Here is a 576,716-nt window from a genome sequence, read left to right on the forward strand (position 1 = left end):
TTGAAAGGATTGTCTTACCGAAATTATATTACGACGCACGAAAGCAAGATAGCATTATAGATTATCTCTGGATTTGCGTCGTGCCGTAGCAAAGACCTTGTAAAAATTAACTAGACTCACTGATGGCGCTGCAGTCGCGGGATAATTTCAGGCCCCCACAACCGCACGAGTGGTCGACTGTGAAGAGCGGACAAATTGAATAGCTGGGCGGCGGCCATTAGAGTGGTAAACTGACGCGCGGAGTTCGAATGTTTATACATCGCTTTTGGTTATAAAATGCCTCCCCTTGAGTTAGGTCGCAAGCATAATGCCTCATTTAAATGCTTTACTACAATATACTTTTTAATTTATGAACAAACAGCAACTAGTCACTGTTAATGAATTTATCTTACGTACTACATGGAATCAGCCGTAGCTAAAACTTATGTACTGGATCCCTAGCATTTTTCGTATTTCATTTACGATAGATGTACGCAAAATGCATCAAAATACTCAAAGATTTGCCCACTATATTAATAGATATTTTCTGATGCTACCTTGCTTTAGATTTTAGGACGAGAAGTGCGTTACATATGGCATAGTGCTTTGGCAACACACGACCAAATCATCAAGTTTCAACCTAACCTAGACCATGAAAACACCACCGATCAGCCAACTTTCTTCAAAATGATCAGAATATATAAAATGGTATTCTGTCGGTCGGAAATCTTGCCTCCTGACAGCGTGTAACCATTTTTGTAACAGCTGTGGTTTTGAGAAAGGAAACCTGCAAATAGATGCACAGACATTATGCTAATACCGTGTTACAAAAACATTTATTAAGCAAGTGCACTGACATACGAAACAACTTAAAATATTCACACACCTGTGGAATGTATTATTCGTTCCTTTCTCGAATTTATTTGCACAATTAATCGCTGCGTAACTCTTCACCATTGTACTTCTTTTGATTTGAATGTACAGACAGTAGAATTACGAGTAACAAATACTGTATGTACGCCCCAACAAATATACAACGTTGAATCAGGATCTTCATAAACAACAATACTACACAACACATCAGACTACAACCACTATAATGGCGTCCAGCCGAAGGTTCAAATTGTCCCGTGACTGCAGCGCCATCAGTGAGTCTAGTTATTTTTTACAAGGTCTTTGAATAATTTGAACCATCGGCTGGACGCCATTATAGTGGTTGTAGTCTGTTGTGTTGTGTAGTATTGTTGTTTATGAAGACCCTGATTCAACATTGTATATTTGTTGGGGCGTACATACAGTATTTGTTACTCGTAATTCTACTGTCTGTACGTTCCAATCAAAAGAAGTACAATGGTGAAGAGTTGTGCAGTGATTAATTGTACAAATAAATTCGAGAAAGGAACGAATATTGCATTTCACAGGTATGTGGATATTTTAAGTTGTTTTGTATGTCAGTGCACTTGCACGTGTTTTTGTAACATGGTATTAGCATAATGTCTGTGCATCTATTTGCAGGTTTCCTTGCTCAAAACCACAGCTGTTACAAAATTGGTTACACGCTGTCAGGAGGCAAGATTTCCGACCGACAGAATACCATTTTAGATGTTCTGTACATTTTGAAGAAAGTTGGCTGATCGGTAGTGTTTTCATGGTCTAGGTTAGGTTGAAACTTGATAATTTGGTCGTGAGTTGCCAAAGCACTATGCCATATATAACGCACTTCTCGTCATAAAATCTAAAGCAAGGTAGAGTCAGAAAATATCTATTAATATAGTGGGCAAATCTTCGAGTATTTTGATGCATTTTGCTTACATCTATCGTAAATGAACTACGAAAAATGCTAGGGGTCCAGTACATAACTTTTAGCTAGGGCAGATTCCATGTAGTACGTTAGATAAATTCATAAACAGTGACTAGTTGCTGTTTGTTCATAAATTAAAAAGTACATCGTAGTAACGTATTTAAATGAGGCATTATGTTTGTGACCTAACTCAAAGGAAGGCATTTTATAACCAAAAGCGATGTATAAACATTCGAGCTCCGCGCGTCAGTTTACCACTCTAATGGCCGTCGCCCAGGTATTCAATTTGTCCGCTCTTCACAGTCGACCACTCGTGCGGTTGTGGGGGCCTGTGCCGTAGTGAACAATTCTGCGTAGCAACGTAACAACTACTACTGATACTGAACCGCATATGAATTTTTCGTCGCTTCAGTGGTGTGGAACGACTTCGGTGATGAATGATTCACTCAATACTGCAATAGCTAACTAACTGGGCATAGCAAATCATCACAAAACCGTAACAGACAATTAAAATCAGCAGTTCGCATCGCTGAGAAGACTGTGCGGACTCGCAAACAGACTTTCATACATTACGCGAGGAACAATTTTCTTTAGAGATTTTCAGGTGCTGTTTCACGTTATCCGACGGGGACAACCATCACTGCGCGTCGCGTCTCCATTCCACCGACCGAGCTGTAGCAGTAGCGGCTCAACACCCACAGCGACAACAAAAAGGGGAGAGGGGACGTCACAACTGCTACGTATTTTATTTAGTGTTGCATTTTTTTACTTATGTGTGTCTGCTACTTGAAAAGAATTTGAAGCATAATGCCTAAAAATTTAGTTTGCAGAGATGGCGTAATTCCGATGGAGTTTGTCACACTGGTGTTGCATGCGTCAAATTTTATGCAGAAATTAAAGAATGTGGTTTTTTGCGTTTATTAGTAACTTATCCTCCTCAAACCATCCATTTAGCTTGGCTGTAGATTTTTTACACAGCTACTCATAACTGATTTTGAATGCTTGCTGTAAAAAGGATTCTTGCACCGTCTACAAAAAAGGTAGTTGTTTGTGACTCAGTGCTCAGGTCTAAGACATTTACGTATAGTGGGAAGAGAATTTACATCCATTAGGAACTCCTCTTTTTTTTAATTTCTGCGTCTGGGAAATATGTCCTAGTGTTTTCCTTTATTCCATGTGTTATTCGTATTTTATGTTTCCTGTTTGTCAAACGAATCTGTGACAAATGCATAAATATCGACGAAAACTCTTAAATTGTTGTATTGTTCAGTTGACAGTGTGACTTTTCTTGTTGAACACTAGGTCACATGTGTTCCTTGAACTTGACGACTGCGTGTAGCCCGCAACTTGAGCGGCCCGCGGCTTTCTGAGCGAGCACGTGGGTAACGCCTGGCGGGTCCTCTGCCACCACAACATCGCCACCCATTACACATTACCAGGGCTCTGCAGCTCAGCGCTCCCACTTCTTCCACGGGCGAATGCTAATTTCTCACTTCACTTAAAAGCCATGAATTTACTACCAGACGTACTACACCAGTACTGAAGCACTGAATATATCATCTCCTTCACAACTGGGAGTAAAGAAGGTATGTTCTTCTGGTCTTCAGTTCGATGGCTGGTTTGTTGCAGCTGTAAACGCTAGGCCTCTCTCCATCTCCGCATAAGAACCACAATCTACATACGAATCTGCTTACTGTAGTCAAACCTTGCGCTCTCCCTCTACAGTTTTCTCCTCCATCACCAAACTGGCGATTCATTGATGCCTCATGATGTGTCCTGTCAACCGATCCCTTCTTTTAGTCAAATTATGCCTAAAATTTCTTTTCTCCCAAATTCAGTTCAGCACCTCCTTAATAAGAAACTTCCTGGCAGATTAAAACTGTGTGCCCGACCGAGACTCGAACTCGGGACCTTTGCCTTTCGCGGGCAAGTGCTCTACCAACTGAGCTACCGAAGCACGACTCAAGCCCGGTACTCACAGCTTTACTTCTGCCAGTATCTCGTCTCCCACCTTCCAAACTTTACAGAAGCTCTCCTGCGAACCTTACTAGTTTCCCGATCTAGCCATCTCATCTTCAGTATTATCCTGTTGCACCACATTTCAAAAGTTTCTGTTCTCTCCTTGACGGAACCGTTTATCATCCACGTTTCATCTCCGTCCAAGGCCACAAACAGACAAACATCATCAGAGGAACTTTCATAACAATTAAAATTGTGATGTCGTCAGTCATAAGACCACACCGCCGCCTGAGAGATCGATCCGCCGGATGCGATTGTATCGATAAACGGAACAGAAGAACGGCTGTGCTAGCCAAAGAGTACACAGCCAGTCGCAGTACTTATGCTCGCCGCGAGGCGCCGCTAGGACACTTCATGTGCGGCAGCAGAGTAGTGCAGTTGTGCCAGTCTACAGTCCGTAGCCGCGCTTAGTGGTCAGCCAGCGCCGAAGTTAGTCATCGTCTGCAGCTCAGTCATTGCTGCCATCAAGTCTTTGTAGCCCAGTTCCAACTTAGTCTTCAAATTCACCGGATTCGACATTCAAGATTGCGAGAGATAGATTCGTCACTGCACGATTTGTGACTTGTAAATTATGTCATTCTACAGACGCTTAGTCTAGTCGCGTCTTCTATAATTGTCAACCAACAGCCCATGCACTACAACAGAGTTAAGTAATAAATACTTTCTTATTTTGAACTCCTGCTAATTAATTGTGTTTTCCTGTTGTAGCTACCAAGCAGTCTTGGCATAGTAGAACCCACGTTTCCATCTCTTTGGCTACCTCATATTTGCTTCCTCAAGTTGATGGACTCGGTTATGGTGGAAGATCGAGAGCCATCAAAAATTATATTCGACGTTAACCAGCTGCTCTTTTTGAAATGCTTTATTTGCTACGGCCAGTCTGCATTTCATTTCCTCAGAACTTCGACCAATGTCAGATACTTTGCTGCCCGAATAGTAAAACTTATCTACTACTTTGAGCGTCTCATTTCCTAATACGCCCTAAGACAAAACAAAACGACGCACCACGAAGGAATTGCCTGAATGGGACAAAAATCGGTAGATAAAAATGTAAATGTCGTGTGACTAGGGCCCCCCTTCGGGTAGACCGTTCGCCGGGTGCAAGTCTAGCCGATTTGACGCCACTTCGGCGACTTGCGCGTCGTTGGGCATGAAATGATGATGATTAGGATAACACAACACCCAGTCCCCGAGAAGAGAAAATCTCCGACCCAGCCGGGAACCCAGTCCCTTAGGAGTTACATTCTGTCGCACTGACCACGCAGCTACCGGGGGCGGACAATCGGTAGATGTGATGCACTTGTACAGACAAACAAATGGTAACAACTTCAGAAAAAAAAATTTGGATGAGTTATTCAAGAGCTTCACAAATTGAGCAAGTCAATAACTCGTTGGTCCACCTCTAATCCTTTTTCAAGAAGTTATTCGGCTTGGCATTTAATGGACAGAGTTGTTGGATGTCCTCCTGAGGGATATCGTGCCAAATTCTAATTTTGGGCGTTGGACTGTCAAAATTCCAAAGATGATGGGAAGGCCCTGCCCATAACGCTCAGAACGTTCTCAATTGGGGATAGATCTGGAAACCTTGTTGTCCGAGGCAGGGTTTGACAAGCACGAAGACAAGCTAAAGAAACTCTCGCCGTGTGCGGAAGAGCATTTACCTTGCTGAAAGGTAAGTCCAAGACCATGTGACGTGAAGGGCAACAAAACGGGGCGTAGAATGTCATCATGAACCGCTGTACTGTAAAGGTGCCACGGATGACAACCAAAGGTATCCTGCTATGAAAAGAAATGGCACCCGAGAAAATCACTCGTGGGTGTCAGGCGAAGGACAGTTTTGTTTCCCACCGCTGCCTAGGACGTATCCAGACATATTTTCGGAGGTCGTCTGGGCCTGTAATCTCACTGACTGGAGTAGAATCGTCTTCAGAGATGAGTCCCGCTTCGAACTGAGGTCTGACGACCAGAAAAGACATGTCTGGAGACGCCCCGGACAGCGGTGGAACACTAGCCTGTCGTCGGCCGTTCGGCCTGACAACCAGAAAAGATTATCTGGAGTGCCATTTGATCCCAGAGCAAGACCCCTTTCGTTGTCTTCCGCAGCAACCTTAGACACAGCGGTACGTGACGATACTCTACGCCCCATTTCGTTGCTCTTCATGGCAAGTCGTCCTGGACTTACATTCCAGCACGATAATGCTTTGAAGGAAAACAAAACGAGGAGAAGAGTATCTCTCCCCAACTGAGAATGTTTGGAGCATTATTGCCAGAATCCTTCAACACGCTCGGAATCTTCATGATCCAAGGCGTCAGTCGGACAGAATTTGGCACGATATCCCGCAGGAGGACATCAAACAGCTATAAATCAACGCCAAGCCGAATAACTACTTGCATAAGGGCCAAATGTGGATCAACGTTATTGGCTTGCTGAATCTGTAAAGCTCTTTCTCTTGAATAAATCATCCAGTTTTTTCTGAAATTGTATTTGTCTGTACATGCACATCATATCTACCGATTTCCGTTCCATTCGGGTAATTCTTTCGTGGTACGTGTTTCTTTTAGAGTGTATAAGGGGCAGTCGAATGAAATGAGACAGAAGGAAAAAGCTAAGTCGCCCCTACATTACAGGGTGATTCAAAAAGAATACCACAACTTTAAAAATGTGTATTTAATGAAAGAAACATAATATAACCTTCTGTTATACATCATTACAAAGAGTATTTAAAAAGGTTTTTTTTTACTCAAAAACAAGTTCAGAGATGTTCAATATGGCCCCCTCCAGACACTCGAGCAATATCAACCCGATACTCCAACTCGTTCCACACTCTCTGTAGCATATCAGGCGTAACAGTTTGGATAGCTGCTGTTATTTCTCGTTTCAAATCATCAGTGGTGGTTGGGAGAGGTGGCCGAAAGACCATATCCTTAACATACCCCCATAAGAAAAAATCGCAGGGGGTAAGATCAGGGCTTCTTGGAGGCCAGTGATGAAGTGCTCTGTCACGGGCTGCCTGGCGGCCGATCCATCGCCTCGGGTAGTTGACGTTCAGGTAGTTACGGACAGATAAGTGCCAATGTGGTGGCGCTCCATCTTCCTGAAATATGAATTGTTGTGCTTCTTGTTCGAGCTGAGGTAACAGCCAATTCTCTAACATCTCCAGATACTGTAGTCCAGTTACAGTAGCACCTTCGAAGAAAAAGGGACCAAAAACTTTATTGGCTGAAATGGCGAACAAATGTACAACTAAATGAAACTTTACAGCTCCCTTAATTCGCCGACAGATAGTGCTTAGCTCTGCCTTTTGTCGTTGCAGAGTTTGAAATTCCTAAAGTTGTGGTATTCTTTTTGAATCACCCTGTATTTCAAAAGCAATCTTCATAAATGTTAATGCGTTTATCCTACTGTGAGCCAAGACTGTCAGCAGCCTCATGGCAGAATGTCTGCGGTTGTCTACGGAACTATGATTGCAGGCAGGCGTGCACTTCTCCGTTCGAAGCAAATCGACGTCCACGAATGTCTTCCATCAGGGTTCCAAACATATCGGACTGTGGGTGTGTAAGTGCTTCCCAGCGGAACTTCTTCAGCCTAGTGAAAGCAACCTCGGCAACACGTGGCCCCGCCAGTCAGGCAAAAATCGGAAGTTCTAAAAGCATGCTCCGGCACCCGCTCGCCAATCTTGGAGGTTCCACAATGCCGTAACGCAGTAGCAGCAAGAACCACATTGTTTACACCGAGCGAGGTGGCGCAGTGGTTAGCACACTGGACTCGCCTTCGGGAGGACGACGGTTCAATCCCGTCTCCAGCCATCCTGATTTAGGTTTTCCGTGATTTCCCTAAATCGTTTCAGGCAAATGCCGGGATGGTTCCTTTGAAAGGGCACGGCCGATTTCCTTCCCAATCCTTCCCTAACCCGAGCTTGCGCTCCGTCTCTAATGACCTCGTTGTCGACGGGACGTTAAACACTAACCACCACCACCACCCCCTCATTGTTTACTATGAGCGAGCTGTGTAGGCACCAACTGTCTGTTCGGTAAAAGTCGTTCCTTCATTATGCTACTTGAACGAAATGATACTGCGACCACAGCGTTTTTGTTTACAGTTGCTGACCGGGGGAGGGAGGGGGTGGGGGGGAAGAATCTTTTTCGTAGGCTAAAGACAGGAACATGGGTAGGAGAACTCACATTCCGCTCCCGGTTAATTCTTAAACTGTCTTCGTTTTCTTTTCGGCAAGTTTAGACACCCTCTTTGTGTCTGCGCCCTGAGCGAGGGCCAATCTCGCGCTGTACGGCCCTGGATGCATTTCACGCCAGCTTGACGTTTGTCGCATGTCGTCTTTATGGTGTAGCATTTTTAGTGACTAGAACTGCAATAAACAAGACAAAAAATTGGTTAAGATGACTGCTCGCGAAAACCGTACGGGTTCGAATCCCAATCAGGCGCAAATGATGATTTGTCGCGATGTATTCATTACATTATAGGTTCAACAAGTATGAACAGGTTTCACTGCCGTTATGTCGTATCTCCCAGTAAACAGAATATACAGAAAACACGTTGCCTCATATTCAGAAAGCTTTCTTTGGCGCAGTGAATAAACCTCTTGATGCCGAACATTCACTTAAAGCGGGAAAGAGGTCCCTACGTATTATCAGCGTAGCGCATATCAAGAGGTACTATTTGCGTCCACAAGAGGGGGGGGGGGTGGAGGAGGGGGGCACATGCCCTCTCCTAGTTTCTAGGTACAAGATTTTCTATTCATTACGGAATTCCCGCACATTTCTAGCAATGATTATCAGTGACTCTACCGTACTACAGGTGTAACACAGCTGAGCACGACGCATACAGGGTGTTACAAAAAGGTACGACCGACCTTTCAGGAAACATTCCTCACACACAAATAAAGAAAAGATATTATGTGGACGTGTGTCCGAAAATGCTTAATTTCCATGTTAGAGCTCATTTTAGTTTCGTCAGTATGTACTGTACTTCCTCGATTCACCGCCAGTTGGCCCAATTGAAGGAAGGTAATCAATGTTTACAAATGCGGAGTTGGCAAACGCCCATTTGATGTATGGATTAGCACGGGGCAACAGCCGTGGCGCGGTACGTTTGTATCGAGACAGATTTCCAGAACGAAGGTGTCCCGACAGGAAGACGTTTGAAGCAATTGATCGGCGTCTTAGGGAGCACGGAACATTCCAGCTTATGACTTGCGACTGGGGAAGACCTAGAACGACGAGGACACCTGCAATGGACGAGGCAATTCTTCGTGCAGTTGACGATAACCCTAATGTCAGCGTCAGAGAAGTTGCTGCTGTACAAGGTAACGTTGACCACGTCACTGTATGGAGAGTGCTACGGGAGAACCAGTTGTTTCCGTACCATGTACAGCGTGCGCAGGCACTATCAAAAGCTGATTGGCCTCCACGGGTACACTTCTGCGAATGGTTCATCCAACAATGTGTCAATCCTCATTTCAGTGCAAATGTTCTCTTTACGGATGAGGCTTCATTCCAACGTGATCAAATTGTAAATTTTCACAATCAACATGTGTGGGCTGACGAGAATTCGCACGCAATTGTGCAATCACGTCATCAACACAGATTTTCTGTGAACGTTTGGGCAAGCATTGTTGGTGATGTCTCGATTGGGCCCTTGATTTCATACGGGATACTCTACATGTGCTGCTAGAACATGTGCCTTTACAAGTACGACACAACATGCGGTTCATGCACGATCGAGCTCCTGCACATTTCAGTCGAAGTGTTCGTACGCTTCTCAACAACATATTCGGTGACCGATGGATTGGTAGAGGCGGACCAATTGCATGGCCTCCACGCTCTCCTGACCTCAACACTCCTGACTTTCATTTATGGGGGCATTTGAAAGCTCTTGTCTACGCAATCCCGGTACCAAATGTAGGGACTCTTCGTGCTCGTATTGTGGACGGCTGTGATACAATACGCCATTCTCCAGGGCTGCATCAGCGCGTCAGGGATTCCATGCGACGGAGGGTGGATGCATGTATTCTCGCTAACGGAGGACATTTTGAACATTTCCTGTAACAAAGTGTTTGAAGTCACGCTGATACGTTCTGTTGCTGTGTGTTTCCATTCCATGATTAATGTGATTTGAAGAGAAGTAATAAAATGAGCTCTAACATGGAAAGTAAGCGTTTCGGACACATGTCCACATAACATACTTTCTTTCTCTGTGTGTGAGGAATGTTTCTTGAAAGTTTGGCCGTACCTTTTTGTAACACCCTGTATACTGTGACACTAGCACAAACTATACACTGATTAATGATATAAGAGCACAAATGTCTATTGGTGACTGAGGGCAGTACACTGAACAACATTACATCAGTATTTACGTCATTTGCAGAGCAATAATGTTTACAAGTCATATGGCTTTAGGTTGGTTAGTATGTCCAGGAGGCCATCGTTAGCAGGAGAAAGAAAACTGGCATTCTACGGATCGGAGCGTGGAATGTCAGCTCCCTTAATCGAGTAGGTAGGTTAGAAAATTTAAAAAGGGAAATGGATAGGTTTAAGATAGCTATAGTGGGAATTAGCGAAGTTCGGTGGCAGGAGGACCAAGACTCTTGGTCAGGTGAATACAGGGTTATAAATACAAAATCAAATAGGGGTAATGCAGGAACAGCTTTAATAACGAATAAAAAATAGGAGTGCGAGTAAGCTACTACGAACAGCATAGTGAACGCATTACTGTGGGCAAGATAGACACGAAACCCACGCCTACCACAGTAGTACAAGTTTATTTGCCAACTAGCCCCGCAGATTACGAAGATATTGAAGGAATGTATAATGTGATAAAAGAAATTATTCAGATAGTGAAGGGAGACGAAAATTGAATAGTCATTGGGGACTGGAATTCGATAGTAGGAAAAGGAAGAGAAGGGAACGTAGTAGGTGAATATGGATTGGGGGTAAGAAATGAAAGAGGAAGCCGTCTGGTAGAATTTTGCACACAGCTAACACTTGGTTCAAGAATCATGAAAGAAGGTTGTATACATGGAAGAACCCTGGAGATACTAAAAGGTTTCAGATAGATTATATAATTCTAAGACAGAGATTTAGGAACCAGATTTTAAACTGTACGACATTTCCAGGGGCAGATGTGGACTCTGACCACAATCTATTGGTTATGAACTGTAGATTAAAACTGTAGAAACTGCAAAAAGGTGGGAATCTAAGGAGATGGGACCTGGACAAACTGACTAAACCAGAGGTTGTACAGAGTTTCAGGGAGAGCATAAGGGAACAATTGACAGGAATGTGGGAAAGAAATACCGTAGAAGAAGAATGGGTAGCTTTGAGGGATGAAGTAGTGAAGGCAGCAGACGATCAAGTAGGTAAAAAGACGAGGGCTAGTAGAAATCCTTGGGCAACAGAATAAATATTGAATTAAACTGATGAAAGGAGAAAATTTAAAAATTCAGTAAATGAAGCAGGCAAAAAGGAATACCAACATCTAAAAAATGAGATCGACAGGAAGTGCAAAATGGCTAAGCAGGGATGGCTAGAGGACAAATGTAAGGATGTAGAGGCGTATCTCACTAGGGGAAAGATTGATGCTGCCTACAGGAAAATTAAAGAGACCTTTGGAGAAAAGAGAACCACTTGTATGAATATTAAGAACTCAGATGGGAAACCAGTTCTCAGCAAAAAAGGAATAGCAGTAAGGTGAAAGGAGTATATAGAGGGTCTACACAAGGGCGATCTACTTGTGGGCAATATTATGCAAATGGAAGAGGACATAGATGAAGATGAAATGGGAGATTTGATATTATGTGAGGAATTTGACAGAGCACTGGAAGACCTAAGTCGAAACAAGGCCTCGGGAGTAGACAACAATCCATTAGAACTACTGATAGCCTTGGGTGAGCCAGCCCAGACAAAACTCTACAATCTGGCAAGCAAGATGTATGAGGCAGGCGAAATACCTTCAGACCTCAAGAAGAATGTTATAACTCGAATCTCAAAGAAAGCAGTTGTTGACAGGTGCGAGAATTACTGCACTATTAGTTTAATAAGTCACAGCTGCAAAATACTGACACGAATTCTTTACAGACGAATGGAAAAATTGGAGAAGCCACCTTGGAGAAGATCAGTTTGGATTCCGTAGAAATATTGGAACATGTGAGGCAATACTGACCCTACGACTTATCTTAGAAAGTAGATTAAGGAAAGGCAAACCTACGTTTCTAGCATTTGTAGACTTGCAGAAAGCTTTTGACAAAGTTGCCTGGAATACTCTCTTTCAGTTTCTGAAGGTGGCAGGTGTCAAACACAGGGAGCGAAAGGCTATTTACAATTTGCACAGAAACCAGAAGGCAGTTATAAGAGTCGAGAGGCATGAAAGGGAAGCAGTGGTTGGGATGGGAGTGAGACAGGGTTGTTGCCTATCTCCGATGTTATTCAATTTGTATATTGAGCAAGCAGTAAAGGAAACAAAAGAAAAATTTGGAGTAGGAAATACTGTTCTGTAATTAAGCTTTTTAAAATTCATGGAGCAGAAATAAAAACTTTGAGGTTCAGCGATGACATTGTAATTCTATCAGAGACAGCAAAGGACCTGGAAGAGCAGCTGAACGGAATGGATAGTGTCTTGAAAGGAGGATATAAGATGAACACCAAAAAAAGCAAAACGAGGATAATGGAATGTAGTAGAATTAAATCAGGTGATGCCGAAGAGCTAGATTAGGAAATAAGTTTTGCTATTTGGGGAGCTAAGTAACTGATGACGGTCGAAGTAGAGAGGACATAAAATGTAGACTGGCTATGGCAAGGAAAGCGTTTTTGAAGATGAGAAATTTGTTGACATCAAGTACAGATTGAAGTGTCAGTAAGTCTTTTCTGAAAGTATTTGTACGGAGTGTAGCCATGTATGGAAGTGAAGCATGGACGATAAATAATTTAGACAAGAAGAGAATAGAAGCTTTTGAAATGTGGTGCTGCAGAAGAATGCTGTAGATTAGATGGGAAGATCACGTAACTAATGAGGACGTACTGAACAGGATTGGAGAGAAGAGGAATTTGTGGCACAACTTGATTAGAAGAAGGGATCGGTTGGTGGGACATGTTCTGAGGCATCGGGGGATCACCAGTTCTGTATTGGAGGAAAGCGTGGAGGGTTAAAAGTCGTAGACGGAGACCAGTCTGTGGCGTAAATGTAGTTTTAACTGATGTAGTTGTGAACACGTGGCAAGGGTTCTGTGGTCATCGCAAGGGTTCCGAGATAACCACATTTTCACCACAAAAACTTGGACGCGCTGTGTCAGCACTTGAAGCCAACACGTCCTGTCTTCACTAGGACATTATTCGATGGTGTCACCTGGCGGCGTAAGCACCTTACAAAAAATTGTTTTGTCATGCGAAATTCTATGTACTAACAACTCAAAAACTGAATTGATGGGTATAGTGGGGATGTGGCCTAAAATGCTGTGCCGTTTTATGTAAACTGGGGTAAAATAAACAAGCATTGGCTGCGAGACGATTTTGTGTTAACCTTATATTATGCGTACTTATTTGTTGTTTATATGTGTCCAAATACGTAAGGGTGCAAAATTATATAAATAAACTGTCAAAACTTTACCGACCTAGAGAATTTATACAATTTATAAAAACAGCACACCCTGTTGTAACAGAATGGCTACTTCAGTCAGAGCATAAAAATGTGAGTATGATCATCTTTAAAAAAACTCTGACAGAAAAGTGGGGAATCAGCTTCCTTAATCCTCATTGTGCCTTCCTAACCCAATATTTTGGCATGCGAACATATTCGCCCTTTTTTGTGCTGAAAGAAATTAGCAGAGGAGACAATGACGGTGGGAGAGAGAGGAGACAGTGCCAACGGGAGAGAAAAAGAAAGGAGACAGTGGTGGTGGGAGTCAGAAGTGTCAGTGAAAGAGAGATGGATGATAGCAATGGGAACAAAAGAGAGAGGAGACAGTGGAAATGAAAAAGAGAGATGAGTGGAGAACATGCATTGTGCTGGGGGGTGGGGGGTGGGGGGTGGGGGGTTATGCACCCTCTCCCCCCCCCCTCCCCCAAAGCGGCAAACTTTAACATGGAAACATTTACCCACTTTCCCCCATCTCATGTGTTAAAGTTTCCTGGTCTCGGAGTCGAAACCCCGAGAAAACCATCCGCCAAGGACGTGTGTGGAGAGGAGATAATGGTGGTTTGAAGGGAAAGACAGCAGACTGTAGGCGAGAGAGAAAGAGACAGTATCAATGGGAGACAGAAAGAGTGGGACAAAGAAAATGGCAGTGGGACAAGGATACAATTAGAGTGGCAGAAAGGAGACAGTCGTAAGGAAGAGTGAGAGAAAGGGCTGAAGACAATGAGGTGAAGACAGTGACAGTGGGAGGGACAGTCAGGAAAAGTGGCAATGGCAGGAAAAGGAGACACTGGAAGAGAGACTATATATGACAGTGCCAGTGGGAGTGAGATACTGAGTGCAAGGGCTTAACTAAAAAGAGACTAGATGAGAGTATATACGGTGTTTTCAGTTAGAAAAGTGCAAATATGTTCGCATGACAAAATATTTGGTGAAGAAATGGGAATAAGGATTGAGGCAGCTAATTCATCACTTTTCTGTCAAATGGTTCAAATGGCTCTGAGCACTATGGGACTTAACATCTGTGGTCATAAGTCCCCTAGAACTTAAAACTACTTAAACCTAACTAACCTAAGGACATCACACACATCCATGCCCGAGGCAGGATTCGAACCTGCTACCGTAGCAGTAGAGCGACTTTTCTGTCAGAGTCTTTTACATATTCGCCTTTTCGTGCTCTGACAGGAGCATGTTTCAGCTACTCAGAGTAACATTCCTTAAAAGTTCTAATCGGAGAATTATCAGTGGTATAAGATGAATTAGTTTTGTCTTCTTCCTGTGCCTAGCGCCCGACACCTTCTGAAAGTCACTAAATCAGTTATTTCAAAAACGTCATTTTTACAATTTTGTCCCTCTCTCGGATAAATTTCATCGCACGCCCCTGTGCGGAAAACGCGTATACCGGTGGCAGTATATTAGCAAGGCAGAGTGACAGTAAAAACGAAAAGAATTCGGTCGCGGGTTTCGCAAGAAGCGAGACAAACGTTTACTAATATGAAGCCATTAGCAAACGACGTGTGCCGCGGGGTTGCACGCAGCCGGATGGGCTCCCTTCCGGCTATGTCGTAGATCGGCGAGAGCTTCACGCATTTGTTACGTCGTGCTGCATATTTAAACCGCTGCCGCTGCCGCTACCAACCACAGGCAATCGACCGGTTGCCTTTAAAGGCGCGAGTGGCCGGTTTTTGCTGCTCTGCTGGACAGTTTAGCGAGCCACAATTTATAACGTGCCATCCATTCACTACTGAAGATAACGAATGATTATGGCGCTCCCCGTTCATTCGTACAAACCGTTCTCGTATTACATATGTCCGCCCGTAGGGCTTTGCAACTACAATTAGTGATTCCTGCTATGTTTTGGCATATAGCTTCATTCGAGTCTCCAGTATTTTACGATGTAATCAGTTCAAGTCTTTTCATAAATCAAAAAGACCATTCAACAAGGAATGCACTCGCCGGGACTAGCCGCGCGTGTTAGCACACAGCTTCCGGCATTCGGATGTGCGCGCCGTCCCCGGATCGACTCTGGCCGGTGGATTAACTTCGAGGACACGTTTGCTAGTCAGCCTGGATGTAGTTTTTAGGCAGTTTCCCACATCCGGCTAGGTGAATATCGGGCTGGTATCCACGTTCCGCCCCAGTTACACGATTAGCGCACATTTAGAAAAACTTCGCGCATTTTCACATGCATAAGAGTAGACGTGGAAAGTTGGTGTACATGAAATTCAGTTGCAGGGGTTAGTGAGCTGGCGTCAGGGAGGACATCCGACCAACCTCTATCATTAACAATGCCAATTCCAATAATTAACATACCGACCCCGTGCAGATAAGAAATAAAGGCCGAAAGAAGAAGAAGGCTAGATTCAATAAATAATGCAAGATTGTTTAAAACTCTCTACTGCTGATATCTCTCAGGTGAGACGCTTTTGCAGTCCTCACTGGTAGCGGCCGCTACAATTTTTCTTGACTCTTATGGCTTTTCGCTCAACATTATCCTCCCTACACTGAAATAATACAAAAGACGCAATCAAATCAAACACGTGCGGTACTTTCACCAGTTAAGGTGATACATACACACAGCGAAAGTAAAATTTTATGTCCCTTTACGTAAAGCATATAAATTCAAAATTAAACATAAGTAAAAGTAACTTATTATGGTACAGCGTATCTAGAGGATCATTTAGACACATTTCCTCACTGTATGCCTCAATAAGCACGCTTATACTTTATCGGTTTCATTCCATTTCTACAATAAGAAGTTGTCACTGGATATACAGCTTTTCTCAACCGAATTTCCAAAAAAGAGGATTTTCATTTCTTTAATTACTGTATTTACAAAAAGATTGCTCATTCAAACATGCGCAGAATACCCATGCAATAGCCAAAAGAGGCTTGAAGATCTCGCGTATTTCTCATCTACTGACCACAAGTAAAAACAGTAACAAGAAGAAAGCCTGTTTGAAACGCGTTCTGTTGATGTGCGCATGCACCTCTTCTACCGCGCATGCGCGGATCCACGGCAGAATAGAATGGTTCCTATTTCTCCCCAGCGGATAAACCGTCGGCTAAAATCACTAGTTCACCCGTTCTGCCGTTTAGGTGGCAGGCCGTCTTCACCTGCACGTTTGGTGTATCGTGTAATACTGGCTTAAGACAAAGAGACTGCAAGTCGGCCGGCCGGAGTGGCCGCGCGGTTCTAGGCGCTACAGTCTGGAACCGCGTGACCGCTACGGTCGCAGGTTCGAATCCTGCCTCGGGCATGGATGTGTGTGTTGTCCTTAGGTTAGTTAGGTTTAAGTAGTTCTAAGTTCTAGGGGACTTATGACCTCAGCAGTTGAGTCCCATAGTGCTCAGAGCCATTTTTTGACTGCAAGTCACTACGTGCGTTGTTGTGTTCGTCAATCCGAAGACTGGCCTAAATGCAGCTATCCACAAGAGTCTATCCTGTACAAGTCTCAACATCTCTGTTTAACTACTGCAACATATATCCATTTGAACCTGTGTAGTGTAGTCAAACCTTGGCCTCGCTCTACGATTCGTACACTCTATCCCCCATTATCGAACTGATGAGTCCTTGATGCCTTAGGATGTGTACTGTCAATTGATTCCTTCTTTTCGTCGAGTTGTGCCACAAATTTCTTTTTCCCACAATTCGATTTAGTGCCTCCTCGTTAGTAACCAGATCTACCCATCTAATCATCAACTTTGTTCTGCAACATCACTTTTAGAGAGCTACATTGTCTTCGTGTTTCATCTGCTTATCGTCCACTTTTCACTTCAATATAAGGCTTCGCTTCAGACCAGAAAACATTTCCTAACACTTAAATTTAAATTAAATGTTAACAAATTTCTGTTTCATAGAAACGCTTTTCTTGCCATTGTATATCCTCTCCGTCATCAGACACATTTCCTAGAGTAATTCCCTCAGATTCGACTACATTCGATTACCCTTGTTTTACAATTTTTGTATATTCATCTTATAGCTTTCAAGACATTATAATATCAATTGTTCTTCCAAGTCCTTACAGAAATCGCTTCACGCGAGTACCAGGATGGCCACGACAGAGTAATCAAAAAAATGGCTCTGAGCACTATGGGACTTAACTTCTGAGGTCATCAGTCCCCTAGAACTTAGAACTACTTAAACTTAACTAACCTAAGGACATCACAAACATCCATGCCCGAGGCAGGATTCGAACCTGCGACCGTTGTGGTCGCGCGGCTCCAGACTGTAGCGCCTAGAACCGCATGGCCACTCCGGCCGACACAGATTAATTCCCCACAGCCTTACCAACCGGAGAGTTCGTGTTTTGTTTATTGGACTTTAGCTTGCGCGGTACAGCTAAGATCTGCTTATATGTAATACTATACAGAAATTGCCGGCCGGAGTGGCCGAGCGGTTAAAGACGCTACAGTCTGGAACCGCACGACCGCTACGGTCGCAGGTTCGAATCCTGCCTCGGGCATGGATGTGTGTGATGTCCTTAGGTTAGTTAGGTTTAAGTAGTTCTAAGTTCTAGGGGACTTATGACCACAGCAGTTTAGTCCCATAGTGCTCAGAGCCATTTATACAGAAATTAGGAGACCCTTTGATATTATAAGATTCGCTGTAGAATAGTGACTAAATCAGCTGCATTGCTTCACAGCAGTAAACTATCTATGAGATAAAATCGTCGGAATGTAGTAAGTTTAAATCTAACATCGTCTGTCATCAATCGTCACACCAAAAGTGAAGGCTGTACCGTTTCGAATCATGGGCTCGTATTAATTCAAATGGAAGAGGGTTTGAATCTTCGTTCCGTTATACTGTTTAAGATTTTCTGTAGTTGTGTCACACAACGCAAATGCCGTGATGGTACCTCAAATGATACTATCGTCAGCCTCTTAACCCACGAATGACTAACTTCAGACATTAGAGATGCGAGGGCGTGGTGAAAAGTAATGCCTCCGAAATTTCTCTTTTTTTAGAAAATTCTTAAAACTTTTTCAATAAAGCAAACGTTATTAACATTCTAAACCTTTATTTGTCATGTCCACATATTTGTAGCCATCTTCTGCAGGAGGGCTCCGAATTGTAGCGTGTAACGTGGCGCTGTGTAACAACTTTGTCGGTGCATGACAAACAGCGTGCTGTAATGGAGTTTCGAATTAAAAGAGTTCGTCCACACACGGAGCACCCTCTTGTTCAGCATGACGAGCGCTGCGAAGTCTGTAACAATCCGACGCCTTGGGTTCTCTGCCATCCATCATCCTCCATACAGTCCAGACTTCGACCAATCCGATTTTCATCTACTTCCAAAACTTGAAGAACCCCTTCGAGGACTTCACTTTGATAGTGATGAATTGGTGCAAACGGAGGTGAGTTTATGGCTCCGTCGACAACGTAAAACATTCTACAGTGATGGCATCAACAAACTGGTCTCATTGGGAGAAATGTGTTCGTCACCATGGCGTCTATGTTGAGAAATAAATGTGTGGACTTGAAGAATAAAGACGCAGTGTGTTTAAAATGTTGGTTTCGTTCAAAAAGCTTTAAGAGGTTTCACCCAAAAAATTCAGTGACGTTACTTATCAGCACGCCCTCGTTATACACTCCTGGAAATGGAAAAAAGAACACATTGACACCGGTGTGTCAGACCCACCATACTTGCTCCGGACACTGCGAGAGGGCTGTACAAGCAATGATCACACGCACGGCACAGCGGACACACCAGGAACCGCGGTGTCGGCCGTCGAATGGCGTAAGCTGCGCAGCATTTGTGCACCGCCGCCGTCAGTGTCAGCCAGTTTGCCGTGACATACGGAGCTCCATCGCAGTCTTTAACATTGGTAGCATGCCGCGACAGCGTGGACGTGAACCGTATGTGCAGTTGACGGACTTTGAGCGAGGGCGTATAGTGGGCATGCGGGAGGCCGGGTAGACGTACCGCCGAATTGCTCAACACGTGGGGCGTGAGGTCTCCACAGTACATCGATGTTGTCGCCAGTGGTCGGCGGAAGGTGCACGTGCCCGTCGACCTGGGACCGGACCGCAGCGACGCACGGATGCACGCCAAGACCGCAGGATCCTACGCAGTGCCGTAGGGGACCGCACCGCCACTTCCCAGCAAATTAGGGACACTGTTTGTTGCTACTGGGGTATCGGCGAGGACCATTCGCAACCGTCTCCATGAAGCTGGGCTACGGTCCCGCACACCGTTAGGCCGTCTTCCGCTCACGCCCCAACATCGTGCAGCCCGCCTCCAGTGGTGTCGCAACAGGCGTGAATGGAGGGACGAATGGAGACGTGTCGTCTTCAGCGATGAGAGTCGCTTCTGCCTTGGTGCCAATGATGGTCGTATGCGTGTTTGGCGCCGTGCAGGTGAGCGCCACAATCAGGACTGCATACGACCGAGGCACACAGGGCCAACACCCGGCATCATGGTGTGGGGAGCGATCTCCTACACTGGCCGTACACCACTGGTGATCGTCGAGGGGACACTGAATAGTGCACGGTACATCCAAACCGTCATCGAACCCATCGTTCTACCATTCCTAGACCGGCAAGGGAACTTGCTGTTCCAACAGGACGATGCACGTCCGCATGTATCCCGTGCCACCCAACGTGCTCTAGAAGGTGTAAGTCAACTACCCTGGCCAGCAAGATCTCCGGATCTGTCCCCCATTGAGCATGTTTGGGACTGGATGAAGCGTCGTCTCACGCGGTCTGCACGTCCAGCACGAACGCTGGTCCAACTGAGGCGCCAGGTGGAAATGGCATGGCAAGCCGTTCCACAGGGCTACATCCAGCATCTCTACGATCGTCTCCATGGGAGAATAGCAGCCTGCATTGCTGCGAAAGGTGGATATACACTGTACTAGTGCCGACATTTTGCATGCTCTGTTGCCTGTGTCTATGTGCCTGTGGTTCTGTCAGTGTGATCATGTGATGTATCTGACCCCAGGAATGTGTCAATAAAGTTTCCCCTTCCTGGGACAATGAATTCACGGTGTTCTTATTTCAATTTCCAGGAGTGTAGAAGAGGGACGTTTTCACAAAAAGGAAATATGCTGCATCGAATACTAATCCAAGAGGATAAACGCTCGCCAAAAAATATGCGTTATCATTACCAGGGCGATAAGAAAGCAGAAAAATCATATCTCGGTCTGTTTCAAGGCTGTTAAAGAACGGAAGTTTAGAGTTTAGCGCCGTATCTACGAGGATACCGTTAGAGAGAGAGCACAAACTGAGGTTGGACACAGAAGTGGAAGCACATCAGCTGTGCTTTGTCAAAGAAACCTAAAATCCCCCCCAATAAGCGACTTCGCTCGGCCAAAGCACGTCAAAAGTAAGTGTGTAGAGCATCGTAGTAAGAAAACATGTGCGTTCCTTCGAAACAGTTACGTTCTGTATGTTTTAGGCGTATTGTTATTTGTTTCAGACAAGCCAGGCCGTTTCTTTTCTGTCTAGTATACAAAACTCAGTTGCTGGATTGAGCCTTTAGTATCTCCTCATTAGAAGAAATGGCGAGGATCGAACGGATTCGTCAAGGCAGAGGCCACATTCAACGATGGATAAGTATTACAAAATTATAACGGAAATGGTTGTTGGTAGAAATCGATATTACGTGTTTCTAAAAAATTTTGAGCCTAACTTCCATGTTTAGAGGCCTGGGGACGTCAATTGAATTTTTTTGCAGCCTTAAACAATTCATTACTTGAACAGCATTACTTTAAAAAACCGGCCAGATGTGAGTAAATAGGCCGTTCATTCATTCCGGCAGTCAAGTATCTCTATGAACTTTATCAGCTATCGATATTGATAATGCCAAGATGTCGGTCTCAGGGATTTAAAGACTTTCGAGCATATTTTAATTTCAAAATTGACGTCAGATAACAAATGATAAAAATGGGTCACCAGTCCCCTAGAACTACTTAAACCTAACCAACGTAAGGACATCACACACATCCATGCCAGAGGCAGGAATCGAATCTGCGACCGTAGCGGTCGCGCGATTCCAGACTGTAGCGCCTAGCACCGCAAGTGATAAAAGTAATCATTTTTGTGTGACTTAATTATAACTTAACAATTCTCTAATTTTTCCTTCGTTGTGAAACCTTGTTTCTTTCTTGATTCTAGACAACGGGAAGCACACTATAGGTTTGATGAGTGGTTTTTCCAGTATCAAAATATGTGACATAAATGGCCGTACGTTTTGGTTCCTTTGACTTACAAGCTTACATTTATTACTACGACAAAGGACTACAGATCTTAGTATGTGACATAAATTTCAACTTGATTCATCAACCCGTTCCCGAGAAAAAGCGGTGTTAACAGACGGACGGACTGACAAACTGTTTGATATGCCAAAAAAATTTTCTTTCGTGTGACAATTTCAGATTAACGATTTTCGGATTTTTTTCCTTTGTTTGTACAGTGAAACTTTGCTTCTTCCAAGTACCCTATAAGTCTTGATGAGTGAGTTTGCGAATATCAAAATATGTGACATAAATGGAAGTGTGTTTTCATTGCTTAGCCGGAGAAGCTTCAATTTCTTACACCGTCAAGGTACTGCAGACCTTAATACATGACATAAATTTCAACATGATACGTCAACCTGTCCCTGACAAAAAGGGGTTTTGACAGTCGGACGGACGGACAGAAAAGTGATCCTATAAACCATTTCGTTTTTATCGATTGAGATACAGAACCATAAAAAGCATGGAGAAGAAAGTAACTTACCTGAACGACTACACTTCAGGGTAAATAACCAAAGCAATTACAAAAGAACTCCCAAATATTATGTATAAATAAGGTTGAAACTGGTTCAAAAGGCTCTGAGCACTATGGGACTTAACTTCTGAGGTCATCAGTCCCCTAGAACTAAGAACTACTTAAACCTAACTAAACTAAGGACATCACACACGTCTATGCTCGAGGCAGGATTCGAACCTACGACCGTAGCGGTCGCGCGGTTCCAGACTGTAGCGCCTAGAACCGCTAGACCACAGCGGCCGGCAAGGTTGAAACTTTTCGAGAATTTAAATAGTTCGTTTTTTCCTCTCAGTTTAGGTCATCTGCTTTCCACAGCTTTGAAGTCGATATCAGTTTTTTTTCTTTTTTAGCTTGTGATAATCTTCCTTCATCACGTATCTACTAAACGTATTCGATAGTAATCTATTGTACGTACTCTGATCTTTGTATGCTCCTATAATTTCCTGCCCTTTCCAGTGTAGAGTGTCCTTGACGTCTCAGCGCGTGTCCCACGTAGCTGCCTAGCTGCTGGTATATGTACTAGATCTAGGCGTTGGTTATGAATACCCAAATGGCTGTGTTTTGAATGAGTGTCTCTCCAATAACAGAAAAGCAACTTTCATCTGAACAGAAGCCTCGAAGAACGATAATGTGGTTGTCCTTATCTAGACAGTAGCTGTCAAAAGAGTAAGAAAGGCATTCTCCTTAAAGAAACAACAATTATTACAGGTGCACTTATCACTAACATAACGATAGCTTCTCTACTCCTTCTGCAAAATACTAACACGAATTCTTTACAGACGAATGGAAGAACTAGTAGAAGCCGACCTCGGGCAAGATCAGTCTGGATTCCGTAGAAATACTGGAACGCGTGAGGCAATACTGACCTTACGACTTATCTTAGAAGAAAGAATAAGGAAAGGCAAACCTACGTTTATAGCATTTGTAGACTTAGAGAAAGCTTTTGACAATGTTGACTGGAATACTCTCTTTAAAATTCTAAAGGTGGCAGGGGTAAAATACAGGGAGCGAAAGGCTATTTACAATTTGTACAGAAGCCAGATGGCAGTTATAAGAGTCGAGGGGCATGAAAGGGAAGCAGTGGTTGGGAAGGGAGTAAGCCAGGGTTGTAGCCTCTCCCCGATGTTATTCAATCTGTATGTTGAGCAAGCTGTAAAGGAAACAAAAGAAAAATTCGGAGTAGGTATTAAAATCCATGGAGAAGAAATAAAAACTTTGAGGTTCGCCGATGACATTGTAATTCTGTCAGAGACAGCAAAGGACTTGGAAGAGCAGTTGAACGGAATCGACAGTGTCTTGAAAGGAGGATATAAGATGAACATCAACAAAAGCAAAACGAGGATAATGGAATGTAGTCAAATTAAATCGGGTGATGCTGAGGGAATTAGATTAGGAAATGAGACACTTAAAGTAGTAAAGGAGTTTTGCTATTTGGGGAGCAAAATAACTGATGATGGTCGAAGTAGAGAGGATATAAAATGTAGACTGGCAATGGCAAGGAAAACGTTTCTGAAGAAGAGAAATTTGTTAACAGCGAGTATAGATTTAAGTGTCAGGAAGTCATTTCTGAAAGTATTTGTATGGAGTGTAGCCATGTATGGAAGTGAAACATGGACGATAAATAGTTTGGACAAGAAGAGAATAGAAACTTTCGAAATGTGGTGCTACAGAAGAATGCTGAAGATTAGATGGGTAGATCACATACCTAATGAGGAAGTATTGAATAGGACTGGGGAGAAGAGAAGTTTGTGGCACAACTTGACCAGAAGAAGGGATCGGTTGGGAGGACATGTTCTGAGGCATCAAGGGATCACCAATTTAGTATTGGAGGGCAGCGTGGAGGGTAAAAATCGTAGAGGGAGACTAAGAGATGAATACACTAAGCAGATTCAGAAGGATGTAGGTTGCAGTAGGTACTGGGAGATGAAGAAGCTTGTACAGGATTGAGTAGCATGGAGAGCTGCATCAAACCAGTCTCAGGACTGAAGACCACAACAACAACAACTCTACTCCTTTGTGCACCCGGATGAACCTATTGTTGTTTTCTCTGATTTCAGATCAGCGTTCAGATCACTGAGATACCACGACAGTGGTCGAAACAATCATTCAGTGGCATACGGCGTTGTGAATTTGCGACGTCATGAACCTGATATTTGCCGGCCGGCGTGGCCGAGCGGTTAAAGGCGCTACAGTCTGGAACCGCACGACCGCTACCGTCGCAGGTTTCGAATCCTGCCTCGGGCATGGCTGTGTGTGATGTCCTTAGGTTAGTTAGGTTTAAGTAGTTCTAAGTTCTAGGGGACTTATGACCACAGCAGTTGAGTCCCATAGTGCTCAGAGCCATTTGAACCATTTTTGAGAACCTGATATTTAAACACAAAACTAGAAATTAGGCTGCGACTGTGGCATTCCTTGCAATGAAGTCACAGGCAAGCTGGCGCGAAAAAAACCGCTTACGACGGATGAGGGGAATCTTACCTACAACAATCTGCAAGGCTTTCAAATTTCCTCAGATTAGTAATCGGAACACAGAAATGCAAGAGCCATCCTAACGCAACGGAAAAGATTATGCTTGCATCAACTATGTATTGGTAAAAACGTAAATTCTGGCATGAGAAAACGCATCTTCAGTAAAGAAGATGATGCCAACCAAGTACTATATTTATTTGGCTGTCCGAACAAACACGTCATTACAGGTCAAATCTTGTAAACATCTGTCCGCTGCCGACTTCTATGTGATTGCTGCTATGCTAGAACGCTTGAGAACATATCTTCTATTACGTGCATTCTGATTAAAGTGCAGATCATCTTTTCATGTTAAGCAATATTTTAAATCTACATTTTTAAACACTGTATAAAGCGTAAAGCGCGAGTTTGTTTCCCTGTGTGTGTGTGTGTGTGTGTGTACATACGAGCATTTACATTATGTACATTGGTTAAAAAACAATACTTTGATTCCTACTTACATAGCATAAATAAATAAATATACTTCTCCATACACACGACATTATTCCAAGTTACTTGATGCTACCTGATTCTGAAGATCACCAATGATTGTCAAAATCACTCAAAAAATGGCTCTGAGCACTATGGGACTTAACATCTATGGTCATCAGTCCCCTATAACTTATAACTACTTAAACCTAACTAACCTAAGGACATCACACAAAATCACTCAGTTCTGAAGTTAAAATGACTATGCCTGGCAATAAAACTTTTTTTACGAGTTCTTTCTCCGCCTATTTTTTAGCGACTCTGCAGTCTTCACTTTATCTGTTCACTGACATTTTAGCATCCTTGAAAGGCATAACTTTCAAATCCTTTCAGTTTCTTCTTGCACATCAAATGACTCTGAGCACTATGGGACTTAACATCTGAGGTCATCAGTCCCCTAGGACTTAGAACTACTTAAACCTAACTAACCTAAGGACACCACTCACATCCATGCCCGAGGCAGGATTCGAACCTGCGACCGTAGCAGTCACGCGGTTCCAGACTGAAGCGCCTAGAACCGCTCGTCCACAGGGGCCCGTTCTTGCACTTCGTCTTCTGCAATTCCAAATTCTAGCCTCTTGTCATTCTCTTACCTTCTTCGTTTTTTTTCTTTTGGTTACCCTTACTCAAAATTCTGTGTTAAACAGGCAGTCAATTCATTCAACAGATATTCCTTATTTTTTATCAGAAGGCATACGCGTGCAAGGAAAGTAGATCAGCGTTTAACATCCCGCCTATAACGAGGTCGTTAGTAACGGACCACAAGATCGGATTGTTTTGCCATGGAACGAGAAAGAATGGACTGTGTCATTTCGAAGGAACCATTCCGGCATTTGCCTGGAGTGATTTACGTAAACCACGGAAAATCTAAATCTGGATGACCGGAGGCAGAATTGAACCGCCGTCCTTCGGAATGTGAGCCCAGTATGCTAGCCACTGCGCCACCTCGCTCGGCACTAGACCGGTTTCCAAATCCCATTATTTTATGCAATACAAACGAGTACTCCTAAACTGATTATTTTCTTCGAGATTTGCAATAACACAGCATACAACGTCACCACACTTGCGTCCGTTTCTCTTTAGCACCTATGCGACACAGCATTACGACCATCGACAGAACTTAGGAAAACATAGTTTCGTAATTGAACTGGAAACTAGAAAGGAAAACAGCGAAGAAGACGGGAAAGTACGAGAAATGATTAAACCCGAACAAGTTTCGAACCGCGGGCTTCATTATCACTTGTGATTGTCTTAAGTCAAGGCCGAATACGGCACGATGTTTAACTCAGCTTAGGAATGAAATCCCTTTACTTGTGTTCCCTTAGATTCACACAGTCTAAGTTCCAAGTCCCTAGTATAATCAGAAGTAAGCTAAACTTGTAATTACACATCTTGACGCGCAGAAGTGCTGAAGCAGTTCTTAAAAAGCGTTTCCATAATTTCATATTAATAGAAAGAAGAAACAAAAACTATGATGGGCCTATATATTAAAGTCTTGTGAGCTCCGCTGCGCGAAATCGGCTTAGCTAGAAACAACAAGATTCATCACGTGACGGAGCGATAACGATAGTAGTGTGAGGTTGCAGGCTGCAAGGGGGCACCCGTCTATGAACAGCTAAGTGCAACCGCAACTCCGAGATAAACATAAAACGACTGCCTACGATAGCGATTGTGCCCGAAGACGCGTCCTAAGAATTCACAAGAGATTGAGGAAATACATGTACTGCTTTGCCTCACCGTATAGCACTCGAGAACATTATCGAGGGAGAGACAAAAACTTTCTGGGAGCATTTTAGTCAGGCATCTTCCTCTGATGAAATCCACAATGCACGTACGGCAAAGGCAGAAAACAATAAAAAGCAAGGACTACGGAGAATCTAGGAGAGTGTCGAATGTTCATTCGGAAGAGCACAAGCCTTGTATTTTTTAAAATTTATATTTCATTATACTACACATCAAATAAGTGGTAATTATGATATTTATTAATAGAAGTGATTAATGGAAAAAAGTGCAACCCTTTCAGTAAGTAGTCTATTTTAAAACATGTACTTATCAAGTTCATTAAAACTTGAGAAATTGTAAATTCACTGACGTGGATGAAGCTAATTCTCTAGTCAACATTAACCTATAGTTTCCCTGATATATTACTGAGTGAAGACTGATTCGCCCAATACCTGATACAGAAAAATGAAAAAAGGCGGTACAGCTTAACTTCGAAAAGAAAGCTATGTGTAGATTGTAAGTAGAAGTGAATTGCTGACAACACAAGCCATATATTCTAGACGCCTTACTATGACCAAAATTGTTTTGTAAGTGTGCAGCAACCCAAAGTAATATAACAGTGCAAATGTGTTAATGTTTCTAGCTACGGTCCAACGTGCTGAATATTTCCAGTTCCGGGACTATGGACTGTTGCGTAGTTAGCTCTCAAAGGCATACGTGTACCGTATGCTCCACTCGCATCATTTGATAAACATTGGTAAAATCGTAGGCAGCCAGTCTGCGAACGAGTCATGACAAGTAGCTGCGTTAAAACTAAGTAATGCATATCTGCTTACCTGGTGTGGGTCTCTGAGGTCCACTGCTTCCGTAACAACTTTCTTCTGCAGTCTGCTTTATGTATGAATACGTAGTACGACAAATTGAAATAACAAGTTTCAAACTGCGTTACCAAATGTCGGTTATGCAAGTCTGGAAACATCACTCACTAATGTTTATCGTCTACCAGTCAAGAATATGTTGTGTTGAAAATTGTGCCGCCTACTTTGATATCTCCAATAAAAATAGAAAATTGTGTCCTAGCTGAAAGCAAATTGTTCTATCCATAAACGTAAAGGCATAAAAGATATAATTCATTATTGTTAAACATCCTTCAACCCACTCTCAGTTCAAGAGAGAATATTGCTATAGCACTTCAAAAAGAAATTTAAGTTTTCTACTGGCACATTCCTTGTGTACAGTTCTGCATCACATATTCACAAACATGGATTTATAATATTTACGTTCCTCTCACATTTTTTACGCTACTTATTTTTCTCGTAATAAATTTACAGCTCTTTCACTTATTGTGTTAGCACATTCTGACAACAGAACATCTCTTCAGTTTCGACAGGTGAGGAGAGAGTCTAGGCTAGAAAAGGTCACATGAAAAAAAAGAATGCATTGTTTCTTCTATTTATCATATATTTTTTATCAAAATATACTTTTGTGCACATGACAAGAAGTTTTCACACTGTCATACACTATACATTCACTGCTGGTTAACATTCACCACATTTATGGAAACAAAAATAAATACTAGTTTTAACGTATAAATATGTGTTCATACCAGTTTCACACAAACACACATGACCTTCGTTTCTTTTGATTATACCAGCTATAATTGTCTATATTGCTGCCGTTATCAGAACTTCGAATGACAGTGCAGTCTTTGGTGTGATGAAGCCTACTGAACCTAACAGCCTGCAGTTATGACGTCTCTTTTTCAATTTTTTTATCTAGATCAAATTCAGATGAGATTGCATAATTTTTGCATGCGTGCTTCAGTTGTCTAATGCAATGACAGAACAATATTTAATAAACAAAACAGCACAAGTCATGCTTGCCACACATTGTAGGTTTCCAATTCTCTAGAAGCTTCTTTATAAAATTAAAAACAATCAGTATCTAATTCAGATACCATGAAAATATCTTGCAATTTCTTAACTTTATCTATCACACAACTTAAATAAAATCTAATAAAACTGCTCAACAAGTAACTTTCAATTATATATTTTATTTCATAATTCAACGTATTTATTATTAAAATTTACATTCAACAAAAACAAATGTTGCACTAAAATTTAAATACTATGAGATTTAATTCTTTTCTACACAGTTGAGGCGATCACAATTTAGAGACCAACACAATGATTGAAGTCTTGTCTTCCTCATGTACATAGTAAATTACACTTCATATACATGTGCATCATTGTTATTGCAGCTGGAAACACACAATTTGCAGATTGTCTTTACATATAGTAATTACATGCATTTATTGTACATGTTCATTAGAAATATACATCTGTCACAACTCTTGGAACGGAACAGTTAGTATAGAAAATGTCACTCATTACGAGAATATAGTCCAGAAATATAGAATCGTTATCTCAATAAAAATCATAGAAAATTACTGATATATTTCATTAGTCTAATTTTTGTTAAAAGATACGAACATATATGTTCTCGTATAAATTATACGAATAAAAAGACTAAATTGTTACACAACTGCAATTGAAAGCACCAGTATACTTCCACTGTAGAAGTTCTACAGTATGCGCAGAGTACTGCATCCAAGAATAGAAATTCTGACGACTGTACAAAAATTTCGCACTACACCAAATTAGGAACCATTCATTTACTCGTATTTACATCGTAGGCTACAGTACAACACTTTGCAAGGCACTAAACGGAATTCGACAGTAGATGAAGGGTATCAAAAATACACAAAACAGATTAGACCAACGTTGGGACACTGATGATAATTTATAAGACAGTTTTTTTTAACTCGTGAAATGAGATTTTTTATTGCATCGAAGGGGCTCGATGTAACAGGTAATTTAGCGCAATCTTTGACGTGCACACCTGCTCCAGGCCAAAGAGCAATCATTTCAGTTTATATTACAGGGTACTAATGAAATGTGACAGATGACATGAAAAGGCAATTTTAGTGCGGGAAGTAAAAGGAATGGAAACGTTCTGCAAATAAAGCACAGGAGATCTACAGGTCCTACGCCAGACCGTCTTTTAACTATTTCTCTGAGAATATTTTTTACTGAAGAGGAGCGGCGACATTCGCCCTCGACTGACATCAGGGAGCCAAGCCGAAACTCTGCCTGTGCAGGTCGTGACACTCGCGCTCGGTGAACGTCTTATCTGTACATGCACTGCACACTCGACTGTCCGAGCAAGAATTGCGGCGAAACAAATTTAGTAGGTCCGTCAGCAGAGCTAATACTACCTGGCGCGCCCTCAGGTACAGGTACGGCGTGCTGGTGGTGTCGGGTCGGGCCGGAGTCCGGGCCCGAACGCCCCCATCACAGGCCCTGGTGCTGCTGCTGGAAGGCATCCAGGTGCTTGTTGATCTCGCGGTGTAGCTGCTCCGGGACGACGCCCACGTTGGCAAACAGCGACCGCAGCACGTTCAGCTCTTCCGTCAGCAGCTCGATGCGCTTCTGCAGGCGTTCGTTCTCCTTGACGAGCAGCTTCACCTTCTCCTCCGTCTCCCGCGACCGAATCTTCGCCTTCTCGCGCGACTTGCGCACCGCGATGTTGTTGCGCTCTCGCCTCCGGCGGTACTCGTCGCTGGCCTTGTCGATCGCCTTCGAGCTCTTGCGGCCGCCGCCGCCCGCCGAGCCGTGATGGTGCATCTGCGGCGGCTTGGGGGCGGAGGGAGGCGGCGCGGGCGCACCCCCGGCCTTGGCGGCGCCCAGACTCGCCGCGGCCAGCAGCTGATGGGGGTGGTGGTGCGGGTGCGGGTGGTGGCCGTGCACGGCCGCCGCCGCCGCAGCGGCCGCCGCCGCCGCGGCGCCGGGCGTCACCAGCGTCGTGAACGTCGAGCCGCCCCCGTTGCTGACGAAGTTACCGGACGGGGGCGAGTAGGCCGCGCCGGAGTACGGCACGGGCACGGCTGCATTGGCGCCGCCGCTGCCGCCTCCCTGCTGCTGGCATGCGGCGCCGCGGAAATCCGCAGGATCCAGTGGTTCCTCTTTGATGCTCGGCACGGAGCCCGTCGACGCCGACGAGCTGTTCTCGGAGACGGTGCTGCCGTTCGAGTTAGCGCCGTTCGCGGCGGTGACTGCCGCCGCAGAGTTGTAAGTCGCGCCCGAGTGGACGGGCTGGGGCATATACGCCAAAGTAGTGCGGGGGTACGCGGAGCCGAGCAGCGAAGCCGTGTTGGCCGAGCGCGCGGAAGGGTGGTGCGAAGGCAGATGCTGCGCCGCGGGGTGAGGGTGGTGTCCGGCGTGCGGGTGGTGGCTGTGATGGTGGTGGTGGCTGTGGTGCGCGTTCTTCACTACACCGTGCGGCTGCCCGTTCAAAATTTCCGTAAAAAGTCCTTCGTTAAACTGACTGTCCTCTATTAGATTCTGCAGATCTAACGATATCTCCGGGGTATTCAGGTCTGCCAGATCTCCCTGGTGCTCTTGCAGGTGGTACTGTTGATGCTTCAGAAGAATCGCACCTGTAGCCTTGCCTGTGTTGTTGATCGACGAGATGGGGCTGCTATTCTGACCGTTCACTAGCACTTTTTTAGCCGCAATGTCCACTGACGTTACTGAAGGATGAGCGTTGTCATACATTTGCGGCGAATCCATTGTACCGCAGCCAACATACCATGCTTGGTTCCAGCTGTCTTCAAAATTCACACTTCGATCACTGATAACACTACACAGGTCCTCCTCCGACAAATCACAAATTGCTGCCGTGTTGTTCACTGTTCAGATGACGACAGTCCTACCGACGGCAACGAGGTCTAGTGCACGAGTGAAGTTACGCCCACTTGTGAAACTGAGAACTCAAACACACACTTTTACTTCCTCGAGAACTGCCGCCGACGAGACGGCGGAGCTTTCGCGAACACGTCCTCTCCGCTCGAGATCACTTCGCCGAGTGCGGAGCTGATGCAAGTTACAACTAGGAAAAACCGCTGGCTTGCGGCGCCTGCGCAGTAGCCTCGCCAGTCAGGAGGCGACTGGAGGGCCCGCAGTGGTGGGGGAACCGAGGCTAGCACGAGTGCGCAGCGCACGTATATGAAATAAACAAATGGAAACATTCCACACTGTATATGTTACGTATTCTACAATCAATGATTTCTGGCACATAATAAAGATCGCCAAAGCTTGTGTAGTTACTTATAAGTTATAGAAATTACTTTATTGTAGAGAGAATGAAAGGATTGAAATTTCCGTCTCCTCACGTACACTCAACGTCACGGTGACGTCAATTGTGACGTAGACCGCAAGTTCTGAATCATCTGGTGGGGCAGGAACATTCCGACAAGACTTGAAGAACGTGTCTGCTGCGCCATCTATCCGCACAACTGCGAAGTTTTTTGAGATGTAGGTCAAGGAAACCGACTTGCCAATACATTCTCCCGTTCGCTCGGACAACTAAAGAAGTAGAAACGACGTTCTGATTTAAACATCTTCCCTTAAGATCAAATCATCAGCAAAGTGCAACAAATAAGAAAATAATGTGAGAAAAATACAACAGTCCGAAGGAGCTCGTTTCGATGTGATGACTTCAGCATATTTGCTGTTGCGTATTATTGCACGAAATTACGGTCAGTCCAGTCAAAAACTGAAATACAGTATTTTGTATGTCACTTTCCCCTTTCTGGAACTTTACGCTTACATTGTGTGCAACTAATTAATACTACGTTTTACAGTAGTCCGAATGCCAGATTGAAGCACTAAAAATAAATAATAACCATAATATTAAAGGGTTGCTGATACATTTCATGAATACTTTGCGGTTGTATTTCAAATACAAATTTTGTCACTTGCTCGCACTCTAATTTTTCTAATTACGATTTTCGTCGTGGACTACGCGTCACACACGTTGATTACTGTACTGAATAAACAATATGCAGATAAAATCAGTCTGTATTTATAAGCAGCATTATCTAGAAGCAATTATGCAGAAGCGGCTGAAAGCAGGTGATTGTCTACAGGGCGTTATACATCTTCACTGTAATGATATATAAGTCGTCTAGCACTTCTAAGTTTTGTAATACACTATAAAGAAACAGAATTACGCAGCAGTCTTTGCAAATACGTTTCCGGAACAGCGACCACATAAAAATGATACCGACTATCGCATTAGGCACCACTGTACTAAGCCGTGTAGTTGCCTTAAACAGAAAGTTTAAACACAATGAAATTTGTTCTAGCTTTTCAAATGATCTAATAACTAAGATTTGGGAACTTGCCCGGACATAGACCACTCTAAAATTGTCCAACTCCCTTAGCGCTCAGCCACAAGCATTTTATAAAAGTAAAGAATAAATTTTAACAAGTGTAAGCACGGTAAGTGCCAACTCCCAAGGACTCTCAAAAGCTGTCTAGCTAGTACCATTTGGTTTCGAATAGTTCTCATACACCCGATTGATAGCAAAGACAGATCGTCCACAGCTTTCTTTCAATTTCTCCTTCATATTACTTACAGGGTGCTGCGCCCAGATGGCAGCACAGAACAGCGTGAAGTATCGCAGGATAGTGCTTTGCTTCTTGCATATAAATTTAACGATTGTGTTGTTCGTAGTTCCTGCGAAAAAAAGCATTAAGAAATGAAAATTGTGGCAATATTTTGCTTGTCGTCTTTGAAGGTATCACTTGAAAATATTTTTCTACTGTGCCAGTTTCAGATGTGATGTTGCAGCAGTTCTTGTTTTGACAAGAAAGATGGTACGCGTTGGTGTTACATGAACGTATAATGCCGCCCAAGTTTAAGAAAACTGTGCCTCAAGAAGATTTAGTGGCCGCCAAAGATGAGGAAAGAGTGCGTTTTTTGTATCAGTTAGTAGTTTGAAAACTGATGTGTGAATTTATTCGGCGTCATTACTCCTGTTTCTCTCGTTTTAGGCTTCACTGTTGGAACAACAAAGTGGAAGTGAGGAAGATGAAGGTTTCTTTCTTAAGTAAGTTATTTATAACGAAAGTAAACATTATTGAACTGTTCAGCAAGTGACAAATAATGGGAGAATTCACTAATCTGTTTCCTAGTGAAGGCTTTAGTAATGCCTGTAAGTGATCAGTTATGTCAATAAGTGAATAATTATCGTCTTATTATGTTTTTGTGTCACTGTCAAATACTATAAAAGTGCCCGAAGTAATAAATTTACACAAACGAGTAATGAGGTTAACTTGTGACTTGGGTACTGTGTGTTTGCCCACTGTTAGTGGTAGTTGCTTTTTATTCAGGATTAATTTTGTTGTTTGAATTTTGTGGATTTACAAGGTAATTTGCATGTTTTTCAGTTCTCCATCAACAAAACGTGAAAAGAAAACCTTAGAAAACGAACGTATTAAACAGTAAGTAATTAATTGATTTCTTGTCGAAGTACCATTGATTTGGTGTATGACAACTGATTTTTGGTGTTTATTATAATAGAGTCCATGGTCAGATCACCGAAGTAATTGAAACATTAAGAGATAATGTGAAAATCCTAGACAGAGGCAAACGTCTTGAAGAACTACAGGACACATCAGACAGATTGACAGCTGCGAGTATAGATTTCAGGGAAGCTTCTAACCGAATGAAAAGACGTGCCTGGGCTCAGCAGATGAGAACGCGAGCCATATTAATTGCAGTTTGCATCATACTATTGGTGGGTTTGATAGGTAAGTCTTAAAAAGTATCTTGCGATAGATTCATTAAAGAGGCTGTAAGGATTTTTATATTAAATCGCCTGTTATTTTTATGCTTCGGTTATTGAATACGCTAATATTTCTTGAATTTACTGCTACATCGTGTTGTTAGAGCTATTTAGTTAAAGAAAAAAGTATTCAAGGCCCTCACAACTGCTATTTACATGCTAGCAAAATATCAAGTGTACTGGCAGTAAACATTTAGGCACAAGACTTTGTACATTTCTGTCAGCATAATGTCTATAGTCTCAGTTTTTCATGACTATATGTGTAGATTTGATGAATGATGTAACATTATGAAATTGTTGAGATGTGAAGAGTCACAATGGAGTTTGTTATTCTTAAACAGACATGGATACTGTAAACTTTGCCACATGAAGTCTGCTGCTTCAGTCTGTTACTGTGTGTACGAGATATTTTGTAGGCCTGTATAAAATTTGTAAGGTTTTGTGTAGTGGAATACCAAGAATAGAGCACAATAGCAGAGAAAGTCAATGAGATCCAACTTCTTGTTGTGTGGCTGGGCAATAACTTAAAGTGCAATATTCACAGAGAAAATATACTAAAGAAACAGTGGTTTGTGCTATGCTTTTCATATTTGTGTCAGTCCTGTGATACCTCCACCCTAAAAACAGTTTATTGTACTTTAGTACTCTGTTCTCTCGCGACAGTTTACTTTGCTTAAGTACTCTAATCTCTTGCATGGTATTCCATTTTGGGGGCCAGTGTTTCAAAAATTTTTGGGATGCGAAAACGCCTCTAATCCTGTTTTCAGGGAACTGAAAATACTGCCTGTTCCCTGCATTTACGTATTAGAAACTGTGACTTTTGTTAGTAAGAATTCACATTTGCTTCAGAGTAATAAATCTATTCTTGATCGTAGTACTTGTACTAGTGCAGACATTCACCTATATAGTCAGAACACTGGCCAAAAGGTTGCATGGTGTTAGAAATATGGGTGGTTTGCTTTGAAATAAACTGTCATCATCAGTCAGAAAAAATAGAAATGTATTTAGGATTAGAGAAAAAAATATCTTACTGAAGCATCCTTTTTATTCTGTTGATGAATATCTACCTTAATTTATCCTAAAATTTCTTGTACTCTTGGTCTACTGTGTGGCACTACTAAGGTATGTATGAGTTTATTGTAAAAATATATAATAGGTCTGAAATGTGCTGTTATGTTTTAATGTTTTTTTTTTTTTTTTTAACTTGTAGCATTGTTTGTATGCAGTGACTAAGTTTCTTAACTGTGATCTAGGCTTATGAGCTGTGCTATGCTGAGTTATTAGTGTATTATTACACATATGCTAATCTGTTCAGCAGTTTCTATAATTTGCGGCTTAAAATTTCTATCACATATTGTAAAGTGAAGTTTTGTTCTAAAAATTTTAAGTGTGTCCAGTATCCTTGTATGTCTCGTACATGTAGGATTTGATAGACTAAATAAAATAGTTGATACATCAGACGTGTCTGTGAGGCAGTGAATAAGGCAGAAGAGATAAGTGTGCATGGAACTTAATAATTTTTTGTGAAACCAGAAAATATGTACGAGCAAACAGTCCTTATGTGGAGTAGAATTATTTGGTAACTAATAATGGTTTGTTCCTAGCAGCAATGTTTTTTCTGGGGAGGGGCTGATTATTATTATTGTTGTTGTTGTTGTTATGTGATTTACAGTACTGTGTTGAATATAATTGTTAAATTGTAGACTACAGAGAACATCTTTAATTACATACTTATAAATGTTGTTGTTATTATTATGACAACCACTGAGGATGAAGGTAGTATGATGCTTCGTCTGCTTATGTTTAATTTCCTAATAGAGGATTTTAGTTTATAAATTGCACATTATTTGTAATGCACACTGGTGTACAGTGAATGAGCTGTACCCTTAGATTTCTCTGAGTGAGATAATATTTCATTGTGATCTGTAACTAGTAATCCCCAACAAATACTGTCCAAGTTTATGTACAAAGATGACCCAGTATGGAACATTATTTACAAGTTCATCGTAATTTCACAGTTTAACCAACACACATGTGCAGTAAACATGTGGTAATTGGCTCATTTCATTTAAAATCACCCAAACCTCATTGCCAGTACCATCATGTCACAGATATTTTTGAAAATTTGATGTAAGAAAGTGCATAAATAGAAAGTGATAAAAGAATTTTTTTCATATTTTTTAGATCCAAACTGTAGCCAAGGGGGGCATTTTGAAATGTCTAGCATTTTCTCCATCTGGCGTCAGTACGAAAGGTAGGTTGAAAGTTTTTAACTACTATAACTCCCTTATTTATAAATCAATTTTATTCAATTTGGTGTCATTAGAAAGATAAAAGGACCAACAATATCACTAAACTATAAAAATGCTGTTTTAAAGTACACCACAAAAGGATGAAGGGTGACTTGAATGGAGCATCCTGAAGCAAACAGGTATAGTTCTCTGCAAAACCCACTATGATGATGCATGTAGTAACAGGAAGGGTTTCTTTGCTTGATTTGAAGTAGTGACTCTGAGATTTTGATACATAATGATGTTGTGTTAAGTTTTGAAGTTTTTTGCATGAGATACTCAACAAATTCATCAGTCGTCTTCATTAATGTCTCCAGTGTTGGTCGATCAGCTTGCATCCATTGTTTGAATACAACATTTTCACAATCTTGTAAGGACTCCAGCTCCACAAAAAAATTATGCAGTTCACATTCGTTAAGACACAGAGAACAGCGATGCAGCATGCACTCCTTGTTTTCCAGATTGCACATAAGTTTCTGTAGAAGTTCAGTGTACGGTTCTTTCACATGTGCAGCATGCGTTAACAGTTTTAAGTTTTGGTGACACATGCATACACATACGTTATACATTCCACAACTATTTACAATAACACATTCTTTTGGCCTCAGTTCACAAAATTTAGTAAAACCAATTTTATCTTCAGGGTATTTATCTCTGAAAGCTAAGTATACATCTTTCAGATTATGTAAATTTAGTCTTTTTGCCTTATACACTCTTTTGCCATTTTCTGAAGGCACAGGCACAGTCTTTTTACTAGCAGAAATGCGACTTATATCATCTTCACAGTAAAAATTCTGGACACGTTTTTCCACAACCTTACCTATTCTGTTTCCGACATTATATCTCCCTTTTGACAAAATACCATCTTCTTTTAGCAATATCTTGATTTATTTACCATGTATGCTGTAGTGTTAAAAAAAATTTAGGGTTTTTCTTTACTCCATGAAGCTGGAGCTAAGGTAAGTATTTGTAGCTTTTCTTTAACAGAACTTGTGCTGAATTTCTCTTTAAGTTCTTGCATTAAAATATTACAGTCTGTACATTCAGCACTACCAGTTTCTTCAGACACATTTTTCACTGAAACATGTAGCACTTTTGATGCTGTTTGTTGAAATTTTAAAGCTAAGCGACGAGACTTGGATCGAATGTATTCTGGATGCCTGTGTTGTGCTCTCTTGGTAACCTTAAATGGTGAAATTTCAAGTAATTCACAACTTTCATTAAGTTTTTGAATAGCTGTAGATGGATCTGGTGTATATTCTTGAGCTTCAACTTTACATTCGTCCATCCCTGGAAGGTTATCCCCCATAGGAGATAAAATGTCCTTATGGCATGTTATGCACAGCTTGGTACCTGGGATAAGTCCGAGGGTTTTATATTTCATTGCCTTGGTTAAAGAAATGGGTTTCAAAAATTTCTTAGCAATCTTTTTACCATGCTTCTTAAAAGGGCCACAGCAAATTCATTGTCTGTCTTCAAATGTTCCCAAATAGACCCTTGTGTGAGAACAGCAAACATTCTCAATATTTTCACAGGTGCTTCTTAGCTTCAGTAATTCAATATCAGCTTGATTCAGGATTGACATATGTATTAAATAAATCTCTTCTGACACAAAACCTAAAAAAACATTTGTTTTCCATTTTGATTTTTAATCAACTGTGTATGTTGCAGAAAAGAACTGGATGGTTTGAAACTTTTTCTTGTTCTCTAATTAGTCAAGAATGTGTAAGGGGGAAATGAGAAAGAGTTAATGACCACTCTATATTACACGCGGACCCCTCAATATGGAACCCCTCGATATGTAAAACCCCTCAATACGATATTCTAAAACCCCGAACTTGATAGTGTGACATATTTTATGACAGTCAAAAAATTGGATGAATTCTTTCTCCTTTCAATGTCAATCTTTCCTCTTGACTATCTCATATTGAGGTGCTCTATTTCCTGAACGTTATTATATTGAGGGTTTTGTCTGTTCTTTCAAATAACTTACAAGACAGAATGGCTGCTTATGTAAGAAGCATAAAATCGAGACCATAAAGCGCACAAACACACAAAAACATAACACACACAGCCTGTGTTGCATGTGAGTGTAGCTGCTAGACTGAATTTTTCATTGTTGTTTCATGTATTGTTTATCAGCTATTTGAAGCAATTAATTATTACAGCATTGTTGAAAAAGTATAAGATCTAACAATAGAGGACAAACACTCTTCCGGTTTGTTTTTTATTTTGAATAGTATGGCAGTAGGAATTATTTGAAACAAAAATTCAGATGCAGAAACTTGTGATTCTGCTGAAAAAAAATTTCTGAAATTTTCAAAAAGAATTTGGTGAGAAATTACATTAATTACAAATTTTCAAACATTTGTTGCTTAGACACAGCACTTTAATAATTTTTATATTATAGCTCTATTCTTTTACTTTCCAATGGCACCAAATTGAATAAAATTGATTCATAAATAAAAAAAGTTATAGTGGTTACAAACTTAACAAGGCACTCCATTTCTCAACGCCAGTTGGTAGAAGGGGCCCAATTTCAAAATATCTCCTAATTACAGTTTTGGTCAAAAAGTTCCAGAAAAAATATTTTAGCCCTAACTCATCATCATTATATACATTCTTACACCAAATTTCCAGAAAAATCTGTGACATAAGGGAAACGACCACTGGGTGATTTCACATGAAATTATCCAATTGACTGTTGTTGATTCATTTTGATGATGATTGTGAAATATCATCATGAAGCTACAAATGATGTAAAAATAATGGATATGATTTTTCATTTTTGTAGTTCCCCATTTGTAGTAGAAGCGCAGAATTCATGTTTGTCACATTGGCTCTCCTTTATTGTATTCCTAATTATTTCAACAAACTTTCATTCCTTTGCATTTTGTCAAGCAACATTTTTTTAGATTTTATTCTGCTAGTCAAATACAAACACCATCTCTGTCTGAACATTGTTAGATGCAAGGTCAGTTTGCAGTATTAGAAGTATTTACATCTCTTGAATTTAGAATAAAAAAGCTTCAGATTTTTACTTATGGTGGCTTATTGTTACAAGCTCTACACCCTCGTTAGGCTTTTGCATTTGGAAATAAATTTGTTTAGTTTTAAAGTAACTATTGGTTGTGGTTTTCCTTGGCGCACACACACATTGATTTTTAGTCAGTTGCCACCACATCACATATTTTATTTGCCTGTTTAAATTGCAGTCATTGAAACAGCTATTTTGTTGTATTTCAGTTCCAGTCATCGTCCATTATTCCCGAGCCTGAAGACATCTCTGTGTTCGAATATTTGAAGATAATGTCCTTGAACTTGAATAGGATGTGTGTGTCCTGAAGTGTTCTGCGTTCTGAATAGTTGGAGAGTAGTTTTAACCGTTCCAGTGTATATTACAGCTTAACTTACCAGAACTTACATGTTTTCAGTTACCTCTGTTTAACTGTGTTTATTGGGTCATTGGCACAGTCACATTATGTCACACTTAATCATTAAGCCTGCTAGTGCTTACTCAATAAATTGAATTGCTTATGTATGATTTAATTATCTTGCCAAATAATACAGGCTGTGCACATTATGGCAATGTTAAAACAGTAAGGTCATACAGACTGTACAGTGAGTTGTCAAACCAAGCTTCAGGTTGGAAACATTGAATAAATCATGTAAGCTAGTCACAAAAATTTTTTCAGTTATGTGACAGAATTCTGTGATTCCAACAACATACATGTGCATATAGCTATTCATAAATAAATTAATATGTGCACAATTCAGAATTCCCTGTCTGTCATTGTTTGGCACCCCTTTCAACTTCTCTCTTTGTACTGCGCATACACGCGTGAGAAACAAAAATGGATTTGCCGACACCAAATTCGTTTCTTACTTTCTTTCAATATTTTATACATACCTTGTCTAAAATCACAACTTAATTCCCCTCTTGCAATTGTACACTCTGCCTACTGACTGATTGACTTCTTACTATGTGCTGCAGTGCTGTGAAATGGCACACATGGGCTACATGGTGAAGCACTAGCCCATTAAACCATTAGAGTTATCCAAGCATCTAATAATGGAAAATCCAGGATGGAATAATGACAGTATTTTGTAAAGGATAGATTGCTACTCACCATAAAGAGAAGATATAGAGCTGCAGACAGGCACAACAAAAAGATTGGTAAATGTGAGCTTCCAGCCAAAGGGCCTTCTGTAAAAATGGTCCATGTCTAGATGTTGCAACAGTAGTATTAGGATCTACACAGTAACAATCTGAAACGCGTTTTTTCCGCAACTTCTTCAACAAAATTGCCTGCAGTATATTTGTAAGTCTTTTTTTATCCTAATTTGTTAAGATACCTATTTTATGTTAGAATTTCCTAATAAACGTTAGACAGTGCATGCCCAAAGAAGAGAGAGTCAAAAAGTAGCAGTTACGTAAATATCAGTAATAATTGCTTTATGTATTGCAACTCTGATGTCATTAACAAAATCACATTGAGAATATCTGCACATCAAACATGAATGCTGTTTGTAAGTCATCCATAATATTTTTAAAAGCTTTTTCAAAAAATATGGAGCCAGGCAGTCGTCAAGATGCATTTTTCTAGGGGCACCCTATATTATTTGCAGAGTGGTATCTATTTGGTGGCAAATATCATTTGACATTATATGTCCATCCTAAAGCAAAAAATTTAATAACATAGGCGGGGAAGTAGCTCTGAGAAAATGATGATAAAAGAGATTAAATGGCCAGAGAGCCTTGTGGTCATGAAATAGTATACGTATGTCGGGACAGTGCCTAGGTCAAGTTCAGGTGCTAGACATTATCTGTTTACATGTGTGTGGCTCCTGTTATTGTGTTTGGACAACAAACTAGTTAGTGTGAGTTAAATAAGCAAATTATAAGTGCTACTGGTTAATCAGAAATGCAGCTGAAGTAATTGTAATATTTTTGAAACAATTGCTGAGACAAGGAAAGGAAGTTCAGCCGCACAAACATATTGGCAGACATGTAAAGATGCGAAACAATAAGGTAAATATGGTAACTCTGCAGTCAAACCAAAGCATTTCAAAAAACTGTTTCTCAGCAAATTATCCATAAGTTAAATTACACAGGATTTGAGAAAATGCTGAATTTAAATGTTAATATGTTTAATGGACAGAATGTGGCAACCCAGTTATTTTAAACCTTACTCACAGGTCCATTAAGAAAGTAATGAACCCATCTCTTGCAAAATACAGAACTTTACACAGCAAATAGACACACAGGTGATGTGTGTGAGAGTTGTGCTTACGTGTATGTTTTCTACTTCAGAAGAAGGCCGTATGGCCAAAAGCTTCGCTGTATAGCAGTCTTTTTGTTGTGCCTGTCTGCTACTCACCATCTCCTTATATGGTGAGTAGCAATCTATCCTTTTCACAATATTGTCGTTACCCCATCCTGGACTTTCCATTGTTTAACTCAACATTCTTACAACTACCAGTGGTAGTTTGGCACGGAATTGTTGAGAAAACTGGAAAAATGCACCAGCAATGGAAGAAAATTAAGAGCCATGTAATAGTTCCTGTCTGTAGAGAATTTCTTGGTTTTGTAGTGATGTAGTAATGTAAGTTTCGAGGCACTTATGACCTCCCCTCCTCAACACAACTCTTGTCTTGACAGATTTTGCAAAGAGGCTGCAAAAAGTGAACCTGTGTTAGATGGAAAGCATAAGAAAGCGTGTCCAAAGGTACAAAAAGTTTACAGTGCTGCGAGTGCAGTTGTGAAATGCCCTGACAGATTAAACTGTCTGCTAGACCAGTACAACAGCCCATGCCCTTACCTTTTGTAGAAATGCTTTTACAGACTGACCAATCCTGGCACAACTCATGATCCATCTCCACTGTTGTTAGACGTCTTATAACCTATCAGGAAATTTTGGACCAATAAATCTGTAAAAACCTGAACTTGTACATTGAATTCTGTGTAATGAGTGTCCATTATAAAGTTTCACTGTTATGTTCCTGAGAAAATAGAAATATGTATGGCACCGTGAAATTTCAGATGAATGTAGATTTTGAATGTACAGCTCAGAGCTTATCAAATAATTACACTGATATTACAGCAGCTGACTTCCATTAGGATAGCCTACAGAAATAAAAATTCTTAGTTTAAGGTGACAAATTGTGTGAAAAATAAATTTACCTTCTCCTTTGTATCCCCTCCATGGGTTACACATCGAAAATCTTAATTGTTTAGTCAGCATCTGCTCACTCATATAAGATCAGTCAAAGGAAAGGTATAGCAAACTTGCAATCTGACGTGCCAAATGCAACAGTGTCTTTCATTGGTCTGTCAAATGACGCCTCGTAGTGAAGGCACCCTCTCGTTTTATCATATGACAGGTTGTGTGCTTAAAGCATTAAAAAAAATAGAGAGGAGGAGAGAAATAAATCTGATGTTGCTGTTCAATTTAACTGTTGGATTTTGAGAGATAAGCAAAGTGAAACTGGATAATTTCTTTCCAGAGTGTGTCGAAGTGATATTAATTTAATAACCTAAACTAGGCTGAAGGCATCTGCATCCCTCCACACTCTTCAGAACAGAAAAGATAATTCGTTCAATCAGAAAAGGAAACTTGTACTAGTAATTGTTTATTAAAATCGTGTCATCTTGTCATGTCTTTCTCAGAATGACGCACAGCATTTGGATCTTGTGCTGAACACACGTCTACAATATATCTATGACATTCATCATTTTGATCATATTTTACAATCTTTTGCACAGCTACATCCAGACAAGTGCTGAACTTTCAATGCGATATATGTGCTTTACTGTCTGATCAAGCTTTATAGAGGACGTGAGGTGTAGTAGTTACATACCAATGAAAAGATTAACACATGGTAGGAAAAGATGGGAACAGCTTAAAATCATTTGTGAGAGTAATGGTGGGAGCGGGTTTACTGTCCCCATACCTCACCTCGGCCTTAACACGCTGAACAATACAGTAGAAACATCATTCACAACCCTTCAAAATTAGTTTTGTCTCTCTCTATCACACAGATGAATCCAAACCCTTTTTGTAGCAGGAACCTAACTTTGAAACGAGCTACTTCATGGTATTAAAGAATCATACGAGGTGCAACAATAAAGTAATGAGACTGATGTGGGGGAAAAAAAAATGTTGCTTACCGTTTTAGTCAAGTTTAGTGTTGTCTCCTTCAAAGTAGTTCCCTTCTGATTGTACACACTTTTTCCAGCACTTCTGGTAACATTTCCGGAACTCACCTTCTGTATATCCTCAAAGACACTCGTCGCAGCTTTTTGGACATCTTGTGTTGTTTGAAAATGGTGTCGCTTGACCGCCGTTTTGACTCTCGGAAATAGAAAAAAGTCTCACAAAGTGATATCTGGTGAATAAGGTGGCTGTGGTAGTACTGTAATTTGTTTTGAGGTTAAAAATTGCTGTACTGACTGAGTGGCATGGCGCATTATCGTGATGCAGAATCCAATTATCAGCAATGTTGGCACAGACATGAAGGACTCTTTTTTTACGAAGTCTTTCTAAAATTTCTTTGTAGTAATATTGGTTAACTGTTTGTCCAGGAGGCACCCACTCTTTATGAACAATTCCCTTGGAATCAAAGAAGCACATAAGCATGCATTTCACTTTTGTCTTTGACATGCGAACTTTTTTTTGGTCTGGGTGATCCCTTTGAGCACCATTGCGAACTTTGGAGTTTTGTCTCTGGACCGTACTGAAAAAACCAACTTTCATCACCAGTGATAACATGGCTCAACAATTGTGGATTGATTTCTGTTTGCTCTAACAGATCGGCTGCCACATTTTTCCGTGTTTCTCGCTGTTGTAGTGTGAGATTGGGGACCATTTTTGCACAAATCTTTCTCATATCAAGATCTTCAGTTATTATTAGACGAACCGTTTCTCGATTGATGTTCAGTTCTTCTGCAATCATTTTCACGGATAATCTTCGATCAGTTCATACGAGTTCATGCACCCTGGCCAAGTTGACATCCCTCCACGAGGTTGATGATTGTCTACTGCAGTCTTCATCTTCAACATTCGTTCTGCTTTCACTGAACATTTTATGCCAACAGGAAACTTGAGCTCTTGACATGACCACCTCTCCAAAAGCCTTCTGAAGCTTATTGTAAGTTGTTTCATGTTTTCACCCAATTAAATGCAAAAAGAAATGGCATACCATTGTGCAATATTATGCTGTTCGTGACAAGAGACACAAACACGTGTTGACTTATTACAGCACAAGTCACGACTGAGCAGGTGCATTGATGTGCTGCTTGGACTATAAGCAGCTTATTGACCAAAGTCAAAGATATTGTGCATACACAAGCCTGCAGGGTTGCCACATCTTGCAAAGAAAATCAGTCTCATTACTTTATTGCCACACCTCATATCCCCAGCCCCAAAAGACAGCTAATACCTCTCTCCTGAAACTGCAATTATGTATGCTCTTGTTTGAATGTACTCTTTACAACTAGGTATTGTACTTTCCCAACAGGTCTTTCTCTTGTAAAACGTCGTCATATCTATATTAGGCATTGGCCCAAAGTGTGTCAGTTTTACTTAATGACATTAAGATTTGGGGACTACCTGACCTTTCGACAAGTGGTGTCTCGCATAAATGACAGAATATAAGTCATCTGTATGCATGGTCAATACAGTCTTCGAGAATTGTCCATCTTTCTTGTAGCCTTCATAGGCACGTACGTTTCTGTATGTTCTCCAAAACTGATGAAAATCCAAGCAAGCACATTTTCAGTCAGTTATTGGGTATTTTTGTTAATGCTACTGTCCCTGCATTCTCCAGGTCAGTGTGCATTGAGAATCCAACTTTACCGTGAACTTGGTTTGTGGGTGAAAGAAGCAGGCCATAATTTTTTTCAGCATCCAACTACTGCTGTTATCACACCAATGCAAAATGAGCCTCACATCTGCAAGTAATTGTAATAATAATGATGAACTTAATTCATAACAGTGTCCACCTCCGTAGCGTAGTGGTAGTGTTACCACCTACCACACGGGGCCTGGGTTCGATTCCGGGCAGGGGACTGGGTATTGTGTGTCCTTCATCATCATTTTCATCGTTATTGACTCGCAAGTCGCCAAAGTGGCATCATCTCAAAAGGACTTGCACTATGGTGGCCGAACTCCCCTGAATGGGGCCTCCCGGCCAACAATGCCATACGATCATTTCATTTTTTTTTCTTTTTTTTCTTTTTTTTTTTCATTCATTACAGTTTATCAACAGGTTGATGATTATCAAAGACTGATATGCAGTCTACACAACAACTGCAGTAAAAAGCAGAGGTTTTCTTATGATCTGATTACTGAATTTAATTCTGGCCCTCAACAACTTGATTAAGAATAAATAAAAACAAAGTTAAAATTTTATGTTCTACAGTGAGATTTGAACTTGCTTACGACATAACTGTCAATGGCTGTGCCATAGTGCATACACTGGTTCCTATCAGATCACCGAAGTTAGCACGGTCTGGCATGGTCAGCCCACAGGAGGGTGACCATCCGGGGTGCCATGTGCTGTTGACCTACTAGTGTGCACTCAGCCTTGTGATGCCATTTGAGGAGCTACTTTACTGTGCAGTAGCAGCTCCAGGTCATGGAGACTGACAACAGCTGGGAGAGTGATGTGCTGACCCCACACCTCCCAATATCCGCATCCGGTGATGCTATTCGACTGAGGATGACACTGTCATATGTCGGTTCTGTTGGGCCTTCGAAGACCTGTTCATACAGAGAGAGAGGAGAGTTACAGCATACTTCATCCTTTTTACAGTAGAGTGTTTTAATTTGCAAAAATAATAAAATACAGTATTTAAATGGTTTTCACTGAAATAATGGCAGTTTATTGATTTGCTCAATCGTTTTGCACATATTTTGTTTCTTATTTGTGTGTCATTGAGTATTCTTTGTTTTAATTTCTGTTTCCATTCTTATATTTAATATTTATATTACTTGATAGTAAGTATTTAGAAAATAGATAAAAATGCATTATTTTTGGATCATTAATTATTAGAAATCTAATTTCAAATTCATTGAAAACTTTTTTTTTTGCTATTCCCACAGGTCCATTAGGTACACTAACCCTTTTTGTCTTACATTTGTAATGGTATTCGAGCAGTCATACTGTTGCCAGTCTTTTCAACAGTGGGAATGGTCAAAATGCAGAGAGCGAGGGGAACAAGTGTGGTCACTTTTGTTGACATGAGCTATTATTTTTGGCTTTAGCTCTTACCTTATGTTTCTCAATGCACAGGAACCAGTGTTCATTGGTATTCAGTTTGGTACAAACAAATGTTCCAGTTTCTGAGATTAATTGTATATCACATTTTTCCATTTTGTTGGTGCAGCCCCTTAATTCATGTTTTTTCCATTCTTGTGCTCACTGATGACATCCTTTTGATTCCTTTTTTTCCAGCTGGCTTTCCTCATAGTGGATAGTAGATTTGTTACATAATTATTTCCCGTACATTTGCTGCAGTTTCCAGTGCATAACTTCTTGTGTTTGGAATCTTTTTGTGTTGTTGTTGTTGTGGTATTCATTCCTGAGACTGGTTTGATGCAGCCCTCCATGCTTCTCTATCCTGTGCAAGCTTCTTCATCTCCCAGTACTCACTGCAACCTACATCCTTCTGAATCTATTTTTTGTATACATCAAAATTTATAATGTATGTTGGATATATCATATTGCCAGTGACACAGTGTGCTCTAGCTTCTAGTTGATATTAGTAAGGTTCTTAGCTGAAAATCCTTTCTGCACAGCCGATTATGTTTTTCTTGGAAATAGGAATGCGGGAAGTCACCTGATATTTTTAAACCAGTTATGTGAATTGTTGCCTTGGTGATCTTCTCATTTCCTCGATCCCAACAGGTGTGACAGAACTCAGTCAGCATGCTCAAAAGGAAGGCAAATTAAAGGTAAGTGTCTCATTGACAGTAATGTCGTGTATGACAGAGTAAAAGCTATGATTAGGAAAAGGACACAAAAAGAAATCAGCCATAGCCTTTTTCAAGGGAACCATCCCAGCAATTGTGATAAGTGATTTAGGGAAAGAATATAAATCCAAATATTGACGGTCAGCTGAATATCTTAAGTGCTGCCCTTCTGAATGAAGGTCCATTGTCTTAACTCTGTAAAGAAATAATTATCCTGTTTTAGGCAGTTTCTTATCACTGTATCACCTTGTTCAACAACTAGTGAGATTTGTATATGGGCAAGATCAGTTCAGTAGTTGTGCAAGAGGAAAATCTGAAAGAGGTTATTGCTGCACGTTCTTAGGTATATGGTGTTCGAATGGATACATTTCACAAGACCGGTGCAGTAATTGTGAGAAGGGAAAGACTGAGGCTATTGATGTAAGTGTTAAGGGATTTGGTACTGTAGGGGTTACATCTGCCATAAACAAATCTATAGGCAGACTCTTTCTCTGATTCTCTAATGAATAAACCTCACACTTCTAGAGAACTTTTAAGTACACGCCTTTTCAACATAGTACTACCATGCCCCTGATTCCCAAATACTTACACTGTCAAGATTATTACTTTCTCAAGTCAAGCTGTGAAATGCAATTATTTCTCCCTGATAGCCTTCTCACACCTCCCACTGTCACCTCCTCCACGTACTTCTCAAATCATACAACATTATCAGACCTTTATTCTTATCCCAAAGTTTGTAAGCTTGCAGTTGATACCATCTGTAAAAATTCCCAGTGCACCCACTCACTACCTTTAAACTAACCCCACCACTGGTAAATCTTACAACATTAAAGACCGATCAACGTGTGAAATCAGACATTGCTTATCAACTAATATTTGTTCACTGCACGGCTTTTTATTTGGATAATAGTATCAGCGTCGGGAGAAATAGCTGAACTCACTAAAACTGAACAGGGCTTTAGGTCATGGTGAAATCTTTGTCAGATTGTATACAGATTTTGAAATGAGTTAGCTCCTCTCTTAACCATGACATGCACATTTTAAGTTGGTCCCTGAGCAAGGATCTTGATGGGCTCATAGCACATTGGCTGCTGAGACAAGACCTGCCTCCTCCTCCATAAGCAACTAAGTTACAGCTTATAAAAGAAAGAAACATGTAGAAGCGAGAGAGCAAGTTGCTAGAAGGACCAGTTACAGCTCCTTTGCTCGTTTTTTAAATAATAGCAACAATCACTATGCACAACACTGCAAGCAAATCAACACTAGATTCACAGTAGCTGCTTATTACTATGATGAGGCTCAAATGGGGTAGTAGACATGATACTGGACTGTGATAAGATAAAGTTACATAGCCTCTCCTACTCAATCCTGTCTCTCACCTTCAAGTTGGCGAACCCTGGGGACCTGAACAACCCTGTGGAAGATTGGGTACCCGACCACAGTGCGAAACAAGGTCAGGGCATACGAGAACAGAAAGAACGGTCCTCCGAAGATTGGGGGTTGAGGACAGGCCAACACCTCTCCCTCAGAAGAAATTATTTTTGCAAATAAGTTATAAAAAGACAAAGTAAGCTAATGAATAAGGACACAAATAGGACTCTTAAATTTGGAACATGGAATATACGTACCCTGCTGCAGCCAGTAGCAATGAATGTTGTAGCCGAAGAAATGTTGAAATAAGCATTGGAATTAGCTGCATTCCAAGAGACCTGATGGAAGGGTACAGGAGAGATACAGAAACAACATTTTACATTATATTACTCTGGGAGAGGTGATAGACAAGGATATTGTGCTCCTGGGTTCATTGTAGAAAAAAATATATGCAAATCTATCCTTGCCTTACAGCATATAATGATAGAAAATGCACGCTCAGAATGAAAAGGAAGATTCTGTAATACAACTTTTGTAAACATATACGCTTTAACAGAAGGGGATGCTGAGGATAGCTTTTACGATAAACTACACAATCTCAAAGAAAGGATACATGCACATTATTTAAGAACAGTCGTGGGAGATTATAACACAATCCTTGGAAAAGAAGAATCTTTCCATGTCCTTTTTGGTAAAAAAAAGATTACATGAGGAAAAAACTGCTAATGGGTTGAGAGATGCCCAGTTCACAGCTCCCAACAATCTCAAAGTAGTAAGCACATTTCCCAAGAAAAAGTATTCACAGAGCGCCTGTAAAATTTCAGGAACTATTGATACAAATAAAATTTGCCATTTATTGGTATCCAGAAGATGGGCAAGGGAAAAATGCATACACATTTTGGGGAGTAGACTTGGACCACTACCAAGTAGCTGCAAAAATGAGGCAAGGGAGTGCTGTGGTATATAAAGGAAAAACCATGAGAATGCTGGAAGATAGAGGTACAGCCTTTGAATATCACAATAAATTTAAAACGGAAGTTACGGGTAGTGGAGCACACTAATTACATAGATAAGGAATGGAAATGTATTGAGGACAATATCATAACTGTGGAAAAGGATGTAATAGGGAAACCCAGAAGATCTAGAAATGAGGAGTGGTATGATGATGAATGTAAACAGGTGGTGCAACAGAAGAAAGAAACAAGATTAAAATGTCTTAAGTGGAATACGGGAATTAACCAGGCTACGTACAACAAAAAGAGGGTAGAAGGTACCTGTATGTAAAAGAAAGAAAAGAGAAGCCATAAAAAGAAAGTTAAAAGATAAGAGAGAGCATTAAAAGGGAATGAGAGTAGAGAGTTTTATGAGAAGTTAAAAGAAGGAACACAAAGGTATAGACCTAAAATAACAGGCTGCAACAATAAAGATGGAAACCTGCAAACAGAAAACGGTAAAGTGATAGACAGGTGGAGAGAATATTTTAACGAAATGGTGGAGGGTGATCACACTGACAGGGAGCAAAGGATATACTATAGAGTAGATCCAAAATTAGAAAGATTACTGTTGCAGAAGTACAGATGGTGGTTTAAAAAAAACAAAAAAAGGAAGTCACCTATCATCAAAAAATGGTGGCGCAATTGCCAAGCTGCTAAAGAGGGGGAGGCATTATGTCACACAAATGTATATGTAAACTTATCTAGGAATTTCAGAAGAATGGACTATAGGTGTAATTCAGCCCATACATAAGGAAAGAATCAAGTACTAACTACAAAGGGGTGACTGTTGAATGTGGTGTACAAGGTTTTACGCAGAATCCTATACAATAGATTAGTCCCATATGTGGTAGATGGTGTGATTACCAGCATGGCTTTAGGCCTAATTAATCAACTGTGGACCAGATATTTGCACTGAGACAAATCCAGGAAAAAGCATACGAAAATGTAATATAGAATTAACAGTATCTACTTGGACTTTGAGCACACCTTTGATAGTCTAAATAGGGAAGAGATGTTGTGAAATTGCTTGGTGTATCGTTCCAATATACAAGAGTTGTTCAATAAAAAATTATCATAATTTTTTATGGCCATAATTTCTTGCACTAAAATTTAATCTTGTGATATTCTGTTAGCTTAATGTGCAACAAACACGGCATAGTAATTTCGTTGTTGGGACTCCTGGTTCCCACCTGTGAGAGGGAGGCAAGCTCAGACATGTTCAGTATCGCCTACTGCTGCAATGGAGGTAACAGGCGAGGAACAGTAGGTGGCTTTGAAATTCTATTTTTGTCTCAACAAATCTTCAGCTGAGGCCTATACAGTGTTACAGGAAGCCTATGGAGAGTCTATTCTTCCCTACAGCACAGGTTTAAAATGTTTAAAGAGTGGAGACAAACAGTTTCAAAAGAAGGTGGACCCGGTGCCCAGTTACTGCTCTTACACAAGTAAATGTCAACACTGCTGCTGTCATTGCAAGAGAGGATCGCAGAATTACCTTAAGATCACTTTCTGAAATACTGAACATTTCATTGGGTGGCACCCATACATTCGTAGTAGAAAAATTACACAAGACACGTGTTTGTGCCGCGATAGGTTCCAAGACTGTTGATTCCCAAACAAAAGGACATTCATGTGCAGGTCTGCATGCTGTTAAAGGAAGATCCGGAGTTTCTTTCAAATGTAATCATTGCTGATGAAACTTGGCTTAATCATTTTGATCCTGAGAGCAAACAGCAGTGTGGAAATCTCCTCCATCACCAACCCCCAGAAAAGGAAAAGTGGTTGGCTCTACTGGGAAAGTTATGGTCATCTCATTCTTTGATATTCATGGAATGGTTTATCAGCATGTTGTACCAGCACACACATCAGGAACTGGACAATACTACAGGGATGTCTTGAAAACATTGCAAGCCAATATCTGGTGCAAAAGACCACATTTCCGTGAAGCAGGCTGGATGCTGCACCATGATAATACACGGCCATATATTGCCAATGTTACTGAATATCTTGCAAAAATCAATGTGAAGTGCACCCCCCACTCTCTCTATAGTCCGGATTTAGCCCCATGTGACTTTTTTCTATTCCCTAACATGAAGAAATGCCTTCATGGGAGGCATTATCAATTGTCAGAAGCAGTGGTGAAGGCTTCGGAGGCGATTTTGAATGACCTCTCAAAAAATGGTTTTCAACATGTATTTGAAGACTGGCAGAAGCACTGGGATAAGTGCATTGCATTCATGGGAGACTAGTTTGAGGAGGGCCCTCAAAATTATGAGGATGAGTAAGGTGTTTTCTCAAAAAAAAAAAAAAAAAATAATAATAATAATTAAAATAAAATCATTCTTTATTGAACAGCCCTTGTATTTCAGTTATTAAGACAACCTTACAACCTTGACAGGTCCCCAGGCAAAGGTGAGAGGGAATGAGGAATAACCGAACAGGGGACAATAACCTGGACAACTGCTCAGCAGCAGGTTTTAATTTTGAGCAGGCAGGGAATTTTGCATTCCTAGTAGCTAATAGTAAGAAAATAAATTGCATGTCCAGCGAAATAAAAGCCCATATTTTAAGTGGTTATAGGTATTACAGTCATTTAAAAAGCTAATGACATCTAGGACAGTGAACCAACAACTCAAAATGACTATATATGATTATGCCAGTGGTTACATGTTATGTGTGAAGTATAGACACTAACCAGCACTGACTGAAAAGAAACTCAGAATATTTGAATGAAGGGTACTATGTGAAATTTATGGAGGGATCCAAAATAATGATGCCACTTGAAGAGCGAGGACCAATTATGGGTTGAATCATCTCATACAAGGAGCTGATATTTTATTTAAAAGTAAAAGAATAGCCTGGCTGGGGCATGTCCTAAGAATGGGGGATACAAGAACTACAAAGGTGGTCTTCCAATGGACACCTACAAAGAAGATTAACAAGAACAACAAGTAAATGATGGCTGGATGATGTGGAAGAAAACATAAGATCCCTAGAGACCAGAGGGTAGATGAGGAAAGTAAACAAGAGGGCAGTTTTTTGTGGTGGTGGTGGTGGTGGTCTGCAGTCCTGAGACTGGTTTGATGCAGCTCTCCATGTTACTCTATCCTGTGCAAGCTTCTTCATCTCCCAGTACGTACTACAGCCTACATCCTTCTGAATCTGCTTAGTGTATTCATCTCTTGGTCTCCCTCTATGATTTTTACCCTCCACACTGCCCTCCAATGCTAAATTTGTGATCCTTTGGTGCCTCAGAACATGTCCTACCAACTGGTCCCTTCTACTTGTCAAGTTGTGCCACAAACTCCTCTTCTCCCCAATTCTATTCAATACCTCCTCATTAGTTATGTGATCTACCCATCTAATCTTCAGCATTCTTCTGTAGCACCACATTTCGAAAGCATCTATTCTCTTCTTGTCCAAATTATTTATCGTCCATGTTTCACTTCCATACATGGCTACACTCCATACAAATACTTTCAGAACGACTTCCTGACACTTAAATCTATACTCTATCTCATATAGAATGCTTTCAAAAGCTATTTTGGGCGGAGATTAACAACAGATGTAGAAGTAATTTCAGGCATGCCCCAAGGAAGTGTATTGGGGCAGCTGATGCTGATGTTACCAGACAACATTAGTAGTACTATCACACTTTTGCAGATGGTGCAGTTATCTATAATGGAAAGGCAGCTGCACAAATATCCCGACAGGTAATGTACAGTTTCCAAGTGGGGCAAAGACTGGCAACTTACTTAAAAATGTACAGAAATGTAATATTGTGCACATATAAAATCATCAAATATAGTATCCTATGACTACAATATCAATTTGTCACAATTGGTATAAATGAATTTATACTGTTAGCTGGGTGTAAAAAAAGTGGGGATATGAAATGGAATTATCACTTGGGTTTCATTGTAGGTAAAGGCTGTGGCAGACTTTGGTTCATTGGTAGAGTTTTGGGAAAATGCAATCAGATTTCTTACAAAACACTTGTGCAACTCATTTTAGTTATTATTGAAGTACGTGTGGAACCCATACGAAATAGGACCAACACGGGATATTGAACAAATATATGGAAGGACAGCATGAATGGTCACAGATTTCTTTGCAGCATGAAAATCCTAAAACACCTGAACTGGCGGATACTTTGAAGCAAACTAAACCATGTGAGCCTACCTACAGTTTTAAAAGCCAACATTAAGTGAGGAATATAAAAATACACTACAGCTAGCTATGTATCGTTCTGGTAGAGCACAATGTTAGAATAATTATGGCACACAGATGCAACTGAGCGGTGATTCTTCTTGCACTGTACAAGCAAAGAGAAGGGGAAGAAATCCTAATCTGTGGTATTATGAGAAAAACCCACTGCCAAGTACCTCACATTGGTTTGCAGAATAGGGATACAGATTTAGAGAAATATACATCAAATTGTAGTCAAAGCAATACAAGGAGTTCCACAGTGCTCTGCTGGACCATTTCTTGTTTGTTGTTTGATAATTATTTGCCAAATTTTGTGCCACGTAAGTCAACGATGTTTGTTGACGATAGAACTTCGATTACATCACTTCATAGATAGTGAAGCGCTATAAACTTGGCTGTAAATAAACTCATTTGTAATACATTGTATATAATTTAATTGTAATTTTTTGTTTTTAATATAACTTATATACAGGGTGTACATAAAGCCTGGGAACACTGTCAATTATTTATTGCACAACAACAAAACATTGTATACATATCATACATATGTCATTTTGAAGATAAACCCTGAAAGATTTTTTTTTGGTGTATACCGCCACAACGTAGTTTGCTAATTTGCCGATAGTCAGTGTTAGTTGCAAACATGGCGAGTTCAGGTGCAGAGTGAGCTTCCTGTGTATTGGAGTATGACAAAAACACCAGATCTCACTCCGTGTGACTTTTCTCTGTGGGGACATGTTAAAGATCTGGTGTTTGTACTGCATCTACCACATGATGTTGCAGAGCTCCGGGAGAGAATACGGGAAGCAACTGCCACAGTCAGCGATGCCATGCTGGAACAGGTATTGCAGGAATTTGATTACCGTATTGACGTCTGCCGGGTTACTCATGGTTCGCATATTGAATGTTTGTAAAAAAAACTTTCAGAGTTTCTCGTCAAACTGCAATATGTATGACATCTGTACAATGTTTAGTTCTTCTGCAATAAATAATTGAAAATGTTCCCAGACTTATGTACACCCTGTATGTAAATTAACTCTTAATGTGTCTGTATATACACACACATTTATGTATTGACAGTGTCTTATACTGTACTACTACAAATAAATATATAAATAAATAAATAAAATTTGACAAGGGTGTCATTGTTTGTGTCTGTATGTATATTTAGTTATCCAGGAAATACCTTACAGTCACCAATGTATCTTTGCAGCAAATTCTCTGTGGTAACAGTATTTGTTTTGTCATATTTGAAAAGCTTGGAGAATTAGTTGTCTACAAGTGTTGAGATTACTTTTTCCACCAACAAGAGTGTTCCCACTCGTGGGGGTTCCTTAATCCTACAGACGGCAATCCTTAGTGCAGATCAAGGGGGGGTCAGCTCTTGACTGTTGCAAGGTAGCAGGAAAGTAAAATACCTCCTGTGGATCAGAAAGGTTAGAGAGAAAACCCTGGTAGCAAATCCAAATATGATTAGCCCTAGCAAACCAGTAGTGAATAAAATATGTTTTCAAACATAGAAAAAGCCTCAGGAAGAATGGATATAATGGAAGAAGATCCAGCTGATCTCTTGGTGCACTGTATTTGCAGACACTGGCAGGGAAGGTGGAGGGAGGGGTGGACGTGATGAATAGGAGAAGACTGGATATTCTAGTAATCCTCAGAAACTTTGTGGAGGGGTAAAGGAAACAGACAGTTAAGAAGTGGATACAGGCTGTACTGGTGTGAGAATGGAGTGGCAGTAGTTATGAGAAGAGGGTTGAAAGAGCTGGTGAGGGGAATAACTGACAGGATGATAAAGGTAAAAGTGAAAGAGAAGGATATGGTAACTCTGCAAGAATATGCATATGTTGTATGTTCTGCGAATGAGGAGGGTGACTCTGAAGTGAAGTGGAAGTGCAGAGATAACGAAGTCTACGGAATATCGTGATAACAGGAGATTTGAAAGCAGAAAGAGAAATGGAGTAGAACTAAAGTAGTTAGATTTTTGTGAAAAGAATGAACTCTCAGTTGGCAACATTTGTTTTGAAAAGAAAGACTCCCATAAAAACAACGGACTGACAGTCAGCAATACTGTACCTGATTTAAGCAGAAGGAAAGTCATAAGGTAATGTTATACACCTACGATTTGTCTAGTAAAACTGAGTATCTAATATGTGATCAGGATATAAAGAGAACAGCCACAGATGTCAAGTTAGATAGCGATCACCATCTTCTAGTAGTGACTGAGGGGTTAGAGAGGAAAAGCAGACAGGAAGGAAAGATAAGTGTATGGAAGCTGAAAGAAAAGAAATGCAAAGAATAATTTCAGAAAATAGTGAAAAGCAACATGCCAAGGGATGAAATGAAGTCGCTAGAGGAGGAAAAGAGAAGGTTCTAAAGAACAGTGGTGGAGCAGCAAAAAAGTGTACAGAAGAACCTCTGATAAGAAAAGATGGAAAGAAACACCCTAGTGGAATTATAGAGTAAACAGGAAATTTAAAGAAAAATGGAGCATTCCAGATAATGCTTTCAAGAGACAACAGAGGAAGCAAGAATGGAATACACCAAGAAAAAGAAGATGCTAGAGCAGGGGAAAAGAGGAAATGGATGGCAGAGTGGACAAAAATTATGAAACAGAATAAAGAGTGGGATTTCAAGGTCTATTGTGGAATTATTTAGGCTAAGAAGAGAGGTGTGTTGAAAAATGTCAAGATGACCAATAAGAAAGTAAAGGAAGTTGAGAATGTACAGGAACACAGGGAGATGTGGAAGGAATATTTTGAAGAGTTGCTGAACCCCTGGGGAAGAGGAAAATGAGGAGCCTGATGATGAGCCAGATGAGATTGTTATTTGTTGTGAAGCTATCATACAACTTTCTAATGAAGGGTACATAGAATGTTATGCACCATTTGTCGAATGTGTGATATATTTTACCATAACATATTTCAGGATTACATTATCCCATTATCAAGTATTTGAAGTTACTATGCCATTAGGCACCATCAAAAGAAAACATCTGATGCACTCATAAGCTCACTGGACAAAATATTAGTTAGCCACTTGAAAGAGCACACTGATCTCTTTGAAATGCTGTTTATGGTGTACAACTGTCACCAGGTGCTTAATGTGACCCCCTACTACTGATGTCAAGTCATGCCAGTGAAGTGGTCTGCATGTGTGTCAGGTATTTGCAACCAGCGCAGTAAGATAAATCAACATGGAGACATGTTAGAAAGAGGCTGTCGTGTTTGGATGTGCCCGAGGCCACTAAATAGAGCTGCCTGATTTGTTGGTGTACCGACACTCTCCTTCATGTATGTACAGGGTGTTTCAAAAATGACCGGTATATTTGAAACGGCAATAAAAACTAAACGAGCAGCGATAGAAATACACCGTTTGTTGCAATATGCTTGGGACAACTGTACATTTTCAGGCAGACAAACTTTCGAAATTACAGTAGTTACAATTTTCAACAACAGATGGCGCTGCGGTCTGGGAAACTCTATAGTACGATATTTTCCACATATCCACCATGCGTTGCAATAATATGGCGTAGTCTCTGAATGAAATTACCCGAAACCTTTGACAACGTGTCTGGCGGAATGGCTTCACATACAGATGAGATGTACTGCTTCAGCTGTTCAATTGTTTCTGGATTCTGGCGGTACACGTGGTCTTTCAAGTGTCCCCACAGAAAGAAGTCACAGGGGTTCATGTCTGGCGAATAGGGAGGCCAATCCACGCCGCCTCCTGTATGTTTCGGATAGCCCAAAGCAATCACACAATCATCGAAATATTCATTCAGGAAATTAAAGACGTCGGTCGTGCGATGTGGCCGGGCACCATCTTGCATAAAGCACGAGGTGTTCGCAGTGTCGTCTAAGGCAGTTTGTACCGCCACAAATTCACGAAGAATGTCCAGATAGCGTGATGCAGTAATCGTTTCGGATCTGAAAAATGGGCCAATGATTCCTTTGGAAGAAATGGCGGCCCAGACCAGTACTTTTTGAGGATGCAGGGACGATGGGACTGCAACATGGGGCTGTTCGGTTCCCCATATGCACCAGTTCTGTTTATTGACGAAGCCGTCCAGGTAAAAATAAGCTTCGTCAGTAAACCAAATGCTGCCCACATGCGTATCGCCGTCATCAATCCTGTGCACTATATCGTTAGCGAATGTCTCTCGTGCAGCAATGGTAGCGGCGCTGAGGGGTTGCCGCGTTTGAATTTTGTATGGATAGAGGTGTAAACTCTGGCGCATGAGACGGTACGTGGACGTTGGCGTCATTTGGACCGCAGCTGCAACACGGCGAACGGAAACCCGAGGCCGCTGTTGGATCACCTGCTGCACTAGCTGCGCATTGCCCTCTGTGGTTGCCGTACGCGGTCGCCCTACCTTTCCAGCACGTTCATCCGTCACGTTCCCAGTCCGTTGAAATTTTTCAAACAGATTCTTTATTGTATCGCTTTTCGGTCCTTTGGTTACATTAAACCTCCGTTGAAAACTTCGTCTTGTTGCAACAACACTGTGTTATAGGCGGTGGAATTCCAACACCAGAAAAATCCTCTGTTCTAAGGAATAAAACATGTTTTCTACAGCACACTTGCACGTTGTGAACAGCACACGCTTACAGCAGAAAGACGACGTACAGAATGGCGCACCCACAGACTGCGTTGTCTTCTATATCTTTCACATCACTTGCAGCGCCATCTGTTGTTGAAAATTGTAACTACTGTAATTTCGAAAGTTTGTCTGCCTGAAAATGTACTGTTGTCCCAACCATATTGCAACAAACGGTGTATTTCTTTCGCTGCTCGTTTAGTTTTTATTGCCGTTTCAAATATACCGGTCATTTTTGAAACACCCTGTAAGTATTGATGAATGACTTGCAGCCAGTAACACGGCATAACAGCAGTGGTCATATAAAGGTCCTAGCCAACAGGAACTGGAGACATATGTTGCATCTTGTCAATGACAATCGGTTTGGAATCCCTACAGGAACTGCTGCTATCACTGAATGCACATTCATCTCAATCAGTTTCTGAGTAAACATTGTGAAGGAAGCTGTATGTAGGAGTTGGATACCTCATGAAAGCCATTGTTCACTATTGGTAGAGCTGCATGTCACCACTGAGCCAAACAACACAGGATCTGGACAGTATCTGGCTGTAGGCATGGAATGTGATCCAACATGTTGCAGTTTTGCCTCCTTTCAAATGATGCTAGGTGACAAGAGCAGCTACAGCTCAATGAGGTGTTTGTGATGAGGGTGTAGTTCATACCAGAGGGGGTCCTGTGATGTTGGGGGGTATTTTTCACACCATATTTGGGCCTAATGAGTCATGTTACTGTGAATATGAATCAGGATGTTTATTTAGACATACTCAGCAACCAAGAGTGGCCCTTCCTTCTAAGTCTTTGGGATAAATATATTTGTGGGTACCCCTGCCTTCCAAGAAAGCAACAGCTGTGTTCCCACATTCCTGGTTTGATGGAAACTCTAGCACCATCATACCTCAACTGGTCCACCAGATCTCCTGATCTTAATCCCAGTGAAAATGTGTGCAACTATTTGGAACAGCGGGTGCAACATAGCAGTCAAAATTGCCAGTCTGGTAGCTTGATGGGATCTAATCAACAGTGAGTAGTTCAGCTTGGTATGGCACATCAAAGAAACTTGTGGAATCTGTTTCTTGCTGAATAGATGCCACTATCAAAGCTAGACATGGTGTTACACGATACTACTCTATGTCTCCTGGGGATGACTTAACTTTTTGGCCTGTGTTCTAATATATGCACAAGGCTTTTTATAATGTGGAATAGAATATTTTCTTTACTGTTAGGTATTGTAGTATCATTTACAAGAACGGGAGGGTAATGCGTTACGTTTTGCAGAGCAGACCGATGTAGACAGCACTGCCAGAATGACTAAAGAAGCTAAAATCGGAATATATGTAAGACAAGGTTGCTCATTGTTACCACAGCTAGCTGTAATATACACATAAACAAAATGAAAACTAATGTATTTCTTGCATAACAGGTGGACATGCTGGGCAGCTAAATCTTAAATACACACAGAGACTCATGAAATTGTGAATGAATGTTGCTATGTCAATAGTAGAATAGTTTAAGAGGATCAATGCAAGAAAGACATAATAGCAAGGATTCCACAAGGTAAAAGGGCTCTCTACAAAAAGAAACAGATCCAAGAAGATTATCGTTGAAACCAGGAGGAGATTTATGGAAAACTGTGTGTGGAACACAGCTCTACGCTGATGAGCCAAAATATTATGACCACCTACTTAATAGCCATCTTTGTAACACAATACAACATCAGTTCTGCCTATCATGTATTCTTCGATTAGTTGGTAGATTTGTGGAGCTATGTGGCACCAGGTGTCTGCACACAAGTCATTTAATTCCTGTGAATAATTGGCCACTGATTTGTGTGCACAACAATGGCACTCTATAGCAACACAGATGGGAACCCTCGGATTCACATCAGGCAAATTTGGTGGCCAAGACATTAGTGTGATTTCGTTAGACTGACTTTGAGACATGGACAGTTATACTGCTAAAAGGTGACATCATCATCAGGGAAGACATCAAGTATGAAGGGAAACAGGTGGTTCACAGCTGACCTGGCATCTTTGATTACTACCACAGGCCTCATGTGAATGTAGGAGAATGTCTATCATAGCATAATGCTGCTCCCACAGGCCTGCACCTGTGGCTTGGTAAATGTTTCAAGCAGCCATATGCCTGGATGATGGTGTTTGTGGAGATGACCATTGACCTCTAGTAGCAAAAACGTGACACATCCGACGAGCTGACAAATTTCCAGTGATACGTGGTCCAATCTCAATGATCCCAAGCCTGCTACAGTCATAACTGATGATGTCGTTGGGCCAATATGTGAACGTGCAAGGGTCATCTGCTGCAGAGCCCCTTGTTCTATAATAGGCACCGAATGGTGTGCTCCGAAACATGTGTGTGTCCACCAGCATTGTGCTCTTTCCCCAAAGGTGCCACAGATCACCATCTACCCTACTTTACTTAGCAGACAAGCCTCCAAACTCCACGTTCTGTGAAGAGTCGTGGATGTCCAACCACTTAGGGCCTAGTGGTAGTTTCACTGCCCTTCTACTTTCTGTGGATGCTCATGACAGTAGCGTGTGAACATTCAACAAGCTTCGCTCTTTTGGAGATAATAATAATGATAATGTGTCCTTTTGGAAAAGTCGATTAGCTCAGTGGATTTCTCCATTTACAGTGCATAACATTGCTAGGGTAATTCCCCATCCGTCTCTACTCATCTTACATACTCACATGCCTGAAATGCTACCAGGAGGCATTCCTTTGTATGAGACATGGACTAATACCTGCATCTGTATGGTTTGTGCAACCTCCCCCCCCCCCCCCCGCCCCCCTCCACACACACACACACGCACACACACACACACACACCATTACTGTACTGCATTAACCACTCTCCTCCCGACCATGATGTGGCCATGCTTCAGCGGCTATGCAATATGATTCAGTGTTGCTATGAAGTTGTTCACAATGCACTCCTTGGATAAAATACTCTCGGTTAATTTCCACATGAAACTCAGATAAAATTCCAACTTTCGATTACTTCCTCGATTGTCATCATCAGAAGTTTGGTGTTGTATCTGAGTCTGATGTGGCAAGTTAACTGAGATGTTTATTCATTGTTTGTTGTTTGTCTCGGTGATTGTGCGCTCTCGCTCTCTCTCTCTCTCTCTCTCTCTCTCTCTCTCTCTCTCTCTCTCTCTCTCTCTCAATTTTTTCTTCTTCAGTTTGATAAGCATCATTCTGTGATGCTGTGAGTTGGAAAGCATCTTTATAAAAAAAATATTTTATAAACTGGGACCTTTTATATTGAAAAAGATAAGTTGCAAAACTTTGCCAGTTGGCGACTATATTGTTGTTCCTGTTACCTTTCAGTAGATGCAGGTTATTTAATCCCATGCTTCCCACCCTGTAATAATGAACAGAAGTCTCAGAAAATATCAATATTTCTTTTGGACATCAGACTCTTTTTCTCTGATATAAAACTAATCTGAGTTTCATGCCTATATGACTTGTAGTAGGCCCCTCAGTTCATTCATTTATTCAGTCATTCCTTCACACATTATTTCCATATATGTCCTCATGAATGAGAGCCTTCAGGGCTGTAGGACAAAGCCAATATGTACATTAAAAGACAGAAGCAGTCACTACTGATTACTTCTTAAAGTGTACTAACAACATGCTGTGGCTAGTGGTAATCTACACACACAGATAATTATGGGAATAACATCCAGGTTACACAGTGAATTCTTGGTTATTTTACATATGTATATTATGGAAAAAACCTGATATGATACAAACAGCTTCTGAATGTAACAAAAAAAATTATGAAGATAGAAGATTAAGTAATGAAAACAGCATTAGGATCTTTAATCTTAGGTTAAAAATGTAAATTTGGACAAGGAAGTCAACAGTTCTGTAGGTGTAAAGTTCATCATGTTCTTGTCTTTAATTATAAATGTTGTTATGATTCTGTATTCCTCCTGAAGTGAGTTAAAACTGACAAAAAATTAGATGTATGCAAAATAAGCAGAATAAAAAACTCACTGGAAAGCCTCCAAATGGTAGATAAACATGTAAAATAGAACACTGCTTTGAAACCATGAGTGAAGTGCTATAGGAAAATGATCCACGCCTCAGAAAGGGAACAACAGAATGAAATGTGGGAAGTTATAATCAGGCATGTAGGCAAACATAATAAAGCAAGTAATAAATTAACCACAAAGCACAGAAATGAAAGTGATGATCCACTTCTAATAACTAATACATTCAATGATGATTATATCAATGTAACTCAAAAACTGATATCAAGTAAATATAACCCAAACACAGAGGTGGAATTCCTATACCCAGAACACCTGGAGAAGTACCAAGGGCTATCTGTATACTAAAGAGTAAAATGATCGTTGGATTTGATGGTATCCCAGACAACAATTATTAAATATAGTACTGATAATATTGTCTCTCAACTTATTGCCATGAACAATGACTCCTTTGCATCAGGGGTGTTTCCCACTTGACTTAGGTTATGAACAATACCACCAGTTTACAAAAGTAGTGACAAGTTTGTCATTAGAAACTTCAAACCACCATCAGTATTATCTGCATTTTCAAAAATATTTGAAAGAATGCTGTGTGATAGATTACATGACTTCCTAAGAAAAGAAAAGCTCTTGTTAATGCACAAAACAGTTTCAGAAAATATAATTGAATGGAAACAGCTCTCTTCAACTTCCTAAAACTTGTTTTCAAAGCTATAGAAGATACCAACGCAAACTGTGTTTTGTTTTTGAATCTTTACAAAGCTTATGTCCTTATAAAATAAATCATGATCTATTACTTTTTAAGTTATATAATTATGGTGTCCTTTGTATTTCCAATGAGTGGTTTAAGTCATATTTCTCTGACAGGAAGTAAACAGTGGAAATTTTTCAGGAATGTAAAATATACTAATCTGAATGTAAAGAAGTTAATTATGGGGTGTTCCAGGGTTCATTATTGGATTGATTATTATTCTTGGTTTTTATTAACATTCTACAACAACAATTTTCACCAGCAGATACTGCATTATTTGTAGATGATACAGCTTCTTTATGAAAGGAAAGAATGGGTACGAGTTGCAGCAGAACATTGACAAGACATAGAAATGGCAGAAACATTGTTTAAAGATAACTATGTAATTGATAATGATAAGAAAACTGTATTGCTAAACTTCAGCCCATCAAGAAATATAAATAAAACCAATATAAAAGTTGCATAAGGGAACAGCCAAATTCAGCAAAAGAATCATATAAGATTTTTTAGGACTAGGAGCAGATGAACACTTAACATGGGAAAAACTTTTAGAAATGCCTAACAAAAAGTTAAGCAAGTGTTGTTACACATTAAAAATGCTCAAAGATTGTTGCAATGCTGAAACTGTTAAGTGCTTATTACATCTATATGCATAGTCTACTAAATATGTAATACTATTCCTGGGAAATAATCACTTTTACTAAACAGTCATTTAAACTTTAGAAGAGAGCTGTAAGCTTAGTAAAAGACAAAGAATCAAGTAGAATATTTTTAAGGTATTAAAAATCATGACCCACCATCGACATTTATATCTAAGTATCTTTTTCATTAAAATTCATAAAGAGCTTTCAACTTTGAACAATGACATCCACAATTATGAAACAAGGAATAAGGATGACTTTCATAGGGAGAGTTACATAACCAAAACAATCTCTTCCATGTACTGTCAGATAAGATCAAAAGAATACCAGACTTTACATTTAAAATAGAAGTAATAGATCTACTAAAGTTCACAGCTTTGATAGAGCATTTGGAATATTGGTCAGATCTGTCAGAAATTTATTTCAGGATAAAACTAAACTTCTTTTACTAGTGTATTCCTGTTTTGTTTTATTTATTTTATTTCACACATCTAGTTCTGTAGAATCAAATTGAGGAGCAAATCTCCAAGGTCATGGAACATGTCAGTACATGAAATTACAGAACAAAAGTAACAACAGGTGAAATAAAATGTTTATGAACCCAAAAGAGACAAGCCATAAGTTTACGTAAATGCAGTCAACAATAAAACACAGGAATCAGGTTAATTTTTCAAGGACTTCCTCGACAGAATAGGAGCAATGGCCCATGAAGAAACTCTTCAGTTTCAGTTTGAAAGAAAGCTAAGATTTTTGAATTGTTGGGGTAGCTTATTGAAAATGGATGCAGCAATATATTGCACACCTTTCTGCAGAAGAGTCAAGGAAGTACGATCCAAATGCAGATGAGATTTCTGCCTAGTATTAACTGAATGAAAGCTGCTAATTCTTGGTAATAATCTGATATTGTTAACAAGAATAGTGTGTTTACATTTTTCGGCGTGCACTGCAGCTGTAGCGTTTATAAGCTAAGTACTGACAAACTTATTTGTGCTCTGTAATACAGTTATTAAATTTAATAGATTTCGGTGGTGTTGCGTGCCGTTTGTGGTGAAATAACGACTTAATAAACTTTTGTAATCGTTCGCTCACTGTGTTTTTTAGAGTTTTCAGTGTGTTGAAGTTGTTTAGTAACTTTCGTGCTTTAGTTTTCAACTGACGTTTATTATTCTTTCTAGTGAAATATTTAAGTAAAATTTTCATTTAGTGTTTTAACTTCACTTAGTGTTACAGTGGTCATTTTAATTTTTTGGTTTTAGCTAATAATTTTGTGAAGTTTTGCTGGTATTGGTATTGGTTGTGTTGTAGTAGTATTAATACAAGTAGTTGCTTTCTTAGTAGGCAGAGAATTTCGAGACCATTATTGTTAGTTCTTCAATAGTTCTACTGGTGTAACTGAACTTTGGTAATGTAGACGTATAGGTTTTTTTTCCCAGTAACTGTAAAATTTTACCATGAGTGAAAAGTGTGGGCTCCGTCGTAGGTTTGTGGGTAGTGGATTATGGTGTGGGATTTGTTCAAAGTATTTTCATTGGGGGGAATGCAGTGGCGAAGCCAGTGGTCATTTTAGGGAGATCCCCTCCTGGGAATGTAGAACAAGTTAATAGAGGAGCAGGAGCGTAAGGTCTGTGCCCTTCAGGTGCAGTTACAATGCGCAAAGGAGGAACTAGATAGGTTGAGGAGCGTGAAGTGTGGTGGGGAATGGGAACTGGCAGTTGGCAAAAAGGTAGCTAGGAAGAGGAGGTATTCAGACAGTTTTACTTTGCATACATGCAATAGATACGACCAACTGTCAGAGTTGAGTGGAGAGGAGTCTCGTGTAGCTGTAGATGTAGGAAACTTGCAGCAGTCCTCAGCAATTAGGAGGCCTAGGTAAGTTGCAAAGTCTAGCAGAAAGAAGGTTCTGCTGCTAGGTAGTTCCCATGGTAGAGGTGTGGACCAGCAGTTGCAGGAAGTGTTCGGGGAGTGAGTACCAGGTCACCAGCATTGTGAAGCCTAGTGCAGGGTTGGCTCAGGTGACTGAAAGCATAGGGGAGTTCTGTAAGAATTTTACGAAGGAGGATCAGGTAGTGATAGTGGGTGGAGCAGGGAACAGTCTTGATAGGGACGGGGAATATGATGTCAGTGGTGACTTGGTTAAGATAGCTACTCAAACTGGTGGCACTAATGTGCATTTCATGCAACTGTTTCAGCGTCATGACTGGCCTCACCTTAATGTGGCTGCTAGGCGCGTTAATGTGGGGCTGAGGAGGGCACTTATGGCGGAGGGCATGGATCACATCTCAGTGGTGGCAGTTGGGTCTATCAGTAGATGGGGTTTCACTAGGCATGGCCTGCACCTCAATAGGTATGGGAAGGGGAGGCTGGCTAAGCTTATAGGTGACAGTGTAGTGGGTGGTGGTGGTGGTGGTGGTGGTGGTGGTGGTGGCGGTAGTGGTAGTGGTGTCACTCATGGAAAAATTCCTGTAGTAGTTGGTGTTAGAGCTGCACCTTTTTTAGATTGAAGTCAGCTGATAGGTATACCTGCTTAAAGGAAGTCCCTCTAACTAAGGGCTCACCTTCAGAGGATGTAATGTTTCCAAGTAGAGAAGGAATTAGCATATTTCATCAAAATATAAGAGGAATTAGAGATAAAGTTAATGAACTGCTAATAGATGTTAACTCTGAAATTATTGGTATATCAGAGCACCACTTAAATAATTTGATAATTCAGAGGCTTGCTTTACCAGGCTACAGATTATTTGGCTGTTTCTCAAGGAATTCCTTGCGGGGTGGGGGAGTGGCTCTGTACGTAAAAAACAGTATTTCATTTGAATCCATAGACGTATCACAACACTGCACTGAACAGATATTTGAAAGTTGTGCAGCATTAGTTGATTGTTGTTGTTTATAGGTCCTCTAACTCAGACTTCAGAGCATTTTTGCTTAAGCTAGAGAGGGTTCTTGATTCACTTTGTAGGAAGTACCAGAAAGTAGTTATATGTGACTTCAATGTTAATTTTGTATATGATTGTGCAAGAAAAAGGATGTTGGTAGATCTCCTAAATTCATATGATCTGATGCAAACTGTGTTTTTTTCCAACTAGGGTGCAGGGGAACAGTAGCACAGTCATAGACAATATTTTTATTCATTCTTCATTGCTAGATGGGCATTCTGTTAGTAAAATAGTGAATGGCCTTTCAGACCATGATGCACAAATTTTAACACTAAAAGGCTTTTGTACTCAAACCAATGTCAATATTTAATTACAAACTATGTAGGAAAGTTAATCCAACAGCAATAGAGAGTTTTTAAAAACTTGTCAAGGAAAAAAGAGTGGGAAGATGTTTATAGTGCCAATAATATAGATCAGGGGTCTCCAAACTATGGCCCGCGGGCCGAAACCAGCCCGTGAGGGTCGGCAAACCGGCCGGCTTAGCTGGCCAGACATCCCCGGTATCCGGCCCGCCAAATATTTGAGGTGGTACCTATACTGCCAACAATTGAGTTTCGAGGCCTATCATGACCAATACACCACGACATTAGCTCTGCTACTCGCTACAAGACTACATAACTAAACTTATTGTTGCGCCGCTTGAAATAACAATGCATTGACATACTCTACCTATGTTACGTCTTGTAGTAATAGTGTTGCTAACAATGATTTTGAGATTTCGTTAACTTTGCAGGACGCTTTCGTGAAGAATGTGCAGTGACATACTTTTCTGTTGGTGAAATTCGCCAGAATAAAATAAGCCAGAATTTCGGTCAGGTATGTCCACCAATCAAAATTATGTAATTAAATAAAAATCATAGTTCGTTTCAGTGCTAGCTATTCCCACAACCTTAGATTTTTGCGATTTCATCTTTCCTTTAGCCTTACATTACGGTGATCATGGAGTGCTAGGGTGCTTTAATCCCACTAGGTAGATCTTGGCCCTTATGACTTAGTGGAGGAGTCAATGTGGCCCGCGGACTAAGAAGTTTGGAGACCCCTGATATAGATGATAAATACAACGCTTTCCATAACACATTTCTCATGCTCTTTGAGAGTTGCTTTCCATTAGAACATTCTAAACAGGGTACTAACAGTAATGGACAGTCCGGTTGGCTGACTAGTGGGATAAGGATATCTTGTAGAACAAAGCAGGAATTATATCAAAATGTTAGAAGTAGTCACAATCGAGCTACAGTAGCCCATTACAAACAGTATTGTAAGGTGCTTAAAAATGTTATTGGCAAGGCAAAGAGTATGTGGTATGCAAATAGAACAGCTAATTCACAGGATAAAATTAAAGCCATATGGTCAGTTGTGAAGGAAGTGTCTGGTCAGCATCACAAGGTCGATGATATAAAGTCAGTTCACAGTAATAATTTTTCTGTTACTGATAAATCAGATATATGTACAGTATTTAACAATCATTTTCTGAGCATTGCTGGTGAATTAAACAAAAATTTAGTTTCTACAGGAAATCACATAAATTTCTTAGCAAATACCTTTCCGAGATTGATGTCTGAAATACTCCTCTGTGATACAGACAAGAGGGAGATTGATCAATAATTAAATCACTGAAGACTAAGGACTCTCATGGTTATGGTGGAGTGTCTAGCAGAATATTTAAGGTACTGTGCTGCACATGTTAGCCCTGTATTTAGCCATTGTGAATAATGACCTTTTGCTGCCTGTTGCTAAAGTAAGAGGTGAACCAATTGTGAGCTACTCCCCTTTTCCATAATGGTCCAACTTCTGGAGCAATATTGTGAGATCAACACAGTCAAATGCCTTAGTTAAATCAAAGAATAATCCAAGCATTCGAAACTTTTTGTTTAGCCCATCCAGTACCTCACAGAGAAAAGAAAATATAGCATTTTCAGTTGTTAAATGACTTCTAAAGCTGAACTGTACATTTGACAGCAAATCGTGTGATATAAAATGATCAATTAACCTTATATACACAGCCTTTTCGATAACTTTTGCAAACACTGATGGCATAGAAATAGGTCTAAAATTATCTACATTATCCCTTTCTTCCATTTTATAAAGCGGTTTTACTACTGAGTACTTAAATCTTTCAGGAAATTGACCTGCCCTAAAGGAAAAACTACAAATATGGCTAAGAACAGGGCTAACATGTGCAGAACAGTACTTTAATATTCTGCTAGGCACTCCATCATATCATTGAGAGTGCTTAGTCTTCAGTGATTTAATTCTTGACTCAGTCTTCCCCTTGTCAGTATCATAGAGGAGTATTTCAGACATCAGTCTCGGAAAGCCATTTTCCAACAGAGCCCTGTTTTTATTTAATTTACCAGCAATGCTCAGAAAATAATTGTTAAATACTGCACATATATCTGACTTGCCAGAGTTTTCCAGTCCCGCTAGGTGAATAACGGGCTGGTCCCCACGTACCACCTCAGTTACATGACTCGCAGACATTTGAAACACGTTTCCACTATTTCATGAATTACACTAGTCACAAACAGCTGGGGTACACTGATTCTGTCCCGGGGGGTATGGGGTAGCAGCAGGAAGGGCATCCGGCCACCCCTTCCAATTAACCGTGCCAAATCTGTTGTAACCACACCAACCATGCAAAAACTGCATATCTTAAGTTTTTCTTATTCAAGACTGTTTTTGATCTTACTGCTTATATGCCCTGAAATGCCATCACTTATTTATCTAGACAATTTTAGGTTGTAACTTGATACTAACTGCTGAAAGTTAAAGATCCCATCTGAAGGTCATCCTCATTCTATTCAGAGTTAGATTATCTTCATGTTGTTGTTGTTGTTGTGGTCTTCAGTCCTGAGATTGGTTTGATGCAGCTCTCCATGCTACTCTATCCTGTGCAAGCTTCTTCATCTCCCAGTACCTACGTCAACCTACATCCTTCTGAATCTGCTTAGTGTATTCATCTCTTGGTCTCCCTCTACGATTTTTACCCTCCACGCTGCCCTCCAGTACCAAATTGGTGATCCCTCTATGCCTCAGAACATGTCCTACCAACCGATCCCTTCTTCTAGTCAAGTTGTGCCACAAACTCCTCTTCTCCCCAATTCTATTCCATACCTCCTACCCATCTAATCTTCAGCATTCTTCTGTAGCACCACATTTCGAAAGCTTCTATTCTCTTCTTGTGTAAACTATTTATCGTCCATATTTCACTTCCATACATGGCTACACTCCATACAAATAATTTCAGAAATGACTTCCTGACACTTAAATCAATACTCGATGTTAACAAATTTCTCTTCTTCAGAAACGCTTTCCTTGCCATTGCCAGTCTACATTTTATATCCTCTCTACTTCGACCATTATCAGTTATTTTGCTCCCCAAATAGCAAAACTCCTTTACTACTTTAAGTGTCTCATTTCCTAATCTAACTCCCTCAGCATCACCCGATTTAATTCGACTACATTCCATTCCCCTCGTTTTGCTTTTGTTGATGTTCATCTTATACCCTCCTTTCAAGATACTGTCCATTCCGTTCAGCTGCTCTTCCAAGTCCTTTGCTGTCTCTGACAGAACTACAATGTCATCGGCGAACCTCAAAGTTTTTATTTCTTCTCCTTTGATTTTAATACCTACTCCAAATTTTTCTTTTGTTTCCTTTACTGCTTGCTCAATATACAGATCGAAAAACATCGGGGACAGGCTACAACCCTGTCTCACTCCCTTCCCAACCACTGCTTCCCTTTCATGCCCCTCGACTTTTATAACTGCCATCTGGTTTCGGTACAAATTGTAAATAGCCTTTCGCTCCCTGTATTTTACCCCTGCCACCTTCAGAATTTGAAAGAGAGTATTCCAGTCAACAGTGTCAAAAGCTTTCTCTAAGTCTACAAATGCTAGAAATGTGGGTTTGCCTTTCCTTAATCTATTTTCTACGATAAGTCGTAGGGTCAGTATAGCCTCACATGTACCAAAATTTCTATGGGATCCAAACTGATCTTCCCAAGGCCAGCTTCTACCAGTTTTTCCATTTGTCTGTAAAGAATTCGCGTTAGTATTTTGCAGCTGTGACTTGTTGTTGTTGTTGTGGTCTTCAGTCCTGAGACTGGTTTGATGCAGCTCTCCATGCTACTCTATCCTGTGCAAGCTTCTTCATCTCCCAGTACCTACTGCAACCTACATCCTTCTGAATCTGCTTAGTGTATTCATCTCTTGGTCTCCCTCTACGATTTTTACCCTCCACGCTGCCCTCCAAAGCTAAATTTGTGATCCCTTGATGCCCCAAAACATGTCCTACCAACTAATCCCTTCTTCTAGTCAAGTTGTGCCACAAACTTCTCTTCTCCCCAATACTATTCAATATCTCCTCATTAGTTACGTGATCTACCCACCTTATCTTCAGCATTCTTCTGTAGCATCACATTTCGAAAGCTTCTATTCTCTTCTTGTCCAAACTAGTTATCGTCCATGTTTCACTTCCATGCATGGCTACACTCCATACAAATACTTTCAGAAACGACTTCCTGACACTTAAATCTGTACTCGACGTTAACAAATTTCTCTTCTTCAGAAACGATTTCCTTGCCATTGCCAGTCTACATTTTATATCCTCTCTACTTCGACCATCATCAGTTATTTTACTCCCTAAATAGCAAAACTCCTTTACTACTTTAACTGTCTCATTTCCTAATTTAATTCCCTCAGCATCACCCGATTTAATTTGACTACATTCCATTATCCTCGTTTTGCTTTTGTTGATGTTCATCTTGTATCCTCCTCTCAAGACACTTTCCATTCCGTTCAACTGCTCTTCCAAGTCCTTTGCTGTGAATTACAATGTCATCGGCAAACCCCAAAGTTTTTACTTCTTCTCCATGAATTTTAATACCTACTCCAAATTTTTCTTTTGTTTCCTTTACTGCTTGCTCAATATACAGATTGAATAACATTGGGGACAGGCTACAACCCTGTCTCACTCCCTTCCCAACCACTGCTTCCCTTTCATGCCCCTCGACTCTTATAACTGCCACCTGGTTTCTGTACAAATTGTAAATAGCCTTTCGCTCCCTGTATTTTACCCCTGCCACCTTCAGAATTTGAAAGAGGGTATTCCAGTTAACATTGTCAAAAGCTTTCTCTAAGTCTACAAATGCTAGAAACGTAGGTTTGCCTTTTCTTAATCTTTCTTCTAACATAAGTCGTAAGGTTAGTATTGCCTCACGTGTTCCAACATATCTACGGAATCCAAACTGATCTTCCCCGAGGTCCGCTTCTACCAGTTTTTCCATTCGTCTGTAAAGAATTCGCGTTAGTATTTTGCAGCCATGACTTATTAAACTGATAGTTTGGTAATTTTCACATCTGTCAACACCTGCTTTCTTTGGGATTGGAATTAATATATTCTTCTTGAAGTCTGAGGGTATTTTGCCTGTCTCATACATCTTGCTCGCCAGATGGTAGAGCTTTGTCATGACTGGCTCTCCCAAGGCCATCAGTAGTTCTAATGGAATGTTGTCTACTCCCGGGGCCTTGTTTCGACTCAGGTCTTTCAGTGCTCTGTCAAACTCTTCACGCAGTATCTTATCTCCCATTTCGTCTTCATCTATATCCTCTTCCATTTCCATAATATTGTCCTCAAGTACATCGCCCTTGTATAAACCCTCTATATACTCCTTCCACCTTTCTGCCTTCCCTTCTTTGCTTAGAACTGGGTTGCCATCTGAGCTCTTGATATTCATACAAGTGGTTCTCTTCTCTCCAAAGGTGTCTTTAATTTTCCTGTAGGCAGTATCTATCTTACCCCTAGTGAGACAAGCCTCTACATCCTTACATTTGTCCTCTAGCCATCCCTGCTTAGCCATTTTGCACTTCCTGTCAATCTCATTTTTGAGACGTTTGTATTCCTTTTTGCCTGCTTCATTTACTGCATTTTTATATTTTCTCCTTTCATCAATTAAATTCAATATTTCTTCTGTTACCCAAGGATTTCTATTAGCCCTCGTCTTTTTACCTACTTGATTGTCTGCTGCCTTCACTACTTCATCTCTCAGAGCTACCCATTCTTCTTCTACTGTATTTCTTTCCCCCATTCCTGTCAATTCTTCCCCTATGCTCTCCCTGAAACTCTCTACAACCTCTGGTTCTTTCAGTTTATCCAGGTCCCATCTCCTTAAATTCCCACCTTTTTGCAGTTTCTTCAGTTTCAATCTGCAGTTCATAACCAGTAGATTGTGGTCAGAGTCCACATCTGCCCCTGGAAATGTCTTACAATTTAAAACCTGGTTCCTAAATCTCTGTCTTACCATTATATAATCTATCTGATACCTTTTAGTATCTCCAGGATTCTTCCAGGTATACAACCTTCTTTTATGATTCTATGATTAAGTCATGCTCTGTGCAAAATTCTACAAGGCGGCTTCCTCTTTCATTTCTTCCCCCCAATCCATATTCACCTACTATGTTTCCTTCTCTCCCTTTTCCTACTGATGAATTCCAGTCACCCATGACTATTAAATTTTCGTCTCCATTCACTACCTGAATAATTTCTTTTATCTCGTCATACATTTCATCTATTTCTTCATCGTCTGCAGAGCTAGTTGGCATATAAACTTGTACTACTGTAGTAGGCATGGGCTTTGTGTCTATCTTGGCCACAATAATGCGTTCACTATGCTGTTTGTAGTAGCTAACCCGCACTCCTATTTTTTTATTCATTATTAAACCTACTCCTGCATTACCCCTATTTGATTTTGTATTTATAACCCTGTATTCACCTGACCAAAAGTCTTGTTCCTCCTGCCACCGAACTTCACTAATTCCCACTATATCTAACTTTAACCTATCCATTTCCCTTTTTAAATTTTCTAACTTACCTGCCCGATTAAGGGATCTGACATTCCACGCTCCGATCCGTAGAACGCCAGTTTTCTTTCTCCTGATAACGACGTCCTCTTGAGTAGTCCCCGCCCGGAGATCCGAAAGGGGGACTATTTTACCTCCGGAATATTTTACCCAAGAGGATGCCATCATCATTTAATCATACAGTAAAGCTCCATGTCCTCGGGAAAAATTACGGCTGTAGTTTACCCTTGCTTTCAGCTGTTCGCAGTACCAGCACAGCAAGGCCGTATTGGTTAATGTTACATGGCCAGATCAGTCAATCATCCAGACTGTTGCCCCTGCAACTACTGAAAAGGCTGCTGCCCCTCTTCAGGAACCACATGTTTGTCTGGCCTCTCAACAGATACCCCTCCGTTGTGGTTGCACCTACGGTACGGCCATCTGTATCGCTGAGGCACACAAGCCTCCCCACCAACGGCAAGGTCCATGGTTCATGGAGGGTGTGACTTATTATACTGTGTGTGACTTATTATACTGATATTTCGGTAATTTTCACATCTGTCAACACCTGCTTTCTTTGGGATTGGAATTACTACATTCTTCTTGAAGTCTGAGGGAATTTCGCCTGTCTCATACATCTTACTCACCAGACGGTAGAGTTTTGTTAGGCCTGGATCTCCCAAGGCTGTCAGTAGTGCTAATGGAATGTTGTCTACTCCCGGGGCCTTGTTTCAGCTTAGGTCTTTCAGTGCTCTGTCAAACTCTTCATGCAGTATCATATCTACCATTTCATCTACCTCCTCTTCCATTTCCATAATATTGTCCCCAAGAACATCGCCCCTATATAGACCCTCTATATACTCCTTCCACCTTTCTGCTTTCCCTTCTTTGCTTAGAACTGCATTTCCATCTGAGCTCTTGATATTCATGCAAGTGGTTCTCTTTTTTCCAAAGGTCTCTTTAATTTTCCTGTAGGCAGTATCTATCTTACCCCTCGTGCGATAAGCCTCTACATCCTTACATTTGTCCTCTAGCCATCTCTGCTTAGCCATTTTGCACTTCTTGTCGATCTCATTTTTGAGACGTTTGTATTCCTTTTTGCCTGCTTCACTTACTGCATTTTTGTATTTTCTCTTCTCATCAAGTAAATTCACTACCTCTTCTGTTGCCCAAGGATTTCTACTAGCCCTCGTCTTTTTACCTACTTGATCCTCTGCTGCCTTCACTATTTCATTCCTCAAAGCGACCCATTTTTCTTCTGCTGTATTTTTTTCCCCCATTCCTGTCAATTGTTCCCTTATGCTCTCCCTGAAACTTTCTACAACCTCTGGTTCTTTCAGTTTATCCAGGTCCCATCTCCTTAAATTCCCACCTTTTTGCAATTTCTTCAGCTGTAATCTACAGTTCATAACCAATATATTGTGGTCAAAGTCCACATCTGCCTCTGGAAATGTCTTACAATTTAAAACCTGGTTCCTAAATCTCTGTCTTACCATTATATAATCTATCTGAAACCTTTTAGAATCTCCAGGGTTCTTCCATATATACAACCTTCTTTCATCATTCTTGAACCAAGTGTTAGCTATGATTAAGTTATGCTCTGTACAAAATTCTACCAGGCGGCTTCCTCTTCCATTTCTTAGCCCCAATCGATATTCACCTTCTACGTTTCCTTCTCTTCCTTTTCCTACTGTCGAATTCCAGTCACCCATGACTATTAAATTTTCGTCTCCCTTCACTACCTAAATAATTTCTTTTATCTCATCATACATTTTCTCAATTTCTTCACTATCTGCAGAGCTAATTGGCATATAAACTTGTACTACTGTTGTAGGCGTGGGCTTCGTGTCTATCTTGGCCACAATAATTGGTTCACTATGCTGTTTGTAGTAGCTTACCCGCCCTCCTATTTTCCTATTCATTATTAAAGCTACTCCAGCATTATCCCTATTTGATTTTGTATTTAGAATCCTGTATTCACCTGACCAAAAGTCTTGTTCCTCCTGCCACCGAACTTCACTAATTCCCACTATATCTAACTTTAACCTATGCATTTCCCTTTTTAAATTTTCTAACCTACCTGCCCGATTAAGGGGTCTGACATTCCACGTTCCGATCCGTAGTAAGCCAATTTTCTTTATCCTGATAACGACGTCCTCCTGAGTAGTCCCCACCCGGAGATCCATATGGGGGACTATTTTACCTCCAGAATATTTTACCCAGGAGGACGCCATCGTCATTTAACCATACAGTAAAGCTGCATGCCCTCTGTAATAATTACGGCCGTAGTTTCCCCTTGCTTTCAGCCGTTCGCAGTTCCACAACAGCAAGGCCGTTTTGGTTAGTGTTACAGGGCCAGATCAGTCAATCATCCAGACTGTTGCCCCTACAACTACTGAAAATGGTGCTGCCCCTCTTCAGGAACCATACTTTTGTCTGGCCTCTCAACAGATACCCCTCCGCTGTGGTTGCACCTACGGCATGGCTATCTGTATCATTGAGGCACACAAGCCTCCCCACCAACTGCAAGGTCCATGGTTCATGGGGGGGGATTATCTTCATATAAAATTGCATTTAGTATAGCGTATGATCTAAAAATACTCCTTACTTCAGTAAAATCAAAGTATTGTCTTTTGCTTCTATATGTATGTACATAAAATTCTATTTATATGTAGGACTAAAAAGAACACACACACACACACACACACACACACACACACACACACACACACACACACACACACCTGTGCTCCTACATTGTGCCAGTTGGATGCAGAATGTCAGGGTTGCAGCTCAACATGGGGTGCTGTAGCCAATGATTTGCAGCACACGAGCCATAGATTGCGAGGGGCTAATAGGATAGAGGAAGGAAAAGGTGTGGGAACAGTGAGTTAGCAGAGGTTGAGGACAGGTGGATTATGAGAATGGAGGATGTGTCGCAAGAATGACTCTCACGTATGTAGTTCAGAAAAGCTTGTTTTAAGGGAAGGGCACAGGTTATGAAGTAGCTATTGAACTCAAGCATGTTGTGCTCAGCAATGTGAAATGCAAATGGGGGGGGGGGGGGGGGTCAACTCCGTTCTTGGCCACTATTTGGCACTGGCCATTCACTCTGGTGGGCAGCTGGTTTCCAGTCATGCCCACATAAAATGTTGTGCGGGGATTGTATTACAGCTGGTATATGACATGGCTGCATTCACAGGTAGTCCCATCTCTGATGGGATAGGAAAGCCTGTGACAGGACTAGAGTAGGATGTGCTAGGTGGGTAGATTGAGCAGGTCTTGGACATCTGTCTTACACAGGGATAGGACCTCTGTGGAAGTTGATCATTCAGCAGCACAACATTTTCGACTGTTGGCTGCTTCTCAACCTATGCTACCTGGGTCCTTCCTTGCAACATTGGTTTCCTGAACTTCACAGATGGGAGTTATTCTTAAAACACATCCATCACTTCCCATAATCTTACTGGCATCCAACGTCTGCTAACCCACTGTCCCCATACCCTCTATCCAATAGTTTTCCTTCCTTCTGCCTTGTCACTGCCTCCCAGGCCACACTCTACATCATCTACATCGTGTGTTGCACAATGTACATGTCACCTCTCCCTCCCGCATTCCCGCTACCTCCCTCCAAACAGCACGCAACCCGTCTGCAATCCCCCCCGGTTCTGCTTCCCACTCTTTCTCCTGCTACCCACTCCACCTTACATAACCCCTATCCCCAGTCACCTTTCTAAGAAAGCTGATGGTCTAGATCAAAATATTCCAATTTATATGCAACTATATTTTATGCATGAATGTAAGTATTTGAAACATTGTCTTGTTGTTTGCCAGGTCTTACAACCGAAAATATTCATTAGGGGTACATGTATTGTCACATTGGTGCAAGAATCCCTAAATCTTAGAAGAAACTTGAGCAAAAAGGGCAGATATCAATTTTACACAATATTCATATTGCACACTCCTGCAGAACAAATACTTTTTCACCTTAGCTATACTTCTCCAGAAGATTCTACCATAGGACAGTACTGAGTGAAAGTATGCTATAATCCTGTCTGTATGTCAATACAATGAGACAGAATTCTAAGAGCAAAGCAGTTAGTGCTGAGGTTTTTGGTTAATTTAACTATGTTCTGGGGCCATCTCAGTATATTATCCACATGAATGCTTAGGAACTGCGCAGATTCATCCAGTCTATGGCCATTTGTCTCTAGTTGTAGTACTTGTAAGTCATTTTATTTGGTTTGGAATTAGGTAACATTCGTTTTTGTAAGGTTAGGGGTTTTGTTGATAGTTAATCAGTCTGTTCTACAATCCATTAGCATCATTCATCTGTAAGACTGTGAATTTATGTACAATCAATATTTGAAAGTTAAGAAGTCTAAAGATTATAGAGGCACAAGTTGCTGAAGAAATGATACCATGGCACAGAAATTTACGACCAACTGATACATGAGTAATAATTGAGGTGTTATTAGGCAAAAAACTAAATATTTGATTAAACAGTATACTAATATACAGGGTGATTCAAGAAGAATACCACAACTTTAGGAATTTAAAACTCTGCAACGACAAAAGGCAGAGCTAAGCACTATCTGTCGGCGAATTAAGGGAGCTATAAAGTTTCATTTAGTTGTACATTGGCACTTATCTGTCCGTAACGACCTTAACGTCAACTACCCGAGGCGATGGATCGGCCGCCAGGCAGCCCGTGACAGAGCACTTCATCACTGGCCTCCAAGAAGCCCTGATCTTACCCCCTGCGATTTTTTCTTATGGGGGTATGTTAAGGATATGGTGTTTCGGCCACCTCTCCTAGCCACCATTGATGATTTGAAATGAGAAATATCAGCAGCTATCCAAACTGTTACGCCTGATATGCTATAGAGAGTGTGGAACGAGTTGGAGTATCGGGTTGATATTGCTCGTGTGTCTGGAGGGGGCCATATTGAACATCTCTGAACTTGTTTTTGAGTGAAAGAAAACCTTTTTAAATACTCTTTGTAATGATGTATAACAGAAGGTTATATTGTGTTTCTTTCATTAAATACACATTCTTAAAGTTGTGGTATTCTTTTTGAATCACCCTGTATATGAAGTCAGTTTCCGGAAATAGAAGCTGCTCATTGTTACAGATTTTTGCCCTCTCGATAGCAGAAATGTATGGTTTCAATGAAGTGATTAATACATAGTATAATGGAACTGTATGTGCCCTTGTCATGTGAACACACTTCATCAGTTTTGGAGTATCTGCACCATAGTAATCCAGCATAAAAACCCACATTAACAAATGGTACAACAGAAATATCAACTGTGCAGCCAGATCTTTGCCATGCATGTGTTAGCATAGCTTTGTATTTCAGTATAGGCAGTTGGCTGTGGATAATACTGTGATGGATCATTGTAACAAATTTCATGTGCAAATAAAGGTACTAAATCTTTTGGTAGTTACTCTCAATTGCTTAATAAATAGGTGCCAGCAAAATGTAAATCCCACATATAATTCTAATTATGTTGTTTTGCCTAAATGAGGAATTACCCCAGAATATTATCCTGTAGGTCGTAAATGAATAAAAACCATTAGTTTAACAAAGTGTTATGTCTTTGAAGTCGCAGATATTCTTATGATAAAAGTAATTGCACCTAAACGTTTCATCAGAGTGACAGATTTATTATTTGAGTCTCCCAGTATGGGAACGACAGAAAAATACTTTTTCAGTAATAACATTACAATCAGAAGCGCGGTGGTTAAATATATTATGAAGTGCTAATTAATGTCGGTAATCTCGATTCTGATAATTATTTTTATTCGTTTTAATTGCGCAGTGGAAAATTTCCAATCTGTATTAAAGCAATATTCACGGGCCATACCGCAGTATTGACTTGTATTACAGCAATGTTTATGGTACCACTATTGCTGCCACACATTGCTCGTAAGATATGGTCCGTGTCAAGGCATCTTACATTACAAGCCGCATACGTCAATTGTAACCCATATTTCCATAATTGCGAAGCGCTAATAGTGCTTCGTACATAAGTAACCGAAATTTCTTTGCTCTACTACCAAAGAATGGAGCGTTGTGAAATAAGATTGCTGGAGGATTTACTAATCTTTCTCGAGAAGTAAGCCTTGTCAAGACTTAATGCTGTTTGTGCCCGCGCGCAAAAAAGCTACTGAAGCTACCAACCGCTGAAGTTCAGCCTGCAAAACTACAGCGTTTTCAAGGTTTCGTACTTTTGCATTCCTTAAGTTGACAGGCACCATTTGATGGATTTCTTCCCTCCAACATTACACAGATTCGATTGGCATGAATAAAGACCTAGATTGAATAATGTACTTTTACGACAAAACGTTTATGGAGGCAATTGTGATTTATAACACTGACAACCCAGTGTGCCGGATGTAAAACGTAAGGCTTGTGATGTCATGACCCGTAATATCAAAACCAGAAATCTGCCGCGAGAGAATCATGCTAACCTTCCTAATCTTTTACTCTTAAAATAAAAGTGCAGTTTCTTCCATTTTTGTGAAGCATTGGAGTGTAACTTGTCGCGCGGATGTGGCTGTCATGCAGGCAGTAGGTGAGTGATTCGTTTCTCGGTACAGGTTTCTCACACACCCATCATCAACATAAAACAGACTCAGAATGACAGCAGGCAATGATTTCATTAATCATTACTTTATACCACGTGTTAAGTCGCAGGTCAAATAGCAGGTGATTTGTTTCCTCTTTGCCAATGTCTTCATGAACTGGCCGAGATTTTTCAATTGACCGGTTTTAAAAGAAATATCTGTTGTACAATATGAAGTTTGCTGATGAACGGAGGCATTTATTCTGGGATAATGCCCACCGAAGTTGATAACCATGTGGGAACTTGACATAACCTGTCTCGCAGTGTACTGCAAGATGACAAATGCCTGTTTGCGGTAATCGAACTGAATTCTGTACAGCACTGTATTACACGGCAGTTAGTGCAAGTTGTGCGATACGTGTTTTTCAGTTTGCTGAGAATTCGATAGCTTATAGCGTGCTTCATTTCACTTGCAAGTCTGACGTGTCAAAAGTGAAAGGAAAGGTGTCTATAAATAAATACATCTGCAAGACCACACGATGCTACGTTTTTTTCTGTTAACCTTAAAATACGTCCCATGTGAGGATTACAGTCGAAAATTGATGTAGTAATTTGTATATGTTGTTGACACTATAATATACGATAGGCACAACAGAAAGATAAACTGTGTTACCCATACTAAATTATAATCACCTAAACTCCTACGTGTATCATTGCTTTGTTTTCAAGTACCTATTTAAACTGTCTTTGAACGAAGTTAACAGCATCGCTTAATTACACGAACAGGGTATATGCCCCATAATTCTGTTTTGTAAAACTAATTACATGTGAATGACCCACATGTATAGTTAAATTATAGTTTATTGCACTTGTATTGCGCTTCTTGAAATCCTATATGCTCTCCAAATTTAAAAGAGCCGATGTGAAGAGAAAACTAGGACTATTGAAATCTCGGGACAGCACGTTTCAGGAGGAGTCAGACAACATACTACCTTCCCCCACATACATCTCGCATATTGACCACGAGGAAAAACTTCGAGAAATTAGAGCCAATACATAGGCTTACCACTATTCGCCAGTGGAACAGGGTTGGAGGAATTAGTGATACCGAAAGTACCCTCTGCCACACACCATTAGGTGGCTTTCGGAGTATGATGTAGATGTAGATGTAGAAATACACAAAATGAGCCTTAAATGCTGCAAGCATGGTTGTATTGAAGTTGGTTGAATCAGGATAACTTTCTTTTAATAGGTAATGAACAGAGTCCAGTGCTACAACAGAAATTCTTTTGTTGCACGTGTGTTTGTCGTACTCTTCCTCCAAGTAGTCCTCTGAACTTTTCAGCTACATGACTGCTTGATTGAAAGTGCTAATCAAATAGGACTGTCTTTGTTATTATCTCTTTTGTACCAGAGACATTAAATGATAATTTACTATATTCATCTACGGGCAAAACATACATAGGAAACTACATTTAACAGTCTTCTTTTAGTACAGTGAATTATTCTTATTTATTTTATTTGTATTGAAAACATTACACTCTTCAGGCTTCTGAAGCCACTACACACGAAACATGTTAAAAGCGAACTGTGCGAAAAGGATCATAAAATTTAAGAAAATTATTTGCCATGACCTTTTACAATAATGTTGTCTTCTTCACTTATAAGAAATCACAGAGTCAGAAGGACCAGTCAAAAACCATGAAAACGACCAAGATTATTCATATGGTACCTAGAAACTATTTACATTTTTCCTCTAATTCCATGATTTTACAACTTATGCTGTCCAGACAGTGAAGTATTTTTGTTAAGTCACATAATATACTTCTTGCTTAGCCTTGTAAGTGCTGGACATAAAACGATTAAGTGTGATATAAGCCTAAATTAGGGATTTGGAACAAATCATTAACTGCAGATATATGATCATGTACGTTTTCATGATTAGTTCCAGTTTTGGACCATCATCATAGTGAATACATATCATTGTATCAAACAGTTTTGAAGCTGTAAAATCTTAACAATCTAGCATTGTGCTTTCGGAAAATGAGGCAAATGGCTGAAAAAATGCTGTTGTAACATGAAGCAAATGGCTGTACAATGAGGGGTTTAACTGAAATTAACTCCTTTTCTGTTATACTATTCACTGTGTAGCCATTTTACTTTGTATTATGTGTGCGTATTTTTGGTCATTTGTCTCATCTTCCAGGTGCACAGTGCTGGATTGTTATAGCTTTAAAACTGGTTTGATGTATGACACTCATAGTGATGATGATGGTCTAAGAGCAAAAACAGTATTATTAATGATGTATAAAATCATATAGCTACAGTCATGGATTTCTTCACATATTTAACACCTGTTGGCAGTTGCCAGATTAAAAAGTTAAATTAGGAATTTCCAGTCATACATCATCAGCTATGTGCTTCTTAAATGATCTGAATAGACGAATAGTGAAATCACAACTCTGCATTTGCTGCATAGAAAATAGTTTTGTTTAATAGGAAGCCAGTTGTACACCACATATAACTATTTTTGGTTCAAGATTAATCTATAAATTCACATGATTGCTAAGTACAATAATAAAAACACTTAATTTCCAAAGCTTGTTTTCTGACTTAACAGTAATGCACCAGTATTGTCTTATCTTTCGAAAAGAAAGCATGATGTCATTGCTCATTTGGTGCACCTGTGACAAGTCACAAATCAAGTATAATGTCAGCATTATAGAGTTGATGTGAAAGTTTCATCTGTTAAATATAATTTTTTAATAAAAACTAAACATACTGTGAGAGACATGAGGGCAATTAAGTGGATTGTGACCTTTATTAAGAAGACTATTGCTTGAAAGTGACCACTGAGCTCATGGGTCAAGAAAAACTGTGTGAAGCAGAAACTGCTATCTGTAAATTTCATGTAAATGTTTCAGTACAAGAAATAGGCTTCATTGCTGTAAGGAGCTTGAAATCTGAGACTGCTTACCAAAGAAAACATGAAATGTAATCGTCTTCCAGCAGCAAAGTGTGATGATACGGGTATTCATATTGCGGATTTCAGTTGTTCATGTTACCATACTGAAAGAAATAGTAACTGCTAAGGTCTCCAAAACCATTTTTGGTGACCATGTTCATTCAGCGACGTAGCCTGCATGCTGCAGGGAATTACATCTTGCAGGCTGGTAATCATGCCCCTCTGGCTTGGCAGCAAATGTCCACAATTGATTTGAAGAGCATCAAGATCAAATAACATGTATTGCTGAGCAGTTGTGATGTGCGATGGGAATCATTTAAGGGCTCCTTTCCAAGTTCTGGCAAACACATGGATTTTTTAAAAATTTGGATTCTATATAAATTGATTCTCAGGAAAACTCAGGCTATTTCTGCATCAAAAACCAAACACAATGGATGTTTATACATTTTCATCCTCTGTATGTTATAGTATTTGAACAACAGCTGAATAACATACTTAAAAAGCAGCTGTTTCTGTGAGTTAATCATTTGCAACCTTTTGGGTATAGAATGGACTGTCTTAAATAGCTGTGACTAAAAAATTAATCCACATGCCTTTAGTGATAATTAGCAGTGATATACTACTTGAATACCGCCTACTCATCAGAATTACTTTCGTTTGGCTTTCATTTAATCTGCACTTCTGCTGAGTGTATGTAGCATGCACACCATATGGCAAAAAATGCGGATTTCTGAATAGCACACATTCGTTTCATAATTCTCATGCCATCAGCAGTTCAGCCACCTGCAGTTCTGTGCTAGTCACATGCACAGTCTGCACTTAGTAAGGTGTGCATGTAGTGAAGCTTTGTGGCTAATATGGAAGTGGCCAGTGGTGAAGGTACCACTTCCCAGCCCAGTGCCCGAAGTTCACATGTTGTTTTCTATTAAAATGATGTAAACAGTTGAGCAGTAATTGAGACTCGGTTCATAATTTCTCTTGAGTCTTGGTAATTATAACACATTTAGACTTTAGGAGCGTTTCAGAGTTGGCACTTAGATCCCTAGCATAGGATGACCTCCTGCAGCTACAGTGTGCCATAATGCTCAAGAAAATGTCATGAGTAAATACACTTAACAAGAGTGATGATTGTGTTTTGCATGCAGACAATCACCAATGAAAGATATAAGCTGGAAAAATAGGTCTGTTTGATCATTGTCCATAGTAGCTTTTATGTCATATCCTTCGCATGAGTTGCTATGGCATTTTGAAATTTCTTTAATCCAAGCAGATTTTTTTTAGAATTTTTTTTTTCTGTTGACAAGTTGAGTGTAATGAGGAAAAACTAGCCCCCACTATATGTCAAGAAGTGGGCAGGACATACTTCTGATATGTGAACCATGGTTAAGGTGCTATCATCAAGTTGATAAGCCTTTTTACCCGCAACTTCAGATAGGAAGTCTTCTGTATCTGAAGTCACACTCTGAAGAAACTTCATATTCAGATCACACTCCGAGTAGTGGACAGGTGGTTGTAAATTATCATTGTGTTCATTACAGCTTTTTCTGAAAAAAGCGATACTTATTTTCAAATAGGCCCCACAATTAACGATGAGTGGGCTGCACTTTCTCAAATTGAGTGTCGAAACATGAACTTCGGTACAATAGGAAGCTAAATTTCCAGTCGGAGCCTTTTCATCAGTAAGGAGGCCGTTACCTTCAGCTTGTTCTCCTTTTCTGAGAAATTGTGGATCTCATGTTACTTTACTTGTCTAACTTTCCTGATGTGGCTATCATTTTCTCAAGGAACGAAAACCCATTTTCAGACTGCATAAAAACAAAAACAAAAAAATATAACTATACCATTTTACTTAATTTCAAAAAAATGATTGTAAACACCTAATAATAATAATAATAATAATAATAATAATAATAATAATAACTTAACAACAACTTTACAGTACTCATATTATGGCAACATCAATAACTTCAGATTTCAAGCACATTCTTCAAATGTACTCAAAATATGAGGTTCTTAATTTAAAATGGCACAGTCAAATGCTTATCTCACAAATGAGAAAGTGACCTAATTCAAGGTGTGATACATAGACCATGAAAATTGTCAGAATGCAAACAGGAACACTGTCTTAACTCAAAATGTGACACTATTCTTGAGTTACGCAACACATTACACCTGTGAAGTTCCCAACACAACTGAGACATGCCGTTGTTCTTGTTCTGACAATTGACATTTTCTGTGGTGGCAAAGTGACACACTGCACTATCTAGTGGTATTCCTGGTAACTACACTAATGATACTTTTCCTGCAGAAAGATACGACTGAGTTAGGCCTATTAGTGGAATAAAGCACAGAACTATTTGTCACTTTTCTTATAGGAGAGCGATCTACCAGTTATTATTTGTTTTTTCTGCCTTAAGCATACTGCAGTTTAAAGAGTATTGTACACCAGACCCATTTTGTTTGTATTTATAAAGGATCATTTAAAAAAGAACAATAGACAGCCACAGATGATGCTTGTAATTAAATGCAAAACACTACACTTAAGAGAGAAAAGAAATTGTAGGCTTTGCTTTTAATTTTTTGTGTGGATTCTATGTAATAATGCATCTTTAATAAAAACGTACAATGTATTACTGTGTTAAATTATTTATGCACTACATTTTGTAAGAAATGAATGTGATTGCATTTCACGTGTCTTCCGTTTTTATCGCAGTTAACATTGTACAGTACCCATTTAACAGACAGTTCCACTCAATTAGTTATTAATGTAAGCTGCATAAGCTGTATACACTATATGATTAAAAGAATCGAAACACCTATTAGAGGACATTAATATGGGGTGCGTCCACTGTTCACCTTTATATTGACGTGGACTCTGCTGAGAATACTTTCAGCAGGATGTCAAAGTCTGAGGAGGTCAAAGTCTGAGGAGGAATGGCAGCCTGCTCTTCCTCAAGGGTAAAATTAGAGAAGGTAGTGATGTTGGGCACTGGGGCATGGAGCAGAGTTGACGTTCTATCTTGTCCCGAAGATGTTCTGTTGGGTTCAGGTCAGGACACTGGGCGGACCAGTCTATTTCTAGAATTTTATTGTCCACCAGCCCCTGGCTCACATATGTTGCTTTATGACACAGTGCATTGCCTGCATCACAACAGGTGTTTGTTTTTGCTTGAAGAGCAAATTACGGTTGTTAGAACATTCAGTTGAGTGGTAGCTTCCCCCACAGCAGTAGTGTATCAAAGCACACTGTTTGTTTTGTGAGTTAACACAGCTTTTCATAAGAAGCAACTTATTTTGAATTTCCTTTATGCATGTTTAGTTTAAAACTCTTACATTTCATGTGTGTTTGTGTATTTATCAACTTTTCAATAACTCTCTAGAGTACATTTCTGCTATCTTTAGTAACGACAGGGACTGTGAACGCTGGATTCAGGTGCAAGCTGAGTTGGTAACCCTTCGCTCACTGCTCTAGGTGGTGCTACAGCTTGAGGTTTTTGCCAGTGGGCATCACTGGGGGCAGGGGGAGAGGGATGGGCAGACATGGGTATCCAAGGGACGTCTAGCACGTCCGCCAATCCGTCCACTACACACACAGTTATAGGTGGTGCTGGCATTGGCCATGGTGTTGGGGTTGTTGCCAATGGGCATCACTATGGGGACCAGACATGGGAAACCAAGGGACATTTAGCATTTCCCACAGGTCCTCCAATTGGTTCAATATAGTGGCTACCCCAGATACTGGCCACACTGTGGTTGAGTGAAAGATCATTTCAGAGTGTGGCATGCAGCAAAAGACTTTCCAGTGGGCTGGTTGAAGGGCCTCCTAGGTTCATGTGACGAACAGGTTTCGGGCACTGTCTGTCCCTGATAAACATTCTGAGCCAGATGCAGTCACTTGCCCTGTTTCAGGGAAAGCCTCTTGGCCTGCAAAATCTGGGCAGACACAGAGAGGGATTACCGGTAGTTGGGAGCCTCAGTGGTAGGTACGTAATGGGGGCCCTTCGGGGTATGGCTGCCAAGGAGGGGAAGGAATCCTGTGTGCTCTCTGTGTGCACACCAGGAGGAGTCACTCCAGATGTGGAACAGATACTTTCAGATGCCATGAAGAGCACAGGGTGCAGCCAACCACAGGTGGTGGCTCATGTCAATACCAACAATGTGTCTCACTTTCGATTGGAAGAGACTTTGTCAGATTTCAGTCGGCTACAGGTAGTAAAGACTGTCAGTCTTGCTTGCAAGATGAAGGTGGAGCTCGCCATCTGTAGCATTGTCAACAGGACCATCTGCAAATCTTTGATACCGAGTGGAAGATCTGAATCAGAGGCTCAGATGGTTCTACAACAAAACCTGCTCCCCAGTGACACATCAAGAGAGAGGAATCACACCCCAATGTCACCCACTAGTCTGGACGTGCCACAGCCCACAGTGATCAGGTAACACAAGCACTGGCCATTTCTAAAACACTTATGCAAAACTATCTTAAAGCACATATAACAAAAGCATATACATGGGACAACTCAGACAGTTAATTAATAGTGCAAACACTTTAAAAATGTGAATGAGTTCCCCAGAGTTTAAATAGTACCTCTTTAATACATTCAGCACTATGCCCACAAAGCATACAGCTGCGCACGCATAGGCGGTATGTACAGTATCCATATGCCATATGGGCGCAGGTTTTCTATTTGTGGAAACGTGTTTGTCCACGTGCTACACAACTGCCAGCTGTAGCAAGCGTACGCCACACATGGCCTCCACATACATGCAGTCTCGTTGAACGTGCACCAAAAGACAATCAGGGCAGGACAGCTGGCACGCCCTCTAAAAATGCCACAGATGGAAAATACAGGGTGATTCAAAAAGAATACCACAACTTTAAAAAGGTGTATTTAATGAAAGAAACATAATATAACCTTCTGTTATACATCATTACAAAGAGTATTTAAAAAGGTTTTTTTCACTCAAAAACAAGTTCAGAGTGGTTCAATATGGCCCCCTCCAGACACTCGAGGAATATCAACCCGATACTCCAACTCGTTCCACACTCTCTGTAGCATATCAGGCGTAACAGTTTGGATAGCTGCTGTTATTTCTCATTTCAAATCGTCAGTGGTGGCTGGGAGAGGTGGCCGAAACACCATATCCTTAACATACCCCCATAAGAAAAATTCGCAGGGGGTAAGATCAGGGCTTCTTGGAGGCCAGTGATGAAGTGCTCTGTCACGGGCTGCCTGGCGGCCGATCCATCGCCTCGGGTAGTTGACGTTCAGCGCCTCAAGCGAACAAATGTACAACTAAATGAAACTTTATAGCTCCCTTAATTCGCCGACAGATAGTGCTTAGCTCTGCCTTTTGTCGTTGCAGAGTTTTAAATTCCTAGAGTTGTGGTATTCTTTTTGAATCACCCTGTACAATGCCATAATCGACAAGAACCTGCCTAGGTCAACATGAGTGAAGATGGGCAGCCCCATGATGCCACTGCACTGGAATCATCAGCATCATCAATACATGACAACTCAGTGGGAGGGAAGGCCGCCTATGGAACTCCAGGGGGCACTTGGGCACTGTTTGCCACGTATACCTAATTGTGCTACCTGCCAGTTGTCAGAAAGAATGTTCCTTGCCACCGCCATAAACTCATAATGCCGCAATGTGGTCGTTGGCTAAAGGAGGGTGAATAGGGTCAAAGCTCTAGTTTGGGCCCAAGATCAGGTGCTAACTGGACAAACGTGTCCCTAGTTAGCAAGTCTGCATGTGAGGTAACACATCTGGGACACTCAAAACAACATTTGTGTGAGAGACCCTGCAGATTGGCGAGCCAGACGGTATATGACTGCCAAGGGCATTTGTGGTGCTGGTTAAACTGCAACAGTGTCACTGGTTAAACTGCAACAGTGCCACCACCACAAAGACTTGTTGTCCAAAATACTGTGTAAGCAAACGAAAAAGTTCATGAAAGGTTAGTTTCTCAGGTTCAGTGGAGGGCTTCAAATTTTGCACAGTTTTGTACAACCCCACATTCCTGGATAATAACAAGGTAGCTTTATCGAGCTGCTCAACAGTACACCTGGTTGCACAATAACAACTGGTGTAGGTAATTTTCCCACCTTTCCATAAACTCATGGACACATCCAAATGGTGTCAGGAGCGGGAAAAACAACAGCATAGTAGACACCTGGCCTGCCAACTGTGTGGCACAAGTGCAAAGCAATTCCACTTTCTGGTTTAGCAGTACCTGCATCTGCTCATGCTACTGCTGATACTGCTTCTGTAGATGCAGCTGGTCCTGCTACCATTGCAGAAATGCTGGGTCGATGGTGACCCAAAATTAATTCTGTGAAAAGGGAAGAAAAAAAAATTAAAGTGTCACATGTGTTAGAACGTCCTTAGTAGCCACTTTAGAATCTGCACAGGCATGACAATGCCACAGAACACCATCAGTACAAGATATTGTACAAAGTCCAACAGTTTCTTGACAGCGAGTTGGGAACAGAACCCCCTAAGAAGAAATGAAAACTCATTATGTGAGTTGATCTACAGGGAATTACAAAGTCCACAACCTGATGAGATGAGCGTGGTGATAAACACAACACATGGCAAGCACAGGCAACTGACGACTGATTATACAGCAATGGCACATGGCATTAGGCACTAGGTGAGGTCCGGGTTGGTTGAACTCGGCGACAGAACTGCCCCGCTTGGGTTACTGCTGCCGGCAGATAAACATTTCTGTCAGTGAGTCTGCCCATGCCACGCGTCACATGCGCAACCCCCCCCCCTCCCTCCCCTCCCCTCCCATAGCAGTTGTCAGCACTATTCCGCTATGATAACCATATCACCACATCTGCCTCCATTTTGATGTCCGCTGGCGAGGACACTAAAAGCTATCTGTGGGAAATCTGCATTATCACAAAAAGGCTTTCCTCATTTGTTAGCAGAAACCGTGAAAAAATATGAGTGTGTGGTGTGGTGCCATTTATGAGTGTCAGTTTTTTCCAGTGCAACTACAGAAGTTAAAAACCACAACATTTTTAATTAATTTATTACTTTTCAATATAATCTCTATCCATTTCCAGAATTCTGGTCCATCTTTTAACAAGGGAATATATTCCATTGTGGTAAAACACACTGTCTGGCTTCCAAAGCCAATTGACAAATGGATGTTTTCGTGATCACCTCATCATCAAAATAAATCCCATGATGAGCTACTTTTAGTTGCCCAAATAGATGGAAGCCTGGTGGTGCCAAGTCAGGGCTGTATGGGGGCTGAGGCAAAACTTCCCATCCAGTTTTCATAACATCTTCATTGGTGTAATGACTGGTGTTTGGTCTTACTTTGTCACTTGAAACCTTTTGTTGGGCAAACTCGCTGAGGGTGCATTTTAAGCTGTATGAGGATTCTGACATTTTAGGCAGAATTTGTTGTGCACCCTGCTCCACAAACTAAACCACAATCACACCTCTGCTTCTCAGAGTATTTCAGCTATAACTTTCCCTGCCGACTGGACAATTTTGAACTTTTTCTTCTATGGTAAGTTTCTGTGATGCCATTCCATTGGCTGCCTCCTTGATTCTGGTTGAAAAATAGGAACCTATATTTCGTCGCCAGTCACAGTTTTTTCCAGAAAATCCTCTCCCTCCAAAACTGAAGCACTGCAAGACTTGGAAAGCAGTTGTTTTCCTTGTCTCTTTATTCTGGTCAGTTAACAGACCAGCCTGCCACTCCATGTCTGCCCTTTAGCTTTGTCACAGTGACAGACCCATTGTCTAACTGGGTTGATATCCACTGTTGCATTGCCACACACATTTTTCAGTCTTTCATGAATGCAAATGGGCATTTCACCTTCTGCACTCCAGAATTCTATTACAGAAAGCTGTCTAATACGAACATCAGTGTCGGCCATTTTGCAAACAGCTACAGTTATGGCTTCTGTTGATGCAGAAAATTACTTTTGCAGTAAACTGGAGTAGTAGTTTTGCAGAATAGCGCCAAATTCGAATTTTTTACTTAACAAACTTCATTTGAGCAGAAAAATGTAAGACTCATTACTTTTACACTGATCCTCACAGCACTTGTATCTGTAAAAATTTCATCTTTTCTTCCTTTTAACTTTGATTGCTGCCTCTTAAACATTATTGAAATAAATAACTAGAATAATTTATTGCTTCAATTAATTGCATCCCACTTAACATTTCATGTATCTCAGAACTAACTCAACCAAAATTCTTGAGAATTGAAGGACTCATTTCTAGTTGTGAGCACTCTGCATATATGACAAAAAATAGGTGTGCTCAATTTCACCCCAAAACATGTATGAAATGACAACAATATGGAAAGGAGGAAAGGATAGATTGCATTCGGGTCGTAACACCTGGAGACATTGCCCATGTGTGTGTGTGATTTGTTGCCATATGAATGCATGAAAGTTCTACTTCTGAAGAACAACTTTGCCTGAAACCTGAAAATATATCTAGTATTCTTTTTCACTGTGACTTTCGGCAACACAGCATCTCAACTATGTGGTGAGTAGCAGTCTCTCCTTTCCATATTGTTGCATTCAAAACACCCATTTTTCTGATACCTTTCACCTGTGATATCCCCATGCAAAATTTTTGCGTATTTAGTCTCTGGGAGAGAAGTTATTTAACAAAATTATCAGTCTCACCACCTGCAATGGCATCTTGTAGGATCAGTAATTTTTTGTATAAATGGCTATTACATTTTAATAACTGCAATCATCTATTTCTGTGACAACAAACTCTTGAATAACTAAAGCACCATGATTTTATTTGGTAAGTTGTGAGTGAATACAAGCTAAAGAAAAGTATTTAATAACAATGATGTGTGGCAGGTGCTGTTTCTTTTAAAAATGAAAACTAACTAACTGAAGTACAATCTATGATCCTCTTATCGTCTATGACATTACCTCTGCAGACCAACACTTAGCATCAAAACTACAAGGGAAGAATTTGTCATCAGACTGAGAACTTAGGATCATTTATAATATTCAAACGATATTTGAGAGAGGACTTTCTGGAATGAAACAAAACATTTGTGGTTATCTCGTAGGAGCGGTTGGAGATCAATCACACTAAGTATCGAATACGCATTTATTAATCACTGATACATAACAAACATGGCAGTACAAGTTACGCGCCAAAAGTGAAAAGTAGAACAAAGCAGTCCAAAACAGCAGAAGTTTCTGCGCCAGAGACGCCACAGAGACCCCCCCACCTCACTAGTGCAGAGCACGGCAGAGGGAAGCTTCATTACACGAATTTGTAATCTTGGTGCCAGTGCGGCGGTTGTAGGCGGCGCCAGTGCGGGGAGTGGGGGCGTCGGCGGTGCAGGAGTCCCATGGTTTCAACGGCTGCGCAGGCAGAGATGCGTCAGCAAAAGGCAGCATCAGGAGGCACATCAGTGAGTGATCATGCCAGTTTCAGGCGATTAACAGACACTGTCTGTAGCCGTCCATGCAAGTGGATGATGAACGTTTCCGTACCGCGTTGTAGCACATGGCGAGGGCCGGAATAAGTCGGCTGCTTGCACAGTGTCGTCCCGCAGTATCACAATGTTGCACGAAGCAAGGGTTTTGTGGATGAACACAGGCAGGGTGGAGTGGGTGCAGGGAAGGTGGGTCCGGAGGTGTGTAAAGTGTGCATGTTTGATCCCGCTGGACCAGGGCGGGAAGATCCTCGGTTTCGGCTGACTGTGAATCCTCAACAAAATTGGCAGGAAGAAAGGGGGATTCGCCATATAGAATCTTAGCGAGCAAGGCGTTCAAATCTTCTTTATGGGCTGAGCAAATACTCAGCAGGACCCACAGGAGGGCATCCGACCATAGGCTGCTGTGGCACATTAGTGGGCCTTGAGTGTGCAGTGCCACCACTTGACCAGGCCGTTCGCCTGTGGGTGGTAAGCCGTGGTCTGAAATTTGGCTATGAAGCAGAGTTCGCAGAGTTGTGCAGAGACGGGGGACATCCAAAGCAAGCAATCCACACCGAGATGAAAGAACGGGCAACGGTCTTGTCAGTTATGTCAATAATTGGGAGCGCCTCAACCCATCGGGTCGTGTGGTTGATGATCAATACGATGTATCTGCAACCCTCGGAAGGGGGTAGGGGACCAACGACGTCAATATGGATGTGAATGCCACTTTGGGATGTCAAACTTGCCCAATGGAGGTTGAGCGTGCCTGCTGACCTTGCTGCTCTGGCACGGGACACATGCATAGCTCCAAGTGCAACAGCCGTGCTTCACGCTACGCCAGACAAAAAGGTCAGTATATTATCAAAGTAAGCATAAGCAAATGGCAAAGGGGGCAAAATGGAATCAATGAACCGCTGCCACGTCTGCACACAGCATTTTTCAATCCATAAGGCATATAACAGTATTCAATTAGGCAGAAGAGTGTGATGATGGCCATCTCTGGAATATCCGTTGGATGCATACGGATCTGATGATATGCCTTGGGACACACCTTGGAGCAATCTAAAATGGAGAAAAAGTTAAAACCATGGAGTAATTGCATGAAATCCTGGATATGTGGGATGGGGTAGTTATTGATAAAGGTGCGAGCATTAAGGGACCTGTAGTCTCTGCACATGCGTGAGGTGCCATCCTTTTTGGGAACAAGGTGAATTGGTGAAACCAGTTGCTATTGGAGGGGCATCGGATGCCCAAAGCCAACAGATCCTGAATAATTTCCTTCGCGCGCAGAAGTTTGGAAGCGTTAAGTCACCTGGCTTTATAACGAACAGGTGGGCCGTCAGTGGTGTGAATCCTTTGATAAGTGTCGTAACTGATGGCTGATACTTGCGTAAGATGGTCAGAAATAGGGGTCAAGAAGCTATCCACAGGCAACGTCGGTTCACTGACTTTGGTGAACCGGGTCGGCGTAGGTGGGGCTGCGGCTGAAGTCGGCAATGGAAGACGCAATGCAGGAACAGAGCATGCAGATGCATCTCGTAGATTCGTCCGCAACGATGAGAAAACAACAACAGGTGGTGGAATGCTTGACACAGGAGCAGACTGGTGAGAAAACGCTGTAGAGGTGTGTGATTGACTGCCTCGTTGTGGGTCTGCAGGTAGGCAATGTATGGTACACTGTGCATGTGACAATTCCGTGGAGGTAGAGGTGATGCGGGTGCATAAGGCTTCGTTCTGGGTGTGGAGTTCGTCGATTTGTGAGCGCACATCCATTTGTTAGCACATGTCCAACAGGCAGAGAGCCATGTAGTAATACGATATGCAAAGCATAGCCAAGGAGGTGGAGAGCGAAGTTGTGCTGAACTCTTGTGAGCATGGAATTGTAGAGCCTGACAGGCAGCGGCCTGCAGGTCTGGTGAAAGTTTGGAATGGTGCAGGAAATCCAACCCGATTACAGGTTCATCCTCGTCGGCAATGTGGAAGGTCCAATGGTAGGTGTGAACCGGTGATAGGTGAAGCGGCATCTTAATGGAGCCATGGACCGCAATTGCAGAACGATTGGCGGCGATCAAGGCAAGGGTAGAAGGTGATAGGGTGTCAGCAGCATGTTTGGCCAAGATTACACTAACGTCAGCACCAGTGTCAATGAGAAAGCAGATGCCTGTTGACATGCCTGTGGCTTAGACGTGTCACATCAGTGAAGTGAGTGGTGCGGTGTTGGACGATAGGCGTCATGAAGGAACGTGGCGAGACGTGGTGCTTAAACGTGCCCACCGGTCTCCTTTGGGTAGGCGCAAGGTGCGCGGCAGTTGCGGGCAGCGTCCCTGTCAGTACTGTGGTACCAGCACACCGCTTAGGCTACTAGGTGGGTTGGTGGGGTGCGGGAGGGGGCTGCAGCTGACTGCGTCGGGGCTGGTAGCCAATCGGGTTGCTGCTCGGGCAAGTTCGGCGGCTGTCAGGAGCCTGCTGGCAGTACTTCCTGTAGGTTGCTAGGTGGCAGCTCCTGACTGGAAGCTGAGGTGAGCACACTGGCCTCTGCTGGCAGGGTGCAGAACCGGAGTTGCAGGCATGCCAACTCAGGGTGATGGAGATGTCGTTCGTGACAGGCGGTGTCGGTGACAAATGGTAGCGTAAGCCTGATCCGCCATGCATAAACAAAACCTCCAATGGGTCGGCGATGTGAGAGAGTAGATGAAGTTGCAGAGCCAAACGCATATTGACCACGCTTGTAAGTCGGCATGGTGTGTCCAATCTGCAAGCCCAACGAAGAACACGGCACAGGTGTAACGGCCGGTGCCGTTGCAACAGCTGATGGGAGGTGGTCGCGGTGCAGCAATAGGGTGCGGGGGGGGAGGGGGGGGGGGCTGACCTGGTAACCGGCATGGGTGGAAAGACTGGCACTGTTATGAAAGCGAGCAGGAGGCAGTCGAAGTCGAGGTGACCGGCGTCGCCAAGACAGTGTGCAGGGGGGAGGGGCGGGGGTGCTGCGACACAATACATATTAGAATGTGCTACCCCATGCATAGAAATGTTCAAGTCACAGTTCTGGAACTTTGTCGGCATGTCAAACCATCCCGAAGGTAATGACATAGATGAAGGATAAACCACAATGTCTTTAACTGGAAGGTCGTCTACGTTGTCGTTAGGCGGCGTGCACTGTCCATGTTGTGAAATCAGTCCAAAGAATCAAAAGTCACAAAGATAGGAAACTCTGCACCAGAGACGCCACACATTTGTGCTCTGTAAGAGAAGGGTGTATCGAAGAACCAGAAGTAATTGTGGTTTAAAATTGTTAGTTGCTTACTGGCTGGGTATTGGTATGTTGTTCCTGTAAGAAAGTATGAAAGCTTTTTTAAAAAATTAATAATGGTTTGGATATTGTTATCAAAACACTGACACACATGACCAAAAATCAGAAATGAATTCGCTGGTTTCCAAATTGCAAGATTTTATCAGAATACTACATCTAGTGATGTACATTATCTTTCAGTATTAAGAGTATTAAACAATTTTATTGTTTCACTTTGTAAAGTAGTAGATCTATAAAATGACATAACTAAGTAAAGCTTTCAAAATGAGGTTTAGTTTGAATACCACAGTACTTCACCAGCCGCATTCCATATTCGAGGTGGCATGTTGTGACCTTCCTCTGATCTTTGAAGTGACTTAGCCAACCTACAGCTTAACGCCAATTCCAAACCACAGAGCACTTTTCACATTAACAAACATTGCTGGAGGTGAAAGAAGTGATATGTTTCAGATAACAACTTTGCACTGAAGGTTTGTAAAATTTGGTGCCTGCTGTGGCATCAATTGTAATTGCACAACCAAGCCACACACCACACAGTTATATGTGTAGAATAAAGGTTCTAAAGCGAGTTCCATCAGATCCAGTTTCAGTGCTAATAAATGTCAACAGTAGTAGGAGAACAATTCAAAATAACAATACTCCTGTACGCATACTAGACAAAGAGATCAGCAGCCATACACTAGATGAGGCTCCATGTGTGAAGTCCTTAGTGATCTAGATCAATAATAAACTGAGCTGCCACCGTTGTGTGGACAGGTTAACCAAAAAGCTCTGCCTGCTGTGAAACTTTTTCCTGGGGTGACCAGCTGATGTGACTAATAGCTTACTATGCACTCTTTCACCCAGTACTGCCCTATGATGTCATCTTCTTAGGTAGTGCCACTATTTATTCTACAGGTGTGTGCAGTTAGAATATTATGTAATGTAGATAACTGAACATCTTGCAGAAGCCTCTTCAGGGATCTAGGTATTCTTACGATCACATGCCAATAAATATACTCCCTAATGATATTTTAAGTGAATAACAGCAATGAGTGTAAGATGAACTGTGTAATTCACAGTCACAAAATTGGAAGTAAAAATGCCATCTACAGACTACATCTGTACCTGGTGGTATGAATGGAGTTCGATATTCTGGTGCAAATGTCAATATCAGGCTGCCATCAGAGATTATGCAGAAACCTGAAAGCTCCAACATGTTAAAAACAAAGTAAACAGGTTTTTCATTAGTCATACATCCTACAATTCATCAGAATATTTAGACTCAGGTCTTGACTGCTAGTGTGAAGACATGCAATAGTGTTTTAAATAAGTTACATAAATGCTTTGTTTGAGGTATTAAATAAAAACATCTGCTAAGTACTTTAAAAAGAGGAGATATGGCTGTTTTGGAAGTAACTGTTTTCGTCCTAATATAGATGCACTTGGGTAAAGTGATCTAGAAAGTAATTCTCATAATTGACAATATCAGTAGATTAGCAGTATTATAATCAATACAGAATTCTTAACATGAGTAGTGTGCAGTGTTTGCCCCTGGTTAACTCAATCAACATTCCTGAAAGAAGGATATAACTGCTGTTGGTTTTTCATCCTTATATATTTTTCATAAAGTAATACTGAATTATTGATCTTCATGTATTGTGTTGTATGCCTGGCTATAGACTTCAAAATGCCCAAAAAGTTCTTGCTTCCTATAACACTTTTTCCACAAGTTTGGCAGCAGTATCTCCAGTATGGATATTTGGAGCACTTCATCTCATTACAAAAGAAGATGAAGTGATCTGTTACATCTGTCAAAATTATTAGTATAGATGCTGCTCATTATTTATGTATCTTCTTCAAGATATTTTTAATTCCCAAGACTCCCAGGCTCTTTAATTTTTTCTGTAGTTCTTTAAAGTCTTTATTTGCTAGGTCTCTTAATGATCTCATTGTTGTTGTTGATGTTGTTGTAGTTGTTGTTGTGGTCGTCAGTCCAAAGATAGCTTTCATGCAGTTCTCCATGCTACTCTGTCCTGTGCAAGTCTCCTCCTCCCTGAGTACCTACTGCAACCTACTCTCTTCTGAATCTGCTTCATGCATTCACCTATTGGTCTCCCTCTACAATTTTTACCCTCCATGCTTCCCTCCAGTACTAAATTGAAGATCCCTTGATGCCTCAAAATGTGTTCTACCAACCACCTTCTTCTAGTCAAGCTGTGCCACAAATTCCTCTTCTCTCCATTTCTATTCAGTACCTCATCATTAGTTATGTGATCTATCTATCTAATCTTCAGCATTCTTCTGTAGTACCACATTTCAAAAGCTTCTATTCTCTTCTTGTGTAAACTGTTTGTCACCCATATTTCACTTCCATACATGGCTACACTCCACACAAATACTTTCAAGAAAGACTTCCTGACAAATCTATACATGACGGTGACAAATTTCTCTTCTTCAGAAAGGCTTTTCTTGCCATTGCCACCGAGCGAGGTGGCGCAGTGGTTAGACACTGGACTCGCATTCGGGAGGACGACGGTTCGATCCCGCGTCCGGCCATCCTGATTTAGGTTTTCCGTGATTTCGCTAAATCACTCCAGGCAAATGCCGGGATGGATCCTTTCAAAGGGCACGGCCGACTTCCTTCCCCGGCCTTCCCTAATCCGATGAGACCGATGACTTCGCTGTCTGGTCTCCTTCCCCAAACCAACCAACCAACCAACCTTGCCATTGCCAGTCTACATTTTATATCTTCTCTCCTTCAACCATCATCAGTTATTTTGCAGGCCAAATAGCATTACTTACCTACTACTTTAAGTGTCTCAGTTCCTAATCTAATTCCCTCAGCATCACTTAATTTAATTTGACTACGTTCCATTATCCGTGTTTTGCTTTTGTTGATGTTCATCTTATATCCTCCTCTCAGGACACTGCCCATTCCATTCAACTGCTCTCCCAAGTCCTTTGCTGTCTCTGACAGAATTACAACGTCATCGGCAAACCTCAAAGCTTTTATTTCTTCTCCCTGGATTTTAATTCCTACTCCAAATTTTTCCTTTGTTTCCTTTACTGCTTGCTCAATATACAGATTCAATAACGCTGGGAATACCCTACAACCCTATCTCACTCCCTTCTCAACCACTGCTTCTCTTTGCTTCCCTTTCGTGCCCCTCGACACTTTATAACTGCAATATGGTTTCTGTACAAATTGTAAATTTGTATTTTACCCCTGCCACCTTCAGAATGTGAAGGAGAGTATTCCAGTGCACATTCTCAAAACCTTTCTCTAAGTCAAAAAATGCTATAAACTTAGGTTTGCCTTTCCTTAACCTATTTTCTAAGACATGCCTCACGTGTTCCTACATTTCTATGGAATCCAAACTTATCTTCCCTGAGGTCAGCTTCTACCAGTTTCTCCATTCATCTGTAAAGAATTCATGTTAGTATTTTCAACCTTGACTTATTAAAGTGATAGTTCAGTAATTTTCACACCGGTCACCATCTTCTTTCTTTGGAATTGGAATTATTATATTCTTCTTGAAGTGTGAGAGTATTTTGCCTGTCTCATACATCTTCCCCACGAGATGGAAAAGTTTTATCATGGCTGGCTCTCCCAAGACTATCAGTAGTTCTAACAGAGTGTTTCCTATTCCTGGGACCTTGTTTCGACTTAGATCTTTCAGTGCTCTGTCAAATTCTTCACATAATATCATGTGTCCCATCTCATCTTCATCTACGTCCTCTTCCATTTCCATAATATTTGCTCTCAAGTACATAGCACTTGTATAGACCGTATAAATACTCCTTCCACCTTCCTGCTTTCCCTTAATTTGCTTAGGACTTGTTTTCCGTTTGAGCTCTTGATATTCAGATGTGGTTCTCTCTTCTCCAAAGGTCTCTTTAATTTTGCTGCAGGCGGCATCTGTCTTACCCCTAATGATATATGCTTCTACATCCTTACATTTGTCCTCTAGCCATTCGTGCTTAGGCATTTTGCACTTCCTGTTAATCTCATTTTTGAGACGTTTGTATTCATTTTTGCCTGCTTCATTTACTTCATCTTTATATTTTCTCCTTTCATCAATTAAATTCAGTATCTCTTCTGTTAGCCAAGGATTTCCACCAGCCCTCATCTTCTTATGTACTTCACTATTTCATCTGTCAAAGCTAAGCAGTCTTCTTCTATTGTATTTCTTTCCCCTGTGCTTGTCAATTGTTACTTAATGCTCCCTCTGAAACACTCTACAACCTCTGGTTTAGTCAGTTTCTCCAGGTCCCATCTCCTTAAATTCCTACCACTTTGCAGTTTTAATCTACAGTTCATAACCAATAAATTGTGGTCAGAGTTCACATCTGCTCCCAGAAATGCATTAAATTTAAAACCTGGTTTCTAAATCTCTGTCCTACCATTATACAATCTATCTGAAACCTTCCGGTGTCTCCAAGCCTCTCCACATATGCAACCTGCATTTAAGTTATGCTCTGTTCAAAATTCTACAAGGGGGCTTTCTCTTCCATTTCGTACCCCCAGTCCACATCCACCTACTACTTTTCCTTTTATTCCTTTTCCTACTAACTAATTCCAGTCCCCCATCAATATTAAATTTTTGTCTCCTTTAACTGTCTGAGTAATTTCTTTTATGCATCATACATTTCTTCAATCTCTTCATTATCTGCGGAGCTAGTTTGCATATAAACTTGTACTACTGTGGTAGGTGTTGGCTTTGTGTCTATCTTGGCTACAGTAATGTGTTCACTTATCTGCATTCCTACTTTTTTTTTATTCATTATTAAACCTACTCCTACATTACCCCTATTTGATTTTGTATTTATAACCCTGTATTCACCTGACCAGAAGTCTTGTTCCTCCTGCCACCAAAGTTCATTAATTCTCACTATATCTAACTTTAACCTGTCCATTTTCCTGTTTAAATTTTCTAACCTACCTGCCTGATTAAGGGATCAGACATTCCACGCTCTGATCAGTAGAACGCCAGTTTTGTTTCTTCTGATAATGACAGCCTCATTGCTTAACTTTACAGTAAAGCTGCATGCTCTTGGGAAAAATTACGTCTGTAGTTTCTCCTTGCTTCCAGCCATTCACAGTACCAGCACAGCAAGGCCGTTTTGGTTAATGTTACAAGGCCAGATCAGTCAATCATCCAAACTGTTGCCCCTGCAACTATTGGAAAGGCTGCTGCCCCTCTTCAGGAACCCACCAGTGGCAAGATCCATGGTTAATGGTTAATGACCTTAACTTCCGAAAATTTCAGGGTGTGATGAGGACAAACACATGGAATTACTGACTCCAGATATAAATAATCTGAATGCCTGCTTTTGCGAACGATGCACCAGTTTTACTAGCGTAAGGAATGGTCCACACTAGTGGTAGTCAACCTGGTCCCAGTCACTCACTAGTAGGTGTTCCAGCTTTCATGGGGAGTGGTAGGCGGTAGAGATTTCAATTATGTTTTCACTGGGTTTTCATGAAATTTAAACATAAGGTATTTGGTATGTAATTAAGCGTTAACTTGCTGTAACTTTGCTTTATAGATCCTATAAAGATGGAACAATGGGAACTCCAGATTGGAATATCAACAGTTTTAGGAAAAGGAGAATTGCTACTCACCATAAAGATGACCTATCAAGTTGCGGACAGCTCAATGAAAAGACTGTTACATGTTGTAGCTTTCATCCAACACACACACACACACACACACACACACACACACACAACTCATACCTATCTGACTGCTACCACATACAAATATGGCTGCTATCATTGTGTGCTTTTTTGTGTGAATGTGTGTGGGTGTGTTTTCTTATCTGAAGAAGGCTGTGGTGAAAAGCTATACTATGTAACAGTCTTTTCATTGTGTCTGATGGCAACTCAGTGGGTCATCTTTATGGTGAGTAGCAATTTATCCTTTTCCTAATATTGTTTTTATAAGGATGAGTTACTTCTCTACTTTATAAGTCATGATTACTGTGGAAGCGGCGGGCGGTTTGAAAATTTTGCTTGTGCAGAAGTATAAAAGTGGTTGGTGGGTAAAAACGGTTGACTACCCCTGGTCTATGCAGAAAAATAGCTCAGTTACAAAAGCAGGTAGATAAGTATTTACAGAAAATAATTATCAGTGTACTTTCAATGGACTTAGCAAATGAGAATAAACTGTGGTTCATGAATAGCTTCTGAACTGTGTGCCAGTTGAGGTGTTTATATACAACCACTTCAACAATTTAAGTGAACATATGGAATACATTATGTTGATAGCATTAGCAACCAGCACATGTACAAAAGTAGGACTCAGCACAGCTCCCATGGTATAGAAATGGAGATAAACAAGTGACCTCTAATTATATCTCAATTCCCTCCTTTTATATCTACACGACTACTTGCAGTTCAGACTTAATTGTCAGGCAGAGGGTTCATTCCACTTTTGGACTATTCCTCTACTGATTCATTCTCAAATAGCATATGGGAAAAACAAATACTTAAATCTTTCTGTGCAAGCTCTGATTTCTTGTATTTCATTACAGTTGTCATTTTTTCGTATGCGGGTGAGAGTCAACAAAATATTTTCGCATATGAAGGAGAAAGTTGGAGATTGATATTTCATGAAAAGATCTTGCCACATCGAAAAACACATTTGTGTTAATAGTTGCCATTCCAACTTGTGTGATATCCATGATACCCTCTTCCCCCTATTTCACAATAAAGAAAATGAGCTGCCTTTCTTTGAACTTTTTTATGTCCTCCATCGATGGACCAGCGTAGTGTAGGTTGTCTCTTCAGTAGATTGCATGTTCTAAATGTTCTGCCAATAAAACATAGTTTTTAGTTTGCCTTCCCCATACCATTTTCTTCGATTTTCTTCATGATGGTTCTAGTTTAAGTTGGTCATAATTGTGATCCCTAGGTGTTTAGTTGAATCAACAGCCTTTAAATTTGTGTAATTGAAAGTTAATGGATTCTCTTTAGTGCTCATGTGGAGGACCTCCCACTTTTTGTTGATTAGAGCCAATTGACACTTTTTGCGCCATACAAATGTCTTGTCTAAACCATTTTTCGGTTAGTTTTCATCTTATGGTGACTTTATTTGATGGTAAATGGTACCGTCATCTGCAAACAGTCTGAGAGGGCTGTTCCTAAATTGTTCATATAGATTAGTAACGGCAGAGGACCTATAACACTTCCGTGGAAAGTGCCAGATATCAGTTCTGTTTCACTCAATGACTTTCCATCGGTTACTATGAACTGTGACCTTCCTAACAGGAAATCAAAAACCCAGTTGCACAGCTGTGACAGTACTCCATAGGTATGCAATTTGATTAGAAGCCAATTGGTAGGATTGTTGTCAGAAGCCTTCTGGAATCAACTTGAGATCTGCTTTCTGTAGCAGTGGTTCCCAACCTTTCTTAGACCGTTACCCCTGAGTGCCATTAGACATTAGCTAATACCCCGCCCCAGACACCCCTGTCCGTTGCCCTGCCCCCTCCACCACATCATCATCAACTTTAGCATGTAAATAAAGTGTAGAATGGAAGACTTTTCTTGGAACACCTTTATTTTTAAAATGACGAAAGAGAAATAATATTTAGTTTGTGTGAGAGTGTGTGTGTGTCTTAATGAGGAAAGAATTCATGTTGCGTTACAAGTGCTACCCACAACTCCTTCTCAGATAGGAAAGCTAACTATGCTCAGTGACAGTAGATACTTGTTACAAAACATACTTCCCCCGCATTACTCCTCTCCATTGTGACATTTGATTCACCTGCACACTGCAACACCATATAAAATTAACCAAGTTAAAATGTGTGCTCTATACTTACTATTCGTAAATCACTTGATTGCTGCACTCCTTACTTATGAAATGGCAGAAATTGGAAGACTTCAGGCTGTTAGTGCTTTGTGACTGACCACAGCCACCAATAGTAATAGTACCAGTAATAATAATAAGAACCGTAGTAATACCGTGTACAGCACTATAGTAGCCCTTATGTAGTTATTGCAGTGTTGTGCTGTTAATTCATTTATCTGTTTCGAAGCAAGTAATGAAGCAAATTGTTGGACTACTGCAGGTACTATCTACAACTTCGAGAAGATACTTTTGTGAAATATTTAGAATGTGTTACATATATGTGTCACTTTTATCATTCCCGATGTACAGAAAAAAGCATGTGTGTAGTGGGTGGACTATGTTAAGAACCTCTAACCTCGACTGCGTTAATGCTGCTAATTGAGAAAAAGTAATTATTGATAACTTATTTAAGTGATATTAGAGCCCTACAAAATTGTGATAATAGTAATTATCTTTTAAAAATAATTTGGTTTCGTGACTGAAACACAATGGAATCTCAGAAATTTTCATTTTACACCTCAGGGGGTAATTACCCCCAGTTGGGAACCACTGGTTCATTCATTACTTCATGTGAATAAAGAGCCAGTTTTGTTTCACAAGAACAGTATTTTCTGAACCTGTGCTGACTGTGTGTCAATAAATCATTTTCTTTGAGGTATTACGTAATGATTGAACACTGTTCATGTTACAAAATCCTACTGCTAATTGATTTCAGCAATATGGGTTTATGATTTAGTGGGTTACTTCTATTTCCTTTATTGTGTATTTGTGCGACCTGTGCAACTTTCCAGTCCTTATGTATGGATTGTTTGTTGAGTGAGTGGTTGTATATGATTGCTAAATGTGGAACTGGCACATCACCATACTGTGAAAGGAACCCAAATGGTGTACAGTCTCGACCAGAATACTTGCCTTTGTTAAGCGAACTAAGTTGCTTTGCTACAATGAGGGTATCTACTTTTAAGTTGCTCACGTTGGCAGCTGGTCTTGATATGAACTTACTTCATCTTCATTGGTGTAGGAATTCCGGAAAATTGTATTTAGTAACTTCCATGGCACTGTTATCAGTAGCATTAACAGTGCAGTGAATGTATTGACTGTGTCTTGCTTCTGGTGTACTATACATTCAATGAAAATTTCTTGGCCGGCCGCGATGGCTGAGCGGTTCTAGGCACTTCAGTCTGGAACTGCGCGACTGCTACGGTCGCAGGTTCAATTCCTGCCTCGGGCATGGATGTGTGTGATGTTCTTAGGTTAGTTAGGTTTAAGTAGTTCTAAGTTACAGGGGACTGATGACCTCTGATGTTAAGTTCCATAGTGCTCAGAGCCATTTGAACCATTTTGAAAATTTCTTGTGATTATCTGCTAGATTTCAAGACAGAGTTTCATTGTCAAAACTATAAAAGCATCTTGCTTTGAACTACTTGCAAGTTTCCAACTTCAGTAATATGCCACTAATATTGAAGATTTTGTTTTCTTTTACGACTAGCAAGCTCTTTTTATCCTTCTGCATCTGTGTCCTGTTTTGTGTACCATGGTGGATCTGTTCCTTCTCTTATTAATTTACTTGGTATAAATCTCTCTATTACCATCAGTATCAATGCCCTTTCTTTTAACTTAAATCAAATCTGGTCTACATTTACATAAGTAGATTGGAAGGATTGGAGACTATCTTAGGAAGGAATCAAGGGAATTTTTATCAGCTTTTGTAAGTATATATTTTTTCTGCTTATTTTTGATGGCTTTGGATGTTACGATATTCAGCAACATTACAACAACCTTCTGAACATCAAGCCCTGTATCCATTATGATGCTCCCTATTTGCTAAGGATTATTAATTCTAAGATGTCTTAATATGTTATCGCAACCATTTACACTTTGAGAGGGCTTCTAAACTAACTGCTCAAAATAATTTTGGGGGGAAGCATTTAGCACAATTTCAGATAATATTTTGTGCCTACCACCAACTTTAAACATGTATTTTCATCAGATTATCAAGGTTAGATTGAAGTCACCATGAACTATAATTCTGTGAATCGGGCACATATTTGAAATGAGCTTTGAAATTTTCAGCAACTGTATCATCTGAGTCAGGAAGGAGGGGGGAGGGGGGGGTTTAAAGAAACCAGTTATTGATTTATTCCAGTCGTCAAATATAACTTTTACCCTTACCGACTCACAACAACTATCTACTTCAGTTTCACTACAAAATAAACTGCTTTTTACAGCAGCATGCATGCCACTACCAGCTCAATTTAATCAAATCTTTTGGAACACTGTTATGTCCCTGGTAAAAACTTCAACTGAACTTCTCTCCAGATTTAGTCAGCTTTCAGTACCTATAATAATTTCAATTTCAGTGCTTTATGTCAGCACTTTGAGCTCTGATTCATTCTCAACACAGCTACAACAATTTACAACCATAATGATAGTGTTTCCTAGGTCTTCCTTCATCATGTGACCTACACCCTTTGGGACTGAACCCTTTTTGTGCTTTCCAACACTCTCTTATTTAAAAAAACGCACTGTCTACTCCAGACTTTCTGTGTGCAATGGACCTCTGATCTGTTAAGTAGATCCCAACACCTCTCTACCTTATGGCACAAGTCAATGAATCTGCAGCCTACACAGTCACATAACTGTCTCCATCCAAGATAACTTGCTGTGTCCTCCCTAACAAAAAATCCTTCAGTCATACTTCTGACAATAAGTGAAGGTGAGGTACTGAGTCAATTTGTAAATCAAGAAACACTGCAACTACCTGGTTGCCTTAATCAAAAGCTTTCATTTTGTCATGTGATTGGGTCTCCCATGATCAACGTTTTTGAAATCCATACTGGTTGGTATTGAGGTGGTCATTCTGTTCAAGATACCTGATTCAGTCCCACCACTCAGCTGCACTGAAGATCAGCAATTGGTCCTTTCAGATGCTACAGATGATGAGCTTCACCTTCATCTTGCAAATGACACTGGCTGTTATTACCAGTTCATCCAGCCACAGGAAACCAAACCCAACACTGCATGGTGCTGTGAGCAAAGTATCATCAGTTCAGCTTGCAATTGAACATACAGTCCCTAAATATTGTGAAAATCTACATGCATGAAATTTATGATTAAGCTGCAAAAGTACACAGACAAAACTAAACAAGAAACTTGGTTCTATGCATAAGCTAGTAATAAAAGGGCTGCCCAGAGAGTAATGACCACCTTTTTCTTCCCTCAAGTGACAACAATGGTACGAGTGCTAAACTTTAGGTGGGCATTATTTCAAGTTTCCAGAGAGAGCGCGCAAATTTTCCGTTTCATCTGACACGTAGCATTGCTGCACCATTACTTCAAAATGGCATCTGTAAATTATGTATGCGCAAGCTGTATGTCATCATTGAATTTCTCACTGCAGAACATTCACAAACATTTGTGTGCATTTTATGGAGCATCTGCAGTTGACAGAAGTACGTTAGTCATTAGGCAAAGAGGATGAGACGGTAGTTCAGCAGAGCTCCAAGATTTTCAGTGTTCAGGAAAGCTATCCATGGCTGTCACATCTGACAAGATGCAGCTTACTGATGTGCTCATTTGTGATGCCAAGAGGCAACACCATTACTTCTGAAGCACATGTGAACACATTAACCAAACTAAAGAAGCATTTCCAGTGACTTTGGTATCTTTAACAACCCAGGTGGTTGTTTGAGTCAACACCATACTGCTCAACCTCAAACAAGTGTGAGGACTTTGGAACCCATCATTAAACAGGGCTGGACAGTGTTATCCCATCCACCTAACTCCCTCAGACTTCCACTTGTTTGGGCCATTAAAGGATGCCATTCGTGGAAGACATTTTGAGGATGACAAAGTGATTCGCAAAAAAAAAGAAATGGCTTTGTGAGTATTGCCTCGCTGGAGGAAAGCCATAGAACGGGAAGGCAATTACAATGAAAAATTGGGATTATAGAAGAAACACTCATTCTTTCTTGTGTGTATGTTTCATAGCGTTCAATAAATAATTGTCAAAGAAAAAAAATGTGTTGCATTGTTCTCCGGGCCACCCTCATGTAATGAATAAACAAACAGTATCTCGGCTGTTCAGAACAAAATAAACAACAGCAGTGATACAGATGATTTAATCTGCACTACACAGTTACTCTAAAACAAGACAATGCCTTGTAAATACACAAACATACAAAATATTCAAGATTAAACTAAAAAAAAGCACACAGATGAAGCTAACAGTGATATCAAAAGTACCTTCCACCACACATCTTATGGTGACTTGTGGGGTATAGATGTAGATTCAGGGGCGATACTAATTACAACAAAGATTTACAATTTTCATAAACAGCAGTGTATGTAACTTTCAGCTTTATGCTTAAGACTGATTAGACAAAATCTCAACAGTAAATCTCACCCTGTGTCACAACTTTTGATGGCTATTAATACGTGCAGACAGCTGGTTAATAATGATTATGCCCACATAATAGCCGGCTAAAGACTTCTGACAGGAGGAGTCACCCTTGTTCTGCCAACAGGAATGTCAAGGAGGGCGGAGAAACAGGCAGCGGTTCACGGCACTCTGTTGCCTTTTGGGGTGGGAAACTGCCCATAAAAGGTGGAAGAACCTGCAAAGATCAATGGTATGCAGAAGGCAATGGAAACTGCTATGTTAAAGACACACAATGTGTATCCACAGGACATGTTTCCTGTAATTGAAAAAGTGTCATGATGACCTCTCCATTTGCAAAAGCCTCAAAATTAGTCCCAGATTTGGATCTCTGGGAAGGGGCTGCCAAGGGGGAGGTGACCTAGAGGTGATAACATTCTACAAGTTGGAATATGGAATGTCAGAAGTTTGAACGTGGTAGGAGAGCTAAAAAATCTGAAAAGAAAAATACAAAGGCTCGCTCTAGTGTCAGTGAAGTGAAATGGAAAGAAGATATGGATTCCTGGTGTGATGAATATAGGGTAACATCAAAAGTAGTAGAAAATAGCATAACGGAAGTAGGATTCATTAAGAATAAGAAAGTAGGGCAGAGAGTCAACTAATGTGAATGGTTCAGTGATAATAATGTTCTCGTAAGATTCAACAACAAACCAGTGCCAACAACAATATTTACATCAACATCTATACACAGTAAACGACCGCAAGGTGCATGGCGGAGGGTACGGCTCATTGAACCAGTTATTAGGGTTTCTTCTTGTTCCATTCACATATGGAGCGCTGGATGAATGATTGTTTGAATGCCTCTGTGCATTAATTAATTATTCTAATCTTACCCTCACGATCCCTATTTGAGCAATACATTGGGGGTTGTGGTATATTCCTTGAGTAATTATTTAGAGCTGTTTCTTGAAAGTTTATTAATAAACTTCCTTGGGATAGTTTACGTCTATCTTCAAGAGTCTTAAACGGTTCAGTGTCTCTGTGACTCTCTCCCACGGATTAAATAAACCTGTCAGCATTTGTACTGCCCTTCTCTGTATACATCTCTATCTGGTAGAGGTCCCACACACTTGAGCAGTATTCTAGAACCGATCACTCCAGTGATTTGTAAGCAATCTACTTTATAGAATGATTGTATTTCCCAAGTATTCTACCAATAAAATGAAGTCTACCATCTGCTTTACCCATGACTGAACCTATGTGATCATTCCATTTCGTATCCCTGCAAAGTGTTACACCCAGGTATTTGTACGAGTTGGCCAATTCCAGCAGTGCCTCATTGATACTATGTTGCTGTGGTCTTCAGTCCAGAGAATGTTGTGATGCAGCTCTCCATTCTACACTATCCTGTGCAAGCTTCTTCATCTCCCAGTACCTACTGCAACCTACATCCTCCTGAATCTATTTAGTGTATTCATCTCTTGGTCTCCCTCTACGACTTTTACCCTCCAAGATGCCCTCCAATACTAAATTGGTGATACCTTGATGCCTCAGAATATGTCCTACCAAGTGATCCCTACTCCTAGTCAAGTTGTGTGCCACAAACTCCTCTTCTGCACCATTCTGTTCAATACCTCCTCATTAGTTATGTGATATATCCATTTAATCTTCATCATTCATCTGTAGCACCACATTTCGAAAGCTTCTATTCTCTTCTAGTCTAAACTATTTATCATCCATGTTTCACTTCCATACATGGCTACACTCCATACAAATACTTTCAGAAACGACTTCCTGACATTTAAATCTATACTCGATGTTAACAAATTTCTCTTCTTCAGAAATGCAGTCCTTGCCATTGCCAGTCTACATTTTATATCCTCTCTACTTCGACCATCGTCAGTTATTTTGCTCCCCAAGTAGCAAAACTCATTTACTACTTTAAGCGACTCATTTCCTAATCTAATTCCTGCAGCATCACCCGGTTTAATTGACTACATTCCATTATCTGCGTTTTGCTTTTGTTGATGTTCATCGTATATCCTCCTTTCAAGACACTGTCCATTCCGTTCAACTGCTCTTCCAAGTCCTTTGCTGTCTCTTACAGAACTACAATCTCATCGGCAAACCTCAAAGCTTTTATTTCTTCTCCATGGATTTTAATTCCTACTCTGAATTTTTCCTTTGTTTCCTTTACTGCTTGTTCAATATACAGATTGAATAACATTGGGGATAGGCTACAACCCTGTCTCACTCCCTTCCCAACCACTGCTTCCCTTTCATGCCCCTCCACTCTTATAACTGCCATCTGCTTTCTGTACAAATTGTAAATAGCCTCTCGCTCCCTATATTTGCCCCTGCCACCTTTAGAATTAGAAAGAGGTTATTCCAGTCAACATTGTCAAAGGCTTACTCTAAGTCTACAAATGCTAGAAACGTAGGTTTCCCTTTCTTTAATCTATTTTCTAACATAAGTTGTAGGGGCAGTATTGCCTCACGTGTTCCAACATTTTTACGGAATCCAAGCTGATCTTCTCCGAGGTTGGCTTCTACCAGTTTTTCCATTCGTCTGCAAAGAATTCATGTTAGTATTTTGCAGTTATTAAACTGATAGTTCGGTAATTTTCACATCTGTCAACACCTGCTTTCTTTGTGATTGCAATTATTATGTTCTTCTTTAAGTCTGAAGGTGTTTCACCAGTCTCATACATCTTGCTCACCAGATGGTAGACTTTTCTCAGGGCTGGCTCTCCCAAGGCTATCAGTAATTCCAATGGAAAGTTGTCTACTCCTGGGGCCTTGTTTCGACTTAGGTCTTTCAGTGCTCTGTCAAACTTTTCACGCAGTATCATATCTCTCATTTCATCTTCATCTACATCCTCTCCCACTTCCATAATATTGTCCTCAAGTACCGTACATCGCCCTTGTATAGACCCTCTATATACTCCTTCCACCTTCCTGCTTACCCTTCTTTGCTTAGAACTGGGTTTCCATCTGAGCTCTTGATATTCATACAAGTGGTTCTCTTCTCTCCAAAGGTCTCTTTAATTTTCCTATAGGCAGTATCTATCTTACCCCTAGTGAGATAAGCCTCTACATCCTTACATTTGTCCTCTAGCCATCCCTGCTTAGGCATTTTGCACTTCCTGTCGATCTCATTTTTGAATTGTTTGTATTCCTTTTTGCCTGCTTCATTTACTGCATTTTTGTATTTTCTCCTTTCATCAATTAAATTCAGTATCTCTTCTGTTACCCAAGGATTTCTATTAGCCCTCGTCTTTTTACCTACTTGATCCTCTGCTGCCTTCCCTTCTTCTTCATCCCTCAAAGCTACCTATTCTTCTTCTACTGTATTTCTTTCCCCCATCCCTGTCAATTGTTCCCTTATGCTCTCCCTGAAACTATGTACAACCTCTGGTTTAGTCAGTTTCTCCAGGTCCTATCTCCTTAAATTCCCACCTTTTTGCAGTTTCTTCAGTTCATAACCAATAGATTGTGGTCAGAGTCTACATCTGCCCCTGGAAATGTCTTACAATTTAAAACCTGGTTCCTAAACCTCTGGATTACCATTATATAATCTATCTGATACCTTCTAGTATCTCCAGGCTTCTTCCATGTATACAATCTTCTTTCGTGATTCTTAAACCAAGTGTTAGCTATGATTAAGTTATGCTCTGTGCAAAATTCTACCAGGTGGCCTCCTCTTTCATTTCGTACCCCCCCCCCCCCCCCCCCCTCGATATTCACCTACTATGTTTCCTTCTCTTCCTTTTCCTACTATCGAATTCCAGTCACCCATGACTATTAAATTTGCATTCACCATTCTGTTTGTAGTAGCTTACCTGCCTTCCTATTTTTTTATTCATTATTAAACCTACTCCTGCATTACCCCTATTTGATTTTGTATTTATAACCCTGTATTCACCTGTCCAGAAGTCTTGTTCCTCCTGCCACCGAACTTCACTAATTCCCACTATATCTAACTATGCGTTTTCCTGTTTAAATTTTCTAACCTATCTGCCTGATTAAGGGATCTGACACTTCACACTCCGACCTGTAGAACGTCAGTTTTCTTTCTCCTGAGAACAACATCCTCCTGAGTAGTCCCCGCCCGGAGATCTGAATGGGGGACTATGTTACCTACGGAATATTTTACCCAAGAGGACGCCATCATCATTTAACCATACAGTAAAGCTGCATGCCCTCGGGAAAAATTACAGCTGTAGTTTCCCCTTGCTTTCAGCCGTTCGCAGTACAGTATACAGTACGGCTATCTGTATCGCTGAGGCACGCAAGCCTCCCCACCAACAACAAGGTCCATGGCTCATGGGGATGGGGGGGATAGGGCACTGATACTATAGTCATAGCATACTATGCCTTTTCATTTTGAATGTGCAAAATTTTACATTTCTGAAGATTTATAGCAAGTTGCCAATCTCTGCACCATGTTGAAGTCTTATCAAGTTCAGGCTGAATATTTATGCAGCTTCTTTCAGATAGTACCTCACTGCATCATCTTGCGACAAGCCTGATTTTACTATTAATATTGTCCGCAAGGTCATTAATATACGACATGAACAGCAAGGGTCCTAACACACTCCCCTGGAACACACCGAAGTTACTTATACATCTGATGATGAATCTCCATCCAAGATAAATTGCTGTGTCCTCCCTAACGAAAAGTCCTCAATCCAGTCTTACTTCAGACAATAAGTGTAGGTGAGGTACTGAGTCAATTCGCAAATCAAGGAACACTGCATCTACCTTGTTCCCTTAATCCAAAGCTTTCAGTTTGTCATGTGACAAAAGTGCAAGTTGGGTTTCACATGGTCAATGTTTTTGAAATCCATGCTGGTTGGTATTGAGGAGGTCATTCTGTTCGACATACCTCATTATATTTGAGCTCAGAATTTGTTCAAAAATTCCACAACAAATCCATGTCAGTGATATTGGATGGTAGTTTTGTGGATCACTTCTACTACCCTTCTTGAAGACGGGTGTGACCTGTGTCTTTTTCCCAGAACTGGGAATGGTTTTTGTTTAAGGGATCTACTTATACGATAGATTATAGTTAGAAGAGGGGCTAACTCAATCACAAATTCAGTATACAATCTGACAGGGATTCCATCGAGTCATGGAGCTTTGTTCAGTTTTAATGATCTCAGCTGTTTTCAACACCACTGACACTAATACTTACACTGAAGAGCCAAACTGATACACCTGTCTAATATTGTGTAGGGCCTCTGGGAGCACGCAGAAGTGCCACAACACAACATGGCATGGACTTGAGTAATGTCTGAAGTAGTGCTGGAGGGAACTGACACTATAAATCCTGCAGGGCTGCCCATAAATCTGTAAGAGTACGAGGGGGTGGAGATCTGAATAGCATGTTGCAAGGCATCTCAGAGGTGCCCAATAATGTTCATGTATGGGGAGTTTGGTGGCCAGCGGAAGTGTTTAAATTCAGAAGCAGGTTCCTGGAGCCACTCAGTAGCAATTCTGGACATGTGGGGGTGTCGCATTGTCCTGCTAGAATTGGCCAAGTCAGTCGGAATGCACAATGGACATCAATGGATGCAGGTGATCAGACAGGATGCTTATATATATGACACCTGTCAGAGTCATATCTAGACATATCAGGGTCCCATATTACTCTAACTACACACACCTCCATGATTACAGAGCCTCCACCACCTTGAACAGTCCTCAGCTGACATGCACGGACCACGGATTCATGAGGTTGTCTCCATACCCATACATGTCCATCTGCTCGATACAATTTGAAATGAGACTCAACCAGGCAACATGTTTCCAGTCATCAACAGTTCAATGTTGTTGTTGATGACCCAGGCGAGGTGTTAAGCTTTGTGTCATGCAGTCAGCAAGGATACATGATTGGGCCTTTGGCTCCGAGAACCTATATCAATGATGTTTCATTGAATGGTTCGCATGCTGGTACTTGTTGAAGGCCCAGCATTGAAATCTGCAGCAATTTGCGGAGAGGGTGCACTTCCGTCTCGTTGAGCGAATCTCTTCAGTAGTTGTTGGTCCTTTTCTTGCAGGAACTTTTTCCAGCTGCAACAATGTTGGAGATTTGATGTTTTATCAGATTCCGGATATTCACAATACATTCGTGAAATGGTCATATGGGAAAATCCCCACTTCATCGCTAACTTGGAAATGTTGTGTCCCATCATTCGTGCTCCGACTGTAATACCACGTTCGAACTCACTTAACTTTTGTTAACCTGCCATTGTAGCAGCAGTAACCGATCTAACAACTGTGCCAGACACTTGCTGTCTTATATAGGCATTGCTAACTGCAGTGCCATATTCTGCCTGTTTACATATCTCTGTATTTGAATACACGTGCCTATACCAGTTTTCTTTAGCGCTTCAGTGTATTTTATTAATCTTTTCAGTGGTACGAGGATTAAATTGGGGCAATTCTCTTGGGTTTTTCTTTGTAAAGGAACATTTGAAAATGGATTAAGCATTTCAGGTTTTGCTTTGCTACCCCCCATTTCAATTTCTGTCTCATTCACTCGGTTCTTGACACTAACTTCGGTGGCACTAACAGCCTTTACATAAGACCGGAATTTCTTTGGGCTTGTGAAAGATCACTTGACAATATTCTGCTAAGGTAGTCACTGAAGGCATCACCCATCGCTGTCGTGACAGCCAAATACATTACATTCAGCATCTCTCTATTTTTAGCCCTACACTTTGTTTTACACCTATTATGCAGTAATCTCTGCTTTTTTAGAAGTTTCTTTACAGTAACTGTATACCATGGAGGTTCCCTCCCATTGTGAACTGTTCTAGTACTTACATATCTATCCAGTGCATGGTCAGCTATTCTTTTAAACTTAAGCCAGAGTTCCTCCACATGCTCCTGCCCTGTGCTGAAAGCTTCAAGTTCCTCACTGAGACATGACACTACTGATTTTTTATCTACTCTACTGAACACATATATCTTTCTGCCTGTTTTAGTTGCCCTTTAGTTCAGGGGCACTTGCCAACATTGCAAGCAGAAGGAACAGAGAAAGTATATGAGGTTATTGAATGGGTAGTTCAGTATGTCAAGGAAAGTGAATATCTAATGATCATGGGTGATTGGAACAAAGTTGTAGGGGGAGGAATAGAAGGAAATGCTTTTTTATCCAGTCTCTGTGATCAGAGACTGGAATAAAAAAGCATTTTACAGTATTAGATCACTGTTTGTACACGCGATTATGTCACAGTTGGTGAGAATAGAAGGAAGACTTACAGAAGAATAAGATGTAGACAATAGGAATGAGTATCAAGTTGTGCAATAAAGTTCAGATGGTGGTAGCAAATACTCTGTTCAAGTATCACATGAGGAGAGAGTATAGTTGGAAAAGATCTGGAGAGACAGGAAGATTCCTGCTGGATTACATCATGGTCATAAAAAGACCCACAGACAGAGCAAGATTTCAGCAGGATTACATGATGGTCAGACAGAGATTCCAAAATCATGTATAATTTATTAATGATGAAGATTAGGGCGGAAGTTTAAGGGAATCGTAGAGAAGAATCTGTGTGAAAGGAAGTGGTATCCTAAAGTACTGAAGATGATGTGACACATTTGAAGTTCACAAGGGATATGGATAATGTGATAAGGAATATCACAGGACAGGAGTGGACATCTCTAAAATGGGCAGCAACATATGCTGGACTGTTAGACATAGGTACAAGGAAGGTAACTCGGAAGAAACCTTGGATAACAGAAGAAATACTTCAACTGACCGATGAAAGGAGAAAGTACAAAAATGTTGGGGAAAGGCTCGAAAACAGAAATACAAGTTACATAGGAATGAAATCAGCAGGAAGTTCAGGGCAAAATGAAATGGTCACAGGAAAAATGTGAAGAGATCGAAAAAGAAACAGTTGTTGAAAGGACTGACTCGGAAATAGAAAAGTCAAATCAGCATTTGGTGAAATATTAAGAGTGCAATGGGAATACCACTGTTAGATGCAGAGGAATGTGTGGGTAGGTGGAAAGAGTACATAGAAAGCTTTTATGAGGGGCAGGATATGTGTGGTGACTAGATAGAAGAAAAAAACTGGAGTCAGAAAGGAAGACATAGGGGATCCAGTAATAAAGACAGAATTTAAAAGAGCTCTGGAAGACTTGAGACCATATAAAGGAAATGGGAAAGAAAACAGTCCATCAGAATTTTTAAAATCATTGTGAGAAATGGCAACCAAACAACTATTCCAGTTGGTGTGTAGAATCTATGAGACTGGCGATCAAATTTTTGGGAAAATATTATCGATGCAGGTCTGAAGATAGCATGGGGGAGATAGATGCGAAAACTGTTGAACAATCAGCTTAACATCTCGTGGCTTCCAAGCTAGTGATAAGAATAATATATGTACATAAGAATGGAAAAGAAAATTGAGTGTGTGTTAGATGATGAGCAGTTTGGCTTTAGGAAAGGTAAAGGCATCAGAGAGGCAGTTATGACTTTCCACTTGATATTGGAAGCATGACTGAAGAAAACTCAAGATACGGAAGTAAAGGAAAGCTTCAAGAGTGGGATTAAAATTCAGGGTGAAAGGATATCAATGCTAAGATTGACTGATGACATTGTTATCTTGAATGAAAGTGAAGAAGAATTACAGAAGCTGTTGAATGGAATCAACAGTCTAATGAGTATAGAATATGGATTAAGAGTAAACCATAGAAACAGAAAAGTAATAATACCTAGCAGAAATGAGAACAGATAGAAGCTTATCGTCAAAATTGGTGGTCATGAAGCAGACAGAAGTTAAGGAATTCTGGTACCTCGGAAGCAAGTAACCCATGATGTACGAAGCAAGGGGGGCATAAGAAGCATACTAGCACAGGCAAAGAAGGCATTCCTGACCAAGAGAAGCCTGATGATATTAAACATAGGCCTTAATTTGGGGAAGAAATTTCTGAGAATGTTTGTTAGGAGCACAGCAGCATTGTATGGTAGTGAATCATTTGATTGTAGGAAACTGGAACTGGAGAGATTCAAAGCATTTGAGATGTGGTGCAACAGTACAGTCGCTGAAAATCAGGTGGATAGATAGGATAAGGAATGAGGAGGTTCTTCACAGAATTGACCGAGAAAAGAACACAAGGAAAACACTGAGAAGAAGAAGGGACAGGGGGTAGGACATGTGCTAAGTCATCAGGAAATAACCTCCGTGGTGCTAGAGAGTACTGTAGACGTTTCCTTTGCTTAGCTGTGTTGTTTCTCTGGTATCTCATGAGGTGTTTCCTCGAGCTGCATGTAAGTGTGTGCACAACTCACTCAAGGACTGTCTGCTGCGGGCTGAGTAACTCAGAAGGAGCCTTGCTGGAATTTGGCCTGGACTTGTTTGCTGTAGATGTCCGCTCGCCAGATTTGGATGGCAGATGTTTACTGTGGTGAGTGTGCAAATGCCTGCTGGAGAGTTGCCGCTTCTCTTTGCCTGTGTGGCACCAAGCCACACTCTGGAGTTTGATAGGCCCTGCTTCCTTGCTTGGTGAATGTGCATATAGATACCATCCTAAATTCTCCTGGGCCTGTCGCAGGAACAACAGTGAGCATCATACTGTGAAGTGTCCACCACAATTCTTGAAAACCCTGTGTTTTGATACTAGGTTTCATTTTGTATTCTTGCCATAAGCTATCCTGATTTATTCTGCTGGCCATTGTTTGGCCAATGCCATTTACGTGGATCAGTATCCCAGTAATAAGAATTTGTCCAGGTAAAACACTGACTCTATTATAAGATTTATTCATCAGGCATTTGTTCTATGTGCACTGTTGGTGTGTGTATTTTTCAGAGTTTTTTTTAAGTTACTGTTACTTTTATCTGCAAATTTCTACTCTACTTAAGTACTTGAAGGTCAAATGGACTTAGTTGTCTGCCCTCATTTCTTTGTCATGTTTGGGCCCATGTGTTATGTGCCGCTTATGTTGTGTAAATTTAATGTATTTTCTGAGTGTGTGTTTTAAAATCAGAACTGAATTGAGCAACTGTTCAGGATTTCAGCTGAGCTCATGCCCATTACTATGCATTGGTTACTCGTGTCCATTACTATGCATTGGTTAATACATATGTTTCAGGCTGATTGTTTGGCTTTGTCCTTGTTTAATTACGCTTGTTAATTTACTAATGCTCCACTTTTATTGTAAAGCCGGTACAGAAGTATGTATTACCTTGTATATTCTATTATATATAAAAAACAAAGATGAGGTGACTTACCGAACAAAAGCGCTGGCAGGTCGATAGATACACAAACATACACACAAAATTCAAGCTTTCGCAACAAACTGTTGCCTCATCAGGAAAGAGGGAAGGAGAGGGGAAGACGAAAGGAAGTGGGTTTTAAGGGAGAGGGTAAGGAGTCATTCCAATCCCGGGAGCGGAAAGACTTACCTTAGGGGGAAAAAAGGACAGGTATACACTCGCACACACGCACATATCCATCCACACATACAGACACAAGGACAGGTATACACTCGCACATATCCATCCACACATACAGACACAAGCTTGCAGGACAAGAAGAAACACATTGATGATCTGCTGAAATGTTTGAGTTCAGCTACTTATGCAATAAGGGTCATTGCAAATTTTGGTGATACACATCTTAGTAAATTAGCTTACAACGCCTATTTTCACTCATTGCTTGCATATGGCATCATATTTTGGGGTAATTCATCACTGAGGAATAAAGTATTTTGTATTGTATTGTATTTTTATTGATCCAGGCAATCATAGTATTGTACAGCTGTACATATGATATTGGATAGGTCAAGAGAGCTATTTACAGTAATTTTTACAAATTGATGTTTACATTATTTTGTAGCAAGGAAATTATCTTTCTTCAACAAAACAGTTAATACAAATCAAAGAGATGTAAGGTTTTACATACGATATACATATTGCACAAAAGCATGTAATCAGAATAATAACTGGAGTCCACCCAAGATCGCCCTGCAGACATTGATTTAAGGATCTAGGGATATTCACAGTAGCTTCTCAGTATATATACTCTCTTATGAAATTTGTTATTAACAACCAAACCCAACTCAAAAGTAATAGCAGTGTGCATAACTACAATACTAGGAGAAAGGATGATCTTCACTATTCAAAATTAAATCTAACTTTGGCACAGAAAGAGGTGAATTATACTGCCACTAAATTCTTTGGTCACTTATCAAATAGTATTAAAAGTCTGTCAGATAACCAACAAGTATTTAAGAAGAAATTAAAAGAATTTCTGAATGACAACTCCTCCTACTCCATAGAGGAATTTTTAGACATAAATTAAGAAAAAACAAACAAACAAAAAAATTGTAAAAAACAAAATTTAAAAAAGTTGTTATATTAACTTAATTATGTTGTTAAATTAACTTAATTATGTCATGTATTGGAAAATTTGACTCGTTCCACATCATTACGAAATATCGTATTCATGATCCATGGAACTAGTATTAATCTAATTCAATCTAATCTATTCTTCACCTACATAAATAATGTACCTAAGATATTGGAAGACTTTAAAAATGGTGATTGCTGATGATGCAAGTATACTGATAGAGTTTAAAACACATCAATACCAGATAAAGACAGTAGAATGATGGAACCAGTTCCAACTGCTTCATAGCAAACCACTTAACCCATAACCTTACAAAAACTCATGTTATGCAATTCCAAACAATAAAAATGACTTACACGTACAAGACAGAAAGATCAATAGGCATATTCTGGATAAGAATCCACGTTGAAGATATAGTGATCCAGGGGGGATATTAAATTGAGCTAGCATCACCATGTTGAAAGTGAACCTAAAATGTTAGTAATGCCTGTTTTGTGGTTATACATCACTATGGGTTGACTTGCAGGAGCATTGCTAGCATACTGTGCACACTTTTACTCAGGACTGTCCTATGACACTGTCTTCTGAGGCACTGCGGCTAAGGTCAAAATTATATTTATTTTACAGAAATGTTCCATAAGACTATTGTGTCTTGTTTATAACTGAAAAGAACCCTCTTTAGAGAACTAAGGATTCTTAACCTTACAAGCTAATACACTTACTTCCTAATGATAACTCTGGTTAATAAGAAGCACGAGTTTAGGGTGAACTATACAGTTCACAGCAAGGAATAATAATATAATTTTCAAAAATCCAATGTAACCTTAAAGAGGGTCCAGGATGGCATTTTATACTCTGGTGGAAAAATCTGTAACTGATTTCCAGTACACATTAGAGTGGAAATTGAAAATCCTTAGATATTCAAGGAGTATCATATTAGTCACTTTTTCAGTAATTCACCAGAATATTTGTAATCATGGATTTTAATTCATATTTAAATCAAGTGGATTACCAGAAGTAATTCATCCAGTTATTTATTTGATTGACTAGCACTAGTCCAGTGTGCAATTTGCAGGGGGGATCCCCCCCCCCCCCCTCTGCATCAGACCATCCCCTTCTCTCTCCTCTGGTTTTAGTTTATGCATCCCAACCTGGGATGTTTATTTCCCACGCACTGGAGTAAAACTTTACATATAATTTACATTCGTGGAGCCGAACACTGAAAGTTTTTAATAAGTCTTACTATTAATATGTTTCAGTTTTCTATCATCAGAATAAGTACAGCTTTTCACAAATGTGCCTCTACTTTCTGAATTTCCGTCTTATACCTGTATGTAGATGATTTTGTAAATAAGCTTTACCTATAACGTACTTTTAAAGATATAGCAAGGGATGGCTTTTCTGACAGTGCATAAGCGTGAATAGTGAGTTTCGGCATTAACATGTATTTATAAATAGCTGTTTAACCATGTGTAACGCTACGGTCCAAGCTAGTAACATATATAATTCTACTAACCCCCTAAGACATCCCCCCCACTGGTAAAAGCACCCTGCACTAGTCATAATTTGTTCTTATAGTTCACAGAAGTAGCCTGCAGCGGCTGCTTCTACATGGTAATCTATAGCTTCACTGATTCCACATTCCTGACAGCTGCCCTGTGTAATGGGATTTACAGAACACAATGATTTTTAATGATATGCAGCTGTGAGATTAGCTTTCAAAGAGGACACTATGGTGAAAACACAAGTGTGCAAATGGTTTTCTCCTTTCAAAAATGGTGACAAGTCAGTTAATGACAAAGATTGTTCTGGATGTCCATTAACTGCCCCTACAGACAAAAATGTGAAGAAAATTCATGAATTTGAGTTTGACAACCAATGACAGACTACTGAACATATGGCATAGATAACTGCCAAGTTCAGTAAATTTTAACAGGCCTTTAACCATTATTACCTGAGTTTCCCATTTCTGGAAAATATATAGTATTTTAAAGTTCTAATTACTTTGTTTGAATTTTATTATACAATTTGTAATGTGCTCTTGAATTATTAGATTCTATTTTCTTTCATTACCCTAGCAGTTCCAAAGTTCTTTTTATGATTAATGTCAAGTACCATGATATTAAATGTCAGCAGTAAAACATCATGATATAATTCCCAACATTAATCTCTCAGTTTTTGAGTGATTTTCTCAGTAAAAGTCGATATCTGACGTAAGTGAAATAGATCCCCTATTTACTCGAGTATAAGATGACCCTTTTTCAAGAATCTTCGTGTGAAATTTTAATTTTTACATATTCTGGCAAATCAAAATTACAAACTGTTTTATTGTCAAAGTACCCGCCAAAAAAGTTAACACTGTGCCTATTCTAAATGTATGCAGTTTCTTGGTTGTCTACATTTTGATGGAACGATAAAATAAATGAAAAGAAATGGTTTACATGAATTTGAACCCTTTTCTATATTTTTCGCCTACTAACCTTGTCACTATTTTTCATCGTCATCCTCTTAAACAGCGCAGCTGTGAAATTTATAGATTCATTGTCACAAATATTTGGGTGCTTCTTTCGAATTTGTTGCCATTTCTAACGTTGTGATTATGTGGAACCTGAGGATACTGCTGTTTTTATCCATATACCTATCGGATTTCACTTCTATACTGACATGAGAATGTTACAATGTCACTTGCTTCCAAGCATATTATGTACCCGCCGCTCTCTCATTAGCTGCTAGAACCAACAGCTTACACAGACACATTCATTCATCATACGTCACGGTGAGCGTCGACAACATTGTAGCATCAAACGTAAATACGCTACTGCCCCCTATGTACCATTTCCTGCAGAAATGAATACTATTGTTGAGTATTTGTGCAGTTTTAGTCAATTCAATTCCGGCTACGAATGGATTCAGGGAAACAGCAGTTTAAACATGGTAGATATTCCTAAAAAGCGAAAGTACGCCAGATATATTCCCATGTTTGGCAACGTGACGTAATTTGCTGTCCGCTCACTACAGCCAACCTGGCATCAGTGTTCCCGCTCCAAACCTTCAGTAGTGCTGTGCTTGAGCAACTGTGAAACGAAGACTGCAATTTGTTCTAGGGAGCAAATCATATGTAACAACGGAAACTAATACATTAATAAAAGATCACAAATACGATTCAGTCCGATTCTTCAGCTTTCGCTCTTCTTGTGATACGGCTGTTGGTACTATCTCCACGACGGGTCTTGCCGCCGAATGCATTCTCACAACAATTAGTCAGTTTAATATGAATGATTTCATTAATTTGGCGTTTCATTTAGGATTAATTTTACTTCTTGTTTCACCAGAATATCACCATCATGTTCTAAACCCGATTAAAAGCTGGTAGGCGACCGTGTTTACCAGGTGTTCTGATACGGGACCAGTGACCGAATTTCTCATTACGACCCACTTAGTAAATCAATACAGTCTCTCATAATCAAATAAAATATTGATCTGGGCTCAGAATTATGTAGCGTTTAAAAAAAAAGAAAGCGGACATTTCCACTTTTGAATGTTACCTTTGCTTAACAAGCAGCGTTAATGTTAGTATATGGTATCCACACATATATTAGAACTTTTATTGCAAACCTGTTCAAATACAAGAGTTTGTAAGATGATAGAATTGAATGCTATTTCCTCCTTTTTTCATAAAACCGTCATATTTTAAGCAAAGCAATTGATTGTTTTAATGGCTGGTTCATAGTTTCACGCGTAGCCCTTGCACTTGAGCCGCGCGGTCAAATGTCATATGATTGTTCGAGCAACATCGACACTACTGGTATAGAACGCTTCGGCGCATCAGGAAATCTTGAACCTGTTCCAACGCAATTATCGTTTGCTCAGACCCGCCCTTCCGAATTCTTCAAAATAACTCTGCACGTGCTTTCATATCCAAAGCTTCATCTGTAAAAGAAAGACGCCCCTTATACACTATTAAACAAAGTAAAAATGTTAACCTCAGCAACAATAGATTAACCTGCGAATATGAGATGACCTTGTATTTTCGAATAACGAATTTGGCAAGAAAAACTTGCCTTATAATTGGTTAAATACGGTAATACCCAATCTTTAAATTTTGCCACTCAGGAGTATTGGAAGTTTAGTTTTCAAAATGCTATCAGTTTATTAAATAAATCTAGCAATCTTTACTCTTTAATTATTTGCTTTGCTCTCCACCAAATGGTACTAGCCAGCCACTGGGCATGAGTAATAAATTTAATTCCATACAATTTTCCTGTATTTGAAAATCCACAATTGTATGCCTGGGTTCTAACATAATATTCAGGTAGGTAAAGAATATTTTCAAGTAGTGAAAGGAAAACCAGTGTACAACTTCTCAGGAGCTGCAAAGATAACACAATGGAAATAGATTTTGGTGAAACTGAACTTACAGCAAAGGTAACAAGAATCTGTTATCTGAAAAGCCCTAGGTATGCCAATTCCACTCACCACAACTTGCATGTCAGAAAGGAGATTTTTAGTTATACTGGAAATGAAATCAAAAGTGTGAGGGACTAAACTGAAATGTTGTGTGTCTGATAATATGCTGCAACTGACATTGAATATGAGAAAGATAGTAATAAGAACCCCCCATGAACCATGGACCTTGCCGTTGGTGGGAAGGCTTGCATGTCTCAGCGATACAGATAGCTGTACTGTAGGTATCTGTTGAGAGGCCAGACAAACGTGTGGTTCCTGAAGAGGGAGCAGCAGCCTTTTCAGTAGCTGCAGGGGAAACAGTCTGGATGATTGACTGATCTGGCCTTGTAACACTAACCAAAACGGCCTTGCTGTGCTCGTACTGCGAACGGCTGAAAGCAAGGGGAAACTACAGGCGTAATATTTCCCGAGAGCATGCAGCTTTACTGTATGGTTAAATGATGATGGTGTCCTCTTTGGTAAAATATTCCAGAGGTAAAATAATCCCCCATTCGGATTTCTGGGCGGGGACTACTCAAGAGGATGTCGTTATCAGGAGAAATAAAACTGGCATTCTACGGATCGGAGCCTGGAACGTCAGATCCCTTAACCAGGCAGGTAGGTTTGAAAATTTAAAAAGGTAAATGGATAGGTTAATGTTAGATATAGTGGGAATTAGTGAAGTTCGGTGGAAGGAGGAACAAGGCTTTGTGTCTGGTGAATACAGGGTTATAAATACAAAATCAAATAGGGGTAATGCAGGAGTAGGTTTAATAATGAATAAAGAAAAAATTAGGAGTACGAGTAAGCTACTACAAACAGCATAGTAAACACATTATTGTGGCCAAGATAGACACGAAGCCCACGCCTACTCCAGTAGTACAAGTTTCTATGCCAACTAGCTTTGCCGATGACGAATAAATTGAAGAAATGTATGATGAGATAAAATAAATTATAGTGAAGGTAGACGAAAATTTAATAGTCATGGGTGACTCGAATTCGGTAGTAGGAAAAGGAAGAGAAGGAAACATAGTAGGTGAATATGGATTGGGGGTAAGAAATGAAAGAGGAAGCCACCTGGTAGAATTTTGCACAGAGCATAACTTAATCACAGCTAACACTTGGTTTAAGAATCATGAAAGAAGATTGTATACATGGAAGAAGCCTGGAGATACTAGGAGGTATCAGATTGATTATATAATGGTAAGACAGAGATTTAGGAACCAGGTTTTAAATTGTAAGACATTCCCAGGGGCAGATGTGGACTCAGACCACAATCTATTGGCTATGAACTGTAGATTAAAACTGAAGAAACTGCAAAAAGGTGGGAATTTAAGGAGATAGGACCTGGATAAACTGACTAAACCAGAAGTTGTACAGAGTTTCAGGGAGACCAGAAGGGAACAACTGACAGGAATGGGGGAAAGAAATACAACAGAAGAAGAATGGGTAGCTTTGAGGGATGAAGTAGTGAAGGTAGCAGAGGATCAAGTAGGTAAAAAGACAAAGGCTAATAGAAATCCTTGGGTAACAGAAGAGATATTGAATTTAATTGATGAAAGGAGAAAATACAAAAATGCAGTAAATGAAGCAGGCAAAAAGGAATACAAACATCTCAAAAATGAGATCAACAGGAAGTGCAAAATGGCTAAGCAGGGATGGCTAGAGGACAAATGTAAGGATGTAGAGGCTTATCTCACTAGGGGTAAGATAGATACTTCCTGCAGAAAAATTAGAGAGACCTTTGGAGAAAAAAGAACCACGTGTATGAATATCAAGAGCTCAGATGGAAACCCAGTTCTAAGCAAAGAAGGGTAAGCAGGAAGGTGGAAGGAGTATGTATATAGAGGATCTATACAAGGGCGATGTACGGTACTTGAGGACAATATTATGGAAGTGAGAGAGGATGTAGATGAAGCTGAAATGGGAGATATGATACTGTGTGAAAAGTTTGACAGAGCACTGAAAGACCTGAGTCAAAACAAGGCCCCAGGAGTAGACAACATTCCATTAGAATTACTGATAGCCTTGAGAGAGCCAGCCCTGAGAAAACTCTTCCATCAGGTGAGCAAGATGTATGAGACTGGTGAAACACCCTCAGACTTCAAGAAGAATATAATAATTCCAATCCCAAAGAAAGCAGGTGTTAACAGATACGAAAATTACCGAACTATCAGTTTAATAACTGAAAAATACTAACACAAATTCTTTGCAGACAAATGGAAAAACTGGTAGAAGCCAACCTCGGAGAAGATCAGTTTGGATTCCGTAGAAATGTTGGAAAACGTGAGGCAATACTGCCCCTACGACTTATCTTAGAAAATAGATTAAGGAAAGGCAAACCCACATTTCTAGCATTTGTAGACTTAGAGAAAGCTTTTGACAATGTTGACTGGAATAATCTCTTTCTAATTCCGAAGGTGGCAGGGGTCAAATACAGGGAGCGAAAGGCCATTTACAATTTGTACAGAAACCAGATGGAAGTTATAAGAGTCGAGGGGCATGAAACGGAAGCAGTGGTTGAGAAGGGGGGGAGACAGGGTTGTAGCCTATCCCCAATGTTATTCAATCTTTATATTGAGCAAGCAGTAAAGGAAACAAAAGAAAAATTCGGAGTAGGTATTAAAATCCATGGAGAAGAAATAAAAACTTTGAGGTTCACAATGACATTGTAATTCTCTCAGAGACAGCAAAGGACTTGGAAGAGCAGTTGAACGGAATGGACATTGTCTTGAAAGGAGGATATAAGATGAACATCAACAAAAGCAAAACGAGGATAATGGAATGTAGTTGAATTAAGTCGGGTGATGCTGAGGGAATTAGATTAGGAAATGAGACACTTAAAGTAGTAAATGAGTTTTGCTATTTGGGGAGCAAAATAACTGATGATGGTTGAAGTAGAGAAGATATAAAATGTAGGCTGGCAATGGCAAGAAAAGCCTTTCTGAAGAAGAGAAATTTGTCACCGTCAAGTAAAGATTTGTCAGGAAGTCTTTCCTGAAAGTATTTGTGTGGAGTGTAGCCATGTATGGAAGTGAAATATGGGTGACAAACAGTTTAGACAAGAAGAGAATAGAAGCCTTCGAAATGTGATGCTAGAGAAGAATGCTGAAGATTAGATGGGTAGATCACATAACTAATGAGGAGGTATTGAATAGAATTGGGGAGAAGAGGAGATTGTGGCACAACTTGACTAGAAGAAGGGATCGGTTGGTAGGACATGTTCTGAGGCATCAAGGTATCACCAATTTAGTATTGGAGGGTAAAAATTGTAGAGGAATACCAAGAGATGAATACTCTAAGCAGATTCAGAAGGATGTAGGTTGCAGTAGGTACTGGGAGATGAAGAAGCTTGCACAGGATAGAGTAGCATGGAGAGCTGCATCAAAACAGTCTCAGGACTGAAGACCACAACAACAGTAACAAGAAGTAGAAACCACATTATAGGCTCCTTATTTTTTGGTGTAATAAAAATATATATAAAAAAAGCATTGTGTTTGAGTGTTAACTAACTGCTGTTTATCTACTGACACTTTATAAGTAGCAGTTTTTTCTGCTTTTTTTATTGAGAGCGTGAAGAGGATTTGGCCTACATTTCAGTTTATGCAGAGTAACTTTCTGAGAAAAGCAAGCTAGGAGGAAGGGCAGCATCGGTCGTAAATTTTTAATTTGCTTATTGAAGATGAATTTCAGCTATTATATAGCTATCTTCAAGTGGTACCATATGCGATTTTATTTATAATGAGTCATCATAACTTGGATTTAATTGCACTGAAGATAGCTACACAGTAGTTGAAATCAATCAGCAATAAACAGATTAAAATTTTACAGCCAGTGTAGCTCTTCGTCCTATCTTGGATGTCATTGATGCAGCTGTGGAGCATGCTGTTCTTCATAGAAACAAACCTGGCCCAGAAAAGTTGGGAACAAATGTTCTAGTTTCTATGCTCCATAAAATGTAAATTAAAACATCCACTTTGTATTATCTCTTTCCGCACAATAGCTACGAACTTTAATATAGCACAATGTTTAAAAAAAGCTCAAAATTAATAGAATGTGTTCCTGCATTCTGCTGTCAACCCTTTTTATTGTTGTTTCTTGTACCAGCTACATAGTCTAGCATGAGATCATAATAAGCTGAATATAGAACTTCTTTACATTCTTTCGGGATATCTGTGTCCCATAGAGTACCCCTTAACCTCTGTTAGAAGCTGTTTGTTTGTATTATTTTCCCAATTTCCTCTGCTACCTTGCCATCATTTGTGATCATTTTTCATGATTACTTGAAACTTCTGAACACTTCCAAAAATTTTCCATTCAGTTTTATCTTTCCCCTCCTACCATCTTTCCCCTTATCATCACTACAGTTTTTCACTTCTCTGCACTTACTCTCATCTCATATTTTTTTCTCTCCTGATTCTATACAGCTATGTGCTTTTTCACTTCCATTTCATCCTCGCTCCATTTCACTATTTTGTCTGCAAACAACATGTGTTTGTTGCATCTCTTCCTAATTTGTATAATATTCTTATGAATAGTTCATGACTATGATGAATTACATGGGGCACAGCTCACTTCCCTTTTGTAGACTTGTTTCAACTTTAAACCATTTTATACCTTATATACTGGTCTTTGCTCTACAAACACTATTTTTGTACAAAGATCTTATTGTTTGCACTTCCACTTTACTAACTTGTTTATCTCTTAGTATTTTCCACACTAACTGTCTAGGCACGAAGTCATTGTTGGATAAAGTACTTATTTGTCACTCCTTGTCTCTTGCAGATGTTGCACTTTTGGCTGAAAATGAAATTCTTTGGATGTGGTTGACAGTATGATTGGTAGGTGGTAATACAATTGCTTGAGTGATGAGAGATGCTATTAATTATTATGTATTTGATACTCTGTCCTCCTGAACTGATAAACTTGTACAGAATTACCTGAGTTTATCATCACTGCAACTGCACATATTCAAAAATCACTCATGATGTGGCATAAATCCAAAGCCCTATTCTCTGTGCCATGTACCAGCCAACTTGTTGGCATACAAAATCGAAGTGTAACCACAAGCTCATTATAACTGATACTTAATGTGTTACAGACCAAACCTGAGCCAAGAATGACTTTCTAGCGCACTAAATGTCAGTATTAGATTTTTGAAAACTTTTGTGCCACCTTCGGCAGTTTCTGGCTTGACAACGCGGCAGTAATCATTTTGTAGAACTTTTACTTTAAAGGTATTTAAAAACAGAATACAGGAAATTTATAAGGAGAGTTATCCCTTTGATCCATATCTGTACCATTGTATATTTTGTTCAATATGTGTTATTAGATGAATTGTTTCTGTGACTCAAAATGGAAACAGATTCCACTATCTTATTACTAGGTTCAACAGAGGACCACCGGCCTCCACTCCACTAAGCTTCACTGCTGTAACATCTATGTCTACAGATGACTGTCAGTGGAAATGGTCACTTGATGCTTTTAAAATGTAGCCCAGCTCAAGTCCTGGAATATCAAGACTTTATAGTCCACTTTCAAAGTTAATAATTTTTTGCAAAAAAAAAAAAAGAGAGAGAGAGAGAGAGAGAGAGAGATTAAAATGCACCAAATGTCCAGAACATTATAATGCAACATCAGAAACAGTCTGTTTTCTAGTCATATCTCTGGACAGGTTGCAGTACGTGGGGAAGTTAGAGAAGGAGCTCTGCATATCCTAGGGGGAGCTTGAGTGGTGGAATATCTGCTTCTGCTGAGATGCTGTAAACTGGACTTGGGTGGAATGCTCCAGCTCTGAGTCTCACTCCACTGTTGAGGAAAACCTGTAACAGAAATAACGCCAGTGGTGCTCCCTATCTGTATACTAAGCACCTTGGCCAAATCGGGATGAAATCATGGTCTTTTATAAGTGTAAGAAAAATAATTAGGTCACTTCCCAGGAAGCGTTCCAACAGCCACAGAGAGCACAAGTTTTTTCACATGATAGGTAAAGGAGTGAGTTAAAGGAAGTATGTAAAAGCACTGTAGGGTAGAATAAGTTGTTCTTCCCATGTACAACTCACAAAATGGCCATGATAGGAAAATTAGAGAAATTTTAACTCATATGGGGGTTTATAGTCAGTTGTTCTCTCCACAGACTCTTCACAATTGGAAAAGGTGATAAGATAAATAATACTTACACATACATTCACACACATGCACAAGAAATTTACAATTAAACCACAAAAGGACACATATGAAGCTAATAGTGATACTATATGTACCTTTGGCCGCATCTGAAGATGGCTTGTGGGCTATAGATGTAGATTCTGGGCGATACTTGTTTCACCGAGGATTTACAGTTTTCATTAACAGCTGTGTATATGACTTTCAGCTTCATACTTAAGATTGATTAGACGAAATCTTGCAGATTTCATATGACAGACAGCTGGTTACAGATTTCATATGACAGACAGCTGGTTAATGGTTACACCCACATAAGAAATTACAATAGTTGCAGTAGAAATAGTATAGGAGATGGCTATTGTTATATGTAGTGCTGTCTCCGGTGGGTGGAATATTCCTGATCCCAAACTGGAATAGGATATGTATGCATGGAAAATGTCTTGCCTATTTTGCCTCTATTGCATGGTGATTGGTTTCCTTGACTCATTCAGTTATCAGCCAAGATGTTTAGTATGAATTGTAAGAGATACCGATTTTCACCTGTTGTCAGTTAGGAGCCCTAGAAAGAGGAATTGTTTCACAACTTTAAGCAGTTTGTTACCAACGTAAGATCCAGGATGGGGATACATTACCTTTTGTCAGCAAAAGTGCACAACACAAGTTTAATTGTTTAATGCCCAGTTTTGTTGCTTTTGAATGTCACCCTGTAATGTGTGTTCTGTGGTAGCCATTGTCTTAGAGCTATAATGCAAATGAAAGTCTTCAGCATACAAAGATAATGAAACCACTGGCACCATAGCATCCATGTTTCCATTAATTGGTATTGGAAAGACAATTACACTCAATATTGACACCTGGACAACTTCTTCAGTTACTAAAGGTAGTTATTGAAGACAGATCATAGCAGTATATGAGAAGTGTATTCTTCTTGACAGTTTACACATATTAAGGATTGTTTGTACAGTGTACCGTCATGTATTGATGTTTTGCTATATGCACAGGTAGGGTCATTAACATTTCCTGATAACATATTTCCTTCAAACACTACTATAAAGGTACCATATCTACTCTACTTTATTTTGGACCTTTTGGATGTAGCGGGCATATTGGACATCTTGTTGCTCTAAATTAGCATGTTAATTCTTCTGCAGGCTTTAACTTTAGGTCATGCTCAATGAAAGATTACAACCTGCATCACATTTAGTGTTCTATGTTGGGTATGATGACAGGAATATTTTCACGTTCATCACAAGATATCAGTCCAGTGACTAAGTGGCACTCATTATCTTAATCAATAGGAAGTAACCGCTCATTTTCTGAATTGCTGCTCCTTCGCTGAACCTGTCTTCCCTGCATTTGGCAAAGAGAAGTGACGGTACTGTGAATGATTCCTCATTAGTTCTGGAACACACTAAATACTGGATGAATTAGTTTTTTCCGTTTCATATTGCCTGACTCTCACTGACGGTATGGAAGTGAACAGTAGGGAGTTGTAGTGCTTTGAATTAAAACTGATCTTCTTATCAGCTAATATGGTCAGCGTTTTGGGGTGTTCAATCCTTTTCATTGTGGGTCTACCTCTCTAGTGTAATTCACTCTGAATGACTGTCTGGCATGTGGTTTGGTAGCCATTACTCACAGGCTCCATGCCACAGACAGGCACGTACTCTTCAGCAAGTAAAGAGAGTTTCAGCTCTGATACCAGTAGTGCATTCTCTGCATTTTCAAGGGAGCTACAACCATGTGTACGTGAGACAGCCCCCACAATAGATGCTAAGATGCTGGATTGGGTTTTGGATGTATGCATAGGTCGACCCTTGTTAACCCTTTAACTGTTCTGGATGTGTTAACACACGCTCCTTTGTACCTGTCCATGTGTGCTCTGAATGTGTTTACGCTCAGAGCACACAGGGACAGGCACAAAGGCGCGCGCATTAACATGTCCAGAGCAGTTAAAGGGTTAAATTTTATGCAGTAATATTATGTTTCATTGAACATCATTTGATGGAAAGGATTGAAAGGGTGCAACTATATTAGTACAACCTAGAGCAGCTTATTATACTAAAAATACTATGGATAAAGGTGGGATAATAATGTATGTTAAAAATAATATAGTGTACAAGTCTGTAGACATAAAAATTATTGTGTTGATCAACATTTTGAGGTTTGTTGCATTGAAGTCCATGTTAATACTCTGCCTGTTTATGTGATTACTGTTTACAGAGCACCCTCAGGAAAGCTGAGTATATTCCTTAAGCAAACAGAATCATTCAAATAATAAAATAAAAACTATTTGAAATGTGGTCAAAAGGGAGACAGGGAAAATTGCAGAGGATACAGACAGTATCAAAGTGTTTCATAATGGAAGCATGGTAGACGAAGATCATATAGTTGCCAATATCTTCAACAACCATTTTTTGACAGTAGCAGATCTAATTGGTTGTAAAGGATCTAGAGGTGAAGCCATGAGTCTTCTAATAAAAATAAATAAATAAATAAAAATAAAAAAACAGTGCAGAACAAAATTAGTCAGAGGTATGTACCCTATATTACAACCACAGAGAATGAGAAGGTAATAAGGCAAATGAAAAATAAAGATTCCACTGATGTGGATAATATATATATCAAAGTACTGAAGCACTGCTGCAAATTAATTCTTGAAGTTGTCTCTCACAAATTTAATAAGTCCATAAATCAAGTACTGTCCCTAATAAACTCAAATATGCAATTGTCAAACCACTGTTCAAAAAAGGAGATAAAGCTGATGTTTCCAACTACTGGTCAGTTCCATTGTTAACAAGTCTCTCTAAAATCCTAGAGAAGCTAATGTTCAAGAGAATCATGGATCATCGTAATAAAAATAAAATCCTTAATAAAAATCAGTTTGGATTCCAAAAGGGTATTTCAACTGTGCTTGCCATTTTCTCATTTGTCAACCAACTCCTTGAATCCATAAACAATAAAATGTCATCAGTTGGAATCTTCTGTGATTGGTCTAAAGCATTTGACTGTAGATCACAAAATTCTACTTACAAAGGCTGAGCACTATGGATTAAATGGTAAAGTAAAGATGTGATTCTAGTCATATCTATATGACAGAAGTCAGAAGGTAGTTTTTAATAATTCTGCAGTGGTACCTGCCTGACTGGGGCACAGTAAAATGCGGAGTTCCACAGGACTTGGTGCTTGGTCTGTAACTTTTCCTCATCTTTATCAATGATCTGTCATGCTGTATGACACAAAAAGCACACTTCACCCTGTTTGCTGATGACACAACCATTATGATTGACAAAACACCCAACTGCAGTCTAGAGAACACTGCGACCACTGTATTCTAAGACGCTCTAGATTGGTTCACTTCAAATAGTCTGTCACGCATTGTTAACAAGACTCAATTCATTCAGTTTCAAAGAACAAATAAAAAATGGGAAAATATTGAAATAAAATGTGATGACAAAAGAATATCAAGAGTTGAGTCTTCCAAATTCCTGAGATTACTCATAAACAACAATCTAAACTGGTCAGATCACATCAACGCCCTATGTAAAAGGCTGAACTCAGCAGCATTTGCCATTTGCTCAATTTCTTCTGTTTGTGATTTGGAAACCATTAAAGCTGCATACATAGGATATTTCCATTCATTTATCACATACGGCATCTTATCTTGGGGTAACCAGTTATGAGCAAACAAATTCTTTATTGCACAGAAAAGAGTCATCAGAATTATGGATAGAGTGCAGCCCAGATGCTCTTGCAGAAACTTGTGCAAACAGCCCACGAACCTCGTCATCCATCTCAGTACATTTTTTCATTAATGTGCTTTGTGAACAATAATTATAGAGAATGACATTTTCACTCTGCAGCGGAGTGTGTGCTGATATGAAACTTCCTGGCAGATTAAAACTGTGTGCCGGACTGAGACTCAAACTCGGGACCTTTGCCTTTAAGTTTGGAAGGTAGGAGACAAGATACTGGCAGAAGTAAAGCTGTGAGGACGGGGCGTGAGTTGTGCTTGGGTAGCTCAGTTGGTAGAGCACTTGCCCGTGCAAGTCAAAGGTCCCGAGTTCGAGTCTCGGTCCAGCACACAGTTTTAATCTGTCAGGAAGTTTAAATAATAATACAGTGTACAAAACAAACTGTGAATATCGTGATCATGATACAAGAAGTAAACATGATCTTCACAAAGATATAAAAAAATCTCACCATGTTACAGAAAGAAGTACATTATCCAAGCATAAAAGTATACAATAAACTTCCATTTCATATTAAATCAGTCATCGGGGATATGACTAAATTCAAAACACAACTGAAATTTTATCTTTTGAATAGTTCTTTCTAGTCTTTACAGGAATTTTTTGACAGTGTAACAATTAGTACAATTTGTTTAATTTTAAGCATTCCTATAAGAACTAACTTTGATGACAGAATGCTTTTAATATGTATTTGAATGTAAGACTTATAATTTGTTTGTGTAATCATTATCACTACTATAATCTGTGTTGTTGTTAAACACTTGAACCTCATGTATCTGTTTATAAATGATTCAGTTTGTAAGCCTCATGATCATTTAGATATGTTATTACTGTAATAATATGATACATTCTACATCCTAGTGATACACACACATCAAGGACCTATGGAACACAAAAATATATAAATAAATAAATGTCAGTATGAAAGTTGGGCTAATATGTTGCTATTCCTTAGATCTTCGACCAAATATTGGTTTCATGCCATTCCCTATGTTAGTCTATCCTCTACACTTCTCTTCACCTCAGTTTACTCCACACACTTCCATCCATTTACAAATTAATTATGCCTTGATGCTAGAGGGCTTCTTCTTTTAATCAAGTTGTGCCATAAATATCTATTCTTGCCATGCAGCTCAGTACCTCTTCATTATTTATCTGATTTATCCATCTTATCTTCAGCAATCATTTGTAGCAGCTCAGTTTGTTATCCATTTGGAAGTCCAGGGAGTTCACACAAATAGTTTAATTGTTCTCTAGTTCCGGTATCCGCAACTCATTTTAATTTTCTAGAATTGCGTAGTATGTGTTTTTGTAAGATTCTGAGTTAAGCTGTTTGCTGGTGTGAACCAGTTGTGGACATACTCAACTATCCACCATCGATGTGTGTAGTAGGGTTGTGTATGAGCCTCTTCATCAGTGTACTTTTATCATGAAAAACATCACGGCCTTTAAAGAGTTCTCCACTGTCTATTGTAAATTGTATGCATTGGTGTCTGCTTCAAGAGCAGGTGGGCTTAATACCATACTTCATGGGAGGCTATTCTTAATGTGTCCTCCACTATCTACATCTACCTTACTACTCTACAGTTCACATTAAAGTGCCTGGCAGCGGGTTCATTGAACCATTTTCACACTATTTCTCTGCCGTTCCACTCTCTAACAGTGCACAGGATAAATGAGTACTTAAATTTTTCTGTGCAAGTTCTGCTTTGTCTTCTTTTATTAAAAATATCATTTATTCCTATGTAAATTGGTGTCAGTAAAATATTTTCGCATTTGGAGAGGAATATCGGTGATTGAAATATCTTGAATAGATTTCTCTGCAACGAAAAATGCCTTTATTTTAATGATTGCCACTCCAACTCAGGTATCATATCTATGACATTCTCTCCTCCGTTTTGTGATAATACAAAAAGAGCTGCCTTTCTTTGGCCTTTTTTTATATTCTCTGTCAATTCAATCTGGTATGAATTCCATACAGCAAAGCAGTACTCTGGCAGAGGACAGACAAGCATAGTGTAGGCAGTCTCTTTAATAGACTTGTTGTGTCTTCTAAGTATTCTGCTAATAAAACACAGTTGTTGGCTTGCCTTCCCCTAAACATTATCTATGTGATTGTTCCAATTTAAGTTGTTCATAATTGTAGTTCCTAGGTACTTAGTTGAATTGACAGCCTTTAGAATTGTGTGACTGATCGTGTAACCAAAATTTAATGGATTCCTTCTAGCACTCATGTAGGTGATCTCACACTTTTCACTATTTAGGGTCAATTGCCACTTTTTGCACCATACAGATATCTTGCCTAAATCATTTTGCAATGTTTTTGGTCTTCTGATGCCTGTTGTTGGAGTGTGCTATGCCTTTCTTAGCAAATCTAATAGAACTGCTTTCAGTGGTAGAATTTTTTTGTCTGTGTGCTTTCTGCTGCTGTTAGGAAGAATTTACTGAATGCAGGGCCTAATGACCAATGACTTGAATGTAATGTCGTCTGTCTCACAGCTGTTGCTGTCAGGGAGTTGAATATCATTTGCCTTTCAAAGTTTTTTTTCCCCATGCATAAGAATGCTCCCAATTGCCTTTGGTATGTTTTTGTATTTTTTAGGCATAGTGCAAGATTTTTGCTTTTCTGATAATACAGTGATGAATTTAGCTGTGTTGCTTGCACTGCAGCTTAAATTACATAGAGATGTACTCAACACGAACCATTGTGGGCTGGTACACTGTATTATAACATTGGTACTGGCACTGAGTGTTCAAAACACCGCAATGTGTAACAGCCTAAATAATGTTAACCTACAAAAAATGTATGTTGTAATATTATTGTATTGAACTCAAACTCTTCCACAGATTTATGCACTTAGTAATAAAATAAAATGTAATACTTCCTTCTTTCCATTTCCTATAGATATATCTCTATCACTTCTGACATGTTTCAACACTTTGTGCATTATTTTATGTTTCATTCTGAATCATAAGCATGTTCTTTATTGAATCAATCATTATATATTGTAACCACATGAACTATATGAGTTAGACAAATTTTTTATGCACTTCACACAAAACTTTTTGTTTTCGTGTCTTTACTTCTTTGGCATGTTGCAAATTTTCCCTTCTTGTTTGCTTCATCATCCACATTTCTGTTTGTAAGCTCTTGTCTTTTAGCTGAAGGCCCTTGTTCTCATAGGAACAGTCTTGTGATCATATTATTGGTCTCCTTATTTCTGGTAAACATTATTTGAGCATTTATTCCTGAGATATTCAGGATAAGGGAAAATATTGCATGAAGCCAGTGTAAAAAAAATGGTTCAAATGGCTCTGAGAACTATGGGACTTAACTTCTGAGGTCATCAGTCCCCTAGAACTTAGAACTACTTAAACCTAACTAACCTAAGGACATCACACACATCCATGCCCGAGGCAGGATTCGAACCTGCGACCATAGCGGTCGCGCGGTTCCAGACTGTAGCGCCTAGAACCGCTCGGCCACTCCGAAAGCCAGTGTCTTTTGTCTTCTTGATGTGGAGTAGGTGGCACACATTTCATTCCATGTATCGACTCTTGTTTTTGTGGAGATGTGCATTGTGATAATCTCAACCTTCTTTTTTTCTTCCTGTGCTCTTATCTATTTTACTATTGAAGTGCATAGATGAAAAAAGTATCACATTCTTGTTCCCCCCCCCCCCCCCCCTTCCCCCCACACACGAGATGGTTGTCATATTGTCATATCCTTTTTAAATCTAAACCAGCAACTGTTTACTTCAAGTTGCTTCACATTCACAAATTCAGTAGGAAATTCAGTTTTCTTTTTATGAACAGTTCCAAGCAAAGTAAGGTTCTTCTTCAGCAGCTCTTTAGACAAACTTCAACTAGGAAACCAATTGTCCGGCACTATGTTACAACCAGTACCCGAAATTGTCTTGCTCATGTGAATTGCCACATCTCACAGTGAGTTTTGAAATTTTGTGCGGCCCATCTTTCTGTTTTCTGATTTGTATCTCAATGGCAAAGGTGTACCAAATCCTGGCATCACAGACTCTCAGAATTTTCAGATCATATTTCAAAGGCTTGCATGGTATATACCAGTGGACTACACTTGCCTCTGAAAGTGACTAACTTTTCATCCACTGTAGTATATTCAGATGCTGTGTAGTTCTTGTTACAGTTTGCTTGGAACAATTCAGACATTTGCTTAATAGGTGAAAGTTTGGGTTTTTCTCTCTCTCTTGCATGATTTGAATGTCGCCAGACTATGAGCTGCTGAATGAGAACAAGAACAGGTACAAACTCATCAGAGTGTGAATTATCTCAATTCAAAAACCATTTGTCTCCCACAGGTCCTTTAAGTTCTTATGTTCAGAGCAGGAAAAACAGACCAAAATAAGTAACCCAACAAAAGCCTTAATTTCAACCACATCTGTTATCCACCTATTTGTTTGAACATTCCTTCATCAAAAAACAAAAGGAAGCACTCTAAGATCAGTTTCACAATTCTGGCTGCACCTCTAACTCTTTGTAGATGGATAATAGTATTTTGAGGTCACATCCTTACATTTATGGATGTAGGGTGTTTCATACATTTCATTGATTTGTCTTTTTCTAAGTAGAAATTATTATTTTGAAATTTTATTTCATTATCACCATCCGTGTCTGTACCAGTTTTGTGTTCCTTTTCTTTGCACTCATTAGGTGATTCTGAATCCAATTTATCAAATCTTTCTTTCACCTCAATTTCTTCAAATATTCATGTTTTGTTTTTGTCATACTTGCACATACTATATATCTAAAAACAAAGATGATGTAACTTACCGAACGAAAGCGTTGGTATGTTGATAGAGACACTAACAAACACAAACACACATACAAAATTCAAGCTTTCGCAACCCACGGTTGCCTCATCAGGGAAGAGTGAAGGGTTGGTCTGCTTGTGTCTGTATATGTGCAGATCGATATGTGTGTGTGTGAAACCCACATCCTTTCGTCTTTCCCTCTTTCCTGATGAAGCAACTGTGGGTTGCGAAAGCTTGAATTTTGTGTGTGTGTTTGTGTTTGTTAGTGTCTCTATCAACATACCAATGCTTTCGTTCGGTAAGTTACATCATCTTTGTTTTTAGATATATTTTTCCCATGTGGAATGTTTCCCTCTATTCTATTCATTACACATACTATAGATTGAATTGTTACCATACAGTGACAGAAAGAGTAAACTGACTCCTGGACTTTTATTTCATTTGGAAAGCAGTTAGAATAGTGGCACTACACAATAATGGGTTCACTTGAAGTGTGAAGTGTGACGATGAAATGGCTGTGAAATCAAAAAACTGACACTTGGTGTTATTTTGTTTTTTGTTACATTGGAGTGGAACAGAGTGTCCTGAGCAACCCAGAGTATGTTTTTAGCAATTGAACAATAGTGATAGTTGAAATTAGTGTATTTTAATTTATTCTTTACGTAACTGTTAAACAGAAAGCTGATGAAAATTTAAATCTATAATACATGCAATTTTTAATATGTGTTGTCCAAAGCACCCCACACCAGCATTAAAGGGTTAACTAAATTTCTCTCTTCCTGGCACAAGATGCTTTTATCCCAGATGTTAGCTACATCTTCTCTTCACCACCTCGCTAATTACCCCCAGCCCCATGTAAAGGAAAACTGAATTTTACTGTGTTCTAAGAATATATCCAGAAAAGAATTAAATTTCTCATTTACTGTGTGCCTCTTGATAAATCTTCCTGTTGTTTGTTCAGTAAATCCTCTGTGTTTAGTGTTAAAATGTCAGCATTTATGACACTTTGAAACTGTACTATTCCCATCTTTGCTAAACCTAATTGATGAGTATACTCTGTTGCTGCTGTTTGACTATCGTGATCTCACAAACAACCAATTATGGGACTAACATCTATTTTATCAAATCTGGATTTAGAAATGAATTAGTAATCACTGTTGCATCATATCCTTTTATTTTTTTGGGACTGCTACTGCATGGATCAGACCAAATTTGACTAGTGATGAAGCTAGTACTATTAAAAATTAAATTAGTATTGAAATCATCACATATTAAGATATCTCAGTCATTTATGATAAGGTTAATTAGTGCTGTCTCCACACTAATCTGTCCTGTGCATCTCTCTTCATATCTGCAACCTACATTCATGTGGACGTGCTTACAGTTGTCAAGTACTGCTTATTATGGTCGAGTTCGAGTTCTCTCTCTCTCTCTCTCTCTCTCTCTCTCTCTCTCTCTCTCTCTCTCTTTTGCACGCATGCTCTCTTTTCCTTCCATTGAGAATGGCACCACAGTACTGTCATGTGAGAGGTAATGTAAGAGGATGCAGGATGCCTGTGCTGTACCACTGTGCTGTTAGAATTCCCTCAGTCACTATCAGCTGGGCCCTGAAGTCATATCCAATAGCTCCCTACACCATGATGCCAGAAGTAATACCACTGTGCCTATCCAAAATATTGGAAGAATGGAACCTCTCTCTATGTCACCACCATAGTGCAGAACTGCGATTCATCAATGAACACAATGCAGCACCGTTCATCAGCAGTCCATGCTTCCCAGTCATGGCTTCACTCCAAACACAGCTGTTTGTATTATGTTAATGGTAGCCTGCATGGGATGGTAATTCCGCAGTCCACCTGCTTTCAGTCTCTGAGCAATGCTGTGGAATAACACAGAACGTTACAGGGTGTCCATCACTTTTCCTGAGATGGCAGGTGCATATGTGATGGTATGTCCTTGGTGCACATTATAAAGACCTCCCATGAGGTTGTCAGAAGTGATCAACTGGAACCTTGATGATGAGTATGTCTTACCTCCCATACCCATGCAGTTCCACAATGAACCATTGTGACATTCAGATGCCCTAAAAATCTGTATGTTGCACGATTCAGCTAGCCAGCCAAATAGAGATCCACAAAGAGGCACCTTCCAAACCTCGTCGCTGCTAATAATGCAGGCCTACCTGGTTCATGGCTTCTGCATGTCCTTCACAGTTATCAATCAACACTTGTCTCTATTCAAGTCCCTTATATACCCTATCAAGCCTGATGACTTCACTATATACAAACAACAGTTGTCAGGAAGTGTATTACACTTATGGTAATGCGATAATAACTTGTATCGCTCTAGGTGCATCTGTTAATTTCTTCAATTTTCAAAATGTGTACTGTTGTGCATAAGATGTATGTAGTGATAACTTTTTAGTTTCTCAAGTTCTCGTAATGATGTAACAAGTTCATCTTTCTTATTCGATTTTGCATGTTTTAATGAAGATGTCCAAATGTGTGATGATTTTCTCCTTTCTGATGTCCAAGATGCAGTTTTCTGTTTATCCATTAGTTGTTCTTGTTGTGCTAGGAGGAATTTGGCCATGTTTGAATTCGTGTCCCCAACCCAATTGTGTTATCCAACCAGGGAAAGGGGACCTACAGTTTAACATGGAACTGAACCATTTGTTGTTTCTAGCAACTCTTCCCATCACTGAGAGGTGGAGGCTAGGTTAAAATGAAGACTGAAAAATCCATTATCTAACCAAGTTTCAATCCCACAACCTCTTGGTTCCCCTTTCCAGACATGCCTTTTACTGCTAGATCATCTGGACCGAAGTGTATATAGACACCTCGTCTATAGGTTTTGATGAGTGAGTTTCCAAGTATTAAAATATGTGACAAATGTGGCTGTATATTCTGATTAAACTGAGTTAGAAGTTTAAATTATTTACATCACCAAGAGACCATAGACCTTGGTATTTGGCATAAATTTCAACTTGATACCTCTGCTACTCTTTTCTGAGAAATAGGGGTCTTAACATAGGAGGACAGATGGACAGACAAACAGACAGACAGAACAGACATCATCATCATCATCTTCAGTGTTCTGCCTAAAGGCAGGTTTTCACATAGTAGTTCTCCAGGCTGTCCGGTCTTCTGCCACCCTCTTCAGGTCTGCATAATTTCCTCTTCCCTTTATGTCATCTCTCACCTTTTATCTCCTTCTTCCTCTCAGTCTTCTCCCACAAACCAATCCTTCCAAAGCATCTACTAGCAAGCACTCCCTTCTCAATGAATGTCCCAACCAGTTTTTCCTTTCTCTTACAACCTTCAGCAGACATCTTCTCTCACCAACCCTTTCCAATACTCTTTCATTACTCATTCTTTCCATCCAGTTTAATCTCTCCATTCTCCTCCACATCCACATCTAAAATGCTTCTAACCTTTTTTCATCCTCTCATCTCAGTGTCCATGTTTCTGCCCCATATAGTGCCACACTCCAGACAAAACATTTGCCAAGCCTTTTCCTTAGTCATTTATCTAATTTACCACATAAGAGTCTCCTCTTTCTGTTGAATGCCTCCTTCACTATGGCAATTCGAGTTTTCACCTCCTGGTGACATCTCAAGTCTTCAGTTATTGTGCTTGCAAGATATTTAAATTCACTTACTTGGCTAATGGTAGATTGTCCTATTTTAATATTGGACAGTCTGTGTCTTGTACTGATGACCATACTCTTTGTTTTTGCTGTGTTTATTTGCATCCCATATTCCACACAAGCTTCATTCAGATCTTTGAGCATGTTATTCACTGTCCGCTCACTTTCTGCCACTAACACCATGTCATCAGCAAATCTTATACATTCTATTCTCTTTCCAGCAATACATATTCCTCTTTTCCCATCTAAACTTTTTGCAATAATCTCTTCAAGGTATACATTAAACAGCAGTGGGGAAAGGCTCCAATGCTGCTTCCTTCTGACATTTCATTTCCAATCCTTATCCTTACTTTCTGGTGTAAATATAGATTCTGTATCTGTCATCTCTCTTTCCAATCTACTCCTTTCCTCTTCAAGATATCCATCAGCTTGTTCCACTGAACTCTGTCAAAAGCCTTTTCTAAATCTATAAAAACAGCAAAGATTTCTCTACCCTTTTCCATATACCTTTCCCCTATAGTTCTTAGCAGGCCAATAGCATCTCTTGTTCCTTTTCCTCTTCTAAATCCGAACTGCTCCTCTGCAGTCCCACTATCCAGCTTGCCATATAACCTTCTATTCAACACTCCAGCAAGACTTTAGCTGCATGAGAAATTAGACTGATGGTCCGGTGCTCTTCACATTTTTTAGTATTTCTCTTTTTCTCTATTGGTATCATAAGTGTTGCAGTGAAGTCCTCAGGCCATTCCCCTTTGTCATATATCTTGTTACAGAGGTAGACTATTCCTTTTCTTGCCTTGTTTCCCAAACTCTTCAACAGTTCTGCTGGCAAATCATCTATTCCACATGCCTTCCTATTCTTCATCTCCTTCAGTGCCTTTTCTACTTCTGCTTCCAAGATGGTAAATCCCTTTCCATCTTCAGGCACATATTGCTCCTCTTCAGCCTTAATTTCGCTTTGCATTTCATCCCCCTTATACAGACATTCAATATATTCTTGCCATCTGTTCAAAACCTCCTGTGGTTCTTCTGCTAGAGTACCATCCACTCTTTCTATTTTCATGTTATTCCTCTTTCTTTTACATTCAAAAACTATCTCACTAGCCAGTCTATACATCATTTCATACTTTCCCTCTCTCTCCATTTTCTCTATTTTGTCGCATTTCTGTTTCATCCATTTTTCTCTTGCTTCTTCAGTTTCTCTTCTTAATTCATTATTCAGTTTCCTGTGCCTCTTTTTGCCTGCTTCAGTTTCTACACTTTTCCACTTTCTGCGCTCTTCCATCTTTTTCAACATGTTTTCTGTTATCCATTCTTTCCTGGTGCTTTGGGATACTCTAATTCCTAGTACTTCTTTGGCAGAGTCCATGAGTCCTTCCCTCATTTTTATCCACTTGTCATTAACACTTTCATCAACACTACCTCTTTGCCATTTTTCCATAAATCTGTTCTCCAAATCTGATGCCTTTCCTACGTCTTTGAGTCTTTCTATGTTTAGTCTTTCCTTTGCTTTACCTCTCCAGACTTTTTTCAACTTCATTTGTATTTCTCCAATCACTAGCTTGTGGTCTGAATTTATACCTGCTCCTGGATAAGCTTTAGCATTCTTCAAACAGTTCCTAAACCTTTTTTGTATCAGGGTGTAGTCCAGCTGATATCTTTCCCCATTCAAATTTGATATCCATGTGTAACATCTCCTTTTGTGGTGTTCACATAATGTGTTACCCACTGCTAATGAATTTTCTTTACAGAAACTAATTAGTCATTCACCTCTCTCATTTCTTATTCCTAATCCAAATTTTCCTACTGTATCTTGATCTCTTCCTTCGCCCACTACTGCATTCCAGTCCCCCATGATGATAATGCAGGCATTTCTATTTTCTTTCTCGATGAGTTCTTGTATTTTCTCATAATATTCTTCCACTTCCTCATCTCTGTGCTGGCTGGTTGGCATATATACCTGTATTAATACCAAATCTTTTGAACTACCCTTCAGTCGTATCATCATCAGTCTTCCATCAATACATTGTACCTTCATTACCTTATTTTTCAGCTTTTACCCATTATCAATATTCCTACTCCATTTTTACCACTCTTGATTTCCCCTGAGTAAAAGAGTTTATGATCTCCACTTTCTATCTCCCCATTCTCTCCCCATCTCATTTCACACAAACTGAGGGCATCTAATCTGTTCCTTTTCATCTCCTGTTTTGCATTCTCTAGCCTTCCTGCTTGCAGAAGTGTCCTCACATTCCATGTTCCAATCCGTATCTTTCCTCCCTTCACTGTCCCTTTCTTCCTTTCAAATATGTTTACTCTCAATGTGTTCCCCTTCCGGAGATCCGAATGAGGGGAAGTTTTAACTCCGGAATCTTTCACATAGAGATACATACCATGTACTGCTTGGGAATGTAATGTAGTAGTTTCCTGTTACTTTCCACATAGGCAGTAGGATCCCAGCCTAAAGTGAGCCGCTCACCATGAGTCAGACGCTGTCTGTAGCCGCCCCTCTGGGGTTCAGTTGCTAATTGTACTCTTTTTGTACCCAAAGAGAAAAAGGTGCCTCTTCTGCCAGCTCCGCCATACAGACAGACAGACAACAAATGAGAAAAAAGTGATATAGTTACAAATTAAAAGTTTTTGTATTTTTTTCTTTACTTTTTAAATTCTGATTTAAAAGTATTCCCCGCGATTAAAAAAATAAAAAGTAGATTTGTTATGTCAGATCCCAATTACATATGAGAAAACCACATGGATTCATTGTGATATTTACTAGAAGTGAATTATGTTTGCTCTTTATTTCAGGTCTCATTTTATTAACTAAATAAATATCTAGAAAATGGATGAAGAAGAAGTATTTGAAGATACTGTATCTGTGACATCAGAACCATCAAAGCGTGACAAAGAGTATATAAGTCTTTCACGCTTTACTGTCTACCATAGTGCAGAAGACATTCCATTGGAAGAACAAGAAGAAGCTGATGGTGATAAGGCAGTCACTGCAGAGAATTGTAGACTAATGGACAAACCTGCACAGTTCAGCACCAGTGACGCAGAAGACAAGGTTAGATATCACATATCATGCTTTCACTAATCATTTGCATACACTCCCTCTATATATTGTTCTTTAATAATTTTACTATTTTATAATTTTTATTAGTACCATTGTTTTTCCTTTAAGCTGACTTGCCAGTATTATTAAAAATAGTAATATTGTCTAGATGTTTCTACATATGACATTCCCTTTTGTAAATCTCTCAGTGATGATCTGCGTATGATGTTGCAGAGCTCTGACTAGTTATACGCTGCATGTAGAACAGTTACATTTTGGATCATTTAGCAAGCCCTGTGTTCATTTTGTAGTCCAGCAGTTCTAATCTAGATTTCCAATAGAATCTGTATCATTTCAGGTGACTCCTAGGATGGTTCCTTAAATAAATCAATGGCTGATCCCCTTCCCGTGCATTGTCAGTTAAGACTGTAAATGCTTTTCTTTGATGATGTCCCTATCACTGAGACTTGAAACACTAACAAAAAAAGAAGCAAGAAATAATTTATGCAGGTTTGTGGCCTAGCTTTCTGAGGGTGTCTTGTGAATATTATCTGTCATCTTTTGTGAATTGTAGTCTTGGCATAGTACTGATATCATAGCTTATTTGCTGTGTTAGAAGATAGTTTGATGTGTGCAGAAATTGAAAGCAGTTAGTAATAGTAATAAATAACAATTGTTATGATTTTTATATCCTAATTCAAGATTTTAATGGGTTTTGTTATGTAGCATACATTTTATTTTGAATAATGATCCTTGACTTCCAAACCTACAGGAAAATCCACACTGATAACATAAGGCATTTAAAACTTTTAAAGTCTGTTTCATTCACCATTGTATATTGTTCCACCAAGTTGTGCACTTTTTTCATTTTCTCATATTGATTAATTTTTCTACAACTCATAAGGTTATCTGATCTCTCCTATATATTGACACTGCATGGCATGTATGTTGTCTGAAAGTTTCTTCAATTTTTTCATATTTTTAATTTTGTATTTGGTTATGTAGACTTTGTCACTGAAGCACAGCTAGAATGGAGAGTGAACTTTAAAAGACAAGTAATGTGTAGAACATTACAGACCTGTGTTAACAAAGAAAAATCTTTTCAGACAAGCAAGTAACTAAACAAATAATGTCAATAGGGAAAAGATGACTGTAAATTCATTGCTGTAAAAACTGCACTCTTCCATCTATAATAGCCAAAACTGAGTACAATACTAATACTAAAGCACAGCAGTGTGCATAGACTTACCTTATACAATACACATGATATCCTGAAACGTGTGGATTAAGGGAAACAGATACATGCAGTATTTCTTCAGTTCCAAAAAATTGGTAGGATACTCAGAAAATACATTCAGTCTTCAAAGGAGATTGCTTACATATTCTCATGCAACCCTTCCTAAAATATTGCTGAAATGTGTGGGATCCACACCAAATAAGACTAACAGGAGCTCTGGCAGCGTGAGTGGTCACATGTTGTTCGATACATGCTGAAAACTGTAACAGACAAGAGCTCAAAGATGGACATTAACTATCCCACAGCACTGTAACCCTATTGCAGTCAACAACATTTATTGAACACAAACTTTGAAACAACAAATTAAAATTATCTGTTAGTCATGAAACCTGGCAGAAATTCCATATGAACCAGTTCTTGCCCAAGTCTGAATAAAGTTCAAGCACTGTTCAGCCACTAGGGGCACTATTGTTCAGTATGATGTAAAACGAAGTTCCTTTTAGCCTGCCAGTGTTGGGAACCAGCTATTCATGAGTCAAAAGTGCTATTCACACAGATATAAATTGGCACTGGTAAATTGCCACAGTGATCACAGCTCACTGCTAGAGGTGAGCAGGATAACAGAAAACAGCAAGGGACCACTGCCAGACAGCCTTATATTTGCCCACTATGGAAATTTACGTTAATTTTGACACTGGCCCCTCCACAAGCACCCTCACTGGATATTGAGGGTGTCCATGAAGGAGCTCTGCAGGGCTTCAATCAGTTACAGAAGTGGATCTGTAAGTAGTTATAAAGAAGTGTAACATTGAGTACAACCTACAGATGTTAAGGTTTTTAAAATTTGCACTTTGAAATTGTATGCAAATGATTCTGCTAGCCTGTTGGAAGCTAGGTGGAAAGGGGGTATGATAAGAGGTTTAATTCCACTGTGGGTACAAAACCTTTCAAAATTGGGGACCAGCGTCAGTCACCAGAGTGCATGATGCACCCTATATGGCGAAGAATTGGTCCAAGACTCCTACCATTTCTGATGCTGTTGTTTTCTGAAGGCAGACAACGGGAAGTGGGAGAAGGTGTCCTCAGTGGTTAACCACCCCAAGAAAAGGTTTGCCAAGCATGGTCCCACAGCTGTGTCTGTACTGGTCATGGGAAAACAAAGGGGATGGGGTAGGCTGGTGTCTCTAGCAAGTTATTAACCATGGCTTGCACCACTGTGTTGGCTTGTTGATTCAGAATGGCTGTCATTTCTCATTTTTACACAGTGTGGAAAGTGGTATATTATCATTAACACACAAAAAATTCCTGACAGTGGCTGTTCAGAAGGACCCAAGAGCTCCAAACTGATCATCTCAAATGGTTTATTGGCCTCTGGTAATCTCTGCAGTAATGACTCAGTTTTACTACTTCACTTTGCAATGGAGCTTGAACAACAGTAGAGGTCAGAACTGTGTTTGCTTACATAATATATCTTCAGGCACAATGAATTGCAGTTGCTTTGCAAATAGCTTGCAGTCTTGGTCATTTGCTTGTGCCTTCTACCATTCTACAGCAGTGGAACCTGTTCACTGTATTTCACAAACTAAGCCCATCAGCATTTCCATGTCTCTTGCCAGGTCAGTGAAATACTTCAAAATCAATTTTTTATGTTAAGCTGCTCAATGGATCTTTTAAATCTAACTGCCATTTCAAAGCTCCATTATCAATTATGACCTTTAAGTTTCCTCCCATATAAATAAAATCAAAATTATGTTATGCAACTGCGTCTCCATCTCTTTCTCTGTTGCAGAGTGGTTCTTTTCTGCTCTGTTTAGCTGGTGAGATGCACATATGATGGAATGTTCTGCCCAACCCACTTAATACTAAGCCAAGTGCAGAATTGCTCATGTCACCTGACAACTCAGATTCCCTTTCATAGAGTGGAGAAACCAATAACAGTTCAGTTGTTAACAATTCTTTCAACAGACTGAACACATCTTCACATTCCACTAACCAGTGAAACTTCATTCTTTTCTTCAATAAATGAGTGAGCAGCTGTGCAGTTTCCACAAAATTAATACAAACTGCAGATTATAACTGGCTAGACCTAAGAAAGTCTGCAACTCCTTTTCTGTATGCAGTGTCAGAAATGTCCTGTTTGTTTTTTATTATCCTGGACCCCAGTGCATTTTAGCACCTCTTACAGAAAGTTTTGTGGGGGGTTGAAACTTCGGCAATGTATGGTGTAGTTAGATGACATAATTGTCTTCGCAAAAAATATGACTAATTGCAAGCCCAAAACACCATACTTCCTATAGCAAGAAGTGATATTTTTCTGTACTGAATGTTAGGTGTGCCATGCACAACCAACTAAATACTCCCTTAGCTGTAGTACCCATCCAAGTTTCTTTGCAAAGACAATTATGTCATCTAACTACACCATACATTGCTGAGGTTTCAATCCCCACAAAACTTTGTGTAAGAGGTGCTAAAATGGACTGGTGTTTGTGTTTTTGTTTGTCTCCTCCTCCCCCTCCCCCCCCCCCCCCACCCTGTCCAAGTGGCATATACAGATACTCTTAAGTCATGACAGGACCATAAATGCTGTCTTCAAGTGAGCTTCTGGTGCAACTTCTAACTAATTGTTAGAGCTCCATAGTCCCATGTTTGAAAAAAAGTTTGCATTGACACAGATAGTTAATTCCCAGTTGGGATTCTACACTGTGTCACTGGAGTTGCAGACAGAGACCAACAAAGATTAAACAGATCCTCATACTCTAGCAATACCAGCCCATTGCTATCCTCTCTGGTCCTTCCAAGTGCTCTACCTTCTCCAGTAAACTGGCAGCTTGCTTAAGCTGAGGATTCATAGTTGCTCTCTCTAAACCATCTCCTGAAATATCTGCAAATTGGTGACTGTTAACCCCTTGGCCATATATGTATCCATGGTGCCAAAATTATCTATCAAGTTGGACACTACCTTCTCACTAATTTCAAGAGCTGTACTACACTCCTACATACGAGACACCATGCTTTATCTTACTCCTCATTTTCCTTTAGAGGCTCTTGTACACACAATGTATTTAGCAGCAAATTAGCTTCTACTCTACCCCCCCCCCCCCCCCCCAGTATTTTATCTCACATGTCAATGGTAAGTGACTGTGCATGCAGTATAGGTGACTTAGCCCTTGTTTGGGCCATGCCTTGCAGCAGTTCAGTATTCTCGGCCATAGTACCCAAACAGAATGGTGTATGGTGAAGCTGCAATAACTGCTGTTCTAAATGGACTCTCATGTGATGTTTAAACAAGAAATCTAAACCTAAAATTGCATAGTAACCCTCACCTGTATGAGGCAAAACTTCCATACGAAACCTGGAAATTTTTCCCCCAATCCAAAAACTAAACACTGGTGAACCCAGAGAAGGGCCGTCGTTTCCACCCACTCCACTTAACCTACATCATCATGGTGGGCTCCTCCTCCTTTTCTTCATGAGGTCCAAGCTTGCCGTGGATACCTGCAGTCCCGTGTCCAGTAAAAACTTATGCTTCCTTCCATTCCAGGCAAAATTCTACCACTGCACCCATTTCAGTCGCATTTGTTTTTACTGAAAGTACTGCATGGCACTCTATACCTCTCATTGTCATTTCACAGTCAATTACTATTCCCATGTCATGTCCATTTATCATGCTCCTTGTTAGTCTTTTGTTCTAATTTCCGACTTTATCTTCATTTCTTACAAAGCAGTTCACAACATTCATGCCATTTGTGGCCTGTTTGTCCACACCTTTAGCAATTAATATGTGGGGTGGAAATTTTTTTTCCATCCCAAACTCATGTCACTGTTTTTATCTTTTCCAACATCATCACAGCTGCTCTGGCTTCAGCTAAGTTCTTAGGAAACTCTGCCCCCCCCCTTTTTTTTCACTCACACATTTGGTGGAAACCCTTGCAAAAATGTATCCACTGCCCTGTGTTCTGCTTCCTGCAGAAGGACGCTGTTGGTATCATCATTTTCCTTCAACTCATATGTATTGACATTCAGCTCCCTAATCCTGCCCACAAAGTCTGCAATGGCCTCCCCTTGTTCATGTGTTCTCTAAAACACCTATACCTTTTTTTTTTTCTTCTGTATTGCTGTCCTAAGTTGACCCTCAGAATTTCAAATGTCAGGGCATTCCTCAAGTCCTTATAATACAACACGAGTCTTTTAGTGCCTCCCATGAAGAGTAATTTTGCCATATGCTAAAGTTGTTATTCCGATTAATGTCCCACCATAGCTGCTGTTATCAAGTTGTCTGTGAGCACTAATGTGCCCTCTCCTGTCTTATTGGAAAAAGGAGGAATTAGGATAGCAGGACTAGTGTCTAGGATGGGTACTGACATACTGGGTAAAGACTTGTCCTCTCAGTGGATCTAATGCTTGTGCAACTCCTTATTGTCTACCTGCATTTGTACCATCTGATTCAACAAGGTCTGAACTGCCTCTGCAGTGGTTAACTTCTCCACTCCTGATTTGTCCAATGTAAAGCCTGTGTCTACATTAAAGAGGGAAAGTTAGGACAGGAATGGAACTAACACCATTTATAAGGGGTCTAGTGCAGTTGACCACTTTACTGGTGCCAGAGGTGCAGGACTCAAGTACACTGCATGCAGCCCAGTGGCCGGCAGGGGCATGTAGATGCCTCTTGTTAAACCCAGGACTCTCAAAGACTGGATGGAGTATCAGGCAATGGCACCCAGTGGTTGGCCTTGCCTCAGCAGTACCAGTTCAAAGCCTGAAATCTCAGGGCTAGCTGAAGGCTCGTAGAGCAACAGCTTCACCTAGTTGATAATGCTCCTTGACGATGCTATATCTGCTTGGCAGCACACTTGACCAATGATTGCTGTGGAGACCGACACAGCTTTGGTGGAAGTCGAAAGAACTGCTAAAGGCAGAGAGGGAGCAGTTATATCATGTAGAAAGCTGTGGAATGGTAACGTTGTGCTAGGGCTTGTAGCAATCCAGGCCACTGATATGATAGGTGTCTGTGTTGCAAAATGCTATGGCAACATTAATTTAGTACCGAGCTGCAGAATTGTGTTGCTGGATGGCCTACGTAACAGCTTGGTTGGTTTCAATGCTGCTACATTTCCTCCTCTCTTCGAGAATCCAGTCCTCCAAATTTCAGGCCGCTGCTGAACCTTTGAACTATTCAAACAACATCGTACTAATGTGTCTACATTTTTCTCTTGCTCCTTCAGTGCATCCTTTCTCGCACCACAATTTACACTTGATACATTGTCTGTCCTTACACCATTACATAGTGTATGGTGACTGACAGTCACAATGTTCCATCCCTTCAGTCAAACCTCAAACCTTGTGGTCTGTCCACTGAGTTGGTAGGTAATGGACTGAGATGTGACTTCTGAATCCTGCTAAATGCTAAAGTTGTTATTCCGATTAATGTCCCACCATAGCTGCTGTTATCAAGTTGTCTGTGAGCACTAATGTGCCCTCTCCTGTCTTATTGGAAAAAGGAGGAATTAGGATAGCAGGACTAGTGTCTAGGATGGGTACTGACATACTGGGTAAAGACTTGTCCTCTCAGTGGATCTAATGCTTGTTATGTTGAATCCTGTTATTAAAATTATACAATCACAGCGGAATCGACAGTGTCATTCGATACTCAATGACTAGATGAACCTTTATTTCCACCACCGAGGGCAGCACGTACAACTCGGCTATGCTGCGCATGTCAACACCTGACGCATGCGCTGTAGGATGCCAGTACATTTCACATGCGTGAGATTCGGCATAAATACCGCGACTGCACCTGGGCTCTTCAGTAGTTGTGTACTCACCTGATGATGGCCGGACGTCTCTGGGCCGAAATATCGTGGCAGAATGTCGACGGGATCCGGCTGCATACCCGGAAATTATTAGAAGAAAAAAATGGACTGAGAGTTCTTGTGGGTGGAACTCCTCCAGTGATGGAGGCCGCAAAAGCAACAACCATGATTGAGAAACTTCCCGAGCATAAAATTCCTGTTACAATGACCTGTTGCTGGTACCCACTGAGGTACTGTAGAATATGCTGGAACATCTGTTCTGCATTAATGCACCCATTCTGTGCTTCTCAAGAGAACTACAGGGGGTGGAGTTAAGGATATTATCCAAATAGGTTTGGTTCATCAGGAGCAGTATTTTCAAAGTATTATTGGGTAGATGCAGCAGAGGATATGTTGGCTTCAGAACCATAGTCTCTGTTACCATTGTTGGAAGCCAAAAATTTGATATCAAGATGTCATATTGAGTCCTGTTTAGCTGTGTCATGCTGTTTCATAATTTCAATTGTTCTGTTCCCCTGGAGGGTCCTTGCACATAACAGGTGGTCCTTAGCAATGACTGAATCATATGCTTAGTATATCCAGTGAGCTCCTAGCTTCTGATAGTATGGGTGGGTTATAATACTGCCCCAAGGGAATTCTTCCACGTCTGTTTACCCGAGTAATAGCTCTATCTCAAATGTCCCTGTGACTGTATGGACTACCATGGGGAAGGGGAAGGGGGGGGCATAATGTTCAAATGGCTCTGAGCACTATGGGACTTAACATCTGAGGTCATCATTCCCCTAGAACTTAGAACTACTTAAACCTAACTAAACTAAGGACATCACAGACATCCATGCCCCAGTCAGGATTCGAACCTGCGACCGTAGCGGTCGCGCAGTTCCAGACTGAAGCGCCTAGAACCGCTTGGCAACAGCGGCCAGTGGGCATAATGTAACCCACATCCTCTGTCACAGGCATTCTTCTGCTACAAGGTGTCCAACTTTGCTTCCGCCATATGCCGATAGGTGGCGACAACAGTAAATAGCAGTCGAAAGAAACAGATCGCAGACATCAGGCTGTTAGCTTGGACCTCAGTCAACATAATCTCATTCAAACATCAGACGATTTGCATCTGCATCATAAAGTTGTTCTTGATTGAAAATGTCAGTTTACGAGCCTAATTCTCATCATTTGCGGGAGGTGTTACTGTTTTGTTTCAGTATGTAGAAAACAGCAGCTGAGTCTAATAGAATGCTCTCAAGTACATATGGTAAGGGCACTATTAGTGAAAGAACATGTCATGAGTGGTTTCAACACTTCAAGATCAGTTATTTTAATGTTGTAGACTGGCATACTGGTGGAAGAGAGAATGTTTTCAAAGATGCAGAATTGGAGACATTGCTGAGTGAAGACTAACATCAAACTCAAGAAGAATTGGTGTGATTAGTGGGAGTGACATAGCAAGCCATTTGAAAACGTCTCAAGGCTATGGGCATGATTCAGAAAGAAGGAACTTGGGTCCCATGTGAGCTGAAACCAAGAGGCGTTAAACAGCGTTTGTGTGTTTGTGAACAGTTGTTTCAGAGGCAAAAACAGAAGGGATTTCTGCATCACATTGTGACCGTGGACGAAAAATGGGTTCATTACGATAATCCTAAATGCAAAAAATCATGGGGATATCCCAGCCATGCCTCCACATCGACTGCCACACCAAATATTCACAGCTCCAATATCATGCTCTGCATTTGGTGAGACCAGCTCGGCGTCGTGTACTATGAGGTGTTAAAATCAAGTGAAACAATCACAGGTGCTCGTTGTCAAATGCAATTAATGCATTTTAGCAGAGGATTAAAAGACAAATGGCTACAATACAGCGAGAGGCACGATGAAGTGATTTTGCAGCTTGACAGTGCTCGACCCCATGTTGCAAAAAGAGGTCAAAACGTACTTGGAAACGTTAAAATGGGAAGTCCTACCCCACTCACCATATTCTCCAGACATTGCTCCCTCTGACTATCACCTGTTTAGATCAATGGTGCATGGCATGTCTGACCAACACTTCCGACCTCATGAAGAATTCACAAATTGGATCAATTCATGGATCGCTTCAGAAGATGAACAATATTTTTGACGCAGGATTCGTACATTGCCCGAAAGATGGGAGAAAGTAGTGGCCAGCGATGGAAAATACTTTTAATGATACATGTGTAACCGATTTGTTTCATGTTGGGGAAAAAACGGTGGAAGCAAAGTTGTATACCTTGTATTATCATTGCATGATTCTTCATATCTGGTGTAACTAGCAGAATCTCCTTTGTAAAACTTTCCCTAAGCCCCCATTTTAATGGATATGTATGTATCAAATAGCCAGGAACAACCTGCTCACTTTGCCATCCCACTTTTCCTTTCTTGCCAATTACATCTTCACAGTCCCAAAATGATCTGCCCTGAAAGGCACTACATGCTTACTGTATAATTCATGTATGTGTACAACACTCCCACGTATGATACACCACGCTTTAACTATCTCCTATATATCCTTTAGCGGTCCTACTACACACAATATATTTACCAGCAAATTAGTTCCTATGCTCACCTGCAGTAGTTTTCGTGTACCTTGTGGTATTTTATGTCCTGAGTTGATCCTAACAGGACTGCACATGCAGTGTAGATGGTTTATACAACGTTTGGGGCATGTCTTGTAACAGTTTGGTATTCTTGGCAGTACCTAAAGAGTATAGTGTTCATTTCAGCTGTACTGTGCAACATTCTAAATCGATTTTATATGATTTTTAATTAAGAAATATAATGCTAAATTTGCACAGTATCCCTCACCTGTATGAGGCAAAACTTCCACACAAAACTAGAAATTTTTTGCGCCAGTGCGACAACTTAGCACTGTTGAACCCAGTGAGTGCATATCGTTTCCACCTTCTCTAATTCACCTACACTGTGGTGGGGCCATCCTTTTCGGTGTGAGGTGCAAATATGCCACAGGCCCCTGTAATTCCATGTCCAACAAAAACTTATGCTTCCGTCCATGTACTAAACTATTTGAGCAGAATTCCCCACTGCACTCATTTTGTCTGTGTTTATATTCAGTGGGAGTGATGCATAGTGGCTCCAGAGTGCATTTGGCCGACTAATGGTGAGTTACTATCCCTACCCTATGTGCACCCATCACACCTCTTGTTAGATTTTGCCTGCAATCTACCTTGTATGCCCACGTTTATAACATGACAGTTCACATCGTTTCCACTGTATGAGCCCCATTCATCAATATCTGTAACATTTGGCATCCCCTGTGAAATTTCTTTTCTTACCCGAACTTCAGTTATTGCGTCTATTTCTTCCAATGGTGACGCAGTTGGTAGGGCTTCAGTTAAGTTCTTACGAAACTGTGCCAGTAAAAATGTAACCAAGTGCTCTTTATTCTGCCTCTTGCAGAAGGACCTTGTTGATGTCTTTGCTTTCCATCAACTCATGTGTATTGACATTTAGCTTCCTAATACTGTCCACAAAGATTTCCATTGGCTCCCCCAAATTTTTTGACACACTGCTCAACTGTTCCCTATAATACTGACAGCTGTCAGCTGTTTTTCTTTTTTTATTGCTGTACTAAGCCTGCCTGGGCAGTAGAGGCATTCAGACTTCCTGTGTCGTACCCAGGACTCTCTGAGACTGGCTGCAGTACTAGGCAATGGCACCCAGTGTGTGATGTCACCTCAAGGGCACCAGTTAGAATCCCAGAAACTTCACAGCTATCTAATGGCTTGTAGAGCAGCAGCTTTGCCTAGTTGGTGACGCTGCATGAAAGGCTGCATCCTCTTGACTGTTGACTGGCAAAGTGACTTTCACAGTGTCGGTGGAAGGTGGAAGTACCACTAGTGCATTGAAGCAGGGGTCGCACCGAGATGATGTCTCATTTTCCGTGGAATTTACAGGGAACTCATCTAGTGATTGCTCCAGGTGATAACAAACAATCTCCTGGCAGTCAGGGTGGGGACCTGCTGGAAGGCAAGAAACTGCATCCATGATATAATGACAAGCGGAAATGCGACAGTGACTGGATACTGAAAATTTGTCAGACAGTGCATCCAACAATGAAGGCAATGTGCCATACACTCTGGCAATTTTGGCTATAGTCTAAAAAGTGATCAGCAGTTTATAATCATTGATAAGATGAAATTTGCAACTATACAAAAAAATGTGATATTTATGAACAGCATGAATCATGGTCAGTGATTCTTTTTTAGTATGTGAATGGTGTTCTTGAGCTTCTTTGATATAAACATGATTGGCCTTTCCGTATCATCCTCTAACATATGAGGAGAATAGCCCTGGTGCTGTGTGGGGATACATCAAGAGGGGGTGCATTTGGAGAAGTTAATGTAAGGCCTTTCTGTGCTACAGCTGCAAAAACCAGACACAGATTGTGCCTGAGTTCTTCTGTCATGCCATCAGTTACCAAGTTATCATTGAGATAATTTACACAACATGGAATTGTGCGATACCTTGCCTGTAAAATCTCTGGAGTATGGCAGGGAGATTAGCCACACCAAAAGACAGTCATAATGGTGTCTTCAAGACTAGAATCTTCCTTGAGTCTTCACAAGCAGTAACTGAAAATATACCTCTGAGTTTTTGAAAAAGAAAAATCCTCCTGATAATTTAGAAAAAAAGGTCATCCACTTGAGGCAAGGAATAAGAAATAATGTCCAGTGAATATTAATGGTTTGCTTGTAGTCTCAACATGGCTGAAGAAGCTCTAAGGCTTCCCAACCACCACTGATGCCTAAACCCATTGATTGTAGGAAATGTGGGACAGAACTAGTTGTTATTATTCAGTCTAGTTCAAGCTTGATTGCATGCTTAATGGCCAAAGGAATTGGGAGAACTTTGCAAAATCTCTGACTTGCTGTTGATTTGAAGACATGTGGGCTGAAAATCAACTGCTTTCCCCAGACCAGCTTCAAACAGTGGCACAAACAACATACAAAGTATCAATGGCAGCAAAAAGTACTGATGAGCTGATGGAGGGCACTTTGTTGTTGTTGTGGTCTTCAGTCCTGAGACTGGTTTGATGCAGCTCTCCATGCTACTCTATCCTGTGCAAGCTCCTTCATCTCCCAGTACCTACTGCAACCTACATCCTTCTGAATCTGCTTAGTGTATTCATCTCTTGGTCTCCCTCTACGATTTTTACCCTCCACGGTGCCCTCTAATGCTAAATTTGTGATCCCTTGATGCCTCAAAACATGTCCTACCAACCGATCCCTTCTTCTAGTCAAGTTGTGCCACAAACTTCTCTTCTCCCCAATCCTATTCAATACCTCCTCATTAGTTACGTGATCTACCCACCTTATCTTCAGCATTCTTCTGTAGCACCACATTTCGAAAGCTTCTATTCTCTTTTTGTCCAAACTAGTTATCGTCCATGTTTCACTTCCATACATGGCTACACTCCATACAAATACTTTCAGAAACGACTTCCTGACGCTTAAATCTATACTCGATGTTAACAAATTTCTCTTCTTCAGAAACGCTTTCCTTCCCATTGCCAGTCTACATTTTATATCCTCTCTACTTCGACCATCATCAGTTATTTTGCTCCCTAAATAGCTAAACTCCTTTACTACTTTAAGTGTCTCATTTCCTAATCTAATTCCCTCAGCATCACCTGATTTAATTTGACTACATTCCATTATCCTCGTTTTGCTTTTGTTGATATTCATTTTATATCCTCCTTTCAAGACACTGTCCATTCCCTTCAACTGCTCTTCCAAGTCCTTTGCTGTCTCTGACAGAATTACAATGTCATCAGTGAACCTCAAAGTTTTTACTTCTTCTCCATGAATTTTAATACCTACTCCGAATTTTTCTTTTGTTTCCTTTACTGCTTGCTCAATATACAGATTGAATAACATCGGGGAGAAGCTACAACCCTGTCTCACTCCCTTCCCAACCACTGCTTCCCTTTGATGTCCCTCGACTGTTATAACTGCCATCTGGTTTCTGTACAAATTGTAAATAGCCTTTCGCTCCCTGTATTTTACCCCTGCCACCTTCAGAATTTGAAAGAGAGTATTCCAGTTAACATTGTCAAAAGCTTTCTCTACGTCTACAAATGCTAGAAATGTAAGTTTGCCTTTTCTTAATCTTTCTTCTAAGATAAGTCTTAAGGTTAGTATTGCCTCACGTGTTCCAACATTTCTACGGAATCCAAACTGATCTTCCCCGAGGTCCGCTTCTACCAGTTTTTCCATTCGTCTGTAAGGAATTCGCGTTAGTATTTTGCAGCTGTGACTTATTAAACTGATAGTTCGGTAATTTTCACATCTGTCAACACATGCTTTCTTTGCGATTGGAATAATTATATTCTTCTTGAAGTCTGAGGGTATTTCGCCTGCCTCATACATCTTGCTCACCAGATGGTCGAGTTTTGTCATGAATGGCTCTCCCAAGGCCATCAGTAGTTCTAATGGAATGTTGTCTACTCCCGGGGCCTTGTTTCGACTCAGGTCTTTCAGTGCTCTGTCAAACTCTTCACGCAGTATCTTATCTCCCATTTCGTCTTCATCTACATCCTCTTCCATTTCCATAATATTGTCCTCAAGTACATCGCCCTTGTATAAACCCTCTATATACTCCTTCTACCTTTCTGCCTTCCCTTCTTTGCTTAGAACTGGGTTGCCATCTGAGCTCTTGATATTCATACAAGTGGTTCTCCTTTCTCCAAAGGTCTCTTTAATTTTCCTGTAGGCAGTATCTATCTTACCCCTAGTGAGACAAGCCTCTACATCCTTACATTTGTCCTCTAGCCATCCCTGCTTAGCCATTTTGCACTTCCTGTCGATATCATTTTTGAGACGTTTGTATTCCTTTATAGCATAGCACTTTATAGCATAGTAAAAATCAAAAGATGGAATACATGTTGAGTTCAAAAATGTTCTTGACTGAAGGATCCATCACAACAAAATGGCAATGTTCAAGGCATCTGATTGTAAGTAAGTGTCAGCTGCACACAACTTAAGAGTGGCGTCAGTATCGAAAAGAAAAGTCACTGGAATGCCATGCACTGTTGCATCTCACAAAATTTTATGTGTTGCCAAGCATATTATCCCTGCCTGAAAGTATATTAATTTGAACTGGCTGGGATGATGCCTGTGCTTTTCATGCTATGACTCACTGGTCACACACTTTATCGTGGCCCCTCTGTGACTGGTGTAAGTCAGTTGACTTCATGCTGCTCCAGAATGTTTACAGTTGTTGCCAGCCTTAGGTATGTAACAGTGTTGCACACCATAACAATAAGTAGGCATTGTGAATATAGTGTTGATTTGTGTGCAATGTCGTGCATAGTGATTGTTAATACTATCTCCAAAAATGAGCTAAGTGGGTGTACTTCTTCCTTCTAGTGACTTGCCGTCAACTTTTGTGTCATTTCAGCAACACAGTCCATTACGTGTTCAATTTTTATGAGTTATGAGCTGACTGCTGTGGGAGAAGGAGGGTGGGAGGGGGGGGGGGAGGGGGGGGGGAGGCCTGTCTCAGCAGCCGGTATGCTACTAGCTGATTGCAAGCTTCCACACTCAGCATCCTCAGCTCAGGGGCCAAGTAAAAGTGTGCAGTCAGTACTTCTGCAGGTTGATCCCTACATAAACAGTTACAATACTTGTCCTCATAATGTCTGCATTCCTACCTGGAATGCAAGGAAAAACAGTCTGGGAAACTTGGAAACAAAGTGTATCACCGTGAACGATACTCGAGATCACTAAGAATGTGGATGGGTGGCTGCTGCTGAATGGAACTTGTTTATCTTTGAGGAGTGTGGTGACATCTCACTGCACTGCGTCACTAAGGCTCTTGGCCAGATACAAAATGTCAAAGTCTGTTGAAAAAGTTTATTGCACCGTTTGCAATATTTTACATGCATGCGCTATTCATAGCACTTCAGCCAGAGAGGAGGTTGGACTAATGTAAGGCTTGCATGTGGGCATCCTTGTCCAGGGTTAAGTGGATCACCACTCTATGTATTAAATTTTCCACACATGATTAAACTCACTTGTGAATTTACATTTTCAACTCGACTTCCGCAAATCTACAGTCCACAAGATGCATAACTTTCAGTGGATGACTTATAGTTAGAATTAATTAACAATTTAAACCTTGCCACCACCACATGCATTTTGATGAAAAAATGAGCAAATAACATAGAGAATACAGTGGAACTTTGTTAATGAGTGCCTCCCATAACATGCAATTCACATATCAAGCAAAACAAATTGTAAAAAAATGACTCACGTAACAAGCAATGTTTCACATAATGAGTAATAACAATTTAGTGTGATGTCACCAGCTGTTTGCACGTGGTGGGAGAAATGTTCAACAATATGTACATCTTTCATTGTCGGCAGCAGTATATGAACAATGTCTTTAGTATGTACTGCAGTCTGGGTCTAGCACTCTTTCTGCTACCATCTTAGTGCAGCTTATAGCCACACGTTTCTAAACTTGTGTTCACAAAGTGTTTTTTTGAGTGCAGATTTTAATAACCTTTGTAGAAATGTCCCCGAAGATAATGTAACAAGATGATGACCAGAAGAGAAAGAAAATTACCTCAGAAATGAAACATAAAATCATTGAAAAATGTGAATGTGGTGTGAGCATTGCTGATTTAGCATGCACATACAGTCAGTCTACATCAACTATTTGCACTATCCTCAAGAATAAAGACAAGATTAAGGAGGAAGATGGTTCAAAGGAAGTGACAAGAGTACCTAAACAACAGTTTTATATTCTGGATAATGTTGAAAGGTTGCTCCTTATATGGATAAATGAAAAGCAAATGCAAGGTGACACTGTTAATCAGAACATCATTTGTGAGAAGGCAAGAATGATTTTCGCTGACCTCACCAAGAAGACGCCAGGATTATCAGTGGACAAAGAAGCCATGGGTGGTTTGAGAAGTTTAAGAGAAAAACCAGCACCAATAGTGTTGTGGGGCATGGCAAAGCAGCCAGCTCTGACGCAAAGGCAGTAGAGAACTTTATCAACAATTTCAAGATGCTCATAGATTCTAAGGGTTATCTGCCACAACAGGTTTTTAATTGTGACGAGATGAGTCTATTCTGGGTAAAGATGCCGAAGCATACCTTTATAACAGCAGAGGAGAATGCATTGACTGGTCACAAGTTAGTGAAAGACCATCTCACACTGCTATTCTGTGCCAATGTAAGTGACAATTTGAATATTAAACTGCTACTTGTTTTTTGTTGTTGTTGTTGTGGTCTTCAGTCTAAAGACCGATTTGGTGTGGCTTTCCATGCTACTCTACTCTGTGCAGGCCTTCTCATCTCCAAGTAAATACTGAAACTTGCATCCTTTTGAATCTGCTTAGTGTATTTATCCCTTGGTCTCCCTCTATGACCGGGCGAGGTGGCGCAGTGGTTAGCACACTGGACTCGCATTCGGGAGGGCGACGGTTCAATCCCGTTTCCGGCCATCCTGATTTAGGTTTTCCACGATTTCCCTAAATCGCTTCAGGCAAATGCCGGGATGGTTTCTTTGAAAGGGCACGGCCGATTTCCTTCTCCATCCTTCCCTCACCCGAGCTTGCGCTCCCTCTCTAATGACCTCGTTGTCGATGGGACGTTAAACACTAATATCCTCCTCCTCCTCCTCCTCCTCCCTCTATGATTTTTACCCTCCACGCTTCCCTACAATACTAAATTGGTGATCTCTTGGTACCTGAGAACCTGTCCTATCAGCCGATTCCTTCTTCTAGTCAAGTTGTGCCACAAATTCCTCATCTCCCCGATTCTATTCAGTACTTCCTCATTAGTTACGTGATCTACCCATCTAATCTTCAGCATTCTTCTGTAGCACCACATTTCAAAAGTGTTTATTCTCTTCTTGTCCAAACTGTTTTCGTCCATATTTCACTTCCATACATGGCTACACTCCATACAAAAACTGTCAGAAAAGACTTCCTGACACTTAAATCTATACTCAATGTTAACAAACTTCTCTTCTTCAGAAATGCTTTCCTCACCGTCACCAGTCCACATTTTATATCGTCTCTACATTGACCATCATCAGTTATTTTGCTGCTTGTTTATTTAAATGTGATGTGGAGGTTCAGCAACAAGGCTTGGGTGACACATGATCTTTTTTGTGATTGGATGGATGAAGTGTTTGGTCCTTCAGTGAAAAATATTTGCTTGAGCTGGATCTGCCACTCCATGTCTTGTTTGTCATGGACAGCGCTCCTCCCCATTTTCCGGGCCTACAAGACCACCTCCTTGAAGAATTTTGATTCATCAGTATCCAATTTCTGCCTTCCAACATCACTCCATTATTCCAGCCTATGGACCAGCAGATGATTTCTAACTTTAAGAAGATCTACACTAAAGCACTCTTGAAGCTTTTTTGAGGTGACTGAAGCTACAAATCTCACTTACAGAGAGTTTTAGAAATATCACTTCAACATCGTTGCCTGATCTTGGGTTACCAAGAGAACTCTCACATCTGGTTAGAAGCAGCTCTGGCTGGAGTGCATTGTCAAATGTGACTCTGAGGCATTTGAGTCAGTATCTGTGGCACCTGTAGTCATTGAGATTGTGTCTTTGGCCAAGAGCATGGGGCAAGAAGTGGATAACAGTGATGGAAGATCAGAGCCAGCCAAGAAATGGCCACCGAAGAGCTTATGGAGTTGCAGTGTGTTTCACAGCAGGAAGTTGTGGAGAGGAGTTCTTCAGAGGAGGAGGAGGAGGCAGTAACAGCAAATCTACAACCTTCTGGTGCAGTAAGAGAAATGCTGAAAGCATGGGAATCGGTTGCATTGTGTATTGAAAGTCATCACCCAAATAAAGCAATGGCTATGCGCACTACAAATTTATTTGAAGATAGTGCTGCGTCATATTTTCACCAAGTGTTGAAGCTTTGGCAGAAACAAATGACTACAGATAGCTTCTTAGTAAAAAAAAATTAGTTATGTATCATGAATAATAAAGTACATAATACTATATGTATTATTTCCTTTGAATAAATGGTGCATGAATAACATAAAGCTTTTAATACTGCTGCATGGAATGCATTATCATATTGTACATTAATTTATACGTGAGAAATTTTTTCACATAACGATTGTTTTTGCACGTTGAGTAAGGTTCTGGAACGAATTATGCTCTCTGTGCAAGATTCCACTGTATTTCAAACAATAGCATCACAGAGGGGTTCAACAGTGCAGCTAATTTTTTAACCTGGTAATGTAACTGCTGATTTGACAACACCAAAAAGCCCCATTGGCAATCTGGACATTAAATATTGTATACATATCTGGAGTCTCATTAAATACTGAAATGCCAGAAAAGCTGGCTGTGTCTGTGATTGATGCAGCATTGAATTAGTTAAGTGGCTACTGGCACAGCTCGAGAAATTTAGCATCCACCACAGTGCTTGGTGAACCGCAACTGCGATGGTCTAGTCGTCAGTACCGTAAATCTCACTTTGTACCAACAACATTTGTTGAACACAATTAAATTTCCTTAAGAACTACTGAAAATTGTCTATTAATCTATGAAACCAAACAGCAATAATTCTTGGTGGAAATTCGTATGAACCAAAATACGATTTGATATGAAACAGTTCCTAATCAAGTCTGAATAACGTCCAAGCACAACTTAGTCACTATGGATACATTTAGCAAGTATGAGACTAAACAGAGTTTGATGGTGGTGGAAACTGCACATTCATTAGCTGAAGTGTTATGCTACGGGCTTAAACTGGTCTGGTGCACACAGATTTAAATTGGTTCTGGCAAACTGTCACAGTTGCCAGACCACACTTGTAGTAGTGAGTCACATAAAAGCAAACTGAGGAAGAAACCTTCTTGTGGTGGCCTTGTATTTGCTCACTATAGAAATGACCATGATCAGCCAGTAGTGTTGTCAGTACACCTGCCACAGTGCTCTGACAGGTATGGATGACATTATATGTATTGATAGATCTGTATCTTCCATTTGAAAGAACAGTGTGGTTACTAAACATAAAAACCTACTTACAGAGTTTCAAGAATCAGGATTAATTAAAAGAACAGAAATATGCTATGACCCCCCCCCCCCCCCCCCCACGTATTCCACCTGTAGGGACCACAAAAACAAGATTAGGCCAGTTATAGCAAGCACTCCATACACTAATGGATCAGGAGTAGTAAACCACAGTACGTAGTACAATATGAGGTACCCTCCGGTATTTTGCAATGGTTTGAACAGAATACGGTTGCATGTGTAGGTGTGGACACTTCCAGGTCTGTTTCATTAACATAAGAGGGGATATATGAATTAAATGCAACCGGGTTCAAGTCTCGGTCCAGCACACAGTTTTAATCTGCCAGGAAGTTTAAAAATCAGCGCACACTCTGCTGCAGAGTGAAATTTCATTCTACTTCTAGGTTTTAGTTCTCATTGATGACGATGGTGGCCACCGTTGTAGAATTCTGTCAGAGAACAAAAGGTAATCTATGCAGTATCTGATGTATTTGTTAAAGGCAAGAAAATTAATATTTTAATAAAATAGAATTAATTTTGCAATATCCATTGACAGATCAAATTATAGTGCTGGGGTCCATTACTGTACGTCATTCATCTAGGAAGGTGCAGCAAGTCAGTTTGTCATTGACTCAGTTGGTGGAGAGGAGATCTGTGGAATGAGTATTCACTCAAAGCCCACACTCAACACAAAAAAATGTGTTATCTTAAAATAAATGACCAGTTCTTATATTATTAATTTACTCACTGCAGAATAGTTCTGTACCCAAATAATATAACATTAATTATTGCATGCTATGCCAATCTGAATGATTTATGATGCAGCATCATGGTAATGATGGAAAAGTATACCATTTAGTTACTCCAGTTCCATTAAAAAGGAATGTTACAAACACTGTAGGCATTACATTTAATTTGTATATCCCCTCTTATGTTAATGAAATAGACAAATTCTTAGGCTTTCATGTTGTCCAAAGACTCATTATGTGAATTTATAAAGGAAATATATCCTTGAATATTGCTCATCAGTATGGCTTCCTTACCAGTTAGGATGGATAGAGGAAATAGAGAAGATCCAAAGAAGCACAGTGTGTTTCATTTCAGGTTCATTTACTAAGCATGAAAGCATCACATAGATGATCAACTAACTCCAGTGGCAGATGATGCAAGAGATGTGTTGTGCATCATGGTGTGCTTTACTGTTAAACTTCTGGGGGCGTATGTTCAAAGAAGAGTCGACGGATATATGACTTCCTCCTGTATATATATCTTGTGAAGAGGCCATGAAGATAAAATTAGAGTAATTGAAGCCCATGTGAAGGCTTATTGGCAATCATTCTTCCAGCGAACCATTTGAAACTGGAACAGGAAAGGGGAGAATTGACAGTGGTACACAAAATACCCTTCACCACACACTGCAAGGTGTAGGGGGAGATGTAGAAATGTGTGTGCCAAAGTGTCACATGTGATCTGTTTGCTTGAGGGTCTGTGACAGTGAAGCATTGCAAATTTTTGCACAGTTTTTTTTTCACTCTCATTTGACTTTTGGAGTACTTTTTTGCATTTGAAAACACTTAAGCAGTATTAAGTTTACACAGCTCTAACTAAACAACGTGAATTCTTAGTATGATGAAAATTTTAGGAATATATGACTGTCTCTTCCTGGACATTTTTATGTACAATTAATAACATTAGTTCTCACATTGACCTTCTTTTGGGAAGATCAGTAAATTACATATTCATGAGCCAGTCCATACCTGGAAATTATGCGCTATCTATCTTACTTAGATGCTTGAAATTTTAAGTACACATTAATAACATGTCTGTCTAAAAAGTAGGCTACAATCATGTCATTTCAGCTGCAAGTTTTTATTCTAGATATATTTACATCTGGTAAACAAAATTAAGGTCACTTTTTTATAATTAATCAGTCAGAAGCAGCTGAAGATAGTGGTCATGTGTGTGTGAGGTGTGGTTGCTTGTGTGAATGTGTGTGTGTTTCCTTTATCTTTATGGAGAGTAGCAAACTGCCCTTTTCATAATATTGTTGATATTCCAACCTAGACCTTCCATTGTTTAAAATAATGTAGTATGTTTTTATATAGTTACTTTACGGATAATTAATGTTTGTGAAAAGTGTACACATGTTAGATAAACTACAGTAATGAACCAAAAAACATTTTAATATTGTGTAACTTACTTGTGTTTCTTGTTCTATTTAATCACCACTATAATTGATAAGTAGCTTTTTCTTAAAGAATTAATCTGATAATTGTAGCATTGTGTACCTAATCTGTGTATATAATATAATTGGATGGATTAAAAAATCTACTCACCAAGCAGCAGTAGGGAAAGAAATGTGCATGCTTTCTTAGCCAGTGGCTCATTGTTCTGGCAGAAGGATTGAAGGAGAAGGAAAATGAGTGAAGAAAAAGGACTGGCGAGGTTTAGGAAATGGATAGAGTTAAAAAAAAGCCACCCAAAAGCACAGTTCAGTGGATGAGGTGGATAAGTCTTCCCTGATAGGGGTTATGGGCAACCTTTCTGAGCTCTCCCCATTTATTACACCTCACCAGCCCTTCCTTTCTCCTTCCTTCCCCTTCCCAGAAGAAGGAGCTACAGCCTTGGCGAGCTTGCACTTTTCTTTACCTTTATATGGGTTGTCTCCTGCCACTGCTTATTATGTAAATAACACTAAAATTAAGGAAGGGATTACTTGCACATAAAATTTATGAAAATATGTAGTGTGAACAAAGCATGATTTCTAACATTTACACTTGACCCTTCATTTTAGGAGAAAGATTGTAAAGACAGAGTAAAAGACTGACAGTTCAAATGTAGCAAAGTAAAACAATCAAGAGCAAGTGGGTAGAAACGAATGTACTTTTAATATACTTAACCAAAATGCAAAAAGTCTCTTAAACATGAAAAGCAAATGGAGTACCTGCACGTTTGCTGTGTTTCATAGAACCACTAGGAAATTACATAAACCCAAGTTAGGAAAGGAATTATTGCACTGAGTCACTGTTGACATTCCTTGTCACATTAATGAAAATAGAATTAGATATGCCAATAGTTGTACAACCCCCAAGAGAAAATATTCAAATTTTTATTAAAAAAAAGAAAAATGGGAAAATGTTTTTATATTATTTGATAACAGTGATTGTATATTGTACATATACTTTAAAGTTCATTTTTTGACAAATTGGGTTGACTGTGCACCTTGAGTAGGCCTAAATGTCCACAAGTCAGTATCATTCTCAGTGATAAAGATCGAAGTCCAAGTTTCTGCTATAAGCAATGTAATTCCTTCACAACTGTTTTGAGGATTAATTTAGTAAAGTAAATACCTCTCATTCATGTCACATGAATGGACATTCATTAATTACTGTAGTGTGTGTATCATGAATTTCTCTGTAATATGCCTCTGCCTCCTAACAAATTTATTGATTCATTGTACATTGGTGAAAGTTCTCTGTTATGCTACAGTCTACATGAAATGATATACATGGAAGTATATTGTCTTTCTAAATCCTGCTTGTTGCTTTGGTGACTGCCAGAGTATCAGTCTGTTTTTTGATATGTTGTTAACATTTTTTTCATGGTATATGCCTGAAAACCAGAGACATTTTGTTTTATTTTTATTTTTTTCCTGACACAGAAGCTGTTACGTATTTGTTGTCCTCTGTTCTCCTTAATATGTACTGCTGCTACTGCTTCTCATGTATAGAATTGCCACCTCCTCTGACTAAAATACTCCTATCATCAGTCAGAACCAGTAAATTTTCATACCGTGATAGGGTTTGAAACACTTTTTCCCTTCCCTTGTTTCGTGATCAACTTGTAACAAAGAACTGCACAATAGTTATTATTTTCTTTATTAAATAAGCAGAGAGCTATGACCAAGTGTTTGGATTACACTAAAAATCACTCACGCTCACTTTCTGTTCTCTGGATCTCTTCATGGAGGTGGACCATCAGTTAGTTTTTTGGTTAAGTTATACTTTCCATGGGTCACTTAATGATGCAAGGTTTATAACATGCCTCTGCCTTCTAACACATTTCTTAATTCTGCATCTGTGTAGGTACTTATCCCTGCTGTTATCTTCAGGTCAGTATGACACGAAAAGGAATTTGTTCTTCCATAACTTTTTAATATTTAAATGATATTGCTCCAAATTTGATGACTTTGTTTTTCTAAACATGTTAAATACCTTGAAGCTCAAATTAAAAAAAAAAATACTAACTTAATTTGTTACACTTGTGTTCCTCGGGACAGTATGATGCCGGGGGAGTGCTTCAAAATTCACAGAATGTATAAATATCATACATGCCCATTTTTTATGAGAGAGTAAATATCTGATTCTTTATTGTTGAAATGTGCAAAGGTTACACAGCAATGCAAGTCACTGATTGTGTTCAAAATATTCGGAGTATTATGGTGGAAACAACTAACATTGAGGGTCAAAGAATTTATGGGGATGGCTGGGAAGCATTAGATGAAATTACACTTGGAGCCTGTACTGTCCTGTTATCACTGACTGGTGTGTATAAATCATATGGTGAATCAACAAAGAGCCTGTGGGATCAAGACACAGGTAGAGTCATCTTTGCTGCTGTAATGTCACTAAAAACAGTTATGTTGCCTCCCACATGTGTTACATTTCTGTGACATGTTTGATCAAAGAGCCCAAAGAGTAAATGAAAAGTTGGCACCTACAATTCTGTGGGATAAGTGGGTGGAAATACTTCCAAAACTATATAATTCTGGCACAAATTTAATTATGGATGAACAACTGGTGGCTTTCCGAAGACAAAAATCTGTACAGAAAAATTACTGGACAAGCACAAGATATGAGGGTTGTCATGGATTTGACACATAAGCTAAAAGGACAAATTTCTTCACATCATATGCATTAGGTAAAGGACTTCTCAAAAGACATCTTACAATGGTGGAGACAATGAGGAAAAATAAGCCTAAAGTCCCTAATAATATATCAAGCAAAGAAGATGTTCACATTTCAAAGTTCTTTTTTACTAAGGATACCATGGTCATATCTTATGTTCCAAGGAAGACCAACCAGGTTGTCCTGATGAGCACAATGCACAACAGTGAGGAAATAAGCAACAGAGAAGACAAGAAATCAAAAATGATATTGGACTACAATGCAAGTTCAGGAGCAGTTAACACATTGGATCAGCTTATTGGAACCTACACATGCAAGAGGAAAACAAACTGATGGCCAATGATGGTTATCTACAATGTTATTTATACTTCTGCCTCCAGTGTTTTGTGCTGTGGAGAACAATACGACGTGTGTTCAAAAAGAAACCAAAGTTTTGAAATAGCATGCCAACCAGCAGAGAGAGCACGCTGCAGCTAATGAGCGCACCTAACAGCAGGTTTAGGTGACAAACTGCCATTTGCCTCATGTCAGTCAGACAATTAGCAAGCAAACCACAGCCGCTGAAGCAAGCACATGTACAGCCTGCTTGTCACAGGGCAGAATTTCGGTCTGTGACGACTGCAAATCTGGATGTCCTTCCGCATCAACAGATGATGGCCATGTGGATAGCGTTCGTGGTGTGATTCATGGATATCATCATTTAACTGTTTGGGAAGTTGCTGAGGAGGTGGGCATCAGCCATCAAATTTTGAGTGAAAAACTTGAGAAGCATTGTGTCAGTGCAAAATTCGTACCATGTTTGTTGACTGAAAATCAGAAACAGACCTGTGTTGAAATGTATGAGGATCTGCTTACAAGTGTTAATGACAATGAAAACTTTCTGAACAACATCATAACAGGCGATGAGACATGGGTGTACGGCTGTGATTTTGAAAGAAAGATGCAGTCATCACTGTGTGTGGGCAAAGGGTCAGCTCACCCAAAAAAGCACACATGAGTTGGTCAAAGATCAAGGTGGTGATGGTTGTGTTTTTTGTCTACAAAGGCATTATCCATCATGAATTTGTGCCACGTGATCAGATAGTAAATAAGGAAGTCTACCAGGGAATCCTTGTGTGCATGTGAGATGCTGTGCATAGGAAGAGGCCTGAATTGTGGGAAAACCAGAGTTGGATGTTGCATCGTGACAATGCACCAGCTCACGCATCATACCTTGTCCACAGCTACCTAACAAAACACAGCATTCCCATTGTACCCCATCCACCGTAGTAGTGATTCTCCAAAAGGAAGAGGTTCCTACTCAATGGTCTGAAGATGACCACAGTAGTGGTTGAAACCGGTCACCTTGATAAATAAATCGTGATCAAGACTGTTTTTAATAGTAAATATTTATAAGACATTGATCACTGCTGTTCCCATAATGCATTCAAAAGTTCTCCAGATTTAGTCCCAGCAGGCTTTTTCCTGTTTCTCAAACTGAAAACCACATTGAAAGGACATCGTTTCTAAACCATAGAGGATATAGAGGACAATGCGATGAGAAACCTGTGCACTATCCCACAAAATGTGTTCCAGGAGGCATTCCAAAACTGGAAGAAATGATGGGAACAGTGTGGTGCCATTAGAGGGGACTATTTTGAAGGCAGCGCTTAAAATGTACAATAAGCAATAAAGCTGATGCAGCAAAAGTCTGGTTTCTTTTCGAACACACCTTGTAAATCCATGGTGGAAAAATAAATCCGCAGTGGGAAAAAAAAATGTTCTTTACAAAAGAAGAAATTTTCTCAATGAATTAGGAAGACTTCTAGTTATTCCTTACAATGAAAAAAATGCTGTCATGAAATCAACAGTCAGTGGCCATTGTTAGAAGAATACAAACAGGAAGTCCATCAACACAAAGCTCCAGTGCTGACATTCAAAACTGCAAATGTGCCAGATGCAAATTCTGTCCATCAAGTTGTGACAACAAGACACTAATAAAGTGTTCAAATTGTAACAAATGTGTAACACTCACATTAGACACTATCACTGCCCAAAATGTGCAATTCTGAGTAAAACTCTATTCTAATTTTTCCTATGATTGACAGTTTATATGCTAAGTAAAACACTGTTGTGCAACAGCTTAGAACCAGAGCTTACATCATTGTTGAGATTGTTGGCATGTAATAATTTGTTTATATTGTAACAAATAAACCTACATTTAAAATTATAATAATAATAATAATAATAAGCTACAAATCTGCATCTGCATCTACAGCTACAGCTACATCTACATCATACTCCTCAAGCCACCTCATGATGTGTGGCAGAGGGTACTTTTGTATCACTGACTGCCTTTGTATCAGCTCTAATTTCTCAAATTTTCTCCTAATAGTCATCACGCGAGAGATATGTGGGGGGAAGTAATATATTGTTTGACTCTTCCCGAAAAGTGCTCTCTCAAAATTTCAATAGTAAATGTCTCCATGATGTGCAACGTCTTTAATATAATGCCTGCCAATGGAGTTTGTTGAACATCTGCAATGCTCTCGTGTCGCTAAACAATCCTGTGATGAAAGGTGTCCCTCATCGCTGGATCTTCTCTATCTGTCCTACCTGGTAGGGATCCCAGATAGAGGAACAGTACTCAAGAGTCGGGTGAACAAGTGCCTTATAAGCCACTTCTTTCATGGGTGAGTTATATTTCCTTAAGATTCTTCCTATGAATCTGAATCTGGCATCTGCTTTTCCCACTATTTGTTTTATGTGGTCATTCCACTTGAGGTTGCTGTGGATACTTACTCCTAGATATTTTAGGGAAGATACTGTTTCCAGTGGTTTTTCATAAATAGTGTAGCTGTACAGTAGTGGATTTCTTTTCATATGTATGCACAATATGTCACATTTATTTACATTCAGGGTCAGCTGCCAGAGCCTGCACCATTCATCAATTTTGTGGAGGTCATTCTGCAAATCGTTACTACCTTCAATTGTTGCTACTTTGCTACAGACAACTGCATCATATGTGAACAGCCTTAAAGAGCATCCGATACTTTCTCCTAGATAATTTATATATATCATAAACAGTAACAGTCCTGGCACACTTCCTTGGGGTACTCTGGTAATTACCTTTACATCTGTCAGTTTTGTTCCATTAAGAACAATGTGTTGAGTTCTGTCTGCAAGGAAGTCTTGAATTCAGTTGCAAATCTGCTCAAATACTCGATAAGCTCATATCTTTTCTACTAAACAGCAGTGCAGGATGGTGTCAGATGCCTTCCTGAAGTCAAGGAACACAGCATCAAACTAAGCACTGTTGTCTACAGTGCTATGGATCTCATGGAGGAACAAAATGAGCTGAGTTCCACAGGATCTCTGTATGCGGAATCCATGTTGATTTTTATAGGGGAGATTTTCATTCTCCAAAAAGTCATAATTCTTGAGCATAGAACATGTTCAATAATTCCACAGACTGACAAAACAATATAGGTCTATAACTGTGTGCATCTCTCCTACAGCTCTTCTTAAAAATGGGAATGACCTGCGCTTTCTTCCAGTCACTAGGTATCCATTGTTGCTCAAGCGATCTACGATAAATTACTGCTAGAAGGGAAGCAAGTTCTTTTGCATAATCCTTGTAGAATCTTATAGGCATCTCATCTGGTTCTGATGCCTTTCCACTACTAAGTGATTGTAGTTGGATTTTGACCCACTTACTGATTTTACTCAGATCGGTTGACTAAATTTTACTTTCAAAGTCATTGAAAGATTTGCTCATTGCTCTCCTTACACTCATTTTCACTTCATTCAGCTAGGTTCGTCAGCGAGGTTTTTACTTCTCTTGAATCTGAGCTGAAGTTCTCTTTGTTTACATAGCAGTTTCATAAAATGGCTATTAAATCATGGTGGGTCTTTCCCATCCCTTAAAACCTAACTTGGATACTTGTCTAGGGAATATTGCATGATGTCTCTGAATTTTTTTCATTTGTTTTCCACATCTTTCATCCTCATGACCAAATAGTTGATGCTGAATGCTCAGAAACTCTAAAATTTGTATCCTGTCACTCTTGCTAAAGAAAATTTATTCCTACCTTTCTTAACATTCTTTGTAAGACCCATTGTCATAGATGCTTATAACCACTAATACTTTCCCCTGTGTTAACTGATTTGGTAAGTTTAGGTCTGTTTGTTGCCAGGAAGTCCAAGATGATACCCTCATAAGTTGGTTCTCTAACTATCTGCTCAAAGTAATTTTTGGACGAGACATCCAGAACAATACCACACAAATCCCTGTCTTTGGTACAAGTTTTGGTAGCATGACATTCCAAATCTGTACCCAGCAAGTCGAAGTCACCCACTGTTACAACAACATGATCAGGAAAATTACAAACGATATTCTGCAAGTTCTGCCTGAAGTGCACAACCACTAGAGTTCCTGACCCAGGCGATCTATCAAAGCGTCTAATTACTATTTTTGACTGATCTTTGGTACTTAACTTCACCCAGATTAAATCACAATCTGAATCCATGATAACATCATTAGATTTTATCAAATTCTTTACTGCAATAAACAAGCTACCTATCCGTACGATAAATATTTCAATCTGAATTTAGGATTTCATTGTAACCGATGTCCGGTTTCAATCAACTTTCTGTCCCTAATACTATCTGTGCATTATAGCATTCAGTAAGTGATACTAACTCTGGGACCTTTCCTTGCATGCTAATGTAGTTTACTAATATCATGAACCTTTTTTATCTCTGACAGAAACCAGACGGCAGTTATATGAGTCGAGGGGCATGAAAGGGAAGCAGTGGTTGGGGAGGGAGTGAGAGAGGGTTGTAGCCTATCCCCGATGTTATTCAATCTGTATATTGAGCAAGCAGTAAAAGAAACAAAAGAAAAATTCGGAGTAGGAATTAAAATCCATGGAGAAGAAATAAAAACTTTAATGTTCGCCAATGACATTGTAATTCTGTCAGAGACAGCAAAGGCCCTGGAAGAATAGTTGAATGGAATGGACAGTGTCTTGAAAGGAGAATATAAGATTAACATCAACAAAGCAAAATGAAGATAATGGAATGTAGTCGAATTAAATCAGGTGATGCTGAGGGAATTAGATTGGGAAATGAGACACTTGAAGTAGAAAATACATTTTGCTATTTTGAGAGCAAAATAACTGATGATGGTCAAAGTAGAGAAGATATAAAATGAAGACTGGCAGTGGCAAGGAAAGCATTTCTGAAGAAGAGAAACTTGTTAAGAGTATAGATTTAAATGTCAGGAAGTCGTTTCTGAAAGTATTTGTGTGGAGTGTAGCCATGTATGGAAGTGAAATACGGACGATAAATAGTTTAGACAGAAGAGAATAGAAGCATTCAAATTGTGGTGCTACAGAAGAATGCTGAAGATTAGAAGGATAGATCACACAACTAATGAGGAGGTATTGAATAGAATTGGGGAGAAGAGAAATTTGTGGCACAACTTGACTAGGAGAAGGGATCGCTTGGTAGGACATATTCTGAGGCATCAAGGGATCACCAATTTAAATTGGAGGGCAGCGTGTCGAGGGTAAAAATCATAGAGGGAGACCAAGAAATGAATACACTAAGCAGATTCAGAAGGATAGGTTGCAGTTGGTACTGGGAGATGAAGAAGCTTGCACAGGGTAGAGTAACATAGAGAGCTGCATCAAACCAGTCTCTGGACTGAAGACCACAACAGCAACATCTCTGACCTGCGACAATGAACATTCTCTTAGGATATTGTGGCTACGTTATTAGGCAAATCATCTTTAATCCCAAGGGAGGGTTTCTCTAATCTAAAAAAGCCCCCTGTGCACACCACATGTACTCCGCTATCCTAGTAGCCACTTACTGTGTGTAGTGCACGCCTAACCTATTAAGGGGAACCCTAAAAGTCTGCATCCGATAGCAGAGGTTGAGAAATTCACATCGAAAATTGTCACAGAGTCGTCTTAGCCTCTGGTTTAGACCTTTCATTCTGCTCCAAACCCGAGGACCACGATCAGCCCTGGGTACGATGCTACAAATAGACAGCTTAGCCTGCACCCCATGTGCAAAGCTAGTTTACCATCACCATATCAGCCATCCACTGAAAGGAGCCAAGGATACCCTCAGAACTCAAGAGGCAGGCATCATTCATGCCAACAAATCCCACTATATGCAGCTGGTTGTGCTTAGTGCACTCCACAGCTGCCGGCAGGGTCTGCTCCACATCACAAATGAGACTTCCTGACAAACATACTGAGTGCACACTGGAATTCTTTCCAGCCTTTCCTGCTATTTCCCTGAGGGGCTGCATCACCCTCCTAATGTTGGAGCTCCCAGTGACATGCATATCTTCACAACTGGACAAGGAAATCCGTTGCTGGCCCAGCAGTAGAGGCATCTCCTGCTGGTTCAGAATTATCTTCAACATTGGGTAGCACCTCATACCTGTTGCTAAGGCATAGGGAGCTAGCTGCACGACCTGCTCCTTCTTTTGCCTTCTGCCCACCACTGTCTGCCACCCACACTTGAGTGAGGACAGACCAGTCAGATGTTGCGTATCAGAAGATGTAGCAACACCCTGGTCACAAGGGGATTCCATCGGGACCAAAGGTGTCGCAGTTCTCATCACCAGTGCCCTGCCATTGCCACAACTTTGGGCATATGCAAGAAGCACGTCAACAGTAGCCAATGCAGCTTCCACCTCTTTATGGAGAGCAGCCAATTCTCCTTGTGTTCACTCACAACAAGCACTATCCCTAGCCATATCGTAGTGCATAAAAAATAGATGTAAGACCTCAAATGACACTACTGAAACTTCCTGGCAGATTAAAACTGTGTGCCCGACCGAGACTCGAACTCGGGAGGTCCCGAGTTCGAGTCTCGGTCGGGCACACAGTTATAATCTGCCAGGAAGTTTCATATCAGCGCACACTCCGCTGCAGAGTGAAAATCTCATTCTGGAAACATCCCCCAGGCTGTGGCTAAGCCATGTCTCCGCTATATCCTTTCTTTCAGGAGTGCTAGTTCTGCAAGGTTCGCGGGAGAGCTTCTGTAAAGTTTGGAAGGTAGGAGACGAGATACTGGCAGAAGTAAAGCTGTGAGTACCGGGCGTGAGTCGTGCTTCGGTAGCTCAGATGGTAGAGCACTTGCCCGCGAAAGGCAAAGGTCCCGAGTTCGAGTCTCGGTCGGGCACACAGTTTTAATCTGCCAGGAAGTTTCATATCAGCGCACACTCCGCTGCAGAGTGAAAATCTCATTCTCGTGACACTACTGAGTTTGGAATGTACACAAAATATATCGAGGAGAATAAAGAAGCACAAAAATTACTCTGCAGATTTTTCAGTATACCCTGAGATAGCAAGTTGTTAAATAGAAATAAATTTCTTAACTAAAGTGGATGTATCTACAGTTACTTGTTACTAGAAACTCTGCTTTCCCAAAAGCTACCGCACAAAATAAGTGTGCAAACTAGAATGCACTGATCTAAACTATAGGCTGTGCACCAGCATGAGATTTAAATGTAGTGGCATGATGTGGAGTCTCTGGTGGCAGGAAAACTACACTTAGGAAGCCACCTTGCACAAGGACATGCACCAGGATTTACACAAAAACCAAAACTTAGTGTAATTTTCTAACCACTAGTATCTTAATAGAAATTCTTCTATGGATTAGAAGCGGTTTCTCTGAAGGAACTTTGTCAGTCTACTTTAAGATTTAGCTTTTCTCACTTTCACACCTTTAATATCATTAGCTAAGTAATCAAAAATTAGGGTACCAGCATTATGCAAACATTCCTTATCTAAGTCCGTTTTAATGAAGAGTAATGATGGGAATTTTTTTCTTCTAGTATTGTAAATATGGAGGTCACTGTTCCTTTTGAAGGCTTTTGGATTATTTACAAGAAATTGCATGTCCCATATATTTTGTCATTAAGAAGTGCCTTCAGAAGTGTCAAATGAGTCAAGCTATGCATTCTGCACAAGAAGAAGCCACTAGAAGATACTTCTGATAAGAATGTTAATTATGCTCATTGCTAATCTTTTCTTACTGTTAATTATCAAAATTACTTCTAGATCACTTTACATTTGTATTTCTATATTAGGGGAAAAAACAGCTACTTTCAAAACAGCCACTGTCCCTCCATGTAAACTACTTCAAACAAAGCATTTATGTAACTTATTTAGAACACTACCAAGTCAAGACTTGTTTAATATAAACTTTAGATTAAGCAATATTTACATCTCTAAGTCTAAATATTCTGATGAATTCTAGGAGGATTGACTAATAAAGCACCCCTTATTTTGTTTTTATATGGATTGGGATGTTCAGTTTGCTGCATAATGTTTAATGGCAGTATGTCATAAACTTTTGCAAAAGAATTTAAAGCACCATTCATAAACCTAGAAAGAGAAGCACAGTCTGTACTGATATTATTTTTACCTCTAGTTTGTGATCGTAGATTGTACTGTCCGTGCTAAATTATTAACTTAAAATATCATACATCTAAGAATTCTTATGTCCTTGAAGAGGATTCTGCAAGACATTTTAACTGCACAGTTCTGTGAAATAAATACTTTTTGATCTTAGCAGCAGTGCCTCAGAAGATTATACAATAGGGCAGTATGTGCACAGTATCTTAGTCATCCCATCTGCAGGTCACCACAATGAATGAGGTTTCTACATGTACACAGGCAGATCTGAACTTTTTTGTTAATTTATCCCACCTGCTGGGGGCAGTTCAATTTATTATTCATCAGGATCACTAGGAACTTCACATGTGGATCCTCATCTATTGTATGCATCTTATTTCTCTGCATAGCACCGGTAACCCATTTTTATTGTTTGGAATTGTGAGTTCAAAGGTTAACTGTGAATAAGTTCTAAGCCCGTTCTATTATTCTTTGACCTTTTTCTGGTATGGATGTGTTTGACACTATTAGTCCTACAAGCATAATCAGAAAACATCATTTTTGAAATGTCTTCCAATGTCCTGAGTAAATTATTTATCTAGGTCAAGAACAAGAGAGGTCCAAGCACCAGCCTTGTGAGACACCATATTTAACACTTCCCAATATCACAAGTTTCAAGTTTCGAACGTTGTGCAACAACCTAAGTTCTAACAAAGGTGTGGGGCAGGGAAATAGGAAAAGATCTTGAGCACCACAGCAAGGGATGTGAGGGGAAGGATGTTTATGTGGCAGCTCGAAAGGCTGCCAATTTCTAGCCATGCATGCTCCATGTGCCCAGTTGATCAGCAGCTATGGCACAAATTATGACATGTAAGGAACTAGATTTCATGAAAGCACATCATACAGATGCTCATGTTCAAGACTCATTGTTATTAATTTATCAATGACACACATAAAACAAGACATCGCCATGTTACTAGATCACAGGTTGCTGAGTTGGTCACCCATTGTCGTGTCCAGCAGTGCCGGCGCAGAGCAAAGTATAGTTACACTATGTGATAGAAAGTATCTGGACACTGAAAATGACTTACAAGTACGTGGTGCCCTCCATCGGTAATGCTGGAATTCAGTATGGTGTTGGCCCACCCTTAGCCGTGATAACAGCTTCCAACCTCGCAGGCATACATTCTATCAGGTGCTAGAAGGTATCTTGGGTTATGGCAGCCCATTCTTCATGAAGTGCTACACTGAGGAGAGATATCGATGTTGGTCGGTGAGGCCTGGCACGAAGTCAGCGTTCCAAAACATCCCAAATGTGTTCTATAGGATTCAGGTCAGGACTCTGTGCAGGGCAGTCCATTACAGGGATGTTATTGTCGTGTAACTACTCCGCCACAGGCCGTGCATTATGAACAGGTGCTCGATTGTGTTGAAAGATGCAGTCGCCATACCCGAATTGCTCTTCAACAGTGGAAAGCAAGAATATGCTTAAAACATCAATGTAGGCCTGTGCTGTGATAGTGCCATGCAAAGCAAGGTGTGCAAGCCCCCTCCATGGAAAACATGACCAGACCATAACACCACTGCCTCCAAATTTTACTGCTGCCACTACACACATTGGCAGATGATGTTCACTGGGCATTAGCCATACATACACCCTGCCATCAGATCATCACATTATGTACTGTGATTCGTCACTTCACATAAAGTTTTTCCACTGTTCAACCGTCCAATGTTTACGCTCCTTACACCAAGCAAGGCGACGTTTGGCATTTACCGGCGTGACATGTGGCTTATGAGCAGCTGTTCAACCATGAAATCCAAGTTTTCTCACCTCCCGCCTAACTGTCATAGTACTTGCAGTGGATCCTGGTGCAGTTTGGAATTCTTGTTTGATGGTCTGGATAGATGTCTGCCTATTACACAATATAACCCTCTTCAACTGTCGGTGGTCTCTGTCAGTCTACAGACAAGGTCGGCCTGTATGCTTCTGTGCTGTACGTTTCCCTTCATGTTTCCACTTCACTGTCACATTGGAAACAGTGGACCTAGGGATGTTGAGGTGTGCAGAAATCTTGTGCAAAGATTTATGGCAAGTGACACCCAATCACCTGAACATGTTTGAAGTCCGTGAGTGTCGCGGATCTCCCCATTCTGCTCTCTCACAATGTCTAATGACTACTGAGGTCGCTGATATGGAGTATCTGGCAATAGGTGGCAGACAATCCACGTAATATGAAAAACATATGTTTTTGGGGGTGTCGGGATACTTTTGATCACATAGTTGAAATTTAGTTCACGTGTACTAATATATTTTAAATCTCCGATGATGACTTGTTCCAATGAGTGAAAAAGAAAAATGCTCTGGGAGGAGCCAGAATGCCATTCCGGCCGGAATTAAGCACCATCATTACACCGGTTTAGTTTCCTAGTATGTGTTTATGGTCTGTGGAATCAAAGACCTTGGGAAGATCTTAGAAACAGGATATTTTTTTTTGTTTAGCTCTACAAGAACTAAATGTATGACATAATATATTCCTTTCTTAGTACAGAAACCATTATGGATGACAAACTGAGCTGTTGGTAAGAGGTTATTCTCAGGAAGGTGGTTCAGTATTTTGTTGTAAGTTATTATCTCTCATTTTTGAGAACACAGGGATGAAGGAGAGGGACTGTAATTCAAGGCCATTTGTTTATCTCCACTTTTATCAGATGGGAATTTTGCATAGCTCTGCTTGTGTACATGTGTGGTCTGTTAGTGTTATCAATAAAATGTATTCTATACATTTGCTTAAAGCATTAAAAGGTTTGTAGATAAACACAACTGGCAGATGATTCTGTAGCCGTTCATGAACAACTGTTATTTCTTATTGCTATAAAAGTACAGAGGTAATTACTTATTGAGAACAGTTATGTGCATACTTTCGCAGTTGAACTTATTCCACAATGTACACCATTTCCTAAAGCAGTAAAAAAAGTTTCACAGTTCCCAGATCCAGGCATTCAAATTATTTATCTCTGAAGTTAGTAATGGTGTGTGTCTGTCCATTGGTGACAGAACTTCATGTGAACCTGAAATTTTAGAAAGTGTGTCGACTCATAAGAGAACTAGTGAATAAAGCCAGCCAAGAATTACAGAAAAACTGAAGAGCAGGATGTCATGGGAATTAAAGATATCTTGAAGGAGATACATAAATAATGAGCAGCATTTATTCTGATATTTGATGCATTAACTTTGCCAGATTTAACAACTAAGTTCATCACATTGTATATGATGCCCTGTGTATGTAATCAGGCGACATGCTCCAAATGTCTGTATTGTCAGTGTAACGTGCCAGCTGTGGATGTGCATAAACCATTAGAGCTTTTACAAGGTCAGTGGTCAGGCATGCAATACAATAAATGATCACTAAATTAATATTACTTTCTGAAAAAGCTGAAAGGTGAAAAATTCACAGCAGCTATATTCTTACTCAGAATGGCACCTGTACATGTAGTTATATCCTTAGTGATAGACATGAAATAAGATCTTGTCATTTCCTGTTCATCGTGAATAAAACTGCATATAACAGCATACTGTTGTTAATCAGTTACAAAGCTTCCACCATCATCGATGGAGCAGCACACTACAGGAAAAATGCATGGGTCCTATGCTCTTAGCCATTTTAGCACTGATCCTGTTTGAATGAAAATCGGCGTCTTCCATAAGGAACCAATAAGGTCTTCAGGCTTCTCTTACTGACAGGAAGACAGACAATGGGCAAAGGAATATCTCAGGTTGTTCACTTACTACAAAGGATCATGCACTATTGGGGCACATTCCTTTTATCTCCTAAATGTGACTTCTACAGCTCATGTATTCAAGAATGTGCACTGACAAACTAAGTATATAAAGTGATCGCAAGCTCTCTATATTCATTATCGTTTTGGAAAACAAAATAAATTTTTTTTTAACTTTGCTATGAAAAGTCTAGCTTTTGTAAACACTGCTAAACAGAATTTTTGTGATAGATATGGATGGCTTTCCAAAAGTCACAATGCCTTGCAGATCAGCTGCTGTGATTACATGACTATATAATAATACTTTCAAATAGAAATGCAGTCATTAACAGAAAGCTTCTTAATATCACTAGCAATGAAAATTGCATGTAATATTCGCTGCAAGACTTCAGATATCAATATCTGACACTTAACATTTCAGAATGGCGATATTGTTCTCCACGTAACAAAAATTCTCCACTTGCTGCTATTTAATTTATGACTTATATTAGAAAACCAGTTGCTGATAAGACTGTGTGTGAAATGTTGTTAGTCTATAATTCTGGTAGCCTAGTTCCTACAGCAGTGACTACGACACACGGGGGAAATAATTCGTTGAAACAGTCATAATCTGTTCTATAGGAGGGTGGTAGTTCCCCGGACTGTTTCTTTTACCCTTTTTTGTGCGTGACTGTAATCAGACCTGCATTTTTTTCTGTTAACTAGGAGAAGTTATCTGTTCAATGGAACTGATATAACGTATCATAAAAGGTAGAAATAATTTGATTCAAAATTATAGTACCTGACGGAGAAACTGTTAACCAAGAATTATTTTATCTCCGAGTGCAGAAAATGAATCTGAACTAAACCAGAAACATTTTTGAACTTTTTTTGTCGCAGCTGTTTTGCGGCCTCGCGTACGAGATGAAATCGGAGCACATAAAAGTGTAGTCATCCACGCAGGTACAGGACATCGTTCAAAGCAAGATCGAAAGTTCGATCAGATAATTTTGTTCGTCTGCTTGGTCGTCATTCACTTGCTTCTATTATTGTTTAAAAATAAAATAAAATGAACCATTGCCCTCCGGAAGAAGTAAATCTTCAAAATAGCGAATACTTGTAGCTGTTCTGTCGTGATGAAAATGATTAACAACTGTGGCTGGGAGAGCGCAACGGTGTTACCATAGTCCAGTCTAACGTAAGACTGTAGTGCGACTGTGCATGGCCGAGGGAGGCTGTACCGCTGATTCGTATTAGGTATCCCGTGGTCCGAAGCTGCGGCGCCTCTAGCGGATGGAACTGTGAACTATAGCTGGTCTCGGAGAAGGCGTTAGTTGTCGCGCCGCTAGATGTGTGGAAGGCGTGCTGCTCCACCGGTGACGGGAAAGTTGACATGACTTTCATGTAAATCTGAACGTGAGAATCTACCGCTGTGTCGTGAATGCTGTCTTGCAAACAGATCTCACATAAAGTGCGTTGGATTTGATTAGGTATGTAAACATCTCGTTGTTGAAGAGAAACTGAGAGTGCGAAGGTAGCAGATTTTGTGTCCGGAGACACATGCGAGCAGCGCTCACAGTGCTACTAAATTGATTTGTATAGCTCCAGCAGTTTCTTCTTCATCTCGTCAGACTAGAGTGTACATCGCAAGAAACGCATCAAACAAATCGTTTTCTTAGTGTGTCCGCTATGATATAACCTTAAATTTACATAAACAAGAAGTCGTACTGTCTGACAGAAATGTCATGTTCTTTGAATGGGCTGTGACTTTTTGTTTGCTGGTATGATATCCTGCAGGAGGAAGATGTATGCTGCTTTATAAAACGCAAGTAGTAGTAAAGCAAGGATATTCAGCGTTCAGAGGAGATATATTCAGGTTGCATATTTATGATTCCCATTTGATGTACGGTACTTCAGCATGAGTAATTTTACTGACGCTTCTTCGCTGGCATGAGTACAATAAGTTATGGATACTTTTGGGTGAGGTGGAGCTGGCATAATATTTAGCTTCCTTTTTTATGTCGAGTTTTCGTTACCCATCTCCTTTCTGGCAGATTTGTACGAAAATTGTAGGTGAGAAGTTGTATGTTAAACGGAACAGCGTTACGTTTGTACAGTGTTTCGCCTCGCGCATTCCACCGTTTGATGTGTTGGCCTTGACTGGCAAATGCTAGCATGCCGGCTTACAACTTCCTTCTTCGAGGGTATCCAAAACTATTTTGGTTTGCAGACAGAGCAAAATAACTTCATTGTATCGCTTCCTGTGCAGTATATGAGCGTAAGAGGCCTCTTTGTTTCGTGCTTTTCTCGAGCGAATCAACGTCGGAATTCTCGGATGTGGTGAGACGAAAACGTTTCAAAACTTAACGTAAACGTAGCATGAGTGTTTAGAGGTACCTCTTGAGGCTAGTGCGGAGCAATGTTTGCTGTTTATTGACACATTCACCGTCCGGTGAGACCGCGATCTCTGCGTCACTGCCGCACTTAGTCATTTCCGACAAGGCCGTGCGTGTGAGGCCGGTTTGTTGCCATTAACGCCTGCTAAAAAGCTAAACACAGTATATAATGTTCTGCCTTGTCAGAGCTAGGATGCAGAGATAAGCATCTTGTTACTTAGATGCTTAAAGTCTGCCCTGCCATCTCATTAAAATTATCTAAGGTCAAGGCGAAAAGTAGGTGATTTTTCGATTATTGTGGCTTTCAAGTGGACTTGCACCTAGTGTTTGGGGAAATACGGAAGCGTCCGATCCCACCCGTCTGCTTTGACCATGACGTCACAAATATGGCGGAAACAAAAAAAAAACACACACACACACACACACACACACACACACACACACACACACACACACACTTTCCACAAGAAGCCTAATGACACTAACGGGACAAGCGCGGGAAATGGAGTGTTTTGGGTGGGGGCAAACTAAATATAAACTAATTTAGACGCCTTGCGTAGCTACAACGTGTAAATGAAGACAGCCATGCATGAATACCACCTCCCCAGGGGTCGTAACCCCTGCAACCCATAGAAGATAAAGATGCTTCAGTAGCTGATTAGTGTTTTTTGTCTTTTAAAAAAAAATCTCACGGGATAGAACGAACAAATCAGAAAGATAAATATAATAAACTAAAACAGAAATTCCAGGAAACAGATAATTAAAATAAGTAATAAGTGTTTTAAAATTTAAAAAAAAAAATCTCACGAGATAGAACGAACAGATCAGAAAAGTAAATAAAATAAGATAAAACAGAACTGGAGACAGCCACACTCAAACCAAACTCCGCGCCGTCATGACGTCACACACAACACCCTTACGTCACGGGTCAAAGGCGACGCGTGGGATCGGACGCTTCTGTCGACCCGTGTTTGGGGCGCTCTTCCAGTGCATTGAGAATGCCTTTACATAAATTAACTGACATTCAGATCCCAAAATATCAGATCAGCTGAATCTGACGATACCGGATGTCGGCTTCGTCCTGTGACGTAATGTTGTGGCGTTATGTCTGTTTGTGCTGGATGGTTGTAATTAAAGTGCAGCTACTCAGAGGTCCAGTGCAGGCTGTCATTACCGTATGGCAGCGAAACTTTGTAGATATTCTAATGTCGAACTGATTTATGCTGGAAAAAATTAGTTTTGGCCACCAAATGCAAACCTGGCGCCGGGAATGCAAGAAAGATTTATAGACATGTTTTCATATGTAATGCATTAGGAACAGGACATGGGCAGTAGAGGTCAAACAAGTGAGAAGGGCATAACGTTGCCACTTACGTAATTTGAACACACGACGTCGACAAGATGCTGTACTGCGCCAGATTTGCAACAGGTGGACAAAATTGGAACCAATTTTTTTCCGGCGTAAATCGGTTCAGCTTTAATACATTAGGATATCTACAAAGTTTCGCTGCCATACGATAATTACAGCCACCACGGGACCTTTGTGACTAGCTGCACCACCTAGTGCTTGCTACGAAACGTGTGGAGAAAATAAAAATGCACTCATTGTATTCACCTATATTGCATTATAACAAGCTGTCCGCTAACAGTCACTTAAGTTAATATTTCAGTAGTCTCAGATAGAGACAGATGTTACAGTAAACTTCAGGCTCCACGTGTGTCGCACGGAACTCGCATTCAAGAGTGGGATTCGGATCCCCATTCAGCGATGCTAATTATCTGTGATTTTTCTAAATCGATGCATTGAATATCAGGATGATTCGCCTATTGAGTTTGTCCATCTCTAATTAGTGTCATCGTCAGTTCGTCAAACCCTAATCATTTTTTCCTAAGCACTATATTAACCCTCTTGACAAACATGCGAAGTTAATGTCTCAGTTAAGGCTGTGAGCTGGATTGCTTTAACAACAAAGTACGTAGTTTAATTCATTGCATTACAAACTACAGTAACTTACATGGTACGTCATCTGCCTAAGTGAAACTGAAAATCGGGACTCATTTATGCAATCTTGTCAATAGTGCCCCTTGCTTATAATTCTGGTCTGCATCATTATTCAGTCTTAGCAATATTTCATTGTTGGACCATCTTTAAAATGACATTAAGATACCGCCGACAGACCAGCTGCAATTGGAGAGCTTTAAGAGATCAAATGTGTCACTTCACACACTGTGATTGGCATGCTGTATGTTAATAGGTGCAAACGCGATGTTTGGTACTCGTCAAATTTCAAGCTTTGAAACAAGTGACGATCTGTCAGTAAACACCAGTGAAGAAAAGGCTGCAGGCAGCCACATTTTTCGATTCGTTCAAAATGAGTGGCTGGGTGCAGCTTTATCTTCAGTGATGTTTGCGAAAACAACCGCAGCTTTTTTTTTTTAACTGTCATAGATAAAATAAACTCCATGCAGTTTTAACACTGCTATTTCATTGACCATTATCTACGCCATAATATCAGCGAGCGATGGAAAGATTTGCATAATCAACAGAGATCAAAACTGGAATCTTCGTTGTTAAGCATTATTCGGTTTGTCAAATCTTTCATGCCTTCTTGGGGTAAATGAGTGACCCAGAGGACAGAGTTGTAGGGTACAAAGAAACACAGTAGAAGAAAGGAAACCGTACTAAGACTATAGCATACGTTGAAAGTGACCACCATTCATATTTTGGCACTTTGGGGCCCTTGTCAGCAAGTTGCTAAAGGCAGATCGAAGCTGGATTGCTGCAATCTCATCCGAAATGTTCTGCTGCGGTTCTTGACGACTGTGAGGATTGTTGCGATACACCTTGGACTTAGGGCTCCCCACGCAAAGTAATCGCACACTGACAGATCAGGTGACATGGTAGCCAGCTAGTGCTGCGAGCAGACTGACTGACCTCTGCTAACAACTGTCTGGCATTAAGACACTGTATTTGTGCTCCAAGGATCGTCCGGCTGTATGGACAGCTGCTCCGTCCCCTTGGAAGCAACTGTAAGTTTTTTCCTCCTCCCTTAATACCGTTACAGATGGTTTCAAAATCGTCTTTACTCATCCGGGCCGCATTCATTTGGCCCTCCCTGTACTTGTCAGGTTACACGTATTGAAACAATACATTCCTTTGGGAGACGGATCAGTGGTGTGTCGTTTTCAGAAATTCACATTATTTCTTAACTACCTTCGCTTCGTAATTCGCGTGATTAGAAATAAGCTAGAGAAATAACTTTTTGAGCAAGCACTCCTAATTACAAAGTGACAATTATTGAACTACATGAAATAAAATCGTCATACCTTCTGAACGGTTTGCGTTCGAACATTCAAACTGCGCGGTTGACCGCGGGACATGGTGGGAATTAGTATGGTTTGGTTTAGCGACGAAGCCCACTTTCATGTGGATGGGTTCGTCAATAATCAAAATTGGCGCATTTGGGGGACTGAGAATCCACATTCCGCGATCGAGAAGTGTCTCCACCATCAACTGGTGACTGTATGGTGCGCAATGTCCAGGAATACTATTCCTTGAAGGCACAGCGACTACCGAACAGCACATAAAGGTTTTCGAAGATGATTTCATCCCCATTATCCAAAAGTGACCCTGATTTCGACAAGATGTAGTTCATGCAAGGTGGAGCTCGATCCCATCAAACAGGAGTGTGTCTGATATCCTGGATGAGCACTTTGGGGACCACCTTCTGGCTCTGGGGTACCCAGAGACCACTGGCATGGACCTCGATTGGCCGCCATATTCTCCGGAAATGAACACACAGGACTCCTTTTTGTGGGGGCTACGTTAAAGACAAGGAGTACAGGAATAACCCTAAAACCTTAGCTGAGCTGAAGAAAGCAATTCATAAGGTCATCGACGGCATCGATATTCGTCTCTGCCACACCATCGCCAGTGATGGTAGGCATATCTAACGTGTCATAACCTAAATCCGAATATCCGTAGTGACGTTTACATGTTGAATAAAGTATGTGCACGACGTAGTTTGTAACTACTTTAGTTTTTTTCCTGTTCAGTAACCGTCATTCTGTGCTGTCGAGGCACATAGGATACCATCATTTTATTTTATTTTTTTCCACGCACTTGCTGTTCGGTTTCGTAATTATCAATTTTTGACGAGAAACACAGAACTTTCGCTTCAAGGAAGGGATTAATAATTTATGGTAAGGAGAAGTATAGAAAGTAGGACTTCTGAGCAAAATACTTACCTTTGCTGTCAACATTGTTTTCAATATAGAACTCCTACACTTTTACGGATAAGGTTTCCACCCGTGGCAAGTGAAAAGTAAGGGCAAATTAAAGAATTATTATTATTATCATCAAAGGCACAGTTCTTACTACTAAAGTTAGTCAGTTCACATTCTCACATCAAAACTAAGAGTACCATACTTGAAACTTAAAACATTTAAATGAAAAGTGTTTACCTTACTCGTTAGTGAAGAACAATGGGGGAGGGTTGCAACTTACACTTACAAGTACTTATTCGGTGTAGCGTTCTTTAGAAGTTTCTTCTCATGTAGAACATGCTGATAGAACTCTGAACAACTCTTATCTTACTTTAACGAGAAGTTCAGTTTCCTCACGAAGTACGAAGCATGTTGCAACACAAGTGGGATTTACTATTAGAATAACAGGCGGTTAAACAATTTACTTTTAAACCCACTTTTTTATTGCCTTCTCGTGAATTTTACCCATATGGGCTTTGGCTTATGATGATAAGACGATAAACTTATGAAATGAAATTTAAAATTGTACTGTATGATGTAAAAAAGTAAAACTGTAAAAGAAAACAAGAATAGCGACTTGAGGCTGTTCCATCATACTCATAGAGAGGCACGGGACAACCAAAAACGCAGAAACGATCCCGACACAATCAGGACACGTGGCAACCCTATTACGGATGGCTATTCGAAAGGAACAATTAAGAGCAGTGTAGCATCACTAACCGTGTAAACCATGCACCATTTGGTTCCATGTACAATGATAGAAAGCAGTGTGTTTTGGCTACGGGTTTGCTAAGATAGCAGTTGTAGACACATCCCCGCTGTTGAAAAAGTATTCAGTTCGTTGTACTGCATGTAGAATACAGGTTTTCTGCCGAAAACAATTGAAGAAGCAGTTCTTGTTCTTTCATAGTCGTTAATATTGATCAATCTATACACTGAGCAAGCAGTAAAGGAAACCAACAATAAATTTGCAAAGGAAATTTAACGTTCAGAGAATTAAGTTTGTCACAGAGTTTTTAATTCTGTCTGAGATAGCAAAGATCTTATAAGATCAGTTGAACAGAATGGAGGTCTTGAAAAAAAAGCTCATGTTTGAATATCAACAAAAGTAAAGCAAGGGTAATTGAATGTAATCGAATCAATCGGGTGATGGCAGAGGGAATGGCATTCGGTAGTACATTTGTTGCACACTAACGTGTGAAATTGTGCTTGCGAATTTTGTGAGCCTACAGATGGATAGTAAACTCAAATGCTACAGAAGAATGCTGAAGATTGTGGGTAGCTCGGAAAAATAATGAAGAAATAATATAATTGTGAAGGGAAAAAGGCGTGGCACAACTTGAATTGAATGAAGAATCTGTTGAAAGACATCCTGGGACATCAAGGAGTAATTGATTTGGTAATGGAGGGAAGAGTGTATGTCTGTGTGTGGAGGCAGTTAAAAATAGTAGCGGGAGATCATGGCTTGACTATAGTAAGCCGGGTGAAATATGTGAAGGTTGCAGTAGTATGAAGAGATGAAGATGCTTGCACATTACTGATTAACGTCGAGAGCTGCATCTAACCGGTTTTCTAATTTGAGACCACAAGTGTCAAGTCAAGGATATTATTATTATTATTATTATTATAAATATACAGAATTACTTTTTTTTACTTTCAGTGGCGCTTCCGATGTACATTTTGGTGACGATCTGTATGTGCCCTTTCGTGCAGAGACAAACAGCAGGAAGTTTTTGTTGCTTTTTTTTAAGCACACTATATTTTTTATTCGTTAATCCACTTCCTCGTGGAAATCTGTTTAAAAAGTATCATACTGAATCATTCGCGTAAACATGTTATTGAAAGGATCACACAAAGCTGACTTTTAGACTCCTTTATTAGCATACATTGCACGTCTCGAAATAACCTGTCCTCTTGCTGGATGTGGCAGTAAACAAATGGAAACGCAAGGAAAATGCTCACCCGTCATTTACTCAGTTGTCTTCAGTTGGTTTGTGTGTGTTCATTGCACTCAAACGAAGAGAACGTAGAAATGCTACTCATCTATGGAGAATGTAAATTAGCGGAACAGTAATGACTGATGTGCATTTTCCTTGTTTCAGCTGTGTAAGTGGCGCTTGACACCCAGTTCAGATGATCCTGATTATACTATAAATCTACAGCGCCACTGTAATATTGTTAACAATAATCTTGGCTTTACGCGTAATGTAATGTACATGTGTAGAAGTAATTTCCACTACAGCAACAACGCTTTCTGCTTTCACACATCCTGGTCAACTACAGGGAATATTGGAGCAATTTTCGTAATCATAATTATGCGACAGCACAGCTAAAAGATTGTTTGTTGTATTTTTCAGTGCAATGTCTTGTGAGCGAGAAGGTGCAGCTAGAAATCTTGAGTTCGGTATTCTTCGCATTCGTTCACGAACTTCCCACACTCCGTCTGACGCCATAATTCCCAGAAGCCTTGCTGCTTCTCCATTGTCTCAGGAAAGAGAGAAGTCATGAAACTCGAAAGTACTCTGTAGACAGCAAGAGTGAAACACCCACCTTCCTCTCGCAAAGCAATTTCGTATTTTCCGCGGATCGCTTCTGTACATTAATTCTCATTCTAAATCTTACAGATTCTATTTGCCAATCTTACAGCAGAGTACTGTTATCCAAAGTGGAGGAAATAGTTAACACGGGTGTTTTGTGTATGCAATCTCAAATCACTTGATCGCAGTTTTAGAAGTGACAGTTTCGCATTTCCGTCATAGTGATTTCTGGTAAAATATAAATGACTACAAAATCAAGATTCGCATTTAGAATATTTATGCCCTGTTTGAATATTATACGCTTCTCCTTAAGTAGATATCACAATTTTGACTGAGGTTCAAAAGAAATTTAATACTACTTGCACAAATATTATCTTACGACGAACGTGGTGAAAACTTTTAAAATAACAAGAATGTGTGTGGATGAGTGGGAAACTGCTGGGAATGAATACCGATATGGCGAAAATATGCTAGAATGAAGAAAAATAACCGGAAGTAATGAAGCAGATGTACGCGGCTCTTGGCCACGGGAAAAGAAGCGAATCACCTGACTGAGCGAAACGCGGTAAAACGCCACGGTTACATTTGTCCTAGACTGTGACGAATGCTGAAAATGCATCGCGCTGCCTTATTTCTATTCAGTCTGAAGCGTTAGCTCATTTTGTCCCAATTCTTAGTAGAAGAGTCCAATCGAAGTTTGGGAGGGGGCCGAGTTCGTCTCGCCTTGGCCAATCTATCCACAAGTGTCTAGAGACTCCAGAGTAAACGATGTTTTCTCAATCTGTTATAAAACCAACCACTACAGCGAGAAAATTTTCGAATCTGCTAAGTCTGAAAGACATGTTGCAAAGAATATTTTGTAAATTGAAAAGAAACGTGTAGTTCTGTAGGGGCGGGGGGGGGGGGGGGGGGGGGGCGCTTCAGCTCCATCATAGACATACCCCCCCCCCCCCCCCCCCCCCTTGAAATCGCATCTGGTCGACGATGCGAAATTATTTTTACTCGTCCTCCCTCTAACACGTCCAATTTCCACGTGGATGACAAACTTTTCATCTAGTAAAATCTCTTGCAAGTCTAAAAGTTAAGGAAAACATAAGACGCAGTACAATCTGCCGGAAGACTGTCGAAATTACGCCATAATTGTTTTTCATGGTTGCATTGAGCATCATCCAGTAATAAGCATACGCAATTCACGACAATGTCCACAAAGATTTCGAGTAAACTGACAGTATCCCATAATCGTAAGCCAATCGTGGAATGTTGGCAGACCGTAGTTGTGCAATTGAACATCTCTCATTATCGTAGGCGGTTATAGCGTTGTTCGGCAATTTAGTGTTTTATTTTCCTGTAAAATAAAGCTTATAAATATACATCGTGGTGACAGTACAGTGTGTTAACGCACGGCGTTCCATTGGGTAAGCCCCTCTGAGAGAGGTGATTTGAGGTAGAAACGAAACTTTTAACGGGTCGACAGAAGCGTCGGCTTTGACCCGTGACGTAAGGGTGTTGTCGTGTGTGACGTCATGACGGCGCGGAGTTTGGTTTGAGTGTGGCTGTCTCCAGTTCTGTTTTATCTTATTTTATTTACTTTTCTGATCTGTTCGTTCTATCTCGTGAGATTTTTTTTAAATTTAAAAACACTTATTACTTATTTTAATTATCTGTTTCCTCGAATTTCTGTTTTAGTTTATTATATTTATCTTTCTGATCTGTTCGTTCTATCCCGTGAGATTTTTTTTTAAAGACAAAAAACACTATTCAGCTACTGAAGCATTTTTGTCTGCTATGGGTTGCAGGGGCTACGACCCCTGGGGAGGTGGGTGGGTATTCATGCATGGCTGTCTTCACTTACACGTTGTAGCTACGCAAGGCGTCTAAATTTGTTTATATCTAGTTTGCCCCCCACCCAAAACACCCCATTTCCCGCGCTTGTCCCGTTAGTGTCATTAGGCTTCTTGTGGAAAGTGTGTGTGTTTGTTTTTGTTTCCGCCGTATTTGTGACGTCATGGGTCAAAGCAGACGCGTGGGATCGGACGCTTCCGTATTTCCCTTTTAACAGAGGGGAGAGATCCGGAAGAATCCGAGAAGGCAGCTGTAGCAATGCCACGCCATTCAGCATTGAGAATCTCCACTAGTGCTTTATTCTACCGCGGACTCTTCGTCGAAGCATAATTTTTAACGTTTGTGACTCAGGAACCACACCAATTCCAAGGAATATAGGTTCAACAGAGAAAACAAGAACAAATTTCATTCCATGTTGGGAACAGAAACAAGCTTGAGTCTACATAGCAATTTAAAATTCTGTGTGGGTGTGAGACAGTTTTCATGCGTCTAAAGCACTTACGGGATCAGTTACTTCGCGCATAAACCTGTACCTGAATGACCGGATAGGAATTTGAATCGTCGTCCTTTCTGTGTGTGTGTCCGAAGTTTCCGACTGCTGCAGTAACTTTCTTCACCATGAATGACGAATCTTCCGTATCCATGTTTCATTTTGAAGTTCGCTGTCACAGGGATGGATTTCACCGCACCTATTACGTTTTCTCTTCCAGTCTTCTCCTCGTCTCACGCTGTTGACTTAATTTTCTGGATCCTGCCCTACATGTTTTACTTTTCGTGAGACGAAGAATTTTTCATTTTCGTACTTAGCGCCAGTGTACTGATCACTGCGCCACCTTACTCGTCTTCAGACCAAGCTGACAGTTTAGTTTTTCATCGAACAACATTTATTTTTAGCAACAGCGTCATCCGTGGAAAGTCATTGATTACAACTAATCATCGTCATCATCATCATCGTCATCATCATCATCATCATCATCATCATCATCATCATCATCATCATCATCTTGTACAGTTTCCAGCCACTGGCTGGGTCTGTCGGGAACACAAGCCTCTCCATCGTGTTCTGTCTTTCCACCATTCCCCCTCTTCCACCTTCGTCCAGTTCTCTCCTCTTCTCGTCACACATTCCTTCACTCCCTTCACCCATCTATCTCTTGGTCTTCCCCTGGGCCTCTTCCCCTCCAGTTGCAGATCAAACATCCTCTTTGGAATTCTTCCCTCATCCATTCTCTTCATGTGTCCATACCACTGCAGTCTTGATTTTTCTATCCTGTCCTGTACTGGTTCCTCCTTTAGTCTTTCCCTCACATACACATTTCGCAATCTGTCTCGTCTTGTTACACTCAACCTGCTCCTCTGGAACTTCATTTCACTAGCTTGTATTCTACTTTTGTCGCTTTTGTGCATTACCCATGTCCCACTTCCGTATGCCAATATGGGGACAAAGTAGGTTCGGTATATAATTCCCTTGGATTTCTGTGGCACCTCCTTGCTCCAAATAAGCCCCATAATGCATTTGAAGAACTGCCCTGCTTTTCTGCACCTTTCATTTATTTCCATAGCGTTTCCCCCCTTACTTTCAATCACGCTTTCCAGGTACTTGAAGTTCTCTACCACTTGTAGTTTTTCCCCTCCACAAGTTATATCCACATTTGGCCTATTCTTCTTCCTTGTTGTGACAATTATTTCACTTTTCTTTGCAGAGAAATGCATTCCATATTGTGCTGCCGTTGCCTCCCATACATCTAACTGCTCTTGCACCTCCTTCTCGCAATTTCCCCATAACATCAGGTCATCGGCAAAAAGGACTGCTTTCATTTTATGATCTCCAATTGCGTCTGATACTTGCTGTAGGATTCGATGATTACAACTAATACCTCCCCGAAAATAAAAAAAATACTACTTTCCTATATGAGTGGCTCCATGATCTTATACTCAGTAAGGCAGAGCTCTCTGGTCACTCGCTAGACTTTGCCTAATGCTATCTTGTTGGAACCAACCTAGTTTCGATAAGTTATCTATTGCGATAGCCATGTCTGGGCACAGTGGCTGCTACGTTAGCCTAGAACCAGGAGAGCAAATGATTTGCCGTTAACTCCGAATCTTACTGTCTGAAGGAGTATGGAAATTGTAATTGAAGACACGCCGTTTCTGATGCTTAACTAAATATCAGCCTCGCTATTAGGCCTTGTGTACTTAAGCGTTTGTTGTTGTTGTGGTCTTCAGTCCTGAGACTGGTTTGATGCAGCTCTCCATGCTACTCTATCCTGTGCAAGCTTTTTCATCTCCCAGTACCTACTGCAGCCTACATCCTTCTGAATCTGCTTAGTGTATTCATCTCTTGGTCTCCCTCTACGATTTTTACACTCCACGCTGCCCTCCAATACTAAATTGGTGATCCCGTGATATCTCAGAACATGTCCTACAAACCGGTCCCTTCTTCTGGTCAAGATGTGCCACAAACTTCTCTTCTCCCCAATCCTATTCAATACCTCCTCATTAGTTACATGATCTACCCACCTAATCTTCAACATTCTTCTGTAGCACCACATTTCGAAAGCTTCTATTCTCTTCTTGTCCAAACTATTTATTGTCCATGTTTCACTTCCATACATGGCTACACTCCATACAAACACTTTCAGAAACAACTTCCTGACATTTAAATCTATATTCGATGTTAACAAGTTTCTCTTCTTCAGAAACGCTTTCCTTGCCATTGCCAGCCTACATTTTATATCCTCTCTACTTCGACCATCATCAGTTATTTTGCTCCCCAAATAGCAAAACTCCTTTACTACTTTAAGTGCCTCATTTCCTAATCTAATACCCTCAGCATCACCCGACTTATTTCGACTACATTCGATTATCCTCGTTTTGCTTTTGTTGATGTTCATCTTATATCCTCCTTTCAAGACACTGTCGATTCCGTTCAACTGCTCTTCCAAGTCCTTTGCTGTCTCTGACAGAATTACAATGTCATCGGCGAACCTCAAAGTTTTTATTTCTTCTCCATGGACTTTAATACCTAATCCGAATTTTTCTTTTGTTTCCTTGACTGCTTGCTCAATATACAGATTGAACAACATCGGGGAGAGGCTACAACCCTGTCCTACTCCCCTCCCAACCACTGCTTCCCTTTCATGTCTCTCGACTCTTATAACTGCCATCTGGTTACTTAAGCGTTACCTATTCGAAACCACTGCCAATACCACTAGTACAGGCTTGTTGCACAGATCTGTTCTCATCGTTTTTAGAAGTGAGCAAGTGATCTGCTCTAAATGACTTTTCCTGCTGTCATTTCCGTTTTGGACATTTATTTCTGCTATGTACGAAGGCGTACATATTCTTTAATTGCTCGGAAAATATGATACGTAACTGACACTTCCAGATTTTCTCACTCAAGAGTGCTTAAGATTTATTAGAGGTTAATGCCGAAACATTGAGGTAGTACGGCCCTTATAAATGCAAAGCGGCAAACGTACTAGGCAGCAGTGTAAGGCACCTAGGTTATCGAACGAAACTAGTTTAAGAAGTGTGCTAAACAAGGAAGAAACGATATTGTTCTTCGACGGCTTCCTCATGTGATTAACATCGCCTCCCACAGAAACAAACTTTTGCACTATAAAATGCCATGAGCCATTGGGTGCTGAATTAGTCGGATAAGCCAGCGGTGTCACTAATAATTTAAGTGATTGGATTTTCGTCATTGTTACTACTGTTATGTACGCCTAATGTTCTAGTGAAAGAACGCTTTCTTGTGTGTCAGGGCAATTTTTAATATTTTAGACGACGAAACGCACCTCTTCAGCCATAGAACTTGCCTGCCCCCCAGCCATAAAATAACAAGTTTCGATTTTTGAGAACTTTTTATAAAACCTACCATGAGAGATCATCTTTTTGTGAGATACTGTTCTGAAATTAAGCTTTTTAAAATCCATGGATAAGAAATAAAAACTTTGAAGTTTGCCGACGACATTGTAATTGTCAGAGACAGCAAAGGACCTGGAAGAGCAGTTGAACGGTATGGACAGTGTCTTGAAAGGAGGATTTAAGATGAACATCAACAAAAGCAAAACGAGGGTAATAGAATGTAGTCGAATTAAGTCGGATGATGCTGAGGGAATTAGATTAGGAACTGAGACACTTAAAGTAGTAAAGGAGTTTCGCTGTTTGGGGAGCAAAATAACTGATGATGGTCGAAGTAGAGAGGATATAAAATGTAGACTGAAAATGGCAAGGAAAGCGTTTCTGAAGAAGAGAAATTTGTTAACATCAAGTATAGATTTAAGTGTCAGGAAGTCTTTTCTAAAAGTATTTGTATGGAGTGTAGCCATGTATGGAAGTGAAACATGGACAATAAATAGTTTAGACACAGAGAGAATAGGAGCTTTTGAAATGTAGTGCTACAGAAGAATGCTTGAGATTAGATGGGTAGATGAAGTAAGTAATGACGAGGTACTGAATAGAATTGGGGAGAAGAGGAATTTCTGGAGCAACTTGACTAAAAGAAGGGATTGGTTGGTAGGACACATTCTAAAGCATCAAGGGATCATCAGTTTAGTATTGGAGGGAAGCGCGGAGGGCAAAAATCGTAGAGGGAGACCAAGGCATGAATACACTAAACAGATTCAGACGGATGTAGGTTGCAGTAGTTACGAGATGAAGCTTGCACAGGATACAGCAACATGGAGAGCTGCATCAAACTAGTCTCTGGCCTGAAGACCAGAACAACATATCTATTTCTTATTTTGGTTGAATTTCATTTACTTATAAACCAGTCTTTCATTTAAATTTTCATCTCCATTGTTTTGTCCTTAGTGCAATATATACTTAGGTTATGTTTTAAATGTTTTTATGACGATTACCGTCCAAAAAGTTGCACATCTGGTAACAGAAATAAATTTTTCACACCATTGTGCAAATATAGATTATTTCGTGTTTTGTTTTGTAACTGATGGAACGGAGTTTTAAAACAATTGAATATTTTAACAGACAAATATATTTAAATTCATATTGACAAAAATTCCGATAGAAATAACAATCACATAAACAAAAACGAAACAAATGGAAATGTTCATACGGTGATGATTTGACAAAGGAACAGAAATAAAAAATTACAGTTAAACCAATTAACGGAATAAAAATAATGATCGAAGTAATTTCGATAACAATTTAAAAATAAAAACTAAAGTTGTGCACTGATAAGATTCGAACCCTCAACCTCGTGCATGCGAAGCTGTTATCCTATCCATTATACTACATTCAAATCAACTTTGTTAGCGCTATCAAACTAAATTTCGATTTTTTTCGTCAATTACTTGCAAATGAGGGTCCACAAGGGTAAATGGCTACAGTGTGTGGTACGCGGGATTTTAACCTACATGACCGTAAGATGGTTTCAAAAAGTCGATCGCACCGCTGGGGCGTTTTCTTGTTAGTAACGTACCGAAGATGTCCAGAGTTCACGGGGATATTTTAGAGAATGGTGTGATATAAGTTGCTATTGGTACTGGGACAGCATTGTGACGACCTGCTGTTTGCACCATGCGAGGAGGGCCACGTAACAGAGCAGATGCGATAGGAAATTCCACTTCCATTATTCGGAGAAACATTTAAGGTCGTGGAATGGACACCAAACCCTACGAGGACAGGCCTCTTAATTCACAAATTCAACGTATAATCATCTTGTTTTATGTGCGCGTGCGTGCATGTGTGTGTGTGTGTGTGTGTGTGTGTGTGTGTGTGTGTGTGTGTGTGTGAGGGGGGGGGGGGGGGAGAAAGAGAGAGAGAACGAAATTCTCTCCACTCTGCCCCCTCCCTTATCTGGCTTCTTGTAATCAAATTCGTTGGTTTACTCAACAGCGACTCTCAGGCGTTTACTTTTCCTGTATCTTGAAGCACATGTATACGAAATATTCCATAGAATTCGGTTAATGTGATGCATATCGATCTTCGTGAACTCGTAGCACCACCACCACAGCTACTACTACTACTCCATGCAAGCCGTTTGCAAATGTTCACGATGGGTTGCTGTTAGGAAGGGAAGTTGGGATTTTCCTTCGGTCATCCTAATTTAGTTCTTTCGTCATACCCCTATCGCGTCCCAAGCTATTGCTGACACGGTTCCTTGGAAATGCCCACGGCCGATTATCTTGCTCCAGGACTGCCGAGACAATTTTCGCGTATATGTAATGAACGCATCGACGCACAATTAAAATGTAATAAAAGTCACAATCCAGAAACGAGGACATATAATTTAAGAACCATTCAATTCTTTCTTCATATCACTTTTTAATCCCCCCCATTAACCAAGAAAATACAGTAAAAAAATCTGTTGAAACGATACATAAAATCAAAAGCATAAAACTTCTGTTCTTCACTACATGTACCCACACGACTATAGAACTTTGGTGACTGAGAATTGTGAGAAGCGCTTCATGCATTCGACAATCTGAAAATCAGTGAAATTGATGAGAAATGAAATAGATTAGAGATGTTTGTTGATGAAGGCTATCGCGGATACCACGTATCAGTGGTTTGTTTCGTATAAACATAGCAGCAATATAAGTACGGTAAAAATACCTTTGGCCATTTGCCTTTTTATTCGTCTCGATAGGTACTGTTCTGTCGCTGACTTCAAGTCGGCAAGCTTTCGGTGCATATGATGCCGCCCACTTGGGTTAATATAGTTACAAACAGCAAGCGCCTTTCATCATAATTACTCTGCGGATCGCAGGAAGTGAAGACTTGTTATGATTTCATAAAGTCGTTTCGTAAAGTATCGAATAAGTAATAAACTGTATAGCTCAGTGGTTCCCAAACTCAATCTAGCTTCGGCCGGCGCACCGTTAAAATGTGCTAATATTGTACACATGACAGCAAGGCATTTCAAGAAATTGTGTAAGGATGTGGGAGCCGATTACACGTCTTGTAAATTCAATTACAGTTAGAAATGTACCCTTTTCTTTCACAAGGGGAAGTCTATTATGTCAGACAGCCTGTGGAAACTGATTTTTTCGCTAAACTAGCATACTTAGGGCTATATCTTTCAAAAGTTTTATTCGTTGATTCTCTTCCTGCAGGGACACAATGTGTACATTTTAAAATAAAAAGAATATTTCAGCTTTCAGCAATAGATCACTACATTTTGCGGAAGATGGTACCGTTTATTTTCTTTCCTTCTTGTACCAATTTGTAATCTCGAGAATGAAACTTATTTGTCTTGTCTGTATAAAAAACTGTTTTTTTAACATCTGTGACAGATCATCAAATGGTTCGCAAAAAGTACTTTAAGGCACATGTAAACGACGATTCCGCATGGATTAAAGACACATTTAGCGCCAAAATTCCATCTGAATTAACTCTAAACCACCAAAGGAAAGGAAATGTTACATTGCTACTAAAGCATCGTGTATTGTGCTACTCAGATTTAATCAAAGTATTATTATTATTATTATTATTATTATTATTATTATTATTTTCGATTATTCCCATTTAAAGAGAGCGTTTGAACTTGAATTCCTTTATGATGATTGTTTTTCCTAAGCCTAAATTTTCTTCCTGTGTTGACTGTGTTGCTTCTTTAGCTCCGCTGTCCATTTGCATCCTGATCTCTTCTGTGTTGTGGTGTCAAATTTATGTTTTTTGATGATGTTCCTGAGTTCCGTTCTATTTTCTGCATCGTTTACTGTTATGTGTGCTTGTCTGAGGTCCTCTTCAACTTCTTTTATCCATTTTGTTTTTCCCCTGTCTGAGTTGATGACTTTAAGAATTATTGTTATTATTATTAATTTCGTGACTAGGGCGGTACAATAGTTACTTACAAATTTAAAATAAGAATTGCGTTCAAAGTGATAACTTATAGGTTATGCTTTAGTTAATTACTATTATTAGATCTACAATGGTATGTTACATAAGCAACTAAGTACAAAATGTCCTGCTGTACACCCTACTGCAGTTGTAAATTTACGAGGGTTTTGCAGTCTAGGGTTAACGTCTTTACAATAAGTATCTGTTAATGAATTGTCTTCCGATAGTGTATCGCAGACAAAATTCTTCAGCATGGAACTTATCGATTTATGGATATTACTGGTAAAGCACAATGAATGCTAAGTAGAGTTTGTTTCCGAGATTTTAGATTCATGAATTTAAAACATGCGTTTAATTTCTATTTTTGAACTAATCTACTGTCATCAGGTGCGCTCTTCAATAGCATTCGATCGACCAGAATTTTGAGCTGGGTAAATTCTGACATGTTAAGGGCTTCGGGAACCAAAAAAAGTGTGGGAATCACTGATGTAGCTTACAGAATTGATAGTAGCATTTTAGATGTAGCCCATACGTCCAGTGGGTTTCTTGTAAATATTTAACCCTATACTACTAAACCCTCGTAAAGTTACAATTGCAGCAAGGTATAAAGCAGGTCATTTTGTACTTAGTTTCGTATACTATGTGATCAAAAGTATCCGGACACCTTACTGAAAATAATTCAAAAGTTCGTGGCGCCCTCCATCGGTAATGCGGGAATTCAATATGGTGTTGGCCCATCCTTAGCCTTCATGAAAGCTTCCACTCTCGCAGGTATACGTTCTATCAGGTGCTGTAAGGTTTCTTGGGGTATGGCAGCCCATTCTTCACGGAGTGCTGCACTAAGGAGAGGTATCGATGTCGGTCGGTGAGGCCTGGCACGAAGTCGACGTTCGAAAACATCCCACAGGTGTTCTGTAGGACTCAGGTCAGGACTCGGTTCAGGTCAGTCCATTACAGGGATGTTATTGTCGAGTAACCACTGTGCCACAGGCCGTGCATTATGAAGAGGTGCGTGATCGTGTTGAAAGATGCCGTCGCCATCCCCGAATTGCTCTTCAACAGTGGGAAGCAAGAAGGTGCTTAAAACATCAATGTAGGCCTGTGCTGTGATAGTGCCACGCAAAACAACAAGGGGTGCAAGGCCCCCTCCATAAAATACACGTCCACATCATAACACCACCGCCTCCGAATTTTACTTTTGGTACTACTCACGCTGGCAGATGACATTCACCGGGCATTCGCCATACCCAAACCATGCCGTCGGATCTCCACATCGTGTACCGTGATTCGTCACTCCACTCAACGTTTTACCACTGTTCAATCGTTCTTACACCAAGTGAGGCCTTGTTTGGCATTTACCGGCGTGATGTGTGGCTTATGAGCAGCCGCTGGACCATGAAATCCAAGTTTTCTCACCTCGCGCCTAACTGTCGTAGTACTTGCAGTGAATCCTGATGCAGTTTGGAAGTCCTGTGTGATGGTCTGGATAGACTTCTGCATGTTACACATTATGACCCTCTTCAACTGTCTTCGGTCTCTGACAGTCAGCAGACGAAGTCGGCCTGTGCGCTTTTGTGCTGTACGTGTACCTTCACGTTTTCACTTCACTATCACATCGGAAACAGTGGACCCAGGAATGTTTGAGTGTGGAAATCTCGCATACAGACTTATGACACAAGTGACACCCAGTCACCTGACCACATTCGAAGTTCGTGAGTTCCGCGGAGCGCCGCATTCTGCCCTCTCACGGTGTCTTACGAATACTTACAAGGGAACCTCCCCATCGCACCCCCCTCAGATTTAGTTATAAGTTGGCACAGTGGATAGGCCTTGAAAAACTGAACACAGATCAATCGAGAAAACAGGAAGAAGTTGTATGGAACTATGAAAAAATAAGCAAAATATACAAACTGGGTAGTCAATGTGCAACATAGGTAACATCAAGAACAATGTGAGCTCTAGAGCGCCGTGGTCCCGTGGTTAGCGTGAGCGGCTGCGGAACGAGAGGTCCTTGGTTCAAGTCGTCCATCGACTGAAATTTTAATTTTTTATTTTCAGACAGTTATTATCCGTCCGTCCGTCCGTCCGATACGAGGTAACTGCGCCGTAGTATGGGGACGCCACACCTAAACAAACATCGAAACACACGTCAGTCGACTACAGCGCACGGAAGAGAGAGTATTCCTGCAAACGAGGCTCCCTGGCTGGCAGTTGACTGTTCACTACTTTGGACGAGAGTGCATTAAATACGTGAGATGTATTCCGTGGGCAATATGAATCCAGCAAATATAGCTCGCGATTTCAATAACAATCGCACGGTTTTGCGGTGCGGTCGCAAAACACAGCAGCTAAACTTATTACAGTGAACAGAGACGTCAGTGAACGAACGGACAAATCATAACTTTGCGAAAATAAAGAAAGTAAAATTTTAACTCGAACGAAGACTTGAACCAAGGACCTCTAGTTCTACAGCGACTCACGCTAACCACGGGACCACGGCGCTCCCACGCTCACGTTGTCTTTGATGTTGCCTGTCGTGCACATGGACTACTCAGTTTTTATATTTTGCTTACTTTTTTCATAGTTCCATACAACTTCTTCTTGTTTTCTCGATTGATCTGTGTTCAGTTTTTCAAGGCCTATCCACTGTGCCAACTTATATCTAAATCTGAGGGGGGTGCGATGGGGAGGTTCCCATGTTAGGACGCTGATATGGAGTACCTGGTAGTAGATGGCAGCACAATGCACCTAATATGAAAAACGCATGTTTTTCGGGGCGTCCGGATACTTTTGATCACTGTGTATGTAACATACCATTGGAGGTCTAATAATTGCAATGTTCATTAACATAGTATACGTGAACGTAGATTTTTCGGGTGTTGTGACGCACAATTCTGTGGATAGGAATTTTGTCCGCCTTGTGCTCAACATATTTTAGCTTTCCATAGCTTATGTTAATAATTAGAGTTAATTAGCGGACTAGATGTCGAGAGACAAGGGCTAATTCTACCCCATGCCGTTGTCAAATATGACCAGTGAAGTGACTGCTTTACAATAAGACAGAAGCCCTATTAACATAGATGTTCTACAGAGCCCAGTCACATTGTGACCACCGCCTACGTTGGACGCCAGTGTGCAATAACCAGACACACACGACAGGTGGAAGCACAACAGTGGAAGGTATATAAAACGAAAAACAGTATAGTCGCTGTCGTAACGCGGAAACGAAGCGATTTATATGACTTCCAAAACAAAAAGTTTCAGATCATTGGCTTTTGGATCAAGGGGGGGGGCGGGGGGGGGGGGAGCATTCCCGAAACGGCTTAGTTTGTAAACTGTTTGTGTGCTACCTTGGATAAAGTATATCGCGCATGGCAAAATGCGCTATCCAGAACCGACGCTGAGGAACTGTGGTGCACCACGGGCCATAGATGTCAGGGGTCAATAACGGTTGCGGAGATGTGTGCGGGAGAGTAGACATGCAAATGTTGACCAATTTTGACCGCCCAGATGAATCAAGGGGCTACCAACAGTGTCTCATCAACGACTGTTCGGCTATAAGTTGCTGCGTATTAACGTCCGCAACAGGTGCCTGCTTCATACACCCATGCTGAGTGCTGTTCATTGGCGACAAAGGCTGGAATTTTCCAGCCAGTAACGCAGCTGGACGTCTACTGATTGGAGACAAGTGGCGTATTCAAATGAATCGCGTTTTGTGCCTCACCAGACAGATGGCCGTTGGCGTGTACAGCGGGTAAAGTCTGAAAGAAAGCATCCTGGAAGACTCGTCGGAATATTGTGTTTTGGCGAATGTTTTCGTGGAATCTTAGTGAATGCTCTTGTCAATCTGGAAGCCACAATGGATGAATATAAGTATGGATCTGTCTTTGGGGACCATGTCCACCCCTACGTGCAGTTTGCTTTTCCTCGGAACAGTGGCATCTATCAGCAGGACAAAGCAACGTGCCACACAGTTTTCAGTGCACGTGCGTGGTTCGAAGAGCACCAGGATGAGTTTACCATACTCCCTGGCCACAAAACTCTCCCTATTTAAACCCAATCGACAATATGTGGGACGATCACTATTGGGCTGTTCACGCCATGGATCATCAACCGACGAACCTAGCGCAGCTGACCGTCTCACTAGTCAGCATTCATAATCATCTTGAGGTTGAAGCTCTTTTCTTCCGTGTGTGCTTTAACAATACGTATGTTTTTGGATAGGGTCCGCCTCTAGCAAAACACAGTTTTGTTTTTTAACCCAAACATGTTTCACTGCAGTTGCAGCATCTTCAGTGGGCTTTTATTTTTGTTCTGTTAAAGATAAAGAGTGTTCTTTGCTGTTTGTATACATGTAGCTATTAGTTTTTAAATCGTAATTACATATATTTGAAAAAACACACTAATTAGGAATTCATACCTTTTTACCACATGGTGTAGTTTTTCTGATGTGTTGTGTTCCTACAGTGGCCGTTTTGTTCCACAGTTTGTGGGACAAAACACATAAATTACGAATTCATACCTTTTTACCACATGGTGTGGTTTTTCTGATATGTTCCTACAGTGACCGTTTTATTCCACAGTTTGTCCCACAAACTATGGAACAAAACGCTCACTGTAGAAAAACAACACATCAGAAAAACCACACCATGTGGTAAAAAGGTATGAATTCGTAATTTATATGTGTTTTCAAATGTCTGTAATTACGATTTAAAAACTAATAGCTACATGTATACAAACAGCAAAGAAAACCCTTTATCTTTCACAGATGAAAAATAAAAGCCCACTGAAGATGCTGCAACTGCAGTGAAACATGTTTGGGCTAAAAAACAAAATTGTATTTTGCTAAAGGCGGACCCTATCCAAAAACATACGTAGTCAGTATTGTTCCACATCCCTGCGGTACCTTCCAGTAGCTCACTGACTCTTCCTGCACGTCCTCCAGCAGTCCACGATGCAGAAGGTGATTATTCAGGCATTTGACTGGTGGTCTCATTAAAGTGACTGGACATTGTATTATATCGAGTTTCGCTCGTGGTCACGTCTGATGTTTGGTAAACAGTTCAAGACAGTTTGTTTACGACAGTTTTCACAGCTACGAATTATTGTCTGAATATTTTACCACACAGGCTGTTTCTTGATGATGTAGAACTTCCTGTTATTTTGTATCCATCACTGTACTGTTTCGATTATGGAGTCACTTTCAAATGCTTCCGGGAGTCCAAGGTGCAGTAAGGTTCACCACAAGTAATCGTACGCATGGACGCAAGTATTGTAGTTTGTCCAGTACTTGAAACTAAATCAGGATGCTCGGAAGGTCAGTTAAATCTCGTCCCTCTTGAATGCGAGACCAGGACGCTCTGAAGGTCAATTAAATCTTATTCCTCCAGACTACGAGACCAGTGTTTTAAATACTGCGCTACCTACCACGGGCTCGTGAGAGAAAAGCTTCCCTTTGCAGATTCCACTGAATCGTGTCGACCTTGAAATCGGAGACAAGTCTAGATGACTGCAAAAACTGTCGCGCCAAATGCCTATACGGCAGGAAAGTGAACTTGCTGTCGAGCAGTATGGGCCATTGGCCAACATATCTTGCGAGTGAACATTTTAGAGAACTTTCTCTCCTATAGGCAACGCTATTTCTGCGCCGTAACGTACTTTCCTAACTACATCGGAGAACTATCAAAAAGAATACACTAATGGAAGGGCGTTTATTACAATTTAACAGTGAAACTGTTCGCGAGAGTTAGAAAATATGCTAATCGTGAAGACTAATGCCTCTGGAGTACGGCTGATCCGAAACTGTGCCCCTTTTTGGCGAAAAGTTCCGGTGCAAACGTCAGCAAGTTTAACTTTAACGTGCCATTTATCAGAGCTCTCGAATGCTTATCAGAAAGTACTTCGCTTCGTAAAAGAAGTTCCTATTATACTACAGTTATTGGTCATCCAAATTAATACTTTGCATGCGTGTTATTACTAGTCAGAAACATTGTTTGGACTTGAATCGTTTGCGAAATAATAAAAGTTTCTACGTTGAACGGGTCGCTCAATACGTAACTGGGCAAATTCAGATTCTTATGGGTAGAAAAGTGGTCATATGTTGGCAGACTGGCAGTCAGAGTGGTTGCACGTAAACTGCTGTGATGCATATTCAGCCAGCTTTTATTGCCAGTGATAGTTACGGCAGGATCTGTTTACGTCTTTGATTGATTTCAAGGCCGCGAGGCTTCACTGGATCTCACAAAGGCAAGCATCTGTCGCTGGTAGGAATTTCGCGACCAAGGATGCAGTGACTGTGTGTAAAAACTGAAACTGGTTTTCCTCTGGATTAATTTCGATTTAGGCGATTCTTGGGTGCCTTTTTTTCTTGCAGTGTGCTCATTTCTTAGCAGCTGACCATGAAAGGTGGAGCATTTTAAAGTTTTTGCGGAAACTTTCTTCAATGTTGGCGCTTCTGGGGGAATTTCCCAATATCATTACCGTATAAAAACTGTTAAGTAACTATTTCGATTAATCACGTTTAATCAATGTTTTTATGGTGTACGTGATGTGAATGCTAACTTTCTTTTGTTCAATCTAGAGCTGTAGACATCGGATAGAGTGGATGGGGCGAAATCGGCTTGAAAATAGCTTGTAATGGCTCCTCCAAAACAGTTCTTGGTAGATAGCGCAGAGTAATCACCAACAGGAGAAAGAGCAAAACAGTAAAGCTGACCTCCTCTCCATACGAAAATGATATGGAAATTGAAGAAAAAGCCAGGATTCTGAAATGAGAAACTCAAAACGAAAACTTTTTACAGGGGAGAGACAAAATGGTCAAGCTGTAACGAAGGCGAAGTAACAGAAAACGACAGCTGGAAAGATTAGACTATTCGAAATAAATAAAATTGAAACAACAAAATTCTTTAGACTTCATCAGGTGAAAATCCAGACGAAGCATGCGGATTTTGTGATGGGCTTTATTCAGATTCCTTATCAAAGGAGGGATGGATCCAGTGTGTATCTCATGAACAATGTTCCAGTGCTGAGGAAAAAGAGAACTGCTTCGTCTATGATATCTGTTGTTAATGAAGTGTGTATTCGATTTTTTATTAGGAGGAGTTGAAAACTTTACCTGTACTAGTGAGATATTTTGAATTATTGTTCCTTATTAAAAACGAGTTTTGATAGTGAAACAAAGTTTGTCGTATCCCTTGATAATATATTTAAGGATTTCTTTGTTTTCTTATATTTTTGTACTACAGAATAAACCATTTTGCTTTGGCTACCCAGTTTTAACCAATGGTCGGGATAAAAAGTTTTTTTGTACCGAACTAGGTTCATTATTTTTTATGCTGCACTGGTTTATTTTATGCTTTAACCAGACTTGTATCTTGTTGTTGAATACATAATAGATCTGAATAACTTTAATTTTGCAAACTTATTGATCCCTGAAAATAATTTATGTGGATTGAGTTACCCCACTTTCCCCAACTTAAACAATAACACGGCTGATGTCCTTCATCTTGATCATACGAGCTAGCGTTACGACTGATGACCCCGATCTCGATGAGATATCTAACGATAACCTACCTCTCTTGGATGACTGTGGTATTGTCGACGTGGAAGATGGCTTACATTTTGTTTTGATTTGGGTTGTTATCGATTTCTACTGAATTATGTTGAACAGTGCTTCAGGCATGATTGTTCTAATCGACCCCAACCTCACGTCCATTACAGCAGTCGAACCATAAATACTTAATCTTCAGAAATCATAAATAACTTACGTAAATGTTATCACTAGAGCTAGGAAATTTTGTTGCTCATTCTAAATATTTTTAATTTTAGTATAAATATAAATGACCTATCACGTAAAGTAGACTTCAAATGAACACTCGTTAATGCTTTTGGTTTCAGCTTTATTCATTATGGCGCTTACATCGTTTTTCTTCTTCCACACACTAACAAGGGAACCTCCCCATCGCACCCCCCTCAGATTTAGTTATAAGTTGGCACAGTGGATAGGCCTTGAAAAACTGAACACAGATCAATTGAGAAAACAGGAAGAAGTTGTGTGGAACTGTGAAAAAATAAGCAAAATATACAAACTGAGTAGTTCATGGCAAGATATGCAACATTAAGGACGCTGGGACCGCAGCAGCGCCGTGGTCTCGTGGTAACGTGAGCAGCTGCGGAAAGAGAGGTCCTTGGTTCAAATCTTCTATCGAGTGAAAACTTTAATTTTTTATTTTCAGTTTATGTGACAAACTCTTATGTTTTCATCACTTTTTTGGGAGTGATTATCACATCCACAAGAAAACCTAAATCGGGCAAGGTAGAAGAATCGTTTTACCCATTCGCCAAGTGTACAAGTTTGGTGGGTCGACAACATATTCCTGTCATATGACGCACATGCCGTCACCAGTGTCGTATAGAATATGTCAGATGTGTTTTCCTGTGGAGGAATCGGTTGACCTATGACCTTGCGATCAAATGTTTTCGGTTCCGATTGGAGAGGCACGTCCTTTCGTCTACTAATCGCACGGTTTTGCGATGCGGTCGCAAAACACAGACACTAAACTTATTACAGTGAACAGAGACGTCAATGAACGAACGGACAGATAATAACTATGCAAAAATAAAGAAAGTAAAATTTTCACTCGTGGGAAGATTTGAACCAAGGACCTCTCCTGCAGCTGCTCACTCTACCACGGGACCACGGCGCTCCTAAGCTCCCGTTCTCCTTTATGTTGCCTATGTGGCCAAGACTGATGACCAGTTTGTATATTTTGCTTATTTTTTCACAGTTCCACACAACTTCTTCCTGTTTTCTCAATTGATCTGTGTTCAGTTTATCAAGGCCTATCCACTGTGCCAAGTTATAACTAAATCTGAGGGGGGTGCGATGGGGAGGTTCCCTTGTAAGGAAGAAAACACTAGTTTCAGCTGCACGGCGAGTGTTGTTACCTGCTGCTAAATAGGTCGCGCCAATTATCTCCTCGTCGCACTATGAACAGAGGCAGTTTGAGGTTCAGTGCGTCACTGACAGTGTCGTGTGCAGCCTGTGGCGTTCTCCAATCTGTGTTAGTTTCCTTCAAGATGCCAAAGCAAAAAGTTAACTCAGGGAGAGTGTATGACATCATTGAACAGTATAGTAGTGACGAAAATCATTGCGGCGGATCGCTGTCAAAACGTAACGCATGCGATACCGCGACTCACGAAGGACAACGGCCTCGTAAGCAGCGCATGAAAAGCGGAAAACAGGCCGTGAATAAGAAACTGCAACGTGGCAAAAGAGAGGTGAGATTGATGACTCTTTGTAATCTTGAAGACGTAAAATCATTTTTTAACGTCACGTTCGAAGCTTAACAATCACATCGTCAAGTCGGATAGGAAAGATCCACCGGGAAGTTTGTTACCCGATGAGAGAACCAGAAGGAAATTTTACTTCCACCCTCTGTATCTAACCGTAGAACGTAGGAAGATTAGTAACAGTGCAGTAAACTGTGCCCAGAACTAACCTGCTGACTGACGGAAGAAATATTGTAGCAGTATTTTTGGATGAAAAAAAAAAGAACATGTCAGATGTTTTTCTCCCCCTCATATCGCCACAGATCAGTGTCTGGTCTAGAATATAAAGTTAATAGAACGTGCTCTTCATTCACAGGTTCTTCTAAAACATAAGGAACACAGAAAAGATTGTTGTTTCATAAAGATTAAAATATAATGGACCATGTGCTTCTATTCTTATGATCTCTGGTGTTTTCTTCATACATAAACTTAATTTTACGTTGTTCCTATGTATTCCTCATAATATTTTGGCCATTCTGTTTTAATTAACCAATGCATGTTTTAACCCTTTAACGCACGACCTACGTCTTTCGCACATTTACATACCCAGGACCCACTGGACCCATTATGTCTAATAGGAGATTTTAAATGAAAGCAAATATTTTGTGAATATTATCATACACGAATATTTGGAGGTTTCTCAGTATAATATGACATCTTGATATCATTTGTAATAGTTTAATTAAATTAAAAACAGTATATTTTCAATCCTGAATAATTTTCTTTGAATAAATTACATCATGGAAACTAAAACATAAGCCACCAATATTTTCACAAACTATTCCCAAATCGTTTATGGTGTTGGCTAAATGGTTCAAATGGCTCTGAGCACTATGGGACTTAACATCTGAGGTCATCAGTCCCCTTGAACTTAGAACTACTTAAACCTAGCTAACCTAAGGACATCACACACATCCAGGCCCGAGGCAGGATTCGAACCTGCGACCGTAGCGGTCGCGCGGTTCCAGACTGAAGCGCCTACAACCGCTCGGCCACAGCGGCCGGCATTTATGGTGTTGACAAAGAACAAATTACTTAGCAAAAAAGCATCACATTCATTTTTACTGTTGTTGCACACCACACTGCTATGGTCCTTCCACACGTTTTGTGTACTTACGGCACGCAGACTTTATTTTTCTGTTCTTTGAAGCAGGATGCAATGAAGACTCTCTCTTCTGATGATAACCCACTGTGCTGTTGCTATTCATACTGCTGTTTTGTGTTTGAGGGGTAGTAATAAACTTCTCCATACTAAGATATATGAATTTCTGTACAAAGGTATTTTAGAAGATCTTTCGATCATAAATGCTTGGATCAACTCCATTGAAAAGTGCCTTAATGAAAATTTTCTTTCTTGCAAAAGCTGTTTGTGATACGTGGGCTGTTGCGTTGCGTGAAGAATAAAGAATTTCAGAGTGCAAACATATATTATTTTTCCCCAGATAGCTGTGGACGAGCGTTTAGTTTGTCTTTTGCATGTATGAATGTGCACTAGATGATCCATCACATCTGCACCACTCGTCGTTTGGTTATAAAATTTCACAGTCTCAGGCTTCCGTTTTGGCTGTTGTTCACGTGTAGTTATCGTGGTGCATGGTACTTAGGATTCTTTGGCGAAAAGCTAACCCACAGTTTCGCTCGTAAAAGTAGACAGACTTGAGTTTGTTTGCTACTAGTTGGCTTCATCTCTTGTAGAGTTTCTCTTTTATACATCGTCATTGTTCTTAAAAAAGTTAGGTTTGTGCTCACGAGATGTCCTGTCAGCGGTACACTTGTAAAACAGTTATCTGCTGGAACACTTCTGGCTATACCAACAATATTGCCTGCAAGGTTCTTCGCTGTTGGTAGGCCCCAACTTTCCTGTTGCTCATTTGGTTCTCGTCCTGTATACAAATTACCACCAAAGGTATAACCAGTTTCAGCTTTACAGAACCAGAATATGTTCATTCCATACTTTCCAGGCTTATTTGATATATTTTGCACAAATCCACAACAGCTCCTAAACGGAACTAGTTGTTTGTCCACCATAACATTTTAGGTATCATTACTTTCCTGTACACTCCTGTACAAATTTGTCGTACATAGTACATAGCAGCAAGCTCATCAGTATGTAATCTAGCTTCTCTAGTCATCAAATGTAGTGAATCTTCTTATTGCGTCCGACTGACTCATGGGCATTGTAGCTCTGTATAATGGAATGGAATAATTTCTCATAAAAGCTAGCTTATTGGAGCATCCCAGCATTCATTTGCTCCAGTATGAAGCAAAATTTCACAGAAGGCGAACATTTTTTTCTCTAGTTTATGCCAGTTTATTTTTCTTGGTTCACAAACTATTCTTGCCTCTAGGTTTGTTCATCTCACAATTTCATCATCATCCTTCACCACCACCACCACTGTTAGCTTGTTCTTCATTCAGAGACTTACATGCCGCTGTCTGAAGAGCAACTTATGGTTTTCATCCGAAGCGGCACTTATCTCTGAAAGGAAACCGTGATCTAAAGCAACCCATTGAGTAACAACTGATTTCTAAATTTGCACTGTTTCCTGCTCCAATTGCTAGATGTAGGTTCCAACACACTATATGAAAAATAGTGAAATAGTAACTCAAGTACTCTCTTTTCTGTGTACTGTAGGGATATAACTGCTGATCTTTTTATTGTTACAAAATACGCTTAACTTACTTCCAAATGAGTATCGAATGTAAAACAGAACACTGCTGTACAGCAAAGAACAACAACAAGCATTTCTTTACTGCATCACACACTCGTAACCAGATGCTGTAATATTTCGCTCTATTACACAAAACAGGGGTACGCTGTCCAACAGTTGAACAGAGTTGCAACTTGTAACAAAGTATTTTCTGGAATCACAACAATGCGTGTGTGTGTGTGTGTGTGTGTGTGTGTGTGTGTGTGCCAGTAACGTATTCTCTGAATTCCAACAAAATGTAATTGAGTACAAACCAACCTAATTTAATGACACTACAACGTAAGCCAGAAGTTCCATTGGACCCAAGTTAAGTAAATGTGCGGTATAAAGAAGAAAGAAGTGACACTTAAAACTAATGGCACTTGTCAATGTGTTGTGGAATATCGCAGTAAAGCGTAGCTGATGAGTCGGGGTTCAATTTTATTTCTTTCATACAGCAACTAAAGGTTATAATTCTGGGTCCGCTGGACCCAGGGTATGCTTACTAGAGTTGAGGAAGGTCTGAAAATCGCTTGCTATTACACTACAATACTATTAAGAGATAATGTATATACTAGCAAAGCAGTCTTAGAGTTGACGTAGTTTTATATTTACGTCAGTTGAGGGCAATGACCTGATGGATAGCAAAACAAATGAGGTTAAAATGGCCTGAAGAAATTTAAATACTCCGAATTGAGTTTTTAAAAGTCTGATGGTACATATGAAAATAGAAGGTTGCAGTCAATGCGCACTGCCAGTTTTGAGTTATGGCAGTGAGAAATGGACGTGTAATGCAAAAACTTTTGATGGTGGCGGTTGTGGTTGTCGCAAATACTCCTGATATCAAACCACAAGACGCGTGATTACGCTGTTGATGCACATTCGTTCTTAACATTGTTACTCCAAGGAAAGTTCTGCTAGTTAACCTGTAGGCCTGCTTTCGCGGTCTGTAGCAATCTTGTGAGACTTCATGCAGTTCAGCTTAAGTTGTCTCTGTTATTTAAAGGGCTTTGGCGTCGCTCGACGTACTTGGAACAGCCACTACTTGTAATTTTTTTTAAACTGTTGTTTCTGTTCAGTCGTAAGACATGTGTGGACTCGCGCTATTTAGGGAAGCTGTACTCGAGAGTAAATTATAGGCTAAAATATTCTTCGTCTTTTGTTGGGTCAAATTTCAGTAAGCTTTCTATGACTTTTCACATCGTCAGAATCAAGTGATAGGCGAGTCTTCCAATGTGGTGATCGCTTGTAAGCAACAGTCGGTCTGTGATAGACCGACGTACGTTAGGTGACGTAATTCTTAAGATACTGCAACTATAGTGGTCAGAGCATTCGTGCAGTTCTAGTACATTACGCAGAACACCAGCGGCATAACTAATTACATTTAGACGGATCAGCAGGTATAAAACTTCTGTAAAAATCTTGCCCCATACTTCGACCTATTGGGATTCTGTCACATAGGCTGTTCTCGTAGCAGTGTGATAAGGTACACGGAAGCGGTCTCTCGACGCTGAAGAGGATTCAGAGAAATAAGCATAGTTGTTTCCTTTCCCCCATCGCATATCTCGATTTTTTTTTTTTTTTTTTTTTTTTTTTTTTTTTTTTTTTTTTAATTGGCGATTGGAGATCATGTGTAGACCATATTTTCACATTACGACACATTTTGGAGAAACATAGGGAAAAATCAAATATAGGATTAATTTTCATAGATGTAGAAAAAGCGTATGATAATGTTCCAAGAAAATTGCTTTGGAGAGCACTACATATGGCAAACATAAACCCTTCCTTGATTAAAATAATACAACAGATGTATAAAGACAACATTTGCCAAGTGAAAGTTGGTAATAAACTTTCACAGAAATTTAGAACAAGCAAAGGCCTTTTACAGGGCTGTCCCATGTCACCATCATTATTCAAAATCTATATAGATATTAGCCTTAGACATGGTCTCGTAAATGTAATAGTATGGGATTAGAAATAAGAGATGGAGTTTACCTACATCATTTATTGTTTGCTGATGATCAAGTAGTCGCAGCACAAGATGGGGAGGAGGCTAACTATATGTGCAATCAACTAGCAGTAGCATACAAAACTTGGGGTTTGAAGATTAATTACCAAAAAACAGAATACTTGACTAATGATTCACATGAGCTATACATTGAAGGAAAGAAAATCAAAAAGATGAACACTTTGTTATTTGGGATCCATTTTAGAAATCGAGGGAAAATCAGAGTCAGAAATCAATAAAAGATTTAGTAGCGGACGGAGGGTCATTGGGACGCTTAACTCAGTCTTATGGAGCAGGAATGTAATGAGCAGAACTAAAAAATTAATGTACAAATCCATATTACAGAGTGTGGTTCTATATGGAACGGAGACCTGGACAATTAACGTGAAGCACATTAAAAAATTACAAGCTCTAGAGATTGACTTCTGGAGAAGATCGGCAAGAATCTCCAGGAAAGAAAAAATAAGGAGCACCGAAGTAATAAGGAGAATGGAAATAAAAGAAAGAATATATGACGTAATGGATAGGAAGAAATTAGTGATACGGGCATGTACGACGAATGGAGGAAGCCAGAATACCAAAATTGATACTGGAGTGGGAACCGGAGGGGAGAAGAAGAGGACGACCTATGGCCACCTGGCTCCAAAATGTACAGCACACAATGAGAAGAATGGGGGCAGAGGAAGAGGATACACAAGATCGAATCACCTGGAGGAATATTTTGAAAATATAGTTTAAGAACGTTTATTGTTTGTATTGTAATTTCCAAGTAAAGTATTATGTTAGAGATAAGCCTCTGTAACGAGGAAAAGCTCAAAATAATAATAAATAATAAAGTAATTGGCGATTGGCGTATATACAATACAGCCAGCACCATGTTACGTAGATGGCGCATTATCTGATTAAAAAGATTGTGGAAGAACATATGGATCACACAACAGCGATAATAATCGCAAAATCACAAGGTAACTGACCTCAAATACGGCTATTTTAAATTATTGAGGAAAGATAGAGAGTACAGTGAAATAAATTGCTGCATAGCAAGAATCTACATAATCACTGGCGACATATTCAGATTCCATGACTTCTGAATGCCGCAGTGACGTACGTCGTCCAAGCATACGTCAATTATTAGTAATATAAGGTCAACATTTAAGTGTCAGGAAGTCATTTCTGAAAGTATTTGTATCGAGTGTAGCCATGTAAGGAAGTGAAACATGGACGATAAATAGTTTGGACAAAAAGAGAATAGAAGCATTCGAAATCTGGTGCTACAGAAGAATGCTGAAGATTAGATGGGTAGATCACATAACTAATGAGGAAGTATTGAAAAGGATTGGGGAGAAGAGAAGTTTGTGGCACAACTTGACCAGAAGAAGGGATCGGTTGGTAGGACATGTTCTGAGGCATCAAGGGATCACCAATTTAGTATTGGAGGGCAGCGTGGAGGGTAAAAATTGTAGAGGGAGACCAAGAGATGAATACACTAAGCAGATTCAGAAGGATGTAGGCTGCAGTAGGTACTGGGAGATGAAGAAGCTTGCACAGGATAGAGTAGCATGGAGTGCTGCATCAAACCAGTCTCAGGACTGAAGACAACAACAACAACAACAACAACAACGTCAACATTAGTAGTGCTGACAATCAGTTGCACGTGACAGAGGAAATAATCGAAAGCTGGAGCTCATTCTAAACTCTGACGCTCAAAGACGGCAAAGAATATTCTAAGGACATCGTCGCAAGAAACTTCATTTCCCTAGAGTGATGGTTTCTTCGAACGTAACCGTCTCTAATCTGTGGCAGATCAGTCTGTAATGCACAGTAAGGCAGTTTTCACAACTACGCACTAAAGTAAAGTTTCTTGAATTTTGCTTAGTAATTGCCAACATGAACAGGCTTTTAAGTTACGTCTTCATGGAAGGAAATTGTGGTATCACGTGATCCTAAATGTCGCAGTTCCTATCAACCGACGGATAATAATGTCGGAAACCAATGAATGCACTACCAGTGAGCCTTAAAAGGACATTTGTAAAATTTTTCTTGCGAATTTCATACACAAAGTGGAGTGTACAATCAATGCCTAGGACTTTCGCGCTTATAAATCCCTTTTCCAAGGGACAGTCTGCCGCAGCTGACCTCTCGTTCATTATCGACCAGTCTCTGGGCGACTGCAGCGACGTAGAACATGCGTATACTTCATCCGGAGAGTAGTTTGTGCCTAACACCGAAAGTAAGCAATCTGACTTGTTGAATTGTCAGGATGTTAACGCTTTTCCCGCAGTCTTAAATAAGGAATATATCAAAAGTACAATGACGAAGGCGAAGAATACTTCTTTTATCATTAGATTGACAATGACTGACCTGAAATTGAAGTGGAAAATGTCGAATCAAAACACCCTCAGACGCTTAAATTCCCAGTTATTTTGAGTAATAGTTCTATCTAAAGACAACATTGGTAACAGTGTGAAATACATAACAAAAGGGGCGGTGTAAGTACTGCATACAGTGGTAACACAGTATATAGTAACACGTAACAATACCAAACTGTACAGGGAGTAACATGAACGTTAAAGATAAACGAAGAAATAAAACGAGAGAACAGTTGCACTGTATTAATTTAAACTAGGAAACAAAATACATATGTCATACAATCGTAAAAACATACGTAAAGGAGGTCAATATAGCATGTTATGCATAGATAATCACGATGTATTGCTAATGTCAATCCCCCTAAAACATGGGGAGTAAAATAAATCATAAAACCACTCGCTGAAGGTCAAACTAACGTTAACTATCTGTATCACTATGTTCGATGTTCTAACAACAACCAATAAAACAAGAATATAAAGTAACATCAGTGCAGTCTGTCAATCAGACTCATAAAATGCCACCTATTTAATAGAAACAGTTTTAATGAATCAAATCATGTATCTAAAGTATTACACCGCAACGAAATCCCACCAAGCAGCAAGTACTGAAATTTACGGAAAACGTCGTAACCAGCATTATCATGAAAGTGGGAACTCTGTTGGCAGGTAAGCGTGTGGCTGGATGATACACCAAACTATCAACTATGCAATAAGTCTACATTTATTGACACTATGATATTAATGTTGTGAGTTCTCCCCTCATTACATTGTTTTGATGGAACACGGCTGTTCGTTTTCACGCGTCTACACCATTTTTATTTGACATGGGTATGTTCAGAGTGCACACCTGTACCTCTAATGCCCGACAATACCCGACACAGTGTTCTACTATATCCTTGAATCCATATTCTCACTTAACCACCTACTAATAAAGGTACCAACTGACATATTACTCATTGTATAGCATACCTTGACTAGGGTTGCCATCCGTCCCGAGATATGTGGACCGTCACCGTTACGGACCTACTTGTGTCGACAACACACAGTTTTGTCCCTATTTTGCAAAATACTGTGACGAGCTTGGCTCAAATACGAAGTAACGCCATCTGTTAGCATGTAAATGCAGCCTCAGTTTTATTTATCTTTACAAGTTAATGTTGACAAGGTCGTTTCACAGATGACGTTGCATTTTGCGTAGTCTGTGTCGGCGATGCAAGCATATTCTAGATCTAGCGTCATCATTCGAGAAAATACCAGACTTTTCCAGTAGTAAGAGGCTGGAACTATTTAAACACCGCCATGCGGAAGAATCGGGTAGTTCCCATTTGAATAGCGATTTGATAAGACGATTCATTCTATACATAGTACGAACAGCGAGTGCAAGTTAGTAATGTTTCATAGTGGTTACTGCGGATGTATACTTTGATGTTGATGTCCATCAACACTCTCTTCTATCTCACTCAAAAAGAAAGATAGCTGTCGTTAATGTCCATAGTTGGGAGAATTCTTCAGCTTTGGATTCCGTTAAAACAGCTTGACGCCAAAGACAGGCCACCTAAAATAATTTCAGAATTTTTTCAGTAGTCCAATTAGTGAAACTTACTTCATGTTTCTGCGGTCAAACTTGGCTCTGATTGGAAAAAAAAGAAGCATGAAGAAGAATAATGTCTTGATAGTTGAAATAAGAAATATATTAATCGACACTCAAAGAAATGTGAATGAGAGGAAGACTGCCAGTTTTATTAGCATGTAAAGAAAGATGAATTTCAACAAATTAAAAAAATGAAAAACCTAACAAAGAAATAATTAGATTTCTAAATTTAAGGAAGATACAATGGCTTTCTATACTATAGCATTTGATTACTACGAGAAGTGGGCTGTTTCTTTTAATAAATATCAAGTATTTGGTTGAATAACGCTATCTGGAACCACAGATTGTTTGACGGTTGAAAACACAATTATATATCTGTCTAAAAATGGTGTGAAGGTTTCAAGCGACAATTGTTTTCAGGAATATGAGTATCTAAAGGGCTTTCTAGAAACTAAGCATGACTTGGAAGAATGGATGTCTAAACACTGCATCGAAGAAAGGCGGACTTACTTTCTTAAGGAAACCGAAAATCCTGAACGCAAATCCCAAATGCTAAAATTATGCAAGTGTTTATTTTCTATTCCCGGACACAATGTCACTTTGGAAACAGTATTTTCGCTGATGTCGGCCAGTGGACGGATGAAAGAAATCACCTGCTACCAGCTACTGTGGAATCAGTCTTACAGTGCCAGTTTAACTACAAGCTGATCTGCATGGAATTTTATAATTACGGAAAAAGGATAAAAGAATTGCTGAAAAAGATGCAACCTCCCGAAAAATATGCTGCGCCAACTACTTCTGTCGCAGTAAGTCCCATGTAATTATGTTCCAAATAAAAAGTAATTATATTAAATAAATTTTACGTCAATTCTGCACCCCCATCTCAGTGTCCCAACGAGGTCCCAGATAGATGTGGCAACCGTAACACTCATACATCTTTTTTGGTTGTTCTGGTCTTAGGTCATACTTCCGTTTGCCTTATCCTGCTTAAGGGCTACATGCCCTTGGTTGTTCTGATGAAAATGTCTTCTTAATGTACTACGTATTTATTGCAGTACTCTTCTTTAGACTTACACCATATTTTATTGTTTGGTATATCGCCCAGCCACACGTTTGGCTACCACCAAACTTCTCACTTTCATGATAATGACGGTTATGATTTTTTCCTTACATTTCAATATTTACTGCTTAGTGGGAATTCGTTACGGTATATTACATTAGATTCACAGTTTGGTTCATTAAAATGTTTTTATTAAATAGGTGGCACCTAATGAGTCTATGAGTGACAGATTGCTTTGATGTTACTTTATATTCTTGTTTTATTAGTAGATCGAATATGGTGATACAGATAGTGAGTCTGACCCCAAGTGGTTTTACTATTGTATGACAACACAAATAAATACCGTATTATCCGTTTGCACTCATCAGTTTATGACTGCGATTGTTTTGCTCCAGATGTTTCACGGACATTGACATTAGCATTACACCGTGATTATCTATTCATAACATGCAATATTGACGGCGGTTGATATTGTTCTTTTTTACGATTACAAATTTGTATTATTGTTACAATGTACTATATTACCACTGCATATAATACTTACACCGCCCCATTTTGTTGTGTGTTTCAAACTGTTCCATTGCTGTCTTTACACAGCGGTCTGAAGATGACCAAATGTAGCGTTGAAACTGGTTGCACAAATAAAATAACTGGAAGTTTAGACGTTGGAAGGTGTTTTGATTCGACATTTTATGTTGAACAGCCGTGAAACTGCTATAGTTCCTAACACTAAGCATGGCTTTTGTGTTGGTCAAAGATGGATTGTGCGAAAATCGGATTAGAAGAAATTGGAAGAATTTGAAATGCGGTGCAATCGAAGGATTTACGTATACACTTACAAAGAGTGTAAAGACTATTAGAAAGAACTAGGGAGAAAAACGCACATGAGAAACTCCAACCAGAAGAGGAGTTAAGTTAGTGAATTATCAGCTTCGGCATTGACTTATTGATGGAAGAGAAAGTAGGAGGGGCCGGTGGGAACTGGAAGGCTAGCGGACAGGTAAGGATTAGTATACGAAAAAGATATTCTGGAGTATATAGAGCACAATAATAAAACAAATGGACATCCCCTGACAATGGGTCAACATGGGTGCCGGGTCAAACATCGGACCATCCTGCTTCTGAGAGCGCCTGAGCTGACACGAAGCATTGCGAGTAGAGCGACGCAATAAGCGACTAACATCAAAAGACGGCTGAGGACTTTTGGATATATCGTCTGATCTGATCTGTCCTGTCAATCAGGTACGAAAACTCATGTGTGGTGTACACAACTAAACCAAGAGATACGCCGTGAAACATGGATTTAGGACACTTCAGGCTGGCAATATCAGAACCTTAATCGTGCAAATCTTGACTAAATTCCGTCTACATCCAGTCCCTTAAGTTATCCATGTTCCGCCGGTGATTAATATTATTTTCCAGCTGTGGTATGAATATAGTTGTCTATTTAAATTGGCATGTCATATAATTGCCTAATGGCAGGTAAATAGCCTAAATTTGTTTTTCCTTTGTATCACTTTGTTAATTTCATGGTGTAAGGACCTTTACGGGTCTTCAGTTTCAAAGCCACGATGAATTTGAAGTGCAGGAGAATCCAGCAGGTTTGCTTAGCATTACTCACTTAACTCATTTTTCTGACGTGAACTTGATACTGGAAGTGAATTCTCTCTCCGTAGGTGGATACACATCGTGCTTCTGTGGCTTTGCATGTGTTTCAATTCCGATACATTATAGAAATCCAGGAATGTTTGCATCTGTCTTTTTTATTTTTTTGTAAAAATGTTGAATAAAGACCTTCGAGGCACGAAGAAAAGAAAAAGCGCTCGGAGATGGTGTTTCAGTGAAAACGGCCAAGCTGGAGAAAAAGTAATACAAAAAGAACATACAGCATTGTTTACAGAATGCCTGCAGAGGAAGAAAATTCACCAAAACGAATAACAAGGCCATAGACATCTAATGTGCTCCACAAGAAATGAAACAGCCATGGCACAAACTAAAGACCTTGACTGTAAAGATCTAGAGTTGTAGGAACTTAACGATGAGGTCATTAGGCCATACATTCGCATTAACGTAGTTAAAAACAAGTACCTTAAGAAGAGTGTGGGAGTGATTAAAATAATTTTAAGTTATGAAGTGTCAGCATGAGGAAGCACACAGCTCGGAGGTCCTTCTCGACAGGACTTTGATAAAACAGTGACATAAATGGCCATATTTAATTATGTTCACTAACTGCATTTAACCCTAGAACACCAAAGAGGTGAGAATGAGAATGTTACAGTACTATCAAACCGTCAACTCCATATTTTGTTAAAGGAGAGACGTAATTTATTATGATTATTAGATCTCCAGTGGTATGTTACATACAAAATTAAGTACAAAATTTCCAGTTTTATACCCTACTGCAATCATATATTTTACGAGGGGGTAGCGATCTAAACTATTCTTCCTTAACGTCAAACACTTCTTTTTGAAAATTAAGCTATGAGACATGGTACTTCTATGTACCGCGCTCAAAGCGATTGCTTCCTATCCCTTACAACGTTTAGTGATTTCAGCGAAACTGCTCCAAAAATACTGCTAAAAATGTGACGGGAGGATAAAAACAATCATGCCGCTTTTCTACTAACACACAACTCGCCGCAAACACTATCCTGCAATGAAATTTGGAAGCTACGTACCAACTGTCGTGAACGAGGGAGCAGAATACACGTACTGGTCAGGGTGAAATTTTAGCTTATACTTGTTTGCAGGTAAATCTGAAAGTTTCTCTTTTTATTAAGTTTTGATTACGGATTCTAGTGAACCTATATACATTGCTGATAAGGGCTGAACTGAAACAGCTCCTGTTGACGAATGTTTCTCGGGTCTACAGCCGGGTGGTAGAGTTGATATCTCGCGACGTTTCGGGAAGTGTCATGCTACCCATCCTCTGACTTCGCCAGAAGACGGGTAAGGTATGACACTTCCCGAAACGTCGCGAGATATCAACTCTACCCGGCTGCAGACCCGAGAGACCTTCATCAGAAGTTTACGCTGGGAAAGCTTACAGTCACATATATGAAACAGCTCCTCTCTCTCCACAGCTGTGTGTGCTCAGTAGTCGAACTTCATGACAGATATAACAATTTGCCAAATAGGGCCTCGAACCCCCGCCGTTACATTTCGTGGCCAATGATTTTACCTGCTGTGCTATCAAGGCACGATTCACGTCCTGCCTTCACAACTTCAGTTCACTGCTCTTGTCAGAGAGAGTCTGAAGTTTAGGTGCGAGTGTCGCTCCGTCACACAATTTTGATGTCAGAGAGATTCACTATAGTGCTCACTCCGATGCATCGTAAAAGATACGTTCTGGAAACAATCCCTAGCCTTGACTAAACCATTTCCACTCAATATCGTATCATCCGGGATTGCTTGTCCAGGAAGAAATGCAGAAGAGCGTGTGAGAAGCTTGGTTTTAGATGCGGCTCGTTATTTGGATGTAGATTGTGAAGTTTATGACAGCAAAAATTATATAACTATTACTCCATATTATCCCACAATACTAATTAACATTAAAAATGGACATAAAGTTGTACGATTTGTATCTGTTCTGGGCAGCGTGTGTAACAACGCTATAAAAAGTTTGCTGCAACTGTTGCAGTATCACGAGTCAACTGCTGAAGATGCGTAACAATTATTTAAAAAATTACAAGAAACATGTAACGAAAAGCATGCATTTTTTTTGTAACTGAAGTCTGGCCAAACAGTCTGAAAACGGAGAAAGTTGCTTTCCTCCATTTACTAATATTATCTGGCATGCGAAATTTTGATTTCTGAGATGACAGGTTATTAAATGAGTTTTACTTACCTTGTCTTTCATAAAATGTAGTAATATTAAAGTACTATCAGGTGTTTCTCAGTTTACGTGTGAGTTTGTTCCAGAAGTATTCCATTCACAAATTAATAATGGCTGAAAGATTGCATTGTTGAATAGGAATATGTTTGGATGGTGTGGTGACGGTTGCTGTGCAGTTTCGATAATCCATGCACGTCCACTGAAACCAGGCCACGAAATATCCAGTTTCTAAAAACAAATGGTTCAAATGGCTTTGAGCACTATGCGACTTTTCTGAGGTCATCAGTCGCCTAGAACTTAGAACTAATTAAACCTAACTAACCTAAGGACATCACACACATCCATGCCCGAGGCAGGATACGAACCTGCGACCGTAGCGGTCGCTGGGCTCCAGACTGTAGCGCCTAGAACCACACGGCCACTCCGGCCGGCTTCTAAAAACACTTCGGCCCCCTTCGCTATTATACAGCAAACATCCAGTTTCTATGTCCCCCTCTCCAAGCTGCGCCTTAATTAATAGTGAGTGAAAGCACTCAGCGTTGTTTTGTGTGTGTGTTGGCGGGGGAAGGGGGGGGGGGCGGGGGCGAGAAAGTGTTTATATGTTTATAAACACAGCGTGATTCAGCTGCCCCTGCTGATCTGCCTATAGGTTTTACGCAATCTGCAGCGCCTTCCAAAATCAAGTGCGAGATTTTCAGATTTTTTCGTTCGCTGAGCTCAAACTATTATTCTTTCAGAAAAAATGAACAGGACCTTTTTGTAGGAACTTTAATGTAGTTAAAGTTTGTAATGGGATACATTTTCGCTGGAGGCTACGGTTTTCGATTTATTCAGGTAGCTTTTGTACGTCGTTCTTGAATAATTCGAAAACTACGCTCTTTACCGAAAACGTATTCCTGTAAAAAATTGAACTATGTTAAATTTCCTAGAAAAGAGTCCTGTTCATCATTTCTGTTGAACTAACAGTTTACGGAGAGAGAGAGAGAGAGAGAGAGAGAGAGAGAGAGAGAGAGAGAGAGAGAGAGAGAGAGGGGGGGGATTCGTGCGTGGTATTTGAAGGGGTTACGGTATGCTAAAACCCATGGGGTAGCATTTCTACTGAACACTCTGTTCGTTGCATATCATCTCTCTCGCAGAGGGCTGTATTTCAATGACATCACTCGTAAAAGATCCGCTCTGTTAAGAAGCTACGTATCGGGCTCCATAAACAAGAGCTTGGCTAGATAGGCAGTCGCCTTCTGGCGACTTCCAAGGCTGAAACCTTTGTTCTCCATTTAATAAAGTCTCCTTGTGACTCAAAATAATTTGCAGAGCTCCTTTTTTTGCAATAAGCCGAAGCAGTGACGACCATGACGACGTGAAGAAGGAACCAAATCACCGACCGACCATCCTATTTTAGGTTTTCCTTTTAAGGCGAATGTCCGGATGGTTTCTCCGAAAAGGACGCTACCGGTTTCCCTCCTCATCATAATTTAATCCGGTCTTGTACACAGTTTGTAAAGATTGCATAGGTGACGAGGCATTATGTTTTTATCTTCTTCCGTCCGAAATATTCCCGGTACTTTTGGTCTTTCATATTAACTGGCAAATAATACTTTATTGCAGTGAAAGGTTTGTTTCTTGTCAGTTATAGCTAATGTGAAAGTGTCAGTATAATGCTTGGCTTACGATTAGTAATGTTTCACTCTGGATACGAATAATGTGCGTTCATTCAATGTAAGGGAAACGATAGAAAACGTACGTACTTGTTAGGCACATGCCTAATTTCGTAGCGCTTTCCGGCAGTGCAAGTGTTCAATAAAATTTTGGCATGACCAGAAGAAACTAACGAGCAATGCTGGGCTTCCTAATGTGTCTAGCTGTCATGGTGAGTGAAAGACTAAGGTTGATGTGTAGTTGTATTAACAAAGTTATTCGCCACTAAGAGGACAGAGGGCAGGTGACACGTACATCTAGTCAGCCTAAATTGGAGGATCCGCAATAACCTCTCAACCGTGTTCTAGTACAACAGCCTGTCTTTATGTGGATGAAAACGCCATGCTGCTTCGTTTTCACGACGTCCCTTCTAAACTGCCGACACAGCTCGAAAATTGGAAAAACACAATTTGACAATACCGTCAGGCCCACGTCAAAGTCTTTAGATATTGTTCACTGGACAACGATAGTGGAGAGATTCACTCGTGGTTTTATTTGAAAGAACCAGTCTGGCATTCCTGGGAAACATTGCATACTAGAAGACATTGTCTTTCGTGTAGAGACAGTAGCTGTTACTCGGCAGTTGCGTTGCATGTAAGTTCATCTCTTACTAGCGTCTCAGAGTGTTTCTACAAGTTCCCAAATTGCTCGTCACCAGTAATAACATCAAACCACTCGCTTTTGCGTACGAACAATGGAAAAGAGCATTTAGGAACTATCTGCTTATTTCTGGTGGATTACATTGGGAAACCTGCTTCGTGGATCGTAGAGAAATACGATGATTGCCCTCTAGACCGTGGTGAATCGCGACAAGGTTTTAAATGAAAAGTTATGAAATAACGATCTCTGTTCATGCCAAACCACGTATTTGCTAGTTTTCCTTCTATCTTTTTCTCCCCTCAGAATGTATGGAATTCTTCAATCTTTATCCACCTGGTCCTCTAGCTTCCTTTAAATGTGTATGAATGAATGTTAAGTTTCTTAAAAAGTCGAAGTTTCAAGTGATGTTTATCACGATGTGTACTCGCGTGAAAATTGTGGTTCTCTATTTCGGTTTGCCCAGTTAATTGTGTATGTCATACTCTTCCTGTCTCGAGACGTAAGATTCACCCCAATCATGTTCTTGTTAACCTCGTGACATGATCATAATATTAGATAAATGAACTTCAGTTACTGTGACATATCGGGCGTGGTCATAATGAACTGTCAAATCTTCATAGCATTCAGTATAATCGTATTTTACGTACAGTATTTGCAGTCCATTCGTGTTTTATTTACGTGAATCAAAAGTGTTTTCATCCATTATTGCGAACCGAATGAAGTGGACATAAGACTATGCTAGTAACTGGTAAATGACTCTACATCCAACAATCTTCTGCACCGGTTAGCACACTTCCTGCGCGTTATCAGTGTTCTTGTCGTAATGGAAAGTTTAAGCTACGACCTTCACAGTTCGCTTTGCATGTAAATATTTACTGCTGCACCAGATCCTGGTGTTCTGAAATGAGAACTTATTTCTAGCGCCATAAGGTATTCTGGGCAAGTGCCAGGTTTTTTTTTTCCCTGTGTCTGGGTGCTGAACACAGGCGTCACTTTGTGGTAGAGGGGCCGGGCTCCAAAACGTACTTCACTTGCCGCTGTTTCTATTTTCTTTCGCAAGCTTTTGCAGAACCGTTTCTTACTTGGTAAATGTCCTCTCTACATCGAAGCCATTTCAATTTACTACTGCAACATCAATGTAGTTCTTTAACGGTCTTAATTCGTGTGATGATTAAATACATACTATCATTTACTGAAGCTACCATAGGCAGTTTTCTAGGCCTAAGGATTCACTCAATATCTCTGATAATTCCAAAAACGCGATGCAAATTATTTGCCGAAAAGAAAAAAAAATAGGAGAAAATAATGGGGACAGGGTGTAAAGAAACTGGAAACTAAACTATTAGTTTCAAATATTTTGCAAGAAAATACAGGGTGATTCAAAAAGAATACCACAACTTTAGGAATTTAAAACTCTTCAACGACAAAAGGCAGATCTAAGCACTATCTGTCGGCGAATTAAGGGAGCTATAAAGTTTCATTTAGTTGTACATTTGTTCGCTTGAGGCGCTGTTGACTAGGCGTCAGCGTCAGTTGATGCTAAGATGGCGACCGCTCAACAGAAAGCTTTTGTGTTATTGAGTACGGCAGAAGTGAATCGACGACAGTTGTTCAGCGTGCATTTCGAACGAAGTATGGTGTTAAACCTCCTGATAGGTGGTGTATTAAACGTTGGTATAAACAGTTTACAGAGAATGGGTGTTTGTGCAAAGGGAAAAGTTCTGGACGGCCGAGAACGAGTGATGAAAATGTAGCACGCATCCAGCAAGCATTTGTTCGCAGCCCAGGAAAATCGACTCGCAGAGCTAGCAGAGCGCTGCAAATTCCACAATCAACTGTATGGAGAGTCCTACGAAAAAGGTTAGTTACGAAGCCTTATCGTCTGAAATTGGTTCAAGCACTGTCTGCAGCTGATAAGATTAAAAGAATCGATTTCTGTGATTTTATCCTTGCTCAAATGGAAACAGATGAATCTTTCGTTTCAAAGATTGTGTTTAGTGATGAAGCAACTTTCCACACTAACGGGAAAGTCAACCGTCACAATGTCTGTATATGGGGCACTGAGAATCCGCGGGAAACAACTCAGTATGAACGTGACTCGCCTAAGGTGAAAGTTTTCTGTGCCATTTCAGCCAATAAAGTTTTTGGTCCCTTTTTCTTCGAAGGTGCTACTGTAACTGGACTACAGTATCTGGAGATGTTAGAGAATTGGCTGTTCCCTCAGCTCGAACAAGAAGCACAACAATTCATATTTCAGCAGGATGGAGCGCCACCACATTGGCACTTATCTGTCCGTAACTACCTGAACGTCAACTACCCGAGGCGATGGATCGGCCGCCAGGCAGCCCGTGACAGAGCACTTCATCACTGGCCTCCAAGAACCCTGATCTTACCCCCTGCGATTTTTTCTTATGGGGGTATGTTAAGGATATGGTGTTTCGGCCACCTCTCCCAGCCACCATTGATGATTTGAAACGAGAAATAACAGCAGCTATCCAAACTGTTACGCCTGATATCCTACAGAGTGTGGAACGAGTTGGAGTATCGGGTTGATATTGCTCGTGTGTCTGGAGGGGGCCATATTGAACATCTCTGAACTTGTTTTTGAGTGAAAAAAAAACCTTTTTAAATACTCTTTGTAATGATGTACTACAGAAGGTTATATTATGTTTCTTTCATTAAATACACATTTTTAAAGTTGTGGTATTCTTTTTGAATCACCCTGTATAATTTCTAAAGCATCGTAAAATTAAGTTTAAGGCGAAACATCTTCATCCCAGCCGATATATCCTTTCTCACAGGAGAGTCACTATGCCCATCTTAGGTCGATTGATACAGCAGAGAATGTCATTGCAAAATTCAGTCAGTCTGGTATCGGTTCACACTAGAAGTCACCTTTACGCTGCATTACTAACGGCAGAATGATTTATTGATTGATTGATTCATTCATTCATGAATGTGAGATTCTAAGGCATTGCCTATATTGCGAAAAATCAGTATATAGTCATAGCATCGCGAAATTAGCAATCGCAATAAATGTTCAAGTCCACACTGCATTTCCTTAATATCTGTGGTTAAATATGCACACTGCAGGGGACTGAAACTAGAGGAAAATCACGATACAAACATTTCAGTACCTAAGGCCATCAGTTTTTATGTGCTGCAGAAAAATTTTCAAGTACAAACAATATTTTTAAGATATGTCACTCAACCGTTGTGTTCCTTCTTTTGTTTCTATATTTCGTATTTTGTTTTTAGTACCAATAAAACTGCACTTATTTGTCTGAATGGGCAGTAAGAAATTTACTTTGGCGCAATAAACACGAAAAAAATTAATGGTGTTTATATTCTTGTTTACGATCAAAGCAGACTTCTAATGTTCAGGATCGAAAGACAGCTTTTGAGTGGACGTGATGGCGACGTTCGTTTGATACGAGAACTCATTTTGTGGCCATGCGGTATTTAAATGCAGTCAGCGCTTAGATGGACCGATACAGATGTTTTCGTCACTAGGTAACAACTTTGTACTGCCTGTCATTGAAGTATTCGCACGTACAGTTTAAAAAAACAGTTTATTGCTATGTAGGCAGCCTTGGAACAAGTCTAGAACCATAAACAAAACAGGATATTACTCTAATAGTAATAAGATCAATGTATAGAATGGATCAAGCCTGGAATGACGCAAAAGGTGTGCACAGTTTGCCAATACTGTTGACTGTCCATGCGTAATCACTTTGTTGAACCAAAACAACCTGCAAGAAATAACGTTTCCAGGCATTCGCTAATTAAATCAGTTCCGAAATATTGTATTGGAAATGTGGCATCGTTCTTGCTGTAGGAACGTCTGGAGACTCACACACGCCAATATTTCTATTGACATACTGCAATTTCTTCGCGAATGGCAACTTTTAGCTTGTTCGTGTGACGCGTTCTGCAAGTGTAGACTTTGATTTTCAAACAGCTCCACATAAACAAATAAGAGAGCCGGATCTGGTGAGCGTGGAGACCAAGAAACGTTTACAAAAGATGCCAAAAGGAGTTCAGGAAACATTTTTCAGTGCGTTGTAAAGGTTACTGTCTTGAGAATGCTGAATTCGTTCAGTTGGAACTGCACTATTAAGTGCTCGACTGAGACATTGGAAGTTTTAAGAATCAAAATAACTGCATAACATTTGTCAAATAATGCTCCGTGTTCAGTGTTACAGCAGCGTCAATTACTGAAAAATCGCTTTTTAAACGATCCTTATATTTGAAACTGCGCAAAACTGAAAAATTAGAGCTACACATCATACTCAGGTAGCCACCTTACGGGCCATGGTAGAGGGTACTTTGTGTACTATCATTATTTCTGTTAGATGTCAGGAAGAGGGCCTTTCTGGGATTATTTCCTAAAAATTTGCAAAATGGGGACGCATACCGGGTTTCAAGAATTGTTCCTCCTTTGCTGTTGGTAACAAATGGCTCTGAGCACTATGCGACTTAACTTCTGAGGTCATCAGTCGCCTAGAACTTAGAACTAATTAAACCTAACTAACCTAAGGACATCACACACATCCATGCCCGAGGCAGGATTCGAACCTGCGACCGTAGCGGTCGCTCGGTTCCAGACTGTAGCGCGTAGAACCGCACGGCCACTCCGGCCGGCTGTCGGTAACAAGCGGATGCGATGCGACTGAATCGCAGCGAAACAATCGATTTGTACAGGACCAACTTCGAGGTATATCACACGTAGAGGGGCACGCTCAAAAACTCCGTAATATTTTATTTAAAAAAGCAACACACAATATTGAATTTTTTGATCAGCATTAACTATTAATATTATTGGACCAAAACATAATTTACAATTTATTTCACATTTTTCTTCTACGAAGTACTGTTCCAAATGTTCGGTTGTAAGATTGTGTCTTCAATGACTCAGAACATTTTTATAAGCAGAAAAGAACCGTTCTGCTTAAACTGTGGTAACTGGGCAGTATTTGAATTTGGGTGCTATGTTGACACTTACTGTTTGTGGTAAAAGTTCACCCGTCCCATTAATAGAACTATCAATTTGGCACAATGATTCAAAGCCTGGTTTATTCTTTACAGTGTTTTCAAACTTTTCTTTAATTTTTCTTGGGAATAAATCCGGCAATTAGGAGTACACAAGAATAATTTTATTCATTAATTAGATTCATTCAACGTCAAGCCTTGAGTTTCAAGCTTTTAAATACTTGCAGGTATATGGGAAAAATGAGTGCTAATCACAGCAACGTCTTTTTTAATACCGGAATCATTAAATGCTTCCTTGCACTGGCAAACTGCCAAAGCCTCTGCACTATCGAAGTCTTTTACTACCCCTCTAAAGGCATACAATTGTTCATTGTAAAACAACACAGGTCGACCCACGTACCCAAGAGTTACCACTGGTTCGGGACGTAAAGGCACATTTGGTAGTTTTTCTTTGTAGGTTTTGATGCGAGCAGGAGCCTTTAGAAACACTTTCTTTGTGGATTAAATCAGTTAATTTACATTCACAAGTGTGGAACGTACTTCTTCAGCAAGGCGATATACTCAGTGAGCAAAGCATGTCACATGAATCAAATTGGGATAAAATACTCGGAAGGCCTTTCCTGCTTTGATCATATAGGGAACAGTATCTGAAATAAACACCTTTGCATCTTCAGAAGATACTGGAAATATTTTTTTAATACTCTCAATCACAGGTATGGCGAGCGTAGAATGGTTTACTTTTCCAAGTTCTTTGCAGGCCGCTACGTGGGACGAAGGCTCTTCTTCTAAAGCACCAACAATTAAATATGCAATGTAACGGGCACAAGTGTCTGTAGTTTCGTCAACTGAAGTCCACATAATGCTGTCCTGTTCATTGCGTATGTCTTCCAGAACATTTACGTAAATTGTCGGTATGCAAATTTCATCTGGTATTATTTTGATTTAAGCAACTTTTGCGCAGGAAGCCTTTGAGGATAGGGTTTGTAAGTTTGCAAAGAGGAATATTGCTTGCAGTGATTACTTCGCGTAGATCCATGTTAAACCGACTTTTTTGGTTACCTTTGGACAAATCCCTGCTACTGCAACTAGATATTGTCAGAAGTTGTTATCGTGGTCCTTTCTTCTGGATTCCTGCGGTATGAAGACTTGTCTTGACATGCTGCTCCATTTGAAACTTTTTTCGCACGAAACGTTTTTTCTCGCAAACTCAACAATATAAAACAATTCCTTCATATATAAATGTTCCAGGATGGTCGGTTATCCACGAAACGACGTTTCTTTTTTCGGGCGGCATGGCGCACAGCGCTTTACACACTACACGTCGTAAACTGGTTCAGCTGTGGACAAGTAAATAGAAAGCAAAACTGAAACAATTTACGTGCGACTGAAAGCTTGAGTAGTTAGTTGTTGACGCGTACGTATGACAGCGGAGGGGATTAACCGAGGGGCGCGGGCGCAGGAGCATTGACTGACTGACTGACTGACTGTTCCTGTTACTTTTCTGTAACGATTTCGCAAGGCAGCGGCCTCTCGGTTAGCAACTGCACGCAGTTCTAGGTCGCGGTCAATCAGTGAGACATCAAAACTGGATCGAGCTAGAGACCGCCTGTCTAAATTTTAAAATTGTAAACATAGAGCGAAAATATGTATCGACACTAGTTTTTTTAAAATATGCAATAACCGGTGAGCCAAATATGCAAATCTGTATGCAACATGGAAATGCGTATAATCCGGTCTCTAGTGATGTCTATGCTCCTGGAAACGACCGGACGTTAACCAGGTCCCATGTAGGAAATAGATAAAGAGAGTGAAAAAGCTTAAAGCCAGAGATTAAAAAAAAGTGTCACAGTGTCTGCTGCGGGGAAAAAAGCCTCTGCTTGAGTGTGATCGAGTAGTTGGGCGAATGACAAAACGTAAGTTGTGCTACTCGTAACGTTTCACGATTAGTATTGGGATAAGTTAGTTGCTGGTTTATGATGAATTATTCTATTTGCTGGCACCTGCGTTGTCTCCTGTACCAATGCAGGGCTAATCGTTCCTGTAACAAACCAGAGTCGCTATTAGAGTAACCAGTTTGGTTGTAAAACCTGCCTCTCATTGTGTTTGTTGTGCAGTGGCTGTTTGCATGGCTGTTTTGTCGGTGTGCGTGCTATTCAGTTACCCAGTTTCACTCATAGGGCGGCAGTGCCAATGGTTGAGGTATATCATAAGGATTTGCCGATATATGTTGTCTGCGATGTCAGATATCGGCATCAGGTGCTTAGTTTCACCTGCGAAAGACTGACATTTTCCGACTGTGTTTCCACCTATACAGGGTTATTACAAATGATTGAAGCGATTTCACAGCTCTACAATAACTTCATTATTTGAGATATTTTCACAATGCTTTGCACACACATACAAAAACTCAAAAAGTTTTTTTAGGCAGTCACAAATGTTCGATATGTGCCCCTTTAGTGATTCGGCAGACATCAAGCCGATAATAAAGTTCCTCCCACACTCGGCGCAGCATGTCCCCATCAATGAGTTCGAAAGCATCGTTGATGCGAGCTCGCAGTAGAGGAGGTTTAAACACTGAATCTTTCACAGAACCCCACAGAAAGAAATCGCATGGGGTTAAGTCGGGAGAGCGTGGAGGCCATGACATGAATTGCTGATCATGATCTCCACCACGACCGATCCATCGGTTTTCCAATCTCCTGTTTAAGAAATGCCGAACATCATGATGGAAGTGCGGTGGAAAACCATCCTGTTGAAAGATGAAGTCGGCGCTGTCGGTCTCCAGTTGTGGCATGAGCCAATTTTCCAGCATGTCCAGATACACGTGTCCTGTAACGTTTTTTTTCGCAGAAGAAAAAGGGGCCGTGAGATTGCACAAAACACGTTAACTTTTGGTGAATTGCGAATTTTCTGCACGAATGCGTGAGGATTCTCTACCGCCCAGATTCGCACATTGTGTATCACTGAAAACAAGTTTCGCACTGAACGCATCCTCTTCCATGAGCTGTTGCAACCGCGCCGAAAATTCAAAGCGTTTTACTTTGCCATCGGGTGTCAGGGCTTGTAGCAATGGTAAACGGTAAGGCTTCTGCTTTAGCCTTTTCCGTAAGATTTTCCAAACCGTCGGCTGTGGTACGTTTAGCTCCCTGCTTGCTTTATTCGTCGACTTCCGCGAGATACGCGTGAAACTTGCCCGCACGCGTTCAACCGTTTCTTCGCTCACTGCAGGCCGACCCGTTGATTTCCCCTTACAGAGGCATCCAGAAGCTTTAAACTGCGCATACCACCGCCGAATGGAGTTAGCAGTTGGTGGATCTTTGTTGAACTTCGTCCTGAAGTGTCGTTGCACTGTTATGACTGACTGATGTGAGTGCATTTCAAGCGCGACATACGCTTTCTCGGCTCCTGTCGCCATTTTGTCTCACTGCGCTCTCGAGCGCTCTGGCGGCAGAAACCTGAAGTGCGGCTTCAGCCGAACAAAACTTTATGAGTTTTTCTACGTATCTGTAGTGTGTCGTGACCATATGTCAATGAATGGAGCTACAGTGAATTTATGAAATCGCTTCAATCATTTGTAATAGCCCCGTATTTGCGGTTATAGTTCCCCAGGTTCAGAATGAAGTTATTAGTGTGTGTGTGTGTGTGTGTGTGTGTGTGTGTGTGTGTGTGTGTGCGCCGTGCACAGTCACGTGGCGAATTTCGTAATTTCTCCGAGAGAGACTACTCGCGATAGTACTCGATGTGGAAGTCCTTGGGGCTAACGTTGCTTAGGAATTCGTAGCAGCTTGTTCTGTATCACCACCCGACTGCACAGGTGTGCTGGGTACGGTATCCCCAGGCTAGAGGTGTGTGCGATACAGCTGTGGCGTCCCTATTTATAGGGCAGCTGATTTGGTTTTCTCTTTGCACCTGTTACGTTGCTGGCGGACCGTATCAAAACACGTAGCGGGCGCCAGGTATCGAAATGCACTGTAAACAGGGGCGCAAAACCATTAATGTCTCGGGAAGGTGGTTGGAATCCAGGTAACGAGCACCTGTGCTGCCTCTAGTCCGGAAAACTAGGAAGAACAAGTCTCGGCCAATCATCTAACAAGGGGAGGCCGTCAATTGTGAAATTCAGATTCGATTCATACTGCGCATAATAAAAGCTCATGGCCAGAGGTGTAATGTGGCAAAGCACCAAGATGCACTTCTCAGCCGTTGTGGAGAAAATCGACAGTTAAAAGAAACCATTGCGGTGAAATACTCTCTACGATTGACAATTTTCTACAGCGTCGTGGCGCAGCGGTAAGCGCTCGGGTTCATAATCCGAAGGTCGCCGGATCTAATCTCGCGCCATGCAATATTTTTTTTTTATTATTAGTTTTTTTGCAATTCAAATATATATATATATATATATATATATATATATATATATATATATATATATATATATATAAACTATTAATGAATTGCTTATGCATGTTGGTGAAGGCGGATCGCTCTCCAATTGTACCGCCTCCATGTTTCCGTTTGTTTAACAGGGTGTACCAAAGCTGTCCCGTCCGCACTGATTTTCGAAGATGTTATAAGTTGCGCTAGGGGCCGCATCTACCTTCTTTCGAAGTTAGCAGGCAACTACGCTGTTATGGGGCGGCTCGTTTCGGCCCATTCAACTTCTGTCCTTCAAGTGTAACGAGCGAGTAACGAAGTTTATATTTCATACCTGCCACAGCAAATTTGTGTTCGTGGGATCTCTATTCTAATTCGAACGTTTGACTTACGCTATACGTATTCGTTTCGGAATATCGTTTCTACGTCTTCCGTTAACTATGCGTGGTTAACATTATGAAGACAATTAATAACATTTGTGAAATACAACTTTGTTTGCGGAAAACATAATGATGTTCGAAGTCGCCAGTTTTTCCACGACAAACGACTTTCAACAACTTATTATATGCATAATTGTTGCAACTGATTGCCGGGAATTATATATATATATATTTGAATTATAAAAAACAAATGCTAAAAAAAAGGTTACCTGGGGGCGAGATTCGATCCGGCGACCTTCGGATTACGAACCCGAGCGCTTACCGCTACGCCACGACGCTGTAGGAAACTATTAATCGTAGAGATTATTTCACGGCAACAGTTTCTTTTAACTGTCGATTTTCTCGACAACGGCTGAGAAGTGCATCTTCGTGCTTTCCCACATTACATCTCCGGCCATGAGCTTTTATTATGCGCAGTATGCATCGAATCTGAATTTCACAATTGGCGGCCTCCCCTTGTAAGTATTACACGCAAAGATGTACTCGTCTATCTGGAAACCATCCTCCCCCCCTTTACACTATAGTAAGTCACAGCGGTACGCACACAGCCAGCTACACACAGGGGTGACAAAAGTCTCGGAATACCTCCCAGTGTCATGTAGGACATAGTTTTGCATGGCGTAGAGCAGCAAATCGATGTGGTATGGACTCAACAAATCGTTGGAAGCCCTTGCAGAAACATTGAGCTATGCTGCCTCTATAGCCGTCGATAATTACGAAAGTGTTGCCTGCGCAGGAGTTTGTTCACCAACTGACCTCTCGATTATGTGCAATAAATGTTCGATGGGATGCATGGTGAGTGATCTGGGTAGCCAAATCACTTGCTCGAGTTGTCCAGAATGCTCTTCAAACCAGTCGCGAACAATTGTTGCCTGGCGACATGACATAGTTTTTGAGGGAACAAGTCGTTCATGAGTGGTTGCCAGTAGGCCCTAAGTAGCCGAACATAATCATTTCCTGTCAGTGATCCGTTCAATTGAACCAGAGGACCCAGTCCATTCCATGTAAACGAAGCGCACATCATTATGAAGCCGGACCAACTTGCTCAGTACCTTTTTGACAACTTGGGTCTATGGCTTCGCGGGGTCTGCGCCGCACACTAACCCTACCGTCAGCTCTTACCAACTAAAATCGGGAGTCACGTGACCAGGCCACGATATGATCGCGAGCCCAGTAGAGGCGCTGCAGGCGATGTCCTGCTGTTAGCAAAGGCACTCGCGTCCGGTCGTCTGCTGCCACAGCTCAATAACTCCAAATCACGCTGCCGTGTCCTAATGGGTACGTTCGTCATACGTCCCACATCGGTTTCTGTGGTTATTTCGCGCAGTATGGCTTGTCTGTTGACACTGACAACTCTACGCAAACGCCGCCGCGCGGGTTTAGCCGAGCGGTCTAAGGCGCTGCAGTCATGAACTGTGCGGCTGGTCCCGGCGGAGGTTCGAGTCCTCCCTCGGGCATGGACGTGTGTGTTTGTCCATAGGATAATTTAGGTTAAGTAGTGTGTACGCTTAAGGACTGATGACCTTAGCAGTTTAGTCCCATAGGATTTCACACTTTTTTTAATATACAGGGTGATTCAAAAAGAATACCACAACTTTAAAAATGTGTATTTAATGAAAGAAACATAATATAACCTTCTGTTATACATCATTACAAAGAGTATTTAAAAAGTTTTTTTTTCACTCAAAAACAAGTTCAGAGATGTTCAATATGGCCCCCTCCAGACACGAGCAATATCAACCCGATACTCCAACTCGTTCCACACTCTCTGTAGCATATCAGGCGTAATAGTTTGGATAGCTGCTGTTATTTCTCGTTTCAAATTATCAATGGTGGCTGGGAGAGGTGGCCGAAACACCATATCCTTAACATACCCCCATAAGAAAAAATCGTAGGGGGTAAGATCAGGGCTTCTTGGAGGCCAGTGATGAAGTGCTCTGTCACGGGCTGCCTGGCGGCCGATCCATCGCCTCGGGTAGTTGACGTCCAGGTAGTTACGGACAGATAAGTGCCAATGTGGTGGCGCTCCATCCTGCTGAAATATGAATTGTTGTGCTTCTTGTTCGAGCTGAGGGAACAGCCAATTCTCTAACATCTCCAGATACTGTAGTCCAGTTACAGTAGCACCTTCGAAGAAAAAGGGACCAAAAACTTTATTGGCTGAAATGGCACAGAAAACGTTCACCTTAGGCGAGTCACGTTCATACTGAGTTGTTTCCCGCGGATTCTCAGTGCCCCATATGCAGACATTGTGACGGTTGACTTTCCCGTTAGTGTGGAAAGTTGATTCATCACTAAACACTCGTTCTCGGCTGTCCAGAACTTTTCCCTTTGCACAAACACCCATTCTCTGTAAACTGTTAATACCAACGTTTAATACACCACCTATCAGGAGGTTTTAACACCATACTTCGTTCGAAATGCACGTTGAACAACTGTCGTCGATTCACTTCTGCCGTACTCAATAACACAAAAAGCTTTCTGTTGAGCGGTCGCCATCTTAGCATCAACTGACGCTGACGCCTAATCAACAGCGCCTCAAGCGAACAAATGTACAACTAAATGAAACTTTATAGCTCCCTTAATTCGCCGACAGATAGTGCTTAGCTCTGCCTTTTGTCGTTGAAGAGTTTTAAATTCCTTAAGTTGTGGTATTCTTTTTGAATCACCCTGTATATATGCAAACGCCGTTGCACCGGGTCGTTAAATGAAGGCCATAGATCACTGTGTTGCCCGTGGTGAGAGGTGGTTTCTAAAATTTCGTATTCTTGGCGCACTCTTGACACTGTGTATCGCAGTATATTGAATTGTCTAACGATTTCGGAAATGGAATGTCCCATGCGTCTAGCTCCAACTACCACTCCGTATTCAAAGTCTGTTAATTTCCGTCATGTGACAATAATTCCGTCGAAAACCTTTTCACGTGAACCACCTAGTACCTCCGCCAGTGCACTGTCCTCTGATACATTGTGTACGCGATGCTACCGCCATCTGAGTATCTGACAGATCGCTGTCTCGTCACTTTTGTCACCTCAGTGTATTTCTCTTCTTAACCAGTACAATTCCGCGTACGAAGGTTAGTCATAAACTGTTGTCACATGGGGAAATACGAAGCTGTGATATTTAAACGTGATAATAGTGTTAGTCTTTATCTGCCCATTAACGCTTGGTGGAGACGTTGGGTATAAAAGTTTGCATATTGACTGTTCAGGAAACGTACCACCTAGAAAATCACACATATCTACATCTAAATCTATATTTCGCTTACGGTTTCTGGCGAAGGGTACTTCGTATACCACTATCACTTACCAATTTTCCTGTTTGCCGCTTATGGTTCCCGGGAAGAACGATTGCTGGTAAGCCTACGTAGGAGGAAGCAATAGACTCTAGTAGGACTGTACGCTCTCGGAACTTTAGCAGTAGACCATATCGTGACGCAGAACGCTTCTCTTGCATCGTCTGCCACAGGAGTTGGCTGAGTATCTCCGTGACGCTGTAACGAAACACGATGATCTTCTTTGGAAATTTTCTATGTTTTTTTGTCAGTCCTATCTGGTACGCACCCCACAATGATGAGCAATATATAAGTATTGGTCAAACGAGAGCTTTCCAAGCTACTGCCTTTGTTGATGGACTATGTATTCTGGGGATTCTTCTAGTACATCTTGTAATGTCTCTTGCAGCGGTCTCTCCGCGATATTTTCAGAAATTTTATAAATTATATAACTCAGTACATATCTCGAAATATCTCATCTTACCGATTATCAGTGCAAAGTAGTTTCAAGCCCAATTATTCCTTGGAGCGTCTATTTACTCCATGGAATAGCTTCTCTGCTATGTTTTCTCTTAGGAAAAAGAATAGAGGACTTCTTGCCGATTAGTCGTGAAAGAAGGATGTATATGTATGTATTGTTGAGCTAGTCGCCATCTTGATGAGATTCTGTATGAGAAGGAATTTAATACATGAACTAAACTAAAGTAAGTGTCTTCGCGTATTATTTAACTTATTATTATTGACAGTGTCTGCTTACTACGCTGTGTTGCACGGGATCAGTGGGGAACGTCTGATTTACACTAGACGAACCTGCCGTCTTGTATGCTCAAGATATCCAGTTACTTCAAATATATAGGCTAACACGGTCTTACCAGCAGATCTCCGGTCTTCCCCATGTGATCACCGAAAGTTAATAATTATTACAAATGTTTCCAGGAGATCGACTGACAATTTTCGTCGCACCGAGACTTCGAAATTGCTTCACTGCCTTATGGAATTTAAGTTAACCTCAATTTAATCAGGATAGAACAGTATTGAACTGTGTGAATGTGATAAGCCAGCTTTGTCAATGAAAATTCCCTTAATATACGCATGTTCTTACTATCCTGATCAGTGAAGCTAAATCAGGCCGGTGTGAGAGAGGTTTTTAAATTTTAGATCCCACACAAAAATATATTAAAATCTGTCTAGCATCTGCCTTAGTGACGATTAATTTTATGTAGTAGTTCCTAGATATCTTATGGGAGTGACCGCTTCCAGTGATTGTTCTGCAATTGGATAATCATACAGTAACGGGTATTTCTGTCCACTTATTCGCAATACGTTATATTTATGTTGAGGGTAAATTGCCACTCCTGGACCAAGCGTCGTCCTCTGCAGGTCTTCCTGCATTTCGGTGCAATTTTGTAGCATCGCGACTTCTCCGCATACAACAGCCTCATCGGCGAAAACTCGCGAGATTTCTGACGTTATCTACCAGATCGCGTACACTGAAGCGCCAAAGAAACTAGTATAGACATACGCATTCAAATACAGAGATATGTAAACAGGCAGAATACGGCGCTGCGGTCGGCAACGCCTATGTAAGACAACAAGTGTCTGGCGCAGTTGTTAGATCGGTTACTGCTGCTACAATGGCAGGTTATCAAGATTTAAGTGACTGATCGGCGTGTTACAGTCGGTGCACGAGCACGAGCAATGAGATATAGCGTCTCCGAGGTAGTGATGAAGTAGAGATTTCCCGTACGACCATTTCACGAGATTCATGAATATCATGAATCCAGTAAAACATCAAATCTCCGACATCGCTGCGGCCTGAAAAAGATCCTACAAGAACGGGACCGATGACGACTGAAGAGAATCGTTCAGCGTGACAGAATTGCAACCCTTCCGCAAATTGTCGCAGATTCCAATGCTGGGTCATCAACAAGTGTCAGCCTGCGAACCATTCAACGAAACAGCGTCGATATGGGCTTTCAGAGTCGATGGCCCACTCTTGTACCCTTGGTGACTGCACGACACAAAGCCTTACGCCTTGCCTGGGCCGTCAACACTGACATTGGACTGTTGATGACTGGAGACGTGTTGCCTAGTCGGTCTAGTCTCGTTTCACATTGTATCAAGCGGATGGGTTTGTACGGATATGGAGACAACGTCATGAATCCATGGGCCCTGTCAGCAGGGGACTCTTGAAGTTGGTGGAGGCTCTGTAATGGTGTGAGGCGTGTGCAGTTCAAGTAATAATGAGCGTATGGCATTGGTGGCCGGGAAACCCCTCGCGGGGCGGTTCGGCCGCCGCTCCACAAGTTTCTTAACGCCTCTACGGCGACTTGCGAGTGAATGAGGATGAAATGATGATGAAAGACACACATTACCCAGTCATCTCGAGGCAGAGAAAATCCCTGACCCCGCCGGGAATCGAACACGGGACCCCGTGCGCGGACGGCAGTTGAAGTGATATGTCTAGATACGACTCTGGAAAGTGACACATACGTAAGCATCCTGTCTGATCAGCTGCATCCATTCAAGTCCGTTGTGCGTTATGACGGACTTGGGCAATTACAGCAGGACAACGCGACACCCCACACGTCCAGAATAGGTACAGAGTGGCCCCAGGAACACTTCCGATGGCCACTAAACTCCCCAACAATGAACATTATTGAGCACATCTGGAATGCCGTTCAAAAGAGATCTCCACCCCGTCGTACTCTTACGGATTTATGGACAGCCCTGCAGGATTCATGGAGTCCATTCCCTCCAGCACTACTTCACACATTTTCGACTACATGCCACCTCGCGTTGCGGCACTTCTGTGTGTTCGCGGGGGCCCTACACGATATTAGGCAGGCTCTTCAGTGTATAAATGTTGTCATAAGTAATGGTCCTATAACATTCCCCTGAGGCCCGCCCGAAATTACTTTTATGTCTGAAGACTTCTCTCCGTCCATTAAAATTCTAATCTGCCTTGATCGCAAGGCTTTATTAAAAATTAATAATCACACTTCAAACTGGCAACCAGTTTCGATTTTTATCAAAAATCACCTTCAGTCCATCAGTTGTTGCCGGCCGAAGTGGCCGTGCGGTTCTGGGCGCTGCAGTCCGGAACCGCGAGACCGCTGCGGTCGCAGGTTCGAATCCTGCCTCGGGCATGGATGTGTGTGATGTCCTTAGTTTAGTTAGGTTTAACTATTTCTAAGTTCTAGGGGACTAATGACCTAAGCAGTTGAGTCCCATAGTGCTCAGAGCCATTTGAACAATTTGAACCATCAGTTGTTGAACAGAAACGACGGCTGGAGCATTGATAAGTATTCTGTCTGCTAGAAATTCTTCAATCCAGCCACACAGTTGATATCCCGTATGCTCTTATTTTGTTCTAGGCGGCAGTGTAGAAATGTACGAATGCCTTCCGGAAGTCAAGGAACAGGGGATCTGCCTCAGCGCCTCTACGACTGCTTTCTGGGCCTCATGGACAAAAAGAACGATCGGAATCCATATTGGCTCCTCCAGGACAGATTTTCGGTCTCGAGAAAGGTCATAATACGCGATCCTAAAACGTGTCCCAAATTGTATTACAGACCGATGTGAGAAACATAGGCCTATAATTTTGTGCATCTGTTCGACGAACCTTCATTAGGAACGCTTCGCTTCTCTAGACACCGACGGTAAACTACTGCTAGAAGAGGGGCAAGTATTTCGCATACTCTGTGTAAAATTGAATTGGTATGCTTTCGGATCCAGCGACCTTTCCTCTGTTAAGCAATTTCAGCTGGTTTTCTGTCCCTTGGTCACTTGTTTTGGTATGTCATTTTGTCGATCGTGCGACGGTTTCAAGAAGGAACTTATAGTGGTATCTTCTTCGGCATCATCATGGGAATGCCTCCCACACAATGGATTATTCATCCTAGAATCGAAGTCACTGGGTGTAATATCAGGTGAACACGGTGCGAGGCAAAATCAGTGTGGCCAGAGAAACGGGATGTATAGTTATGTCCTGCGCAGGATGATTCGTTGTCTTCTAAGCGTCCCGTAACATAGTCATGAGATTTCAGTAGTAAGCGTCTGTGACAGTTATTGTATACTCTTCTACCTTGGACAATGATGACTAGGTCTTCACCTCTTTCGGCTGTGGTGAAAATTTCCGCTGCCGCCTCAGTTCGGCGGTTTTTCTTAATGGCTGTTAACCCATTGGACGGCAAGCTATGTCACGCTTAAAATGTCATGTAAGATGTTAAAACTGATCGATGAGTGATTCATTTTTTTCCACTATAGCCTCGGTCATGTCTTCGAACACGACAGCCACAACTTCTAACGCGATTCCCGGCTCTTCACAGTTCTCTACACTGCACATGTTAGAAAGCTGGTGAAATAATGATATTAACGCTGAAGTTTAAATTTCATGTAGCAGGCTACACCACGTGCAACTGCCCTTACAAAGCATATCACAGCTTTATATTATTGAGTGGGTTCCAACATCCCATAATGCTTGAAAATGATCACGTGTACAAATTTCAATCCCAATAAATAATGCTTTAACAGCCAAAAGTGGAATAATATCGTTTAGAAGATATCTCTTAGGGAAATTATGCAATAATATCCGCATTGCTGCTATAGTGGTTTAATGATGTATCTGCGAAAGTTACATAACATTTTTTTGTTTTGTTATAATGTTGGTTAATTATATTTCTGGATATACAAATTAGGTGCATACGCCCATATACACTACTGGCCATTAAAATTCCTACACCAAGAAGAAATGCAGATGATAAACGGGTATTCACTGGACAAATATATTATACTAGAACTGACATGTGATTACATTTTCACGCAATTTGGGTGCATAGATCCTGAGAAATCAGTACCCCGAACAACCACCTCTGGCCGTAATAACGGCCTTGATACGCCTGCGCATTGAGACAAACAGAGCTTGGATGGCGTGTACAGGTACAGCTGCCCATGCAGCTTCAACCCCTGGTAGCTGAGTGGTCAGCGTGATAGACTGTCAATCCTAAGGGCCCGGGTTCGATTCCCGGCTGGGTCGGAAATTTTCTCCGCTCAGGGACTGGGTGTTGTGTTGTCCTAATCATCATCATTTCATCCCCATCGACGCGCAGGTCGCCGAAGTGGCGTCAAATCGAAAGACCTGCACCAGGCGAACGGTCTACCCGACGGGAGGCCCTAGCCACACGACATTTCCATTTTTCAACACGATACCGCAGTTCATCAAGAGTAGTGACTGGCGTATTGTGACGAGCCAGTTGCTCGGCCACCATTGACCAGACGTTTTCAGTTGGTGAGAGATCTGGAGAATGTGCTGGTCAGGGCAGCAGTCGAACATTTTCTGTATCCAGAAAGGCCCGTACAGGACCTGCAACATGCGGTCGTGCATTATCCTGCAGAAATGTAAGGTTTCACAGGGATCGAATGAAAGGTAGAGCCACGGGTCGTAACATCTGAAATGTAACGTCCACTGTTCAAAGTGCCGTCATTGCGTACAAGAGGTGACCGAGACGTGTAACCAATGGCACCCCATACCATCACGCCGGGTGATACGCCACTATGGCGATGACGAATACACGCTTCCAGTGTGCGTTCACCGCGATGTCGCCAAACACGGATGCGACCATCATGATGCTGTAAACAGAACCTGGATTCATCCGAGAAAAGTACGTTTTGCCATTCGTGCACCAAAGTTCGTCGTTGAGTACATCATCGCAGGCACTCCTGTCTGTGATGCAGCGTCAAGGGTAACCGCAGCCATGGTCTCGGAGCTGATAGTCCATGCTGCTGCAAACGTCGTCGAACTGTTCGTGCAGATGGTTGTTGTCTTGCGAACTTCCCCATCTGTTGACTCAGGGATCGAGACGTGGCTGCACGATCCGTTACAGCCATGCGGATAAGATGCCTGTCATCTCGACTGCTAGTGATACGAGGCCGTTGGGATCCAGCACGGCGTTCCGTATTACCCTCCTGAACCCACGGATTCCATATTCTGCTGACAGTCATTGGACCTCGACCAACGCGAGCAGCAATGTCGCGATACGATAAACCGCAATCGCGATAGGCTACAATCCGACCTGTATCAAAGTCGGAAACGTGATGGTACGCATTTTTCCTCCTTACACGAGGCATCACAACAACGTTTCACGAAGCAACGCCGGTCAACTGCTGTTTGTGTATGAGAAATCGGTTGGAAACTTTCCTCATGTCAGCACGTTGTAGGTGTCGCCACTGGCTCCAACCTTGTGTGAATGCTTTGAAAAGCTAACCATTTGCATATCACAACATCTTCTTCATGTCAGTTAAATTTCGCGTCTGTAGCACGTCATCTTCGTGGTGTAGCAATTTTAATGTCCAGTAGTGTATCATCAGTGGTCGCTGTCACTCTTTATTGTATTACACTTGGTGCATGTTGAGGACTGTTTTGTGGTTTGCGTCTGTTGTTAATGGTCCTTGGTTGTAAAACTATTACCCACAAACGCATCGATTACTAAGATCATACATACGATCCAAAATGATAAAACCAACTCAGGATAGCAGCTACAACCATACGGCATCCTTGGCCAGCTGTCAAATGGCATCTAACCGAAGTGGATCCAACACAATAAATACATCATTAAACTGCTATAGTAGCAATCTGGATTTTATTATATAATTTTTTTTTCAGTGTTTGTCTTTGACTTAGTGTCTATGGTGGTGCTTGTGTAAGGAGGACTGCCGACTGAACACCGTGCATGTCCCATAGTAATATTCACTTGGTACACTTTTCTCGCATATTATGTCATTTTGAATTCCTTATTTGTTGGTACTACTTAGATTTCGGACGTGCTGAGGTAGTCCCTGGACTCGTCACCAGTTGCGATACACTCTAGGAAGACTTGACCTTCGCTGAAACGAGCTAAGTGTGCGGCAAGTTGTCTAACTCACTGATGGCCCCCTCGGTCGCTGCGAATTGCCTGCTCAGTGGCTGTAATGCCCGGGTGTGTTGAACAGCTTTTCCTCATCGCACGAGACGTGGCTAACCAGCAAGGGTCACACTACTTCCTGCAAAGTGCCTCAGCTGTCTGAAGACATTCCTACAGTTGTTGCGGTCTTCTCCATAGTCGCCAGACATTTTCCTGTGGATCAGAATTTGCACTTCAGTTCATAAAAAGAGAAATAAATAAAAAATAAAAATGTTCCATGTAATTTATGTACAGAGGTAGACTATGGACCGTGCTCATAAATTGCATACATAATGGCTTGACTGCTATTTGTTAGGGCAGAAGCAGGTCCTCCACTACGTGACGCAACAAATTTCAAAGAAATGTCACGACTGTGAATCTGACTTCTATCAACAGTATTTATTCGTAGCAGGATAGGAGGAACCAGTAAACTCCAGTTTCTGTAAAGAATAGCTCTTCCTTATGCAATACAACTTTGTTTGATTGTTTTATAAATGAATTAATGTGTTGAAGATTTGACATTAAGCATGTTAGAGAGAAAAAGTTTAGAAATTTTGTTTAAAATTTGTTGGAAGTTCTTAAGGGGATACGGAATCGGATTTTGGGTTAAAAAATCGAATTTTTTTTTATTGGCGTATTATATTCTGCCATGTTTCCTCTTTAAAATGACGTATCATACATAGCTCTACTACAATTATAACTATTTTATTTTTATATATTTGTGAGATCGGGTATTGCGCTTTAGTTATACACGTCTCTCGTGGCTGACCATGAACTTTTTGGCAGTACCTTTAAAGTGACATGAATTCAAATATCCCGGTTTCCAGCGACTATTTATACACTAGTTGCCCGAAAATGTTTCTCTCTGGTTTCCTCAAGTTACTCTTTGACTTTGTGGCGGGACTGTTTTGTAAACAGTGTGATATAAGAAAGTAGTTGTTGTTGAGTTATTTCGTATTTAGTGCTTCATTTTTCGCAGTGAAAATGCCTAGAGCTAAAGCAAAAGTATTTAAAAAGCGTGTGAACTGGCAAAAGAAAAGAAATAATGATTCATTAGCAAAGCAAAGCAGTTCATCATCATCACTGTTGGAAAATGTGAATCCACTTATTACTGATTTGCCGAACGAACTTACACCAAATGAAAACAGTGCTTCTCATAAAAAACTAAGAGATTTGGAAGAGAAATATAATTTACTTGATAGAGGGAATGAAGTTTTTGAACTCATTGATACGAATATATTGTGTGAAGCTCTTGAAAACAGTTTGTGCTGCAAAAAATGTCATGGAAACGTTTCTCTGAAAGTAGAATCCCATGTTGGCCTGGCTGCCCAGTTTAATTTAATATGCAGTGTTTGTGAATACAGCTGTAAGTTTCCAAGTTCGGTTTCAGTAACTGTAAATAATGGATACAAGAAAACTGAACTTTATAGTGTAAATATTAGGTTAGTTTATGGATTGCGAGCAATTGGTAAGGGCAAAGCAGCTGGTGATATGCTATGTGGTGTTCTAAATCTTCCAAGTGCACCTTCAAAGTTTGATGCTTACAATTATGTACTAGGATCTGCAGTTGAAGATGTAGCACAGAAGTCAATGCAGGTTGCTGTGGAAGAAGCAGTGGAAGAAAATGACGGCAGTCGTGACCTCACAGTGGCGTTTGATGGCACGTGGCAGAAAAGGGGCCACACCTCCAACAATGGTGTTGTAACAGCAACTAGTGTTGATACTGGCAAGGTTATTGATGTTGCAATAATGTCTAAATACTGTAGGTGCACAGGCAGGCTGAAAAATGAACACAGTGATGACTGTATTGCTAATTATTATGGTAGTAGTGGTGGCATGGAGGTTGCTGGGGTGAAGAAAATTTTTCATCGCTCTTCACAGTGGTATAATGTTCGCTATGTCAAATATCTGGGAGATGGTGACTCTAAAGCATTCAAAGAAGTTTTGGAAAGCAAACCATATGGGAACAGTGTAAATATAAGCAAACTTGAATGTATAGGACATGTGCAGAAGAGAATGGGTGCCAGGCTGAGAAGGTTAAAATCAGTTATGAAAGGGAAAAAACTAGATGATGGGAAAACCTTGGATGGCAGAGGAAGATTGACTGATTCCATAATAGACCACATTCAGAACTGCTATGGCCTTGCAATCAGGCAAAATACAGGCAATCTTGAAGAAATGAGGAGAGCTATATGGGCTTTATATTTCCACACCGCATCCACGGATGAGCATCCACAACATGGTTTGTGCCCCAAAGGTGAAAACAGCTGGTGTAAATACAATAGGGGACTAACAACAGGAGAGAAATACATTCACCACCACAGTCTACCATCAGCCATCATGGCAGAAATAAAGCCCATTTTCAGAGATCTGGCTGACAGAAGTCTTCTGATGAAATGTCTTCACGGAAAAACACAGAACCCCAACGAGTGCTTGAATAGTGTGATATGGCATCGTCTCCCAAAAACAGTGTTTGTCGGAATTAATACACTACATTTTGGTGTGTATGATGCTGTGGCAACCTTCAATCTTGGAAATATAACTAAATGCCAGGTCCTTCAAAAGTTGGGTATGTGTGTTGGTTCCCGTACGGTACGTGCTATGTTCTTTTTAGATCAGCACAGACTAAGGCATGCTGATAATATAATCAAGACATTAGTGAAAAAAGCAAGACAGGTGCAGAGGGGTGCCAAAAGAAGACTTGAAGATGATTATGAAGACTGTGAAGGGGGTATTAGCTACGGATCAGGAATGTTTTAATCTTCTTTCTCCGTTTCCCGTAAGTTTACTTTTTACTTCATCTAGGAACATTATCTCAGGTACTGGTCAACCTAGAAGTCTGAAATTTTTATGACGTAGTGACATAGGTCCCTATTACATACTGAAACAACGATTTTTTAATTACTTGATTTACAAAAGACTTAGGGGTGATAGTCTAGTAAAAAGCGATGGAAAAAATTTACTTAAAAATAAATGTACAATATCTCTGTAAGAAAATACTTTGACAATAAACTGTTGTTTCAGTATTGTTGTAACATATGAATGCACATACAGTAAAATTTTTACCTCTCTGTCTCCAGTAGTTTGTGAGAAAATGTTCCCTATAGTAGGCATATATTAACATTGCGGGGATAGGTGATTCCGTATCCCCTTAACTGCTCTCCTTATCAGATACTCGATGTGTATAGTCTGGGTAATTTGCGCTTCATTTTAAGCGAAAACTAGTTTCTCACGAATCTCAGTGTTTGTGACCTCATACCTCCTGTACTGTGTGTCATACAATGATATACTTTGCAGGCACATTCTGTGGGAGATGTGAATACTGTCTGCCAAATTTGTTGAGAATAGAGTTAGTAGTAAAGAAGAAATAAATTAAAACGTCATACCGGATGCATGGACAGTGAGAATGTAGCAAGCGGTAATCTCTTTTTCTTTCGTCATTTTCTCGGGAAGCCAGTGAGAAAAACTTCGCGAAGTTTTGAAATTATATGTAAATTGGTTCATTCTCAAACACTGAATGAATATAATCTAGGTAATCTGTGCGCCGAGTCTGTATTAAACCTTTGACATAAGAGTACAAGCTCTGTTCAGAAAATTCCGGAACATTAGTAATTTCGCACCAATGGTGCGAAATTCGGTTGGCATTCCTGCACACTTCTGTGTGTAGTGTGTGACGGCCGGAAGTTTCATTGGAAAACTTCACGCGATGTAAAAATGGCAGGACGGACGTTAAAGATGACCCTAGCTCAGGATGCCCTTTGACATCTACCAATGACGCTTATGTTAGAAACGTCAACGAAATTGTGCGGGACAATCGAAGACTGACTGTCCGAGAGAATGCAGAAGAATGTAACATTACCGTTGGGTAATGTCATGAAGTGTTGGGAGCGATGTATCAATTGTGGAGAGTATTTCGAAGGAGACCGTGCACAATAAGTAAAGAAAGGGTAACCGAGGAAATATTTTGTGGACAATGTTCCGGAATTTGTCGAACAGTCGTCATATACGTATTAATGAGTAGATTATGACAGTACTTTAAATTTGTTCAATAATTAGACGAACTATCGAAAATCAAATTTGTTAACCCTGAAAGCCGTTACGCAGGTAATCTGTAACGGAAACTGTCCGGGCGCAGCCCCGAATCCTCCCGCGGCCAGAAAAATGGTATCGAATCCTCCCAAGCCCGCAAGGGTCTGGAAAATTATGGGACCAAATCCTCCAGTTTGAAGCAGGAAGCAGTTCTAAACGTTATGAATACTCTAAGTTGGCAAAGGAAAGCATATGAAGTTACAGTAGGTGATGTAAAAAATTTTCGCGTGTATTGTATGTTTTATGTTTTATCTTAAATAGATATTTATTTTTAGAAACTGGAATCATTTATATTTATTTATTTATTTATGCATTTATTTTACGTGGCAAGATTAGGGCCTTCAGGCCCTCTCTTACACCTAACCAGGCATACTCAGATTGAACGAGCTACAGTTTCTACAGAACATTAAGGACATATAACATATTATACAGTATTGATGTTAAAGAAAAAAATAGAGATTATAACAGTAGTACAATGATAATCATAACAATCAAAAAGCCGGCCGGTGTGGCCGTGCGGTTAAAGGCGATTCAGTCTGGAACCGCGTGACCGCTACGGCCGCAGGTTCGAATCCTGCCTCGGGCATGGATGTGTGTGATGTCCTTAGGTTAGTTAGGTTTAATTAGTTCTAAGTTCTAGGCGACTGATGACCTCAGAAGTTGAGTCGCATAGTGCTCAGAGCCATTTGAACCATTTTTTGAACAATCAAAAAAATAATTATACAATCAAGAATGATGATGATGATGATGATGATGATGATGATGATGATGATGATGATGATGATGATGATGATAGTAATGGCTATGTATATGAAAGTAAACATACTTTTCTTTTGTGAATGTCAGTCCTATTGTTAGTTGGGAATTTCCTCGTTACGTTCTTGCAGCTTGTGAGTTATTCTCATCGAGCAGAGACATAAGACGATAGATGGGGTGAAAGAGATATATAAGAGAGGTAGATAAGTTAGAGGAAGAGAAATAGAATGGTAAAATTCGAAGCTGTGATGGAGAGGAGAAAGAAAGAGATGAGAGGGGCACAACAATGGTGGCTATACCGTCCCTAATATGTAAGTTTTGAGTTCCCTCTTGAATGTTGAGTGGTTCTGGATAAGACGCAGATCACAGGGGAGCGCGTTCCATAGTCGTATGGCTGAGATGGAGAATGACACGGAGAAAGATGCTAGACGTATCCGATCTGGTATTGCGGTTGTGGAATGATGATAGGTGTTTAATGTGAGAAAATAAGTATTGGAGGCACCAGTGGCTAAGAAATCGATGAAGTAAGCACATCGTGTGGAGATCGCGTGCCTTATGTGGGCGTATCCACCCTAGCTGGGAGTATGAAGGAATGATATGATCATACAACCGAATATTACACACGTATCTAACGCAAGCATTCATCACCAGCTCGAGGCATCTAGAATTTTCACTATTTGTGCCGTGTTGAACTACATCACAGTAGTAAAGATTAGGCAAGACTAGTGTTTGGACTAATTTTTGTTTAACATGGGTTGGAAATATTTTTCTAAATTTTTGAATTGCATGCAGGGAGGAGAGCGATTTCTGGCAAGCTGTGACTGTTTGTTCTTCCCAGTTTAGGTGTTCATCCAAGATTATTCCAAGGGCTTTTACTGTTTTTTGGTATGGTAGTTGGGTACCACTGAGAAGTATTTGAGGGACTGTTTCGCGAAAGTACCGGCTGATTAACTTTGGATGAGATGTAAGTATGACCTAGGATTTCTTGGGGTTGACCTGGGCCTTTATAGCCTTGATTTCTTCATAATTAATTTATTGGAATAGCAAATCATGATTTCGCAACACATATTCCAACTCAGTGTTCATTTTATGAATTATGGTTACATATCCAGCAAATCTATACATACAACAAATTGATAAGTGTCCGATGTCTGAATATAGGAAATGGTTAAGAACACATAATTTTAATGGTCTATAGAAGCGCAATAGACGGAAAAAAATATTTTTATAATTTCTTCTCCGTGCTTGTTTGTACTCGCATTATGCAAAAAATAATGCACGAAGTTGGATGCTGTTTTGACACTTATATTATTGCGGGTCTAATGTAAAATCTGGTACACATTTCTTCTTTATAAGCAGCCTGGAAGCAGAGTTATAACAGTTTTACCATAAGACCGTGCGCGGATTCCAGCGTCGTAGCTAGGGGTTGGCCTGAGGGTCGGAACTTAGCACCCGCAGCCAGCTCACCGCTGGGACACAGGCACAAAATTGTTGTGGATTGAACACGCTATTGCAAAAAGCATAAATGTTGGCCTTGTAATTGATAAATTATACTCAGAAAAAGCCCGATACTGTAGGCCTACTTTGATGAAAGTTCCCAGTTCATGAAAATAATCGTTAAAGAAAATGCATGTGGAAAATAACAGTTAATTTAGCGTTACCCAAACCCGTTGTTACAAAAAGGAACAGAAAGCATCTTAGCAGGAAGGAACCGTGCAGACAAAAAAGTACAGATGATATACAGCCTTGTTTCGTTCAGCAAGGATGAGGGGGGGGGGGGGGGGGTTGTGATTTAGTGTCGACCGCGAGAAACTGACGCATTTACAGCCAGAGAGAGCGTGAAGCGCAAAACACCCCCGTCCCTCATCCAGACCATGTAGTATTACTGACTGACTGACTGACGAAGCGGACAGGAATCAGCACAGGGGAAATATGAACCGCTGTTTAATGCCAATAACACGAAACTTTTCGCTGACGGCTTGCCGAATTATGAAAAGGTTCTCCCATCTTAACGTTCTACCTCCAACTAATCTCCCATTTTTCCCTTTTGTGGGAGACTGTGCTTGTTCTTAAAGAGATGGTGAATATGTCATACTAACTGTTTCCGAGTTTGAGAGTATTGGCAAAATTTCCTTTTGTAGCTTGTCAATAATTTCAATGGTTCTATCATGTGTACGTGCACTCCATTGTGGGCCGCTCCTGATGACCACGTAACGTTGTGGGAGACGACATTCTGGCTGCTTTGGACATTTCTGAGCCATTCCACTGGTGCAAAAATATTCCTGTACTTGACACACATTGTGACAGACATTTCCATGACAAACGCGAATTACAGAGAGCTAACAGAAGTATATGACATTGTATTTTTAAGAGGACACGAAGGGTAGTCGTAAATTTTGAATTATCACCTTGAAAAAATCAAACGCTGACCATGAAACTTCATGATGGCATTAGTCCTTCCCTTCTCTGCACATTTACACTTTAATGCGACACATTTTTTTTTTCCTCAGGGGTGGATGATCTGGTGGTGACCAAGGTAGTAGAAGACTGCGCTTTGGCCGTGCATGGGACGTTGAACTTCGAAAATGAACTCGTCGTTCTGGAAATGCCTGCCACGCAGTCGTTTCTTTATCCGAGGAAAGAGCAATAAATAACTGTTTGCCGTGTCTTTGTCTACATGACTACTCTGTAATTCACAATTAAGTACTTGGCAGAGGGTTCGTCGAACAACTTTCACACAGTTTCTCTACCGTTCCACTCTCTTAACACCACGAGTGAAAAACGAACACCTAAACTTTTCCGTGCGAAACCTGATTTCCCTTATTTTATTACAATTATCATTCCTCCTTATGTACTTGGGTATCAACAAAATACTTTCGCACTCGGAGGGGAACGCTGAAAATAGACATTTCTTGAAAAGATCTCGGCACATTGATGAACGTCTTTTTTCTAAGGATTGTCAAAAAAAATGGCTCTGAGCACTATGGGACTTACCATCTATGGTCATCAGTCCGCTAGAACTTAGAACTACTTAAACCTAACTAACCTAAGGACATCACACAACACCCACTCATAACGAGGCCGAGAAAATCCCTGACCCCGCCGGAAATCGAACCTGGGAACCCGGGCGTGGGGAGCGAGAACGCTATCGCACGACCACGAGCTGCGGACTAATGATTGTCACCCCAACTCGCATATCGTACCCGTGACACACACTCCCCTATTTCGCTATAATACAAAACGAGCTGGTAAGTCGACGGAACATTAAAACTTGATCTTCCTTTTTCTCATATTTACGTACCACAGAGTATTGTTAAATTACGTTCAAGTTCGCTGTTACTCTTATATTGCCGGGGATAATCCGCTAGTAAATCCTCTGCTTTCGATCACTGGAGCTTCTGTTTCCGGTGTAGACGCCTGTTAGCAAACGGTGGATAATTTGTAAAAGGAGGGATGCTGCGTTCTTAGAGGAGCGGTGCGAGAGACAGCAAGTAATTAACAAACAGCCACTAAAAAAATGACCGGCCACTTAGCCAAGACAGCGTCACTTCGACGTTCAAACCTATGCCCATTGTGTGATACGCCTTCTGTCGTCTACATAGTCTACTTCAATGTCTTATAAACTTCCGACGGTATATTTTAGCTGTCTGCGTATTCTGTATATGAAGAAAAATCTGAGAACCTGCCGTTGATTCGCATAATCTACTGTTGAACACCAGCTACGCTGCACACCCACCCCAAATGGGGTACCAACATTTCCATCCAGATGAGGCTCAATGGTTCGCACCATAAATCTCAGCACGTTGCTATGTATGGACTGCTACCAACGTTACTCCATGTTTCTTTCTTCAATCGTGTATTATTGCTTGCAAATATACGTCGCAGAAACCTGAAGAATATTTTGTAGTTTCGTGAGTGAAACTCCAGTCTTGAAAATGCCTGAGTTTTCCTCCCATGTCTCATTTTCAATTGTGTAACATTTTCTTGGTAAATGTTGTGTATCTGCAGGAATAGATCTGCGGTATAGATCGCAAACGCTCATATAATTGTGCGGGTAACTGGAATATTTCATATGTGTTTCACTCAATATGACTCGTAACAATATTCCGTCACTAAAGTGTCATGTTTTTCATTATACACTTGGTACTGTTATCTTCATTATCATTACTTAGCGGAATCATCGAAGGTGTCGATAATCCTGACCCTGGTTTCTCAATCTGGCAGTCGTTTTTTGGAAGCAATCTGTTAAATAGGCCTTGCTGTGGTCGCTACAGATTTTTCTGCAGCGGCGAACTTTCATGTCTGAAAAAGCATATGTAGTGCGTACATCAGGTGAAGGGCTGCCTAAAGGCGATAATATGCCGTAATAATAGGACGAACGTTACGGGTGTTTCATGTGACAGTATCTAGTTTTGAGCCAGAGCCTGCTATACGTTTTCTTGAATTGTAAAGAAATAAAGATACTTTCACAAGCATATGTTGAATTTATTGCTAGATTGTGGCGCACACACAAAGTAGAGCACAGTCTCTCTAGATTTTGTACTGTTAAAAAAAACTCTCTCTCCTTGTATAGACTTCGGTGTTTTCGAAGGCAGAAATCCTGAACCAGCCCGAAATTAATCCGAAAAAGACCATTTATAATGGATCAAACCCGAAAAAGTTCTTGAAACCTCATTAGAAACCGTACTCTCGCTGTCATTTTATTAGACCTGCGATCACTCCTATGGACACTCTATCCAGATCTTGTTCACCTCCTCCCAAGCACATACGTAAATTAATGCACCCGTTGAGACACGGAAAAAAAAGAAACTACTGAGAAGTAGATACCGGCACGTTTGTATGCACTTCGACGCCCTAAAAATGCGCTGACAGTACTTTCGCTAAAAAGATGTCACACAGAAGGCAATGGAAGAATCAACGCCAGACAGTGAAGTTACTATGAAAAATAGTAAGCATTCCCTGGAAAAATAATTACGAAGCTTAGGCTACGCTGTGAAGCAAGACAGGCAGCGAGACCGTGGAGGAAGCTCATTTGGAAAGAAGAAACGTAAAAATGAAACAGCTACAGAATTTTGATGTAACAGTCAAAGCACGAGCTGTGGAATGGAAAAACTGCTACTTTATTTAGAAAAAAAATGTATAAGGAATTCTGGGGCGAGCCTTACTGAATCAAATGTAACAATAATTTAGTACCAATATCTAAAGAAACATTCCTGGGCGGTTCTCTCTGCAACAGTAAATACATAAGAAAGACAGATGTAGCAGACAGTTTGCATAAATCTTTGCTGCGAATGGAAACGCTGTCTAATGAAACAGATGATTTTTAATCATAGACCGAGCGAGGTGGCGCTGTTGTTAGCACACTGGACTCCCATTCGGGAGGACGACGGTACAAACCCGCGTCCGACAATCCTGATTTAGATTTCCTGTGATTTCCGTAAATCGTTTCAGGCAAATGCCCGTTGAAAGGGCACGGACGACTTCCATCCCTAATCCGAGCTTGAGCTCTGTCTCTAATGACCTTGTTGTCGACGAGACGTTAAGCTGTAATCTCCTCCACCTCTAAACATAGGAGATAGCGGTAAGTGCGAAGTTTGCAGAAGGTAACACAAATGACAGACAGGTGATCTTAATTTCGATGGAGGTAGAATGTAGGGACTGGACTTCATGTAAAGAGAGGGAAGTCTCTGGGTACAGATACGATTTCCTAAAGGCTGTAGTTTCAGAATTAGTCAAGAAAAATGTTCAAAAGTGACCTTCAAACACGTTTTTCTTGAATAACTTGAAAACCGTGGCCTCCAGAGAACCTATCCTGCTACAATACACTAAATTTCTTACAAACAGGTCCTCTTCATTTTTATGTAGGACTAATAGTCTGCACACAGCGAGCGAGAGTATACGAATAGTCTCGGATGTTATTGAATTTAGCATATGTTAAAGTGAAGGGCTAAGTAAGGAACTTGTATTTTTATGTTTTCTTCAGAAAAATTTCTGCTCAGAGATATAGCCCTCCATAGATGACACTGTGCATACCATTTTGAAGATGCGAATTTTGGAAAAATTCTTAAAATGCTGTCTATCTCAAACGGTTCTAGATTTTTGTTGTTTTTTTTATTTGAAAGATAATTGCTTTATGATTACAAAGAAATCCTCCATTTGGACATATCTGCCAAAGTTCTTTTACTATAGCATTCTGAATTTTTTTATAATTTATGGAAAAAAATTTCAAAAATGCCAATCCATAAAATTGTTTTTTTTTCTGATGATTAGTACCATATAGTTCCACATTCCCTGAAAAGGAGAGCTTCCACTTTTAGGTTCGACCGGTTTTATAAACAATTTAAAATTTTCCATACATAAAACCTGTTTTATTACCACATTATCACACAACAGACTCATAAAAATCAAAACCTAGCCTTATTTAACATAATTTTATTTTTGAAATATGAGTAAGAGACTCATTTTTCAAGCATGGTTCCAAAATGTATGTGAAAGGTCCAAAGACTTGAAGGTTTCAATTCATACAACTTCTGTGCACTCTGTTTTGTTCTGAAATTAGCCAGTCAATGAACTAAAAATGTGTTCCACTGCTTTAGTATCTTCCTTTGATATAGATGGATGCCTTCCTATTGAACCAATAGGAACAGGAAGTGAGCACTGATGTTGTTGTTGTTGTTGTTGTTGTTGTCGTCGTGGTCGTGGTCGTCGTCGTCGTCCTCCTCCTTCAGCTGGAAACCTATATCCAGCCGCTGATCCATGTGGTAGCATAAAGTTCACTACTGTTCCGTTTAACTCATTTTGGTACCTCTAAATCTCTGCAATCCACCAGTCACAGTCATACACACACGCCACTAACATCTCCCTCCTCAAGTTGTGAATCTGAATATTATCCTGCTGTGTATGAGGTGCTGGCTGAACGAACTAAATTTCTTCTTTCTTGCTCTATAAAGTGCGTGCAATATGAGTTCGCCCATAACTTGGAGTCAAAAAATGTGCCTTCTGAATTCCTTTCACAGGATTAGTTTGTTTGGACCATTGTTCTTTTTTCTGGTCATGGAATTCTTCGATTTCCTCATTGGACAAAAGAATGAGGGCTGCGGATGTGCAAGATTTCACGACTCTTGTAAAGTCCTCAGTATTCTAAATCGCAGCTGTATTTGGACTGGAAAGATTATTTTGTAGCGTAGTGCATCAGCAGGCCGCCTACAGCATCAAAAGGCCTCTTCCCGTGACCATTAGTACTGTATACCCAGTCAGTTGGCACAAGCGACTTACTCAATTCAAACAGCTGGTAATGATTTTTAAAATGACTAGGAGCACCATCCGAAATAATGAGGATCTTCTCTACCGCCGTTTATAGTTGAAGAATTTTGTGTACTACTAGCAAAGCATGTGCTGAGTCATGTCCTTTGTCATCACTTATAACTGCAACTCTTGTGGTCTTGTTTTGAAAATATGTCACTCCTGTAAAAGTTGAAACTTCCTCATTACTCCAATGATACCGTTGTACTTCCTGTGGGAGAATTACAGACCAGTTCTCGGCAAAATCATAGTGAAGCACTAAAATAGTTCTTCAGCCTGTACACACCCTTCCACTTCTGCAATGTGTTGTTGTTGCAATTTCCTTAGGTGCTGGTGTGTTCCAGCTTACACTGACCATTTACCAAGTTCATCAATGAAACTGTCAAAGACAACAGTTTTCTTAATTAGTTTATTTTCCTCCCATGTCGCATATGTAATTTCTGCAGAGTTATCTGCTATGTCTTCCAGGCCAAGTGTCTGTAAAGACAGTCGTCCCTTTCCAGGGCTGCCATCACATTCTGGAAACAAACAAGTCTCTCACTTTACGTCATAGACTAGTAATGACTTCACACACCAAACCAAGGTATCAATGTCACATGCTCCAATAAGTTCTTCAAAGTTACCACACAAAGTTCAAAATTCGCGCTGTACACACATAAACAGATATCTCTAGGTTGGGTGTAGAACTACTCACTTAGGTCGTAGTGCATAATATTTTGATCTTCCAATATGTGAAGTTGTATAGTTGCTCTCTTGAACTGCAAACGTTTCTTTAATACTGCGAATCATGTACCTCTTCACTTCCACAACTATATGTCCTTCAACTGTTACAGTTATAATGTCCTTTTTGTTGGCACTCTGGCGAGAATAGTTCCATTTATCTTCCAGATAAAATGACTGCACCATTTGAACTTGAGCTGCTTCTACAAATTGACCATTATAGGGATCTGGTCTTCCAAAGACTCCTTTTACAGACCTCACATTTCTTGATTTGTTTACCATTTACTTTGATACTGACGGAACGTGGTTAAAATTGTTTTGTTTGAAAATGTCTCTGGAATAATAGTTAAAATTGCACCTTTTCATTGTAGGATGCACAATATTCAACAGATGAATTGATATTTGTGAAAAAAAGGACGAACATCTCTGTAGTTGACTGATTCAGGGTCTTTAATTTTTCCTCTATTGATGCCAACACTGCATCTTCTGCACTGTGGGAGACTTCACCTTATTCGGATTCTATCATTGTTGTTATTCTGTCAAAACATTTAGAACACAAAAAATCGTCCCTGGAAACATCTTCACTTCGAAGGAGAGTCTTCAAATGAGAACACTTATTCCCAACATGAACCAAGTCTGCTTTTTTGTTTGTCTTACCTATCACTCTTTTATGGATATGCAAATAGTCATCACACTTCACTCTTCTGTGGCCCCAGTCAGAAGACATTTCAAACAGCCCTTTTCACAAAACACACTGCAACTGTGTCAACTGGCAAATCCCTCACGAAAACACAGGACTCACTGGATAGTTTCAGATTTCTTAGAAGCCTCTTCAGTAAACAAACGAGCACTGAACAAGTACTATACAGAAACTTGCAATGAACAACCATGGCAAAGAAACTACAGCAAAGTTAAAGGAATAACTGCAACAATGAAAGTGAAAAGAAATAACTGCAACAAAGACAATACAAATAAACATTGTAACAAATAAATTACTAAGAAACAACTTCAGTGAAGACATACATTATCCTTGAAAGTTAAATAAAATGATTTTTTAAAATAAGACCTGTCGAAAATAAAAGTGGAAGCTCAAGCTCTCCTTTACAGAAAATATAGCACTACATGGTAATAATCAACAGAAAAAAATCAAAATGTTAGGGATTGGCATTTTTGAAAAAAAAAATTCCATAAATTATAAAAAAGTTCAGAACGTTATAGTAAAAGAACTTTGACAGATAAGTCCAAATGGAAGATTTATTTGTAATCATGAAGCAATTTTAAATAAAAAACCCCAACTTAATGTCTAGAACTGTTTCAGAGATACAGCATTTTTAAATTTTTTCCAAAATTCACATCTTCAAAATGGTATGTGCACTGTCATCTATGGAGGGCTGTATCTCGGAGCAGAAATTTTTTTGGAGAAAACAAAAAATGTGTTTCTTACTTAGTCCTTCATTTTAACACATGCTTAATTCAATAACATCGGAGACTATGAAGGCAACTCCCCTGCCTGAAGTGATACGGAATATGCCCTGTATTCCCTCATCTCCTGGAGCGTTCTCAGCATTTAGACACTCAATTCGATTTAGGTAGTAACGCTATTCAAATCGCTGTCCTACCATATTGATCTGTCCTTCAATATGTTTCCGAATATCGGAACGTGAACTTCAAAAATACCACCCCCAGGTTCGTGTCCCACGCTTGACCAACTGCTCTTGGGCTCCATCTCTAGTAACACTGATATTGATAGGAAGCTAGAGTTTACCTTTCCTACCTTCAAGAGTCGTGAAGTCATCGAAGATCACCATAGAAAGGCTGCTCTAGTGCGCACTTTAGTCATTGGCCGAAGTGGTGTCCTTATTAGGCTTCTGAGACATAAGGAAAAACCATTGCTGCAGGTACTATCCAAAGTAAAGTAGTTGTCGCGTTAGCCGGTAAGATCACCAGATAAAATATTAGTCACCTGTTCCCTTAAAAAGAGCACATTGGTCATTTTGGATTGCTGTAGCTGGTTTAATTGGTACTAGGTGGTCATGTGACCCTCACTGACGATGTATGTCATGGCAGTGAAATGGCGTGTGTGTGCTAGCCGATTATATTGAACAAGTGCAGTAAGGCAGGCCAGCATGGAAATGTGAACGAAATGAGCTACCGGATTTGAACACGGCCATGACCACGTTGTGAATGAAATAGCCCAATTGTTGATGCGTCAATGCCAACTGCTGGACATCTACTAGGAATGGTGTACCACTTACAGCCACGTAACACAGTGTGAGAACAGCGGTCGCGAAAAGATCCTAACCGACAGGGATCGGGGATATGTTACACATTGTGACAACCAGTTTCACACAAAACAAGTATTGCTGCTGTCACCGAACGCAGATCCATCTCAATCAGTTCCAAAGTGAACATTGCGAAGGGAACTACATGCAGTGGATAATCGAAATCGGATCCCTTGCAAAGGGCGTTGCTCATAGGGGCACATAATAAATGCTCCTCTCAACTTTTCCAAATGATGAAAGGCATCGAGTACCCTGACAGATCGGTGAGGCACTTAATCCGTAGTGTCTATAGTGTGTAGTTCAGGCCAGAGATGCACCTGTGATGTTTTGGGGCCATTGTTCGTAGCATGTCTTTTGGGGCTACTCATTCGGGTTACTGTGACCAAGAACCAGGATGTTTATTTGAACGTTCTTGGAGACCATATGTTGTCCTTTCTTCTACAACTTGATGAGTATACTGTGGACATTCTTATCTTCCAGGTGACAACCACCATGTTCATAGGACTGCCCGCATACATTCCTGGTTGGACGAATACTCATACACCCTATCGCACCTCATCTGACTCGCTAAATTAACCGATATTAATGCCATAGAAAAAAGGGTAAACGTAACAGTCAGTATTCCTGCCTTTTGGTAACTTCACGGGGTTGAATCGCTTCAGCTGGATGTGGCATGTCTGGAGAAACTAGGGGACACTCTCCTTCTCCTAATAAAGTCAAGAAATGGTGGCACACTGTGTTGGCGTGAGGCGTCCTGGGAGTGATCAACTTTTTCTCCAGTATTTTTAATGACGGAAATAATCAAGAAGACGTAGGTCAGCGACGATACTGCGCTCTGTGTTTGAAGTGAATGAAGTGGAAGAGTATAAATGAATATTTAGCTTCAGATATCTGATGTAGTGCTGGTGCTTGGACATAATACATTGAATGAGGTCAACGAAAGTGTAATAATGCGGCTAACGACAGTTAGGAGAGAGACCCAATGCATATACAAGGTCCCACAGAATGGGCAAATCACAAATAGGACGGAAATATAAAGGCTGAAGTTCGTACCAGTTCGGAGGGCCTAATGAACCATAAAAACGTCAGCCAGCTTTGCAAGCGAACTCCAAGCGAAAGGGCGTCGCCCCAGAGAAGAGGGCGTGTCAGTGGAATTTCGTCGCGCGTCCGTCATCGATCCACGGTTAGAGCTGATAGCCACATCTGTTTCTTTGTAGCATCCCCATTACAGAGCTGTATCATTCCACGGTCGCCGACTGTTAAGTCTTAAGTCAGCAGGTCGCAGTCTAGTGCATGGGTGTCCAATCTTTTAGGTTACTAAGCTACATTGGAAGAAAACTAGTGTTTTTTGGCCGCACATAATATTCTTAACACTAACAGCAACCCCCGAGAAAAAAAAAGAGGGGAGGGCGAATGGGATGGGCCAATGAGAGAAGAGAGAATAGTATCGTGTGGCTGGAGTTTCAAATTGAAAATATTCAGAACGGAATTTTGTGGATTCGTGTGATAGGTATTCGTTTCTTAGGCCGCTTTGTTACTTGCTTTGGACCGCGGGTTTGGTGGACACCCCTGGTGTATTGGTATGCGTAGCTGCCTGTAGATCACGGGGCCCCAGGTTCGATTGTGGGCTGGGTCGAAGTTTTTCTTCGCTCGAGGACTGGATGTTTGTGTTGCATTCGTTTTATCTCATCTTCATCGCCAAAGTGGGGTCAAATAGGAAGACTTTAACCAGGCGCCCGAGACGGAGCCCCTGGCCAATAATGCCATAAGGTTATACATTATTGCAGATAACTTTCGTTGCAGAACAAGGATTCATCACTTTAAACAAATAATTTGTTTTTCTCAGATTTGCACATGGAGAACTTTTTACGTTAGCGACTTTCTCGTCTCAGTCGACTACCCATGGCAAAATGACTGGTGATTCCAAAAATGCGTGCGAGTTAGTGCTGCCTAATATGCAGTTTTACACATGAACGTGTAACTAAAATTATGAGGATCCCTTCTTCGTAAAAAAAAGTCTCAAAGTAGCCAGAGAATTAATGAATTAACAATGATGATAATTTAGTGATGATCAAATCAGATTCTTAGCTGATATTCGTGAATGGATCGTGTTGTACACTCTTGATGCTACTGAGAACTGAAAGAATAGGGAGTGTGTCGTCCAAACAGTTGCGAACGTCGACATTTATTTAACCGAGAAAATAAATAGGTATAAAGAAATATAACTTTTTTTGGAAGGCAGCATACAGGGCCATTTTATCTTATCCCTTGTGTCTTGTTTTATTTCTGTGTGCCAAATAACATACAAAATTATTTTTCTCCTCTCTCATCGTTGAAACAATTTTCAATAAAAACGTGTTGCATCTATTTTCATTCTTACTGACGTTCAGTGTGGTTTTTTTTAGACATTGTAAAACCAAAGTAACCTTTTGATTGGAGATGGTTTGTATCTTGTGTAAGGAAAGAAAGTCATAGGAAAAATACCAGGTAGTCATGCACCCTTTGCACAGAATGTCAAGGAAAAAAGCAAAAATTGAAATAAAAATTGAGAAGAGACAAACTGTAACTTTAGTGATCGAGGAGGGAATTGGTTAACATCCCTTTGGCAGACAACGTCTCCTACGTATGTTTTTGCTCATGTGCAGTTGTCGGCATACTTTACATTCGTCACAAGTTGTCAGTCGTTGTCACCGAGCCACACGCAGTGTGATTGGTAGCTGATTCATGCACTGACATGTAAAAAGCGCACCTACCTACAAGTAATTGATTTTGAACGGAAATTCCCCCTCGTATGTAATCCAGTTATTTCACGGTTTTGAAGGTGTAAAATGCCCCCCAGTTATTTGAATGCATGACCCGTTGTCTTCAGTCTGACGAAATTCGAACTTTTACATGGTTCCATCAAACCGTATTAGACTGTCTGTTAACGAAAACTCTCCTGTTCTGATCGAGCGATGATGCTTTCCAGCCCATTTGTACGAGACTTGCGGACGGCAAAGTCTTGATATTTGTGTAGGTTATTTCACACAGTACTTAATTATAGATAACTACATCGTAGGCGAAAAGTCTGACTTTACTACTGATATTGTCTGCAAGTTCATTAATATACAACATGAATAACAAGGGTCCCAAACACTTTCCCGGGTGCATACCTGAAGCGTAAATGTTCGAACCAATATATATATATATATATATATATATATATATATATATATATATATATATATATATATATATATATATATATATATATATATATAGGTGAGCACAGCCCAAATTCTCATCTGCTGATCAAGCTTTCTCATCGTTTCCCTAAACCCTTCTCCAGTGAATAGAATTGTTCCTTACGATTTTTATTTTCCATACTTGTCTGAGCTAGGATTCAGTCTCTAATGACCTGACTGTCAACAGGATGCTAAATCTGACTTCAACCTTTCATCCAGCTTTAGTGGCTTTACATTAATGTCATCATCATTTCTGTTGACTTCATCACTGATGTTTCCTGAAGGTGTTGAGACTGGATACTTTTGTGGTACCATTACCATCTGGTTTCTAATCCAGTGTGTTGTTGCCTTAGTATTCTACACTCTGGTGACTCAGACATATTTTATTGTGATTCATTTTTTGTTGTTATTGATTTTTCTTAAATTTTGTTTCAGTTAGTTAGCTAGCTAGTTAGTAGTTCCATAACAAAATTATCAATAAACATTTATGATATGGAATGTGTTAGTAGAACAAACATAGAACACTTACACACATGTCTATATGTACAAGCACCTGCACAGCTACTCCATCCTGTAAAAACTGCTTAAAACATGTAGAGCAACAGACACAAGTAGAAATATTTTAATGCTCAATCAAATAGATAAAGAGGCAAGAGTCATTTTCAAGGAGGAACTGTAAACGTTTAGCAGTGGGCATACCTGTCTACAAGGAATACAGCAGAAGTGATCCTCAAAAACCACCCATTATCATCGATATCTGTTGTAGAATCTTATAACCTATTCAGGGCTCAAATTTATTGAGATACCTTGAACAGAATGACCGCCTCTAAGCAAACCTACATTGATTCTGAAAACCTCAATCGTGCGAAACATGATTAGTTTTTTTCTCATATGACATCTTTATAGCCATTTACCAGGGGCCTCGCATGGATGCAGCATTTCTTGAGCTACAAAAATCATTTGACATTTACAATAACTAAATGGAAGTTGATCACATCAGTTATGAAGAGCAATTTGTGACTGAATTGATGATTTCTTGGCACAGAAAGCACAGCGTATCATATTATACAGTGTCATTGACAGTCACAGAACTAACTACAGATGTGCCCCAGGACGTGTGTTGGGATCCATGGTGTGTATTAGCGATGTAATAGACAATTTTAATAGTAACCTCAGACTTTTGACAGTTGATGCCGTGCTACCTTAAACTACAATTAACCAGTCAGATCTTGGTAAGATTTCAAACTGATGCAAAGACTGACCACTTACTTTAAATGTTCATAAATGTAAAGTTGTACACTTCGTGAAAAACACATATGTAAGATTATAAAGTAATTGGCTGGATACAGAATCTGCTCACTAAACATTGGCAGGAGAACACACATTGTTGGTAAGGCGGGTGCCAGGTTGAGATTCATTGGGAGAGTCCTTAGAAAATGTAGTCCATCAACAAAGGAGGTGGCTTACAAAACACTCGTTCGACCTGTACTTGAGTATTGCTCATCAGTGTGGGATCCGTACCAGATCGGGTTGACGGAGGAGATAGAGAAGATCCAAAGAAGAGCGGCGCGTTTCGTCACAGGGTTATTTGGTAACCGTGATAGCGTTACGGAGATGTTTAACGAACTGAAGTGGCAGACTCTGCAAGAGAGGCGCTCTGCATCGCGGTGTAGCTTGCTCGCCAGGTTTCGAGAGGGTGCGTTCTGGATGAGGTATCGAATATATTGCTTCCCCCTACTTATACCTCCTGAGGAGATCACGAATGTAAAATTAGAGAGATTCGAGCGCGCACGGAGGCTTTCAGACAGTCGTTCTTCCCGCAAACCATACGCGACTGGAACAGGAAAGGGAGGTAATGACAGTGGCACGTAAAGTGCCTTCCGCCACACACCGTTGGGTGGCTTGCGGAGTATAAATGTAGATGTAGATATAAAGAAGGTTTTATGCATGCAAGCTTTCAGAGCCAGTGGCTCCTTGTGGCAGAAGAGTTAAGGAGTAAGGAAGCGGGGTGAAGAAAAAGGACTGGAGAGTTTTAGGAAAAGGGGCAGAGTTCGGAAAAGTCACCTAGAACCCAGGGTCAGGGGAGACTTACTGGATGGGATGAGAAGGAAAGATGACTGTTGGCAACTGCACCGAATGATATTCGATAACCTAAAAGCTTAATGTGGAAGACACAGCAATAAGCAAGACAGAATTACTGCTAAAACGTGGTGAATGAGTTAATAAGAGTGAAAAGCTAAGTGCATTGTATGTAATAAAGGTGGGAGAGAGATGGCAGGAAAATAAACTGGTCAGAAAATGAAAGATGTAGAAACTAAAACTGACCAAAGAAAGGAGTAGTTTCTGTGAAAAAATGCCAAGATGGAAGAAATTAACATAAATTAAAGCCAGGTGAGTGGCGAGAACCAAGGACATGTCACAGGACTAGTTCCCACCTGCGGAGTTCTGAGAAAATGGTGTCTGGGGGAAGAATCCAGACAATGTGTATGGTGAAGCAGGCACTAAGGTCATGAGTGTCATGTTTTAGAGCATGCTCTGCAACAGGGTATTGTGTGTGGGCAGTACACAGCCTATGCCTCTGCCAATTCATCCCAACTGATACATTGGTGGAAGTCATGCTCATGTGAAACGCTGTACAGTATTTGCATAAAAGCTGGTATGTGATGTGTCATTTCGCAGGTGCCTCTTCCTTTGATAGTATATGTTTTGCCAGTTACAGGTCTGGTATAGGTGGTGGTAGAAGAGTGCATAGGGAAAATCTTGCAGGGGGATGGTCACAGTAGTAGGAGCCATAGGATGGGGAGATTGTTCCAAGGTCTGACAAGGATATTGCGGGTTGTGAAGGTGATGAAAAGCTGTTCTAGGTGTGGTGGGCAAAATCTCAGAATGGGTCTCATTTCAAGGCATGATTTTTAAGAAGTTATGGCCTTGTCTAAGCAGCTGGTTAATGCACTCAAGACCAGGATAATAGTGAGTGACAAGTGGTGTGTGATGAAGCTGTTTTTTTGGAGCAATCAGCAGTATCAGGATTGGATGTGATGATGTGGGAAATCTGCTTTTGAACTAGCAAACATATACTATCAAAGGTAGAGCTGAGTGTGAAATGACACGTCACATACCAGCTTTTATGCAAACACTGTTCGGCCTTTCACATGAGCATGACTTCCACCAAGTTATCCGTTAGGATAGAGGGTATATACTGCCAACACACAATATCCTGTTGCAGAGCATGCTCTACAACATGACAGCCGTGACCTCGGTGCCTGCTTCACCACAAGCGTCATCTGGATTCTCCCCCCACGCACCATTTTCTCAGAACTCCGCTGGTGGGAACTAGTCCTACGACATGTCCTTGGTTCTCGCCACTCACCTGGCTTTAATTTATGTTAATTTCTTCCATCTTGGCATTTCTTCACAGTAACTACTCCTTTCTTCGCTCAGTTTCAGTTTCTACATCTTTCATTTTCTGACCAGTTTATTTTCCTGCCATCCCTCTCCCACCTTTATTACATACAATGCACTTAGCTTTTCATTCTTATTAACTCGTTCACCATGTTTTAGCAGTAATCTCTGTCTTGCATATTGCTGTGTCTTCCACATTAAGCTTCTAGGTTTTCAAATATCGTGCGGTGCATTTCCCAACAGTCTAGCTTTCCTTCTCATCCCATCCGTAAGTCTCCCTTGGCCCAGGGTTCTAGCCAACTTTCCTGAATTCTGCCCCTTTTCCTAAACCTCTTCAGTCCTTTTCCTTCACTCCTCTTCCTTCCTTAACCTTCAACCCTTCGACCAGGAGGAGGAGCCACTGGCTGCCACTTGGTGAGTAGATTTTTTTAATCTATCCTATTACTTTGTATTGTCAACAATTGATTATTCTCATTGTTATAAATATGTAAGATTGTATGACTGCAATGTCAGTTAGTGACATTTGGAATTGTTCTGCCCATTAAAGTACCTGGTTGCAGTGTACCTGTAACTCTTAAGTAATGAAGTAGAAATGTATGCAAAAAGTTGAGTGCCTTCCTGTTGTTTTAGCGATATGGTGACTTTAATATCTTTTGTCTAGGAATAAAAGTATTAATATTTTGCATATGAGACATCAACTCTTCATTTAACTTGCAAGGTCTGTTAGAAAATAGAACCAATACCACAAAAACATTTTTAAATGAAGAAGACTCATAACATGGATTCTGTTGAATCCTTCTTCTAAATACATTCCTCCGCTACGTATATACCTCTCCAAGTAACTTTCTCATTTGTAAAAATAGTCTTGAAATGAGTCTCGAGCTATCACCAAAAGTTACTAAACTAAACGTTGTCTTATACTTTCAGTGGTTATGGATAAATGCTTTAACAAATCCCTTTGTGGGACAAGGATTCAATCGAAGCAAAGGAAAATATGTTAAATTTTTCAGCATTTTTCTTTGAGTTAAAGTTTGACTTTTACTTCATATTCATAGGCCCACATCTTATCAACAAATATTTGTCTTCGTGCACACACACAAGACGGTTAAAAAATTGCTGCTGTTAAGTTTTCTGTGCAGTCGTGTACAGTTAAAACGAATTTGATGCAATACTACTGCTGATTCAATTCATGATTGTTCTGAAACTGTGAATGTAATATATTCCTTAATAAGCTCCAGTAACTTGGAGACAATGCCAGCAAACTGGAAAGAAATCTGCTGATGAATTTTGATGCTAATATCATCTCACATGCCTCAGTACTGCTGTAAACACAACTCAAATTACTCTGGAACTTTCAAACGTGCTTTACATTTACCCGTATTTTTTGTAATAAAAGGCAACTTATAACATAGTCTTATTTTTTTCTTTTTCTTTTATAGATTCCCACAATGTCAATTAATGGACGTTCAGTGGACTTCGTACTGGTGTGGCAAGAAGAAGGAAGCAAAGCAGCATCTAGTGCTGCAGCAAATGCCAAGATAAAACGAGAGATCTTTGAAAAACATTTGGAAGAAGAAGGTCTGATTCTGGAACATGAAAAAGTGAAGCATTTGAATTTTGTGAAAATACATGCTACTCATGAAGTGCTGTGCCGTTATACTGAAATCCTGAAACTCCGTATGCCAATGAAAGAGGTATTATTATTATCATCATTATTATTATAATACTGAGTAATATAAATCTATTGTAAATTTCAACTCATCAGCAGGAGTGCACAGCAGAAATAGTCATCGCTGATGCACTGGTTGAATACTGTTATCATTTACCTTGAATATTAAATCATATTTGAAAAAAAAAAAAAAAGGTCTTATCTGTTAGCTTGTTACAAGGGCTTCGAGATAGATTGTTCAGAATACGAAATAAGTTTCTTTAACTGAGAGCATGATGGTATTGCTAGAAATTTTAATTTTATATGTGTTGCATGAGTTAACTATTGTTTTACCTGCTGGCTATTGTAGGTTATTGATGTAGCAGTATCCATGTCTGACTGGAAGAGATTTCAAATCAGTCTTGTCTGAAGATGAGTTACTGAAGGGTAGATCTACACTGTTGATGACTGTCTGCTGTACGCTTCTAAGACCCGTATTGTGTTTGAACATAATTTCTGTATAATGTTATCATTAATTATTTAATGAGGAGTTATGTGAAAACTATCACACTTAACTCCATCTAAAATGTCCAGGAGACTCCAAATAACCGTCATACAGTTGAACACTGTCACAGACTCTAAAATGGTGTGTGTGTGTGTGTGTGTGTGTGTGTGTGTGTGTGTGAGAGAGAGAGAGAGAGAGAGAGAGAGAGAGAGAGAGAGAGAGAGAGAGAGAGAGAGAGAAGAAGAGAGAAGAGAGAGCGGGGGGGGGGGGGTTACTACAATTTCAGAAAAATTGGGTGATTTATTCAAGAGAAAGAGTTTCACAAATTGAGCAAGTCAGTAATGTGTTGGCCCATCTCTGGCCCTTATTCAAGTAGTTATTTAGATTGGCATTGATTAGTAGAGCTAATGGATGTCCTCCTGAGGATATCATGTGAGCATTCTGTCCAAGTGGTGCCTTAGATGTTCAACATCACGAGACGATTGTAAGACCCTACCTATAATGCTCCAAACGTCTCAGTTTGGGAGATTTCTGGAGACATTGCTGACGAAGGTAGGATTTGGAAGTATGAAGATGAGTAGTAGAAACACTCGCCATTTGCAGGAAGGCCTTATCTTCCTCAGATGTAGACCTAGGACAGCTTGCCATGATGCATAACAAAGTGGGTAGTAGAATATCGTCGATGTACCACGGTGCTGTAAGGGTCCTGTGGATGACAATCAAAGGGGTCGTTCTATAGAAAGCAATGGCACCCCAGACTGTCACTCTTGCTTGTTGCGCCATGTGTCAAGTGACAGCCAGGATGGTATCCCATTGCTGTTTGATTCATCTCCAGACACATCTTCAGTGGTCATTGGGGCTCAGTTCAAAGCAGACTCATAACTGAAGGCAATTATACTCGTGTCAATGAATCCCTTTCCTTAGCCATCATTTTTACTATTCATTTGTCGGTGTTGTTCTTTCTCTTAGGTAATTATCTCTTTTACACATTTAACTAGCAATATCTTTAGTTCTTGATATTAAACCCTGTGTTGCAGAATTTATAATATTTCTTTGGGATCAACACTACTTGATTTACAGCTTTACTAATTTAGCTTCTCTTGTGTTGAAAGAATTTTTTTGTACACATGACAGATGTGTATTCTCAAAGTGCCAATAGTCCAATGATAGTAGCATAATATTATATACAGTATATCACTTACTGTTTCAGTTTGATGGTACATACTTAGAGGAACCTTCATTTGACATAATGCAAGAAGTCAAATCACTTGTGAAGCGTGCCTTAGAGTTTGTACGAGTGGACCCCAAAGTGTTCAAGCCAGTGGAACGAAAGTTAACTGCAGAGTTTAGTCGAGATAAAGAATATTTGTAAGTTGTTAAGACCTTGCTTAGTATAAATTAAAATCAACTGTTAGTAACAAAGTGGAGTACAAATTAGTAAACTTCATTATAATACATTTATAATCTCACATATGACCTACATTGATGGTATAAAATACTTACCATTGACTCTAAGATTAATGCACTATTTTCTTTTTTTTTTTTTTTTAGATTTGATGTTGATGCACCGAATTTCTTCACACCTGCAGTAAGGATCCTAGTTGTTGATTTTATTTTACAGCGGCAGAAATTTTCTGAGGATTCTGGGGATTTATTTTCATTTGGAATCAATAGATTGATTACAGAAGGTGTTTACAAGGCTGCTTATCCTCTCCATGACGTATGTACCATTGCCAATTATAAGTTCTCTAATAATGAATTATCAACTATACTTTTTTGCACATGTGTGCTATTTCAGTCAATGTAATAATGATGTGTACTTGAATTACTTTTCAGGGCGATTTTAGGGACAGATCATGCATGAGAGGTCTGTTATTTCATGAGTGGGCATCTGTGCAAAAATGGATAAAATTCCAGCCAGTAGATCATGTAAAAGATTATTTTGGTGTAAAATTTGGATTATATTTTGCTTGGCTTGGTTTTTATTCTCATATGTTGATACCTGCTTCAATAGTTGGTCTTATATGTTTCTTCTATGGAGTCTGTACTATGTTTTCGAATCGCTTAAGGTACGTTGAATTTACTACTTGGGTTGTGATGTTATACCTTTAATATAAATATGCTAAAGATAAAGTGAAATGTATTTGTGACTTGCAGTGTTGCAGACAAATTTGTTACAAGGACTTATTACTGTTAAACATATTATTGAAAACCCAACATTCCTAAGCTCACTAGCAACATACATTTAATGAAAAATGCAAGATCTGTGTTTGAGTGACGTGGTGAGCCATGGATGAAGCATTCTGCGGAACATGTTAATGTAGAGTGTGGAAAATCAATTAGGAGACAGTGACTTACACACATTGACGTGATTAGTACATTGCCCCTACTCTGTCACATCTTCCATGGAATGGTTTGCATCTGAATGCTTCTGGTAAGAGACAGCTCGCACAGCTAATTACCAGAATCATTTAGTCTGTATCCATCCTGTCTAAGTGATCTCCTATAGGTTCACTAGGTCTCTTTTAGGGTAAATTCAACTGAAAGTCAGGGCTGCAGAACAAGTATAGTTACAACTGAAGCCGCTAATAGTACAGTGAAATACTGCAACATGGACAAAACCAAGGAGATTAAAGAAAATTCATTTACTGCCTCCCATAAAAATGTCAGAAGCTTTGTAAGTAAAAAAAAGTTGGATTTCTCATATCCACTCAGGGAAACAAAGAGGTGTATAGAATTTCAGCAGACTTGTGTATATCAGACCATCACATGGAAATGATTGAAACTGATTCATATTTCTCAGTAGAAAGAAATATCACATTACTGTAGAACCAGAAAGAAGGGGGAAGTGGATAAACATTTAAAAAAAAAAAAATGGAGTTGAGTCCCCGACTTTTGTGTCAGTCGGAGGTCGTCGTCAGTCGGGCTGGGCCGGGTCGGGTCGGGTCTTCATGCTGCTCTATCCTGCGCAAACCTACTGCAACTTACATCTTTCTGATTCTGATTCTTATATTCATCTCTTGGTCTCCCTCTGCACTTTTTACTCCTCGCAGTTCATGACAATACTACATTGGTGATCCTTTGGTGACTCAGAATGTAGACTTAACTGGAAAATTCTGTGCTTGTCATGACCAGTGTAACCCACATTAGTAAATCCTGGTATTTAGAGTTGGTTGATAACTTCATCAAGCAGATGAGGCTTTTTTAAGAGTACAATCATTCTTCTTTTTCTGGTTAAAATTTTTTCAAGGGTTTCTGTTCTCCCTTCTTCGTAGCATAGCGTTCTGTGCTAAAATGACATACATGAAGTCTGTTCATATCAAAATTGCTTTTTTGCTCCATTTGCCTACACATGGAGTTGGAGGTGTTTGTGGGTCCAGTTGTTGTAGTTGTGTAGACTTTTCGCCACTGTGCTACGTCACAGCATTGAATGGGGTACACCATCTATGTGGTTGCCTCTGTGTTGTACTCTAGTGAAGAAAGAACATGTAGGGAATTTAAACACAAAAACGATACCAACAGACCATGTAATAGGTATAAAACTTTGAGAGCTTGACACACTATGTCTAAAAATCTCCATCATAGAAATAGCCCATAAGTATCTTACCCAGTGTAACCATCCGGCAGTCTATGGTGTTGTTCAACCCCCAAGGATACAGCACCCTTCAGATCAAAGGTATGGGGCGCAACGTCAACACTTAACCAACCTTCATCACACAAGAAGCAACAGGCACATGCAAGCTGCATGAAGAGTACTTGAGGTATTCCCAAGGGGTCAGCACCCTCCAGTAATTGAAGAGATCGAATTATTTATCCCAGTTACAAAAAACTCCCCAATCCAAAGCTGGGACACAGGGATAGCTGACTGGAATAAATATGAATTCTTTGAGAAGTCAATAAATTGGATACTGCAGAGACCTGAGGACTACAAAAGATCCACAAATGTGACACATAAGTGACCCTAAGTGCTATTCCTCACAAGGTTACCAAGGCATATACCCTGTGCTGGATGAAAAGTGGGAAGCACTATTCAAGCAATTTAAGAGCAGCAAGGATAATGAGGAACGACTGGTCAACAGTATGAATCAGGAATGCAGTAGCAGATGGAAGGAGGCAATATAAAGGGTAGGCTTTTACCCTTTACACTAGGAAGAACTGAGGTCTTTTTGGTAGTGAGCACACAGCATGTTATGTTGAATGAGGAGAGCCATTGTCAGATGTAGAAGTAACTTCAGGTGTGCTTGAAGAAAGTGTGTTAGGACCATTATTGTTCATGTTATGTATTAGTGACCTTGTTGTCAATATTAATAGGCACCTCAGGCTTTTTGCAGATAATGTAATTATCTATAATGAAGTACTATCTGAAAGAAGCTGCATATATATTCGATCAGATATTGATAAGGTTTCAAAGTGATTCAAAGATTGGCAACTTGCCTTAAATGAGATTTTCACTCTGCAGCGGAGTGTGCGCTGATATGAAACTTCCTGGCAGATTAAAACTGTGTGCCCGACCGAGACTCGAACTCGGGACCTTTGCCTTTCGCGGGCAAGTGCTCTATCAACTGAGCTACCGAAGCACGACTCACGCCCGGTACTCACAGCTTTACTTCTGCCAGTACCTCGTCTCCTACCTTCCAAACTTTACAGAAGCTCTCCTGCGAACCTAGCAGAACTAGCACTCCTGAAAGAAAGGATATTGCGGAGACATGGCTTAGCCACAGCCTGGGGGATGTTTCCAGAATGAGATTTTCACTCTGCAGCGGAGTGTGCGCTGATATGAAACTTCCTGGCAGATTAAAACTGTGTGCCCGACCGAGACTCGAACTCGGGACCTTTGCCTTTCGCGGGCAAGTGCTCTACCAACTGAGCTACCGAAGCACGACTCACGCCCGGTACTCACAGCTTTACTTCTGCCAGTACCTCGTCTCCTACCTTCCAAACTTTACAGAAGCTCTCCTGCGAACCTAGCAGAACTAGCACTCCTGAAAGAAAGGATATTGCGGAGACATGGCTTAGCCACAGCCTGGGGGATGTTTCCAGAATGAGATTTTCACTCTGCAGCGGAGTGTGCGCTGATATGAAACTTCCTGGCAGATTAAAACTGTGTGCCCGACCGAGACTCGAACTCGGGACCTTTGCCTTTCGCGGGCAAGTGCTCTACCAACTGAGCTACCGAAGCACGACTCACGCCCGGTACTCACAGCTTTACTTCTGCCAGTACCTCGTCTCCTACCTTCCAAACTTTACAGAAGCTCTCCTGCGAACCTAGCAGAACTAGCACTCCTGAAAGAAAGGATATTGCGGAGACATGGCTTAGCCACAGCCTGGGGGATGTTTCCAGAATGAGATTTTCACTCTGCAGCGGAGTGTGCGTTGATATGAAACTTCCTGGCAGATTAAAACTGTGTGCCCGACCGAGACTCGAACTCGGGACCTTTGCCTTTCGCGGGCAAGTGCTCTACCAACTGAGCTACCGAAGCACGACTCACGCCCGGTACTCACAGCTTTACTTCTGCCAGTACCTCGTCTCCTACCTTCCAAACTTTACAGAAGCTCTCCTGCGAGGAGAGCTTCTGTAAAGTTTGGAAGGTAGGAGACGAGGTACTGGCAGAAGTAAAGCTGTGAGTACCGGGCGTGAGTCGTGCTTCGGTAGCTCAGTTGGTAGAGCACTTGCCCGCGAAAGGCAAAGGTCCCGAGTTCGAGTCTCGGTCGAGCACACAGTTTTAATCTGCCAGGAAGTTGCCTTAAATGTTCAGAAATGTAAAATTTTCCACTTCACAAAATGAAATAATGTAGTATCCTGTGACAGTAACACCAGTGGGACACTGTTATAATCAGCAAAATCCTATTAAGTATGTGGATGTAACACTCTGTAGGGATATGAAATGCAATGATCATATAGGGTCAGTTGTAAGTAAAGCAAGTGTTAGATTTTGGTTTATTGGTGGAATCTGTCTACAAGGGAGATTGCTTACAAATCATTCTCATGATCAGTTCTAGAATATTCCTCAAGTGTGTGAGACCCATACTAAATAGGACTGACAGGGATACTGAACATATAGACAGAAGGGCAGCACAAATGGTCACAGGTTTGTTTAGTCCATGGGAGAGTGTCACAGTGATACTTTAAGTAATGGAACTAGAAGACTCTTGAGCATAGACATAAGCTATCTTGAGAAAGTCTATTAACAGAGCTTTAAAAACCCACTTTAAATGATTACTCTAGGAATATACTACAGTCACCTACGTAATGGTCACATAGGGATCATAAAGATAAGATTCGAATAATTATAGCAGGCAGAGAGTCATTCAGTCAATCGTTCTTCCCACAATCCGTATGTGAATGGAACGTGAAGAAACCCTAATAACTGGTGTAATGGGATATACCCTCTGCCATGTACCTAATGGTGGTTTGCAAAGTGTAGATATAGATGAGCTGGGGCCTGGTGCTGCTGTTAGGTGGTGCCACAGTGCCTCAGAGACTATCTCTTGGCCCTAGTGCATCTTAGATTGCAATTGTCGTGGAACAAACCTCCTAAATACAGCTGAAAAGAAAGAAATTTCTGGAAACATGAGCAGTATATTAATAATCCAGCCAATATGAATACTGTGAAAGAAGGGGAATCAGAGGCTACCCAGGCCTGAAGCTAATGAAGACAGGAGAAGCAGCTGAACCCAATGAGATCCTGTTGGAATTCTTGAAAAAACTGGGAATTTTAGGTAGAAGGTGGTTGGCCAAACTCTTCATGGAATGCATCAGAACAGGTATATTTCCTAAGATATGTAAAGAAACAAAAATCATTGTGATGCTGAAACACGGAAAGACTGGAGCTCACCCATAGGATTGACTAAACTTAACTTCATAAATCAGAGGAAAACTTCCTACATATCAAACAGGTTTTCAAGCAGTTAGAAATTGCTGAGATCAAGAGCTGGCCTTTACAATCTCTATTGAGGAAGACTTCCAAAACAAAATGAAAACCAATATGGTTTTCATAGATCTAACATCAGCTTACAATACAGTATGGCTTTGAGGAACAACTGCTTAAGCTAGCTAGAATTATCAAACAAAGACTTACTTATGTTTTACTTAAATACAAGTTAACAAATTGGAAAATCAGTTTCACTTCATGGTACAAACAACAAGAGCATGGTTGAAAATAATGGCCTGTACAGTATTCTGCACTAACACCCATAGTTTTCAATTTTCATGTTGCTGACATGCCAGACACCAATTCATGTATCCATACTAAAGTGAAACATGTAACGACCTCGACAATACACTGACTGCGGACCTGGAAGTACTGACATCTACATTTACATCTACATCCAAACTTTAACAATAGAAATACAAATAGAAAGCTACAGCTCTGTAGAAGTGGTCAATGCTTCAGACATAAGGATGAGCTTAATTACTTGGGAGTGGACTAAAAGTTCCATAATGCTATCTTGTTGAAACTGGGTGCAGCAACATGGGGCTGACTGGCAAGCACATTGAGAACTTCAGCACTAGCCCTTGTCTGCAGTGTTTGCTGAATGTTGCTCACCAGTCTGGATGAGAAGTGCACACTTAGTTAAAGTGGTGCAGAGTGCAGATACTCTATGGAACAGTTAGAGCGTGGCTCCCTGCCCTAATGAACATAGAGGCCCCTAAAATCAGATGAGCACAGTTACCCACAAGAGCCTACAGAAAAATCGTGGGCAACCTGCATACAGAAAAACTGTGGGCAACCTAAAACTCCTTATAAACCAAGATCTTGCACCTAAAGACTGACTTAAAACTAGATCACCTTGACTAAAAATTGGCAAAGAACCACAGAATTAAACTCAAAGAAAGCTTCAAAAACTATGGGCTGTAAGTGAACATAAGAACCAGAATTTAGTGGAGGACCCCAATAACATGATCAGAGAATTCAATCTGCTGAGGAAATTGTGGACAACTTTGTACTGCGCCAGAATGAGTGCTGGAAGATGTAAGAATCTGGATGAACAAATGGCACCTATCAGACAGTACTGAATGTTAATGCAGTGAAATCACATCAATGGATCATTTACCTGCATGCGTGGTGAATGGTTATGTGGGTGAGCTGGACACAGAATCTATGACTCAGTTATTAAATGGCTTAAGAATATTAGTAATATAATTGATGTTCTTTAATTACAGAATCCTAGGACGTATTATGAGCAAAACATGTGATGGGTGTTCAAAAGCAAAAGTACAAAACTATATTGCGAGTATAATTGAAGTCTTTATTCAAAAGAAATCATCAGAGAACTGAGCACAACTGTTCCACTGTTTCATGAGCTGGAGAACTCCGTGTTCCCAGAAATGCTGTGGTTGTGACAGGAGCCAGTCCTCCATTGTGTCAAACACATGGAAGCTGCAAGTTGATATGTCCAGGCTGTTGGGGGGGGGGGGGGGGGGGATGCTCAAGCTGCTTCCACTTGAATTTGACCATTACACTGTGTGTGAGCTTGGGGACATGTGGACATGCATTACTGTGGTGTAGAATTACTCCCTTCATTGACAGCCCAAGTCATTTGCTCTTGATAGACTTTCGTAGATTACAGAGTATGTCTCAGTACATGTTCATGTTGTGGGTTTTTCTTTGATGGAATTCAATACGTATTGATTGTACCTTGGGTGTTCAGAAAGATGGTGAGCATCATATTGCCTGGTGAGGGTACAACTTTGAATTTTTTAATGCAAGGTGATGACACTACATTTGTGTCACTAGATGTCTCGCTATTTTATCCCAAAGCAGCATGTGCTAATTTCAATTGGTTTGTTTATTACGATGTTTTGTACCTTTTCATTTAAACATTCCTTATATTATGAAATATCTCTAACACAGTGGTCTCCTTCATGTCAACCAACATCGAGTCTGATGACATTAATAAACCAAAAATCAATGTGTGCTATCCTCACATGTCCTCTTGAAGCAATAGGTTAAGGAAGTTGGGTGGATGCAGTATTGATTGACATCTGAAAAGCATTTGACTCAGTACCACAGCAAGATTTATTAACCATAGTACAATCATATGGAATAACAAACAGAATATGTGACTGGATTGGTGATTTCTTGGTAGGGTGGGCACAGTGTCTCCTGAAGAAAAACACTAAATGCATTTCCTTTCATTTTTATGACTTTGTCCAGCTGGAGTATATTGTTTTGCATTTTCAACTGTAACTATTTGTTCAACAGCTGTGGCTTTTGGATGAATTTACCCAATAAAAGGCTTAGTGAGTACTGGTACGGGATTGATATTGCTTTGTCTAGACAGGATGCATCTGGCTATGAGGCATGGAAGTAACATCTTACTGGAAGCATTCAGAAGCAAATAATGACATGTAAGGTGTGATTTAATGAGAGATGATGCCTCAGTCATTTCCATGGGTGAAGGTTTTTCTCCCATGAGTGATTTTCACCTCTGATCATTTACATGTTCTGCACAACTTTTCATCAGGGGCTTATCATACTGCTCAAATAATAAGATCTTTGCATTTGTGCAAGGAGCATTCTCAGCAATGTGCTTGATGTCGTCTTCAAAGGCCACAGTCCAAATTGTCACTTGCTCCTCCTACTGATAACATGATCATCTTTTCCAAAATCCTTCCTAAAAGAGCTAAGTCACAAGTGGCAGCACTGGGCCAGCACTTGGTTTAAAAATACTGTTTACCAGATAATCATTTCACAAAACCTATGTAGTAGTTTCATCATTGGTGTTCTTGGTCTTCTTAAAATTTGTTTCCTTACACTTAACAAGTACCTTATACTGTGTACCGTCAATCTACTTCTGAAGTTCTGTTGCTTTGTGAAAGCTTTTGTTCACTATGTCCAAAGTGTTGAAGCTATTGGGGCTGCCAGGCTGAAGGTATCAGAATGGCAGCATCTACCATATGTTTTCACAATTTTGGAAGGCTACATCATTTTAGCACTAAATATTGATGCAAGCACAACAACAAATCTGACAGTCTTCAATTGGTGTGGTGTGGCTGCTATTGTGGCACAGTACTTTTGACAGACACTTCGTGCCTTGGAAGTTCTCATGTTTCTGTTAACTCAGTCCTATGGAGTAGAAATATATTTCTTAAAAAAAAGTAGTACAGCCCACATTGTATTCTTTGTAAAGAATAATTATTAATTTTAATTTTAATATAGGTGGATCACTTTGGGTGTTTTTACAAGCTGAAGTAAGTCAACTGCTGTAATATTGTTCATGCACATCAGTTTATGCTGTTGTTATTTTACAGTTTTTTTTTTTTTTTTAATAGCTAATCCGTTCACCATGAACCAATTTGGGCAGTTACTTTACCTCTTTCTTTGATTCTGACATCTGATTTTCTTATGGCTAAATGCATGATGCACTTTTGATAGTACATTTAAAGGATACATGTCCTCTTACTGTGCTATAATGTAAAGGAATATGAACACTCCATTGTAGCCAGTTCCTACTACTTCAGTCACACACATTGAAGTACTTTTTAAACCATACTTGTTACAATTCTTCCAATGAAGATATTCTCTATGCTCAGTGTTGATGTTGTCTTGCAAATTCATACTACTACTACTACTGCTTCTACTTCTATTACATTTACCAGTTTTCAGACATTGATGTGAGTAATAATAACAAAGTATTCTGAATTTCTTACAGTTACGCGTTTGTAAACATTAATATATCATGTGCATTAGTATTTAGTTCATTGTTACCAAAGTTTGTACTGGTGATATAATAGCATGTCTCTAATTACAGTCAAGACATTTGCAATGAAAGCTTAAACATTACAATGTGTCCACTATGTGACAGAACATGTGAATATTGGAACCTAGCAGAGACGTGTACATATGCTCGCATCACATACTTATTTGACAATCCATTTACTGTGTTCTTCGCAATATTTATGTCCTTTTGGGGTAAGTAATAACTTGAATTTTCTTTTTCTCATTCTGTCAAATTATTTCAATATTTTTACAGTTATTTGACATAATGGCAAATATTTGAATTGTTTGTTCAATGTTACAGCAAAGTCTTTTGTGCCAGATCATCAATATCTGCTTACCACCTGCCAAAATGGCAACAATCTTGTACCTTATGTGAATTTAGACATTCTTGGCAAATTTCAATGAGGAAGTCTTCTCAGGCTATAGCTGCTGGTAAACTTTTCGGGATGTGAGATCGTGGTCCAATGACCTCACATCCTAAAAGGTTTATCAGCAGCTATGTCATCCAGTTGTTAAAGCCTTCATTCTATTGTCTTCTCAGGTAATCAGCCTAGTTTAGTCATTATTCTGCGGCAGCATTTCAACAAGTTTCAGAAACTTGTTGAAACATTGCCACAGAATGACGCCTTGACTCGGCTGATAATCCAAGAAGATTTCAGCATCAATCTTGTACCTGTTCCTTGACTTACCCTCTGTTGCAGCATTTTCTCACTTATTTAATCATTTTTCCATTCATCTTGAGAAAGAATTTAAAAATTCAGTGATTACTTTGATAGGACAAGGAATTCCGTGTTATGCAAGACACCTTTTCAGTATTGTCTTACCCAGACATGACTTTTTTTGCTATCTTCAGTGGCTTATTTTTTATTTTTGTACTGACATGTTGTTATTGGATAATTATGTTGGTAGCTAATGTGTTACACAATCTAAAACTTCTCATGGCTCTGATGATGTAGTGTTTTCTCGTATGTTGTTGGTGAGGTGAATAGGCTGATTTCGTGACCTATGGTCGCTTGACAATGCACTGTCTCAGATTTTTCAATGCGTGGGTATAGTTTTCACTGCCATTACATGTTACAACAACATGTTCATTTACATAGCAAACGCAGACATAAGAAGAAGAACTGCAACATTACATGATGATTACTTTTAGCTTTAGAAATGAATTTAGTAGCAGCAGAGTCAGATACCGAAAGAGCCATGAAAAGCTAGCTTTTGGGCCAATAGATTCCTTCTTCATGCGTAGGAGAGAAAATTATTAAAGATGGTGGCTTATGAGGGATTACTGTAGTGTATCATTGAGAACTCAAGTGCAGGGGAATGTCAGCAGCATTGTGGAAGGCTTTCAAGCATTGAAATGTCATTACTGGTCTATCAGCAGGTAATGTACAGTGGTGTGTAACTGATTAAAAGGAAAGCAGACATCATCACAATGAAAACTGGTGTTTAGTTAATCAAAGAATTGGTATAATTTGTTCATGAGAAAAAGAGAGACTATTTAAATAAATGTAGGGTGTTGATCAAAACTCCAAACCATTGGAATACCCATTTTGTTCATATACATGTTTATTATGTACCAGCAGCTCACACTTTATTGAAAGAGCAATCCAAAAACATTGTAGAGAAATTATAGCAATGCACCAGCTAGTGGCTGATAAGGTTTGCAGTGTGGAACACAGCTTTTTGATTTAGTGTATGTGTAGAAAATTATCAGTCAACAAAATTTCCATTTCTGTAGATCACAGCTGGGCTGGCATGGGTGACTGTATTGAGAATCCACATAGTAGTCTAAATGAGAAGTCCAGGTGCAAGTGCCACACAGTGGCTGCAAAAAAAGTGGTAAGAACGGTGGATGACGTCCCTTTTGGAGCAGGAGTGCAACTGGAAGATGGCAGTGAATATAGTCACCATACGTGTGTACTGAATATTTGGCACCCATGCATGAGGGAGCAGACTGTCTTGTCCAACCTGCATGACAGCTAGACAGGCGAGCATCCGGAATTCCTCTCTGGTTGTGGAAATCTTGAAATAGCTTGCACACTAACTGACCTTTCAGTCATGTTTCTCAAAAATCTCTTTGTCCTTCGTTTTCTTCCTCCAAGTCTGATTGTTGATTACAATGAGCTTTAAGTGATTTTTAAATAATTATATGTAACATCATTGGAGTAGGTAATTGTATGTCTCCACTACGGTTCCAGGTAGGCAACTGTATATACATAATCCAATCATATCGTGGCGTAGACTGCTGACATTGGCTGGGCTGCTGACATAGAATTTTACATGACTGAATACTAAACACAATTGACTGCGTGAACATTAATCAATGGCTGATATGGCAATGACTGATATGGCATGACTGTGGGTTTGTGCACAATGCCTATTTTAAAGGCATGTGTAGGACACCTATCACAAAATGGTAAAATGGTAGTTTTTAACTTTTAAATGGTAATATTAAAGACAAAAAGTAGGTAATACATATACCCATAAGGCTGAGAAGTTATTATGATTAACAGTTGGCTAAATTCCTTAAATTTGTAGAAATGATGGTTTTGTTTTATGAGGGGGATCTTTGTACATGCATTGGGATTTACAAAGCATGTCAAGATTTCTTTTAGAAACCCAAATCTTTTTAAGTGGATTATTTCATAAACTAAGATGTTATTGTAGGAAGTTTCTGTAATCAGCCAAATTAAGGCCACACTAGTGTTACAGGGAATTTTTGAAAGATTTACATTTTAAGACTAAAAAATTCTGGAATTCTAATGAGTACAGTAATTCTAAATGTGGTGCTACAGAAGAATGCTGAAGATTAGATGGGTAGATCACATAACTAATCAGGAGGTATTGAATAGAATTGGGGAGAAGAGGGGTTTGTGGCACAACTTGACAAGAAGAAGGGACCGCTTGGTAGGACATGTTCTGAGGCATCAAGGGATCACAAATTTAGCATTGGAGGGCAGTGTGGAGGTTAAAAATCGCAGAGGGAGACCAGGAGTTGAATACAATAAGCAGATTCAGAAGGATGTAGGTTGCAGTAAGTACTGGGAGATGAAGAAGCTTGCACAGGATAGAGTAGCATGGAGAGCTGCATCAAACCAGTCTCAGGACTGAAGACCACAACAACAGTAATTCTGAGTAAAGAAAACTTTTAAGTTACACAGATTTCAGAAGACAAGTTGTTCTTTAGGAAGATGAAAGGTTCGCAGCAAAAGGGGAAAATTTTTACTGGCATGGTATTCACAAAGTGCCCAAAAGGTGAGCAAAATGTATAACAAATGATGGAGCATATTTTGAATAAAGCACTATTTATAATTCTTCTGAATTTAACATGTTTTTTAGACAAAAATCGGCATTTCATATTTATGCACCTGGTAAAAGAGAGAAGAATTAATTTAGGAATGGTCTTATAGCAAGTTAAGCTATTATGCCTTGGCACATTTCAGGCTGTGATGTAAACTGAGGACCATTATTGATTAACTTGTCTGTGACATGCCTTCAATAGAAAAATTTTAGGCATTGACTTATTAATCTGTCTACAGTACATTGGAATTACAAAGGGAAATTTATAGTTCTTTTCCCGAAACTGCATAGAACAGCTAGTTTGGAAGCCCACTGATGACAGAAATAGATCAGATGTAATGGCAACAAATAGACCAGACCTCTTTCAGGATGTACATATTGAAGTTTGTGTAAGTGACCATGAGATACTTGCAGCAGCAATAACTACCAAAGTACAAAAGGCAGCTAAGTCAAGTAAGAAGATTTGAACGTTCAGTAAATGACGTAAAGAGGAAGAAATGTCATATTTCGAGAATGAACTCAAAACATTTAGCCTTGGGCAGAAGCATTTGCAGAAACTATGGTTCTAGTTCAGAATAATACTTGACAGACTGGATAGATACGTTGTTTGTTATTTTGGAAGGAAGATAAGAGCTTAACATCCCATCAACAATGATGTCATTAGAGATAAAGCAGAAGCTCGGACTAGGGGGAGTGGGGAGGAAATTGGCTGCGCTCTTTCAAAGGAACCATCCCAGTTTAGGGAAATCACAGAAAATCTAAATCTGGATGGCTGGACAGGGATTTGAAACACCATGCTTCAAAATATGAGTCCAGTGTGCAAACCAATGCACACTTCACTTGGTGTGTTGTTGTACTGGTTTTTGATACAGCTCTTCACATTAAACTAACCTGCACCAGCCTGTTCATCACTGCGTATCTGTGGCAAACTACATCCAGTTGAACCCACTTACGGTAGTCAAGATCTAGCAGGGTAGTTCATGAAAGGGGAATGTTCATTGCAATCGACAAAAATACTGTATTTAGTGACAAAACAAATCTTTTAAAAACTGTAGTAAAAATTGAGATAATTAACTATAAAATTTGATTTTTTTTCTAAGCATGAAGTTGAAAATGTAACAGCTCATTCATTTTTCATAAATTAAATAAAATTTTGGAGTTTCACACACCTGTAAGTATGGTATGTCTGCTGTGCAAAATTCATCGAAGAATCTCTCTTACTTATGAAGAAAAGTGTACCTATAGCAATAAATGCAGCCATTAGTGAGTGAAAAAATGATGAAATTTCACATGTAAAAAAAATTTATTTTGTTATGTTTTTGAAATTTCACTGCTGTGAGTGTGAATCCTGAGTACAGAGTTTCAGGGAGAGCATAAGGGAACAATTCACAAGAATGGGGGAAAGAAATACAGTAGAAGAAGATGGGTAGCTCTGAGAGATGAAGTAGTGAAGGCAGCAGAGGATCAAGTAGGTAAAAAGACGAGGGCTAGTAGAAATCCTTGGGTAACAGAAGAAATATTGAATTTAATTGATGAAAGGAGAAAATATAACAATGCAGTAAATAAAGCAGGCAAAAAGGAATACAAACGTCTCAAAAATGAGATCGACAGGAAGTGCAAAATGGCTAAGCAGGGATGGCTAGAGGACAAATGTAAGGATGTAGAGGCTTATCTCACTAGGGGTAAGATAGATACTGCCTACAGGAAAATTAAAGAGACCTTTGGAGAAAAGAGAACCACTTGTATGTATGTAAAGAGCTCAGATGGAAACCCAGTTCTAAACAAAGAATGGAAAGAAGAAAGCTGGAAGGAGTATATAGAGGGTCTATACAAGGGTGATGTACTTGAGGACAATATTATGGAAATGGAAGAGGATGTAGATGAAGATGGAATGGGAGATATGATACTGCGTGAAGAGTTTGACAGAGCACTGAAAGACCTGAGTCGCAACAAAGCTCCGGGAGTAGACAACATTCCATTAGAACTACTGCCAGCCTTGGGAGAGCCAGTCCTGACAAAACTCTACCATCTGGTGAGCAAGATGTATGAGACAGGCGAAATACCCTCAGACTTCAAGAAGAATATAATAATTCCAATGCCAAAGAAAGCAGGTGTTGACAGTCACGGCTACAAAATACTGACACGAATTCTTTACAGACAAATGGAAAAACTAGTAGAAGCCGACCTCGGGGAAGATCAGCATTTGTAGACTTAGAGAAAGCTTTTGACAATGTTGTCTGGAATACTCTCTTTCAAATTCTGAAGGTGGCAGGGGTAAAATACAGGGAGCGAAAAGCTGTTTACAGTTTGTACAGAAATCAAATGGCAGTTATAAGAGTCGAGGGACATGAAAGGGAAGCGGTGGTTGGGAAGGGAGTGAGACAGGGTTGTAGCCTATCCCCGATGTTATTCAATCTGTATATTGAGCAAGCAGTAAAGGAAACAAAAGAAAAATTTGGAGTAGGTATTAAAATCCATGGAGAAGAAATAAAAACTTTAAGGTTTGCCAATGACATTGTAATTCTGTCAGAGACAGCAAAGGACTTGGAAGAGCAGTTGAACGGAATGGATAGTGTCTTGAAAGGAGGGTATAAGATGAACATCAACAAAAGCAAAATGAGGATAATGGAATGTAGTCGAATTAAGTCAGGTGATGCTGAGGGAATTAGATTAGGAAATTAGACACTTAAAGTAGTAAAGGAGTTTTGCTATTTGGGGAGCAAAATAACTGATGATGGTCGAAGTAGAGAGGGTATAAAATGTAGACTGGCAATGGCAAGGAAAGCATTTCTGAAGAAGAGAAATTTGTTAACATCGAGTATAGGTTTAAGTGTCAGGAAGTCGTTTCTGAAAGTATTTGTATGGAGTGTAGCCATGTATGGAAGTGAAACATGGTCGATAAATAGTTTAGACAAGGAGAGAAAAGAAGCTTTCAAAATGTGGTGCTACAGAAGAATGCTGTAGATTAAATGGGTAGATCACATAACTAATGAGGAAGTATTGAATAGGATTGGTGAGAAGAGGAGTTTGTGGCACATCTTGACAAGAAGAAGGGATCGGATGGTAGGACATGTTCTGAGGCATCAAGGGATCACCAGTTTAGTATTGGAGGGCAGTGTGGAGGGTGAAAATCGTAGAGGGAGACCAAGAGATGAATACACTAAGCAGATTCATAAGGATGTAGGTTGCAGTAGGTACTTGAAGATGAAGAAGCTTGCACAGGATAGAGTAGCATGCAGAGCTGCATCAAACCAGTCTCAGGACTGAAGACCACAACAACAACATGTTCAATATGCCTACTGTCATGGGTGATGATGTGGTGCAGACGAATAGCGAAATTTTGCTGGAACATCAATGACCTCCTGAATGGTTGTTTTCAGCCCAGCAATATGGTTTTGGGGTTATAAACATTGTCTTTAATATAGCCCCACAAAAAGGAGTCGCATGTGTTCAGATCCGTCAAGTATGGTGGCCAATCGAGGCCAATGCCAGTGGCTTCTGGGGACCCTGCAGCCAGAATGCAGTCCCCAAAGTAGTACACCAGACCATCAAACACCCTCCTGCTTCGATGGGGTCAAGCTCTGTCTTGCACGAACCACATCTTTTCGAAGTCAGGGTCCCTTTGGATAATGGGGATGAAATCGTCTTCCAAAACCTTCATGTAGCGTTCATTAGTTATTGTGCCATTGGGGAATATCACACCGATTATTCTGTGACTGGACATTGCACACCCCACAGTCATCCGTTGAGGGTAATGAGAATTCTCAAGTGCAAAATGCAGCTTCTCAGTGCCTCAAATGCGCCAATTTTGCTTATTGATGAACCCATCCAAATAAAAGTGGTCTTCATTGCTAAACCAAACCATACAGTGCATGCTGATTCCTATCATGCCACATGGCCAACCGTGCAGTTTAAACGTTCTAACACAAACACGTACTTTAAACTATTTCTGCACATTCAGTTCATGTAAGAATGAATTTTATGTGCAGCATTTATCTGGAAAATGGGAAAAGGATATTGGACAAAAATTTTCATTGAGAGTTCATCCCTTTATCTACCTTCATGGACAGTTAAGAATTTTCTTAGATCAAGGTCTGATACATTGGTGAACCAAATTAAAACCGTCAGTCTCCAGCCTAGAGTTATTTAAGTTTCGCTGTTTTTGCAAATAAAATTCGAATGAGGTGACTGTTATTGCAAGTAAAATCCGAATAGTGCACATAAAATGTTGCTATTAGCAGAGCATTAATTTCATCCCAATTAAAATCTTTTGCAAAAGTAATTAATCGATTTGTTAAGTCGCCTGGGCACCAGCTCCAGTTCTTGGTTCAAACCTTGCTTAATGTACTGTAACAGAGCTACAGTGAGACAGACGTTGAAAAGGCTATACAAATGGCTACTTGTCCAGGATAAACCAAAAACATTTTACCCATGTTCCTAGCTGAAATAGGTACTGAGCTTTTTTACATTGTGATTTATTTAAATACTTTCATATGTGCTACAAACTCCAAGATTAGTTAGCGTTCGGGACTTTCATTTGTCACTCTGCTTGCTTTGCTCTGCTCTCTCAATCGCATCATTTAAATAATTGTTACAAATCTATTTAGAATTATATGACAACTTTTTCATGCATTTTTCTGGTTCTTTGCTTGCAATTAGATTTCCAAGTTGTATTAAAACCATTGCATTCAGCTACGTCATTATTCTTTGGGATGCAATATCTCGTGTCATTTTGTTAATCATTCTGATTTTAATTTGTTTAAAAACTTATGCTTAATTCTACAAAAAAAATTCGCTAACTATTAAGTGAAGCACATGAATGCTAATTTGTTATTTGGGCCAAAAGGGAGCTGTATACAACTGACCCTTAAATATGGACAAGCTAAAATTACTGTAGATTGTGTGCTTGCCCAGTCACTGCATATTGCTGTTGGCTGGACACAATTGGTGTGCTGATTCGAATAATAGACCAGTGAGCTTGCAGTGCATTTTTGATGTCAAAATTGAAACTGACTGTGAAATTACCTGGATGTGAATAACAGACCTGAGTGAACTAAGTTAATTGTTGAATATTTTTACCACCCACTTGCAGCCACATTACTTATAAAATCATTCAAAGAAAGTCTACACTCAGCCCCCTATCGTGCAGTTTTATTTGGAGGTAACTAGCTAGTTGAGCATATACCAGCCATCTATGATTCACTGCAGGTGGTGTGGCAGTCTAGTAAAATTGTTCTGAACATGTTCTTTTTCTGAAACTGTCTTCAGCAGCTTATTAGACAACCCACATGCATTGGAAATATTGTAGGTCTTGTAGCTACAAACAGCCTGACCTTATTGACAGTGTCAGTATAGAGACAGGGATTGGTAATCATATCGTCTTCATAGCAGTCATTACTAAAGTTAATAAACCCATCAGGGAGTCAAGGAGAGCATTCATGTTGCAAAGAGCAGATGAGCAGTTGTTAGCATCACACTTGCACAGTGAATGGAAGCCACTTAGTTCCACTGGAGAAGTACACGCTGAAGAAGTGTATTAAAGATGGAAAAGACCCACTGTGCTTTAATAACAAGATTTTGGAAATGCTGAGGAAGCAGAGATTGTTGCAGTCGCAGTTCAGAAAGTAATGGTGAAATGCCAGTTTAGTTAGCAGAAATTCTTGCATCTGTAAAAAGATCAATGTCCAAACAATAAAACATTTTCCACCATCATATCTTAGTAAAAGATCTTGCTGAGAACTGGAGAAAATTCTGGCCCTACGTAACATCACTAAGTGGGTTGTAGGGTTCTGTCCAATCACTCATCAACCAGTCTGTTGTGGCAGTTGTAGACAGCAAAAGGAAAGCTGAAGTTTCAGATTTGGTGCTTAAGAAATCATTCACAATGGACGATTATAGACTCTGTCGTCTGACCATTGCTCTGACTCCCATATGGAGGCATCCCTGGCATAAAGGAGCAACTGAAATACTTGAAAGGAAATAAGGTGTAAGATCTGTATGGAATAGAAATTCGGTTTTACAGAAAGTACTCTGTGGTACTGGCCCCTTATTAGCTTGCATTTATCATGAACTTTCGCCCAGTGCAAAGTCCCAAGTGACTGAAAAAAGTGCAGGTAATTCCTGTATGCAAAAAGATAAAAGAAAAGACCTGCAAAATTACAGATCAATATCCTTAACACTGATTTTCTGCAGAATTCTTGAACAAATTCAGAGTTCAAATATAATAAATTTCCTTGAGACAGAAAAGCACAGCACGGATTTAGAAAGCATCGCTGAAGTAAAACTCATATGATATCCTGTGAACCATGGATGAAGAGCAATGGGCAGGTTCCATATTCTTACATTTCCAGAAAGCGTATGACATGGTGTTCTCTGCTGACTATCAGTGAAGGTACGAGCATATGGAATATGTTCCCAGATATGTGAGTGGCTTGAAGACTTCTTAAGTAATAGAACCCAGTATGTTATCTTCGACAGTGAGTGTTCACCAGACAAGTATTTTCAGGAGTGCATGACAGAAGTGTGATAGGACTGCCCTTGTTATCTATGTACATAAGCAATTTAATGGTTAGGATAGCTTTCTCCATATGTAGAAAAATCTGAGTTAAAGCAAGTAATTAGAAAAAATGGTCGTGAATTGCTTGATAAAGTAATGTCATGACAAGTAAATAACAAGGCATAACAATATGAAATGGAATGATCATATAAGGTCAGTTATAGGGAAGGTGAATGATTACTTCTGTTCATGGGGAGAATTCTATGAAAGTTTAGCGTGTTTATAAGGGAGTTTGCATGTAGAGCACTAGTGTGACCCACTCTTGAGTTCTCCTAGAGTGCTTTGGACCTCCCACCAGGTTGAATTCAATGCAGATATTAAAGTAATTTAGAGATGTGCCACTAGATACGTTACTGATGGATATGATTAACATGCAATTATTATGAAGATGCTTCATGAACTCAAATGGGAGTCCCTGGGCAGAAGACAACATTCTTTTTGTGAAATATTGAGCAAATTTAGAGAACTAGTATTTGCAGCTGACTGTACAACAGTTCTGCTGCCATCGAAGTTCATTTTGTGTAAGAACCACATTGGCAAGAGAAATTAGATTATACAGAGGTATATAGTCAGTCAGTTTTCCCTCGCTCCATTTGAGAGTGGAAGAGGAAAAGAAATGGTTCAATGTACCTACTGCCATGCTCCATATGCTGGCCTGCAGAGTACTTATGTAGATATAAATGTAGAAACACAATTAGTTATTAAAAGGGTGACATGTGGCACCTTCAGTGAATAATGTAACATAATAATATCGATAGATCCCTCACAAAACCCAAAGAAACTCTGGTGACATGTAATTGCTGCCAGTGGCACCTAATATGGTGCTCAGGCACTCAAGGTTGTTACTGTATCTCGAACTCAGAATCAGAAATGCTGAAATCCATTTTCAAATATTTCTTTATAAAGGAGACTTAATAGAACCACTTCACTTAAATTCTCACAACAATCACTTAAAAGATATCCTTTATCGAACTTAATATACCCTGATACAGACTGGCAAAGACCAGAAACCTACAAAAACCAACCCACAGGTTTACATTTTCTTGATAGATATTGAAATCTGCTCAGTCCTTGCATTGTAACATTTTAAATTTAAGAGTTATGACTGATCCTGGAAACACCCATTCTGCAAGTAACTGAACTTTTCAAAATAGTGTCTGTATTATTTTTTTAGACTGTTGATAAAGAAGTTAAGTTTTTTTATGTAAAATTACCCTTGTTTTCATTTTTATATTTAGTGGCCAAACTTGTTATACTGTAAATCATTAACAATTAGTCAATAAATGTGAATAGAAACTAAAAATTGGAATAATCTGTTTTCATTTCTTACAAAAAAAATAATAAATAAATAAATAAATAGTAATAATAAAGGTGCTGAGCATCAAACCCAAACACTACTGGGTCAAAATCAAATTGAAATCCAGCAGATTGACACCAGAGCATTATACAGGGTGAACATTAATAAAACTGACAAACTGCATGGACAGATTCCTAACTGGAAATGGATGAAAAAAGTTCCTATGAACACGTGTCCGGAAATGGACTGTATGCACGCAGTGACAACAAATCGTCCTGGAACACAGTGCAGAGTTGCACAACATCCACGTCACAATATTCATTCAAAGTGGCGTCCGTGGGATGCAGATCATGCATTCAAACTTTGTATCATGGATTGCCGTACTCTTGGAGGCATTGTGGAATAATATCTGGTCCAAGTATATGGTCATCACGAATCCCTGCCCACAAATTGATACTGATGAAACACCTCAACCATTTCCCTAGGTTTGTCTATAGCCCACAGATGACGATTATGCGCTGGCCGGAGTGGCCGTGTGGTTCTAGGCGCTACAGTATGGAGCCGAGCGACCGCTACGGTCGCAGGTTCGAATCCTGCCTCGGGCATGGATGTGTGTGATGTCCTTAGGTTAGTTAGGTTTAATTAGTTCTAAGTTCTAGGTGACTGATGACCTCGGAAGTTAAGTCGCATAGTGCTCGGAGCCATTTTGACGATTATGCAGATTGATGATGCCAATCCTGGTGAATGTTGCTTCATCAGTAAAGCAGACTGATGACAGAAATCTCATTATTGTGACTGTCTGGTGCAAAAACCATTGACAAAATCCTTCCTGTAAAGGGAAATTCACTGTTCTTGTACTCATTGCAGTAATAGGGATAGTAGCAGTTGTCATGTGTGATACACATAACGGTACTTTAGCTTACACCATGTTGGCAGACCACATGCCTGGAGTTTGTCTAGAGTTTATCTCAATATCCTGTAGAATCCGGTCCTACAAATCTGGTGTATACACAGTCTGCCACCTCCCTGCATGTACGTCTGTCTGAAAGGATCCATAATATCACAAATGCCCATAAAGGGTGTGAAATGTCTTGTGATGTGGTTGGTGTCTGTGGGGGGTATGCTGTGTCAGTCACAGGGGCTGCAACACAAAAGGAACACAAGGCACGTGGTCAGAGGAACTTTCATTTGTCAGCACCATCTGCTGTGGTAACAGTGCATTTTTGGACACATGTTCATAGGACCTTTTTTCTACCATTTCCAGTCAGGAATGCGTCCCTGTAGTTTGTCAGTTTTATTGTTGTTCAGCCTGTATTGCTGTAAAAGATAGAGATTGGGGGGGGGGGGGGGGGGGCTCAGTCAAACAGCATCAAATGTGTTCACAAGGAATCATACCACTCAGAGACAAGTGCTACTTGAGTGCTTTGAGATTCAATTGTATACCATGAGTAAATCTAATGATTGTCTCTGACTAGATGCTTGTAATCATATGTCTATACGAATTACCTTATTTTAAATTGGTCTAAACTTGTAAATACTTTGACATGTCCTATATCCTTGTAAAAAGAGATCTACGGATGAATAAAGCTGCTGCTACCAATCGTCTACTACTACTACTACTACTACTCCAAAATTTTAGTCCAGATCTAAGCAAAATGTTAAGTTCAACAACTCGTGCCGGGTGCAGCAGCTGTTGTGTTAAAAGTGTGAAGAGGTGGATTTTCAACTATGTAACATTGTGAAGAAAAATCTGGGTTTGATAACTGGCAAATTCGGAAAAGTTTATTGCATGCTGTCTTCTAGTACAACAGAGCAAAAATTAATTGTCTTATTTGCCTTTTATGAGTTAGAATGAAGATAGTAATTGAAAGTTCGAATAACTATTGTAATTCGCTACAGTGCTGAGCCACAGCCTGGACCTTCCCTCATTCATCCTCCGACAGCATCCATAGATTGTCTGGAGATGGCGGCTAAATAAATAAAAAGATTTTGACAGTAATTTTCCTCTATCATTTGAATTTAGCGGAATGATGCTGACGGTTGACCCTCTTAGTCACATGATTTCATTTATATCTATGAAAACAGTTTTGCCTGTAACTGTTGATCATAAACATTCCTGTCATACCAATGTGCAAAATCTTTAACATCTTCCATGAATGGCTTAAACATAATATAACATGTGCAGTGTTACCTTTAAAAGGGTTTTATGACTCACTTCTTCAAAATGTGAGTTATTTGTGCTCCAGCAAGTACTTTGAAGACCAATATTGTAATTGCTGTTATAGAATTATCATTCTCACTACTGTATTACATATCATCCAGTTACTTAATTTCATTTTCTTCTGCTCAAGTAATGTGTGTGTGTGTGTGTGTGTGTGTGTGTGTGTGTGTGTGTGTGTGTGTGTGTGTGTTATGCAGACACTGAATTTTATTAGTACTGTAAATGTGTGCCGGATATAGAAATGATATTCGTTGTTGGTATCACAGCAACACTGTTCCTGGAACTGTGGAAACGGTACTCAGCTAGCATAGTACATCGCTGGGGGCTTACTGGTTTTGATCTCCAGGCTGAGCATCCCCGTCCAGAATATCTGGCACGTCTTTCTCATGTGAAGCGCAACAAAGTGAATGTCGTTACTGGACTGGAGGAACCCTATGTGCCATTCTGGAAAGTGAGAGTCCCTGCAACCATTCTGAGCTTCTCAGTTGTTTTGCTTCTGGTAAGTTTCAAAATGTTTTCATGATATGTAAACTATGTTTAATTAAATTTTGATTGCATTAGGATTAGTACATTGTTTAACATTGAAACTTGATGACTTTTCCTTCTTTTACTAATGTTAGTGGTAAACTGGTGATCCTGATTACCTGATATAATAGGTGATATTTTTTTAAGATTTCTCCTTGTCATCAAGATTTAATTTATTTTTCATGGTTTTTGTAATCACTCAAGATGGATAATGGGATTTCTCCTTTGTCATGGTCATGGCTGTTTACATTCCACATTCTTATCAATTCAAAGCTGATACTATATATCTAATCACCTCATCATTGATAGATGGTTAAATGTTATCATTATTATTTTTTGTATATTCTCTTTATTTGACAGAGTCTATTATACACAATTCATGTTCTCACAAAAAACATTAAAATGAATATATTGTCATTGTATGAGGAGAGATTCTGATTTGTAATCGTATTGAAGTTCTCTGTGTGTTTCATGTGTGATAAACTATGATGATAGCTTTCACAGTAAAATGAAATTGAATTATTTTGTTCTGCAGATGTTGTGTAGGCACTGCTACAACCCTGTGTAATTGACAGTGTATAGGAAGAAAATTGAGAGATGCATAATAATAATGGGTTGATGAAGTAAGGCGAGTTATTTATTGTCAAGTTCATGTTAACACCCCCACCCCCTCCCCCCATTCACCTTCCACCCTGTAACCATGAATTGTATAATGATCTTATTGCGACTTACAAACTCCATCTGCTCAGGGTTTCCAGTGGCGAGATACTGTCATCATTCCAGTCCTTAAACTAAGCAAAACCCCATTGTCTACTAACAGCTACCAACTAATTAGCCTCACCAACGTACTCTGCAAACTGCTTGAAAAGACGATTGCCCATGCTGGGTTCTTGAATTGAGGTGCCTTCTAACCTGCTACCAATGTGATTTCCAGGAGAGATGATGCACCACCAATCATCTGGTTAGGATGGAAACAGCAGTCCTATAGCTTTTTTTCTAAATGCGAACATCTCACTGCTGTCCTTTCTTACCTACATTTGTGGCCCACCCCAGCTTTGCACGCATATCGTTAAATATCTACAGCCAGACCATTTGTTTATATTATATAGTGATATACAGGGTGTCCCAGCTATCTTGTTCACCCAAAATATCTCTGGAACAATAACAGCTATTGGAAAACGACTTTCACCGGTATCAATGTAGGGCTGGGGCCCATGAATGTGCATATTTGTAAACATTCTAAACCGAAAGCATATGTGTTTTTTAACACAAACTTGTGTTTTTTTAAATGGACCTCCTATATTTTTTCTTCAGCAATCCATAGCATGACAAAGCACATACACAATGGCGTTGATTGCATCGCAATATTCCCATTACATCCCGAGATATTGAGACGTGAAGTTGATGCTTGAAACACCCGACATGCGCTGCTAGCGCACGTCCTGAGGCTCAAGCGTGAACCCCATGCTGCCCGTAGTCGCGATGTGATTGACATGTGTAGTCACACCTCCATACTTATCAAGAGGTCTGAAACAACGGTAAAACTTTTAGTCCACTTGCTCGTTTCACTAAAACCATCAACATGAGTTTTACTATTACAAGTGAATGATTAACTGTCACTTGCGGTAGATCTACAGTAAAGTAAAGTTTTAACGTTGAACGGCATTACCTTTTTAGTAAGGGATTAACGATAAGTGAAGTTAACTTTGTGACTAACGTTGCGGTACACAGATATGTTACAGAACCGCATCGCCCCTAGCCTATGGGATAAATACCTGCTGGAATGTACGACGTTAATGCAGGATGGCAGAAGACCGTATTATTCGTTTCGGACCTCTTGATAAGTATGGAAGTGTGATTACGCATGTCAATCACATCGCGACTACGGGCAGCATGGGGTTCACGCTTGAGCCTCAGGACGTGCGCTAGCAGCGCATGTCGGGTGTTTCAAGTGTCAACTTCGCGTCTTAATATCTCGGGATGTAATTGGAATATTGCGATGCAATCAACGCCATTGTGTATATGCTTTGTCATGCTATGGATTGCTGAAGAAAAAATATAGGAGGTCCATTTGAAAAAACATAAGTTTGTGTTAAAAAACACATATGCTTTCGTTTTAGAATGTTTCCAAATATGTACATTCATGGGCCCCAGCCCTATATTGATACCGGTGAAAGTCATTTTCCAATAGCTGTTATTGTTCCAGAGATATTTTGGGTGGACAAGATAGCTGGGACACCCTGTATACAAACCTCCCTCATGAATCAGACTATCTCCTTGTGAAAACCATATCAAGATCCCTACAGTAGTTTCTGATATTAGCAATAACAAACAGACAGAAAAATGTGGCAAGAAACTTCAGTTTATAATCTGCATGGATGAAGCATATGATACAGCTTGGCATCATTACATCTTTCTTACTCTCTATGACTGAGGCTTTTGTGGCTCTGTACCAATTTTTGTCACTTTTTATCCCACTGATTGTTTCAGTGCAGTACACTGCTCAGCTTCCCACGTGTTAAAAAGAATAGCATCTCTCAGGGCTCCATATTGTGTGTAACATTAACTATTCCTTATCACCATCTGATGATTGGGTATCCCCACCATGTATGTTGAAAGTATTTGCATTTAGTATAGCTCCCAAACTGTAGCCTTGGCTGAATTCCAGCTCCAGGGGTCCATCCAAAGGGTCCTTGCCTGGACCCTGCCCCATTGCTTCAAATTTTCTTCCATAAAAACATGAGTCTAGCACTTCCGTTGTCATACTATAAGTTCTCCTGATCCACAGCTCTACTTGGGTGGCCACTTCTTGGACATTGTTGCAGAATCTCAATGTTTGGGACTCCTCTTTCAGAAAAAGCTGACGTGGCTGTCACATATTTACCAAGTAAAGACTACGCGTGCGTGAAACATTAACGCTCTCTGTTTCCTCACCCACTATTCTTGAGGTGCAGATCACACTTCTCTACTTGCATTTACTGTACCCAGTATATCATGACAGACTAAGAATGGCCACTGGTGCCTTTCGGATTAGGCGCATAGTTAGTCTCTTTGCCAAAATGAGGATTTGACCTCTTCAGTTCTGACAATACTAACTCTTGCTCATTTATATAACCATCATACAATAATGGGTGTCAACTCTCTGACACTTGTCCTCCGGTTCCGGTGGGGTTTACCAGCTGGAATATGCCTCAAGACCTGTACCAGTGCCTGGCCCCATTGAAATGTGCTCCCTGTGTATTCTTGTGCCCTCCTTCTTGATTAGTACCCATATCATGAATTAAGAATGTTGGAAAAAGAAGTAGGTGCATCTGGAAAGACAAAGCTGATTTCCACCCACTGATAGAATGTGCCAACCATGTGATAATAGCAGTACTGCTATTGCTTGTCCGCCAACAGATAGTGTAGTGGCCTAGCTACCAGAGCGCCATCTGTCTCTACCCTTTAGTAGGGAATGCTGACAGCCAGAAGGCCCAGTGTGGTGCAGATGTGCGAAGCAAGCAAGTAGCTATGCCAAGGAGATTCACTCGTGATTCCTACAGCCAGCTGAGTGAGTTTGAAAGGGGGCAAATTGTGGCCTTATGAGTGGCGGGATCGTCCTTTTGGAGAATTGCCACCCAAGTTGGAAGTGCTGCACTAAATGTCCAGAGATGGTAGCAGTGGCCACATGATCGTTCTCACACCTGCAGCCAAGGCTCTAGATGTCCACGTAGCACGGATACTTGCCAGGATGATCATATTGTAAGGGCAGCAGTGGCAGATCATACAGCTACCACAACACAGATAAGAGGCTTGTGAGCCTAGATGTGTCAACACAAATTGCAGTAAACCAGTTATAAGCACTGGGACTAGAGACACACACACCTCTAGCCCATCTCACTCTCATATCACAGCATCAAAGTGCGTGGCTCAGCTGGTGCTGCCAGAAGATCACTTTGAAGATGGAATGGTGCACCACGGCAGTGCCGATGAAAGTAGATTTTGCCTGCATGCAAGTTATGATTGTGGGCATATACAACATAAACCTGCTGTCTCGTAAAATACATTCATCCAAGACACGCTGGCCCCACCCTGGGCCGTATGATCTAGGGTGTGATAACTTACTACTTTCATTCACCTTATGTGTTTCTGGAGAGGACGCTAACCAGCACTAAGTACAGGGCCATTACAAATGATTGAAGCGATTTCATAAATTCACTGTAGCTCCATTCATTGACATATGGTCACGACACACTACAGATACATAGAAAAACTCATAAAGTTTTGTTCGGCTGAAGCTGCACTTCAGGTTTCTGCCGCCAGAGCACTCGAGAGCGCAGTGAGACAAAATGGTGACAGGAGCCGAGAAAGCGTACGTCGTGCTTGAAATGCACTCACTTCAGTCAGTCATAACAGTGCAACGACACTTCAGGATGAAGTTCAACAAAGATCCACCAACTGCTAACTCCATTCAGCGATGGTATGCGCAGTTTAAAGCTTCTGGATGCCTCTGTAAGGGGAAATCAATGGGTCGGCCTGCAGTGAGCGAAGAAACAGTTGAACGCGTGCGGGCAAATTTCACGCGTAGCCCGCAGAAGTCGACGAATAAACCAAGCAGGGAGCTAAATGTACCACAGCCGATGGTTTGGAAAATCTTACGGAAAAGGCTAAAGCAGAAGCCTTACCGTTCACAGTTGCTACAAGCCCTGACACCCGATGACAAAGTCAAACGCTTTGAATTTTCGGTGCGGTTGCAATAGCTCATGGAAGAGGATGCGTTCAGTGTGAAACTTGTTTTCAGTGATGAAGCAACATTTTTTCTTAATGGTGAAGTGAACAGACACAATGTGCGAATCTGGGCGGTAGAGAATCCTCACGCATTCGTGCAGCAAATTCGAAATTCACCAAAAGTTAACGTGTTTTGTGCAATCTCACGGTTTAAAGTTTACGGCCCCTTTTTCTTCTGCGAAAAAAACGTTACAGGACACGTGTATCTGGACATGCTGGAAAATTGGCTCATGCCACAACTGGAGACCGACAGCGCCGACTTCATCTTTCAACAGGATGGTGTTCCACCGCACTTCCCTCATGATTTTCGGCATTTCTTAAACAGGAGATTGGGAAACCGATGGATCGGTCGTGGTGGAGATCATGATCAGCAATTCATGTCATGGCCTCCACGCTCTCCCGACTTAACCCCATGCGATTTCTTTCTGAGGGGTTATGTGAAAGATTCAGTGTTTAAACCTCCTCTACCAAGAAACATGCCAGAACTGCGAGCTCGCATCAACGATGCTTTCGAACTCATTGATGGGGACATGCTGCGCCGAGTGTGGGAGGAACTTGATTATCGGCTTGATGTCTGCCGAATCACTAAAGGGGTACATATCGAACATTTGTGAATGCCTAAAAAAACTTTTTGAGTTTTTGTATGTGTGTGCAAAGCATTGTGAAAATATCTCAAATAATAAAGTTATTGTAGAGCTGTGAAATCGCTTCAATCATTTGTAATAGCCCCGTATGTGCAGAATGTTGTTAGGTCCATTCTTGTGACGCTCTTGCAACAGGATGGTGATGTGTTGTTTCAGCACCCAAACACTGCCCATGAACTCAGCATGCCCTGCAAGATGTGCAGCAACATCCCTGAACAGCATGATCTCCACCAGACTTGACTCCAGTTGAACATGTGTGGGATATGATGGGATGATGAGTGACTTGTGCAATTTGTCAACCAACATCTCTAACAGATCTATGTAAACAGTTCGAGCAGGCATGGCATAATGTATCCCAGGACAGTATTCGCCATTTGTGTGATCAGGTGGATGTCAGAGTCGGCATCTGCATTGCTCCCTGTGGATGCTACACCATGTACTAATATGGGAGTTTCAGCATGGGTCGTTACCTGGTGTCTCAGAATCACTTGTGCTGTTGATCTGTAAATGTAATCATTTCACATACTCCATGTGCACTGTTGCAACAATAAATTTTGAGTGAATTGGAAACCTCTAAAAGAGTGTACTAATTATTTTTCCCCCAAGCTGTGTATTTTAAGTTTCAGTTGCTCCCATGACCATTAGGTGTCTGTTCCTCTCACTTCTTCAGGAGTATCAGGGTGCTACCATCATTTACACTGACAGCTCTAAAATTATGGATAGGATATGGTTTAATATCTCCCATCAGTCAGGAATATCACTTGCTGCTGGCAACATACAGCGTTTTTATGGCAGGGCTGTTAGACATTGAGCCCTACATCTAATTCCTTGACTATGTTTTAATTTTTAGTGACTAAATGAACAGTCTCCAGACTATTGATCAATGTTGCTTTTATCACCCTGTGATAACTGCTATTCACAATTTTCTCTTTGACCTTTGTTGTACTACCTGCTCATTTGTCTTTCTCTGTGTTCCAACTCATGTGAGTATCCAGGAAGATGAACTGGCTGACTGTTCATCTAGAGAAGTGATTCCTCAACCAATATCACTTTTACAATACCAAGTGCAGATTTACAAGTGCAAATAACACTGCTACTCACTCGGAGATGGAATGTTTGGAGGGCTACTGCCACCTTTAATGTACTCTGCACTATCAAAGAGACTATGGCTGCATGATTAATCTCTTTCCATTCCTCCCAAAGAAAGACACTGTTCTGTGTTGCCTCCATAATGATCATACTGGATTAACCCATAGTTTTATCGTTTTATCTTATGTAAAGAGCAGTCCCTATGTGTGGTTTGTGGAGCCTTACACACAGTAGCTCTTACCCTGGTGGAGTGCCCCCTGCTCCTGGAGGGGGCACTCCAGTGAGAACTTCCTCAAAGGCTCATTCCCATAAAGCATATATCTTTCTAACACAAACTTATGTTATCTGGGATTACATGTAAGTTTTCTTTTAATCTCATTCTGTGATTGTGCATATTAGAAAGTTGTAAATAATAGTTTGAAATTAACATGTTTCACAATCATCATTACATCTTCATAGTGTTAGCATAGTCATGTAGAAGTATGAATTATTACTGTGTGGTGCAGAAGGTTTTTTGCATTAATTTCATTCTGTTTATTAATATTAGTAATAAAAGATACTTTTATTGTACATCTGCAAATTGATGGTGAATACATCTGATGTGTTCTCCCAGGTGTCACATGAAGTCTTATTGTTTGGAACTTGGGTCTATGAACTTGCCAGGAAGTCTAAGTGCTTTGCCTTACACAAGCTCCACTGGAAATGAATCCAAGTCCAGTTTGATGTGGTGCAAAGACCAAGGAAAACCATGAGTAATGCAGTTGTCTATCTAGTGCCACTAAACATCATTTAAAGAACTGTGCCTGTCTTCAACCGTTATGGTGTACGAGTGTATGCAAAACTCTAATTTGGGTGCGACGAATTGATATTGTGGTGAACGGCATATTCTGACTGTGAGAATTGGATGTTCCATGCTATGAATGCATCTATATGTCTTACTGAACCAAAGATTTTGTTTTATGGACTCTTTGTGAAGAAAATGGAAAGATCAGATGTGTGAGAGGAGGGGAGAGATTGCATTGTTGAGAGATGCCATTACGGTATATAGTAAATGTTCAAATAGTTTTTTGCACAAAATAAAATCCAATTACTAACAAAGTATTCATGGTGTGTATATCTACATACTGAAATTAATTAATTATCACAGTACAAATATTAAGAGCCATAGATCACTCAGAGGTGAAATTTGTAATGATTGTGCGAACCTGCATTTTCCACGCTCAGAATTTGTTGAGAGATTATCTCCGAATTAATAAACTTCATCTTGCTAAATTGTTGTATCTATCATCCAGACTCATCAAATAACAGTGCACACAGTTACGCCAAATGATCTGTGTAGTGAGTAAACGTTTTAGAGATTTAAAGTGAAGCAGATAATGACCGGGAATTTACATGAGATCACCACTGCAGAATGCATCTCTTGCTCTCCTGTTTTATTTAAAATGAAATATTTATATTTTCCAGGTTTTCAGAAGAGTAAACACAAAAGGAAATAAGGAAGTAAGCTAAACCAATAATTAAAATAAAAGCGCACAAAAGAATATTTATTTATAATAATAAATAAATAAATAATATTTTTAATTAACTAACCTATAAAAATAATATGTTAAACCTTGCCATTGCTCACTGAGTGGTAGCTGGCTGTTGAATGATGGAGAGTGCAGTAGAATTTTCTAGGTTGAGTAATCAACTCTGATTCGATTTGCCAGTTGCAGTCCATGGTAATTTGCAGCAGACAGACAACCAAAGTGCAAAATCCAATTTGACCCAAGGGCAAAGGCTAAGATTTTGGTTAATATGTTGTAGACTGGCATAGCTTTTGGCCAATGAGTAAGACATGGGATCTTCATAATGGTTTCTATTTTCTAAGGCAGTTGTAGTCACCTTGCTAATGAAATTAGATTGCCTAAGAACAGGGGCGACCAAGATTTTTGTTCACTGGCCACACCCAGCCATGAGTGCCAAAGTGGGGGAAGGGGAGAAAACAATGAATGTGCCACATTTAAATGGCATTGCAGTCACACTGCATGCAAGTTGGTTTTTTATTTCACATTTCTCAACAACATAGATCATAGACAAAACAAGTTTTCAGTATTAATTAATTATTTTTGCTGAATACATAACATAATTTTTATCTGGTACAAACTGTTGGCATATGGACACACACAGACAATTTCACAGGGTTTCGCACTCACATTGCCATGTAATCGTGACTTGTTTAGTTTCATAATCAGAAAAAGATCTTTCACACAAATAGTTGATCAAAATACTGTAGCACTTCTGCAAACTCATTATGGGGACTTGGAAAATCTGCCTCAAGAAAGCAATATAGACATTCTGGACAGTTTTAATGTGAAAATCTGTGTCATTGAAATTGGAATTACCTTGCAGGTAAATCAGTTATGTCTGCATATGCATATGGGCGCTTTCAATTGAAATGGCAAACAGTTTCTAAAACAGCTTGAAAAGAGGTGAACACAGACAGTGTCCTCAAAACCTTTATAAAATTATCCTAATTCTTGCAAGGCTGCAATGAATTCTTCAAAGCTCACACTTCCTTTAACATCAGTGAGCTTAGGGAACTGGACAGTCTTTGTCAGAATGTGTCCCTTCTACAACACGATTTTCTTCTTAAATTTCTCCCCATCAAACCAGAAAGAAGTTACCTTGCAATGTTTTATTGTGGGCAGTGTGCAGTGAAGCCCACTTAAAATATGAAGTCTGCAATCTGTTCCAGATTTTCTAATGTTCATTCCAGAACTCCTTTTTTCTTTATAAGCTGAACATTAGCAAGTTTTAAGGGGAGGTTTACTATCTTCAAGTTCAAAAAATCGATTTTTTTTTTAAATTGCATCTTTGGATCCATAAAAGTGTTTGGAATCCACCCCTGAAATGGTTTTTCTGCATACGGAATGGAAATGTTTGTTATTCGCAGTTGAACAAAAAAAATGCATCTGCCTGAAATCGGCGTTTTTCACGCACTAGTTTTTTTCTTTCGGAGGACAAGTTATTGTACTGGTGCTTGGGAGGAAAGACACAAAATTCAAATGAAAGTTTGAACGCTTGTGTTTGGAAGTTAGCACCCAAGCATTTGCATTCTGGTGCGAAGAATGTGGAAATTGTGACTTTCCTGGCAGTGAGCAGCTTGAACGAAGGGTATTCAGCAATTCTGAAGACCAATGACAATGATGGATGTCACCCTGGGACTCTATTCGACGCAGTTCTCCAAGCATTCGGACGACCACCGAATTCAAGCGGCCGAAAACCGCTTGTCACCGGCCGTACGAGCGACTCTGGAGCAGAGCAAGATGGCCCAGATCGAGCAGAATGCCCTCTGTGGGGAAGAGAAAAGACTAGTTTCTGGACCCGGAATAGCAGATTGAACATACATTGCATAATATTGCATTTTTATGCAGTCAAAACTTCAAAAGCGTTTTTCTCGAAATGATGCTTTTGTAATGTGTGGTATGGTAACTTCAAATCTACTGAACAGATTGGCATGATTCTTTTGTTTCCAACGAAGGTAACTAAATTGTCTAGGAGTTGTACCAGTTTTATTCTGATCCATCAACTATAAATATTTTTACTTGGCCGACGAAGTCGAAAAATCGATGAAAAAACCCTGTTTTTTTCCAATGGCTGCCATTTTGTTTTGTATGGTCCAAATAACTTAAGTGAGATACAACTCCTAAAGAATCTTGTATACTTCACTAACGTCAACTCGATTTTGATTTCAGACGAGCCGGCTGACCTGTGGCATACCACGCATGGAGGTCTACATCAAAATTTTGTTTCGTTCCGACGGCACTTCTGCTGTTGCTCTTCGACATTTGTCGTCGAAAAAATTCCAGTTTGTAGAGGAAATATCTATAAACATCTTGACCAAATTTGACATTGATATCTATAACACATACTGAGAAAAAAATTCTCAAAGAACATGCTTTTTTCAGGCCAAAGATAGTAAACCTCCCCTTAAATCGAAAAATCATTTCAGGCATGACCCTAGACTTCACCAACATACATTGCAGTAATATATGAAGTCTCCATACCCTTTATTCATTTCCATTGAAAATTTTTGCAACTGACAATGGAATAATGGGTGCAACTTCAGGAATATTACTATTTGTACCACCAATATCTTCACGTGCCCTATATCTGCAAATTTAGCACAATTGTTTTTTGATGTACAGAACAATGAATCCCATCTGTCGATCATTGTAATTTTTTGCTCTTTCATTGTCATCTAAATATTTAAATTCTCTCTGCTTTGCACTGTAATGTCATTTCATAATAAATAAGCATTACCCGCCACTTACGTCAGCTGAGAATTGTCATCCCTCTTACGTCGTTCCCATTCATTTTAAAGGATTGTGGCAGTAGATCACTAGACTGCCTTTTTTTGTGCAAACAGCCACTCGAGCTGTGAACGAACATTCCACAAACAAATAGTGAAGGGTAAACAGCGCGATGCCACAGTTCTGCCGAACTGAAAAATGCCACACTGCAATGCTATATGAAATGTCATGCTGTTCCGGGCACCTCTGAGGAGGACCGAGCAAAGCCAAGTGACAGTCCCGGCCTTGGCCCACCTGCAGCCCGCGCATACTGCACGCGTGAAGTTTGGCACGCCGTGACCCGTCTTGCCTAAGATGATAATCTGTGGTTTACCAAAAACACGCTTGGCAGTATATAACATCAAGCCATATTGTTCTAAAGTGTTTGATAACTTCTGCCAAATGTTGTTGGTGCTATACTTATTTTGTAAATAAAACTGCCTTTTCCTGCTGCCACCTAATTTATTTTTCCCAGGCGTGTTTCACTTTTTTCCTTGTTCTAAGGCATCATCAGTGGAATCTATAATGATACAGTTGTGTTATTTTTAGATTATAAAACAGTTCATGTAATGATTTAATATGTAAAAAAGTAATTACTTATTATTAATGATATGAATATAATAGAGGGAAACATTCCACGTGGGAAAAATATATCTAAAAAGAAAGATGATGAAACTTACCAAACAAAAGCGCTGGCAGGTCGATAGACACACAAACAAACACAAACATACACACAAAATTCTAGCTTTCGCAACCAATGGTTGCCTCGTCAGGAAAGAGGGAAGGAGAAGGAAAGACAAAAGGATATGGGTTTTAAGGGAGAGGGTAAGGAGTCATTCCAATCCCGGGAGCGGAAAGACTTACCTTAGGGGGAAAAAAGGACAGGTATACACTCGCACACACACACATATCCATCCACACATACACAGACACAAGCAGACAATGTCTGCTTGTGTCTGTGTATGTGTGGATGGATATGTGTGTGTGTGCGAGTGTATACCTGTCCTTTTTTCCCCCTAAGGTAAGTCTTTCCGCTCCCGGGATTGGAATGACTCCTTACCCTCTCCCTTAAAACCCATATCCTTTTGTCTTTCCTTCTCCTTCCCTCTTTCCTGACGAGGCAACCATTGGTTGCGAAAGCTAGAATTTTGTGTGTATGTTTGTGTTTGTTTGTGTGTCTATCGACCTGCCAGCGCTTTTGTTTGGTAAGTTTCATCATCTTTCTTTTTAGATATAAAGTAATTACTTACAATTTTTCTGTGATCTGCATTTCCTCTCATCTGTTCTTGAGGTCGCACTACCGCTTTATTACTGACATATAAGCAAAGTTTTGAGTTCAGACCTTTTTAACACTGTTCACCATGTTTCTCTTTCTTTTCTGTGGTGTACTATTGTTCTTTTGTTACTCGATATAACTATTCATTTGGTCACTGTGCTTTTAACAACATAAATATTGCAACTGCATTATGTGTTTCCTCCTCTTTGGTGTGTTTACCTACTTGTTGCCAACCTAACGAAGTTTATGTTCAAAACCAACTTCTGTTCATGATGTTTGTATCGTGTGTGTTTGAGAGAGAGAGAGAGAGAGGGAGAGAGAGAGAGAGAGAGTGTTTTGGAGGGAGGGGGTTTGAATTGTATGGTGTTGATTATGAATGTACTAGCTGTTAACGAGTGGCTGAAAGCTCTGGTGACAGCTGATTTGACTTTTCATTTCAATGTTCTGTGACTAATCAGTTGTCACCAAAGCTTTCTGCCACTTGCTAACAGCTAGTACATTCATACATCCTGTAGTAGACGATAACACACCAGGAAGTCAGCTCAGATTATGAGATCTGTGATGTTGGTAACTGTGAAATCCCAGGCAAAAATATGTCACAGTCCCAAGTCTAGCTCAGTATATCGTGTACCTCAAGTCGTTATAAATTAACTAATTGTGCAGAAAGATAGAACGAAGTTGGCAGCCGAGTATTTTAGGTTAATTTCCATGGATAAATGCACAAATCTGAGCCAATGTCCACAAGTTGTAACAAAACAGCAGTTCACTTATCTGTTCAGCTGTTGGGCAGTCAAAATCTCTGCACATAACTGCCGACACACTGTTGCATGGCATCGCTACTGCATTGACTGATGTGGCATTATTAAATCTTGAAGTGTCATCCAGATCTGCGATGACATATAATGGCATTTCTGTCTGAGATGCTATAATAGCATTAGTCTGGACCAGAAGACGGTAGATGTAGATGTGGATGTAGAAATGTAGAAATGTAGAAATACTCCACAGCACATGTAAAGTGTCTCAGGTATGTTTTTTCACATTGATCTTGGTACATAAGTGTCTCAGGTATTGTAACAGCTTTCAGTCTTTTATATCTTCCTGTATTAGAACTTGATGCCTGCACTCTTCTTTCGAGGCAGAAACTGTCCAAATCAGTTCTGTTATGAATTTGTGATAAGAACCTCGTGCAAGAGGAGCAGTAATTTTGTCTTAGACTTCAGCTGCATAATGGTGATAGAACTGACTCATCACCAGAGCAAATTTGTTTGAACTAGTGTAGTAGTTATACCCATGTAATGGAAGCTTGCTTCTACCTGCTCAAACCAGAGCACTGGATTGTGAGGCCAGAATGGAGACAGTCTCAAGGCAAGTCACAGTACTGACTATCCTTCAGCAGGCACTAAGTCTTGCATTTTTGTTAAAAAATTTGTAATTCACTCTCGAGAGTACTGCTTCTTCTGGTCTTTGTAGGCTGTTCACATTGGGCGAAATCACCTCAGGCTTACCAATGTCCAGCATGCCTAAGCGTTAAATGACCAACAGGCACAAGAAAAAGACTGTTAAACAAGTAAGCTTTCAGCTAAAAGGCCTTGTTATGAATTAGATGACATACGCACACACATAACCACTGCGTCTGGCTGCCGAGGACAAACCGCTTGCAGCTGTGCATGGTTGGAGAAGCAATCTTGGTGGTGGGGTTGAGGAGGAGGCTGGGGTGGGGAGGGGGAGGGATAGCAGGGTAGGGGTGGGGGACAGTAAAGTGCTGCTTGTGGGAGCATACACAGGTTCAAGGTTGAGGAGAGACATTAGGGCAGCTAGGTGCAGTTGGCAGGTTAGATGGTGGGAGGTGGAGGGGGGGGGGGGAGGGAGGGAGGATTGGTAAAATAGAGAAGTAAAAATACTGTGGGTGCACTGGTGGACTAGAAGGCTGTGTAGTGCTGGAATCAGAACAGGGAAGACAATAGGTGGGTGAATCACAATGACTAAGGAAGGTTGAAGTCAGGAGGGTTTATAGGAATGTAAGATATATTGCAGGGAGAGTTCCCAGCTGCAAACTTCAGAAAAGTTGGCATTGGTAGGAAGGATCCAGATGACACTGGCTGTGAAGCAGTCATTAAAATGAAGAGCATTGTTTTGGGCAGTGTGCTCAGAAACTGGGTGGTCCAGTTGTTTTCTGGCCACAGTTTGTTGGTGGCCATTCATACGAACAGACAGCTTGTTGTTTGTCACGTCAACATAGAATGCAGCAGGGTGGTTGCAGCTTAGCTTGTATATCACTTGACTGGTTTCACAGATAGCCCTGCCTTTGATGGGATAGGTGATGCTTGTGACCGGACTGGAATAGGTGGTGGTGGGAGGATATATGGGACAGGTCTTGCATCTAGATCTATTACAGGGAAATGGGCCTTCAGGCAAGTCGTTGGGAGCAGGAGCTGTGTAGGGATGGATGAGGATATTTTGTAGGTTTGGTGGGTGGCGGAATATCACTGTGGGAGGGGTGTGGAAGGATAATGAGTAGGACATTCCTCGTTCAAGAGAAAGACGAGAGCTAGTCGAAACAGTCACAGAGAATGTGGTTCAGTTTCTTCAGTCGTGGATGACACTGAGTCATGGGGGGAAATGCTCCTCTGTGGCGTGATGGTGGGACTTTGACTGGAGCGATAAGACATGGGAGACATGTTTTGTACAAGGTTGGGAAGGTAATTATGATCTGTGGAGGCTGAAGGCTTCAGTTAGACTCTTGGTATATTTCAAGAGGGACTGTTCGTCACTACATATGTGCCAGCCACAGCTGCTGAGGCTGTAAGGGAGGGTCTTCTTGGCATGGAATGGGTGGTAGCTGTCATAGTGAAGGTATTGCTGGTGGTTGTTAGGTCTGATATGGACCAAGGTACTGATGATGTAGTCAATGGATGGAGTAGAGGTCAGCATTGAGGAAGGTGGTTTGTTGATAGCTGTATCCCAGATTTGTTTGTAGGTGATGCCTTCAAAGGAAAAGTAATTGTGGGTGAGGATATAGTTGTTCGTGTTGACCAGAAAGGAGGTTTTAGATTTGGTAACCACCGGGTTTTGAGAAAGGTAGTGTTCAATAGCTGCAAGACCATGGGCATTAGGGATGTTAGTGTAAAGGATCAATGTGATGAGCAGGGCACCATGGGGTAAAGAACAGAAACTGTGGAGAATCATGGAGGAAAGGGTTGATATCTTTCAGATAAGAGGGTAAGTTGTGGGTAGCAGGCTAAAGATGTTGTTCTGTGAGAGCAGAGATTATCTCAGTGAGGAGACAGCAACTGGCCACAATAGGGTATTGCTGAGTGGTAGGGCTTATGGACTTTAGGAAGCATGTAGAAGGTAGGAGTGTGGGGAATAGGGGGAATGGTTGGTGTGGGGGGGAGATAGAGAGAGAGAGAGAGAGAGAGAGAGAGAGAGAGAGAGAGAGAGAGAGAGAGACTGGTTTGTAAGTTAAGTGTATGAATCAACCAAGAGAGATTGTTTCTTTTAGTCTGTTTCTTTTGTCAGTGAGTTCTGATGTTTCTGGGGTTGTCTAAGGCTTCCTATGTTCTAATTTCCTTATTCCTAATCTGTCTGTGGCTGCACTTGTTATATTTAATTCTTAACATCCCAACTGCTTTCTTTCCTGTCTGATTCCAGTGTTACGTGCTGGAATTCCTGCACAGCATCTGCCTTCTACAGTTTGTATATTGCCCAATTTTTTTGTTACTTCAGCTGATGCTTCTTAAATCTGGTATTGCAGTTTGCTGCAATAAGTGTATGGGCCTTATCTGTATTAGCACCAGTGTAACTGTGAGTACAGTCCAATTAAAATTACTTGGTAGTTGACATCTGTCACTTGCTGCTATAGAATTGCCACATCAGGTGCTGCTCAGTTATAGGTATCATGCAAACGTGGCAGGTTACTTCACAAGTGCTGAAGTGCTGTTGCATGTAATGCTGAGTAATATTGTAAGTGGCTGTCATCACTTATGTTGGGAATATGAGATGCTCTGTCTGCAGCTGATTTTAAGTGACCACTGATTGAATGGCAGCAGACAACACATTTTATAGCTTTCAATTACATCCATGTCCTAATCTAACCACAACCTAGTGATATGCCATGTATCTAGGAAAATGGCAGTCAACAGTTTGTAGCAGAAGTACAGGGTTATTACAAATGATTGAAGCGATTTCACAGCTCTACAATAACTTTATTAATTGAGATATTTTCACAATGCTTTGCACACACATACAAATACTGAAAAAGTTTTTTTAGGCATTCACAAACGTTCGATATGTGCCCCTTTAGTGATTCGGCAGACATCAAGCCGATAATCAAGTTCCTCCCACACTCGGCGCAGCATGTCCCCATCAATGAGTTCGAATGCATTGTTGATGTGAGCTCGCAGTTCTGGCATGTTTCTTGGTAGAGGAGGTTTAAACACTGAATCTTTCACATAACCCCACAGAAAGAAATCGCATGGGGTTAAGTCGGGAGAGCGTGGAGGCCATGACATGAATTACTGATCGTGATCTCCACCATGACCGATCCATCGGTTTTCCAATCTCCTGTTTAAGAAATGCCAAAAATCATGATGGAAGTGCGGTGGAGCACCATCCTGTTGAAAGATGAAGTCGGTGCTGTCGGTCTCCAGTTGTGGCATGAGCCAATTTTCCAGCATGTCCAGATACATGTGTCCTGTAACTTTTTTTTCACAGAAGAAAAAGGGGCCGTAAACTTTAAACCGTGAGATTGCATAAAACACGTTAACTTTTGGTGAATTGAGAATTTGCTGCACGAATGTGAGAGCATTCTCTACCGCCCAGATTTGCACATTGTGTCTGTTGACTTCACCATTAAGAAAAAATGTTGCTTCATCACTGAAAACAAGTTTCGCACTGAACGCATCCTCTTCCATGAGCTGTTGCAACCGCACCGAAAATTCAAAGCGTTTGACTTTGTCATCAGGTGTCAGGGCTTGTAGCAATTGTGAACGGTAAGGCTTCTGCTTTAGCCTTTTCCGTAAGATTTTCCAAACCGTCGGCTGTGGTACGTTTAGCTCCCTGCTTGCTTTATTCGCCGACTTCCGCGGGCTACGCGTGAAACTTGCCCGCACGCGTTCAACCGTTTCTTCGCTCACTGCAGGCCGACCCGTTGATTTCCCCTTACAGAGGCATCCAGATGCTTTCAACTGTGCATACCATCGCCGAATGGAGTTAGCAGTTGGTGGATCTTTGTTGAACTTGTCCTGAACTGTCGTTGCACTGTTATGACTGACTGATGTGAGTGCATTTCAAGCACGACATACGCTTTCTCGGCTCCTGTCACCATTTTGTCTCACTGCGCTCTCGAGCGCTCTGGTGGCAGAAACCTGAAGTGCGGCTTCAGCCGAACAAAACTTTATGAGTTTTTCTACGTATCTGTAGTGTGTCGTGACCATATGTCAATGAATGGAGCTACAGTGAATTTATGAAATCACTTCAATCATTTGTAATAGCCCTGACTTAATCATGCTCACTTTGTTCATGGCAATTACAGCTGACCTCAGTCGGCCAAACTCAAGGCAGAAATATTTCTGTTTCAACACCGAAAGTGAACTGTAATTTCTCACCTTCATTAGTTACCTGAAACTGTCCTCACACTGGCTACATGAGCTGATGTGATACCAACCGATGAACAGTCCTGGTTGGCACTCAGTTATAAGGTATAGATGACACAACAGACTCCAAATGAAAAGAAAGGAAGAAAAAAAAGAGGAAACTAGAAAAGTCAAGATAACGATGAAATTGACATGACGAGGATAATTAAGAAAAAAATTACATTTAAACCAATTAATTGAATAAAAAAATCAGTCATTTTGATAAAGATTTAAAAATTATATATATACTGCAGGTTAGAGCTGTATCTTAACCTCTATTCTACATCATTATTCACATTGCAGTTGATATTTACTCCTCTACAGCACCAAGTTGCAATGATTATTTGTTGCCTTTGAAATGCTCAACATTATGTGATGTCATTTGAAGCTCGCCTACTGTAGGCTGACCCCTGTGGTGGTGGTGATGATGATGATGACTCAATATGTGATGCCGAATCATTTCTTGTGTGAAAGGCTCCAGTACTGTTAAGCTAATGCTGTGTATAAACTATGTTGATTTAGTCCCCATTGTGTGTGTGTGTGTGTGTGTGTGTGTGTGTGTGTGTGTGAGAGAGAGAGAGAGAGAGAGAGAGAGAGAGATTATCATGTCTTACAAAAGGGAAAATAAGAGGCAGACGCAGGATTTGGGATTGAAACACATTACAAAAAAAAGCCGGATAAGGAATCAGATGTGAACTGACCATTTGTTGTGGCAGTTTGGCAATGGCAAACAGATCAGTGTGACAGAGTGCACTCTGATTAGAGGAAACCAGCTCCTATAGATGAAGTGTCAGCTAACAAGCAATTTTAATAAAGGCATAGATTTCATTTGATACCTGTACTTCTGCTTTACTGTTACATAATTAGTCATATTACTGCCAGTATAGCCAGGGGTCTTCAAAGCATAGTATCTTCTCTTTGGAGCTTCGTAACAGTTTTGTTATAACCACCTCATGTTGTTTACAAAGTTCTAATAATTTCTCACCTCTTAATCACCGCTTGAATTCGTTCTTCCCAATCAGAACTTAGTAACACATTTATGGCTCACTTGTATGCCTAGTGATAAAATCTCCCATGATAACAAAAATGTTCATTATGAGGTGATTTATTGTTGACCATTCATTGAACTGACTTAGAGTTTGCTACATGTTTTATATCTTCAATTTTTTTTTATGCTTTTACTAATGTATTGTGACTCAGTAAACCACTCATCTGCATAAGCAACATAGTGTTTGGCACTATTTTGGTTAAAATGAATGCAAAAATTTTTAACCAGCCTTAATTGACATTATTATGTTACAGATTGCTTTGGCCGTTGGTGCTGTTTTTGGAGTTGTACTTTATCGTATGTCAGTTTTGACCTCGCTGTCACTGTATCCAAATAATGATGCCACGGGGTACATAACTATGTTTATACCAGCAACAGCAGCTACAATCAACTTGTTATGCATTATGACTCTTAATTGGGTACGATACAATGTTATTTCTTTAGCTATTGCTGTTTTACATTTATTCTTTAGCATGCCAGTTGACTGCTAACATCTGAAATGTCTGTTACAGTTCTACGACTGGCTAGCAGTTCGCCTCACTGAATGGGAGCTTCTTCGTACACAGACAGAATTTGATGACAGCCTTACACTGAAGATCTATCTATTTCAGTTTGTTAACTACTACACATCTATTTTCTACATAGCATTTCTCAAAGGAAAATTTGTGGGTTATCCCTCAAAATACAACAGAATTCTTGGTTATAGACAAGAGGAGGTATGTTTTTATACTCAAATTCCTATTTTATTTGACTTACTGTGTATTGATGTTGACGCCTTTTCAGAGTGATTATTTATACTTTAACCTGCTCATACGATCTTTACAGCCCATGTGGTCCAATGTCTGTTAAATACTGTTGCTTTTGTGCTATTTCCTACATAAATTTGGTTACCACAAACACAAAGCCATTAAAAAAGTTTTTGGCAGATTAAAACTGTGTGCCGGACTGAGACTCGAAATTGGGACCTTTGCCTTTTGCGGGCAAGTGCTCTACCAACTGAGCTACCCAAGCACGACTCATACCCTGTCCTCACAGCTTTACTTCTGCCAGTACCTTGTCTCCTACTTTACAAACTTCACAGAAGCTCTCCTGCGAACCTTGCAGAACTAGCTCTCCTGGAAGAAAGGAGGCGGTAGAGCACTTGTCTGCGAAAGGCAAAGGTCCCAAGTTCAAGTCTTGGTCCGGCACACAGTTTTAATCTGCAGGAAGTTTCAAATAGTGCTCACTCCACTGCAGAGTGAAAATCTCATTCTAGGAACAAAGCCATTAATTTGATTGTCACATTCTCCCAAGATAAAAAGGCATCTCACAGATCATCCCTACCCTCGTGCTTCACCACTCTCCTGTTTTTTCTTCCTTTGTTACCTTCATTTGCTGCCCACATATCCTTGAAGCATTGCAATGTGCCATCTTAGAACTTCAGTAATGTTCATCAGCTGCTGCTTCTGTGACACTACTGGCATTGTAGTGTTTTTGCTTAGTGACTGTTATCTTGCTGTGCTTGATTTCCCTTAATCTCAGAACAGCAAGTGCCCTGCAGTATGCTACTTGTTATTGCTCATCCCCAAGTATGAAGGAATTACCTCCTGTTTCATTGCATTTACATCTGTTCTCCCTCCTTGTCTGTACATTGTAGGCATATTACTGATATGAGGAGACAGAATCGCTGGCCATAATTTACCTTCAGGAGGTAGAATTGTGTGTACTACTGACAGACATGCACCAAAGTACAAAAATATACCATAGCTTATGGAACTTTCTGAGGGAGGAAAGCGGGATAGTTTGGGGAGGTTATCAAGAAGGGTAGGTCACTCAGATTCGGGACAAAGGAGAAAACAGGTCTACCCTCTTTGATCAAAAGTACCTGGACACCCCCGTGTAATGTGGAATTCACTAACAGATGTCTTGAGAGGTGGATCTGCCAGTAATAAAGGAGGTATAGGGTGTACGCGTATTATGTCAGGTTGTCAACAGAGAAGTGGTAACGCCAAAATGGGTTAGTCAGGAGAGCTCAGTGACTTCAAATGTATACTAGTCATTGGATGTCACCTGAGTAACAAATCCATTCAGGACATTTCAACCCTTCTAAAGTTGTCCAAGTTGATTGTTGGTGATGTGTTTGTGAAATGGAAACACAAACACAAAGAAACAACCACAGCTAATCCAAGACCAGGCAGACTTCATGTACTTACAGATAGGAATGTCAAGCACCACAGAGGGTGCTTGTAAAACTTTGCATGAAATCAGTGGAAGGAATCTTCGTGAATTCCAAAATACTACCAGCAGTCCAGATAATACAATGACTGTTTGTAGAAAGTTAAATGAACAGTGTACAGTGGTTGAGCAGCTCCTCATAAGCCACACATTTCTGTAGTCAGTGCTAAGCAACAGTTGAGGTGGAGTAAAGAACGATGCCACTGGACAGTGGATGTCTGGAAATAAGTGATTTGGAGTGTTCAATCAGGCTGTACCCTGTGACAATCTGACAAAAGGTTTTGGGTTTGCTGAGTGCCTAGAGAATGTTATATGCCATCATGTGTGGTGCAAACAGTGAAGTAGAAGGTGGTGTAGTGATATTGGGGGCTTTTTGTGGTTAGGTTGTTGTTCCCTTATTGGAAAATACTAAAGGTGGAAGGCTGTACACACACATTACAGTATTGTGTACGGGGGGGTGTAACTTTTTAGTTTCCACCATCTGAGACCCGTGAGTGGTCAAGGACTAAATTTCTGACTGCTGTGTACTTCCATGCCACTGTAGTAAGGCCATTTACAATTAGATGTTGCCAGGTATGTTCAAGGCATTGTTTATGGTTGACTACCCTGCAGCCATTCATCTCCTATGAATAATTACTGTCACCTTGTGACTGGGAATGTGTCGTCATGGTTTCTTACTCTAGATCTATGGTGCTTTGTTTGGCACAACTACCTCAAACAGGCCATGGCTCTCCATGCTTCACAATAATCTTGGCAAGGCAAGGCTGACACACACTGTAAGTGTGTACTGTGCTTCATTTGCCCCTGAGATTATTAAGAATCAGTGTCTAAGGACATATACCTCATCAGTGAAAAGTACTACCTCTCCCAGCTCTCATGATCCATCATCACCAGCAACAGCCATGTTGGCATGATAAGGAGTTTAGTGCGGGGAAATTGAGATTACAACCTTGTATCATCCACACAAAATTAAACAAATCTACAGAATATGAAACTGGAATGACATATTGTATTCAATCTTTTTTGTGCATTTCAAATTATGATTTGTTGTAGTTTTGATTGTTTTTTAGTTTAAACATCTCTTAATTGCAGTGCAGTCCAGGTGGTTGTCTTATGGAATTGTGTATACAGCTAGCTATTATAATGGTTGGAAAGCAAGCAATGAATAGCATACTGGAAATGGTCATACCGTGAGTATCATACTGACAGCAGAGTATCGTAAATAGGATATGTTCATCAAATAGTATTAACTGTTAACTTATTCCCAGTTAATTACTTCATTTTCAAGCCCTAAATGATATTGACATCTGACATATGTACTTTAATATATTATTTTGTATCTACAATTAATCATGGCATTAGATTATGTTTTAGAATTACAAACTTACACTGTAAGTGGGTTTTTAAACTAATTTACTGTAGTGAATAGGTGAAAAAAGCTAATATTTCTAACGGTAACATAGAGAAAAGTATATTCCCACTAGTTGGAAGCCTATTCATGAACTGGTAGCAGTCACAGCTAATACAGGCGACATTGAGAGATGTTATAACTCACATATTTTGATTCATGAGAATGTCCTTAAACTATCCCCCCCCCCCCCCCCCCTTAGTGTACCATATTACAATCAGCTGCAAATGAAGTTGTCTTAGAAATTAAAGTCCAATAAATGTTTTATTTTGCTTCTGATTATTTTTAAAGAATATTACAAAACCTCAAATTGTAAGAGATGGTTTTAATCCACTACTTACTCTTGATCTAGTAACTTTAGTTTCTGGGTTATAGATTGAAATTCATCGACGGCACCTGCACAATTGAAGCCTCATAATCTGAAATAGCTTTCGTTGGTGATGTTCAATGATGAACACAACACACTTGTTTTAAATTTTTCATGATTCTAAATTCTTTCAAATAAAACATTTTCATTGGAGAGATGATCAGTTTCTATCAATTGGAAGTTGTTTATGTGTTATTCTACCGCTAAATTTATCAAAAACTGCCCAGCTAATTTTCATCCAAAACAGTTTCATTATACATCCAAGTAACACACCCTTACTTCTCGATGTCATAAAAACCACTCAGTGATAACTTTTCACACAGTCTATTCTTTCGTCAGGGGCACTCACAGGTTTTCCTAACAGTAGGGGCAAAACCTTTCCCCCATAAGTTTGATTTATAAATTATGAAGACACTGTTGTGTGCTCATCATTTTCTCCTATTAGTTTCTACAGCGCAACTTAATAACTGGTCAAAATCATAAACATAAACAAGGTAACAGCATAATTGTAGTAAAACCTATTTCTGAAAGCCCAGATTTCACATTTTCCCATTCCTCTAGGAAAAACACAGCAGTGTTGCTCAAGAATGTATTCATACATTGGTAACAACTTGTATCAGATATGAGTCCTGAAACCAAATTATTGACATTGTACCAATGTAATATTAATTTGTGAAATATCAGTATTAATTTGTGAAATATCAGTATTAGTGTGCTAATTTTTAGGCTAATTGTTGAAACTGAAGGATAAAAAAAATTGAATAAGAGAACATTCAAGTGTGTTTAAAAGGATTTGCCTAAAGAAGAAATCAAATAGCTTAGAGAAACATTTCACATGCCTTTGAATGATGGTTGAAAGAATGTACAGTGGATGAGAATTTAAATATTTAACTTACAATCTTAGAATTTTGAAGAGTATTATAGGATATTTGTCTGGAGAATTATGTAGACCGTGAAATCTTCTGCTCTTCAGCTTTTAAATACTATTGCCTTACATACAATCCGCATGACACAGAACCTTCCACTCTCCTCAGAACCAAAGGGCCATGTTCTGTGCTGGGGATAGAGCTACAAATTGTAAACTTTGTTGAAACTCCATGCACAAGGTTCCTCTTCCCAACCTTCTCTTCCAGTCACTGGAATGACTCTAGAGTGGCATCAGAGCCCAGATAACAGGCATCATATGTTTGAATGTGCACCACAATCTCCTGTTGATTGCACCCTGTTCCCTCAGTGGCTGCTGGAATAGCCCCTTCAACATTTTGAATGAGGACCCCAGGCAGACACACTGAGTGCAACTGGTGTCCTTTCCTGTCCTTTGTTGCTATTTCCCTAAGAGTTACCATCATTTGCCATACATTTGAACTGCCAACTATTAATAGACCCCTACCTGTTGCATTCGCCACCTCCTGAGACTGGGCAAAACAAGTTCCCCCAAAACAGGTGAAGTGAGTCCCACTGGCTCAGTTTCCGTTTCAATGGAAGATAGCACCTTAAACTTGTTGACTGGGGGATCAGTACTACACCCTGAGTGCTCCCAGCCCCTGTCCACCCTATACAGGACGCCTAGATCGACCATTGACATGCCACTCGCAGTCAGGTGGACGGGTAATGACAGATCCTGTACTTTCTGCAGAGGAGACAGGATCCACGGGATAGGATAGTACTTAAGGTACCTCTGGTACAGGTATCACAGGTACACGACTCTCAGCAGCTCTTCCAACACAGTGATTCACAACAACTGCTAATTGTTTGACAGTAATCAGGGCAATTTCCAGCTGCTTATGAACTTCAATCAACTCTTCCCGTGTTTGAAGGGAACTGCTCACTAATTTATGGTTCTGGCTTAATTTTTTTTTTTATATGCACTTTTTTATCAGGAGAATGAGTAAACGAAAACAATGGTGTTGACATCACTTATAAGAGAGACATTACTTCTTGGCCACACACAGTCTCTTTCCAAATATTTAGGAATTCTCTATTGAAAAATGTTTGAGACTGAACAACTGTTGGAACTTTTTATGCGCCATTGGGTACACATGATGAGAGAGATGTCAGGGCCACACAAGAGCAGGCTACATGGTCTGCACAATCTACCAAAAATATCCTCTTGTACTCTTTAAAATTATAAGAGTCTAAGTTAAACAGTGGACTTAAAATTCTCAATTGGCAACTCATTTGCTGCATGTGATTTTGAGCATCATCTAGTGGCATGTCTAATGCTCCTCTACTCCATGTTGTTTCTTACTTTTAGACACATCATTTCACAAAATTTTTTACTTTCCTTATTTTCAAGTATTATTTAGAAAGCATGGAATGTAATGTATTTAAATACATCAATTGGTATTTGTCTTTTTCTGCGAACATAGGCCTCAAGTTGGTCACTTTTAATACCCCATTTGCCCCTCCCCACTCTTTGTTTCACTGTGAATATTTGGACAGAAATCTATTGTGTAATTTCTAGGGAGTTTTGTTTTCACCCCACTCAGACATTTTGATGCTCCAGTTGTTTCAGCTGGCATTGAAAGATTTTCCAACTCTGTTGCGTGACAGCAATCAAGCCCTCATTTCTGAGAATCTCTGCATGCTGAGTGCCATACACCCCAATAGCTCTGAGCTGGTCACGCAGCAATTGTCATATATCTCTGAAGAACTAGATTTCTTAAAGAAAACCATAGTGACTTTACATTAATTGTCCTTTCTTCAAACTTAAGTCCAACCCGTATATAGTTTTTCATTACTCACTTTATATATACAGTTGGTGGACCAAACTATGGAAACGCTAAAATCACAACAAATTACCATGCATAACATGCCGTAGCAAATATACGTATTGGCATTCAAAAAAGCTTCCACTCCTCTCGCTATCGATAAATACACATTCTGTATTGTTTTCAAGAGAATCTTGTAACATTTTTCATTCAAAATAGTAGCAGGTTCAGATAAGAATGATAGAGGTGGACAGCAATCACGCAACCTCCTTTCCGAAGTAGACCAGAAAGGGTCAATAATATTGTGATCTGGTGACTACATTGACCATGGGAGATGCAACAATTCAGCACGATAATTGCAAAACTACTCCTTTACCATGCAAGCTCTGAATATAGGAGCTCTGTCATCTTTAAACACAGCATCCCCATTGGGGAACAAAAATTCTACCAATGGATGGACCTGATCTACCAAAATGGTCACACAATCCTTGGCAATATGGCGACCTTGCAGAGTAACCCAGGGGCCATGGAATCCCACAATATGGCTGCTAAATCATTATCAAATCCCCAGCACATTTCACTCTTGGCACATAAACTTGGCCAGAAATTGGAAACGGTGTGCAATGAGACTCATCTGACCAAATGAGTTTCTTAGATTGTTCCATAGTTCATGTCTTATGGTTTCAGCACCACATTTTCCAGTTACAGGCACCTACATCACTGATGATTGGTTTGGGAATTCTGACTCGCATTGCAGTTCTCTTCTTATGTAGCTCCCTTTGTGTTGTTTGGTTCTGAGAGAGTTTAAGAGTGCAACATTTCACTCTGCAGAGACTTTTGCGACTGTCATTCTCTTATTTTTCATCTGTGTTCTCTTCAATGACAGTCTGTCACAACCACTTGACACATTGTGACTTAGCAGATGATGATTTTCCACTTTCCCTCTTTGTGATACAAATCTTTGATATGGTGCCTCTCGAAACACCAAAAACTTTGGCTGCCTTCATTATGGAGGCAACCACCATAACTGCACCACCAATTTGCCCACGTCTGAATTCATTTAGTTTCAATATAATCCACTCACAATTATACAGAATAGTGTTCCAATCATAGTTGACACTTGCATCTTATTGAGGATATTGCACAGACACCATTCGTGAGGCTGCAGGCTTAGCTAGCATCTACATTTAAATTCAAGCTTGCATTTCTCATAGTGTTTCAATATTTTTGTCCAATCCGTCTTCTTCTTCTCACAGCATTACAGCCCTGTGTGAGTTTTAACTTCATCAACAAGTTTCCTCCATTCTGCCCTCTCCAGCATAGTTCTTCGCCATCCTCAGACTCTGAGAGATTTTATATCTTCTTCCACATAATCTATCCACCATTTTTGTGGCCTTCCTCTGTCTTCTTCCAGTTGGCCTCCATTCAAAAATCTTTTTAGTTGTCCTTCCAGTGTCCATCCTGAAGACACGTCCAATCCAGGCTGCTATTCTACTTTTTATAGTTCTTACAATGTCAGCTCCTTCTATGAGGTGGCCAAGCTCAGTATTTGTCCTAGATCTCTAGAAACCATTAATATCCTGAATTGCCCCTTAGACCTTGCACAGCACTCTATGTTCAGATATCCTGAGCTTCTGCTCATCAAAACTTGTTAGCGTCCATGTTTCGCATCTGTTGATTACAACTGGCCTGATCATGATCTTATATAGTTGCAGCTTCATCTGCCTATTTAATAATCTAGAGGCCAACAATTTCTTAAATGTGTGGAAGCATTACCACTTAGGATGCGCAATTTTATTTCAGTTGACATGGAATTTGTGCTGTTAATATTAGAGCCCAAATAGTAAACATTTTGTGTGTGTTCAAAATTGAAACCGTCTGCTGCTAGTCTATCCAAGTTACTATTTTCCTTCCCGGTGAAATGCGTTTACTTAGTCTTTGTTTCATTCATAGAAATGCCCTTAGCTTCTCTGGCTTCTTTCAGCTTGCATATTGTCCTCTCTAGTGATACCCTTCTTCTACTAATAATTGCTACATCATCAGCATATGTGCATGTCTGAATCAATTTTGTGCCTTCATAACCAGATATCTGAAGCTTCCACATGGCTGCTTTGAGTCAGATTAAAAAGCATTGTAGAGTGTGTGTCGCCTTGTCTGACTTCTTCACAAATGCTAAACCAATTGCTTAGTTCTCTATCCACTTGCACAGCAGCCTTGGAACCAGCCAATGTTGCTTGAATGAGTGAGACATACTTCGATGGTATACCAAGCAGCAGCAAATCATTTAGCATTTGTCCTCTATCAAGACTATCAAAGGCCTGCTTGAAGTCTACATAGGGGTTATGAAGCTCAATGGTACACTTATATGCCTTTTCTTGTATTGGCCTCTGCACAGATATCTGGTCTGTTCTTGACCTATTAGGCTGAAATCCACACTGATACTCCCCCAGAATCTCTTCTGTGTATGGTGCTAACCTATTGTAGGTAAGATCCTATAGGTTACATTCAGAAGGGTAATTGCTTGGTAATTTGAACAGCAGGTCTTGTCTCCTTTCTTGTGTATTGGTTGAATTACACCTAAGATCCATTCTTCTGGGAGTCTTTCCTGATTCCATAGCAACTTAATAAGTTTGTGGACAATACTCCATCTTCTGTACTTCCTCTAATGTTGGTCTGGATCTGTAGTATAACAGAGTGGATACTCATTCCTGGTAGTACTGCCCTCCAAGATTCCCTTGAAGTATTCTCTCCATCTATCCAGAACATCTTGTTTATCTGTCAGCAAATTTCCCTCTTTGTCCTTACAAGTTATTTTCAATCTGTATTCCTGAAATATTTACTATTAAAAACAGTCTTGATCACGATTTATTTATCAAGGTGACGATTTTCGTCCACTGCTGTGGTCATCTTGATAAATAAATCGTGATCAAGATTGTTTTTAATAATACTTATTTGTTAACACATTGATCACTGCCGCCCCCATAATGTATTCAAAAGTAACTATATTCTTGAGTTCCTTCTTTAATTTTCTTGTAGAATTTTCTGTTTTCATTCCTTTGGTAGTGCTGTTCCATCTCCTGTATCTTTCTGTTCATGGCTTCCCCTTTTTTCCTACTGCATACCCTTGCTGTCTGTAATGCCTGACTTGATCTAGTATTCTGCTGCAAGCTTTTCAGCCATGCTTCCTTTATCTGTTCCACTGCCTGTCACCATTCATCATAACTAGTCTTTATTCCTGAGTCTCCTTGTTTCCCCCCAGTATTTCATCTGCTGTTGTCCTAATGGCATCTTTAATAGAATTCCGTTCTTTGTCTATATCATCTCCACCATCTTTCATTTGTAATTTCTGTCTCAATCTGTTCTGGTGCTCCAGAACAGTAGACCTATCTTCCAGTTGTTCTATATCCCATTTCTTTACTGTGGCACAACTTCCTTTGGCAGCCAGGGCAAGTTCCTGTCTCATTTTGGCTCCTACTAGGTAATGGTCAGAATCAGAATTAGCTCCTCGGTAAGTGCGCACATTTTCCATATCACATGCTCACCTGTTTGATATCAATATATGGTCTGTTTGGTTTGCTTCATTTGTTCCTGGCGTTTTCCATGTCTCTTTGTAGATATTTTTCCTTGGAAAACAGGTACTTACAGCCTTCGACTTGTTTTCAGAAGCAAACTGGGAAACCCTCGTACCATTATTATTAGTTTCCTCATGCATACTTTCCTTACCAAACACACTTCTGAATGCTTCTTCCTTTCCCAATTTTGCATTATAGTCACCAAGAACTATTTTGGAATTATATCTGGGTATTCCATCACAAACATCCCATAATTGATCATAGATGTTGTCCACAGTATCTTAATCTGGTTCTTCTGTTGCTGCATATACATTCACAAAGGTCACATCCTCTTTTTCAGAATAGTACAGGGAGAATTTCTCCTTATAAATCTCTCCTCTGCTCTTACCTTCCACCTGATTTCCAGCAGTGCAACAACTCCTATTCCATGCCTTAGCACTTCTTCTGCGACACTATTCATTGCTCCTGTTTGCAACAGTGTACGCAATTTCAATGTTCCGAATTTAAGCACTGGTAAATCAATATTCCTGTTTCCTTGCACAGTTTGTCATCTTCATGGCAGTCTGGCATTCCTCGTTGAATTATTTGCAATAATAGATTTTTACAACACTGTGATCAACACCCAGCCTGGAAGACTGGGCTTTCATTTTGGGGTTAGCTCCCTTAGAGGGGTTGATGACCTAGCCTATAGAGTCCCCCTACTCTATGGTGTGGGACACACTTGTCTGGCTCCTCACTCGAGACCACTCTGGTTTGGGTGACTGTGCCAGTAGCTGCACTACCACCGGTACATCTCTCGACCTCATGAAAGCATGCAAAGCCTCCTGCCCGGCACTGAAGGTGTCTATGATAAGGCAGTGTCCCATGGAAAGGTGTCCAACCCCTGTATTATATATAATATTTATATAATAATATGTAATTTTTATGTCATTTTCATGACTTCTAGTGATAATTTTAAGTCTTAAAAATTGGTACACTATGGTTACAGCTGCTTTTTCATATTCATTACACACACCCCATGCCTCCTCTCCCACACAACCCCAGCTTGTGAGGCCCCCTGGTACACATGTATGTGACATTACTTTACAGTTCACTGAATTCCCTTGCAACATGCAGTCGTAATAGTCCACTAGCAGAAGTTCACTATTTAGTGACTGTTAAACTGAGATTTGAAATATGATTTCATTATTATAATTAATACAACACTTCGTTATCTGTTGCCCTAATGTGTTCTGTCATTGACAATTCAAAAGTTTGTGAAACACTAACTGTATGCATTTAGTTATAAACATAACTGTACCCAGGGAGTCACTTATTTTCATTAATGTAATTACCCCCAAAACTGTTAATGTGATCAGTGTGATCATAATTGTAACTGCACATTCATCAAGATGGTAGTTTGATGATAGCAGTGCGCAGACTATCAATAGGCATTAATTGAGTGTAAGACTGACGTGACCGAGCGAGGTGGCGCAGTGGTTAGACACTGGCCTCGCATTCGGGAGGACTACGGTTCAATCCCGTGTCTGGCCATCCTGATTTAGGTTTTCTGTGATTTCCCTTAATCGCTCCTGGCAAATGCCGGGATGGTTCCTTTCAAAGGGCACGGCCGAATTCCTTCCCCGTCCTTCCCTAATACGATGAGACCGATGACCTCACTGTCTGGTCTCCTTCCCCTTCCCCAAAAACAACCAACCAACCAACCTAAGACTGATGTAGGAACGTTGTACATGGATCTTATCTTGTCAAATGTTAGCTCTGAGGTTTCATGGAGATGTTACTCATATGCTCTCAGCACTGAAGCGTGGACTTGTTATGCATAGATCTTAATATGCTGAGTGTCAGTTGCATACTGAAGATTTTTGGGAGGGGAGCAGTACTTATAGATTGTCATAATGTTATTTCATAATCTTGTATTATATTATAGCCTGTAAAACTTCAGAGTGAGACTTAAATAATGTACACGACCTGTTAGTTCCAGTAATGATTTGGTTTAGCTAAAAGATAGTTAACTGGCAAATTATGAACATTCTCAGTACTGTTTGATTAGCACACTGTATGCCTCTGTGGTCAATTACCTGTTTGAGTAAAGTTGCTATATTGGAAATTATAATAATTTAGTCAGTTCTTTAATTTGAGGGCTTAATTGAATAATGCAGGATGGTATCTGGTTCAGAAAAATGTAGGGCAACAAAATTATAAACTCAAATCCTGAAACATAAAGGCATACTGGTTCAAATGGGAAAAGTAATTTTTTGTGTTTGAACTTAGCTACAGATAGATTCATTAGTTTTCAGGGCACTGAAAGACATTACTGAAAACAATGAAATGCTGGGTTTCTAATGAGTGGTGCCAGTACTCTCAAATCTGCTAATTAGCTGATAGTACTTTACAATTGCATGCTGTAGTAACAATTTCAATTATCAGATGCTATTCATTAACACGGTTTCCAGTGAAACTAACTGTACTGTTGTAATCAGTGGATTGAAAAGTGCGACCTGAATAATAGATTAATGAGAAATGTGGTATGTACATTGATATGCCAACTACAATCTCATTAATTTGTTAGTCTGTTATTTTGATTTAAAAATTCTCCCGTCCTTATCTTGTAACTTATTATTTTATGTGTAGACTGCTACAGAAATGGTACAATACTTTCAAACTGCTAACTGGACTTGGAAAAGAAGATGATGCAAAAGCTGTGAGCAGCACTCGCTGGGCCCAAGATTATAGGCTTTTGGACTGGGGTCCGAGAGGACTTTTTCCAGAATATCTGGAAATGGGTAAGTACATATTTAAAGAACATTGTAAGCTATGTTTGTTTCTATTTTATTAATTAAAAGTGTAAGGTTAATGTAATTTGAATTTTCCTAGTTTTACAGTATGGATTTGTTACAATTTTTGTCGCGGCCTTTCCACTTGCTCCATTCTTTGCGCTTCTCAATAATGTGCTCGAAATGAGACTGGATGCAAAGAAGTTCCTCAAATTTTATAGGCGTCCTGTGCCTCACAGAGTTAAAGATATAGGAGTATGGTTTCGCATACTTGATATAATTGGAAGACTAGCTGTTATGACAAATGTAAGTAGTTTATCCAAAAGTGTAAGTTATAGGGAAAAAAATGGTATTATGAGACAACATTCATTGCTTCATTGTCACCTTCTTTTTTCAGGCATTTATTATTGCATTTTCCTCAAATTTCATTCCACGTTTAGTGTATATGTCAGTCGTCAACCCAAACCATACAGATGAGGGTTTCCTGAATCATTCGCTAGCATATTTCAATACATCAGATTTTCCATCATACTATGCACCCCGACATCCAGAAAATGTCACAATGTGCAGGTAAGTGGGCTAAAATATTTTACACTGTGCTATAAAGTTGTATGTGATTTCTTATGTGTGTAACTCTTTCTAGGTACTTAGAATATCGCAATCCTCCTTGGGACCGTCATCCATATAAGCGGCCACCCATTTACTGGCATGTTCTGGCAGCAAGACTGGCATTTATAGTTGTTTTTCAGGTAATTTATAATTTTTAAATATCAAGCTTTGGATTTGCTTGAAGTGCCTAGTAAAAATTATTGAATATTATTCTGTGGTAATAACTGCCACTTGTATTTGTAAGAAACATGTAATTCATCAAGTGTGTTACCTTCTGCATATGTATCATATTTTAAGTGGATTCTTGTACATAGCTGCAAGGACATTAGCAATATGAAAGTGAGAATCCCTTTGTATTCTGTTGTTCAGACATGTAATGTGACTGAAATAATGATCTAATAGCTTTAAATGTTACATAAGGTACCATACATTTCAATTCACACTCTCATGCAACTTGGTTTTTGGTGAATTTTGTTACTTGATGAAAGCTGCATGCAACAGTAGTCAAAACATTGTTAGTTTTATTTACTTCATAATAAGGTCACACGTGTAGGAGAATTTTATTGATTGTGGTACTGGTGGTCTATGTTCAATGAAAATTATTATTTTTCATAGAAGGAAATTGCTGTTAAATGTTTTTGTGGACATATTAGCATATAATAAAAGCATTAGTCAGTGCTGAAATGCATGAAATTCCAAGGATTGTGTAAATGCAAAATTTAAGAAAATGTTGCAGCTTATACAGTAGTTTGATTTTGTTCTCTCACCAGACTTAAATCATTAAATCTCCATGTTATGCACCTTCGAGGCAGTATTTTGATTTAATTCTAAGCGTAATTACAGATTATGTGTACCTCAAGAAATGTTTGTCTTAAAAGATCCTCACTGAAAATTTCACTTTCAGAATGTTGTGGGAGTTGTGATGGCTGCAGTGGAGTGGTGTATACCTGACATGTCTCGGAAACTGCGGGATGAAATAAGACGTGAAGCATATTTGACAAATGAAATCATCATTAAACAGGAGGCAATGAGAGCTCGTGCTCGCTTGAGTCAAGTCAGTTCAGGGGAATTCTTGGAAGCTGAGAGAAAAGGAGGATCTGGTGAAAATGGTATTAGACATCGTGAAGGCCAATGGAACAATCTTGTTGTTTGAGTTGCAAGTTATTTATTATTTTTCTTAATAAGGTAAAGTGCATAAAAATGCTATTGTAACTTTACAGGCTTTAAGCAGTTAATTTATTAAAAAGATAAGTGGCTTATGTCAAGAGAAGCCAGCACTGTGAATTTCTTTATGAGTTCCTTTTTGTATATTTTACTCTGAGGAAGTATAATCACATTCGATTTCATATTTACTTCAGATTACTAATAGTTTTATGTAAATGTATAAAACTGCTTCTAATGTTGTGGAATGTGAAGGTTTTCAACAAAGATCTATATTCTCATGGCTATTTTGTATAAAGTTGTATTCTAAAGAACAGAGGCAGTAAACTTTTTGTGGTCACATATCTATTATTGCCAATATATTTATATTTATTAACATATTTCAGAATTTCATATCTTCATTGCAAGAAGAGGAACAGATCTGAAATATATTTTGCTACTGAAATAGTGAAAGTTTATGAAAAACATGTAGCAGCTAGGTTTTTACATGAAAAAGCAATTTGGTATTGCTTTTCAAGTTGTCAGTTGGTCAGTAAAGAGTCCTTTTTATTTTATGTTTATGATGGAATTGAATTCTGTCATTTTTCATACGTGGTTGAGGCATTGTGAAGTTAAAGCTTTACATAGTGTATATTGTAAATGTGTGTTGTGGTACTGAATGTTGGTACTTAAATTTTTATTGTTGAGTAATGGATGAACAATTTTATGATGTGTTGTTTGTAATGTGATTTTTATATTCTATTCAGTAAATGATAATGAAGGGATAGTCTAGCTTTTATATTTGTATATTTAAATGTTACAGATGTTTTTAGACATTTTGTAATTTTTTGCTAATCCTTTAATTATTGATATAAATACATCACAATTTATATTATTTATAACAAAAAAATAATGTAGTGTAAAAGTTTCAGTTCAATGAAAATGATTCCAAAGTTGCATTTATAATGTGATTTATGAAAAGAAGCAGATCCTATTGCCAAAATACTTTGTTGTTTATGTGATGTATGCTTCGTGCCTGCACTTTAAGCTTTCTCTGGTACCTGAAATTAACGTTAGTTTGATATGCATTTAATTAAAGGAAAACAGTCTTGTCATAGGCATCATAGTGCATATATATTTCAGTGAAAATGTTATTGTGCAGAAAGTTATACATAGACACACTTTTATATACTTTTATTGAAAATTATGTTCCACTTATTAAAATACAGTAATACAATATTTTCTGTAACTGGTAATCTTTTTGCCAGTATGACAACTAATCAGAAATTTACCAAAAGTGTTTGTAGACTGTTTGTTCTACATGTCACATATATTTATGTTCTTCTAGGGAATGTGTAGGGTTGTGAATAATTGAATCAATATATGTTATGAACTCCACAGGAAGGTTTAAGATGTGCTAAGCACTGTGAAATGGGTACCCATATGTATTATTAGGGAGCAGAAATTTGTATGAACTACTAATAGATGCAGTTTTGAGATAATTGAAGAAAAATATGTAAAGTGAAGCAGCTGCAAAGCTGCACATGGATGCCAAACAATATAAAAGAGAAATTTTTTCCAGTCGCATTGGGGTTCATTTTGATCTTCAGCAATAATTGTCTGCATTTCAGTAATCTCTTATAAAAATCTAACAGGTACTGCTAACTCTAGCTTTACCTTTAATAAGTGGAACCTGACTTCCACCCTGTCAGTTAAGAGAGTTTCAAATTTTAAGAGTGCTGGTCATTATTATTCTTATCTACTGTCACAGCTACATAGTACATACTGTCCTGTGCCCCTCTGTCTGAGATTAAGGTTTTTGTTTCTTATGTGAACACATACTGTGCCATTAATAGCTTCATAAGCCTCATTTCAGACTTTACACCCATGTAATTCTGAACGAACAACTCATTATTTGTTACATGAATTCAACAATGAGCTCTTTTTGCTATGTTCCTGTACATTATAAAAAAGGAGGGACAAAATATCTAGTTACAGAACCAGTGACAGCTCATCTGTTTAGCCATTTACACCACAACTGCTTACAACAATTCATCTCTGGAGATCTGCTAAAGCCTGTGTACCATGACACATAGTAATACCCACTTCTTAATGGCATGTGAAGTCACCTTAGGAGAGGTTTGAATAATTTTCTTTTTTACTATACTGGCATTTAAAAAATGTTACATTCTAGCTATTCTAGAATTATGATTACTTTGTTAGTTCCTTGTTTTTCTTCTTTTTAATTACTGTGCCTCCATCTTGCCAAATGTATTAACCTCTATTTCATCTGTGCCTTTTAGTTGCAAATGTCAAAACGTTTTCATGACTAAGAAATGCTAGTTTAAAATGTGACATTTAAACTGTTAAGACTTTTGAATAAAGATGAGTAGAAATGTTGTAAATTCAATCAAAATTTAGATTTTTGTAATAAAAATATTTACCTAACAATTTGGAGTCAAATGCTTCAGTTGTATGTTATTCTGGTCTACATGAAAATATTGCCAGTGTTTCCCAGGTGACCGTACACAGCAAATGTTATACAAATCATAAAGTTGAGGTGTATTTTCTGGCCAATAATTATCTTGAGGAGCCGAAATTTAATTAATGCTTACAGTCACACATGTACACTACACAGCCTTTTAGAACCAATAGTTTCTCCGTTGGGTCATAGAGAAGGAAATGTTCAGGATAACTAAGAGAGAGGGCAGGTTACTCAGACCCCAGAATGAGAGGACTGCTGTTGTGAGGATGGGGGGAAAAATATAAAGGTCTTAAATTGAATAGGATGTCCATCACAGTCTATGAAATACAGCAATGTGTGTATTATAAGCAAAATTCAATTGAATACAAAGATAGCTGATCCAAAAAGAGTTTGAATTAAATTATATTATTTGATAATGACTTTGCTGAAGACATAATCACACTCGGAGCTAGACCCTATCATCTAGTGTTTTCAATAGAAGAAAAAAGTCAATGAAATTTGCTGAAACCAACGAGAAGGAAAACATCATGAAAATGTTATGTCAGAAGAGACATACAAAAAAGTAATGAAAGAGAGAATCTACAAGGTTTGAATGCTTCTTTTAAAAACAAGTGTTTCCCTCTTTCTTTTTTGTTGTCTGTCTGGTTTAGTGCTGTATGTTATGATGCTACACTACTCATCACCTGTCATTGAATGTTAAACAATTGGATGAAAATTTCAAAATTGTTCACAAACAAAATTAAATAACGTATCAATTGTTGTTCTGAATTATGAAATTATGTTGTTTGTGATTCTTTCCCTCATCAGTAAAATCTTCCACTAATGTGTTCAGTGTAGAGTGTGTAGTTGTGTTTTGTACACAGTATATAGTTAACGTAGTTTGTAATAAGTGTGTTGATTCTCCTTCGATTTACTCTAATAACAGTTCTATTTTAAATGCTGATAGACAGTTGAGAAAACTCCCATCATTAGTTTCATTAATTGACTCAAGTGATGGTCAGCTCTGATTTACATTTTGATCAATTCAGTCTAAAGAAGATTAATGATTGATGATAAATAACGAATTTCATTGGGATGTGCTTGTGATTTATCTTCTAATACACACACTGCATTCTCTCAAATTTTCCAGAGAAGTGAATAGGCAGGCCATCAAGAAATGCATATCTGTAATGACAAAGCTACAGTGAAGGAAAACACCATATTTCCATCTACAGTCTTCTGCTGTTTACTTTCTATTCAGAAGTAGGATAAGACTATATTCATAGTATGAAAGCTTTCACGACCGGAAGGTTTACCAGAAGACTATATTCAGTCATTTCTTTGCTGGTGATCTATATTTTTATAGTATTTCAGTGGCATATATTTGTTGTCAACTAAATATTTAATTGTTGTTTGATGTGCTGAATTCATGATGATTTAAAAAATGTTAGTGAAGTTAATGGGCAGATTAGTATTCATGTAAATCCTCTTAGTATAGCACAGTTCCAAATTCTAATGTGTGCTTACTATTCATTGATAGCCATACATTAAAGTGTCTTGGCTATGTCAAACTAGCCAATATACAGATGATTGTGTTTTAAAAGTAATTAAATGGAAATGTTTAATTCTGACTTCATCATCATACTGTTGTTGGCCTCAATTAAAAATCAGGTAAATGGATGGGCAATTTTTACGTCATGTTGAATTTGATTGTCTGTCTAGCGTTGCAGACAAAGTATAATTCCAGATTGAGTCGCAAAATATACAAAAAATGTCGGCCTTGAATGACCAGCTAAGATCTAGCAAGTTTTCTCAAATGGTAGATAGGTTGTATGCCACTCACCAAGTGAGAGAGAGGTTGACTTTCCTTATTTTCATTTATTGTGTCACCCTGCAAATTTTATCATCATAATTGCCAGAAGTGCATAAAATATCTTAACACTTTATCTAAGTTGTGTTTGTTGTATGCAATGCTAAGAGACATCCCAGATGCTGACAGAAACTGTGCTGAGTATGGAAATTAAAAGTGTAGCATAAATAACAATCAAATTTTATTAAGACATAAAATGCTTTGAGTAGATAATCTCCTCAAAGTCAGTGTAAAATAGAGTGCAACTGTGTAAGAGCCTCTGCCACTCATGTAATCTGAAAACATCAAGTGTTACCAACAATTTGATCACTGGTGCATTCTTGATGTGTGAAGAGTTTTTTTATTGCTTTATAATGATGTGTGTTACACCTTTTTACAGCTTTGACAACTGTTTGTCTTGTCTTTTTAATGTAATAAGTTTTTTTAGTAACTGAGTCATTAGAAGACTGTATTCATATTCCTGCAACATTCCATTTGATGCTTAACCCTCTCACTGCTATCGGCGTGTATACATGTTCTGTAATGCTGTTACCCAGGTGCAACACTTAGGTTTTTCCTACAGTGCTATGGAGGTCTGCATACATCCTGATCCGCAAACCTCTCACTACTGCGGAAGAGTTTCTTCCATATTTCAGTGATTACAAAAGTTTGAGTATTTGTCATACAACATATTTGCCTCATTGCATGCTATCATTTGGAAAAAAAAAAAAAAAAAAAAAAAAAAAAAAAACAACAACAACACTTTGTTTTGATATCGTGAATCATTTGAGATATGACAATTGTTATGGCCACATGTTCACGAATGGGTGCATCAGGTGCAGCAAATCTTTGTGTGTAAAATCGAGTAATTTGAGAATTAAATGAGATATCATTATGCTCTCAGTTTTAAATGAAAGCTTGATATCTTACCTACATGTTATTCACCGCATTGTATGAGGTAAAAGAAAGCATATACAAAGTTTACACAGTGTGTTTCACCTTTGCAAACTCTTTAAAAGTTTGTGCAGTGTTTAATTTAATTTGAAGTAGTGCAGTAAGTTTGATGGAAACACAAGAAATTCAGTCACTTCTTAAAGTGAAGATATCAGACTGTAAGATGCGCAAAAATCAATTTTTTTCTCCCAATAATTTTTGAAAAATTTGATCATGTGTATTTCATAATGGCTGGAATGCTCTCTCTCAGCACAGGTGCCAGCAGTTGGTGCACAGCACAGCCATGACAGAAGCTTGCTCAACACAGAATGTAGAGAGCACATCATGGCAGTGAAAGGGTCAAAAAGCATTTAAAAACTCAGGGACAGGATGTTTACTTAAAATCACTACAAATTTTGGTTTTGTCCCTTTTATTTTGGCCCTTTATGTATATCAGTGTAATGTACAGAATAACAACTCATTCAAAGATTCTACCAAGATGCTTGATATTTTAATAGTTTAATCCAAATTTATGTAAAATCAAACTTCTTTCCGCATAGCAATAAAGTCTTTCAATGATTCTCTATATTCCTTTCCAACAGTTTCCCTTTCTTTTGCACTTTTGCTACTAAAAAAATTGGTTTCCAGAAAGGTTTTTCAACAGAAAATGCCATATATGCTTTCACCAGTCAAATTTTGAATGATCTGAATAACAGAACACCTCCCATTGGGATTTTTTGTGATCTCTCAAAGGCTTTTGATTGTGTAAATCATGAAATTCTGCTAGACAAGCTCAAGTATTGTGGCATGAGTGGGACAGTGCACAAATGGTTTAATTCGTACCTAACTGGAAGAGTACAGAAAGTTGAAATAAGTAGTTCTCGTAACATGCAAAGATCAGCACATTCCTCAAACTGGGGAACTATCAAGAATGGGGTTCCACAAGGGTCAGTCTTGGGTCCTTTGTTGTTCTTATTATATATTAATGACTTGCCATTCTATATTCATGAAGAGGCAAAGTTAGTTCTCTTTGCTGATGATACAAGTATAGTAATCACACCTGAGAAACAAGAATTAACTGATGAAATTGTCAATACTGTCTTTCAGAAAATTACTAAGTGGTTCCTTGTAAACGGACTCTCACTGAATTTTGATAAGACACAGTACATACAGTTCCGTACAGTGAATGGTATGACGCCATTAATAAATATAGACCTTAATCAGAAGCATATAGCTAAGGTAGAATATTCCAAATTTTTAGGTATGTCCATTGATGAGAGATTAAATTGGAAGAAACACATTGATGATCTGCTGAAACGTTTGAGTTCAGCTACTTATGCAATAAGGGTCATTGCAAATTTTGGTGATAAACATCTTAGTAAATTAGCTTACTACGCCTATTTTCACTCATTGCTTTCATATGGCATCATATTTTGGGGTAATTCATCACTGAGGAATAAAGTATTTATTGCACAGAAGCGTGTAATCAGAATAATAGCTAGAGTCCACCCAAAATCATCCTGCAGACATTTATTTAAGGATCTAGGGATATTCACAGTAGCTTCTCAGTATATATACACTCTTATGAAATTTGTTATTAACAACCAAACCCAATTCAAAACTAATAGCAGTGTGCATAACTACAATACTAGGAGAAAGGACGATCTTCACTATTCAAGATTAAATCTAACTTTGGCACAGAAAGGGGTGAATTATACTGGCACTAAAGTCTTTGGTCACTTACCAAATAGTATCAAAAGTCTGACAGATAACCAACAAGTATTTAAGAAGAAATTAAAAGAATTTCTGAATGACAACTCCTTCTACTCCATAGAGGAATTTTTAGATATAAATTAAGAAAAAAAATATTAAAAAAATAAAAAAAAATAAAAAAATAAAAATAAAAAAACACAAAAAAATAAAGTTGTTATATTAACTTAAGTATGTTGTTAAATTAACCTAATTATGTCATGTATTGGAAAATTTGACTCGTTCCACATCATTACGAAATATCGTATTCATGATCCATGGAACTAGTAGTAATCTAATCTAATCTAATCTAATCTAATCTAATCTAATCTGACAACAGAACAAACAATGGAAACTTCAGGTAGGAATATCAACAATGTAGGAAAAGACAGATTGCTGCTTACCTTAAAGAGGACACGTCAAGTTGCACTCAGGCACAGTTGAAAGATGCTTACATAACACTTTCGGCCACAGCCTTCATCAGTGGAAGAGACACACACACACACCATTCACACTCAGAAGCAAGCATACCTCACGCACACATGTTCGCCAACTCCGGCATCTTGGGCAGGTGTGTTGAACGGTGTGTGTGTCTTTCTTTCACTGATGAAGCCTGTTGCCAAAAGCTTTCTGTAAATGTCTTTTAATTACATCTGTCTACAACTTGACGTGTTTTTTTTTATGGTAAGTAACAATCTGTCTTTTTCCTAGATCGCTGACAACAGAATCAGTTGGGTGACTTAAAATACTTGAGATGAAAATCCATTAGAATTGTGAAATGGGTGTTCATGTGGATCAGAATAAGAAGCTAGATTACTGAGACAACTAAACAATAGACAGCACAGAACAAATAGAGGGAGAAAGATCACCAACTGACAAGTAGCACATCAGCTCTAACAAATGAAAAGTGAAAGATGTCATTACCTTTAGCAAAAGCAAGAAAGGAAGTAAAAATGTAATTCACAGGAAGATAAAGGAAGGATGTTAGAAAGATGGGGATAACACAAGGATACATTGTGAGAAACAAGGGCATGCTGAAAAGTAATGCCTCTTGAGTTTATGTGAAAACTGTTAAAGCTTGTTAAATGAAACAGATGTTATTAACATTTATTTTTATTCTACATGTCTACATATTTATTTCTCTACATAGTCACCTGATGATGAACATATTTCGCTGATAACCTCGCTGTTGAGCGCACACGCACCTGAACACATTTGTCGCAATGAGACACTAGTTCTGTGATATTGTCAATGTAGAATGTTTGACTTTATTGAGAAGCCACTACCTCACCTCGTTTTACTACTTTGTTATTATCAAAGTGAAGTCCTTGATGGTGCTCTTTAAGTTTTGGAAACAGATGAAAATCGGATGGAACCACTTCAGGACTGTATGGAGGACGACCAGGGACAGTTGAACCCAAGGTGTCGGATTGTTGTGGTTGTTGCAGTGCTCATATGTGGTGCATTGTCATGCTAAAGGAGAGGGTGCTCCATGTGTGGACAAATGCTTTGAATCTGAAACTAGACTACAGCATGCTATTTCTCACACATCAACATAGTTTTGTTACACATTACCATGTTACATACTACAATTCAAAGTTCTCTAGCAGCAGAATGCTACAAATATGTAGTCATAAGGAATAAAGATGTACAGTGTTAATAACTTTCATTTTATTTATAAAGCTTAGAAAACTTGGAGGCATTACTATTCAGCACACCTCATAGAACAGACTACAAGTAATTGAGACCATAGCTCTGCTATGATTGTAACACTATTTACAAGTATTGGGGAAACTATTTTGGCTTTGGCAGGCTTCTGTACCATGGATTCGATTGTTGCAAGTCCTGCCAGCATGTAAGAGCTCCTGCCATGTAAGTATTCTGGCATGCATGAAATAATATTGGAATTAGAAGTCTGAGAGCCCTAACTCAATGTAATTGTGCCAAGAAACAAGGCCTGGTACTTCTGCACCCTCACCTTGCCACAGGATGATGATTGGCTAAATAGGGCCATCACAATAAGCCAGACCTTAGAAACCAAAATGCTGCTATTTTTATTTTATTTCGGTGACAAATTAAGGAACTTCAGGATTTAAAAATAAGGCACTGGAAGAAAATTTAAAAAATGTCAATATTAATAAACAAGATTTCCCAAATTATATTAACAATTATTTCATAAATGCAACAACTTCATTAAGCTTAAAATTTACAAACGAAGAAAAACCTGAATATCCAAAAACAGCTTGTAGGATGAGGGTAGAGCCAACAAATGAGGGTGAAGTGTTGAAAGTGATACAAAGCTTGGAACCCAAAATGTCGGCTGGCATAGATGAGGTGTCTGTGTCAATCATAACAAGGACAGCACCACAAATCGCAAAGCCCTTTGCACACACAGCCAATTTATCATTCAGTGAAGAAGCTTTTCCAGAAAGGCTGAAAATTTCAAAAGTGAAGCCATTATTTAAAAACGGTGACAAGTATAAGGTAAAAAACTAGCACCCAATATCTCTCCTCCCAGCATTTTCAAAAATATTAGAAAAACTGATGAAGCATTGGATCAACAAATATCTAAATGACCATAATTTACTAAACAGAAATCAGCATGGCTTCCAAGCACATAAAAATACTGAAACAGCAGTAATGTGCTACACTGAACAAATAATCAAAAATCTAGAAAAAGATTATAGTGTAGTAGGAGTAAACTTAGACCTCACCAAAGCTTTTGACACTGTGAACCAGGACATTCTTTTAGAAAAATTGGAAGTGTTGGGTACACATGGGATAGCAAAAAGTGGTTTGAATCATACCTAAAAAACAGAACACAGGTTGTAGGACTGACATCAACTTACTCCAACAACAAAATAAATTCAGTATCAGAGGCAAAATTTTTTTTTTTTTTTTTTTTTTTTTTTTTTTTGTGTAGAAATAGGAGTACCACAAGGCAGCATCCTAGGGCCTATATTGTTTCTTGTCTATATAAATGATTTTCACACCTCAGATGATGCAGCCAAAGCAATAATATTTGCAGTGATACTAGTGTGATAATAAGTGCACCAAAACAATTGCTACCCACAACTGCTGATAAAGTACTAAATTACATCCACTCTTGGTTCAATGCAAACAGGTTGACATTGAATGTAAATAAAGCAAATTATATGCAGTTTGGGAAAAGATGTCAAAATGTAAATCTTGATCTGGTGTGGGGTGACAAAGCCTTAGACAGAGTGACATCCACAAAATTGCTGGGGATTCATGTGGATGAAAACTTAAATTTTAATGACCACGTAATAAAACTTGCACAGAAACTTAATTCAGCCTGTTTTGCCCTCAGAATTATTGGAAATGTTTGTACCTCAGAGGGTGCCAGAATGGCATATTTTGGCTATTTTCAATCTCTTGCCACATACGGAATAATATTTTGGGGTTCCACAATAGGGTGCCTAAAACAAATTTTTTTGTTGCAGAAGAGGGCCATCCGAATAATAACTCACAGTCGTCCACAGACACACAACAAACCCATATTCAAAAAGCTTAGAATTCTTACTATACCATCATTATACATATACAAATGTGTATTGTATGTCAGGACCCACATTGCAGATTTTCAGACAAATGCCGACTTTCATAACTACAATACCCGTAATAGCGCAGCACTCCATACTCAGCGAACAAAAAGAACGAATACACAAAGGCATGTGAGCCATATCGGTGCAAAACTGTACAATGCACTGCCAGTCAACATCAGGCAGTTACAAGATGATAAATTTAAAACAGAATTTAAAAAATTTCTAGTAGAACAATGTTTTTATTCTGTAAATGACTGTGTAGGTCAATAAATTTTTTCTGATGATATTTATACAGGCAAAATGGAAAATACTCTATCTGGACCTAATCATTCATTAAATTTACATACTTAAAGGACGGCTGTTTGTGTGATGTAAATATATATTTAAGCAGTGTTGTGTCTATAAGGACTTGCCGTTTAGGGAGGACAAAACTAAAGCCTTATGAAAAACAGACCATGCATTTAAAATAACAAGCAGGGGTGTATATAGGTTATATTAATTTCTTTGTATTATTATTAACTGCATTGTATTATGTTGTTTTGTACTTTTTTACGTATATTTTGTTTGTGTCCCATTTCTTTGAAATGGCTTACACGTATCCTTGACAACATCCATACAATATTTATTGTCAACGGATGGATAAATAAAATAAATAAATAAACTAATAACCAGTTACTCGTTATAGGGTCAGAAGCACAGCGAAAAAAATCAAAGGTCAAATAGAATTTAAATCAGGACAACTGTTTTATTGCAGGGAAAGAGAGCAAGTAAGAACTCCAGGTGTAAACACGGTGAGGCAGAAAGGACAGACATTTTTAGAGTAGATAGTATTCAGGCTTGGATAGTAGCAGTAGTGGGACTCATGTGATCATTGGTTTGGTAGCTCCTGCCATTTTGTTTACTCAAGGCCATGGACCATGGACTGTGCAACATTGTGTGTTTGCTTACAGTAGTTCTTTGCATAATAATGAGCCTATCATTGTAGTTCAGCATGAGTTTCATCACCATTTCAATCCTGCAAGACATGATGGTGTTCCCACTCGTAACACCATTTTGCATTGGCCTGAAGCATTTTGTTTAGGAGGAATGCTGATGAATAGGAAACTGCTAGGGGCTCCTCACTCAGTAGCACTGCAGAAAATGTTGAGAGTTTGGCAAGCCATACTCCGCAATCCTGTTAGATCTGTTATGAGACATTCTTCTGAACTGCACCTCAGTAATCATTCAGTAAGGTGTATTTTGTTTATTGATCTAGTATTTCCTCCCTACAAAATGGACATGGTGCAAAAATTGAACTCCAGAGGTTATGCACGGTGACTAAATTTTGCTCGAGAAATGGAGGACGTAATTTAGCAAAATGACAACATTATTTTGCTTATTAGTGATGAAGCTCATTTTCATTTGAACAACATGATAGATCAGCAGAACTGTCATTATTGTGCCAGTGAAAATCCAAAACTAATGCATGAGAGACCATTACATAGCCCCAAGGTGACTTTTTGTAGTGCTGTAACCAGTACAGATGTTATTGGTCCATACTTTCTCCAAGATGGTAACAGGAACACTGTAACGATGACCACAGAATGTTATAGACAGATGACCACTGAATTTTTTCTATCTGAACTAAGAAGAAAACATATTCCTATCTGGCGAGTTTGGTTTCTGCAGGACAGGTCCACAGCTCACACAGCAAGAATGTCAATGAAAGCTATTCGGGCTGTTTTTTGGAGTCGTGTGATTTTCGTGGTTTGGTGACATTAGTTGGCCTCCTCGTTCCCCAGACCTGTCCATATCCAACTACTTTTTGTGAGTTTATCTCAAGTCACGTGTCTACGAGCATAAATCATGTACATTTGAAGAACTGAAGGAAGCAATTCGTGTGGAAGTCATTCAAAAAGATATATATACTATGGTCTTTGGCTCAACAGATGTTATTATTTTCATCTCAGTATTGAGAAGACAAGATAGCTGGAGCTTGCTTGACATTTGAGCAATGAAGATGTATTGTGAAATGGTTTTTCAAGTTTGATAATGCCGTTGAAGTGCAATGTCAGTGGAGGCGGGAGTTTGAAACAGAACCACCAACCCTCCTAACAATTAAACGCATCATTGACAAGTTTGAACTGTATAGAATGATTTGTGATATACTCAAAGGAAGACAGCGTACAGCTACAAGTCCTGCTTCGTTGGGTCTCGTGTTGGAAATGTTTGTTAATTCTCCACAGAAGTCTGCTACCCAACGTGCACGTGAAGTAGGGGTTAGCAGTACAAGTGTACGAAGAATTCTGAAAGCTGAAAAGTGGAAAGTTGACACTCCACAATTACTGCACACGATTAAAGATGATAATCCTGATCACCGAATGCAATTTTGCGAATGGTATCAGCAAATAGTTACTGATGACGAACAATTTGTGACGAAGGTAGTGTGGAATGACGAGGCACAATTTAAACTTAATGGAACTATGAATCAGCATTACAGTGTATAATGGGCACTGGAAAATCCCCATGTTTATGTGGATAAAGTGGTCAATCTACCAGGGGTTTATGTGTTGTATGGACTATCTAGGGGCTTAGTATGACCTTCTTTCTTTGATGCTACTGTCACTGGAGAAGTGTACCTGTAAATGTTATGCACGTCAATTTTGCCAGGTATACACATGCTTTATGGAGCTGATGAAGAGGTCTTCTACCAACAGGATAGGGTGCAGCCACACTACCACCTAGCCATACGAGCTTTCCTGGATGACAAATTTCCGGGCCACCTATGGATTTTTACTTGTGGATAACTGTGAAAGATAACATCTGTTGGTGTAAGCCAAATGCACATTGGAGGAACTACGCCAGGAGATTACAGCTACATGTGCAGCGATCTCCACTGGAACATTGACTGACATAGTTGCAGCGACCGCTCGTCATTCTGTTATGTGTGTAGCTACCAACGGTGACCATTTTGATTGAACATGTTCCTTAAAGTGAGAGAGAGAGAGAGAGAGAGAGAGAGAGAGAGAGAGAGAGAGTGTGTGTGTGTGTGTGTGTGTGTGTTTTACTTGTTTCAAAAATAAATGTAAAGTAAATGGATAGGTAAAAAAAAAATCTACTCACTGAATGGCAGCAGGGGAAACCCCCCCCTCCCCCCCCCCCCACACACACACACAAAGAATCAACGTCTGGCAGAAGAGTTGAAGGGGAAGGAAGAAGGGTGAAGGAAAAGTACTGGAGAGGTTTAGAAAAAGGGGTACAGCAGAACCCCAGGTCAGGGAAGACTTACCAGACAGGATGAGAAGGAAGGACTGATTGTTGGGGACTGCACCAGATGAGATTTAAAAACCTGAGAGCTTAAAAGTGGAAGACAGGGTAATATGCAAGATTGAGATTACTACTAAAACATCATGCACAAGTTAATAAGAGTGAAAAGCTAAGTGCCTTGTGTGTAACGGTAGTGGGAGGGGGGACGACAAAAAATAGAAAAGTCAGAAAATGAAAGATGTAGAAAACTAAAATGGAGTGAAGAAAGGAGTAGTTACTATGAATAAAGGCTGAGATGGAGGGAATTAACACAAATTAAGGCCAGGTGGGTGGCGAGAACTGAGGACATGTTGCAGTGATAGTTCCCACCTGTGGAGTTCTGATAAACTGATGTCTGGGGGAAGAATCCAGATGGGGCTCATAGTGGAACAGCCACTGAGGTCATGACTGTTGTGTTGTACAGCATGCTCTGCAACAGGATATTGTGTGTCGCCAGTATACGTCCTCTGCCTATGCCCATTCATCCTGACTGATGACTGGATGGTACTCATTCCAACGTAAAAGGCCAAACAGTGTTAACATAAAAGCTGGTATATGGCTCTCCCTTTGATAGTATATGTTTTTTGCCAGTTGCATGGCTGGAATAAGTGATGGTAGGAGGATGCATAGGGCAAGTCTTGCAGCAGGGATAGTAGCCATAGGGTTGGGAGATGGGTGCAGGAGCAGCGTAGGGTCTGACAAGGTTATTGGGAGGGTGATAAAAAGCTATTCTAGGTGTGATGGGCAAAATCTCAGACAGAATGGATCTCATTTTAGGGCATGATTTTAGGAAGTCATGGCCTTGTCTAAATAGCTGATTGATACATTCAAGACCAGGATAATATTGGGGTACAAGTGGTGTGCTCCAAAGTAGTTGTTTGGAGGGATCATCGGTACCTGGATTGGATGCGATGGCCCGTGAAATCTGCTTTTGAACTAGGCTGTTTGGATGGCATGGTGTATTGCTGTAAAGATTCTGTATCCGAACAAATACGTTTGCCTCTAATGCCGAGGCTGTGTGGGAGGGAACATTTGACATGGAAAGAATGGCAACTGTCAAAAGGTAAGTACTGTTTTTTGTTAGTAGGTTTAATGTGGATGGAAGTCTGTAGCTGGTCTTTGGTGAGGCTGAGATCAGTATCAAGGAATGTGACATGGGATTCGAAATACGAACACGTGAAATTTAATTGGGAGAAAGTACTTAGAGATTCCAGGAATTTTAACAGGTCAGCCTCACCATGAGTCCATATGGCAAAGATGTCATAAATGTATATAAACTAGGGGCTGAAGACTTATGGATCCCAGGAAAGCCCCCTCCAAGTGACCCCTGAAAAGGTTGGCATAGTAAAGAGCCATCTTGGTTCCCATGATCTGTTTGTATGTCTGCTTCTCAAATGTGAAGTTATTCTTGGTTAGTATAAAGTTGATTAAGGTGAGCAAGAAGGATGTCGTAGGCTTGGAATCAGGTAGGCATTGACTGAGGAAGCGTTCAGCAGCAGATCGACCATGTACATGGGGGATGCTGGTGTAGAGCAAGATGGCATCAATGGTGAGAAGTAAGGTGTGTGGTGGGAGTGGGAAGGGCACAGATTTCAAACAATCTAGGAAATGGTTGGTATCTTTAGTACAGGAGGTAAGTCGTCGTATTGTGAGTTGCAGGTGTTGATCGACTAAGGCAGATAAGCATTCAGTTGGTGCTTTGATTTCCTCAGACTGCACTGACTACCTCATCCACTATGCTGTCAGTAAAACTGTGCCAACTGCTGAAGCTCCAGAAATTGCAAGATTCCTTGTAGGAAATATCATTTTGAAGCTCAAAGTATCCAGTGTGATGATCTCTAATTATGGAAAAGTAATCTTGTTAACTACTATCAGAGGTAATTTCAGGTTACAGCCTCATCCACAGGATGACAGCTACCTACAACACATAGGCGAATAGATTCACAGAATTCTTTAGTAAGACATTGACAGGTATGCTGTCAGTGTACACTGATGTCAAACAGAGAGACTGGGATACAGTATTGCCTGTTATGACATTCCCATACAACACAGTGAAGTAAACATTCCAAACTTCACACTATTCTGTATGATGCATGGTCATGAGGCCAAAACAATAATGAATACAGTGTTCCCATTTCACTTGGACAATGCTCAGAATGATGACGTGAAACACATCATCATCTGGACGCTAAACAGCTGGATCACATACGTGCCCTGGACACCCAGGAGAAAGACTAAGAGTGCTTTTATGCCAGGCAATAGCCCGTGAGATGTAGCCCAGGAGGTGTGGTATTGATTTTTACGCCTGTGCAGAGAGTGGGACAGTTGGAAAAGTTTCTAAAGCACTCCTTTTGGACATATTGTATCCTTTGTTGCTTTTCAGATGTTACATATAAAATCAAGAATTTCAGGCCTTCATCATGAAAGAAGGAAGAAAGATCAGGGTTTATCATCCCATCAACATGGAGGTCATTAGATATTGACTTTGTTAAGATGCCAAAAGTGCAGAGATGTTATTTATGTCGTTTGTATAAAGCCATGCTACAGTCCTGAGGTACATATTGATGATGAGGTCTCCTCGTTCTAGGAAACTGAAGACCTGCTTGATGATGATGCTTCAGTGGGAGGGGCTACCTTTGAACCTTGTCATAGTGAACAACATGATCAGAATGCAAGGATCCAGCCAGCACTGTCATACAGAAGATTATTGATAAGATTTAGATCCGGGGTGTGATGTGGGCTCCATAAGAGAACTTCAGAAACAGAGTGTTGCTGTTTCTCCAGGAGAGGGAGCAATGCCATGAGCTGCGCTGCTTGCAATGTGGTGTAGGGGTTAGCATCGCTGACTGACTTGCTGTGAGTCACCAATTAAACCCAACCACCTGAACTATTTGTCATTTAGTATTTGTCAGTTCTAGAATGTTCGTGAAATTTTTTTATGTTTGTGTATCGTGGAGTTTCAATGTTTGTATAAACAGCTGCATTCTCCTTCCAGGGGTTCAGTTCCATTCTGGTTGTACATGGGTGTCTGAAATAAACATGCTTTCAGTGCTAAGCGTTGTACTTCATTGACAACTCCCCTTACAGATTTGGGTATCATTCACCAATTGTACATTTCCTCCCCCCTCTTCCCCTGCCCCCTTGGATGTGCCAGCGAAGGATCCCGCGCCAATTTCAATTACTTCTCTGTTGTTCTCCTTTTTTCTTCCAGTACTCTTTCATTTGTTCACTGTGTACTTTCTTTCTGTCTTCTGACCACTTCATAATGGTTTTTTTCACTCTTCTAGATCGGAATCCTTCCTTATCAGTACTTTCCCTAAAAACTTCTCTGTTCTGTCAGTCATTTCTTCGGTTTTTATATTACTTTTTCCTAAGTCCTTTTTTTATTTCTTGGACCCAACTTGTTATTGGTCTCTTAGCCCACAAATATTTGAAGATCTTTCTGGTTAATCTACTGCCTTGTATCGAATATAAATGACAGAAAATATCAGTCTTCTTTTTCTCATTACTGTGTAAGTTCCAGTCTTCCATAGTTTCTCTTGGACCTAATATTTTCCTAATGATTCATCTTTGTAGTATTTCTAATTTATCTAAATTACAGTTTAATGCATGTAGCCATTCTGGCTTCACTACTGTATTGTAATACCTTATTTTGCGTTTTTAGATGCAGTTCTTGTTGTAAAAGTCTTTGGTTATACCATAAGCCCTTGCACTTTTATGTATTCTTTCCTTTAAAGCAGCTTTTTCCAAACCATTTGCTTGGATTGTATCTCCAAGAGGCTACTTCTTCTAAAAGGTTAGTTTCTGTTACCACATGTCATATTTTCAGAAAGTACAGCAAAGTCATGTGCAAATGCGAGACAATTTATTCCAGTCTTTTTGTTTCCTCTTCCCCACCTTATTGATGAAATCCTATATTCATTCAGTTTTTCATTCCAGATTCTAAATCTTTTCTTTTAGAATAAGACTGAAAACAAACTCCCTGGCAGATTAAAACTGTGTGCCGGACAGAGACTCGAACTCGGGACCTTTGCTTTTCGCAGGCAAGTGCTCTACCAACTGAGCTACCCAAGCACAACTCACACCCCGTCCTCACAGCTTCACTTCTGCCAGTACCTCATCTCCTACCTTCCAAACCTTACAATAGCTCTCCTGCAAATCTTGCAGAACTAGCACTCCTGAAAGAAAGGATATTGCGGAGACATGGCTTAGCCACAGCCTGAGGGATGTTTCCAGCGCACACTCCGCTGCAGAGTGAAAATCTCATTCTAGACTGAAAAGAATTAGTGATAGACCATCATCTTGCTGTTCACTTGTGTTTATTTCAAAGGGCTGAGATATTTCTCCCATAAATTTCACTTTAGATCCTGTCTCTGTAAAACTACATGAATTAAATTTGTTAATTTAGACTTAACACAAAATTCTTGGTTTATTTTATTTATAGTTTGTCTGTCAATAGAATGAAAGGTCTTCTTGAACTCAACAAACATTACTACAATATCTTCTGAATTCAGTAATATGCATCGAATGATTGACTTCAGATTAAATATTTGTTCGGGACATGGTCTGCCCTTCATAAAACTGCCTTTATATTCATGTTAATGACTGCCCAGTGTTGTTTCTACCCTGTTCAGTAAAATGTTGGAAAATATTGTATATGCAACAGGTAGCTAAGAAATTCTTATATATTCTTGTTTATTGGCTATCTTTTGTAGTTACCTTTCACTTTCCTGGGATTTTTTCTGTTTTCCAGATTTCCTCAAAGATTAGTTTTAGCTCCTTTTGTATCTTTGGTAGAGATCATTTCGAAAGATCTGCTGTAATAGAGTCATTCTCCACTAAGTTTTTTGCCTTTTAAGATTTTAATTACTTCTCCAATTTCTTTGATAGAGGTAAATCTTCTTCTAGGTTTTCATGAGCATTTGAGAATTTCAGCTTATAGATTGATCCTGGACTATTAAGAAGTTGATCAAAATAATTTTCAAGTGCTTTGCAATTTTCAGTGTTGCTTAAGACAATTCTGCCATTTTCATTTATTAAACACACCCTTGGATTTGTATCCCTTCACTCTGCCCTTAAATGTCTAATAAAATTCATGAACTGTATTTTTTCAAAAGTTTACCTCAGTTGCTGCAAGTTTCCTCTTTTTCAAAATCTCTCTTGGTACTTCTAATTTTCCCTGCAATTTCCTTTCTTTGCTGTTTGAATTGATCATAATGTTCTATATTTTCTTGAACGTTTCCACTTTTTCCATTTTTTGATACCCCTCTGTTAAAGCTTTTTTACGTACATCATTCCACAATATTTAATTTTTATTTTTGAGTGATCCAAATGTTTTCTGTGTATCATTATTAACTTATTTAGGTAATTCTGGCCATTTGCCATGTTAGGTGTTATAATTTTGTCCTGCTATTTTTTGAATCAATTCTTTTGTTCTAACAAGCTCTGTATGTATTATATTTTATTGGTTTTTGTGATTTTTGTTTTATTTCTAAAAACAAAGATGATGTGACTTAGCAAATGAAAGTGCTGGCAGGTCGACAGACACACAAACAAACACAAACATACACACAAAATTCTAGCTTTCGCAACCAACGGTTGCTTCGTCAGGAAAGAGGGAAGGAGGAGGAAAGATGAAAGGATGTGGGTTTTAAGGGAGAGGGTAAGGAGTCATTCCAATCCCGGGAGCGGAAAGACTTACCTTTGGGGAAAAAAGGACAGGTATACACTCGCACACACACATATCCATCCGCACATACACAGACACAAGCAGAAAATATAGCTTTACACCTTTGTAAAAAAAAATTTTAACAAAATGTCAGTTTGGTTTCCAGAAAGGTTTTTCAATGGAAAATTCTATATATACTTTCACTAATGAAATATTAAATGCTCTGAGTAACCAGAAGTCACCCGTTGGGATTTTTTGTGATCTCTGAAAGGCTTTTGATTTTGAGTGTGTAAATCATGGAATACTTCTAGATAAGCTCAAGTACTGTGGTATGAATGGGACAGCAGTCAAATGGTTTAAATCATTCCTAACTGGAAGAGCGCAGAAAGTTGAAATAAGCAGTTCACATAATATACTGGTGATTTCTCAAACTGGGGAACAATCAAGAATGGGGTGATGATATACATCTCAGTAAATTAGCATACAACACCTATTTTCATTCTCTGCTTTCGTATGGCATCATATTCTGGGGTAACTCATCATTGAGTAAAAGAGTGTTCATTGCACAAAAGCATGTAATCAGAATAATTGCTGGAGCTTATCCAAGATCATCCTGCAGACACTTATTTAAAGAGCTAGGGATATTCACTGTAGCCTCACAATATATATATTCACTTATGAAATTTGTTATTAATAATCCGAACTAATTCAAAAGTAATAGCAGTGTACATTGTTACAACACTAGAAGAAAGGATGATCTTCACTACTCAAGGTTAAATCTAACTTTGGATCAGAATGGGGTAAATTATGCTGCCACAAAAGTCTTTGGTCACTTACCTAACAGCATCAAAAGTCTGACAGATAACCATAAAGCATTTAAAAGGAAATTAAAAGTATTTCTGAATGACAACTCCTTCTACTCATTAGATGAATTTTTGGATATAGTAAGTGGGTAATTTCCCCAGCCTGCACCCAGAATAAATAAATTGTCATTAAGTGTCATGTAATATTTTGGGTAATGTAATATCTTGGATAGACACCTTTTAAAAACCTGACATGTTCCACATCATTATGAAGTGTCGTATTCATGATCTATGGAACAAGTACTAATCTAATCTAATCTGACTGGTTTGATGTAGCCCAGTTCGAATTTCTCTCCTGTGCCAACCTTATCTCAGAGTAGCACTTGCAACCTATGCCTCAATTATTTTCTGGATGTGTCCCATTCTTTGTCTTCCTCTGCAGTTTTTATCTTCTACAGCTCACTCTAATACCATGGGAGTTATTCCCTGATGTCTTAACAGATGTCCTATCATCCTGTCCCTTCTTCTTGTCAGTGTTTTCCACATATTCCTTTTCTCTCTGATTCTGTGCAGAACCTCCTCATTCCTTATCTTATCAGTCCACCTAAGTTTCAACATTCGTCTGTAGTGTCACATCTCAAATGCTTTGATTCGATTCTATTCCATTCCAGTTTTCCCACAGTCCATGTTTCATTACCATAAAATGCTTTGGTCCAAACGTACAATCTCAGGCATTTCTTCCTCAAATTAAAGCCTGTGTTTGATGCTAGTAGACTCCTCTTGGCCAGGAATGCCCTTCTTTGCCAGTGCTAGTCTGCTTTTAATGTCCTCCTTGCTCCATCCATCATGGGTTATTTCGCTGCCTTAGTAGCAGAATTCCTTAACTTCATATACATCGTGATCACCAATTAGGACGTTAAGTTTCTTGTTGTTCTCATTTCTGCTACTTCTCATTACTTTCATCTTTCTGTGATTTACTCTCAAACCATATTCTGTACTGATTAGATTGTTCATTCAATTCAGCAGGTTCAGTAAGTCTTCTTCGCTTTCACTGAGGATAGCAGTGTCATCAGTGAATCTTAACATTAATATCCTTTCAAATTGAATTTTAATTCCGCTCTTGAATCATTCTTTTATTTCTGTCATTGCTTCTTTGAGGTATTCATTGAACAGCAGGGGCAAAAGACTACATCCCTGTCTTACACCATTTTTAATCCTAGCACCTTGTTTTTAGTTTTCCACTCTTATTGTTCCCTCCTCGTTCTTGTACATATTGTACGTCACCTGTCTTTCACTATGCGTTACCTCTATTTTTCTTAGGATTTTGAACATCTTGAACCATTTTACATTGTTGAAGGCTTTTTCCAACTTGACAAATCTTATGAATGTGCTTTGATTTTTCTTTAGTCTTGCTTCCATTATCAACAACAACATCAGAACAACCTCTCTCATGCCTTTATCTTGCTTAAAGCTAAACTGATTGTCATCTACCACATCCTCAATTTTCTTCTCCATTTTTCTGTATATTATTCTCATCAGCAACTTGGATGCATGAGCTGTTAAGCTGATTGTGCAGTAGTTCTCGCACTTAGTGTCACTTGCTACCTTTGGAACTCTGTGGATGATATTTTTCCAAAAGTCTGATGTTATGCCATCTCTCATACATTCTGAAGAAGGAACAAGTAGGAGCACTGTTTACAAGTTAGTGGTTAAGTGGGCCAGTTTTATTGCCACACCCACACACTGTGCTCAGGATGTAAGACATTGTGATAATAATTGACAGAAAATTGGTCATCACAATGTTCTGTGTCCTCGTGATTGCGTGGTTGCAATAATGGGCATTGCACAATAGGTATACTCAAATGCTGTTCCCAGAAGGTGTACACTCCTCAGTGATCGAGCATGTGGTCTGATCACGTAACCACTGGAAAAATGATGGACACGGGAGTGGAAAAAGTTGATAACCATCTTCCAACCTGCGGGGCACAGTGTACTTCACAGTCACAGCATAATGAGATGGATGAATGGACAGCACTGTCTAAATAATCCATTACATGTTGCATGGAGCTCATGTTAATCTCAACCCACTTGGCCCACGACAAACAGAGTCATACATTTGGAGACATATCTGCACTGGTCCATGCTCAGCACACACTGGTCTCTGCTTTGTCATCTGCATGCCCATGCATGTTGGACCATTGCCAAAATATAGCCTACCAGTAAATCTGTGCACATACTGGCCGAAGCCAGGTCCTATTAGCTTGTACTGGCTGCAAGTACGGCTGACACAGTCCTTAGCACTGCTGCCACACAGACCCCCCTTAGAGAGTGGAGTTCAGAAGCTGTGAGAAGGTGCTGGTGACCAGCTTACAGCTAGAATATTTGGACCTCGCGTGCTTCCTGGTGACACCAACGAGCCAATCTGTCATGCTTTGCCGACGGCCAGTGATGTCAGCACATGGGCTGGTAGAGCTCATGGCATGTGTGTCCACATGCAGCTGGCTCGCCACAGTGGTGGCAGGCTGTGCACAATCTATAGTCATATGTGGTTCATCTCTGAAGAAACTAAGATACAAGTGAGGTCTGGTTGGCAGTTAATATCATTAAACAAAAAGTTCATGAGTTGCACAGATGGTAATGAAATAAAGAGTTGATGAGAAGCACAAAAGGTTATGAAATAAAGCACTCATGAGTTGCATGATTAACACACAATGAAATAAAGCGTTCACAAAGTAGTGCTGTTCATAGTTCAGTAAGTTCACTGGCAGTCTGAGACAGAAGCATGGCATGGCACTAATTCAGCCTGACTCTCAAGACAGTAGAGACGGGGGAACTGCATGAAGCATCCTAACTCACACAAGTGCAATGTCATTGCAGCTCAAACCTGGGTACCACAACTGCGACCGAGTAGCCTGGCAATATGCTGGACAAAGTCCGGAGTTTCACAGGAATAGGAACACAGAAACCAGTGCAGCAGATAATCTGACCCAAATTCCTGATGCAGCAGTGGGAAACAGACTTGAATGTGGATCCAGAAGCTGTGATAGACAAGCTACCAGTGAGATGGGATGCGATGATCGTAGCTTGACTGGGGATCAGCTGATGAGAGGCCCGCTGATGGCAGGGTCTCTACAGCAAACGAAACTCAGGGGGCATATTCTAATCCTGTACAATGGCTGGCGCCCTTGCAGGCTGCGTAAAATGGTGTGACTCCATTATTACACAGCACAAGCAATTGAAGCGATGTGGGGGCCAGTGCGTGTGACATAGTCTGCCAATAGTTGGGGTGGTGGTGTTCAGCATGCCTGTGGTGAGTGCAGCCTGGGCAGTTGTACCGGCTGCCTGGTCAAGGTGGTGGCACAGAGGTAGCTGGCAGCATACAGATGTCAGCAGTTGTTGCAGGCATGGGGATTGCTGGAGAGCCTCGCTGTGCAGAAGCGGGAAAGTGTCATCTGTCAATTTATCTTACATTGGATCAAAGAAGTGACCAGCTGCCAGAGCATACGAGATGTAGCCCAGTGCCACTCGGTTGATCAAGACTTTAGTCAGCTTACCATTGTACTCAATGTCAAATGTTTTTCACCAAGGGTGATCACACATTACAGCCCCGAGAAGGGTGACAGAAGTGGTGGCTGAACCATGTCGGTGTCCAACATTATGTTTGTACAGCACTGCAGATCAGCATGTACAAGTAATTTGCCGGTTCCCTGCCACATTGGTGTATGCTGAAGGAGGCTGGCCATACTGCTGTGCAGATGTTCTGCCAACAGCAGGGTCAAGGTGCTGTATGGCTGTAGTACTTCATCTATGAAATCTCTAGGATTGGCGAGTTGTCCACAGACAAGCTTGGCAGGTAAACATCAAATTCTTTCTTCGATGATACTCACAGGCCAACGAGTACCAGCGGGATTGCTTCCATCCAGGTGGTGTAATGGCAAGTGAGAGAGGCTTCCAGCATCCAAAGGAGTGGCTACACCATGCCATGCCGGGTGATAGCTGGTAGTTCTGTGCAACTGCACACAACACAATCAGGTGATGTGGGTGAACAACATGCAATCAAACTGACTCTCTCAGACTATTGTAACAAGACTAGGGAATTCGAAATGTGCCATCTAGGTGTCAACAAGGGTAGTGGCGACAGTTTTCTTGCAGTGATGTCAGCTATGGGCATTGCCTCCAGCCAACAAATAAAATGGTCCACAATCTTTAGCAGGTACTGCTTGCCATTGGATAGAGGAAGAGGGCTCACAGTATCCATGTCGACATGCACAAAGCAGCTTAGCAAATCAGGTAAGGTGCTGACAGGTGCACAGGTGTGACCCCCAACTTCAGCACATTGGTAGGTGCAGGTGTGCAGGTGTGTGGCCATTGATAGCAGTCCATCTGGCGTCCCGGCCAGATGAAATGTGCAGCAACGAGTGATATGGTAGTGTCACTGGGGTGTGAGCCTGTGGGTGTGGTCGAAAGTGCTGCACTGGAGTTTCTCTGGGAGATGTGGGTGGAGTGTGCCTGTCGATAGATTTCACCAAACCTTTCAGGTGGCGCCAGAAATGCGCACTAGTTCGAGTGTGTCATGGTGGAGGCCATACAGTTGTTCTTTTCTCTCCTGTTCTTGGGCAACATTCTCAAAGTTCACGGAGAAGAGACAGTGGCATCAGCTCAGGACAAACAGTCTGCGACAATATTGTCTATCCCGGAAATATGGAGAATGTCTGTGGAGAACTGCTGGGATTGGCACACCAAACATTTGTTCTTGTTGATCCAGAATTCAGGAGTGATGGGCCTGTTGTCAGTGCAAGTAATGAAGGAGTGGGCTTCTGTCAATGGACGGAAGTGTTTTACCACCTCATACACCAACAAGCTACTCCAAACACAGTATGATGCCAACAGCACCAAGAGAAGATACCGAGTGGTTGCCAGTTACCACTGATATGCTGCTAAAGCACTGTACCTATAGTAATGTGGCTAGCATCAACAACCATGGCCAGTTCAGTGCCATATACTGGATGCGCAAGTGGTATCACTTCTGCGAAATTTCGTTTGGTTTGGACGAAGCTTTTCTCCATTGCACCTGTCAAGTGCATGGGAGCCCTTCCCTTCACGATGTGTCGAATAGAGCTGCTGTCAGTGGCTTCTGCACGGTGGCAGCATTAGGAAGATGGCGCTAATAAAGTTCAGCATGCCATGGTTGCAGCATAACTCTTCATGCTCACAGCATGTTTAAGATCACCTGCACCTTATCAGGTAGAGCAAGGATTCGCTCAGCTTGATTAAGTGTCCAGGAAACTCTGTTTTCCAAATATGCACCTCAGAGGGTTAACAACAATACTGGCCTCACTCAGACGCTGCAAGGTGGTTGTTAGGTGGCAACGGTGCAGCTCGGGTGACTTTGGAAGGAGCAAGATGTCATCAAGATATGCAAAACAATATGGTAAACCTTGCAAGACGCCAGCCAGGAAGTTCTGTCAGATCTGAGCAGCATTCTGAAGGCTGCACGTCATGTATATGCTCTCGAAGAGCCCAAATGGCGTGAAGAACTTCTGAAAGTCTTTTGGCACCATTGAAATTTGCGTGGATGTCTTCACACTGTCGATTTTACTGAAAATTACTGAGCCTGCTAAGGCGTGACTAAAATCTTGAAGGAGGGGTACCGGATATCAATCTGGCACTGTTTGTGAATTCAACACATGATAGTCTCCACATGGGCATCATTAATTGTCTTTTTTGGGGACTAAATGCAAGGCAGACGGCCATGGGCTGCTTGATGGTCTGACAATGCCTTGTCACAGCATGGCCTCGAACTGAGCCTTCGTCGCAGTGAGCCTGCTGGATGTGTGTCGACATAGATGGCACAAATGGGAGGACGAGGCATAGGTGTGATGTGGCAGGCTGTCGAATGTTTCAAGTCCCTAGGAACGTCTTGTTGGCGAGTGACCTTTGGAAATTTGTCGACGACGTTGGTGTACAGCCCAGGGCATCCAGCTGGTGTTTGCTGTCACAGTCCCACTGTCTTCAGACTAGTGGTTATGTCTGTCAGCTGGGTGTTTGAGCAAGCAGCTCCTAGCATCTGAGAATATCCGCACTCACAATTGGCCCATTGCAAAGGTCTGCTTGAATGTGCAGCATAGTCCCAGATCCAAATTTTGTTGGTGTATGCAGTCTAGGAGTGACTAATGCAGAATCAGATACAGTAACAGAAAATGCAGCAGAAGTACCTAAAGAAGCAATACTAACAGAAGTAGAATCAACAGCAGCGTCAGAAGAACCACGTTCAGTAACAGCAGAAGCAACTCCTCCAGCATTAGAACCAGCTCCTACAGCAGTAACACCATCTCCCTCACCAGCAGTAGCAGCACAAATTACTTCACCAGCAATAGCAGAAGAAACACCATCAGCAACAGCAGAAGCAACTCCTCCAGCAGTAGAACCAGTTCCCATAGCAGCAGCACCATCTCCCACACCAGCAGTAGCAGAACCAACTCCTTTACCAGTAATAGCAGAAACAACTCCTCCACCAGCAGCAACTAAACCAACTTCACCAACAGCAGAAACAGTACCAGCTCCTCCTCCATCACCTTCAAGAGTAGCAGAAAATAATAGACCATTCACAGTAAGTAAAGTATCATCTTTGTCTCATGATGAAGTGATACCAAATGATTTGGGAAAACATGTTCCTATAAAACTTGTGGACAGTAAAGTGAAACAAACTTCCAACTGTGTTTCAAACAGACCCAAAAAATTACCTAAGAGAAATGAAGATTTTTTATGGTTTATCCCAAGGAAGTCCAACTGCCACCTAACATAGATTCCAGGGCTGAAAAAACAATTAAATGTTCTCCATTGCCCCATAATACTGTACTCCTCCCCTCCTGTGACAGTAACTCTATCTTATTTCTGCACTTAAATGTCATGTCTCTGAAAAATAAAGCTGATGAGCTTGGTATACTATTAAAAAGTAACAAAAGAATGATTTTATGTACAAACGAACATTGGTTAAAGGAAGAGGATATAAAACTGTATGTACCATCAGGTTTCAGATTAGCTACATACTTCTGCAGACCCAGTGAATCCTATGGGGTTCATCCATATATATTAGCAATGATCTAGATTCTAGACCTAAAGTTTTCTGTTCTTGAAGTTAGTGACCTGTGCATTAAAGGTGTTTTTGAAGCAGCTGCTTTTATTATACCTAGTATACAGCTCATAACTGTGTCTTTATATCACACTCCTGAAAGTAATGTAGAACAATTTATAGAACGTTTAGAAAAACTTGTGATCAGTATACAAAAATATACTAAATACAAAATTTTAATCTTTGGGGATCTAAACATAGACATTAGGAAAATGACAGCCAGAAATGTTAATTTAGTAAACATGTTAAGATCCTATAATCTCTTTTGTGCTAATGAAAGTCCTACAAGGCACTCCTCCTGTTTTGACAATCTAATAACAAATGTATACAAATGTGATTCTGAGCTAGGCTTACTTAATGTCGATTACCTGTCAGACCATAGAGGCATATGGGTGAAACTAATTACTAAAAAACCAAAAGAAGACGAGGAACAAACTCAGTGTGTCAGACTATCTACAGATACAAATATTAGCAAGTATAGAGAAGAACTTAAGTCTATAGATTGGAATACTGTTATACATTGCTCCAGAAATGTTGATGAAGCCTTCAGCACATTCCTCAAAATCATTTCTGAAATCTTCCACACATGCTGTCCACTGGTTAAAAAACAAAAAAATTAGGAAACCTAGCCACTCAACTTTACAGAAGTGGTTTTCACCCCAATTACAAAAACTGAGACTATTGGTAATTACTTGTCACGATAAGGTCAAAAAGGGAGCAGTAGATAAAGAAACTTACAAAAACCTGAAAAGAAAATATAGATCTGAAATTAAAATAGCCAAGTGTAAGGCAAATGGTGATTTCATTAAAAAATCACACAATAAATGTGAGGCTGCATGGAAAGTAATAAAAGCAGAGCTAGGTATGGATATAAACTACAAAGACAACACAAATGCTGCTAACGTCACTGCTGATGATTTCAATCACTTTTTTGTCAACTCTGCCAATCTTAGCCTTCCAACCCATAGCAACCAGAATTCCAATTCAACACATACACCTATTTCTCACCCCATATCTGGCAGAAATTTTCAACAAAACATTACAAACATAGTGTCAGCTTGTAACTGGAGAGAAGTAAAGTAACTTATATAATTAAAGCAACCTCTAAATTAGGATACTCTAGATCTGAAGATGTGTATGGCCTGTCAAACTATGTAATTAAAAAAGTTGTAGATCTCATAACATACCCTCTTTGCATACTGATAAACTGGATGCTCTCGAGTGGACACTTTCCAGAATGTCTCAAAAAAACAGTTGTCATACCATTATACAAAAAGGGTGACAAGTCCTGTATCAATAATTATAGACCAATCTCACTTGTGCCTATTCTCTCAAAAATAATAGAACATTGCACAATGCAGCAAATATGCATACACCTATCAGACAATAATATATTAAATGATTCTCAGTATGGATTCAGGTCAAACTTATCAACAGTCAAAGCAGTTGAAAACCTTATCTCTTTTGTACTAAGCGCATTTGAGTCAGAATTATCTGCTGAAGCCATTCTAATTGACTTGAGTAAGGCTTTCGACTCAGTTAACCACAAATTATTATTAGATAAACTGTGTTGCTATGGAATCAAACACTTGGAACTCTCACTAATTGAATCATACCTAAGCAATAGAAAACAAATAGTAAAGCATAATGACCAACAGTCACAGACTTTAAGTATAAAACGAGGTGTTCCTCAGGGCTCAGTGCTTGGCCCTCTACTATTTATATTGTTTGTAAATGACTTTCCGAACAACTTACCCTGTAAATCTATCCTCTATGCTGATGACACAACATTAGCTAATTCTGGAAAGGATATAAACATATTGAAGGAGGAAAGTGAAGAGTGTCTCAAAATATCTAATATCTGGTTTAAAGCTAATGACTTATCTATGAACCATGAAAAGACTGTCAAGATAATCTTCAGTTTATCAAACAGTAACATGGAGTTATCATCTGTTAAACTACTAGGAATACACATTGACTCAAAATTAACTTGGGACACACATACAGATTATGTATGTCGAAAGCTATCACGAGTTTACCTACTAACCAAACTACACACATGTGTTACACAAGATTTATTGCTTCAGTCATACTATGCCTTCTTTCATTGCCATCTACAATATGGCATTCTTTTATGGGGTAACTCTCCAGGAGCCAAAAAAATTTTCACTTGGCAGAAGAAAGCAATTAGACGTTTGTACGGAATCACTGACAACAAGACCTCATGTAGACCTTATTTTAGAGACTTAAAAATTCTCACAGTCCCATCTCTTTACATATATTGTTGCCTATTAAACATAAAAGAAAACTTAAACCACTACACTATAAGGAAATCAGTTCATCAACACAATACTCGACAAACAAATATGATTGATATACCCACAACCAGGCTTAAGAAAACCCAATCTAGCTATGAATACATAGGCATAAAATTATTCAACACTTTACCCGTACAGGCTCAATTGGTTTCAATGGATATTTTCAAAACTAAAACCAAAGTGTGGATGAAGAAAAATACTTTCTACAGTGTAGAAGAATTTCAGAATAGTTGTAAAGATGATCTAATTTATTGATAAACTAAGGCTTACTGTTATGTATAGTTATGGATGTAGAGGCAGCTAGCTATAAGCTAATAGGGTACAACACTATCTTTTTTTTTCCATGTAATATTTTTGTTATATGAAACATAATGTACAAATAGCTATAATACTTCTGACAACATTGATTGCATGTTAATGCTGATAAATTATGGCTTACTGTTATGTATGGATCTAGGTGTAGAGGCTGTTGTAAGCTAATAGTTTACAACATTGCTATATTTTTATTATATAATATTTTGGTATGTAAAACATAATGTACAAATAGCTGTAACTCTTCTGTCGACATCGATTGCATGTAGGTGCTGAAAGATGGATAAAATAAATAAATAAATAAATACGTTCTGATTGTTGCATTATTTACAATTTTGAGTGATAGCGCCTTTGGAGGCCTGCAGCCCCTCAGCATGGCTTGCAGGACTATTGCGAGGTCAGAACCCATGTCTAAGAGGTATTTGACACTGCCAGCAAATTTTGCCCTTAAGACACACTTTGATATGGCACTGCAGCCAAGAGCATCTAAGCCCAGTTGCAGCTGGCATTTGCGTGTGAGCCGGGTGGCCAGCACTTTATTTTATTGTTTTCCAAGTGGGCGTGGTACTAGCAGAAGCTGTTTGGCAGCTGATCTAACGTCTGTGGCGTACCATTAGATCAGCTAGAGATCTGTTGCTGGTTGTGCAAACCAGTTGAGCAGTGGCTGGATCAATCGCCGCTATGGTGCCTGCTGCTCTCTGTCTGTATGTGCGCCAACTAGTAAACATGTATGCTGGAAGCTGCCATCTTTGTGGCCAAGTCCTGAACTAGCAGGTGGAGGTTGGCTTCTGAGGTGGTAGGTGCAGGAAGTGAGTGCTACTGTAGAGCTGTGGTTCGGGGCATCGTTGTCAATGTATTGTACACCAAAGCAGCCAGACAGAATCGGTAGCCAGCAGCATGTCAGCTGTTGTGGCTATCACTGCTTGCACTTGTACTGAGAAGCTGTACATCCAGATAGCATGCAACAGCATGTCCAGGACCATATCAGATTGTGGGAGGCTCCAAAGATTACACAGGAACTGAGATGGCCTCTTGTCGCCATATTCCTGTTGGTGCAGCAACTGGTGGCTCATCGCTCTTGCAACGACGAAATCCAGTGGATTAACCGCTTACATAAGGACTGTAGCGACAGGGCGGTAATTATGTCTTGAACTGTGGCGGTGTAATTCTGGTCAAGGTGGCTCACAACATGACCGAATTTGGTGAGGTGCAGGTTACGTTGTTTCTTAGGAAGGCCGACTTCACTTGGCTGAACCACACAACTGGGTCTCAGGGCCCAGAAACAGTTGGAGGCGTCAGTGTGGGCTGTTTCCACACGTGCAGCGCCCATGCATGCAGAGTGTGTCTGTAACTCAATCTTAAACCTCTGGTTGCATTCTAGCAGATCTTCTATAATCTTTTGCAGTTCCCCTAAAGTCACCATTTTGCCTTAAAGGCAAGTTCTCGCACAAGGGGAAGACACACTATAAAAAAATTTAACACAAAAAACAGCGAACATGAAATAAATGTTCAAAGTACAAATGGTTTTCACATGCAACTACAGATGAGCACAGAATTGTTTGTTCACTAACAAGGTACTGTTCACGCATGAGGACTTCAGTGTCACTTCACTTGTGGTTCCTCAATACATGAGCCAATGACAGTTCATCACCACATGTTTAATCTACAGATCACGTCGGCGTCACCCAGTGGCAGATACAGAAAAACCTCAAGAAGGGGGCGCTAAAGATATCTTGAGCTACTTTACTTTTACCGTAATAAAAAATAATCAAGTCACACTAAACAATGTAAACCTGCTTCCTATTCAGCAAATAGTCCTTCTTTACAATGCTTCGTATCGAAGGTTCTGTATACAAGAAAACAGCAGAATATTCGCCACTTTTCTCGAACAAATGCCAGACAGAATAACGTATCAAAGACCTTGTAAAAAATAACTAGACTCACTGATGGCACTGCAGTCACGGGATAATTTGAACCTTCGGCTGGACGCCATTATAGTGGTTGTAGTCTGATGTGTTGTGTAGTACTGTTGTTTATGAAGACCCTGATTCAACGTTGTATATTTGTTGGGACGTATATACAGTGTTTGTTACTCGTAATTCTTCTGTCTGTACGTTCCAATCAAAAGAAGTACAATGTGAAGAGTCGTGCAGCGATTAATTGTACAAATAAATTCGAGAAAGGAACGAATATTACATTTCACAGGTAAGTGAATATTTTAAGTTGTTTTGTATGTCAGTGCACTTGCTTAATAAATGTTTTTGTAACACAGTATTAGCATAATTTCTGTGCATCTATTTGCAGGTTTCCTTTCTCAAAACCACAGCTGTTACAAAAATGGTTACACGCTGTCAGTAGGCAACATTTCCGACCGACAGAAAACCATTTTATATGTTCTGATCATTTTGAAGAAAGTTGGCTGATCGGTAGTGTTTTCATGGTCTAGGTTAGGTTGAAACTTGATAATTTGGTCGTGAGTTGCCAAAGCACTTTGCCATACATAACGCACTTCTCGTCATAAAATCTAAAGCAAGGTAGAGTCAGAAAATATGTATTAATATAGTGGGCAAATCTTCGAGTATTTTGATGCATTTTGCGAACATCTATCGTAAATGGACTACGAAAAATGCTAGGGGTCCAGTACATAACTTTTAGCTACGGCAGATTCCATGTAGTACGTAAGATAAATTCATAAACAGTGACTATTTGCTGTTTGTTCATAAATTAAAAAGTATATTGTAGTAACGTATTTAAATGAGGCATTATGTTTGTGACCTAACTCAAGGGAAGGCATTTTATAACCAAAAGCAATGTATAAACATTCGAACTCCGCGCGTCAGTTTACCACTCTAATGGCCGCCGCCCAGCTATTCAATTTGTCCGCTCTTCACAGTCGACCACTCGTGCGGTAGTGGGGGGCCTGTAACGTATCGAGATCACTAGAATGGCTGCGACTTTTCTCGTAGGTATGTGTTAGCTATCTGTGTGCCAGGCAGAAACGTATAAAATACGACGAAGTGGACACGCGTGCTACATAGGAAAGTACAACTCTCAATAACTCGATTCAGTCGAGTCGACTGACGAAAGAAACGAACGAATACGTGCGGGCTGACTGGCGGGGGCGGCGCGGGCGGCAATGCGGGCGACCCCACAGAAGGGGGTGCACGCCCCCGCGCCCCCCCATATGTATCCACCACTGGCATCACCAGTGAAGTGGGAATGAGTAGAATTGCTGCTCAACAAGTTCGTGGTGCAGTGGGCTGGCTTTCTTGCCCCACCCATGCACAGTACTCAGCGTGTAAGTTGTGGTGATGGCAACTGACAGAAAACTTATCTATTTTTATTTGTGACAATGGAATACACAATACATCAACAACGTTTTCAGAAGTCTGTGCTCTTACGGTCGTGTCATTGCAGTAACAGGCGTTGCACAATAGATGTGCTCAAACGATGTTTCCAGAAGGAGTACACTCTTCAGTGATCGAGCACACTATCTGATCGCGTAACCACGGGAAAAACGATGGACATGTGAGTGGACGAAATCGATAACAATCTTCTAACCAGTGGGGTGCAGTGTACTTGACAGTCGTGATGTGACAAGATGGGCAAATGGATGGTGGTGTCTAAATTATCCATATACGTTGGGGAGAGATCATGTAAGCTCAACCCATGTGGCCCATAGCAACGATCATCATACACCTGGAGATGCATCTACTTGTCTGCAATGGTCTGTTGATCAGCTTGCATTGGTCTCTGCTTTGTCTTGTGCATCCATGCACGTCACATCATTGCCAAAATTTGACCTAACAGCAAATCTTCAGGCATGCCTGTAGAAGCTGGGCACCGCAAGGTTTTGCTGGCTGTAATTACAACTCATGCGTTTCTCAGTGTGGCTGTCACAACGTGAATAATAGTTTTGTTACCACTTCCACAATGGCTTTAGAAATTCTGATGGAATGTCCCTTCTGCCTTATTTGATTTTAACTCCTCCAAAGCTCTTCTAAATTTTAAGTGAAGTACTGTATTACTATAGTACTGTATTAGTTATTTTCAAATACGCAAATATTTTTGGGGTGTAGGACCCAATTAAAACCCACTATTTACTTTCTTTTTAACTGAAAGTATTAGGCATACTGTATTAACTTTATCAATTGTATTAAATCTGTGGTGTCACCTCAAGGCACCACTCTGGCTAGGTTGTAGGCTTCAAATTGGCCGCGGTTCGTCAGTACACATCGGACACGCGAGTCGCCACTGTCGACGCTAGCAGACCGAGCGCCGCCACTCGGCTGGTCTTACAAGACAAGCTAGCGCAGTGCCCAGTTCTACAGCCTACTTTAATAGGAATGGTTCACTCGTTATAGCTTCAGAGATCTCATTTGCAGAGACGCTAGTTAGCATAGCCTTCAGCTACGTCAGTAGCTACGACCTAACCCAAACATACAGTTTATGCATTGCCAATTGATCTATGTATGTGAAGCAATCAGAATTGTAAAGGAGTATTCGCAGTTCAGTCTATAACTGCACTTATCAAGATTATTGTACAAAGTCAAGATTGACGTTCATCGCTGATGCTGAATTAAAGCTAAGTATTTAATTGTATGCCTGTCTACTAGCTTCTAATCACCTAAGATGCTCCAGATACATCCCGTCAAGTATACTTCATTGATCCTCACGTCAGCCTGCGTGATCAACACGTGCAATAATGGCCACCCCTTGTGATCAGACTAACAGTCAAATTGCATGACTCAGACAGGTAGCCCTTTTTCCATGACGCCCATAGTTCTGCAACAAAAACATTGACTTTGAGATATTGTTTTTTTTTCGTGAACCCTGAGCCTTATTCATTTATTAATCAAAGTACTATTAATGTGCGACAGTAATAGTTTATGTTTTGTTCTTTTAATGATAGTTTAGGATTTATTTAAATATAATTTCAGTCTTTTCAGAGCTATATATTCACTGCTCTGTAACAGTCTATAAGCATGATTATTACTGTAAATTAAATTAGCTTTTTACGAAAATACCATTCGTGTTAATGTTTTGTTTCTTTTTTCAGAGCCAAAAAATGTGTCGGGCTTGTCGAGTTTCCCAGAGTGTCGAGTTATCGAGAGTCCATCTTTCGGGGTTCTAATGTAAATTATATGACTCTAAAATGCTTACTAAGACTAAAAACTCACTATTTTTCATCTGAAATTTAGAAAATTTCCTCGGAAAAGAACCCCAGGATGCCCCTCCCGCCCCCCCCCCCCCCCAATATTTTTTATCAGTCGGCGCCCCTGCTACTAGTCAGTTCCTTTCCTGTTACACACGCAAATAGAACGAGGGAAAAATGACATTCTACATGCCTCAATATGAGCGCTTATGCGAAATGTATGTTGGAGGCAGTAGAATCGTTCTGCAGTCAGTTTCAAATGCCAGTTCTCTAAATTTTCTCAGTAGTGTTCCTTGAGAAGAATGTCGCCTTCCTTTCAGGGATACTCATATGAGTTCCTGACGCAATTCTGTACTACTTGAATGTTGTTTTAACCTACCAGTAAAAATTCGAGCAGCCTGACTCTGAATTGCTTCAATGTCTACCTTTAATCCTACATGGTAAAGATCCCAAACACTCGAGCAGTACTCAAGAACAGGTCGCAGTAGCATCCTACATACAGATGAACCACACCTTCTGAGAATTCTCGCAATAAACCAAAGTCGACCATTTACTTACCTACCACAATCGCACATGCTCATTTCATTTTGTATCACTTTGTAACGATACACCTAAATATTTATATGATGTGACTGTGTCAAGCAGGACGCTACTAATTCTGTATCTGAACATTATGGGTTTCTTTTTTGTACTCATCCACACTAACTTACATTTTCTACACTGAGACCTAGCTGTCATTCATCACACCAACTAGAAATTTTGTCTAAGTCATCTTGTATCCTCTTACAGCCACTCAGTTTCGACAACCTGCTCCCCACTACTGGTGCCACCTCTCTTTACACAATCTCCCTAATGTTGATAGCCTTGCTGCTGCTGAACACTAGCTTTCCCAATGCCCTATTGATTCCAAACCTACAACCTCCTTTTGATAATCTTGATCAATGATATCTTCACTCACAATTACTTTACCTTTGAGGGTATCACTTATAAACAAATCTGTAGTAAGGCAATGGTCACCCACATAGCACTGGGCTATCTACAGGAATCCTTCCTAACCAACCAGAATCCCAAAACCTTCACCTGGTTCAGGTTCACTGATGACATCTTCGTTATCTGGATTGAAAATGAGAACGCCCTATCCATATTCCTCCAAAACCTCAACACCTCTCCCATTTACTTCACCTAGTCCTCCTCAATCCAACAAGGCACCTTCTGCGATGCTGACCTCCATCTCAAAGGTCACCTTTGACCTTTGACATCAGTACATCAAACTTACCAACCACCAGCAATGCTTCCACTCGAGAGCTGCCAGCCATTCCATGCCGAGACGTCCATTCCATACAGCCCAGCCATCCATTGCTGTCACATCTGAGTGACAAGCAGACACTCTCCAAATATACCCAACGTCTCACTGAGGCCTTCACAGACTGAAATTATCCTCCCAACCTTGTACTCAAACATATGTCCCATGTCTTATCTCTCCTGTCACCCCTCACCTCCCAAAGTCCAACAGTCCCACTACAAAGGAGCATTCCCCTCGTGACTCAGTACCACCCAGGACTGGAGCAACTGAATCATATTCTCCATCTGAATTTCGACTACCTCTCATCGTGCCTTGAAATGAAGAATATTCTGCTCACTATCCTTCCCAACCTTCCCACAGTGGTATTCTGCCACCCTCCCAAGGTACACAATATCCTCGTCCATCCCCATTCCACCATTGCTCCCAATGCCTTGCCTCATGATTCATAATCCTTTAATAGACGAAGATGCAAGATGACCCATACTTCCTCCCATCACCACCTACTCCAGTGTGGTCACAAGCATCACCTTTCCCATCAAAGGCAGGGCTATCAGTGAAAGCAGTCATGTGATTTAGAAGCTAAGCTCCTACCAATGTGTTGCGTTCTATGTTAGCGTGACAACAAACCAGCAGACTGTCAACATGAATGGCCACTGACGAACTGTGGCCAGGAGACAGCTGGACCACCCAGCTGCTGAGTATGCTGCTCAGCACAACGTTCTTCACTTCAGTGATTGCTTCACAGCCTGTGCCACTTGGATCCTTCCTACTAACACCAGCTTTCTCGAATTGCACAGTCAGGAACTCTCCCTGCAATATATCCTATGTTCCCATAATCCCCCCCTCCCAGCCAGAAACTTTATTAGCCATGTCCTTCACTCATTATCCCCTTCTATGCGCCCACTCTTCCACTAAACAGCCTTCCATTTCACCAATGCACCCAAAGTCTCTTTACTTCTTCCCTTTTCCACTCCCTTCCCCCACCCCCTCCCTCCCACTCCCTGTCTGATCTCCCAACTGCACCTAGCTGCCCTATGCAGTCCCCATCACATTCCTGTACACTCCCACAACCCGCACTTTAACGTCCTGAATGGTACCCTGCTATACCTCCCTCTCCTCATCCCAGTCTCCTCCTTACCCCCCCCCCCCCCCGTCCCCCACCACCCAGGCTGCTTCTCCCATCGTGTGCTGTTGCTTGGAGGCCAGCCTTGGTGGCCTGAGAAGGTGGTTTTGAGTGTCTGTGTGTGTGTGTGTGTGTGTGTGTGTGTGTGTGAATGGGTGTGTGTGTTTGTGTGTGTGCAAGTTGTGCTTCATGAATGTGTGGGTGTTGTCTTCTTTAGAAGAAGGCCTTTTGGCTGAAAGCTTACTTGGTTAGCAGTCTTTTTGTTGTGCCTGTCTGCTACTGAACAAAATCGACATTATGCTTTTCTCACTTATTCAACCTTTCTTGCCCACCTTTCTTACATTTACTTTGACAAATTTGCGCCTGGTGGCCAAACCTGGAACTAATTTTTTCCAGGATAAATTGATTTTGCATTAATGCACTAGAATTTCCTCCAAGTTTCACTGCCCTACTGTAATTACAGCCCACACTGGACCTCAGTGAGTAGCTGTACTTTAATTATAGCCACATGGTATCTGTTACACTTTTTTCTAGGAATCTGGTTTCTTCAACTGCTGGAATTTGAATTTTGTTTTTCACTAAAAGTATTTTTATTTCTCTTTGTTTACTGGCTTTGAGTAAACAATTGAAATTAAAGTGCTTAGAAAGAATTTGCATTTTAAACTTTATTGTAGAAGGATCCCCAGGTTACTCCAGGTTGAACCTCTCATTGCAGTTGTTGGGATCCCCAGAATCTTTTGTTCCAGTGCGCTGCATGACCCAATCGTAGATTTTTCTTCCAAATTAGCACTTGGGGTAGTGCATTCATTTAGCAGACTTCCACTACTGTCTTTGAAACTGGATCAAATACAAAGTTGGAAATTAAATTCCAGAATACTTTAATGTTATTTCTGATTTTTTTCGTATATGATTGAAAATCAGCCAGTGGAAACTCCAGACTGGGTTATCAACAATACAAGGAGAGAGACAGGCTGCTACTCACTGTAAAGATGCACTCTGAGTTGCAGACAGGCTCAATGAAAAGACTATTAGACATTTAGCCTTCAGCCAAAGCTTTTTTCGGAAAAGGAAACACACACACACACACATTCATTCACACGAGCACCTCACGCCAACATGGCTGCCACCTCTGGCATTCTGATCCAAGTTAAGGAGCAACACTACCTCATCGTTTCTTTTGTTCAGAGGTCAGGCTCCTCAATTGTTATGCTATTAAGTCGCAACAGCATGAATATTTGTCTACCATCTTCATATATAATTTTCATAAATTTGTAACTTATTCTTCTCTTAGTTTTTCTATGTCGAAACTTACAATATCTTATTCTTCACCGTAATATGAACAGAGACTGTCTGTCTAATACTTGACGCTCGAGGCATCACATCTCAAATTTTCATAGAAAAAATCTTTAGAAGATGCATTCTATACAAGTTTTCTTCGTCTGTAATCATCTACAGGGTGTTACAAAAAGGTACAGCCAAACTTTCAGTAAACATTCCTCACACACAAATAAAGAAAAGATGTTATGTGGACATGTGTCCGGAAACGCTTAATTTCCATGTTAGAGCTCATTTTAGTTTCGTCAGTATGTACTGTACTTCCTCGATTCACTGCCATGATTTCATACGGGATACTCTACCTGTGCTGCTAGAACATGTGCCTTTACAAGTACGACACAGCGTGTGGTTCATGCACGATGGAGCTCCTGCACATTTCAGTCGAAGGGTTCGTATGCTTCTCAACAACAGATTCGGTGACCGATGGATTGGTAGAGGCGGACCAATTCCATGGCCTCCACGCTCTCCTGGCCTCAACCCTCTTGACTTTCATTTATGGGGGCATTTGAAAGCTCTTGTCTACGCAACCCTGGTACCAAATGTAGAGACTCTTCGTGCTCGTATTGTGGACGGCTGTGATACAATACACCATTCTCCAGGGCTGCATCAGCGCATCAGGGATTCCATGCGACGGAGGGTGGATGCATGTATCCTCGCTAACGGAGGACATTTTGAACATTTCCTGTAACAAAGTATTTGAAGTCACGCTGGTACGTTCTGTTGCTGTGTGTTTCCATTCCATGATTAATGTGATTTGAAGAGAAGTAATAAAATTAGCTCTAACATGGAAAGTAAGCGTTTCCGGACACATGTCCACATAACATATTTTCTTTATTTGTGTGTGAGGAATGTTTCCTGAAAGTTTGGCCGTACTTTTTTGTAACACCCTGTACAAACACAAGCGTGTTTCCTTTGGTGTCAACGAACATTATTGCCATAGAACGCTTCACAGCATAACCTCAGTATACATGGAAAGCAGCTGCCTGTTGTCTCCTGAAAAGAGCAAATATTTCCGCTGAAAGTAGGAAGTAATGTGCTTTACGACACAGCCTCCATTTCCAGGAAATTACGTGTATACAAATATGCATACTTTATCTGGGTTCACAAATGCACCAGCACAGCTAATAGCATACTGCAGTTGCGTGTGTAAACTCTCAGTATTCAGTAGCAATGTAAGAGCCGCAACTCCTGTCACACCACAAAAAGTTCAATTTGGCTTAGTTACACCATTTTCCTCCCTCCACTGCTCCCTGGTGCCAGCATATCGAAACAACCTTGTGCATTCTCTCGTAGTTACTGTGTGGTAATTGCTGCTGTACTCCATTCCATTTCAACGTGTTTTCATTTTATTACTGAAAAAAGACAAAACAGTGGTCGCCAGGTACACCTTCACAGCTTCTGGAACCACAAGAAGAAAAACCATTCTTTAATTTGATGTAGCACAGTGTATGTGGCTGGATGCATGCACTATATTTTCGAATCAAAGATGTATCCTACAATCTTGAAAGATTTTTGGATGAATAAATAAATGAACTTAATACGTGACAATAAAGCGAGTCATATAAATTCCATGATTTGTGAGACCGAAAACTATATATATTGGGGCCTTTCATACAGGAAATAGCCCCCGAGTGTAATGCGGCAGCCAAAAATTAGTTATTCGAAATGTGTAGGTAAACAAATACAATAAGATTCTAAAATCTTGGAAGAGTTGCATCTCTGCAGATGATATTTACATACCAGCTATTGGTTTGCTATACGAGCAGACACCATTTCCGTCTTCGAGTGTTATTTCTTTTGTAAATGTGTTTGCGGCCCTCGATTTAGCCCTAAGCTAAATTGATTTTCGTAGTTAACATCTAGGATCAACAGTCGAGATCGCAAAGATATTTGTTTATTTGCCGATTTCGGCTTATGTCAAAGCCATCTTCAGAATTTCTGGCCCCCTACGGCTGGTGTTGGCGTCTCCTCAGTTTTCTCGTGATACCATGATCGTAAACTGAGGACGCGTTGGCACGTTATAGGGGACCAAAAATTCTGACGATGGCTTTAATATAACCCAAAACCGGAAAATGAACAAATATTATAGTGACCTTGACTGTTGATTTTGACCTAAATATAGCACCAGATAACTGCACTCCATAGACAATGTCGCCCACATTTATCTAACAATGCCTTCCTTATATTTAACTCTTGGCATAACTCTAATATCATAATCTGCACTATAACGTAAATAGCCACCCATATGATTTCAGTTGCGCCACGTTGAAAGCTATGCAGCTATGTATAGGTCGCGCAGGATGTGGTGAACGACACACAGTGACCAGTTTTCGTCCAGAGCGCTAGGCGAGTTCATTTGTTTGTTCAGCGTTTGCCACCTTTCGGCCGATCGGCGATGACAGAACCAACGCACACGCCCTCCAATCTTTCTCAAGCGATTTCACAGACACTATTTGGTTAAAAAAATCATTTTTTCTTTACTTGTAGCTCTATATATGAAGTTCATCATGATGTGCCCATCATTTCGGTAATGGTAATAGTTTTGTGATATTTGCGTGGAAGTAAGACACTGCGACAAATTCGAAAAAGTTTGCAATGAAAAACTACGTAATACCTTGCTGCATATGAAATTTAGCTAACATATTGAATTTTTCTTTAGACTTGATTGGAAGTATCTGTCTGTCACCAATCTCGAGAAAATTGATGTGACGTAGCCCACTCATTTGCTAATATTTACTATTAAAAACAGTCTTGATCACGATTTATTTATCAAGGTGACCGGTTTCGACCACTCCTGTGGTCATCTTCAGACCATTAAGTAGGAACTTCTTTCTGTTGGAGAATTCTGTTGGAGCTTCTCCAACAGAAAGAGGTTCCAACTCAATGATCTGAAGATGACCACAGTAGTGGTCGAAACTGGTCACCTTGATAAATAAATCGTAATCAAGACTGTTTTTAATAGTAAATATTTGTAAGACATTGATCACTGCCTTTCCCGTAATGTATTCAAAAGTAATGCACTCATTTGCGATTGCACCACACCAGTGAAAAAGCCGGAGTGAAATATTCACAACATCCCTCATATTTCATAAACGGTTTGAGATATCGAAATGAGATTTTAGCAAATTGTAGCACACAAAGAGCAGAGTATTTTGTCATTTGGTTATTATGCAAAACTCCATTATCTACCATGTTATTCCACTAACTACAGACTTTTCCGATGAAAGAATGTAATTGGGCCATCAATAGCTGGTGAGAAATGTTATGTGTTTCAGAACAACATAGGTAAAGTCATTTATTTTGTCCTGAGGATATGCCTTTTCATTAGATACTGACCTTACTTTTTGTCAGTTCCTCACTTAGTAAACTTAATAAACCACTGTTTTTCAGAATTCTCTCGCAATTGTGTGTGCTCAACATGTTAGTGAGGTGAGACTGTGTAAACTCTGCTGAGTTTTGGCAAAAGAAGCAAATGTTAACATGGCAAGAAGAGAAGATTGCATGTTCTACTCAAAATTCCCCACTCGTGACTCTTCTCTGAAAGTTACAATTGGTTAACAAACCAGGCGAAAACAAATGTATTTTCTGCGGAATTCGTTTTAGTTACTAACCAAACAAGAGGTGACAGATCTTTTTGAATTGTCATCATGCAAGTGTGTGTGTGAAGGGGCCCCGCTTAACATTTCTCAAAATTGTAAGTGTAGGCTTCAAGTTAGAACAGCACTTCTCCTCCAGCTCTCGACATTTTCCCTACAGCGCTCTCTGAGCGACCCCCCCCCCCCCCCCCCCCACCTCTGCCGCTGTCCCCATGCTTCCCCAGCCGACTGCACATATAGCGGCCACAGCATTTTGCGCGCATTATAGAATTTGTGGCGTCCTGTGTGAACTGTAGCTCATTGTGTCACTACAGTAAGCCACAAGTTGTGGCGTTACATTACATGTATGTGTGAACCCGGCATTAGTTACACTGTTGGTAATTTATGCACATGCGCAATACTGAATACAAAAAAGACATTGTATGGACGCACCTTTAAGCCATCCTCTCACGGGACGTGAAATTCTATCTGAATGAGTAGCTGGTGAAACTAGAAATGCGATAGGTTATGGAACAACATAGATGAAGTCATTACACATTTATTTTGTCCTGAGGAAATGCTTTTTCATTAGATGCATCGAATTCCACGTTCCACTACACTGCGAGGTGTGAAACGATGAATCTGGCATGTCATATATTGGACATGTGGAGAGGAATGTGGCCAATGCAATGCAGCATCGAGTTTATATCACAAGCAGAGCTTCGGAACGGCCTCACTTTATGGAGTTACACTCTATATTTGATGTTTTTTTATTATTATAGAGTACGTGGCATGAGTATAAGCTGTTTCAAAGTACACTGAGGATATCCCGAAAACGCGTCATTTTAAGTGCAAGTTGTTATAATAACATAACAGGAAACTAGGTATTAGTCGTTAAAGGCTTCCTGTAACTGGTGCTTTTACAGTTGTAAATTGTGTGCTATGAAAGTATTCCGTTCCCGTGCTGTAGTAAAATGATACTCTATCAAAATCTTGTCGTTTTGGGTCCAACTTGTCATAGTTAAGTATCAAAGAATGACATTTGTAGATATAGCCATTACACAGTATTTACATGTAAATAAGGGGCTGCATGCATTTTGAAGCCATAGCATAGGTGATGGGATAGTGGGCTATATAGAGTAAAGTAGTAGGTTCACATCTAGCAATTTCCAATTAATGTTTTTTCACTTTTTGTTTTTACATATTTTTCGTCTTTCTTAATAATTTATTAGAAGTGTTATCTGCAATATATTATTTGTTATAAGTAGTGTATATTTGCTGCAATTCTTGTTGTATAGGCCAATTATTGGTATGATTCCCCAGTGGCACGAAATCTTACTGTGATTGCAGGTCTATGTCAGAAAGAGCTAATCACAAGTTACACATTGTAAGTTTCTACTATTATGAAACTTCGTGTAAAACATATATAGATTTATCTTTTGGTTTTATGTTCTGCTTCGTCTTTATATCTCTCTGCTAAATATCTTTCTCAATGATGGTGAGCAGCTTCTCATGAAATTACGAAACAAATCCTGATCTTGAAATCTGTATGAACTACTGTACTTTAGATTGATGCGCAAATTGTCATTAAACAATCTGCTTTGACTGTGTTCAATTTAAAACAAAAAATAACATAAAGATTGGTTTGAACTAACGAATAACTTCTATAGTGTGCATCTCAGATCGTCGTGTGGCATTACATAGCGTTTCTCTACGAGCAATTTACTGTTGAAGCTGTCGACCATTCCATCCTCCCAAAAGACAGTGCGTGATATCTATTTCCGATTCTGCCAAGAACTGCCGCTGGATGACACTGCGGCTGGAAATTATAATGGAAAGCACATTCTATGAGATGAACAGATCGTTTCAGGTGGGCAGCAATCACGATGGACACCACATTTGGCGTGTTTCATGATGAGAAACAAGTCCGATGTGAAGACGGCTTGGCCTGTCCACATTCGATGATGTGTCTGCGCAAATGTCTGTGCATGCAATAAATCACTGCAGATGTGGTGTTTCCTGATGTTCCAATCTATTGCTCGTCTGCTGACTGTTGGTCTAGAAAACAAATTTCAGTAGCAAGTGATTACATTCCTGCAAGTTTATTTTATTTATTCAGAAATTCGTAATGGAAGAAATTCTATTATGTTCTGCCATTCCATGGCAGGAAACATCTAGCTACTAATAAATCTTGTCTCCTACAAAAATTTAAAAAGAAATGTATCATGAAATGATTAACTCAAAGTAAGAAATAAAATATATTAGACAAACATTTGATGTGTCTTTGAATGATTCTCGAATTAATATGCAGCAAAGAAGGTGCCAATTGAAAATTTAAATTTCAATGTTTAACTTGGAATCTTAAAGAGAACCATACTGTAGAATATTTGTCTGGTGGATTATGTTGACCATACAGTCTGCTGTTGCAAAGCCTTGAGATGTTTCTATTGTAGACGCCCAAAGCTGTAAAAAAGTTCCAGAAGTTTTTCAGCTCTCTAATTTTTTTCAGTTGAGAATCCTTCAAATATAAGAAAAGAGAATGTGCATTCTCAATCGGAGCCTCGCTCACTACAGATCATTCAAAGATATATTAAATGTTTTTCTAATGCATTTTCTTATTTTTGGACAAATCATTTCACAGAACCATCAAAATCTTTTTTTGCAATTCTTTCTTGTTTTCTGATTTTCTTCAGAAAGCTGTTCTCTAAATGTCCCAAAATTTAGTACATAGTTCAAGGGAAGCTATTTAAAAAATCAAATATCACTTTTTATATGTGAAATAGCTATACCTTCAAGATGTGCTTTTTGGCATCTCATTTGATTTCCTCATTTGTACATTTCTGACTCTTCATTTGGTAATGAAAATTGAGATACATATTTTTCGTCAAATCCCTAAATTTTTCTCTTCTACCCTGATTACTTTAAAGCTAAAAATTACTTATTTGCCCATAGTAAGTAGGACAAAATTACACTGTGTAATTTATAGGGAGTCATGTTTTCATTACACTCAAACATTTCATCAGTATTTGTAAAACATGAAAAGTATATTTATGTTATTTTATCATAGTAATTAATTTCATACAACCACCTTCAACTTATTAAATCATGTATGCTAACAAATACATGCCTTTGAATAAACGAATGATAAATGTAAGGGACCTATATTCTTCTACACAACCTCGTGTTCCTCATTCTCTTAACACTGCCCCTCTAATTTCGTCCTCAGATATGTTCCTGCTGTGTTGTTATATTTCTTATCGCCCAGAAAGCAGAGAATGTCAAAACACAAAAATGTGTTTAGTCGTTACCGGCGCCGGGATCAACTGCTCATGATTTCTATGTTAAAGAACTATAAGCGGGTGCTATCTTATCTAAATCACCTAATTCCTTGCTCTTAATTTTCCACAAATGTATGTGAATCCCATATATTTCAATAATTCAGCGATGAACTGTCTTGACTATTGACATGTATCTGCCATTCACTGTGTAAATATAGATGAGAAACACTAGATTAGACATACAGCTTACTCAAACACGTTTCTCACGCCAGATTTGCAGTGATATCCTGTCCACACACAACGATTTGTCTGAGCAGATGTGATTGGTGCCCACAGATTTTTTGAGTAATTTTGCTCAAACTTCCAAGTTAGTGCACATCTAAATTCCCCACAAATCTCCTGTCCAGATGCAATGAACTGTCTGTGCAGATGTGTTGTGCACAGACGTTTGGACATATATGTCATTGCATTAGGACTAGCCTATATATTATGATCTGTCAGTGCAGATGTGCCATATACAGACAAAAAAATGGCTCTGAGCACTATGGGCCTTAATTTCTGAGGTCATCAGTCCCCTAGAACATAGAACTACTTAAACCTAATTAACCTAAGGACATCGCACACATCCATGCCTTCAGGCAGGACTCGAACCTGCGACTGTAGCGGTCACGCGGTTCGAGACTGTAGTGCCTAGAGCCGCTCGGCCACTACGGCCGGCCATATACAGACAGATCGTTGATTATGGAACGAACTTTTGAACAGTGGACCAACTAATCATTGACCTCTTTGTAGAGGGCGAATTCTATGTTACTATCAGGCAGGTTAGAATCTGTTCTATCCTCCTTGGTTACTATCAGAGTAGAAATATTTCTCCTCTATCGTTACTATCATGGGTGGGTAACACTCACCTCACAAGATTTTCTCCAAAAGCGACGTCACCTTCATGTGACAAGTTATATCGAACATTGATGCGGCAGGCGCCCTACTGATTTTGGTATGTTTAGATGTTTTGTATTATGTGCTGTTTCAAAGCAATGGAGCATTGAAAATTTATCACAAAAACATCACTGCTATCATTAAATTTCAGCAGTAACGCATCAATGATGTAAGTCTTCTAGAGATATTGTAATAATCAAAACAGGAGACTAAAATCGCATCACAAAGTCATAGGTGCGATTCCACCACTGTGCCATTCGGCCATCTGCAGTGCATATTCTTCACTGCATTTCTATTTACATTTGCATTTGTGCAGACTTTCAATTGTGATAATGGGTCTTGAAGTTCGTATGAGTAATTTGAGGTACGGTTTCAATTTTGACAGTCCACGACCAAAATTTTACGATTTTGATTATTTTCTATATGAAGATCTTCGTGTTTTCGATAAAGAGGTTGTTGGTATGCAGTATGATTTCCTGGTTAATGCGAATTACATGAAACTACGAAGCAAAAATGCATATTTTTATGTCATGAACCCGACAAACGGACCTGCTGATTACACATCACTTAATGGCATGATGAGTACCGTTACAATTATCTTTGCTGGCTTGGACTTGTGTAACATAAAGATCTAAAATCTGCCCTTTGCAATTGCTGACCAGCTGCTTATGGACGCTCTATTGCTATTGTGTTCATTACTAAACGTGAACTTTGGGTCAATAATAGGTTCTTTAATGTAGAGAATGGCATTCCATCTGTAATATCGCAATGTTTCTTACTGCACAAGGTTGTAATGGACTGTTCGTATGTGAGGGACGACCACTTAAATGAGACATGTCTGTCTCTGCCACTCGTCTCTGTAGAGATTTTACATCCAAGTGTTCCGTGCAAACCATGTAATTTGATGCTGGCCCAAGCGACACGCCAACCACTGGCACACCGATATTCGCCGCCATATTAAACCAAATGCTCATGAGGCACGTGCCCCCTGACCCGCGGCTCAGCTCAGCACAGGTGATGTTTACACATGATGAAGGGAGCCTCAAAGCAGCTGCATAGCGAGAGCAGGACGTCTCCCTTCATGACAGTTCAACTTCTCCTGTCAATGCTAGTGCGGAGCTTGTTCCACAGTCAGCGAATAACGAGGAACCATCTTCTTATGAGACGACAGCAGCTTCTAAAACTGTCACAGATGAAGCACCAATGACTGAACGAATTCAGGGATGTACAAAAAGTTTTTCCGAAGTTACATACACACCAATAGATACTGTTCCCACTGCAGAAAAGCCACTAAACAAAAATTCCAATTACCATGACACACAATATTGACCCACTACCAAGAAGAGACGTGTCATGAAAGAATAGGAACTGGACTCACAGGAACAGCTAAAGAAGAAGGTAAGTAGGATTTCGAGAAACTTAAAGACAGGGAAGCAGCCACATGTCAGGTTCACAACGGTGGCTCTGCTCCCATCAAAGGTGGCCCAGAGGCAAAGGATACCAAAAGTATGTCCTTGCCCCCACTCCCACCTCCACGTCCAGGCGATGTGACCTGATGGGCTGTGATCATCCGAGGGAATACTGAAAGCCTCATAATCAGTGATCAGATGAACAGGCCCTAAACTTATAATGTAACCACAGATAATATCAATAGCATCCAGAATGCTGTAAAGCTACATGCCCTGCAGGAATTTTTATATGGAAGGCAGGACGACCTGTACTCCTTCAAGAAGTTATAAAGAAAATTTCCAATCCTGGTTATGTTGCAATTCCTAACATCAGTATAGAGGACGCAACTGGCACCACAATTATGCACCGCAAAAGTGTTCATGTCACTGATGTCAATATTCTTACCAGTGGTAGGGGAATATCCTGAGAAACTAATGGACCATTAATTGTAAATATTTACGCACCTTGTGGTAGCGGCCATCGGTGGGAGTGGGAAGACGTGTTTTGGTCTGATGTACCTAACTTAATCAGCCTACACACCGACAATATGCTTTTGTTTCGTAGCATTGATAGTAAAATTATACTATCAATGCTACGAAACAAACTCCTCACACCAACATTTGTGAGGAACTTAGGTTCCTTGTTCTCAGCCTGCAGCTCTGTGATGAGTGGGAGAAGTTATATGGTGACCAGGAGAAGGGTTACTAGAACCTCAATGCTAGACTTTTACGAGATGAGGAGCTGGATGTGCAGAGAATCTGAGCTGGCAGCAAGCTCCCTGATCCTGCCTTCACTTCAGCATGACACTTGACACTAAACTAAAATCTGTGACTATGTTTTATGCCAGGCAAAAGGAATTTTGGCGGAAGCAAACAATTGAAACATATTACGAAGGCTTACAAGAACTATACAAAGACGCTAGCCGCAAGCAGTTACGAAATTGTCTGCAACATTAAGAGGTGTAAAGTAAGAATAACAGCAATTAATAGGACGAAACTGCTGCTTCTGAGGAAACTACCTCCCTGCAACACCTTCTCAGGGTGTTCTGACTCCACAGCACACCTTCATTTCTGACATCACATATGTAGAGGACACAAACTCCCCAGCATTTGTGACGTGCTCAACCATGCACATGCACATTTCAGTGACCTCTACTGGAAACAACCAGTATATGCACAATCCTGTGATTGGATATCCCCCATCTCACTGTGGAGAATGCAGATACACTAGAATCTTCTTTTGACAAAGAAGACATCTGTGATGCCATCTAGGGGGCGACAGACAAGAAAATGCCAGGACCAGATGGACTGACAGCCGAGTTCTATAACCATTACTACTAGCTTCTCAGGGACACATTATAGGCCACAGCAAACGAACTCCCTAAGACAAGGGATACATCTCCAGAATTTAAAGAAGGACTTATCGTACTCATATTGAAGAAGGGCAACAGCAGACAACTAAACCAAAAGTGCCCCATTAATTTACTGAATGCTGATTTTCAAATTATGACAAGAACTAGTAAGACTCGCATCCAAAAGGTCTTAGGTATGATTCTGGGTGACAATCAACATAGTGCCATTCCTGGGAGGACCATAATATATTCCACCTGTACCCTTTGGACGTCATCATCACCTATGCAGAGTCCAAGGAATCTATTGGATTTCTTTTCTTGGACTTCGACGAAGTGTATGACCATCCCAATCATGATTATTTAGATACTACCACGCATGCAATGGGCTTTGGTCTCTGGTTCATGAGCATAACCCGAAAGGTCACTACGAATGCAACATCTTGCATTATGGTAAATGGATACTTAAGCCAATTGGTAACAATCGAGCGATCTGTGAGGTAGGGATACCCTTTTTGCTGGCTTTGTGCACCATTACTGTAAGAGCCCTCCTGACTATGTTAACAGAGGGAACGTCAGAGCTAGTGATTAGTTGCATCAGACATCAATATGTAGCTTATGCAGATGACCAATGCATTGGAGTCACATCTCCACAAGACCTTATAATAGTCCCCATGCCACTCAGGAATTCGCATTATTATCTGGCGCCACGTTAATTGATACGAAAATCTGTCTTTTGAAAATCAGACTGTGTGTCCACAATGTTGATGACATGGATTGGTGCAGCTCCAGCAGTAATCACAAGACATGTTAAATCAGGCTAGGGCTGTCCTTAAAACGTATGGGGACAAAAACGTAATATTCTGCAAAAAGTTCTAACCATTAAACTTACAGTTGTCTGCAAATTTAGGTACCTGGCTCAGATCCTTCCTGCACAACCCCCTGTAGTTACCAGGATTCAGGAGGTCTTCTGCTGGTTTGTCATGAGCAATAATATCTTCAAGGATCGTTTTAGGAGCCTGATCTTGTCATATAAAATGGGAGGTCTCAATTTACTCGATGCAAGAACAGAAAGTATAGTCCTCTCAATCAATAGCTACAGGAAGTCTGTTAAGACCCCTAAACGTAACAAAGCCAGGATCTTATTAGACAGATGGGGCCCAAGTCAGCTTGAACCTCACATTGATTCCTCGAATGTTTCCATATGTAGGATAGTAATGTTTAGAATTCAGTTACATCTATAAAGATCATCCTTCCCATTCAAGTTCTGCCGGTTTTACGAACAAGGTAGTATGACTTCCTGACAGAACCTATCAGAACAGAAGTGGCCACACTACAAATGGAACATTATTTGGGGGGATATATCTTCAGTGAATTCCCGCCTTGTGCCGTCAAATCCACTTGCTATGTGGCGGCCAATGACAAGATACCTACTAAAGATGAGCTGCCCCGAAACCATCTGACGGTTTCTCCTGCCTGTACTCCCTGTGGACTTGTGGACACTTTAATTCACCGACTCAGCCGTGGAGCTGCTAAACAAATTATCCAGGAGATTGACAATCATCGATAGCTCCAACGAGAGACACACTGACAAAACGGAACTTCTGTGGCCACAGAAGTTACACTACCCCAGAACAAAAACAATGCTGTGCTCTGGATGCTAGGCCACATCATTGCGTACATCATTCAAAATCAAACAGCGACTTTGATAGGCTACTGCTCTTACATTATATATAAACAGTTTAAGATAAAACCTGACCTGTACTACTCATCGAAGTATGGTATTATGTTAGACATTGTGATAAAAAAAAATCTTGACCTAAGCACTGCATGTTAAAGAATTTGAAGTAAGCTGTGAACGAACAGACATCACGAAAAATCTCCTCCATTTCATGGAGTGCCAAGAAGTCTTCGGTGTTAGCTGTTTTCTCACATTAGCCGATGTTATTGTAAAAGCATATTCATCAACTTATTCAAGAAAGATTTATTCTTTGAAGAATTTAAGAAATAGAGAATTTCATTTGCTTTATCTTTATACCTGCAAATTTTTCCTCAAGAGGAAGGCATTTATGTTTATTATTACAAGGAAGACCATTATTTTTATTTAAAGAAGAGATAATCTATTACTTCTTACAAAACATTTATAGAAAAAGGAATAATATTGGCGAAGAAACCATTTAAAAATGGATAATGTCGTGGTTTACAGAGTTGAAGGATGTAGGTTCGCTTTCGTACAGAAAATCGAATAATAATGGCGAAGAAGCCATTTAAAAAAAATTGATAATGTCGTCGCTCATGAAGTTGAAGAATATAGGTTCGCATCCTGCTACAGGTTAATATTTTTTCATCTTGATGTTATTAACACATTCTGGGACTTTCGTATCAATGCAATAAAAGTATGTTCTACAATATTCGACGTTTTTCCGTTTCTGACTGGTTAGAGAACGAAGGAGGAAGTTAACAGTTGGCCATTTCCGAGTGTATGGTTAGGCAAGAACCCGGGAGAATAGGTTAAATTGCTGCTACTGAAACGAGCAATAATTGGGCTCCTTGTTTCTGAATATGAGGTCACTTCTGAGTGAATGGTTCAGCAGGAAACTAAAAGAACAGTTTAAATTGCTGTCAATGAAACGAGGACCAATAATATTCATATAATTCAAAATTGCTGTGAATGAAATGAGGAGCAATAATATTAATATTATTCATTATAACAAAGTCGATAGCAATTCCTGCGGTTATCTATATTGCGTGTAACTTTAGAATGACAAGTTTTCAGAAAGTCTTGTGAGATGAGTGTTAGCCATTACTGTTTAGAGTGTCTTGCACCAGTAAGACACTGGGCTGCATTGACATTTTGCACTGGAAACCAGCATCAAGTGAAGCTGCTGCTGTACATGTCTGGCTGCAATGACAGTTGAACAACTGATGTGGAATACTATGCTTAAGTGCAATGTGATTGTATATTCATAGCTACAAAATTCATGTATTTTTCCTCATGATAATCCCTCAATTATCCACATGCACTGAACACATTAGCCAATATACTAAAATGGATGACTGCCATTAGAGGGGAAAATATGATGGTAATTATATTTCAGTCGTGCTTAAGAACTTTTGCATGACAGAAAGAAAGCATGTTATTGCAATTTTTGTAACATATGTTTGTGACCCCATTGTACAAGTAGACTCAGTATTAAACAGTAGCCAACATTTTTTGTAATGGATGTAGTCATGTTAATGACCATTGTGCATTGAATACTTCGAAATCTATTATGGTATTCACGCTTTCTCCCAAAATTAAAAGAAGACCATACTTTATGCTACTGGCACATTATGGATTACTTTAAATAAATTTATAGAGAGATTTTAAATGTAATTATTACTTTATGCCCATAAATTACTTTAATGTTGTATAATGGTTTGTCTAAACCAAGTAAACAACCTTCAGATTTCATAAACAATTCTCTGTTGGCCCTTGGCATATGACATGAAACTCTCAGACTGTTTAGTCATCTGTATCAGTGGTGAAGGTATTCATTGAGATCTTCATCCCAGCAAAGTTAAAACTATTAAAATTTGTTCAGTCTGAAATCGAAGTCTACAGTATGTAGTGTCATGTCTGTATACATCAAGTGTTTGTCAAAATGACTCATCAAAACTTTGTTTGCTTTAAAATAAGGTACTGTTTCAGTATACAATGATAATACAATTAATGTTCTAAATCACTGAGAACGGTGGCTCATACCAATCAGCCAAATATTCAATATTCCTTTGATAGCTCTAGTTGTTTTCTTTTGTCACAGGAATACTGTTAGTGTACTTTACAGGTTCCACATAGCCCAATACAAAGAAGAAAATTTTAAGAGGAGAGTTGTAGAATGTAAATAACTGTTTTTCACTTGTAATGGTTCCTAATTTGTGGAGGGGGGAACCACTTTTAATACCTTGCTATATATCAGCTGCATGTGTCAATCTCAGATCTAGGTGTACGAGATGCTGTGTGATTGAGTATACTTATTAACTCTGACACTAAGTTTGTGATTCATAGTAAAAGTAGCATCTGCTTCAGTGTAATTTAAAATTTGTGTATAATATGACAAAACTGTTAAGAGTACCTATTATGCCTACTTCTTACCCATCTTAAATGTTGTTGTTGTGGTCTTCAGTCCTGAGACTGGTTTGATGCAGCTCTCCATACTACTCTATCCTGTACGAGCTTCTTCATCTCCCAGTATCTACTGCAACCTACATCCTTCTGTATCTGTTTAGTGTATTAATCTCTTGGTCTCCCTCTACGATTTTTACCCTCCATGCTGCCCGCCAATACTAAATTGGTGATACCTTGATGCCTCAGAACATGTCCTACCAACCGATCCCTTCTTCTAGTCAAGTTGAGCCAAAAACTTCTCTCCTCCCCAATCCTATTCAATACCTCCTCATTAGTTACATGATCTACCCATCTAATCTTCAGCATTCTTCTGTAGCACCACATTTCGAAAGCTTCTATTCTCTTCTTGTCCAAACTAGTTATCGTCCATGTTTCACTTCCATACATGGCTACACTCTATACAAATACATTCAGAAACGACTTCTTGACACTTAAATCTGTACTCGATGTTAACAAATTTTTCTCCTTCAGAAACGCTTTCCTTGCCATTGCCAGCCTACATATTATATCCTCTCTACATCGACCATCCTCAGTTATTTTGCTCCCCAAATAGCAAAACTCCTTTACTACTTTGTCTCATTTCCTAATCTAATTCCCTCAGCGTCACCCGACTTAATTTGACTACATTCCATTATCCTCGTTTTGCTTTTGTTGATGTTCATCTTATACCCTCCTTTCAAGACACTATCCATTCCGTTCAACTGCTCTTATTAGTCCTTTTCTGTCTCTGACAGAATTACAATGTCATCGGCGAACCTCAAAGTTTTTATTTATTCCCCATGGATTTTAATACCTACTCCGAATTTTTCTTTTGTTTCCTTCACTGCTTGCTCAATATACAGATTGAATAGCATTGGGGAGAGACTACAACCCTGTCTCAATCCCTTCCCAATCACTGCTTTCCTTTCATGTCCCTCAACTCTTATAACTGCCATCTGGTTTCTGTACAAATTGTAAATAGCCTTTCGCTCCCTGTATTTTACCCGTGCCACCTTGAGAATTTGAAAGAAAGTATTCCAGTCAACATTGTCAAAAGTTTTCTCTAAGCCTACAAATGCTAGAAACGTTCAAATATTTCTACGAAATCCAAACTGATCTTCCCTGAGGTCGGCTTCTACCAGTTTTTCCATTCGTCTGTAAAGAATTCGCGTTAGTATTTTGCATTCGTGACTTATTAAACTGATAGTTTGGTAATTTTCATATCTGTCAACATCTGCTTTCTTTGGGATTGGAATTGTGATATTCTTCTTGAAGTCTGAGGGTATTTCGCCTGTCTCATACATCTTGCTCACCAGATGGTAGAGTTTTGTCAGGAATGGATCTCCCAAGGCCGTCAGTAGTTCTAATGGTATGTTGTCTACTCCCGGGGCCTTGTTTTGACTCAGGTCTTTCAGTGCTCTGTCAAACTCTTCACGCAGTATCGTATCTCCCATTTCATCTTCATCTCCATCCTCTCCCACTTCCACAATATTGTCCTCAAGTACATCACCCCTGTATAGACCCTCTATATACTCCTTCCACCTTTCTGCTTACCCTTCTTTGCTTAGAACTGGGTTTCCATCTGAGCTCTTGATATTCATACAAGTGGTTCTCTTTTCTCCAAAGGTCTATTTAATTTTCCTGTAGGCAGTACCTATTTTACCCCTAGTGAGATAAGCCTCTACATGCTTACATTTGTCCTCTAGCCATCCCTGGTTAGCCATTTTGCACTTCCTGTCGATCTCATTTTTGAGACGTTTGTATTCCTTTTTGCCTGCTTCATTTACTGCATTTTTCTATTTTCTCCTTTCATTAATTAAATTCAATATTTCTTCTGTTACCCAAGGATTTCTACTGATCCTTGTCTTTTCACCTACATGATGCTCTGCTGGCTTCACTACTTCATCTCTCAAAGCTACCCACTCTTCTTCTACTGTATTTGTTTCCCCTATTCCTGTCAGTTGTTCTGTTATGCTCTCCCTGAAACTCTGTACAACTTCTGGTTCAGTCAGTTTATCCAGGTCCCATCTCCTTAAATTCCCACCTTTTTGCAGTTTCTTCAGTTTTAATCTACAGTTCATAACCAATGGATTGAGGTCACAGCCCACATCTGCCCCAGGAAATGTCTTACGATTTAAAACCTGGTTCCTAAATCTCTGTCTTACCATTATATAATCTATCTGAAACCTATCAATATCTCCAGGCTTCTTCCATGTATACAACCTTCTTTTATGACTCTTGAACCAAGTGTTAGCTATGATTAAGTTGTGCTCTGTGCAAAATTCTACCAGGCAGCTTCCTCTTTCATTTCGTAGCCCCAATCCATATTCACCTACTACGTTTCCTTCTCTCCCTTTTCCTACTACCGAATTCCAGTCACCCATGACTATTATATTTTCGTCTCCCTTCACTATCTGAATAATTTCTTTTATTTCCTGATACATTTCTTCAATTTCTTCGTCATCTGCAGAGCTATTTGGCATATAAACCTCTACTACTGTAGTAGGTGTGGGCTTTGTGTCTATCATAGCCACGATAAGGCGTTCACTATGCTGTTTGTAGTAGCTTACCCGCACTCCTATTTTTATTCGTTATTAAACCGACTCCTGCATTACCCCATCTTAAATATGGGATCATATTCCAGGGTAATTTGGCAAAAGCTAAGGGAATTTACATGACACAAAAAAGACCATTAGAATCAAAAAGAATGTATGCCTAGAAACTTCTTTAAGCCTCTGTTTGAGAGTTTAGGTTTCTACCTTTATCACATATTTTCATTATGGAGACTTCCAGTTTTTTAAACAATGTAATTGGCTAGAAATAACAGAATATTTAAACGGAGACAATCATCCACATAACAGCTCAGTCTTAGGACTGTAGCACACAATAAAAACAATGCAATCTACATGTTTTTGTAATTATCTTCAGTCGGAAGACTGATTTGTTGCCACTCTCCACAATACTTTATTCTGTTCAAGCCTCTTCCCCTCCGAATAACTACTACAACCTACATCAGTTTGAACTTGCTTACTGTATTCATCAATTTAATAGCATAAACTGTATAAAGAACAATTCCAGCAACAAACGTGAAAAAACTAAAAAGAACAAAGAATGCAAGCAAAATGAGAATAAGTAAGCGGTTTGAGATTGGGTAAGTGTAACACACGTCTTAGTATCTACTTTCAGAATGATGGAACATGAACAGCCAGTTGTTCTCTGAAGCCAGGTGGGTATGATCATATGATGTTAATTCCCAGTCCGAAACATCAGTGCAGCCAGGTGTTTTACTGGGGCGAGATCAAGGAGGTTAGATTCTAAACTCCTTTGGTGAGACACTCCCACAGTGTAATAAATACAGTCACGACACTCTCTGGTGTGAAAGTTGTTACTGTTTGACAGTTGGAGCGACACTAGCGCTCTTTTGCGGTGAGAAAGCACACAGTCACGTGTCTCTTGAGGATAATGTTTGTTTTTTATTATTTTTTACTTAATTAACCAAATAGTTGTTATATTTTTGCGTTTCATGCGTTAGTGAAGTACCAACAGACATGAATTATCGGGAAATACATTTAAAAACAGCCAAATCACACTGTTTCAGTGACGTAAGCTACAACTCATTCATAGAGAAATACTTTCGAATATGTCTATATTTGCAGCTTATTCCCTTGAAGCAAGCGCATATAAATCCTTTACATGATTGAGAAGCATATATTTCTGTTCTCTGTTATTACCACAGGCTCTTTCCTTGATACCCGAAATTTTTTTATGAAATCCAATGATTCGCTCTTTCTGACACTTCACTCGACTTTCTAATATATTTATATCTTTGTAAATGCAATTATTTTTGCTTTCAAGGCGAATGTGTTGAAGATTCTTGCCGTTTGTAGTTCAGATTTAGCAACAATTGTGGACTTAGTTTCTTCTGTTTTGAGAATGCTTTTCCCTTAAGTGGCTTATTTGATACGTTAAATAATATAAGTATTACCTTTCACATAGGGTTTCTATGTTCTGCATTCACTTATTTGGCTGAAAGTGTAACGAACAAAACTCCACTTTGTTGGATGGACGTATGACATCCAAAATGTCAGATCTCCTGGTGTTGACTAGTAATTTTTTGTCTTCAAAGGAAAACGATATTAGTCAGTAACTATCCGCTCATTGCAAGAGAACTATAAATAAATTGTCGTGTAATGCACGGTTTCGTATCTCTCAGGGTCCTTAGCACTCTAAAGGATGACAAATGTTGTGTCATTTTTTACTTATTGTCGATTTTTATGGCACTACATATACTTCCTATTATAAGAATCACGTTACAGATCAGTATTTGCACTCATCCAATATCGTATTCAGAAGTGTCGCTTGCTGACCGCTCATGGCGCTGCAATCGCTGTGGGGTAACAAAAACGAGGTGGAGTGTCGCGACTGTTATGTAAGGTTGCTTTCACACTCACAACGAAAGTGTCCCCACAACTAGTGGAATACTGCACTTGTATTGCAATTACATGTGTGAACTCCCAGTTTTTAGTGCCGCAACTTAAGAGACTCAACCTCTGTCACGCCACAAGTTCAGCTTGGTTGTACCACAGTCTAACATAACAGTCTCGACGCGCCGCCTCTATGTCGTTGCCCACTGCGCCAGCAGCACGCCAACGTGCCAGTAAGTAAAACTGTTGAGTTCGGCGCGATCGTGAAAGTGAAAGCGAATAGTAGCTGTTTATTTTTGTTTGTACAATGGTTTTTACAAACGGGAGCGTCCGTAAAGCAATAAATTGCAGCAGCAACAACAATAAGAAGATACCACAACTGTCTTTTTTTAGTTTTCCTAAGGACTCTGAGAGGTATATACCATCATGTTACTAAACTGTATCGTCAGGATTCGCTAGAAAACTACATATGTATTAATGATTAATGTTTCGTTTTAGGAACAGAAAAAGGCTAGTGAAGTGAAATCGAGAATATCTTATGAAAAAAGATCCTTTTTACCTTCACTTCGAACAAGACAAGTTCATAAATGCAGAAGATAATAAACTGGTGTCGCAGCTGTTATGTTAGACTGTGGTTGCACTTTGTAGGGCCACTTTCCTTCCCTCCTGCTCCCTGATGGCAGTATTTCGAAACACGAGCATTTTGTCGGAATTATCGTGGTGTAACTGTCGCTGTATGCCATTCGATTTTTGTGTTTTTTGATTCCTGAAAAAAGTGAAAACAAGTGTTGGTACAGCTTCGCATTTTCTAGAACGACACGAACAGCAACCTATCTTTGATTTTCTGCAGTAGTGTGTGTGTGTGTGTGTGTGTGTGTGTGTGTGCAACATTTGCAAAACCAATGACGTATCCCACAGGATTTTTGAATGAATAAAGAAATTTAATATTAAACAAATCACACAAAGTTCGTAATTTGTGAGACCCCGCATTGTAAAACTTGTAGATTACATGCAGGAAATAGTTCCAGAGTGTGATGTGGCAGTTGTTAAACTGAAAATTAGTTTTTCGAAACGCCTATTTCGACTAATACAATAAGATTCTAAAATCTTGGAAGAATGGCGTGTCTGCCTATCATATTTATATACCAGCTGCAGACAGCATTTTCATCTCCAGACTGTTATTTCTTTTATAAATGTGTTTGTTTCCCCTGATTTATCCCTGTTAAAAATCTATTTTCGGATCCAATATTTGGGTTTCGTCTTCCCTTTATCTGACTCCTGTCACAGCTCTAAGGTCATTATCTGCACTATAACATTCATACCCGCACACATGATTTTAATTGACGTCATACTGAAAGCTGTGCAACTATGTAGAATTTATAGCGTCTTGTGTGAACGGTAGCTCACGATGCCACTACACGAAACCACAAACTGTGGCGCCACATTAGAAGCGTGTGTGAATCTGGCTTTACTGTGCGGCTACTATCGACTGCTGAAAGAGTTAACATTGTCTTGCGTATAAGGATTTGAGTATCTTTGATTTTGTTTAATGTTGAGCGTGTTAAACGATGGCGTTTGTTTTGAAGTGGGATGCAGTTGTCGATACACTGGTGAAGAGGAACAGTAGTTTGCTGAATTTTGGTATGTCTGTTACTCAGGGATAAGTATAGCAGAATTCTTAGTTTATTTAATGATCTGAATTTGAGCATGGGAGAAGGATGAAGATGTGTTTTGTTAATCGTAGACGTAATAAACTCGTAAATTAAACATATTTAAATTAGTTTTTTTTTCTTATGCTACGTAATGCTGCTAGAAGGTTGTAAACTTTTTGTTGTTTCCCCGTACATGTCTCTTGCCGACTGACAACTGTACCCATAGAATTCCACAGAACCTTATTTGTGCCCCCTCACACTTTCATTTTTCGTACTGGAAGTTCATGAGAATTACATAGAAGGATCCGAATGCTGATAAGCAACCTGACTTTGGACGAAACTTCTGTAAATGAATAGAGTAGGGGACAAAGCAGTTTTGTGATCAAGGTAAGGGAAAAGCTGTCGTCTGTGCGTGAACGACGCAATGCTTTACTGGGCGTGTTTGTAGAGAAAGTTGAGTGCACTTCGACACATCCGATCTTTTAATTGAGGTGTGCAGCCAGTTATAAGAAGAACCTGCAGTTTAACGTGGACTCCAGATCATAGAGCAGTTTTATATTTTTCACATACACGGTGCATTACGTGAGTTGAAAGAAGCGATGTGTGTCACAAGAGAAATCCATGAAACTTCCTGGCAGATTAAAACTGTGTGCCCGACCGAGACTCGAACTCGGGACCTTTGCCTTTCGCGGGCAAGTGCTCTCATTCTGGAAACATCCCCCAGGCTGTGGCTAAGCCATGTCTCCGCAGTATCCTTTCTTTCAGGAGTGCTAGTTCTGCAAGGTTCGCAGGAGAGCTTCTGTAAAGTTTGGAAGGTAGGAGACGAGATACTGGCAGAAGTAAAGCTGTGAGGACCGGGCGTGAGTCGTGCTTCGGTAGCTCAGATGGTAGAGCACTTGCCCGCGAAAGGCAAAGGTCCCGAGTTCGAGTCTCGGTCGGGCACACAGTTTTAATCTGCCAGGAAGTTTCATATCAGCGCACACTCCGCTGCACAGTGAAAATCTCATTCTGAAGAGAAATCCATAATTTACTGGGGATTGAATCGAAATGTTTCAATTTGCTGGTTGTCATGCACATTTACCAAATTTGAATCATGCACCTATGGATTCCAGTGCTGTCCAATTCTTTTACCAAGACAATTAGCAGTCTCCTGGGTTCTTCCACCAACAAACAATATCATATGTACTACTGAACAATAGTGAGGTTCAGTGACAGTGACTTCCAAAATAATTCGTGTTGTTTTGTAAGTATATGAGTGTGTTAAGAGTGCCTTCTGTACAGAATAAAATGATTAAGTGATGTGATAAATATTACCCAGCCAGTCTGAAATAAGCATGACATTACTTTGACAAGTGTTGAAGACAGACTACGTTAAAATACAGGGTGATTCAAAAAGAATACCACAACTTTAAAAATGTGTGTTTAATGAAAGAAACATAATATAACCTTCTGTTATACATCATTACAAAGAGTATTTAAAAAGGTTTTTTTTTTCACTCAAAAACAAGTTCAGAGATGCTCAATATGGCCCCCTCCAGACACACGAGCAATATCAACCCGATACTCCAACTCGTTCCACACTCTCTGTAGCATATCAGGCGTAACAGTTTGGATAGCTGCTGTTATTTCTCGTTTCAAATCATCAATGGTGGCTGGGAGAGGTGGTCGAAACACCATATCCTTAACATACCCCCATAAGAAAAAATCGCAGGGCGTAAGATCAGGGCTTCTTGGAGGCCAGTGATGAAGTGCTCTGTCACGGGCTGCCTGGCGGCCGATCCATCAGCTCGGGTAGTTGACGTTCAGGTAGTTACGGACAGATAAGTGCCAATGTGGTGGCGCTCCATCCTGCTGAAATATGAATTGTTGTGCTTCTTGTTCGAGCTGAGGGAACAGCCAATTCTCTAACATCTCCGTATACTGTAGTCCAGTTACAGTAGCACCTTCGAAGAAAAAGGGACCAAAAACTTTATTGGCTGAAATGGCACAGAAAATGTTCACCTTAGGCGAGTCACGTTCATACTGAGTTGTTTCCCGCGGATTCTCAGTGCCCCATATACAGACATTGTGACGGTTGACTTTCCCGTTAGTGTGGAAAGTTGCTTCATCACTAAACACAATCTTTGAAACGAAAGATTCATCTGTTTCCATTTGAGCAAGGATAAAATCACAGAAATCGATTCTTTTAATCTTATCAGCTGCAGACAGTGCTTGAACCAATTTCAGACGATAAGGTTTCATAACTAACCTTTTTCGTAGGACTCTCCATACAGTTGATTGTGGAATTTGCAGCTCTCTGCTAGCTCTGCGAGTCGATTTTCCTGGGCTGCGAACAAATGCTTGCTGGATGCGTGCTACATTTTCATCACTCGTTCTCGGCCGTCCAGAACTTTTCCCTTTGCACAAACACCCATTCTCTGTAAACTGTTTATACCAAAGTTTAATACACCACCTATCAGGAGGTTTAACACCATACTTCGTTCGAAATGCACGCTGAACAACAGTCGTCGATTCAGTTCTGCTGTACTCAATAACACAAAAAGCTTTCTGTTGAGCGGTCGCCATCTTAGCATCAACTGATGCTGACGCCTAGTCAACAGCGCCTCAAGCGAACAAATGTACAACTAAATGAAACTTTATAGCTCCCTTAATTCGCCGACAGATAGTGCTTAGCTCTGCCTTTTGTCGTTGCAGAGTTTTAAATTCCTAAAGTTGTGGTATTCTTTTTGAATCACCCTGTATATCGTTGCAGAACGAATGCGGAGTCAAATAGTGCGGTAATGTTATATAGTTAGCTAAGAATATCAACCTGCTGTATCCATACTGACAATTTTCATAGAGGGAGAGCACTTCCAATGGTGAAAACAATTTTATGTTCCAGAAAAATTCCTGTTACCACCCTTATGTCATATACCAATGAACACTGAGCCAAATTTCGCAAGTGGTCATGCAGTGATGACCAGTCACTCAAGGCTGTATAGTTTTAAAACAGTATCAACTGTATTTAGTACAGAAATTGAGTAAAGGCTGCTCTTTGGTATCACACATTCATACTGATAGAATGTGGTGGTACTTTCCTAAACCCATTGCACTTTTGTGGTATTACGTCTGTTTCCTCTTCATGCCATCCTGATTTAAGTCTCCCATGGCTCCCCCAAAATTCAGAGAATGGGGTTAGATAAATGCAGCGTTTGTTTCAAAATCAGATTTGTTTTCTCCCACAAGTAGTACAGGTAAGAAAGAAAGATCCAGTGAAAGATTTAATAGTGATGATTATGCAAGACAAAAGGAGTCTCTATATACAGCCAAATATATAATTCTTGTTTGGGACACAGATCTCTGTGGGTGAGAAACATTCATAGGGACTTCAGAAACGTAGTTACGCATGTCCCATGCTAAGACCATTGTATAACAAGAGTAGCACATCGTGTTCTGCTGTGGTTATTGGTAACAGGTGCGTGACAGTGTGCTTCTGAAATGCCATTGCAACTGGAAACATACTCCATAGTGAAGTTTGTAGTACAGTATGATTCCTGTGGACAAAGTGTCTAAATTGCACTTAGATTCACTGTGAAATGCCAAATGCAGTGTCGCTTCCAACCACAGTGAAATGGTGCCAACAATTGGACCATGGCTTAACAGACATGGTGATGCTGATTGGGAAGAAAGGGCCTCAACATTGACGAAAGACGACAATGTCCAGGCAGTTGAGAAAGATCCTCTGGAGTGGGGGCTAAGGGAGTTTTGTGATGATGAACTTCACACAGTGGTTTTCTAATGGCTTCGTGACTAAGGAGCGAATTTCTACCATCAGTGAATTGAATGATTGGAAGAATGTTCAAACAGTTGTTTACAGAGCTTTGTTAACTACGTTGAAGGATACTGTCATATATCTTTGTCACTCCAAAGTGTAGTACAGCACACAATAAAGGTTTCTTTGTCTGCCATAATAATGTGTAACTTACCTTATGAAGTCCCTTCGTACAAAGAAGAAGACAGAAATGAAACAACTGAAAGCATTTGAAATATAGTGTCATGGGAGACTGTTAAAAAACTGATACATTGATGAAGTAAGGAAAGAATATGTCGTGCATTGGGTCAGTTAGAAGAAATGCCTAATGGCACCATATGAATGATAGACAGAGGAAGGTTGGGCACAAATGACACAAGTCATTGCTGATACAGTTCAAGGGACGATGGAAGGAAAGAATTGCAGGGACAGGCATGGGTATGAATAAATAAAGAAGCTTGTTCATGATGTGCAGCAGATGGAGGGGATAGCTAGCAACTGACATTCACGAAAGCAAACGTCCTAGGGTTGGTGACCATAACAACACATTGTGTTCAGGTTTTGGGCTACAACTTTTAGCAGTTGTCCCAAGCAAGTCTGGTGAAGTCATTTTAGAACAATATTGCAACAAACATTGTTTAAATCACTGTCGCTAAAGTATACCATTGTCTCAGGCTTTGCAAGATTCGCTTCAAAGAAAACCGGAAGCAGCACGAAGAACAAAAAGGGGCATCCTCGTCCTAAACACAGGGGTTGGAGGGTCCAGGATGGATGTTTTGTTCAGAAAGGTACTATTCTGGCAACTCAATTGACAACACGATTTCACCCTGGTCTTCATGTGAGTACATATACATACACGTGGAATTTGTGACAAATTGTCTTGAAACCATACTCTTATTTCTTTCCTGCAGTGAAATTTGATATTATGTTTCTGCTTCCATATGTGTTTCAGGTTGGCTTTGGAAGAAATGGTACCCTTTATGCCTTGGAACCTGGCAAAGTAGTTATCACATGTGAAAAAACACAACCAAATTGGGAACATTCATGGATTCAGAGAAATTATGTTGGGAGACAGGGTCAGATCATACACAAAAAGTTTTTTAATGTGTTACCAGTTCCTCAAGAAGGGCGTTTTAGGCTTATCGATACCATATAGGATATGGTGTTCAAATATAGTTGTATGACTGTAAATTATTGTGACAGGCAGATTATTAGACTTGTATGTGTTATTATAAATTAGATTTGTATCTGTTGTACAAATGTTATTGTAAATGTTTTCTTCTATAACTTGGATTCTAAAAATAGTGTTGCTCTGAGGTGTATTACTTTTCTTGCAACTACAGCAAAAACAAATGCAGCAGGTTGACATTTGACCGAATTTCAAGGGATTGAAAAATAGTCGGTTCAGTGTAATAAAGTCTGAATTAAAGAGTTTTTTTTTGTAAAAATAGATGACTGTTCAGTTCACTTTTTCACTTGTTAAGGTTACCAACAAATGAAGAGTACTCTGTTTTCACGACGTCTGAGAAAAAATAAAAATTACACTATGTATATATAACTGTTTTTTTGGCATATGTGTAAATGAGAAGGTACATGTACATTGTCAAATATTTGTCATCTGCCCCCCCCCCCTCCCCAACAATACAGTTCCATACGCATTGTGGAACAATATTGTACCCATTGAATTAATATAATATGTTGTGTTATACAACTGATAAGGTAAAGAAACTTTTGAATTGAATTGAATTTTATTTGATCCTGTAAGATTACATTGTGTACAGTAAAAGTACGTGTAATATAGGACATGTCAAAGTGGTAACATTCATTAGCACTTATTTTTCTACCTCTTTTGCTTACATTTTTACATAATTGATAATGAATAACAATATATACAAATTTAGAGGCATAAGTATTCTGCAACACTGTAAAACTCTTTTTCAATGAGATAGTCTTTAAGTTTCTTTGGAAAATCATGTCAAGTACACTATCTTGCAGGTTTTTAGGCAGACTTCTTAGTAGTCTGATACCAGAGTACTCCCCACTCAGTCACTCCATACTATAAGTATGGTTCGAAAAGTCCATGATACACTGTAAACAGAAGGTTCTTGTCTGAATACTATGATAGCTGCATCGTTAAGAATATGACAGAGCTCAGTTTCTTACAGACATTGTTAATGTTTTTTTTCCATTTCAGTTCATTATCCACAAGAATACCTAAGAATCTGGCAGATTCTACTTCTTCCACCCTTGTTCCATCAACCTCTAAATCCATGTCTACAGCCTTCTCCTTGTTTTTAAACACAGCATACATAGTCTTTTTTAGATTTATAACCAGTTCATTTTCCAACTCTTTAATGTACTGTTCTTTAACAGACTAAGTTTTAATTGAAACACATGATTTAGTTTACAACAATTTTTATCCATTGCGCATTTTACTTCCATACATCAGTTATGGAGGGGAAAGGGAAAAAAATTAAATGCTGTTTGTCAGACTTTGTCGTAATCTCTGATGATACCACATCCAGAGCAGCCTGAAATGCCATTGAGACATCAGAAGTGGCAAGAAATCTCTTGAGAACAGCAACTGCAGCTGCAACTCCGGTGCAGTTTGCCAGTAACTTCAATTCAGGACAGCGGTGTCATATCTTCATGTTCCTTTTCAGATGACAGTAAAGCATTACCACCCTACTCTACATCATCAGCAGCACAGATGATGTAGTGTGCCTGCATCCACTCTTCCATATTGACAGTACAAGAGGGCTTCATCCAGGTGTAAGCCTGTATCAGGGCACCACTGGAATCCAGTTGTATCTGCATTATAAGTAAGCTCATATGTTGGATCATGGATTTCCTCTTCAGTTTCAGTGGCAATATTACTTGCTGTCCACACCATCTTAAAACAATTAGTTATTGTGTCTATTGTAACTTCATGCCAAGCAGCAGACATGTTGTGGATCGCGGGCAGTACATTCCATTGTGGAACCATTTCTTGTGCTTTGATTGCACTGATGGCAGCCTTAAAAAGTTTACATCTCTAATCGTGCTTCATAGAAGTGATTATTTCATGATACACTGGCAGCAGATGGGCCTTTTGTTAGCTGGCAAGAAGACAACTTATACATTCAGAAGTTCAGGGTGTCAAATGATGTGCAGAGCAGTGGCCCAAACTTATCAAAATATATCTCTTCCTCGCAGCCATTTGTTGCTGAACCTTAAAGAGCCAAGAATACAGATTTGGTCATCCAGTCATTAATTTTATTCTTATAGTGGTATGGTGAACTGAAAAGGTTGAAATTTTTAAAAGAATGTGATATTTGTATTTTTCAGTCACTAGTAGTTTGAGCTGATTAGCACATCTGAATTATGGCAAAAGACCACTGTGAGCTTCTCCTTGCTGTTTTTTCCTCCAGAACATTTCTCGCCCCATACATGTATTGTTTTTTCTGCCATCAAAGTACAGAAAATGCCAGCTACATCCATGTTGTTGTTGTTGTGGTCTTCAGTCCTGAGACTGGTTTGATGCAGCTCTCCATGCTACTCTATCCTGTGCAAGCTTCTTCATCTGCCAGTACCTACTGCAACCTACATCCTTCTGAATCTGCTTAGTGTATTGATCTCTTGGTCTCCCTCTACGATTTTTACCCTCCACGGTGCCCTCCAATGCTAAATTTGTGATACCTTGATGCCTCAAAACATGTCCTACCAACCGATCCCTTCTTCTAGTCAAGTTGTGCCACAAACTTCTCTTCTCCCCAATCCTATTCAATACCTCCTCATTAGTTACGTGATCTACCCACCTTATCTTCAGCATTCTTCTGTAGCACCACATTTCGAAAGCTTCTATTCTCTTCTCGTCCATGTTTCACTTCCATACATGGCTACACTCCATACAAATACTTTCAGAAACGACTTCCTGACACTTAAATCTAAAATGTGCTGCATCCATATTAAACACATTTCACAGATGATACAAATGAGAGAGCTTGGACTGAAATTCCAGTTCCCATTAACTAGCATCTTGTGTGTTTACTCAGTGTGCCTCCCCAAAGACACTGACAGCACTGATTTTATACCTCTTCTAAGAACACACTCAGAAATTCGAATTTTGGGTGATTTCATGAGCCTTTTATTAGAGCTTGGGGCAAGAAGATGGAATTTTCTGAGAGAGCATGTATTGGAACCATTCAAACAGTGAATCCTCCACTTCATGTTTGACTGGCCTCTTGAGCCTGAGGAGACAGAGTTGTCTTGAGTGGATAACTGCATGTCAAGTGATATTGAACAACTGTCTAAAAATGTTAATGGATATGTGTAATGGGACAGATAAAACTTAAACCTGAAATTTTCTGCTGAATCAAGCTAGGCTGGAGGACGTACAGAAAAACGCAACTATTTTTAAATCTAATATGACGATGGAACTAAAACAAGGCTGTTTCCAGTCAGTCTGTTCCTGCTGTACTAACATGCAGATGTAAAACTTGGGATTTAAATGAGTTTTTCAGAAGAAAACTTTGAGCAGCTCATACAGCTACGGGAGGATCACTTGAAGATCCCACTAACACATGTTGGAGAAGAAGTGGAGACGTAAGAGCAATAACAGGAGTTCAGGTTATTGTGGAAAGGGTTAGCAACACTGTACCTGTGAGATCATTTGGAATTCTTCTCTCTCAAATAATTACTTGCACAAGAGATTGGAAGCTGTCTTTAAACATTTCTTGTTGTTATAAAAATGTGAGTTAATTGCATTAGTGTGAGTGTTAGTGCCATAGGAAGTAAGGTAAAATTGTGTAAAACAGTATTTCCTTATTGTGCCTATAATTGTAATTTACTTTTGAGAATCATTTGAAAAGAGTGACAAAAATGTGCTTTTCATTTGTTTTATTGTATCTAGCATCAAACTCAACCAGCCATGTGAGATTAGTGTGGTTGCTGCTGCAGGTTTGTTAAACAGGGAGTGTTTTGCAAAAATTGTTTGTTATGGTTTAGTTGGGGTGATTGCAGTCCCGAAGAAAATTGGTTGGCCAGTGAGGGTCTTCCGAGAAATTGTAGGTTATGCCACAAGACTAGAAAATTGAGAAAGAGGAGAGGAATATTTGTGCTCTTCAGGCAGAGTTAGAAAACACAAAAGTTGAATTATAACAGCTGAAGGGGGCAACACAGGAGGCGTGCTAGAAAAAAGGCAGCAAGCAAAGGGTGAACAGGGGAAAATTTTGTTAGCAATTTGAAATTCAGTTAAGTAATAGATTTCGCTTTCTACCTGAATTAGAGAAGTAAGAGCTTCATATAGATTGTGGAGGAATGTAGAGAGCAGCAGATGATGCTAATAAACTTAATAGGTAAGTGAGGTGAAAAAAGAAAGAACAGTTCTGCTGCTAGATGGCAGCTGTTGGAAGGTTGCAGGCCAGCAACTACAGGAGAAATTAGGTGCAGAGAACCGTGTCACAACTTTTGTGAAACCAAGTGCTAGTTTGTCAGGCAACAGTAAGATCAGATGGGTGTTGATAGTTAGGGGAGCTAGGAACACCCTAGCTACAAATGAAAAAGAGAGTATTGGGAGTCACCTGGACAAAGTAGGAGCAACTAATGAGCATGCAGATGTTAGTTTTGTAGAGGTTGCTTCACACCATGACCAGCCCTGGGTTGACTCTGCTGTAAAGTGAGTAAACATGGAGCTAAGAGGGCTGCTTCACATGGATGCAAAATCTCATATTGTTGCTGGCCCAGTAGTTGCTATAGGAAGATGAGGATATCCTTCTCATGGCCTACACCTAAATAGGAAGGGTATGGACAAGTTAGTAGATCTATTAGCAAGAAACACAAAGGTAGAGCCCTGTGGTTAATGTGGCCAGGTGAGACACTGGCATTAGATCAAATCAGAATTCAGGCTGACAGCATTAAAGGAAATTAAATTGACAGAGACTCCCTGTTCAACTTTAATAAGAGACTAAAAAGTTAAATCGATTTGCTTCGTCAGAATATAAGGGGTGAAAAATTAAGTAAATGGGTTGTTAATGTGTTTGGAAGATGATATAAATTGGAAAGAAACTGATGTCCTTTTTCTGTGTGAACACAGTTTAACCACAGGAATAGAAAACCTTAATGCACGTGGTTATAAATTAGCTGCATGTTCAGTAGATCCAATATGGACAAAGGACGAGTTGTCAAATTTATAAAAAAAGGGACTATAAATACAAAAATGTAGAGATAAGTAAATTCTGTATAGAGGATATAATAGCATGCTCATGTGAGTTACTATGGGGAAATATAATATTTGTGATTGTTCCATTATACGGGTCTCCTGGTTAACTGGGAAATTTTAATGAGCATTTCTGATGAATTATTGTGCTCTCTGTCAGAAAAAAGGAAGATATTATTAAAATTATGTAAATTTCCTTAATGAATTTGACAGGAAAAGTTATCTGGAACTTAGAACCACTTATAATTTGGTCTCAGCCATAAATTTCTGTACCAGAGTTGTTTAAGACAATAGTACCCCATATGAATAATATATTCATTCAACAAGCAGAAGTTAAAGAAAAACATGGCTCTCCATTAGTAACTGTATTGTCAAATAATGGTGCACAGTTGGTCACATTATAGAACTTAGCTCCATGTACTGTTCGGAAAACAGTCAGGCTGATTAATGCCAAAACTACTGAAGATTTTAAAGAAAGCCTAAAAATGTTGACTGGAGTGAAGTTTACAATGATTCTAATCCTAAATTTAAATTCAACCTATTTCTTGATGAGTTTGTATTCATTTCTGAGAGTAGTTTTCCTAAAAACATAATTTTATGTAAGAACAGCAAGTCATTAAAGAAAGCTTGGATCACTACAAGCACCAGAGTCTGTTCACAATGAAAAAAGGACTCTTACAAAATAACTAGAACAAGTAATAACCCAGAAATATTTTCTTAATATAAACTATACTGAAATATATTAAGAATAGTTGTAAAACGCAGGAGTATGCGCGTCTTTCAGAAACTGGCAGATCAGACAATAAATTAAAGCCAGCATGGAATATTGTTAAAAGAGAGAGAGGAAAAGAAGCAACAGAAGAGACATTATTTCAGCTAAAGAGACTGTGAGCATTGTAAAATAAATTACAAGTGTAACAGGTATTTTTAATTATTACTTTTTTAAAATGAGTGAGAAAATTGATGCAAGTAATTCAGAAGAGAAAGCAAAACAGTCACTGAAGAAGAGGACACTTAGCACATTAAAAATTAATCTCTATCTGAAATAAGGAAGATCATCACGACTCTAAAAGTAAAAGTTGATATGGGGTGGATAATATCTCCAATAAGATATTAAAAAGTGGTATCCCTGTAATAGTAATGTTCTTAGTCACTTATATAATGCATCATTAACTCAGGGTGTTTTCCCAGAAAGATTGTAGTGTGTCATTGTTAAGACTTTCTGTAAAATGTTGTCAATAACTACTTACATCATTTTCTAAAATTTTTGAGAAGGTAATGTACTCCAGAGTTGTCACCCACTTGCGTAGTAATGGAATATGTAATCTATCATAGTTTGGATTTCAAAAAGGCCAGTCTGCTAAGTCAGCTAGTTCTATGTTTGTAGAGGATATAATAAATTCTTTGATTGGTAAGCAGCACTAATTGGATCTTCTGTGAGCTGTCAAAGGCATTCGGTTGTCTCCACCACAATTTCTATTAGAGAAGTTTTTTTATGAAATACATAGTTCAGCAACTGCCTGGTTTAGTTTGTAGGATTTGGATAACGAATACGATGTTCATGATGTGTAATGACTGTCAACATTACCGATTCACATACACAATATTTATTTATACACATTATACAGACAGATACAACTTAAACAACTGGTGTCTCAGAAACCACTGCCCAAGGTCCAGAGATACTGTTTTTTTGCAGTGATATTCTTGGGGACAGTAGTCCATAGCCCCCCCCCCCCCCCTCCTCCCCAAAGGCATGGAATGCTGAAGTTGTGTTGCAGTGTGGTGCAGGTCGTCTCTGGAGACACTGTTGAGCTTGTACTCGTCTACATGTCTTGGTCAGCACTGCGGTCTGCGTCTTTGTGACATCGGTACTGGCTGAATAGGTGGTACTGAAGGTGCCATCATTAGGTCATTCCATCAGTGGTTGTACGTGATCCTTTGGTGGGGGTGTCCGGTTTTCCGTGTTGTGTTCTGGGGCTGACACATGTAGGATGCCATCGCTGAATAGTGTAGATAACAGTGCAGCTATATCGGCTGATTGTGCTATCGGTGTGGAGTGGTACAATAATCGCGACACCATGTTGTTTCCGAACTGTCGGTTTTCGTACATGGCAGACACCACGATCGTTGTGCCATGTAGAGACACTGTGATATCTTCTGGAAGATAGTGTTTACATTGACTGTGACAGAAAACGGGGTTGTGTCATGTTGTGAGGCCAAAGGGGCAGTGCTGTTGCCCGGTGTCTCCGCCAAAGTCCTTGCTGGCTTCAGTCTATTGACGGATACGGTAGTGGGTTTGCTGGCTAGCATGATTTTGAATGTGTTGGGTCCCCATCTTAGTACTTTATACGGTCCATTGAATGCTGGGTGCAGCGCTGGCTAGATGGTGTCTGTGCGTAGTATTACATGAGTGAAAGTCTAGGTTTTTGTGCACAAATACAGTGGGTGTTGTGTGGTGGGACTCTGATGCTGTGTATTCAATCTCTGACCCGTCGTACAAGGCCTGCTTTGCCGTAGAGGGTCTCCACTAGCGAAACATTGAGGTCCTCATTGTGAACGATTCTGATACCCAGCAAAACCCAGGCTAGGACCTCTGACCATTCGTTATCATGGCATACCAGTGCTGTTTTCAACATGTGGTGCCACCATTTCACTAGGCCGTTTGGCTGCAGATGGTAGGCTGTGGTATGGAATTGGTGGCAGCCGCAGAGGCGGAACGGTTCCATAAACAGGATTGATTCGAATTGTCTGCCCTGATTGGGTGTTAGTGACTCGGGGCAGCCAAACCTCACTATCCATAGGTGGATGAACGATCTCGCTACTGTCCCTTGTAATATGTCCCTAAGTAGTGCAGCCTCCACCAACCGAATCGTTTGGTCGATGACCGATAGGATATAACAAAATCTGTTAGATTCAGGTACTGACCCCACTAAATATTATGTGCATGGCAAAAACGGCCCTACGGGACAGGGAGGCTCCCTAACAGCGGCTGGTTGTGTCGTCCTCTCTTCACCCTCTGGCGAGGAATGCACATTCGTGTCTTAGTGGCACAATCCCTCATCACATTCAGCCAGTCATAACGCTCTGAAACTAGTTTCGTTGTGGACGCACTTAGCAGTGAGCTAAGTTATGGAGCAAGGTGAATATTGTTTGGCGATAGTTGGCAGGGACAAGAGATTGTTGCCTCCCCGTTGACACATCACACCGAGGTAGTTTGTTGGTTCTGGGCACAGGGCACAGGCGTAGTTGTAATCCCGTGTTACCGCCTGACAAGAATCGCTCCAGGTCTGTATGTGAGGTTATCAAAATACTAGAGTGGTCACGGCTGCTAGGTGGAACAGGTAATCCTCAACTATATTGTCTGCTCCACACATGTGGTAAACATCTGTTGTGAACTGTGAGATGTGGTGTTGGTGTGGCATTGACAGACGGATTCTTTCCTGCATCAGCTAATGGTCGATGGCCTGTATAGATAGTAAGCGGTCTTCCTTCAGTATCATTGTGGACGTAGGGCACCAATTCGTACATGGCCAGTAGTTTGTGGTCAAAGGCCGACCGTTCCTTTGAGAGTCTGTCAGTTTCTTTGAGAAAAAACTGAGAGATTGTGTCATCCCTGGCACTTCCTGCCTATCACTCAGTTGCTCACGTCTGATGTAATGACAAGACGAGCATCCAGTGAAGGTAGTGCGAGTGTGACGGTGTGGGTTAGTTGAGCTTTAATGTTGTCAAATGCATTTTGCATCTCGGCTGTCCATGTTAGCTTCCTCTTCCCCGATGTATTTTTCCACCTGTAGAGCTTCTGTGATGGGAAGTAGAGTTTCAGCTGCCTGGGGTAGGTGTCATTGGTAGGAATTGACAACACTGAGAAATTTATGTAGTTCTTGGTAATTTGTGGGAGGGGACCAGTTAGTAACCTGCTCAATTTTGTCCTGTGTGGACCGTATGTCTGTTGCGTCAACTAGGTGGCTGACGAACATGATGCGAGGCTGTCGCAGTTGGCATTTGTCAGTATTAATTTCCACCCCATGTAACAGCTTGTCATTTACTCCATGCAGGTGTCGTTCATGTTCCTTTGGATTTTGAGAATGTAATTAAATCGTCTAAATAAGAGTAACAGTGTGGCACATTGAAAAACAACCCATCAATGAATCTTTGCCACGTCTGTGCAGCATTTTTCAACTTGAACAGCATGAATAAGAATTCATATAAACCGAATGGAGAGATATTGGCTGTTTTGTGAATTTCCTCCTGGGCCATCGGTATTTGGGAGTATGTTCTTGTACAGTCCTGTACGCCAAAGATGGTTGCCCCTGCCAAATTGTGTTCGAAATCTTGGATATTCTGGACCCGGTAGCTATCTATAATCGTTCTGGCATTGAGGTACCGGTAGTTGCTGCGGAGGCCGCATAGCGATAGGTAATGCCCATGAACTGTCTGAAGGTCTGATTATACCACCCTTGGAGAAATTCTTCAATGGCTGCCTTTAGTCTATAGGAGACTAGGCAGTGTGGGAGGCGGCGTATGGGCGGTCCTGGAGTCATGTTAACTCTGTGGATGGTGCCGTCCGTAACTATGCTAACTGGTTTGTTTGGTAGGGGTGGTCCAGGGGGCGAAATCCTGTTGTCCAGTCTGTCTGCAGGGATGGTGGTCTTGTCAGTGGGTAACCTGCTTGTGAGAGCAGAAACATTGTCGCTGTTCAACCTGGATGCGAGAGCTGCATCACCGAGTATAATAGGCAATGTACTGACCTGTGTATCTGTGCTAGTGGTTGTACAGTTATCCTGTGGCTCTTGGGTCCACTGGCCGGGCCATTTGCAGTTGTTGCCGTATTTGTTGCAGTTGGCTGTCCAGTTCGTGGTGGCGGCTGCATAGCTGCTCGCTCTCTGTACATGCTTTGTAATTGTTGTTCTCTCTGTAGATGTTTTCGTAGGCCATCGTCATTTCATGGAGTTCGTCGCACAGTGTTGCACATTGTAATGCACAGATCTGCTGTGGTCTCGATGTCTAGCAGTGGTCGGCAGACTGTCACTGCAGATGCCCCCTATAGGGTGTAGTCCATCGTCTTGTAATAACAGAGCTTTGCTGAGATCCAGGATGAGGCGGTAATGATGGAGGAAGTCCGCTCCGAGCACCAGTTCCACCGTTTTGGCCACAAAGTAAGTCCATGGACGTGGTGTGTGGTCGTCTAGCTAGAGCATAGCGGAGGTTGTCCCCATTACCGTTATTACTGAATCATTTGCCGCTCGGAGTTGTATGGTTGAGGGCTTGTAATTTCATGCGATGATATGTGGGTTTGCGTGCTGAATTTTGCACCCGTATTGACCAGCAGGTACTGGTGTAGTGGTCATAGCAAACAGTCGACGCAGTCTGCCTCTATGTGTGTGTGTGTGTGTGTGTGTGTGTGTGTGTGTGTGTGTGTGTGTGTGTGTGTGTGGTGGGTGGGTGGGTGGGTGTGTGCGTGCGCTGCTATCTCCAGTAGAAAGGCAACTTGTTGTAGGGAGTTGGGCTGTTGGGCCTAGGCCAGTCTTTCAGTGTAGTTTGGGTAGTCACATGGCTGTTGGCAGCGGGGTGCGTCAGTGCCAAATCTCATGTGAAACCAGCGGTAGCTGCTTGTTGTTTGGTCTTGGCTGGGCTGTGTTGTCACGACCCTTGTCGGCCATTTCCCTTGTTTGTTTATTTCCTGCAGCAGCTGGGCATGTGCACTGTGATTGTTGGGGCTCTGCAGTGGTTGTGGCCTGGAAGGTAGCTGGGGGGGGGGGGGGGGGGGGAGGGAGGTTGTCTGGTGTCTGCGCCGTGTCTGCCATTGCTACCATCCTTGTTTGTTATGCGCCGTATCCATCGCTGTCATGGTGGTCGTAGATGGGTGTCCTGGCACTGATCAGTGTCTGGTGGCACAGTCGTGCCATAACATCAATGGTGTGTCATTGCCCAGCATTATCTCGTTAATGGTGAGGTGCAGTTGTTGCTCCGGCGTGTGTGATAATTGTTGCAATATTAGTGACTTCACCGTCTCATACTTGTGTGCAGTCGGAGTATTTAGCAGTAGATCGCTGACGAGATCTACTTGTTCTCCGAGGTGGTTGAGAAGTATTAACAGTTTGCTCTGGTCATCCTCAATCCCTGCCATCCTCATCATACGTCTGCATAAAGCAAAGCACAATTCTGGTGAGTTTGTGTGAATGGGCGGCAGGTGGAGTTCGATAGACGGTGGGTGGTTCCTGTAGAGGTCGTTTTGTGTTGGCAGTAGTCGCAGCAACGTTGCTCGGACCAACTGTGGTGGCCTGATGAGGTCTGGCCACTGTTTGTTGTACCTGTCGGCAAGGTCTGGCGTGGTATTCTGGCTGGAGCTGTGGTCTTGCATGCGGCGCTGCCGGTCGGGCAGTGACATCACACCCGTGGAGTGGCGAGTGTCGCGGCACGGCCGAGATTTCTGTGCTGTCACCCATGTGATGTATAGAGATATCGGCAGACTGTGGAGAAATATAGTTCTGTTGGATATCACAGTTTGTATGTGTGTCCACTGTGCACACTGTTCTGTTAGTTGCGTTACGGTTGCTGTGGTGGCGTCAGTGTAACAAAACATAGTGCGGGGCTTGGGTGGCGTAGCAAGTAAGTCCATGTTAACAGCGTAGTCCCCCTAGGGCGTAACACGCATCGCAGTAGGTGGGGTGAAGTCACGGTCGGTCGGAGGCCACCGCGGCGTGGGAGGTCCTTGTGGTGTGCCCATATCATCAGCAGTGTGTCTTGTAATCATCGTCGACCCACATGGCACGGGGTTCACTGTAGGCGTGGTGGTGATGTCTGGCTCAAACATGATGCCTTTCATTGTCACTGTGGATGGTGTAGCAGTCACGTTGTAATTCTGATATCCCTCTTGTGGCCGTAGTACTGTTGATGTGTCTGTTGTGGCGTCCTGGCAGCAGTTGATGTGCGGTTCTGGTAAAATGATCATATCGTGCGTTCGTACCAGCATGCAACGGGCATCAGCATATCCCAGTGGGAGCTGGGCTGTGGGGAATGGTGCGGCTGACGTGGCCATTATGTCATGCCTGAGGTGTACTGTGGTGTGCAGCGTGGCTGCCGCGACGTCATCCGCGTGATATGTGAGAGCGAAATCAATTTTTGGAAATATGCCATTCTGTTCAAAATCACCGTTAACCTGCACTATCTGTCCCTGAGACCACCAAATACACTGACCTGCGTTTGTTACGTCTGTGGTTGGTGTCTGTAATTGGTCTGTCAATGCCTGACATCTCAATAATGGTAGAGTCACTTGATTGATAGGGAGACTTGCAAGTAGCATTAGTACTAGCTGAATGTATATCAATTGGAATATTGTGCTCGACAATGGCGGGGGCAGCATAATAACGCCATTGTGCATTGCCACCAATCGTCGTCATCTCTTCGTTATGTAGTCTGACAGGGTTAGTGTCCACATAAGCACTCTAGCACTGTTTTCAGTGTTCATTAAAGGCACTGTGGTTGACTGTGCCAATGGTTGCGTTGTTGTGCAGGTATTAAACACAGAAGAATTGCAGTTTCTGTCTTGAAGCAGTGAAAAGTCGTTAGATAAACACTTGCTATCGTTGACTGTAGCTGGCTGATCAACGGTGTGTGTAGGATCCACACTGACAAGGTGTTGGATTCTCACATCAGGTGGAGGTGGAGCAATGTGTTACACGAAAATGTCGCGGTGTGTTGTCAAAAAACTCAGTGTCACCAATGCAGGATTTGGGTAACGAACACAATGTTCATGATGTGTAATGACTCTCAACATTACTGATTCACATAGACAATATTTATTTATATGCATTACATGAACAGATACAACTTAAACACTTGGTGTCTTAGAACCCACTGTCCAAGGTCCAGAGACACTGTTGTTTGGAGCAATATTCTTGGGGACGGAAGTCCATAGAACTTCTGTCCCCACAAGTTCTTATTTGAGAAACAGGATGCATGTAGTTATCTTAGGCCATTTGACTAATACAAAGAGGAATGCCACATCATCTGCATGGGGAGAAATTACAGTGGGAACCCCGCAAGGTTAGATCATTGGCCCACAACTTTTCTTGCTTTATTTGAAGGAACTGCCAATTTATTTGAATCAGTATGCAGAATTAGTCCTGTCTGTTGATTTTACAAGCATTGTTGTGAAGCTGAGAAAATAAGCATCTACAAAGGAAATAGTAAAAGATCTGTTTTGTGCAAGTTACTGAATGGTTTTGCCCACAAATGGGATAGGTTTAAACTTTGAAAAATTACAATTCATGTAGTTTCGTACTGTCACAAATATCCATCTCCTCCTACTAATCTAGTATACCACAAAAAATAATAAATGCGATAGAAAATTGTATGTTCTTAGGTGTGCATATTGATGGGAAGTTCAACTGGAAAAGCCACACGCGGACATCTGCTGAATTGTTTACGTTCAGCTACTTTTGCCATAAGAATAACTGCCAACTTTGGGCTAAAAGTTCTTTAATCTAAATCTGGAAACGTTTCTGCCACTTGTCAGCTATTTTACTTCCATGGGTGGACTGTCAATGTGTTTTACAGCTGTGTATTTCATTCTTTTTTGTGCAAAACTTAGATTCGTTAAAGGGCAATGCAGATCATTTTTTCTTCAAGTGTTGTACTGAATGTCTCTGTTGTTGTTAAGCTTAGATACATTATTGATAACAAATTTCACCCGTGAATAAAGATACTGTTGTGATGCTGTAGTTAATATGCCCAGGTATTTAATGATATACCTTCAAGATGTACATATGCAAACTCCACAAATAATTCTAGTTACTTTCTATTGTGCAGTTATTACTTTTCATCCGAGTGCGGGGCTACCTCAGAATAGTATCCCATAAGGCATCAATGAATGAAAATATGTTGACTTACTGACCTTAGGGCATATTTCTTTAAAATACCAATTTTCATATATTTATCTTTAAAGTTTTTTCAATATAACTAAATACAGTCTTAAAAATTTTCAGCTCCTATTTCACTCCCTGAGGGATTCAATTTCCAGAAACAGTGACACACTATTTTTTTCGTTTCTAACTGAGAAGCCAAACACCAATTTTCAAAGGTTTAGCTTTACAAATGCTTTCACAATGAAATAGTTTCATGAAACATTTCACCCATGTAGGGTTTAAGTTTCCAAAAACAGTGAAATGCTTATTTTTTAACATCTGACAAAGAAGACAAACACAAACTTTTGCAGATAAAAGCTTTAAAAATACTTTAAGAGTTCTTTAATAGTGATTTATTTAAAAACAACTTTCACCCACTATTTCACCTCCATAGGGGTTAAATTTCCAAAAATGCTGAAAAACATATTTCTTTATTTCTGACTGAGAAGCCAAATACTAATTTTCGTACATCTAATTGCCTCACTAGAGAGATATTTTCAATAACCCTTTGATCCCGTATTTTACGCTCTGGAAATTTCGAATTTCTATTCTTAGTGGTTTGGGCTGGGCAATGATAAGTCAGTGAGTGGGTCCATCAGTCGAAACATTGCCTTTTATATATTGAGAGATGAAGTGTTCTATGTATGTTGTGTTGACAAGTTCTGCATCATAATGTTTACCATGAATTTGATCTATGGAACAAGTAGCTAGCTAACTAACACTCTTAAATGGAAATGGGCAGGAGATACCACACAAAAAATTGACAGAAGATGGACAAAGGCAGTACTAGAGTGGAGTCCTGCAGCAACACTATGACCACAAGGGTAGACCACCTGCTCACTGGACTAAAGAACTGAAGAAAGTCACAGGCTTCAACTGGTGGAGGGTGTCAGGAGACACGGAGGCATGAAAACAGCGACTGAGATTGTATTTCTTAGTTTAAGGCTAAAGAGGCTGTGCCTAGTAAAGGTTAAATCAGTTGAACAATAAATAAAAATAATTACTTAAAACATGTTTCCATTTTACAGAACTGAATAAAGAGTATCCACTGAAAATGGCACAAAAGTGATGAACCATACTTAGATGTGTGTGTGTGTGTGTGTGTGTGTGTGTGTGTGTGTGTAGGGGCGGGGGGTTGTATGCATGAGGCAGACCTGAAATCCATTAACACAGCTTGCTTGCTTGCTTCTTGCTTTATTCATAAACAACCTCTTTCAAACAACAGGTGCAGGTGAATAGGTAGTTTTCCAAAGGGCTTTAGACACTGTACAACATAGTAGACTACTAACCAAGACATGACCAAAAAGGTATCTTTGCAGATATGTGGTTGGCTCAGCAAATAATTAACAGAGTCAAGTATGTTATACTGGGTAGGAAATGTTAGATTGAAACATTAGTAACATTGGGTGTTCCAAAAGGAAGCATAATACAACCTCTAATATTCTCAATATACATAAATGATTTATCAGCTAGGATGAGTGACACTATCAGATTGTTTACTGATGGCACTGTTGGGCCACAGTATGGAAATGCACAAACACTTGGATGAAATTTGCTCCGCGTATTAGAGAAGCACCTCTTTCTAAGTGTGGATAGATGTAAGATAATACTAATGACACGATAGTGTGTAATGAAAACATTGGTGGTGAACATCTTGAGTACACCATGTCATATGTATTTAGGGGTAATACTAGGAAAGGTTATGAAATGAGACAATCAAGTAGAAGCTGTTTTAGGTAAGGTCGAATGGGAGACTTAGATTTGTTGAAAGAGTTTTGAGAAAATACAATCCATTTGTAAAGCAAACTGGATACAAGACACTAGTGTGATCAATTCCAGAGTTTAGATCTCTTATCACATAGGTATGATATGAGACATTTCAAGAATACAGAGATGCACTGGTATGTTCATAACAGGTTAGTGCAGTCCATACAAAAGTGTAACAGAAATGCTGAGGAATCTGAATAGAAATCCTGATGTAGTTTTTGCAAAACTCCGTTGTGAAAATTTAGAGAACATGTATTCAAACAAGACTGTGAGATAACTGTGCAGCCACCATCGTATATGCTACATAGTGATTATGACCATGAGGGGGAATATAGCATTAAATAGGCATATAGACAGTCCTTTTTCCCAGATCAGTATGTGAATGGAATACGGTAGACATCAATAATATAGGTACACAGTACCCACCAATATGCACTGTATGGTGGCTTAAAGAGTTATATGCAGATGCAGAGGTGGTTTCACATGGGTCCAGTAAGTCACTTTTGGGAACAGAAGCCATGCCTACAGTTAAGTCTGCGCACTGAAAATTAAGATACAGCTTTTAACACAACACCAACATGACAAACATGGTATAAGGAAGCAAATGGGTCACAGAACTGCCTGGTACATGCCAACAGCAAAGCATTAGTACTTTGAAAACTATGTGAGAGGATGCTTTCCACTTGCTGATTGAGCACCGTTCTGGCAGATAATAGCGGTATTCTCATTTTGGGGGCGAAATGGATACATCTGCCATCTCTTGATGGCAATGGCAAATGATACAGGAACCTATTGTCCCATAATCTACATATGTTTGCTCGTCGACAGCACTTCACAAACAACTTGCACCTTCAGCAGGACCTGTAACTCCCAAATGGTTGGAGTTATTTTAGGAGCACTACTTTTAAGGATGCTTCACAGGTCACTTGGCCTCAATGCTGTTGAGCACATTTGGAGTGTCACTGTGACATGTACACATTTTGTACTTAGACTGAACTGATCTCCCAGAGTCGTGCCTGACAGTTGACTGGTTATAGATCCGGCAGCTCCCAGTTTTTTCAGTTTGTTTTGGCACAGAAGCCATGATACACAGTCACTGTGATCAGGCTAAAGGATGTTATGACTGCTCCTACATGTATTGAAATACAGGGTCAAGACTGAGCAGATTTAGGTTTGTAAAGTACCACAGTAGAATCAATTGACTGAGGGAAGAAGGAGGGGGGGGGGGGGGGGGTCGAAAGAGAGAGAGAAGAGAGAGAGAGAGAGTTTCCTAATATACTGGAGTACCAGTTTTAGTAGTTGGTATTTTGGATTATGATGATGTTTGACCATAAAAGTCCTTCATCACTTACACGCTATGCACTTACCAGAGAAAGAGGCGTGAACTACTATCTTTCTACCAATACTGTCCACCTGATTAGATGACATGGAATTACCATTCACTCTGATTTTTTAGCAAATAAAAGTGTAACCTTAAATATAAATCTACCTATTAATTATTACACGTGCTGTGAACTAGGATCAACTTTGACTAGCAATATTTTGCAGATTCAATTGCAAGTTCAATTACAGTTGTCAATTCACAATCTAGTGATAATGTGAAAGTTTTTTGATCTGTAATGTTAGAATAAGGAGAATGTCAGCAAGGTGATCAATGACTGCAAATAATAATTACTCCCACTAGAATTAGTGGAGATGACAATTAATGTGAAAAAGTTTAAAGCAGTTCCGTAACACACTGAAGGTCTGAGAGTAAGAAGGGTCCTGGGTCTTCAGTGTTAATTTAAGATCCTCTTCTATAAATTTATGGCTGACAGTTTCCTCAAGTACTCTGTATGGCAGTTCTTATATGAATGTGCTGCTTCTAATCTGTGCTTTCATTGTTAAGCAGGAATTCACACTGAAAGAATTCTACAGTCCATCCCACAGTAAGGGAACCACCTCACAGCACTGATCGGGTTTTGGTTCTCTCTGGCAGAGTATTTCGTGTGTGGTTTCTTGCAGGTACCACGTTCTAGTTGCCTGTGTAGATTGCTTTTCCCAGTGGTCTTGTTTCCCTTTGATTAACTCTCCTTTGAGTCTCCATTCACATATAAGTCTCATTTTGAATTTGACAATATGTATGGTTTTTCTTTTTATGTATCAATTTTTTCTGTAATATTACTCTTTTGTGTACTTAGTGACAAAAGTACAATTTCTGTTTAGTTCTGTAACAGGCTATCCATAAAAAATTTGTCAAAGCACGTAAAAAAAAATCCACAACAGTCAAATCTTTTGTTAAATACAAATTCTCTTCTGCTTCTCTGCAGTGGGCTTTTGTTCAAATTTCACATACATATACCAGAATGAAAGTAAAGGTTTACAGTTGTCCAATATATTTATTTATAAAAGAATCAGTTTATTTACAAATAATTATATAGGTACTTAAATGCAAAAGGAAAAGGAAAATATTTTTTGGTGATAGTTCATGCTTCTTGTTGAACAAATGGATTTGGTATGCTTTCCATTCCATCCACGGGGCAGATAAGCACTACTGAAGTTCCTCTACACACAACGAGGCCCAACATTCTTGTGTCCTCCGTCAATTTGTATGGGTCATCTGGATCTGTGTACAAAATATACTGTGTTAGGCAGGTTATGACAGTCAATCTGCATACTGCACAGTACAAATTCCTTGTATAGTTGCAAAAAGGGGAGGGGGAAAGATAATATAATGGAAGGACAGACTGAAGACAAAGAAGACAAATTCCAAGAAAAATAAAAAATAAATCTGGGATCCTGGAACAATACACATAAAAATGGACAGGTGGGAGATCAAAGATTAAACTTAAGGTCCGGTGATTGGTGGCAGCCTAGTTGCTTAGAGGTGTATATTTTGCTTCCTGTTATCAATTCATTAATCACTCTCTCACATATATCTACCTACCCCTTTCTCCTCTCATTATCTACGTCAGGTGGCAGCAACATAGTTCAAGGAATGCATTTTCCCATTTGGTACATCAGTTTAACTACTGTTCAGCAGTGCAATACATATCCAAATACCACAAGCACCTTCTCACAGTAATACAAGAAAGATGTGTAAATTAACCCTACTCATATGTTTTACAGTATTATGAATAACACTGCAAAAATGACAGATTACTACTCACTGTAAAGATAACAACTGAGCTGCAGACATGCACAATGAAAGATTGTTAAACACTGAGATTTCTGCCAAAGCCTTCTTCAGAAAAGAGAAGAAAACACACACACACACACCCACCCACGCACACACACACACACACATATATATATATATGGTTATAATAGAGGGAAACATTCCACGTAGGAAACTTCTTCACTTTTGAAGGCCAGACATACCAGCAATTAAAGGGAACAGCCATGGGTACCAGGATGGCCCCTTCGTACGCCAACCTATTCATGGGTCGCTTAGAGGAAGCCTTCTTGGTTACCCAGGCCTGCCAACCCAAAGTTTGGTACAGATTTATTGATGACATCTTCATGATCTGGACTCACAGTGAAGAAGAACTCCAGAATTTCCTCTCCAACCTCAACTCCTTTGGTTCCATCAGATTCACCTGGTCCTACTCCAAATCCCATGCCACTTTCCTTGATGTTGACCTCCACCTGTCCAATGGCCAGCTTCACACGTCCGTCCACATCAAACCCACCAACAAGCAACAGTACCTCCATTACGACAGCTGCCACCCATTCCACATCAAACGGTCCCTTCCCTACAGCCTAGGTCTTCGTGGCAAACGAATCTGCTCCAGTCCGGAATCCCTGAAGCATTACACCAACAACCTGACAACAGCTTTCGCATCCCGCAACTACCCTCCCGACCTGGTACAGAAGCAAATAACCAGAGCAACTTCCTCATCCTCTCAAACCCAGAACCTCCCACAGAAGAACCACAAAAGTGCCCCACTTGTGACAGGATACTTTCCGGGACTGGATCAGATTCTGAATGTGGCTCTCCAGCAGGGATACGACTTCCTAAAATCCTGCCCAGAAATGAGATCCATCCTTCATGAAATCCTCCCCACTCCACCAAGAGTGTCTTTCCGCCGTCCACCTAACCTTCGTAACCTCTTAGTTCATCCCTATGAAATCCCCAAACCACCTTCCCTACCCTCTGGCTCCTACCCTTGTAACCGCCCCCGGTGTAAAACCTGTCCCATGCACCCTCCCACCACCACCTACTCCAGTCCTGTAACCCGGAAGGTGTACACGATCAAAGGCAGAGCCACGTGTGAAAGCACCCACGTGATCTACCAACTGACCTGCCTACACTGTGACGCATTCTATGTGGGAATGACCAGCAACAAACTGTCCATTCGCATGAATGGACACAGGCAGACAGTGTTTGTTGGTAATGAGGATCACCCTGTGGCTAAACATGCCTTGGTGCACGGCCAGCACATCTTGGCACAGTGTTACACCGTCCGGGTTATCTGGATACTTCCCACCAACACCAACCTATCCGAACTCCGGAGATGGGAACTTGCCCTTCAGTATATCCTCTCTTCTCGTCATCCGCCAGGCCTCAATCTCCGCTAATTTCAAGTTGCCGCCACTCATACCTCACCTGTCTTTCAACAACTTCTTTGCCTCTACACTTCTGCCTCGACTGACATCTCTGCCCAAACTCTTTGTCTTTAAATATGTCTGCTTGTGTCTGTATGTGTGGATGGATATGTGCGTGTGTGCGAGTGTATACCTGTCCTTTTTTCCCCCTAAGGTAAGTCTTTCCGCTCCCGGGATTGGAATGACTCCTTACCCTCTCCTCTAAAACCCACTTCCTTTCGTCTTCCCCTCTCCTTCCCTCTTTCCTGATGAGGCAACAGTTTGTTGCGAAAGCTTGAATTTTTTGTGTGTATGTTTGTGTTTGTTTGTGTGTCTGTCGACCTGCCAGCACTTTCATTTGGTAAGTCACATCTTTGTTTTTAGATACACACACACACATATATATATATATATATATATATATATATATATATATATATATATAAAAAAAAAGCAGGCACGCCTCACTCACAAAGTGACTACTATCTCCGGCCACTCTGGCCAGGCTGCAACAACCTATCCTTTTCGCAATTTTGTTGATATTCCAAAAGTAACTGAGAACCTAAGTTGCAAGAGCTACACTGAGATGATAAGGTTGGCACCAGTGAGGAATTCAAGGTGGGCTGCAGCCAATTAATCAGAAGACTGACGGAAAAAAAATTACTTATAAGATGATCCCTGAATAAGTAAGTGAAATGAAATTAAATTGTACGACTAGACTTCACAACCAAAACAAATTATAGATTTTTTTTGTCACTGGCGAAGCTGTTTTTATATCAAGAACACATTAAATACTGTTTCTAAGTGGTTATTCTAATGGTAGACCAATCGTATCAAAACAGTGAAGTTGAAGGTTTACCACAAATAAAACAATGCTCAGTATTTGCTCTGCTTTCTTGAACAAATTTAGCTGCAACATCAAACTACATACAGGCTGCACATAAAGTCTGGGAACACTTTATTGCACAAGAACTAAACATTGTACAGATGCCATGCATATTGCATTTTGAAGAGAAACTCTAAAAGCTTTTCTTTTCTTTTTTTTTCACACATTCGATATGCAAATCATGAGTGACCCGGCAGACGTCAATACAGTAATCAAATTCTTGGCATACCCGTCCCAGCATGGCATCGTCAACTGTGGCAGTTGCTTCCCGTATTCTTTCCTGAGGCTCTGTTACATCATGTGGTAGAGACAGTACATACACCAGATCTTTAATTTGTCCCCACAGAAAAAAGTTATACAAAGTGAGATCTGTTGATCAGGGAGGTCATTTCATGAAACAGCTCGCTCCACATCTGAACTCACCATGTTTGCGACTAGCGCTGACTATCAGCAAATTACCAAACTACACTGTGGCAGTATACATGAAAAAAACTTTCAGGGTTTCTCTTCAGAATGACATATGTATGAAATCTGTACAATGTTTGGTTCTTCTACAATAAATAATTGAAAGTGTTCTTGGAATTTATGTACACCCTGTACTTTTAAGAAAATTATTTATGCACAAAAAGGTGAAAGGGGTGATAGCTACTGTAAATAAATCCAAACAGTAAATATTTTTGTGGTCAGACATTTGTATTACCTCTAAGAATCTCTGAAGTATTGTCCAACACAAGATTAAGGAGAGGGTCATAACCCTTGAGCACACCAGCTGCCTCCCTGCCACCAGCAAATTTCACTCTGATGTTTTTTTCCAGATATTTTGAGAGATCAAGAATACTTTCTTTCCTTTTCTTTTCTTTCTGATCCCCTTGGACCTGAACCTGAAATTTTGAATGGCATATTTTATCTGTATAAAAAAATGTAACCATATGTTTGTACAAAATAATAAATCTCTAAAAGTTCTTCACCATTTACTTTGAAATTTTTAACACAATGTGGCATTCAAATACACACATGTTGTTATATACCTACTAGCATGTGTGTGTTTTGTTTAAAATCTTAAATCTCTGAAAGTTCCTCACTGATTCCCTTGGCACTTTGACACACCACTGCATTCGAATACACACATCTTTATATATCTATATACAAATACCTATGTAATAATTAAAAGGAAAATCTATATAAAAATGTAAATGCATGTTTGTTTGTTCCACATCTTAAATCTCTCAAAGGTCTTCGTTGACTGCTTCTAAATTTTGACGCAACGCTGAATTCAAATATGTGTGCCTTTTTATACATCTTTTTTACATGTATATAAACGTGTATGTAATATATAAAGAGGAAACATCATTGCCAACAATCATGAAAAGTTCTTGACCAATGTACTTCAAATTTTGACACAATACTCTAATGCACATTCCGACAGACACAGTCAGGATGTATGTTAGCAAACAAGAAAGTTGTATTTATGGCTTATGATTAGAATATTGCTACAGAACCAGAGAGAGACGGAGAGAGGGGTGCGAATAAATGGACACAGAAAGTGGAAAGGAGGAGATGACAGAGAAAGTGGGGAAATACGGAAGCGTCCGATCCCGCCCATCTGCTTTGACCCATGACATTACAAATATGGCGGAAACGACCATAAACCATGATTCCAATATGGCGCATATAAAGTCGGTACATACACATTATGAGGATGAAAATACATTGAAAAACAAAAACGCACACTTTCCACAAAAAGCCTAATGACACCAACAGGACAAGTGCGGGAAATGGGGTGTTTTTAGGTGGGGGCAAACTAAATATAAACAAATTTAGACACCCACCCCCATACAAAACCACACAAAACGCCAAAAAAAACCGACATCACAAAACTCCCCAAATACCACTAAACACAATATCATCTGGAATTGGACACTTCCCATGACCTATATAGCTCAACAGCAGCTCCCGATCCCATAAATTAGGATCACACATTTCCCTTGCCCTATATAGCTCAAAAACATCTCCCGATAGCAATATCAACATACACAGCCACACATTGGGATCGGACCTGCGCACTGTTAATTTTATCCGTCCTATCCATTCGTGAACAAAAACAACAACCGATTAATTTTACTAAAATTACCACACAATGTACTGCGAACAACACTAAATTAACCTTCACACAAAATCGTTAAATCACTGAAACAAATTCCACTACACCACACAAACGAAAACCCTGAACATACTACCAGAGAGCACAACAAATCACAACACGACAACATCTACAAACACGCCACACTCGGAAACCAAACTCCGCGCCGTCATGACGTCACACACGACAACACCCTTCCGTCATGGGTCAAAGCCGACGCGTGGGATCGGATGCTTCTGTCGACTCGAAAGGGGAGGTGATGGGCAGAGAGAGGAGGAAATAGAGAGAGAGAGAGAGAGAGAGAGAGGGGGGGGGGGGGGGGGCAGGAAAAGATGGACAGAGGGAGGAAGATGAGGAACAGGGAGAGGGGCAAAAGTGGAGGATATGGACAGGACAATGGGGAGAAGGTGATTAGGATGCATACCTAATTCCATTACAATTTAGAAATGTGTGCTTTCTCTTTTCTTTCTTTTCCATTTATCCAGACAAAGCCACTGCAACACACGGCCAGAAACAGCAAGTAGCGATAATCTACATAAAAATGAAGAGCCTGTACAAGGCATGAGGACATGGAGAGCGGCCATGCGAAGACCTGCTTTTTGGCAGAATGCATAACATCTAATAATAAAAATAAAATGAGAGGATCATTGGCATTTCTGGCTGGGAGACCCTCCTTTGGGGTTGTCCGGCCACCTAGTGCAAGTTTCCTTATGTGACACATGTATGGAGATGAAATAATGATAAGGACAACACAATGCCCAGACCCTGTGCAAATAAAACCTTCCCACCTGGGAATTAAACCCAGGTCTCAAGCATGGCAGTCAGCCATGCTCCCCACTCTGTTACTGAGGCAGACATAATAATAATAATAATAATTATTATTATTATTATTATTATTATTATTATTATAATATAATTACTGTGAGTGGAAAAAACACTAACAGTAAACACAGATTTATTCATGATCTATGGAACAAGTATTAATCTAATCTAATCTCTAATCTTATCACACTGACTTGTGTAAATGACATGTATAGGAACTAAACTTCCAAAGAAGTATGTAGCCAATGTATAATAAAATTATTATTATTCTAGCAGCCTTCGTTGTATTAAGCACTTCTGACAAGTTGAAATCATTTGTTGGCCCACGCGTTTAGCCAAATCCTTTGCTGGACAACAATCTTCCGTATTAAGCCATCTTACATTTCAGAGATTCATTCAAGGCTTTTACCAGCTAAGTCTACCCCTTTCCCAAGAGTACACTGTTGATAAAATGCAAGCAATAATACATACAGATATTAAATTCTAATTCATATGCTGTTATAAGTAATCTACTGGTAGAGTCATGAACATCCTGCTGATTAACTGTAGCTTGGTCTTCAAATAAATGTAGTACAATCATCACTTCACCAAAAAATGTTTGACCACATACTTTACTCTCATAATTATGGAATTTTAGTTTTTCAACTGTTAATGAAGGAGTACTTAAGGAGGTGAAACTGACAGCACACCACACTAAAGACCTGACTTGGCAGGAAATCACCCACAAAAGTAAGGGGTTTGCTACAGTATATGCATCAGTTTCAAGCCAAACAACTGCAAAGATCCCCACAAGTTACAAGGAAGTCCTGCACTGCTTCTGACATACACACAGAAAAAAACTTACAAGTTTTACTTTTCCCAGCAATTACATCTCACATTTTGAAGAACAATCTTCTTGTTTGTATACACAAAGCTCACTACATCACCTTTTGTTAAATGTTCTTTAACAATATGTCACTTAGTTATTGCCGGTGGTAGATTTGATCACATAGTGTACTAGACCTATAGGCATACGTCTAGTGAATAAAGAGAGAAAAAAAAAAGCAGATTGCAATAGTGCCACTCTGATTCTCACTCTTTTCTTAGTGGCCATTGTAGTGACTATCCTGGGACCTAGTACCAGCTGAAAGGTAACAGTCTGGTTGAGATTTGCAAAGCCACCAATTTGTCAAATAAAAAGCAATTCTATAAAAATATAGTAGAAACGTGCATGTGAAGTGTACTCTGAAGCTTACATTAGTTGGAAGGTGATAGTATGGAAGCCAACAATATTTTGTTGGCTGTGAAGCCAGCAATCTCTTTTTATACATCACATCCCCAATTAAAAAAAACATCTATTTTTCCACTGCAGTCTGACATTTTCATGATTTTATAAGTTTTAAGGAGTTATAAGCAAGCATATCCCCATCCAAATATTTCCTGTTGCTGGTGAGGTCCCATTAGTTCATTGGTCTTTGTTTTGCTACTGTTTTCATGTTGTTAGTGATGTTATCCACTGGCTGTTTCTTCAGGCTGTTATCGCCACTATGTTACTGAAGTCGCTGGTCTGGTGACACAGTATTGCATCTGCTACAGTCTAAAGTCAAGCATCGGGACGCCAGTCGGGAACGACAGAGCAGAGGGCTGTGAGAAGACATCAGCCAATTGCACGCTGACCGAACCCTCTCCAAGACGATAACGTGACAGCAGCGGCCTCTATGCTTAGAGGACATAAGCGCCGCACCTGACTGGTCATGGCCCAGAGTGTCAACACTAGTTGCTTGTAAATTCTGTGTAGCTCAAACTTGGAATTGTTAAACAGTTAAGAAACTTGATTATTTCATATGTCACTCTTTCCTTGCGACACATCGGTGTGATTGCCATGATAAATATTGTAATCTTTTCATTTTGTAATAAAACTCATTAATAAGATTTATTTGAATGTTGTCTAGTGATCCGAGCAAGCTGGTTTCTCAGACACCCCATATTTGCCAACTGGGCTGCATTTAAAAGCATCAATTGCTAATACCAAATAAATTATTATATCTAAAACATGGGGAGTGGTGATAAAAGCCAGAAAACAGTTTGTGGATATTGCTTTTTGTTACACTGTAATTGCATTTTGGCTAGCACTTCAATATCTCACTCTAGGCAAGAGCTGATTCTGCAGTCCATGTTAATTATACATATTGCATGTATTCTCTGCTATTGATAATACATTTTACATCCTTCTACACATCCTACAGGTTAACATTTGATTTCTACTATTTTAGTACATCTGCTTAGTTCTTAAAACAGCAAGTGTGTGCTTAATATAATACAGGTATAATAATTTCCTTGGTCATCATGTAGTAGTCAACTGGAAATTTAGGCGATACTACTGCTATACCATAAATACTAATAGTATACAGCAGGAGCTCCAATCTTACCTCTGTGCTAGTTTGGACATAGGCCTACATGCACGTAAAAATAATGCCAATGAAATACTACTGCTGTACCATGAATACTAACAGTACACAGAAGGAGCTACAATCTTACCACTGTGCTAGTTTGCACATACATACACGTAAAAATAATGCGAATGAAGTGTCTTTCAGTTATAATTTGCTAGAATATCATCGCAGTTCTAGGTTTCACCAGGCGCTTCTTGTGTAAATGGTAAAATATCACAGTGGTTTCAGCTGTACATAATAAATGTAATGACTTGACTGACACTGACATTCGTGATATTTTCAAGCAAATATTTAATAAAACTCGGTTATACTATTTAGCGACGATAATCTAATAAGTTGGCAAATGAATCAAATTGTCAATCAAGAAATTGGCGATAACAGAAATTAAATGAAAGTATCTAATGACTGACTGGACATATTTTTTTTTGCTCTGAATCACTCCCGAGAGAAGAAGTAAAAGATCCTATGGCAAAAGTTATGTGGATATTTCTTATTCTGTTCGTCTTTTACCTAGTGACGCCATACCAGCTATAATATTCATATCCGGAGAGGAAGTATGCGAATGGAAACGTCTTCATTTTAAATAACAATTATGGTTGGAATGACCAGTTAAAGCTGCAGAAGCTGAGCCATAACACGAGAGACAAGAAATTTTAGGCGATGCAAAGAAATTTTCCCCTTTGGCTCAAAAAAAAAATATTACACCATTCTTTCCCTCTTCTTAAATAACACGGTAATGACTATACATTATACAAAAGACACACAGAAGGGATCATAAGTGTTGGCTCTTACCGACGTCATTCTTCAACGCAGAAACTAATTACTGTTCGTAACACTCTGCAACACAAAGTCACAAGCACGCTGCACTTTGTTTACACAATATCTTTCAAAACAAAACAAACGGATATCATAGATATGGAACAGGACCATCCAAGTCTTCAGCGATGTTAATATCCAATGACCACAAATTTTAGTATGTGTTTTTTGGACCTGTCAGCAAAAATATTCCACAATGCCTTTCACATGCTGGTAATCAGATAGGCCGTAAACAGAACGGAACGTCACGTCAAGGTTCCTCGGGAACATAGTTTTGATACTGATTCGATCGGGGGTAAGACGGCGTCGTCTGCCATTCTCACCGCAATCATTCATTGTAAAGCAATGGATTCTGTGCTTCTGTGTCTTCTAAAGCCCAATTCACACTGGCTGACACATCACGTCAAAGCATTCCGCAATACATTTCATTATTTCAAATAGCGGGGCACACAGAGGCAGTCAATGGAAAGTGACGTCACGTCATGGTTTCTCGAGAAGAAACTTCCGACAGTGTCGTCATATGCTAAAATCGGAAATTAATGCATTTATCTTTATTCATCCATCATCTCTCGATGATGCAGGATTTGTCACGGTAATACTATGCCAACCAATAGGCCAAAATATAATACACAGTATATGCATTATCCCTTCAGTTTAGAACTGCCATTTTAGCTGGGCGCGCTATGAACTGTTAACGTGTGCTGCTATTGGTTGTTTCGGACGACGCACAAACGGTATAACTGCGCTAAATGAAAATGTAACACGGTTCGTGAACTGTACTTCCTATATGTGCAGTAGATAAAACAAATATACATTCAGTTAACACATTCTTGTACACAAAAACAATCGGAATTAACAATAATAATATAAAACTGTTGTTTCACTGTCGAACAATGCTGCTGTGCCCTCGTTTAGAAGACAATGGTACATTCACTTTTAAAATATTCTTCTACAGGAAATGAAAAAAAAACTGTTGCATTACGATCTAATAAACGAAGCGAACACTTCCTGTAGAAGAATATTTTAAAAATGAATGTACCTTTGTCTCCTAAACGCAGGCACGTGACGTGACATTCCATTGACAGCCTGTGTGATCCCTCTATTTGAAATGTATTGTGGGATGCTTTGATGTGACGTGTCAGCCAGTGTGAATTGGGCTTTAGAAGACACAGAAGCACAGAATCCATTCCTATACTATGAATGATTGCGGTGAGAATGGCAGACGACGCCGTCTTACCCCCGATTGAATCAGTATCAACACTATGTTCCCGAGAAACCTTGACGTGACGTCCTGTTCTGTTTACGGCCTATCTGAAGACCAACATGTGAAAGGCATTGTGGAATGTTTTGCTGACAAGTCTGAAAAACTCATACCGAAATTTGAAAACAGTCGATAATAACATCACTGAAGACTTGGATGGTCCTGTTCCATATCTATGATATCCGTTTGTTTTGTTTTGAAAGATACTATGTAAACAAAGTACAGTGTCCTTGTGATTTTTGCTATTAACACATTTTTGTGCTGCACTGTGGACATCAAACTGCGCCGCTCTGTGCTACAACGAACGAGTTACGCGCAATATCTGTACTTCAAAGGAATGGATCATTCGTGAGATCTCTGTTAATCGGCGTTTCTTGTTTCCAATTATTACTGATTCGCTTGGGCGCACACTGGAACACTGTTTTGCACCTATGGACAATCTGCTACAGTCTGCACAGTGAAAGAGATGAGTTTGGGTTGCCTGGCAAGCTCAAGATTTCCGATCTACCTGCATTATTTCTGCCGGTTTCAGTTGACGAGTAGCACTTGATAACATGATGCTGAACGAAATGTATCTGTCGCTAAAACGTGATGAAAAGTTTAAGGCAACTGAAGCGAATGAGAAAGACAAATTCTCTGTGGGCGAAATAACATTGCGTTTCAAATGTGGTAAAACACAAATTTATTAAGAAACAAGGATAAGATGAAGGATGAATGGATGAAAGGGTATGGGCAAATGAAAAGAAAGGCGAAGACGACAAGAAATGAAAAAAATTAACAAGATAGTGTGGGAATGGTTAGTAAGTATGTGGGCAAAAAACATACCTTTATGTGGACCCATGTTGCAGAGCGAGGCCCTGAAAGCTGCTAAGGAACTTGGAATTTAAGGCAGCCACAGAATGGCCGGACAGTTTCAAAGCTAAGCACAACATCGTGTGGAATGAAGTGTGTGGGGAAGCTAATTATGTGCAGGAAAGTGTAGCAATGGCATGGAAGATATGTAATGTAAATTGTATCTGGAAGGATAAACTCCTACTACTACTGCGCGACCTACCAGCGAGCGATGACTCGAACGTGTTGAATTCCGATGAAGCGGGACTGTTTAATCGTGCACTGCCTTCAATCCAAAATCTCTAGTAATTTGAAGTGAAAAGTGCACGTCGGGAAAACGTCCAAGGGAAGACTCACTGTACTGCTGTGTGGAAACAATTTAGGTGATATGGAGAACCCACTGGCGATTGAAAAGGCGGCAAATTCAAGTTGTTTCCAAAACATAGACGTCAATAAACTTCCAATCACATGGTGAAGCAATAAAAAGGCGTAGATGGTGAGTGGCTTTATCGAAGAATGGGTGGGTTCTTTTAATGCCAAAATGAAAAACGGAAGTCGCCAAGTTCTCCTTTTCCAAGGCAAATGCAACCTACCACCTGAAAGTCGAGGTATCAAACATGAAACTGTGTTGTTTCCCGTCATGTTTAACCAGCCTCAGACAACACATGGACCAGGGGTTTACGTACACATTCAATTCCATTATAGGAGATTATTGATGAAGTTTTTTATTCTTAGTGTTGAGGAAGTCGATAACGCATTTGCTCTTGCACAGTCGGTTTCAGTCCTGGATGCAGTAAATTGAATTGGCTTGGCAGTAGGGGAAATGAGCCTGAAACTGTTACCAGGAGCTTCAACAAAGCGGAATTTGGATGTCAAGAACAAGGCACTTCTGTGATCATCGAAGCTCAAGAAAATGCAGCAGCAATTGCTGAATTAATTAAAATGGGAAACATTTCATGTACTGCAGATGGCTACATTTGTTATGACTTCCTGTAAACTCGTTCTGCTTTTACTTCAGCAACAGATTTAATAATTTAGGTGCCGTCAGGCTGTGCTAGCACTTGTATAGGTGACCATCGAGTCTGTCGAGTGGTGTTGGCAAGTGGAGTGCACTCAGCCCTTGTCAGGCCAACTGAGGAGCCATTTGACTGACCAGTGGTAGGTCCTGCCTCGTAAACTGGCATATGGCCAAGAGAGTAGTGTGCTGACCACATGCCCCTTCATATCCGCGTCCAGTGATGCCTGCAGGCTGAGGATGACATGGCCGGTCGGTACCATTGGGCCTTCATGGTCTGTTTGGTCGCAGATTTTTTAGTTTTTAACTGATTTAATAGAAATCTGCAACACAGAATATGATCAAGAAGAAACAAAGGACGAAGAAGAGAAACAAAATGAGGACCCTAAAAATAGTAATAAGTCTGAAGAAGCTTTTGAATGCATAAACAGTGTTATCCAGTTTGCAGTACACTCCGCCCAAGCTGTTGAAACTATTGCATAGTGCAAAGAATTGTGTAGAAAAAGAAATTTTGAACAGGGAATTCAAACAGGATTCTCTCATTGATGTGCGGCGAAAAAAGTGAAATTTAAAGCAAATAAACACGAGAATAATATGTATGAACATACAACAATAAATGTATTTAAAGTTAGAATAAAAATACAGAAATACCATATTATTTATCATTTACTGTGATAGTCTAGTGCTCTGTGGTGCAATATACAGTAAATGAATATCTACTATGCAGGAGTGAAGGTGTGTAAATGCATGCATAGTTAAAAAATTTATACATCTGCTCATGACACCTGATAAATTTTATGTTGTCTAGTGAGTTCTGTGTAATCTGGATACTCGTCCAGTTTAGAAAATTATTTCAGTCTCGTGCGATTCTGTTTTGGGTAGACACAAACGAAAGTTCGTGGGCGTATTTCTACAACTGAAGGACGACGAATATTTAAATTGCGCGCCAGTCGCATAGAGTGGCGCCAGTGGAACCATTATAAGAAAGCAGGTTTGCTTTAAATACACACTGAAATGGTCGTGATCTTTAGTTACCTTTGAGATTGAGTGTGGTGAGCTGATGTTTGTCAAGAATGCCTATAAGGCGACAAAGAAGCCATTATCAACACTTCACTGAGTTTGAACGAGGTCATGTAACAGGGTTTCCTTCTGCGATATTGCAGAAAGCCATGACAGGAGTTTAGCCACCGTACATTATTGTTGGCAGTGGTGGACATGACAACGTACAGTCTCAAGAAGACTGGGTTCCAGACTGCCACATCATTCTACTGAGAGGGAAGACTAACATGTTCCGTGTGTGTGGCTATGGTGCATTATACTGCACCTACAGCAGCAATATGAGCAGTGGTTGGCATCACCATAACATAATGAACTGATATAAATCAGTTAAGGCGCCGAGTCAGACGCTCTGTTGTATGCATTCGACTTACCCCAAATCTGTGGTCTGTTGTGTTTTCTGATGAAAACTGGTTGTGCCCTGGTGCCAGTGACGGCCATATGTCGGTTCACGGGAGGCCTATTGAGGGCCTGCAACTAACCAGCCTGTCAGCTAGACACGCTGAACATACACCTGGAGTTATGGTCTGAGGTCGGATTTTATACGCGAGCAGGAGCAATCACACAGCTACCCAACACCATCTGACTGTAGATTTGTATGTTAGTCTGGTAATTCGACCTGTTGTGCTGCCATTCATGAATAGCGTTCCAGGGCTGTTTTCCAAGAGGATAACGCTATTGATGTACCAGCATTTCACATTTGGAATGTGTTATCTCAAGATTAAATTAACCTGATTTCTTGCAATGTTCATCACTTAAATATGTTACATAGACAAATTTATTCCCGAAATTTCATTACTCTAGATTAATTAATTATTCTTTGGTGTTGCGATATATGTATATGGGAACAATGGCTCACTCTCACTCCCTGCCCTTGTTGTTGCACATTGTTGAGACCTTTGTAGTAGAGATGGGCAAACTGAAACACGTAACTGTTTCGAAACAAATGAAACAGTACAATGTAATGTTTCGATACGCTGTTTCGAAACAGTGAAACAGTTTGTGTTTTGTAATCTAATAAACCTACACATTTTATCATCTTGAATGTCTACTCTATAAGTATGTCCATATAAACACAAATGAGGTGTAAGAGCGCTAATCATATCGCAGAAAGCATGAAACTATCACTTAGGCGTCTTGGCAGTTTCGTATTTCCTGCAGCAAATGCGCTGCATCCGTGTCATGTGACTTCCATACTTTTCAATTGGCTGAGGACAGCCATAGCTGAAGACAAGAACTACCACAAACGGAACTGGAAGTGGGAGCAAACTGCAGAAACAACGGATATGCTACTGGGATTCCCATATTCTGTTAATATGGGTAATATACCCATCCTGCTAATTTCCATTCACACAAAGGGAATCATTGTGGATAATAGGCACAGTGACTATAGACTCACAAATAACGCCAAATAATTCGAATAAATAACAAAGTATAACAGAAATTTTTTTTGCCTTTCAAGGGTTTTCGAACCGTTACTATAAATTCACCACGCTTCCCAGCCTTTCCTGTTCACCGTTACACTATCAGTGATACGTCAAACAGATTGCTTGCAATTATACCTACATCAAATTTATGTATATGTCTAATAACTGTCACTCTACGCCTTTTTTTTATTCAAAATGTTGTAGGCTTATTTGCGTTTCTTATGTGATTACTGTACATGAACAGAGAAGCGTATGTTATAAAAAAGTGTAATTTAACTGAATGATTTTCACATATTTATTATTTTGAATGTGAATAGTATGCATTGTTTTATTGTTTGGTTAGTGTTTATAAAGCAGATGTTACGCCATTTCATAATAGGACAGTCAGCTAGAAACGAAGCTTTATTTTCGGATATCTTCAGCTTCACGCTATTGCTTGTCAAAAATATTTCGACACTCTTGAAAGTGTTTCAATGAAGTGTTATGTTGTGTTTCAGTACCTGTGCCAAGCCCGAATCTCGTCCGACAAAGAGCGGAATGAAACATCACTGTTTCGATACAAGCACAGGTGGACTGAAACAGTCTTATTTTGAAACAACGATACAGTTTCTGTGTCTGGCTCGAGATCGAATCTGGTCCGGTTATCCGAGACAGGGACGGAATGAAACACCACTGTTTCGAAACAGTGAACCACAGCCGTTCCGAAACACTGAAACAGTTCCACGTATCGATACACTGTATCGAAACATAGAAACAGTGGCCAAGTCTACTTCGTAGTGTCTGAGGTCAGTGCACTGCCATTGGCTCACAAAGCGCTTGGTTATGTTCATTATCGATCGCTGGCACGCGTGACAGTTGTATGGTATTCATTCAGGTGTTGTGGTGTACATATTTTCGTCATGAGTAAACGGAAACATACAATGTTAGCTCTCAAAGAAAAGCTGAATGCTTTGAATTGTTCAAATGGTTCAAATGGCTCTGAGCACTATGGGACTTAACATCTGAGGTCATCAGTCCCCTAGAACTTAGAACTACGTAAACCTAACTAACCTAAGGACATCACACACATCCAAGCCCGAGGCAGGATTCGAACCTGCGACCGTAGCGGTCGTTCGGCTCCAGACTGTAGCGCCTAGAACCGCACGGCCACTCCGGCCGGCAATGCTTTGAAGCGGATAGACAATGGTGAGAATGTATCTAAACGGGCAACGGAGCTGGGTGTTGGTAAAGCAACCATTTGTGATTGGAAGAAGAACCGTGTGAACCATGAACTGTCCTGTGCAGCGTCTTCCGGAAAAACACTCGAAATTCGTCAGACTTTGAAACAGTGCTAGTATGATAAAGTGAATGAAGTTCTCCTTTGGTTTACGCAGGAAAAAGAAAGGGGAACTCTTTTGTGTGGAGCACTGGTTCAGGAGAAGGCTGTTTACATGAACAAATTTAATGAATGGTGATGAGTCTTTTAGTGCGAGTACTGGTTGGTTGGACAGATTCAAAAAACGTAATGGAATCCTTAAGCTAACAGTTACTAGAGAGAAGCCTTCTTCTGACCACGATACAGCAAAGGAATACTTGCGTGAGTTTGAAAAAATGATAAGAGAGGGAAAGTATCCTCTCCAACAAATTTATAACGCTGACGAGACTGGCCGTAATTTTAGGGCATTGCCAACAAATATCCTGGCATCTAAAGCAGAAGACCATGCTCCTAGTTTTAAAATGTACATAGATCGTTTGACTTTATTAGCGTGCAGCAACACTGCTGGTAGTCACAAGCTGCCTTTAATGCTGATGGGCAAATCTGCTAGGCCCAGAGCTTTTAAAAACTGCAATGTGAAATCCCTGCCCGTTTATTATCGCAACCAGAAAAAAAGTATAGATAGATGGTAAGCTGTTCAAAGAATGGTTTCACGGCCAGTTTGTTCCCTCTGTTCGACGGTTTTCTAAGGAAAATCATTTGTCTCCGCATGCAATCCTATTGATTGATACTGCGCCATCTCACCCCAGCACTGAGGAATTATGTGATGGAGAAACTTTGTCGACGTTTTTGCCACCGAATGTTACACCACTTCCACAGCTGATGGACGAGGGCTTACCGCAAACATTAAAAGTGATTTACAGAAAACAATTTTTAAGAATACTGATCCAAGATGATAGCATTCCTTTCGTGGACAAAATAAAAAAGACCAATGTGAAGGATGTTGTTTATTGGGTTGCTGAGGCATGGCAGAATATTTCAGAAAATACTCTGAGAAAACCGTGGAGAAAATTGTGAACATCTCTTGAATTTCAGGACAACCTAGTTTAAAAAGAAGAGGAAAAACTACTATAAGTGATACAGACAATCCACGGATGTGAAGAAGCTTGTGAAGGAGATGTAGATGAGTGGATGGCAGCGGATGGGGCATGCGTGGAGAACCTTACTGACGCTGATTTAGTTGCTGCTGTGACTCAAGACCAGGAAGAAGTGGACTGCTGTGACGGAAGTGACAATGAGCCTGAAAGCGACAAAGGAGAGCTGGTGCCACACAGTGATGCAGCAGAAGCTCTTGACCTCGCGCTACGTTATTTGGAGCAACAGCCCACTACTACACCTGCTGATTTGATGTTTATGAAACGATGGCGAAACTATGTGTCATGTAACAGACTGTCTTCATTACGGCAAAAAAGCAATGACTAAGTTTTTGTCATCTAAACAGTAGGGATAAAATGTCCACTGTATTTTAGTAAGTTTAACAGCTTTTCTTTCATTGTTATGCATTGTTTAAACCAAATCTAATGTTTTCTTGAAAATTTTTCTGATACATGTTTACTGTACTGTGTAAATTAAAATAGTGTTTATGTACAGCAGTTTACCAAACAGTTTTCCATACTTAGACCAACATTTTTCATGTTCGGATTAACCGACCGTTCGGATTACCAGGGTTCGGATTAGTGGGATTCTGCTGTATATATACATATACATATATACATATACACATAGAAGGTGTACAACTTTGCTTCCGCCGTTTGCCGATAGGTGGTGGCAACAGTAAGTAGCGGTCGAAAGAAACAGATTGCAGGCGTCAGGCAGTTAGCTTGGTTCAAATGGCTCTGAGCACTATGGGACTTAACATCTGTGGTCATCAGTCCCCTAGAACTTAGAACTACTTAAACCTAACTAACCTAAGGACATCACACACATCCATGCCCGAGGCAGGAATCGAACCTGCGACCGTGGCAGTCATGCGGTTCCAGACTGAAGCGCCTAGAACCGCACGGCCACACCGGCCGGCCAGTTAGCTTGGACCTCGGTCAACATAACGTCACTCAAACATTAGACGACTTGTGTCTGCATCATAAAGTTGTTCTTGATTGTAAATGTCAGTTTACGAGCCTAATTCTCATCATTTGCGGGAGGTGTTACTGTTTTGTTTCAATATGAAGAGAACAGTGGCTGAGTCTCATCGAATTCTCTCAAGTACGTATGGTAAGGATGCTATTAGTGAAAGAACGTGTTGTAAGTGGTTTCAACGCTTCAATAACGGTGATTTTAACTTCTTAGACCAGAGAGAAAGTTTTCGAAGATGCAGAATTGGAGACATTTCTGAGTGAAGACTTGCGTCAAACTCAAGAAGAATTGGCACGATTAGTGGGAGTGATACAATAAGCCATTTGAAAAGGCTATGGGCATAATTGAGAAAGAAGGAACTTGGGTCCCGTGTGAGCTGAAACCAAGAGACGTTGAAGGGTGTTTGTGTGTTTGTGAACAGTTGCTTCAGAGCAAAAACAGAAGGGATTTCTGCTTCCCATTGCGACTGGGGACGAAAAATGGGTTCATTACGATAACCCTATACGCAAAAAATCATGGGGTTATCCCAGCCATGCTTCCACGTCGACGGCCAAACCGAATATTCAAAGCTCCAAGATCATGCCCTGCATTTGGTCGGACCAGCTCGGTGTCGTGCACTATGAGGTGTTAAAACCAAGTGAAACAATCACAGGTGCTCGTTATCGAACGCAATTAATGCGTTTGGGCAGAGCATTAAATGACAAACGGCCGCAATACAGTGAGAGGCACGATGAAGTGATTTTGCAGCATGACAACGCTCGATCCCACGTTGCAAAAGAGGTCAAAACGTACTTGGAAACGTTGAAATGGGACGTCCTACCCCACTCGCCGTATTCTCCAGACATTGCTCCCTCTGACTATCACCTGTTTAGATCAATGGTGCATGGCCTGGCTGACCAACACTTCCAATCTCATGAAGAAGTCACACATTGGATCGATTCGTGGATCGCTTCAAAAGATGAACAATTTTTTCGATGTGGGATTTGTACACTGCCCAAAAGATGTGAGAAAGTAGTGGCCAGCGATGGAAAATACTTTGAATGATACATGTGTAGCCAATTAATGTAGAAAATGAGAGGGCTGGTGGAGTGGGTAATAACAAGTGTATTTCACATAGCAACCCATGTCCGCATCCCTTAGTGTACGACGCTAGGCATCGTTGAACAGTGTCGTATACCCCCAAGAGAGCAGGCAGACAACATGGCATCCATGTTGTGAGGGTAGCAGGTCTGCAGGGAAACGATTTCAGTGAATTTGTGACATCAAAGTTAAAGAGACATCCTATTGACGTTTTATGACCTTTGTTTCCAAACACTGCAGTCGATATAGTTGCAGGTATTCTAGGTGGGACAACACTACAGGTTTACCGCCTCTTACTGGGCTGTGAACTGCGATGCTTCTGACTCTGCAAATTCCTGTTTGATAGGTGTTGCATGGAGGGCAGCACTTGTGCACACTGCCAAATCTGATTCGCCCTGCACCAATTTGTCCTCAAATGGGAACACTCTTGTGTTTGTTGCTGCATGGAGGGGACAGGAAACAGAGCACTGTTCTTGGGAGGAAAGTGGATACATGCACTGTGCTTATGGGGCAGCAGATGGTAATGCTCATGCTGCCCAGTGTTTGTACGTTTGGCGTTTTCTGAAATGTTGAGTGCCAGATCCACGCACCTGTACTGCCATCCACAGGTCCACGTGGGAGACAGGTTAACTTGAGGTACGTTTTACACTGGCACATTCTAATAATGAGATATGAGCATTTAAGGCCTATTTTGAAACCTGGTGCACTCATTTCATGTTACAGCTACTAAGGCCTGACTGATGTGGTCGTCAACACACAGTGCGTACATCAGGGCTTGAAGAGGAGGCGTTAATACTGCTGGAAAACACAATCTGAACAAGCTCATGGCGTGTTGCATGGAAAACGGGTGTAAGCCATTCCATAATTTGGTTGTGTGGCATAAAGACCATTTGCAGCCCTACCGCCATCAGAAGGTTCATGCCCTTAACCCAGACGATTTTTCACGTGGAATTGAAATCAGACAGTACTTTTTGCAAAGCTGTGCCATTCAACTGGGCTTTCCAAACCGTTTACTTTCTGCAGATGAGGCATTCTTTACACGAGAGGGTATGTTCAACAGCCACACTCAACACATGTGGGCACAGCAATATCCGCACACCACCTTTGTTTGTGGTCACCAAATCGCTTCACTGTCAACATTTGGGCTGGCCTGCTAGACGATAATCCCGTATGTCCATTCGTCTTCCTCTGACAGCTGAACACAAACAGATACTTAATCTTTTAACGAGAAACATTGCCAGAGATGTTGGAAGATGTTCCTCCCAATGTGCGACAGTGAATGTTGTACCAACACAATGGTGCACCTGTGCATTTCGCACGTGCAGTGCGAATGCATTTGGATGAAACCTTTGGTGAGAAATGGATATGGCGTGGCGGGCTGGTGTCATGACCTGCACATTCCCCCAACTTGACACCCACTGATTTTTTCTTCTGTGGCCACCTGAAATCTGTTGTCTATGAAGCACCCATTGAGACTGACAAAGAACTGATAGGACGCATTATGGCAGCCTCCAATGCCATTTTCACTTTCCCATAGTGTTAGAAAGAGTGCGACAGTCACTCCAACATCATTACATGGCGTGCATTCAAGCAGGAGGGTGTAATTTTGAACACTTTTTCTAACTCTTTAAAGAAAGGGTTATAAAATTTCACCCCAACTTCTGATTTACCTTGCTGTGACAAATTCGTTTAAAACGCTGCCACACACATCTGCTACCACGACAACTCGAATGGTACATTGGGTGCGTATCCTCCTCTTGGCAGCGCATGACTCTGTGTTTGATACCTAGCGCTGTATGCTAATGGAAGCAGACATGGGCTGCTATGTGAAATATGCTTGTTATATTACTCACTCTACCAGCCCTCTCATTTTCTGTATTCATTTCAGATACACCGTGTATGTACTACATCTGTGTGTGTATAATAAATTTTCAAAGATTGCTGTAAAATTTATTTTAACATTTAATCTCTTTTCAAGAAACCTCTATCAATTATGTTGGAATACACACAGTTTCGACTGGTTGTCGAGTCTGTGATGACAGTGCAATAAAACATTTCATGATCATGAAGTTCATGCTCTAAATGGTGATTAATTACTAAACTAATTTTACAGCAATCTTCGAGAAAGTTACAGAAATGAGTACTAGCTATACAAATCGCTGTTAGCCAATAAATTCACATTGCCTTGACCAAAATAATACAGAAATAGCCCGTTGGTTAGTCGTAGGGACATTACAGTGATTTTGTTCTTGCCGTTTTGACAGATCACGAATGTTTTCTCATGATATAGTTGAAATAAAAAAGAGTACAACCGCTTTGTTTGGGGGATTGGACGAAATTTGTAAACGTGAAATATAGCATGGAACCTACTCCAGACATCTCTCTTCCTCTAATGGAATACTTTCACAGTTATAACACTGTATCATTTAATTTTCATCTCACGTCCTCCTCAGTCTCACAAAACATAGTTTCGATGAAGGCCACCTGATCCCAACAATCTGTCATTTCCCCTCGTCACCGCTACTTTACAACAGCAAATCATCCCATTTAATTTTTATAATAAGTCACTACAAGCCTCACACTTCTACAGGCTTCAGTAAGAGAGAACGAGTAGCGAGGACCGCAGTGACATCGTTCTAACAATGGGCATAGGACCGGTTGTACAATCCTGGTGTAAATCCAGGGATAGGACTGGACTAACCACAGATTAACTTGGAGTGCACGTTGTACGACGTCATGTTATTCCCCAGTTAGTTATTCCCAGAATGCCACTCCCATCCAATTACATTGGCAACAATTGCGGGTTACGCTGGATATTTTCATGCAGGGCATGCCATATTGGCCTCACAGGCAGACGTGTGGCGGAGCGGAGTGACGTCATTAGGAAAACGGAAAGCGAGAAGCGGGAGCCGAGAACACTAACGTGCATTGTTAATTCAAGCAAATTCTTAAATCCCTGCGTTTAAATAAATAGAGCAGATGCGTATTAGCTACTCTTCTTGCTGGTCTATTTGTGGCACTATGAGCAAAAATAGGAAATCATTGTGCTATCGCTGAATGCAAAAATGCTTCACTTAAAACTGCCGATGTCGTTTACCATCGCTTTCTAAAAGATAAGAGAACTGCAGTGCAAATGGGTGTCACGCTGTAAAAGAACTGAAACTGTTATGGTTAATAACGCAAGGTTTTGTTGAGATTTTTCTTTGAAAAGATAATTAGAGAGTGACTTTTTGTCAACACAAAAAAATTCCAAATTGTCGTGGAGATGCATCCAAGGTTGTTGCTAGTACCAGCAATGACAGTGTACATATAGTTGCCGGATATTCATCCTCTTTAGAAACACGTTCCTATGCTATTATCGGCATTGTTTTTTACAGTGATCGCTGTTGTGGAAAGAGAAGAGTACGACCAGCGCAGAGGTAGTTCTTGATCTAGATGTTAATGCTAAACGCGAAATAGACAGATTAAAGACTAACGTGCAGCTGTTAAGGAGAGAAACTACGCTTTGAAAAGAAGTAACGGGGTCCTGCAAGCCAAGTATTCGAAATATGTGCTCGAAGTAAACAGATGTGCTGCTTCTACATCCAGACGACTACTCTCTATTTCGCAATTAAGAGCCCAGCAGAGGGTTCATCGATCCACCTTAAAGCTATTTCTCTACCATTACACTCTTAAACAGCCTGCGGGTATAACGAATATTTAAATCTTTCCGTGCGAGCTCTGATTTCTCTTTTTTATTACTATGATCATTTCTTCCAATGTCGGTGTGGACCAAAATTATATTTTCGCATTCAAAGGAGAAAGACGGTGATTGAAATTTCATGAGAAGGTCCTACTGCAACGAAAAACGACTTTGTTTTAGTGATTGCCACCCTAATCGAGTATCATATTCATGGCACTCCCTCCCCATTCGCGATAATATAAAACGAGGTACTCTTATTTGAACTTTTTGGATATCCTCCACCAATCCTATCTGATGCAAATCCCACACCACACAGCAGCAGAAGAGGACGGACAAGCGTAGTACACCTGTTTCATTTTCTAAGTGTTACATCAACAAATAACAGTTTATTAGGAACTGTAAATCATAAGTATTTTGTTGCATTTACATTAGATTGCACTAATTAGTGTGCAACCGAAATTCAGCGGATTCATTTTAGTAATCATGCGGATGAGTTCACAATTTCATTATTTAGGGTCAATTCCCAATTTGCTTCTGCAGTAAAACAACAAATTACATGGTGTTTCACTACAGATCAGATTCGATCTTCCATTGACAGTTCATTTGGTTCAGTCTCGGAGAAACTTCTTCTGGATTCAGGCTACATCAACGGTAATGACTGGATCTCCATAATCTCCACAGGTAGGCTCACTTCTCTTTCGAGTAACTGGATGAACAAAATAAACAAGTTTGAAGTGATGACATGTTACTAAGTGTGAATGAGTGATGCAAAAGATATTGTCTACAAAAAAATCGAAGTTTCCAGAAATGCATTAAAAACTAGTTTCTCTTACTTAGGCCAAGAACCTTCACTAGAATAAGGCATCTAAACATATAAGCTAAAACAGGAAACTTTCCATGAAGAAAAATCTTAAATGTGTTGCTTCATGATCTTTATGAATATTTATAGTATGCTCCAGCTTTTAATATCAAGTCTTTGAAGGTATCTATTATTATGATATACAAGTATTTATTTAATAATTTTAGATACAAGCGATGCTTAATAATGCGCATCAGCACTTTGCAACATACATTTCACGAGGCTGGTGTTAAAATGTTGTGGACTGCGGTAGACGGTATTCTGAGGCCCACGAGCGGGAGCACAGAACAGTATTCCTGCCGACGTCATACTGTTAGCCACGGCAGTGTGGCCCCCCGGAATGACTTACCTGATTGTTTCTAGTTGCCTTGATTTTCACGTATGTCATTTCATACATACGTTGTCGTCATCTGCAGAAATACCGTGCCAAACATGAGCGATAAGCTAACCAGATCGCAACAGTATTCATTAGAGGATACTTTGAGGCTGGTAGATACTGTAATTGAGTTCAAGAGAATAGTAGAAAATACGAAAACTGCTGCGGTCTCAGTCAATGAAAATAGCGCAAAACAAATAAGTTTGTAGGGTACTTGTATGTATGACAATATAACGATCTATCACGAAATTAGTTAAAGGTTTGTTGGTTGGCCAATAAAGTATGGAGGAAAATACGCAACAGTTTACATTCAAAAACAACTTCACATATTCGACCGAACAACTACAATAGACGAACGATTTTTTTCAGTAAAGAAACATGTAGAAGAGACTAAGATTCGTGGCGCTCCAAATGTGTAACGTATGTTCCAAGTTGTATATAATAAAATACACGATTTGATAAAGTTATCGACAGAATGACGTCTCTGTGACTTTGATTCAGATGCAAAGTTTCTAGATACGATAGTATTCCATCAAATGCAGATGTATGGCAGATGGTAAATTATAAGTAGGCACGTAATACAGAAACAACTGTGAAATACAGCCTACTTTGTGAAATAGTTGTTTTTTCAGGGTGTCCAACAAACTATGACAACACCGACATCATCAAGATTGGCTTAACTGACAATTCTGGGAGGTGTTACTGGCTACCTTCCTATTGTATTTACGTCTTAGGCTGATTAATTCTTTGCAGGAGCAATGGGTGTTGTACAGAAACTACCTTTGCTGAATTATTAAACACTTTTTGTGCATCCACTTCTGCAGTTCTTTGGCGTATATAAATCATGTTTCTATGATGTGGTGATTATTAATAGTATTATTGAGAGTATACATGAAAAATATGATGCCAACATTTACAATAAACAACAATAATGCCTTTTGTAATCTGGGATAGAAATGTATCAATGGCACATATCCAGACTGGAGGCTGCTGTTATTGTGTGTCATCCTAAATTTTTGAGGAAGAGTAACTGCTCCATACACAATTCTGACTTGTGCAAGCATCTCTAGCAACTATAAGTACTCTAGGAGGTAAGGAGAAGTAAACAGAGGCACGACACCTTCACTGCATTCTTCCTTCTTTTCTCTAGCAACTCTAAGTACTCTAGGAGGTAAGGAGAAGTAAACAGAGGCACGACACCTTCACTGCATTCTTCCTTCTTTTCTTCAGTCATCTCTATTTAAATCTGTCAAGTTAGTTTTCAGAATAAAAATACCTTTTCTCAAATGTGAAGGAATTAGCAGAGTTGCAGATGGTACTGCTTCAAAAATAGTATGACAAGAAGGGAGGAAGAATTGTATTGATTCAAAAAAGGGCATATACTTTAAAATTAGGAACAGAAAATAAATATTAAAACAATTGATTACAGAATAAAAATACATTAATCCATATACATGTGTTTATTTTATTTTCACTTAATTACACCAGAGAACAGAAATAATTAACAAAACTGTCACTTGTGCATGTTGTCCAGTGTCAAAGACATCCTTTAAATAATCCTGCTGTCTGTCCCTTTGCCAACACCAATGAAGTCTCAAGTGGAAAGCACCAGAGGCAAAATATTTGAGTGTTAGTAATAGTTGCTTCAGTGGTGGAACACAGTCATATCTGAAAGAAAGAAAAAGAATGATATGAGACAATTTGTTAAACAACTCAAGAGCAATTCAAAAACATAACTTGCTAGCCACTTCTTCCCCTGTTATGATGATAGAAATTCAATAGCTAAACATACCTGTTAGCTGAATGACAAGCAGTGTGCGATTTGTGCTTTTATCAGTGGGGGGGGGGGGGGGAGTCTAAGGGGTTAGTATAATTATATATGTTACTAGCTTCGACCGTGGCGTTACCCATGAATAAACAGTTATTTATAAATAGATGTTAATGCTGAAACTCACTATTCACGCGTATGCATTATCAGAAAAGCCATCCTTGTTTCATCTTTAAAAGTACATTATAGGTAAAGCTCATTTACAAATCTCATCTACATACAGGTTTATGAGTTTGTTTTTATTTCATCAGAAAATACGTCTTTCGGTTGCATCTGTAACCAATTTTGCAACTGCAGCAATGACGTCTTCATGACTTTCAAATCGTCTTCCCTGTAGTGTTTCCGTTTAGGGTCCAAACATGTGAAAATCGCTTGGAGCCAGGTGGATGTTCCAGCACCTCGAATTTCAACTCCTTTATTGCGTCGGCTGTCCGTTTGGCAGAATGTGGGCGAGCGTTATCTTGCTGCAGGATGACACCTCTTCACAGTTTTCCACGACGTTGGGATCTGATTGCAGGTTTTAGTTTCGTACGCAACACATCACTTCCACCATACAATACAGACTTGGCTCTAAAGCCTCTTTTACGCTGGGACGACGTCTTGCAACATTGTGGCCTGCTACGAAAATGTGGTGTGCGTCGTCTTGTAGCATGCTACAACAGGCAACATCTTGAGGCGTATGTTGCATGCAGCAGGTTAATTTATACCAAAGCAACAGAATTTGTGCCACACATGTCGGTCTTGCAGTATAATGGATGGCAAAGTGATCGCAGCGGCGGGGCCTACTTGGTAGTTGCACATGCAGCTAACAACTGAAATGAAAACCAAAGGAAAAGAAAACGATGGTGGAATTGAAGAGTATTTAAAGAAGGTCCGCGAAATAGTATCCTAGGAACTAGAAGCAGACGATGGTGCGTTATTTAGATATTTTACGAGAATGTCGACTGAAGACTTTAATTACTTACCACAATTAACTACACTTCTTATTGTAAAGAAAGATAACAACTGCCAAGACACTATTTCACCAAGAATTCGATGGGCCATCGCATTACGATTTTTAGCCACTTGCAATTCACTATGTACTTATTTAAAGTATCATATTCTGCTATTTCCCTCATAGTGCCAGAAGTATGTGAAGCTATTTCATTGGTGTTGAAGAATTACATAAAGGTAAGCACGCAACATTCAATACTGATTTCATTTAAGTAATGTTTCATTGGCATTTTTAAGCAAATTAAAATGAATATTAAAGAACTGTTAAAAATATTTATTTCTAAAATCGAATTAATTCGAGCTCTCCTCTTTCTATTTGAACAAATTCGTCACAATTATTATTGTCCGCATATACAATTTCACAGCTAGGTTTTGCAACGAATGCTTTGATGCTCGAAGTTTGCTGTTCATACTCCCCCAAAGCCGCTTTAAAAAGAACATTTGAACATTTGTGCTTGACGTATGTGGGAGGTACATGTTCTTCAAGAGCTACATTGCCGTCATCTTTTGATACTGTGTCCTCTGTGTCATCAGTGTGAAAAAATACGGAAAGTAATGAGTATGTTTTACTTTTCAGATTCCAAAGGATACTGAATAATGGCAGAAGGTAACAAGAAATTTCGAAGTGAAGTGGAATTTCCCTCACTGCATAGGAGCCATATATGGCAAACATGTGCAAATACTAGAAGTGAATACATCTACTACAAAAAAACATTCAGCATTGTCCTTATGGCAATTGTGGATGCAAATTACTGCTTTCAATATGTAAATGTTGGATGTCACAGGGACAGAAAGAGAGGGGAGGAGGAGATCGACTTGAAGGGGGAGAGAAATTGACCTTAGTGTAGGGAAGAGTGACGGAAGGGGTAGGAGGTGAAAGAGGAGAGAAGCAGATGGACAGAGAGAAGGGCAGGAGAAGATGAGGAGTGGGAAAAGAAGGAGATGGACATAAGGGGAAGATAGAGAGACATCCGGGCAATGCCGAGTTTATTTAGCTCATTTATAAAATTAATAAATCTTCGTATGTTGTTAATTAAAAACTTTGTAAATGATTCATGTAATATACAATACTCAAACTATACTAAAATATGAGATGAATAAAATGTAAACTTAAAATTTTTCTGTTGTTTTGTGCTTAATTTTAACACTCTGAAATTGTAAGTGAATGTTAATTTGTTAAAGCATCGTATTATGACAAAGCCACAGGAAAGTGTGGCCAGTTCAGCTAGCACTATAGAATATAATTGTCCTTTTAACTTACAGAGTTTAGTTGAAGAGACGAGATGAATGAGACTGCTCCTGAAGATTCGAGGGTTTGCCTGTTGGTTTGTCAAGGGCGCTATGGTGCTGAGACTTGATCCACCTTGCTGCAGATTTTTCTGCATCGAAGCAATGCCGTGGAGATCCATTTATTGAAATGAAAAGTAGATTTGAAAGTGCCAGAATTTGTAAGTGATTTCTCTGATCAGTCAGTGTTAAATTCATGGCACTAAACCCGCGTTCACATGCAGCCGTAGATAGAGGTATAACTTCGAATGCTTTCACAAGTTCCTTCACAGAATTGGGCGTGTGTTGAGGATTTTCATTATAGATTTGAAAATTTTTAACTAGTGACGCACACATGCTTTCACGTAATTTAAAGTCCGCCTTATTACACAAGCGAGGAATTCACATGTCGCCATAAAACACACGTTCATAATCATCTGAAGGCCATGTATCTGAATTTAATACGGCTAGATCCGAAAAGAAATCCAGGTACTCAAAGCGTTTTTTATATTGTCTACCAAAGACTGAAAAAATTTCTTCCGAAATGTCTGAAATCTGTTATATTCATCAACATGGTTCTCTAATCAATACCCCTTTGAATGTGCGCTTTACCTCCAATTCTAGTACTATCATCCTAATTCGTGGCGAGTTATTTGTTTTCAGTGTTTCACGAGTTCTTATAGCCACGTCAATTTCCTGTTTTGCTTTAAGGACTGAAGAATTTCTGTTCTACGTAGAGAATGATAATACTTGTAGAACTTCTAGGACGTTATAAAGCATAACTAATTCCATTACAACCAACCACTTTGTGAGATCTTTTAGTAAACCTTCAAATTTAGATCTCTCCTGAGTTGATCGGGAACCATCATGTCTCAGTTTTACAAAAAGATGGACAAGAGAACTGTGAGTTTCAAGAAGAACTCGAACAGCATTAAATGAGGAAGCAACCCAATGTACGCGAAAAATACGGCCTAGTTTTAATAGCTGCGAGGATAATTCTTGTGAAACACTTTGTAGTAGTCTCTGATTTTTGAGACAGAATATAAGGAATCTAAAAAAACCTGTATATGGTATACATCTGCTACATCATTCATAACATAGTCGACAGCTAATTCCATTTTGCGGTTCATACAATGAACGACAGTTAAATCCTTATGTAAATGACTATGCAATAGAGCAGCTATGCCTTTGCAAGGTGCAAGCGTTGTTGAGGCACCATCTCTTGCGATACCTACAAAGCGGTTTTTTAGTACATCATTTGTAAAGCCATACTTTTCAAGAGCTGCTAACAGTGTGCTGAAAATGCATTCTCCTGTCCCACTTTCTAATTCAACAATGTCAAAAAATAATTGCAAGCAACTCTTAGAACAAACGTAAATATATTATTAAACAAGTTTGATTGGAAACCGTTGAACTGAAAGTCCATCATGATACTAAAGTTTGTACCCGATTCTACAAGGAAGTGAGCAAGATTCTTTTTCATTTCTTCTCTTACAAACATAATGATATTTCAGCATGCATGGTCAGAATGAAGCATATTACCGACTGATAAACCATTAAGCTTTGGTAGTTCGATTACTGCAGGATACGATTTGAATGATAATTTCTGTTTAGCTATTACATATGCAGATCTGAACAACGAAGCAGTTGCGATTACTTTTTCTTGATGCTGCTTTCCCCACAACTTTTCACTTTCACTCACGCATTTTTCTAAAGTTTTCTTTTATATTCATGATTTCTACGCACTTCATGTGTGATTTGCACTTTGCATGATCCCCAATTTTATCATTTAGTTTTTTGGCGCTATTAGCAGAAGCACGAGCTAAAAACGCTTTATCGACAAGCACATATTCACTGCTTTCCACCTTAAGTTCACGAACTTGTGAACACACTGTGCATATTAATAAGTTTTTGTCATTTACGGACAGCCATGGCTTAGTTATTTGCCAGTTTTGAAAAAGTGGTAATTTCCTACTATAATCTCAGGAGTACTGTTACTCCCATTCCTACCTTGAGACGTTGCACAGTTTTCAGTCACCGGAGATTCAGTCTCTTCCCCTGTATTAGCACCATCATTACAGTTTTCTTTTTTACACTCACTGTCTATTTTAACTCTTTTCGCACCACTGTTAGTATCCTGACTGTCAGAGTTTGTACACGTATCAGGTGATGCACTGCTCTTAAGGAAATCAGAAATTTTGCTTTGTTTAAATGACATCCTGAAATTCTATAGTTCTTACAGGCCTGGACGCACTCAATTCACTAATGAAGCTATTGAAGCGGGAACGTATGAAGATCGCCGTGTGTTTGGCGGACGCGAGGCAACGAACGAACGGCACCAATTAATTTGGAGTACCCGATGCTGGGGAGCCCGTGTTAAGCTCCACCCACGTGGTTCGTGGCTAGTGAAGTCAGACTGTCCGATCCCGTCTGGTAGATAGCGTTGTTCACTTCACACTACTTTGTGCTTTCGTCCCAGGCGCGTTAGTGCGTTGCCAAAACGTGGCCTAACGGTTAATGTTCGCACAGGTACCGGGCTGGTCACCATCCTGTGTCAGGGCCATGGAGGTAAAAATAAGAGGAGTTGTCATGACGTCACAAACTTGAAGCCGACCCAAGTCAAGATCCGCCATGTTAGCTACCCCAAAACATTCGCTTCTGGTAGTTTGATTTCGTGTAGTCGTGAAGTGTTTTGATAAAAAATGCCGGCTTGCGTCGCTTACTGGTGTACTAATCGTTCTGATTGTAGTCTAAAGTTTAAACAAATCACATTTCATCCCTAAGTGGACTTATTTAATCGCTATTTTCTTATATATACTTGAAATTCTGATGCACTGTGAAGTAATACAGTATGGTTTTATTTCTGTGATTTGACTTTAGATTTCCTATCAGTCCAATGCGAAGAACTCTCTGGAGGTGAGCAATATACTTGGTTTTCATTGTTTGGTTATTCCCAAGTAACTGAAAAGTCCTGGCAATAAATATCCTGGAAATGTAGACTAATGTTTTAAAATGCGATAATTTAATATAAAAGTAGTGTAACTTCATGTAGTTAATTAAATCTTCAGTAAAATCTGTGGAACACATGTTACAGTGGTTAAATTATGAGTACTTAAGGTTTACATATTTGTTAAAGCAAAGTTCCCTATCAATGTCCAGGCTACTTAGATCATTATATTAATCACTGTGTTGTCGTGTTAACCTGCAAATTGCTGTTATTTGCCACACTGAATGTCACTTGGTAGGTACAATTTAAAAACAAAGTAGATGTGTAAACTACGATGGGCCTGACAATCTTAAATTCCGTTCTTTTCCTTCGTAATTTAACGAACCTTTCACTTTGTTGACATGACAGCTGGCTTGTTTATATCGTCCCTGCATACATCTATGGGACACCAAAGGAAATAAGGCAAGTTTCTTGCAACCCTGATCATTTGAAAATGCAACGAATACAAATCGGTGCCTGTAAACTATCAATCATTGTTTTGGAGTTCTGGCTTTATCAATTATCGGCACACACACAATGAAAGTGAACAGAAATGGATTATGAAAGCACGCTTTTCACAGCACATACTTCTCTTCTCGGTTATTCGTTGTATAAACAAAAAGGAATTACAGTACTGAGGCCAGAAGCTTCATATTTTGGTGTCGTATTACTGCATCGAATATGCATTTAAGACCAGAAAAACGATTGAAGTTGCATTCCTTATGCTGTGTTGTTCACTAAAACAGTGTAACATTTACTTTATAAAATAAATATCGCGTGCACACGACAGAAATAACGAACACGAAAGAATTGTAAACACTCGTCTGCTAATGTTTTGGGGGATCCAAGATGGCGGCAGGCCCCACCCACTGGCTTCAAAACAACGTACAGCGTAAGTCTGTAGCGCCATCTCCCCTTATTCTACCTCCATGGTCAGGGCCCAGGCTGGGAATTTCAGCCCCCAGCTCACCCAACTGCTGCGGTATGACTGCCACACTCCTTCCCTCGCAAGCTCACAAGTAAACGAATGACGCAGCTTAGACGAAAGCAACAATGACAACATGAGAATGATGATTTAGTTCTAAATATTTTGAAATGCTTAACTACTACATAACACTTGTTCAAAATTAATAAGCAAACATATTAATAGTATTAATAGTGAGACTGTATTAAAAAATTTCAGTGTTCGGCTCCAGAAATTTAAATTATATGTAAAGTTCTACTCCAGTTCATGGGAAATAAACATCCCAGGTCGGGATGCATAAACTAAAACCATGGGAGGTTCAAATGGTTCAAATGGCTCTGAGCACTATGGGACTTAACATCTATGGTCATCAGTCCCCTAGAACTTAGAACTACTTAAACCTAACTAACCTAAGGACAGCCATCACGAGGCAGAGAAAATCCCTGACCCCACCACGAACCAAGGGAGTGGATGGTCTGATGCAGAGGGGGGGGGGGGGGGGGGAAATCCCCCCCCCCATCAAATCGCACACTAATGACAAATACCTAAGGTGGCACAACGTCTCTGACTCTTTAAATAGGGATTGCTGACCTGTGAGGCAGTAGGGGTTGTTAGTATGTGTCATAGCTCGTAATGCTTACACGTGTTATGTATATGTGCTTACTAATAAACAGCTTGGAAATCATATCTTTATGCTGTGTCACTATTTTTCTGTCATACTGCTGGAGCTCCTTCTCCCTCATACCCATGGTCTTATGACAATCATATAACAATTACATTATGATAAATATGGGTGTGGTTTTGTCGATAATACTAATAACTGAGAAATACAACAGCTATATCTTGTAGTTTTTTTTAAAAAGACTGACTTCTCTGTTGATTTTACTTCGCTTAAACTTAGCTTGAGTATGCACACATAATTTACATGCTTATAGGAATAATTCTAGGTGGCAGAAAATTATTTTGCTCTGAAGCATTCACTAAAAGATAGAAAATGGTTGTCCCAATGGGACATAAGAGTGAAGAATATTTTCTGCTATAGATGTGGCTGAGTGAACTGGGTTCATTAGTGTATTACCAAACTTTTGTTACATTAAACAATCATAATAAGGTATCAATTTCTGAAGGATGGTACTTCAGACAAGTACAATATAAGATATTTCGATTTCCATTACCTTTAATTATCTCTACTGAAAATAGCTTGATATTTCAGTAAAGTTGAAACATAACATTCCAGGTATTCCTTCGACATGTTACAATTATGTAGATTTAGTAACCAGATTCCTGTTCCACTCTTATAACACACTTTTATAGATATTATTTTGTGATAAATGTGGATGGGCATATGTGTATATTACTAATAACTGAAAACCGCAACAGCTATGATCTATAGCTGAGGAAACATCACCTTTAAAATAAAATACCAAAATTTCTGCTAATCTTCCTATGTTAAACTTAGCCTGAGTAAGCGCAAATAATTCACAGGCTTCAGTGAATAATGGTCGGTGGAAGACATATTTTTGCTCTGATGCATTAGTGGGCCTATGGTCCTAATATTTTCATTAAAAGGTGGAAAGTTGTTTTGTCTCTGCTGTGGTGTTTACAAAAAGGGTAATTCCTAATAGAAAGCAGAGTGGAGCAATATTTTCTGCTTTTGATGTAATGTAGCTAAGTGAAATTGGTGCACTGCTGTTTTATCAAAATATTTGCGACATGAAAAATCATAATTTTTAAGACTGAAAAACTGTTAACACAAATAATATCCATAACTGGTGTGGTTTTTCTTGTTGGTTAACTCTATTATGGCACTGTCTGCTAAATAAAACGAAACAGTCCTTTCTGCTACTGCAGCAGTTGTAATACACACCAAATAAAGAAGACTATTTTGACAGGATTTGTCATTTTAATGTGCTTACTTTACATAAAGAACACAATGGAATTCACAAAGTACTGGAATCAAATGCATATTACCACATATAAAAAGTATTATTTTAGAAAACAGAGAAATAGTCTCACCTGTCTGTCATGTGCTCCAATTTCTCAAGTACAAGATTGGAAAGATGAAATATTGCTTCCTCTGATAAGCAAAATTTTGATATAAATTCAGAATCGTCAAATTCTTTGAAATAATTGGGACGAAATCTCACATTCTTCTCGTTCTCATGAAGCCAAAATCTCGTCATCACTGTCTGGATCACAATTCCGCAATCTTGGAAACTTATTCCCTGGTTAAGCTCGCAATTGCCCAGAAATCGCCATTTAAGTTATCCTGATTTTTCCACTTAGGCGTTATTCTGGTTCGTACTATTCCAAGCTTAATTGGCTCCTAATTGGAGATTGTACAACTGGCCCAATGTCTGCCCAGAAGAAACCAAGATATCCACACTAAGGACCTTGCTGTCATGTGCTCACACCAATGTATCATTAAGATTTCCAAACTGATCATCTCAAATGGGTTACTGCTCTCTGGTAATCTCTGCAGCAGGATATGCACTTACGGTACACAGGTCTTTATACATTGTCCTATGCCCTGCTTATATGTTTGCCACCAATACAATTAAGCTACATGTCGCCCTGTTGTTCTACAACCTCCACGTGCTGACAACAAATTATCATTCACCTGGTTTAATACTTCATTTTGCAATGTGGCTGGTACCTCAAATGGGGACCTAGCTTTGTTTGGTTACACAACACTCCATAGTGCATAATGAACTGTGATGGTATTGCAAACGCCTTTCAGTCTTTGTCATTTTCTTGCACCTTTTACCATTCTGCAGTGGAGGAATCTACTTGTCCTAATTGCACAAACTGTCTGACTCAGTCCATTGGTATTCATGTCTATCTTGTCTGGTTAGTAAATTACCTGAATCAAATTTACTCATTTTTAGTTGCTAGCATGTTAACCTGCATGACAGGTCTTTTAAACCTAAATGCCACTTCAAATTTGCATGGTCTGTTATGACTAAGTTTCCTCTCATATAAATAACAATGAAAGTATGTTACGCATTATATGAGACTCAGTACCTATTTCTTGCTGTAGAATAGTTATTTTCTGCTCCGTTTACTATCTAGATGAGTAAACAACAAGATATTCTGACCTGTCTGCTTCCTCACTTAATACATAGCTGAGCAAATAATTGCTCATGTTACCTGACGACACAAATTCTCTTTCATGCACTGTGAAAACCAATTTCTGTCCATTTCTTTCAACTGACTGAATGTATCTTTACACACTGCTGTCCAGTGAACCTTCACTACTTTGTTCAATAGATGAGTGAGTGGCCACGCCATTTCCACATATTTTTGTACAAATTTGCAATGATAGCTTTCCAGATCTAAGTAAGACTGCTGCTTCCTTTCCATATGCAGTGCTGGAATATCCTATGTGACTTTTATTATCCCTGGGTCTGTCTGGCCTCCCTTCTGAATAATTTCATGCCCAAAATACTGTATATCATCTAACACAAAGTGGAACGTTTCTCCACTCCTGTTTGGTGCACCGTGCATAACACCTTTATTCATCTTTATTTGCCATTGACCATTAACATAACGGAATAGGTTTTATGTGTTATACATAAGACTGATATCTTTAGTTATATACACAATTACAGACATTAACAATACACTTTAAGTTTTTCATATATGTTTGGCATACTTTATTATATGCTCAATCACAGATATTTATATTTAATTTTATACACAATTACAAGCACTTATACTGAATTACCTATGCAACCACGAACATTTGTCCATATATTTTAAATTTAAATGTATGTTCAAATTTTTTTTCTCAAAAATTGTGTTATAATATGAAATGGTTTTAGCCAGCTAGCTGTACAGTTTTCTTTTAAAAAATTTAGGAGGGATGGACCATGCTGAGGATGGCAATTTTTAAAGATTTGTAGGAAGCTAGCTGTGGATTAGTGGGCGGTTTTTACTAGTCTGTGTCTCGGAATACCCATTTTAATTTTTCCTCCGGTGCTGTGCTGGTGTATATCTCCTCCTATATTATATTCTTAGATATTTGTTTCAATGTTTAGTGATAAGACATATAATACACATTTAAAATTGTAAGTACATTGAGGTTCCTTAACAGAGAGTGGCAGTGATCTTTTGGTCCAGCCCTACACATTTCTCTTATGACTTTTTTATATCTTTGTTATATCACTCATCTGTGTAGAGTGGCCCATACTAGCAGTCTGTATGAAATGTGACTCTGGAACAGTCCAAAATATATCCATCTCGAACAGTTAGGAGTAACTAAATGTCTCAGGTTCCACATTAGGTATGTTTCCATTGGTATTCTTTTGCAAATGTGACTGATGTGTTCTCCCCAGATTAATTAGGAATCAATATGGAATCCTAAAAATTCACCTGTTCTAGTTTTTATATCATTAGATAGTCCTAACAGAAGATGTTGGGTTTTGTCAGGACTACACAGCAGTTTGTTAGAGGAGAACCATTTTACTTCAGCATTTAGTGATTCCAGTAACATTTGCTGTTATGCTGATGTGTGCTGTTGGGTTTAAATTATCACTGTGTAAGCTGTATAGCAGACCACAGACTGAAGAAAAAGATGTGGCAAATCATTGACAGCAGTTATGAAAAAGAATGGTTCAAGCACTCATTCCTGTGGTACCCTTGTCTCTACTATTTTCATTACAGAATGTCTGTTTCTCACTGAAACATGCTGTTTTCTGTGGCTTAAGTATGGAGCAATAATTTTTAGTGCTGTAGTTTGTACTCCATAAAATTCAAGTTTTTCAAGCAATAGCTCATAAGGGATACAATAGAGCACCTTACTTACATCACATAAATCCAGTGTGGTTTTATTCTTATTTTCAAAAGCAGTGATTACCTGGTCTACAGTATCAAGAATTGCTGAAGTGGTACGTTTTCATCATATGTACCGAAACCGTTCGCTCAAAAGGTTATTTAATTAATTGTATATAAGAGGTTCAGATATCTTGGAAATTACAGGAACTATTGAGATTGGTCGACAATTTTGGGGAAGATTCTTGTTTCCTTTTTTAAAAACTGGTGTAACTTTTGAAATTTTTAATGATGCAGGGAAAATTCTGAACTGAAGACATTTGTTAAAAATGAAGGCCAAAGGTTCGCAGATAAAATCAATAGTTTTCTTGATCATGTAGTTGGATAGTTCTAGAAATGGAGAATTTTTTTACTGCTTTTATTACATCTGTGGACGTGATAACTTTCCACTGAAAAGACTGTCTCACTGGTAGCTGCTTACCAAGTAGTTCAGTTGCAGATGTGTTGATCATGTTTATTCTGTTTTCAATTTCTTTCACTGAAGACGTAAAGAACTCATTCAGTTGGACTGGTTCAAGTGATACTTCGTGTGTTAGGAGAGTGCTCTTGTGTGATAATCTGTCATGCCACTGTGCACCCATTTAGCGCAGTTTCTATAAACCTTTTATATGCTAATTTTTCCTCATCAAGCAGCTTAGTTTTATAAAAAAAATATACTTTGGATACTTTCTGTAAGCTATAGACTGGTTTCTGTATATTCATTAGAACCCGCAATTAGCACTATAAAATCGTTAAAATTCAAACTGCTTGTTTCTGAGGATTTCGTCATCTTCACTGTTTCAGCTGACGTGTGGAAGATTTAATAAAACTGGAAGCCTTTACACTAGAGTTTCTTCTAATAATTTTGTTTATACTACACCCACGACTGTCATCCAGAATAGTCACAGTCCCTTCGTTTCCGATTTTGCTTGTGTTTAATGTCGTTCTTTTCATTTGTGAGTTTGCTACATCATTAGAAATGTTTTGTTTCTTTGGTTCAGCCCTTATATAGTTGACTGTATACGTATCCAATTAACACTGTGATGATTTTGTTTATGGTGTGTTTCTTCATGAGCTTTTGGCCTATGGGAGCATCACATTTTGTGCATACCAATATTTTCTGGTTTTGTTCAGCATTCACAGAACTATAATGATGTGTCACTTTGCACTTAAACACTTTCCCTAGCTGTAGTGTTCTTTCATGTTCTTCGCAAATACCATTGTGTCTGCTAAATGCTAAGGTTTCAATCCATCTGGTAAGGGGCACTGAAGGCTTGTGTATTTTGTAATCCAAATGGCACTCATCAATACTGGTGAGTTCTGATAGGGCATAAACACTGTCTTTTACTGATCCTTTGCTGCTGTTTCAATTGATGACAACCACTTACAGATCCATAGTACAAAAATATTTGCATCACCCTATATTATCCAACGTTTCCTTTACATTTACGATTACAGAAGTATTTGTAACCACATACTGGTTAAAATGTTGGTAGTTACTCCAAAATAATATGTTTTTTGTCCCATCTTTACTTTTCATCAGATTGAGGACCATTGCCATTCCCCAAGGGCTGATACTTCTTTCAATAATGGTGTCTCATAACTGTGTGACTGTTGGTTAATCAACACGTTCACCAAAATGTCAGGTGCGATGTGGTATTCTGTATAGTTTGTAGTACACAGGCAGTTCATTTCCAGCTGGGATTCAGTAACGTATTATTAGGCATGCTCAATGCTGGCAGGGACAAGTGAGAGTTGACCAGATCCTTAAGCCTAGTTTACACGACACTAGGTTGCAGGCAACTGCGCTGCTGGCCACTGCGCATGCGTGCCGCGCGTTTGCGCAACTCGTTGGTGAAACTAAACACTTTCGGCGTGTTCCAACTTTGGCGACACTAGCTGCATGAGTTTTGAGATTATGTGTGTTTGTAGTGTGTAGACAAATTGAAATATGAAGTGGGGAATAGAGAATAATGTTCACTTTTTGGATATCTATGCTTTGCGTAGGTGTTTTGGGATTTCAGTGATGCTGATTACAAAAATACGCAACATATGCTGCTGCTGAGACCGTCATGTGCGATCATAACATAGATGGTTTGACAATATCTGAGCTGCAGGTCAAAGTTTATTGAGTTAGGAGCACATATACAACTGAACTGAGAAAAATACAAGCAAGTGTAATTCTAGCTGTGGCAATGCTTTCTTCTGCAAGACTAAAATCCCATCATTCTAGTTGGCCAACTCTTTGTTAAGGAATATTGTTGACAGGAGGGAAGGCTATACAAATTCATGAAGATGCATTCTTTATTCAATATTCATCTATTTAAAAATGTCGCTCCAGTGCTCCCCATTCACATGTGTTAGAATTTTGTAATATTGCCTCTGTACAGGTCTATCTTCAAGAGAGTAGTTTGCAAACTATTCTCTTCTTAATGCGGCCTGCTTTGAATAATTATTGTTGCTAATGTTAATAATTGATACTGTTAATAATTAATACTGTTAATGTTGATAATTATTGGTGTTAATGAAATAGCGCCATCACCAACTAAAACCGTATCTTATAGCATGCCGAGTGTTCTCGATTGTAATGCATGCAATATGATATGTAATTTCAGTTCTGGCGACAGTGCTTCATGCATTACAGTACCTTTATTTCTTGTCGCATAATTAACTCTATTTAGAAGAAACGTGAACAGTTCTGGTAACATTGTTAGATAATTAAAAGAACTTCTTGAATCTTCCATTATAAATTATTTCAGCAAGGATGCTGAGCAACCGGGCTGGCGTCTTTTCTTCATCCAGTCACAAATCGAAACACGTTTCTTATTTTTTTTCTTGTGCAACAATTCCACGCAACAAGCTTAAACTCAATCACAACTCGTGCGACGTGCAGTTGCCAAAACTTTCATTTCAGACACGACTCAGGGACCCACGAAACTGAAATGTGTACTGGTGTCGCCGTGTCTACAGTCATATATGAAACCACTTGCGTGCAACTCCTTCCACGCAACGGGTGGCGCAACCCAATGTCGTTGTGTAAACTAGGCTTTATACATAACAATAATTGCTATCCACTCTGTTCCTTCTAAGTGCACGACCTTTTCCTGTACTGTAGCTGACTGAGCTGCCAGCATACTTAATCTTAGGACCCATATTTGCTCTATCTAAATCGTCCACATGCAAAATCTCCAAACTGACAACCGTCAACTCCTTGGCCAATTCATGCCCACAATCCAAAAATTATCTATCCTGAAGGGTATCACATGCTTTCTATCTAATTCCTATAAGCGTACGACACTCCTATCTAAATCGTCCACATGCAAAATCTCCAAACTGACAACCATCAACTCCTTGGCCAATTCATGCCCACAGTCCAAAAATTATCTATCCTGAAGGGTATTACATGCTTTCTATGTAATTCCTATAAGTGTACAACACTCCTGTGTAATGAACACCGTTCATTATCTACCTACTCCATTTCCTTTACCAGCTCTGCTACACACAAAACATTCGCTAACAAATTAATTCCTATGCTCACCGGCAGTAGTTTCCCTGTAACTTATGGTCTTTTATCTCGTGATCAATTCCAAGTGACTGTGCATGCGGTTTACGTCATATGCTCGATATTTCGGGTGTGTCTTGGAAAAGTTGGTAATCTCAGCCATAGTATTTAAAGAGCTCTTCTATGCACCGTTCTAAATCGACTTTAGTGTGTTGTTTAAGTAACAAATATAATCCTAAAATTGCACAGCATCCCTTGACCCGTATGAGAAAACTTTCATACAAAACTAACAATTTTTTTACACCAGTCTGAAAACTCGACTTTTGTACTCAGTATGTGCACATCATTTCCACCCAATCCATTTCAACTACATTGTGGTGGACCCAACATTCTTTTCTCCAAGAGACCCAAAGTTGCCATGGACCCCTTCAATCCCATGTCCAATAAAAACTTACGCTTCTGCCCATGCAAAGCAGAATAATAAATTCATACTTGTTCCATTTCTGATCTCTAATGGATATGGGTATCCCATAGCAATCATTTGGAGGCTTCCAATATACCAGTAAGGGAGGTGAATGGGAGGAATAAAATAATTTTCAAATGTTTAAAATAAATTTTGAATTCCATTTGTGTAACATTTATGGCTCTAACACAAAGTCCAATTCACATACGCGAGATGAGATGGCAGCTCATGTTAAGTTACAAATAACATGCAACTGGAGACACTTTATCATCACTGCAGTAGTAGTTAGGAACACGATGGCACTGAGTAACGGATTTGCAGCTCATGAAAATTGATATAAATTCCAATTTATTATGTGCAAAGTGTCTAAAAATGGTGGCGACAAAGACATTTTGTGCTACTCATGTGCTATTGAAATAAGTAACTGCAAAGCTATGTCTACCCGATCGAAAATGAAGAACTGTGTTCTGGTGCCACATGGCAATCAAAAACTCATAACAGCCTCAGCATCGAAAGACGAAATAATTAAAGTGCTGCAAGACAATAGCGAAAATCAGTGAATTAGAGCAAAAATGTAAGTAAATATATAATCAATGAAAACTGCTGCATAGTAAAAAATGCGCAAGACAGGCAATTTAAAATCACAAAGAAAGGCAACTTCGTGTTACTAACGCCATCCAGAAAAAAAACTGCACCAGAACAAGTAAACGTATTTCCCGATAATGGAAATGTTCTGATGCCAGGTAGCAAAAACGCATGCAACATGTAAGTATAACGAAAGGCAGTGTTTACATGCTAACCACTGAAAACGAAACTGTGGTTAATGACACCATTAGTGTTCTGGACGATAAAGCAAGTAAACATACGTAAGAAAACCTGTGCAGGAATACAGTACGGAAGCCGAAAGTTTTAATAGTGAGTGACAGTCAAGGCAGTTATTGGAAAAAAGACTCGAATCAAAGTACGACATTCAAAGTTTTAGTAAGCTGAATGCTCCTCTCTGAAGTTTTTAGACGAATTGTTACATTAGAAGACTTTACTGGGAGTGTTACTGTTATACAGCGTGACGGAAAAACGGGGACACTTCCACAATCCAATAAAACTAGAAGTTATGAAGGAAAGAAATTGAATTCATAGTAACTGAAACCTTACAACACTGCCAGTTACGAAAAATTGATGGCATTTATTATTTTTTGAAAATTACTTCCTTCAGATGTTGTCCTCCTGTACGAACACGTTCGTGAAATCTGCTGTTGAGATTTCTCATTGACCTCCGCAACATCTCAGCTGGGTCACTGTGAAGTGCATCCCGAATTCTCTGTTTTAACTCAGCCAGGGTCGAGTCGTGTAGACTTTGCTCTTGACATAGCCTCAAGAGAAAAAAATCACGAACGGATAAATCTGGCGATCTGGCGGGCCAGGGAATGTTACCGAATCGTGAGATCACATGGTTGCCAAACAATTCTTGCACATATGCCACTGATTGTTGAACGTTTGTAAACTTGTTCAACGCAGGTGTAACAAAAGTATCTCCACGTAACGATCGGCATTGACAGTTATTGTGTTACCCCGCTCATTTGCAAAAACATACGGTTCTATAATCCCAAACACCATGCCATACTGTCACTTAACTAGCGAGTAAAGGGTCATCATGAACATCATTACGATTTGTGGTTGCCCAGTAACGGTAGTTCCGTTTATTCAAGTAATCTGAGGGATGAAAATGTGCCTTATCTGATATCCAAACCTTGTTTAGAAATTCATCGTCATTGTTTACTTTTGTTATCATTTGTTGACAGAATCCCAATCATAACTGCAGCAGTCCTTCAGTTGTTGCTACATCTGTAGTTTGTACGGATAAAATTTTAAATCAAGATGAAGAATTCTGCGAACATTCTTCTGGGACATTCCAACCACTGCTGCTTGCTTACGAATTAAACGCCATGGGCTGCGTAAGACAAACTCGTGTACATCATAAATGTTCGCTGGGGAACGCACACTTCTTGGTTGTCCTGTTGGTTTCTTCTTGAGGGCAGATCCAGTCTCTTCAAAGTTATTAAGCCAATATTTTATCACGTGTTTCGAAGGAACGGCATCATGACGTCCTAAATTATAAAAAAAAAACGTCAATACTCCCTCTGCGCCACTACCAAACTATCATTGTTTTTATAAAACACTTTTATGGGTAATGCACGCTGTTGTCCCTTCCACTGGTCCATGATTACTGAAATCAGAAATGGCAGACTGTGTGCTCGGTAACTGTCACGAACCCGCAGTGCTGCCACCTGCCCATGGCTGCCACTACTGGTACCAATTTCAAACATCCCCGTTCTACATCTACATCTACATTTATACTCCGCAAGCCACCCAACGGTGTGTGGCGGAGGGCACTTTACGTGCCACTGTCATTACCTCCCTTTCCTGTTCCAGTCGCGTACGGTTCGCGGGAAGAACGACTGTATTGCGAATACATAGAAAGAAGGATCCTTTATTGTATGATTATATGATAGCGGAACAAACACTGGTAGCAGTTACTTCTGTAAAATATCTGGGAGTATGCGTACGGAACGATTTGAAGTGGAATGATCATATAAAATTAATTGTTGGTAAGGCGGGTACCAGGTTGAGATTCATTGGGAGAGTGCTTAGAAAATGTAGTCCATCAACAAAGGAGGTGGCTTACAAAACACTCGTTCGACCTATACTTGAGTATTGCTCATCAGTGTGGGATCCGTACCAGGTCGGGTTGACGGAGGAGATAGAGAAGATCCAGAGAAGAGCGGCGCGTTTCGTCACTGGGTTATTTGGTAACCGTGATAGCGTTACGGAGATGTTTAATAAACTCAAGTGGCAGACTCTGCAAGAGAGGCGCTCTGCATCGCGGTGTAGCTTGCTCGCCAGGTTTCGAGAGGGTGCGTTTCTGGATGAGGTATCGAATATATTGCTTCCCCCTACTTATACTTCCCGAGGAGATCACGAATGTAAAATTAGAGAGATTAGAGCACGCACGGAGGCTTTCAGACAGTCGTTCTTCCCGCGAACCATACGCGACTGGAACAGGAAAGGGAGGTAATGACAGTGGCACGTAAAGTGCCCTCCGCCACACACCGTTGGGTGGCTTGCGGAGTATCAATGTAGATGTAGATGTAGATGTCTGAAAGCCTCCGTGCGCGCTCTAATCTCTCTAATTTTACATTTGTGATCTCCTCGGGAAGTATAAGTAGGGGGAAGCAATATATTCGATACCTCATCCAGAAACGCACCCTCTCGAAACCTGGACAGCAAGCTACACCGCGATGCAGAGCGCCACTCTTGCAGAGTCTGCCACTTGAGTTTGTTAAACATCTCCGTAACGCTATCACGGTTACCAAATAACCCTGTGACGAAACGCGCCGCTCTTCTTTGGATCTTCTCTATCTCCTCCGTCAACCCGATCTGGTACGGATCCCACACTGATGAGCAATACTCAAGTATAGGTCGAACGAGTGTTTTGTAAGCCACCTTCTTTGTTGATGGACTACATTTTCTAAGGACTCTCCCAATGAATCTCAACCTGGTACTCGCCTTACTAACAATTAATTTTATATGATCGTTCCACTTCTAATCGTTCCGCACGCATACTCCCAGATATTTTACAGAAGTAACTGCTACCAGTGTTTGTTCCGCTATCATATAATCATACAATAAAGGATCCTTCTTTCTATGTATTCGCAATACATTACATTTATTCTGTGTCACCCTGTATTAATGCCAGTGTCAAGCTATACCGAGGAAAACGATACTGAAGACTCATACAACAACATTCTTGAAAACATTGATAATGTCTTAACTAGTGTTCTCCAAACTAGTAATAAGAGCAAATCTTATTTTAGACATAGTACCCAAAAGATTCGACAAAAAATATACAAACAAGAAAACCTGCAAGGTGAATAGTCATTTAGAGCAAAAACAGTAAACTGTTTGAAATCGTGCAACAAAAGCGGAATATCAGCGCGCACTCCGCTGCAGAGTGAAAATTTCATTCTCGAAACATCCCTCAGGCTGCGGCTACGCCACGTCTCCGCAATATCGTTATTTCCAGGAGTGCTAGTTCCGCAAGGTTTGCAGGAGAGCTCCTGTGAAGTTTGGAAGGTAGGAGACGTGTTACTGGCGGAATTGAAGCTTTGATGGCGGGTTGTGAGTTGTGTTTGCGCAGTTCAGTTGGTGGAGTACTTGCCTGCAGAAGGCATAGGTCCTGAGTTTGAGTCTCAGTCCAGCACACAGTTTTAATATGCTAGGCAGTTTAATATCAGCACACACTCCGCTGTAGGGTGAAAATTTCATTCTGAGAAGCAGAATATACATAAACTTTGAATTAGGAAGATTGTCAAGTGACAAATTCACATGTCACAATTTTCCCTTGAACAGAAAGGGGAAAGAGTAAGTATGCAATAGGCTTTCTTCATTAATTAAAATTAACTGTTGTGTAAAACAGGTGCTTTCATCTTTGAAGCAACACACAAGTCTGCCTGAAGACATCAATGTTACAACAAAATAAAAAAGTTTGAAAGCCAGGAAGATACAACTGCTGAAAATGAAACAAATGTGTCTTGACAAATGGATTATAATTAGAAGCACCATAGCACAAGAAAGGCAGGACCCAGAGTCCAGGGAAAACATCACCCACCTCTAGAAATTAGGATCACCAAATACAAAAAAGAGGTATGTGGTCAAGCAAGACTCAGTAAAATCCGTAGTTCAAACTTTAAACTGCTCCACCGGAAGTTTCAGTCTCTTTCCAGCAGGCTGAGTGAAACAGAGGTCTTGTTAAAGGATTTTAGCGATGTTTCTGTTTTATATTTCACTGGTTGAATAGAGAGATGTTAGAACTGACACACTTATCTCAGTTCAAATTAGCAGGCAAATTTTGTGGAAAAATACTCAGGCATGGTTGTAGCTGCATATATGTCCAAGAAAACATGGAGTTCGATAATATCATCAAACTTAATAGCTTATCAAGAGAAAGAGACTTAGAGCTGTCAATAGTAGAACTGCTAAATCAAAATACAGTTATTACCTGTGTATATAGGTCGCCAGATGGTGATAAAAAGTTTTTTATAATAATATGGAAGAGCTGTTAGAGAATTTCAACAAACTCAAGATAAATATTTTCATATATGGAAACTTATTTGTTGATTTCTCTAAACCAAATAAATTAAAAGATGAAATTAAAGATCCACTGTGCGCCCTAAAACACTAATCATCATCTTCTTAAAGATCCACTAAAGTCCTTTAACTTAAAACCATCTGTAACTCACCCAACATGGATAACTTGTACTTCTACAACAACCATTGACTAGGTTTTTTCAATACCTGCAGCACATAAACTGTAAACACTGGTTTTAGTGCTCATAGTGCCCAAATACTAACAATAGCTTATCCCAAAAACTTGAGCTAATGTAAGGAAGTTCAATGATGAAAATGTAGATTACTTTTGCTCTCTCTTGAGAAGAGCAAACTGGACTGATGTTTATAGTTCAAACAATACTGATGACAGGTTTGATACATTTATGGCCACATACAAACATTTTTCTTAAATAGCTTTTGCTAAACAAATGTAAGTAATAAAATCCATGCACAATTAAAATAAATGGATCGTAGGAGTAAAAATACCATGCCAGAATAAAAGAAAATTATATGAATATTCAAAGCAAACCACAAATTCTGTTTTAGTAATTATTTTAGATAATATAATCAAGTTCTTAGACAAGTAACATCAAAAGCAAAGAAGTTGGAAAGTGGCAAAAAAATAGAAAATTACAGGAACAAGACTAAAGCAACATGGAATATCATCAAAAAAGTAAAAGGTACTACATCATTAGACTGCAAAAACATAAAATTTCATGAAAATAACAATAAAATAACTTACCCCACAGAAGTGACTAATAAATTTAACACTTATTTTTCACATATAGCACAACACCTGATTGCAGCTCCCAAAGAGACAGCAATACTCTACATTCAGATTCACATATTTATACAAAACTCTATTCATGTCTTCTATAACACCTGAGGAATTCTTTATGGTTAAAAAGATTACCCAACAAATATTCAGCATGTGTTGATGAAATACCAAATATTACCATTGAGGCAAGTGCAATACTTATTGTGGAATCATAAATAGATGGTTTCAACTCATCATTCATGAGTGATATATTCCTGACAAATCTGAAAACAGCAAAAGTAACACCACTGTATAAGAAAGGAGACAAATATGAGGCTGCAAACTATATGCCTGTATCATTATTGACAGGCTTTCGCAAGATTGTTGAGAAACTGTTTCTTAGGAGACTAACAACCTTCCTACGTAAAGAAATGATAATAAATGATTCAGAACTGACAGACAAATACAGTCATTTTTACTTTCCTAGATGAAATTGTAACTGCAGTAGGTAATAAGCAACGTTTTTCTGGTGTACTGCTTGACCTTAGTGAAGCTTTCGATGTAATTGATCAAAACATCCTCTTGCAGAAGCTAAGAAATTATGGAATACGAGTTCTACCAAGAGGTGGATCCACTTTTACCTGCATGGTTGTCAACAGATCATTCAAACAAAATAAATTTCAAATTTTTATAGTATAACACGCAAAAAAAAAAAAAAGAGGGAGAAAGAAAAAAAAAAAGAAATCAGATATTCAGTCCTTCGAGAGTCAATCCTATCTTTTCATTCTTTATGTTAATGACCTATCAGCAAAATTACCTAGAGACAACAGTACTTTTTCAGACAACACAAATATCATCATTAAGTGATGTGGTGAAGATAGCCTACAAAAACAGCTGCAAATGTAATACAAGATTTAACACAATGGTTCAGTACAAATAAGTTAATAACAAATTCTGAAAGACTGTGTCTGTCAATTTTTACAATTTACAGAAACTCCACCCAGCTACACCAATTTTTAACATTTGTGAATGCGATAAAATTTTTATATTTAAAAACAAAGATGATGTGACTTACCATACGAAAGCGCTGGCAGGTCGATAGAAACACAAACAAACACATACATACACACAAAATTCTAGCTTTCGCAACCAATGGTTACTTCGTCAGGATAGACGGAAGGAGAGGGAAAGGCGAAAGGATGTGGGTTTTAAGGGAGAGGGTAAGGAGTCATTCCAATCCCGGGAGCGGAAAGACTTACCTTAGGGGGAAAAAAGGGCAGGTATACACTCGCACACACACACATATCCATCCGCACATACACAGATACAAGCCTAAACTTAATGGGGTCGTTGTGGGGGTGTCTGTGTATGTGCGGATGGATATGTGTGTGTGTGTGTGTGTGTGTGTGTGTGCGCGAGTGTATATCTGTCCTTTTTTCCCCCTAAGGTAAGTCTTTCTGCTCCCGGGATTGGAATGACTCCTTACCCTCTCCCTTAAAACCCACATCCTTTCGTCTTTCCCTCTCCTTCTCTCTTTCCTGACAAAGCAACCATTGGTTGTGAAAGCTAGAATTTTGTGTGTATGTGGTGTTTTGGATTATGTGAGATCACTCAAGTGTTTAGTCATGGCATCAATTTACCCAATGTGGTTGGTACCTGCTGACTACAGAAGGAAATTACTACAAGCTCAAAATACTACCACTGATGTTCAAATTCTTGAAATAAGACACCTTAGGAACTTATAACATGTCCTAAAATATCTTCATGGAAATTGGAACACCATTCTTCCTGATTTAAAGTTGTCACCAATGCAGTTAATATCAACCCCCCCCCCCCCCCCCCCCCAAATGAAACCACAAATGAGGCAAAGGTTTTGAATTCAGAAGATTTATATGAGAAAAATAATGACATAAAATACATTTTTCTCATTATTGGTAACCTAGTATCTAACTAAATTCATACTTTTAACTTTGAATACATTGCTTTGAAACCTTTAGAATTCGTGAATAAGATGCATGAGCTTAAATTTTTAAGCTTGTTTCCAAATGTTTGGGTAGCTATGTGAAACTCTTACTCTCTCTCTTAACCTCTTCCAGTGCTTGTAGCTGAAACCAAAAGGTCATTCAGCACCCTGGCTCATGTCAAAAGTTGTCTCAGATCAATTATGAATCAACAACGTCTCACAGATTTGGGAACCTTGGAAATTGAATATTATTTGGCGAGACAACTACACTTTGATGGTGTGATTCAAACATTTCCTGAACAAGAGGCTCACAAAGCACCACTGACAGTGTTGTAGGCAAGTTGGTTATAATATGCTACCCACTGCATGACTCATTGTAATTTACATGAGAGTGCACTGATGCCTATTTACTGAAATGTGTAGGAACGCCAGAGAATAAGTGGTGTCAGAACACTTCATAATGCAGCATTACTAGCACTAGACATTTCACCATGTACAAATTGCTATAAATACTTAGCCTTTTGTTTTAAAGTGAAGTGAAAGAAAATTAAACCAATTCAAAAATAAATAAATAAACAAAAAATTAAATTAAATGGAGCTTACATCCATTTCACAGTAATTCAATATCGAATAGCGTCTGCTCTTGCTGTATAGGTCATGGCTGAGCTATCATCCAGTTCCCTAGCTGCGGTGGTCTGGGCTCCTGGTAACTGTTTTCGTTTTCGTCACCACTTTTCAAATCAGTTTATGACCATTCTTTCAGTATGCTACTCCACAAAAATGTTATGGCACTGGTATTCTTTCTTGATATATTTAACCTCTGCACACACTTTCCTCTGATTGATGTCTTAGTTCAAAGCCGTGAGAAACTAGAGAGATGGTTTATATTTTTTTTGTTTTATTACATTCCAAATAATTTTGATTGTAATAGAACATTATATGAGGTGTATCACAATAGCTATTACTAGTTTTCTAAAACAATAAATGGCATGAAATTAAATATTTTTCTTAATAAATCAATGTCCAGTAATGAGTCGTTTTGCTCTTGCACTGGCGCAACGGAAACTGTATAGTGTAATAAAAGTTTTGGGAGGTCTTCATTGGAAAAAGACTGTGAAATTTTGAACATGATCTTAGCAAGGGCACATCACACAGAAGTGCTATAAATTGTTTTCTTTCTATGAAATTATTGTAATTAAATACAATGAAAATTACAAATGTATTTATAAATTTTATATAAATTTGTAGCTACCACAATCTGCTCTAATTCTGATTCAAAATGCATATGTAATTAAAAAAAACGAATACAGGAAATGTGCTCAGAACTAAATTACATACTAGAGGCAGCAAATTTAACTTTCAGCATCAGATCTGTAATTAGAAAACTGTCTTTCTCCACTTTCAAAGAAAAACAAGGTTATGTATTTTAAAACCTGAAACTGAGAAAACACATTTCATAGAAGATATTCTGTGACCAGTAGTAACAAACTGACTTCGATAGTTCATTTTTTCCATGGTGAGAAAATCAGCTACAGCAAAACCATCTAAACTCTTGAGTTAGGAACACTGGCTTTTGTATAGAAAACAAAGCATTTGTAGACACTGTGTTATTGATAAGTAATGTTTGCATTTTCGCCCTCAACAAAATCAGAAAATGAGTAACAGTTATTCTGATATGTGTGTATAGAAACCTGGTTTGCATCAGAACACTTCATGCTATTTCATAGGGCGCATCCACTTATCCAGTTTCTGAATACAATGCAATGACATGTCACAGTCTACATAATATCATCGAATGTTCACATGTTCTGCAATACAGGATAACATTGCATCTAACATGCAACCAAAGTTAGTACTGTCAATTGTGGGTCTACGATACGCTGTGTATACTACCCCACACTCAGGTTCACCCTATTGATCAAGAATATCAGTTAATTCACTTGAATTCTGCTGGCAATATCTCGTGCAATGTATAGTGCCATTAGTATAAACCAGAGGAAAAATGATGCTACCAGAGTGTCAAAAGGCTACTACGTACCTCTTGATGAGACTGACAGAAAATGGAGGAACCAGCTATTTCAATCCTCATTCCACCTTCCTAAACAAAAATTTTGGCATGCAAACACATTCGCACTCTCTTAACACAGAACACAGTAAATAGTTTTACCCAGTCTCTCAGACAACAGTATCTCCCTCTCACTGCCACTGTCAGAGTTTCTCTCTCACCATCTCATTTTTCTCCCTTTTATTTACAGTATTCCCCACAGCCACTGTCGCCTTTTGTCTTTCTTTGGCACTGCCTCTTTCCCCACCATACCTTGGCAGTAAAAAAATTCTGGCAGAGGAGGGTCCATCCTATTTTTTTCCCTGTACCTTAATGTTTAAATCTTGCTCCAAAATGCATGCTCCCCTGTACCCACGTATTAAAGTTCGCCAGTCTGGGAGGCTCCCAGCCTTCACAATTGTATTAAAAATACAAATTTCTGCTTTGCATGTGACGTTTGTATTTCACCAAATTGGATACAATTGTATGAAGGCAGCATTTGCCTTCTTTAGGCGGTTCTCCGCATATTCTGCCACCACACTACCCATATACAAGAATGAGTTGCGTCTCCACCTGCTGCTCCCCTATGAAAAGAGGCACCTCCACATTTCTAGAATTTGCTCTTATTTTCTCTTTTTTAGCTATATTTATCTTGAGGACAGTAATCTCTGCTTCTTTTTTCAGCGAGTTTAATTTAGCTTTCGCACAGTAGCCTTTGAGCTACTAAAACTATGTCATCTGCGGAATACAAACCCCCCAGACATGGATACCCCACTGGGTTTCTCTTGTCCTGTCTGCTTTGACTCTTCTCATAACTGAGTGAAGGACAGGTAGAAAAAGTCTTGGTATAAAATACAATTCCTCCCGACTCTGGCTGTTACCTCAACTGACTGTGAGATTTCCCTTGTGGATCACAAAACATCTGTAACCATCATACAGATCATTGATGATTTTTAAAATCTCATACAGTGTACCATACCTCTGCAGCACTTTATGTTTCACGGAATCGAAGACCTTTTCAAAATCAGTTAATGTTCTTTAAGCAGTCAATTTTACAGTGAATCTTTAATCCCATGTAAAATAATTCTAGTGAGTATTCTACTGGACACTGAAAGCAATGTAATAAGGCACCAGTTGTTACAATCTGAGAAAATTCCCCTTTTGGGAGCTTTGACACCAACCTATTTTTCTACTCCTTTGGAGATTTCTCTTTGAGCCAAATACACTTCCACAAGGGTTGGAGCATTTTAACAGTAATTTTGATATCAGCTTTTAGGAGTTACAGTGCTGTGTTATCTAGGTATGGAGTCTTTGCATTTTTTAGGCCTCCCAAAGCTATTCTTATTTCATCCATTGCAGATTTGTACCTCGATCCACATTAACTTTCTCTAAACATTTCCCCCCCTCTTTCCCTTGGTTGTCTTCACAGTTTAACATTTCGTTGAAACCCTGCTCCTTCGTAGTTGTGCCTGGGGTTGTAATACTCACCCAATCTTTGCTCTTAACTGGTCATTCACACCCAAAGCTCTTCATTGACAGCCATTTGATGATGCTGTACAGCTCACTGTTTTGTTGTCTCTTCTACTAACGGTGCCTACTCATCTGTACATTTTCTTTTAACTCTCCTTATACCCATACTCACTCTTTTGTTTGACTCTTTGTATTCTTTATGCACATCAACTTTCTGTACTATTGTCTTACAAGATTTAACTTTTGTTTTGGCTCTTTAAGTTTTTGTCAACCTGTTTCAATTTCTTCCAAGATAAAGTTTTCTTCAGAGAGGATCTGAGATCTTTTTTGTAGTTTAAGAGTAAATCTTTCTTTGATGTGTTGGTCTTTTAGCCTTCCCAAACCACATTTTTTTTTCCTTCTGTGGTTGAGCTTGGTTCCATTAGCCACCATCTTCAATCTGAGCTCCACTTCTCTCCTATTTCTTATATTTAACAGAGTGTCTCAAAACTTGCGACATTGTTATCTACTTGATTTGCAGTAATATGGTCTGATGAGACCCACATTATGACAATTACGATGTGGAAGCAGTGTACCTCTAATGACTAGACCTGCTCAGCACACACATTTCTCAGCAGTTCACCATTTAAATTTCTATTCCCATTGTGGAGATTGCCCATGATGTTTTCAAACTTTTCATTTATTGAACCAACTTCTGCATTCAAGTCTCCCAGTAAAAAATTTATATTGCTATTATTAATTTGTCTAAGGCTTATCTCTGTATAAAATGAATCTTGCAACTCTTCTCCAGTCACTTCAGTAGGTGTGTAATCCTGAATTGCAGTGATATTCTGCACTTTTGTTTTAAAATGTGCAATTACTATCCTTTTCGAGACTGGTTTCTACTCCACTAAACTCCTTTCGCAGTTTTTAGATCCTGTGCATTGCAGCTTCACCTGCCTGTCCTACATACAGCAGCACTCCACCGTTCAGTGTTTAAACTTAACACTGATTATGGCCACATTATTTCACTTAGTCCCAGTATATCTAATAGGTTTCTCTCCAACTCTTTTTTGACTTGTTTTAATCTTCCCCCTCTCTGAATGTTCCTACATTCCAAAATTCAATAAGAGTTTTCTTTTCCTGGCCAATTTCCATGATTTGAATGTTTCTGGTGGTGTGCTTTATCAGCAACCCCTCCCCCCTCTGAGTGACCTGATGGTGTACCACCTATTGTTCTGGAGATCTCCCAGTGTTTTAGTTTCAAGACCTTACTCCTTAGATAGCTTGTCTTCACTATGACTAGAGAACGCTATCCATCCCGCCACAGTGAAATGCTATGTGCGTCACTGTTTTCCTGGTTACCAAGGATCTTCTGCTATTCATATTAGGGGACTGAGCATGCTGCAACACAATCACTGAGAGGGGAAGGACATTATAGCATACAAGACAAGATGTTGAGACACATACTCATCTGGATCCTCTGTGGACTCTGGCTTGGGAGACTCTGTCAGTAGTTGCACTATGACCAGTACAGCCCTCAACTTCAACTTCATAGGAGCACACAAACCCCTTTCCCACAAGAACAGTGTTTCATTAAGATTAAGATGGTGTCTCCTGAGGGAGTTGTAAGTCTTTGTTTTACAATCTATTATACATTATGTGTAGAATATTACTATGCCTGGATCCACTTGACAATATATTCATCAAGAAATGATATGATTTAGGAAAAAATACCAGAATTCTTGGACAAGCACTTAAACACAGTATTCAGGATTCTTGGACAAGTACTTAATCCCAGACTTCATCAAGAAATCAATGAGTACCACTGCACTGTCTACTGCCTTGGGGGACAATAAACATACAAACTGAAGTGAGAATGTGGCTCTGTAGAATTTCCTGACATGTTAACAGATATACTCTTCTTGTCTCTGCAGCCACCTCATTCAGTCATCCGGACTCGAATATTTCAATGGTCCACCTGGCTGCCATCTACATGTGAGCACACTAGTGCTAATCCTGTCAGAACGGCAGCCCTTTTATATGCTGCAGAATATGAACAGTGCAGGCACCAAAAATCGTCACTGCAGCCTCCTGGCACAAGAGGAGGTACAACACCCCAGTGATCACAGCTGACACAAATGATAAATTGTAATTAACACTGTCAATACATTCTGCTGGCTGAATCAATGACCATTGTTTTTTTATGCCAGATAAAACATGGTTCCAAATCTTACTTAATGGGTAACACTTGTCTCTATTTATAATTTTTCCCGCCAGTTTAGTTTTAACAGATTGCTTTAAAAACACAGTCCCAATAGCAAGATGCAGGAGCAATAGTTTGTGGCTAATCATACAACATCTCAGTAGATAAAGCTCTGCCACTGTATATTTCCAGACTGCAGCAACTGTGTGTGGCGATGGTATCAATACACCTGTCATTAATGGTGCAAATAGTTTGGCAAATATACAATTCCCCACAATGGCAAAGTATTTTGTAAACGCTGGGCTTCCTCAATACTAAGTGATCTTTCGCCAAGCCAAGGAGCACTCTAAACTTGGCTTAATGTGATCCACCTCTTGCGTCCAGCTTTCTGCATCTGAGATCGCATAAGTCCTCTTTGCCAGCATCCTTACGACCCCTGTGCACTGGTACAATGTATGACAACTTGCTGCATGCAAAAACTGGTCCATGCACATCGGTTTTTGATAAAAATAGTCCTCTGTATAGACAAATATGTGTAGAAACAGAAGCTTTCCATCCCTTCTCAATCTCTATTGTGAACTTTAGGCTGGGACAAAGGCAGTTAAAATGAGCCAGGAAACAGTTCAAAGTGCCTGTTCCAAGTACTAAGCCATGAATGTATTGTTGACATCCTCCAAAAACAGGTAGATTTTTAAATATGCCATCCTCAGCACCCTATCTTTAAAATCTGCCCCCAATCAGTTTGTTCCACATAATTGTGATTGAATACAAAATATTTTGAAGTTAGTATGTGATGGCAAAGCTTCGTCAATAGGAATATGAGAAAACGAGTTCCTCAAATCTGGTTGTGAAATTTGATGTATGATTCCAATGACTATACTTGCTAAACACGAAATTTGTCTACTAAGTTTGTTACAAAAATGATGATGGTGCTCAGGGGAAGGGAGATATTTTTCATGATAGGCTGGCTATAGAATATTGAATTCATATTAGTACAGACTGCTGAACATTGTGCCAGCTCAAACTGAATCCTCTGCATCTGTGATAACACAATGTCCACAAGGGGTTGAAGGACAACTGATAGTTTCACTAATAGTAATTAACGATGAAGCGATTTTTCAGGAGCATATCAGCATATATCTTGATCTTCACTGGGGCTACTGCCTGGCTGAAGCATGCACATAATAAAGTTTCTGCAAAGTGACCTCTCACTATCATTGAACATGGAGAAATGGTTGCAGCAGCTAAATTCAATTACCAGCCATGTCCTTGGTTATGATATTTCATTAGATTTTTTTCATGCAGCTATAATGAAAAGCCAAGAATAAAACAGCCATAAGGATATTGTTGCCATGCATCCCAGACACCCAGGATTGTCCTCAATTTGAATGGTGTAAAAAATGTCATGCTCTACTGAGTAAAAGTCCTGGACTTTTAAAAAGTAATACTCTTACATAGATATCAAGGAAATACAATTTAAACACCTGCCCAATGTCATCAAACTTCAAAAGAAATTATCGATTACATTTTACCTTATTGATGAAGTAAGTAAATTAGCAAATTATTCCCTCTTTCTATGGGTTTCCGGTGCTACCACTTCTTTTTCACCTTGAATTAATCTCATTCAACATTCCATGTTTTAAGAACAGTCTGTAGGAATCCATTAAATTCAGTCTGATAAGTGACCAGTGTTACCAAGTATGAAATATTTCACATTGTTAAGGATGAAGTAAACCACATTTAAAAGTTGAACACACCAGAGAATTTCCTTCAATGAAATGAGGTCGAAGTGGACACGAAGCAGAATGTAAATTCTCCAAGTAAGTTTCTCCCGACCTGGTACAGAAGCAAATAACCAGAGCCACTTCCTCATCCCCTCAAACCCAGAACCTCCCACAGAAGAACCACAAAGTGCCCCACTTGTGACAGGATACTTTCTGGGACTGGACCAGACTCTGAATGTGGCTCTCCAGCAGGGATACGACTTCCTCAAATCCTGCCCTGAAATGAGATCCATCCTTCATGAAATCCTCCCCACTCCACCAAGAGTGTCTTTCCGCCGTCCACCTAACCTTCGTAACCTGTTAGTTCATCCCTATGAAATCCCCAAGCCACCTTCCCTACCCTCTGGCTCCTATCCTTGTAACCGCCCCAGTGTAAAACCTGTCCCATGCACCCTCCCACCACCACCTACTCCAGTCCTGTAACCAGGAAGGTGTACACGATCAAAGGCAGAGCCACGTGTGAAAGCACCCAAGTGATTTACCAACTGACCTGCCTACACTGTGATGCATTCTACGTGGGAATGACCAGCAACAAACTGTCCATTCGCATGAATGGACACAGGCAGACAGTGTTTGTTGTTAATGAGGATCACCCTGTGGCTAAACATGCCTTGGTGCACGGCCAGCATATCTTGGCACAGTGTTACACCGTCCGGGTTATCTGGATACTTCCCACCAATACCAACCTATCCAAACTCTGGAGATGGGAACTTGCTCTTCAATATATCATCTCTTCCCGTTACCCACCAGGCCTCAATCTCCGCTAATTTCAAGTTGCCGCCACTCATACCTCACCTGTCATTCAACAACATCTTTGCCTCTGCACTTCAGCCTTGACTGACATCTCTGCCCAAACTCTGTCTTTAAATATGTCTGCTCGTGTGTGTGTGTGTGTGTGTGTGTGTGTGTGTGTGTGTGTGTGTGTGTGTGTGTGTGTGTGTGTGTGTGTGTGTGCGCGCGAGCGAGCGCAAGAGTGTATACCCGTCCTTTTCCCCCCCCTAAGGTAAGTCTTTCCGCTCCCGGCATTGGAATGACTCCTTACCATCTCCCTTAAAACCCACTTCCTTTCGTCTTTCCCTCTCCTTCCCTCTTTCCTGATGAGGCAACAGTTTGTTGCGAAAGCTTGAATTTTGTGTGTATGTTTGTGCTTGTTTGTGTGTCTATCGACCTGCCAGCGCTTTCGTTTGGTAAGTCACATCATCTTTGTTTTTAGATATAACTACATATATTATTACAAGTTTTAGATTATACTTAATCATGTGGAAATACCCAGACAAAATTAAATGTGGAAGGAAAGGAATATGCACTAAACATATGCGTGTTCACCATTAAAAAATAACATGTAAGGGGCACTGCACATGACAAAAATGAAAGCATTTCATCACAATACATAGAACTTTACTTACTCAAAAATACAGGGAACATAATAACAAACTTTAGGGGTTTATTCTCAAAATCAAAAGATTACAAAAACTTCACATGGAGATGGTACAATAATCCTTCATTAAGGAAGTATGAAAGGATTTATTCATGACACAAAACTTATACATTTACAAATATTGCCCCAAGCGGCCACTTCCTGCTTCTGTACAGCCCCTGAGCCCACATTCCATACTTGTGCCATGTTGTGGGACACTCCTGATACGTTTCAATTTTGGGTCCCCTGCAACAAGTACACAGACTACAGGGCATTCAGTAGAAAATGACTATCTCTACTCATCCTAAATTGCACAAAGCCATTTATCAGAAAAATGTTACATAAGTAACATCTTTTCTCTGTAATGTACCATACAAAGTGTATTGAAAGGTATGTTACAAGGTATGGTGGTTGGTAGGTTGATACCATCTGAGGATATTGTGCTAATAAAGCTATGTTTGAAAACAGTTTGTTTGCGTGCTAATTGTCTGAAACATGGAAGAGGATGCACACAGTTTGGACAACACAAGCTAGGCAAGGAGAAAAGGACACAATGCACATTACTGTCTGTAACACAAGCTTAATTCACTTTCATAAGGTATTCATTATGATCACCACCAACTTCATACATTTTGTTTATCACCTGATGATGTCTCGAACTACTGGAAAGATTCCTGGCATATGGCAGATGACCCCAGCAGCTACTTGTAATCATGCCACACGATCTAGTGGTGACTCCATGGCTGTCTCATATGCCAGGATTTTCATATACCCCCAGAAATGAAAATACAATGGTATCAGGTCTGGTGAGAAGTGTGCTAGAGCACCATCCAAGCAGGGTCCACAGGATACGCTGGATGTACAAAGGCACCTAGTCCAACAATCCCGATAAGACCTCTCATAGGAATACAAGGTAACTGGGACCATCAACGGGCAGAGGCATGATGTACAGGGCTATATGGTAATAAATGCAACCTGCTCACATACTGGCAGTAAAATAACATTGGTGGTCTTGGATATGCAAGCCATGAGGATATTCTTCCATCCAAACATGGCTGTTTCTGATGTTGAACATCCTGTCCCCAATAAAGGTGCACTCATCAGGAAACAGGATACATCATATGAAATGAGGATCCTGCCTATTTTTTTTTTGATGTCATACTGAGTCATCACATGAGCCTTCTGGACTTCATGGGGATGAAAGTGCTCATCATGCAGAATGTGTCATGTGTGAGACAACTCTTGCTTGCAGTTGCTCTGCAAAATGCTGTCGTACAGCTTCAGCAAACTTTAGTTTACGGCTTTCCTGCAGGTGTCCAATTTGGTGACCATTAGGACACAAGCTGGCCATTCCCTGTAAATGTCTCCAGTCTTGCAAAAGTGGTGCGGGGAGTCTGTGACGTTGGGGTAATGGTCTTCATAGAACCAGCAAGCCTCTTTCAAGTTCCTTTGGGCTTCCCTGTACACAAGTAGCATGTTTATGTACTCTGCAACTGTGTACACAACTGCCTTTGTTCGTTCCATGAACGACTGTAAACTATGTACAGTATGAAACTACAGAACAAAAGACAGCACTGTATTTTACCACTGTCTACATAAGACTGTTGAGTTCTATGTATGTCGTGTATCAAATGAAACACAACCACTGGGAAACAATCTGACCTCACAGTACCCACAGTATGCTCTCTGTTGCTTGTCTGCATTGTTCTGTTTATCTGTGATCCCATTTTGGAGACCCTACTGTTTCAACAGTGTCAGAGTGACTACAATTTACACAGTCTCCTTTACTCATTGCCTAGCATGTGTAGTTCAAACTGCCTATGTCCTCCAAATTTCAGAGACACTAGTATGCAAACAAAGCATACTTTATGTTACCTATCTACCTACCTACCTACTCACCTATCAAGCACCACCTCTTGTAACATACCTTTTGGAACATCCTGTAGAAATGAACTGACACTATCTACATTGGACATGTCCTACAATTTTATACAACCTGTGAAATTGTGCAAATTTACTGTCTGAATAAAACTATATATAAATAAAAGCTCCAAGGTAAAGTTAGAAGATTTCTTTCATCATATTTATAGCAGATTTTCATAATAAGAAACCATACAACACAAAATTAACTACCGTATTTACTCGAATCTAAGCCGCACCTGAAAAATGAGACTCGAAATCAAGGAAAAAAATTTTTCCCGAATCTAAGCCGCAATTGAAATTTGAGACTCGAAATTCATGGGGAGAGAAAAGTTTTAGGCCGCACCACCAAATCGAAACAAAGTTGGTCCATTGTAATATGAGACACAATTTAGGTGGAATGAATGACGATACACCTACAGTATGTTCGAGTCGTAAGCTTAGCAATTAAGCTTTACTAGGTAGCCATTGCTATGCGCCACGCGCTCCATCTGTATTTATACGAGTACCTTTCCTTTTTCACGTACTTCGTCTGGTTTGAAATGATTGCTTATTTTGCTTTGATCTGGTAAGTGCCGATCTCTTTGTTATAGGTGTTTACGTTACTCTAAGCTGAAAATGCATTACTGTACTGTGTCATGAATTGTTTGTCGCATTCTGATAATGAGTGTTTACGGCCTGTCCCCGCTCGCGGCATGGCTTGCTTTGTGCACGCTACCACCGCTTACAATAAAAAAAAGAGAGGAATTGTCTCATTAGCAAAACAATGGCAAGAGACTGCTATTTGTTGTTACTTACACTGCTGCTTTCTTTGATAATGATCAACAAGAACCAAATAATAGACGGCTTATGATAGAAGACGTTCTGAACGAGAGATTAGTGAAAATTTTTCTCCGTTTGAAAATCTTTGCAGGCGCCTCTTTAGTACATTAGATTCTGCACAGAAATTAAGAGTCATCTTAGACTTAAAAATCTAGTCGATTGCTGCTTCATTTCTGACTGTATCACTATTAGGCATAAGAATATAAACATGACATGATATGTATATTCTTCCGCGTTTGCTGCTGTCTCACCCTAGTTTTGTAGTTTATTAGGCAGACAGGATTTAAATGAGATAGCAGCAAACACGAAAGAATACATGGCAAAATGTTTATATTCGTATTACTCTTATGGCGAAGAGAATACTGCATATGATTCACAATTCATAAAAGTTCCTATTTGCAACCATCTCTTCTCACAGGTAGGAAACAATTCAGATCGTAGAGTTGGCCATATTGACAAACATCCCAAACAGTCTTGCCAGTCGGATTTTCGTAGTACATTGAAATGCTGCTACATTCGAAGATGAACAATACGGTATTTGTTGGTTGGTTGGTTTGGGGAAAGAGACCAGACAGCGAGGTCATCGGTCACGGAATTTGTATTTACTTCGTTGGATAATGTATAAAATGCAGTGGTCGAAACTCAGGGCGGAGAAGAAATGTCGTCTTCCACCTTTTTTTTTTTTAATTTATTTACTGACGCGGAGGTTTTGGCGCCAGTATTTATCTTTGTGCATGCAAAGCATGCCTGTGCAGCGCTACATATATTCGACAGCAGATATTAGTTGTGGCGGCACCTACCAACATTTTTCAGAATTTCCGCTTACTTTGCACTCGATTCTAAGCCGCAGGCGGTTTTTTGGATTACAAAAACCAGAAAAAATGCGGCTTAGATTCGAGTAAATACGGTATGCAGGTGTTGCTTACTGCACTGTTAGCATTGGAGGGCCACTTGATGAGAAGAAGCAATTGGGATGGATGTCTCTGGAAAGAAAGAAGTGCTTTGGATACTACTTTTTAACACACACACACACACACACACACACACACAGTTCTGTAAAACAGTACGTATATGACACGATTCTTTTTTTTAAATGTAGATTTTTACTTTTGCAATCTAGTTTGGAGGGGGAGCGGGGGGGGGGGGGGGGGGGGCGGGGGGGGCTGTAGTGGAAGTATTACCTATCCCAAGGAACCTTAACAAAAGCAAAAAAAGACTATTTTCTATTTTTTGTGGCTACATAGAGGTTTAATTTCAACACTGTAGATTGTTTTATTTTATTAGCAGGCACTATTACTTACGCACAGTACATGAAACTGATGAAAACCCAGATAAGAATGACATAGGGTGATGTTCCCAAAGAAAACTCCGTGTTATCATATTGGTACCATTCAAAATTAGCAAATCACTTCTTTATCTTCTTTTTCCACATATATAAATCAGTACTATGAAATACGACTTCGCGGGGACTACTCAGGAGTATGTCGCCATCAGATATGCCAACTATCTCTGCAGATGGAGCAATTGAAAAAGTGTAGCACAAGATAAAGGAAATTATTTTAGATAAAAGATGAACATTTAATTTTGATGGGTGACAAACTTGGTACTAGCAAAAGGAAAAGATGGAGAAAACAGTAGGAGAATATGGATTTCTGCTTACAGCATAATTTAATCACTGCTAATGTGTGGTTTAAGTATCATAACAGAAGACGGTACATGTGGAAGAATCTTGTGACACTCGAAATAATCGCAAGACAGATTTTGAAACCAGATTTTAAACTAACACAATTCCAGGGGCAGACAATAATTTATTGGCTATGAAATGCAGACAAACTAAAGAAATTGCAAAAAGATAGGAAATTAGGGACATGTGACCTCATTAAAGTGAAGGAACCAGAGATTGCTGAGGGTTTCAGAGGGAGCATCAAGTACTGTGACTGAATAGGGGAAAGGTATACAAGGGAATATGAATGGGTAGGTTCGAGAGATGAAATAATGTAGGCAGCAGAGTATCAAGTGGGTAAAAAGATAGGGCTCAACAGAAATTCTTGAATAACACAGGCGATAATTTAACTGACAAAAGGCTGAAAAATGAGTGACAGATGGCGTAAAATGACTCAGCAGGAATGGTTTTTTTTTATTTTTTATATACATATAATTCATAGTTACAAGTTTGACAAATGCATGGCTGCAGAAGCAAGTGCAACTAAAGGAAAGATATATGCTAACTACAGAAAAATTGAAGAAACTGTTGGAGGAGAGAAAAGCGGTGTTTGAATATCAAGAGCTCAAATGGCAGGCCTGTACTAAGCAAAGAAGAGAAGGCTGAAGGGTGAGAGGAATATATAGAAGGTCTATGTAAGCGGAAAAATAAACTTGAGGACAATATCATGGAAAGAGAATAGAAAGTAGGTGAAGACGAGATGGGAAATATGATACTACGAGAAGAATTCGACGGAACACTGAAAGCCCGGAGTAGAAACTAGGCCCCTGGAGTAGATGACATGCCCTCAGGATTGTTGACATCCTTGGGAGAGCCAGCAAAGAAAAAAAAAGTCACTTGTTGTGCACAATATATGAGAGAGGAGAGATACCCTCAGACTTCAGAAAGAATGTAATAATTACAGTTTCAAAGAAGACGTGCTGACAGGTATGAATACTACCAAACCATCAGTTCAATAAGTCATGATTGCAAAATAATGAAAAATTATTTATAGGAGAATGGAAAAACTGGTGTACGGCAAATCTATGTTTATAGCATTTACTTAGAGAAACTGTATGCAGCTGACTGGTCAGGTCAGGTCAAGCAGTGTACTGGGTGGTGACAGCTGTTTGAATCAGTTGCAGTGTGTAATGTCAAAGTGCTGGAGGACAGTTCAAGCACCGTAACAGTTTGTTTAGGAAACTTGAAAAAGTGTGGAGTTCAAGATTGAAGTGGCATGTAGTTTGACTGCATAACAACGTTTTCAGGGACTGTGTTAAGTGTGTGGTGATGCACCACTGCCATATCGTATGGCGTTTGGATGGGTGAAAGTGCTTCAGAATGGCAGGGATGTCATTCAACACCAGCCTATGAATAGAAATGACCTGGTTCTTCTCATCCTGAAAATGTGTGCTGTGAACCAGCTGGTACCAAAGTGATGGATACTGTTACGTGACTTATTGTTGCTTACGACATCCATGTGTTAATCAAACATATGTTGTACTCCAGGGGTAGATAGTCACTGCACCCTACTACTGCTATTTCTTGTGACATCACCTTTGCCCACACTGAGAAGAATGTGCCAGCACCTTCTGGCACTGTATCTCATCACCCTTCATGACAATGCACGATTCCACAAGATGAGCCCCATGCAAGAGTGCCTGCATATGTGGAAGTGGCAGGTACTGGAACATCACAGTACTCACCCTATACGAGTCCATGTGATGACCCGTTTGCCAAAATGAAGGAACCTCCTCACTGCACATAATACAACACAAGATGCAAGGCACAGCATACGGCAGTCCTAGTGAAACATTGGCAGAGATGGACTTGTTGAAGATGTATGATGCTTAAATGTGTGTGGGGAGGGACATGGGGGAAGCTGATCAAGATGTGGGACAACTATATGTGAGTACATAATAAAGTGAACGTCTATCAATAAAATCTAGTATGAATTCTAATAGTGCTGCCACTTTTTTTTAATCAAACCCAAGTAACAACTTTAAAGTTTGCTAATAATACTGTAATTCTGTCAGAGATCGCAAAAGATTTGGAAAAACAGTGAATGGAATGGATACCATCTTGGAAAGAGATTGTAAGCAATAAAAGTAAAACAAGGATAATGGAGTGTAATCGAATTAAACTGAGGGAAATAGATTATGACATGAAAAATTTGTAGTAGTATATTAAGCATTGCTATTTTTGCATTAAAGTAACTAATAAAGGGCAAAGTAGAGAGGATATCTTCTGCAGACCAGCAACAGCAAGAATAGCATTTCTGAAAAATAAGAATTTGTTGACATCTAATATCAACTTAAATGTTAGGAAGTCCTTCTGAAAGTGTTTGTCTTGAGTGCAGCCTTGTATGACTGTGGAATATGGGCAATGAGCAGTTCAGACAAGAAGCGAATAGAAGCTTTTGAAATATGTTGATACAGAAAAATGCTTAAAATGATATGAGTAAATCAAATAAAAAATGAGGCACTGAACCTGTTAAGGTTTAAACTTACTAACTTACTTTATTGTGTATGCACTGGATAGACTGGTGAACAAGAAGTAGAATATCACTGAGTCCAAGAGTAGTCCATGTTCGAGGCAGTAGTTGTCACAAGCTGGCCAGTAATATGCACATCATATGGAGCATCAATGAGAACTGCTGTTCTGAGTGGAGCACCTACTTATATCAGGTAGGTTGGCCATAGGATCCTGCAAGGTGACATGGTGATCGCTTTGAGGGTGTGGCTTCTTTTGAGCATGGATTCACTCGTAGCTTGGGAAGTACAGATCTATTTCAGACAGCCGTGATACCTCCATCTCGCTGTTCAAGCTGGTGAAATCAGAATCGAGCTGGTAGAAGAAGAAATTTAGCATACCACTTAAGTAATGCATTGCTTGATAGGACACATTCTGAGGCATCAAGGAATTGTCAATTTGGTAGTGGAAAGAAAGTGTTGGTGGTCAAAATTGTAGAGGAATACCAAGACTTTAGTAGGTTCAAATGGATGTAGCTTGTGGAGTTATGCAGATATGAAGAAGGTAGCACAGAGCTGCAGCAAACCAGTGTTCAGACTGAAGTAGTCGTCAACAGTGACTGCAATGAATTTTGGCAGAATATATTTTAATATATTATACTTCAAGGAATACAGATGGTTTGAAGTGAATCAGTGAATTTTACACTACTATTGTGACATTTTCTTTTCAATTTCAATATTGGCTCTCTACTGCAAGAGCGACGCATTCTTTTTCTACTGATTGGTTCTTACTAGAGCTACGAGCTTACGATAAAATGTCATACTAAGTGCATACGTAATTACAATTAATTTACAGTATCAGATATCAGCACAGATTACAATTATCACTTGGCCCAGATCTATTATGTCAGTACCTGCACTAACAGCAATTTGTATGATTAACTGTGGATGAGCTTCTGTCTGAAGTGATTTATACAGCTGGAAAATGCAAATTTATGTCTGTGAAATTCTAAACCTTTGTACCAGAGATGGTTAGTAGGAGAGAGAAAGAGTCATGAATTCACTGCCAGTTTTCACCTATTTTAAGAGATGAAGACAGCAACAGTAATCTATTTTCATCCATTGTGTTACTTATGTGTGGACCCATTTTGCATTGGGTAGTTTTTAATAATAAAGCATATTACTTTACAAAAGTTCAAATAAAAATAGAAGCAATAAACTATATTTATCAGAAAGCAGCAAGTGGATATAAATAAACACCCACACTAACTTAACATAATTAGAGGTTACATGACTAAATTGACTGGATTGGGTTGAAGGAAACAGTGATATCCAGAGGCTATGTGAGACATTCTCCCATGATGTTAAGTTTGAAGGAAAATCATCTGGAAAGGGGGAAAAAATTAAATGGACACAGCTGTAACTCATCTTGCATTTTCTTCGTATCAGTCTGCTGCTACTTGTTACTGCATTTTTCTGTCTTTCTTTCTATGACTAGCCATTTTGGGTATCCGTAATTTATAAATATATTAAATAGTTTGACAAAGCAACAGTTTGACCTGGAAGTAATGCAGTGATATATATGGTGGTAAGAAACATTTAGTTCTCACTGCAGTATATATAATTCATCCCTTTTCCTTAACAGTTCAACAAGAGTCTGAAACAATGAGCCACAAAATTCCTACAATTTTTCTGTAACTTTGTCACTATGGTGCCACAGCTGGCATGTATAAACACAATGTGAAATAAAACAATTGTGTATATGGACTGGAGAGGCCAAAATGCAAATGAAGTTTTATTTCAGAGCTTATTGTGATGCTTACGAAAAGTAATTTTATAATGTGGAATAAAACAAAGTTTTCATTTTTTAGGTAGTATTATCGATAACACACACAGAGAGAAAAACACACTTTCTTCAAAGTGAATTAGAATAGTTTGTACTGACATCTGTATAGCAAGCCAAGACCACCAAAGGTTTAAGGAAAGTTCTTGGTCACCAATGGTGTTTATTTGTTCATTTAACAAAGAATAAGGGCAGTAAAAGAATATTGTTTATAAAGTCAGAAAATTGGCACTATGATTCATTGCCGATGCAACAGTAGTGGCTGGAAGTGAACAGTAATTGGCTTTTGTGCTAAATGGTATTTTACAAACAAACATTATAGGTACATGCAAGGCATAGAAGTAAGGACGAGGCACACAAAGTCTTTTGTATAGCTAAATAGTGTCTAATACCCAAGAATGTAAAAATCAAGCCTAGTTTTGAACGTATTAAATGAGTGTAAAATCCAAATGCTGGTACGGTCCTTTGAAAAGTATATGGCTGATTAGCTTCTGCAAACTTGCCCTTTCAGAGGATGTGCTTTATCTGCAATGTTGTCACTGTCAACTGATATTAAGCCTTAATTTTTCTTTCAAGCTTTTTCTGGCATTTCAGCAGACTGATCTCTGAACCATTTTCATACAGTGGTATTTTGATTGGAGTAACAATCCAGAAAAAGGACAAAAATCAACATTCAGTGTCTTTATTTGGTCAGCAATACTATGTCCAAACAAAAACACTATATTTAACAATATTTGTAGTTACTACTACAAAAGTTGGGCAACGATATATCATGGCATTATATCCACTACGAAAGACAGTTTTATGCAGGTACTTTCTTAACGTAAGTGAAAGAACATGTTCAAAACAGATGCTGTCAAATATGAAACAATTTTGTGTGTGTTCCATTTCATAACAACGGACTGTCCCAGGAAAAGCTTTAGCTATTGGTGTAGTTACATTTATGTATTTTCCCCCCTTTCCTTTGAATTCAAAACCTCCAATGGGGGAAAGGGTGTGGAATCATGCCACATACACAAGAAAAAATATTTGTGAAAAGATGTATCAAGTATAATCATCAAAATTAAAGTAAAGGGTGGCCCAAAAAGGATGGTCACATTTTAAATAACTATAACTCCATCAGTTTTACAAATTAATTTTATTCAATTACGTAACTAAATGCTCCCAGGCACCCAATTACAAGAACTAACCACAAAAAATCATGTACGGAAAATGACTTCCGGAAGATGGTGTCCTTCCTCGGTGATACATTCCACAAGTCTTTCCTCGAAATTTTCCATCACTTTCACTACTGTTTCTTCTTGAATTGCCATAATTTCCGCACTGATTGCCTCCTTCAGATCAATTAAGTTTCGGGGCTTCTTTACGTAGACTTTTGACTTTAGGTATCCCCAAAGAAAAAAATCACAGGCTGAGAGGTCAGGTGATCTTGTGGGCCAGTGGACATCTCCAAAACGCGAGATGATGTGGTGGGGGAACATCCGCCTTAAAATACACATGGAGTCATTGGCTGTGTGGGCCGTGGCCCCGTCCTGTTGAAACCAAATTCGATCTCGATTTACATGTAACTCTCGCAGTTTCGGCACCAAAAAGCTACGTAGCATGTTAACGTAACGTTTCGAGTTCACTGTGACTGTAGCGTTGTTCTCCTCAAAAAAATAAGGACCAACAATCCCCAATCTTGAAATTCCACACCAGACTGTTACCTTAGCACTATGAAGAGGCTTTTGGTGCAATTCTCTGGGATTATCTGCTGCCCAATACCTGCAGTTTTGTTTATTGACATAGCCGTCTAACTGGAAATGGGCTTCATCTGACATAAGAAGCACAACATCATTATTAGAGTACAAAATGTCAAGCATTGATCACAAAATCGTCTTCGCTGCTCAAAATCACGATCATACAGCTTTTGCGTGATCATAATTTTGTATGGGTGAAACTGTAACTCACGGCTTAAAATACGCTGCAACGAACTACGGCTGAGGCCTAAAGTTTGAGCACGACGCCTAGTGGAACGACGCGGGCTTTGCAGCACTGACGCTCTAACATCATCAATGTTCTGTGGAGTAACTGCCGTACGTGTACGCCCTGTAGATTTACCACTTTTGACAGACCCTGTTGTCCGGAATGCAGTCACCCAACGTGATATGGATCTGCGATCTGGAATGGGTCCATCACGCGCTACACCAAAACGTTGTCGAAACAATCGTTGCACAGTAATAAACGATTCATCATTTCTGAAAAACTGTTCCACAGCAAAAACACTATGCTCGACCGTCCACTGCGCCATCTCGTGGCAAACTGGGTGTAATGGCCGACTTGCAGACGGCCGGCAGTGGTCCCCCCTCCTCACCTTTCAATGGTACTACGCAGTTCAAATCCGACCATCCTTTTTGGGCCACCCATTACTTCACTATTAATACTTTTAAATCAATCAATCAATCAATCAATCTCTATCTCTATCTCACACACACACACACACACACACACACACACACACACACACAGGATCCACAGTATTATTGCACTTTGCCGTTATTGGAAAACGAGGTGATTTACAGTAAACCAGGACAGTGGTGACTAATGAAAATGCATCACACTGTTGATACTTTTAGGTCAGCTGAGCATATACTATCAACCTCTATTATGCACTGACTCCTGATAAGCCAACCAAAGCGCTCTCACGCCCACGTGCAGTAATACTGTGGTCGACAAATACATGCGTAAGTCAGATACAGATGACTTGATGCCTTCCTTAATTTTTGTTTACTGTTTGCAATTTCCATCAATTTAATATTTATTTTGCACCTACAAAGCAGCTTGTAACTGGCAAATTTACATTACAGTTTCACAGTACTGTGTAGAAAAGTAGCACATATAAAATTAGAAATTTGGCCAGCCCTACATGGAATGAGCACTAAATTACAATTTATTAGGCACAAATTATGCCCCATATGACTATTCATTGAGATTCTTTCATCAAGAAAATTCTAATTCACATTTTTACCAGCAACTTCAAATGGAATTGCAGATATACCGTTAGCAGTGCACAAAAAATGGCTCCTCGAACAAAGATATCACAATTTGTTGATGTCCGATCAGTCAACAATCTTCTTTCTCCATACACCATGTTGACGAATAAATGGTGGATGGATAGATCTGGAAAAACAGGACGGGATTGAGATTTAGTTACACAATATGATCACTAATAAATGCGGTTCTTGTAATAGTATTATTAAAACTTTAAACAATGGAAAGTCCTGGATGGATTACTAATAATATTATAAAAAGGACAGATGGCTGCTTGCTATGTAGAGGAGATGTTTAGTAGCAAACAGGCACAAGGAAAAGACTACTATACAGACATGTGTGTGTGTGTGTGTGTGTGTGTGTGTGTGTGTGTGTGACGTATCTCCTCTACATGGTGAGTAGCAATCTGTCCTTTTCATTTGATTAAAATTTTGGAACAGATGCACTGCACTGCATCTATCACCAACTATGTCAAGTGATCAGTATGCTAGGTCTGGTAAAAATGTATTCAAAGAAGTAATACACCATGACAAATTATCATCATCAATTGTTGCTGTAAATAGCCGTTAAATGTCAAATGAAGAATATGTGATAAATACTATGTCTGCTGAACATACTTTGTTTGTAAATGTACTAACACACTGCACATCAAAGGAAGTTGACATAAGTATGATTCACTGAACATGCAGAAAACTGAAGCAGATGTAACACCTCAGGTAAAAGTATACTGAAATCCACATGATGACCACTGTTTTTTGTATCTCACAGGGCATCATACTGTGTAATTGGAAAACAGTAAAAAGTTACTAGCTATTACCATTCAATGTTATTGGATTGCTTGCTTAGTGATTTGAAACTATCAAGATCAAATGTACAGAACTGCTCTTATAAAACGCAACATACCTGCCTACACAATAACCACTGATATCAAAATTAATCAAGCTGCATTTAAAAAATGAATCCACATTCACCACATGGGAAAGAAATTTATTTTCTGAGGCAATGAAAAAACTATTGAGATCACTGGTTATTTTTGACAGTTTTGTTTTTCTAAAAACAGTGTTATTTACTGTGTATTTTTATTCCATTATTAACTAAACTGTACAACAAAATGATGCTTATAGTAAGAATATTTTATGCAACTCCTCTGAACAGGCATAAATTATAAAAACAGAAATTTTAAAATGGCATTCTTCTTCAGCCTACAAATCTGTATTAAATCAAGCACGAATACCATTATTTTTTCTCATTTTTCCTGTCTCTATGGAGGACGGCATTGTTATATATATATGGGGTTTGGTGGCGTTAGTGGCATTTTGTGGCCAGATATTTGGTATATATGAATCATATATCTATAACTTAACTTTGTAACAATATTCAACCATTGATTCAGACTTAATAACATAGCACGAGAATTTTAACGAAACAGTCTTAGAACTGGGAAGTTCATAGAACATTATCACTCTCAACAGTCAATAAATTTTGGTATCAGTCAGTGGTAGCACCTTTGAGGTACATACAGCTTGGCATCTTCTTACTGCAGACGAAATAAGATGAACTAGACAGTGGATGCTGTCTACACCTTCTAAAACATTTCTTTCAAGGTTATTCCAAAGATAACCTATGGGTTTTAGGTCACAAGACTGAGCAGACCACTGTAGCAATTGAATACTGTGTCTTTCAAACCATTCAAACACTGCTCTGGTAACATACGATCTAGCATTATCATGCACATAGAGGAATTCAGCCCTGTACTCATGAAGGATCAGACGCACCAATGGCTGCAAAATGTTTTGAATATAAAAAATTGCTCATGTGTCCTTTTACAAAAATGAGGTCTGGTTTTCTACTGGTCATTATTCTTCCACAGACCACAATAGAAACTCCTTGAAATTTGTGTATGTGCTGTAAGTTTCTAAGCCCTTCTCCATTACCTGGTTACCTACAAGTAAGCACTGTTCTTGAATCTAGTGGGACTAATCTGTAAAGAGGACTTGTCCTCACTGATCCACTGCCCGATTTGAGTAACAAGAAATTTTAAAGACTGAGAGGCCTCCTTCACGTAGCACGATTCTGATAATTGGGTTGAAACAACTACATTACTTATCTTTTGAAAGGTACTTTTATTCTGGTAGTTAAAGTTCTTTCTCACAAGACTCCAATGCACAATAATCTGTCTTGGTCTGCAGTGGTAACCCTTGGTTTTCTTTGGCGCCTTTCTTCTGGGCTGACAAACTGTTGATAATGAGTCCATATTCTTGAAAATAGCCTCTTCCTGTATTTAGAGACCTATCAACAGCTTGTGTTCTCCCATTTTCAGTTATTGCAATTGCCTTAAACATTTCATCACAGTTTAAATGACAATGCTCTTCCGCCATTGAATCTATTATTAACAGTTTACACAGTTACCAGTCGCTTATGTCCCCTGCTAAAAACACAATTTTTTCCAATGTGGCTGTTCTTCGGACAATGCTGATGTGTGTATCAGAAACTAATTTCAAGAGCCACACTGAAACTATTACCTTAAAATATCTTTCAGTGCATATAGGAAATATTCTATGAATATACACGATGTTTTCTTTTGATTTCAACTTTTCCTAATTCTGACCAGTCTTTAAACAAATGTGTAATGTGAACTGTCATTTGCAAATGAAATTTCAAAAATAAGAAAGAAAATTTTTGTGTCTACTGATGTTTAATCATTACTGACTTTCCTCTGCACCATAATTTATTTGCAAAATATTACTACCTGCTACATACAGTTCTCTCTCTCTCCCTCTCCCCCCATTAAGTTCAATTATATACCTGTCATCAAAATTTAACATACAGCATACACCACTTTCCAGGACAAAAACTTGTTCTTAACACCCAGTATGTGCTTACCTGTAGTGTATACTGCAGACCCTCCAACTATCTCACCATTGCTGAGATACCGTCATGATGCCCCCAGAATACTAATCAGATCCTATAAATGTAATTCATACAAATCACTGGAAAATTCACTTAAAACATACAATGTTCGTATCACCTTTTCAATTAAGTACCTAACTACAAACTTTTTAATTCATTTCAAACTATAATACGACCTTGTTTTTCACATATACTTGTAGGAAAACTTACACTTTCAAGCAGAAATGCAGGACTATGGGAAGCCATGTTGTATTAGCATTATCACCTCCAGGCCCCCTCATCCTTTATGGTATCTGCCACAGTACCTCAACTCCTGATGACCTACAGCACTGAGAATGAAGATTGTGTTTTTAATTAGTAAAAACAGATACCAGGGCTTTTTAGTCTGATTGTTATGCTAAATAAATTTTCTTAAACACATCTTAATCTAACAGCAAGCACGTAGAATCCAAGATTAACTTATGGGGAAAAAGTATAATACATACTGGGCAAAATTGCAGCTAATCCATTGGCAACATTCTTTAATACGGACTGGTCAATACCTCTATGAACATTTTAGCCCCCCTTCCATATGTTAATAAAACTGATGTGTCCCATAACCCAAGATAAATTTGCAATACTTCGAAGACAAACCAATCAGAAATGAAGCTTATACATGAAGTGTGCCATCTAAACTTTACATTTATACAATGCAGAGTGTTTTATAACAGGTAACAGCAATATCTGTATAGGGCAACTACTGGCATATTATATAATATTATTCCTCCTATGCCAGATTTTACTCCATGACTAAGCACTGGGCTCAGGACAGAATTCCAGTGTGCAGCTATTTTTGAAGGGGAGCAAATGACCATTCTCTCATGATGAGACGCACAATGATAATGTGTAAGGTTTTTGGATTGTGTAAAATTTAAAAAATCTTTTGAGCACCATAATAGAACTTTAATAATATACTTATTAAACTTACTGCAAATAGCATTTATTCTGTATGTTATTTCTTGGGCAGAGTGGTACTGCATTTTGTTTGTTCTTAGTCGGAAGAGAAGGATAAATTTTTGAAAGCCCAAGACTGGTCTACCAAACTAGCTGCCTCCTAACTCTCTGAGGAATAGGAAAATTATTTTTTTGATCACTACCAACTCGCTACCTTTCTGTCACAATACCTACCTAATCTCCCATTTCTTTCAGATACAATGTTTCAAGGTCTGTTCTCAAACGTGCTTTGGAAGAGTGCACTGACCTACACAACCCAATACAAAATTGATGCATTTTCTAATCAAATAATATTAAAGAGAATATGTGTAAATACCCCATCTGTTTTCACAAGTAACCATGGTTTATTTACTTTGATACCAGCACTGAAAAAATAGACATTTGTTTCTCCAGAAAGAAGTATTTTGCAAATATTAATGGAAGATAGTCTGACAAATTCTGGATCAACATGACCATTTGCATTTATAATTATTCCTTGAATTTGTGAACATATAACTCAGACATATTTTACCATTCCAACATTTTTCACATATCAATCCACCAAAACCAGCTACAGAAATAATATTCACAGCTGATAACTAGTTTTGATCACAGAGATCATCATTAGTTGACCATGTTGTGCATATATATAGGGAATTTTATTAGTTTTATGTCAATCAACTGATACCATCAATCTGAACTAGTTGTCGGCAGTCAATGTTAATGTATACAGCAGATCACTATTTTAAAACATTTATGATCAGCCTTGCATTTATTTACTCTAAAGAGTATGTCCAGAATCCATGTGAACTGTTGCATATCAGTTAACTGACTTTGTTCAGCACATCAGCCAAGAGCAGAACTCAAGACTGGTTTAAGCTGACACATCCACATTTGTTCCTGCTACCCTTGCAGACACTTCTACATAAGAAAAGAATCATGGTTGCCATCTCAATTATGAATGTGTTTGTTTATATTTATTGCTTCTAGGAGCAAGTTTTCCTGAGTAACTGAATTTGGGGATCCCAGACATTACACTGGTACTTAACTGAAAAACATTCATTCCTCCAACAATTAATTCAAATACAAGAGGTATTACATATAAGGCAGATGAGGGACAACTACAAGGTCTACCATAAGAATACACACCCATTTCTTCCTAACATGAAAATCTTTTCAAATTTTGTGCCAAGTTGTATATTGGTATCAAATGTCACCTCGACATAGCACAAGTTAAGGAAATATATTTATTTAATCAATGTTTAGCACAGTTTGGAAAGTTTTCTTGACACTAGTTTCTCTTGTGACTACCCACTTACACAACTAACTTCGTATCAGAACCAAAATCTAGCTGCAGTAGGGACATCCAACCTGCACTACCCATTTACTTCCTGTCTGGAAAGTATCTGGAATACTGGGGGCTCAAAAAACACTGAAATGCGACATGTGATATATATATATGTATATATTTCAAAATCAAATATGAAAAATACATCATTATTACAGATATCTATGTGTATTTCAAACGGTCCACGTTTATGTATGATTGTGTGTATGTATCTTCAAAATACCATTTACACACCTGTTTCAGTTAATTCTACAATATTTGAATTTCCATAAAACATAATTGCTACCATTTATACATTGAAAATATGGCAGATGTGTCTTAAAAGTAATATGAATAACAAAGAGCAGCCTTTTATCTTATGCAGTTCCACCAAGAAAGCAAGACAATTCTCTCACTCCTTTCCACACTTCAATGAACTGCTTTTCTTTTCCAGTTATTTGCTTACCAAAAATCACGCCTATCTCAAGCTTTAAACACCAACAAATCAAGCCTTACCTAATATGTTTCTCTGTATCAAAATACACAAATTTCCAATTATCAACAGCAGCAACTGTCCATTATGTGTCACCTCTACTCTTTGCTCACCTCAAAACGTCTGTTTGCCTAAGCCTATCAGTATTTGGTTTGAAACTATACGAGAGAGAATATATTCACACAATATTTCGATTCCTATCCATTATTAAAATATTTCACCTGCTTGACACTAATAACTTCTTGAAAGGTCATTGTATAATGAACTCTGACAACTGAATTACTTGGTTCATTGGGAGAATTAAAAAAAAAGTTTTATAAACTGCATAAACCAATATGGGGCTCAAATACTTGCTAACAATAAAACTAAAGTAAACCCAGTCTAAAAGAGGCAAAGAATACAATTGTCACTCTCCATGATTATCTTGCTGAATTTGTAATACATTTAAGTTAATAACTACTCTGATTATATGATCTTTCAAAAAATTTGATGGTTTCACCTGCTTTAAAGCATGATCAGTGACACTTTACATACAAAGTAGTGATGACTAGTGTAAGTTATAGGAAACTTAAAAAGGTAAAATTGCTGAAAACAGGCCATACAAATGTTTTCATAGATAGCTCCTCATTTGCACAATCGTCTTCACACAAACTTAAGAGAATGACATATTTAAGTCACAGTACGACCAAAATTTTGATGCGCAACAAATAAGTTATCAAACTTCTGTGTTTTAAGTTGCTGTATCGAATGTCTCATAGGAAAGTCTGCCTACAGTTCACTAAACTAAAATAGGACATGTCTGCAATGCATGCACATGTATTACATTTCCAGCAATCTGTGATTATGCGCTTTCAGTGAGCAGGATTAACAGGTGTTTCGTAAGTTATGTGCCCGATGACTCCCAAGTACATTCAGGCATTATTTGTACAAAAGCCAGACTAACTGTAAGTCATGATATTATGTTATGTAGGTAATTGGACTTCGACATCAGAAAAGCACACAACTGAACACAATAATTCTATCTAACTTTACACAATAACTTTTGTACTGTAAAAACAAGCAAATGACAACCTAACACACACACACACACACACACACACACACACACACACACACACACACACACACAACTGGCCAGCCATCCAATCAAACTACCTTCACAGTCACATTAAATTAAAAAAAAGAATAAATATCCTATCTTTCAAACCGATATATATTTAAAATTTTGCAGAAAACAAAAACCTACCTTAGAATTTCAAGGATTGTAACAGTGGTATCAGTGTAGCTTCTTATTTACAATGGTGTATATTTTCAATAATGTTACAGTGAAAATACTAACATATGTACAAAGAGACAAATATGACTTTCTAGAAGCACATTATACAAATATAGAATAAATGCAATATTCCTCATCTATAAAACACTTTATACTCTTATCACGGCGTTTCTTGGAGCCGTTTCAGGAGTTTTTCTACAACAAATTCTGAGCCATGAACACGTTATCGTAGTATGTCAATGACGCTGACAAATGTGATGTCCTGGTGTTACTGGTATCTTTCGAATTTTATCTCCAGTCTCGAGTCTGCTAATTTTAGTTTTGGTGAAATTTACTAAAGAATAAAACGCAAATCAAAATTGTCTCATAGCTATCAAAAATTGAATTCGTTTCAAAAACTTTGATAAATATTATCGACTGAATAAAAAGACGAAGGGAAAGACACTTTGCACCAGGCAAATTTTCAACTGCTGCGGCTTGCACGAAACTCTCGACATTTGAACCAACTTTGACAGTGCTATTACTAGTCATCAATGACTTTCTCCCTCAGCTCAGTCTTCTGCTAACGCTTGCAATTTTGTTGCGATAAATACTTTAAGGGGACAATATTTAACAGAGATTCCATGGTTTACCTTTAATCGAGGTAAGACTGATTAAAATCTAACCATAGTAAAGTCACAAAGCACAGTACTCTGAGAATCTAATACTATTCTCTCGCTAACAAAACATTGACAATCAAAACGTTACTGGAAAACAAGATGCACCGGATAAAGCAGTACTAGTAGTTCTCAGTCAGATTAAGAACATCAATATGTAAATATTGAAAGCTTACACTTATTTACTTTCTTCACTGTCCATTTCGCTACTCTCCAACCGGGCAGAACTGCTGCCTTGTGGTACAGCAGTTTCTGGCTCGGGCTCTGCCGCAAACACTTCTGTTAACGAACTACCATTCCTTTGAATTTGGTCTGAATTTTTGTGCTCTTCACTGTCAATTTCCTCTCTCATATCTGCAGTCCCCTCATGTGCCGGACTAATAGGGACATCAGCTGTCGATCTGTCAAACTGAACATTTTCCGGATTTTCGCGGTCAGTGGCATCGATTTCTTCATTTTCGAATCTCACTGCATCAGTCTCTTCACAGTCTTCCATCTCATGTTCACTTTCCGAAGAATCACTGCCTGTTGAGCACGAAGACGATGAACTATCACTTTCTGAATCCACAGACGAAACAGTCGAAGAATTTCTTTTCATATAAGAACGAAGATGATCGTTTTCCCTTCTAAGATGATCGTTCTCTCTCCGCAACTGTTCGTTCTCGAGTTGTAACCTTTCAAGTTCCGCTGCATCCGCCACTCGTTCTTCCGATACACTGTCGGCGCTCACCTGATCCGTAACCCGGCTGCCTTCAAGAGATTTCACTCTTGTCTCCAACATTTCAACCTTCTCCTCCAGCATCAGACATTCTTGAATTAGTTGATTTTTCGACATAGCACTTATCCTTTCTGCGTGGAGATCTTCATAAGTATTTGTGAATTCTTTACTAAGAAATTCGCCTTCGTCTTCCGGCGAGGAATAAAAATAATCATCCTCCGAATCCACGCTAAAACTCGAATCTCGCGCTCTTGGTGGTCGTTGTACAACCGGGACATTTCGAAGATGGTCATCCAATCCCTGAAGATCGTGATCCGCCATCAAAAACTGTGTCGTGTTAAACGGCGCTTCTGGCTGTCCATACGCATATACTTTAGATCGTCTGTTATTTGTCGAACGCTGTTTATCATCTTGCCAAAGACGTGAATACGGTTTCAACCTGCGTCTCTTCGGCTTTCCTCTTCGAGTCTTCTTTCGCTTTCTGAATGCAGTACCTTCACCGTTTGTATTAGCGGTGTCTTCTTCCTTTGACCCGCCATCCACTTGCGCGTCTGTCGACTGCATATCTGGGAGGTTCTCAATACGACGCGCAACGTCACTCGGTTCAATTTTCAAACAAGCTTCTGCAATAGATTCTGCAACTGCAACGCCTCCAGACATTTGTAAACAGTTAAAAGAAACAGTTTCTCAAATTTTTAACAATGAAATTTACCAATAAACGACAGCGAAACTCACTAAACGCAAGAGCAGCAAATATGTCTGCCGTTCTCACCGAACTCCGATCGCCATCTTACCCAAGGTCTCCCACATAACCAGCACAGCGCCAGCTTGATCGTTAAACCGGCCTCTTCATGCCCAGCGCTGCCAACCACAGCCTTCTAAATCTTCCATAGTCGAGGGTAAAAGTCGTGATTTCAAACTACCTAAAATGACTGCGTGCATATAAAAAACATTACCTACATGTCTTTTGTAAACTTATATTTCATTTCGTTACCGTAAATGTTCTAGAAATTCAACAACTGTAAGAAATTGCGTATATTTTGTAGATAAATTAAAAAGTTGCAAGACGAAAAAAGTGTTCACAAATTACATTATAGAGAATTTAACGTAGATAAAACCAACACTTCAACTCATCTGAAATAGAAATTAATATAGGTCTTATGAATATAATGGCTTTTTGACGTACAGTCTGTATTTCGTAAAATAAATTGACACTAAGGGATAACTTTGGAAGGGCGACGCACACAACTTATTTCTGTATGAAACTGGCTTTATTGTTCTGATAAAATTATTATAGTTCATATATTGGAGAATATAAATATCTTGTTTTGCATTAAATTTTTGTATTGCAAAACAAATTGCATTTAATTTTTGTGGCGACCTTCAATGTATCTAGATAATATTATTATTATCTGTATCCCACAAAATATCACCACTAAGTTCTGTTAATTCCTGTCCAAAAGAATATTCTACGTACGCTGCACCATGTCACGTGGGATAAAAATTCACACTGTCGTTGGTATGAGATGTGCCGAGACAATGATTGTCGCCCTCTGACCCATAGTAACGATAATATTACACAGTTTTCGCTAACTTTATTTGAAACTGAGGCACTGTTACATGTTGTCACTTTCCATGTACTTCACTGATTGTCTTGTTCCAAGTCACTATGTTAGCAGGCCCACTTGCAGGTCATTCAATACGATTATCTAGCTGTGAAATCATTGAAATTGTTCTGTGGCATGGTAGGTCTCCACACGCCCCTGTACAGTATGTGTTCCTCAGTGGTTTAGTAACAGTTGTATTGCGATTTCTGAAGACAGTTTATACAAAATGGTATACCTGGAGAGCAAAAGACAAGATAAATAAAATGCCTTGTAATTTCATGTACAAAGAAGTGGCAGTGTACAAGGGCGCATGGTAAGAATGAAAAATGTCATTTTTGTGCACTTCTATTAAAATTATAATACTCTTTCATAAAAGCTCATTACCATTGTACTGAAATTGTAAGCAAGATTCTTCAGCGATCATTGGAAGCTTTGTAAATGAACCTCTGGCTCAAGATATACAATGACTAATAAAAATCATCATTTTTAAGATAGAAAATAGGACTTGCAATTTAATGTACCATTCAGTTCACCATCTTAGGTTACTAAGGAAGGCTACTATAGCTGTTATACTATAAAAATAAACCAGTTTCAATATAACTGAGAAATATATTGACTAGTTCCAAGTATAGTCACCTGTACGTATACAGTTTATGTCATGGCCATGAAAGGTAATAAGTCTTCATTCAGATGTGATACTTTTTCAGTAATTAGAACTTTGTTTTACTTCCTCACAGAGGAAACATCTGCTTAAGTTTTCATTTCATTTTGCATCAGATACCATCAAATTAGTTTTACACTGAACATTTACTGGTTGTGCATAACATACGAGTTTATTACCACTACAAGTAAGAGTCTGCTGTGTCTGAGGCAGTGATTATTACAGGTTTGATCTCTATTTTGTCTTTCAACATCTGCATCTACATCTATACTCTGCAAGCCATCTTATGGTATGTGGCAAAGGGTACATTGTGTACCACTGTCACATCTTCTTTTCCCTGTTCCAGTTGTAAACAGTTAAATAGAAAGAATGACTGCTGGTAAGCCCCTGGTTGGACTCTAATTTTATCTTCATGGCCTATTTGTGAAATATACGTAGGAGGACTCAATATAGTGGTTGACTCCTCTAGCAACACCCACTCTTAGATCTTTAAATGTAAACCACACCATGATGCAAATACTTCTCTTGTAACATCTGCTCCTGAAGTTGGCTAAGCATCTTCATGATGCTTTCACACTCACTAATTGACACTGTTAATGTACAGTTTTGTTCTCTCACATGGAGGGGCAGGCTGGCGGCAGCTGTGTTGCTCCTGTTTAGCCGAATGATGTTAAGATATGCACAAATAGTTTTTTTACATTTAAAATGATTAAAATACACTAAATAATATTTACTTTGATAATTTTCTATAAAACAGAGACAACAATGGTGTGGCCAGAGCTAAAGTGATGATGATGATGAAGGTGCTTCTGACAATTCCCTTGAAGTCAATTCCCAGTAAATGCTATGTGGGCAAGAAGGGTGGCTGGAAGGACAGGACTATAAAGATAGGTCACTTTGTCTGGGAGTGGGGGAGATGCTGTTAGGCTCATAAATGGGATGGAGGCTGGATGGGTCAGTAGGCAGGGAGAGGTATCAGAGAGTTGATCTAAGCAAAGGTCATAGGAACTATGGCAATAACTTGTAGAATATGTAGTTCAGAATGAGGAAGCTTGCTGAAGTTCCTTTGGTTAGGATATGTGGGGTGGAGGGAGGAGGGTGAAGAAGTGGTAGGACATGTTGCTGTAGGTGTGATGGCAACCCAGAGGAAATGGAGAACAATGAGGTCTTAAGGTTACAGGATGTATAAGATTTACAAAAAGGTTTTACAAATTTTGGGAGAGGTGGGAATTTTGACAGATGGTGGGGAATGCATGCATGAGAGGGAAATTGGATGTAAAGGCAAACCAGAGTGACTGATTTTCTAAAACATGTAAAAAGTAATAAAATTTAGTGTGTTCAGAGATCGAGGCCATATTGCGAAATGTGAGGTGAGTCAAAGAAGGCTTTTGTAAATGTGGAGGATTATAGAAAAGTGTAATCCCCATGAATGGCCTATCAGTAGTTTTAGTGATTTAATCAACTGTGAGCTTTTCGTTGGGTGAATAATAGATGATGAAGACATGTTAGCTCATTACCAAGACTTAGTTCAAGATATTTATATGTGTTAGTAAGATGGATGGGATTGTTACAGATGATGAGGTAGGCGTAAATGGATGGAGTGATAGGAAGCATAGACCATGATTATTGGCTGTATTTTCACAGTATTGATTTTGAGGCACCAGAGGTTATATAGCATCTGGAAAAAAAGAAATTTAAATCACTTTATCAATATGTTACTACAATGGAGCTGTTATACATGCTCAGAGAATTGTAATTACTATTACCTGTGTATCGTAGTATACAAGAGAAGATTTCATTGTCTTCTCTTGTCTTCTTCTTCTTTGTTTTCGGTGCCTGGTTGGTTCTGATGTCGCATTTAGATTATGGTCTCTAAAGAATTATTTCTATTATATGTAGTGTATTTAGAATTTCTGCTAAATGCAGATGTCAGTATTTAATGCAGTATGTGTTTTTGTTAGTAGCAAGAAACTACCTTCCTTGCCCCCTTTATTTAATTAATTATGTAACAATTAAATGTTAGCCGGCCGCGGTGGTCTAGCGGTTCTGGCGCTGCAGTCCGGAACCACGGGACTGCTACGGTCGCAGGTTCTAATCCTGCCTCGGGCATGGGTGTGTGTGATGTCCTTAGGTTAGTTAGGTTTAAGTAGTTCTAAGTTCTAGGGGACTTATGACCTAAGATGTTGAGTCCCATAGTGCTCAGAGCCATTTGAACCATTTTTTGAATTAAATGTTAACCTGGCCATTTTTAATTGCTATGGTGAAATGATACCATTGCTGTTAAAATTGATAAAAATTTCTTCATAGCTATTTCATTCTGAAAGTATTGAAAGTATTTAATCCCAGTAAATGTAAAACAGCATCTCAAAATAATTTTCATTTAATTTTAGGCCAGAGGTACAGTTTTATTGAAAGGAATTATTTTAATTGTGTACACTGCCATTGCACGTGGGCAGCTATACCTGAGCATCAAACCTCACAGAGAAAAAAAAATTGTTTGAATATTATATTAAATTTTATTATCATGTAACATTAAAGATAGATCATTTTTCTTATCCATCATGAGTAAGACAGATGTCTTCACATTGGACTATACATGATATTTGTGGTCATAGCACCTTGAGAAATTTTGACCGTGGGTTTTAATGAACGTAAAAGAGATTTTCTTTAGTCAAACTTTTTCATTCGAAATTAATGGAACATTTTTTCTCTCTTTTCAAAAATGTAAGTTACACAATAGTTACATGAAAAAGTAGATTTATTGATTTGGTTCTGGAAGGACCATTGAGAAGCACGGGATGTTGGGTGGAAGCAGGAAACCAGCATTGTTGGCATACTTGAGTAGATGGTTAGTGGAGGCGGATGATTACATCAGTTGTGTAAAGGAAATATAGGATAGAGGGCATGATTGATCCTTCGGGCACTTCTGTGGTTGTACGGAAGATCCTAGATGGGCCGTCTCTAATGACCTCGTTGTCGACGGGACGTTAAACACTAATATCCTCCTCCTCCTCCTCCTGGATGGGTACTGTTGATCATGAGAAAAGAAGGGCGATGCCTAAGTAAGAAAGCTGTGAGGTGGAAGTAACTGACTGAAAGCACAAAAGCACATATGTCTGTAGGTTGAAAAGGAGACCTGAATATCACACTCAGTCACAAGTATTTTCAAGCTAGAGAGAGGGACAAAGATAGCAGGATGACGTTTGTTAAGTTGTAGGGATAGGAGACGGATGAAACTGAAGATTGGCTGTCTATGGAGTACTTTGATGAAAGTTATGAAATTCAGGATGGCGGACATAGATGTTGCAATGTCGCACTGATGCCATGGTTGAAAATTCAAACTTTGGCGGGGAAATAGGTCAATTTGGCAACCTTTACTAATCTAACTCCACCCCTCCCCCACTATCCTTCCATCTCCTCAACTCCCCCAAATGGAAGTTGGTGGGAAAAAGACTCAATCTGTGGTGGGCAGCTGGATAAGATGGATGTAAGTCTTTTTTGTATGCAGTTCGGTGTAGTGTTTATTTAAACAATCTGAGTTGCCATTAATTGAGCACTAGACAGTAGCTCCATCCAGTGTGTTCATCTTGAGGCCAGAGGCCAACTGACATAGTTCACAATGCCACTACCAGAGGGCACTTTTGATCCTCCCTCGCCTCTCATGACATAATCCAAGGTGGCGACCCAGGGGAAAAAGTGGCGGGAAATTCGTTCTGTCTGTGTCTAGCTGCTGGACTAGGAGGATCTCAAGACAGCAGGTTAATATAGCGTGCACAAGGCATTGTTTAAACAATTTATTTAAGGATATTGTTTTCTTATCTCAGAAATTGCAATACACCTCGAAATTGGCACTGGTGTTTTTAAAAAATTAGACAACATTGAAAAATTGCAGTAGTTATTTTCGATAGTGAAAGGAACCACGTACCTACACTGATCCAGATCCCGCAATATGTACCTGGAAAGCGTTCTCGCATGCCCTCCTTGCAGAGTCGTGGCCACTGGAAGAAGCCATGCACCAAGCTCATGGCACCAGCATGTGGCAGCCGCAGGGCAGCCACAACTAAGCAGTTCCTGTTGCGCTGCAAATACCCACAGCCTTCCATCTCACCCGTGGCGCACGGATACCCCTTGCCGTTGAACACGAGCTGCCTGAGGAGTTATTACACCTGATGTTTAAGCAGTGCGCGGAGTATTAAATAAGTGTAAGTGTCGTGTGGCTAGGACCTCCCATTGGGTAGACCGTTCGCCGGGTGCAAGTCTTTCGATTTGACGCCACTTCGGTGACTTGCTCGTCGATAGGGATGAAATGATGATGATTAGGACAACCCAGTCCCTGAGCGGAGAAAATTTCCGACCCAGTTGGGAATAGAACCCAGGCCCTTAGGATTGACATTCTATCGTGCTGACCACTCAGCTACAGGGGTGGGGAGTATTGTCACATACTTATCTTGAAGATTTCACGGGGACTAAATGTATTACTGCACAAAGAGAGAGAGAGAGAGCTATGCAGATGACACAAGAATATTTAAGAATTTGCGATGTAATTACACGTTTATTCCGAGGAATTCCACCTTCCCCCCTCCCCCCCCCCCCCTACTTGAACGTGGACTCTAAAAAGTTCGTGGCACATTTGTCAAACCTTCCAGTGTTACTCCCTGAAACACTTCGCGTGCTATTGTGGGAAATTCCACAGCCTTCCCTTGTCTTCGAGCACAAGCTGCTTCAGAAGTTATTAAATCCAATTGAATATGTCGCTAAATACACTTTCAAAAAGACCGCTGCACAGCAGTTTGCTTCAATTTTGCGATGTATACCGCCACACTTGGAACACAGACTCCAAAACAAGATCGCAGCACACTTGTGAATCCTTCTTGCTTTCCTGCCTGAAACTCTTACCGCACTTTTGTGAGAAATAGATCCCAAAACCGATATAAGCTGGAATATCCAGTTTTACGCGCCAAAACGACAATATTTGGAAGCCGAAATAAATACCTCTGTAACTTTAAACAGGATGCTCGACAATTTTCGAGTTTTAGCTGCTTGTTTGGAGGCACTGCGAGAGAGAGAAAAATTTCTGAGTGTCACAGCTGCTGTGGTCTTTATCACTTTTCTGAAACACTAAGTGGGCTTTGCTGCTGCAGACAGGGACGTTAAAGCTCTAATTTTTTTTATTTTCCTCAATTTTCGAAGCACGCTAGTGTCTAAACACAGGCGGGAAAATCAGAACAATGACATAACTTCAGGACACATTTCGAATCCCACAACAGACCATGGAAAAAAAACAGAATTCGAAGCACTGACTTACAGACAAAAAAATGGCTGTAATTTTCGGTCAGTTTTCGATGTCCTGCAACTGCTGGTCTCGAGATGCTCTAAAGCCACAATGGCACATGGGGGACAGCATCTCACGTGTCCAAACCAGAGGAGAATTGTCTGCTTGGACTTGTCTCTGAATGTTCGAACAAAGAAGACATCATGTAACTCTCAGACGTCATAGAACTTTCCATGGATACTTTGCCCCCGTCTTGTCCGAATCAGTCTGTAGAAACTCCTATGCTTTGCACAAAGGATATCTTGTGACTCTCTGATGTCTTGGAACTTCTTGTGAATGGAGAATTCTGATTGGCTCTTTCTGAATTCACCCACCAAATTGCTGGTGCACTGTCCACCACATTCTGCAGACGGACAAATTATGAGAATTTCAGCGGCAAACTCTTTTGTATAGATAGAAAAACATATAGAAATCATATTGCACTGACAGTTAAAGCCTGCAGAAGTGGTCTACAAATTACAAAATACGGAAACTACCATCAAAGACACTTCCCCAATCACACAGCTCTGCTACTGTCGAGGAAAGCTTGAATTTTTCGGCGTGAAACCGATCTACAACCAAGATATCACCACAAAAGATTGTACCACCATACCACAATGATGCAGTAAACACAATTCGTATCCTGCACCATACAAAATCATCACTTCTGCATCCTGCATATAGCTATCGACCATCAGGCACTCGTACATATACCGCAAAGACAGACAGATCCCAAAAAATATATATATACACGTGCATCTTATATAGTCGTGGCACTAGACATTTCCCACGAGATTGGTTGGTCATCCATCGTGGCCAAGGGTCATGAGTCTTGTGCCCTCTGTGCATGCTGGCCTGATGTGCGATCAGAGCGCCCTCCACAGACAGTGGCCACTCTCCGAACTGGTGTACAACTGGTTCCCCCAGTACAAAGGAATCCACTGATGGTAATGGTTCCAAACTGGCCAGCCTGCTTGCTGCCATGGTCCCTGCATCGAGTGTCGATTACTTGCAGATGCTGGGGTTACAAGAACTTTCACAATGTACTTTCACATGGTTTGCCACAACAGAATACCATTTACCTAACAGTTCTCGACATCAGGCACATAGCAGTATGCTACCGATCGTTTGCACAGTATAATTCCGAAGATAAAGAGTGGAAATTATATCTCTAGAAACCCGAAGCTTTAGTGAGGTTGTTATGTGGAATGTGCTGCAAACAACTCAGTAACTAGAAACTTCCACTCATATTTTTAACGAATACTGATGTCAGTGATATAACAGATTCCAACTCATCCTTTTACTTTACAAAGTCAACTAAGGTCTTAATATTTAAAATCTCATCCTTAGAAAACCAGAAAATCTCTCTACCACCTGTTATTTTCACCATCTAGATGCACACAGTCCACAGGACAGGCGATGTTCTTTGAACCAAATAAAGGCGGGAAATGTGTAGAATGGCAGCACAAGCAGTCAACCGGTCAATTTACATGGAAGGGAATAATTTTCCAGTGCCGATATTGAATCTTCTCAAATTCCCACGGAGAAAACTTGCATCATGGAAGGGAATAATTTTCCAGTGCCGATATTGAATCTTCTCAAATTCCCACGGAGAAAACTTGCATCACACGCGATCACAAAGGCTGCCCAACACATACTGAGTATTAGTTCGCTATCCAGCCTCCTAGAGGGCGACATGATTAGGTCTGCTACATTCATGTAGCCGAGCCTTTCCAGTTTGGGCTATTCAACGACAGCTCCCGCCGTAAGCCGGAAATGTCAAGTCATTCTGGCCACAGGGTACCTCCGCCATGCACACCTGGTACAATCGTCCAAGGAAACCAGCCGCATATTTAACAGCGTAATTACAATTAAATATTACTGTAGTGACTTGGCAAGACAGCCAAGCCACTCGGAGGTAGCCGAAAGGCACGCGTTTAGCTCACGCAGACTGGCGTGAGGTCTGGAACAGGACAATGTCTTGAGAACTGCAAATAAAGTACGAAGACCTTGGAATACTTAACTTTAATCCATAATCGGTGTACATCGCTCTTGACGGTACATTAATAATAAGCTCAATATAACTGGTAATGGCGCCTTGCTAGGTCGTAGCAAATGACGTAGCTGAAGGCTATGCTTACTATCGTCTCGGCAAATGAGAGCGTATTTGTCAGTGTAGCATCGCTAGCAAAGTCGGCTGTACAACTGGGGCGAGTGCTAGGTAGTCTCTCCAGACCTGCCGTGTGGTGGCGCTCGGTCTGCAATCACTGACAGTGGCGACACGCGGGTCCGACGTATACTAACGGACCGCGACCGATTTAAAGGCTACCACTTAGCAAGTGTGGTGTCTGGCGGTGACACCACAATTACGTTCGTAGCGCCAATATGGCGACATTCGACAAAGAGCAAAGTATCGGAAATACCTTCTCCTTTGGCTGTGACTCTGGATATATAAAACCGATATAATTACGAGAGATGGGTATAAATTGAGGGAAGAAACACGCCTAAATGTTGAGAAATTTAAGGAGTACTTGCATGTCTTCTGCTTGGTGCAGGTAAATTCTTGAACACGGGAAAGAGTGTGTGGTAGCAAGAAGAATAAGAGAAATAGTTGACATGGAAGCACCGGAAACCAGGGAAAAGTCATTTTTCGTCGACAGCGATAAGACGGCTGGAACAGAATCTTCAACGTTGATGACCACCAAATGTAGAGTAATAAATCTACATACGCCTGATCATACGCCCTGGTGTGAGCCAGAGCTGTCGGCCACTGCATTATAGATTTTCATGAATAATGCTTAGCTAAGGAGCGTTGTATTACCAACTGTGGAACTGCAATATAGAACTGAAAATGGATCGCGTGTTTGACACTGTGCAGGACTGACTAGGTGTTTTAAACCCTAACAAACAGTATTTACAGTGCACTTACCTGTTCTCTCTACTTTGTGGTGTCAGCTAATAAATACATTACAAACATTTGCTGTATGGTTTTTTTAACAACATGCTACTGTATGTCTATTGAGGTAGGCCCATTACTGATACATGCAAGTTGACAGCTGTCTTTGATGCTCTCCTGGAAAAGAGAAACATCTGTCTCTAAATTGACTATCATCTGCGTTAAAGGATGACAGGAAGTGGATGGAGTGATTGGTTGAGATGGTGTTGTAATGAGATATGATTTAATTGTAGACTGATGATGCATTCTAGAGAGGGAGTGGTTGCTGCAGGCCATTTACCACTCATTTAGCCATTTTTTTTCCCGTTGATCTCTTGGGAAGTATCATTGTGTAGGATAACTTGCGTTCGGCCTGTATACAAGAACGTGTTCTGTGTGTGACTTAGAGCAATATCTACCTGCGATCGTTATCAGCAAATCACTGTCATCAGAGGATTTCCTACTCATGTGTGATGATGAAATATGTCCATCGATGGAAAACCTGTTTTGGCATCCTCCTCTAGACCAACGAAGATCTATGCCTAGTACTCCAGTCTCCTGTTGCATCTTGGGGCATAAAATCGAGTCCTCAGTTGCATAACTACGGTGATTCTAAGTTAGTGGCAGGTGTCTGTGAGGTACTGTAATCCTTGTGTCTACAACAGCTTGACAGATGTCCTGTTTAAGGAGTTAGTGGCAGCATGGCGTGTAATTTTACATGTCAAACAACTCTGCTATGCATTTGTCTCCCTGTGAGAGGCATTATCCATTGCTGACAATCATTTTAGAGGACTGATATGAGCTCGGTATAATTTCTGAATCATGATTGTTTGTGAACAGTGAGCGCTATACACCTACAAAAAAGCTATATTGTGCATGTATGACAAAGACTCTATGCTTTTTCCTTTGGTGTAGAAAGAAGTAGTTGCTGTGGCTTTAGAGAATCACCAGACCAGCAGTTGTAGGACACCGAAAATTCCAGCCATTTTTCTTGTCTGTAGGAGAGTGCTTCGAATTCTGGTTGTGTTTTTTTCACGATCTGTTGTGGGATTCGAAATATTTCATGAACTTCTAAATATGTAATTGTTCTGATCTTCCCATCTGTTTCTGTACCCTGTACCCTAGCACACTTCGAAAAGTGAGGAAAATAAAAAAAAGCCCTTTAACGTCCCTGACTCCTGCAGTAAATATAAAGGAAGCCCACTTAGCGTTTCAGAAAAGTGGTGAAGACCGCAGCAGCTGTAACACTCGCAAATTTTTCTCTCTCTGGCAGTACCTCCAAACAAGCATCCAAACGTCGAAAAGTGGTGAGCGTCCTGTTTATAGTTATAAAAGTATTTATTTTGGCTTCCAGATATCGTCGTTTTGGCGTGTGAAATCGGATATTGCAGCCGTTATCGGTTTTGGAATCTATTTCCCTCAAAAGCACGTGAAGTGCCTCAGTGTGGATGGCAGGATCTACAGGCGTGCTGCGATCTTTTTCTAGAGTCTGTGTTCAAGTGTGGCGGTACACATCGCAAAATTGAAGCAAACTATTGTGCAGCGGTCTTTTTGAAAGTGTATTTAGCGATGTATTCAATTGGATTTAATAAAGCCTGAAGCAGCTTGTACTTGAAGACAAGGGAAGGCTGTGGTATTTCCCACAATAGCGCGCAAAGTGTTTCAGGGAGTAAGACTGGGAGGTTCCACAAGTTCAAATGGTTCAAATGGCTCTGAGCACTATGGGACTTAACATCTGTGGTCATCAGTCCCCTAGAACTTAGAACTACTTAAACCTAACTAACCTAAGGACAGCACAAACATCCATGCCCGAGGCAGGGTTCGAACCTGCGACCGTAGCAGTCGCGCGGTTCCGGACTGCGCACCTAGAACCGCTAGGGTTCCACAAGTGTGCCACGATCTTTTTAGAGTCCATGTTCAGGTGTGGGGAGGTGGTATTCCTCGGAATAAAACGTGTAATTACATCGCAAATTGTTTAAATATTCTTGTGTCATCTGCAAAGCTTTCTTTTTTGTTCAGTCGTCATTTAGTTCCTGTGAAATCTTCAAGATACGTATGTGACAATATTCCGCACATTGCTTAAACACCAGATGTAATAGGTCATGAGGCAGTTCATGTTCAGTGACAGGTAGTATCTGTACGCCAGGGGTGAGGTGGAAGGCTGTGGCTATTTTCAGCACGACAGGAGTAAGATTGGGAGGTTTAACAAGTGTGCCACCATCTTTTTAGAGACCATATTCAAGTGTGGGGGTGGTACCATTAGCCTGGCTCGTGGCTTCTTCCAGTGGCCACGACTCTGCTGCAAGGAGGGCATGCGAGAAATTTTTCCAGATACATTTAGTGGGATCTGGGTCAGTTTACGTACATGGTTTCTTTCGCTATTGGAAAAAAAGGTACTGAAATTGTTTAATGGCGTCTAAATTGTTTTAAACACCAATGTCAAATTCGAGGTGTTTTGCGATTTCTTAAATAAATAAACAATATACTAAAATTTTCTATACAATGCCTTGTGAACGCTATATTGACCTAACGTCGTGAGATCCTCCCAGTCCAGCAGCTAGACACAGACTGAACGAATTTCCCGCCGTTTTTTCCTTGGGTCGCCATCTTGGATTATGTCATGGGAGGGGGAGGATCAGCAGTGCCCTCTGGTAGTGGCGTTGTGAACTAGATCAGTTGGCCTCTAGCCTCAATGTGAACACACTGAGTGGAGCTACTGTCTAGTGTTCGATTAGTGGAGTTAGCCCAATTGACCTATTTTCCCAAGAAAATTTGAATTTCCCTCCATGACGTCAGTGCGAAGATGCCACATCTATGGCTGCCATCTTGAATAAATCTGGCAACAATGCAGAGTGGGGAAATGCTGTCTTTGTCCCACTACTGCTTACCTCTTCCCACGTTGATCCAACGACATAGTCAATTGCGATGCAGAGGACCTAGACTCATCAAGATTGGCCTGTGGATCAGTGGAAACGCGTCACCTGATCGAACAAATCACGTTTCTTTTTACACCAGGTCAATAGTCGTGTTGGATACGCTGTACACAGGTGAACAGCTGCTCCAAACATGTGCATCACCGAGCGAGGTGGCGCAGTGGTTACACACTGGACTCGCATTCGGAAGGACGACGGTTCAATCCCGCGTCCGGCCATCCTGATTTAGGTTTTCCGTGATTTCCCTAAATCACTCCAGGCAAATGCCGGGATGGTTCCTCTGAAAGGGCACGGCCGACTTCCTTCCCCATCCTTCCCTAATCCGATGAGACCGATGACCACGCTGTTTGGTCTCCTTCCCCAAACCAACCAACCAACCATGTGCATCGTCGTGGACGCAGGCCAGTGAGAGCAGTGTTATGCTGCAGATGCTATTCATTTGGATTTCCGTATGACCTTTGGTAGTAATTGGAGGCATTGTGACAATCGTGCGTTATGTGAACATCATTTGGATCCACCTGCATTCTTTCATGCTTGGTGTATCCCCTGAAGGGGATAGCATCTACCAATATGATAACTGTCGGTGTTGTAAGGTAGTCCTAAAGTGGCTTGAAGATCATGATAATGAACTTACATTTTTTTCTTGGCTATTAAAATCTCCTGTTCTGAACGACATGGAAAAAAATTGAACGCCTTTGGGTACCTATTCTATGTTCACAAACCAATGGTCCGTAATTTACAGTAATTGGGTGATCTGTGCATACACATTTGGTGCCGCATATGTCTGGAAACCAGTCAAGGACTTGTTGAATCCATGCTATGTATGATCATAACTTACGAAGATCATGCCACTGCAACAGCAAAAACGGTGCACAACAAAAAAGTGAGGCATCCAGAAGACACGGTTTGATGTCAGTGTCACTTCAGTACATACACACCAGCGGGGGCTATGTAAATCATTAGAGTTGCAATTCTCTGTGACAAGTAGCAGAGTGCTTTATTGTTACTTCGGAAAAAACTTTCAATAGCCAGTATATATTGTTAACAACAGGTTTCGACAGTCGTAACTGTCATCTTCTAGTCTTAAAAATTTTTTCGTTGTAAAACGTGTTCCATTGTGAGATGGAACCTCGTTCCACGTTGTCATTATGGTGGATAAAACACAGCACATAATACACAGGATTGTTGACAATAGAACCACTTGCCTTCAAAAAGCATAATGTACACGTGGACATAGTTGCACACATCTAATACAAATTTTTTGTTGAAGACCAGAAGATGGCAGTTACAACTGTAGAAATCAGTTGTCAACCATAAACACTAATTTATGCGATATCGGCTATTGGGAGTTTATTCCAAGTAAAACACAGATCTCTCAATATGAGAAAATTAAGTGCTGGTAGCGTATCAGGGTGCCCTTCCTAAGAGTCGCCAAGAGCATTTTCTCTAGTGTTTCGACAAATATCTGAAATTTGGTTTTTGCAGTGAGTAGCTGGAGTCACCCCAAACAAGCTGCTCATCGCGATCTTTCATGTGATGTCCAGTGTTAACAGAAAGCTTTGGTTCGTTCCCTGTAACAAACAAAAAGATTTTTGAAGCGGCATTTTACGTGCTTTTTGTATACTGCAGTCGCAAATTACTCTAGTGAGAAATTCGTTTTATCGATATGTAATAACAGGGACGTTAAAACACGGAGAATAACCAGTAGCGACGGAGCAGCGCTGCTGCATGGCAATAGTAGACAGTACGGACGCTGCTCAGTTGCTGCTGGAGTACTGGTTATTCTTCGTGTTTTAATGTCTCTGTTAACACATATCGATAAAAATGAAAATCGCACTTGACTAATTTTGGACCACTCTATCGAATGGGCCCATAAAATTCCACATTAAAAATCGTTTAGTTCATAGTGGAAAACAAACTGACGCTCTCTGTGGATACTGGGCGTCGCATGACAGGATTTGGAGTATAAGTTTTGGGTGACACTTGTTAAAAAAAAATAAAGAAAAAATGCGGCTGACTACTCTTATGAGCGACACCCGGTATAAGGGGCCTCGAAAATGTTAGAAACTGAGCGATCACTATGAAGGGCACAGAGATGCTGTGTATTCGTTTGAGACAGCATTGTCAGCACCTGGTAGAGTTCGAAAGTTGCCCGATTGTGGGTGTCCATTTCAGCAGAAGGCCGAATGGTGCAATATCAAGATTTGTGGTGTATTCGAATGTGACAGCGGCCCCAAGTTGGACTGCATGGGAACACGAGGGCAGGTATATTCGTCTTCAAGGTTCCAGTTGATCACACCTGACCAACACAAGAGATGAGCATCATACTGTGCACAGAGCACTAGGCAACCCTTCACATCTGTGCCTACCATCTGAAAAGAAGTAATGGACTGCTTGCAACATTCTGTGTCTTCCTGCACTACTGGTACGAGACTAGCAGCAGCCGGACGAGGGAAGGCGTAGGCTGATGTTAACTCCATTATACACTACTGGCCATTAAAATTGCTACACCAAGAAGAAATGCAATTGATAAACGGGTATTCATTGGACAAATATATTATACTAGAACTGACATATGATTACATTTTAACGCAATTAGGGTGCATCGATCCTGAGAAATCAGTACCCAGAACAAACACCTCTGGCCGTAATAACGGCCTTGATACGGGTGGGCATTGAGTCAGACAGAGCTTGGATGGCGTGTACAGGTACAGCTGCCCATGCAGCTTCAACACGATACCACAGTTCATCAAGACTAGTGACTGGCGTATTGTGACGAGCCAGTTGCTCGGCCACCATTGACCAGACGTTTTCAATTGGTGAGAGATCTGGAGAATGTGTTGGCCAGGGCAGCAGTCGAACATTTTCTGTATCCAGAAAGGCCCGTACAGGACATGCAACATGCGGTCGTGCATTACCCTGCTGAAATGTAGGGTTTCGAAGGGATCGAATGAAGGGTAGAGCCACGGGTCGTAATTTCTGAAATGTAACGTCCACTGTTAAAAGTGCCGTCAATGCGAATAAGAGATGACCGAGAGGTGTAACCAATGGCACCCCATACCATCACACCAGGTGATACGCCGGCATGGCGATGACGAATACACGCTTCCAATTTGCGTTCACCGCGATGTCGCCAAACAAGGATGCGACCATCATGATGCTGTTAACAGAACCTTGATTCATCCGAAAAAATGACGTTTTGCCATTAGTGTACCCAGGTTCGTCGTTGAGTACACCATCGCAGGCGCTCCTGTCTGTGATGCAGCGTCAAGGGTAATTGCAGCCATGGTCTCCGAGCTGATAGTCCATGCTGCTGCAAACGTCGTCGAACTGTTCGTGCAGATGGTTGTTGTCTTACAAACGTCCCCATCTGTTGACCCAGGGATCGAGACGTGGCTGCACAATCCGTTACAGCCATGCGGATAAGATGCCTGTCATCTCGACCGCTAGTGATACGAGGCCGTTGGGATCCAGCACGGCGTTCCGTATTACCCTCCTGAACCCACTGGTTCTATGTTATGCTAACAGTCATTGGATCTCGACCAAAGCGAGCAGCAGTGTCGCGATACGACAAACCGCAATCGCGATAGGCTACAATCCGACCTTTATCAAAGTCGGAAACGTGATGGTTCGCATTTCTCCTCCTTACAGGAGGCATCAGAACAACGTTTCACCAGGCAACGCCAGTCAACCTTGTTTGTGTATGAGAAATCGGTTGGAAACTTTCCTTATGTCAGCACGTTGTAGGTGTCGCCACCGGCGCCAACCTTGTGTGAATGCTCTGAAAAGCTAATCATTTGCATATCACAGCATCTTCTTCCTGTCGGTTAAATTTCGCGTCTGTAGCACGTCATCTTAGTGGTGTAGCAATTTTAATGGCCAGTAGCGTATAAACGACTACACGTGGAGTGGTGATGTGATGGGAAGCATGGACTGTTGACGAATGGCGTCGTGTTGGGATCAGCAGTGAACCGCGTTTCTGCGCTGTCTTGGATGACCATCGTTGGCGAGTATGGCGGAGAGAAGGAGAAGCACCATTCTTCCAATGGTTGGTAGAGACAGAGCGATGTTACACGTGGCGTTTTGATTTGAGGAGCCAGTGGGTATGACTTCAGCTCAAGGCTGGTAGTGACTGAGGGAACTCTGGTGGCACAACGGTAAGTCGCAGAAACCCTCCGTCCTTATGTGTTACCTCTTGTGCGACAGTATTGTGATGCCATTTTTCAATAGGAATACAATCGTCACATATGAGATGTTTCTGTATGAATGTCTACACGATGCACAGGTACATCCATAGCAACCAACTTCCCTAGATCTTTCACTGATACAAAATGTGCGAGACCAGTTGAGACGTCAATTCTGCCCTAGTGACAGTATCCAGGATATCAAGGTCCACTTACAACAGTTGTGTGCCAGCTTGCCTCAGGAGAGGATACAATGGCTCTATGACACCTTTCACAACCAAATCAGTGCATGCACTCAGGTCAAAGGGGATGTAACATCTACATCTACATAGATACTCCGCAAGCAACTGTACAGTGCGTGGCGGATCGTATCCTGTACCACTGCTAGTAATTTCCTTTCCTGTTCCACTTGGAAACAGAACGAGGGAAAAACGACTGTCTATATGCTACCGTAAGGCAACGGCCTTGCCGCAGTGAATACACCGGTCCCCGTCAGATCACCGAAGTTAAGCGCTGTCGAGAGTGGCCGGCACTTGGATGGGTGACCATCCAGGCCGCCATGAGCTGTTGCCATTTTTCTGGGTGAACTCCGGCTCGTGATGCCAACTGAGGAGCTACTCGACCGAATAGTAGCGGCTCTGGTAAAAGAAAACCATCATAACGACCGGGATAGTGGTGTGCTGACCACACGCCCCTCCTATCCGCATCCTCACATGATGGGCCTGTAGACGGAGTGCTTTTTTAATATGCCTCCGTATGACTCCTAATTTCTCATATCTTATCTTCTTAGTCCTTAAGCGCAATGTATGTTGGCGGCAGTACAATCATTTGGCAGTCAGAATCAAATGCCTGGTCTCTAAATTTTCTCGATAGGAGTTTCTCGAAACGCCGCCTTCCCTCCAAGGATGCCCATTTGAGTTCCTGAACCATCTCCGTAACAGTTTCGTGTTGTTCGAACGTACCGGCAACAAATCTAGCAGCTCACCCCTAAATTGCTTCAGTGTCTTCCTTCAATCCGACCTGGTACGGATCTCAAACACTCGAGCAGTACTCGAGAATAGATCTCACCACCGTCCTATATGCGGTCTCTTTTACAGGTGAACAACTCATCCCTAAAATTCTCTCAATAAACCTGAGTCGACTATTCGGCCTCCCTACCATAGTTCTCAGCCGGCCGGAGTGACCGAGCGGTTCTAGGCGCTACAGTCTGGACCCGCGCTACCGCTACAGTCGCAGGTTCGAATCCTTCCTCGGGCATGGATGTGTGTGATGTCCTTAGGTTAGTTAGGTTTAAGTAGTTCTAAGTTCTAGGGGACTGATGACCTCAGAAGTTAAGTCCCATAGTGCTCAGAGCCATTTGAACCATAGTTTTCACATGCTCGTTCCATCTCACATCGCTTTGCAATATTAAGACCAGATATTTAAGCGACTTGACTGTGTCAAGCGGGACACTAATAATACTGTATCCGAACATTACAAGTTTGATCTTCCTACTCATTCGCATTAACTTACATTTTTCCGCACTTAGGGCTTGCTGCCGTTCATCACACAAACTGTAAATTTTGTCCAAGTCGTCTCGTATATTCCTACAGTCATTCAACTTCGACACCCCACCGTACACCACTGCATCATCATCAAACAATCGCAGATTGCTGCCCACCCTATCCACCAAATCATTTACAGGGTGTTTCAAAAAGACCGGTATATTTGAAACGGCAATAAAAACTAAACGAGCAGCGATAGAAATACACCGTTTGTTGCAATATGCTTGGGACAACAGTACATTTTCAGGCAGACAAACTTTCGAAATTACAGTAGTTACAATTTTCAACAACAGATGGCGCTGCGGTCTGGGAAACTCTGTAGTACGATATTTTCCACATATCCACCATGCGTAGCAATAATATGGCGTAGTCTCTGAATGAAATTATCCGAAACCTTTGACAACGTGTCTGGCGGAATGGCTTCACATGCAGATGAGATGTACTGCTTCAGCTGTTCAACTGTTTCTGGATTCTGGCGGTACACCTGGTCTTTCAAGTGTCCCCACAGAAAGAAGTCACAGGGGTTCATGTCTGGGGAATAGGGAGGCCAATCCACGCCGCCTCCTGTATGTTTCGGATAGCCCAAAGCAATCACACGATCATCGAAATATTCATTCAGGAAATTAAAGACGTAGGCCGTGCGATGTGGCCGGGCACCATCTTGCATAAACCACGAGGTGTTCGCAGTGTCGTCTAAGGCAGTTTGTACCGCCACAAATTTACGAAGAATGTCCAGATAGCGAGATGCAGTAATCGTTTCGGATCTGAAAAATGGGCCAATGATTCCTTTGGACGAAATGGCGGCCCAGACCAGTACTTTTTGAGGATGCAGGCACGATGGGACTGCAACATGGGGCTTTTCGGTTCCCCATATGCGCCAGTTCTGTTTATTGACGAAGCCGTCCAGGTAAAAATAAGCTTCGTCAGTAAACCAAATGCTGCCCACATGCATATCGCCGTCATCAATCCTGTGCACTATATCGTTAGCGAATGTCTCTCGTGCAGCAATGGTAGCGGCGCTGAGGGGTTGCCGCGTTTGAATTTTGTACGGATAGAGGTGTAAACTCTGGCGCATGAGACGATACGTGGACGTTGGCGTCATTTGGACCGCAGCTGCAACACGGCGAACAGAAACCCGAGGCCGCTGTGGGATCACCTGCTGCACTAGCTGTGCGTTGCCCTCTGTGGTTGCCGTACGCGGTCGCCCTACCTTTCCAGCACGTTCATCCGTCACGTTCCCAGTCCGTTGAAATTTTTCAAACAGATCCTTTATTGTATCGCTTTTCGGTCCTTTAGTTACATTAAACCTCCGTTGAAAACTTCGTCTTGTTGCAACAACACTGTGTTCTAGGCGGTGGAATTCCAACACCAGAAAAATCCCCTGTTCTAAGGAATAAACCATGTTGTCTACAGCACACTTGCACGTTGTGAACAGCACACGCTTACAGCAGAAAGACGATGTACAGAATGGCGCACCCACAGACTGCGTTGTCTTCTATATCTTTCACATCACTTGCAGCGCCATCTGTTGTTGAAAATTGTAACTACTGTAATTTCGAAAGTTTGTCCGCCTGAAAATGTACTGTTGTCCAAAGCATATTGCAACAAACGGTGTATTTCTATCGCTGCTCGTTTAGTTTTTATTGCCGTTTCAAATATACCGGTCATTTTTGAAACACCCTGTATGTACGAGCGTTGGAACTTAAATAGTGGTAACTATTTATTCACAACCGATACAAAAGAGTTACATGTTTGAACCTGTTACTGTCCTTCAAAGTAGTCACCAGAGTTGTGTAAAACCCGTTGCCAGTGATGTGGAAGGCATAGTATACCGTTAGCAGAGCCTGTTCTATTGATGGTGCGAATGAAGTAGTCTACTGCCTGTCGAATCTTTGGAACAGTTCTGAAGCGAATGCCACGACGCGGTTCCTTCATCTTCGGAATCAAATCAAAATCACAAGGTCTTAAGTCCGGGGAGTGTGGTGGATGGTACAGTACTTCCCAGTCCCATCGACCGAACAGAGCAGCCACAGCTTGAGCTATATGCACCTGCGCAATGACGTGCAAAATGATGGGTGGGTTGCGCAGAAAGTGTCGCCGCTTCTTTCCCAAAGCTGGTCGCAGGTGATGCTCCAAAAACAAACAGTAATACTGTGCACTGACGGTCTGCTGTGGAGGAGCGTAATGCGTTAGGATAACACCATCACAGTCGTACACGAGAATCGCCGTAACTTTAGACCGCTCCATTCGCAACTCGTGGTCTCGCGGTAGCGTTCTCGCTTCCCGAGCACGGGGTCCCGGGTTCGATTCCCGGCGGGGTCAGGGATTTCTCCTGTCTCGAGATGACTGGGTGTTGTTGTGTCGTCGTCGTCATCATCATTCATCCCCATTACGGTCGGAGGAAGGCAATGACAAACCACCTCCGCTAGGACCTTGCCTGGTAAGGCGGCGCGTGTCTCCCGCGTCGCTCCCCTACGGTCTGTAAAGAAGTATGTTGTTGTTGTTGTGGTCTTCAGTCCTGAGACTGGTTTGATGCAGCTCTCCATGCTACTCTATCCTGTGCAAGCTGCTTCATCTCCCAGTACCTACTGCAACCTACATCCTTCTGAATCTGCTTAGTGTATTCATCTCTTGGTCTCCCTCTACGATTTTTACCCTCCACGGTGCCCTCCAATGCTAAATTTGTGATCCCTTGATGCCTCAGAACATGTCCTACCAACCGATCCCTTCTTCTAGTCAAGTTGTGCCACAAACTTTTCTTCTCCCCAATCCTATTGAATACCTCCTCGTTAGTTACGTGCTCTACCCACCTTATCTTCAGCATTCTTCTGTAGCACCACATTTCGAAAGCTTCTATTCTCTTCTTGTCCAAACTAGTTATCGTCCATGTTTCACTTCCATACATGGCTACACTCCATACAAATACTTTCAGAAACGACTTCCTGACACTTAAATCTATACTCGATGTTAACAAATTTCTCTTCTTGAGAAACGCTTTCCTTGCCATTGTCAGTCTACATTTTATATCCTCTCTACTTCGACCATCATCAGTTATTTTACTCCCTAAATAGCAAAACTCCTTTACTACTTTAAGTGTCTCATTTCCTAATCTAATTCCCTCAGCATCACCCGACTTAATTTGACTACATTCCATTATCCTCGTTTTGCTTTTGTTGATGTTCATCTTATATCCTCCTTTCAAGACACTGTCCATTCCGTTCAACTGCTCTTCCAAGTCCTGTGCTGTCTCTGACAGAATTACAATGTCATCGGGGAACCTCAAGGTTTTTACTTCTTGTCCATGAATTTTAATACCTACTCCGAATTTTTCTTTTGTTTCCTTTACTGCTTGCTCAGTATACAGATTGAATAACATCGGGGAGAGGCTACAACCCTGTCTCACTCCTTTCCCAACCACTGCTTCCCTTTCATGCCCCTCGACTCTTATAACTGCCATCTGGTTTCTGTACAAATTGTAAATAGCCTTTCGCTCCCCGTATTTTACCCCTGCCACCTTCAGAATTTGAAAGTAAAGGAAGTATGGGACTCATCATTATCATCATCATCATTCGCACCATCAACAGAACAGGCTCTGCTAACGGCATACTACGGCTTCCACACCGCTGGCAACGGGTCCTACACAACGCTGGTGACTACTTTGACGGACAGTGACAGGTGCAAACACGTAACTCTTTTGTATCGGTTGTGAATAAATAGTCGCCACTATTTAAGTTCCAACCCTTGTATATAGAGAACAACGGCGGTACTATCACAATTCACTGGGGTACTTCCGACGACGCCCTTGTCCCTGATGAACACTCGCCGTCGAGGACAACATACTGGATTCTAATACTTAAAAAGTCTTCGAGCCACTCACATTATTCGGTATGCTCGCACCTACGTTAACAGCCTGCAGTGGGGCGCCGTGTCAAATGCCCTCGGAAAGTCTAGAAATATGGAATCTGCGTGTTTCCCTTCATCCATAGTTCGCAATGTATCGTAAAAGAAAAGGGCCAAGTTGAGTTTCGCACAAGCGATGCTTTCTAAAACCATGCTGATTCGTGGACATAAGCTTCTCAGTCTCAAGAAAATATATAATATTCGAACTGAAAATATGTTCAAGGATTCTGCAGCAAACAGAAGTTAGGGATGTTGGTCTGTAATATTGCGGGTCTGTTCTCTTACTCTTCTTACATATTGGAACCATCCGCGCATTTTTCCAGTCGTCTGCAACAATGCTGGGCGAGGGACTCAAGATAAATGCTAGCTAACTACGGGGCCAATACCGTAGAGTACTCTTTGTAAAATCGGTCCGGGATTCCATCCGTATCTGCTGATTTATTTACATTCAAATCTTTCAGTTGTTTCTTTAAGCCAGGAATGCTTATTACTACGTCGTCCGTACGGGTGTCTGTTCGATGGTCAAATGCTGCTGATAAGTGGGCTTGTATGCCAAGTTCTTTGTAAATTTGTCTCGATTTTGCAATCACTGAAATAACATCAGATATCCTCTCAGCCTGTGAAGTTTTATTTCATTATCTTCCCCCTTCTGTGTACTTCACGTTTTCGGGAGTACCGCAGGGAAGCGTGATAGGACCTTTATTGTTTACAATATACATAAATGACTTAGTTGACAACATCGGTAGCTCCGTGAGGCTATTTGCAGATGACACGGTTGTCTACAAGAAAGTAGCAACATCAGAAGACTCGTACGTACTCCAGGAGGACCTGCAGAGGATTAATGCATGGTGCGACAGCTGGCAGCTTTCCCTAAACGTAGATAAATGTAATATAATGCGCATACATAGGGGCAGAAATCCATTCCAGTACGATTATGCCATAGGTGGTAAATCATTGGAAGCGGTAACGACCGTAAAATACTTAGGAGTTACTATCCGGAGCGATCTGAAGTGGAATGATCACATAAAACAAATAGTGGGAAAAGCAGGCGCCAGGTTGAGATTCATAGGAAGAATTCTAAGAAAATGTGACTCATCGACGAAAGAAGTAGCTTACAAAACGCTTGTTCGTCCGATTCTTGAGTATTGCTCATCAGTATGGGACCCTTACCAGGTTGGATTAATAGAAGAGATAGACATGATCCAGCGAAAAGCAGCGCGATTCATCATGGGGACATTTAGTCAGCGGGAGAGCGTTACGGAGATGCTGAACAAGCTCCAGTGGCGGACACTTCAAGAAAGGCGTTACGCAATACGGAGAGGTTTATTATCGAAATTACGAGAGAGCACATTCCGGGAAGAGATGGGCAACATATTACTACCGCCCACATATATCTCGCGTAATGATCACAACGAAAAGATGCGAGAAATTAGAGCAAATACGGAGACTTACAAGCAGTCGTTCTTCCCTCGCACAATTCGTGAATGGAACAGGGAAGGGGGGATCAGATAGTGGTACAATAAGTACCCTCCGCCACACACCGTAAGGTGGCTCGCGGAGTATAGATGTAGATGTAGATGTAGATGCAAGATTTGAATGGATACTACGACTGAAACAAATGAGAGAAAGGAAAAATACAAGCGTCTTTCGTATACTTACAGCAAGATTGTAGTTATACTTTCTGCATACACTATAGTACAACGCACTCTTTATTACCAGAAAAAGTGGATACACCATAACCCTTGATAATTCCCAAATCCACTCCTCACCGGGTCATCGTAAATAGCAGAACACACTGCAGTAGGTGCTGGGATCGATAAAGTAGGCAAGCGTTCCACTGTTAGGGTTGAGTGGCGCTGCAGACAACGACTGTAGTCAGCTTGTCGTTTAAATTATTTATTGTCACCCACAAATAGACGTTACCAGCATTGGCGGTCGAAGACTTCCTGCGTAAGAAGTCACCTTCACTCTGCCAACGGCCGAAGGAGTGGACAGAGGTTCAGGTTACTCACTTGCCCTATGGGTGGAAAACTGCCCCTAAAGGCGGAAGAATCAGCAATGATCAACGGCATGAAGATGCAGAAGGCAATGGAAACCACATGTAATGTGTATCTACTTGACATGTAGCCTGTAATTGAGAAAGTGTCATGATGATCTCTCCATTGGCACAAGATCCGGAATAGGAGCCAATTTGGATTCCCGGGAGCGGACTGCCAAGGGGGAGGGGACCATGAGAAAAAAAAAATGAATAACCAACGAAAGGATAACATTCTACGAGTCGGGGCGTGGAATGTCAAAGGTTTGAACGTGGCAGGGAAGCTAGAAAATCTGAAAAGGGAAACGCAAAGGCTCAATCTAGATATGGTGGGGGTCAGTAAAGTGAAATGAAAAGAAGACAAGGATTTCTGGTCAGATGAGTAAAGGGTAATATCAACAGCAGCGGCAATTGCATTCGTTACGACTAGGAAGGTAGGGCAGAGAGTGAGTCACTGTGAACAGTTCAGTGATAGGGTTGTCCTCATCAGAATCGACAGCAAATCAACACCGACAACGATAATAAAAAGTACCCATTTCCCATGTCGCCGTCGCAAGCTGAAGCTGAAGATGAAAAGATAGAGGCAGTATATAAGGGTACTGAACGGGTAATTCAGTACGTAAAGGAAGACGAAAATCTAATAGTTATGGGGAACTGGAACATGGTTGTAACTTGTAGGGGAAGGAGCAGAAGAAAAGGTTACGGGAGAATATGGGCTTCAAATGGTTCAAATGGCTCTAGGCACTATGGGACTTAACATTTGTGGTCATCACTCCCCTAGAACTTAGAACTACTCAAACCTAACTAACCTAAGGACATCACACACATCCATGCCCGAGGCAGGATTCGCACCCGCGATCGTAGCAGCAGCGCTGTTGCGGACTGAAGCGCCTAGAACCGCTCGGCCACAGCGGCCCGCAATATGGGCTTGGAAGTAATAATGAGAGAGGGGAAAAATAACTTCCGCAATAAATTTCATCTAGTAATAGCGAATAACCAGTTCAAGAATCACAAGAGGAGGAAGTATCCTTGGAAAACGCCGGGAGATATTGGAAGATTTCAGTTAGATTACATCCTGGCCTGACAGAGATACTGGAAATCAGATACTGGATTGTAAGACATACTCAGGAGCGGATATAAAGTCAGATCACAATTTAATAGTGATGAAGAGTTGGCTAAAGTATATGAGATTAATCAGGAAGAATTAACACGCAAAGAAGTGGGATACGGATGTACTAAGAAATGAAGAGACACGCTTGAAGTTCTCTTGATAATTTAGGAATACAGACATACAAGTCACTGAGTACTGAAATAAACAGGAAGTGGAGGAAAGCTAAGGCGAAATGGTTGCGTGAAAAATGTGCTGAGAATCGGAAAAGAGATAATTGTCGGAAGGAGTGACTCAGCATATAGAAAAGTCTAAACAATCTTCGGTATAATTAAAAGCAAGGGTGGTAACATAAATAGTGCAGTGGGAATTCCACTGTTAAATGCATAGGTCAGAGCGAATACACGGAAAGAGTACACTGGTGGCCTCTATGAGGGGAAAGATTTGTCTGGCTTGATGGAAGAAAAAACAGGGGTTGCTGTAGAACAGATGGGGATCCAGTATTAGAATCAGAATTTAAAAGAGCTTTGGAAGACTTAAGATCAAATAAGGCAGAAGGGATAGATAACTTTCTATCAGAATTTCTACAAGCATTGGTGGGAGTGGCAACAAAACGATTATTCACACTGGTGTGTGGAATCTATGAGTCTGGAGAAATACCATCCGACCTGCAGAAAAATACCGTCCACACAATTCGGAAGAGTGCAAGAGCCGACAAGTGGGAGAATTATCGTATAGTCAGCTTAACAGCTCATGCATCCGAGTTGCTGACTACAATAATATACAGAAGAATGGAAAAGAAAATTGAGGATGTGTTAGATGACGAGCAGCTTGGCTTTAGGAAAGATAAAGATACCAAGATGCATTCCTGACGTTGCGGTTGATAATGGAAGTAAGAATAAAGAAAAATCAAGTTCATAAGATTTGTCGAACTGGAAAAAGCGTTGGACAGTGTGATATGGTGCAAGATTTTCGAGATTCTGAGGAAAAGAGGAATCAACTACACTATGAGATCAAAAGTATCCGGACACCTGGCTGGAAATGATTTACAAATTCGTGGCGCCGTCCTTCGGTAATGCTGGAGTTCAGTATGGTGTTGGCCCACTCTTAGCCTTGATGACAGCTTTCACTCTCGCAGGCATACGTTCATTCAGGTGCTGGAAGGTTTCTTGGGGAATGGCAGCCCATTCCTCACGGAGTGCTGCACTGAGGAGAGGCGTCGATGTCAGTCGGTGAGGCCTGCGCGAAGTCGGCGTTCCAAAACATCCCAGAGGTGTTCTATAGGATTCATGTCAGGATTCTGTGCAGGCCAGTCCATTACAGGGATGTTATTGTCGTGTAACCACTCAGCCACAGGCCAAGCATTATGAACAGATGCTCGATCGTGTTTGGAAGATGCAATCGCTCTTCAACAGTGGGAAGCAAGAAGGTGCTTAACAATGTAGGTTTGTTCTGTGATAGTGCCACACAAAACAACAAGGGGTGCAAGCCCCCTCCATGAAAAACACGACCACGCCATAACACCATCGCCTCCGAATTTTACTGTTGGTACTACACACGCTGGCAGATGACGGTCACCGGGCATTCGTCATACCCACACGCTGCCATCGGATCGCCACATTGTGAACCGTGATTCGTCACTCCACACAACGTTTTTTCACAGTTCAGTCGTCCAATGTTTACGCTCCTTATAGTAAGCGAGGGGTCGTTTGGTATTCACCGGCGTGATCTGTGGCTTATGAGCAGCCTCTCGACCATGAAATGCAAGTTTTCTCACCTCCCACCTAGCTGTCATAGTACTTGCAGTTGATCCTGATGCAGTTTGGAATTCCTGTGTGATGGTCTGGATAGATGTCTATTACACATTATGACCCTCTCCAACTGTCGGAGGTCTCTGTCAGTTAACAGAGGTCGGCCTGTACGCTTTGTGCTGTACGTGCCCCTTAACGTTTCCACTTCACTACCACATCGGAAACAGTGGACTTGGGATGTTTGGGAGTGTGAAAATCTCGCGTACAGACGTATGACACAAGTGACACCCAATCACCTGACCACGTTCGAAGTCCGTCAGTTCCGCGAAGCGCCCCATTCTGCTCTCTCACGATGTCTAATGACTACTGAGGTCGCTGATATGGAGTACCTGGCAGTAGGTGGCAGCACAATGCACCTAATATGAAAAACGTATGTTTCTGGGGGTGTCAGGATACTTTTTATCACATAGTATATAAGGAAAGATGGGTAATATGCAACATGTACAAGAGGCAAGCGGAAATAATAAGAAGCGCTAGGATTTGAAAGGGTGTAAGACAGGGATTTAGTCTTTCGCCCTTATTGTTCAATCTGTACATCGAAGAAGCAGTGATGGAAATAAAAGAAGGCTTCAGGAATGGAATTAAAATTCAACGTGAAAGGATATCAGTGATAAGATTCGCTATTGACATTGCTATCCTCAGTGAAAGTGAAGAAGAATTAAGGGGTCTGCCTAATGGAGTGAACAGTCTAATGAGTACATGATATGGACTGACAGTAAATCGAACGAGGGCGAAAGTAATGAGAAGTAGCAGAAACGAGAACAGCGAGAAACTTAACATCACGGTTGATGGTCACGAAATGGATGAAGTTAAGAAATTCTGCTACGTAGGCTGCAAAATAGCAAATGATGGACGGAGCAAGGAGGACATCAAAAGCAGACTGGCAATGACAAAAAAGGGCATCCATGGCCAAGAGAAAAAATGGTTAAAATGGCTCTGAGCACTATGGGACTTAACATCTGAGGTCATCAGTCCCCTAGAACGTAGAACTACTTAAACCTAACTAACCTAAAGACATCACACACATCCATGCTCGAGGCAGGAGTCGAACCTGCGACCGTAGCAGTCGCGCGGTTCCGGACTGAAGCGCCTAGAACCGCTCGGCCACCGTTGGCGGAGGTCAAGAGAAGTCTACTAGTCTCAAACATAGGCCTTAATTTGAGGAAGAAATTTCTGAGAACATACATTTGAAATACAGCAGTGAAACCCGGGCTACAATCCGACCTTTATCAAAGTCGGAAACGTGATGGTTCGCATTTCTCCTCCTTACACGAGGCATCACAACAACGTTTCACCAGGAACCGGAACGTAAGAGAATCGAAGCATTTGATATGTGGTGCTACAGAAGAACGTTGACAATTAGGTGGACTGGTAAGGTAAGGAGTGAGGAGGTTCTGCGTAGAATCGGAGAGGAATAGATGGAAAACACTGCTTGATATGATATCTGTTAAGACATCAGGGAATAACTTCCATGGTACTAGAGGGAGCTGTAGAGGGTAAAAACTGTAGTGAAAGACAGTGATTAGAATACATTCATCAAATAGTTGAGGACAAAGGCTACTCTGAGATGAAGAGGTTTGCACAGGACAGGAAATCGTTGCGGGCCGCATCAAACCAGTCAGAATATTAGTGGCACACAAAAAAGAAGCAGACATAGTACAGTGTGGCTACTACAGGTTGACGGCAGGCGACGGGTTTTAAATCTTGGACCCAGACGCGCCGACTAGGGCACGCCACTGAATACCCAGAGATCAGCGCCAGCGCTATTATGGCGAAAATGCTATGTTGGCCACCTAATGCCCTGAATACTTCGCTTTGTCCTGTGTCACTACAATACCAAGAGAATAATCCAAATAGTCCAGGGTTAAGCAAATCCGCCAATAATCTGTAAACAGCAATCAAAAGTGTGGCCCAACTGAAATACAGTAAAGATCCAGGTCACGACATAGAGACTTTAGCACAGCACAGTTTTTAGTATATTTCAGTAGAGTGACGGAGAGTTTTATACCTGGCTTGATCTCAGCAGCCAGGCCCATGTGACGGATTGCTGGCACCTCTTACCAGCTGCGGGGGGAGTCATTGATACAGACACTAACGGTGTCGGCCTCACTGTTGGATGGCAGAGATATAGCACCGGTCCTACTTTAATCACTGCATAGGGCCAAAAGTGTGTCTGTCGGTACTGTGATCACCATACTGGTAGGGGGAGGTTTGTGTGGAAAAGCTAGCTAGAGGTTCTGTCCATCTTGATGTCTAATTTCTGTCCTCTGCTTGTGGCAGAGGTGTGGTGCTGGTGCTGGAATTGGCTGGAGCAGATGTTCCGGTCTCCAGGTCTGTGCTAGGAGTCAGTGGTGTTGGAGGGATGTGAGTCTGCCAGGTGTCTGACATTGTATTGAACCAGCTCCAGTGGTGGTGGCGGTTGTCTCGAGGTGGAAGTTGCTAAGTATAGGCACAGATGGTTGTATGTCGTACCAGCATGGTGTCACTGGCTTCCATTTTGAACATTCGTCATCCCTGGACAGCTCTCACAATGCCTGGATTCCAATCTGCCATTGTAAACCACTGTGCCCATCAAGTACCAGTGGTGATGGCTGGACCGACATCAGCTTGTTGTAGGCCTCAGGAGGTCGCAGAGGATTTGCTGTTAGTGGTTATATAGCTGAACGCTGGAGCTCGTGCCTGTATTGGTGTGCTCCTGTAGGAGACCAGGAACTGGTTCAGGACCTCAGCCTTTGGTGCATCTGACTGCTCTTTTGCATGGACCACTGGAGGCTGGGAGCAACGGCATTATTGTCAGGTGCATTATGCTTTTCCAAGAACAGAAACTTTGAAACATACTTGATGAAAGTCGAGGGTCATTGTCCACAACCATTGTTCCTGGGGCCCCATCAATGGTGAATACTTTTTGCAAAGCTCGTATTGTCTGCCTTTTGTGGGATTGGAAATGCGAAGAACACAAGAAAACTTCGTAAATGAGTATACTTTATAATAAGAGCTACATCTCTCTGAGGAAGGGGCTACCCAAGTCCACACTGATGTGCTTCCATGGACGCTGTGGCGTTGACCAGGCGTGGAACCGTTGCAGGAGTGCTGACTGGGTTGACCCACGTGTCTTTCAGGACTGTGCTGCCTCCCAGTGTCCTGCGTGATGCTTGGGCAGTAGGCTGTCACCTTGCGGGTGCCTTCATGCTTGCCATACATCAGTCATCAGCAAGAGGGTCATTCATGAAAAGGTGATGCAGTAGCAGAGGGATAACCGCCCAGTGCCTGATATCAGTAAATCGTTAGATATATTTTGGTCCCGGTCTGTTCTAATTTCTTTCAAGACTGTCGGTCTCTAACATGGCTAACGTAAAATATTCGCCCCTTTGACTCCACCAATCACAGGGATGTTGCCGATGTGCTTGTGGCGCCCCTTATTCTTTCTGCTCGGTACTCGGTTCGTCTGCCCTCCCCAATCGATTCATGTACCTGCCATAATTTATGTGTCTCCATTTCCGAATTATAACAACAGTTGCAGCACAGATACGGGTTCAGAAATGGCTCTGAGCACTATGGGACTTAACATCTATGGTCATCAGTCCCCTATAACTTAGAACTACTTAAACCTAACTAACCTAAGGACAGCACACAACACCCAGCCATCACGAGGCAGAGAAAATCCCTGACCCCGCCGGGAATCGAACCCGGAAACCCGGGCGTGGGAAGCGAGAACGCTACCGCACGACCACGAGATGCGGGCTCACAGATACGGGATTTTGCTTCAGTCAAAAGCAATCCATTCACCTATTTGTTTGGATGGCGGACAGCTGTGTTATCCCAGCGCTGGTTATGGCACTGCGAAACCTCCACAAATCTCACACGAAAGTGTGCTATTGAAGCTCGCATTTCCACCATCTCACCTTTAATGCTATACTCTACACAGCTTGCTGCGTAGCTTTCCATAACTCTGTTGCCTCTCTTCGTGCTTCCCACACACTGTTCTCCAGGATTGTAGCCATTTTGGTATCACTAATTCCTTGTCCAATATTTCTACTTCACTTTGCAACATCTTAATGTTCTGGTTTACTGATTCTTCTACAGTGTTGTGTAGCTCGTTACTTTCCCAGTCAGCTGGCGTAGTCACCCAGTATTGTTCAACGCATATTTCTCCAAACTCGCGATTTGTCTGGTGTGCCACTCACTTGATGCCTTGTTTCTTTGCACCCTTTGTTTCATTGCTTCCACAGCGTCATTCATCCTCCTAGTGTTCCCATCATCAGCTGTCTCAAATACAGTTTTCAGAAGTCGGACTCCCACATCAATCCAACTTCTCCTCCTTCTTGTATGCAGTATAATCCCCAGAACCAGTATCATCTCGTACTTCAGCTTCTCATAAGTCCCACGTATTCTCCCCCAAATCCCCGTGAGTCCTTTAAGCACTCAATGATTCTTTTCCCCTTGTCGATAATTACTGGAGGCTTCGTCTAGCCGTCTCACATCATTCCGTATCTCCCATGCGTTAAACACCATTTGTATAACCACAGATGACCGGTGACGACCACATCTTCTTGCTTCGCGAACAGCACTCCCCCTTCCAGGTGCTGGTTCCGCAGTGCTCCCACTGTGACGACGACCAGTAGTCCCCAACATCATCTTGTCTTCCGGCATTTATCACCTGACAATAGGGATACCAATAAGCCTTTTCTCCCCCTAACGTCCCATGCTGCTCACAGCAGTTCATTGCGCCTATTCTAAACATTATGTTACAATTATGCTTAACATTCAGATAATATACGTCTACTTTTGTATGCTAGGTCTCAATCCACACGGACTTCCTATCACTGCTTCACCTACAACTTCTCGCTCACTCCTCCTCACCTTCTTTTCCATTTTTCCTTTCTAGTCTGACCTTCCAATTCCTGGGGTAACTTCCAGCCTCCCTCGAAAAGGTTTCAAACGTCCCACGTACACAATTGACGTTCTTGTCTGCAACTGAAGCTTGACTGTCACCGGTGACGTAGTTTCTAAAACTTGATATGGCCCTGGACACTTCAGAGAAAATTTCTTCGTCTTTCCCTTTGGGGTGTAAGAAGTCGATAGCTTTATTCATTGGCCAACCTTGTTTTGAGGCATTCGTGCTGTACATTTCACTGCTTCCTCTTGTTTTACCGCCCGTGTATTCGCCTTGCGACCCTTTCTGTATTTCCCTCCTCACCCTTGCAAGATCCTTAGCTCGTTCTCCTATCTCCCTCTTCTTGGTTTTCACGCATCGAACGACGATGGCATTTTACGACCATATATTACCTCATGTAAGAAAAATCCTGTATGAGTGTGCTGCTTCACGTTGTACTCTGAGATCGCATACCTCAAATAGATATAGAATTGGAAGGAAAATCAGCATTGGCCGTATTTTGTTGTTTTATTGTCAGCAAAATCGATTTTCGGTTACTTAGTGACCATCCTCAGTGCTGTAATATACAATTAAAATTTGTAGGCACTGGTGATCGCTCTAAGCTTGTGGATATAGCTTGATACCAGTGCCTACTAATTTTAATTGTATGTTACAGCACTGAGGATGGTCACTAAGTGACCGGAAATCGATTTTGCTGACAATAAAACAACAAAATACGGCCAATGCTGATTTTCCTTCCAATTCTATCCACTATTAGGTCGTGGTGCACACAACACGCTATGGAGTCGCCTATCAATCAAATAGATATTCCAGTTGGTATGGTGTGCGTCCACACTGAGTCCTAACGTCTTCCCTGTGATTCTATGCACCCTTTCCATCCTCCCTTGAGGATGAAGAGAACTCGTCCACAATTTCTTTGCACGTAACAACTTACATAATTGCTTGAATGAATCCGACATAACATTAGTACCCTGGTCAGTTACTATCGTTTCAGGTATCCCAAAGTTCAATATCCAATTGTTTACTCGCGATTGTGCCACTGTTGCTGCCTGTTGGTTTGGAATTGCGACCATTTCCACATATCTCAAAAAATGGTCTATAATCGTGATTATGTACATGTTCCCTGCAAGTGTTTTGTTGAAAGGACCGAAAATATCAAGCCTGAGAATGTTTCAATTATCTCTGTAACGGCACTCTCGTTCGACACAAATACTCCCTCTGTGCACCTCGTATTCTTCTAGCAATACCTCATTATCATTCTCTGCTACCCTCCTGTTGGTGGATCTACATCCTCCATGACGTGCTAGGACGTGATCATGTATCTCTTGAAGCACTCCGTTCCTCCGTTTCGTTGACACTATTACTCGTGGTCTCAGTTTGGTCTCTCTGCACAGCAACGCATCCCGTATGCAAAACTGCGGTTGTTTGCTACGCTACTGACACTCGCTATCCGTCTTCTGTGGTGTCTGCCTCTCCTTAAGCTCGTTACAGCATATATGCAACACTGCTACTTTCCTACGAAAGCCTAATCCGTCTGTGTTCCCATGTTTCTTTCCACATTAATGTACGACCTCAAAATCAAACTCGGTCAACCATACCGCCCAGCGTGTCAACCTACTAGGCAGGTTCTTCAACCACAGCAACCGTGTCAACGCTCCAACATCCTTTATCCCTCGGGACTTTTTCCCGTAGAGGTATCACTTGAAGTAGGTGATTCCATGGATAAGGCTCAACATCTCTTTTTCCGCCTTGGAGTAATTCGTCTGCGGAGTTCATTTGGCTTCATGCACAGGCTACCGCGTGCTCTGCACTTTCTAGTTCTTGAAACAAAACACAATCAAGTGCATCGTTGGACTCATCGCATGACAGAATGAATTCCTTACTGAAATCTGAAAACTCTAAGAAAGGACTTGATGTTGAAGCTTCTTTCAGTTTTTCAAAAGCACGTTGACGGTCCTATGATCAAACAAATTTTGAATCTTTCACCAGTAATGGCGTCAACAGCCTGGCAACATCCGCAAATTCCTTTACGAATCTTCAGTAATAATTTGCGACTCCAATAAATGATTGTAGTCCCTTCACTGACTCAGGCACACAAAATTCACGTATAGCTTTAACCAATCTCGGCGTCTGTCGTAACCTTATCCTAATCGCCGCCCCTTGTAACACAAAATTGCGGCTTTCTGTACTCTGTGTAAAATTCTCTGCCCTCAATCTCAGGAATACTTCCCTCAAGCGTTGTATGCTCAGACAATTATAGTATCAAATAGACCAAGCATTGACGTGGTTTAAGTCGTCTGAGAAGTCCATGTAACAATCTCTGAAATGTCACAGGTACGTTCTTTATTCGAAAAGGCATCCTCCTATACTGATAATGATCCCACGGTGAATAAAATGCTTTTTTTGGTCGATTTTCCAGAGTGATTGCTAACTGACGGTAGTCACTCCTTACGTCTATTGGTGCGAAATACTTGCACTGACCCAAATAGTCTATTATTTTCGTAATGTTAGACAAAGGGCACACATGTCGATAATCGCAACAAAACTTGTACTTTCATGATCCATTCCATGATCCATCCACTGACTTTTTGCGCATTCGGGAGGACGACGGTTCAATCCCGCGCCCGGGCATCCTGATTTAGGTTTTCCGTGATTTCCCTAAATCGCTCCTAGCAAATGCCGGGATGGTTCCTTTGAAAGGGCACGGCTGACTTCCTTCCCCGTCCTTCCCTAATCCGATGAGACCACTGACCTTGCTGTCTGGTCTCATTCCTCAAACAACCCAACCCAACTAACTTCTTGCGCACGACGAGAATTCCAGCCCCCCATGGGCTATTGGTCTCCTCGATAATCCCATCATTCAGAAGCTGGTTGACAAATTCTTCCAGAATCGGCTGCAGTACCTCGGGACTCTGTGTGGTTTGCGGTAAATAGGTGATTCATTTCCTGTTGGTATCCAGTGCTGCATGATACGCGTAACTGGTAGCGTCCCTTCTGGAACAAACAAATCACTAAATTCAAAAGTAACTCTTCCAACCGTTCCCTACCACTCCCCTTTAGGTGCTTCACCTTCCCATGTAATGCAGTTTCAGTCGTGTTTGGCGATTGTCTGTGGCCGACACCAATCGCGTTCCACTCTTCAGGATATCCGCATTAGCGATCAACAACCCCGTCGTTAATCTAAACTCTCGGCGCTAAGATTACCCACAAATACAGATACCATTATCTCTGGTTCTCTTACAGCACTTCTCTTCACAAAGCAACCTGCCCGATCCAATACTTCGTTTACTTCCAAGGGCTCCACCACACACAAAATTCCTACCAGTAAGCTAGACTCTCTTTCAAATTCTAAAGGTGGCAGGGGTAAAATACAGGGAGCGAAAGCTATTTACAATTTGTACAGAAACCAGATGGCAGTTATAAGAGTCGAGGGACATGAAAGGGAAGCAGTGGTTGGGAAGGGAGTAAGACAGGGTTGTAGCCTCTCCCCGATGTTGTTCAATCTGTATATTGAGCAAGCAGTAAAGGAAACAAAAGAAAAATTCAGAGTAGGTATTAAAATTCATGGAGAAGAAATAAAAACTTTGAGGTTCGCCGATGACATTGTAATTCTGTCAGAGACAGCAAAGGACTTGGAAGAACAGTTGAATGGCATGGACAGTGTCTTGAAAGGAGGATATAAGATGAACATCAACAAAAGCAAAACAAGGGTAATGGAATGTAGTCTAATTAAGTCGGGTGATGCTGAGGGAATTAGATTAGGAAATGAGACACTTAAAGTAGTAAAGGAGTTTTGCTATTTGGGGAGCAAAATAACTGATGATGGTCGAAGTAGAGAGGATATAAAATGTAGACTGGCAATGGAAAGGAAAGCGTTTCTGAAGAAGAGAAATTTGTTAACATCGAGTATAGATTTAAGTGTCAGGAAGTCCTTTCTGAAAGTATTTGTATGGAGTATAACCATGTATGGAAGTGAAACATGGACGATAAATAGTTTGGACAAGAAGAGAATAGAAGCTTTCGAAATGTGGTGCTACAGAAGAATGCTGAAGATTAGATGGGTAGATCACATAACTAATCAGGAAGTATTGAATAGGATTGGGGAGAAGAGAAGTTTGTGGCACAACTTGACCAGCAGAAGGGATCGGTTGGTAGGACATGTTCTGAGGCATCAAGGGATCACCAATTTAGTATTGGAGGGCAGCGTGGAGGGTAAAAATCGTAGAGGGAGACCAAGAGATGAATACACTAAGCAGATTCAGAAGGATGTAGGTTGCAGTAGGTACTGGGAGATGAAAAAGCTTGCACAGGATAGAGTAGCATGGAGAGCTGCATCAAACCAGTCTCAGGACTGAAGACCACAACAACAACAACAAGCTAGACTCAACACTAATCTATAGTCTAAAGCGATTTCCTGCTACCCTTAGATACACAGTTATGTGAATCATGTCTTAGTGTGGTTGTTCACGATTTAACTAGACTCACCTCTCAACATCGGTACAGTGTTTTGCCGAATTGAAACATTTTCCTGTCAAACTCCATCATATGCTCCCGAAGACTGATTTTAACACAATGATGATGCAGGAAATCTAACCCTCAGAACCCTGTCATAGCCTCAGTCACGTGTGGCATAATCTCTACACATTGTTCTAACTGAACCGTACTCTGGAAAAAATCTCCATCCACCGTTTCCAACCGCGTGACATCTTTATCCCCCACTCCATCTAACCTATACAGTGATGGGTCCACTGCTTATGTTCCACCAAGATCCTCACAGACAACCGACGCATGTGCTACTGTGTCCATCAGTATCCTGCAATTACTCCTTCCTACTATTCCCCTGATCGTACAATCCACATCTGCATATGACTTAGTAACATCTAATCTTACTGGGAATGACTGTAGGTGGACCTCAGGTTCCCTCTGGCATTTAACACCTGGTTCTTTCCGAGCCTCTTACCTCTGAAACTGCTGTGACATTTGTCTCTAATCCCATTGTCACGACGCTGGCGACATTGCCTCCTCACATGCCACAACTACAATATCTTATATTGAAAACGCTGTCTGCCTAACCTGCACTCCAACTGAACTGTCAATTTCTTCACATTCTGTTGGTAATACGACAGCTGTGCACAAATCAATTGGACACCCCCATACTCTCTGAAGGCAATCTTCTTAAAAATGCGTAAAGCGCTCTCTACTCAGCCACTCGTAAAATCACCTTATTCGGTATAGCTGTCTGTCCCAACTTGTAAGTACACCTTTGACCTTCCTTATTGTGTCTGCCAATTCTTCCACCGAATCCGCATGCTTCTTCGTTACCATGCTCAACTATCCCTAAAATGACATGCACTGTACTGCTTTGTATACCTGTGGACTAACCCTTTCTTAAATCCCTCAAAAGTTCTAGGTCCCTTGAGAACGTCCGTAAACCCCATATACGTTTTTGCTCTTGTTGTTGATCTCAACTCGGCTACCCTTACAATTTCTGTGTCAGATCATCCTTCTGACTCTGCTAAATTCCTAAAATCCTCCACAAATGCTTGCACATCCTTAGTTCATTTCCCTGAAGGAAGAGCAACTAAACTTGCAGCTGACAAATATATACCTTGCTGTGGCGACTGCGATTCTACTACGTCATGTAACTCCATATTGTCTGTTATCATCTTTTCCAGTAATATGCACACTGCTTCCGGTTCTGATACACCTTGTATCTCAGAATGTACAGAATACTTGTCCTTGCCGACACTCCTTTTGAACACCAATAATTACAAGAGATAAAAAATAAAATGCAGGGTGTATCAAAAGGAATCATGTGATTCAAAAAAAAAAAAAATCATAACTTTTATGTCATTTGAGATACGTGAGTGAGCAGCATACTGCTGGAAAGAGCAAACTTTCGAGTTTTACATGGTTCCCTCTAGGTAGCAGCAGTGTGCGCCCACTTCAGTTCTAGTAAAAATTGTGGTGGCTTGGATCAGTAACAACTGTTCAGCGTGACTTTCGTACTGGGTATGGAGTGGATCCTCCTACAGCGCAGAGCATTAGACGATGGCATGAACTGTGGTGTCACCGCCAGACACCACACTTGCTAGGTGGTAGCCTTTAAATCGGCCGCGGTCCATTAGTATACGTCGGACCCGCGTGTCGCCACTGTCAGTGATAGCAGACCGAGCGCCACCACACGGCAGGTCTAGAGAGACGTACTGGCACTCGCCCCAGTTGTACAGCCGACGTTCATAGCAATGGTTCCCTGACAAATACGCTCTCATTTGCCGAGACGATAGTTAGCTTAGCCTTCAGCTACATTTGCTACGACCTAGCAAGGCGCCATTACCAGTGTATATAAAAATGGAGATTATATCTGTACAAGAGCGATGTACACCGAGTATGGATTAAAGTTAAGTATTACAAGATTTTCGTACTTTATTGCAATTCTCAAGACATTGTCCTGTTCCAGACCTCACGCCGGTCTGCGTGTATTTAGACGCGTGCATTTCGGCCTCCTGTAGCGACACGGTGTTGGCTCTTGAGCCAACACTACATGAACAGTTCCGACAAACAGGTTGTTTGTGTAAAGACAAATCGCCGGGCCGCTGCCGAGTGTCTGACACAGATGTCGAACGCAACCGCCATAGTTTCACAAGGAATCCGCAGAAATCCGTTCGCCGTGCAGCTCGGCAGATCGCCATACCCTGATGTCCGTGTGGCGTGTGTTGCCTCGACGTTTACACATGAAACCATACAAAATTCAAGCTCTTCGTGAAGGTGACAAACAACAATGTGTGGAATTCTGTAATTGCGTTCTTGGCAAGATGGAGGATTTTTCTTTTAAACTTACTGTTTAGTGACGAGGCAGCATTCTATTTACATGGAAAGCTGACGCATCATAATGTGAGAATATGAGGTACTGAACAACCACACAAAGTTGTACAAACATGAGAGGGACTCTCCAAAATTTAATGTGTTTTGTGCAGTTTCACAAGAAAAGGTGTATGGCCCATTTTTCTTCGCCGAGAACACTGTTACAGAAAGCACATATCTCAATAGGATTGAGAACTTTCTTTTCACACAATTGGAGACTGATTCGAACATCTTGATTTACCAACAGGATGGGGCACTGCCACATTAGCATCTGGAAGTGTGGGAATTTTTAAATCAAAGTATTACTGAACGGTGGATCGGTCGCACTGGACCAATGATTCAGCCTTACATTACTGGCCTCTAATGTCACCGTACCTGACTGTATGTGATTATTTCATGTGGGGGTTTGTAAACGACTCTGTTTATGTACCCCCGTTACCAACAACAATGAATGAACTGAGACATCGCGTAACAGCAGCTGTAACTCAATACATGCTCTGCGCAGTGTGGGAAGAACTTGAATACCGCATTGCATCTCAAGGGGGGGGGGGGGGGGAGGCATATTGAACACTTATGAAAAAGTATGGAAAAAAAGCTTAATTAGTTTCCCGTTCATCAAAAAACAAATTCATTGTATTTGTTTATTGGCATCAGAAATGTGCCAAATCGGATGATTCTTTTTGATACACCCTGTATGTTAACCTGGTTCTAACATATAATCGCGCTGCCTATCCATGTGCCGCTAGTGTTTACATGTGAAACATACCACTGGTACTGATTCTGTACATAGTGCTGCGTACGTACAGGGGATAGGCAAAATAATGTGAACACCTGTACTTGCTTGGGAATAGCGTTATTAATAAGGGGTTGGACTCCCTTTGCCCATAAAACAGCTGCGATTCTTTTTGGAATACTGTCATATAATGATTTATAGTCTCCAGTGGAATGTCAAGCCACTCTTCGATCAGAACCTCCTCTAACACCTGCAGTGACGAGGGAGGCGGAAATCTGCTCCGGGGTCTACGCTTCAATACCGGCCACAAGGATTCGATAATGTTCGAATCCGGGGACTGCGCTGGCCATGGGAGACGCTGCAGTTCAGCCGCATGCTCCTCATACCACCATTGTACTTTCCTCGTTGTGTGTATGGGTGCGTTATCGTCCTTAAATATGGCATCATTATTGGAGAACAACATTTGTATCATCGGGTGCACCTGATCACCTAAAATGTTCTCGTAATCGTTGGATGTAACACGGCCTTTGAGAGTAATGATGGCAACAGCAGACACCATGATATGGTTGTCCACACCATCAACTTCCACCTCCATGCTTAACCGTTGGAATCAAGTAACCAGGATTGTAGGCTTCTTTTGGCGTTCTCGAAACGAAAACCCGGCCCAATTTTGGAAATAACCAAAACGTTGATTCGCTGGATCATATGACATGTTTCCACTGATCAGCCGTCCAGGATTTAAACTCCTGACACCATGTTTTGCTCTTCTTTGCGTTGGTTGTCGTCACTAATGGTTTTGGTATAGCAGCTTCATGGAGTTCTCGGCAGGCAGTGTCGATAGCTACGGGGTCTCGAAGATGGCTATGAGCCCCGCAGTCACTTTAACCGCTGTAGTTTTGTGTTGTTTTAACACAATTCGTGTTAGCGTACGACGATCTCTGTCATTTACTTTTGATTTGCGCCCACTATTATGTTTACACGATGACGTCTTTCCATGTTTTGTATAGGCTGTCATGATTGTTGAAACAGTTGCTCTTGAAACATTCAGTAAGTTGGCTGCCTTGGTTACTGATGCTCGAGCTAATCGGGCCCCCACAATCTGCCCTCTTTGGAACTCTGTTAGGTCTTTCATTGTACGGCGACCTCGGCCTCTGAAAGCAAATACGAAGTGTGCACTGCTCGTGAACAACCTGCACTGATGCCTAGTCCGTTCTGAACACGCACAGTCCAGTGCAACACGCGCCTTACCTGCGTTGTTGACCGTCAAACACGACCATCCCATTACTACCACTGCTCACGTTATTATTTTGTCTATCCCCTGAGTAACAGGTACTAACCAATCGTAACTCCTATCTACATCTACATTTATACTCCGCAAGCCACCGAACGGTGTGTGGCGGAGGGCACTTTACGTGCAACTGTCATTACCTCCCTTTCGTGTTCCAGTCGCGTATGGTTCGCGAGAAGAACGACTGCCGGAAGGACTCCGTGCGCGCTCGAATCTCTCTAATTTTACATAAGTGATCTCCTCGGGAGATATAAGTAGGGAGAAGCAATATGTTCGATACCTCATCCAGAAACGCACCCTCTCGAAACCTGGACAGCAAGCTAACCGCGATGCAGAGCGCCTCTCTTGCAGAGTCTGCCACTTGAGTTTGGTAAACATCTCCGTAACGCTATCACGGTTACCAAAGAACCCTGTGGCGAAACGCGCCGCTCTTTTTTGGATCTTCTCTAACTCCTCTGTCAACCCGATCTGGTACGGATCCCACACTGATGAGCAATACTCAAGTATAGATCGAACGAGTGTTTTGTAAGCCGCCTCCTTTGTTGATGGAATACATTTCCTAAGGACTCTCCCAATGAATCTCAACCTGGCACGCGCCGTACCAACAATTAATTTTATATGATCATTCCACTTCAAATCGTTCCGTACGCATACTCCCAGATATTTTACAGCAGTAACTGCTACCACTATTTGTTCCGCTATCATATAATCATACAATAAAGGATCCTTCTTTCTATGTATTCGCAAAACATTGCATTTGTCTATGTTAAGAGTCAGTTGCCACTCCCTGCACCAAGTGCCTATCTGCTGCAGATCTTCTTGCATTTCGCTGCAATTTTCTAATGCTGCAACTTGTCTGTATACTACAGCATCACCCGCGAAAAGCCGCATGGAGCTTCCGACACTATGTACTAGGTCGTTTACCCATGAAGTTTGACAGATCTGCAGACTCTTTACTAGTAACAAAATTTACCTTACAAAAGGCACGACATTCGAGCTTCTTTTCCATGACTAAAACAGTCAACAGCATTTAAATTTTCTTGACTCGCCATACCTTAGGCTGTAAGTTCAGACGCTGCTCCAACAAGGCAACAAACAGAATTGTAACACCAGTGAATGAGGGCTGGTGTCAGTAGACTAGTTTTGTGCTTTCCAAATTCCTTTACTACGGCCCTCTGCAGCGGCAGTGTGGTTGAGGCATCCCGTTGCCTCTTGCGTGTGTGTTCGTGACGTCCTGCAATGCTGACAGAACGCGGCGTGGGCGAGCGGCAGTGCAAAGCCACTGCTTATGTCAGCTATGTCCGCCCGACTCGGCAGCTAAAAAGGCCGTGGGGGCGGAGGCACGGCTGCCGCCATCCCTGTAGCAGTGCTGAGCCGGCCTGCTGTGTCCCAGGGCTCTACTGACGCTGCGGAAGCGACAGCTCTGCGTCTCGTATCTCAGGGGAGGCTGTCTTGACGCGAGATCGAACTGTAGATCCCGTACAGCAAAGTGTCACAGCCCTGTGGTGGAAATGCTGCTATACTAACACTTTGGCATCACCACTCGTTCTCCCTTCATGGAAGAAGCTCCGGGCTATTAAGCCTCTCCCAGCGGCTTGGACGAACTCCACTCGGCTCTCTCGCCGCGAGGTCATTTTAGCTAAGTGGCGTGTGGGGCATTGTCTTTCTAGCCATCGCCATTTGTTAAGTGGTGCTCTCCCAACACTTTGTGCACATTGCGCTCACTTTTTGACTGTCCGCCATTAGAAAATTGTAGCGAAATGCAGGAAGATCTGCAGCGGATAGGCGCTTGGTGCAGGGAGTGGCAACTGACCCTTGTTGTTGTTGTTGTTGTTGTTGTGGTCTTCAGTCCTGAGACTGGTTTGATGCAGCTCTCCATGCTACTCTATCCTCTGCAAGCTGCTTCATCTCCCAGTACCTACTGCAACCTACATCCTTCAGAATCTGCTTAGTGTATTCATGTCTTGGTCTCCCTCTACGATTTTTACCCTCCACGCTGCCCTCCAATACTAAATTGGTGATCCCTTGATGCCTCAGAACATGTCCTACCAACCGATCCCTTCTTCTGGTAAAGTTGTGCCACAAACTTCTCTTCTCCCCAATCCTATTCAATACTTCCTCATTAGTTATGTGATCTACCCATCTAATCTTCAGCATTCTTCTGTAGCACCACATTTCAAAAGCTTCTATTCTCTTCTTGTCCAAACTAGTTATCGTCCATGTTTCACTTCCATTCATGGCTACACTCCATACAAATACTTTCATAAATGACTTCCTGACACTTAAATCAATACTGGATGTTAACAAATTTCTCTTCTTCAGAAACGCTTTCCTTGCCATTGCCAGCCTACATTTTATATCCTCTCTACTTCGACCATCATCAGTTATTTTGCTCCCCAAATAGCAAAACTCCTTTACTACTTTAAGTGCCTCATTTCCTAATCTAATTCTCTCAGCATCACCCGATTTAATTAGACTACATTCCATTATCCTTGTTTTGCTTTTGTTGATGTTCATCTTATATCCTCCTTTCAAGACACTGTCCATTCCATTCAACTGCTCTTCCAAGTCCTTTGTTGTCTCTGACAGAATTACAATGTCATCGGCGAACCTCAAAGTTTTTATTTCTTCTCCATGAATTTTAATACCTAATCCGAATTTTTCTGTTGTTTCCTTTACTGCTTGCTCAATATACAGATTGAACAACATCGGGGAGAGGCTACAACCCTGTCTTACTCCCTTCCCAACCACTGCTTCCCTTTCATGTCCCTCGACTCTTATAACTGCCATCTGGTTTCTGTACAAATTGTAAATAGCCTTTCGCTCCCTGTATTTTACCCCTGCCACCCTCAGAATTTGAAAGAGAGTATTCCAGTCAACATTGTCAACTGACCCTTAACATTGACAAATGTAATATATTGCGAATACACAGAAAGAAGGATCTTTTTTTGTATGATTATATGACAGCGGAACAAACAGTGGTAGCAGTTACTTCTGTAAAATATCTGGGAGTATGCGTACGGAACGATTTGAAGTGGAATGATAATATAAAATTAATTGTTGGTGAGGTGCGTGCCAGGTAGAGATTCATTGGGAGAGTCCTTAGAAAATGTACTCCATCAACAAAGGAAGTGGCTTACAAAACACACGTTCGACCTGTACTTGAGTATTGCTCATCAGTGTGGGATCCGTACCAGGTCGAATTGACAAAGGAGGTATAGAAGATCCAAAGAAGAGCGGCGCGTTTCGTCACAGGGTTATTTGGTAAGCGTGATAGCGTTACGGAGATGTTTAGCAAACTCAAGTGGCAGACTCTGCAAGAGAGGCTCTCTGCATCGCGGTGTAGGTTGCTGTCCAGGTTTCGAGAGGGTGCGTTTCTGGATGGGGTATCGAATATATTGCTTCCCCCTTCTTATACCTCCCGAGAAGATCACGAATGTAAAATTAGAGAGATTCGAGCGCGCACGGAGGCTTTCCGGCAGTCGTTCTTCCCCCGAACTATACGCGACTGGAACAGGAAAGGGAGGTAATGACAGTGGCACGTAAAGTGCCCTCCGCCACACACCGTTGGGTGGCTTGCGGAGTATAAATGTAGATGTAGATGTATTGAAGGAATGCCCTTTTTTTAACCCCTTAAGTTCCCTTCTGTGCTTACCGTCTGATTTGTCGGCCATATTAGCGAAGGACTTGCGGGCTGTCGACCGCGTTTTACTTTTTATCCAACGTAGCAATATGGCGAAGGCCTCCGTTTCCCTACGGCGTATTTCGTAGACCTTTCTCCACATCCCTGTTTTTAGCTGTCTTCTCTTCCGTCGATGGGGATTGACGTGTAGTCGTTTTGAAGTCCTCTCTTTATCGTCGTATTCTACAGTTTTGACATGGGCGCGTGTGACCCCTAGTTGTTTTTGCGCCCTAAAGCAAAGCAAAACAAAACAAAATTAACACAAGTTGGTTACAGTACAAAAATGGCTGGGTATTTACACGCTTTCGGGCTGCACTTGCTTGGGATTTGCTATGACTCGGAGGACGTATATTAAATAGTTTTGCGGTTGCCTGTGTGAAAAGGCTTCCGCCTTCTTCCACTTACGTGTTGCTGTATCACCTATCTCCACCTCTCATCTCGCCAGCTCGCGTCGCAATATGAGACGGCTTTGTTGTGTTTTGTTAGGCATAACAGACTGTAGCTGAATGTGTTGTAATCTGCGTCCTATTTTGCACGTTTCTGACAGGTATAGTCCGTGTGCAAACAGGGTAAAAATGTTTTGGTGTACGCTGGACCAGCGGCATTTTGTACATCCATCCGAACAACTGTCTTACTGTAGCTTCGTTACAATATGTAAAGGAAGGTTTGAACGACGAACCGAAGGCGGTGACCGGGAAAATTTGGTGAATCGCTTAATTCCTATTCCAAAAAAATTTAATTGGACTGAAATTAATGCCCAGCTAATGGCGTCATTTGCACCATTTTACGTGCAAAGCAAGTCACCCTATTTCCGGTTTTACGTCCAAAAAGAGTCACCTTTAAATAACTCCGGACTGGAACGCGACTAATGTTTCAGATTTTATCCACTGGTGTATTGGAACCTCGTCAAAGACGAGTTTTACCTGTTTGAATAAAATCTTGCTTCGTATGGATTTTACGTGCAAAAAAAAAAAAATGTTTTTCTGGGAGATTTTTGAAGCGTGCTACTTTTATACTTTAAACTTGTATGAATCGGTTCAAACTTCGCACGAATGTAGTCAAAACAAATTTTTTTATCCAGTAATCTTTATCCGTTGTTGGGATACAATGGTTTAGGGTCGAGCTAAAAGTAGCACATAAATTCGTTCACAGATGAATTGAGTACACAAAAGCGGTATAAAGTGAATCAAATAAATTTAAAATCCATTCTTACGATAAAATTGAAAACTCTATTTCAAAAACCTAGCTTGATTCGGATTTTACATTCAAAAATATGTTTTTTGTCAGGTTTTTCTACGCTCGCCACTTCGGCGTTTGTGCGAATCGGCTCAAATTTTGTAGGAAGGAAGACAAATACATATAATTAATGGTCGTTCCGTTGTTTTGTGGAAGTTTTATCCGTTGCCACGACAGAAGCAACAGCGTTCGAAATAAAAAAGAAACCTGTACCAGATCAGTCATCGCCTGAGTCGAAAAAAATCTGCTCGGTTACCAAGCTATGGCGGTCTAATGTCAAAATTATGGTAGGGTAAAAGATGAGGATCAGAATGAGAAATGCTCCTATCTTGCTACAAATAAGGGTCAATATGTCCTAGACAAAGTTAGCAACATAAAAGAAGGGAACTAGCTTTTCGACTTACCTGGCAGCTTCAAAAACATTTAAATCGAAACAGCTTGACACATTTGCGCTTTTTTTACTGGTTGAACCTACTTCCCCAGTGCCGTGGCTCTCTTAGCTGCAAGGTGTTAGCACATACGCATCCTGCAGTTTGTAGGCTTAAGTCCCTGATCCTATGCCCAAAATCCAGAAGATTCGCCAGAAATAGTAAACATGACATGATGGCACGTGTCGTACAACATTACATCTTGTATCACTTTACTTTACAAACACGGTGTATTCTGTTACATGAGTTGGGTACTAATATTAACAAGTAAAAAGGTGTGAATCTGTCAGGACACTGATTTAACTGTCTTTGAAGCTGCCAGATAACTCGAAAAGCTGTTTCTATTCTTTTACGTCCCTCTACCCTGAACATATCCGCCTTTTTTGTGTTATTATACGTGCGTTTTTCATTTTGGTGAAAAATTATGAACGTACTCGAACTTGAGATAGGACCAGCCTGTTACAATTTCTGTACAAAAGCGGACGAAAAAGAGCGAGCAGAGCAGTGGATGTCAGAAGCTGCCAAAGAGGCGCGCAGGACCACCAAGGCCACAAAGATGAAAGAGGAATACTCCTTTTGGATTTGGAACTATTGCTGTACGGTATAGTGATCGCTAACTAGAGGCATGTTTAACTTGACTACAAAAAATGTAACCGAAAATATTAAACGCTCTTTTCTCGGAAGTTCATTTTTTAAATTGGCAGGAAACATAACATGAGAACGGCACATACAATTTTGATCGTAGTTTGATATTGGAATTCTGAATTAAATTCTCTCTCGGAACATGAAGCCGTTTTGCGATATCTTGAAAAGACTATTGTCGGTGCACGCTTTTGTCACGATTTTGTGGTCGAAGAAAATTACATTTGTTTCAACTCGTCTGAGCGCGCCCGCTATCAACACAAAAATGTCTTCTTAAAGACGAAAGTGTAAGGAATAAAACTATGTCATCACATTTAGCATTACCTGTTATTTTACTCGAAAAAAATCATGAAAATTACATATTTTCATGCGTTTAAAAATGGGTACCCCCTTACACGTGCAGAGCTAATTAGCTATGAATGTTACAGGAGCGTAGGCAAATGTTTGCAGTGCGAACCTGTCTACGGACACGAATGCTTCGAATGATTCCAAAAGAAGCCCCCACTGACTGTTTCCTGGGGTTTTACAAATTTGGTATAAACGCACTGTGGTTAGTAGAAATTACTTCGAAGGCGGATTTACCTAATTTCTATGTCTGTCCTTGTTTTGTGATACTATTAACCAACCTTTTGAGATACATATACAATTTTTCTTGACCCGCCTTGGAACGTAAGCTCTCGAAATCATCTTCGTTGGATACTTGTCGTGTCAGAACGATTTGCAACGCACGGTGCGATGTATCGCAGATTTATTTTGTAAACACGGGATTCCTGAAGAAAGCCTTTACAGTCTAGGTTGGTTTTGAAAATGTGAAACCTTGCATGTACGAAGAATTTTTGGAACTGAATCCTATAACGTTGACTGGCGCTGAGTAATACAAATATTTATCGTAGTTTTGTTGAACCAATACAGGAGATAGCACCCATTTTCAGAGGAAAGATCAAAATACTCAGACTGCACAGGGAGCAGTACAAACACGGGTGCTGTCAAATTCCATGAAAAATATATCGGGAGTGTATAGTGACGTAGGAATACTCGTAAGTTGAGAAAGTGGGGGTGGAGATCTCTTCTGAACAGCACGTTGCAAGGCATTCCAGATGCGCTCAATAATGTTCATGTCTGGGGGCCAGCGGAAGTGTTTAAACTCAGAAGGGTGTTCCTGGAGGTGTGGGGTGACGCATTGTCCTGCTGGAATTGCCCAAGTCTTTCGGAATACACAATGGACATGAATGGATACAGGTGATCAGACAGGATGCTTACATACGTGTCATCGGTCAGAGTCGTATCTAGACGTACCAGAGGTCCCATATGACTCCAATTACACACGCCCCACACCATTACAGAGTCTCCGCCAGCTTGAAAAGTCCCCTGCTGACATGCAGGGTCCGGGTTCATGAGGTTGTCCCATACTTGTACACGTCCATCCACTCGATAGAATGCGAAACGAGATTCATCCAAGCAGGGAACATGTTTCCAATCATCAACAGTCCAATGTCGGTGTTGACGGAACCAGACGAGGCGTAAAGCTTCGTGTCGTGCAGTCATCAACGGTATGCGAGTGGGCCTTCGGCTCCGAAAGCCCATATCGATGATGTTTCGTTGAATGGTTCGCACGCTGACACTTGTTGATGGCCCAGCATTGAAATCTGCAGAAATTTGCGGAAGGGTTGTTCTTCTGTCACGTTGAACGATTCTCTTCAGTCGTCGTTGGTCCCGCTCTTGCAGGATCTTTTTTCGGCCGCAACGATGTCGGAGATTTGATTTTTTACCAGATTCCTGATATTCACGGCACACTCGGGAAATGGTCGTACGGGAAATTCCTCACTTCATCGCTACCTCGGAGATGCTGTGTGCCATCACTCGTGCGCCGACTGTAACACCACGTTCAAACGCACTTAAATGTTGATAACCTGCCATTGTAGCAGCAGTAACGATCTAACAACTGCGCCAGACACTTGTCTTATATAGGTGCTGCCGGCCGCAGCGCCGTATTCTGCCTGTTTACATATCTCAGTATTTCAATACTCATGCCTATACCAGTTTCTTTGGCGCTTCAGTGTATAATAAGATGATTGTATGACGCTATTTATAAAAATATACAGTGTTCTTTTTTTTCGTTTAAAACTTAGAGAAGTAAACGGTCTAATAGGTAAAGATAAAGAGACAAAATAGACATTTTAAAAAGGGCGGCGACGTTCATTATAAAGGAGCACTGCACTTTCTCTAAAAAGTCGAAGAATCTGGGCTGGGGTACACATGAAAATTGTTGTGACTTGGCAAGACAGCCAAGTCACTATGAGAGGAAGCCGAAAGGCACGCGTTTAAGCTCACGCAGGCTGGCGTGAGGTCTGGAACAGGTAAAGTAATTGAGACTAGCACATAAAGTACGAAGCTGCTGGAATACTTAACTTTAATCCATAAGTGGTGAACATAGCTCTTGACGGTACATGCATCACAAGATAAATAGCAATTGATAATGGCGCCTTGCTAGGTCTTAGCAAATGACGTAGCTGAAGGCTATGCTAACTATCGTCTCGGCAAATGAGAGCGTAATTTGTCAGTGAACCATCGCTAGCAAAGTCGGCTGTACAACTGGGGCGAGTGCTAGGAAGTGTCTCTAGACCTGCCGTGTGGCGGCGCTCGGTCTGCAATCACTGATAGTGGCGACACGCGGGTCCGATGTATACTAATGGACCGTGGCCGATTTAAAGGCTACCACCTAGCAAGTGTGGTGTCTGGCGGTGACACCACAAAAATGGTAGCTGCAAAATAACATAAGAGTCACAATAATTGTGTCGAGAAGACATAATAACAGGTATTAATTATCAGATTAGCTATTAAAATAAAGGATAAAACCAAGTAATGTGATTTGTACATTTTAAATGAATACTGGTAAGAAGAGAACTTCAATCTGATATTGAGCTTGTTGTTAAACGCCGATAGTTGTCCTCAGTGACTGAGGCGCTATTTTCCTGATGTCAGCTGCGTCGGGACATTACGCGGAATCAGCGGCGTGTAGTGAAAATTTGTACTTAATCGGGATTCGAACCTGTGGTCTGCTGCTGTATTAGACAGATGCGTTAACCACTGCCATCCGGGACACAGAGTTATCACAACTGCGCGAACTATCTCGGCACGCCTCACCGCCGACGCACACTCACACCGAGCGTCAACAACCCGCAGTCCCGGTACATTTCCTCCATGCTCGTTACTCTGAGATTCCTGCAAGAGCTCGGACGTACGAGGGCAGTTCAATAAGTAATGCAACACATTTTTTTCTGAAACAGGGGTTGTTTTATTCAGCATTGAAATACACCAGGTTATTCCCCAATCTTTTAGCTACACAACACTATTTTTCAACGTAATCTCCATTCAATGCTATGGCCTTACGCCACCTTGAAATGAGGGCCTGTATGCCTGCACGGTACCATTCCACTGGTTGATGTCGGAGCCAACGTCGTACTGCATCAATAACTTCTTCACCATCCGCGTAGTGCCTCCCACGGATTGCGTCATTCATTGGGCCAAACATATGGAATTCCGACGGTGCGAGATCGGGGCTGTAGGGTGCATGAGGAAGAACAGTCCACTGAAGTTTTGTGAGCTCCTCTCGGGTGCGAAGACTTGTGTGAGGTCTTGCGTTGTCATGAAGAAGGAGAAGTTCGTTCAGATTTTTGTGCCTACGAACACGCTGAAGTCGTTTCTTCAATTTCTGAAGAGTAGCACAATACACTTCAGAGTTGATCGTTTGACCATGGGGAAGGACATCGAACAGAATAACCCCTTCAGCGTCCCAGAAGACTGTAACCATGACTTTACCGGCTGAGGGTATGGTTTAAACTTTTTCTTGGAAGGGGAGTGGGTGTGGCGCCACTCCATTGATTGCCGTTTTGTTTCAGGTTCGAAGTGATGAACCCATGTTTCATCCCCTGTAACAATCTTTGACAAGAAATTGTCACCCTCAGCCACATGACGAGCAAGCAATTCCGCACAGATGGTTCTCCTTTGCTCTTTATGGTGTTCGGTTAGACAACGAGGGACCCAGCGGGAACAAACCTTTGAATATCCCAAGTGGTGAACAATTGTGACAGCACTACCAACAGAGATGTCAAGTTGAGCACTGAGTTGTTTGATGGTGATCCGTCGATCATCTGGAACGAGTGTGTTCGCACGCTCCGCCATTGCAGGAGTCGGAGTTGTGCACGGCCGGCCCGCACGCGGGAGATCAGACAGTCTTGCTTGACCTTGCGGCGATGATGACACACGCTTTGCCCAACGACTCACCGTGCTTTTGTCCACTGCCAGATCACCGTAGACATTCTGCAAGCGCCTATGAATATCTGAGATGCCCTGGTTTTCCGCCAAAAGAGACTCGATCACTGCCCGTTGTTTGCAACGCACATCCGTTACAGACGCCATTTTAACAGCTCCGTACAGCGCTACCACCTGTCGGAATTCAATGAAACTATACGAGACGGAGCGGGAATGTTTGAAAATATTCCACAAGAAATTTCCGGTTTTTTCAACCAAAATTGGCCGAGAAAAAAAATGTGTTGCATTACTTATTGAACTGCCCTCGTACTTGTGCATTCGCCCCGAAGAAGGTGGATCCATTGTCCATCTAGGCGAATCAACCACATGAATGCATGGTATCTGATTGCCCATCTAGGCGAATCAGTTATACGAATGCGTGGTGTCTTTTCTTTCGGACATGTCCGAAAATCGAAATTTCGCGCCGTTATCGTGTAAGTTGGTAAGCGTGCTACAAAAAGCGTGCAGAATGGCCTGTAGGTGGCAGTATATTGCAGATGCAAACATACCGTCGCAATATCAGTAGAAAGATGGCTGCCCCACTTGCGACTTGCACCAGGGAAGAACAACGTTCAGTTATTCGGTATTTGCTTAGTGAAGGTGTAAACCTATTGAAATACATCGACGAATGAAGGTTCAGTACGGTTATGCATATTTATCACAGCAACAAGTCTACGAATGGAGTAGGAAGTTCGCAAATGGTGTGACTTCAGTGGAAGATACTCCCCGTCCAGGTCAGGCACAACGAGTTGTGACTCCACAGAACATTGCAGCAGTTGAAGCCATAGTGAAGGTAAACCGCCGAGTGAGACTGAATGACATTGCAGCATTTTTACAGATTAGTCACGGGTCAGCACACTACATTGTGCATGATGTGCTCCAGTTTCACAAAGTGTCTGCAAGATGGGTGCCACGGCAGCTGACTCCTGAAATGAGAGAAGGACGTGTTGATGCTTGTGAAGAACTTCTTTGGCGCTTTGTACGAGAAGGTGATGGCTTCCATGCAAGAATCGTTACTGGGGACTAAACCTGGATTCACTTCCAACAACGAAGAGAGCGAGCAAGGAACGGCACCATTCCCCATCACCAAACCAAAGAAGTTTCAAACAGAACCATCAGCAGGGAAGGTTCTGCTGACTCTCTTTTGGGACGAAAAAGGCGTCATTTTGGAGCGTTACATGCCTAGAGGGACCACTGTCACCAGTGCATCATACATAAATCTCCTAAAAAATCATCTGCGGCCTGAAATCAAATCAAAGCGACGTGGATTGCTGTCAGCAGGTGTCTTTTTGCAACATGACAATGCAAGGCCCCACACTGCCCGTACCACAGTTGCAACAACCACAGACTTGCATTTTGAGTGTCTTCCTCATCCACCATACTCACCAGACCTTGCCCCCAGTTATTTCCATACGTTTGGACCACTCAAAGACGCAATGGGAGGAAAGAAGTTCCGTTCTGATGAAGAGGTACGCCACGCGGTGCATGAGTGGTTGCGCGGACTACCAAAAGAGTTTTTTTTCTAAAGGAATTTATGCGCTTTGTAAGAGCTGTAGAACTTGCATTGAGCGTGGGGGAGATTATGTTGAAAAGTGATACAGCTTCGTACCACTTCTGCACAATAAATAATATTTAAAAAAATATTTAAGGTGTTCATTTGACTCACGCTCGTAAAATAATAGTTCTGATCGAACTCGCATTGCTCATTGAGTATTAGTTCAGGTGTATTTTTCCTTTAAATATGAATTTCTGTTTCTTCCAGTACTTCAAGCAAACCCGCTTGGATACAGTGGGCAGAACTTCCATATTATGGTCAATATCTTGTGCAGAATACCTCCTGTAGCAATGTACCCACCAAAAACTGTCTGATTCTGGAAATATGTTGTTATTGCACTTTTTTTTTCGGAACAGGCCTGCAACATTAGCAAACTCATCGTATTTAAATTAGAGACCCACACTCGACCTGCTTAACTAATTGATCTTAAATGAACGAATGATCGTGTGCTACTGCGGAGTAGGAGAATGTTTTGGAAGCAAACTGAACGATACGGCCGGTGATCCAAAGGCTGGGACGGCCAGATGCCCCGATACGCTTCTTCAGAGAAATGCCGACGATGGGTGATGATCGAAGGCTGGCAGGGCTGTTTCTGGCGCCCTGCACTGCTACCGGGAGGATTTCGTAACTGAAAGAATTTCCTGGAACGACCGCCTGCGGAAACTTTTTATGAGGCAGAGTGAAGAGGAGTCCTAGCAAAAGCCGAATGTAGAAACGACTTTTGGGATATTGTAAGGCAGAGGAAAAGAAGCCACGAGTCATTGAAACCACGGGATGTCGCTGCATGCGTAGTTCTTACGGAAAAACCTAGTCTAATAATTTAAGGAGAAAGGAGATTGGCTAACATGAAGTTTTTCCCCAGAGTGACTGGGAGCGCAGCAATGCCGAAAGCAAGCTCCCTTACTCGCTGAAGAAAGAGGAAGAAAAAGCAGATATACGACTTTTTCCGAGCAAACTGTTGGGAAAAATTTCATTGATCAACCAAGTTAAACGAAGGCGAGGGAAGGGGACTGTGTTCCCCTAGAGACACATTTTTACTGGTGTCAGCTCGCAAGAAATAGTATCCAGCCAACTAGGGCTAGCTCGTAACGAAAAACACGGTAAAGCGAGCCTTTTCCCGACAGACGCCCCGCACTGTTAGAGACTTCATCAGAGAATTCAGTCGCAGAATACAGCTTACAGAAAGGAAGGCATGGTGCAGCTCCTTTGATATGTATCAACTCAAGCGTTGTGCTCGGCGCCACATTGAATCTTTAAAGACACATCTGCGGGAAGAGCGGATTTTCGGAACAAAATATTTGAAACGTAATAAATAGATAAGGTATAAATTAAAAATTAGGTGCAACGAACGGTTATATCGACTGTAGAATTCAACAGCAGAAACAAATGTGGAATTATGTCCCTCAATTATTCTTGTGAAGGGGACGGCACCTTTTTGTTCTAGAAGCGAGCCAAGACGGACGTTTTTCTGTGATTGCGGCATATTTATACGGCACACTGCCGTTATCATTTATATTTGCTTAATGTAAGTCTCATTGTAAATTTATTGATTATGTATGATACTCGAATTAGTGATGTTACTTAATATTTGTATAATTTTACGTTAAAAGTTAAACACAGCTATACTACGACTTGACATGGCGAAAGGCTCCGTGTTCTTTAAATGCGCATTCTTCGGTGAGCAAATGTTTTCGAAGTCCGATAAAAGAAGTTTTCATTGAAGAGAGATACACGGTCGAGTAAAAGAATCAGAACGGACCTTACACACAAAGCCATTGTCAAGCGCGCAAAATAAGAGAAATGAATTCACAAAAATTATCTATTTGAGAAATCATTTATTTACTTTAATATTTGTGGCTTATTCCCTGTCATTTATCCTCCCCTGGTGGCGTCAAAATAAATAATACAAGAAAATTTAAAAACCGAGTAAACGCAAAACCATGGCTGAAACAGGCATTCTTACGAAACTGAACTAATCTAACCGACTAATCAAAAAGTTACGAAACCAAACGCTAATGAAACAAGTTGTGATAAATCTTTACTAAAAAACTTATCACATAAGCTTTTAAATTCATTACCGCTCACATGTGCAACCAGTGAACTGCCACTGGTTTCAGCTTCATATGACAATGAAGCTACTTTACTTGGTATCATCATCAGTGTTCTGCCAAAAGGCAGGTTTTCACATGGTAGTTATCCAGGCTGTCCAGTCTTCTGCCATCCTCTTCAGGTCTGCATAGTTTCCTCTTCCCTTTATGTCGTCTATCATCTTGTATCTCCTTCTTCCTCTCAGTCTTCTCCCACAAACCAATCCTTCCAAAGCATCTGCTAGCAAGCACTCCCTTCTCAATGAATGTCCCAACCAGTTCCTTTTTCCTTTCTCTTACAACCTTCAGCAGACATCTACTCTCACCAACCCTTTCCAATACTCTTTCATTACCCACTCTTTCCATCCAGCTTATTCTCTCCATTCTCCTCCACATCCACATCTCAAATGCTTCTAACCTTTTTTCATCCTCTCGTCTCACCGTCCATGTTTCTGCCTCATATAGTGACACACTCCAGACAAAACATTTGCCAAGCCTTTTCCTCAGACCTTCATCTAATTCCCCACATAAGAGTCTCCTCTTTCTGTTGAATGCCTCCTTCGCTATGGCAATTCGAGTTTTCACCTCCTGGTGTCATCTCAAGTCTTCAATTATTGTGCTTCCAAGATATTTAAATGCACTTACTTGCCTAATGGTAGATTGTCCTATTTTAATATTGGACAGTCTGCGTCTTGTACTGATGACCATACTCTTTGTTTTTGCTGTGTTTATTTACAGCCCATCTTCCACACAAGCTTCAGTCAGATCTTTGAGCATGTTATTCACTGTCCGCTCACTTTCTGCCACTAATACCATGTCATCAGCAAATCTTATACATTCTATTTCTTTCCACCAATACACATTCCTCTTTTCTCATCTAGGCCTTTCGCTATTATCTCTTCAAGGTATGCGTTAAACAACAGTGGGCAAAGGCAGCAACCTTGTCTAACACCTCGTCCAATGCTGCTTCCTTCTGACATTTCATTTCCAATCCTTTTCTGGTGTAAATATAGATTATGTATCAGTCGTCTCTCTTTCCAATCTACTCCTTTCCTCTTCAAAATATCCATTAGCTTGTTCCACTGATCTCTTTCAAAAGCCTTTTCTAAATCCATAAAAACAGCAAAGATTTCTCTGCCTTTTTCCATATATCTTTCCTCTATTGTTCTTAACAGGCCAATAGCATCTCTTGTTCCTTTTCCTCTTCTAAATCCGAACTGCTCCTCTGCAATCCCTCTATCCAGCTTGCCATATAGCCTTCTATTCAACACTCTCAGCAAGACTTTAGCTGCATGAGAAATTAGACTGATGGTCCGATGCTCTTCACATTTTTTAGTGTTTCTCTTTTTCTCCATAGTTATCATAACTGTTGCAAGGAAGTCCTCACGCCATTCCCCTCTGTCATATATCTCGTTACAGAGGTAGACTATTTCTTTTCTTGCCTTGTTTCCCAGTCTCTTGAACAGTTCTGCTGGCAAATCATCTATTCTACATGCCTTCCTATTCTTCATCTCCTTCAGCGCGTTTTCTACTTCTGCTTCCTAGATGGTGAATCCTTTTCCATCTTCCGGCACATATTGCTCCTCTTCAACCTTAATTTCGCTTTGCATTTCATCCCCCCTTATACAGACATTCAACATATTCTTGCCATCTGTTCAGAACATCCTGTGGTTCTTCTGCTAGAGTACCGTCCGCTCTTTCTATTTCCATGTTATTCCTCTTTCCTTTACGTTCAAAAACTATCTCACTAGCCAGTCTATACATCATTTCATACATTCCCTCTTTCCCCATTTTCTCTATTTCGTCGCATTTCCGTTTCATCCATTTTTCCCTTCCTTCTTCAGTTTCTCTTCTTAATTCATTATTCAGTTTCCTGTACCTCCTTTTGCCTCCTTCAGTTTCTACACTAACCGCTCGTTAGTTTCTTGTGCGATCTTCCCTCTTACTACTGCTCATTATATACTTCCAACGTAACAGCGCATCAAACTACCTTTTGTGTGTAGGTAAGCCCAGCAGCTAAAACGCATAATTAATTTAAAAAAAAAACCTATCCGTTCGCCGTTGGTTTTAGACGTAAGTGTTAACTCGGCTTCAATATGGCAGACTTCCAGCATGTGCACTAAATTACGGCACGTGGACTGCAGCCAAGTTTCCACTCAGTATATTCTGTATTGTGTCGTTCGGTCTCACTCTTCACCATAAACTTTATCAGACAACTCATCTGACGGTTCTCGCCTCCTGGTCGTCTCACCATGCTGCTCCGCAACTCTTCCACTTACGACGCCAGCTTACGTTCGAAGGAAGGACGGTGGCGCTACTGCAGCGTTTCCGCCACCAACAGCTGCAGTAGGGTGAGATCGAGCAGCTTCTGCTTCAAGATGTGGGCAGAATCATATCGGTTTACAGCTGTAATATATTAAAGCTTCGCTCAAAAGATTTATCTTGCAAGTCATGATATGTTTGCTTCGAAATTCCACAACCGGTGGAAGGTAGTATCTTCCATAATTCTGTGGGTGGCTCTCAGCATTTCTATCCTTTACCAAATTATTTCGCGACGATCACTCAGTACTTAGGCGATTTATTATCAGTTTTCTCCCAACTTCCTTCTCAGATTAACAAATTTGTGTTAGCACAGGTTGCCTTATCGAGACACTGCCACAAGAAGCCTTCATAAAAGTTATTAAGCATTAGATATCATCGCCCTAATTATTGACAGTTAGAAGATTAGTGAGAACTAAATATATTTGTTGCTAATTATTGGATAAAACTCCAGAGAAAAAGAAAAAAAAACCATGTACAATGTGTGCTCCCTAAAAGGTGCTTCGAACGAACGGCCCATGTGGCCAATGTAATATTAATCACAGTCATTGCATTTAACTTACTATACTCCTGAACTAACAAATAATAAAAACAGTGTGTCTCTTTCACCCGAGGAGGAGGAGGAGGAGGAGATTAGTGTTTAACGTCCCGTCGACATCGAGGTCATTAGAGACAGAGCGCAAGCTCGGGTGAGGAAAGGATGGGGAAGGAAATCGGCCGTGCCCTTTCAGAGGAACCATCCCGGAATTTGCCTGAAGCGATTTAGGGAAATCACGGAAAACCTAAATGAGGATGGCCGGAGACGGGATTGAACCGTCGTCCTCCCGAATCTTTCACCCGACGATGTGAGGTCTTACAAAGATGCGGTACGTGATCGGACAACACTAGAATGAGGAAGGGAATCAACCGCGTCTTTTTCAAAAGGTTTAGTCAAGCATTCGCTTTAATCTATTTAAAGAAACAAAGAAAATCAGAAATTTGGATGACTGGGCGCGGTTCTGAAACGTGCTCCTCGCGAAGACGAGTCTAGAGATTGTAATCTGCCACCATCTCACTCGGTAGAAGAGAGGCACATCGTGCTGAGAATAGAGGAAGGAGCAACTCACGCTTGCTAAGTAGTGCTTATGCAAGAAGAAAAAGGACTCGCTATGGTTTCTAGACGTCGCTATTCTCTCTCCTGGGCTGTCAGGTCCTGTTAAACTGGGAAACTTCCCGATAGCTTTCTCGTGCTGAACGTGACATAGGCGTCAGCCTTCATTTCCTGCTGGCAGGCGTAATTAACCCCAAACTTTCGCTTGTTAATTACGATTAACGTAATGAAACCTGCTTTCGGCAGACAAAGGGCAGGTGGTGATATTACAACTCTACTGAAATGAGTCACACAGACTAAGAAAAAAATAAAAAATAAACAGACTGACAGAAGGTTTCAGTTAAAAACACAGAGAAGCTCACTGTTTGACAAACGTAGTTGCACTGAAATCCACTTACGGAAAAAAGGAGCAACACCAAGAAATAATTAATGTAGAGTAATGAAATTACGGCAATACGTTTGTCTAGGTAACATATTTAACTGATTCACATTGCAAGATCACTGGTTAATGCAAGCGTGAGATAAACCATTGCAAAGGTATAATGCCGGTACATTAATAACCCGCGTAACCACCAGAATGTTGAATGCAAGTATGGAAACGTGCACACATTGCGTTGTGTGCGGGTGCCGAATGTCAGTTTGTAAGCTGCAGTTCCATGCCTGTTGCACTTGGTCTGTTCCATATGTGGTCCATTGGAAACAGACGTGGTGACCGAACAGGCCAAGGCAACATGTCGACACACTGTGGAGGTGTTGGGTTTCAACAGCTGTATGTGGGCGAGCGTTATCCTGTTGGAAAACATCCCCTGGAATGGTGTTCATAAATGGGAGCACAACATGCCGAATCGCCAGACTGACGTACAGATTAGCAGTCAGGATGCGTGGGATAACCACGAGATAGTTCCTGTTGTCATACAAAATCGCGCCCCAGACCATACCTCAATGTGTAGGTCGTGTGTGTCCAGCACCCAGCCAGCTTGCAGGCTCTCAACTGGCCTGCTTCTAACCAACACACAGCCATCACTGGCACCGAGGTAGAGTCAGCATTCATCAGAAAAAAACAACTACCTCCATCCTGCCCTTGAATGAGCTCTCGCTTGACTCCACTGAAGTCGCAAACGGTGGTGGTTTGGAGTTAGTGGAAAGCACGTCCGGCTGCGGTGGCCGAGCGGTTCTAGGCGCTTTAGTCAGGAACCGCGCGACTGCTACGGTCGCAGGTTCGAATCCTGCCTCGAGCATGGATGTGTGTGATGTCCTTAGGTTAGTTAGGTTTAAGTAGTTCTAAGTTCTAGGGGACTGATGACCTCAGATGTTAAGTCCCATAGCGCTCAGAGCCATTTGAACCATCACAATGTGTATTTAAAGAAAACCTGATTAGCAAAATGGCCACCCCGGCCGGCCCTGATTAGCATCATCATAATGGCGCTACTAGCGCCCCTCTCTTTAGCGAGGGACGAGAAATTTGAGTAAACGCAATCTTTTGGATGTAGAAACAAACTACCAGCTTTCGTTTGCGTCCCACAACTCCACCTTGGTGTCGCGATTTTTTTCCCGTTAGTGTAGGTAGCAAAGAATACTCGATTTGTTCAACATGAATATGAATGCGCCAGTATTGATCAGTTTAGTTAGATAGTACAAATCACTAGAAATAAAGACTAAACAGTGAGGCGAGCGAGGGAGATAACTTCGTGGATAAAACGGCAGTAAAATTCCTCTAGCGTTGTCTGAGCTGTGGCACGGATTACCTCGTGGTCCGCTGACAATAGAAGTTACGTTTATTTAAACGAGTTATCCTGAATAATGAGCAGTGAGGTGATTGGAATGACTGCTCGTTGAAAACCTAAAGCTTCAGCACTCAAGTAAACTTCTACTGACATAGTGACTAAACTAAAGGTGCATGCAATCTGGCGATTAACGGGCGGCATTAGCCAAGCGGTCTCAGGCGCTGCAGTCCTGGACTGTGCGGCTGGTCCCGACGGAGGTTCGAGTCCTCCCTCGGGCATGTGTGTGTGTGTGTGTGTTAGGATAATTTAGGTTAAGTAGTGTGTAAGCTTAGGGACTGATGACCTTAACAGTTAAGTCCCATATGATTTCACACGCATCATCATCTCGCCATTAACTATACCATTCTCAGAAGCGCGTGTTGGTCTTTGAAAGACCCACCAAACAGTGGGAGCGGCTGCTCTTCTCGGTTCCTATTTAAGGAAAAAGTCATTGGCTGCTCAAAGTGACACTGTAAGGTGGCGATAATTTCGCACCTTACGAGCACTCATCTACATACTTTGCCGTGATTTACAACCGCAATTAGCTATCATTTGATAGGTTGTGTGTCGTATATACAGGGTGTTTCAAAAATGACCGGTATATTTGAAACGGCAATAAAAACTAAACGAGCAGCGATAGAAATACACCGTTTGTTGCAATATGCTTGGGACAACAGTACATTTTCAGGCAGACAAACTTTCGAAATTACAGTAGTTACAATTTTCAACAGATGGCGCTGCAAGTGATGTGAAAGATATAGAAGACAACACAGTCTGTGGGTGCGCCATTCTGTACGTCGTCTTTCTGCTGTAAGCGTGTGCTGTTCACAACGTGCAAGTGTGCTGTAGACAACATGATTTATTCCTTAGAACAGAGGATTTTTCTGGTGTTGGAATTCCACCGCCTAGAACACAGTGTTGTTGCAACAAGACGAAGTTTTCAACGGAGGTTTAATGTAACCAAAGGACCGAAAAGCGATACAATAAAGGATCTGTTTGAAAAATTTCAACGGACTGGGAACGTGATGGATGAACGTGCTGGAAAGGTAGGGCGACCGCGTACGGCAACCACAGAGGGCAACGCGCAGCTAGTGCAGCAGGTGATCCAACAGCGGCCTCGGGTTTCTGTTCGCCGTTCGCCGTGTTGCAGCTGCGGTCCAAATGACGCCAACGTCCACGTATCGTCTCATGCGCCAGAGTTTACACCTCTATCCGTACAAAATTCAAACGCGGCAACCCCTCAGCGCTGCTACCATTGCTGCACGAGAGACATTCGCTAACGATATAGTGCACAGGATTGATGACGGTGATATGCATGTGGGCAGCATTTGGTTTACTGACGAAGCTTATTTTTACCTGGACGGCTTCGTCAATAAACAGAACTGGCGCATATGGGGAACCGAAAAGCCCCATGTTGCAGTCCCATCGTCCCTGCATCCTCAAAAAGTACTGGTCTGGGCCGCCATTTCTTCCAAAGGAATCATTGGCCCATTTTTCAGATCCGAAACGATTACTGCATCACGCTATCTGGACATTCTTCATGAATTTGTGGCGGTACAAACTGCCGTAGACGACACTGCGAACACCTCGTGGTTTATGCAAGATGGTGCCCGGCCACATCGCACGGCCGACGTCTTTAATTTCCTGAATGAATATTTCGATGATCGTGTGATTGCTTTGGGCTATCCGAAACATACAGGAGGCGGCGTGGATTGGCCTCCCTATTCGCCAGACATGAACCCCTGTGACTTCTTTGTGTGGGGACACTTGAAAGACCAGGTGTACCGCCAGAATCCAGAAACAATTGAACAGCTGAAGCAGTACATCTCATCTGCATGTGAAGCCATTCCGCCAGACACGTTGTCAAAGGTTTCGGGTAATTTCGTTCAGAGACTACGCCATATTATTGCTACGCATGGTGGATATGTGGAAAATATCGTACTATAGAGTTTCCCAGACCGCAGCGCCATCTTTTGTTGAAAATTGTAACTACTGTAATTTCGAAAGTTTGTCTACCTGAAAATGTACTGTTGTCCCAAGCATATTGCAACAAACGGTGTATTTCTATCGCTGCTCGTTTAGTTTTTATTGCCGTTTCAAATATACCGGTCATTTTTGAAACACCCAGTAAGAATATTGAAAGAAGACTGACACTGTCACGTACACCTTGTAAATAGTTGTTAACGCTTATTGCATGAAAGGTGGGGGAGTGTCTTTATTATCAAAATGGCATAGTGAATGATTGCCTATACTAGTAGAGGTTGGAACGCCAGTGGAAATGAAACGGCAGGCGTAACTCAAGCCCTGGGTGGAAAAGGCCGCACAGGTGTGTTGGTCCTGCTTCACACAGGAAGTGCCAAGACAGGCGGTCTGGTCACCTGAGCGCGGAAGCACAATGGAGTGGCGGCCGGCCGATTTGTAGTGGGACTGGAAGGATAACCGGATAATACTTTGGGAACTCTGGAAATCTTGGACGCAGCAGAGTGGAAGGAGGAAGCGTTACTTTGGAAATTACCCAGCAGAACTCTCAGAAGCGTACCGTTGTATGAGTGTAGGTATTTCCTCACAAATTTTCCGCACTGTACTACAAAAGACTAAAATATGGTTCGTCGGCGTTCAGAAGAATCTGTAGAGGGGAAAAATATTCCGTGGTTTCGAGAATATGATTCGCCTTCTGAGTTATGAGGGAGGGGAGCCGAGCTTTGCTGGGAAGCCAGCGGTGGAGAGAAGAAGTCTTCCGTTTTCAGTGCCCGGGTTTGACGGTCGCTCAGTATCAGCTTTTGTTGCTGCAGACGGACTTGCCGTCTTTGCTCTCAGGAGATTTTATAGCTAGAACGGTTAGGCACTGTACTGTTGCGAACTTATACGATTCTGGACTTCGCCTCCGGGGTATTGGGTACACAGCATTCAGTGATTGAGAGCACTTCTTCTGTCTATAATCACATAGAGACGTTATCTGAATTCCGTTCTTGTGGCTGGGAGTTTGCGTTTCTTGTCTGTAGAACACAGAGAGGAGAAGACAACTGAGGAACACCATTATAGTATCATCGTAGCACACTTAAAATTAATAATCAAATATTTGAGCTCATTACTTAATGACGATTTTCCATTAATTCTAGGCTCAATAGATTTTATCACTTATTTCTATGTGATTACGGAATATATCAGTGATATCGATACCCCTTGTGGGTGTAGAACCACACTTGAACGTTGCGTATAAATGTGCAGTCGGACAGCAATTTCTACGATGCTCTGAAGAATATAAAGCGGTGCTACTCCTACGAAAACTTCGTAGTTTTTGTCGCACACAAGTACACAACCATTTTAGAAAAGAAAATCTAAGAAAAAATTATTTTTCCAAGGCCAACAACAGAATGTAGCTCCGATAAGACTCTTCCGAAAAACTGAATCACCCCATTCAAAAGCCAATATTTATTTTGACGAGACGAGAAATTGCTCACATTACGATGTGGGTCATTGCAGCAAAGTAGCGCTTTGCAATTTTATCGAAAAGTACCGATCAATGTTCGTCGCTAGATGTTTAGCGGCCGACGTGATTCACTTCTAGGAGTTGTTACATAATATGAAATTTTCTGGAATAACGTGTTCCACTATTATCCTTTTAGGTCGACCAAAGATGCCTGTGGAAGTTGAAAACGTATGTCAGGTAGATAGCAGATAGAGAACATGCAACTGTGTGCGCTTTGTCTTGATATACAGGGCTATTACAAATGATTGAAGCGATTTCATAAATTCACTGTAGCTCCATTCATTGACATATGGTCACGACACGCTACAGATATGTAGAAAAACTCATAAAGTTTTGTTCAGCTGAAGCCGCACTTCAGGTTTCTGCCGCCAGAGCGCTCGAGAGCGCAGTGAGACAAAATGGCGACAGGAGCCGAGAAAGCGTATGTCGTGCTTGAAATGCACTCACATCAGTCAGTCATAACAGTGCAACGACACTTCAGGACGAAGTTCAACAAAGATGCACCAACTGCTAACTCCATTCGGCGATGGTATGCGCAGTTTAAGCTTCTGGATGCCTCTGTAAGGGGAAATCAACGGGTCGGCCTGCAGTGAGCGAAGAAACGGTTGAACGCGTGCGGGCAAGTTTCACGCGTAGCCCGCGGAAGTCGACGAATAAAGCAAGCAGGGAGCTAAACGTACCACAGCCGACGGTTTGGAAAATATTTGGAAAAGGCTAAAGTGGAAGCCGTACCGTTTACAATTGCTACAAGCCCTGACACCCGATGACAAAGTCAAACGCTTTGAATTTTCGGCGCGGTTGCAACAGCTCATGGAAGAGGATGCGTTCAGTGCGAAACTTGTTTTCAGTGATGAAGCAACATTTTTTCTTAATGGTGAAGTGAACAGACACAATGTTCGAATCTGGGCGGTAGAGAATCCTCACGCATTCGTGCAGCAAATTCGCAATTCACCAAAAGTTAATGTGTTTTGTGCAATCTCACGGTTTAAAGTTTACGGCCACTTTTTCTTCTGCGAATAAAACGTTACAGGACACGTGTATCTGGACATGCTGGAAAATTGGCTCATGCCACAACTGGAGACCGACAGCGCCAACTTCATCTTTCAACAGGATGGTGCTCCACCGCACTTCCATCATGATGTTCGGCATTTCTTAAACAGGAGATTGGAAAACCGACGGATCGTTCGTGGTGGAGATCATGATCAGCAATTCATGTCATAGCCTCTATGCTCTCCCGACTTAACCCCATGCGATTTCTTTCTGTGGGGTTATGTGAAAGATTCAGTGTTTAAACCTCCTCTACCAAGAAACGTGCCAGAACTGCGAGCTCACATCAACGATGCTTTCGAACTCATTGATGGGGACATGCTGCGCCGAGTGTGGGAGGAACTTGATTATCGGCTTGATCTCTGCCGAATCACTAAAGGGGCACATGTCGAACATTTGTGAATGCCTAAAAAAACTTTTTGAGTTTTTGTATGTGTGTGCAAAGCACTGTAAAAATATTTCAAATAATAAAGATATTGTAGAGCTGTGAAATCGCTTCAATTATTTGTAATAACCCTGTATGTGCCGAGATGAAATAAACGCAGACACAGGATATGGGCGAAGCTCAACGGCGATCGAGCGTCTCCACCTGCTGTGAAGTGGTTGCTTATGCTTTGGCATCGCGGTTTGACGATGTCTTGGATCGCAAATAGAAAGGGACGCTGTCTACAATGCCAACGCTCAAGAAAACAACTGAAATGTTTTAAGTCTGAAATGCGACTTGATTCGATGTACTCTTTGAGGTGATTTCATGTCACTCCAGATATGTTGTTCTAGTTAAAGATCTATTCACAACCATGTAATTGTTTTATCTGAGCAACAAAACACAGAAGACACCTTCAAAATACGGTTACACTTCGTAGCGAGCTGAAGTAGTTGTAAGCACTCTTACAGCCCTCGACCCTCTGCAGACGGCGAAGAAATCCACACGGCATAATTAGTGGAACTCCGTAGCAGGTCCACAGTTTAAGAAAATACAATGAGGTGACCGAAGTTTAAAGTGAGCTAAAAGGTGAGCACGAGAACCGTCTGGGTTACAGATCAACTTCCATTTTACGTCTACATCTACACCCACACTCCGCAAGCCACCCGACGGTGTGTGGCGGAGGGTACTTTGAGTACCTTTATCGGTTCTCCCTTCTACTCCAGTCTCGTATTGTTCGTCGAAAGAAAGATTGTCGGTATTCCTCTGTGTGGGCCCTAATCTCTCTGATTTTATCCTAATGGTCTCTTCGCGAGATATACGTAGCAGGTAGTAATATACTGTTTGACTCCTCGGTGAATGTATGTTCTCGAAACGTAAACAAAAGCCCGTACCGAGCTACTGAGCGTCTCTCCTGCAGAGTCTTCCATTGGAGTTTATCTATTATCTCCGTAATGCTTTCGCGATTACTAAATGATCCTGTAACGGAGCGCGCTGCTCTCCATTGGATCTTGTCTATCTCTTCTATCAACCCTATCTGGTACGGATCCCACACCGGTGAGCAGTATACAAGCAGTGGGCGAACAAGTGTACTGTAACCTACTTCCTTTGTTTTCGGATTGCATTTCCTTAGGATTCTTCCAATGAATCTCAGTCTCGCATTTGCTTTACCGACGATCAACTTTATATGGTCATTCCATTTTAAATCACTCCTAATGGCTACTCCCAGATAATTTATGGAATTAACTGCTTCCAGTTGCGGACCTGCTACATTGTAGCTGAATGATAAAGGGTCTTTCTTTCTATGTATTCGCAGCACATTACACTTGTCTACATTGAGATTCAATTGTAATTCCCTGCACCATGCGTCAATTCGCTGCAGATCCTCCTGCATTTCAGTACAATTTTCCATTGTTACAACCTCTAGATATACTAAAGAATCATCCGCAAAAAGCCTCAGTGAACTTCCGATGTTATCCACAAGTTCATTTATGTATATTGTGAATAGCAACAGTCCTACGACACTCCCCTGAGGCACACCTGAAATCACTCGCTTCAGAAGACTTTTTTCCATTGAGAATGACATGCTGCGTTCTGACAGATTGTTATGAAACGAAAATTCATTTACAAACAGCTTTCAGAAACGTTTTTATTTCACTTCAGAGTGTAGGTCATCACTTTCTATCTCTCTCTCCCCTCACAGGCACACACACACACACACACACACACACACACACACACACTCACACACACACACACACTATGTTTCTCTTTCTAGCGCGTTTGCACGACTGCACTGCACTCTGCCAATGTCTTCAGTCAGCGTTGCAGACTAATACAAATAGTTTTAGGAGGAAACGAGTAAATTTTACATGACACGTTGAAGAATAAAGGGGTACGCACATCATACAGATCTACGGCCGCGGAGAGACCACCGAATATGTAATGAAGGATGACAGCAAAATTGACATGAAATAATTATCTGCAGCTATTAATTCTCCACTGCGTGTGATATTGAGCACTTAACGAGAACGCCATCGAAGTCGGTGTACTTTGCGACTTCTAATCATCAGGGATGCTGTTCTTGCGCTAAAAAACGTGGGAATATCTTTTAGCACAAAAATAATTTTACAGGAGAGGTAAAGTGCGCCGTAACTGAGGAATGTGTTGCTGTAGAAAAGATGTCAAAGTCCACAATGATCAGTATGAAAACTGCAACCGCCTAAGTTTATTAAGTACGATGCCCATGGTTTCATCTACATTCACATAACTACTCTGTAACTCATACTTAAGTGTCTGACAGAGGGTTCACCGAATGAACTTCAGGCCATTTCACTACCGTTCCACCTTCGAAAGGTGTGCGAGAAAACTGAACACTTCAGTCTTTTCCTCTGAGCTTTGATTACTCTTGATTTATTACGATGAATAATTTCTTCCTACGTGAAGGCGGGTTTCAACAAAATATTTTCGCATTCGGAGGAGGAAGTTTGGAGATTGAAATGTCGTAAAACGATCTCACCGCAAACGAAAAACGCATTTATTTTAATGACTGTCACCACAACTCACTTATCACATCTGTGATATTCTCTTCCCTATTTCACGATACTGCGAAACGAGCTTGGAGTTTTCCGATGTCCTACGCCAATCAAATCTGGTAAGGGACCCATACCGCACAGCAATAAATTAACGAACAACGGAGCTGATCCTCCTTGGCACACAAAACGGGTCAGAACACTGTTGCAGAAACAACGAAACAAACATGCCAAATTTAAACAGTCGCAAAATCCCCAAGATTGGTTATCTTTTGCAGAAGCTCGAAATTTAGCACGGACTTCAATGCGAGTTGCTTGTAACAGTTTCCACAACGAAACCTTGCCTCAAACCCTGGCAGAAAATCCAAAGAGATTCTGGTGGTATGTGAAGTATCTTAGCGGCAAGAAACAATCTCTGTGCGATAGCAATGGAGATACTACCGAAGACAGTGCTGCCAAAGCAGAGTTACTAAACACAGCCTTCCGAAATGCCTTCACAAAAGAAGACGGAGTAAATATTCCAGAATTCGAATAAAGAACAGCTGCCAACATGAGTAACGTAGAAGTAAATATCCTCGGAGTAGTGAAGCATTGCCCGCATCTCGTGGTCGTGCGGTAGCGTTCTCGCTTCCCACGCCCGGGTTCCCGGGTTCGATTCCCGGCGGGGTCAGGGATTTTCTCTGCCTCGTGATGGCTGGGTGTTGTGTGCTGTTCTTAGGTTAGTTAGGTTTAAGTAGTTCTAAGTTCTAGGGGACTGATGACCATAGATGTTAAGTCCCATAGTGCTCAGAGCCAAGTAGTGAAGCAACTTAAACCACTTGATAAAAGCAAGTCTTCTGGTCCAGACTGTATACCAGTTAGGTTCCTTTCGCAGTATGCTGATGCATTAACTCCATACTTGACAATCACATACAACCGTTCGCTCGACTAAAGATCCGTACCCAAAGACTGGAAAGTTGCACAGGTCACACCAATATTCAAGAAAGGTAGAAGGAGTAATCCACTTAATTACAGTCCCATATCATTAACATCGATATGCAGCAGGATTCTGGAATATATATTGTTTTCGAACATTATGAATTAACTCGAAGAAAACGTTCTATTGACACACCGTCAACATGGGTTTAGAAAACATCGTTCTTGTGAAACATAACTAGCTCTTTATTCACATGAAGTGTTGAGTGCTATTGACAAGGGATTTCAGATCGATTGCGTATTTCTGGATTTCCAGAAGGCTTTTGACACTGCACCACACATGCAGCTCGTAGTGAAATGGCGTGCTTATGGAATATCGTCTCAGTTATGTGACTGGATTGATGACTTCCTGTCAGAGAGCTCACAGTTCGTAGCAACTGACAGAAAGTCATCGAGTAAAACAGAAGTGATTTCTGGCGTTCCCTAAGGTAGCGTTATAGGCCCTTTGCTGTTCCTTATACAGGCTGAAGCGAAATTCACGCACTTGGGTTTCGCAGCGCGACTCCTTATATATCAGCGGTAAGAAAATCTCTGTCACAAAATTTCGTCTGGCGAGTTCATCCGACAGAAAAAGGACATTAAAGAGTGGCAATCTGGCAACACTGTAACCACATGTATGATAACTACCTCTGACAGCAAGTTTTAGTTGTGCATAACAGTTGGTACAATGGGAAGAGTTTTGGTTTAGCATGCAGGATGTCGATGGTTCATTCCTGGCATTCGAGGCATATATTTTTTAGTTGGTAAATGTAGTCCAGATGGTATGATATCTGGCATCTTAATCGTCAAGAGCGATTGCAGCGGGTCCTCCAGAAAACATTTGCACTTTCGTACTACAATCGTAGAAATGGAAGATTGGTCGGCTTTGAAAGAAGCACCTTCCACATCGTGGGCGTGAATTAATTCACACCGCTTCATCTACTAGATGCGAAACCTGTTTCCTCCAGTGGTCCCATAGATTAGTACCTACTATTATTCTTGCCTCGTTCAGATACATTACATTTCATTAGGGCCTTACGTTACCAGTAGCACTAGCATCGTGCTTTGCGAATAATGTCCAAACTCGGTTACTATTTGTATGTGTTATCACCATGGTCCCACTAATTATGCCTTTCAGCACTGAGTCTGGTAAACGCGTGCTGTTTAGTACGTTTCTCAATGCATTATTATTATTATTATTATTTCTTTCTTGTCTCAGACGTTATGTCTGGTTAAAAATGGAAGGTGACGCGGACCTTGATCAAGCGTGACTTCCTTTTAACTGTATGGTATATGTTACATTGCATTTAGGAACTTTCGGGTAGTTGAACAAGTGTCAATAATTACAGATTTCTGTAGTTGTATATATAAGTTTGGATGTAGTTGTATTGCATTGATTGTGGATATTGTGTGGTATGACTCCTGTAGTTGATAGTATAATTGGTATAATGTCAACTTTATCCGGATGCCACTTGTCCTTGACTTCCTCAGCCAGTTGGATGTATTTTTCAATTTTTTCTCCTGTTTTCTTTTGTATATTTGTTGTATTGGGTATGGATATTTCGATTAGTTGTGTTAATTTCTTCTTTTAATTGGTGAGTATGATGTCAGGTTTGTTGTGTGGTGTTGTTTTATCTGTTACAATGGTTCTGTTCCAGTATAATTTGTATTCATCGTTCTCTAGTACATTTTGTGGTGCATGCTTGTATGTGGGAACATGTTGTTTTATAAGTTTATGTTGTAAGGCAAGCTGTTGATGTATTATTTTTGCTACATTGTCATGTCTTCTGGGGAATTCTGTATTTGCTAGTATTGTACACCCGCTTGTGATGTGAGCTACTGTTTCTATTTGTTGTTTGCAAAGTCTGCATTTATCTGTTGTGGTATTGGGATCTTTAATAATATGCTTGCTGTAATATCTGGTGTTTATTGTTTGATCCTGTATTGCAATCATGAATCCTTCCGTCTCACTGTATATATTGCCTTTTCTTAGCCACGTGTCGGATGCGTCTTGATCGATGTGTGGCTGTGTTAGATGATACGGGTGCTTGCCATGCAGTGTTTTCTTTTTCCAATTTACTTTCTTCGTATCTGTTGATGTTATGTGATCTAAAGGGTTGTAGAAGTGGTTATGAAATTGCAGTGGTGTAGCCAATGTATTTATATGAGTGATTGCTTTGTGTATTTTGCTAGTTTCTGCTCGTTCTAGAAACAATTTTCTTAAATTGTCTACCTGTCCATAATGTAGGTTTTTTATGTCGATAAATTCCCTTCCTCCTTCCTTCCTTCCTGCCTTCCTGCTTAATGTGAATCTTTCTGTTGCTGATGTATGTGATGTATTCTATATTTGTGGCATTGTGATTGTGCAGGTGTATTGAGTGCTTCTAGGTCTGTGTTACTCCATTTCACTACTCCAAATGAGTAGGTCAATATTGGTATAGCATAAGTATTTATAGCTTTTGTCTTGTTTCTTGCTGTCAATTCTGTTTTCAGTATGGCTCAAATGGCTCTGAGCACTATGGGACTTAACATCTATGGTCATCAGTCCCCTAGAACTTAGAACTACTTAAACCTAACTAACCTAAGGACAGCACACAACACCCAGCCATCACGAGGCAGAGAAAATCCCTGACCCCGCCGGGAATCGAACCCGGGAACCCGGGCGTGGGAAGCGAGAACGCTACCGCACGACCACGAGATGCGGGCTTCTGTTTTCAGTATTTTTGTTAGTCTTTCTCTATGTTTTTCTTTTAGTTCTCCTTTAATATTTGTATTATCTATTCCTATTTTTTGTCTGTATCCTAGATATTTATAGCCATCTGTTTTTTCCATCGCTTCTATGCAGTCGCTGTGGTTATCCAATATGTAATCTTCTTGTTTAGTGTGTTTTCCCTTGACTATGCTATTTTTCTTACATTTGTTTGTTCCGAAAGCCATACTTATATCATTGCTGAATACTTCTGTTATCTTTAGTAATTGGCTGAGTTGTTGATTTGTTGCTGCCAGTAGTTTTAGATCATCCATGTATAGCAGATGTGTGACTTTGTGTGAGTATGTTCCAGTAATATTGTATCCATAATTTGTATTATTTAGCATGTTGGATAGTGGGTTCAGAGCAAGGCAGAACCAGAAAGGACTTAATGAGTCTCCTTGGTATATTCCACGCTTAATCTGTATTGGCTGTGATGTGATATTATTTGAATTTGTTTGGGTATTAAGTGTGGTTTTCCAATTTTTCATTACTATGTTTAGGAACTGTATCCATTTAGGATCTACTTTGTATATTTTCAATATTTGTAGTAAACATGAGTGGGGTACACTATCAAAAGCTTTTTGGTAATCAATGTATGCATAGTGTAGCGACCTTTGTTTACTTTTAGCTTGATATGTCACCTCTGCATCTATTATCAGTTGCTCTTTACATCCTCGTGCTCCTTTGCAACAGCCTTTTTGTTCTTCATTTATAATTTTATTCTGTGTTGTATGTGTCATTAATTTCTGTGTAATGACTGAAGTAAATATTTTGTATATTGTTGGTAGGCATGTTATGAGGCGATATTTAGCTGGGTTTGCTGTGTCTGCTTGATCTTTAGGTTTCAGATAAGTTATTCCATGTGTAAGTGTATCAGGGGATGTGTATGAGTCTGCAATGTAACTGTTAAATAATTTAGTTAGATGTGAATGTGTTGAGGTGAATTTCTTTAGCCAGAAATTTGCTATTTTATCTTTTCCAGGGGCTTTCCAATTGTGAGTAGAATTAATTGCTTGGGTGACTTCATGCTGCAAAATTATCACTTCAGGCATTTGTGGTATTATCTTGTATGTATCTGTTTCTGCTTGTATCCACCCTGCATGCCTGTTATGTTGTACCGGGTTTGACCATATGTTGCTCCAGAAGTGTTCCATGTCTGTTAAGTTTGGTGGATTGTCTATTTTATTATTATTATTATCATTATTATTATTCTATCGATGATATTGTGGAAACATCACGTATATCACCATTAGGGAAACGTGTAATTCGAAACTGAACATTTCACAATTAGCTGTGTCGGGATGAATCGTACTGAATAATATCTGTCAGAGGGGTAGTGCTGTTAGATGGAACAATGCACAGGACTGACGGCGTGTTTGTACTGTATGCGCTGTCCACAAGACAGGGACTAGCTGCGAGCGAAGTAACGCGCCCACGACAGATTGCAACGTACATGCGTACACGTATCGATTTTTCTCATTGTAAACCTCTAAACCAGCGTGGCAGACGTATGGCATACACAAACGATGAATATGTGGATATGCTTCTGGTCCCTGGTGCATCTGATAACCGGGCTGGTGTTGCCACTCGTGAGTATGCTGCTAGATGTCCTCGTCGACAACATCCAGATAAAAGTGTGTCTCGTCGTCTGGAGCTGCGCCTTCGGGTGTCAGGTTCTCTCCTTCCACCATCACGTGACAGAGGTCATCCACTGGCACGCCATACTCCAGTTGCTGAGGAAGATATTCTGGAGGTCATACACCAAGAAGCTCAGCGAAGCACACGTAGCATAGCAAGGCAGCTGCGTGTCTCGCAATGCAAGGTCGTTAGCGCGCTGCACGAGCATGGGCTGCGCCCCTATCATTATGCTTCACGCAACACCTGCATCCTGCAGATCACCATAAGCGGATGGAATTCTGTGAATAGTTCCAACAACAACAGGAAGCCAACGATTTCGCGATCACCGTAATATGGTCGGATGAAGCAGCATTCACTCGTGAGGGTGTCTTTAATATACAAATGCCCACCATTGGTGAGAGGTTAAGCCAGCCACTGTGACCGAGCGGTTCTAGGCGCTTCTGTCTGGAACCGCGCGACCGCTACGGTCGCAGGTTCGACTTCTGCCTCGGGCATGGACGTGTGTGATGTCCTTAGGTTAGCTAGGTTTAAGTAGTTCGAAGTTCTAGGAGACTGATGACCTCCGATGTTAAGTCCCATAGTGCCCAGAGCCATTTGAACCATTCGAGAGGTTAACCTGCATGTCACCCGCGACCGTGGATATCAAGTTCGATTTGGTATCAACATCTGGGCCGGAATATTGGGCGATAGGTGTTTGAGCCCCTACATGTTGCCTGACTGGTTGACTGCACGAAGGTATCATGCATTGGTCTCAAACTATCTGCCTGATGCACTAGAAGTTGTTACACTACGTGTTCGGCAGAGGATATGGTTCCAACATGATGGTGCACCTCCACACTCTGGAATTAATGTGCGATGTTATTTGGCCAAAACATTTCCAGGGAAATGGCTCAGACGTGGAGGTCCAGTTGTATGACCACCACATTCACGTGACCTAAATCCTCTGGGTCTCTTCCTGTGGGGACACCTGAACGAGCACATGTACTGTGCTCCGCCTACGAATGTGGAAGAATTGGAAGGGCGTGTTCATGCTGCTCTTGTTACTGTGGACGCAGCTTTGCTGCAAAGAGTCCAGAGCTGTACGATCCGGCGGGTTGCGCAATCTCTGGACGTGCAGGGAGGTCGCTTTGAGCACCTGTTGTTCTGAGGACAACGTATTCTGTTGCGAAGGTCATGTTTACATTAATATGGGCATTATTATTGTCACTGGTTGCTAATGTACGACATCTGAGCGCTCATATTATATGTAGTATAAATGACAAGTAGATGTGTTACTGTATTGTGCTATCATCTTTAACATCTCGAAACTGATATTGATTTCGTAGCTATTCTGTCGAATGACAAGTTATTTGTTTCAATTGGCTATTTCTTATGTGTCTAACCACGCATTTGTTACGTTCAGCGGTGCAAAATGTCGTAAATTTAGGATATATGTTGCCTAAAAAACGGTGTATATTGCAGCAGGAAATGTCAGAATGAAATCAGTAAATAAAAAATAAAAATGCGCCCCACCGCAGGATCGAACCCTCGACCTCCTGCATGCTAACACAAAACTCAGTCCACTGCATCAGCTGTACAGTACAACAAACGTATCCGGACAGGCATAGTTACCATACATGTGGTTACAGTGTTGTCAGATTGCCACTCTTTAAGTGCCTTTTTCTGCCGGATGTACTCCCCAGACGAAATTTTGTTAAAGAACTTTTTTTATCGTTGGCCTGTGAGGGGTCGCGCTGCGAAACCCGAGTGCGCGAATTTCGCTTCACCCTGTATATATAAATGATTTGGGAGACAATCCCAGCACCCATCTTGGGTTGTTTGCAAATGACGCTGTCGTTTATCGACTAATAAAGAATCAAAACTAACTGCAAAACGATTTAGAAAAGATATCTGAATGGTGCCAAAATTGGCAGTTGACTCTAAATAACGAAATGCGTGAGGTCATCCACATGAGTGCTGAAAGGAATCCGTTGAACTTCGGTTACACGATAAATCAGTCAAATATAAGGGCCGTAAATTCAACTAAATACCTGGGAATTACAATTACGAACAACTTAAATTGGCCTTAGAAAATGTAACAGATCTACTAAGGAGACTGCCTACACTACGCTTCTCCGTCCTCTTTTAGAATACTTCTGCGCGGTGTGGGATCCTTACCAGATAGGACTGACGGAGTACATCGAAAAAGTTCAAAGAAGGGCAGCACGTTTTGTATTATCGCGAAATATGGGAGAGAGTGTCACAGAAATGATACAGGATTTGGGCTGGACTTCATTAAAAGAAATACGTTTTTCGTTGCGACGGAATCTTCTCACGAAATTACAATCACCAACTTTCTCCTCCGAATGCGAAAATACTTTGTTGACACCGAATTACATAGGGAGAAACGATCACCAGGATAAAATAGGGGAAATAACAGCTCGTACGGAAAGATATAGGTGTTCGTTCTTCGCGCGCGCTATACGAGATTGGAGTACTGGAGAATTGTGAAGGTGGTTGGATGAACCCTCTGCCGGGCGCTTAAATGTGATTTGCAAAGTATCCATGTAGATGTAGATGTAGCAGAGGACGGACAGGCGTGGTGTAGGAAGTTCGGCAGTCTCTTTAGTGGATTTGTTGCATGTTCTAAGTCTTCTGCCAGTAAAACGCAGTCTTCTGTTCGCCTTCCCCACGACATTACCTATGTAATCGTTCCAATTTACGTTGTTCGTAATTTAAAGAATTTCTTTTATTGCTCATGTGGGTGACCTCACACTTTTCGTTATTTAGAGCGAGTTGTCACATTTCGCAACATACAAATATTTTTTCTAAATCATTTTGCAATTTGATTTTGATCATCTGATGACTTTACTAGACATCATCTGCAAAACAATCTAAGATGTCTGCTCAGATTGTCTCCTAAATCATTTATATAGCTTAAAAACAGCAGAGCGCCTGTAACCCTTGGGGGACACCAGATGTCACTTCTGTTTTACACGATGATTTTTCGTCAGTTACTAAGAAGTGTGCTCTTTCTGACAGGAAATCGAGAATGCAGCTGCACAACTGAGATGATACTCTACAGGCATACAACTTCATTAGAAGCCACATGTGGGGAACGGTATCAAAATACTTCTGGAAATCTAGAAACATGGAATCACTTTGAGATCCCCTTTAGATAGCATTCGTAACTCCATGAGAATAAAGAGATAGTTCTGTTTCACAAGAACGACATTTTCTGAATCCAGGCTGCCTGTGTGTCAATAGATAGCTATCTTCGAGGTAATTCATAATGCTTGAACACAATATACACTCCTGGAAATGGAAAAAAGAACACATTGACATCGGTGTGTCAGACCCACCATACTTGCTCCGGACACTGCGAGAGGGCTGTACAAGCAATGATCACACGCACGGCACAGCGGACACACCAGGAACCGCGGTGTTGGCCGTCGAATGGCGCTAGCTGCGCAGCATTTGTGCACCGCCGCCGTCAGTGTCAGCCAGTTTGCCGTGGCATACGGAGCTCCATCGCAGTCTTTAACACTGGTAGCATGCCGCGACAGCGTGGACGTGAACCGTATGTGCAGTTGACGGACTTTGAGCGAGGGCGTATAGTGGGCATGCGGGAGGCCGGGTGGACGTACCGCCGAATTGCTCAACACGTGGGGCGTGAGGTCTCCACAGTACATCGATGTTGTCGCCAGTGGTCGGCGGAAGGTGCACGTGCCCGTCGACCTGGGACCGGACCGCAGCGACGCACGGATGCACGCCAAGACCGTAGGATCCTACGCAGTGCCGTAGGGGACCGCACCGCCACTTCCCAGCAAATTAGGGACACTGTTGCTCCTGGGGTATCGGCGAGGACCATTCGCAACCGTCTCCATGAAGCTAGGCTACGGTCCCGCACACCGTTAGGCCGTCTTCCGCTCACGCCCCAACATCGTGCAGCCCGCCTCCAGTGGTGTCGCGACAGGCGTGAATGGAGGGACGAATGGAGACGTGTCGTCTTCAGCGATGAGAGTCGCTTCTGCCTTGGTGCCAATGATGGTCGTATGCGTGTTTGGCGCCGTGCAGGTGAGCGCCACAATCAGGACTGCATACGACCGAGGCACACAGGGCCAACACCCGGCATCATGGTGTGGGGAGCGATCTCCTACACTGGCAGTACACCACTGGTGATCGTCGAGGGGACACTGAATAGTGCACGGTACATCCAAACCGTCATCGAACCCATCGTTCTACCATTCCTAGACCGGCAAGGGAACTTGCTGTTCCAACAGGACAATGCACGTCCGCATGTATCCCGTGCCACCCAACGTGCTCTAGAAGGTGTAAGTCAACTACCCTGGCCAGCAAGATCTCCGGATCTGTCCCCCATTGAGCATGTTTGGGACTGGATGAAGCGTCGTCTCACGCGGTCTGCACGTCCAGCACGAACGCTGGTCCAACTGAGGCGCCAGGTGGAAATGGCATGGCAAGCCGTTCCACAGGACTTCATCCAGCATCTCTACGATCGTCTCCATGGGAGAATAGCAGCCTGCATTGCTGCGAAAGGTGGATATACACTGTAATAGTGCCGACATTGTGCATGCTCTGTTGCCTGTGTCTATGTGCCTGTGGTTCTGTCAGTGTGATCATGTGATGTATCTGACCCCAGGAATGTGTCAATAAAGTTTCCCCTTCCTGGGACAATGAATTCACGGTGTTCTTATTTCAATTTCCAGGAGTGTATGTTCTAAAATCTTACTGCGAATCGAGGTTTGAACTGACATTTGTTCACAAATGTTTGAGAATGGATTGTATGCTTGAGTAAAGTTTGTCCTTGCTTTGACACGCACACGATCATGAACACACACACACACACACACACACACACACACACACACACACACACACACAGAGAGAGAGAGAGAGAGAGAGAGAGAGAGAGAGAGAGAGTGTAGCTGTATAATTAATCTGTTTGCTGAATGCAGATTCTGCAAGTAACGGTTCTGTAATAAATCATTGATAGTGACATGGGTTACTCGGTGCCAGAATCGTTATGTCTTGCAAAGAAAACGTTACAACAGTAAGAAGTAGCGCGGCACATGCACAAGTAAGATTCGAAAAAGGTGGTTCAGCAATACGGAAAGAACGAATTGCAACAAACTCCTAAGCCGTTCTACTTGGCATTCGCATGGCGTTCGCAAGAAAGAAACACAGACTTTCAGTTCTTTATAAACCAAAGTACTAGTGTTATCACAACAGACATACAGATGGTTGTTCTGCTGTTCAGTTCTTAAAGTTGTCTAGTTACAATCTCAGGAGATAATAAAAAACCACTGAACTACTGCTATTGCAATAGACATACAGAGCGATGCTTTTCAATATATTTATTCAAGATTGTGAGTAATAATTACAGGGTTTCTATGTGCAACACTTTTGTCGCAGGGAGAAACGAGTAACGCGATCTCTTTTCATCCAAACGATGTATGTCTCTTCACCAATACTTAAGAGCAGCTTTCCAGCTCTGTGGCTTTAACATAAATTGGAGAACGGAAGCGCAATGCTTTACAGACATGTGAAAAAAAGAGAAAACAGGATGTTAGAGCGATATTACCGCCGATACGCCTTGTAATTCGTTGTTGTAGAATGTCAAACGAAAGTCGAAGTCTATTTTTATTTAATCAGTTTCGAAACTCTTTCGGCTGGTGACATTGGGTCCAGCTTTTAGGTATCAACAGCCACTCCCTAAGAGAAAGTGAAGTCTTCTAACCACTTCTACTCATAGTTCATTGAAAGCACTGTGGTAATCCGGTGTGAGAAACACAAAAGACAAACACATTAGCCTTCAATCACTACATAAAAAGAAAGACCGTCGCCAGAGCAGTGTGATGAAAACGTTTTTTCACAAGCTACAAACAGATAGACAGAAAATACCGGTATCATTGTATTTTATAAAACCAATGTCTCCTGAAGCGTTGTGAACACAACCAGTTACTGCAGGATCCTCTAGTATCATTTCCGGCAAACATAGGGTTCCAGCTGCAGCTAGGGAGTGATCCAATGGCCACGTCTAACAACCCGCACTGTTGTTGTAGACCACCAGCCCACTTTGGCTGACAAACGAGTTCTTGCGACATCCTTGGACGTTGGGAACCAGCTCTGACGACGTCGAAGGAAGCCTCTTTCTGTGTTAACAGTCTCCTATCCCTTCCTCTGCCGACATGCCACTTACTACTTTCACACGATCTTTTGTATCGCGTCCTGTTCAGTTTACTCAGGCCATATATTTCCGTTCTGCCTCTTTTCGAGAGACATCAAAGCCTTGTTTGGTGCTGATCAGTTTTCATACTCAGTATAAAAAACGTATTTCTGCTACACCGTACGTTACATTAATGATCATATTTTATTTGCGAAGCCTATGTCGCGGCAGTAAAAGTTCTTCAAAACTTTTATACCTGACAACTGGAATGTCGATGATACATTTTTATTTCTATAGGCAATGAAAATGGACAGTGTCCGAAACGGTTTCGTAAATAAATCAGTGCTGCTTAAACTGTGCAACAAGATTTGCATGTAAGCTGGAGTCTGGCGTGCAGCGTCACAAAGTAACGTCTTTTGAAAGTACGCTTGAAGGCAACTGCTCATGAGAGTATGCATTTTCCTTGTATTGCGCACTTGTATGAGCTTCCCTAAGCATATTTTATACGATCTGATTACTCGAAACATGTCATAAATAAAGTATTTAGCAACCAAGAAGCTTCCAAGGAACTTCTACACGCCAAATCTGAATGGTTGCATACCTTAAATGATTGACTTTATCTGTCAAATGGACTGTGAGACCGTAAGTAACCATCATTCAATAAAAAATATTGGGGTGCGCGACCGAGTCATGATGAAAACTAAAAGTTAGGTTATTGCCAAAGAAATGTAGAAAACATCGAAATATCAAACAAAATTTAACACTTTGCAGAAGAACTCTTATTAGTAAAAGTACACCTTTCTATACTAAACACTTCTCAACGAGATACAATGGCGCTACCTTCACTTTCGCAGGAGTTCGTCGTTCTAAAAAACTTTTCAAGATCTTTTTCGACAACTACTCCATCGAGATACCCAAAAAAGGAAAAGAAAAAAAACAACCAGTTAATTAGTCTTACGTCGAGTGACTGAAAACCATCTCTGACTGCAAGCTGTAAAACTCTTGTCACGGGTGACTCAGAGTTACCGTAATTCAAGGAAACATTTCTGCAGGAAACCATAGGATACTTAACTATAAAAAATAGATGTTCAGGCTACGTTTAATCCAGAAGGGTATCGTACTCCAGCGCTGAATACTTCACAGATTTGAACATCGTTCCATCAGCCGGTCACTATTTTTGCCAGATCCCCAAGCCACGAAGTTAGAATGTGTCGCGAGGATGATTAATTTTTAACATTGTTTCACATCACAGCTGTATTCAAAGCGAGAATTTTCGCTGTTTGTGAAAAGACAAATACATGTACCATTACTAGAAATATGGCGCAGCCACGTGGTGTGAAGGTAGCCAATTACAAAAGCTGTTAACTACAATATAAATATAAAAATAGGACACCAAGGTAATTTTATACAGAGCTGCATGGCTAGATGTTAAACTTGTATGAGATATTCTCTAAGACGTGGCTCAATTTTGCTACCTCTGAAGTAGAACAGATAAAGAAGGAAGATGCAAGAAAGAAATAGAAGCAGAGTTTACTCAAGGCAAAATGGTAGTCTATAAAAAGGAACATCTGCCAAAATATTAAAATAAGAAAACGAATCATGAAAAGCAATGTTCGGAGATTTGCTGTGTATGGATGCTGCATATTGACAACGGGAAAGACAGACGAGAAACATTTAGAAGTCTTTTATATGTGGCGTTACGGTAGGTTAAATGGATTATCTCGAATGCAAAACAGCCAACAGTTGCACAAAATTATGTTTGTTTTAAACCTTGACCATAGTTTTTGCTTTAATAATATAGCAACTGTGGGCTGTTTTTCATTCGAGTCAATTTGTAACGCTTGCTGTTGTCACTGCCATGATGAAAATAATTAAATGGATTAATCGAATAAACAGTGAAAACTTTCTGCAACGATTTGTAAGCCAACCATCCTTCCCAGACTCAGCACACGTTGGGAGGGGTATCTGTGTGTCACACCAGATACACTTAGCAATCATTGCGCAATCCACCAGAACAGGGACACTTAGCAATCATTAATCCACCAGTATAATCACAGATTCCTGACCCTTTCCTAATGACCATCCGGTAGGTGAATTCGTTTCAGAGTCGTTAATTTTATTTCGAGCCTCCGCAAATGTGAATTGCAAATTAACATCTTAGTAAAAATTTCAAGAGGAGGAGAGAGAGTACTAAGCAACTGAAATCCGAAATCAGATTACGGTTGCGGTCATGCAGACAAAAGTTAATAAACTGCTGATAGTGGCGGCAGCCATTAAAAAATTACGCAGAGTTTCAAACGGATTTTTCTCCTTGCTCGTAGGAAGGCAGGGATACAGTATCAACTGTTTTTCGATGGCTGAAGTTGAGGCAGAATTTAAAATATCTGTCAGTGAAACACCTATTCAGTTCTGTATGTCTCAATACGTTGTCCTTCCTCTGCTTCATCCCCCCTCCCCCCTCCATAAGCTGACAACGGCTCTATTTTTTAGGGTCTGAAGCTAAGCTCACTGAAGTGCAGTGACTCTGACGCCATAAAAACCCGGAAGTCAGTTACAGCAGACATAGCGTCCACAGAAATTTATGCGAGAGGAAGAAAGATTCTACATTTGCTATTTTTCGTACCAGAAAACTTCAGAAATTCCTGTCGATTGTTAAAAAAATGTAACCTGCTAGAAGTCCACTGACTGATACTCGCCAAAACCGATAAACAAAAATAAACTTTAAAAGCGCTTATTGTACCTATGTCATATACAGGGCTATTACAAATGATTGAAGCGATTTCATAAATTCACTGTAGCTCCATTCATTGACATATGGTCACGACACACTACAGATACGTAGAAAAACTCATAAAGTTTTGTTCAGCTGAAGCCGCACTTCAGGTTTCTGCCGCCAGAGCGCTCGAGAGCGCAGTGAGACAAAATGGCGACAGGAACCGAGAAAGCGTATGTCGTGCTTTAAATGCACTCACATCAGTCAGTCATAACAGTGCAACGACACTTGAGGACGAAGTTCAACAAAGATCCACCAACTGCTAACTCCATTCGGCGATGGTATGCGCAGTTTAAAGCTTCTGGATGCCTCTGTAAGGGGAAAACCGATGGATCGGTCGTGGTGGAGATCATGATCAGCAATTCATGTCATGGCCTCCACGCTCTCCCGACTTAACCCCATGCTATTTCTTTCTGTGGGGTTATGTGAAAGATTCAGTGTTTAAACCTCCTCTACCAAGAAACGTGCCAGAACTGCGAGCTCGCATCAACGATGCTTTTGAATTCATTGATGGGGACATGCTGCGCTGAGTGTGGGAGGAACTTGATTATCGGCTTGATGTCTGCCAAATCACTAAAGGGGCACATATCGAACATTTGTGAATGCCTAAAAAAACTTTTTGAGTTTTTGTGTGTGTGTGCAAAGCATTGTGAAAATATCTCAAATAATAAAGTTAGTGTAGAGCTGTGAAATCGCTTCAATCATTTGTAATAACCCTGTATAACACTGCTTGCGTACAAAACTCACATTTGATTACACTGGGGTGATAAAAACGTCATTGGATAGTCATATGTACAAATACAGATGACGGTAGTAACCCATGCATGAGGTATAAAAGGGCAGTGCATGGGAGGAGCTGCAATTTTGTACTCGGGCTATTAATGTGAAAAGGTTTCCGACGTGTTTATTGCCGCAATAAAGGAATGAACAGACTGAACACAAAATGGTAGTTGAAGCTAGACGCTTGGGACATTCCATTTCGAAATCGTTAGGGACTTCAGTATTCCAAAATCCACAGTGTCAAGAGTGTGCCAAGAATACCACGTTTCAGGCATTACCTCCTACCAAGGACAAGGCAGTGACCGACTGCCTTCGCTTAACGACCGAGATCACCGGCTCTTGCATATAGTTGTCAGTGCCAACAGACAAGCAACACTGCAGGAAGTAACAACAGAAATTAATGTGGGACGTACGACGAACGTATCCGCTAAGACAGTAAGACGAAATATGGCTTTAATGGGCTATGGCAGCAGACAACCGACACGAGTGCCTTTGCGGAAAACATGACATCTCCTACAGCTCCTATCTTGGGCTCGTGACCATATCAGTTGGATCCTAAATGACTGGAACACCGTGACGCGGTCAGGTGAGTCCCGCTTTCAGTTGGTAAGAGCTGACGGTAGGGTTCGAGTGTGGCATAAACCCCACGAAACCATGGACCTGAAGGATAATTTGGAAAATATTTCGAGTAGATTTCCCCACCATGTTATAGTTCTGGGTGGAGATTTTAATGACTTTTCTGGAGACTAGAAAAGCATGGGTGTCGAAAAGGTCATGTGAAACCCAGCTCGCGCTATTCGTCCACAAGACTCAGAGGGCCATAGACACGGGTTCACAGGTAGATGCCATGTTTCTTGACTTCCGCAAGGCGTTCGATACAGTTCCCCACAGTCGTTTAATGAACATAGTACGAGCATATGGAATATCAGACGATTGTGTGATTGGATTGAGGAGTTCCTAGATAACAGAACGCAGCATGTCATTCTCAATGGAGAGAAGTCTTCCGAAGTAAGAGTGATTTCAGGTGTGCCGCAGGGGAGTGTTCAAATGGTTCAAATGGCTCTGAGCACTATGCGACTTAACTTCTGAGGTCATCAGTCGCCTAGAACTTAGAACTAATTAAACCTAATTAACCTAAGGACAACACACACATCCATGTCCAAGGCAGGATTCGAACCTGTGACAGTAGCGGTCGCGCCGTTCCAGACTGCAGCGCCGAGAACCGCACGGCCACTCCGGCCGGCTAGGGGAGTGTCACAGGACCGTTGCTATTCACAATATACATAAATGACCTGGTGGATGACATCGGAAGTTCACTGAGGCTTTTTGCAGATGATGCTGTGGTGTATCGAGAGGTTGTAACAATGGAAAATTGTACTGAAAAGTAGGAGGATCTGCAGCGAATTGACGCATGGTGCAGGGAATGGCAATTGAATCTCAATGTAGACAAGTGTAATGTGCTGCAAATACATAGAAAGAAAGATTCCACATCATTTAGCTACAATATAGCAGGTCAGCAACTTGAAGCAGTTAATTCCATAAATTATCTGGGAGTACGCATTAGGAGTGATTTAAAATGGAATGATCATATAAAGATGATCGTCGGTAATGCAGATGCCAGACTGAGATTCATTGGAAGAATCCTAAGGAAATGCAGTCCGAAAACAAAGGAAGTAGGTTACAGTACGCTAGTTCGACCACTGCTTGAATACTGCTCAGCGGTGTGGGATCCGTACCAGATAGGGTTGATAGAAGAGATAGAGAAGAACCAACGGAGAGGAGCGCGCTTCGTTACAGGATCATTTAGTAATCGCGAAAGCGTTACGGAGATGATAGATAAACTCCAGTCGAAGACTCTGCAGGAGAGACGCTCAGTAGCTCGGTACGGGCTTTTGTTAAACTTTCGAGAACATACCTTCACCGAAGAGTCAAGCGGTATATTGCTCCCTCCTACGTATATCTCGCAAAGAGACCATGAGGATAAAATCGGAGAGATTAGAGCCCACACAGAGGCATACCGACAATCCTTCTTTCCACAAACAATACGAGACTGGAATAGAAGGGAGAACCGATAGAGGTACTCAAGGTACCCTCCGCCACACACCTTCAGGTGGCTTGCGGAGTATGGATGTAGATGTAGATGTAGACCCGAGTCAACAAGGGACTGTGCCAGCTGGTGGTGGTTTTGTAATCGTATGGGCTGTGTTTAAATGGAATCCAACTGAACTGGACTGGAGATGGTGACAATCTTCAGCCATTCATAGACTTCATGTTCCCAAACAATGATGTCACTGGGTCACAGTTGTTCGCTCGCATTGTCCAGAATGTTCTTCAAAAAGACCACAGCGCACATTGATGGAAATCTTAACCAGAGATTAATAGTATCTATACACACACACAGTGACCACAGACAAATCGTAAACTACTGTCGTGATTAAGCGGTCCAACAGAAGGAGGAGAAGTGTCCTTTTGGGAATTGGGAACTGGTTTTGGGCAGGTACACTGCAGCCGGGTTCAAATCTTCAGAAGTGTGTGAATTCCTAAGGGACCAAACTGCTGAGGTCATCGGTCCCTAGTCTTACACACTACTTAAACTAAGTTATGCTAAGTACAACACAAACATACCCATGCTCAAGCGAGGACGCGAACCTCCGGCGGGAGAAGCTGCGCAGCAGCCGCATTAATTTATGCTAGAGCTAGGCACCGAAATTCGCACTCCAGTGTCTTGGAATGGTTCTTGAGTGTACGAGGGAATGACGGAGAATGATTTGGGGACTTTAGAGTAGCCGCGTGGGATTAGCCGAGCGGTTTAAGACGCTGCAGTCTGGACTGTGCAGCTGGTCCCGGCGGAGGTTCGAGTCCTCCCTCAGGCGTGGATGTGTGTGTTTGTCCTTAGGATAATTTAGGTTAAGTAGTGTGTAAGCTTAGGGACTGATGACGTTCGCAGTTAAGTCCCATAAGATTTCAGCCACATTTAACTTTTAACTTAACTTTAGAGTATTTCGACAATTTTCTGTAAATCTTCGCATCTGCCTTTGAATGCGGGATAACTCTGAAACCGACGCCATGCCAAGAAGAGGCGTAATTTCCCGTCCGCAGACTAAGCTAAGTGAGCAGTCTGCATGTCGCACGCCCCACCCCCTCCCTCCGCCCCCTTCCAACAACACCCTTGGGAATGCCCCTAGCCCCAGCCCCTCTTTTGTATGCTTGCAGGACCGAAGACCGACACAAGCGTCCCTTACTCTTGGCACGCGCCGCGTTGCAGATAGCAACAGTTTATCTGTTCATTACTTTGAGCAGAACGTCGTAATGTCACCGACTCTACAGACGTTACCGGTATTAGTCTGCGTGGACAACTACGTCGCGTCTTGGCCAAACGCTGACAGTGCCAGGCACATGCGGCAAAACATTACTGGACAATGCGAGTGAACAACTGTGATCCAGTGACATCATTGTTTGGGAACATGAAGTCTATGAATGGCTGCAGATTATAACCATCTCCAGTCCAGTTCAGTTGGATTCCATTTAAACACAGCCCATACGATTACAAAACCACCACCAGCTGGCACAGTCTCTTGTTGACTTGGGTCTACATCTACATCTACATCTATATCTACATCTACATCCATACTCCGCAAGCCACCTGACGGTGTGTGGCGGAGGGTACCTTGAGTACCTCTATCAGTTCTCCCTTCTATTCCAGTCTCGTATTGTTCATGGAAAGAAAGATTGTCGGTATGCCTCTGTGTGGGCTCTAATCTCTCTGATTTTATCCTCATGGTCTCTTCGCGAGATATACGTAGGAGGGAGCAATATACCGCTTGACTCTTCGGTGAAGGTATGTTCTCGAAACTTTAACAAAAGCCCGTACCGAGCTACTGAGCTTCTCTCCTGCAGAGTCTCCCACTGGAGTTTATCTATCATCTCCGTAATGCTTTCGCGATTACTAAATGATCCTGTAACGAAGCGCGCTGCTCTCCATTGGATCTTCTCTATCTCTTCTATCAACCCTATCTGGTACGGATCCCACACTGCTGAGCAGTATTCAAGCAGTGGGCGAACAAGCGTACTGTAACCTACTGCCTATGTTTTCGGATTGCATTTCCCTAGGATTGTTCCAATGAATCTCAGTCTGGCATCTGCTTTACCGACGATCATCTTTATATGATCATTCCATTTT

General features: G+C 40.5%; 7 protein-coding genes across 17 annotated transcripts; 4 read left to right on the top strand and 3 right to left on the bottom strand.

The window, feature by feature from the left end:
- Nucleotides 1–28,353: 28,353 nt before the first annotated feature.
- Nucleotides 28,354–31,855, bottom strand: LOC126416213 (CCAAT/enhancer-binding protein-like). Its single transcript, XM_050083807.1, has one exon. It carries the CDS (start codon nucleotides 31,542–31,544, stop codon nucleotides 30,267–30,269), a length of 1,278 nt encoding a protein of 425 aa, XP_049939764.1. The 5' UTR covers nucleotides 31,545–31,855; the 3' UTR covers nucleotides 28,354–30,266.
- Nucleotides 31,856–33,403: 1,548 nt separating this feature from the next.
- On the top strand, nucleotides 33,404–42,843 carry LOC126416214 (vesicle-associated membrane protein 4-like). 2 transcript variants are annotated; one of them, XM_050083808.1, is made up of 6 exons: nucleotides 33,404–33,729; nucleotides 33,813–33,868; nucleotides 34,209–34,262; nucleotides 34,342–34,571; nucleotides 36,791–36,860; nucleotides 40,144–42,843. In XM_050083808.1, exons 1-6 carry the CDS (start codon nucleotides 33,664–33,666, stop codon nucleotides 40,199–40,201), a joined length of 534 nt encoding a protein of 177 aa, XP_049939765.1. In that variant the 5' UTR covers nucleotides 33,404–33,663; the 3' UTR covers nucleotides 40,202–42,843. The 2 variants fall into 2 exon arrangements, with proteins under 2 accessions (XP_049939765.1, XP_049939766.1); XM_050083809.1 differs by lacking the exon at nucleotides 36,791–36,860 and having other exon boundaries at nucleotides 33,410–33,729.
- Nucleotides 42,844–80,649: 37,806 nt separating this feature from the next.
- On the top strand, nucleotides 80,650–334,109 carry LOC126416212 (anoctamin-1-like). Of its 4 annotated transcripts, none has more exons than XM_050083803.1 (16): nucleotides 80,650–80,815; nucleotides 145,701–145,959; nucleotides 269,355–269,609; nucleotides 271,279–271,436; nucleotides 271,620–271,788; nucleotides 271,905–272,137; nucleotides 280,824–280,984; nucleotides 294,433–294,665; nucleotides 313,737–313,901; nucleotides 313,995–314,198; nucleotides 316,789–316,886; nucleotides 326,386–326,537; nucleotides 326,629–326,834; nucleotides 326,926–327,098; nucleotides 327,172–327,277; nucleotides 328,042–334,109. In XM_050083803.1, the coding sequence occupies exons 2-16, from the start codon at nucleotides 145,735–145,737 to the stop codon at nucleotides 328,288–328,290; spliced, it is 2,787 nt and encodes a 928-aa protein (XP_049939760.1). In that variant the 5' UTR covers nucleotides 80,650–80,815; nucleotides 145,701–145,734; the 3' UTR covers nucleotides 328,291–334,109. The 4 variants fall into 4 exon arrangements, with proteins under 4 accessions (XP_049939760.1, XP_049939761.1, XP_049939762.1 ...); XM_050083804.1 differs by lacking the exon at nucleotides 80,650–80,815 and adding an exon at nucleotides 88,187–88,204; XM_050083805.1 differs by lacking the exon at nucleotides 80,650–80,815 and adding an exon at nucleotides 146,306–146,457 and having other exon boundaries at nucleotides 145,822–145,959.
- Nucleotides 334,110–340,110: 6,001 nt separating this feature from the next.
- Nucleotides 340,111–375,696, top strand: LOC126417153 (uncharacterized). The gene is made up of 3 exons (XM_050085051.1): nucleotides 340,111–340,151; nucleotides 354,754–355,286; nucleotides 375,407–375,696. Exons 1-3 carry the CDS (start codon nucleotides 340,111–340,113, stop codon nucleotides 375,694–375,696), a joined length of 864 nt encoding a protein of 287 aa, XP_049941008.1.
- A 12,221-nt stretch (nucleotides 375,697–387,917) lies between these two features.
- On the top strand, nucleotides 387,918–393,690 carry LOC126416215 (39S ribosomal protein L27, mitochondrial). Its single transcript, XM_050083811.1, has 3 exons — nucleotides 387,918–388,070; nucleotides 392,546–392,709; nucleotides 392,824–393,690. The coding sequence occupies exons 1-3, from the start codon at nucleotides 387,998–388,000 to the stop codon at nucleotides 393,025–393,027; spliced, it is 441 nt and encodes a 146-aa protein (XP_049939768.1). The 5' UTR covers nucleotides 387,918–387,997; the 3' UTR covers nucleotides 393,028–393,690.
- A 17,411-nt stretch (nucleotides 393,691–411,101) lies between these two features.
- On the bottom strand, nucleotides 411,102–420,537 carry LOC126416311 (U6 snRNA-associated Sm-like protein LSm7). Its single transcript, XM_050083972.1, has 3 exons — nucleotides 420,382–420,537; nucleotides 414,896–415,076; nucleotides 411,102–411,348 (listed from the first exon to the last, which is right to left on the bottom strand). The coding sequence occupies exons 1-3, from the start codon at nucleotides 420,388–420,390 to the stop codon at nucleotides 411,209–411,211; spliced, it is 330 nt and encodes a 109-aa protein (XP_049939929.1). The 5' UTR covers nucleotides 420,391–420,537; the 3' UTR covers nucleotides 411,102–411,208.
- A 48,342-nt stretch (nucleotides 420,538–468,879) lies between these two features.
- LOC126416696 (protein HEXIM1) lies at nucleotides 468,880–489,882 on the bottom strand. Of its 7 annotated transcripts, none has more exons than XR_007575497.1 (5): nucleotides 489,796–489,882; nucleotides 483,829–483,947; nucleotides 483,592–483,673; nucleotides 480,716–480,837; nucleotides 468,880–469,166 (listed from the first exon to the last, which is right to left on the bottom strand). XR_007575497.1 is itself a non-coding variant. In XM_050084497.1 (5 exons), exon 1 carries the CDS (start codon nucleotides 489,718–489,720, stop codon nucleotides 488,521–488,523), a length of 1,200 nt encoding a protein of 399 aa, XP_049940454.1. In that variant the 5' UTR covers nucleotides 489,721–489,868; the 3' UTR covers nucleotides 468,880–469,166; nucleotides 480,716–480,837; nucleotides 483,592–483,673; nucleotides 483,829–483,947; nucleotides 488,519–488,520. The 7 variants fall into 7 exon arrangements, 5 of the variants coding, with proteins under 5 accessions (XP_049940454.1, XP_049940456.1, XP_049940455.1 ...); XR_007575498.1 differs by having other exon boundaries at nucleotides 489,773–489,882; XM_050084497.1 differs by having other exon boundaries at nucleotides 488,519–489,868.
- Nucleotides 489,883–576,716: the final 86,834 nt, after the last annotated feature.

Source organism: Schistocerca serialis, chromosome 8 (genome assembly GCF_023864345.2).
Source record: "Schistocerca serialis cubense isolate TAMUIC-IGC-003099 chromosome 8, iqSchSeri2.2, whole genome shotgun sequence".
Taxonomy (NCBI): domain Eukaryota; kingdom Metazoa; phylum Arthropoda; class Insecta; order Orthoptera; family Acrididae; genus Schistocerca; species Schistocerca serialis.

Bases quoted from the DNA above. Each gene is read 5' to 3' on its own strand.
- LOC126416212 (XM_050083803.1), top strand. From the start codon at position 145,735: ATGGATGAAGAAGAAGTATTTGAAGATACTGTATCTGTGACATCAGAA. The intron at 314,199-316,788 runs GTATGTTTTTAT...TCTTAATTGCAG, and splicing joins TTGGTTATAGACAAGAGGAG to TGCAGTCCAGGTGGTTGTCT. The intron at 316,887-326,385 runs GTGAGTATCATA...TTTTATGTGTAG, and splicing joins ATACTGGAAATGGTCATACC to ACTGCTACAGAAATGGTACA.
- LOC126416696 (XM_050084497.1), bottom strand. From the start codon at position 489,720: ATGTCTGGAGGCGTTGCAGTTGCAGAATCTATTGCAGAAGCTTGTTTG.
- LOC126416214 (XM_050083808.1), top strand. From the start codon at position 33,664: ATGCCGCCCAAGTTTAAGAAAACTGTGCCTCAAGAAGATTTAGTGGCC. The intron at 34,263-34,341 runs GTAAGTAATTAA...TTATTATAATAG, and splicing joins GAAAACGAACGTATTAAACA to AGTCCATGGTCAGATCACCG. The intron at 36,861-40,143 runs GTAGGTTGAAAG...GTTGTATTTCAG, and splicing joins ATCTGGCGTCAGTACGAAAG to TTCCAGTCATCGTCCATTAT.
- LOC126416215 (XM_050083811.1), top strand. From the start codon at position 387,998: ATGGCGTTTGTTTTGAAGTGGGATGCAGTTGTCGATACACTGGTGAAG. The intron at 388,071-392,545 runs GTATGTCTGTTA...CCATTGTCTCAG, and splicing joins CAGTAGTTTGCTGAATTTTG to GCTTTGCAAGATTCGCTTCA. The intron at 392,710-392,823 runs GTGAGTACATAT...TATGTGTTTCAG, and splicing joins GATTTCACCCTGGTCTTCAT to GTTGGCTTTGGAAGAAATGG.
- LOC126416213 (XM_050083807.1), bottom strand. From the start codon at position 31,544: ATGGATTCGCCGCAAATGTATGACAACGCTCATCCTTCAGTAACGTCA.
- LOC126417153 (XM_050085051.1), top strand. From the start codon at position 340,111: ATGGACATGGTGCAAAAATTGAACTCCAGAGGTTATGCACG. The intron at 340,152-354,753 runs GTGACTAAATTT...TGGTGTATGCAG, and splicing joins AACTCCAGAGGTTATGCACG to TCTAGGAGTGACTAATGCAG. The intron at 355,287-375,406 runs GTAAAGTGAAAC...TGGGTCTTGAAG, and splicing joins TCCTATAAAACTTGTGGACA to TTCGTATGAGTAATTTGAGG.
- LOC126416311 (XM_050083972.1), bottom strand. The intron at 411,349-414,895 runs GTAATACAAATG...TTTTGTACACAG, and splicing joins TACTTCAGAGATTCTTAGAG to ATCCAGATGACCCATACAAA.